Here is a 425,988-nt window from a genome sequence, read left to right as displayed (position 1 = left end):
TGGTTTTGATCTTCAAACAGGCTTCACCTCTGCTTGCCTTTTAAGGACCAGGTTTTGGCTTGGCTGTGCACAGTGATGGGGAATTTTCTTGCACTTTCTGTCTTCCTTTAAGCAGATCCCCTGTTGTCACATTATGACTGTTACGAGGCACCCTTACAAGATGCCGTGGCTACACCATGGTGTTTGAGGAGGAGTCAGGACTGTGTTTCTCTGTTCACATTTCTAGCAGAGAGCAGTGAACTGGTTACTGCCATTCCCCTGGTTGCTCCTTTATTTTGGGGGGAATGTCCTGGAAATGCTTCCACATCCAGCTAAACACTCAGCTAAACCTTCCACTGGCAATAAATACACGTTCCTTTCCTTGTCCCATAATGAGACAAGGAGTCACTGCTGCCTTTTCCTTTGCTAAATTCTCCTTCCCCAACCCTGTAGGTACCAGACACCTTTTTTCTCAGACTGTGAATCAACAGGATCACGGGATTTTTTTTAACAGTATTTTTTAAAACAACAACAACAAAAGGCTATGTTGAAATTTAATAATGTAAGGTATATTTTCTTTTAAGATAAATGCAGGATAATTCCTTTGTGTTGCAGTTAATGAAGCTTCTGGTCTGCTCCAAGGAGAGGATTTGCCATTCCCAGCAATAAATCATTACTTCGTGGACCTATTACTGTGTACTCCTTTGTATGTTGATGCATGTTGTTAATAAATATTCTGGTTGCAAGACCAGCAGAATTTTCCCCCGTTTCTCTTACATCCTCAAATCACAAAAGGCCTGGTGCTGCCCTTCACGCTGCCGTGATGTGTGTAGCTGTTTTTCAGTGCTTGGACCGAGGACGGGCAGCAAAGCTTGGCCCTGCACAGTAACTTCAATCACCCTTTTTCACTGCAACATCGAAATCATGTGGTTGCCTATTTCAAGCAAAGAGCAGCTGAAAATGGTGCCAGCAGAGGAAGAAAGCCACGGGGAGAGGAGGAGACTGTCTTCTCAGCCAGCTGGAAGCCCTTTTCTCCAGGGCTGGAAGGCAAGCTTTCCTGAGCAATCCAGCCTGTACACAGGTATTCAAAAGCACTTGCCGAAATGCCTGCCTGAAGGCCTGATTTCTTTCTTTAGTGTTAGCTACAAAGTCAAGCAACCAAAACTGTGTAGTAATTTAAAATAACCTAAGATTAAAATAAGCTACATGTTCCCAGCTAGTAGCCATACTTTCAGGAGGATTTAGGGACCAAAGCAGTATTCTCAGAAGTGAAGCTTAAATCGTAAATAGTACATTTCATTTATCTGAGCAAGATTCAAATTAGAATCTAGAAATAGACTAAAATAGTTATTCTGGATAAACTAGTTAAGAATGATTTTTTTTTTCTTCACAAAAACCCATTTCAACACACTTATTTTAGAGTAAATCATCTTTTTCTCATTTCAGTTAATTCACATTATTAGGATTAAGGATGTTACATACCAAGTTGTCCTGAAATGTGTATTTTGTTATAGTTGCAATTACAGACATAAATTTCAGTAGCCTGCCATATTATAAATTTCTTTCAAAGTCATGACATAATGTTTCAGATAGTTTTCACATTAAATCTTTAACAAATATTATTCTGTACTAGCAGGCTGAACTTATCGTTCTGCTTCAGATATCTTTTTATTGCTCCGAATATTTTGTAGACTGCTCCTGTAATGCCAAAGCATTATTTATACATTGGGATTTAGGTGCCAAAGCATGGTATTTTCACAAGCTGCACTGTAGACAACACGTACATTGCTATGTCATTTGGAAAATATTTTTTTAAATCTCATACTAAGACTTAAGTGTGGATTCAGGCTTTCAAGTTTAGCTTTGTAAGTTTTATATGTAAACTCTGTGCAAAATTCTTGACATTAATGTTCAAAGAATCCCATAAACACCTGTTAATTGTGCCCATTACATTAATAGTCTTTGAAACCTTTCTCCCCAGTCACCTGGAAGCTCCATTGTGAGAAATAAGCTTCATGGAGGCTATGAAGAGAAGGGTGAGGAAGCAGATAAAGCCTTGCTGCTTTCATGTAAATATCTGCAAGGTATTTATGTCACTAAAAATATTCCTATCCCCACCCTCCAATTGTGCTTGACAGCAGCTACTATTAAAGTGGATCATAGGATCAATGGAAGCAAGCTTTTTTCAGGAACTACTGATGAAGGGAAACTGTCTCTTCTTTTTCTCTTGCTCTTGTCTGGGACGTTCAGACTCTCATTTACTTTTTTTTTTTTACTTTTTTTTTTTTCAGAATGACTTTAAGGCCTTTCTGTTTATATATATATGTATATATATACACATATTTATATATTTTGAATAAAATAATAAAAATGCCACTTTGAAAGACCAATTGTCTTGTCTATGTGAATTTTGGTTTGAATTCAAATTCTGGTGAACTTAAAGCAATTACATTTCCTCTATTTCCTGGGGCAACTGTGCAATTCCCTCCATTAGTTTTTCATGGGTAAAGTGTTTGAGAACAAAATTGGATAAAAACTTTGCTGCTACAGATCAGCTCTTTACCTGAGATCTGAAAGCTTCTGCGTCATTTGGTGCACAAACCATTTACAGCAAACCAGATGCTAATTGCCATGATGGGAGGAAAAATTCTTTAGAGCCTTCGTCTTTATATTCTGCCTGCTAGTAGTTTGCATCTGGATGAACGTCTTGCCAGTATTGCTGCTACTGCTTCTGGCCAAATGTGTTAGGGAACAGGCAAGCCTTTGTATGTCTGGAAGTTTTAGATGAAAAATCCAGGCAAGAAACTGCGCCATTCATTCAACCAATGAAGCAGCAAAAATCACATCAGTGTGAAGATTTACCAGCTCAAAAAAAAAGCTTTTGAACTTCACTGGCTGCTTGGAGGATTATTGGTCTTTGCAGAACATACAGCAAGGTCACCACTTTGCTGCATTTACCCACTGCACTTATATGTCAAAAATAAATCGGCTTGCATCTTGTTGCAGTTCAGTGCTGATACTTGATGGGTCTTCCTGTTCCGTAATATGAAGGAATGTCAAGGAATGACAACTATGTGGATTTGGTCATAAACCATAATGGAAACACACCCACTGAACATAAGTCAGGAAGGACATGGAGTTTTACATAGAGGCATTAGTTTTCAAGTTTGAAAGGAAGACAGGTTTCACAGTAAAATAAGAACTCTCTGCATTTGGCCAAGATAAATCTTTTGTTCTTGGATTTAGAAGAACAGGGATTGTATTGAGAAATAGATGCATCCTTCTTGTAGGAGGAGTAAGAAATGCCATTTTTTTCTTCATTTGGAGGGATACGTAGAAAATGGCATATAAAGTTACATGAAAATAAGTAGAATCTTTCTGACAATGGCTAAAAAAGGAAAACTCTGAAGGAGAGAAAAATACTCTTGAAAAAAGCCTTTGAAAAAGAAAGCCTAGAAGTAATTTGACTTAATCACTGAATCCATTCAATATTCAAAGTGAAAACGAATCCGCTGCCCTTAAAAGTTTTACTCAGTTCATTCATTCAGTCTCCCTCTTTGGTTATTAAGCTGATTCTCCCTGTGACTCCAATCTGATTACTACATCACTCCACAAGATAATTAAGGGCTCCAAATTTTGGTTCCTTAAGATTAACCTGGCTACACTTGATCTTATTGAGTTATCCTTAGGTCTGAAAGTAAGAAAGAAAGTTTGAAAGTATTTGGGTAGGACTGCTTATATCATTAGGAAATAGTGGTATGCGAGGGAGACAGCTATGGGAATCAATTTATAATTGAGACTCTACAGGCTATGATTTACTTAAAAGAGTCACAGTTATATTCTGAATACTTTTACAGTAGTGTAAACTTGGAATTACTTCCTTAGCCTTGGCTAAGCTATGCATGGTATGAGTGACACTGACCCATTGGTGTTGTGAAGAGGATAAGGTAGAACAGTAAAAAAACTTTCTTTTCACCTTAATTGTGCTCATGCATATCCATTGTTTGGATGGGAAACAGAGCAGAGTGTAAACAGCGACACTTCCTATTCAAGAACATCTCTGACTTGAACACCAAGTGTCTTCTTTCAGTTGAATTGTTTCTGAACTCCTTACTGTGCAGCTGTTTCTTGAAATATTTTCTGAATATTGAAAATATACTGAATACTAATACTGAAGTAACTTGAGTCCTTCTACTTCAACAAATAAAAAGATAAACAATTCAATTTTGGCACCCTGAGGTTGCATTTACAATCTATCATACTCACATTATAGATACTAGATATGAGGTATTGAATCACTGGAGTAGCTGCCTTTAAATGCCTCACCAGTTTGGGAGTGAAAAACAATGAGAGACATGTGGGATTCATCTTTTTGTTTTAGTTGGATATGAAAATGGAGGCGCAAGCAGAGTTACAGCAGATTAGTTGTGCAGACACCAGCAAAGGAAACATATTTAGCTAAGCTTATTCTTAAATATTTACTGTATGGTAATGTGAACTGTCTATTATCTACAGATGGCTCAAAAATGACAACTGCCCTGAACTACGCCAAGCCTGCACTGGGAACAAGGAGCCTAAGACAATTTTATTAAGGTGGAATCTCAGTTCATGTAGATATGAATTGTGATAATATTTGTGGTAAGATTCAATTTGCTCACTTTAATTTACTTACTTATTTACATGAGTAAGGATGTTCTCTGCAGTATGCACTATGGAGAATCCCATGAGGAAATCCAATCGCATCTCCAGAGCAGGACTGGAATACTGTTCAATAAGTAACGCCTACAGCTACACATTGAGCAACGTAGAGAAAAACAACGACAACAGCATTGAGTAGCTGTCTCTCTTGTGTGCTTAATGTGAGAGTCCTGAGGGAAAAATGCATAGTAATACATAATTAAAGACTGTAACCTAAACAATATGCACCAAAACACCGCATTAAGGTTACAGAGACAATGTCACTTTGGGCAGCTTTTAGCATATGGGTGCTCACATCTGTTTTCTCAACATACTTTTTACATAGATTTGTGTGGGTAATTAATAATAAGCTCTGCTTTACTCTTTAGAAAAAAAAAAAAAAAAGGTAACAGTGCACTGATTTGAGGAAATAACACATATTTCATAATTGAAATGCAGGCACTAAAAAGAGTAGACAAAGTGTGTTTTACTCACTGGAGTTTGCAGGACAAGTTTTATTTATATCTCTGTTCATGGCTGCTGTTGTTTGTCCTTTGGCTAGGATACTGGGACTGGTCTTGAAATTGCCACTGAAATTGTTACTGCTTTAATAAGCAGTAACAGACATGAGTTTGTACAAGACAGTAGGCATAGAACTTCTGTAGTTAGATTTGGTGTGATTTAGCTAATTAGTATTATATTTTATAATGCTTATAACATTTTACAACATCAGCTTGGGGGTGTATACCTGCCAATTCTGTAAAGCACTGACTTCACTGAAATTACCAGTGTTGTATCTACACAAACATTTCCAATTAAATACTTGCTAAAATAATTTCTAGACTTTGGTCAAACTATTTTACTATGACCATGTGCACCACTCCTGTTTGTTCAGCATTTTTTTTGCAAATATCCAGTGCAGGCACTGGTAAGCCTAATATTTATTTTTTCTAAACCGTTCTGTGCATCCAGGTTCTTCTACTGTGTGTGTCAATACATTCAAGAAGGTATGACTTTCACAGCTCAAGGTGATAAAGTATAATGGAGGCAGGGAGGCAGAAAGCAGCTTCCTAAAATGTAGTCATTTTCTTACATTAAAAAATGATTAAAGCATCTGATTTGGTTTTCAGAACAAAATGTTGCAAATCTATTATATATAGAACAGTTCAAGATTCTTTGAAGAAAGGAAATACAGCATCTTTTCCAAACAAATCACAGTTTGTTCACTGAAGTTAATTTCTTATAAAAACAACCCGTGAAAAGTTTGTTGCTTTCATTTGAGAAACAGGAACAATGTTTTAAAATAACTGCTAACCTTCCAGAATCTTTTGTGTGACAGGTTCATCTGTGATCCTGACTTCACATTCACACTCCTCCTCCTTCATCCTCTGGCTAATGATTGCTGCCTTCTCTTCCTCCCACCCCTGGGCTGCAGCAGGTTACCTCTTGAAGTGTGCTAACATACCCTTGTATTTTTGTTTGACGGCCTGTTTCCATTCTAGATTAGTACATGTCAGGGTCATATGTGCATTGTATTAAAAGGCATCAGCTCTGTTTTGCTTCAAACAGAAGCAGTTTCTGATTTTAAAGCGTTTTCTGATTTTAAAATGTTAGAAAATGCTGGCTTAGTTTGCAGGAGAGATGATCTTTCATATGCTACTTCAATTTTTCATTTTGTTGCTGGATATGAATGCATGTGCAATCAAATGAAATTTAAAAGCAATTACAATCAACCACACCACTAGATGGAGCTTCTTTTCTGCCTTTCCTCCTAAAGATGCTTAAATTAGGACTGAATTCATAGTATGTATGACCTATTCTATTTATAGTCAATGAAATATAAAGCTTTTTTTTTTTTTTTTCACTTCTGGTGATGCAGGATTGAGCATGCCTCCATTCATATATGGCTATGTCAGTGACTTTTATTTGAATACTCTTAATGATAACTATTAATGCCAATCCTTCACTTTTTCAGCATTAGGCAGTAGCACTCAGTCCTAGATTTCTTGTTCATGAACATGAGTTTTGAGGTGCAGGCTTACTTGCTAGAACAGCACGTTAATAGTAAAACAGCACATATTTCTTCTGCTTCTTTCCTACTGTCAAAACTATTAATATTCTTTAGAAATGCAAATCTCTTTGTTCAGACCACTACATAAGCTATTTCATTCACTGAAACTCAACTTTTTTTTTTTGTTTTTGTCTTTTAGCAGTACTGTGTGTACTGTGTTACAGATATCCGGCTGCAGATACTATACAGTACAGATACTCAGCTACAGATACTCAGCTGCATATGTACATCAACTGAAACAATCCTTTCATAAGTCACGAGAATCAGTATAAACAACTGCAATAAAAATTCTCTCTTGCAGGACCTTCTGTCAGGTACCTACCTGTTTTGCTGTCTTCCAACATACCTTAGCAATTCAGAACAAACTCTAATTGTGGCAGTCCTGGGGAACCTAAAAGAGTCAGGGTTGAATTTACTCCTTTTCCTGCAGTTTGGAAAACTACGCATTCAAGCAAACTATTTTTAACACAGCATTTATACATCAAGGTTATGACTTAAAGCCTACTGACGTGTTTTAAGACAAGTGAGAGAAACAACTGACGTACTACTTACCCAGTTGTGACTGCCGTGCTGAAAAGGTTGCCCTGCATTTGCTAGGAGTTACTAGAACGTGCTATATTGCACAACTCTATTTTCCCAAATGACAGAGGTATCTGAGCTGATGAGGTCAGGTTAACATTCGCTTTTAAAAAAGCCAAGTCCAACACGACTGTGAAGCCCGTCAGAGGCTTCACCAGCTGACGTGGCAAAGGCCCCTCTGACCAGCTGACCAACTCTGTTGTCCAAGAAGTGTCCAAATGAGTTCATGCCACTATTGATTTTGAGCGAGCTACAGGCCTTCTTGCTTATGACAAACACAAAAACACAAAACAGAAAACATCTGGGTGTAAGTTCATTTCACTTTCCATTTTCATGTCCCATTTCCAATGAGCAAAAATCTAATGCCTTAGAGAGGAAAAAAAAATGTTAAAAAATCTAAAGTGTTGGACATTTAATGGTTCGTGGCTAGTGACTCAAAACAGTCACAAAAACAGTTTAGAGATGCATTGCTTCATCAGTTATGCATTATATGCTATCTAGAAACTCATTTTGGAGTGTATTTCAAGCATTTGGAATTTTGGGGTGTCCTTAGTCAGGAAGTAAACATGTCTTCTGTCTGAGTAAGTTTCCTTACAGAGTTTTAAGGAGATGTTCGTTTTCAGTTTTCCAGAGGCAGACTGCTAGGTGGCAGGGCAGGAGCAAAATCCAGTAACTTAAGACAGATGGCAAGTAAAAATACGATTATTTTAATAGCCCAGCAACAGTTTTGGGGGCTGAATGCCCTTTATACTTGGCATAAGATGGAGCTCCATTCTTACTAAAGTCCAGTGCAATATGATGGCACAATCATAGAATCACAGAATCATTCAGTTTGGAAAAGACCTCTAAGATCATCTACTCCAACCTTTAACCCAGTAATGCTCTGTTGGTTTAGGGTAACTTCTTTTAAGTTTCGGAAGAATGCCATGAACCTTTTGTTCCCCTTAGGTTATCCTTATTAACCCTGGGGCATCTAGAGGAGACAGCAGAGCTCTCTTGCAGTTCTAGCTGCTTGCTTTTACTGTTTCACAGGTTCTGGTGTTGCCTTGATGTCTAACTTTGAGCAACTGCTGCATAGGGTCTGGAGGCCAGAAACAAATTAAATTCTTCATATGTCCTTGTAAGTAGATAGCCTGTATGTCTTCTGTCAGACTTTTGCTCCAGCAGAAAGCTTCATCTGCACAATTTTCTTTGGCTCTGTTTCTAGCCAACACACTAATCATCATGATCAGCATGGGGCTGGTTTCCTACCCACCGCCTCTGCCTGAAACGACTTTGTGAACAGTTCGTTGATGTCACTATCACCAAGTTTTAAAAAATCTTCGATACCAAAAACAGATCAGCAAGGAGCCAGGGCAGCTTCTGCAGGAGCTGGGCCACCACGCGGCTCTGTGTCTGAACTCCGGATTTCTGTGTAAGCTCTGGACCAGCGCTGTGTATCAAGACATGCAATATAGGGTCAACATCGGGCACTGGGGCTGTTCCCCTCCTTTAACTGCAGCCAAGCAAGAGATGAGGGGGACACCCACCATGAGGCCATCCCACCACCCTCCAGCTGCAGCTGGCCCCTCACAGCTCACCCCCCAACACCCTCGATCCCCTTCACCTCACAGGGACAGGCCCGGGCCTGTAATTACATTAAAGTGATAATGTACAGCAATAATGTACAGTGGAATTTGATCCACATTATATTTTTTCCTAGATTGATATGCAAAAAATATACATAAACACATAAACACATTTTGGAAGCTGAAACCATTTTTCCTAGTGACTATCTGAACTTTGCCTTTTCAAATACTCTCTCTTTGGGTTAATTTGTTGAAATGCAGTAACTGTCTGTATTAGGATGGTAGCTTGTACACAGGAGGGTTTTTTTTTTTTTTTATCATCACATGATTTACTGCTTAAACATCTGACAACCATGACTTACGATTTTCAGGGTACCATGTGAATATATAAACGTTGACATAAACATCTTACAAATCACAGGTTGGTACCTTTACACCTCTTAGAACCACAAGAACCAAATCTGAAATCTTAGGGAATGTAAAGTTTTTGTTCAATATGTTGGTTTTTTTTTTTCACATTGTTTGTTAAAGCATTTTAAATCTTTTCCATGCAATTTCTGCAAAGTAGAAAGTCAAAAAATATTGATGAATCATTTTGTGCCATTGCTATATACTTGGTTATCACACAGAATGCGCTCAATGTTTATACCACATGCAGAGGAAGAAATCTTGGAGCGATTGAAATCGATTACAAAACTCCAACTTCAGAAAGGTTATTTCACCCAAATGAAGAGACCTTCCTTGGCCTATTGCTAAATAGTTATTAGTAATTAAAAAGGATATTCCACATCATTGTGGGAAACACAGCCCTTGCTATAGTTCAGGAAAACTGTATTTCTGTATATTTTAAGCAATCTCCACTTCCCATAAGGAATGTCAGCATCAAGTCTTTTTAGAGACAAGACAGAATACACAGAACAGAATAGTTCAGTTGGAAGGGACCTACAGAGAGCCCTGGGGAGGTAGCACTGCTGGTGACCAGCCAGGTGCAGCCCCATTCACCGCAACCCTTTGAGCTCTACTGCCAAGCCAGTTCATCACCCAGTGTGGTGTGAACCTGTTTGTCTCACAGCTGGACAACTTGTCCAAAAGGATGCTGTGAAGGACAGTATCAAAGGCCTTACCAAAATCCAGAAAGATATGGCAGACATCTCTAAAAGAGATTGCCTGAAAGGCTCAGAGCTCTGAAGGATTTTGTTTGCTGAGTATCCTGCAGAAAAATTAGGATCTTGGATTTAAATCTTTGGGTTTAAGATTTGGAAACTAAAGTGATCACTTCCAAATATTTGTTTCCATTTCAGTACTTCTTCCATTACAGACCTAATCCATGCATTTCTGGAGTACAGCTGCTTGGTTTTCCTGCATAAGGAAGAAAATTTGGTCTAATAATCTACTTCTGAATAACTTCCAGTCAGATTTTATAGACCCACTGAGTCTTTCAGTCAGTGATCATAGTCACAAACATAGTAAACTGAATCCTAACCTTATTAAAAATACAGAGAAACTCAAATTTCCCATGGGCTAGGGAGCATTTAAAAAAATAATAGTAATTGAGGAGACTATTAATATCCTCCCTGACATTTCTGTACAACCATATCAGCTGCTACAACTTGGATGAAGAATGTGGTTTTTGAAATGAATAAGATAGTTCAGAACCAATTTTGCTAGAATTTGAGAGAAAAAAAAAGTACTAATTTCATGTATGAACTGTGATAATCCCTGCATATTTGCAAATCCCTGTAAATATAGTTAAATATTTCTTAGTAGTTATTAGTCATTCAAGTTGTCTGATATGCTACAGGAGATTTTCTTAAGTAAGACTTGAGGGGGGACTTGAAGAGATACGGCATATTTGAACTGGCTACATTCTACGTGGTAGGGTACTTTCCATCTGGACTAACAGGAGAATCTTCTAGTTTTGGGTTTGAAGGTTGAAGCTAATATTAAAAGTGCATAAAAAGAAATGATGAAAAGCATTTGAATGGACTCCTGGATTAAACTGTGTGGCTGAGTTGCATGAACAGAATCCTCCCATTACTTGACTCTGGGTGTCTGCAAACAAATACTTTTATGTTCATTTTGTGTCCAAATGATGACTATTGATCCAAAGAGCTCGACCAATTTATTAAATTGCACATCAAATAGAGCTCCATCCCAAAGCAGCAAACAAAAATCTTTGATCTAACAAGTCCTGAGAAATATATAACCATGCAATCGCAGTCAGAATTGAGAAAGCAATACCATGAATCACTTACCACTGATTTGTGCATCCCTATTTTTCTCATGTCACTCTGTAGCCATCTTAGGATCAAAATGCTCCTGCAGGATATGTGTATTGAATGCAGGATGGGGATTAGAGGGACAGGGTAAGGAGATGGGAAACAAGAAGGGAGGAGAAGAAAGAAGGTACATGTACAATGTTAATCCTGTGTGTCATATGATACCGTAAACATAACTGGCAATACCCCAGGGAATGCAAAAAGCCTCCTGACTGTGACTCTGCTGTCTCTTACCAGGAAATCCCTCCACTTTTATCTCAACATTTTCTTTAGTAACAAATGCAGTAAATAGTACTTGGTAGTCTGAAGCTCTGGTTGCCCCATCCTTTTAAGAGAATCCATTTTGAAATATTTCAGAGGCAACACCAAATACCTCCTTAAATAAATGTCCACCATCACATCACTTCAATGTTGTGTAAAGAAATGCCTGTTGTAAAGATTTATCTGATTTCAAGTAATACTCATTTTCAGAATACTAGCAAATGATTACAATAAAAAAAATGAACTTCTCTTTGTATGCTGCTGCCTCATGTAGATTCTTTCCATGTAATATGGATTCCTGTTGTCTTAACTGCTTTTTCAAATTTTTTGCATACAGTAATCCTTTTTGCAGATCTGTCTCCCAGATTTATGGAGTATATAAAAAATGTGTATCACTTCCTACAACATTACTTATTTTTTTATCAATATTTAGATTAAGTTTCTCATTTTGCAGTCCGTTATTTTGCTTAAACCTTTCACATTCCTCTTCAATTTCTATTAGTCCAAATGGTTTTGCATTATCAGCAAATGGCACATTTTCCCCCTTTGCTGCTTAAAATACTTGTTAATTGGTTTGGCAAGCTGAGAAAGCATGCTTTAGTGGAATAAACACCACATGAGGAAGTGAGTGCTGGCTTCTTCATTTCTGTTTTCTTCATTCTAACATAGGTATTACTTTGAGAAAGTAAAGTAGTCGCACTGTATTTTATCTTAAGACATTTTAAGTACTAAGCACTGTTAACCATGTTATGTATTCATCTTTCTTCATTTCAGCTTGGTAATTTTAGTTGTCACAAACCTAGAACAGGTAGGCCATGAGCTCTCATTTCAGGGCACAGGTAAGCAAGGGCCTGCATTGCAACCTGTTTTGGTCAAAGTGAATGTTAACAGGACGGTGACACAGCACTGCCATTTATTCTTCTGCCTCATTGAAGCTTTCTTGTAACATGTTGCAGACCTCAGCTCTGTGGTTTACTTCCATTAAAATGAGGGTGGCTAGTTTAAAGAGCTTAAGTGGTGGCACACTGTTCACTTGGACCGGGCTAGGTGAGGGGCTGCTCCTATGAATAGTTCAGCTGACAGCCTGGTGAACATGGCAACTTAAAGCAGAGTGTTGGTGATGAGCAGTTGACGGCAAAATGGTATTAGTAATGTTTTCCATTAGCACAGCTGGTGCCAAAGAGAATGTTTGTCCTTCATTCCTGTTCCTACAATGCTCTAAAATGAACTGCTAACAAATGTGGAGTGCAGTGCCAGAAGCTACAGGAGTCAAACGATTTGGCACTCCTAAATAACTGTTGGCTGCTCAATTCTCACTCGAGGTGCAGGACGAATATCATCACAGCACTATCTCCTAAGGAAAATGCTCAGTAATGCTTCTGCTGCTCTGACATTCATTCCTCTGTGAGATCCAGACTGCACACTCAGTCAGGCAGCACTGAATTCACTCACGTTGGTAGGATGCATTTTGGCAACCAAATGTATACCAAAAATAAAACAAACTATGCAAAATAAACAAACAAATAAAAACCAAGCTAAAATATGAACAACAACAACAACAAAGATAAATGCATAGTGGGAGTGCATTGCTTCAGCTAGTACAGTGTTATTTGCATATGCTTTTTAGTGTCTTTTCCCTCAGAATGAAGGGAAGTTTGAGAGTGAAGTATTTTTGCAATCATCCATGCAAATCATCCACAGACAATAGCAATGGCATGCACAAACAATGGAATTAAATTTGGAAAAATTCTCAGATATGGGTCTCACGATCGTAATAAAAGCGTCTTGTTAGGAGGATACTGTTTACTATACATTACCCTCAGAAAATAAACCTGAGGCAGAATTCCACTTCTTTGTTTAAAAGGTAAAATTTGTGTTTTGTTTTTCCTCCTGGATAAGTTTTGTTGTTGTTGTTGTTGTCAGATTGGAAGTTCAAAGACATTCTGACATTCAAGTCAGGGTGCACGTGCACATGTGCCTCAAGAGGCTTTGGACTTTATTTTCCACAGGTGGAGAACTGCTGGCAACAAATGTGGGGGGAGAAAAAGCAGCCAGCAAGATTTGCTCAGAAAATAATAATGTTAAAAATGGATGCGTTTGGTGTTCCATTTACAGGGCTTCAGGTCTTAAAGGCATTTGGTGTTGCATTTACCTGCCTTTGGGGTTTTGTCCTAGAGTCCAACTCTCAAAGTTTCCCCCAGCAGTCAGGATGGGTGGAAACTGACCTAAACGTAAAAGCTGGTGGGTGGGTGGGTGGGTGGGTGTGTGTGTGTGTGTGTGTGTGTGTGCGCGTGTGCGTGTGCGCGTGCGTGTGTGTGTGTCACAAGCTCTCCACTGCAGGGGATGGACATTTTACCATTAGTACAGAGCACGGGGCCTGCTTTGTGCACTGCTTATGCCATCTCCCCGCAGCCTCCTGCCTCTGTGGGAGCTGGGCTCTGGCTCCGAGGTGATGCCATCGTGGTGCAAGGGTTTGTCCTGCTTAACCCGGGCCCTCTGGGTTTCTCCTTCGGGCCTCCTCTGGTGCTGCCGCGCGATGGATGGAAGCCTAAATGGTAACAGCAGCACAGCAGCAGTAACAGCCCCAGGAAGAGCTGTTCTCCCCCCCTACAGACCCCATAAAACTCCCGGCGGCGTTGCTGGCGGCTCTCTGCCCCTCGCTGTGGAAACCGCGGCCCCCGGCGCTGCGAGGCGGTGGGGGGACGCCGTGCCCGCCCCCCCGGCCGCCGCACACGCCTCGCATTTCCTCCCCGTTCGCTCCGGGAGAGGAGAAGGGAGGGGAGGGCAGGGGAAGGGAGGGCAGGGCAGGGAGGCCGGCAGGGCCCGCCCCCGCCCGCAGCTCCGCCGCAGCCCTGCGGGGTGGCTCCGGGCCCGCCGGGGGACGCGCCCCCCACCCGGGGCCGGCGGCGGGGGCGCCGGATAAAGCGGTGCCGGCCCCCGACGGGACGGGACGGGACGGGACGGGACGGGCAGGGCCCGGGGGGGCCATGGCGAGCCCCTTGCAGCCGCAGCAGGAGCTGACGGCCCCCGGCGAGCAGCGGCTGCTCTGGGGGAGCGGCGCGGCGGGGGCGAAGCGGCAGCCGTCGGGGGAGCGGGCGGAGGGGCTGCTGCTGCTGGAGCTGCGCCGCTGCCCACGGCCGCCGGCCCCCGGCGCGGAGCGGGAGGAAGAGGAGGATGAGGAAGACGAGGAGGAGGAGGACGAGGGGGAGGAGGAGGAGGAGGCGGCGGCCGGCCCGGGCTGCTGCCCCAAGTGCAAGAAGCGGGTGCAGTTCGCCGACTCGCTGGGGCTGAGCCTGGCCAGCGTCAAGCACTTCAGCGACACCGAGGAGCCGCGGGTGCCGCCCGCCGCCCTGTCCCGCCTGCAGAGCCCGCACGTCGAGCCAGCGGAGCCCGGAGCGGCCCCGGGGCTGCCCTGCGGCGGGGCCCTGCTGCTGGAGCCCGACTTCCCCGACGGGGGGGCGCCCTCGGCCGAGCGGCTGCGGCGGCAGCGGGTGTGCCTGGAGCGGCTCTGCCCGCCCGCCTCGGCCGCCGGCGTGCGGGGCACGGTGCAGGTGCTGCCGAGCGGCGGCCCCGCCGAGGTGACGGTGCGATACACCTTCAACGAGTGGCTCTCCTTCATGGACGCCCCGGCGGAGCCCCTGCCCCCCGCCGCCACCACCACCGGCACCACCGGCACCACCAACCCCGCCGTCGAGGCGCCGGCCGAGCGCTACGGCTTCACCCTGTGCGTGCCGCCGAGCCCGGGGGAGGGCTCGGCCCTGCACTTCGCTGTCCGCTACCGCAGCCAGCAGGGCGAGTACTGGGACAACAACCAGGGCCGCAACTACACGCTGCGGTGGTGCCGCCGCCACCCCGACGGCGGCCCCGGCACTGACGGGACGGGGCGGGGGGGGGGCACCTGAGGGGGAACCGGGGCCGCCGTGGCTCGCGGGGTCGTTTTTTTATCACGTTTTGGAGGGTGTGAGGGGACTGAGTGGCGTGTGGTTTGGTGCTGGTCTTGGAGAGGTATTATTTTATTTCTTTTTTTTTTCCTCGACGTTGTTTTTTGAGGCTTCGATTTGGGCTTCACCGCACCTGCCTGCTCGCCGGAGCACCCGAGTGACAGGAGCCTTAACGCAGCGCCCCGCTTCCCCTGCTCGCACGGCCGCGTTGGGCCTCACCTCGTTGGCATTATTTTTCCAGGCCAGCGGTCTCCACCACAATACGATGCTCCCCAGCGAGGGCCCCTGATAACTTCAGCGCCTGCCCCACCTTGGCCGTGCCCCCAGCCTCAGAGCTGGGTGCGGGTCGGGGCTGCCCTGGCTTTTGTCACTCAGCGGGCTCTGATAGCGCTCACAGCCTTCCCCAGGCTTGGGTGCGGATCCCTGCGTGCGCCTGGCTAATAGCAGCCAACGGGGACTGCTGCAAAAGTGTTCTTGCTTAAAATAGGCCGCTCGCTGCTTCTCACACAACTGACGGGCCTAAAAACGGGGCAAGGGAGGAGTTAAAAATGTTTGCAGATACTGAGTCTGTCAGGAGAACTTTGATAACAACACCGTTGAGTAATGTAAAGTAAAAGATGGTGCCTGTCTCGCACACATTTCTGTATTTTCATATTTGGGGAGCAGTGACTGAATTGGATGACCTTCTCACTGAGGAGTGACAATGTGATACGGAGAGGGTATCCTCACTAATGAATGAAAGCAAATGCTTTAGTTCAGCTCTCCTTATGTTACATTTTGCACTGCATTTCTCAAGTATTTTTAATTTATTCAGCTTATTTTGCTGTGCCTTTTCTAGTATTTGTATGTTGTTGGGAAGGGGGCTTGTGTGCACCGCAGCGCTGGACACTTACCTGATTTCCTCTTCACTCTTGCATTGCAAGCCCGGAGGTGGACTGCCACTGGTGTCCCAAGCCCTGAAACTAAGTAAAACGTGCCAATGCAGATGGGTTTGTATGAATAAAAACTTGTAAAAAAGCTTCTAAAAAGCCCACTGATATAGATCTTTTTTCTGTATCTTCGGCCAGCAGGATGTAACCAGATAGTTCGCAGCTCCCCAGCCTGGTCGTGCCCAGGCCCTAACGCGCTGCAAGTTGCAGCTCCTGCAGTGGGGACGGAGCTGTTGGGGCGCCTCGCATTGACCACGAAGTCTCACCATAACCATGAACGCTGGCAGCTGACAGGCAGTGTTTGGGACGGGGGTCCTGCCAGAGCCATGCGGCATGCTCTCCGAACAGGTGTCTTGTGAGAGCTGTCCTGGGAGGAAGCTTTGCTAGCACAGATGGACAATAAGAAGGTTTTGGTAGAGTTTTTTTATGGCTTCTCTGCAGCTTGACTTGCCTTACTTTGACAATAATTTTTTTATGGAAAAAAAAAAAGTAGATATTGTCAGGATGCAGAAAAAGCTTTGACCTTTGGATGTGTATTCTTTAGCAAGGCCTTCAGTGATTATCCTCATTTTTAAAACAACATGCTGTGAGTTTTCTCAGATCTTCATTTCCTCTGAAGATACAAAACATTTTAAAGCCCATTCTATGTGCCTTAGGAAAATTTGCACCTCTATAAAATTCCCCCTACTTATACAATAGGTGCTCAGATGACCTGCCCTCTCAGTGAGCTGGCACAGAATCAGAGGTGGTGGAAGCAGAAGAAATTATGTGAAAGAGAGGGAACTTCAGCCTGCAGTCCCTGCAGTTTTGCTAACACGTGCTGAATCTGGAAACGCAGCCTGCCCTTCCCCTCCTTGAAGAAAACATACATAAACCGTAGATTATGGCATGAGAGTACAGCCGAATATAAAGTGGTGTTTAATTCCTTCAGAAGCCGTCTTGGTATTAGAGCAGTACCTGTATCTGTGCTCAGTATCACTGCTTTAAAAATGCACAAAGTAGAAGCTCTGTGCATGCAAACAGAAGCTCTTACTGCTGCTTTCCAAGATCCATGTAAACTCTCTCCAAAAGTATGGAAGTTATTTAAGGAAGAATAGACAACTCTGTTACTGCCGCACAGAAGTTTGTTTTAGAATAGTGCATTATCAGATTACAGGGCTTTGCATGGAATAATATGCTGTGAGTTAGCCTTTCTTCAGATAGTTGTATCAATGAAATAATGTGCTTTTAAGCTGGCACGTGTTGGTAATGGTATTAAGATAGATTCTTCACTTAAGTACAATGTAATACTTTGAACTTCTGGGACCCATTCCTTTTTCTGTGTTTTGTTTATTAATTGCTTCAGAGAAGAAGGAAATTTCACCAAAAAAGGGCGGGCTGGAGGGCTCTCTCCTTAAACAGGATTTAAACGAGTAGCCATTTTCTGATTTCTGTATCTGGGCAGAGGTAGACGGAAGAATTATAGCTAGTTGCAGTTATTTATAGCGGGTAGAAACATTCTCTGTTGTACACAGTACACTTCTGTACTTTTAAGATTTTATATAAGCAGAGATCTCCAAAGCAGGTTTCAAAGACCGCTTGCACACAGTTCTCTGTATTTTCATTGGTGAAGTTACTGGGGGCTATGGAAATGCAAGGCTTTAGCAAAGATTACATTGGGCATTGTGTAAAAATCAGAAGTAGAACACGTATGTACTGAATGCTAGCAACCCCGAATAGCCAAATACAGGGCTGCTGCTCGATGTTGTAGGTCAAGATACATAGCATATAACTTTATTCTCAAAGAAATAGATTCAAATTGAATTAGTTCTAATTCTATAAAATGAAAAAGCCCAACAGAGTAAAATGCGAAGAGAAACACATTTTCTGTTTGGTTGCATTACTGTTCATGGAATATTTTATAGAGACTCAGTGCATAGCTTCTGGAGAATGTACTCACAAACACCCTCCCTACCCCAACTTAAGAAATAAAAAAGATAAAGATTTGTTAGCACTCTTGGAAGAACTCCAGCTCTACAGATTTTCAGTTTATGCGGATTTATATATATTTTTTTTTCTTTTTTTTTTTTTTTTTTTCCCCCCATGCCCTTAAGGGCATAACAGAGAGATAGACGTCAAAGGATTTTATAAGTATGAATAAACCCCAAAAGTTTAAAACAATTGAACCTCTATACTGGGTAACTGTGAAGGACATCAAAGTTAAAAGTCCTTTAAGCATTTCTTTGCAGCTTATAATAACGTTTAAATTAAGATTGAAATGATTTCAGAAAAGGACCATGAAGTTAAATTTACTTTGGCATCATGAAGAACTACAAACTTGCATGCAAACTACTTGTGTCTAATTTAAAGCTGGGGCTTTCAGTCAGAACTTGAAAAGTCTGGCTTCTGCTCCCATTGACTTCCTGGGATCTGGATTCAGCCCAAAGTATTGCACGAAGGTAGGGGAAATGATGGAGGTTTAATTGTCTGTTCTGTTCAGACACTTGTGTTTTAGGGTTAGCATAACATGGCACTGTGATGAATGTTCATCTGTCAGAGTTCAAAATCTGTTCTCTGGGCTTGGCAGTAATTAAATCACCTTAATTGTTTTTTATGACTCTATTAAAGAGAGGGAAAATTACTTGCCTTGGATTAGCATATTTCCAAAGACTGGTATAAATATTTATGTGGTGTACTCTTTCAGTAGAAAGCCTGAGCATTCTTCACAGGTCTCCATAGTTCTCTCCCTCCGAACATAGAAGAACAGTCATCTGAATGCACGTCTTGCCATCACTTCCCATTGCCCCTGCAAGGCTTCAGTAGTTAGTGGGCTTAAACCGCAAAAAAGGAAAGAAGTTTAGAAAGAAGCAGCTCTTACAACACACTGATGGTAGTTAATTCTCTGTGTAAACGGCAGAATTCTTTGAAGAAGCATACATCTGTGAAAGAGGTTTGGGAGTTCCTGTCTTTTTTTTATCACAAAATTGTAGAAAATGCACACTACTGGAGAAATTACTGGTTTCTCTCTCTTTTTTTTTTTTTCTTTTTCTGCTTCCACATTAAGGTTTTGTGCACATACTTTCTATTCTAAAATACTGAAAAAAGAAAAAGCAAGAATATAAACTTTTGTTAAAAGAACTACACACATTCACTTTTTTTTTTTTTTAAATAAATGTTATCAAGCAAAACATTCCTACAGTATGAAATAATGTTGCCCATGTTAAGAACCAGGGAACGAAGCAATCAGTGTAATCATGAGTTCAGTGATGCCAGGATTTCACTGTAAATTATTATGGAAAACTGCGGAAAACAGCCAACACATAACTCCTCATGGCTCTATTTACGTATATACACGTATGTGTATACAGTCTGTACTGGACACCTAGAGAGGCACACTTACAGTGCATTACAGGAAATAAGTTGAGGGGCTGATGTTTCTCTGTAAAATTATTTTTTCTTCAACCTGTTGATATTAGAAGGTAAAAGTAACACTTTTAATGCTTGGAAACTTGGTGAAGTTTCATACAGAAATCCCTTTCCTACATGTTAGTAGTAGGTTAAAATCCTTGGCCTATTTCATCATCAGATGTGAAGTGTTCACATGCTGCTCTCCTGGGTGGCTTTACTTCAGAAGAACTTTCTTGCTGATATATCTACGCATTTTGAAACTGAGCTTTCAAGTGCAGTAAAATCTAGTGAGAAATTGTAACACAACAGGCATGCCTCTCCTTTAAACAGCTATTAATGTTGAATGAAGTATTCTTTTTGCCTTTTGGAGAGCTGTTTACAGGTTTATATTGTAAAATACATCACAAACCAGTATATGTAGATAGTCAAATTTTGGCACACACTACTGAGGTAAATAGCTTGCTAAACTGTTGAGACCACAGACAGACTAACGTTTCAGTATAACACAAAAGCAAGTTTTTTTTGTTTTGTTTTTGTTTTTGTGTTATTTTTTTTAAAGCATTGCAGCTTTAATAGATATTTATTGAGCTGCCTGCCTTCTCTTATAAAGAAAAAGGATATTCCTTTTATAACAGTTAACACTCTACATAAATCACGGGACCATTCCTTTGTGTTCGATCTATTCCCGTTGTTTACACTGGTTTGACAACATCCAGTAAAACTACTGACAGAGTGCCAAGACAGAGATTTAATGAGTACTGCAACGTAAACTCTGCTGCTGGAGCAGGGAAGGTGCAGCAGTTAAGGGCACAGAAACCACGAGGTTGGGCCAAAGTGCCATCTCCCCAGCACGCTGCCACCACCAGTGACAGTGTGAGTAAGCCAAAAAAAGAGCAAGGATAGGGCAAGTGCATGTGAATGTGAAACAGGAGGTGTCCCAGCCTACAACTATTTCTGCTCTGTGCTTCCTAAGCCAGGTGAGGTTTCTGAGTATTTTCCTTCCGTAGCTTGTAGGATTTCAACAGTAAAGCATGGATAAGCTGTTTTTACACAGAGCTGGGTACATTATGACAAAAAAAAAAAAAAAAGACATTAGGAAAAGACAGAATAATATTTCTAGTTATCTTCCAATCCCATACAGCCGACAGGCCGGTAACTAACAGTAATGGGGAGTGCACTACATGCGTATTGGTGAGAAAAGGAAACAGATCTGGCCCAAACAGGGAATAGACATCTAAAATGCAGTGATTATGTGGGATTTGGGGAGTATACCATTTAGGTGTACTAATACCTTTGCATTTGTGTTTACAAGTCGGATAGTATTATAGAGGCTTTGGGTCCTTCGCAGCAGAAATTTCTCAAGTTACTTCTAGTAAGTGATATATAAATACTGTATGGTAAGCTGACGGTTAATTTGGAATAAGGACTAAATTTTCCTTGACTGAGTAAGCGAACTGTCTTAACCTCTGCACTACAGATTGGGGAAAGAGGAAAGTACAGAATCTGGATCTCATTTTAATTTTTCTTGATGGGTTTCTGTAGAATGTATCCTGAAGACTACCAGTGCTCCTTTACAGGTACTGATAGCTAAGGGAGAACCTGAGCGGTAACCTTGAGACAAAAAAGCAGGAACAGATGGCACAAATTAGGAGCACAGCAGTGTTTTATCTACCCTCAAAACTTAACAAAATAATTTTCAGGCTTTAACATAGAAATAATCTCCTTCATACTTTTAAGGCAATTAATAAGAAACTTCATATTCACATGACTGCATGCCTGTATGACAACATGTAACATCTACAGCTGTATTATTAGCAGAAACTGAACAATAAAGATCTTCGATAGGTACTAGTATTTTGAAAGAAATGACCATGCATGTAAAAGGACTCTATTTGCCCCCCCCCCCCCTTTTTTTAACATACCTCGAAAACTGAGGTTTAAAAAGTAAAAACGTTACAGATGCAATCATTCCACTTCATACATTAGGACTACACTGTTTGCAAGGATGTTTATTTTGTTTCCTAGCACACATTCTCCGATCCTGATTTGGTATGTAATGCTGCCAGTAATGAAGCTGTTTTAAAGAAAGATTTTGCATGTATTGTGGATGGCCAAGTTTCTTAGAGTGTAAAACTGGCATTGCTTCCAAGCCTGTGTTCTCTAAACATGTAAGATGTTATTACATTTATTCGAGTTCACTGGAAGCTTAAATAATAACCTTTCCTCTCCTACACTTTCATCCATTAACTTAAGCGCACTGAAATTTCCAGTTATGAAGTTCTCATTTTAGAATGAGAATCTTACATATTTTGCTTATCAAAATAATTAAATTCCATTTTAATAAAAAATGGATATACTGTACTTTTTTTTTTTTTAAGTGAGAATGGAGACTAAATTTGTAGTCTCAGGTCGTCTTAGTATCTTATTCTGTACGCTATATAGTTAATGGAATGCATTACTATACATTTCTACATAACTACAAAATTATAAAGGATACTTTAAATGGCTGTGAGGACTGGGAGTTTGCTCTAAGATACTTTGTCTATCCTCTGCATGAATAATATTGTCATAGCATGGGCAATGCAAAACAGTAGAAGGTCTAAACAAAGATGAATTTGGGGAAGCAAGAAAAGTAAAAGGTTTTTAGATGAATTTGGGGAAGCAAGAAAAGTAAAAGGTTTTTAAAGGCCACGGTGTCATGGAACTAGTTTTGACTTTCTGCTTCTGTTTAAAATGACAACGACCACAACAACAAAGAAACCCCCTGTAAGTGCTATTAAAAAGCTTTGTACTGATTATTTTTTCTTCAAGTTTCTAATAGAAAACAAATATAAGCCCAGAAGTGACATGAACAGAACCCATATAAAATATAGCTTTTTTTTTAAAAAAAAAAAAAACAAATGTATTTTCTTAAAAGTGGTGATTAATCTACAGATTTAAAAAGAAGCAATAAAAAGCTATCCTGAGTGTTCCACTTCTGCTGGGTAAAAGCTTACTTCCAATTCCTGATCTAGAGCACTCGAGTTATTTTCATAGGTATTTTTTTTTTTTTCTACTGAATCCAGGAATTTTGTTAAAAAGGGAAATCTTGCATGAAGTGATTTGGTACTTTATGCTAATAGCTTTACCTCAAAAAAAAAAAAGAAAAAGAAAAGGAGTCAGTGGTGAAAATATATTTTAGAGCTCTCAAGCTGCAAGTCTTACATTCTGTCATATACAATACTACCTATTCCTTGTTGCAGCTAAGGTGAGACACATTGTTAACTCTTGTTAACTCATTGTTAACTCTCAAACTGAAGAAACAAGTGCAACTTTTCTGTCAACTCCTGAAATATCAAGGAATGTTCTTGCTCTGTTCATACCATACGGTTTTAATATTTAAAATGAACTATGTATTTACTGATTTAATTCAGATGCTGTACATTTTTAAATGAAATAGGATAAGTAAGAATTTACTCTTAGTAACTGAATGAAGGGTTTTAAATCTAACATATCTTTCGTACAAAATGAGAGAAAAGGTCAGCAGCAGGAGAACGTATCCAGTTACAGGTAGTTTAATGAACTTTTATTGCCAAATTAGGACAGGAACTATTTTATCACATAGGACATACAAGCAAACAGATTTCAAGACTACCTTACATGCTATTGTAAATCACAGCAATACATTTTAGAATGTGTGAAACATAAGAAAATAGCACTTTGGTTGCCAAAAACTGAGTCTCTCAGACATTTCTTCTGCTGAACAGAAAAGCTCAGACATGCAGTGACGTTATGCATCTGTATGTGGCACTGTAAGATGCTGAAGATGGTCCAGTGTTGCTTCAGGATCAGTCTTCTCATAGCTATGTGTTTCCTGGACTCTCGATAACCAATTTCTGCGTGGAATACAGTTGGCCAATAGTAACCTGAAATCAAATCAAAATATTAGAAAAAAAGGAAAGTAAACATATATAATTTTAATTTAAACTTCACAAAGGAGATTAAAAACTAACCATGAAGTGAGTAGCCCATGTATTATGCTTTTTCATAATGACATTTTCCTATAAGCATTTTTTCTAAATAATATTTTTCATTGCCCTAGGCCTTAAGAAAAATAATGAATATGTAAAATAGCTGCATATATAAGATCTTGAAATAATGACGTTGAGGGATACTGCTCAAAGGCACACATTAACATTAGAAATCACTACAGAAGAAAAGCATACAGCCTGCATATTCAGAAAAATGAAAAGAAGGATAAAATAAAAAAACTAACAAAAAAAGATATTATCAGCAGGTATTTCTGATTACGCCTTTGGGTGGAGAGCCTAGATATAAATTGCATGGTAGGGTCCTGTTTTCCAGCTCATTTGGAACCCCGATTTCTTTGCCTCACAAATGGTGAAAAGTTACCTGTACAGTTAGTTCAGCAGGAACATTTTACACATGCTGGGACTGACCACAAGAGGTTATTCACACTTCATGTATTTGTGTTTTCCAGTGAGATGAGGAAATGAAAAATAACAAAAATGCAACACTGATGTTGTTTTGATTCCTCCTGTCCTTTTCTAGCCTGCATTGTAACATTGGTAAATTGTAGCTAGCAACAACAGCAGTCACACACAGCTCTTTGCTCAGCAGTTGAGATATGGAAGGAAGAAGTTTCACGCAAGTAGGCTAATGTAAGGAGAAGACAACATTTATTTTAAAAGTATAAAATTTGGAGTTGAATTTTTAATACTGATTATGCCATTTCTTGCCCCTAACTCTCTCCCCAAGGCCTGGGTACACAGCAGCTCTGTGTCCTTTCCACTGAAAATGTTATATTTAATTAAGGAAGTAGGACAAAAAAGGCAGGTGCTTAATTACATGAAGCAGAATACATGTAGCAGAACTTAATACTACACTAACTTTACTTTCTCTCAAAATAGAAAAAAATACTGAAATATTTTTTTCAGCATTTTTCATTTCCTATGTTTGAGGGGAAAAAATCCTAGCAGCTCTTGAATTTTCTCATATATGCCCACGCTCACATAAATGTAGATAATATTGCCTTTTAGGAAATGAGCTATTTAATCTTGATTAACAGCCTTGTCTGAAACATGTAACACATTGATTTTAATCTTGAAATATTCATTAGGAGGGAGCACGTATCAGCCATTCTTAAAGGAACAGCAGTTCTCCTTGCCAGCAAATAATCCACTCTTCAGGCACTCAGAGCTAAGTCAGTAACAGCATACGGGCAATTCTGATTATTTCTGAAATTCCTTATGCTGTATGCTGCGTAGTGAGCATTTAAAACAAAGGCCACACATAACCGTGTCATGTGTTACCAACAGAAATTTTAAGCTGTCACCAAGCGTCACCAAACGGAACTCGCTGCTTCGGGGCTACGCGGCAGGCTATATATACTTCACTTGCTGCCTTACCACAAACCACGCTGGAGTGCTTGATTTTTGTCCTCTGTGTGTTTTGGACCCCAAAGAATCTTTACACCTTTCCCACACAGCGCAGCAAGTTTAAAGGGAGGCTCAGGGAGATTACAGAAATGCTGAAACCTGAATTGCCATTTTTTCTCCACCCACCAGGGAGAGGGATGAGGCTGAGTACGTGACTTCTCAGTCAGTCACACTCAGCCAGGGCACGTGGCTTTGTAGGAGAAAGATGAAAGCTGCTGTTTTTTCTCTCCTCGTGCCAAGAGGCGGTATTATGTACCGCTGTACCCTTTGACTTGAACACAATAAAGTCACAGATGTGTGTGTTGAGCTGTTTCCTTAACAAACCACAGGTTTGCACACATTTCAGAGTGTACAGCCAGTAACGCTGTGACTTTGCTACTCTGCTGCAGCTGACATGCTCTATTGCCTCACTTCCAGAAGCTATTCCATAACATTTTAAGCTGAACTTTGAAACTTAATTTTTTTCTTTTTTTAAACCGCTGGCCTCAAATTTCTTAAATTATGATCAAGCTTTTTGCTGTTTCCCATGCACTTCAGACAAAACAAATATATGTTCCATTTATAGCTGTTGAAAAATTCGCGTCTATAAACATCAACTGCATCAGCAGAAAGACGGCAGCAGTACTGACACACGGACATTCATTAACTCTCTGAATCGAAATAACATTCCAAGCACGCCCTCACAGAAGTTAAGTCTAAAGGAAGCTTTCAAACAGCAAGCATCACCGGGATCATTCTCCCAAAGCTTTCAAAGAGTTAAGTAGCTATCAGTGTTCTTACCTCACCATGCATGCGCATTTAGTTTATACACAGCATGCCATTTACTCTTCTGGCAGATGGCTGGAAGCCAGCACAGAGGTCAGTGTCACAGCATTTTCATTAATCACAGGAAACTGTTGTGGAAAAAGGGTCTAGCATTTGCTCGGCAACCTTGTTGCCCATAATTTTATTTACCTCTGTAAGGTAATGGTGCAATTTGATTCCGCAGGAAAGAATGCACGATAAAGAACCACTCTGTCATCAGGAAGAGACAATCAATAGAAGTATAAAGCTGCTTTTCAGATCTTACTGAATGACTTCTATGTCAGGATGAGTCTGTACTTGATGATTCAATTCTGTCTGCAGAATTCTCTACTTTAAAAATAAGCACGACGCGTCCAGGTCTCAAAACCTGACCATTTATCCTTGTTTAAAGTTTTAGTATTATTCTATACAGTCCTTTTTTCTCTTGTGGATGTGAGAAAGTTAATCTTGCCTTCCACCTGAACTCAGGACAAGCCATGTTTTCAGAAGGAAATTTGTCAGCGGACATAAGCAAGGCAACAAATGGGGAAAAAGAAGTTACTGAACAGTCAGCACTGATTCATCCTGTAGCACAGCTGTTCTCTGCTTCTTGTTTGGTGTTTGCGCATTCACTTACAAACAAGTGCTTTCCCTTGCTCGTGGCTGGCAGCAGTGACCCCAGGAAGAAATTAAACTATTTCATGCCATCTTCCATGGCCAGCTCTGCCATACCGCTACATCGGGTCTGAGCCCCACAGGCTGCCCTCCTGTCTGACAAAGCCAGGGGCTTAGATATTGCAGACCCACTGCCACCGCTTGCTATGTACCGATGGGATCTTCTTCAGCTTTTAAAGGTATGTGGCACATCTGGTGGCACAAAGATTTTCGTTTGCTGCTCAGAGCTGAGCGAGAAGGGACTGCTTAATATTTTTGCAGCTCTGAAAACAAGGTGACCAGGTTTTAATTTTTTTTTTTTTCTGATTTGCCTCAGTCCTGTTAGAGGGCATGGTTCTGCTCTGAAAAGTACGGTGGCATCTTTCCTTGACAGCTCTGTCTATATTAAAAACGTCTGTCCACTTTAATAGCCAGCACCACATTTTGTCCTCCTTAGGGCAAAAGTGGCCAGGTGCATATTTTTTCCCCATGTAATTGACAGAAACATAATTGAGTGGTAAATAAACTGTGAGTACTAACAAATCCCGCTGAGCCAGCAGAACAAGATATTTCTTCTCATTGTCCCCAAACTACTCATCGTTATCTTCCTGCCAAACCTAACAGCCTCCCAGCCACTAGCTAGCTGCTTGCGTCAGCTGTCACTGACAAATTTCAATCAGAAAGCCCTAAAACCACTCAGGGAATTTGCTACGGAGCAGATCTGAGCATGGGTAACATCCAACAGGAAGAGGCAGCGTACAGCCATGGTGTACAGCCATGCGGGGGGCTCTGAAGAAGGATGGCCACAGCATCAGGAAACAAATTCAGAGTCAAAACAACAAGAAATCTGGTTTATAATCTCTTAGTAGGACTGACACCTAAGAACGGAAAATACCAATTTAGGTCTCAAACCTTGACAGCATCTTAGCACCTTGCACAGCTGGATGTTGACATACCTTGACTGAGTTTCCCAGCACACAGAAAACACCATCCTCCTAATTGCAATCACGTACGCTTTCATGTAAATTAATGCAATATGACTACAGACACTTACAATGGTATTTTTTACCGTCCCTTTCTAAGCAAAATCAACATAAGATTTGTATGGGAAGCAAACAGAGTGCTCAATGGAGCAAAAGATAAAGTATTTTCTTCTAATGATGTTTTGGATGTTTGTTAATCTCTCTGCTTGCAGCATAATTAAGTTCCAAATCTCCCCATAGAAACTTTATTTTCTATTGTGTGTTTGTTTAAACCAACTGTTAATCAAGTGATGAGACGGTGCCCAGAGAAACTACCCTTGCATGCTTCCCATATGGTTTGCCTTCTCTGTCCCTTCTATGCATCACCCCATTTGTAAAAACAAACAAAAAAATTAACAGGATTTATTTAATAACTCTCCCTCATTTAAAAAGTTTCCGAAGTAATCTCTCAGGAGCAATATTCTGCCCACAAAGGCAAACCGGCCCCAGGTTTTCACACCCTTTATTTTGTGTGATAGACAAAACCAGGAGCAGCCTAACAGGAGATGGCAACAACACTCTTGCTCTGCGTAGAATCGTGTTATCGGTAAAGACAAGGTCTGTACACGTGAAAGTGCCACCACAGCACAGGAATGTGAAAACATCATAAGCAAGCAATTCCTTTAGCTCTCAATTATTTAAAAATCAATTTCCCGAGAGAGTCATTATGGAAGCAGTAAAAAAACATTTATTATTTTTTTTAAAGAAACGTAGATGATAACTAAAGTTAATGTACCACAGATGGGTTTGCATATTAAACACATTTATATATATATGTATATATATATATATATATAGGCTATTTCATATATGTGTACATACACACGTACACACGCATATGTATAAAACAATCTCCACATAAACATAGCAATTTTCTCTCGTTTGTTTCACATTTGCTTGTAGGGAAGAAATAGTTCCTTTACTACAGCCAGGAATCACACCAGCGTTTTCATGGTTATTAGGGAAAGAAAGAAAGTCCTGTTTATTAATGTACCTATATCATGCACACACATGTTAAATCAGCTTGGTTCATCTTGTTGCACCTGAGAAGTTGACAGGTTTATCTTACAGGCACACTGATGAACCTCAGCAAGGAAGAAAAGCCACTGACGACTCCACTGTCATACTACATATACTGCTGGTGATCCTGGCCTCTAACACCATACGAAGAACTCGTCCTTTCCTGTTTTCTTGCAGCACAATTATAAAATGTGTATTAAGTGAATACTGACAAGAACAGAAATGTATGAGAATAATGATTATTTGTAAGAGCCAGACGGTGTTGTAAGTTGTTTACCTACTATCTTATCTGTTGGACAATGTCTACCTATTTGCAATCCTATTGCAAATGTCAGTAAGTGGATATTATTGTAATTACAAAGAATTATCTTTTTTTTTTCCATGCCTGAAATCAGATGTTATGCACAACACACTTTATCATAAATATTTTCCATATTAACTAAAGACATTTTAATGGCTTTTATATAAATATAGACAGTAATTTCTGATGACTTTGTAATGCAATAATAAATACACCAATGTGGCTCATAGTAATTAAACCCAAACAGCAAACCAAAACCTCATCAATAACTGTTCAGTGCTTTACCAAATCTTTGTGTTGATGTTAAATGCTGTAGCAGCCTACTTATTTATTTTTGCTTAGGAAAGAGTGATGAAAAAACTGCATTTGGCTCCTTAAAGACAGTTTAAACACAGGTTCTTTACAGCTCAGTTCTTCTGAGCTGGAATCAGTATAGAATAAATTATATGATGTTGGAGACATTTCTTTTCATTTTCAGTGATTCCACTTGTTCCAGGAATGGGAAAGAAAGCGAAAGGAAGCATGGTGCTAAGAAGTTAGAGATGTTGTATATTCTGCTTTTGCCTGTGTTTTACAAGTGCTGTTTTCTTTGTTCCTTTGAGCCAAAACATCTTCTACAGCCAGTGCTACATGAAGCTTTTGAAAAGGCAGGAAAATAACTACCATTTGTTCAATTTTCAATAAAGAAGGCATGAAGTAAACTATCTAACAGGCAAGAATTTCTCTGGAAGTTATTTCTCTTCATATTGATAAATTACGTAGTTTTGCTAGAACCATAAGCACAATTGGCAGGATTTTATTCAGCCCATCACACATAATATTTATTTAGTGCTTTTATTAATCTGTTCTGGGGGTCCCCCTAAAGAGATACTTTTCAGCAGAGAATCATATCTAATCCAGCAGTGATTAACACAAAATACTGTGGGCATACGTACATATGTACACAGAAGTGTATGATGAACTACAGTTGCAAGGTACTCTTCTTTTTAGATGCTATTTCTTACTAAAAAGAGGATTTATTATTATTTTTATATATATATATTTTTTTATAAATTACACAGACCTGCTACTATCCTTACGAGACAAAGTGGACATGACAGACATGGCCTTTGCTCCAAATAGCTACACACTTAATATAGCTTGAAATAACAAGTAAGGGTCCTAAAAAGAAAGGAAAACATTGGAATGACAAGTAGGCAAGATCATGTGCTCCTTCAGTAAAGTCACACTGTTTCACTTCTCTTATTTCCTCCAAGCCTCTTGGCCTGCAGGAAAAGTGAAGGTGACAGGCAAAATGCCATCTTAAAAGCACGTGGGGCAATACCACAGGTGGCAGGAGCAGCGGCCAGCTGCAAAGGGGTAAGAAAAGGGGGAAGAGGCATCCCTCTACTGCTGCAAAGGTGACCCTCTATGGATTGCAGAGTGGGTCACAGGAGTGCAAGCAGCAACTGAGCTGGGGCTGAAACAGCCAGGTGCAAGTTTGAGACAACATGCACCCAAGGAAGAAACAGATCTGCACACTGACCTGGAGATAGCTTGCTGACCCTGAAAGATCTCTGCTTGCTTTCCACGTACTGGCAATCGCTGGGCACACACCTCTCCTCTTCCTATTTGTTGCCTGCTATCATACTTCAGCATCTTGCCTTATCTCTCTTGTTTATATGTGAAACCTCCACCTCCACAGAGAAGATCAAACTCTCCAGAAAGCTAAGTGCAGAAGCAGCAGCTTTTCTAGAGTCAGTGCCATGTGGATAAGGGGAAGAAACTTAATATAGCCTGAGTTCTTCTGAACATAGCATGCAGAACAGAAAACTCACTTGGCTAAGATACTGAGTGTGGCAAGACAAGGTATACAAAACATTGGTACTTGAAAATACAGAGAGCTAGACAAAGACCTGGATAACACTGAGTGTGGGGTAACAGGTACTCTGGCAATGCTGACACATTTGGTATGGAAATGCCCGAGCCATACACAGAGAATCCTGTGTTTTATAGCAGCTGCATAAGCAAAATTAGCCAAAGTCAGTGGGAGTGCCTGCCGTACTTTTCTGATTAGTATCATACAACAGCCACTTTATCAAAATACATATTTTGCACTATATCCAGTAAAATACTGTATTTTTTTAATGGCCTTTGAGTCACAAGAATGTTTAAAAAATACATTTTTATCTCCTATTGGTGCTTTATTTTGGGAGGTGAAAGACACAGTAATGCTGCTGAATTTTTACATGAATGTGGATCAGCCACAGTTTAATTATTTGCTGCTTATTATTGTCATGCGTGTCTGCTTCAAGACTTCATACTGTCCTCACTTAACTTGTTGGTGCTGGTTACAGGATGGCACCAGGTACACTGCATTTTGTAAAGCTGACAGATGCTTTAGTACCTTTTCAAAGTCTTTCAACATTTTGAAAAAAAAAAAAAGAAAAAGTCAATCCTATACCCGACACACTTTCCCAAGACCTAAGGCACATAAAACCCCTTTTTCTGCCCTTCAAGAAAACTAAAGCTTTGATAAAACCAAGAATTAAACTCATTTTTACAAAACAAACAACTTACTTTAATATTCCCACATCTTTCTCTGCACTGATGCTACCTTACACATACCTCAGACATAGCTACTGAGCTTATCTGTGTGCACATTCAAACGATATAATTAAACTTGAAAGAGCTGAATTTATCTTTAGAAAATATAGTCCTATTTCCAAGATAAATTTTCTGTTGGATGCTTTGGATTTAATCTCTATCTTCACACAGAAAGTAGCACCTCATCTATTTAAATATTTACTTGTCAAGTCCCTATTGCTGAGGCTAATCCAGCACTTAGCTGATCTGTAAATGTATTAGGAAAGGAATAAGAGCTTTTATTTTTCTGCATTAACACGACTTCCTTTTTTGGCAAAATTCTAACATATTACTAAACTACAGTCATCTGTTCCTGACAGAATCACAAAGATAATTTCCTTGTTTATCTGACTCTCTCTGATGGAAGATATCCAAAGTTTTTTTTTTTTTTTTTTTTTTTTCTTGTTCAGCTGTTATTTGCATTTTAGTACCTCCAAATTCAAATCCCACACCTGAATGTGACCTGCACTTCAAAGAGGTTTTTTTTTTAAATGGAAGAGTTACAATGGAAGCTGTATAAAGCACACAACTTCCTGGCTTCCATATCCTCAGGGGACCAGAAGTGATTCCTCTAGCTCTTGGGAATCAACGACTTCAGCATTTGGAAATTCAGCTGGAAAAAGCATTGTCTGGACCATCTCAACTCTTCAACCCCCTGAGCAGGGAACAGATGATAAGTATGTTGATATTTTAGGGCTAAGGATGGATTTGCCAAATTTCAGCTGAGATTTGTGACTGTGTGTTACCACTGTATAAAGACTGTAGCATGGACAACCTGAGACAAATTCTCAGGTTTGGTTCAGTTTCCAAACACCTGAGACAAAAAAATGTCATTAGGCAGCCTCAGCAGAGGCTGTAGTTGCAAAGTTGCAAACTCCATCACTCCAGAAGATGCTGCAGGTGAAAGTGTGGAGACTGCAGTCTTCCTGCACCTTTCACCACCCAGCACCAGGCATACCTGGGGCAGGAGTCACCCTCCCTGCCTCCAGTGCGGAGGTGAACAGCTCTCAGCACCACACAGGGCTGGAGCCAATCTTGAGCAGGCTCAGATTTTGGCCAGTGTCCTCTCATCAAATCACTCTTCAGTGGGCAAGCTCGCATGCAACTTGCTTGTTGAATGTGTCCTGTACACAAATGAGTTAATTTCCCACTGCTCCTCAGCCCAGCCCTTTTCACAAACATTAAAAAGAATTAACGAGGGAGAAAATAATTATTTGCAAACCCTCCAGCTCTTGAGCAGAAGATATCTATGTTTGTGTGGATAAAGGGCGTATCTTACATTTACTTGTTTAATTGGAATAAACTACAGCAGCACTATTTTATTTATTTATTTTTTGGCCAAGATAAATTACTGCGTTTAGCACAGCTGGTAAAAGCTAATTCTGTACACACAGTTCTTTTCACTAGTGTGGGTGGCAAAACATTTTCAGCAACTGGCTTAATTAGTTCTTCCTTCTTTGCAATAGCACAGGACACTTAACAGGAAAAAAGATAAAAAGATTTAATAGAATACGTGGTATAAAATAATCATGTTTGCTCTTCTGGTTTTGCCAGATCTCCCTTACTCAGTGTCACGCCATGCAGAGGCTCGCCCTGGTATTTCTCAGCAGCGATAACAATTAGCAGCGAGAGGCTAGCGGTTATGCCAAATATAGCCCGGGAACAACCTCTCCTCTTCTGCACAGGACACATTCGAGCATTCCTCAAACAAAACACGCTGGCCAAAAGCAAGCAGCACAGCAACGGGAGCGCCACAGAGGGCTTTCCCCTCTGCAGGGCTGCCATACGGCCTGTGGGTGGATTATTGGGGAACGACTGGGAAGCCCGCGCTGCGAAGGAGACGAGCTGCCGAGCACAACCTTCCCGACAGGGATCATTTGTATGACAGAGCCCAAGGTGGGTGCCAAGCACAATCATTTCAGCTTCACTGCTCCCAGTGTACAGCACGCCAGCCGGCAGCCACAACCCAGAAGAAGCCTGAACACCCCCAGCACAGGCACGGACCCCTCCATCCATCCCATATCAGCTGGAGAAGCACCAGGGGGGCTCTTCCAACAGCACAGACACGGAGCGCCTACGTCCCACAGCTGCCAGCAAGATACAGCCCCCCCCAGATAATAACTGGGGCTGGCAAGATACATTTGACCTCCCGAATGCCAGAGGGAGAGAAGGGAAAAGGCCAGAAAGGGCAGAGGAATCTGTATTTACCTTCATTATATGCCATTTAGGAAGCAGCCAGGACTATTTTTTCTGGCTGTTTTGTCTAGAATGACTCTGGAGTTACACTACAGCGAGTAACAAGCCCATTTAAAAACCAGTCCAAAGAATTACAAGCCATTAGAAATATTTATCCTTGTCCTCACTAGATTGAAGAAAGGCAGGAGTATGAAACATTTCTCTTATGAAAAACTGAATGTGGAGGGGGAAAGACAAATTAAAATTGAAGGGCTGTTTTAGTAAGACAAAATAACCAATTAGTGAGGAAAACTTTGAAGATATCTTCAAGAAAAGCAAGTAATCGAACTACAGATAACATTGTTTTCCCATATTTACTGTTCCTTTTTTTTTTTTTTCAGGGGATTATTTTTACATATGCCTATTCGTTTCTTTTGGCAGCAAGCAGAAGATGATGGAGGGCTACTCCATAGATAGCATCAGGCAGACTGATTAGGAACAAGAACCCATCAAAACTTCTTGTAACTGCTGACAGCTCATTTATGAGCAGTCTGATACTGAGAAAATTTTCTAATACATACCTCTCTATAAAAGCTGTTAGAAAGACTATGAAGCTTTGGTCCTTGGAAGTTTGTTGCTAAACTTTGAAGAGATTGTTCAAAAACACTTCAGGAAAAAACAAAACAAAACAAAGCAACGAAACAATAACAGACGATTAAGGGGGAATACATTGAATCTAGAATTTTGTCAGTGGAAAATTCCATCCAAAATAATTTCTGACATGACACTTCTCATTTTTTCTATCTTGACAGGTTACATATTTCTTAGTATTCATGTCTGTATGAAAACATTGAACCAAAAGGGGAAACTAACTGACTACAGACAGAAAAAGCTACTATGCGGGATATAGACAGGAAGCTGAGATCCCTTCAGTGCCTTGAAGTACTAATCATCTCAGAGCTACTTTTAACAAAAGGAGAGTAAGATTAACTGGCAAGAGATTAGAAATGATTATTTAATATATGCAATGAATTTTGTTCTTTAACATACACACATTACAAAAAAAAAAAATCCTGTTCATTCTGTGCCAGATTATTTATTTTGCCATTTTAAAATACCATATAGAAAAGAACCCCCCTTTGGGGAAAAAACACAGGAAAGTGAGCCAGTAGATGGCATTGTGGCACTTCAAAAGACATTTCAGAAAATCCCACTTAAAAAAATGCAAGCCTAAATCCCACTTAAAAAAATGCAAGCCTAAGTACTGTGTTTAACCACTTACTGCTTAACCATTGTAGTATCTTGCTCCTGCTCAATGCTACACATGCTCAACTGAATAAACAAAACCACACCATGTAGCTGCACTGTCATATTAGCCCTGAAACAAATCTCCTCTGCTCTGGTTCCCAAATCCAATTAGCTCCGTATGCTAGAGTTACAATCCTAGATTTGAAAAGATGATCCTTATTTGATGGCTAATGCCCCATGAGCCATGGCCATCAAGGGGATACCAGAAAGGATGCTTTTAGTTGACAAGTATTTTCTAAAAGGCAGTCACATACAAGATCTTACACATCAATGCAGATGATATCACACAAAAATCCACTGCAGAAAAATTATTTTTAGGGCCTAATATCCTTCCGGAGTATCTTAAGAACACTCCCATTTTCTTTCAATTAAACTGGTGATACGCTCTCACAGCTATGGAGGAGAAGACTGTGGCATTAAGGACCTCACTTTCTTGTGTAACGCACCAATTTTCCGATCTGCTAAAACCACAACAAAATTGAAACCATCTTGAAGCATTAGATGTACAGAAAAAAAATCAGCAATTTACTTTAAGACTTATACGACACACAGAAAACCTTATTTCAACTTGTGGTTAGCAGTTTGTCTGCTCACTACTTTATGGACAAATCTGCTTTCTCTGGACCTGCTCTTAGCAGGGCTTGGGCCAGAGACCTCTGCAGGCCACTTCCAATCTTACATACGGATGCCTGAGGCTTACGTATAGATGTCCCTCCTGACAATTCATGTTTAAGACAAGGTCTGGTTTCACTGTGGTATTTGACTTGTATCCTTGTATAATAACAAGAATTCAAGACAGTGTAACCAAATCTGCCTAGCTTAGGGCCTCTAACTTAATTCAATAGTGTTCTGCAAGTGACGAATTTTCAGACTTCCTCCATGTCCCTTCCAGACTAAATTAAAGTAGTCTAGTTTTCCTGAAGGAGAATTTCCCCTTCAACTCTGCATTTTCTGATCGGCTAATATATGAATTATAAAACAATCAAGCAACGGAAACCTCATCAACAAATTAAAAGAACAACTCAAATCTTTTTGACAATTTAGTGTGTATGTACAGACACATCAGGTTCATTTGACCAAAGCAATTTTTGTATGTGGAAATCCCCCTCTTTGAAATTTAAGTAGCTTTTAAAAACACAGAAGAATATGAGAAAAATCCCTCTGTGAAGCTAGTATTATTGTGAATGTTTAAATAGTATACATTAATGAATCCCTCCCTTCCCAAACAGAGGGGTCAGGTTGGACTGGAGCACCCAGCCGGGAGGACAGTGTGACAGTTCTTTCCTCTCACCATCACAGACAGAAGTGGTCCCATCTGTAGAGGCAGACAGCAAACGTTGCAATTCCCAAAGCACTTTGAAGAGGAAAGAATGGTGGAGAAGGGAATGCAAGCACTGCTGTTCTAGGTGGGTTCAGAGCTTTTTCCAATATGTTGTCCCCAACACTGGTCATCAGCAGGTCCTCTGAGAGAGGCAGCACGAACATGGCAAGTATACATTTATCTTTCTTCTGGAATGCCTCCCCTGCTTCCAGCGACCACAACTTCTTGGCAACTTCCTGTCCACGTAGCTGCACTCATACCATCGTGATAAAAGGCTCGATTAATTTGTCTCACCCGTGTTTGAACCCATCCACATGCTGGCCTCCTCAGCATGCTGTGGCAATGAGTTCTAGGATATAAACTGTGCACTCCTGTTGAACTCTCAAACTTGAAGGCTACTCATTTTGCCGTAGAACTTGTAATAATGTCACTCTATTTTTACTTTCTTCATGCTGCTCAGCAAGATTATCCTCTTGGGAGAGCTTTCAAGCTTCCTCACGGAGATACCTTCCTTTATGCATAACTACCCAGGAAGGAGGACAGAAGCCTATGGAAGGGCTATTCAACCAGCTAACACATGTGTGGCCAGGAGCAGTGAAAGCAGGACTAATGAGTGGCATCAATCCCAGACAAGCTGCAAGAGCACCTTGACATCTGCAACCAATCTGACAGTAAAAACTGGTTCATCCAGGGAAAGGCTGCCTGAATGACTGCTCTTACTATTATCAATGCACATCTTGCAGGATTGTTGGGAAAGCAAAAGAAAGTCCTCATGACAATGGAGGGAAAAGTGCACTGAGGCTCGCCTCTTCTCAAAAGCAAACACAACAGCACTAGCTACTTCGCTGCCAGGGATAGGTCTGCAGAAGGGACTCCTTAAGAACAGAGCACAACAAAATTTAGGAGTGATGTTCAGAGTGTCCAGCTGCACCTACTTACCTCAGTCTGGTTCAGAAAGTCGCTTGTGCCAGGGTGGACCTTTGGAATAAATAAAGCATGACCTTACATGGTGACCTCCAGTGTTTGGTGGCTAACAGGAAAAGGAAAGCATTCTTCCCCTCTCTTATTTATGATATATATTTGGTCTTGTATCCTGTGAAGCTCAGGGCTGAGGACTGCCGTAAAACCAGTAGGAAGATGATACTGGGTCACCTGATGGTTTTGAGTTCCAGAAAGTTCATTTCTACCTTAAAATTAGTACACACCTGTCTGGCCTGGACCTAAATGTGACTTGAAGAGGACACTACTAGGTGTTAATGAGAAAAGAAACTTAGTTCTTTTCCTGTGTTCGTCAGTTATCCCTTGCTGTGAGAGATCTTGATGAGGAAGGCAGTCTGACTCTTTTAAGAAAGACAGCTTTTTTGCCAGCAAGTCCTGTCTGTTTTGCCCTTGCAACTGGATCTATGGAAACTGATTTCCTCCCAACCACATCGAGTGCTTGAACTTTTTGCCCTTTGGCATACTTTACTTGTAAGCATCAAGTCTTCTTGTATGGCCACCACTTCAACAGCATTAGAGTTGGAGCACGTGTGAAAGCACTCATACTCTGATCATGTCATGTGGTTTTCTCAACCCATTCAGCAGCTCGTGGTGTAATGGCCAGACCCTGCCAACCAATTCCAGCTGTGCCCAGTACTGGTTTTAGAGAATTTTAGCTAACCCCAAAAGATAAGACTATTTTTTTAGGATGTCTGTTGCTTCAAAATTCACATTGTGAACAATCTGTATAAATTACTGTTGAAAAATCTTAAATTAGCTTGGTGCTGATTCACCGAAGCTGAGGCCATTGTTTAATCTAGCACCAGAGGGGATTTTCTGAGACAATGTAAAAATGGTAACAACTGTGGTTGTGCCACAGGCTTTCACTGCTCTTCCAGGCCAAAATTATAGTCAGAACAAAAATATCTGCCCTTACTTGCACAGATGCTGGGAAAATTTGTGGTACAATTCACATCAAAGCTGTCTGTACAATTTTCCCCTACTGTTCCCACCACTTGCAGGGCTGGTAACTATTTGTGAAACAACAGCTTCCTAACCCATACCCAGCAACAACCACACAACATCTGCACCATGTGTAGAGCTCAGTCTTATGGTTCCCTGAGGTTGGAGGCTTCCCACTGACAGCATCTGTCCAGAAGGAAACGCAGATGGCCACCTTCTCTGGACTTTTCTGCCCACCTGACCTCGTGCTCTTTACACCAGTCACCTGGGCAGATTTAAGGCAGGTTGACAAAACCCCTTGGGTAAATTAAAGAGTTAATTATGTGACAATACTTCTTGGTCCTAAACATTGGGTTAATTGGTGGGGATCTGTTTATAGTTTCATTATAAGACCAAATCATCAGAGAATGTATTACCCTCAGGATACTACATTTGCTAATTCGCTGTATAATTCTAGGGTCAATTGACAACTTCTTGACATTCCTAAGATCAGTTCGACAGATTTTCCAGGCACTCCAACACTGCCTACAGCAATTCTAAGCCAGATACAATAATATCTACTGCCCACAAATAAAAAGAAAAAGCTCTCAGCTCAGCAAGAATTATGGTTCTTGAAAAAATAAAATAATAAAGAATCCTACAAGTTGGTGCATAGGATCTTCTGTACAAATCGGCATTTAAAGACTAATGTTTCTCACCTTGCTGCAAGCTCACAATCCAATCAATAGACACATTCACATATATCAACAAGGAAAAAAATACAAATAACAGCCAGAAGTAGAGGATGCTTAACCCTAGGATGCCTTCCAATTAGGAATTTCTTTAAACTGCAAGCATCCAAGTCAAATTTAACTAATAAGTTAAAATTTTATTATTTTGATTTTTGAGCATTTACATTCTCACCTCTGTAAACTCATTCTTTAACTGCATACTCAGTTATAGACAACTTCTTTCAAGTGGTATTTCACTTCATTCACTTCATTTCCTCAAGCCTGGTAGGGTTTTATGGTTACACCGTCTGCATTTCTGCTGGCAATAACTTCTGAAGCTGCCAACTCACTTTTACAACAGAGTAAAGATATTAAGTTCTCACAAGTTCCTAAAGATACTAGGAACTACCTACATGAGAAACCCAAATTAATAGCTTCTCTGGAGGAAAGGTAACAGCGTCAAGTGCAGTTCTTCCTGGTTAGGCATCAGAGAATCAAGTTTGGAAGACAGAGGTTGTAAAATGCTTCAGCTACAGTGTAAGCTAACACAAGACCTCTTAAGGTCTTGTAAGAGAATCATGATAACTGAGCCATGAGACCCAACAACATAGACAAGCAGATTTCATAAACTGAAATGTTCACAGTCTCTTTTTAAACTTCAGACCCTGGTGCAGTGACTGTGTACTTCCTCCCCACCCCCCATTACTGGCCCCCACTTTCAAGTGCCAGCTAATATCACCTTCTGCTCGACACAGGACAAGATCCACACATGGCAGCCTCAAACAGAGGTCACTCACCCCCTGCAAAGTCCTCTTGTAGCTTGTCCCATGTTCTGAAGCATGGTAAACACCCACCCTTCTCCCTAAGTTTAGATACAAGCTCTTCAGCATCTGTAAATAGGAAGCACCCAGCACAGGAGCTGAACTTGCAGTGTTGGTGTTACAGGACGTAAGATTGATTTCTTTCAGTCACAGAGGAAAATGTTAAGTTGTTAAAGGACATTGTAAGAGATGGAATAAAACTACAGCCTGCCTGAGTTAGAAAACATGCAAGTGTTAGAAAACTCCATGTGCCAACCGAGGAAGTTGCTCTTTCAAACAAGAATGATAAATACCATACTTGCATCAAAAGATATTTTTCCTTTCAACTTCCAACTAGACAATAACAACTTACAATACCATTTGAGGGAGAAGCTTTCTCAGGAAATACACTGGAAACTCATTTATTGTTTTCTGTTGCTCAAATGATCCTTGACACAGTTCCTCTCCAGATCTTTCTGCCTGCTGCCCACCCAACTCTGACACTTTGGTTCTACAAGGAAGCCAAGTCTCCTTTCGGCACCAAGGGCATGAGGAACTACATGGACATAGCAACTCTTTAAGCATTGGTCTAGCTATAAAAAAAAAAAAAAGCATAGAGAGAGACTCTGAGCAGATACACTATTTGCCTTGGTCCAAGTCAGATTACTGAGTGTTACACTTCAAACCTGAGAAGTGAATACATTTATTTTGAGTATTTCTCTTCTACTCTCCTTTACAGAAACATGCAGCCTCTTTACATGATGCAGGCTGAAGTAACCCTGCTGAAGAGGCATCACTTGTATGTAAGGGAGCTTGAGCAGTTTATTCATGCAAGAAACCTGTTTTCTCTGAGGATGGGGGGAACCAGTCCAGAAGGAAGCTCTGACAGGGAACACTAGGTCCTTGAGCAGGGGGTCCTAAAGCAAAAATCAGTCAAACGTGTAGAATAAAATGGTGCTCTACAATGTCTAGTGTCCCAGTTTCATGGTATGGGAACCGGGGGAACAAAGTCATCCTGAGATGACTGCACATCGTCACTTACAGGCCTGTTCAGCAACACCCACTGACAAGGCCAGAAGCCAGCAGCAGCAGCGTGCCACAGTGAATGCAAACAAATAAAACAAGGCATGGCTCAGTGTCAGACAAGAAGAAACCATCTTTTGAGGGGTAAAATTATACTGGCAAAGACTGATGTAAAATGAAGATGATCCATTATTTTCATAAGTGGCAGGAACTTTCTGTCTATTCCGAAACAAAGTAAGGCCCTTTGAAGTCAGATACCACTTATCGCTAAGTTAAATGCTAGGAAGGAAAATACTATAGATGAGCACCCAGAACATTAACACACTGCACTTCCTTTTACATCCGAATGGCCATCTTTCTACTGTTAAAAAGTTGATGTTCTCAGCATTTAGGGTGTTATGCTTCTGCTGTGAAAAATATAAGAGGGAAGGTCCGCGGCCTTTTGGACTCTGTGCCAATAATGCCAGTCAATATTAGCACGTAAGTTTTTAATGATTCACTATACCGTTTGATTATCCGCTCCTCAAAACCACCTTAATTAGCAGAAATATTGATTTTACACTGTTCAAGCCTAACAAGCTTAAGAAATACGAGCTGAAAAAACTAGTACTGAATAATAATAATAAAATAATAAACTGATATAGTAATAAAATTGTAACAAAAAGAAAGCGTCTTTCTGGATATAAACTGAGCAGCAGTGGATAACATTTTAAGTCATTTTAGTTTGCATCCTGCTGAGGCTATCATTTATACAGTGCTGCCTTGCCAAGCAAGTCACCAAGTGCTCCTTGAGACGACATGGTTGCACTGCTGTCACACTGTACTGTCTGGTTCAAAATATTCTCCCTGAAGTATAATAGAGTCACAGCACAAAGCAAATGGTGCCAAAGGTCTAGCTGACAATCTTTTTTTTTTTTTTTTTTTTTTTATCAAGGAGAAAAGCCACTTGGTCCAAACCCAGATTTTAAAAAGAATGACAGAAAGTTCGTGTTAATTCATTCAGCAATTTTCTTTTCCTCACATATTTTTATCTATTAAAACAAACATTCTCCTTCTCTCTGCAAGAAATTCTGAGCACCTTTTCAGTCTTCAAAACCATGGCATATTTGAAGTAAATGGACACGTTTTAAAATAGAAAAAAGAAATCTTCATAACTAACTCAACTAGATAGACTTTGAAGTCTGAAGGGACAAGTGAATAAGTCAGCCTCACCTTCAGTTTTAAGCATTGCCAGTGATTCCCGAAATAAACTTGTGACAATTTTTGCTATAGAACTTCCACTTTTTCAAATTCTCCATTTGCACAAATGTAGTTGAAATAAAACAGTAGCCTTCTTCCATAATAAAAGATTAAACGCTTTCATTAGATGCCCAGAAAGACAATTTAGTTGAAGAACCTTGTAATTTCCTATGTCTTAATAATAAAGAATAATAATTTCCTATGTCTTAATAATAAATAAATTCCCCCCTTTTCTTTAAAGGGCCAACCTACAGTAGGACGGTACTCACAGACAAGGAGGGTGCAAACAGTTTTTAAGTAAAAAGAACACATTTTAATCCATTCTTCCCTGACAGTAAATGTATCTTTCAGAAAAGATAAAAAGCATGTCTTAGCCTTATGCAAAGAGCCAAAGTAAATAACTAAATCCTGGCTAATATTTGACGGTTGCTGCCTTATGGAAACACAGAGGTTTGCAAGGATAGCAGCAGAATGATTAAACTGTAAAACAGTATGTCAGCTGTTGAAGAGATTAAAAACCAACAGTCTGTATAACAGCAACAAGAACAAAGACGAACAGGGGAACAGCAAGTGGTGGTGGTAGCATCTGCAACACCAGAAGTGTGTGTCTAAAACATGCCTGAGTTCTTACTTCAGCTTCTGAGTATCACTGCTAAGGTTGAGCCCATTTAACAAATTCTGCCTGAACGTAAGTTTGGCAGCTGACCAGTTGGAGTCATATGCAGAATGTAACACAAGCAGGACGGCACCTCAGGCCAGAGCGTACACCAACACATTTCCTTCCTGTTTGCAAGGACCAAGGCTCCAGATTTTGACTAGAAAAATGCATCATAGAAACAACTGGTGGAATAGGCCATGGAAGGTATTAAAACCCTCTCATGGATGTATATGTGAAAAACATGGTCTAAGGAAATTTTCTTATTGCTGCCAGAGCTCATTCAGTTCTACCTATGTTAGAAAAGCTGTTCTAGGTCCTAACACAAAAAGTATACCAGCAGTTCACCCCCAGCTTAAGTACCACCCACGCTAAATGACAATTCATGAAAAACTGTACAGAATGTCAGCATCAGTCAAGAGCCAATACTCTTTGAGCTAATACACCCTGTTATCAACAACAGGCAGCTGAGAGAATGGCAGCTCATTTTTGGATTCCAGGCTAGACTGGGTACAACTGCAGTCACCCTGTGGGCTTCACAGGAACAGTGGTTAGCGACTTGTTGCAAGCACATAATGATGTAACAGCTCATGCTTTCAACAAGCTATTTCAAAGTTTTTATTTTCTTCACTTTTTTTTTTTTTTTTGTCTTTAGCTATGCTCTCATTTTCCTTTCACTGACTTTACTGAGAAGATTAATGATGAAAATGAGATCTTTTGGAACTTGCTTCTGTATACGAATTGTACCTTCAGAGTTCATCTAGGCAATGGAGTCACTAAGGCTGCTTAAAAAGCTCCTAATTGCTGTATTTCAATGAATGCAATGTGTTGCTTGAACTGATCTTCACCTAATTTACCAGTAAAACGTTTACTTCTGTTCCTTAATTACTAGAATTTACCAACACATTCAGGTAAAGCCAGACAGGTAGATGCATGGGCTTAATGAGGTGGCAAATAATGCAAACAGAAATAAAGTATTACCTGTTTAAAAACTATCAGGTAAATAGATTTGTATAAAGCAGAGGTATAGGTCATACTCAATACAATTTTAACAACTGAAATGGATTGGTGCTTATTCCTACCTGTTACTACAGCCTCAAGTTCTCACTTCTTAGTGTTCTATACCTGCTTCAGCACTGCAAACTTGTAATTTGAAATGTATATTTATTTATGTGACTGCACATTTCATTGTAGGTACTTCAAACCATTTTGCCAAATGGATCTGTTAAATTTCACAAGTTTTCTGTGATGTAATGCAGTATACTAACTTTCCAGCAGTCAGGTCCACTTGACATTGAGAAGAATGTTGTCAGCATTCGCAAGCTACTTTCAGTTTCTGCTGATCAAATGCATGTTACTGTCTCTGAGTCAGGATACACAGGGCAAACTGATACAATTTGAGAAAAGTGAACCAGAGGACCCAAAGAGCACACAAACAAAGGTGAAATGTTACTAATTTGTCTAAAATATTAATTACCAATTGTAACTCCTGTCCATACACATTTTTCTGTTGAAATAAGTTCATGGTCAAAAGGGAGCAAGAGAACAAGGTAGAGGTTAATTTCTAACATGTATGGTGATTTACAATCAATCAAGGACAGTGATTTGGTCAGGTCGCTATTCCCTTGTCATTGTCCTGTTATTGAGAATTGTAAGGTGGCATATATTTAGGGGATCTTTTAAGAATGCCAGCAAGAAGCTTCCTAAACGGTATTGTCTTGCAACCACAGAACAACTTAGAAATGTCCTCTTGTAGTTAACTATGACTGCAATAACAAACACAAAGGTCTTGCAAAAACAAACACCAAGTAAAAATTGCTGTTGGAATCTGCAGGAAGGACAATGCTTAGATGTGGACGTTACAGGCACAATGTCCTGGCAGATCGCATTTACCCATGAAAGAGGTTAAAACACGCAAAACAAAACTAACATCTTCAGATGTCTCAAGACTTGAAGCATGGACCCTGAGTTATACACCTACACTAGCAGTTAGGACTTCCCAAATTCTGAAAATTTCAAGTTTCTGTAGAAGACAAGACGCTGTGGAAGAACAATGGCAGAGACTGTGCACATAAAGGGAAATGATCTAACTCACCAAGTTCTCCAAACTGCAACTATTAGAGGATAATATCTGGAGGACATCAAGTGGGGAAATTAATGCATTTGGTATGAGAAATCTCTGGCCTCTCAAAGCATACATTGTTCCAAATACCATCATCACAGGTGAGCAGGTAGGTGTCTAATGACTAGATTATCTTGCATGCTCAAGTTCTTAGGCATGAGACCAATGGTTCACAAACAATTCAGAGGCCAAGTAGAACTTTTGTTACTATTTACCATAAAAACCAAAATCTGCTTCTCTCAGTGATAACGTACTGATACAATCATTTGGCAGTCTCTCAGGTACCAGCTGACTGCCACAGAAGTGAGCACAAGTGCGTTACTTTCCCTACAGCCTCTGGTGTTCAGGTGTGGTCAGGCCAACAGGCAGTGGAAGAAACCCCTGCTGCCTCCCTCCACGGTTCTTGTAGTGCCAGCTCACTGCATGGAGCAAGAAACTTTGGGTATCAGGAAAAACACACTGGAGGACAAGGAAACATGGAGTGTTTCATACTTCTGGTTTACTGAATCCTTTTGTGGTTTGCTGTTACCCAGCACCAATCCAAATTGTAATGAAGTTGATATACAGCTATTCAGCCATAAAATCAAAACTGACGACATGAAAACATATACTAAAGACACAGATGTGGAAATGAAAGGAAAATTATAATTAACTGGTCTACACTGACTGGGAATACACCTCCTTGCTCCCAGCCTCCTTGTGGTGAATGATATTAAATCTCACTCTCTTCAGCAAACCATAACTTAATATATCACTTTTAACTGTTATGTTTTGTAAGTCAAATGCATGACAAATGTTGGTGGCCTGCAATCTAGAAGCACTTTATTATGTTAAACGAAACAAAATAAAGTCCACCCTGCAAAATACTAGTATTTTATACCAAACATATTACAGATAATTTCACATCAATAAATACAATAATCTTCTTAACCTTTAAAAATAACATTTTCTACTAGATGATCATAAAAACATTTGTTAGTGCCTGTCGTGGTTTACTTATAATTGCTACAACGTAGGCGTCCTTGTACCACAGACAGGAAAAAATACAAGTTTCACAAGCTAGAGCAGAAGAAAAGAAAATGTAAGGGTTCTCACTCCATTAGGTCCCCTCACCTTACTGACTTCTCTACGGCCATGAAATGGTTGCTGCGGAAAGGTATATATGTTGTTCTCATGCTGCTCACAACCTAAATCGTAGAACATTATCACCTATTTACTTTAAGTTCTTACATATTTTAATTAACTAACTGCAAGCAGGTTACTTCAACACACAACTCAAATTCTCTGTGCTATTTTCCTGGTGCATTTTCTAAATAAACATACAGTGTCCTGGGTGTCCTGGAAAGGATAAGTAAAGAATAAGCAAATAGCTCGCCTTCATTTTTTAAATTAATTAATAAAAATAAAATGAAATTCTCAAATTAGAACAGAACTTAGGCAGGTCTAAACTGACATTTTCTGCAGCAGAAATATTGCCTAAGCCCTTTCAGAACTTGCTTGCATGCCAGAGAAAATATTTTCATTTCATTGAACTTGCTAGGCAACTCACCAACGTAAAGTATATGGTAAAAATCCTCTCTAGCAATATCAAGCCTGGAATATTTATTAAAAACACTTGCAATCCATGAAAACAAATACTAATTCTGCACATATTCAAACTATGAACTCCACTTTGTGTATTAAATAGCACAACAGAACCTCATCTAAAACAGATTTTCATATTGGAGGGGAAGAGGTGGTGGTGAGTGGGTGTTCTTCTACACATTATTGCTTAGATTTGACCTTCTGAGCCACCCCTGACTAAAATTAGCAGGTTTCATTTTGAGCTTGTTTGGAGGCACACTGTGCTATGTTCCAGTGCTCTACAGCGGAATTAGCAGTAGGATTTAGAAGCGTTCTGTGGTGTTTTCTTAAGAGAATATAAAGGGACATAAGTTAGCGCAGCTGCTACTGTACCATCTATACCTTTCTCTGATATACCTAACATTGCGCAGGCTTACATGATTACACCTTTCCACCTCCACCACCAAAAATTATATTTGTATACCACTGCAGCCTCTAAATAATAGAAATATCAGTGTAGACGAGGGTCCATTATTATGTTTGTATGTGGGACAGCTTATATAAAAACAAATTACATTCAAGGTCCCACTTCTTTTGTATAACTAGTCAATTTAGAAAAAAAATTGTTCTTGCTTATGATTCTTTAAATCTCTCAAGGTCACATCTTGTTCTTCTCTGACTCTACGGTTGCCTCTGTTCTGATAAGTGAAGGGAACAGAGCTGCATGTTATATGACTAAACAAAGAACTGTTACCCAGTTTCACAACATGGTTGAATGTAACGTTCAATTGTATTTATTTAGGCAAGAAACCTTTCTGAAAAGGACTGAATTCATAATGACTGCTGTTGCATTAGTTTGTTGATAGGGAATTCTACCCATTCTTGAGAGAGACTTAAATGCGAAGACTTCTACAATACATAAAACCAGAAGCAAAATTTTTTAGTGTAACAATGAAAGGCAGCATGAAACATGCCTGCCCTTTGGAGTCTGATTTCTGTGATTTTGAGTGCTGAGCCTCTGTATTATATACAAAGTTGATATCAAAATAGCTGTTACTGCCTTCATGGTAAAAGCCTGGCTCTTGCAAAGACAGAACACTTCCTTACATGGGTTGCTATTTGCTGGGATCTGATCCACATTTCAGTGGAAATCCACCTCTGCAAAAGTGTTCTGAGTTTTATTCTTGTTCTTGAAAGGATTAAAGAGGAAATATACACAGACAGACTGGTTTTTGAACACTTGACATTTTTGACCAAGAGTTACAGCAAACAGGAAAGAAACAAAGGACAAACTCACAGTCACCATCTTAATACCACACAAGAAGAAAGGTTAGACAGAAAGATCAAGCACCTTGCATCTCTAAAAATGATCTACTGGAGTCCAGGATCATCTTATAGCTTCACAAGCTTTTCCAGAAAAGCAAAACCAAAAATAAAACAATATAACAATGACAAAAACAAAACAAAACAAACAAACAAACGAAAACAATAAAGAACACCGACCAAAACCCAAACCAGAACCAACCCAAACAGAAAGAATACCAACCAACCACTCTCCACTGACCCCATCTCCCTGCTTTGATTTTTATCTTCTTTTATAATGGCACCCAACCATCAGGCTGCAAACACTGTGCAAACAGAAAAATAACAATGCTTTTCATATTGCTTTTTACTGCCCTTTGAGCTGAAACTGTCCTGGACTAAAAAAAAAAAAAAGGGTGAAAAGGGAGAGGAAGAAATGTGTGAAGAAAAATGGCATTCAATAACGCACTTTTTCTTGCTAGACAATTTCTGCCAACTTCCGTAAATAAAGCACAGAAACAGCTTGTCCATTTTCGGGTTTCACAGGAGAAAGCAAAGACTGAGTAACAAGCGAGAATCTATCAGATGAGTATCAGAAAGCGAGGACTAGGCGATCCAGGTTGGATTAGAATTAGGACAGGCAGGACGGGCATTCACAAGAGGTTATTTTCACAACCAGGAGCTAGCAGAACATACTTAGAAAGACAGAACTAGAACATCGGGAGTAGAAAAACTTACTGGTGTAATATCAGGACTTAAAAAGCTTCCGATAGAAGGTGAAGAATTGACACACACAAGGTCACAAAGACAAGGGAGAAACATACTGCAGGAACTGTAATACTGGCAAATGGATGGCAATCATTGCTTCATTGTTAAGATGCAGTATTCTTGGGTGAAGGTTGTTTGTTTTTTTTTCTTTACCATTTCTTTTTTTGCAAGTATCCACTGGAGTATTTCCCCCTTAGTTATCTGAACAACAGTTTGTGAAGAGTTAAGAGTATCTACAGAAAAAGATCACGAGAAAAATGAAACATACCTAAATGTTATTGGAAGAAGTACAGAGAAATCTCAGATTCTCTGGAAGTATGACATTATCAACCATCACTGACTGCTCATAGTTTTGTTTACACATCTCTCCAGCTACGAAGACGACACACAGCTTGCTGGAGCCCAAGAAGCTTCAGAGAACGGGGCATATGTTACATGGGTGGCCCTACACTTGGTCCTACAAACCTCCACAACTAAAGAGCTGACAGACACACGCTGCATATACAGCACTGAACAGAGATCCAAACAGAGTTCAGCAGCATCCCCTAGCAAAATTCAGAAGTGCTGGGGGTTTACTGGCCTTGGTTGTGACTAGATGTAGTTGTTGGTGGCACGGCAAGAGTCACGTCTGAGCTGCTTGTGGCTGCTGTGGAGTTCAAAATGACGGGCTCTCCACTCCTTCTCCTCAGAAAGCATATGGCTCAGTCTATGGTGTTTATAGCATGAATTGGCTTTAAAAAGTGCTTTTTTCTTGTTTTGACTACCCAGGAAATGTGGACACTGCTAGTGAAATGAGATGAAATGACAGAAAACAAACTATTTACTTCCAGGTGGACAGCTGCATGAAACTTTCACTTGTGGATACAGAAGTGCAGATAGTGAAGAGAGGGAATAGAGACATACAGACTTGGCAAACCCACAACTGAATCCATATAAAAACTACAGGTATCATCCTAAGCTCTTCACTTACCACATAATTCTCTTATCTAGAACAAAATTAAAATAAATAAATAAAAAGTTGCTGGACAATAGTGCTCAGAATCTGTTAGAGTCTGACACTCCCAAAACAGCAGCGTTCCAGTTACTGATTGCCAGTGCATACCCATTTAACCTCAGCTTCACTCCTGCACAAAACTAAGCAACTTAAAACACTGAAGCCCCTCCCATGGATTTGCTGTTTAAGATTTAAAACCATTGATTTTCAACTGCAGCATAGTCGTTTAACTCAGGGGAAAAAAGTTGGTACTAGTTTGAAGCTTGTACTAGTTAACAAGAAGGAATCTAATTCCCCAGGATGATCTGATTTATTTATTTTTTTAATCTCTTGTAAGGGCAACAATTAAAAAAAAAAAAAACAACAGCTCTGCAAGGGCAACAATAATAGGAATTACTTCACACTGGAGGATGAATACACATTTCTGAAAGATGAGTGAGTATCTGTAAAAGTCTCGTTACAAGAAAGTGCAATCCAGCACAGCAGTACTGACACTGCAAAGTGTGCGTGTAAGGCAAACCGGCGATGACACTTCCCCAAACCCTCTAAAAATATCAGAAATTTGCCACTTGTTGAGATAAATGACAGCAACTGAAACAGATGACAGGGCTTTTCAGGTACAACCATTTTCAAATTCTGATGCTCCTCTCTCAACACACTCCTTATTTAAAATTCCTGAGGAAGAATCAACAAGCAAGGGTCCTTTGGAGCAATGAAAATATTCAGAAATTCTCTTTCAGATTTAGGCTGCTTTTAGTACCACAAAACCTCCTCTCAGACTCCTAAGATTACTCAAGAAAATTGTCTGCTCACAGTTTCGTTCATTAGGAAAAGACTGAAATTCAGTCCAAATACGAGTAAGCCTTTGACTCAATCTCAGTATGTATTTTGCACAAGGCCTATACAGAGGCACTAACATACAACATTTTTTCAGGAACTCTTATTTTTTTTTCTCCTAGTATGTATTTTATAAAACAAACACACAATGCATTCATCCAAACTGAAAAAAAAACCACCGCCCTTCTGTCCTATGAGGTATGAGGGGTAGTCTTGGCTTGGTTTATATCTAGTTACCAAGATCTCATCACACGTCCGCTGGTTCTGAAACCTGCCAGATATAATATATAAATGGAGCTGTGTGCTGACAAGAATCCAAAGCACTGATCATGGACAAAAATAACAGCAGTACAGCTTAGTAGAAAAAGCATGTAGGGAGACAGCATTTTAGAGGACAAATAAGAACAGTTAATGGTGGTGTTTAAGCCCTGTTAAACCTTTAATTCACAGCTTTGCTTGTTTGTTATTATAAAGAATGTACTTTTCAGGAAAGATATTCCATAAACTTAATGGGGGAAATGCTAGAAGTTAAATCCCATTCACACTGAATCCATTAGCAAAATTCCCATTTGCTTTAAGTGGGATCAAACTCTGTTTATGGTTTAGAGTTACTTTTTATTTGGTTGCATGATGTTTGGATTAAGTTTGAGATATACAAAGGAATAAAAAAGAAAGAATGCCAACTGTTTTGTCTATCTTATATTTTCTAGAAATAGAGACTGCTTCAGCTCATGACAAACGGTCTGCTTCACCAAGTTCAGAAGTAGCCACATAGCCAGAAAAAAAAAAATTGCAGTGACTCAATTTAATTGGACATTTTCAGATGCACAAACTTACCTATTCACATCTGTTTACCTCCCTGCTATTGAAGAACTAGAAAATACACTTATAAAACAAACAGAAACTACCAAACTGTACTAATAAAAAGGGAGTTTTAAGAGCAAGACAGAGCTTTGTAAATGGTAGATGAATCAATAAGACTGCATTTCTTCATGGAGACTAAAAATCAATAAATGACCCTGTATTATTCCAGTGATGCTTGTAAAGGGTTTTGTTAGCATTCCAGAGAAGGTGTGATTACAGCGCTGATCACTGCTGTGCAACTCTGTCACACAACGCAATAAAGCCATGCTTTCTAACTCTGCAGCCAAAGAGGCCGAGAGATTTTGCTTCTTGTTTCTTACAGTAATGTAAGAAGCATTCAGCATCCACAATGAAACAGCAGCAAATCATGCATTCTGTGCTCTAAAAACAGTCTGGAGGGCAGTGCTGTACAACATGGAGTCCTCCTAAGTTCTGCAAAAAGTTTCAAATGCTCACCCACTACAGAAGGTTGCTGTTAGCTGGTTGTGTACTACAGCTTGTCTTGGTAAATTGATCTGTTTTACCATATAACCATTCTCATCTTGATTTATTGTTACCATTATATCAACGTGCTACTTTTGTGATAATTCCTTAAGACTGATAAGACTGAATTTCGGAAGCAGTGGACAGAAAACAACAGCCCTGCTGCTGCTTGCTTACTGTGCTGAGATGGTAAAAGTAAAGAAGAAGCCACTGAAAGAATCTGCATCTTCTTTACTGTTGATAAATCCATTTCATGACTGCAGAGAAACACGTCTGCACTGGGCAATGGTTCCACTTAAAAACAAAAATAGAAGAAGAGAAATCATTGTTTTAGAGCACATTACAGAAACATAACTCCCCAAGTGAGTCTGATGCATTAAAAACACCTCTTTAACCACTGTCTAATGATTTCTGCAGACATGAAATGGAATATTTTACTACTATTTACAGCCATCTGTGCTGCTTTTTCTTTCAGTTCAGGTTTGCCAAAACCGTAATGAAATTCTCTGTGCTTTATACCATCACACACTTCTTAGTATCAATACACCAATTAAACATATCACTGGTGTCACAGATACTAACTGCTGAACTCTCGCATCGACAGAAGCACAATTTTTTCCATATATAGCTAGAACCTTCTAATTACTAAGCCATCCTCCTTATCTACTTTAACGTTTATCTCAATAGCGAAGGGAATGCAGAATGAAACTTGCCTCAAAGTCATGATGCAAGGATTCAGAAGATCTTCACTTATCTTCTTGTTCTACCACAGGCTTTTGTGACTGTGGACAAGCCATTTTGAGTGCATTTCTTCATTTTTTTGGGCTTTGCTCCACATTGTGAGCCAGTGTCTCAGCATGCATGGACTGGATTCAGCTCAGACTAAACCATCTGAGATATATTCTCCAGAACCACATCAAATGTGCTCCAGCAGTAAGTAAGCATTAAGCTGTTAGGACTAGACAGGAGCTAGTCGACAGTAAAATGAAACTAACAACAACAGCAAGAACAAAATCACAGAAATGAACAAACAACAACAAAAACCAAAGTCCCCAAATATACATAATGCTGACGCCAGGTTCTTGAGACAAAGTATTTTTTTTTTATTAATCTGTTCCTATACATCTTCTCTAGGGGGTTAATGTGGACATTGTCTCAATTTTCTCAGCCTCCTGGACAGATCCATCTTTGGAGATGGTGATGTTTAGGATACAGGGATGGAGACCACATCTATAAGGTGGCAATGTACCAACTTCAGTGGGTCCTTCCATTGCCACCCACTGTTCCTTATTGTTATGATCAATATTTTCATGGCCACAAGGTGAAGAAGATAACTTTCTAACAAAGATTATTATACTTCTCCACAACAACAAAACAAGCCACTTTTCAGCTGGATCAGCGTTGTTGATCTAGGTCACTATTTTGACTTCACAAATTGAGACACTATTACAAAAAGGGGGAAGAGTTACTTATTTTGACACTTAAAACATGTTAACCAAACTATGGCCTGAAGCACAGACATAAGAAGGCAACAAAACCATCTAAAACAGACAGGAAAGTGACACATTATATTTACAATATTTAAACTATTTACAATGTAGATTAATTACTAGCATAAAGAGAAGGGGTGTGATAGACAACCTGCAAAGTCAGAGTGAACAGTAACAGATCAAACAGCAGTAAATCAGAAAGATTCATAAAGCCTTGTAGGGGTTTCTCTTTGGAATGGGTCCATGTGATTGAAAGTTATTATTCTCTGTTCATCTGTAGCCTGCTGTCAACTCTTGTCCTACTTAGTGATAAGCTGGTAATTCTCCCTCCCTTCACTGCATTCCTTAGCAGTTGAGCAAAATGAATACCAAGCAAACTAAATAAGGGAAAAGTTGGAAAGCAAACATATTTATCCAGGTAACTAGTACTGGATGAGGTAGTACACCCAAATTTATTTGCATATATAACTAGAGAAAAGCTGCTGTGAACTGACAAGTCTAAAGAAGGCTAACTCAGAGGTAGCAGTAATGTGACTGTATTTAGCATTTACAAGTTTTTCATTGCAGTAAAAAGAAGATTACTTAAAATACTTGAAGATATGTATGGAGAATACATATCTTTTCCATGCTGTACCTTAAAAGAACAGTGAACTTCAAGCAAGCTCTTCAGTCCTCACTGCAGACCAGGTTTCACTAACCCCTGCTATTTTAAAGGCAAAGTAGCTTTTTAAAAATTTCTGGCTTTTACAACTGCAAAATATTTTCTTGTCACCTACACATCAAGATTTTTCATGTTTTATCCCAAACATGCAGTGTTTATGTGATCTAAATTAAAATTACAAAAAAATAAAAAAGGAACAACTTATAGTGAGTGAAATGTGGATAGTAGGGAAAGAAAACTAGGGAGGAAGTCAAGTATAAAAAATGGAAGAAGAAAACTGGGTTCAAAAATTGTCCATTATGGCAAGGAAATATACATCTCTATTAAGTGACATGGTCAAAAATTGCAACTTTATCTGTAATTACTCAATTAAATCAAGACAAATGTCTTAATATATCAGCCTTCTAGAAGTTCTTACTCAATGCAGAGAAATTAGACAAAAGCAATAACCATAGGTTCAGTAGACTATGATCAAAGGTAACGTTCAGCTACTGGCTTGCAGGGGCAGATTAAAAAGAAATTTCACAAAGTATTCCCATACCTATACTAATATCATCGATAAAAAGGACATTTTGGCAGCACCTACCAATAAATAAACTGAAGCTGGTGATACGTATTTGACATGCAATGTTCTTTCTTCTTATGCTGTGAGCTTGCTGAGAATGGTCAGCACGAGAGGAAAATCTGAGTGATGCAAGAAAGGGATCCAGTGATTTAATCTGTGGCATCACTTAATTCAAGTTTGTCCTGGCAGAATTATTACTCACAAACATCGGGGACCACTTGCCTGTTGTCTTTGAATCCTCAGAAGCAAGGGAAAGTTGTCCCTCCTTGTGCAGTTTCTGTAGTAGTGCAATCTAAACGTGTGCTCTCCCTCTCTTGGCGTGAGTCTCTGCCATGACGTGCCTGTACCCAGTTGATGCACTGGTCTAGGGGCTGCTTAGAAATCTGCACTGGGAAACCAACCTCCTGTTTTTTTGAAGTGGAGCTGCTTATACTAGCACTGCTGCAGAAAGAGCTTTTCACACCTTTCCAGTTGCATCTTCCAGAAGATAAGGGATGCTATTCCCAACCTGTTAAAAATCAGTGGCTGCCATTTGACACACGATTTATCCAGACAGCCAGGCTATCACCATCACTCAAAAGCAGCACTTGTGTCACTTTATGCATTTTCTTCTCCCTACCCTGCTCTTTTTGACACCAACATCTGTACAGCTGTTTGGTGAACTGACTGGGAGAGTGGCCAGGCTAACCACCACCACCCCTCTGGTTCCTGCCTACAGAGGTTGTTTCCCTAGCCAGCCTGATCCCACTTCCCACGTGCTACACAAAATACCAGTACCTGCACAAGGGACCAGGCAGGCTTTTCTCCAGCTACAGGCTGACAGCTGCAGTCTATCTCCAAGAAATTCTTTGGTTTAAAATACATATTCTGCATTTTCTTCCCTGAGCCGTTCAGAGACTTGGCTTAATCCTCCATCACAGGCACATCTCAGCAAGGTGTCTAATTGATGTCTCTGAAGTGTTCCAGTTTCTGCTTAAGTGCCAGCAAAATTCTTTGGAATACCTCGGTATCAAAGGTGCTACACAAGATCTCATTTTTAATTGGATACAAACGGCAAGAAGAAAATATTCACCCAAAGCAACAGTTTTAGGCTATCAAAAAGCAATTAAAGCAACAGCTACAGTAAAGAGTAAATTACTTCTAATACAGAAAAGTGCTTCCTAAGGAAAAAAAAAAAAAAAGCAGCAGTTCTATGCAACCTATAGCCAGCATGTTTTGCAAATACAGATAAAGAAAACAAAATTTGTGACCTTAGCGACCGCTGTTCGTTTGGCAGTTGCAGGAATATTTTTTTATTTTCCAATATACTGAGTACTAGTTTATATCACATACATTTATTGGAAGAGCAATGTTCTATGCCTGTCTTCAGTGAGGAAAGCACTATTGTATAACAACATTAGATCCTTGCTGTGCATTTTTGTAGGGGTTTCTTCAGATCGCTACAGGCCATTAACCTTTCACTTCAGGTAAGTAATGAACAATGACTTTTGCAACAAAAGGAAATCAGCTGTGTTACCAATGACAACTCCACTTCTAAATACATGCACCAACCCCCTGTGCATACCCGTATTATTTATTTATTTTTCAAAATCAATTCCGGTATGAAATAAGAAAGGTTCCCTTTGGCTTCACCTTGAGCTGATAATGAAAAAACCCTCTGTGAGGCCTGCTCCAAGGAAGTCTTCCTTAATAGCACTGATTAAAAATAAAATGAAGTTTGTACTTCGGAAACAAGATGTATTGCTTCCTGCTCTCTTTCACCAGGATATTTTGTAACTGGACCAGTGCTAATTGGACACTTTGGCCAAACAATTTAATTTTCAAGTGGGAAAAGAAAAAAAGGATTTAAATTTCCCTTGGTTTCCAACTGAGCGAATGTCACTGGACAACACCAAAATGCTGAACTGTGAAATCAACACAAGATCCTAATTACACCAGGGGAAAGTACAGGAAAACCCTGGTGGCATCTGTCTTCCCCATCTCATTTATGTACCAGATTAACACACATCTTCAAGCAGAACCACAGAAGTGTTTCTTAAACACTTCTGGTGTTTCTTCTGCTCTGATTTAATGGGTCTTACACAACTTTAGGATGTGCAGAATAGGCACATTGCTGACACCAGGGCATATCGTTTACAGAGGAGGTGGTAAAAGCTGACAGAGTCAGGACAGCAAGCTAGAAGAAGTAAGCACACAATTAAAAAGGAGGCTTCTTCTTAGGCAGACACTAATTGGGAAAGACTTGCATCTCTTTGTTTTTTGGTTATACATCATGGAGGTCAAAACCACAAAAATACCAGGGAGCTGAAAATCTTAAGCAGCTGTGGAAATGCAGTAACAACAAAACCACAATACTTATTTTTCCTTTCCCACCCTGCTTTATTCTGTCCATTAATTCACTCTTAACCCCTGCGCCCTTAAGGCTTCTCTTCCTTTCATCATTTCTCCTATTAGCAGGGCTTTCTCCTCTCCAAAAGCAGCAGATGTGAGCTACTTCCTTTTAATGCCTCTTTCCAAAACCAACTTCTTCCACAAAGTGGGCACGCAAGAGCTCATCTCAGCAGAACACAAGAGCCTGTGAGAGGTGCTGGAGAACAAAGGAGAGCCAAAGAAGAATCTACCTTGCATCTTTTAATGCTTGCTTTCTCTTTGTGTTTTGTCTATGGTAAAACCACTAAAAAGAGCGCACTGAAAAACTGCATCCTACTACTTCTTTCCTTTAATTCCATACATTGGTATTTGTAATCAAATTTTGTTTATGAAATCTAAGACAGATTTTATTCTGCCTATAAATTCTATTAATAAGATGACATATTTTTTTCTTTTTTTCAAAACACTTGTAATATTCTTGAGGCAACAATATGCAGTTGCATAATGCCTTGATGCATTTTATTAAGTTTTATTCATACTTCCTTAATATTCTGCATGCAGAAACTAGAATCAGGAGAACGGCTGATGGGCTATACTTCAAAATTCTGTATTGCCTCAAATACTAGCTCAGTAAAGACTTTAAATAAAATCATAATTAAAAGCCTCAAGAGAACAGAGAGACTGCTATTCGATTTGTTATGGAAAGACATACTCAGGAGAGATTTCTGATTCTAGCAGAATAAAATCCGTAAGTCTAGAAAGAGACTTTTTTTTTTTTCCTGGAAGAATATATGCAATGCCAACATCTAAAGCAATGTTACAATGCATAACCAAAGGCATGTAAGATGTCTTGACGTTTGTCTGCTGAATTAGACAGGGCCTACAGCACATTTCGTATTTTTAGAACTTCTGTCATGTGCATATAATTAATTAAACTTCAATCAATCACTTCTAAATACTGAAAGAAACAGTTCCACACTGTACCTCTGGATTACACATTAATCATTGGTTTGAAAGATCATTTAATTGCAATGAGAATTAAATATATCACAGTATTTCCCCAAATTTTTGTGCATTCTCCCCAGAATTTTCTGCCATGCTCTGCCTTTGTATGAGCCCTCTTTTGCCTCCTAATATTTAGGGAAGGTCTGCCTACAAAATAAAATATGAATAAAGCTTTCTGCAGTTCAGGCTGCCTGGTAACTATACACGTATGCATTGGCTACTTCCCCTCCCTACCTTCTCCAATGTGGTTTGCAGGAGAAGTTTGTAGAAGCATAATAACATCCAAATATTTGCATAGGCAAGATTTTGAAGATTCCTCCAATTTCTTTCTTCTGTATGCCCAGTTCATCATCTTTCCACCCAGTATGAAGTTGCTGATTGTGCTGCCTGCCCTTAGCTGTAATAGCAGCTTTCAAATATCATGACTTCCCCCAGAAGTGTAAACATTGAGATGCCACGCATGTCAGAGTAAATTTTCAAGAATGGAAGACCCAAAAGAGACCTAGCCACAAATGGCAGGCTTCAGCACCATACTTTCAGCGGATTAAAGCAAAATAAATCTAGTGCAATAGGTATATTAGTTATTCCTGCTGCTTACCTACGTATTTGGAAAAGAAAGCATCCTGCCTACTTTTTGCTTAATTAAAAAAAGCAGAAGTCACCTACAAAAATAACAGCATCAAGTAGGGTTTCACATACACACTGTCTGGTAACTATTAGACTGAGCCTTTCTCTTAGACTAATTCCTTGGTCCTTAGAGGGGTGTTTCCAGACTGAAACCATGAAGTACTTACAGAGCAATGACAAAGTGCTGTTAGACAAGGGATTTCATTTGCTCAAGGTGTTTTGGTTGGATTGTGCAGCTGTAATCTCCTGACATAACACTCTGTTTCTTAAAAGCTACAATTCACTGCTCCAGCAGTGGCTATGCCAACATGATGACTATTAGTCATCACATTTGGTACCCAGCGCCAGGACAAGAGGCCACGGGCACAGACTGACACACAGGAGGCTCTGTCTAGACCAGGCAACACTTCTGTGCTGTGCAGGTGACGGAGCACTGGCACAGGTTGCCCTGAGAGTTTGTGGCCTCCTCCTTGGAGATCTTCAAAAGCCACCTGGATGAGGTTATGTTGCTTATGGCTTCTTACCACGCCAAGCCAGATCTCCAAACTTGCTCCCATTCAGGTTTGAAACACATTTTATTTCAGCCTGCTCAAAACATTTTGCACCAGTTGGTAAGAGCTCCTCTACAGCTCTCCCTTTTGCCTCATCCATTAACAGGTATTTTCTCAATATCACTAAGTGTTAATACAACCTACAGCAGAAGGCAAAGCTGACTTCCAATCAGCATGTATGGATTAATTGAGCTACCAGGTTTTTGTTTGTAATAGTGAAGAGAATGGGGTAGACTACAAGTTCTTATTGAAAAATGCTGTTTGATTCCAGGCACACCCTTTAAAGTAAAAGGTCACCATTTAGCAAGTTACTACACAGAGTGGAGGTTCTCTATGGAGGAAGAACATAGGAAGTTCTCTATGTAAAACTGAGACCTTAAAGCAGTAGATGCAGGCCTAGCAATCTGCAAAAGGAAACACAAATGCTCTTGCTGTACTACAAAAAAAAAAAAAAAAAAAAAGTAATAATGCACATGCACAACAACCAACTGCAAAAGGTCCAAGTGTTTGTGTGGAAAAAGAGATCCGATTTCTATTAGGGTGCATGGGCATATACACGGTGAGGGCAGATACTGCAACATGCCTGTGGTTTAGTAACTGTAAATTGTATGCACACTTATTAAAAACTAGCTAATAGCTGGTGTTTCCAGTGCACAGCAATGAACAGGAGGCTGGTGAAGGAACACATAACTCGATGGTGTTCAGAACACCTTCCACCCAAAAGGTGATGTAACAGCCCCTGGGTCTCATTTAGGAATAGCTACATGGATGCAGCCTATGCGACAGTTATCCTACAGATAACAAATACAATAAATCTCTCTTACACAAGCATCATCACAAGATCAGCAAACATTTGTTAGGAATCACTGAGAGAACTGTAACCTGTGTTATTTTCTGACTCTTCCTTATTACTTTATGTAATAAGGAATACTTATATGTATATATATAATCAAACAGCTTTCTGAAGAGGTGTGCAGATCTAGCTAACTTTCTTGTGTACGGGAACAAACAGCTATTATTTCTGTGCACACAAGGAACATTACTGTTCTTCTTGGCAGAAGTGCAAAAATAGAGTCAAAGTCATCTTTCAGGGAATTGCCTAATGCAAAGGAGGCACCCTTCAAACCCAGTTTTTAGAAAACAAAGACATGGTTGTGATTACTTTCCTCATGTGGAAAGAATGACAGACTCTTCTTCACGTTCTCCTCTATGTATTTATTTTGGAAAATTACTTTTTTTTCCACTTCAGCTTTCAATGGCTTCCTGTGCAACAAATGGTGGGCTGTGGGGAAAGAAGCTTTACTACAGATGAAGAGCCTCAGCCAGCTTCCCCCCGCCCTGCCTCGCTGTATTTACAGCCACGCCTGACGTTACTGAGTCCTGACCAAGCACAAGGTACCTGCAGAAATGTTGCTGGTTCAGAATTCTTCACCCGCAGTGAGGCAGCCTGCTACGCCCTCTTACACCCACTTCACACACACACAATGCCTGCTGACTGACTGGTGACCATGCAAGATACAGCAGGGTAGTGGCAAACTCCTGTTATAGTTTTTATTCTGGGTTTGGGATTTTTTTTTTTTTTTTAATCTTTAAAAAGCAAGATATTAATAAACCAAAGGGTGTTCCCCTGAGAGAAAAAGCACTCATATGCAGTGTGATTACTCACTTGAATCAACCATAACTCTACAACATGTCCTTCCCTAACTGAGAAGTCACCTATACTACAAGGCACCTGAGCATCATGACTGAGAGGAGTTTCTGCGCAGCATTAAGAAGGTGTGACTGAGAATAAAAAGCAAAGCGATGAAATTCCAAAGCCCTTTTTGGTGCTGAGCACTGGCAAAATGCTGCAACTTCAAGGAACATCACTCTTCCACCCAAATACCAGATTGCAAAGGTATGAACGATGTTTCCTCACTAGGTGATCAGCTTAAAAGATTGTGGAGTAAGGACACAATCACAGATTTATGTGACTGAGCAACAAAAGTGACATAAAATGTTTGAAGTCCCCCTAGCAAGCACTGTGTGAAGGCAGGCATGGGAGTGTAACTAGTATTGTATATAAAGGAAGTTACTCTCTTCTTCCTTCCCATCAAAATCAGCCATCTTCTGCTCTACTGCAGGTACCTAGAGCAACAGGGATTCAGGAAATTAAATGTAACTGCAGAAATGCAGCACTGACCATTATTTCTGCTGAACAGATTATCCCCCCTACAGTGCTATAAGGCAGCACAGACCATAAACGCTTGCTGGAAACTCAGGACAGAGCAACACTGATGAATAAAGGGTTACCTTACCAGTTCTACTACCTAATGCCATTATCAGCATGTTACTTTACGTTTAACTATCAAACAAGATTAAAAGCTAAAAGACATTTGAGCAGAAAACTGAAGATATAAATAAGCAAAGAAGAAAGCAAAATCAAACAAAGAATTAGACGCACAACATGGCTGAGGACCTTAAGTCTGTAACAAATATATAAAGATTTTACTTTTTCACCTTCTGATGGTGAAGATAACAAATTATTTTTTAGAATGCAAAAGCCCTTGAGAAATACATTTATATGGCTGAAGTCTAAAAACAAACCAAAACCTATTCTCAGAACAAATCATATGTGCACAGTTATTAATTCCACTAATAATTCCAGTAAGATTGTAAAACAAGTCACCTCTCAAAACATCTGAAAGAATTATTCACTCATTATGCAAAATGCGTGACACTTGGCTTTTTGGATAAACTTAAAGAGATGCAAAATGATTCCAAGTTCCATCTACCTATAAATAATTTCCGTGTTTTTAAAAACATGCATCAGTAACAACATTTCATAGCACTAACATTTATTTTCTTAGTTGAGATGACTACCTGAAATAACCAGATTTTTTTTGTCCTTTGAAGAGAAGACCGGTTTCACAACATGACTGAAATGCCTCCTACAGGAACAGAGGAATGAGGGTGGGCTACAACCCTATCAAACACTGTTAAAACAATGTTTTTCTTTTCAAGAACTTGTCCTACATGTGTTTGCATAGTAGCCTGAGGAATTAGCTTATATAGAAGAGGGATCTTGAACAGCATCTGTAGAACAAGTTTGCTAAGTGTGGCACTGTCCACAGACAGCCTCCTGATGCTGTGGAGGTTTGATTCCTGTGGTCTCTAAACATGGAACCAACACGTCCTGTGGATGCTTCAGCTATTCCCAGCAAGCAGCCAGCTGATCTTGTCTCTTACAAGAAGCAGAAGAAAGACTCATGCTGGTACCTTAGCGTGCAGGGGAAGAAGTCATCAGGCCACAAGCTGTAACACCAGGGAGGGACTTCTGGAAGAGGATCATGTTTTGAGCTGTTGGCAGAGAAGTGACCTGTGAAATAAAAAACTGGAGCAAGACACTGCAGCTATAATAGGGTAGACTAAGAATTTATGCACTGTTGGTGCAACCCGTTGCACCAGTGCTAAGTCCAAGAGGACTGGCTGACAGAAGCTTGAAGTGCTGTATCTCCTACGGAGGCACTCAGCACCAGCTGGCAAGAACAGAGCAGGAGAACATTGCTAACAGATGAAAGGAAGGAATCAGACCTAGCAGTGTTTGTGGTCCTACCCATAAAAGCAGAAGTGACCTGGAATACAGCCAAGGCCTTGAGTTTCCTTCTTAGAACGGACTTGGCTTGGATAAGATCTCAACTTGCCTCTAGGCTTACAAGCCTCAGAAGGCCGTGAATTCTCAAAGTCCAGAAAAGAAAACATGTTCTTGGGATCAGTCTCACCACACCAAGAGTCACAATAGCACAGGAGAATACAAGGTCACTTAAGAAACACCAGCCCTACCATCTTTGTAACCAACATGAACACGTCCAAGAATGAGTCTGCAGGAGGTACCTCTGCAAGGTAGCAGTATTTGGAGCAGAGATATAATGTCAGATATGTAGTGGAAGCACGGAGTGCAGAATTACTTCTCGACTCCAAGAAATAGCTGAAAAGGAATAGAAAACGAATGAAAACAGGAGCCCTCCTGCCCCCCAAACTGCAGCTCAAGACCAGGGCACTTAAGAGGAACCGCAGAGACATAAAAATTTTGCTTTATATCAACCACATCTGTTTATTGTCACAGTTACCAACAGGATGTTGCTGTGGCCTATTTCCCATGGATGACTGTGCTTTTAATAGCACATACAACAGAATATCTAGAATGCCAGGTTTTGTAGTGACTGTAACAAACGTTTTATGTAAAAACCGAGGAGTAAAAAATAGTTGTCTAAAATGCCTATAATTCTACTAACGCTTGCAAATACCCATACATCAGAGAATATATCAGTGAGAAAGCTTCAAGCTTGGAGTGAAAGAACACTGACAAGAGGAAATAAATCCAAAAAGATGTCTGCTTGCTTTTCTTTCTTATGCTGCTCTGGATGTACACATTTTTAGACCTTAGAGCTTTGTTTAGTTATTTTGTGCAGTGGATTGGAATTGTTTTTGTGTGCATGTGAGAGTATGAACACACGGCAAAATTCAGTAGCTGCACAAATAAGTTAATAGGTCTTTTAAACTACTTTGCTTTTCCTCAGCTTCCATTGTTTCTACTCCTTGTTCCTTAAAACACAATACTAAACTATTAAGCAATTCTGTATCTGCTCCAAAAAACATCTGACTGATGAGAAGAATGACACATAATGGTATGCCCAAGAAGCCCCTTGCAGGGTAATATACTTCATCCTTCATACCAGGAAAAAATATTGTTATAGTGACAACAGCACTTTCAAGCAATGGTAGACCCTCAGAGTGGAAATTCTGGGATGCCATTACTGTATTCGTGACCTGTTTGAGGGCTGCACAGATCTGCTGTTTTTTACCTCCCCCAAGTGGTCAAGAGTTTTAAATCTGTCTCGGAGAAGCAGCTTCCTCTCTATACGATTTTCTACAGAGTCAGATGAAAAGGCTAGTGGTGGACTAGAAAAACTGTAAAGCTAAACAAACAAATGTCATTGAGAGGGTAGAAAGCCCAGGAAATGCTCAGCTTCAGAAGTAACACATTTAATTCACATGTCCCCATATAACCCCTAAATTTAATTCCTGACTTCCAATGTACAACTGACCAACAACGTGAAATAGCACCCATGTTTGACAGTTTACAAGTGGGTTTAATCACCTTGGTACAGATTTACTAATAATTTATAATCCAATTTGTCTTTGAAATAACTAATATTTCAAGTACCTGACATCAGAGGTAGCTGAACTAGTATAATCTCATTGCAATTAATAGCCTCAAACCATTCAGTTGCAATCTATCACCACTCAAACAGCACTGATTACAATTACATTCCACTTCTCTTTAACATCTCCTGTAAATTTTAGTAAGTTAGCAACTATTCTTCACCCTTTCAGTTACATGTATTTGTCTAAAAATGGTATGGAAAAGTGTATAGAGAAAGAAGAGGAAAACCTTACTGTTACTTCAGCTATACTCTAAATCTGTTACAAACATTAATGTGGCTGTAGGCCAGTTTAGACAGGATATAAATGACTGTCCTCCAGTTTGTTCTTTCCCTCAGTCATTAAAGTTTACTTAATATTCGTGAAAAATACCTCAGATTCCTGGAAGCTGAAATCTTCTCTTTATTCACAGTACAATTACACCTCTGGCTGTATCATAAATTACCTACATTCTCAGAACAACATACTTACTATAAGCTTAGTCTGGAGGTCCAATCCTAGATATGAAAGAAGAAATTTGTTTTTATACCTAATAATTATTTAAAATGCTTTTCTGTTTATTTAAGTTATAAAGAATATTCTTTGTACACGGTTATCAGAGCTTTCTAGGACCACTGAGAAATCTTTCAGTCACTGAAAAATTTGAAACAGGGAATTTCCACTGGTGTTTCTGCTTTGTACTCACACACAGCGAATTTCCCTAGAGAGATATATACAATTTCATGATTGATCTTCCCAAAGAAAGGTCTAGCTGGAGGCAGCTGGCTTTGGCTGGGAAAAAGCAGTCACCAAACAGGCATCTTTCTCATTATGACAGGCAAGGGTGGCTTTGGAAATGATATTAAAACTATTTTCTTGCCTTGTCAAAGCTGTCCCTGTGACTGGGATGAAACATACACAGCTTTCCACAAACTGAAGTTCAAAAGTATGTCTCAACTTATACTTCCATTGGAAAAAACAAACAAACAAACAAAAAAAAAAACAAGCACAATTTTGTGTAAACAAGTTATGAATTATAACTTTGGCTTTAGTTGTAATCTGATGGATCCACTACTGTTTCATGCCCACTTTACCTTTGACTTTTTATGGTTAAGTACTGGATTGTACGATAGCTAAACTGATGAGTTGTTTTAGTCAGACTCCTGTTCTCATCCTGTAGAACTTCTTAGAAGATTTCACCATTCCCATTCACTATTTACATGTTGATTGAAATTTTCCAGCATTTATCTATCCCAAAGCAGTATTTTCTCCCAGGAACTATGTGCAAGATCCTTCCTAGATCCAATAGGGAATACAGTAAAGCAAGACACAAAGAAAAATATCCTTCTGATTAAAAAATAAATATTTTAAGTATTTTGATCTCAAGAAATTAGACTAAAACACATATGCTTAAAACCTGAAATTTAAACTGGATAGAAATCTCTGCTAACTACTACTTAAATGTTACTTTCTACACCAAAAATAATCTGTAGCATGATACAGATTAGTATCAGATACAGATAGTAGTTGTAGTTAGGAATGAACAATGGAAATTACATGCATTACAAGTATATACCATAATCAAATTAAGCACTGCTTTTCCCCCGGCATACTTTACATACATGTACAAAGATTTTGCTCTCTAAACAGTATTGGCATTTAGAACCTGTTTCTGTAACTTGAAAAATATGCCAGGTTACTCCTGCTCAAGTTCCCTAGCTTTTTGTGCATCTATTCAAGAATGTTATCCTTAGTTCATTGCTGTAGTTGTTTTAAAGTCTCTTTATAACCTCCTCCTGTGCAAGAGGACAGAGTCCATCAGTAAAAGAACAAAACCAAAATCAAAGTACTAGCACACTACCATTAAGAGTAGGTTTTAGTCCTGTAAACTAGATGAAGTCACTGCTGATGCTCATTAATACAGTAGTAAAAATAGTATTGGCAATAACAACTCAGGATAGGCTTGAAATCTTTGCAATTCTGAGTCTCTCTGGCCTTCAGCCTTATGAAAAACTAGCAATACTGGAAAAAGAAAAACCAGCAATACAAAAGAGAACTATCACTGGATCTCACTTTGTTCACACTGATTAATAGCAGCCCTTTGTGTTTGTCTTTTTGTGTATAAGATATGTTTTATAAGAAAGACCTAATTCTTAGCTAGGTACATTCATGCCTCAGTATGCATTCTACAAGGGGACTTGATACCCACCATACAACAAATACTGTGCCATGGAATTGGCTGCACAAACGGTAAGAAGGGTAAGTGGCTTTTTAATATTATTATATTGCACATTTTTACCACATAAATTTTACAACATATCTGTGTACTGACTGTGTGTAACTGAAAAGCTGGGCAATATAATAAAGAAAAATGCCACTTACCTGACTTCCCATAACTTGGTCTACAAGAATTCAGGACTGTCTCTCACTAGTATGCTAAACATAGGGATGTCATAGTACAGCAAAGAGTCAGCCTTTTGACAACGAAGGATGTCATGTAGCCTAAGGAAAAAAAATTACAAAGGATTTTTGCTTCTCTAAAGAAAAAAACTAGACTGACAGGTTTGTGGAACATGCATCACACAGGATGGACTGAGACAGCTTCTGTGAAATTGTTCACAGTTCAACTATGCTATTTTCTTCTGTTAAACCAATTCTCTATTTAAGTTTTCCTTTTAATGAAAGAGAAAAAGGGATGTTTGTCTCTCCACATACCACTTCTATATTCTTTCAGAAGAGATCCACTATTTTTTCTGAAATTCTTATCCTAAACATGTTTTTTTCTGTTGCTAAAGATACTTCTAATACATGCACCACTTTCTAAATAGCTTTGCACCACTGTCTGGGGGATGGAATAAGGGTAAGAAAATTGGAGGAATTTCAAAGCCAGACATAGAAAATTTCTTCAAATAACTTTTTCTAAAGCCATAATTTACTGCAGTTTTATAGTACTGTTTAAGTGTTCAGTAAGATTCATACAGTAAGAATAAAATCAAAAACCAACAACAAACAAAATCCAACAACAAATTTATTTAGAAAATGCACCAAGCCTGAAGCTATCCATAAGTAAAGATTAATGAAAACATGACTTATAAAGTGCAGAACAAAAAAACAAATAAACAAAACTAAAAAGCCCTACCCAATTCCAGAAGACTGTTACAGTGTGCTATAAATAAAGTTTAGGCATTAAATTTAGTTTAAAAATATCATTCACCCTTTATATACAAACAGTATCAAGAGATACCTTGAAATACGGATAAACAAAATATCTATGAGCACTCTAGGATACTCTTAGTGCAATGAACACAATATTGCCAGGAAAAAGCAGGCTCCATTTCCTGCAGAGGTGTAACATAGTTTATCTGTGTTCAGTAGTAAAGCTAGACAGATGCCTAATGCCCAAATCTAGAACATCATTTGATAAGGTCTAAAGAAACCTCTTGTACAGAACATTTCATGGAGGCAAAGTCCAGCCACCTTTTGACTGAGGTCAGCTGAAAGCAAGCTTTACACCTGAAATCAATAATAAAATGATTAATATTTCTAGCTTCACACTATCTGTGCATTGGTTATTTTAAGATACTGTGGTTTCTTCCAAAGTAGTATGGGTTACAATGCTCTATTTTTCTGCTTCCCAATAACTCCATTCACATAAATACACTTCTACCATGTAAAAGTTACTTTTCCAGGGTAACTGACAGCAATACATTTTCCTGTGATGTTACATATTCTTCCAGTTAACACTTCTCCACTTTTGCATGAAGTGCAGTTTTGATTTTGCAAAGATATGTGTCAGTGCAATAACAAAGGCCAGACTTTTGCTTCATACACAATTATACACAAATTCACATCAGAATTGAGAATAAAAAATTTCTCAGTATTAAGCATTCAATCACAAAAACCCATCGTGCTTCTAATGTCTTGTCAAAATCTTTCTGCATTTGCTACTTTTAAAGGAGAACCAGGAAATTCATTACCTATACTCACAAGTTCATGTGGAATAATTTGCTATGTGTCTATAGTTTATTATGGTTTCCAGCCCCAAAAGCTAACTTGGAGCAGAGGAATGACAAAGTCAACTTGAATTTCTTCAGAGATTATACAGGATCTAAACCAACCCTCTTTAGGACCCTTGAAAAAAAAATAAAAGCCTGTATGAACTTTAAATCCAGCTACTGTAGACTCTCTAAAGCAAACCTGAAAAGCCTAAAAGACATTTTCTAAAAGAAAAATATACTCACAGTACCCAACACCAAAAAGAGTCTTCATATTATGCCAGCGTTAAAACACCTGTCATATACACAACTGGAGAATTACCTGTTTTAGAAATGGAGAAGCCAAGACAACAGGTAAAGACAAAATGGGTGAACAATGTTCTACATCATGGCAAAACCGTAAGTTAAAGGTGTTATTGTAAATCGCTGTTTCTTGAGAATACATACTTGTTTATCCTGCATCCTTTTCAAATATCTTGGGTATCCAAAAAAGAACATGTGTAAGTATACACCACACTCCCACTCAGCTACAAGGCAAAGGGATGATACTAATTTTACACTTGCAACATTCTATTAATACTACTGAAATGTTTTCTTTCATCTCAGGAGAGACCTTCTTTCTAGTGTAATTTTCTTCACGTTCCTTCTTTAGCCATGGAATTGCTCTCCATACATCCTGCTGTTGGTGAGTATCATTTAATAAAGGTTACTGTGGAAATATCTATAGATCAGTAGAAATTTCTGTTACAAGAGTATGGTCCTTACATGTGGGTTTTAATCTTTCAAATAAAAAGACTATGTCAGCAACTATTTTTACCACGGGGAAAAATCTGATATTGCTTATTAAGAGACATGTTACAACAGCACCTTTTTGTTGCCTTATTGTAAGTGCTCAAAGACAGCTTTGAAAAAAAATAGGTTCCCATGAGAAAGGACTACACAGCAGACACAACTCTCTTACAACACCTTTGAAAATTCCGCAGAGAAAAATACAAGAACAATAAAAAAAAAAAAAAAAAAGAAAAAACAGCAGTAATAATTTGCCAAGATTTTATAGGGAAAAAAAAAAAAAAACAACAAACAAAAAACAACAAACACAAACTACTGAAAAGAACAAGAAAATCATATCTACCATTTAGATAGAAAAGATCACCTGAACCCTCCATAATACTACTACCAAAAAGAAATCATCTCTAAATACAACAGCGCTATTCAGTATTTTAGCTGCACAGTTCTAGGTCACAATGAGGCTGCAAGGTGGGGGTGCCAGGAATGGGGATTTCCCTCTTCCCTCTGAAGTGCTCACTGTGGGAACCAGAAGATCATCTCACAGATAGTCAAGGAAGAGCAGTCCACCTGTAAAATGCAAGTTGGTACTAACAGCCTTTCCAAAAGTGTGTGGTACAGGACTTCTGTATCCCGTGCCTAAGTAGATGGATGTACAGATCCTTGCTGATTGCAAGTTCTGAGTAACTCCGTGGCTCCTTCTCCCCTCCAGCGGAGCGCTGGAGGTAGCAGGTGCAGGACAAGGGACACAGGCAGGGAAGCAGAAACTGAGGGTCCACTAACTTGGAACTAGTTTGCTGCCTATTTCAGTAGTCTTGCTTTCTGCTAACACACTGTAAGCCCCTTGGCTTTTACTTCAGCCAGTAGCAAATGGTAGAAACGAGCCAAAATATCTGTGTTATTACCTACAACGCGGAAAGGCTGCATGCTAACAATTAAATATTCATAGAACCCAAAATTTCTGTGCATTTATGCAATTACTACACTAGTAATGAAATGTTCAACCCTAAATATATAGTAACACAATCCAGACAATTTTTTTAGAAGTGATTTTTCCACCCTGCTATCCTCAAATCTCCCTATGCTCTCACAACCACAGATAAATACTGAGAGTGAATTTCCAAACAGACTCCCAAGCCTGAATCTCAGCTCAAAACCCAGTGGAAATGTTTTGCAATAAACGTGTTTCTAAAAATGGCCCAATACATCAGAATAGCACAGCACAGATTTAGAAGGAGTGTGAATTTTTCCTCAATGCGATAATGAAAACAGCATTTCAGCATGATTTTAAACACAGCCTCGTAAGTGTGATAATAGGGAAGAGAACTATTAATACAAAAACGTCATCAGCTCCTTCTCCTCCTCTCAGGTTTTCAGGCTCTTGCAGCACATTGTTGCCTTACTTGATCCAAAACCAATACAAACGTGACCTGGAGACACAAGCTGGCAGAGCAGACCATTGGATCACGGTAGATACGGCTTTTTTTTGCAGGACCCATGACCCTCCGCCTCTTAGAGGTCTTCTTTTGACTATAAGCTCTTCTTTTACTACTTTTCCCCTTTGAAGATTTGACTTGAAAGATAATAAGGCTTAATTATGGTTTAAAATCATTTGGAGGCGGATGATCACACAGAGCAGAGAGGACAGCACAGCACAGAGCAAAATAAGGATAGACTACACAGACAGGAACAGAATTGCAAGAGCAACTCCAATGGAGGCAAAGTCTCTGTATCCACAGTCATCTTCATACTGTGTGCCGAGTGCAGGAAATGCATGTGAAATGTTTAGTTTTGTTTGCATTTTACCTTTTGATGGATCCTGGGATGAACAAGCATGCCAGAAAAGCAGAGGTAAAAAGCCAGTTGATCATATGATAGATACCAGGTCTTGACAGTTTACCCACACCCACCCCCAAACCCTAGCATTTCCAAATCAGAAATATCTGCACTTGAGTCTTTTAATTATACGATTATTTCCAGAACCTCTCTCTTAAATGGCTCCTAATGATATAGAATTTAAAATGTCCCCCTCAGTGTGATTTCTACCAATTGCCCTGCTTGTCCAATATTAAACAACAACAGCAACAAAAAAAAAACAACAACAAAAACCCACAAACATAAAAATCTGAAATCCACCACTGTAACTATGAAGAAACAGTACTGAAAGAAATGTCATGTGTGCTAAAATTAGGAAATCAAGCTCTTAATTCTTCCAAAAGTTACAGGTGGTGCTGGTAAATATTTCATGCTTTTTACTGCAAAAAAGAAAACACACGCACACAAAACAAAACAAAAAACACATTCTGATCTCCAGGGTTCAGAACATGAATCTGTTCAACACCACTCTCATGGGACTGAGCATGGAAGGAGGAAAATTTGCAAATACATGTAACAATATCCCATGTTAAAATGCCAGGTTGAAACACCAAGTCTTTGTAGGAACATTCTGAAATCTATTCTTTATGCAGGAACAAGAGATGGAACTTTGCAATGAGGGACGTACTGACTAGAAATCAAAAACAAACTAAATTTCTATATACTTTAAAAAAAATAAACAACCCCCCCAGATGTTAACTTCAGTGTGCTTCCTTAACTATTACATCCATATCTCATATTACACACTTTGATGTGTGATTGTAAAATGTACTGTAAAATTGTTATATGGAATTGATATTTGTTGCAAGAATGGATGAGGTTTTAAAATGCTGTATCTAGGCTAATAAAGCAAGTGCTAAATATATGCTATTTGACAGATGTAAAAGCAGACTGTTTCACAAATGCTGTTACAATTTGTACAGCACTTTAGAAACTTCAGGCTAACAGCAAAACATACATGTAAATCGCCAAGAACTGGCAAGAACGCTAGGTTTTATTTTTGCTTGTTTACCCAAATCCTTCAAAGAGACTCACCAAACCACTGCTGAGATCCACAGGAGAAACAAGGAAAAGGTGATTCCATCCATGGGACCTTTTGTCTAAATATCTCAAGTCAGATTATCAGTTTAGTTGAAAAAAACCACAAACAAACCAAAAAACACAAGTCATGCTACACATAGGGCTGTCTGATTATTCATTCATGTTTCTACAGTAAATATACAACGTATGGATTCTAAAAGACTTTTCTTTATGACAAAGAAAAGTTCGATAAACAAGTTTCAGGTCCTACCATTGTGTGATCTAGATTCTGATCTTTTTAAAGCACACTCCAACTACTATAGTAGGCGCTCTTACACACAGATGCTTCATTATTTAATTTACAAAGCAGCACTTGTGATCATGTGTCACAATGATTCAGAACAATCTCAGAAACTGCAAGTTCAAGCCACAGCAGGATTCTGAATCAGGTTTCTTTAAGTGTTTCGGAACAGTAACATCATTTAATCTCAGGAACACACTGCTCTGGCGTAGCTGTGTTGTATCTCTGGTGCCAGGAAAGAGTTCCCTCAGACAGCAGCAGGAAATACAAATTAAAATGCGTATGTCATAAATAAAAAGCAAGGGGCTGCCATTGATGAGGAGTGACCTCCACATGCCTGCATGTTGGGTAGAAGCTCCACAAACTCCGCATATGGCAGAAATGACAGTTTTCAACACTGAAGTTCATGGAAAGCAAGCTGGTGCTATGGTATACATCCTAACAGCACAACATGATGCATGGCTAGGAGTAAGTAGACAGCATGAGCAATTAAAAAAAGAAATAAATTAGAAAAGATGAGCAATAAAAACATGGGTGAAGTGTTATGACTGTAGATCATCATCTGCTGTTTAACTACTAATGCAGACTTTTCAGAACTGGAATCACTTTTATAAAACATTTCTCATTACTTCTCATTTCCAATCAAATGGATGTGGACAACAGGACGTGTCCAACTGTACATATACAATCTCTTAGCCAAGTATGCAAATAAGCAGCTGATTCCAGTAATTTTCTTCTACAGCCAAACACTGGCTTATTTGACAGCAATGCATGCCATGAGCAGTGAACTGCGAATGCCTCATGTGGTTGGAAGTGCAAAAAAAATACTCGGTGCACGACACTTTAAGTTAGACATTCTGGGTCCCAGGGAAAGACCAAGAGCAAGAGGAAGATGGTGGGACAGAGGCCCTAAATGGCTACAGGAAAGCAGATGTGGATGCCAGGCATCAGCTCTGACCAGGCTGGTCCTTTGAAACTGCTAAGGTCTGAGCTAGTGGTTATACTGAGGTAGGAGAACAAATTATGTTGATGTATTATTACATCTGCTGCACTGATCAAGGCTCTCAGTTGTGCAGAATTATGCAGAGAACCACGATCACAGCACTCTGCATTTGCATTTATTTACAGTGCTGATCTACTCACAATACAGACAACAGTCGCAGATTTACCAGCAGCACACTAAGCATAAATTTGTGTTTTGTACAAGAAATAACACATTAACAATTCTGTTCTGAAAGTCATGTTGCGTAAGAAGATCTGGTATTAATTTACAAGGGTAGGACCCCAAATACACATGCCTTATTGTGATGAACTGCAATTTGTCAGTTATTTATGAAACACAGGCTAGTGGGTACTCTGTGTCTCTCCCCACATGCCTAAGAGAGGATCCTTTAGTTGTACACCTATTCCATAACCCTAAAAGCACTAAGCCAAAATGAATGGAGCCCTGCATGTTTAGGGATACCAACTTTAAGAACACCAAGGGTGAATTTAATGCACAAAAGGTTGGATCAGAATTAAGGGCTGGATATAAAAGCCTCCAATTATTCTGCAGTATGTCAGGCTATGCTTTTATTTCCTTTGCTGGAGAGACTGAGGAAAGCATTACTGTAAAAACATTTTAAAATGAGAAGCAAATGGCATTTAAAACAGCTTCATTTCCTACTTAGAGTAGACTCAAGAGCAAGGGGAGCAAGCATGTAGGAAGGAGAGTGCTTGAAGAAAGAAAGAAAGAAAAGCACAGTAACTGGCACTTCTCTGCAATAATATTATCAGCCTGCTGAGAGCAATTACAATAGCACAGACAGCCCTTGCTTTATTGTGACCTTATTGAATTAAATCTGAGGAAAAAAACTCTGAAATTCAGCAGGGAATTTCTTAGAAAATTTTAATGCCAACTTAAATTTGATCCAAAGGCCTCAATATTAAAGGTCATATCCATTACAGTACAGTGGGAAACCATGGATCTCTCTGTTTCTATGTTCCACCCTTTCTTAGTTTTGTTTTCTTTTCTAAGAGGAGGTCAGAGATTCTCCTTCTCTCAGTCGTACAGCACTCTGTATCAGAGGTACAAGACTATTTACATTTTAAAAAAGCATTAGCCAGCAAATCAAATAAAAAACCCTCTTATCTTACTTTAAATGAAAAGCTGAACACAAAACCACAAATCAAACAGCAATGATGAAACTAATGCACTCTACAGTCTGATTTTACCACCTTTTGTGGATGTATACAACATGCAATTTGATCTTAATTCAATTATCTGCCACAGTACTTCCAGATCAACTATCATCATGATGGGAGGCAGGTATCAAGTGACCACTGACTTTCACTGAATGGTAAAATCTGTGATTTTATTTTATTTATTTTTTTAATCAAATTCTTAATTCTTGATCACAGCAAACCTTTGAAATAGGGAGTGCATTCCCAAAAGCCTGATCAGCGGAGCCTTCAAGGTTCCTTGTTTGTACATCAGCAAGCACAACGGTGACAACAGTTATGGAGTGCCCCTGCAAGCCCCATCATTTCCCTACTCGCAGCTTTCAGTTTTACAGCAGGAGATGCACATGCTAAGCACCAGTGAGAAACACAGCACACTGTACGGCATACATGGCACTGCTCATGAATTCCTTTCTGCAGTAACTATTGCTCCCAGATTTGCAGGATATCTACATGAAGTTACTCTGCTTTTTAGCTAAAGAGTTAGGAAAGAACTCTGAAACATGTATGGCTTGTAGTTTTTCAAAAAGATTTAAAAAAAATCTACTTTTACACTATTTTTTTTTCCAAATATTAAAGTGTATGAGAGAAAAAAAACCCTCAAGCTCCTGAATGCTTATGTAATTGCTTTTGAGCTTTCATTGCTGTGACTTCCAGTGCAACCTGAGCTCCTAAATGTGAGAAGGCAAGTCTGAATCCTTGTTATCACTTTGCTCAGGTACTCTCTGGACAAAAGAGCCATTGGTTCTTTTCAGCCTAGGAATATTCATTACAGAATTATATTCCTTACAGTTCTTACTTTCTCAGTAGCCTCAGTATTCACTTAATGTAGGATGTCTGATGAAAGGAAAAAGGTTAAAAGACAAGTTTCCCATACCAGGGTCACCTAGGTTTCAGAATGTATCCCATCTGATGACCTGGCAGTGACAATTTCAGCATTCCCCATATGTACTGGGGAACCTGGCAGTTGAACTAGTGTAACCTACCATTCAGTCCTGGTTGGCATTTGTGGAGGACAGTGAATAAAAATAATCTTTTCTGAACTTAATTCATATGAGATTTTAGATTCTTCATGCCAAACTACATTTCATGTGTGTCCCAAGGACATTACCAGGTTTGAAACCAACAAGGCAAATGCAGTTTGAATGCTACCACTTCTTAAACTACAGACATGCTTTCACCTATCAGTATGTTGATCCAAACTTACCCTTCTACACTGAGATGCAAACTACCCCTAGCTCAGAACTTCTGCAGCAGTGTCTGCGCAAACGTGCCCTATCAGCTATACACCAGGATGACTGCTTTTGAAACTAAATATAAGTTACTCACTCTACTACAAAGCTCTCTACATACAATGCAAATGTATCAAAATGCCACGCTAAAGAAAGCATTGATGGTTTTGTCTTCTGAATTACTTTACCCTTCACAAAGAGATTGATTACACATCCTTGTTTTAATCTGATTTGATTTGCTAACCACTGTAATTTTGTTCCTCAGACAATTGTGTCTTAGTCCAAAAAAAAAGAGGGAGAGACTTAATTACTTTTAACATTCCCAAACGGTCAACAAAATGGCTGCTACACTAGAGAAAAAAAAAATATCATTTTGTCTTCTCATACAACAGCTAGCCTTGATGTTACAGTACAGACATCTTAGTTTTGTAATACCCTGTATTACATTTTGTATTACAAATTTATTTTATTTTATTAAAAAAAAAGGATTTTATCAGTAAGAAGAGGTTACAAACTATAAAAATAGAAATTTCAATTGTGACACTGGGTAGGATGGCATCAGGCTTCATAATGATGTTAACTCACCTGTTTGGCTGCCATTTTTGTCTCATAAAAGTTCAAAGAGGTGAAATAAAAACTATCAATCTACCAGTAATAGTTTTCAAATAACAGCACCTTACTCGAAATACAGAGAAATAATTATTTTAGGGTACTTAAGCTACTATGTGAGGGACCAAGGAATTGGAGTGGAGAACAATGAAGGCTGGAGGAAAGGAGTACAGTTAAATTGCTCACGTGAAAGGAACTTCACTATCTGCATCAAGATTTGAGAGTTTAAATTGGTCCTTAAATTTCCTAGGACTGAGATCCTGGTGAATTTTTTTATTCACCCTTTTCTCACCGCACTTGCTAAAAGAAGAGTTGGTATCATCAGGTATATAAATATTCTTTTCTTACTCTTTCCACAGATTAAAGATGCTAGTCATGCTCCTTTTCCTCTTTTTCAATTGACCTGTTGTTCCTTCCTAAAGCATGCATTTATCTTCCTAATCTCATTTTCAACTTAAGCAAATGGTGTATCTGACTCTATGGAAAATCCCACTTAATTCTACAGCATTTCAGACAACAATTCGTTTAGTCAACAGTTCCTTCTACGAGTAGCACTGTAGAATTCAGCCCTATACAAGAAGCTATTAAAATAACTAATTTTATATAATATTTGAGTATAACAACATTAATTAATTTTATCTTAATTGTTGTACATGTATGTGTGTTTACTTGAAAAACTGCATTTCACCTATAAGACCTAAATTAAAAAGGCAAGAAAATTACAAAACGCAAATAGCTGCTTCCTTGCTTCTCTGCTTCCCTACCATGTCACACTGTGTAGAGCGAGTCACACTGGCTCTTCTTAAACTGCCTCAGCTATTAAGTCTTTCTTCGCTGTTCATTAGACAAGGTTTTTAATTCTCAATTTGTCTTTGGTGTAGCCAATCAAACATGGTCAGACTGACACAAACAGTGTGGTCAGCATCCTGCCAGCTTTCTGTCTCAGCAGGCATTCTCTTCCAGATTACTGCTATTTGGATGTAATGGGAACAGAAAAAAAAAAAATAGAGTGAGGTGGATGGTAAAGGACTATCTACTGAGACGGACAATATTGTAAAATTTGGAATACCATGCTTTAACTCCTGCTGTAAGCATTCTTAGGGAACCCGGGCAAATAATTTGGGTCCCAATGCACCAAAGTCCTCAAGTTTATGCTTAAATTTAAATAGAAATTGCCTGCCTCATTTTTACCTCAATACCTTTAAGGGCAAGCATGTGGTGAAATGCATAGCTAAAAGCAGGTGTCTTGATCTCCAAGAGCTTGCTGCTCCTTCTGTAGAGCAGGGGTAGCACCAGTGATTCTCCCTGTCCTTTGCCTTGCTTGTGCAGCTGGGAATAGAGAAACAGTCCCAGCCCTGACAAGCCCCTTGCAAGACAAATGTGCAAGTATTGCCACACTCACAAAAATGTTAACAATAGTAAAAGCTGTTTGAAAAGACTCTTTTTTTTTCCCCAAACCCATAAAGCATAACATGTATGTGGTAAAGGTATTTTTCTGACATTTTAATGGGTTAGTTTTTCAGTATTACTTTACAGCATGTGACTTTGCATATCCATTTTTTCTCTTCTTCCCCCTTGAGAATACATACAAATCATTTAAAAGCAATTTACAACATGTCAAACTGCTTAAGGAGACTCTTAAAAAAAACTAATGTATGAAGTTAACCACTGGCATGATTTATTATTGAAGTTCCACTGTTATAACTTGACAATTAAGAAATATTGATAAATGTAAACACATTATTGATGTCAATTAAAAAGCACAAGATTGATTAACCTCCCAGAGGTATACTGGCTCAGGCTGTTAGAGAGTAATCACCCTCAGCAAGTATTCACTACTGACAAATGTGCACAGAAATTAGACTGCTGTGAGACAAAAAGTACTTTCAATTAAAATTAAGATCATTTGAACACATAACCAACGCATCGGGTCAACAACAAAATAACACCACCAGAAATACAAGCAAGATACGTATTAATATGAAAGGCTAAGTGATTAGGTCACATAATGCTCTCATTAATCATGCACTGATGAAAATATGGTTAAAAATTACTGAAGGAACTGCTCAGCAAGTGAATTATACTCATGAAAAAGAAAGAAAGGCTATGAACGTATAATTTAGCCACTACACTGCAATATTCATAACTGCCCTGCTGAGGGACAAGACCTTGCTTACAGGATAAACATCAGATCCCAGTTTAAAGTATATATTTATGTACATCGTAGAGGTGACCAAACTATAATGGTGAACTTGAAACTCTACTTAGCAATGCTTTGATTTCTGCAGAGCAAACAGATGTTCGGGTAGTACATACTTTAGAGGGGGGAAGCATATACCTGCCATACCCCAGAAAGGAAAAAAAATAACAGGAATCAGTCAGTTTGTAATTTAAACGTGCCTGGAAGAATTTGGCTTCTTTTTTTTTTTTTTTCTTTTTTTTTTTTCCTTTATTCTTTTTATTTGCTTACAGAATGAATGTACTGGCATAATGCCTGCCACCACAGTGAAGGGCACTGCAGCTATAGCTTTTAATGACAAGAGAAAAAATAAAACACCAAAAAAGACCTCCAACACCAAACATGCTCACCTCAGAAAGCAGAGCTAAAGACAGCAGCAATGCACCAGTACCAAGGAGACTGCGTAAACAGTAATTAAACTCCTCACTACACTCTTGTCTAGAAAATAGACTTCACTTAAACTTCCAAGGGCTTGACCAGACATACTGATACCAAAGTCTGGCCACTTCCCTCCCGAAAGTTCGACCTCCATCACAACTTCATGGATCAGACATGTTCCCTTCAAATATAAGCAGCTACAAAGGCATTAGACAGGATCTGAATTAATGCACAAAATGTAAAATTGAAACACATCCATGATAAAGCTTTTTTATTTGAAAGAGCTTTGTGTGAAGGCCACACGTGTTTATGTTTATTGCCAAAATAAAGTGAGATCACTCTGGACCTACGTGGCTGCAAAATTCAGTCAAATAGTACTTGTGACAGACCCCATGTTGGGTGCTGAACTAAAACACAGGGGTATTCAACAGACCCCATACAGGATCACTGGTATGTGAAGACACAGCAGACACAAAGGACAACTGCTGATTATTATTATTTTAAATATTAACTTTTTTTTTCCCCCAGATTTACATTCAATTACAAATAACATTGGTAGGATTTATAAACCGGTTTCATTTTGACAAGCAATTTTAAAATACAGAAACAACTGTCAGCTTAGCTACTAGGACAACAGAGCAGCTTCAGGGACAAAAGCAACAGAGGCATGACGATAACAAAATGGGTCGGCATAAAGGACGACTGAACGTGGGTTTGTGGAGCAAACAGGACAAACAGAGTTTTTTTTTAAAGCCTGGCATTATGCTGAGAACGAAGATAAGAAACTGTTTAGACTGAACAAATTATCTACGGAAGAAGCAAAATAAGGTATCCAATTTAAGGTGGCAGGGGAAGATTTTACATATTGTATTTTCAACTTGCTGTGGGGGGACTTGTGTCCATCTGAGAAGTCAGGAAAGAATGAAAGTAGCTTAAATAGAAACTAAAATGCTGCTTCTTCCCTTGAAAAGCTATAAAGAGAAAACCTGTAATTCTAATATGCTGAGAGACTGATGACTGAGCATGTTGGGAGAAAATGTCATTACGAAAACATAAAAACCCAACATTGTGCCCACATTTACAAGATCAAGTGACTTGTAGGTCAATACCATCCTAAATTGCAGACTGAAGCTCAAGGGCAGCAGAACACAGTCCTGGGGATCTGAGGCACCAAAGCTGACAAAACCTGTCCTGTACTTGCTTAGTTCTGATGCCATTGAGCCTGGCCCTGCCTCTTCAATAAGCAGTACAAAACTGGGATGAAAAGTTTTCTCAGCAAGGAATGAGAAATAAAAGAACAAATTAATAAGCAACAAAACCTGTGGGAGAATAAAATTAAGATCACTGCTGTAATAAAAGCAATGTTCTCTCTCTCTCTCTTTTTTTTTTTCTTTTTTTCCTTTCTTCCCTGGAAGTCCTCAAAACAGCAATCCCTTTAATTTCCTCGGGGTCTAGCTCTACTTAAAACTGGTTTACCCCCATTATACCACCACAGATCAGCAGAAAGATCTATCATCTGAAATGAATGTAAGTTACAGTACACATGCAAGGCATTTACAAGATAGTATGTTTCATAAATACCACACCAAATACAGCCACACATGTCTTACCTATTCAGTAAAAAAGAGATCTTCCACAGATATTCTCTGCAGCTGACTGGCACCTCCAGGAAACCACGCAGCAAGACAGTGAAAGTTAGTTGCTCTGAGCTGAGTGTATTTTTACAGAATCACAGAATTGAAGGGGTTGGAAGGGACCTCGAGAGATCATCGGGTGCAACCCCCCTGCCAAAGCAGGTTCCCTAGAGCAGGCTGCCCAGGTAGGCATCCAGACAGGCCTTCAGTATCTCCAGAGAAGGAGACTCCACAACCTCCCTGGGCAGCCTGTGCCAGTGCTCCATCACCCTCACTGTGAAGAAATTCCGCATGTTGGTGTGGAACTTCCTGTACTCCGTTTTGTGGCCACTGTTTTCAATGCTATAAAGTCATCTTCACAGCTCCCGGGGCTGGCACCAGTGCATTCAGAATGGCAGACCCAACAACACCACAGTCACATTACAAACATGGCAGAAGTCACCTGAGTTTGGGAGGCTCAAATGGGTGGCACTCATTTCTACCTTCCCTCTTGGCAACGTTTTGTATTTATATTAAGACACACGTGTATTTGCTATTATTTGCCTTGTTTGGAAGAGGCCTACGTGAAGTTTTGTAGCAACAGCCATCCTTGTGAGCTGTATTCATTTACGTACCAGACAGGAGCCTTAAGACTTGAACACGGGAAAACAGAAAGTGTGAAGGGACGAGTAGTAGATGAACGCATTTCCCTGAAAACAAGATTTTTTCTCCATGTGTCTGAGTCTTTCTTCCGCACATGCTGGCTCAGTTGGTGCTGCTGCCTCTTTCAAGGAGCTCCAACCAGCCAGGCCGGAGCAGCTTGCTCTTTTCCATGGGGAAGCTTACACCTAGCACTGATCTGATCAGATGCGACACACTGCCAAGCCAAATTGCTCACTATAGAAAGCCAGTCCTCCTCCTGTCCTTCAGACAGCCCTCCTCTATGTGTAACACCAGATGCTCAGAGCTCTGGATGCCTTATATAACTACTTATTATTTATGATAAGGCCCCAACCTCTCTGGATTAGCAACTAAATATAACGGAAATAATAGAAGCTCTTTAAAATACTTTATCTGTCATACAAGCAGCTGTTAACACTCAGGTCTTTTTTTTTTTTTTTTCTTCTTCCTTTACTTTTTTTTTTTCCTTTTTTTAAAAAAGGTTGTTGTGTATGTCAAATGCTGTGTTGTATGGCAAGCATTCCTGTTACATCTTTCAGAGCAGGGAGACTCTTAGAGCTTCAGGCTAACTCCCAACTGCCCCCGCCTGCAGCCTAAAGGTTACTTTCAATGCAGGACCTACTTCGATATTTAATATTGCAGGCAGAAGCTGACACTTGCAATTTAGTCAGTGGGACAAACAACAGCAAATCATTTGTGAAAATGCTGTCTTGTTCTCCATCAGGAGAGTTAAATGAAAGCCTGGAGAGTAACACTGCTCTGGAGACTCACACAGGTGTAACCTGGAGAGCAACTCCACCTGAAGATGGTGAGATGTCTGCTGTACTTCCTGCACGTTCAGTTGCTAGAAATTAAGCTGGTATGACAGCTCTGGGCTTGTGGCATCTGTTACAGTACTGCTCATCTCCATCACTATCCCCCACGCCAAGATGAAAAAGCTACTTGGAAAGGTCAGCTGAAGGAGATCTCACTACCACCACGTCCTGTGAAGGGACAAGTGCTGATTCACCCGTGCTTCAGTTCAAATTTACCAACCCTTTTTCAAGTGACTCCTGTTTCAGTTTTCTTCTTGTTCCTTCTCGCATTGCTCCCCCCCCAAAAAAAACCTGTATGTATAATTACTGGACATAAGATGTATTTACTCTCATACTGGAATACAAAAGTAGTGTAGCTCCGAATTTTATGCTTCAATTTTAATTTCACCCTCATTATACTCTTTCATCCATCTCTAAATCTCCCTCACTTGCATCTACATCTCTTTCCAAGTAAAGAGCACTGAAACTTAGCGTATGTTAACGATTTCTGTTTTTCTTCAAAGCATGTCCTTCTATGTAGGTTACAGTTATTAAAGAAATATATAAACTTATATTTCTTGAGTTATGTTCTTAGATCATCTAGAGAGTAAGTGAAACTTGGATAAATCAAATAGGATCTAAATGACTGGGAGGGAAGTGTTAAAAAATCACCACTTCAAGAACTTTGAAATCAAAACCAAACCCAGCCCAGAGAACAACCCCCCTAATGCCGCCTCTCCTCCAAATTAGCTAATTCAAATTCAGTATTTGGCTTCGCCAACAAAATTCCAGCATAATTTTAGAAAATGCACACAGGGAGCCAACCAAGTGAGAACTCCTCTGCCGAATCAATTAAAAACTGACTACTGGCATTACAACAGACTAGGAGATGCAAGAAAAGTGAAAAAAGTTTCATTCCAAACATTTTCATTGTAGCTAAATTCTAGGTGGCACTGCCAGTTTTTACAAGTGTATGGATGCTTGATCACCTCCAAAAACTAATTCTATACAGTTATTTGATCAAACTGTTTTGATAGGATCGTGGGCCATTGTTTTTTCATGCTGTTCACCTCCTGCTCTTCTTCTGCAAGTGAGGCATTTAAAAATTCTTCCCTGCTTCTACCCTTGCTTTAACAGAGTAAATTCTTGAGAGGTAGGAATAGCTCTCTCTGTGTAATTTTGGCTTTATCCTGGTTTGAAAGTATAGGTGTACAACTGTAACAGCTATAAATATGACACTTCCAAGGAAACAGTGCTTAGGTAGGAACTGAGAGTCAATAAACTTTAGTACAAAAATAGGTATTTGCCATTGAGAATCTGAAAATTAAGACGAAATATATATTTCAAGGAACTTTTAAAGAAAAACTGTAAATGAATCTGATTTTAAAACCCCTTCCAGTGACAAACTTGTTATAAGGAAACCATCTTAGAGCTCCAACATAACAGGAAGCCAGCAGGAGGAAAACGTAAGTGAGTTGCCAACATTGTACACATTGGTGAACAGCAATGTGGGTGCCACACACTGTACTCACGGGGTTCAAAGAGCTTTTCCAGCTATTCCTTCATCTTTACCTCTAAACTGCTGCTAACGTAAACAAATGTTATAAAGTATTTCAAAACTTTCTTACGTATACAGAAAATAAAGTTGGAAATGATTTGTAGCTTGCCATTAGAACTCCTACTAAGAATTTTCTGCTTCTAAGGAGAAGAACCCTCTAAGAATAAGAACCTTCTGATATGGTTATCCAGCCTACAGTGCTGTGCTGCATTGGACACAGGCATCTTCAGGTACACATAATTATTTCATAAAAGTTGGAATTGACTATCTCAAAGAACTTCCCAGTGTCCCAGCTGTGCAAATTAGTACCGGTCTCCTGCATGCCTAATGGTGTGCTTTCAATCCAGAAATACATACACTATGGTAATTAAGCACTTTACCTGCTATTCCTGAAAATCAATCACAGGATTACTAGAACTGAACTTTTAAAAACAATGGGAGTGTTTGCTGATAAAGCTAGAAGGCATGAGCAATAAAAATCAAAGCAGACGCAGTAAACAAAGTACTTCTATCTGTTCTTACCGTAACCATAATAGAAATTATTTGTCCTGATAAAACTATTTTGATCAACTGAAATATGATCGCTTATGCTGTGGCTGTATTATTACTAGTTTATATTAAGTGCTGTATTAGTACATTCTCAGTATAATTTCCACTTCCATTCAATAGTTACGTTAATCTATGATATTACTAAAATGAGATAATGCCAATAAATGGCTCAAGAAGATGCAGTACTTGGCTATGCACGCCTGCACTGGCAACATGGCTTGTTTAAAAGCATTTTTCAAAAGAACTGTTCAACTGTCCTTATTTCAAACAAATTTCAAAACAAATCCATACTAATCATATTTACTAGAGGTGGAAAATATAGAGAAGCACGAAAATATGAGACCAAAAATCTCATACTAATTGTGATACAGTCTTTTACCAAGGCATAGTCATGAAGCATTTCATTAAAACAATATTAAAAGTTCTGTTAATAAGAGGAGACTGCAAGCATAATAACATACTTACAACATGCTGCAAACATGAAAAATGCTGCAAGTGCTCAATATTTATTGTTATCAGTGCCTTTTTAATAGTTTTTATACTTCAAAACCACATTCCTTCACTCTTTTTCGTATCTGAAGGGAACCGCAAAGAGAAGGTAAGCCTGAAGGAGAACAACGCAAGTTTATGATGAATTTCGTCCATCTCTGCTTTTAGAACACGCCTATGACCAGCCAGATACAAAGGAAGCAGATCTTCATGTCTTGACCGTCTAATGCTTCGCAACATCTTGTCTCCCTGCTGAAGATTTGTGTAAAGCATGATTCACATTGGTCTGGATTAGTTAAAGGGACAAAGGCTGTGGAACGACAAATACGTTATACTGAAGAGTACTCTGCAGCTATGTGATCTCAAAAATGGTACAATTGATATGCAAGCCTTCAGAGCTGGCAGGGAGTCCAGCATAACCCTTCTTAGCTAGACAAGATGACCAGTGGCTTCCATCTGCAATCTGAACTGAGGAAAAAGTATTGTGGAGGAAGGCAGAAGAACGAAATGCCCTATATATTAAAAAAGACATTTAATCAGAGCACACAGGTCTAATACAGCTTTAGGATTTCCCTTTTATATTTTCAAACCAACTTGAGATACAGTACGCCACAGAGAAAACTAACAAATACTTTAAAACACACAGTATTACCATATCTTCATAGTGGCTTATATAGACCTTGAATCTCAACAACAGCAGTAACATTTCAGGGCTAATTCTCTTACCACTCATATAGCGATGGAAATTCACAAACAACATCATACTGCATGGCCAGAACTGGCTGTTGTGATCATCTTCTTTCTTAAGGACCTCAAAGAATTCTCCTGAAAACTTTTCAAAACTTTTTACTTCAAACTACCGTGTGACAATGCATTTCTCAGTGCCCTTCTTGAAAGGGAAGATGCTATAAATTGTGCTGTTTACCCAGTGAACACACACAGACAGACACAAAATCTTCAGAAACTGTGTCGAGAAAAGAATCAGAATCGTTCCTTTCTTTAGCCATCCTATTTTTAAATCAAAACCATTAACAAGCAGAGGAGGACTAAGTTGAAGATGAATGTTCCTCTATGCTTTTCAGCTTTATAAAGCTACTTTTATAACATTCAAACAAATTGTACAGTGACTGACATGAACAAAATGACAGTAATCTGTCACCATTTCACATTTCCCACTAGGCTGATTCAAATACTTATTTATGAACCTTACACTTCAATGGTCACTTTGATGACTAAACCATAAATTAGAATGTAAAGTGAATATAAATTTGATTTTAGAGTAACAATAAATTGTCAGTGAAGTGGGATGTTATTTAATTTCTATTGACACACCATGAAAAAGTCAGCAACACCAAGATGTGCTACATCATAATAAACCCCAAACTTAGCAAAAAATAGACACTAGAACTCATGTTTGTTTCCATGCTTCTGCCTTTAAAAATAAAAACACTTAATATTACGCTGGTTAGTTTTAAATATAAGCTCTTAATAATGTCAGATGACTTCATTACTTGTGTTTTCAATTAAACAAAGAGCAAGAATGATTTTTTTCCCTACAGAGCATGATAAAATTTGACTGCAAACACATTAATATAAATTTAGACTCTAAGGTTTATTATAGTTCTAAGGAAAAGCTTACTTTTAAGATAGAGGGCTGTTATTTTTCCAGTATTTACCTCTTTCTTTACAACTGAACTGGAGATGACACTGACACCGAATAGAAATTCTGCAAAGAACAGTTCTCCATTTACTAGAAAAACTTTTCTAGGAGGTAGTGGTGGGTGAGGGAATGACTCAGCAAAAATAAATCCATGTTACCAAAGCATCGGGAAGTCTTCCAGGAACTCATGTCTCAAAACAATATCTTGGCAAACTCATTTTCTTTTATCAGATCTTTTTTCGTTAAATGTTCCACTGCCTACTGTATCATTACTTTGAATCCCACAAATACATGCATAATCAAAGCATGCCTTTCCAAAACTGCATGCAGCATGATTATGCTTTGAATTTGGAAAACTTCTTTAAGTGTGACACATATGAAATAAATCCATGAAAATTGCACTTTTTTAGCAGTGTTACAACAGGGAAGTGGTGTCAGAATCTCTTTAATATTCCTTACTTTTCGAGTTTGATTTCCTAAAAACTTACACTGAATGATACTGAAATGTGATCCAATTTAAAACCTACTTCAGCAGATGTATTTTGCATGTGGGAGAAACCTCTTAATTGTTGAGAGTTAAAGCAACAACAATCAAAACCTTGTGGCTTTAGCAGTAACAGGTTATTCTGCATTATCCTGGTTATATCCTAGTGACAAAGACACCCTTCAAAGAACAAACACAGAGAAAGACAGGCACTTAATTCTGTTTGCTTTACAAAAGTTTGTAAGATATTTAACGTGTGTGCAATATGTTTGTACCAAACTCTAGAGTTTTGAATGTGTGTAAAAGGAGATTATCATATTCAGAAAAGTGGAACTTGAATAAAAGGAAACTAGAATCCTACAAGTCCTTTCTGTTTCTGAATATCTTCCTGGTTGAAAAATAAATGCCTACTTATAAAACATTTTAAAGCAAGAATTATGTATGACATTATTGAATGGAATGTGGCTTTCCATGACTTCTCCCAATCTTAAATCGAAAAGATTTATTTATAAAATTGACCATTACTATAAAGTAGCAAAATGAAAAAGAAAAAAATAGCAGCAGATTAAAATTGTTCAACTGATAATGAAACAAAAGATTCAAGACATGATGCACATCATAGAGGGGAAAGCGTCCTCCCATCAAGACTCTTGTTTTAGAGAATTGGTATCTTTTTTCAGTGTCTACAATAACAAGGTAATCTCTGTATTCACAGGACTCATTGAGAAGAGATAAGTTTCATTTTAAAATCTGTCCTGGACCTATTATGGGTTAGATGAATTAAAAGAATCATGTTTTCTCAAAAAAAAAAAAAAAATTAAAGCTTTTATTTTAGGAAGACTTATTCAGCAAACTGACCTTTTGAGAGTCAAATGCTACCTGTATGAAGCTGGGGTATCCCAAACACTAACGTAATATCAATCAGGGTCATCATTTCAGCATCCCAGTTAGGTATCAATATTTCCTACCTATTTCAAGTGCTTTGATACCTTGATACTGAATTCTTTTCAGAAAGAAGAAGCGCTTCTTATTAAAAAAGGTTGCACCAAGTAAGTCCTACTTAAATTTATTTATGGTTTAAAATACCTTAGTACCACTTCAGTCATCTATTTCACAGCAAAATAGTTATTATGATAGCCTCATTAATGCTTTTCTGAGTTATCAAAGATATGTTTACATTTTTACTCACATCCATCACAGGTCAATTTTCTGACATGATGACTGTTTCTATATTACAATACAGAACAGATTTTTTTGTAGTATTTTATTTTACCAAAAAATTGTTACTTTTTTTGATGCAGATTTCTGCAAGTGGCAGAATTGGACCCCATTCATTCTTGTCTTCCACCACCTTTCTTCTTCATTATTTTCTCCAGTCTCTAATACTTCTCTGCATAACAGACCTGCATAAATTGCCTCTCCAAGAAAGACTTCAATAACAAGAGCTGAAAAATGCTACTTATCACATACAGGTATGAGAAAAGAGAAACAAACAAACAGAAAAAAAAACCTTGGCATTTAAATACACTTGCACTGAGTTAATCCAATCATAATTGCTTCCCTGAGAAACATTTTTTAAATACAAGATTAGTAACTGTTTGCGTTTAAAAAAAAAAAGATAACAAAGCTATGGGAGCACAAAACAACACCTGGTCCTGAAAAAAAGAAATTCTAAAGAAATAATTTAATTTACACCATAATTTTAATACTTTCTTGTTGAATCAGAGGGCCCAGCTTCTTGTTGAAGTAAGAACCTAGCTAAGTGACCTGCTGGTTGTAAAAAGCACCATGTTAAAACAGCCATTGGAGGACCAGGTGCTTAAAGAATATTCATTTGGTATTTAACAGAAATACTACTGAGCTCTGACCAGTATCAGTAAGTGCAGACTTGGCATGGAGACACAGCTGAGACATTACAAGTGTCCATAGAGAGTTCAGGACTAGAAGCTTTCTTTGTTTAAATTTCCAATGGTCACTGCAGATAGAGTGTTTTTACAAGAAGTAAAAAAAACATCTAAAGTTTCATGAAGTGTAGTTTGTATTTAAATATAGTACCCACTAGAAGGAACAGAGATGCTACAAATGCTACTGAGCCCACATCAGAGAGATCACATCAGTGACTCAACTTTTTCTGAAGAAAAACTTATCACCCTGCTTGGACACACATTTAGCCAGCATTTCATTAATTTACTGTAGGATTTTCTTGTTCTGCTATCGTTCTAGAAATGTATCTGCAGCTGGAGAAATACAACCTCAGAAGACAAGACTATTTGCAGTGGTTGTCACTGCCGCTTTTCCAAAACTATGATGGAAGGAAGAAGGAACAGGGAAAGGAAATCTAATATACATGAGGTAGCGCAAACAACTTCAAGGGAAAATGAGGGCAGTGCAGAGAAACAGAGTGAAGAGACAGACAGAGGTAGTAAAATAAACAACAGAAATGGTAACAGAAGATCATATGAACTTTTGATAGCAAGGCCTTTTCAGGCTGCTAAAACGAGCATCCCTAAATCCCCTGTTAAAACCATGATGGATAAATGAATGTTTCCCATCTTCTCAAACTGAGACATATAAAAACTACTGTTCATCCAGAGATATTTTGAGCAAGGATTTAATTTTTCCATCTGTAATGGCATAAGCCAGTAGACTGATGAATATGCAACTCTTGGCTAAAATAAGAAAAACAAACATACCTGCCGATGAATAATCTCTAGGTTTGCTTTTGCTTTATTCACTAGTTCTTCTATTTTTTCAGAATCCGTTATATTCTTGTTTTCTCTGAAAGCATCTCTTATCCTTCTGATGGCATATGTTCTAAACATAAACAATAAAAAGACAGGTTCATAAATGTGCCACAGTTTATGACATTTCAATATTCTTTAAAACATATATATATATATTTTAAATACATCTACGCACACTTCACTTGCCTAGTTTTTTTTCTCTCTCTTTTTTTTTTTTTAATGTATATATTTATTTTTATTCAGGGTCTTGTCTTGCCTGAGTTGAAACACTGACCAGATTTTTTTAAATTAAAAAAGTCATTTTACTTAAAGTTGTAGGAAAACTTCATACTTCACGTATCAGTCAAGTCTTGTTATTACTGTAAACATTACTGCTCTGCTTGTTATTACTGTAAACATACTGTTGGATTCCCAGTCTGGATACTATAAAGCTCAAGAACATAAAAACAAAACAAAACAAAACAAAAAAAACACAACCAGCTCCCAAAGGACTGTATGTCAGCGTGACTATTTTTATTCCCAGTATCCTAGAGGTCACTGGTCTCAATGCTAACAATAAACACATTATACATACGAACGAGTTCCGACTTTCCACTGGAAGACTAATGGACCAGCCACACCAAAAATGGCTCTTCCTGTCACCCATTTCTTCTGACAAAGCATATTGCACCTTTCAGTCCAACACCTCATCCATTTCCCCACTCATAAGCAGTAATAAGTAGGATCTCTGTAGTCATCTCTGAAACTCTCCCCTTTCTTTCAAAGCCAATAAGAACCTTTATGCAGTCTGCAATGCATTGCTTAATAAAAAACAGGGCCCATTTCAATATTAAAATGCAATTTTCAGACTGAGCAGGACATGCTTTTATTACACACTTGTTAGGAGGATGGAAGGAGAAATGGCAGTACGCTGACCCTGCTCAGCTATCCTGATAACGTTCTACTTCCCTATCACATCGGTACCAGTTTTACTGCAGAAGGTAAAACCCCACATGTGGCTCTGGAAGGAAAGGCTGCTGCAACCACCACAAATGGTATATAGTGTTTCAACAGCTGTTCCCAATCTTTCATGAAAGTGAAACACAAGACACAAAATTGTCTGAAACGGGATCATGAACCCACCCAACTATGCTGAAAAGCGAAAATACTGGTACAGGGGACAGGGGAGGGGAGAGGAAGACTATGCAGGACCCCCAGCCAGCGTCACTCCACGCCATTAGATGGTGCTATCCAGCTCCTAATGCCGGATCCACCAGCCAAGAGGCCTTGTTTTCTCTTTGAGCTCATAAATAATACATTTCAATCACAGGAATCGGGATGGTTATGGAGTCCCACCCTGCTGCCACACACCAGCAGATGGTGCGCGCTTTTAATTAGGGCCTGTTCACCTATAATGTGACACTGGGGTGTGCGAGTGAGCGAGCGTGTGTTTGTATGTGTGAAGTTAATAGAATGTATTAAATATGGAAGCTCATTCTCGTCTGCAGCTGGTGTCCTAGCAAGATTTGAAGGGGAAGCTGCCTTCTCCTAGAAAAAAAATAATATATATATATAAAAAAAAATCAAAACCCCCACAAACCCAAATAATTAAGATAGACTGTAATTTTGTTGCTTGATAATTAATGAATTTCAAATCATCGCCTATATATATGTAGGACTAAACTGTGCAGAAACATGTTTTCTGCAACAAAGGAAGGGTTGCCAAAAGATACACAGTCCTAACATTTTTTTTTTTTTATCTTAATGAAAAACAACAACAACAAAACAACAATAAAATGGTAAGCATCCATTATTGGGTACAAGTCTTCCAAAATGCAATACAAATAAGTACACTACCTAAAAAAAAAAAAAGAAAAAAAAAGGGGGGGGGGGGCTAAAGCAAATTCTTGTTCAGTATAACACCTACAGACTGTTTTTTCTGTTCTGTACATATGGTGCATTAATTGTTTCATTTTCTCCTTCCTCCTCTTGTTACACCCAACAGTTACTCAGAAAGAAAAGATATGTGCTTAAAAACTGGTTAACTGGTTTGATGATTTCTGTCTATTGTCAGAAAGTATGTTGCAGTTTTTTCATCTTATAGTTTCTTTAAAACTTTATAAATATTAATACCCAAATGAAGCTATTTTACACAGGCTTAAAAGCATAACCTTAATTCTACAGCTAAATCATTGTATCTCCAGTATATTCTAAACACGCTTCAAAGAATAGCTCTGTATCGTGGCACTACACTAAGGTTACACTGAGATTCAGATTACTGCTTAAGGAAGAGCTGAACTCAGAGCTCAAACGTGATACTATACTTGGCTGTAAAGCATCCTTTCCTCTCCACTGAAGGGTGCCAGGAGAACAGCTCCAGCTTTCCAACACTCAAAAGTCTTTGAACATTATGTAACAAGTCAAGATATAAACAAATTTACTTTGTTCATTTAACAAAACAACAACAAAACTACAAAAACTAAACAAATAAACCACACAACTTTTTATAGGCTCAAATTGGGAGTAATCTCAGCTCCACATCTTAACACTCTCTACACTCCAAGAGCTGAGTGAGCACCAAAATCTAGCGCTAACATATGGCTGCAAGCCCATGAACGACAGAGCTCTTTTGAAATAGAGCAGCATGTGTAGCAACATGCTGTAAGGACACACATGGTATGAAAAGAACCTGTTCATTTAGACACACGATCTGTTTTTGATAGAAGAACCACTCCGAAGATCTTCTGGGTGATGAAGAGAGACCGATCAGCTGACCAACTGCCCTTATGTTGGGTATTTTCAGTTCAATAAGCATAAACACCAAAAATCAATTGTGTACCATTTGAAGGTGCAGCTCGAAATGTCAGTGGTAGAGAACACATGGCTATCCTCGCAAATCCTTACAGAATCAACCCTAAAGTTTAGGTCTCTGAAGACAGAGAAAGACAAAAAGTGCATTGGCAAGTGGAGTGGTTGCTGCTACTCCCAGATGGGCATTTACCCGAACTGACACAAAGGAACCAAGGGCGTACTGCAGTGCAACCAGTTTCACTTGATGTGAGAAAACAAGAGATGCTGCGGTTCTGCCACCCTCCCCGGCAGGCAGAAACTCTCCTTCTGCCACGTCCTCACTCCGGCCAGCCTGGTACCTGACCCCGTGGTGAGCCAGTCCAGCTTGGTGCACTGACAGAAATCCTATCTACAGAGGGAGAAACGCTTGTTTGTCTTTTTTTTCCCCCACACCAGTGAGTTCAGTTGGCTCTGTACAGGACTGGACAAGATCTGAGGAGGAGGAAACGAAGCAGTACTGATTTAGATGGGTGCAGCGTGTGACAGATGCCACTCCAAGAGAAGCTGAGCAAGGCGGGTAAGTTAAGTTTGTATCTCTGGGAAAGTTCTGAAAAAATGCAAGAGTTCTCATTAAGAAACATCATTACAAATGAAATTTGTAATGCATTTCACAATCTACTATTTTTCTCACCATTCTTTGGAATGTGATACGCTTTTTGTGATTCATGGGCATCCATTACACAATTAACTCCCAATTAAATCAGAAGTATGTAATCAATGGGCAACAGATTCAGTGCAATGGCTTCAGACCAAAGCTGCTGCAGGTGGATACAAGGTAACAGATGTTCTTAAGTACAAAATAAAAGGAGTGGTTGGGGCTTAATGCAAGAGCAAGGCCAAATCATTAAGACAAACTCAAAGGGAATGGGGACTAGCTGCTCGTGTTAAGAGACAACAATGGCCCCAAATAACAGTAAAAACCACAGAGTTATGGTTAAAAAAGTATTTTTCCTAATACTCAGTCATTTAGCTCTACCTTCCAAGAGTTCATCTTTCTCTTTCCCTGAAGGACAATCGAAAGCCTAACATGAGTCCTCATAAAAATGACGCCTGCAAGAAGAGAATGAAATCACAACATAGGTACTTCAGAAAATAATTGCTGCTTGGGGATATATTTTTATTTCAAAAATGTTTGCTTATCTGATGTCTGACTAGAAAATAAAATAAAAAATTAAATATGTCAGTCTCCTTTTCAAGTGTTCACTCTTGCATCTTTGCACTCTGCTAAAGTGGAGTGTAAGAAAAAAAAAAAAAAGCTGAAATACTGTGCAGGCATACTTGCTTCGTACTATGAAGCATTATATCTTCAAAATAAACCCGGCCATATACTGTTTGTCTCAGCAGCACTTCGCATTTACCAGTATCACAACATGCTAAAGGTTTAAGTTATCTTTCAAGGACAGCTTTACAAACACGTTGACACTTCTTCTTTGTGACTGTGAACAAATACAATCTATTAATGGCTCACATCGCAGTTACAGGCAACGTACAGTTAAACATAATGGCTTTACAAATTGTTCATCATTGAGCATTTATGCAAATACAGAAGGGGAAGATTGTGACACACAACCTGTGCACACAAGACAGACATTGCAGGGGAAGCATCTGTTGGGTTAGAACATTCAAGACTTTAAAAAAAGATATAAGCTAATAAGGAAAAATGCATTTTCATTTAAGTTGTATTTAATCAATTAAGGTGAGAGATCAATACTTAATCTCTGGGAAGCCCACTGTAGTTAATAATTCTAAAATAAAGTATATGATGCTTTTACTTGAGTATGCAATGTGCAGCAGTGAGATACTGATATACAATATAAAAATATACCAAGTGAGGGACCCTTCTTGTAAAAGGTAGTTATTTCCTTTTCTAACTATATTTTCTTACTACCTCTCCTTCCAATCGTGGAACATCTATTAATTTAAGGCAACAATAACATCTATTCTCAGAACTTCCCATTGTTACTAACAAAACATGCACCAAAATTGATTGGCCTAACTGAATTTTCAGAATTACATGTAATTTAAAAATTGAAAGATTTTAGAATTAAAAAAATGCAGAAAATTAGTACCTTAAACTTTTATTACTATTAGTGAGGATGTCTCCATTACAGCATTAGTTCCGAGGGAAGGATTATTTCCATACAGATATGGAAATATGTATGTATAATGTATCTATCTGCATTTTCTGTAAAGGTCTCATTAAAAGTCACCAATAACGGTCATGCAAAAGCCGCATGCAATTACCTCTTAATAACAAAAAAATAAACATTTGATGACAGAAGAGTGAGAGGCAAGACAACTCAACTTGGACCAATAAAGACAATAAATTCTTCCCTAAGCCTTTATATTCCATAAAGAAGTAGTTGTGACTTGTCTAATTAAATGCAGGAACAAGAGCACGGTGTGGATGCAATGCTTTTAATCAGCAAGGTGTTCCTCAAACTCCATTGCTGACTTTTTTTCAGCACTGCCACCTCAGGTGGCACAGTAAGAAAAACACCTGCCTGTTCTGTCAAATAAAAGCAAAGCTTGGAATCAGGTCTTGCTTGGGGGAAGCAAATGGGCAGTAGCTGGAGAGTAGGATTGGACGACAGGAAAATAAACAGAAAAAAAATCCTTTGGTTAAAGTGCTATAAAACTTAGTACCAAAAAAAAATAAAAATCTTTCTAGCATAGACTGTTGATTAATCTGATATTATTTAATTTAATCTTTGAATTGATCAGAAATTGTGATTTGTTTCCTAGACAAAGTTTTCCCCAAAAATGTAGAATGAAACCTGCAAGCTGTTACTTGGTTTCTCTGCTCATATACAAAATATGAGTTGCAATCAAATTGCCAAGAAATATGACAAGAAAAGAACAGCACTAGCTACACTTTATGAGAGAAGATTACCCAAAAAGAAGAGGAAGGGCATAAAAATAAGGAAACTATGCCCTTCTGCCATAGGGGGAATGGTATAGTGAATCATTATAGGGAATAATAATAGAAAAGCTACTATTTACTCTTTCTCCCTACTACAAAATTAAGTTCAGCATTTCAGCAACCTATTTTTCAAAGGTTGAGGTATTGAACAGACATAGATGACAAGGCATTTGCTGATGAACATTAGAAAATACATTTGAGACCTGGTGACTGTGACTGAGTATATATGACATCCTATATAATCAGATATAAAGATTTGCTAACAACTTCCTTCTAAAGCAGACCTTGTTAGTTTGTGTCCCATATCTCAGATCTCGTTCCAATAAAAACTCCAACCTTTTCAGTGCAAGCTGCCCTTGATGAGAAAGACAAAAAACTTGCAATATACATGTCTATTTCAAAAGTTTCATTTTCTTTAATTAATCTAAAAACTGAAAGTGCCTCCACATTTTTACATATAGACTTGCAGCTCTTTTTGGGAAAAAGCATTTATTTCTTCCAACTATCCTTGCAGAAGTTAGTGCTTGTAATCATTTCAGCAATGACAACACGGATTACTGCCCAGTTGGCAGGACCACAGAGTCATTCAGGTCAGACAGGACCTAGGGAGGACTCTAGTCCTGCATCAGGCTGAAAGCAGGGTCAGTAATGGGATCGGGCCAGGTCACTCAGTGCTTTGCCCAGTCAGGTCTTGAAAACCAGAAGGGCAACTGGACCACCTCTATGGGCAACCTGCATGCTTGCTTCAATGTCCTTGTGTAGAAAAGCTTTTCCTTCAGCCAGTTTGGAAACGTGGCTCCCTCAGCCTCTCCTCACTGGGGCCTCTGCTTCTGCTCCCAAATATCTTGGTGTCTTCTGCTGAATTTACTTTAGGTTATCGATATCTTTCCTGGGCGTGGCAAGACTGGATGCAGTATTCCAGATGTGGTCTTACAAGCACTGAGTAGAGGGGAATGACCACCTCCCTCCATTTGCTGGCTGTGCAACTGCTTGATACAGCCCCGGGTGGCCTTGGCCTTCCTTGCTTCATGGCTTCCACTGCTGACTCACGCCCAGTTTGCTGGGGTCCTCAGCCCCTTTTCAGCAGCCTGTCCCAGCATGTTCTGTTGCTTTGCTGCTCCTTCCCAGGTAAAGGACATCGCACTTGTCCTCACTGGGTTTCATGAAGTTGCTCTTGGCCTATTCCTTCAGCCTTCCTCGGTTACCCCGGATGGCAGTCCTACTTGACTGCATTAACTGGTTTCCCAATTTAGCATCATCTGCAAGCTGTACGAGAATGCACTGTTACTTCCTCTGGGTGTAAAGATGTGAAACAGGATGAATCCCAGGGCTGATCCCTGATTCAACATATTTACTACCAGCCTCCTGCAGAGCACGTACCATTAACTACCACCCTATAAGCCCCAGCACTCAACAAGTCTTAAAATAGTGTGGTTGTCCACCTATCCAGACCCTAATATCCTAGCTTATACACAAGAATATTGTGGGAGACAGCGTTGAAAAGCCTTCCTAAAGTAGAGATAAATGATATCCGCTGCTCTCCCCTTGTTCTCAAATTCAGGTATTTTATCATAGGAGACAATAGAGTTGGTCGGGTGTGGTTTACCCTTAGTGCTCAAACATCTTCATGTCCCCAGAATACTACCAGTGCTGTTCACAGAAAACTATGGCTATTCCTGCAGTTCTTTGAAACATACATTTTTGTTGCCATACTTCTAAAAATAAAAACAGTTTTTGGGTTAATTCTAAATGTAAAGAATTTCTGCAGAAGGGAGTGCTTTTCATAAGGTCAGGGTTAAAAGATAAAGGAAAGATGCCCAAATGAAAGAGTTCTTTTAATCTTAAATGGAGTTGTAAGTGCAGTGTTATATTACAGAAGAGGTTAAAAAAGGGGGGTTACCAGTGAAGGACCCCATCGAACAAGTTGTTCAGTTAACGAGGCACCAGGCAAGGATGTGCTGCAGGAACCAGGAACAGAATTTGCCACAGATGAAAAGTGTCCTGATGGCCTCAAATGACAAACAGCTCTCTGCTACGCTTTCACCGCCCAAGACCCTGGCAACTGCTCACCAGGACACCAGGGTAGCTTTGCAGTTCAATTACCAGGCGGGGAAAGCCTTGAAACCACAAGTTCAAATCCTGACAAGACGAATTTCTCTCTTCTTCCTGTTGAGGCAGATGTATACCATTCCATTTGTTGTGCTACTATTTCTGAACAGCTCTTAATAAAGGACTAGCCTGCTGTGAATCACCATTACAAATTCCATTATATTTTCCCAGAAATACTGGAGTTTTAGTTCAGTGCTGTCACCAAAATTTCTCTCTTCACCACCGGCCAGGGATTGCCTTTCATTCTATGAAGAGAAGTCGTTCAGTCTCTGACACAGGTACCCTGAAGACAGCCAGCCATACTGCAGGTCTTGGCAACACAAACTGTTCATTTAGAAACCAACTGGGTGCTGAGCAGCCTTGCTGGCTAGAAGCATTTCCCACTTGTCAGTACAAAGCAAATTGCCTTTGATGAAGTAGTAGTGCTTTTTTTTTTTTCTCTCTTTTTTTTTTTTCTTCCCCTATTAAGAAGCAAGGCATAAAGCCCTGGTATATTCCACCTTCTTGGACTGCAGCGGGTTTGGCCTGGATTGAGACTTTGGCCAGTCAGCGTCTCATCCAGCCTGGCCTAGAGCACTTCTAGGGATGGGGCATACACAGCTTCTCTAGGCAACCTGTGCTAGCGCCTCACTGCCCTCAGAGTGAAGAATTTCTTCCTTATACCTAATCTAAATCTATCCTCTTTAAGTTCATTGCCCCTTGTCCTATCATTATCTACCCAAGTGAAGAGTCCTTCTCCATCCTTTCCATAACCCCACTTTAAGTATTAAAAGGCTGCAATGAGGTCTCCCCAGAGACCTCTCTTCTTCAGGCTGAACAGCCCCAGCTCTCTCAGCCTTTCTTCACAAGAGAGGTGCTTCAGCTTTCCAATCATCTTCACGGACCTCCTCTGGGCTTGCTTTTAACAAACTGTGTAGTGGGTTTACGTGTCAAGGTTTTGGTAGCAGGGGGCCATAGGGGTGGCTTCTGTGAGAAGAATCCAGAAGCTGCCCCATGTTAGGTAAGGGCCCCGCTACTGACCAGAGCCAAGCCAATAAGTGATGTTGTTTGCACCTCTGTGAGAGCATATTTAAGACAGGCAAAAAAACCCACCACCGCACTACACAGCAGTTGGGAGAGTGCGTGGAGTCAGAAACAGCCTTGCAGGTGCCAAGATCAGTGAAGAGGGAGGGGGACAGGTGCTCCAGGCTCTGGAGCAGAAGTCCCCTGCAGCCTGTGGTGAGGACCATGGTGAAGCAGGATGTCCCCCTGCAGCCCATGGAGTACCACGGTGGAGCAGATCTCCACTCTGCAGCTATGGAGGAGACCACGGTGGAGCAGGTGGACCCGCACCAACGGAGGTTGCGGCCTGTGGAAGACCCCTGCCGGAGCAGATCCCAGGCCAGACTTGTAGCCTGTGGAGAGGAGATCATGCAGGAGCAGGTGACCTGGCAGGAGCTGCTGCTCGTGGGGGACCCAGGTTGGAGCAGTTTTCTCCTGAGGGATGGACCCCGTGGTACGGACCCATATCTGGAGCAGTTCTGGAAGAGCTGCTGGCGTGGGCTTCCCACAGGCAGATCAGTTCACCAAGGATTGCAGCCCGTGGGAGGGACCCCACAGCACAGGGGACAAGAGTGACTGAGAAGGAGCAGCAGAGAAGAAGTGCTGTAGACTGACCATAACCCCCATTCCCCCATTTTCCTGCACTGCTCAGGGGGAGGAGGTGGAGGAGGGTGGGTAGGGAGAAGGCATTTTTTGTTTCTTTCTTTTGTTTCTCACTTCTCTAGCTTGTTAGTAATAGGCAATAAATCTTGCTATCTCCCTACTCCGAATCTGTTTTGCCTGTTATGATAATTATTGAGAGATCTCCTCATCCTTATCTCAAACCTTGAGCCCCTTTGTCATAGCTTTCTCCCCCTTTCCCTCTGAGGAGGGGGAGTGAGAGAGCGGTTGTGGTGGAGCTTGGCTGCCCACCCAAGTAAAACCACCACACAACTCTATGCTCTTCTTGTGCTGGGGGCCCCAGATCTGGATGCTGCACTCCAAGTGAGACCTCATGAGGGCAAAGCAGAGGGGGACAATCCACTCCCTCCACCTGCTGACCACCCCTCTGGTAATGCAGCCAGCTTCCTGGGCTGCAAGCGTGCAGTGATGGCTCGCGTTGAGATTTTTGTCCACCAGAACCCCCAACTTCCTCTCTGCAGGGCTGCTCTCAATGTGTAATTCTCCTCATGTCTGGGATTGCCCTGACCCAGGTGCAGCACCTTGCACATGGATGTGCTGAACCTCACCTAGGCCCACTTTTCTAGCTTGCCCAGGTTCCTTTGGATGGCGTGCCTTCGTTCTCTTGTATTGACTGCAACACTCAGCTTGGTGTCACCTGCAAACTTGTTGAGGGTGCACTCAATCCCATCATCTATGTCATTGATGAAGATATTGAATCACATTGAAATTAGACACAATTCAGTGATCTTATAACAAAGGAAACAGTATACCACAAATACCCTTTATTAAACAATCCGCATGAAGTAACAGACACCCTTTTCTGTCTGCTTACAAATAACAGACTAAAAATTACAGGATTTAGAAGATTACCATTATTATCCAAACTTTATCCTCTCATCCACCTCTATCACCTCTACAGCTGATCCAAAAATCTTTGTTTCTTAAATCTCAGTCAACAGTGACAACCATCCCCCACTGGACCTCCCATCACCATATGGCTCAGTGACCTTCCCTCATTTATAGCAAAGCGTTGCATGTTTAGCTTAACAAATTTGCAACATCACTTTTGACAATAATGATGGATATTTGAAATTACAATGTAATACTAAGCAGCATAGAAAATTCTAATATATGCAAAGCTCATTAGTCATATCTAAGACCTAAAAAAATTAATCAATTTGGAATGCATAATAAAATCACTGTCCCACTTTTTGCCTACAGAGTACTGAATATTATTTTTAGACATTTGGAATGTGAATATAGTGCCTTTGAACAATACAAAAATGTTTTAGGTAGCTGAGACAAACTACTGTGATTATGTTATCAGAGGTTCAAAAAAAATCAAATGCAGACTGTTTTATACACCATGAATGCTACCTAAGGCACAGCAAGACAAGAACTGGATTTTATCTTTCTGTATTTTCTTCTGTTTAATTAGTTACAGGCTATGGAAGTCTCCACAAGTCTCACAGATGGTAACACTAGCAGAAAGGAAGGGAGGGCTGAAAACCCTAACCTCTGCCAGTAGCAGAATACTAACCCAGAAGTGGAATGGGTACCAACTCTGGGTGGTATTTCATGCCCACAAGAAATCATGTGTAGCTTCTTACACGATAATAGAGCAGAAGGAACCACAGTTGAACAGAAGCAAGATTTGAAGGGAAAAGAAAATTCTGGTTGCTAAAGCTGAGCAACTAGCTCACTCGCAGGCCATGTCAGATACACAGATTTGAGTTTCTGAGACAGGCACATAAATTAGCTAGCATCTCTGTGCTTTCTGCACTGTGTGGCTCTCCACTGCTTGTACCTCTAAGATGCTACTGCCAAAAACAGACGCTGAAAAAGCCAGACCCCCCTGCAGGCTGGTTATGCGACAGCTATGCTCAGAGGTACTGGCCTTCGCCGCAAAATGGCATAATGATGGTCAGCTAAAACATACCTGAAACCTTTCAGTGAACAAACATCCATCTTCTCAGGGCATATATATATATAAAAATAGAAGATCACATACATCTTTCTGGAGTCCAGAGGTAACATGAATCAAACTAATAGTAAATCTAAGTGAAACTATACTCTTATACTATAAACTATAGCTCTTGGAAAGCTACTGCACACCAAAGAATAAGAAGACTACACCCATTTTCCTGTTATTTTTTCTATGATTACTCTAAAACACAAGGTAAGATTGCAGATCTGCCAGTTACGAAGATGAGGATGGCCGTGGCTCCCAGCCAAAATGTTTCTTCTGGACTAAGTATGGCCTCCACCTCCAAAATTGTGGTGCACTGGCTCACACTCACAAAACTGTCGATGCCAGCATAGAGCAATACTTTGATCTGACCAGACAATAAAAATATAACCTAGTATCAGACAGAAAAATGAGATGAAATTTAAAACTTTAGATATGCCAGTTCAGTGAACAGAAGTCATTCAGTTAACTTGCTGGCATATCTTCTGTGCACTGAAGCAGTTTCATCTTACCACCATAACAGAAAGAGAGACTAGAGATGTCCAGAAAGAAGAGAAACATGTACACATTATTGTCTTTTAATATAGTCAAGCCCAACTACATGAAGTCCAGATGTTACAATTTAAAGGTGAAGATAAAGCCTAGGGAAAGGCCAGTATTTTTTTTTTTTTTTTTAAGAGTTTTCCACTCAACTTGTTAATATTCTCTTTTAGAGGCTTATACTATGAACTGGGAAAAAAAATCAGCTTGTTATATTGAATAAGTTCAGACTAATACATCCATATATCATTAAACACTCTGCATTTCAAGCCAATATTGTGTTACAAAAAAAAAAAAAAAAAAAAAGCCAGATAGCACTTACTAGCTAAGTAAAAGTCACAAGAAAATACAGATTCAGTCATATGAGCGATGGTAGCACTTTTTCGTCCTTTATTTACAAGTAAGAAGCAGCCACACAGCAAACAAAGACTCCTTTCAGTCCCATAGGCACACGGCTGTAAGGAGAAATTCCTCTCAGATAACAATTACTCTAAAAGTGGAATTAACCTCGGGCTTAAAACTCAGTAATTCATGAGTACTGGCTAAGGCTACCACAAGAGATATTAAGAGAGGAAAAGATACATGATGAGTGGTCTATTTATCATAATAATGTTTTCAGTATAACATCTTACGAGTAGGGCAGATTACCTTTCCTCTGACACACGACATGACCTTCCATTTCTTAGGGTAGCAGAAAGGTTTCCAATCTCAGAACAAATTATCCACAGAAGCTGCTGAAGCTCTGGGTCCCTAGTTAATGGCAGCAATAACTCGCACTGATAGAGAATTTCTCCTTCAAGGATTCCAACAAATTGTTGGAAAAAACAACAATCAAGCCTCAAAATCTATATAGGTTAGTATGTACAATTGCTAGTTCCCAGAATGACGAATTACAATATAGAATGCTTATATGCAAAAATGCAAAAATACTACCAGTAATACTACATTAAAAATTTAGTAAGAAATACACTCAGTAGCTCTGGAAATTGGGAAACCTATTTGGAGGTCTATTTCTGTGCTACACAAAATACATTTCTTCTTCCTGTTTTGTAAACAAAACACTTAAACATTTATTCCCATATTGTAAATTAAGTCAGAGAAAAAGCATTGCTAGTGAGACATCTAATTTTCTTCGGGTAGTGCTAAAATTATTTAAATCGATCAATGAACATTCATCCCTTCAAAACCAGTTTACACACCAAGATCATTCTTCTGAAAAACTATTCGCTGATTTATTGAACTAGAAAAATGTTGTGATATTTTAAATGAGTCTGAGATATTTCCTGGAACTTCATAACAGGTTAGTACCAAGGCACTTCCATCAGACATCCAAAACATAACACAAGCTGCCATACCTCCTAGAACCTTATAGCTTGAGTTCTCTTTTGAGAAAGAGCTCTCATTTGAGCTGTACTGACTTAAAAATGTTTTCCTAAAAAGGAAGCATTCTGATGTTGTTTAAATAAAAAAAGCATTGATTACAAATTGGATGGCACACGCTGATGTATGAAGAGATTGTTTCTCAGAGAATTCCATTGATGATTCAACCCAAAACTTATGAAGTGTGATGGTTTGTACCCAGCCCCTTCCACAGAGATCTGCTGTTCCTAACTGCAATTAACAGCGCAAATGAATGATAGCTTCTGAAACCTCTGCCACATTTCTCATGCTGCTCTTCCAACACGGTTTATAGAAGTGTTATAGCTGCACATTCACTGAACACGTAACTCTCGCCAGTGGCTATCCAGAAGCTGACTGATAAACTGATCACATCCTCCTCTCTTGCTCACTTAAGGGACAGAGCTCAAACCATCCTTTCTCTAACAATGTAATCTAAACCAATGTGAATGCATCAATTTTTTGAAGATGCTCTCCAGTATTTAACAACCAACACTATATACATGTATAATCCTTGTTAAGTATCTGCCAGTTATGTTGATAGTCTGCATAATTTATCCAATATAAAGGGTGATGGAACTATTAAGTAAAATTAAAATGGGTAAGCTTTAAATAGAAAATTAACCAGCCAAACAAATGTCTTTTTTTTTATTTATTTATTATTTTTTAGGTTGCATAAGATTTTTTTTTTTTTTTTTTTTTTTTTTTTTTAAAGGGAGATACACCAGTTACAATACCAAAAACCAGGCAGGGTCCTGAGGAGAAATCCCTACCTTGTGCATTACATCATGGGGTTATTCTCCCTGTAGTTTGTAGGCTCATCAGGATGTATTTTTCATTTCCCTTTTTCAGGTCTTTCCAGCAGAGTTTGTTTACCACTATTTGTATTTCCTAGTATTCACCCCTTCCACGTTTTCCAGTCCCTACAGAAGTTGTCTGTTAGTTTCAATCACCGTCTCTTTTGAGACTTTAGTCAGAAGACCTCAACCTACGATCTGGCTTCTTTCCCATAGACCAAAAGAAAAATGCAAGCTGCTACTCTCCCTCCCCTCCACCCCTCTTTACCCACATTGTCAACTTAAAACAGAAATGAATACTTTTTCTATTCCCACAGAAGAGACTAGCGTAACATGTAATTTATTTGTTTGACACATTGAAAACAGAGAAAATTGCTAAGTGAGGCACCTAGAGCTCTGATTTCTATACAGCGCTGAAAGCAAGCACATACTGACAGTGTATTAGTGTTCTTACTTAAAAAGTAATTTAACAGATTTAACTTAAATTAGTAGTCAGTTTAAATAGCCAGTTTGCCACCAGACTGCCACTAACAAATGGCTTGAGTACCACATCATTATATTTAAATAATCATGTATTATTTAAGTAATTAAAAAAAAAAGAACCCAACCAACAAGAACTTGAAAAATGGCAAAGATATTTCAACTCCTCCTTGCTAGAGCTCTTAAAGCTACAGAATTCATGTTATTGCATAGACAGCTGACCTTCACCATGCCCCCAGAGTTCATATCCAGTAAATTTATAACAGTGGGTGAGGTTATTGAACTAACAGGAGAGGTACTATTAGCCACTTGGCAAACCCATTCCCACGTAAGATATTCGCACAACGCTGGTTTGGAGGAAAAAGACAAGATCTGAGTGCAGAAAATAGACTAGACACCGCAGACCTAGACAATGGCGAGTATGTTATCAAAGCAGATTAATTGAAAGCAGTCACAACCTTTAGTATATAGACAAGTCACATCTAAAACAAGCAAACAAAAACAAAACAAAAAAGAAAAAGTAGACACATTCTAGAGACACAAATCTGCTGAAAACATTTTTGGCAAACTAACAGCTCAGCTCTGCATTGAAAAAAATAATTATAAAGATAGAGGCCTTGTAAAAGGAAAGTTCCCTGGGAAAGGCCTTCCATTTTCATAATCTGTATGAGTTTAAGATGGTTTATTAAAGCTCTCCCTCAACATGATCGAGGGCACCCAGCTCTGAAACTAAAAGCCTGTCAGTGTTCAAAAAGATATCTTACAATGTGATTACTAAGAGGAAGATTGGAAAAACAGCATTGCATCACTGTGTCGATAAGCAACAATATGTTTCCGTAGCATGTTTACAAATGAGCATCTATGATGTTTACTGTTTATTGAGTAAGACCAAATCTAGTGTACTGTTCATTATATATTTAAATGCACTGCTGAATTATGGCCTACAGTCAAGTAACACCCAGGCTCTTAAGAGACCTGTGTCCACATTTCTTCTTATGCAAATGATGAACAGATACTTACACCTGCCTATGACTGCAACTAAGCATTGTGATATTCTGGATGCTTGCTGGAGAAATAAATAGTATCAGTGAAGAAATACTACCAAGCAACAACACCATGTGTCCTGCAAGCAAATATTAATTAGAAGGAATCACATGCTGTGCATGAGAAAGATGGTGATAACTTTATGACAACCTCAGAAGACACAGTGAATTATTCTCACAGGAATTTAAGGCCCAAATAAACTCACAGATTGAAGCTGAATTGTATAGGCTTCAGTACCCCATTAGTGATTATTGGCAATATGTACTTTGGAAGTGATTACAGCTTCAGGGAAAGCTTTTTTTTTTTTTTTTTTTTTAAACGAAAGGTACTTTTCTCTGGCAGCTGAAATGAGATAATCTTACTTTTATATGAGCAAACAACCCAGAAACAGGTATTGAATGGATCTAAACCAGGACATGCCAGACAAGCAGACTCAGAAGGGGTGTCAAGACTTGGCAATGAAGTCTGTGGAGACTCTGACTGCTCTGACTGTTGTCACATTCAGAATCTGGCCAGACATTTTGAAACTCCAGATGATTTGATGTTCAGCTGCATTTATTTAAATACTGCTTTGGTGAAGTAGATACAAAAACATAGTTAGTTCTGCCAAATTATAAATCAACATTTTCTCAATTTAAGTTAAACATCTGTTCATCTAAATGCTACTGAGCTCAAGAAAGAAGAACACTGCAATTTGATGGAAATGAACTTGTTATAAGACTTAACACAACCATCTTGGTTCCTGGTTCCATCATTGTCTTCTGCAATGGCTTTATTTATTGCTGTAAATAGGATTTTTTGAAGAACAGTTACTGGTATGGAACAGAAGTGATTTCCTGACCTCTTGATACTAATACCCACATAAATGCACGTACACACACACAGAGAAGCTTTATTTACTCCGTGCGTAGGTTCTTTTTTGCTAGAAGAATTAAATGTGATTCAATCAATTACAACTAGTTAAAGAAAAGTTAGAAAAATATATCTAAGCAACAGCTTTTTCCAAGACTTTGTAACAAACATGATGTTAAAGAAAGTCAAGTCATAAGTACTAAAAGTCTCTGGCTGAATATCTGGTCTTGCTCGTCAGCACGTTCATAGCACAAGATCCACACATTTTCCAGAGGAATACTTAAGAGATTTTATTTAATACGCATTTTGTTATGGAATATGGAATCTGAACACAACTGAATGCTTTCACTGTTATCATATTGAATGCTCAGATTTAAGCTGCATCCTGAGAAAAACATTAGAATTCTATATAAAGAAGAGGTAAAGCGGAACAGAATAAAAAGGATAAAAATATATAAGGGAAAAAAAGCAGTTTTTCCCTAATGCCATAACTAGCCAGAAGAATATTGTCAGAATGATTTGTGACATCATCTTTCATCAGAAAGGACTATAACATCAAGAAGAGTCCCAAAAAATACTCTTCACTAAGGATGTCCTCATGGAGAGGTCTGCATAGAACAGTCACAAAGTGACTGGCCCAAATATTCAAACACGTTAAAAAAATAAGATTTTGATTTCTTTTCATGCCTGTCTTTCTGGGAAAAACAAACAACCGTGTACAATCTAGAGGTTGCACTTTTGTGGTTAGTAAAACCAGAAACCATGGGAAGAGCTTTATCAAAGATGTAGTTCAGACAGTTATGAGTTGCTATAGCAGTGGTTCTGATCACCTGCAGTGTCCTTTTTTTTTCTGCAAAATCACTCTGATTTTTTTTTATTCTATTTTTAATCCAGAACTCTGATCTAAAGAATACTTGAAATAATAGCTTGTGCCTTGTGTGTCTTGAATAAGTCTGAATGTTACAAGGCCAGCGACTTCTCATTGCGGGCAGCATAAGGAAGGATAGTCAGGAGCTCAATGTTAAAGCCTCATCCAAGAGCAAGAAAAGGAGGTGGTGAGCTAGGACAGTACTTCAGTACTTAAGAGCTATTACTACATTGCAAAGTGATTTCATTTACCAGAACTCATATGCACACATCTATTGGCATGAATCATTACCAGAGGCAGTAATTTTTCCATCACTCTCATTAGTTCCCAAATTCTACTGGTAATTAAATCTTACATAAAAAGAAAAATGTCTCTGTTCTACTGTGCTACATAAGGAATGTAAATAATGTCTTGGATAACAACTACATCAGATTTACTCAATTTGTGTGCCTTTACTAAAATAACAAAGTCCATTAATTTTTTGAGGAAGACTCCACTCATTTGTTTTCCAACTATAAAACTCCAAATTTTTAAGAGCTCTGGATGCCATTTATGTGGTCCAAACTCTTCCTTGCATGTTATTAGTATTTAAAACTCTCTTCTGGGGGAACAAAGTTACAATAAGATTACAATAAAATCACATCAGAATTGATCTGTAGCTCTCCTTTATTGTTTTGAAGAACATAATTTTACAGAGCCCAAGTGAACGTGTTTGGAAAGTGACAATTATCATACTCCTTTTAAATCCAGGAAAGCAACTCAAAATGAATGCAACCAACAATTCTGATGGAATGATTTACTACTGGGGAAGTTACTATCAACAATCAAAACATTTTGCAAAATTGTTTCCATTTGGTGTAAAATTCCACTTCAGAAAAGAATGGTACCTAATGGTTATGTTTTGACATTTTTGGAACAGAATGTTTTAGTTGTTTTTCCAAAATATTTTATATGTAGAATACTTAAGTTAAACGGAAATACTTAGTACTGTCAGACCCAAACTGACAATTTGAAATCATGTCTGCTTTTATGCCTCTAGAATTTCTTCCTAAGTGCTTGCATTTCCATGTTTTACTACGATTCAGAGTGTAATCTTCTTAGTCCTTTCCACAACTCCAATCCTTGCCACAACTCCAACCACCTTGCAATACTGACACCTCTAGTCAAAGATATATTGTTTCTGACAGAACAAGGCAGTATATGTAAGAGACCCTCAAATAACATTATTGCAAGAGATCTGCGCAGTAGCACTGAATTAATGTCCAAAATTTAACTACGCAGAGAAGAAGACAATATTAATAGGGCCAACCACAAATACATGTCAGGAACAAATTGTTTTTGTAGAACACTGTTTGTCCGTGATTTTGGGTCACAAAGCTGCCAAGCCAAAACAAGTATGGGGAACAGCATGTGCCAGAAACGCCCCTGCACCATGGGCTAAGAGATATCACAGCTGCTTGCAGCCCTGACTTTTTTTTCCCCAAAAATACTTTTTCAGGGATAGCCACATACTCATCACAAGGGAAACTAACTGAAAAAATCCTGAAGTTTATTATCACTTGGAACACAGCCAGCAATTACGCAGCCAAGGAAAAAAACAGATGCTGTAAGGCTGCATGTCAGTCATCTTACTCTTACAAAGAAGTCGGACAGCTCTTCTGGACAGAACTGACAGTTTTAATTTCTCTGGGTTTCTTATCGCAGTTACAGACTACCACTTAGGACAGTATACAGTATTTTCTACAGCATGGTATGTCTCTGTTTTGTTATGATTGTTTTGGATTTTTTTAATTTAAAAAACAAACATCAGCACCATTTAGTCTTTTTTCCCCTCCCCAATACACAGTGATGTGATACCCAGAGCTGACAATCTGCTGGCAGATCTCATCAATCACAAACATCATTAGGAGAAGCAGCAAGAAAAACGCGTATCCAGCTTGGGTAACTGTCACATGGAAAATCTTAACACAGTTGCTAAATTAGCTGAGAAAGAAAGGTGTGAAAGGACCAATGACCAGATTCCACATCTCAGAAGCAAAGCAAGACTCTCATTAAAGTGCCCGAATAAGGTATGTTGGGAGAGTAGGAAGAGAAAGAATACCATTTTGGAAAAGTGTCTATTTATTTATTATAATTCATACTAAATAAAATGTAAATATTGTCAAACAACTGCTGAGACAGAAGCCAAGCCAAAGCAGAGAGTTCTGGCAGGAAGAGCTTCCTCCGGTCCCATATACTCTTTCCAAAGGTCCCATATACTCAACTAAATTGCATCATGTAAGAAACTATCTAGATCCTATAAGGAAGAAGGAAATCAAGGAACAATTGTGATGTACTTATCGTATATTTATGCTCCAGCCAGCAAAAAGTCCATTTTATTCTAATTGACACAAGGTATTAAGGGGCTGGATGCAGTGCCTGTGCCCAGCTGGCAGCGGGAGTAGAAGAAAAGGTTGCATTAATTCTCTAGCAACTCAAACACCTCTTAACACTACAGGCACCAACACAACAAATTTGTAAGGAAACAAAAACCAAAAAACAGACAAACAAAAAAAAAAACACACCTGGAGGATAGATTAAAAACAAGGCAGAAAGATGTAATGGGATTTAATAAGACACAAAACAGCTTTTAATGACACTTCTTAAAAATTAAAGACCTGGAATTCCATCTGGGAGATGAGAAGATGAACATGATTAGAATTGTTCTGAATATCTTGTGTTAAATTTACGGTCAAGCAGTTCCCTATAGCAAAGTTTCACATCTTTCTCCACTGCCTAATATCTAAGAATCGTATCACACAGAGTATAGAAAAATTAAAACAGTAGTATATTGACATACTACTTTTATGTCCCAGTTCCTTACCTTAGCCCAACAAGTTGATCAGCACACTCAGTATCTGAGTAAGACTTTAACTTGGCTAGCAGTTAAAAAGAAGACTCAAAACAGAAAAGACAATAGTTAAACAGCAACAGAAACAACCAGAAATGGTGCGTCGGTAAACCAGACCCTTGTCCAATGACAGCCTTTTTTTTTTTTTTTTTTTTTTTTTTAAATCCGAAGTCCTGATCAATCTTTACGCAACAGCAGCTGGCACCCAAGATTGTACCTTCTTTCACTTTCCTGTTTGCAAAAAACAGATTAGTTAATGCATACACAGGAATGTTTGTCAGCTGAAATATTTTTCTAAATATAGATCAGTATACATACATATACATACATATGTATCTATAGATCTATCTATCTATAGATATCTATATGTATTTAGATATCTATCTATATATATAGATAGATATTTTTAACCTTAGGTCAGTAAGTTACCACCTCTACACATACAGTATATCTGGACATCCAGGCCAAATTTAGTGACAGTGAACATGAATAAGAGACTTTTTTCCTACCCACCTAGACTCACTGTCAATAATAAAAAGAGTAAGCACTTTGTTTATGGTAAATTGAGATATCAAACCTACTGCAAAAACACAGGAATCAAACATTTTTTGGAAGAACAGCTTTAATGCCAAATGACTAAAACCACCTTAAGAACAATGCTCTGCCCTACATAGTAGAAGCCCTGGATTTTCACTTCCAGAACTTTAATTCAAAATAAGAAGAAAAAAGCCATGGTTATTACAAGCAACTTCTGAGATTTTTAAAATTAAGATTTTTTTCCATTGATAAAATCCATTGTAAAAAATAACAAAAAAAATAATTTACTTTTAAAAACAAATCTATTCAATATTACTTCTGAAGTTATGGCCTTGTATTAAAAGCTCAGCTTACAATAGTCTATTTTTAAAGAAGGTAAAGTAGCACTTCGGTGTCAGATATGCTGTCAAAAATTTTAAAGTTAAACCACTGCAAACTTGAAGAGCAACCAGTCAAGTATCACTTGATGGAAAACAAAGTTTGTTGAAGTGCTAAGCACTTTCTAAAAAAGATTAAATCAAAATCCCATCACCAGCTATATCACTGAGAGCAGGAAAAACAACCGACACTGAGAAAAAAAAAAAGCATAACTTATTTTGCTTATTGATGTTCTTAGGGTGGCAGAGATTTGAAAAAAAATCAGATTTACTAGTTGCAAAACCTTGAAGGACACGGCTCAGATGGAATCGGGTGTATTTAATTCACTTGTTTCCAATGCAAATGCTGTTTTGACCTATTTCTTTCCTTGGTTCTTCTATATTCTGGGTAGTTTTATTAATCAGGTAATATTGCACATTCTAACAGAAAAATCAAATTCCATTAAAATGTGATTTATATGGACAAGAAAAAGACTGGAAAAAATACAATATCCACCAGTTAACAGAACAAAATGGACAACAAATATATGATAAACCATACAACACCTTAAACAAACAAATTATTTGCAAAAAGTTTCTGCAAACGGATTTGAAGCTTGTGACACAGCTCATGATTACAAGAAATTAAAAAGTGAGAAAGGAGACCAGCAGGAAGAGAGTAACATGATGTTTCTCAGAAGTTGGTACTCAGTATTGTTCATAGGCCAAGGAAGACTGAGGACCAGAAAATCGTAGTGTTCATTAGCTGGCATCTCTGGAGCTCGTCTAACCCAAACTCCTACTTGAAGTAGGTCTACCCCCAGCAAGGCCAGGTCAGCCATGGTGCACTTTTATTAAACCTGTTGCAAAAACTTTAAGAAATGGAAACATCAAAATCTCTCTGGGTGACCTGCTCCAGTCCTGCACTACCCTGCCACTCAATTCCAATGAGTTTTGACCACTGAGTGTCAGCCACATTATACAAACAAAAAAATTCAAAGTTCAGGTTATTCACATTGGCTATCAAATGTTTTATCAGTTTTTACAGGTTCATAAATCCTTTTGTTTTCCATACCAAAAAAAGATATAACTAAAGCTGCTATATAAATTGCAAATGCAATTCTATTTAGAAATTACAACCTTAATTGAATTTAATTAAGATTGTAATCTAACATGTTACAAACCATCAGGGGATGGTCAACCATGCAGAGAAAACAGTACACTCATTAAAAAACACCTTTTTTTGACTCAATTCTTAACATCTTCCACCTTCATGTATTGATTTTCCACCAGTACAAATCACACTTCCTTCTTCAGACCATCTGCATAGGTAATGGGGCAGAATGGCAGACAAGGAATTACTTACTGTCTACTAAATCCTCCCCTGCTGTTAAAACCTGGCCAGCACACCTGGGCTGTGGAACACTCCATAATGTTTAGTGCCGGACTCCAGAGACGATCCTGAGTGCTATTATTCTAAAGATGGTCAGTGGTGACCACAGCTACTTTTAAGATCTTAATGCTATTTTTCACATTTACAGCAGTAAAAGTTCTGTTGGGGTGCCAGTAGAAAATTTGGTATTAGAAGGTAACATCTAGAATAGAAAATTTACACAACAAAAATATTCAATTTTACATCACAATCTACGTGCACGCTTCAGAGAAAAAGCATAGGAAGCAAATAAGGAGCCAATAACCAGCAGATCATCCTCCAGATGTAGACTTATAAATACGCACTGTTTGCAACCATGCTCTGAAATTCTCCAGCTGAAGCCACGAATCAATAGGATTCATCTTCAGCATGTCCTACCTTGGTACAAGTCGGTTCTTTACAAAGTCACTAAGTTTACTCCAGGGTACGGCAATATCACGTTACAGCAGCCCCAAGGACACAGCAGAACTGCTTATCAGAAAAGAAGCTCACAGGCTGTCCGTTTGAGCTGTGGGCGCGGCATAAAAACCAAGGCAGAAGGGTTGTTGTGGTCCCAGCAGATCCCTAGGTGTAATAGCTGCCAATTGGTTCCCACTAGAAACTGCTGCTGAGTTTAGTGCTCACAAACACGTATGCACACCAAGACTTTATGCATTTGCCAATTTTATAGTATCTAAGGACAAGGCCACACAAAACTAAGCAAGATCTTTTCTTAAGAAAAGTGAAAGCTTACACTTGATGTAGCACCAAAAGATAGCAGATACCCAAGGTAAATGCATACCTTCTGATTTCAGTGCTGTAAAATCTGTTGTTAGTACAAAAACACTCACCGGTATGTTCGCTGTTGTGTGATAGGTGGCCTGGTCATTGAGCTGTAAGCTAAAATTGAGCCCCTCTCAAGTGCATATCTTATTTCTGGGGAACCTAGGTGGGGGTGTGGACTCTGGCTGTAGTTTACACAGAAGAGATGACAACAGCTTCTTACATCCCTTGCTTTCCATAAGAAAGGAGCAGGATAGAAGCAGCCCACATATGTTGTGAGGCTGGTGCCACCACTTGCTGCTGGCCTGCTTCCTCCCAGCACTGCAGGGCCAGCTTTCTCGCTGACGGCCCCCAGCACAAACACATTGCTGGAGGAAACACTGTGGCCCAGACAAGAAACTACAAACAACAGCTCACCAACCACACCTCTCGCAGCCTCAAGCCATCCCCAACACATATGATCCTTTTGCTACCATCCAGAGTAACAGCAAGCTGGGATCCTTGAGACAGCAGGGGGAAATTTTGATAGCTGGGGAACTAAAGGAGAGGGGAACGTGATGCACACATGCACAGCTGCAAGGAGTCAGCAATAAAGGCTTCTGCACTCCAGTTGGGGTCTGGCCCTGCAGCCTTTCCTCTCAGGGCACTTTCCTGCACTTAGAATTTGGGGAATAGTTATTCGTTGAACAGTACAGAGCCTGCCATTACGCGAGTTCAAAGGCTTCTGCTTCCAGCTCCATGGTTCTTGCCAGGCTGGAGGTGATTCACAACAAAGGTAGCTCACATGTCTCTGCGGTTCAGCGGAGCGGCAAAGTGAATCTGCTGCTGGTAGGTAATGTAATCATGCCCGTACTGATGGGGAGCAGCCCCTGTGAATGCTGTGGGTACCCAAATATGACCAGGCACCCAAATGCGACTAGGCCTGTACCTGTAGCACACAAGTCCATGTACCCTTGGCTAAATACTGCTGCCCATCGTTCACAGCTAACCACAGAAAGCAGACACCCACTCCACACAGCAACCTGCGTGGCTGGGCGAGCGCACCTCACAGCGTGCTCCACACCTTGAGCTCGACCTCGGGCACAGCGTGCAGCAGCGGGCTTAGGCAGCGAGCCCAGCCCGGGCAGGGCTGCAGCCGGCCCAGGGCAGGACCCTGCGGGGCAGCAGCTCCTGCAGCCTGCCACCTCCCCCGGGCACGGGGCAGCCCCTCCTCGCCTGCTCCAAGCCCCCCAAGCTCAGGACGTGCGCGCAGCGCCGGGCTGCCCCTTCCTCCTCCTCCTCTTCCTCCCCACCCCGCTGATTTCCCCCCCCAGGATCGCAGGGACGAGCACCTGTAGTTGTATCCGCCGAAGCGCTGGCTCTCCCGCAGCAGGGCCCGGTAGAGCCGCAGCACCTGGGCCCGGCTGGCCGCTGCCATGTTGCCGACAGCGGGCGGCTCCTCCCGCCCGGGCCGCCTGTCCCCGCCCGCAGCGCACGGGGCCGCGCCGCTTCTCGGAGACGCCTCCCAGGCGCCCGCGGCGGCCGGGCAGGGGCAGGGGCAGGGCGGCGGCGCAAGGCGCGGCGGGGCGGTGAGTGGCGGCGGGGCCTTGCCGCGGACACGGCCGCCAGACCTCGGCCCGAGGGGGCCCAAAGCCTGGGCGGCCCGGGCCGGGCGGCATTTGGCGGCGGGCGGGCGGAGCTGGGGGGGTGCTCGCGGGTCTGTGCTGTGGCCCTGTGGAGGGGGGGGGAAGGTGCAGCGTGGAGCTGGGATCGCTGTGAGGCCTGGAAATAAACAGCAGCTGGCGGGCACTCGGGAGGTTTCACGCAAACAGCAGGAAACGCTGCGTTACCGTGCTCTGGCACAGGCTGCCCTGAGGAGCTGTGGGGTCGCCCTCCCTGCAGACCTGCAAAAGCCACAGCCGTGCTGGGGGGCTGTGCGTGTGGAGCATGCCTCCTCCAGTATCCCATTTCAAGTTGAATGAAACCATACCTAATGCTTCATCTGTATCGCTACAGCTCAGATACTGGTTAAATTAACCTCCCTTAGAAGCTCTCACCGTTTTAACCAGGGTTTCCCCCCCCCCAGCACTTTCATTTTCAAGATGAAGCCTCCTCCACTTACAATTTCTCGTAATTTCTCCATAGCCATGAGAAATGACCACACCGGTTTTATTGGTGAGTTTAACACACAGGCCCACATGTCTTAGAACTGGCCTCGAAGGGGCAGTGCCCAGGCAGCAGCCCATACACACAGTGCCTCAGTATGGTACGGTCCACAGACCAACAGGTTACCCCAACAACTTAACGAGTAGGTTCTGTTTGTGGTGTTCTGTAGGAACACCTATCTGTTCTATATGTTCTAAACACTTATATAGGTTCTATAGAACATATAGGTTCTATATAGGTGTTTATTTGGTAAATCTTAGACTTTATTTTCTGCTGCTGTGAGGCTGGGGCGCTTGTTCTACTTAACCACCTCTTTTGTTGTGTCTGCTTGAGGCATCCCAATCCTGTTGTTGCTGGGAACCACATGCATAGCATCCTTTTCTGCTGAGAGTTTTGCCCCTGCAGAAGAAATTTGACTTTGTAACTTAGATGTCTTTTGCCCCAGCTGTATTGATAATATCAGTAATATGATTTCTGTGATTACATGTTCTTACTTTCTTCACAGTGTGTTTTGTACATACAGCGTTTATATATATATATATATATATGTATATATATTCTACATGTGTCTCTGGCAAAAGTGCTTAAATTGTTGTTGTGGATTGAACCCGTGTTTTGTTATATACATATTTGCGTATTATTGTTTGTGCCGGTTGTATATCAGATGCAGTTGCATGGAACTAAAGTAGTTCTTAAATAATAGAGATATCAGTGGAGCTTCGCAAACTCATCTTTGCATGCATGCTTATGTGGTTGCTATATTTTAAAAGCCCTTTTAGGCTGTTGGAAACTGAGATTTTCCATACTTACCAAATTTCTTGGATGTTCATTTTATCATAAACCAAATCTAGAAATTTTATAGGAAAACTTGCATTTTTATAGAAAAATGCAAGCCAGGGAGGCAGTGTGATAGGCGTAATGTTTTTGAGGCCTTCCTCAGAAGACTCCTCTTGTCTCCCGTTTCTGTCTTAAACTTTATTTAATGTCAGGAGATAAGAACAATTTTTAAGCCAGAACTTCTCTTTGACTGGAAAAAATTATTTTCATGTGTGTTTTCCTATTGCTTTTTCTTGTAAGCTATAGATTATGTCCTCAGAAGTCCCGTCATTCTGTAGCAAGTGGACGTTACCTCTGCTATGTCTGAAGTCTGTAATTTTAACATGATGGGTTGCATGTTCCTGCTTGCCTTATGTTTAGGTGCATTACTGCAAGCCTGCAGAGAATTTCAAGCACAGACTCAGCCCAAATGACCCCTGTTGTGTCCTGTGACATCATATTGGAGCCTATGTATGGTGAAGCTGAAGAGATGGCTTTCTTAAACTGTCTAATCCTGTCTAATGGGAATCCGTACCTTAATTTAGTTTAGACATCAAGTCAGGACCAGTCACCAGTCATGGCATGGGAAGATGTTTTTCTTTAATTCTCCTCCTCCCTTTTTTAAAAAAACACCTCTGGTTTAAAACTCAGTGCTGTTTTATTTTTACCATTTATGGGGATGGGAGAATAGATTTATTTTTTAATTGCAGGCGTGCATATCATTGAAGGGGGTTGGTCAGTGTTCATTTGTACAGAAATCTTTACTTCTGGCATTTGGTCTGAGGGAGGAAAATGGCCTGTGCTTTTCCTTTCTGCATCTCTTGTGATAAATAAGTGATTTGAGAATGATGAGTAGTATCGATATTTGGAATAGTTACTAACGTTTTGAATTTGTAGCTGCTTAAAAGAAAAAGAAGGGGAATTTGGATGACATACCTGAAGAGACCATGGACTGGTGTGAAAGGAAACAGCTGTTATATTCTTCAGTACATATTGGATGTTCTATTGTACGTTGCCAAATTGCTCCTTGCGGTACACTATCTCAGCTTTATGACATGGCACTCAACACTTTAAGAGAACATGTGCTTTCCTGTTATGCTGCTGTTCGTGTTGATTATTTTTCTTTTGGGGTCAGAATGATAATTGATTGTTGTGATATTATCATCTCTTAATTATTATTTTCCAGTTTGTGAAAACTTGTTAACTTTTCCCTGCTGTTGTGGTGCTTTCTCTCTCTCTCTCTCTCTCTCCTTTCCCGCAGTTAGTGTTGATGGACAGTGAGATCCTATCCATCCTAGAGCAGATCCTTTAAAACAAGGGTGGTAAATCAAGGGAAGTTTTGGATTTCACTCACAAACATAATGAATTACAATTTAACCATTCCCAATAGTGAACAAAATTTCCACAGTATCAAAAGGAAGCCTTGAATGTAACTATGTAACTATGCTTTTTTTTTTTTTTAATTAATTTATATTTATTTGATTGTCTTATAGGACAGGACATAAGAGGAAATTTTTAATCAGGAGAAACTTCTGTGTTTCAAATTCATCCCTGCTCCTGAGTTATTTGTGCATCTTGGAAAATTCTACTTAAGAGTTCAGAGGGAAGAAAAAGCAGGAGGAAACTCTACTCTGTCATTTTTTATGTACCCCATTTCTTTCTGAACTGAATTACTGAACTGCAGAATGTTTTGTAAAGTAAGACTTTAAGAATAGCAATAATAATTAAAAAAAAAAAAAAAAACAACAACAAAACAGCAAACATAACACACCAAAAAGAAAAAAGCACACCTGAATCCAGCAGTTGGTTTTCTGAAGTAATACTTCCTCAAGTCAAGAAATTCCTTTTTTATCATTGCTCTTAAATCTGTGCTAGTTCCTGATTGCTAGTGCTGCAGGTATTGGACTGGAGGGAACAGCAAATTCTGTTTTTGGTTTTTGACCTTAGTTTTAATTCTGTAATTTCCTGTGGCCATGTGCAACACCAGAGTGTTTCATGGCCATTGTATTGCCTGCTAATTGTGTATCATGTTAAGCAGCTGGACAGTGCAGTTCAGCAATCATCAGATAACATCTGGATCAATGATGTGCTGTGTTGATATACACTGTTTATTTTGAAAGATGTTGATAGCAAACATGTGTCTATGAAATACTTTGAAATTCTTGAATAAAAAACGCTATAGCAGTCCAGAGCTAAAAAGATAATTTTGTTACAGGAGTAGGCCAAAGAATAAGTAATAGGGGATTAATATTACTAATAATGTTCAAATAATTCTGTGTGTAATAGCTACATCAGATGCATGTGACACATCTGACCTTAATGCTGATGAAATCCAAGGTATTTTTCTGGACCAGGAGCCAAGGAGTGAAAGTATTTCCAGTGCGGTCATTTGCTATACTGAAATTTTACTGAGAAACTTAATCATGGGAAGAGGGAAGGACAGGCTTTATTTATTAAGCGTTGTCATCCATGGCCTCATCAATTCACAAGTGCTTTCTCTGCTGTGCTTTCCAGTTTCATCTTGTCGAGTCTTAAATAACTTCCTTTTCCATGGGAAAAATAATCTACTTCATATCATGTCTTGCTGTTAAGTAATGTTTTCTGCTGCTTAGCCTAAGCCACCCTCTCACCTAAGTTCATCCTGCTATTTCAGCTATGCCTCTTGGGGTCACTGTGTGTAATTCCTCTCCTTTCTTATTTACGCCATCATCGTATTCTCCGCAGCTGTCATCTAGACAGGCTAGCTTATGTAGTTATTTTGATTATTTTTCTTCTTTCTAAGTAGATACTGCATTTTTTAGCTCAGAAAGCAAGCTTAGCTAGAAAACAAGGACTGATACTTTAAGAGTAACTGATAATCTCTCTGTAGCCATCCCCCTTGTATATTTTTTGCTGATATGTGGTTTGCAGTTGATGGGCTGGTTATAGAGGGTGCTGCCAGCCTTTTTATTAAGGACTACGATTGCATCTGAGACATCTTGCTAGAGCAAAGTTTGTCCTTCTCTTGAGTTTATTTGTTATTGTATATGTGATTTGTATCATATATGATTTTTTTAATGCAAATACATGTATGTGTAAAAGCATGCACACAGTCATGTGGTGGTTGTAAAGGTGAAGGTCAAGCTATCCCTGATTTTCAGTGCTGCAACATTGCTTCATTCACATCAGGCACTGTTCTGCTGGATTCTCTTTTTTTTTTTTTTTTTTTTTCTAACTACCCAGACTCACATTACAGGTATGGGAAACCAAAGGCCACCTGTAGATTGTGTGCATCCTGGTTCTTCCCTTGTTCCTGCATTGTGGGCATGGCCCACGATACAGGGGCTAGCTCCACCCAAGTCATGGGCTATTGCTTAAGTCTTCCCTGAAGTTCCACTTCGCTAAGTGTTTCCTAATGAATACTCATTTAGTGGTGATTTCCTGGAAGCAATTCCTAAAGCAAAGTATCAAAAGGAGGTATCTCATTGCTATCAGCTAGAGTGGAGCTGCTGTAGGAAGAGTTATTACCCAAGGTAAAATAAAAGCGGAGAGACTTGTATAATGTGTGGAAAGCATGTAATTGGGGAAAGATGTGACCTCTGCAAAAGGTACATGTGGGACACTAATATTTTGAATTTTTACAGAAGGAAGGTTTAAACAAAACAGTGGTTTACGTTACATGTGTAAAGCAGTAAGGATGAGGTGGGCTGTAAGTAATTTGCCTGTTTTAATTTTCTGACTGTGGTGAGGAGAGGGGAGATGTGGCTTTCCATTTGTGAGGTGTTTCCCTTTTATATGATGCCGTGCATCTATGTGACATCTTGCTCTGTTAGCTTTGACTTTTGGTCCAGAAAAAAGTTTAAATATGAAAAAAAAGAGCAAATCTGAAGAGAGTATTTCTGATGTGGGAAGGAAACTATGGAGTAAGGTTTTCATTTAAATGAGGAAAATAATAGACCTGTGTTAGAGCACTGTAGTAATGGTGGTCTTTAAGGTAATACTTTAATTTTGCATGATCCTTCGCATTTTTGATCTTTTATTCTCTGTCAATATCAGGTTTTTGTCCCTGGAGCTCTGGCCAGCATTCATAATAGTGCATTAAGAACATGTTTATCAATATCTCATGCTTCAGATGCATTTATAAGATAAGATAAATTGTCAATATCTCCTACGTGCCTTCACACTTCTAGACAGAATTTTCTTCTAATTTTATTCCTGTTCCAGTTCTTCATATCTGGGCTGATTGTGTCAAAATTTACCTTCCAGCCTGTCCCTGAAGAGAAGGAATGAAGCACTAACAGGCAAAGGAAGCAGGGCTGCGGAAATATTATCTCCAGTTGTTGGTAAGTGCTTACAAATACATTTAGTATTCTGAATCTGTTTTTGACACCAGCATTGTCAGCCTTTTTAGTTAATAACAAGTTTTCAGTCTTTGTTTAAAATAGTAACAATAAAAATATATTCATCAGCAACTGTTAAAGATCTTGCTACATATCTAACATAGATTTCATTAAAACATATATCTAACGTTTAGATTTCATGGGTTTCCTTACTCCCAATACCAAGACAAAGAAAATGAGATTCAAGATACAAAGATAGGCAATAATAATATTCTAAGGGACAAGTTATATATTTACATTGGAGTCCATTTCTTTGAGTATGGTTCCTTTGAAAGCTGTCAAACTATATGCGCAGTAAGTTTCTGTTCAATGTGAGAACAGCCAATACACTGTCCTTTCTTTACAGACCATTTATAGTTGATCCAAGTTGGAATCCAGCACAGGATGAGGGGAGAGTGAGCTCAGTGAGCTTAGATGAGAAGTAATAGTTACAGCCTTACAAAATCTCACCATTAACTTTCCAATGTTATTTTCCTCTCCTGGACATAGAACAGGTTAAAGGGAGAGTGTGTCTGTCTATCTTCATAAAGTTTTGTGTTATAGCTCAAACTGGGGATGAGCATGGATTTAGGTGGGGTTGCAGACCGATGAAATGTAGCTACCAGCTTTCCCATAGGGATAGGTTTAATGTTTTACAGAAAAGCAGCAATGGGGAAGGAGTAGTTTGAAGTACATTTCTGGCAAGTTTTATGGAAGGCTCACGTGTCTGGAGGCCTGCATTTAAATATCTGCTTGTTCTAGAAGTTTTGGGATTAGCTTTTTCAAGCATGTCTCATAACCTAGGATCAGTTTTGTTGTTTTTTTCCTGGTGCTATACATACTTTCCATCAATTTTTATGCAGGTGAATTACGTGGTTAACTTTCACCTTTTTTGAAAAATAATTCCTGGTGAAGTGTGTGTTATTAAAGCTGAAAAAGCAGATAAACAGGGCAGATTGTCAGGGTTCTTGCAGAGTTTTACTTGTGCTTCTTTAAAAAAAAAAAAAAAGTGTATGATTTGAAAATTGGTTTGACATAATCTTTTTGTTTTCTCAGTTATTTTTTCTATAAACATAACTTTTCTTCTTTTGCAACACTGATTCCAACTTTGATTTTATTATACTAATTGCTTTCAGGGTGAAAAACTATATAGGGCATTATTCCAGCACTTCCCTTGGGAAGTTAATGTTCTAAAATGGACAGATACAGCATAGCACATCCAAAATTGTCAGCTATTGAAGAAGTAATTAAATGTCATCTCTCTATAAAGGCTTGTTGGACATTGAAAAGCTAGTTGTCTTTTATGTTGGCACACCAGCTTTGTCAAGCTTTATGGAAGAAAGTTGTTCCAAGTAGAGTGATGTTGAGTGATAAAGTAAATGATTGAGTGGGGATTTACATAGGTTATGGCTTCTTATGTTTTATGTAACATAATTGGTTAGCTGCTTTTTCTGTTTTTCATCCTCTTTCCCTCCTTGCACAGACTGTTTTGTATTCCCCCATCCCTCACCCTGCAATTTATTTTATTCTGATACTGCCATGCTTCATTGTTTTCTTGTGATAGATTTTAATTTAAAGTTCATTCTACAAACAAATTCTGCTGGATATATGAAGACTTGAACTCTCATTGGAAAAACCATGCTTGTTGTATTTTTTTTTTTTTAATTTAATTTTAATAAACACTATTCGAAAGACCTCGCAGGTTCTACTGACTCATACTTCTCACCTGTTATTAAGAGTTCATTTGACCACAGTGTCCCCTGACTGCTCTCATTTCAAACCTGGGGTGACAGAGCCTGCTAGATGTGTGGAACTTCGCATGTTACAAGTTGCAATTTTATAAATGGTTTTGAAGAAAAAAATTAGAGACTGTTATATTTTAACTTTTTGATTTTCTTAGTATGCAATGGATGTGACATTAACTTAAGATTGTTTTGTCATTTATCACCTTGACCTATAATAGCACCTTGTTCTTCATTACTAGTAGAAATTTGATTCTTTCATGTTGTTTTCTCTCTTTTCTGCAATTTGTATAGCTTCTTCCACCCAGCCAGTATGTATATCTTGGTTCAAAAATGCAAGATGAGAGGATATTGCCTTTGTTTTCTGAAGAGTAGACGTGGAAATACTTCCATGGACCATAGTTTGTGATATGTATCCTGAGCTCTGTGTTTTCTTTTCAGTAAGGCTTATTTTCAAATGCCTGGTGTCACAGAAGGGTTCTCTGATGTAATTACAATATAGAGCTTTCTCAAGGCCTTTCAAGCAAAGGTTTTCTTTCAATCTCTGCGCTGTGCTTTGTCTAGAGTAAGCATATCAACATTAGCCAGCAGTACAGGATATGTTACCTGGTAACGCTAAATTACCATTCATGCTCAAGCATGATGCTGCTTGGGAGCCCATTGTGTGTATTGGTGCTGTGTGCACATTCTATTTTCCAGCATTAGTGATAGACAAGCAAGTTAGCGATGCTGGTCTTGTTCTTTCTATTGCAATACTCTCACACTTTTTTTTTTTTTTTTTCCTTGTCTTGTGGTAGCAGGAATGGATGGAGACAAAATTTAAACCTATGTTCTTATGACACTTCCTTTGCTTTGCTTGCTACAGAATATTTTGGAACTAGTTCTCTAACAAGTTACAGGAGGTGTCCACACCTTTTGAACGTTGTAAAGTCAGTAGTGTTCAGACATGATCAAATGTAGTGTTACATAGTAGGTATGCCTGAATATGTATGAAATGTCATTGACTAAATTAATCCTAGCTGTAAACTTTAACTGAACCAGAGCACGGTTGTATCAGGAAATAAGAACAGATTTAAGCAGATTCATCCTAAAACTTGTCTGGTATTTATTTGAGTAGGCAGAATTTTTAATTGAGGGATTTTATTTTAAAATTTCTGAAAGTATTTCTTGGCAGCACTGTCTATAATTCAGTATCACTTGTTGCAGTTAAAGTATTTTTAAAGAAAAAGACTATTTTTTACCCTTAGACTTTCAACATATTTAATACATTTCTTTATATATATATATATAGAAATTATTTCATAATATAAGAAGAATATTTACAAATTGTGTATTCACTGGTTATGAATGCATAGGGGTTAACAAAAGACAGGAAACTCAAAGTAAAATTTTAAATCTTGTTAATGAAGGTTGACTAGGCAGTTAATTCATGCAAGTCTTCTTGAATATGCTTGTTTTTAGGAAAGCAAAGTAAGTCTTTCATCTTGCAGGCCAGCAATGTTTTGGAAGACTGATGAGGCAGCACAGAGTCTTGATAAAGACATGGGATTTTGAAGAAATAATTATCTGTCCACCTGTGGATTAAATTTTATTGCTAGGATCAAGGAAATAACAGCAGAGTAGTTAAAATAATATATAGAGAGTAAATAAGGTTACTAAAAAGACCAGAGTAAAGGAAGCAAGGCTGAAAATGCTCAGCACTGCAGCCTTATGTGGTTTTTATTTTATCCTCTGAAATTTGTATTGCTGTGAGACCAACTGTACTGAGACAAATACTGTGGCTGCATGAGACTTGCTGACTGAGCTGTTCAACTTATTTGGGAATCCTGCTGTTCATGTACATCCAGCATTTTGTTTAGTTGAAATGGTTTGGAATGAACTGCCATCTAGAAACCTATGTGGTAGGCTGCTTACCTCCCCGCCCCCCCCTCAACTCCTGCCAGGTTAGTTGCTTTTTTCTGTACATTTTTTTTTCTGTCTTACTAATATCTACAACCCATTTGATTTGTTATGGAATATTAATGATGGCACAGTGTTTCTAAACAGATTCCATAACACAGTATTTATTTGCAATTCCAACCTAAGACTTCGGATTAACGGTTCTTGTGAAATGAAGGAGACTTCTGCTTCTAAACCCTATTAGCAGCGAGGGAACACAACAGACTAAATCACTGACATGTAAGTGGAAGAACAAAAAAATCTTCTGATTGTTTTCTTATTCGCTCAGTCAACAGAAAAGAGCTTCAGAAATGAGGAATCATGCTAAAACAATAAAGGCTTTTGCATTATGTAAAGCAAAAATGTCAGTAAGTAGAATTTACTTCTCAGTACAACCTGCAGGACCCCTTTATGTGTATCAGAGATAATGGGCCCTTAAGGACAGTGAGCCCACAGCAATGTTTTAAAGTAGAAAAAAGTCTCTCAAATGTTTTCAAAAGCAACATTAGTGCCTGGGTGAATTTATAGGAAGCTTTTTTTACTCATACCTTGATCTATAATACAGCCCATGTTATTCTGCACATATGTCTATATTCACTCAAGAGTTGAGGTTAGAACCATTTAGTATTTTTTAGAGCAGGAAGGATGTAAAGTGGCTGATTGGGTGGCATTGCGTATGCAATTTTTATTGAAACTGTGTCTGAATACCATTTTCCATTTAAGCTTGTGTCCCTATATAAATGGAATCTGAAGTTTCAGATACAGACACCATTTCTCCCGTCAAAAGCTGACAGCTTCAGTTTTCATTTAACTTACTCTTGATTCTTGAACAGGGAAGAATAATTTTTATTATTTGATTTCCTATGCAATGCCCACTAGATTTAAGACATTGTTTATGTAATGTCTAGTAGCACTGATGCATATACTGAATTCCCAAATGGAGATTTTACTCCTGGCCAGCTCTGCCTTAAGTCAATGAGAACCTTCATGCTGATCTGAACAGAGATTTGCTGAAACCCTGAGTACCAAGGGACTGAATTAAACATCTGTGTAGCACTGGGAGATGAGTTTTGAGGTGATGAAATTCATTTTTAATTCGGTCACCTGGTGAAAAATAGCATGTGCAAAAGCATTGTTATCCAGAATTGAATCAAAGGTTATTCAGACAGGTTTCATATATGTGTTTAGTAATGCCCACTTGGCTGAAGTGGTCCAACAGTCATAACATTTGCATTTGAAATGTAATTAAAAATAGGCAATTATGTGATCTGAATGTACGTTCTTTTTCTTTGACTTTAAATGACTACAGAGTGTCGTTCTCTTACTCTTAGGAAGCCTTATAAATTTAGTGCTCAATTTCAAGTACATTGGACTGACATTTCCCATGCTCGGATTCTGCAATATATTGCTGCAGTGGCGAACAATGTGGTACATAAATAAATTTATAATGAGTGTAAACCTGTCTGTGAAAGATCTAGTTGAAATCTTTTAGAACTATTGATGTAACAATAATAGTCTGTTTTCCCTCAAAACCGGGAGTAGCCTCTAATACAGCTTTATGAAAAAGATTATTTAATTGTATGTAACATAGTCAACTATCAAATAATTCACTTAAAATTCAGCTCTGAGGGAAGATACAAAATCTGTAGACTCATGGAGTCCTCTTCACTTTCACACTGTCAGAGTGCTTTTGATGAAGAAGAAAGAGGATGGAGTAGCAGCTAGCTGCCTGGAACTGATCCACAGCTCATTGAATTAAATGGGATTTTTTTTCACTGGCTTTGATCATCCTTGGATTGAACCTGTATGCATGTGATCTAATTAGAAGCAAGCTTGGGGAAATGCTGGTATGTTGGCTTTTCCAGTGTCTTGCCTACTGAGATGGTATAAAACAATGTATTTGTATATCTATGATATGGCAAGTGTGGAAATACTGATGGTGGCTTTCCTCACGCTGGACCTCGATACGAAAGCTAGACATTTTACTGTTATAGTTTGAGTTTGCCTGAGAGGAAATAGTTTTTTAATGTCAAATGTTTAGCTGTGCAGTAACATCTTTACATCATGCCTCATGTTGAGGGTATCACTTATCATGCTGTCTTTTTGTTTGTTTAAATCATGTAAAGTGGTACAGCTTCTTGCTGGGAGGCACCTTTACATTTTACGCAAGTTTCAGGGTTAACCAGAGGAAACCTCTCTGTGTAAAGCCAAGTTTATGTCAGGTTTGTAGGCTCAGTCGTAGTTGAAAATGGCCAAATGTTCTTCCTTAGCCATCTACCAGATTTCTATCATGATATTTTGTGCTGTGTTGCACCTTGTCATGTCCGCTGTCCCTATGCCTTTGCTGCAGCCGTTCCTGAAGTTAAGATACCGTTTGTTGCAAGGCAAGGTGTTGGGAACTGGTTGTGTGTATTTACACTGAACGTGGAGATTCCGCATGGATCAGTCTTGTATTTGCTTTGCAAATATTGGCAGATACTACTGTGAGTCTGAATGATTTACAGTCTAAGGGTTTATGAAAGCTAGCAGGCTTTCTATGTATTAGTAGTGTAAGTAGGAAGAGCAGGTATAAATACCAGGGTAGAAAGTGGAGTGTTAGCTTGTATCCTTTCTCAATTTAGCAGTAGTGTAACTAGTCATGAATCTGTCACTTGGATTTACTTGCATTTCCCATAGTTTACACCCAGTTCACAGCCTGATAAATGGGGATTCTCTGATGTTATAGCTGTATACATGTCATGGAAATGAGCCTAAAAAATGAGGTCTACATCAGTCAGAAAATACTTAAAGGAGCCCCAGATTTTATCAAAGGGGCATTTAAGAATTACTGAAGCAACGTTAAGTAGTATACCAGCAAGATACTGGGATTTTATGTTGTTCTTGCTGCTTTACAAGAAAAAGAGCTTATGTACTGTCTGCAACAGGGCATATGCCACTTTTGAGGTAGACGTTGCCTTCATAAATAAGCATAACATGCTCAGACCACACTGATGAGTGAATGTGTACCCTAAAATCATTGGAGATCATATAAAAATATGTGTGCTTTAGGGAATGATCCAGACCTGGGAGAAGGAATGGAGTAGGTGATCTAATGTTACATTTTGTCTCTAGCTGATGATTGATGAGCTCGTATTGCTAATTCTGCATTTGTGTTTGAGAAGAGACCTAGGTAAGCCTTTATCTCAAAAAATTGATAACTTTTTTTAGAAGGAGAACTTCATTTCTACAGTACAAATCTAAGAAATAGTAGAGAAGTCACGTATTTTTGTTCTTCTGTTGTGGTGTCACGTGGGAACAAGAGCATGGAAAAATATTGTTTAATAAATTAGGAAGCAAGATATGTATATCTTGCTTGTTATATCTTTAAACATTACAGGTAAATGATCAGGATATTGTTGTACGTGTTGGGAAAACTTCAGTTTCAGGTTCTGTCAAAAACCTACTGTTTGACTGCTGAAAGATTTTTGAAGATGTAATTAGAGAGTAGTTTTCTACTTTTTAGGATTTGTTTTTTTGTGTTTGAATACGTCAGTTAGTTGACTTCTCTGGTTCTTTCAAAGTTTACTGTTCCTGTATAGTCTACTGTTTCAAAAAACTATCATCGTTGCTGTCATATCTCCCAACGCTTCAAAAAAGAGCATCTTTGGAAAGCAGTGACTTGCATACATCTGCCCAGGATCACCCACAGAGAAGCATGCAGTTTATGTGCTGCACAGCCACTGTGCGTATATGGATTGACTCTATGAAGCATCTCTAGTAAACCCTCGCTGGCTCAGGTATAATTCAATGGCAGCTTGTTTCAGATTTCTGGATGTTGATGTGTTCACACTTAAACGTGTTGCAGCCCAGTGAAAGCAGTGAGTATCCTGGATGAATGGTATCTGAAGAAGTGAAATAGATGGTACGTGACTGTGATCTGCCCCCAGAGTGGCAGGTTGGCTGTGCGTTCTTTAGCAATGAGAATAGACTGAAGCTGTGTCATTTCTGAGAACATGAGTGATACTTTCACTTACGCTGTGGCTGGGTGCTTTGTTTTGCAGTCATTTTTGAAGACACTATTGGGTTGAGTTTAATGTTATTCTTAATTACAGTTTTAAAATGCAGATTCCAAAGGAAGTGAAGGCTGCGAGACAGTACGTGTACATCTGCTGTCAGTCCTTTTTCCGCTTCTCAGTTAAATTTCACAAGGGGTATCCAAATTTCAAAAGACAAGTTACATGTGTAGGTTGAGGAAAAAAGGCTGAGTAAAGGACAGCATCTCTATTAACATTTCAGATAAAGCAGAGGTAATGGGGTGAATTTGTTCCTTATCACTGAAACTGCAAAAAAGCTTTACCTCCAGACCCAGAAGACATAAAGTTTTGCTGGTTCTGCTGCTTGCAAAAAAAGCTTACTCTAAGCTACTGATGGTGAATTATCTTCTGTTGGCTGACACATGGTACATAAATGGAAAAGAGAATAGTGCTGTCTGAAGTATTTTTAAGGAACTGAGAAGGCATGCTTTCTGAAAAACTCTGAAAAACAACATGTAAGCTTCTGTTTAGAAGAATAGTGTATGTCCATAGGGGAGGGCTTGAAACAGAAGACATAGTTTCTATGAAATCACAACATTTGCTAATGATCTCCAGGACTGGGAGAAGTAAATGTAAGCTGTTAGAGTGCTGCAGAGGGAGAAGGCTGCTTAAACAATAAACCTTACACTGACATGTCTACATCTTTTAAAGCTGTCAGTGTGTTGCCATCATCTGGAAAAGGACAATATAGCTTGTCATAAATGTAACAACTTTCCTCCTCAAATGAACATCTCTGTGGGTGATACATAAGACATTAAATTAATTATTTTTTTAATGAAAGCTGTTCTCATTTTGTGGTTTTAAATTCCTTGCTACAATTAAATTCTGAAGTAGAAATATTCTAGGTATTTGGAAAATAAACCCAAAACTAAGAAATGTAACTTTGCAAATAGAAGTCCATAAAATCCATTCATCTTTACTTTTTATTTTTCATTTTTATTTTATTTTTTTTATAATTCTGGTGGTTTGGTTTACTGTAGAAATCACAGTTTATTCTTCCAGCATATATAAATATATGTTTTTTCCTCAGTTCTGTGGATAAGTAGCTCTTCAGAGGGCAAATTCTACCATCTTCACCTTGTAGAGTTGTGAAGTCCATCAGTATGTTATGTTGATAGCTAGACAGAAAGAAAAGGTAGGGTTTGTAGTATATCGAGCACTTCAAGAAAGGCATAGACAAGGAAGTTAGTAAAATCAGGTTTGTAAGACCTGAGAAGTGAATGTATAAATGTGAGATTTCTCTTTGTGTGACTTGTCAAGATACTTGTGTAGCTTTCATTCTTTCCCAAGTTAGGCATGTATAGTCTTGGGAAATATGCATTAAGTATAGGTTTGGTTTTGTGTGTTAGCAAGCGAACTCATTGGGGAGAGCATTACATTCCCAATAGATGTAATTACGCTGCCCAGAGGAAATGTGGAAACTCATCCCTGAAGGCATTCAAACCCAACTAGATGAGTTTTAGCAGTCTCCATTAAATGGATGTGCTTTGGACAGTGTATTGCATTAGGCTACCGCTGGGGGTGTTTTCTGAACCTACATGTAAATTGTTCTATGATTCTCTAATTCTGTGACTTACAGAAGTGAAGCTTGTACATGTATCCAGTTCTGAAGGAGTCAGGTCCTCAGGACTGTTACCTTTAGGAGAAGTTAAGTCCTGTCTTTTCTAAGCCCAGCTCTGACTGTCTGTATCTTGCTGTCATTAGGCTTTGCTTTCCTGGTGGGCAGTTTTGCACTACAGAAGACTGTAACCATCATGGGAAGCTAAGATGTGGGAGATAGCCCCTTATCAGAACAGATGCATTAATTCTCTGGAGGACTTGAAACTGAGATTTTGAACAAGTTTTTGTATGCTGAGAGCAACAGGGACAACGAGGAGAATTTCAGGTGCCACACCATTGGGCTGTTTGTATCTGGATCATGCTTTTGAGAATTCAACATACCTGTTTTTCCCATTCCAGGGGAAAATACTGCAGTTCCAAAAGGTGATGGAGAAAGGTAGCTCACCGTATTTTCTGTATTCCTTTCCCATTGCTTCTACTGAAGGTTTTTGGAGCAGTAGCACTATCCCAATGTATGCTTGGACAGTTTGTACTACAGTGAGCCAGCCAATTTGATTGCTTGAGCACCATAGTACAAAAAAAATTTTAAACAATCTTCCATGTAATTTGTAATGGTTTGACGAAAAAGAATGCATTTTCCTTGTGTATACACACAGGAACACCCCACTGCAACTAAACAGCCTGCCTTTAGGAGAAAATGCCTTAGGTGGGCATGGTCAAGCAAGGATCTGAACCTAGGTGACCTTGCTCTGCTACTAGAAATATTCAAAGCAATATGATTTTTTTTTTAAAGGCTAGTAATTTAAAATTGAATTCCATTGCTTGAAATACGAGGTGTTTTATAAAAAATAAGATGACAAAGTAGTAGTATATTTACTGACTCTCCTTCAAGATGCTGTTCTGCCAAGCCTACTAGGTAATATATTTACATTCTGAAATGGTGTCGTATTTTATTTCACTCTTAAATGTAATACTGTGGAGTACATAAGATTTGCAGCTGTCAAACAGTATCTGCTCAGAGCATCACTGATGATGTTTAATAAAGATCTCATCACCAGCTGCAATACAAATTTTGTGGAAAACCATAGTGATATTTCCTACCAATGATTGATAATAGGCTTCCCTTCTGATGGCCTGCCCAGCCAGCACCTTTTTATATTTATAAGCTGTGATTTGAATTTGGAACTGGACTCTCTAGCTTTTACCCTCACAGGAAGCCACAGCATTAACAGGGATATGTGAACTATTCTTTCTGTAGAAAGCTGTTTATGGTAATTCTTGAGGGAAGAGGCCCGTGTTGTGTCCAGGATCAGAGATGATCCTGGACAGAAATAAACTACAACCTGGGGAACGTGCAGCAGCACTAATGACTGCTATAATCTTTGGGTTTCCTAGTCATCATCATTATCCCTTCTTATGAAAGGTAGTAAATAATTTTTAAAGGTTGATTGTAAATATACAGGTACAAAGGCTCTGTCTGTACTGACCATTGCAGCTCTGGATGCTTCCTGCCATTTCTTGGTAGCAACAGGGTGTCTTGCAAGTAGCATAAAAACCTGAAAACCTCTTTTTCTTGGTTTCTCTAGATGTTACAGAAACAGATACTAGGTTCAGAAGTGAATATTTATATTCATGCCTTTGTTTTCTTTTTGATTGGTGAAAGGAAAAAAAAAAAGGCATTTTCTCAATGAAAAGCTGAGTGTGCCAGGATGAATTTAGCTCAACAGAGGAATGAAGAACCTTTACTACAATGAGCAACTTTACCCAGATGACTTATTTGCTGAAAATAATTAAGGTTATCTGGATAGCTAAAAACTTTCATCTACTAGGCACCAGAAGGAGCATCTGGTTTGTTTTGCTCATTTGTTTGCTTTGCTCATAGAAGTTTCCTTATTTGCCAATCCAGCCAGGAAATCCAGCATAATTATTCAAACAAAACTCTCCCTAGCATGCTATGATAAGGCCAAATAATTATATAGATCCATACACTTAGAGTGGAAGCTCAAAACAGCTTAAAAACAATGATTCATCTGACATAAGTTGTTTTCTGGACAGAGAACAGAGTTTACCTGTCCAATACTAGGCTGGTTGGACTTTGCCATCATTAGGAGTGTTGTCATAGACTAATTTTTCTGAGGTAGAGTGGAAGCTGAAATTACCAGTGCCAGCATCAGCAAAGATATAATGCATTTAATTTGTTCTTCAGATGTGGCTAAAATAATTCCACTTCAGATGTCCATTCTCTTAGGAAGAAATCTTTTTAAGCAGGTAAATTTGTACTTCTAAAGCTATTATTACAGCGCCTATGTTTGTGAGTAGAAATAAGCCTACATAAGCTTATTGAAAGAATTCAATGGCACACAATAAAATTGAGTTTTTGTAGTTACCGTGCCATTGATTCTCAATTGTATAAGTTATCTTTACGAGAAAGCAATGCCTTTTTCAAACTACTGGTCCTTCAGGCTTTGTTTCAGATACTTAAGTTGTAATGGATTCATGTGGTTGCTGTACTTCTGTGAAATGACGCTTTCCAGAAGTATAACTGTTATGGTTGGCCTAGTTAATAAGTTCTTTATTTCCAGGGAGGCAGGTGCCAACAATTATGGAATCTGGTAACCTGGATGGAAAGGGATGAAAAACTGCTTTTGCCTCGTGATGAACAGCTACTGAATAATTCTGGGTACATTTGGGAAACAGATCTGTTGAACAAAGCAATAACAATTTATGGTTACTATGTAGAGTGAAATTTCGTCTTCCTAATGTGTTGAAGTCTGAACCTGCTTCCACTGAGAGAAATAGAACTGTTACTTCCATGAAAGGTTTTTCAAGCCCGAACTCTAAAACATTGGAATATTTTCAGGCCTGGGCAGGGAAATTCTTACTAGCTAGCTGTATTTAACAAATGTGAATGTAAAACAGATTAGAAAGCTAAAATACAGTTTAAAATTAAGACCTGGAGAATTACATTAAGTTTTGTTGCTGTCTTGTACACTGCTTTTTGAAGAAAATGCTGAATCTTTGAGATTTTTCTAGGGCAGGTTTTTAGCCAAGTGATATCTTTCTGAAGGTTGTAGTTTAGGAATATATCTGCTTAGGTGATTACAATTTCTGCCTAAGTAAATTAAGAGCATTATGCACACTAGAGGCAGGATGCCCTGCCCTGGGATGAGTCCTGTCCTCATAAGATCATTGTAATATAGTATTAAATTGTTTCAATGGGCTGTAACTATAGGTCACTGATACCAGTTACGGGTGTGCTTTTTTCCTTTTTACAGTATGAACAATTTAATGCTTGGTAAAATGAGAAAATACATCTTTAAATAATTTTGGGGTTGGACTGTTCTCAAAGTTATGAGAAGTCTTTAAACAGCACGTGCAAAGCCCTGTCCAAGGCCTTGTAGAAATAAGAAATTATTTGGCTCTGTGCACTAGCTACCTCTGTTCTTTCCTGTAGTGTGGGCAAGATCTGTCATCCACAGCAATGTACTGTACTCATATCATACTGAAACACAAATGATTAAAAATAAGATACAGTAAACCAAAGGAGTGGGGAGCTGTTTTGCTACTAATGTATTGGATGATTAACTTTATAATAACTTTAACTTTTCTCCTGATGCATTTTTACAGTCGGCATTAAACATTAAGGATGCTTGTTTTACATGAAAGTTCTTAATGATGCAGGCTTTGCTCCAAATGTTTCAAATATATTTATTTAAAACAATCAAGCAAGCAAAACCACATCTGTTTTTATTGGACTAGAAGGGGGATGCTGTGTAACCTGTAAAATCTGTAACCTGACCTCAGGAGTGTATTGGCTGTAGTGTAAGTCTCTTTCATTTGGATTTAAACAGAATTTTATGTTTGGCATTGTATTTGACAATTGTCACTCTTAAACCAGGTTATTTCAAAAGGTGGGCAATTCATGCATGAAAGAAATAACATTAGCCTTTTTTTGTTGTCGTTACGATTGTGGGTTGATGCTAAAGCAGGAAATACAAAACAGTGGAAATAATTAGTATGTTTAGCCACCCTTTAATGCTGGCTACAGTGTTGTCTTCTGTGCTTCAGCTGGAAGAGCCAAATTTTGCAATTTGATTAAGGTGCTTAAGGCTTAAAGAACTAAGTGTCACACTTCAGTCCCAGGGATAGTCAGACTCCTTGTTGCTCTTGCTGAGATACAAAATTTCGAATGCAACCATGTTTAAAAGAATTCATGCAATTAAAAAAAACTTTAATATGAAGAAATAGGTATCCTGAGTATTAAATTAATCATGATTATTAAATTAAACAGACAAATACACTTTCAGTGGTACATAACTTTTCTGTTGCACCCAGTGCAATATCTTTTTGCTTCATTTTAGTGTGGGTGGTTTTTAAACACGCTGTTGGGAAGTTCTTAAAAATCTGTTCTAATAACTACTTAGGCAACACTGGCCTTTGTACACATGGGCTTTTTACAGAACTCTGTCATGCATAGGCATATCTTTGCTCAGATTTTGTGTTTTGTATTTTGTCAAAAATGATTTTTGTTGTATCCTCCTTTCTCTTCATACATGTTTATGTAAGCATATTTTTGCTGTATGGAAGTCAAAAGTTACCACCAGACATTTATGCACAAGTATTAATGTAAAGGAAACTGAAGTGATATAACAGCTTTGGATTTCAAAGACAGTTGTGAATGTATAGAGGTCTGCCTTGTTCGGATAACTGTGTGGACCCAGATAGTTTTATGTGATAGAATTGCTTTTATTGAGGTGATATAATTGATGATGTCAAACAAAACAGTTGTTTTTTTCATCTGCATATGCCATATATAAAAAATAAATATAGCTCTGAATCAAAAGGTCATCTTGAAGATATCTCAGTCTTGGGAAGTTTGGATTTCTGTTCCAAATCCTAATGCCTTCATTCATTGTTCTAGTAAAAATGATACCTGGCAGCTGATAAAGGTTAGTGCTAATAAAGAGCCATTTTACTTTCAAACTCACAAAGTCAAACAAACCGGTATGCTTTGTTTTCTTTTTCATTCTGTTTCTTTGTGTAGTGGTACTTTGAGAGACTTGAGTGTTGCTCATTGCACCGTCTGCCGGCTCTAACCTCCTTTCTCATCCACATCTAGAGTTAACTTAATGCTGGTACCTGTAACCATTCACTGGGGCCAGCAGAGGAGGTAAACTGAGCTTATACTCTTGTTCTTATACTTCTTTGTGGAAGGAGAGGCTTTAAGATAGTGTCATCTCCCCAGGAACAGAAACTTTTTGAACTCTGAACTGCCCCTCCTGCTTAGGGCTTTGTCATCTGTCCATTGAGTTGCCCAGCAACATAAAGGCATTTTGAAGGCAGTGATGATTATAGTGCTTCTGCTTATTTGAGAGGAAGTCATTGGACCTTTCTGTTGCCATGAATTCTTAAAGCTACTGACTTGCCATGTGCTTCCAAGGGTCACCTTAAAGAATTATTTTGTTCAGGGCAAGTAGTTGTAAAGACATGGAAGGGACAAATATTTTAAACAAACAGGTCTGCTGAAAGCATGCAAGTAGTGCTGAGGGAATTGTGTTCTTTTATATATTTTTTTTCTAGTGAAGGATATTTATTAGGGTGAGCAGATGGGCACTGCTCATTTTTGGCATTCATCGATAAGCCTGCTACCTCTCCAGGTGGCTCAACAAAAAAATAATGCTATGGCACTGCTCCCATTTTATTTTTATTCCTCTCAGACTAGTTAGTCACCTGTCTCTGTTCCCCTCATTTAGAGCCATCTGCTGGATTTTTTTACTTCTGTTTTTGGTTGTTCTCCATTCTAAATTCACCAAGGAATCTCCAATAGGATCTGATGTGAAGTCTTTGCATGTTTGCCTAGCATTGGACAAATATCTTCTCTGTCCTCTCCTTAGCCAGCTTGTGAGTTTAATTTTCAGCAGCCTGTCCTTATGAATTAACGCATGTAACATCAAATTGTTCTTGTACTTAGTGGACTATTGTACCGCTTTGCATTATTAATATGGCAGTTTTCTTATGTTTAATGTTGAAATATTAAAATAATTAAGTACAAGTGAGAATCCACCATCTTGCAGAGGATCATCTAGATTGAAAAGATCTTCAAAGTCACCAAGTCCAATCAACTGGACCTCCTGAGTCACACCACTAAACCATGTCTTTTAGTACTTACATGTCTACGCGTCTTTTGCATACCTCCAGGGATGGGGACTCCACCATTATTCCCTGGGCAGCCTATTCCAATGCTTGACCACCCTCTCAGTGAAGAAATTCTCCCTCACATCTCACCTAAACCTCCCCTGGCATAACTTGAGACCATTTCTTTGCATCCTGTGTCACCTGAGAAAAGAGACTGACATCCTCCTCATTGCAGCCTCCTTTCAGGTAGCTGTAGAGAGCCTATTTTTTCCAAACTAAACCTCAGTTCTCTGTTTACTCAATATCCTTCTGGCAGTGAGGGACCCAAAACTGAACACTACTTGAAGTGCGGCCTCACCAGTGCTGCATATGAGAGGACAATCACCTGCCTGGTCCTTCTGGCCACACTACTTTCGATACAGGCCAGGATGCTGTTGGCCTTTTTGGCCACCTGGGCACACTGCTGGCTCATGTTCAGCTGGCTGTCAACCAGCATCCACAGGTCCTTTTCTGCCAGGCAACTTCCCAGCCACTCCTCCCCAAGCCTATATTGCCGCGTCAGGTTGTTGTGACTCAAGAGCAGGACCCAGCAGAGAAGAAGAGTAGAGATTTTTTGCACAGAAGTGTTTGAAACACAAACTTTATCTACATTATAATACATTTTATTTCTTTCTTGAAAAAAATGAGATTAGGAATGTGCTTGTGAAATGGAAAACCTCTTATTGCAATGTGTGAGACTCTGTAGACTCTGTTAGAGCTATCTGTGGAGGACTAACCAACACCTTTCTCAGTATTGTAAGCAAGTCTGTCTGTAGTAGACCAGTAGCTTCTGTTCCACACTTACTCATTGTTCGTGTTGGGGCCAGGTCAGCGTTTGAGAGCTCTGTTTCCCTATGCATTCCTCTTCCTTCCTCCTTTCAAACTCATCCTCGTTCTCACTCCTTGGTGGGTAAAGATGCTTCTGTGTATCCATGGGTAGGCAGCGCAGGTGGGAAGTCTCCAGCACTCTCCCATGCAGAGGCTGTTGGCAGATCCTGCTGAAATCAGTGGGTCTGCTCACGCGGCGAGGAGCTGTTGTCTGGTATGTGCAAACCTGCTTTGGTGAAAGAGTTGAATTCACTTGGTACCACTAAGCAGCTTCAGCAAGAGAGTGGCTTCCCTATCTGTTTGGAGCACTAGCAGTATCTGTGTTTTAGTATATATAAATTGGGCCATGTTCCTAGGTTTATATTTGTGATTGCATTTTTTTTTTTTTTGTCTAATATGTTACTAAAGTTGTTACAGGAAACACTAGAAGAAAAGTGTTAGATGAACACCTTAACTTGAACAGAATGTGAAATGTTTCTGCACATCTTGTGTGGCCACAGGTATAGGAAAAATGGAGACATTTGATCATACCGAACTCAGTTACTTGTTTGTTACTTCTTAGTTATTAAGATTTTTGTGTCATGTTGCACTTAAGGTTTGGGAGCACTGATATTCCTCATCTTGCTGCCTAGTGGTAGTACTATAAAGAATATGTGTAATATTTGTATAAATAAAGAATATGTGTAATATTCGAGTTTCAGTTCCAATTCCCCTGTCTTGATTATGTTTACTGGAGAACAGCAGAAATGTTTTTTATCTTTTTTTCTTGCAAATGTCTAGAATATCTTTTCCACCTTTCCTTTCTACACACCGTACTATCAGCACATCTTTTTGCAGCTCCTGCTCCCAGCTGCTTCTATTGAGCTTGCATCAGATTACTGGGATTCTGCATATTTCCAGATCTTTCTCATTTCTTGGTTTACCTCTGCCCCTCTTTTCCCCTCCTATTAATTGTATGATTTCCTCCTACCCTGTACTGTACGTTGATATATGTAGCTCTTCAAAGAGTTTCTCTTGCCACCACCTGTCTGTTCAAGGAAATGTATGAAAACTCTGTTATCCTCATCATGGTTACTGAATTATTGTCTTACTACCTATCCTTATGTCTAATCTTGCTTTGCTGTTTTAATAGATAGCCATTGTCAGTGATACAGAAAGACTCAAGATAAATGATAGATTTTAGGAGGTAAAGAATGAAATTCTACAAATCTTTTTGGTGGCGGTGGTGGTGTTTGGTTTTATATTTTACTTTATTTTTCTGAGTGGTAGTATAATATCTATCCTGGGATTTATACTCATAATAGATTATCGTAATCAGTTCAATCAGCAGTGGCTCAATGCAACTGAGATCTGATGTAAACCACAGTGTAATACCTACTGGGTAAACAAGAGTGAAATTTATGGATGTTTACTAATATTTTCATTTTTTATAGAGTTCTTCCTGTGCTCTTGCAACTTTTCTGCAGACCAGTTTGCCTCTGGTGAATGACGTGTTTTATCCATGGCTTTGAACTCCTAGTGACTGATTTTTTTTTTTCTCTATAAAATTATTCTGTTTGGTGACTTTGCATTTCTGTGATATTGAGCTTTAAACTACAGGAAACAGACTGAAGTGACGATGGCAGTCATTTGTCATTTGTGATGGAGAACGATGTCAACACAGTTGAATTTAGTTTGACCTCAATGATTTTTCCCCTCCAAATGTCAGTACAAAAAAGATCTTGATGTCTTCAGAAGGGATTTCTATACAAAAGGGAGTCAGTGAGTATCTGGATTTTAACACTGATGATCTGGATGAGTAAGCAGTGATATATATTCCATCTGTGTCAGGCAGAACTGCTTGAGGGAGACCTGTGTGTTTTCATCACTGGAATTCAAACTGTTTTTATTTCACAAGTTTAAGTCCCCCATCTCAAGTCCAACATGTACTGCTGATACAGGAAGGTGGCTTTGCACTGACCTCTGAAACGAGACACCAATATAGTCACAGTATGAATCAGTAAAGAACATTAAGCTTTTTTTTTTTTTTTTTCATTAAAACAGCTAAATGAGTTTTACAGCTGATGAACACTTGTGCTCCTCATCCTACTCCATTTCTCGCAGTTGATTTTCTATTCCAACTTAAACATGTGGAGAAACCTGGTTAGCAGATATAAAATACGCCTTATTTTGAAAGAAGATTGGCCTTGTAGACCCCAGGGTGGTTACAAATAACGTGTACATTTTAAACCACAGCATGCGTGGCCTAATGCATCTAATGCAAGGCATATCTAATGAATTATTGCATTAAATCAAGGCTGATAATAGTGAGGAATACCTACAGTCATTTATTTAAAAATTAAAAGTGTAATAAAACAATACAGTGAAAGTGTAAGTGTTCACCAAAATGCTGAGTGAGCATTTTTAAGAGGGTGGTTTTTTGGGTAAAGCTTACTCATTTGCCTCAATTGAGGCAAATTTGCAAGAGATTCTGTCAGTTCTCTTGCTGCTGTTACACATCTTTATTTATGTTTAAAGCATTCGTCTTCACTGCTGATGTTCTACTTGGTGCTTTTTTAAGTGGTTGGCTCAGTCCTACTGTCAGTTAAACCAGCAGAGCTACATGAAACATCTGACCCATAGGTCAGTGTTCTGTCTCTTACTCTTATAAAGGACTGAGATACTGAAATTATGATCTACAGAAGAAGTGCTGCATGGTAGAGAGGGGATGGCATGCTAATGTGGGAGATCTTTTAATAAAACTTGCATCTTTTTTCAGGAGAGATGAAAATAATAATTAAAAACAAAACAAAACAACCGCCAGATGACTACTTAAGGAAGGTCATCTGAAGGGGGGAGGGAAGTAGGGGGCAGTGCACATGAACCTTCAGTTCTATAGCTCCTTAAAATACGTGTTTTTGTTTTTAATATCAAATAACATTGCTCAGTTCAGCCATTACTGATATGAAAATAAGGAGTGTTGTATTGTTTAGATCGTCAATGTGAGTGGGACAGTCAAAGGGATTTCATCTATTCTGTTCAATAATATATGGCCAGGGCAGGGCACATCTTCAGAGAGATATTCAGCTTCAGTTTAAAGACCTAAAGTAATGGAAATTAAATCACGTATGTTCCCAGGTAATTTCAAAGAAAAAGAGAAATCAGATAATAGAGTTCCTCAGTCAGCTAGAGAAGAACATAAATGAGTATCGGCTCTTACAAACAAATCATATATATTTGTGTGTGTGCATGTGCACACATGTATACATACACATGCATACAAATGGCACTTACACGAGTGATTATCCCCTGCATCAAATTAGTTACAGAATCCTAGATTGTATCTATCCTAAATCAAGGCATGTGGATAAAATGTTAGGGAACTCTTCTGTCCCGTCCTTGCTCCCTCCCCCAGCTCTACCCAACTGGTGCTCTTCCTTTCCAGATATGTCCTTTGGCTCACAGTGTGTGTGTCTGGGGCTTTTCGCATCTTTTCTTCTTTCCTCACAGTTGTTGAAAGTAACCAGAGTGCTTCCATATATTCCAACCAAGATTACAAATTATACGTGCTTCATCTGCAAGAAAAGTAAACAATTTAATTGTGCTTCCTATTGTCAGGGCTTGCTCTTTAGTTCATGCATGGTAAAGGTACTTGCATTAACCACTGCTAGTTTCAAGCCATGATTTATTCTTTTATTATTTGGAACAGTCTTCATGTTGGTAGTTGCAGTTGCCAACCACCTTTGTTACTGTTTGTTTAACCTTCAAGACCCAGTTTCAAGAAAGTATTACAGCCTTACAAACTTACAAGTGTTTGGAAATTTAAAAATTAAAAATAATTTTAAAAATAATTAACTTCAAGACTTTGTATTTGCTTTCTGGGCTTGGGAAATTACTAATTTACATTTCTATGTTTCTTCTTGTATGCTTACAAAATTAAAATAAAAGGAAAATTCAGTTTCTGCTTCATCATCCCATTTCAAAAGCTGAAGGCTTTATGTAGAAAGCCAAGAGATATGAGATGCTCTATAAAAATTCGATAATGAGAGAGAAGGAATTCACAGAGATCTCTGCTTTAATTTTTGACTTCGTTTTCAGAACTGGGAGGAGGGCCAATTTTCCTATCCCTAACCTATAATCATTTGGCTTTTTAAAATATTATAAGAAAAAGTATCTTCAGTGGAAGAAAATGATTTTTCTTTTTTTTTTTTCCTCATATACCACAACGAAACAAGTTCCTCTTCCTCTCTAAGCATAAACAAAGAACCAAACGAAAAAAAAAAAAGCTGTTTTTTCCTTTTCTTTATCAGTTTTTTAAATCTGTTTTATTCCAGTGTGTTAGCACTTGTTGTCCCTTCTGAAACTTTACAAGCTCTTTGAAGTAGTTAGTGCAAGTTACACATGCGCACAGCTGCTTAAACCTGTGAATTAGGATAGAAGACACTTCTATTAAAGTTTATGGTGTGTAGATAAAGGCTGGTGAGATTTTCAATTAACTTGAGGGATTAAAGCATTACAGCTATTGTTCCTGCCGTGTGTGAGGTGAGGAAATTGTAACCTGCTCATTAGATATGGGTAGCATTTAAACAGGAAAACTCATTCTGTTTTCTTAATACTTCTGAAATGAGATTACTATCTGCTTGTGGATTTTTAATAGGTTCCTAAATAAAAGGAAGAACAATTATTAAGCAGAATCAGCATGCAGGCTACTGCAATAAATAGAGATAAGTATCATGACGCTGGAAAGTGGATGTAACAAAATAATACTTATTCTGGTTGGTCATGCATGTAGTATGCATTTCAGGTTAATCCAAGGCCCCCCAAAAAACAGAAGGATTAAATCTTTGGATACTGTGGGATCACAGGGCACTTGCCCTGTGAAAAAATGGAAAAAAATCTTGTATTTAGTTTACAGAAGGAAATCTTCTAAATACAGAAATCTTGTATTTAGTTTACTTCGGTTCTTGAGGACTCTTGCTATTCTGCTTTGATCTGCTGAAGAAGGTAGAGGTGTTTAGTTTCACGCATTATGGAACCATTGGAAAGTATAAATGCTTTGCTGGGTTACTGTCAGATCAAACAGCAATTTACAGATGGGGAACTAGAGACTAGGGAAAGACTAGAGGAGCAGGAAAAGACTTTGCCATAAATAAATATAAAAGACTTAAAGGCTGTGGTCAGAGAAGGTAGGATGTTTACGAAGAATAGAAGTGTTGTGGAGGAGAGTGAGCTCACATATGCCTATGGCTATATACAAGCTTGTTGTTTTGAGAGGGAAGAAAAGGGATTGTTGAGCATTTGGATTGAAAGGCTGAAAAGAATGAAACATCGGGAAGTTTTAGAACTAAATACAGCTTTGGAACATTGGCAAAATAGGGGAAAAGAATGTAAAAACACGGTTAAATAGGGCATTGGAGAAATGTGTAATAGATATATAGGGGAGATAGAGTAGGTTAAAAAGAAGGTAAAGTAGAAAGTGTTTCATATGCTGCAGGAATTTTGGGGGAAGTTAATGAAGACTTTTCCTCTCCTTTTCAAATGGTGTTGCCTCCATCATGCCACCCTGCACTGTCTGTGAACACCCTCTAGATGGTGTTGGGGGATACAGGCATGTTGAGTTTCTCCTAACTATGACTTAGGATAGATGCAAATTTTTTTTTTTTTTTTATATAATGTTATTTTTGACGAAGTGTTGGCATAATTGTAGGTGGTGTTCGAGCCAGTGTGTAGATTTAAACACTTAGATGAGGAAATCAAATACAGTCATGAAGAAAACGGTCTGTTATCCTTTATTTAAAACATAGACTGTAGCATGTTACTCCATAAGGAGTTGTGAGCATAAAACAGAGTATTTCTATGGAACCCATCTCTGATGGGGATTACGTAGGTTTTGACTTTGCTTTTCTTTGGGTTTCGTGCCTGTGTTTCCCAAAGGCAGGATGTGCTTTCAGAGCTCCACAGTTTCCTTTTCTTAGCACAACTAAAAGTTATTGCATGTTCTTTCTGGTAGAGTGGAGTGAACAGAGTCCTTCAGAGATTTTTTTAAATTTCTTTCTGTGATGGGCAAGTAGTTGCACCTGTTCTGTTGTTTGAAACAACAATACAATCTATTGCTCACAAATATCTGCTGGCAGAAATGAAGTGCCATTGCAAGAATATTTTTGGTTTGCCGTGTGTAAGAATGGAATTCATTGCAACTGTTTTGCTCTTCTCTATGTTTGTCTTTGAAAACAAATGTCCTAAAATATTTTTATAAATACTGGAAGGACAGACTTTGAGTAGCCATCCTTTCCCTTGAAAACTGCAAAATATTTTAAAATGCTCTGCAGCATTTTAAAAACATGCGGCATTGCCTCTTTAATTATTATTGTGTAGTGGGGGCACGCTGATTTGTGTTCTGTGGAGCGTATTAGACATGCTGTTGTTGCACAGGCTTAAAGTTAACCATGCAGTATTACAAATAATGGCAACAAAAAGAGATTGTACCCTGATTATCTCATCATTAGTGCCATATTTTCAAAGAAAGTGAACAGTTTATAAGATAGTACACAAGCTGCCATTTAAGCTGTTAGTGAATCTTGAGTGGAACGCAACATCTTGTGCTTATGAGGCCGCATGCTATGAGAGAAAGCACACGACACTGCCAACCTCTTACAAGTGTTCCCTTTAGAAAAATGAAATGAGAATTTAGTGTTTCCAGTCCCCATGAGTCCTAATGTCAGAGTAACAAAACCAAGCTTCAGCTGCCATTGCATCATCCCACTTTGTGCCACCACTAGCTGAGAAGTCCTGCAGGACTTACATTATGACTGACTGTAGTTTTCAGATGGTTTTCAATAATCTTTCCTATGTATGTCTGTTTTTTAGTGTACTATACTCCATCCTCAGTGAAGGAGTGCAATAAATGGCAATACAATACCTCTGCTCTCACAAATCTAACCTTGGTTTGATGGGTACAGGTATACATGCAGATTCATAGAGTTTGGATGGGACCTCTGGAGTTTGTCTAGATCTCAAAGCAGAGTTGACTACAGCAGGTTGCTCGGGTTGTTGTCCTAGTTAGATTTTGAATATCTCCAAGAATGGAGAATCTGCAGTCTGTGCCAGTGCTTGACCACCATATTTTTTTTCCCTTAGGCTTAAATGGAATTCCTTGTATTCTAGTTTGTACCCATCGTCTCTTCTCTGATTGCTGAATACCACTGAGGGCTCCATCTTATTTACATCTTCCCATCAGGTATTTATGCGCATCAGTAAGATCCCCTTGGAGGCTGAACATGCCCAACTCTCTCAGCCTCTCCTCATATGTGAGATACTGCAGTCTGTTAATCATCTTTGTGGCCCTTTGCTGGCCTTCAATGCCAAGGCCATAGATGGACACTACTCCTGGTGTGTGTGGTCTCACTAGTACTGAGTTGAGGGTGAGGATCTCTTCCTTTGACCTACTGTCAACCATCTTCCTAATGCCATTCAGGGTGCTATTGGCCTTCTTTGCTGCAAGAGCATATTACTGACTTACAGCCAAGTTGTTTGCCATCTCGATCTCCAGGTTCTTTTCTGCAAAATTGCTTTCCAGCTCTTCAGACCCCAGTACATAATGATGCATGGCATTATTTCTCCACAGGTGCAAGATTTTGCTCGTTTCTTCATTGAACTTTGAGGTTCTTGTCAGCCCATTTTTCCAGCCTGTTGTCATCCATCTGAATGACAGCACATTCATCTGGCATATCACTACACTTTCCAGTTTTGTACCTGTGCACTTTCTGAGGGTGCACTCTATCCCATCATCTAAGTCATGAATGAAGATGTTGGACAGTACTGGAGTGTGCATTGACCTCTGGGCCGCTCTACTGGTGACTGGCCTCCGTCTGGACTTCTGTGTAGGTGATTCAACACTTTTAGCCTGGCTGTTCAGCCAGTTTTCAAACCACCTCACTGTCCACATTTCTAGCCTGTACTTCATCTGTTTGTTTATGAGGATGTTACAGAAGACAGTGTCAAAAGCCTTACTGTAGTCAAGATGAAACAGATCTACTGCTTTCTTCTCACCCACCAAGCCAGTAGTATCTTTGAAGAATGCTATCAGATTTATCAAATCTGATTTCTCCTTCATAAATCCATGCTAATTGCTCCTAATTCACCTCCTTGTCCTTCACTTGTGTTGGAAATGTTTTCCAAGATCTGCCGCCTTCTGAAAGTTTGAGGTGAAGCTGAGTGGCTTGTAGTTCCCCAGGTCCTTGTTCTTGACCTTCTTTAAGATAGAAGTTTTCTGCCACATCTGCCTTCAGCTAAACTTATCTGAATAAGACCTTTAGATTACAGATGCCTTTTTTGATGTAATTTGCCTATTATTTTTGTAAAGACACATTTAATTTAGACTCTTCAAATACAATAATGCCATTCATTGGATTTAGCTTTACTATATGTTGATCAAATCTTCACCTTAAAGTGGGGTGCAGGTTAAATTAGTACTGAATATAAATAAGGCAGTATGCTAAAAGAAGTGTAATATATCGTGTCATTTTTTTTCTCCCTTCCACTTCATTAGCTGGAAGCAGCTCAGGTTAATTGAGAGTGGGAACTCAATTCGAGACTACCACCTTTAGAGAATAATCAGTTTTTCCTGAGAACATCATGAGGAGATTGTTAGGGAAGGCACTCATAAGTGCTTGCCTTTGATGCACATGAGAAATCATTTATGTGAGCTAGCAGCTCCCTGCCCATCAGTGTGAAACTTAGCAACATTCATTTTGCTCATGGAAGGGGAAGCTTGCAGATCAGTGGGAGCAAAACAGGACACCAGTCAACTGAACTGATTTAAGTCATAATTAAAAATAGATTCTTTTAAATGAATAGGCAATCTTGTGTACTTTTTGTTATTTTCTTGAAAATGTCTGGTTCTCAATGGTTGGCAAAAACTGAAATAAATTGTTTGGTAAATAGCTATAGTCTGTTATGCTAAGTTAGCATTAATTTTGCTCAACATAAGGCTATATTATATTAAGCTATATTAAGCAGTTACAGAACCTAACACAAATTTAATCAGTTTCTTAATATTTATACATTTTTATTTTATAAAATAATGCTTGTTACATTTCTTATTTATCAGCTAATGGTCAATTTTCATTTTGTGGCATGTACAATTGCATTTGGATGGAAATTTGAAATTGTTTAAAAATACAAAAACCTAATGTTATACACTTTTTCCTGCAAAGCATATTATACATTTGAAACTAATGGAGTAGACTAAACAAAGGCAGAATCTTTAGTGAATGGAGCAGATTGTTTTGTGTATTACAGCCTTCTAGCTTATTTAATTAATGTATATCATCTTGAAAAGGAAATGTACATGTGCTTTTGGTCTGACAAAGACTTTATGATTTTCTTCTGAAAATTTTGTGCATGCAATACAGTGGCATATGATTTTTGAAACGGCAAAAAAGGTGTTTGTATTATTTTCAAATTTTTTTTGAGTTATTGTGATCTGTTTTATTATAATTAAGTATTCCTAGTTGTTAGCGTGTGCTTGTTCTGCTGTGCCAGTAGTTGGTGTCCCCAGGCTTTGTTCTTAATATGGCTTTGCTTTGTTGACAGATTTAAGAATTTAGGGCACAAAATGTTTTTAGGATCATCTTTATTTTGCCAAAATAGAAGAAAAAGCATGAAAAAGCTTTCTATGAAATGTCTTTCTTATTTTCACGCATTTCTCTTTGGTTGTGTGCTGTTTGAGTTGAGGACTCTGTGTATGTACAGAGCTTAGAACAGTAAGCTTCAATCCAGGCTTTGATCCAGACTTATTCCATTCCAATAATATTAATTATTTGCTCTATGTGAACTAAGGAACATACATTTCTTAACATGCCTCAGACAAATATTTAATTAATTCTGTCTTGGACAAATACACCTCAAAGCTTTTTTTGCCTGAGAAAGTTTAAGATCTGAAAAAAATTACCCTTTCCCTGTATTCTCAAGCTACTGATGCAGATATTCAGCACCGGGTGAAGAGAGAGCCCTTGCACCTTCCCAAACACAGTCTGGCATCCCCACATTTCCCAGCCCGTGGTGTGGGGCTGCTCCAGTCCTGCAGCCAGTCCCACAGTGTGCAGCACCCACAAGAGGGAGTAGGTCCAAGGAGCCCCATGGCAGCATGCTTGGGGGCTAGATGCGGCCAGTACTCCAAGGCTGTTTCCAGAGGACGGATCTGGGTCTTTTTTGGTGTTTCTGTGAGATTGGGACTACCTGAGGTGAAGGCAGGCTTCATGGTCCCAGGCAGCCTGCTCTGAGTGGCCCTGCTTGAACAGGAGATTGGACCAGATAAGCTCCAGCTGTCCCTTCTCACCTCAACCCTTCTGTGATTCCCAGCAGCTCTCAAGTAAGGAAACACCTCTGTGGTTTGGGCTTGTGATGCCTGGGCCAGCAGGTATCTCCTCTTAGGTCTGAGGGTCTCATCCCCATCTGCTGTGGACATATGCCAGGAAAAAGGCTGCAGGTTTGTCTCTTCCCTTTGCGTTAGGAGAAAACAAAGGCAAATTTCGTATTTCACAACCTCAGATGCAGACCTTTGCAGTAGGTCTCCTTCCTAGGACGCGTTGCATGCAGTCAAACCCCAAGATGACTTCCTGACTGTCAGGAGGAACCCGTCTTGACTGAAGCAAATGGTTGCTGTGAGTGTTGCAGCCTGATTGTCTTCAGTGCTGTTTTACTGGCGTATTCTGATGGTGAATTAGGCCTAGCATACGTAGGGACAAATAAAGAATGGAATAAAGTATACATGTAAGTATATGACTGTATATGACTCTATGAATCTACCTCAGGATGTGCAGTGTCTAAAAGGTTAATATCATATGTAATAGTTAATGTAAGTGCTGGCAGCTTACATGCTGAAGTGGCTTCTAAGAAATAGCTGTAAATGTACTTACCTTGCTAACTGTCAAAATCTGATTTCCATATTTTGGTGAAATTACCAAGTGAGTAAAAATAAGGTATGGGAAGAGGCAAAATCCTTGGTATTTGGGTTTTGTTGTGGGAACTCTTTAATCTTTAGATCAGTTTAACAGCAGTACGTAATACCATTTGCTAAAACAGAGTATATATTTCATGCTTATGTTTAGGGAGTCTGGCCCATTAAACTATAGGGTTCCCCAGCCCTGTTTTGCTGTTGCAGTAGCCACAGCATCTTGCAGCCCTGTACATGTGTGCAGTCATAAGTTTTGTATTATGCTGGGGGTGCTAGTGGTCTGCTTTCAAGTGGCTTGCTGTGGTTTGAAAATCCATTTCTCAAATGGGTACTCTCAGCATTGCAACTCAGTGTTCAAAAAAATACATTATTACACCTTTGTTATCTAGAGCTTTTACTGAGAATGTAACGAAACAGCTGGACAATTGTTAGTTGCTGGAAAGGGGAAGAGGATTCTGCAGTTACTAAACTTTCCCCTTCTGTATGTAGGCACCCCCTTTACCCAAACCTGTGAAGTCTGTAATTTCTAAAGTTATTTTTTTGTCAGCAACTTTTTGTTGTTCCCCAAGTTGGAAAAATCATCTTCCTTGTGAGATAATTTCTGAATTACTCTGTGTGTGTGTTTATGTGTACGTATAGGAACCTTCTTGGCATTCATGAGGAATGTTCTGGGGAGGATGAGGACTCGTTTCGAGAATGAGGACTGACTTTGCAGAGTGATACTTAGAAATTTTTCTGCCATGTCGCTTACTACATTATGTAGGGCCTGTATTTGCTTTGTTTCCACAACAATCAGAAAGTCTTTGGCTTTGCTGAGTACTTTTATTAAGCCATTACTAGATATTTTTTAGAACTTCTTGTCTTGCACTGCACATTCAGTGATGATGATACTGGTATAGTGAAATCTGACGTGCAGGAAGAACGGAGCTAATTAAATAAACAGATGCCATTCAGATGGTAAAAGACTGTTCTAAACTAAAAGACTGTTCTAAAAGTACTTGAAAAGGGAAATTAACATTTTTATTGAACAAGTACTTATTCATCTTTTAATGTAAATTGTTATTATTCTGTAGTGCTACTGCTGCTTCATCATCTGTCAGTGGATCTTTCTAGGGCCAAATCTTTTCAGTCTCAGTAGTACTGCTGAAGTTAATATCAACTGTTCTGCACAGTTTCTGTACACAAATAATGGAGAAAATGAGTCTGATCACTTTCTCTTCATTTTCTCCATATATTTGTCCATATTGTACTGAAATTTACTTGGTAAAAGGATTGGCAGTAGAAGGCTTTTCATCAAACTTTGAACTATTGAATTGACTTAGGTTATTTTTATAGGAATTCACCAGGCAGATGTCCAGAATGAATCTGTATGTCACATAAGGCAAAAAAAATATACAGGGTGATTTCTTCTTTCAAGAAACCATTCCTTTGCATTAGATTCATTCCACAAGGTGGCAAATTTAATTTGGGAGTATCCATTGCTTACATTGCAAAGGAAACGAAGAACACTCAGGATTTTATGGAGCATACCTTTAAAAAGAGAAATGGTTTAGGAGATTGTCACCTTCTATTTTATTTTATTTTTCCTCTTTTATATACAAATCTGCTAAAAATAAACTTCATTTTACATTGAAGTAAAAGTACATGGAATTCAGAGAGGAAAACAACTTTTCCCATTTTCTGCAAACACTATTTTAGATACTTTGAGCATGGATGATGATTTTGCAAGCTGTTATCTTCATAATGTGCAGAGAAAATAAAGGGCTTCCCTTACGTTTTATCACAATTTTAAGTATACTTTACAATAAAATTAGTAGGTTGTGTCCCACTGCCTTAGCTATTGCTAGGAAACTCTTGCTTTGCAGCCAATCCACATTGTTTAAGTTGTCAAGCAACATGACATTTGAGCATGTGAATGACTTAATTTTCACTGGGCTATGCACATGCTTACTGCCCCATAAAAAAGGATTCAAAGAAGCGTGGAGGTTCAGATAGCACTTGGATGGCTTCAAGTTTGTGCTTATGCTCAAATTCCATGCATGGAATCATGCATGAGAGTCTAGTCAAAAGTCCCATAATTAAAAGGCTATTAGAAGACTGTGAGATAACTTTGGGCAGATCTTATGGTTTTGGGGGTTTCAGTAAGTTTGAAAAATGTACCACTGAAGCCTAATTTTTTCTCAGGTGCAAAATTAGCTTTATTCAACTTTATGTTGGTACCCTCTGCAAGCCCAGAGAAGGGCCTTCTGCAATGAAATGCTGAGCAGAGTTTAGTTTATGATTTTAACAGAGAGAGTGAAAAATCAAGCAGACTCTCAGCTGATGCCAAGAAAGACTTGGCAGGGAAGGAAGGAATTGGTTGATTAACAAATGGAAATTCAAGGAGAGTTAAGATCCCACGTGACCTGTGAGCAAATGCCCTAAGTGTTACATATATGGGGCAATGCAGTTTAACATCTTTAATGAAAATATCCCCACATGTCTATGCTCTTTTTAATTGTAGCATCAATCAAATTCAGATATTTGAAATTTAAGTCAGTGATGGCTTATGTTGTAAGGTATAAAAAAAAGTTTATTTTTTATTTTATTTTTTTTGTGCTAGTGTGTATGAATGTAACTGGTGTTGCTTGTGAGTCACAACTGGTAATCTTAAAATGATGTCAGTAAGATTTTTATGCTATACACTCACTATGATGATATACACTACACCAAAAATGTTTTACAGAAAAGAAGTTTGTTTACTAACTGTTTAGAGGGCTTTACATTTTTATTGTAGATAACTTTCATTTCCATTATCTGTAAATCTAGGCTTTAGTTGTTCCATTGCTGTGTGCAGTCCAGAAAGGGAGGTATTTTAGTACACTTTCAAGAAGCCTGTAAGAAGTACATGCAGTAAAATTCAGTACCTAAACAAAGTGCTCCTAAGATTTAGTACCTGAAAACTATAGGAAATAAAAACATGCTCAGTAGCAAATGAAAACAAATATTTCCCATATTAAAAATATGTAATGATTTGTAGAGTTATGCGATAGGTTTGTAAAACAGGTTCATGATTTATAAGGTAACATTGCCTGTCCTTCTTCAAAAGTCAGAATAGTTTCCAGAGAAAAGGCATAATTTCTGTGTAAAAGCATGAAAATTGGGAGTGGCTGGCTGGGCAGGCTATTTACGTAAGATGATTAATTTATACCTGTGAGGGATGCAGTTCATTTGAAGTAATTTAAACATTTAAAAGGATTTTGAAATATGATAGGTTTAATTGGTTTCCAAGAGTCATAGCCTAAATACTCTGTAATATAAAGATGTTCTAGAAAGATGGATGAATAGGACTTTCAGAAACTCATGTGATACAAAACATGGAATGCTAGTGGTCTCACGTGATGGAAAATTCACATATTCACTTCAGATCTGTATTTGGATAGAAAATGAATTAAAAAACATCTAGAGTGTTATCAGTTCTTGTATTTTCTCTGCCTTGCAGCTTTAAAGTGGGTTTCTTAAATTACCCAAAATATGTAATCCAAGCCAATTGATCATTAATAAGGTTTTAAGAATAAATTAATAAAACTAATATTGGAGTTACTCTGAGGGTTAAACATGGTATAAAACATATTCTTCCAACCTAAATATTGCCTAATTCTTGTTCATTATTTCTTTTTGTCAGACTAGAAGTTGCATACCTGTGAGTAACCACTTTGCTGTGAGGCAGACGCACAAGTGTGGCCTGATGAACTGCACCTCAGGACTACAGAACTGCCATTAGGTCAGAAAGGGTAGGAAGAAGTGCAGATGTGATTTTTCCCTTATTACGTTAGGTGGGCAGTTCCAGCTGTCAGATCCCTGGGGACAGTATGCTTCTGTTGTGCTAAGCCTGTGATTAGCATGCTGTGCAAGATGCCCCTTCTTTTCCTTCCCAGGGAATTGTACCCAGGTTTCCTACAGAGAGTGTCCGCAGACTCTTCTGGTGGGCTGTCTTGTGGGACTGGGTGACACAAGGTTGTAAATATGTAAAATTGGCTAGCAGTGTTTTGTAGTTTCCACTTTTTTTTTTCCATCCCAAGTGAAGGCTGTATACCCAAAAAGCATTAAATCCAGAGTTTGTATTCTGGACTACTGAAAAAACATCCGCCTAGGAGTCTTGTGCACACACCTTACGTTTACTAGAAGCAGAACAACACAGGATGAGTTTGTTCTGGCTTGAGGAGACTTGCCACTGGTAACAATGGTTTCAAATGGAAGATTTTTGGAGAAGAATGAGATTTTTCTTTATGTATATGCTTTTTTATTGTACTTTCTTGAGTATATTGGAAACCTGCCTGACGTAGATAGATACATTAGAATCTAAAAAGGATGACATGCTGTAAGAAACAAGAATATGGCCTGGGGAATTTTCTTTAGCAGCCAAGAAGCAGTCTGCTTGCCAAGTGACTCCTTTTGTATCCTGTTGTACGCAATTTTAAAATAAAATAGTCTACTTAACAGAACTGATAGAGGGAAGGAGAGAGAGTCTTCCATTCTAGAAGGGTTTGCGTTGGATCCCCTTTGTCTGATATTTATATTTCCAATGGAAAGATCAATGGGAAGTCTACGAAGAGAAGAGGAAAAACATATTGGAGGGCATAATGGAAAAGGTTTTGGTAGGGTTTTGCTTACGTTCTGGCTTCCACTGACCTGGCTTCATTCAGGGAAGGGGTTTGCGAACAGCTATGTATTTCTTCATCAGGTCTGTCTTGGAGCTTTCTTTCTCATGGAATGCTTTATGTAATCAGGAGATATTTTGCATGATGGGTGTTTTAAAATTTCTGCTGTATTTTGTTTGTTCTTTGAAAAAATATATGATTTTAAGCTGCTTTGTAAGAGGACCTGTCTGTTTATTTTCAAATCTAAGCTTAGTTATCCTACTGGTGTGTTCTTTCTATAATCACTGAAGAGTGCAATGCTCTAAAACACCCTCTGTTGACTGCTGTTTGCTGACTGACTACTTCAGGCTCTAAATGTTACTACCCTCCACCTTTTTTTTTGTGACATAATGAGTCTATTTGAAACAGCCTTTTTCAGAGAAACAAATATGTTATTCTATTTTTTTATGTTGCCTTGATCCTTCCCACTCTTGTTGCTGAGTAACTAAATTAATACTTTTACTCATAATAAGTAAGATTCTGTGACTTCAATTTTCAGTGCACCCTGAAAATTCCTCTTCACTGGGAGCACTCTGTAGTGCAGTAAGAAGAGTTCCAATTTCAGAATTGAATTTTTATTTTTTTCAGTTGTCCTGTTTAAAGTTTTCCTTCAGATGACTTTCTTTGTATATCTTGGAAACACATGAAAATGTTAAGAACATTGGCACATGCTGTGTATCTGATATCTTGCATGACTTTTCCTTGGTTATGAACATTTTGCAACAAAAGGCAGCTGTTACTCCAGTGACAGATCTTAGAATATGAAAAAAATAATATATATTTTTGCTAAGAAACACAGGACACAGAAAGGCAATTACTTTTTTTTTTTTTTGGCTCTGCTTTTGCCAGTGCTCACTTTTATTAGCCTTTTTTTTACCATGAAATAAAACAACAGTGACAGAAGAATGTGAATCACTGGGGTGTGCATATCAGAAGTCACTAGTTAGGAGCCACTGTTCATACTTTATAGCAATGGACAGAAGTGAAAGCCCAATGAATGTAACTTCGGATTCCTTCTTGCACATCTGTTTGAACGTGCTTAGGGTGTTAGAGTAACAAAACAGAATAAAACTTGTTGCTTTAAGAAAGGGGAAATATTTTATTTTCAATTTCTTCAAGCAATAAAGTTGCAGACATCTTACAGATTCACATTGTGCTTAGTGTTTAATCTTGCTGTAGTCAAGAGTCAAGCCAAGATAAAATGTCAGTAAAGAATGGAAAAACACTGGCACATAAGACAGAGACAACAGCGAGGTCATTGTTTGTTTCAGTGTTATCCATTAAAATGTTCAATCTTTAATATTGTATTGAATTTAAGTCCCCTTATTCTCCAAAAAGAGATTAAAGAGAAAGCAGTAGAAGTTCCTCAAGAACACGAGCAAAGGAAATGATGACTTCTGTATGAGAGATTAAAAAAAAAAAAAAGATATTTTCAGCGTGTCCAACTGCAGTTTGAGAAGTGGAGTAAAAATAGTATTTTGTTAGCCCTGTGTGTTTCTCACTGACATCTTGAGTGTCTCTCCATTTATTTCAGAGGAAATTTCTATGTAGACAGCCTAAAATTCTTAACACATGGGGTGAGGTTATGAATGGAAACGCCTAATACAAATGGATTTTTCTGCCTGTTGTGCACCATGGAACAAGGTCAGGGGACTGATGGAAATGCAACCGTAATGCATCTTTAGTAAATCAAATATCATTGTTGCGGCACCCAATTATCAAGCAGTGTTTATTTGAGTGACCACTACAGCTTGTCTACAGCTCTATTTCCTTTTGTATAAAAAAACTGCTAATAGATTTTGTTGTAATAGGAAGGGAACATTGTTGTGTTGTGTTTTGTTTACTGGTAGTACACAGCTAGCTGTGACAGTCAAACTTTTTAATTGGTGTGGTTATTTGTACTCTTGCCAGTTAATCTGCGAGCAGGAGTACCAGTGAGTGGAATAAAATGTGGAAAATAATGCTGTGTTTTATATAACACCTGCCATACTCTAGAATGTTAAAGCATTTAGTAAATAAATGCTGAGATAGATAAAATATGACAGTGACTACAAGCAGATACATCACCTGCTAAGCAATTTAACTGGCATAAAGCCATAAACACCATTAAAATTGCTACTGAAAGAAAGATTTGGCTAAACCTCTAAGGGATGACACGCTATTATGTCTTTCATTAAGAAAAAAAAAAAAAAACACAACGTAGAAATTACAAAATAACAAACCAAAACAAGACTGAAAATACCTAAGATACTGTCTATTCTATTCTTTGGCCCCCAGATTTTATACCTGTATCTTAGCACAGATGTCTAGAAATACGTATGAAATAATAAAACAAAAGTGGGGTCTGCACAAACCCTCTCTTAACACAGTTCACTCCATTTGTAGAAAGTCTTTTCCTAGTAACTTATACTGTTTTTTCTGACTTCGTTTTAGGTACATTGCTGCTTTTTCTAGCCAGCACACAGTGTACAACTTTCCTTCTGATTCAATTATGATGAAATTGCCTCAGTTTCTTCTTCAATCCAAATAGTCTCAGTACTTTCATTCTTTCTACATAGTTCATCCTTTTAGAGACTTGATAATTTCTGCTACTGTCTTCATGTGTTTTTTTTAGTTGCTTCACATGTATTTTTTCTTTAATAAATATTGAGCCAAAAATTCGTTTCTGTATTCCTTACCATTGCTCAACAGAAGGACAGGAATGCTTTCTGTGTTACAAAGTGTATGCTCCTGTTTTATATTCCTTTTTTTTTTTTTTTTTTTTCCCTCCCTCTTAATACATGCATTTAACTTTTTTTCAGCTTGTGGTCTATTATACCCCTTACCCTCTTCTGAAGTACCTGTCATCTAGCCACTTATTTGCTGTGCCTGAGGTATGCAGCTGATTATCTGCTGAAGTGCAGAAACTTGCACTTGGCCCTACTGAATTGTTCTGTTATTTTTCTGACAACTTCTCTAGTTTGTTGGGACGATTTTGAATTCCGGTCTGTTGTTCAGAATAGCTGCAGTGTCAGCTCTTGATGATTTGCAAAGTTAAGCATCTTCTCTGTTCGGTTATGTAGGTTGCTAATGAAAATACTGCCTGAAACTAGACCACGTTCAGGTTCTTGCAAAAAGCCACGCAGTACATCTTTTCACTTTTGATAGTGAGCTCTTAACGATTTTGGGTGGTCCTTAAATCAACAAGGTTTGCCTCCATTCTGTAGTTATCTGGCATGAAACAGGCATACCTGCTCATAACAAAGAATGTGTGAGGGAGTTGTGTGTCTTTCGTAATACAAGCTGGAAAGCATAAAAGGGGAATTGTGAGCCTCCTGAGTTCACTGGCCTGTGTATTCACCATATTCTCCATGGGGTAGAATAAAATTTGAAATTTTTAATGAGATCTGATGAAGTAGAAGAAATGGGACTAGTTACTCCTTTGTGCAAAGTGGGACTTTACTGTTTATAAATGATTTCATAGCACAAAAAGAAGAGATAATGTGCACCTTAGTAACTCCATGGTGGTCGGATGGCCGTATCTGGGTTTTCTGTGGCATTTTTAATAACTTTGATAGTCAAGGTGATACTTTCTCAGCTTGGATTTCTGCTATTAGCAGGTACTTGTAAGAGTGCAGGTTGCAGTTGCTGGAGAAGAGACAGATGTGAAAGCTGAGTTGTGGGAGAGTCTTTTCTGTGTAGACCTTACATTCCCCCTTTCCTGTGGTGTAATACTGTGTGCCTTTACAAAATACACCTTTAAAATGTATTCAGTATTTTTATCTATAGAAAGAAATAGTCGTGAGTTCAATCTTATGTTATGAAAGCATTGTGGCATACTGAAAACTACATATAATTCAGTGTTGTTTTTTTTTTTTTGGTGGAAAGGGTCAACTACAGCAGCATGACTATAATGAGATGTAAAGTCATCAATATTCTTATGGTCAGTATTTTACTGGTGTTGTCTTGTTTCTATTCCACAGGCAAACAAACAATGATAAGTATGAGTCCAAGTCTGCTAATAATTATGCTAATTGCCCACAGGTTGCTAATAACAGGCTTGGGACTTGTGAGAGAGATTACAGAAGTTAGGATAACAGATGCACTAACTGCACTGAATTTGATGCTGGTGGAACTTAAACTGAGTAAAATGCGGATATCTTTAGTATGAAGATTAACATGGTAATTACATGAACAGTTGAATGCAGGACAATCATACAGGCGTGTCATGTTACTTACACAAAATACTTCTGTGTGTACCTGGTATGTCAGAGGGCCACATTCTAAAGTTCTCAATAGATAGGTTTGAGTTCAGGCCTTAAACCGCAAATTCCTGCCATGTGAAGTATGTCTAGTGTAGGATTCAAGTGCTACACGTGATTTTATAGTAATCTGTAAAGCTTACATGGGGATGAGTTAGGTGCTACCCTTCTGCAAAGTGGTGAATTTCAGCCTTTAGTGAGAGTATTCATCATTTTCAGGTCTATCTGGAGATATTCTTTTATTGTTTATTTCTCAATTTACAGCAAACTTAGCAAAAGTGCAACAAAAAAGGTGAAAAGACAATTGAATTTTAGATTTTTTTTCTGACTGGTGAAACATTTTGTTTTATTCATTCTACTTAGTATCAAATATTAGAGCAGAGAAGTGGTTTGAAAGTATAAAAGAGAAGAAACAGTAAAGAGCTTTCCCTAGTTTGTTTATTGGTTGTGGGAAGAAGCTGGCTTTAAGACATAAAGGGAAAAAAATAACCTTTTTCCTTCTACCAAAAAAGTCTTATTGAGTGCTTTATATTATTATTATTATTATTTATTTATTCTAAATTCACGTAGTGCTAAAGAAAACTGAATGCCCACAACAGGTCTGCACTAGTAATAATGCAGGAAGCCACCTTTCCCCTGCTTCTGTAATTAAATAGCATCTGCCTGGAAGCAAGAGGTTGTTCTTTTTTTATTGTTTTGTATTATTTCTGTCTGACTGTATGATACGTGATCTTTTCATGTAATTATGAGCAGAAGAGCTGATTGTAATGTTGTATTTTATATGTGATTTTCAATGCTGTGATTGAAGGCCATATCATTGGATATAGCTCTTCTTTTACGGATGTTGAAATGTTAACATCATCCCTTGATTGCTTTCTTTTCCTTTGAGCTGTGTTTCTGGTAGCTCTGTAGTAAGAAGTAAATGAAAATTGAATAGACAGACTTCAGTTTCATTCTGCTTGAATTCTGTTCTTCACGTTTTGTTGGTAAACATTGCTATGCGGTAAACTCACCCAATATTTTATTCAAATAACTTGCCTCGAAAAGGGCCATTTTTTCATTTTCATACTGTTTCTCTTCAGCTTTGTTAAAGAAAATTTAAACGTTCCTATTCAGTCTATTGATCCTTATTTAGCAAAACTTCCCTCTGTGGTGTCAAGGAATGAACAAAACAATGAAAGCAATCAGCAACTGCAATCCAATTATTCTACTTTGCCTCCCAGCAGATGACAGAAAGAAGAATTGGAAAAGGAGAGTTTTCAGTCCAGGTGCCAATGTGTTTATTGGAATGGCAGAAAATAAGATGCCATTAAAGTCCAGGATAGTAACTTTAACTTTAAGAATTCAAAAAATTTAATTGTGAGTGTTTTCATCCTTGCCTTAGTTACATGATGGATTTTATGGGAATATTTCCGACTAAAGTTCAATTGTTTTACCATGCCTAAATAAATGTCAAAGGCAGCAAATGGGCATGCAGCTTTTTATGGCAAGGTGACAGAAAATGGTTGTTGTTATCAATAAATAGATAAAAACCAACCAACAAAACAAACAAAAAACCCAATGCCAAGTAATTTAGCTTGAATAATAAAGGATCTGGTCATTTAGGGAATGATTTCCAGCTCTCCATTTCTTAAACTATTCACTAAAGTAATGCTTTTAGCTTCAAGTAAGTAATTTTTTTAGAAAAGCAGTGTACAATGTCTACAATCTGGCTTAGCTGAGACCCCAAAACACAATCTTATAAATATTTGGACTCCACTATGGTATGAGGTAAGAACAGAGCAGAGTCCTGTTATCACTGTTAGGACTATTGTTATTTAAATTGTCATGCAGAGTAAGGCTCTACTCTCTGCGACCCACATTGTAGGATGTTTTCTTGAAGATACACCAAAAATATTTTAATGGAAATGATTTTCAATTACTGTATTTTTTTGATACTGAAAAAATGTGCTAGTACACATTATAAATCTGTGGCTGACCCAGTTTGATCCTCTGGAGATACTGATTATATTTTCTTTTGTTCAGTGAGACCTGATTGCCCTTATTCACGTTTCATAGCAGTTAATTATAGCAATAGTCCTTTTTTATTTTATATATATATATATATTTAAGGGAGAGGGATTCTTGCTAGTCTGTCTACCTCATGATTTACCTTTCTTTGGTCTTCTCATATCCCGTGTAGTTGACTAACCTCAGCAAATCACCTTTTCCTACCTTCTTGCACATTCAGAGACCTGCATATTGAGCCTTCCCATTCAATTACAGGTTAGTTTTATAGCATCCCGTAGTACTTTTAAATCCTGGTGTGGATTTGCTTTTACTCTGCCCTTTGGTAATAGGAAAAATTATAATTTAGAATTTATTTAGAACTAATACGCGATATCTCTCACTGGTGATCTCACTTTTCTTTCCAATTGTCTGGGCTGGCTGCACCATGCACCGAAATTCTCCTTTCTAGATGCTGTAATCTTAACCTTTCTTACATACCCTTCCTGGCTTCAGGAGGTGCTACCACCTTTTGAGTCAGAGCAAATGCATTGGTTAGGTTTGCTTTGTGGACTTTGTGTGAGCTCTGCTGAACACTTGAGCCTCAGTTCTGAAAAATACTTCAGCAAATACAAACTGCTGTGCCAGGTCAGGACCTGAATTCCTTGGCCCCAACAAAACCAAGTCCTAAGGCTGATGACCTGTTGCTTTTAGTTAGGTTTTCACTGGTAAAGATGACTTAAAGTTTCTTAACTTAATTTCCTGCCTTGAATCTTGGCATGTGTGGTGCTCATTGGAATCTCAGGTGATTCTGTCAGTTCTCACAGTTGGAAAAGTAAAGCTGAGTTAAACTATTTTTAAAAACTGTAGATTCATGTCATTAGCCGAGATTCAGTTGCTTTGAATATATCATACTGTCTTAGGAGGATGAAGGGAAGGGTGTGCACCCAAGGATCGGATATGGTAAGACTGCTGTGGTGAGCATGAAGAAGCATGGCTTGGGGGCTGGAGGAGAGGAAAACCTGCACATCATCAGCCCTTCAGTAGTTATAATTACATATATATACTATACATGTGTGTATATATATATAAATATATATATATATATATATACACACAATACATATATATACAATTATATATTTATTATTACGGTAACATTAGGACCAATGAAGTTTTCAAGACAAAATACAGAACAGTGACTGAATTTCCTTCTCAAGGAATTTACGTTTGAGCCCCCAAAACTTGCATGTTTGGAGAGGGGGTAGTTTCAACAGTATTTCTGAACTGTTCGGCATGATTTCTTACAGGCAATTTTGGCAAACTGCTTTAAAATCATTTTGATTTTATTCACAGCAGCCGCTGTACTTGTCAAATTGTTGATAGAATAATACTGCAAACAAAAAAATTCTGAACGTGGAGAAAAATAACAATATAATTAAAACCATTTGGAAAGGAAAAATAAGTGAAAAGCAACATGTTGAATTACAGTGCTTTTGAATTGAGAGCTGCAGCACTAATAGGCATAAATAATACAGTATTTTTCCCATGAGAATCTAGTAGGGCTTAATTGGCTAAAGGTTGAAAAGCATTTTGTGATCCTGTGTGGAGATACTCTGTGTAAGAGTAGAGTGCTTCGTAATGAAAGTCTAAATGCTGTTGAACAACACTGTTTCATATGTGTGTAAGTACATCCAACTGGTGACAATGGTGATAAAACCTATGGGTAACATTACTGAACATGTTTAAAATCTAGTAAACTGATCAATGTAAGCTGAATATGGCTATTTTGGTCAATCAAACATACATGAATAATTTATTTGCCAATAGGACCACCTTCTTCTTTAATAAAAGTTTTATATTATTTTTTGATATGATGCCTCTTTGCTCTTCAAATTTGCTTACACTAAAAATTAACAAATACTCTTTGAAATTAAACCTTCATATTTATAATATAAAAAGAACTGTATAAAATTGATATATACCTGGCCCTAAATATACACATGTAAAATTATGTCAACATTTGTGAGTAAGTACACAATGTGGGAACAAATAGTAGGATCATTGAGTCTGACTGAGTCTTTTCTTTATTTTATTTTTTTTTTGCAAGTTTCCCTCATGGAGAAATAGCATTTGGAAACTGCTGGAGACGATTTACTTCTTAGGTCTTTTCTGGGGGTATAGATTTTAACATCTGATTTGACATAGTGGGTACAATTTTTCTTCTGTATTACTTCATTATAATTTGTAAGAAAACCTCAGTGGTTTATATTTTTATTTTTATTTTATTTTTATTTCTCTTCACTTGTGGAATTATATGTTTTGCACTTGTTCATGTGCATTTTCTATATTTGAGCAGCTTAGGTCATGACAGCATCTTTTACCTCACATGCTACATGGTAAGTTACTTTATTTGCAGAAAACATCACTAGATTTTCTTGGGGAAATTGAGACTTGAAAACTTGGATTCTAGATCCTAGAGTGGGTCATGGTCCTTCTTAGAAATCAGTACTTGCTATTAATAGTTCTGAGCCTGATGAATTCTTATCTTTAAATTCTCACATTCATCCATTTACTGTTTTCTTCCAAAGCTTGTGAGTGAGGGTGAAAGTGTTTTTTTTTTTTTTTTTTTTTTTTTAAAAAAAAAAAAAAAAATTCCTTTTGACCATTTAGATTTTACTGCCCTAGCTTGAAATCTGAATGCTTGTCTGTCTGTGTTGTTGCCAATCTTTCTTGCATAATTTTCCTGACAAATGGCTTACTTATTAATATTTCAGCACTGTTCCTACCAACCTCAGATAAGTGGTACGCCCCAGGCAGGGAAATGCAGTTCCTTCCTTAGGAGCCTTCTAATCTTCTTCTGAAATGCTTTGTCAGAAACCGTGACAGATAAATGAAGATGGTACAGTTGTAGAGTTCAAACTAGTGGTGACTTCTTTGTACACGTGTGATCATACATTTACTAACTGGGAGGTATTGCACTGCTGTGGAATCTCTGCTGCAAACGTTTACATTTTCTCTTCTCTATCTATACTGAAATCTGTGAGACTTATTGATTCTGAAGTAAAATCCATTGAGAAATTTGTCTCTATCTTTCTCTTTTGATTGGCTGTTGAAATATACATAGTTCTGGTAAATGCTTTGTCGGTTCACAGAGCTTCATTATTTCTTAAATAGACCAAGGAGCAATACTGCTGCTGAGTTGGAGTTTGAGCTGAGATCAAGTTCACATCATAGCTAGGGCTGAGATATGGATCTCTGGTGATACTTTGATATTTTTGCTCAGGATGACAGCAAATATGTGAAATTGATCTATTTAGAGCTTGGTAAGACAGAAAGCTGATATGTCAGAAAAGAACTCCCCCTCGCTCTCTCCCACCATTTAGGGATGAAACATGGTGCAGGAAAGGCTAGTTTGATTTAGAAGCTGATTACATGCATACTGAAACCCAGAAATAACTCCATTTTAAAATATTCATTATATTTATTATTTAATATTTTAATTATTCATTCTGTTAAACTATAGCATGGATGTCAAGGATAATTACTGTGCTGGACATCTGGAGATCTATGGCGAGTCATGGATTTTTCCAATTTTTCTCAAAAACAAAAGGAGAAGGAGGGAATAAGAGTAATACTGAGAGATAGCAGATAAAGCTGAAGATTTAGTTTGTGGAACAACTGAGTGTTTCATGCTCAGCCTGCTTCTCTGACATGACACATCTAAGTCATTTGGTTTCTTAGTATTGGATAGGTTGGGTTCATTTCTTAGGTTTCCTTTTTTCACTGTGCCATATGAAGTGTCTGAAACATATTTATTTAGTTAAAAGTAGCCCATTGGGTAGCCTGTGTGTTGAATCTGATACATAAACATTGCCGTATTTCTTTCTGCCTTTTCCCTGAAGAAGGCTGGCATTCATTATTTGATCAGTGAACAATGCCTCTTGAGCTGAAGGATATCTACTTTGCCTACCACTGGTGTTTCTAGAGAGCTGAGCTTCTACTGCCAGGACAGTGCAGCACTTCTCTGGAGCAGGGACTGCTGCTTTCCAGCTGGCATCAGGAGGATCCAGCAATTCTGGTTGCTGTGGTTGAATAATTTTACCTTAAATTATAAAGATAAAGCACATATCTATAGCTTTATGCTTTTCTGCAGAATATGGCAATGTGCGTCTTCATCCCATAGATATTAGTGATGTACGGCAATGCTCATATAGGTGACTTACTGTAAGTGCAAAGCGGCAAAGAAGTTTAGGAGGTTCTGCTGCTTTAGGAGTGGCATGTGCATTACTTTTATCACCTCCCATGCTATGGAGTTGCTGTTTTCTAGTCCGATGCTTTGCATTACTGTGATGGAATCGTTAATGCTTAAAATGAATTACTTATTCCTCCTCTGCTGTCCTTTGTGCTGTTACCAAGCTGTGCATGTCCCATTCTTGGTATTTAATAACTGACTTAAAATATATATATATTATTCCCTCTTCCTGTTTTCCTGTTGAGGCAGGATGAGGTCTTTATGATCCTGAATGTCCAAATGGTGTAGATAATCAGTGAGAACCAAGAAAATGAACCATTGTATAGAAGTAATGCTAATATCTCATTTCTAACTAAATTACTTTTTACTCATATAATACTCTACAGGAGTAAAATTCTTCAGAACATATACATGTATAGAAAAATAAAGATAGTCAAGTCGCACTTGTTGAAGGAAAAAAAGGGCAGAAGAGATAGAGGTAATCTTGCCTGCAGTGAGGATCTTATGGGTACTTAATTGTCTGACAGTTATATAAAATATGTTGTCTAATGAAGAGAGCTAGCTGGCAACATTTTCAGGGTGCTGGAAAGAGAGTATTCCCAGACAAAGGTAGTGTTTTTTCAGATTGCTTCCTTCAGTGTGTGTATTTAAAAGCAGACTAATTTGAAAATAGTTAAGAATGATTGCTGTATCGCTTTTTGGCAATCTAACTTGTAATGCATTGAAAATACACATATCCTTTGTACATCCTTAATAATTATAGTGTAATGTAATTAATATATAGTGTAATTACAGTGTAATGTAATACTTATTATTGCATCCTTCTTACATGAGGACTTTCCCTTAAAGTATCAAATTGACTATTAACCTTTTTGCCTAACTGTGTAGGAAAGGAAGAGCACAAGTATAGGAGGTCAGATCAAGGCTGTTTAATTTTCAGTAGGTTTTTGTGCACCTTAGTCCTAGCACCTGACGGAAATTTTATACCAAAGGGCTTAACTGGCATTTCCTCAGTAACGAACAAACACTGTTTTAGTCTGTGAAAAACAATCAAAAAATAGTGAAGGTATAAATAAAAGAAGATTATATACTGTTTCTGAGGAGGGAGGACTGACTTTCCTTATTTTAATCTGTTTTCACATATATATATATGTATCAAACCATTATTTTGTGTCAATAGTTATTTTTTCTTCTGGCCTATCATAACAAAAATAACGTGGTTGGACTGTTCACTTTAAAGTTCTAAATTTCACATTTTAAAATTTGGTGTCTTTCCATCTATTAGAACCAGAAGTCTCAATTTATTTGCCTTGGATCTTTCAATGCTAATTGTGCTGAGTACTTTTCTCTTTTAAAAAAAATTATATGCTCTCTGAATAATTCAGCAATTCGATGTGACTGATTAGCTTGCTGATCACTAATTCCAGTGTATGGGTATTCTACTTCTGCCTGCTTAAATTTAATTCACTACAGGATGTCTGGAAACCTTGTATGTCAGTCCTTGAAAGTTTTGTTCCAGCTAGGCAGCACAGCTAGAGTTCACAAATGTTTTGAAACACGTGCTACCTGTTTAGAATAATCTCTCTGGAAGTATTATTCTTCTTATAGGTGGGAAGCTTATGGATAAGCCTGGCCAGTCAGGTTCAGCTGGGTGATACCATATGTTGGGGAAGCTGTAGGGTTTGCAGCAACCTTTGGTGGGCAGAAGAGGAAACTGAAATTTGTTGCAGTGTCATGTGTACTCAAGATGATGAAGAAACACTTCAAAACTGGTGCTTTCCTAGTGGTCCTTGCAGAAGTGTGTTTCCTTCTCCAAAGATATGCTACCTAAAGATATGCCACCTAACTGTGCCTATTTTAGACTGTCCTGCAGTCTTAAGGAATAGTGAAGGTGGTTGAAGGTATGCCTCAGGCCTTCTGTGCTTGTCTTCAGGTGCTCACGCATGTAAGACAGGCCACAAAATAGTGGCATTTGTTGAGAAAATAGGCATCTTCTGGATCAGCAAAAAAGGTAGGTGGTTGTTAATACCTTTTATTTCATATTTAAGAAGGTCTTACATGTAACATTGAGAAGAAAACATGGTCATGTCTTATCTCAGATTTTTTTTTTAACTTTCTCCCAATATTGCAAATGTCATAATGTTGCTGGAGGCATCATCATGATTAAGGCATAACTGTTAGCGAGCAGGCAGCAAGCCAGCCTATAACATGTTTTTGTTTTGGTTAAGAAAAATAACAAAAAATTAGATATTCTGTATCTTCCTTGGAACTTGTGAATGGATTATTAGCTATATGAACTCTAAATAAGTGAAAAAATTGAGAGCCAAATATCGTAAGGCTATGTTAGCTTGCCTCTTGCCTGGTACTTTGTAGTGTACGCAATACTTTGTTTCATTGTATGTTTAGTTATCATCAGTGACATCTGAAAATATTCTGCACTTGGAAGGTTAGGTTCTAAATGGATTCATTCAGAATTGTCTTCAAGGCTATTTCAGAGGTTTTTGTATATAATATATAAATTCAGCATACTTGATATGAGGGAAAGTTTGTTCTGGTGTGCAACAACGTATCTGTGTTTTTAAAAATGTGTTTGAAAAAAAATCCAAGCTTATTACTGGTATTGCATAGGAAATAATTTCTGTTATATCCCATGCAATGTAGATATGGCCATGGCAATACAATTATATTTGCTGCTGTATGCCTACATAGTTTTCAAAACTAAAATTCAATGCTTAGCTAAATTGCTAAGCAGACTGGTAAATGTCCAATTTTAGCAGCCTAGCATATGTTTATAATTTTTGTCTTAACATATGCTATGTTGGTTGAACTCCCCTCCCCACACATACGGTAGATAAAAGCTGTCACATCACAAAATGGTGGCAGCCCAACTTTTCTAACATTTTCCATGGCACTTCAGACTCTTGCATTAATTAGCTATTCCTGGATAGGAGACAGACTCTCATCTTTGTAGAATTTTGGTTTCAAACCCATCATGTGCTTCAGTTTATGTATGCAGTAGCCCATCTGTAATTTTGCAGCCATAAACAGTAAAAAAATAAAAATGCTCACACACACACACACAAAAAAACAACAAACAAACAAAAAAACACAACAGGGCATACCACAAAGTGGTCAATGAGTGTGAGGATGCTCTGTGTTCACAGATATAAATACCTAGCAAGTGGCACTGAAACCAGGCTGTTTGGTTTATTGTTGGGCTATGCTTTCCTCAAGCAAGAGCGTTCTCCGTCTTCCACTTTTCTTGGAGAAGAGATGATGGAATAAAACAATTCTGGTGCACAGGCCTTTTTCTTTTCCCTGTGAGCTGCTAGTCTACCCCTCTTTTTTCCTCCTTACAGAGGCAGGCACAAGGGGTATTTTGCTGAGTGTATGATTCTTTCCTAAAACTCAGTGGAGTGGAGGGGGCTTGTGACAAATACCAGAGCATCAGTGACAGTGCTGTCCTAATCCTTGCTGCATGTGACAAGGAAGCCTGGATTTAGATACGAAAGACATTCCTAACATTTCAGCAGTATGATCCCTTACCTCATCCAACTGCCTTTTGAACATGCTCCAAAATCATGATGTTTTCTGGTACTTTGTTCAGCCGTTGCCCTACCGCTAAGCTTGGAGCACAACATGCAGTGTAGGCCTCAGCAAAGATCCTAGCTGCAGCCGCTGTTTGAGACATCTTGGCATGGAGGTAGAGGGGCAGGGCCATGGCCTTCACCACACGGTCATGTCTGTGTGGTGCAATGGTTGGGCACTCAGGACTGTGGCAGTGGCAGAGGCAAGGTAAGGAGCTGTGTGACAGGAGATGGTGGGCCTGGCAGTTGCACGTCTGTCTGCTGCGCTTTGAGATGCCCCTCTGGGGGCTGCCTTCCAAAAACCCACCTCAACTCCCAGCCCTGAGTCAGAGCCACCGCCGGCCCAGAGCACACAGCCCACTGGGTTGCTGGTGGTACCTTGCTGTCTGTGGATTGCAGATGCCAGTGGTGCTCGTTTAATGTTTATTTCCTCTTTCTGTATTTGTTTTTGTCTACAGAACTGCTGTCATTTAGCAGGGTATGGTGATGAGCTGGCTAGCAGTTTTCACTGTGGAATTCAGGTTTTGTCAACCTGCACAGAAATTAGTTCTGTCTTACTGCCAAATAATAAGCACAGTGGAAACAAAGAAAGAAAAGGATAAACTTAAATTGTGCTTTTTTCACACCTTTCGCTAGAAGTCTATAAAATATAGTTGTCTATTTATTACAATAAGCATAAGTAATTAACATATTTAATATCGATTATTTATTGTTAGCAGAAAGGTAAAGAGACCATTTATTTTCCAATGTGGATCTCCATCCTAGTAATTTTTTTATCGTTATCCGAATTTTTCTTCTATGATGTAACGGGTGCAAGCACGCTCTTTTTCCTGCCTTCTCAGACATTGGCTAACTCAGTAACTCATTAACTAATGTTGGGTTAGCCTTTTTTTTTTTTTTTTTTTTTTTTTTTACTACTGCTCAGAGTGTATTTTCTTTAGATTAGAATAGTAATGCAGGTAGTAAGGCAATTAAACTATTTCAAGCACAAGTATAATGTTAGGATAAATAGTCTGACATCATTTCATCTGTTCTTGCCCCTGCCCCCATACAAGTTTATGAAGACTATATATATCACATGGTCTGAAAAATCAGCATTTCTAAAGTATCAGAGACTGAATAGCAGATGTCTATCTTAAAAATCATGAGTCTTAAAATGAAAAATAAACAATCATCCCTTTTATTTTTTTCCAGAACTTTTTTTTTTTTTCCCAATAAAGCTATAATCATCATCAGAACTGTTTATGTGAAAGTTAAATTTCTCATATGGTTGTCTGATTCTCAAAGGAATGGCATTTAGGAAAGCAGCAAACATCACGAGATTCACGATAAAATCACGAGAGTTTTTCATATATTACAGTTATGTATAAGTTTTGAATTGAATTTTTTAGAAAAATAAATGTATGGGCAGATGGTGATATTTACTTAGGGAAGCTGAATTAATTATCTGACTAGAACTGGATATTTCAAGCAGCTGTTTGAAAATGAGAACTCGGTTTCCATGAAGAAGAACGTATGTTTGGGGAAAATGGAGCATCTTTCTTCAAAATTTAATGCTGTCCCTCACTTAATCTATGTCAGAGGGCTTTGTGTTGTGTGTGTGTGTGTGTGTGTGTGTGTGTGTGTGTGTGTGTGTGTGAATTCATCTGTGGAAGAATCTTAACAAAATTGGCCAAGATCTAATTTGATGAAATAGTTCTTCAAGCTCTAAAAAAAAAAACAAACCAACAACTGAGCAGTCCTTCTTAAAAGTTCCAAAAATAGTTGAGTGTTTTAGCTGTTCTTTTATCTTAGACCCTTTCTCTCCTTTTTCTATAAATCTTTTTTTCCTTTAGACAGCATAGTCAGTAACCTTACAATGCCCTGCCAAATCTAATTTCTGACTACCCAACTTGTCTTTATTTTTATTTAGTGAGATACAATTGTTTGTATCTCACTAAAAATAAAAAATAAATCTATAGTGAACATTCAAACATAAGCCAGAGGAAAAGAGACCAGGTATGCACAGATCCATTATCTTTTAAAGATCTGATTTTTGGTGTCCATGTATTCTAAAATCTGTCTATTCTATTCTCCTGTGTGTATATATATATATATATATATATATATATATATATATATATATATATATTTGCACATTTCTGTTATGTTTCTTTGGAAGGTTAGCCAGATACTGTAGTGCTGTTGTAAAGATGGAAACCTATCCCTTGAAGGTGGTGGTTTATTCATTACTTATGTCCTTTATTCTGACATTTTTTTTTAAGAACACTTTCACAGGAAATTCTTTCACCCAAGAGCCTGTGGCCCTGAATTTCTTTACTGGTAGAGAAACATAGACCAATTCCTTGTTTGGAGCACATTCCTTTCCCCAGTCACTCTACTTCTGATGCCTGTTTTCCCATTCTGTAATAAGCAATTTGTAATGCTTAAGTATTTTACTGGAATCTATGCCAGTATTTACAAAGCCAAACTCTTGATTTTTCAAGTGCTTTTACATTCTCAGAATGGGCTTATGTGTTTAGAGTGCCTGAAGGTGTTGTGATCCTCAAAACTCCTTGTTTATGGAATTATCTTCAAGAACTACAAAGTAGTCCATGTACATGTATGAAGCACAGAGTTTGTTTCTAAACAGGGTGGATGTGTAAAGAGGGCCCTTTGACAGACACGTCCTGCAGAAACTTATAACTTCATTCACCTTCCTGATAATTGTCAAGCCTTCCTCTGGTGCAGTGGTATAAGCAGAAAAACTAAGTATTCTGGAAGCATTTGGAAAAGGGGTTTTCTGATCACCCTAAAACATTATTTCTGTCAACATGGAGTCTTTCTTGTGAGCCTTGTGCAGTGCTTGTCTGTGAACTTATTATGCTGTTTCCGTGTAAATATACGCCTTGGCCATGTAAATATACAATTTGGCCATTGTTTTTTCTCACTGTGGTTTGAATGGTTAGACTGTTTTTGTTTGACATTAAGTAGAAAATAGTGGTGGTATAGTGCGCGCCACATGCATTTGGTTTGTGTGGAATTCCTTCCACAGGGTCTGCTAATGCTGGAAGACAATACAACAATATGTTAATGCCTGGATTTTATTATAAACATGTCCCTGACTGACGAAGGGCATTGCTAAATTTATGAGCTTCTCATATGTCGTGTTCTGTTACTGCCTCATATTTTAACTGGATGAAAAAATGTTTTAAATATAATGCTTCCTCAGCTGCAAAGAGTTGCAATATTTGTAATGGGCCTGAGACCAGGTCTAGTGATGTTAATACTGATACAGTTATGCAGAAGACTGTTAAGTGAACAAGCAAGCTGAAATTTGATCACAAGGATATTCCCCCTCCAACGTCAAAACAGCGATCTGTGACAGGAACTTTGTCATGTTAATTAAACAGACATTTGGATTTCACTTATCTGTGGGATGCTAGCAATTTCTGCAGTGAGATTGCAGATGCAAACTTTCAATTTTTTTTCTTTTTTCTTTTTTTTCCTCCAGGTTATAAGGGAGTTTGCAATGGCAATGCTCTGGAAATTCATGAGAGTAGCTAGGTATTCTAAAACAGCTTTACCATCGAAAGTGAGAGGAATTCCGGTCCATTCGAGGCATTTTTCTTCTTCCAAGTCTGTACCTTCCGATTTTGCTGCCAGCACAACCTGCTTAAATACTGTGGAACTGCTTGGTAAATCTTATCCCCAGGATGACTACAGCAATGTCACAGAGAAGATTCTTTCTAAAGTGGGGAAGAACTTGCATAACAAAAAGCATCACCCTTTGTGGCTAATCAAGGAGCAGGTGAAGGACCACTTTTACAAGCAATATACAGGACGCCGTGGGACTCCACTCTTTTCTGTCTATGATGGTCTTTCTCCAGTGGTTACAGTACAGCAGAATTTTGATAGCTTACTTATACCACAAAACCATGCCAGCAGAAAGAAAGAGGATAACTATTACTTGAATCGTGATCACATGCTAAGAGCACACACATCAGCTCACCAGTGGGACCTGATACACTCCGGCCTAGATGCCTTTCTGGCTGTGGGAGATGTCTACCGCCGTGATACAATTGATAACACCCACTATCCGGTCTTTCATCAGATGGAAGGAGTTCGGCTTTTCTCCTGTCATGAGGTAGGAATTCCTTAGTTGAGGTGAAAGAGGTTTGGGGTAAGTTGATCTTATTTGCTATTAGCAAGTGCATGCACGTAAATGAGTTACCACACAGGTGTTATGCAGTACATTGATAAAGATCAAGTAATTGGTTATGGACAAATACAGGTGAAAAATGTGGAATTTGAAAACACCTGTAAAATTCCCTAGAAAAGTCTGGAAAAAATGAATGATGAATACCTTGAAAGCTAGCAAAATAAAGCGGTATCTGAAAGGAAATGGTTAGCTCATCTGTAGAGATCAATTCTCATTGTATCGCAAGTCCCTTCTAGTGAAGTCATTTTACCACAAACTTTGTCATCTTAGTACTTGAAAGACTCATGGGTATGAACTGTTTCAGAATCCAGAGTGCAGTTTTTACTTTGTCATCTTTTTCCTTTAATAGCTCTAAGCTTCTGTAAATGAGTATCTCTTAATGAATTGTTCTATCCTTTACTTCATCCTAAAAACCATATTGAAGGATTGATCTGTTGCAGCTGTCAGTTATGGCTGTGCGATACATACAGTGTAAACTCATGAGTCCAGAAGACATCAGGTAAACAGCGCTAGGTAGATGTCCAAGACTTCTGAGTGCATATATTTTGTTGGTACAACTTGCATGTTCTGCAAATGCTTGGGTGCCATTAAGTATTCTTGCTGTATCATGGATTAGTGTTATGTATAAGCCAGTTTGTTTTCCAAACAGTAATTGATTTGTATAATTTGTGTATGCTTGTAGCAATACTGCCAAATTCACATTTATATAACTAAAACTAGCTTATTCTAATAATACTGGGATGTAGACTGTTCTTAATGTAGTTGCCAATGGGTGACAGGAGCTTGGCAGGGAAGCCTGCTGGCTTTGGATGCCTGAGGGAAAACTATGGAAATTGCACTGCACTGCTTTTCTTACTGGTGGGAAAGGTTCATGCTGTCTGCACTGGTGCTTCCCACCCCACACTGCCGCTTCATTTTCCACTTTGAAAACATAATACCTGCTTCTGAAGATGTTCTGTGAGTGATATGGTATCAAATACAGCTTGTAACCACTTTTTTGGTAACCTGGAAAGGGAAGTTTGCAGATTTATCCAAAATTGATTTGTTTGCCATTCTTTCACACGGGCTTGTTTATGTGCATACAGAAGGGTATATGCAAGAGAAAAATGGATAACATTATAAAAATGCCATATTTAATACTTTAAGTGCATCCACATTTTTTGCTTGAGCACAAGTTCAGACATCCATGCATAAAGGCTTATCTGCCATAAAATAGTCACATCTACACTCTTACAGGATGGACTTTTGAATTTAGGTGGGACTGAAATTATTGTTAAAGAATATGTTTCTCAAGAAATTTTGGCCTTCATGACAGAATATTTCTTTCTTCTGTGCAAATTTAATAACAAGAATAATAGGATTTAGTAAGTGGGAAGAAATTTACAGAAATGTTTATTGACATCATCTGTCAAGAAATACAGGATGTATAACAATCTGATTCATTTCATTATAGGTTGTTTCTTTATCTCTTCCCCCTCTCCTCACCCCCTACAAGAATGATTGAGTTGTTATTGGATAATGTTAATAGCTGATGAATTTAAAGTTAGCTATGTGCTAACTAAAACTGGAAAACGTGTCTGTCTCTCTCGAGAGTGAAAGTCCTGTCAACTTTCTAAGCTGATGAACACAGAATAGTGGTATGGTGCACAGCATGTAAATTTTTGTTTGTTGGGCAACATGCACAAATTCTAAACCTGTGGATGATCTAAAACATCCCTTTCAGCTTCAGTTGCAGATGGAATACTGATAGACTTGCAATATGTAAAACTTCTTGCAGACATCATCACAAGAGCCTTGTAGAAAAAAATTGAATATAATTGTGAAATTTCACTGAAGATTTTGTGTTTTATATTCTAGTTGCCTGCTCAAAATAACTGACAAGTTTAAATAATTCTAGGAGTAACTGAGCAGAAAAATGACTAAATGAAGATAATACTACATGAAAGAAATATTTTTATATTCATTTATTTAAACCCATGTTTAAGTTATGACCCACTGAACAGAAGTGTGTGAACGTCAGGGCCTGTTACATTCATCTCAGACTTTTCTTTCATAACCACACCATGGTCTCTGGCGAGGAAATTTTCCTAGTACAATGGATAAGAAGGTATACAGCGAAAGGGAAAAAAAAAAACAAAAAACAAAAAACTGCTAGCCCTTGGCTACAAGCTGTAGATTAGTTTAATTTTATATGCTATAGTTAATTTACTGTTTTTTGTTTTTTTTTTTTAGTACTTGTCTCTTTCTCAACGAAAGTGATCGCAGAATAATTGGAGTTGGGGCGTGGTGGTCAACAAACCTCAAACCCCAGAATGATTTTCTAGGAACTTGAATTTTGAACTATGTTTTGTGTTTTATAGCAATTAGGTTTTATTAAATACATTCCTTTGGAGATGGCAGACTTGCCTGGAACTACCCCTAGGCACGCATTTACTGTTGAACACAGTAGTGTTGGTATGTTTTTGTTTCTTGTTTGTTTGCTTGAGCACACATAGGCTATTTTCTCAACTTCAGGAGGTTTGGAGAAGTTTCCTTGTGTTCAGCTGTTTCAATACTTCACACTAATCTTATACAGGCCCTCACTAGAGAAAGCAATTTGTACCAAATATTTAGCATGTAAAAATAGTTGCAAAAAAAACCCACAATGGAACAAAAAAGCAAATGCTGTTCTTTTTTATATATTCCTTTACTATTTTCTAATTGTATGAAGATGGGGATCAGTATTTCCTATTGATAATGGCAATTGGGTTAAAGCTTTCTGTGTCTGGATAAGGCTTTATTTGGAAACAGTCAAGATAAAGCAGGCCTCTGCAAACAGTTTAAAAGTTCAGACTGGTATATCCCACATAGCTCAGACTGTCATATGGAACATGTGGAACAAGGTAGATAAAGCTGCAATTTGCTAGGTCCTGCATTTTGGCCACCTAACCTTACCCATAAAAGTGATCTAGAAGAAAGCTGGAGAGGGACTCTATCAGGGAGTGTAGCCAGGGAACAAGGAATAATGGCTTTGAACAAATGTAGGGGAGATTTAGATTAGATGTGACGTGAGGGAAAAATTCTTCACTCAGAGCACAAAGCGCACATGGGAATTAGGGCTGAAGATGCACCTTGCTTGTGTTCGTTTCCATAAAGAATAGAATGAAATTACCTAAAAACAAGTGTTAAAAATAAACTCAGGGCACAGGATGGGAGGTGCAGGACAGTCCCTGTGGCCGAGGGGCAGCCTTTCTCTCTGGCAAGCCAAATGGCCCAGGGGAGCCAGCCCCAGAAAAGGGGCCCTCAGCCCCCCCAGCCCTCCTCCTTGTCCACATGAGGGCATCTTCCAGGCTGCTCCCAGCACAGCCACCTTTGGCCACGCATGGGCCACTCCATCAGAGGCTTGCTGAGGTCACCACAGTGGCCACCACTGCTCGTGGGCCCTATAAAACAGGCCCCCTGCAGCTGGCCCACCACTCGCTGAGCATCTCGGCCCTCTGACTGCCAGCTTGTGTGGCAGGAAGGAGAGCAGGAGAGCGAGGTGAGCGGCAGGCCTCTTGGTGTGCGAGGACAGCGATGCCGTCCAGTGAAGGAAGCATCAAGAGGGAACGCTCCTGACTGGAAGGAAGGGGGTCATGGGTGGATGGATAGCGCCAGTGGCACAAGAGACACTGGCCCGAGGGACCTCTGGCGCCCAGCCCACAGACACATACAGGCAGTATCACTGGCACCGCAGCAATGTGGGGAACAGGCCGGCCCCTCAAACACCCAGCAAAAGGGGGGCCTGGGCCTTGCCATAGGAGCAACGGTGATGTGGAGCGAGGGCAAGAGCATCAGACAGAGAGCCGCAGGGAGCAGAGGCGTGCCCATAGTCCAGGACACAGTGCGGGACCCAGTAATGGCCGTAAACCAGACGGCACTGTCAGACCCATGCATGAAAATCAAGCCAACAGTGGCATGGGACCGAGGCATGGGACTGGATGGTCCCCTGGTTCAGCACCCTGGCCTGAGAACATTCTGGATGGAAGGCATCCCGTGTGGGCAGTCCCAGGCACGGACTGGCTTAGCCTCCTGCCAAACACCGTGGAGCCCATGGAGCTGGGTCCACAAGAAGAGGTGGAGGAACCAATGGAAGTGGATCCACCTCGGCCAGAACAGAGCTGGGACTACTGAGCATGTCTTTGTGCTCTGCCATCCGAGAGCACCAGCAGCATGGCAGGAGTGCCCAGCGAGCCCCCTACTCGTTGCTCAGGCTCCATTGCAAGCATTAACCTGGAGCCAACAAACACCATGGACATCCTGCAGGCTTACCTGCAAGATGTCCGGGCAATAAACAATTCTTGCCAATTCTTAGTGGTTGTGTGGGTGCACCAGGGGAGGTTTAGGTTGGATATTAAGAAGAACTTCTTTACCAAAAGAGTTGTTAGGCATTGGAATGGGCTGCCCAGGGAAGTGGTTGAGTCACCATCCCTGGAGGTCTTTAAAAGATGTTTAGATGGAGAGCTTAGTGATGTGGTTTAGTGGAGGACTTGTTAGTGGTAGGTCAGTAGTTGGGCTAGTCTTGAGGTCTCTTCCAACCGAGGTGATTCTGTGAATTTGCCATTTTACCTCAGTTTGGGAGTGGAAAAAAAAAATCAGTCCTCTGCTGAAATTTTAGGTAGGATAAGGAAGATGTAGAAGTGTCTCTCCTTTACAAATACAAATTCTGTAGTCAAGGCTGGGTGAAAACTTTTGTCCTTTGAAACCTTTGCTATAATTTTTCATACTGTCAAAGTTAAAATTCCAGAAGTAAGAGCTGGAAAAACAAATCATGGGTAGAAGTTTTAGAATTTTAGTGTTCTCCTCTGTGATCTCCTTATCTAATTGCTTCTTTGGCTGTACAGTTTTCCTGATGGTTGTTTGGCTGTTTTTTTAAGACAGAAGTAATGTGTAATTGGAAGATGGGCAGGTAGCTGATGCTTTTTGCAGCTTTGCATGATTTCAAGTATTAGAGAAATTCCTATTTTCCAAGCAAACTCATTGCTAAAAATAGAAATTATTAAGGCTGATTTTTTCCATAAACTTTTTAAAAATGTCCTCTAGCTATTATTAAAGAACCTCTCAAAATTTATTCGGACTTTTTTTCTGTATATTTAAAAATATTTTCCATAATTATTACATGAATGTTAGTATATAGGATCTAATATAAACAGTTAAAACTAGTGCAAAATTTAGCTTCCCAAATAAGCTTCTAAATTCTGGATGTAAAATAAACTGTTATTTTTAAACATTACATCCAAATGGTATTTCTTTTGTATTATCTTCCTGCAGCATGCCGACATGCCTTTTATCCTTCTGAAGGACACATATTTTCCTCCTTCTATGGTATATGGCTTTTTTCTTTTTTCCTCCTTTTTTTTTAATAAATAATATTTTTTAAAATAAATAAATAAACACTTTGGATTTGCAATATCGATACTGTTGTAGTCAGATTTGAACTCTATCAAACTTTCTTGGGCAGACTAGAAATGAAATTACTTCTGTGCTATGCAGTAGTCTTTGGTGCAGTCCTTTACTTTATCAGTTTGTAGAAAGAAAAAAAAATCTCAAAATACACTCTCAAAGACACTTCATGCCTGTTGGCCACCAGAGGGAGCCAATATAAACCCAATGGCAATCGCAAAACATTTTTCAATTGTGAACAAATATTGTTTACACATTGGAAGGAGACTTCATAAAGTATTTTATAGTCTGTATTGAATTATACATAAATTTTAAGGGGAACAGATGTGAAAACATAGGAATTTCTCCTCTAATTTAGTAACCTCATTCCAATGGAGCCCAATATCTGATTGTTCAGATAGGGAAATGGTTCTCTCATCAGGCTTGTTTGTGCTAACATCTGAAAACTATAAATAGACTGGGAAGAAGAAGTAGAGCTACATATTTATTTCTCATTGAAATGTTTTTGGATGAAATGCCAACTTTTTTGCTGCAATGGAAAAAAATGTAAATCTTCTGCTAAGAAGCAAGGGCAGCCCATGCATTACTTCTAATTTTTGCCATTCTGTATCATTGCAAAAAAAACTCCAAATGTTCCTGTATTGTGAGTTTGTATCATGTATATCCTGAAGTGTTAAGACTCTTGTCCTAGGTGGTATAAATTTAGATGTTTCTCTGTTTCATATAATTTCTTTCTCCTTTACCAGTCTTTTTGTACTTGTGTACCTCAGCCATGTTCTTCATGTCCTAAAATGTTCCATGTTCCTTTTTTTTTTTTTTTTTTTTTTTTGCTTTGGGGTAGGTGTGAACACCTGAGTGACCGACCTCTTTATTTCCTCTATTATTTATTTACTTTAATCAGTGCATACCATGCTAGGTTTTCATTGTCACGACTGACATAACAGTGCCACTGAATTTGACTTCTCCAGAGTCCTGTATGTTACTGCACCTTTGGACGCTGTGCTTCTGTTCTGATGTTGTATCAAATGAAAGCTCCTTTTCTTCTGTCATTCTTTTCTCCTGATGTGCAAGGAAATTCGAATAAATATATTGTGTTCCAGGGATCAGCCCATTATACGAAGTGATTTGGAGCATTTACAGTCCATGCAAGAATGTTTGTGTGGAAACTATTTTATTCCTCCATGTATATGAGAGTCATAGCAACAGTGCTTAGCATGGCACCGAGGAACAAGTAATTTAAAAAGACTTTAACTGGCCCGGGAAAGACATGGATCCTACCCCTCTGCACCCTGTGGCAGGGAGAGGCTTTTCCAAGGGGTGATACAAGACCCAGCTGAAGTTGGTTGTGGACATCCTCCTTTCTGTGTATTTCTTCTGATTTGGGTGATGCTCCTCAGTGTGTGAGGAGTCGGTGACTGTCACCAGATGGCATGGAGGCGGGTTGGTGTATCAGTCACTTTGATGGAGGGCATTTGCCTCCTGTCGCATGAATCAGAGGGAATTTGGCATTTGTGGCTGCTTCAGAATAATAGTATTAAAGTGGAGATCCATTCACCTCTTTTCTGTAGGTGGTAATCGTAGAAACAGATTTTACTTTAGGATGGGCGTCTCCCAGCTGTCACCCTACAGGGTTCTGTGCTTGTGCCATCTCTAGCACTGTGTGCCAGTAGTTGCTGGGCATACGTCCTAAACACATCCAGACATGGGCAGTTGTGCAAGCTGCATGCATTGGGTTACGGAGCTGGGGTTCTCACCAACATGTGTCACATCAAGCTTCAAGTGCTGCCGCTGCCTCCAGGATGGTGTTTGAGATTGATGGTGAGCCCTGCATCACTCCCAAGGAGCCTGAGAGGTGATCCTCCTCCTCAGGACATAGAGGGATAGGGGCATCTGTTCTTTATCTTCCATGTTACTTAAAAATAGAGCAGCGTTACTTTGCTGGAGTACTGTGATGTGAATTTATTCCTGAAGCTGAAATCTGGCCGAGTAGCATGGATAAAGGGCCTGGCTGGAACTGGCTTTACTCTTGCAGATGTCTTTACAAGTTGTGAACAGTATTTTCCATGTATCATACGGTATTTTCCATTTTGTAGTCTGTAAATTGTTCCATAATAAGTAGAGTTTCAGATTACAAGGATACAGATAATATTTTTTGTTATTTTACTTGAAAATTTTATGGCAAATGGCATCAGAACTTCTGTGAGATGTTCACAGTGGTCGATGGCCTAGGAAGTTTGGAAGCCACCACTATATCTTTTATTATAAAAAAAATAAAAAATTATATAAAGTATTTCTTACTCGGACTTTGTTTCTCATGCAGCTAAAAAAATATTGCAGTGTGCTTCAGAATAAATAATTCAATGCAATTCTAAAATTCTGCAGGAATGGCTACAAGTGTGTTTAGGAAACCTAGTGTACTTAAAAATAGAGGAATTCTGATTCCCACAGGAACAGAAATATAAATCCTATTATATATATATGCCTCATTGTACTGATATCTGTAGAGCAGCATTGCTTTTTCTTTGTTGTTCTAAAATATCAGTATGGTTTTCCATTAAACACAGCAATGATTTGTTTTTTTCAGAAACACTTTGATTAGGTTAAAAATCAAAACAAGCAGAAAAAGGCCTTTCTTCACTGTAATTGGAGGACCGAAAACTGAAGAATCCAGAAATTAAGGTGACTGCTCTGCAGGCTTGTTGCTTGAAATGATCTTCACCATTTTGTAACAAAACAAATGCTTATTGGTATGTAGTAAAAACCATCCTGTTGTGCAGCCATGGCCCGTGTATCTTTTTGGCACATGAAACTGCCTGGACTGAGGTGCAGACTTATAAGTTTCATCATCTTGGAGGCTGATTGGGGCTGGCATTAAGTTTTCTTTTTGATGAGACATCATCAAATGGCGTCATCTTCATCATTCCTAATCCATCAGTTGAGTGTTACAGCACATTAAAGATGTAGTGGAAATGTTTTGCTCTTTGTAAGTGAATTTAGAGTGCAGCTGTTTGTTTATTTATAGAGATGTTCATTGGGGCAGTGAGTCAAAATGTATTAGATGTGGCAAGGACAAGTGCTGCCACATGCAGACTCCCCTTGTGTAGAGTGGATCTTCAGTGCTGGTTTGTTTGTGAGGGTAAGTACATGAGCATTACGTATTCATTATCTTAATAATTGTGTATGCATGACTGACAGGCATAATAGATGACAACTTTGTGGAAAAACAGGATATAGTATAGACTGTCCTGATCAGAAACCTAATATAAATGCCAGCCTCCTGTGAAGAGAAACTTAATCTTGCCCTCAACATTAAATGTATGTAGAATGAAGCAGTGTGAGATTTAAAGTCTGTCAAGTGATTGAAGAAATGCTGGGGTCTATGTTGAAACCATGTGTGTGACTTCTGTTCTCCATGCCATGCTGAGAAATACAATGAAGTGCTTTTAAAGGAGCATAGCTCCATTTTTCTTTGTCCAATTAGAAACTAGTATTTTCTGGGCACTACATGTTACCAAATTTGACTGTATTCTTAGTGTGAACTGTCCTGATGTGAGGACAGGGTAAAGTTCATGCCAGATGGTAAGGTCACTTCAACTCCTTTCTGCCTTTGTAATGCAGTTTCATTCAGATACGCTGGTAAATTGCGAGTAACTTAAATATTTTTGACTTCTGCATGATGACACAATACTCATTTTTTGGAGTGCATTTACTTAAAGAACAACTTGACTCTACAGTAGATAGAAGCATAGGTACTTACCACGTGGTTACATGAAATTTCTCTTCAATTAGTAATAATAATCAATCCTGTCAAATACAATAAAATACTTCATTTTCTCTTAGTCTGCACCAAAGGAATAAATGTACATGAAATTGTAACATCTTCGATGTGACAGTGTTTTTTTTTTCAAGATTTAGATATTTTTTTCCATCTGTTCATGTATATGCTGGTGAAGAACTGACATCAAAAAGGAGAGATAGTGGTTCTTTATTTTATTTAAATTTTGACATCCCTGGCTTTTATGTATGTAGAAATGAAGTAGTGTTTCTAATCCAAGACGTATTCAGCACAGTTTGGTGATCACTATAGTGAGACTGGTCTACCAATTTTAAATTGCGTATCTTGACATAACAATATTTGTGAATGGAAAAAAGGGGAGTAAATATTAATGCAACCACAAGGTATCTGTTTTTCCTCAGTATTGCCCCGTCCACAGTTGTGCTGGAATTGACAGGAGCTAACAGAACATCTATGGAAAATGCCGGAAGGAGTCGTAGCGCCTGACTGAAAGGGAGCCATTTTGTTACTGTCACCTGTGTTTCAGTAACTCCTTCAAGACCTGGCAGCCTTTGATGCTGCTGCCCACAGTGGCCCTGCCGTGACCCACATGCCAGCACACCTCTCAATGCAGCCAATATGCTGATAACCTTACATGATATGCTCACTTCTAACCCAGACCCGTTTCGCAGCCCAGCTCCCTGAGCCACCACATGGACGCTCGGCCTGTGTGGGGTGCCTATGGATGGTCTGGCTGGACAAGCCAGAGGCAAGGTTGGGGAGCTGCTGCATGACCCAACACATGTATTTAGTGGTCCTTGCATGCATTTTCTTGGCACGTCTGATCCAATCTGCTGAAAAAAAAATAATAATTGCTTCATTGCTTAGAAAGTAATTGCAATATGAGCATTCCAGGAGTAACACAATGGTATGGAAAAGCGTGTCCATGTAATACCTGTTTTAATGTGTACATCTGGTATGTTACAGTCCAAGGAGGGAAAATCCCTGTAGGCTGAGGAATGTTTCTGGTTTACTGAGGATAGTCTCTTCAGGCGATAGAAAAAAAGAAAAAGCCAAAAGCTACCTGTAGTGGGCAGCCCAGAGCAGGAATCCAACGTGGCCACACCAAATGGCCGTGTCAGGGAGCCTGATTCTGTCCATTGCCTACCGAGGGAGCCTAAACTGAATCTGCTCCATACAGCTGGCTTTTGGGAAAGCCTCTTGGCTTTCAGACCCCGGTGGTAGATAGCTAATGTGTCCTGCTGACAGTAAATTAGTTACTGGGTGGGTATCATCTGCTTCTTCCAGCCAGAGCAGAAGTAATGGCAGCGGTAGGAAGTGTGTGGGGATTAATCCTTTCAAGTGAGCACCTGATTAAAAAGTCTGCCATTTAGTAGTGTAATACCTAGTTTTGTCAAGCTGTGGCCTTTTGATTAGTAAAAATGTTTTTGTTAGACTGGTGAATTATCATTTTAGTATTTCTCTTCTTGCTCTTATTTTGCATTTTTCTGCAGTGCACTAAGGAGATCAACTTGAGAGGTGTATTCTCAGTCTGCCAGCCAAGTCTCCTCCTGACTAGCAATACAAATATAAATGCTACTGTTGTATATGGAGTGGTAATTCGTGTCGAGAAAATGATTGATATTAATAAAGAAGGGGGAGATTTGAGAGAGTGGCCATGGGGGTTGGAAAGCCCCGTGATTGAGATAACATTAGACTCTTAACGATGAGGCCATCAGGAATATAAAAGAGTTTAGAGGCAACAAAGAAGGGTGATTCAGGAGACTCCATGCAGTCTCCGGTTTCTTGATCTCCAGCCGTTAAAGCATGGAAGTTTCTGGGTGTTTGCTGTTGCTGTTATATGCAAAGTTGTTTGACCAATGAAAAGTTGTTTTGAAAAGAACTGCTGTGGGGAGAAGGGTATAAGAGGGGAAACTGCCCTCAAGATAAAAAAAAAAAGAAAAAAAAAAAAAAAAAGGCAACACGATGTGATGAAGTTATGTCATCAATAAAGAAGCAGAAAGAAGGAATGAAAAGGAACAGGCTGGCAGAACGGAGACCAGGACGGGAACAGGCACATTGATCGCCTCATGAAGATAGGTTCGGCCACACTCAGCAAACTGCTCAGAGAAGCTCGTACAGAAAGTCGCTGGAAATGGGCACACCAGAGCTGGGAAGAAGCTCAAGCTGAGAGAAGCGGACCTGTGCACACAACCGCCTCCCGCTGGTAAGCAGTTGTGTATTATGGGGAATCATACGACCTTAGGAACAAAGACTGTCCTGGTAACCTTACAGCTTATTCTCCTTATTAACAATCGGACAGTTTATGATCTTGAAACATGGAACCAAATCAAGGTGTGTGTGAGAAACACTCCGTAGCCAATAACTTAGGCTCAGGCGAGGATCTCAGTGAAGTAGTAATTTATTCGCGATTGCAATGGCGGGCGCCCCACAAGCAGGAGAGAGCGCCTCTACTAGTTCCAAAACACAGTTTATATACCTTTTGATGGCAGGACCCTCCCCTGTTTCCCCACTGAGTGGGTAATCCAGGTTCACAATCTATCTGATGTTTCACAAACAATGCATGGACTTCAGTTGCCGGCCTGCTAAATTTCAAATTTCTTTTGACATTTTTACTGCTTGAAGTGGTAATGTTTCTTCACTTATCTGACTTGACTTGACACCGTGATTTTCACCTAATTGTCCTAAGGAGTCTGGTTGTCTGCATTTTACTAGGTCGCCTGCTAAACTTTCTTATCACTGTAAGCATATCTCAGTACCACATTCCCTCCTTCTAAACAATGTAACTCTGCAAAAACAACATTTCTATTCCCACAGTGTGGGACTCTGCAACTAAAAACGACAAGGTTGCCGTGGGATTGCTCGGCACCTGGCGAGCAATCTCTGAGGCCTTAAAGAGCCCTGTGGGGCCACAGTCAGAAACCTGTGGTTTGCCAGATAGTAAAGGAGCCCGCAGCTCCCTCACTGATCCGACTGCTACGCCATGGGCCCCTCTGCTGCTACAGCCATCGAAGGCCTTTGCTGTTCCGCCCCCTGGTGACCTGGACATGCCTTTTGACCCTGGACTATTGGCCTTGAAAAGGAGATGGATATGCTTTTCTTCGATCCAGGAGGAACGGGATATATAAGGCCCGAAGATCACACAGAATCACACAGAATTGTCTAGGTTGGAAGAGACCTCAAGATCATTGAGTCCAACCTCTGACCTAACACTAACAAGTCCTCCACTAAACCATATCACTAAGTTCAACATCTAAACATCTTTTAAAGACATGCAGGGATGGTGACTCCACCATTTCCCTGAGCAGCCCATTCCAATGCCTCTCAACCCTCTCAGTAAAGAAGTTCTTCCTAATATCCAACCTAAAACTCCCCTGGTGCAACTTTAGCCCGTTCCCCCTTGTCCTGTCACCAGGCACATGGGAGAATAGACCAACCCCCACTTCGCTACAGCCTCCTTTAAGGTACCTACAGAGGGCGATAAGGTCGTCCCTGAGCCTCCTCTTCTCCAGGCTGAACAAGCCCAGCTCCCTCAGCTGCTCCTCGTAAGATCAAGTTGCTTGACAACTTAAAGCGAGACACATTGTTCAAAAGGAATGGAAAATGGAGACTTGTTAGTAATCAAGAAAAGGAATGGAAAATGGAGACTGTTAAGTTATGGAACTTAAAGGATTGTTTGTTACCTTTTCTGATTGTATAGGCGTACTCAGGTTCAGTATGTAAAGCAATGTTCTGTATATTTAGAATGTTTCATGTTTGTGTGTGCGTGTTGGTGGAACGTAAGACTCCCCGCACGCCCAGCGCTATTTATTTGCCTTTTATACCTTTTATATCTTTTATAAGTATAAATATTACTAGATTGTGATTGAATTGAGACTTCATTTATAACACTACTGATGTGTTGTTTTTTTTTTTAATACCCTGTATCAATTTAGCTGCTAGTTTGCATGCTGTGTTAACTCAGACTCCTTCTGCATGTGTAGTATGTGTGAAACATGCTACAAATTGGTCAGTTAATTGTGGCCAGCATTTGTAGGCTACGCGAGGTTTATCTGAACTTTTTAAAAGCATTTCATGTACTGTAGAAGTCAAACTGCAACTGAAACATTTGTGCACATCCATGGATTGTTCAGGTTACACGCTGTTGGTGGCATCTCTTGAATAAAAGCTAGCTATGTTGGGAGGCTTGATGTGCAGAAAATGTCAATGTGTGTTTTTTTCCTCTGTGTGTATGATGGGTGCAAGGTGGAGGAGGAACGGGTAGTAGGAAAGGGCACTAGAAACACTTTCACAATTTAGCTCCCTACACTCCAGAATTAACAGAGCTATATAGTTGTAAAGATTTAAAAAAAAAATCCTCTTTGCTGTCTAAAATAGTTTGTCTTCCTAAGACACAGAACCTCCAAGGTCCCTTTGAGAGGATTTAGAATCACCAGTATGTATCTGCCTGGGATTTCCTGGACAGAAATGTATGGGAATGTACAGGAAATCAGAAAACTGCAACTTGCAGCAAATGTGGTGGAGAGCAGCCTCTGAATGAAGAGCAGCAAGTCTGCCACATCCTAAATAAATGAGATACTTTCAAAGTAACAATATCAAAAAAAAAGAAAGGAGATCGCTTTCCTTTATAAATAATATTGAAGAATATACTGTATTTATAAATTATTATTGAAGATACAGTTCAGAAACAAAAGAAATCTTACATCATCACAAGAACAGAAATATTCAGTATTGTAGTGTTTATTGAATAGGATTTGTATAAAATCACAGCTTTTACATTTGTTTCTCATGGTGAAGGCATAGCAGGTAAACTTCTCACTTAAATCAATAAAACTTCCTTTTTTTTTTTTTTTAAATTTAGAAAGCCATTGATGCAAAGCACTTCTTTTGTTTGTATGTGTTTTTGTTCTAGTTGTTCTCCAACATCAAAGATGGTGAAAGCTTCCAGTTGTTTGAGCAAGGTCATCGCACTGCACACAAACAAGAATGTCACACCATGGAGGCAGTGAGGCTGGTGGAGTTCAATCTGAAGCAAGTGCTCACAAAACTCATGACTCACATCTTTGGTGATGGTAGGTTTTTGCACCTTTTTTCCTGGCCTGCTGGTAGCAGTGGGCATTCATACTTTTGAGAAAGATTTTGCTGCATAACAAAAATGGGAGACTTCAGGAGGGGTGACGTTGACAGCTGGTATTCTGAAATAGTCATACATGTTTGTAATTTTGGGAGTCCTCATCCATATTCTTTATTTACATTTTTGTCTTAAGTTTTGTATAAGAGTTCCATTCAAGTGTCTTTTAATTTTTGATTGGTCTTACACCTGTAGTCTGCATTTTATTTATTTATTTATTTATTTATTTAAATACTATTATATGTGCACCTTATAAAATTATCAAACACAGCCCAACACACCACACACTCGTCTCTTAATTTTCCTGAATACTGGTTCGCAGAATGCTGTGAGCTGAAGAGATTTTAGTTATGCCAGTGTGTTCAGGTAACGTAGCAGGCATGAATACAGATAGGGACACGTCTGATCCAAATACAGGCTCTCATCTGGCAGCACGGAGCTTGGCAGAAGGAGGTGTACATATGTGCATGTGTTGCTTTGGTATATGTGACCGCAGAGTGCCCTTACCACTTCCCTCACATGAATAAATAAAACTTCGCAGCTAAGGGGAGACAGTGTTTGCTAAGTTTGCACCAAGATGAAAAATAATTGTTGTTTGGTACTTAGAGTGGACTGAGAAAGGGTAATGAATGTCTGTGTATAAGAATGAAATATCCTCTCCTCAGAAATACCTGCTTTTGGTTTCAGTAGCTGCTGAATTTATAAATGGCCTGAGTTAAAATTGCTGCCCTAATGCTATTTCCTGGCAAAGAGGCTGCTCTTCTGAACTGATTCATTTTTCTGTTGAGGAAATACTGGATAGCATTAGGATGCATGGAGAATGCTGGCTACTTTCAAAGCTCTTTTAAGATGCCCACTGAATTTAGAGCAGTAGTTCCAAGAGTGGATTGATGATGGTAACAAGTCCTTTCTATGACTCTTTGAATATTATTCTGATATTCTAAAGAAGAATTTACAGCAAGAGAAACTTTTAACAGCTTTTGTTTTATCCTGCATGGACAGAAATTTTTTAGGTTCCTGAACTCAGTTTTTTCTGTGGTTGTATTTAGCAGCATGTGTATTTGACTTAACAGCAGCCTTTTGAAATGCATAAAATTAGGATCAAAGTGAGCAATTGGAAGAATGGTATTTTTAGATGAACCTCATATGCTAAGGATGTTGTTGAAATAAGCAATTCTTAGCCATTATTAGTTATATTTGAAACTGTAGTGACATCCTTCCCTAGCTGTTGACAGAAGCAGCACTTTAAGCTTTAGAATGTTGGCTATTATTAATTTTTCCAGAGCTCACATGATAGCTAGAAAGACATTAAAAAAATTATACAGACTGAAAGTAGATGCCTCTTACTGTAGGGATTTTCTATGTCTATATACACAATATTTTTCCTGAAACACAAAGACAAGATATATAATGATTTAAATATGATGGTCTCTCTTTTTTTACCCCACTCCCACTCCCCCATGTAAATGTGATGCTATTTCTCCTTCATTGTCTTGATCTTGTAAGCTGTCAATAAAAACAGGAAAGTAATACTCAGAGAAGCAAACTTCATGCCAGGCACTAGACGTACAAGATGAGCGCAATGTAAGTGACCTGAGGCACACATAATTAAATTTATATTTTGACACCTGTTGTCTTTAATTTTTTTTTTCACTTTACTTTTAATTAATTTTTGTGTCTCATTTCTCTGATACATCCCATCAAGTCCCATTAACCTGTATGTGTCCAATTCGTATGGTTTGTCCCTCACTCAGCCCTCCCCTGCTATTGGTGGTTTGCCATTTCTTTGTAGTTGCTTCTTGATATAGAGGTTTGGGGGCTGACTTCACCTGTGAAGACCAAAGTAAAAAAGGCCCTGAGTATCTCAGCCTTTTCTTCTTACACTTCTGCTTGTTATTGACTTACTTACAGAAGGTTCCTTGTTATTTGTGACAACCCAAACCAGTTTGAGCTCCAGCTGGGCTTCTGCCTTTCTAGCAGCATCTGTGCATGCCCAAGTAGTATTTGTTTGCATTTTCTGGGAGTCTGTCCCTTTTTCCATCTCTCATATACTTTTTATTTGCATTTGGGCTCACTACATAGCTTACTGTTTAACCGGGTTGTTTTCATGTTTCGACAGCTTTTTTTTATTTTTAATTTTATTTTGCTACTCATCCTCCTCATGCCCCTTAGGATCTTAAACTCTGCAATCTTATAAACACTGTAGTCAAGGGTGCTTTTGACAGTAATGTCTCTGACCAAGTCATCTTTATTTATAAGGAGTAGGTCCAGGTTACTTGCCTGTTATTAAATAAATGTGTTGTATTATCTTCCCCAGGTATACTGGTTTCCAAGGACCTGTTTCCAAACTAATTCTCATTCTGTTTTTTTGCTTACACTTTCAATCTTTATCACCTTTCAATATTTATCCCTTTTGTATTATTTTTAGTGTTTGCTGCAAATTCTAGTTGTCTTATAACAAACACATACAACTAGTGGGGGCCGTTGCTGTCATTTTTATCCCATTAGGGAAGTCCCTGTTTTTACAACAATTTTTTACATAATGAGGGGTGTGAAAATCCCCATAAAATTTAAACAAACAAACAAAAAAGCCCTCCCAAATCTCTGTCTAGAAATGTTCCTGCCTTTCTATTGCTACAGTTTTAGAAACAAGATTTCACCTGTTGGGATATATAGAGAAAGAGGGAAGCGTGGCCTTTAAAACATTGGACACATGTTCCTGTTAATGTATTTCTCATTTGGGTCTTCAGGAAGCACACACACTGATTTGCTCCTCTGCTGAGAAAACACCAATGTGGAGGTGGAAAGGGCTCACAAGTACTGCAGCCCACAGCAGTCTTGGGTATGCTGCTGTGCTTCGTGTGTCTCTCGTGACAACACAAAAGTCTTGCAGAGGGCAGTGGCTCACAACTGGCCGGGTGGAATAGGCTACACCCAGTTGTATTTGGGGTGTTTCCACGCGGTTGATAAATGCTTCCGACTTTCATCCCATTTCTTACAAGACGACAGCCTTAATGAATGTAGCTCTTATCCTGCTGGGGCAACTACAGGAACTGAGCAGTGGGGATTTTGGAAAGCAAAGAGATTTGTGGTGAGGGTCAGCTGCTTCGTCAAGTTAAGTTGCAAAGGGTTTTGAGCTCAAAGCTGAGCATACTGGTTTCTCATGTGTTGGTTGAAAGCCTGTCCCTAAATATATTCATTTCGTCTTGTAGTATTTTCATTAGATTCTCCTCAAAGTTTTCTGTAGTGGTTCACTATTGTCATATTTACCTAACAAATTCCTAGGCACCTGTAAGAGAAGGTGGGAAGATGTGTAATGCCGTATTTTAATTAATAGTTCTGCTATTGTTAGTTGTCATCAAACAGCCACTGAATGTCATTTAAATCAAACACATTGCTCTCATCTTTCTTTTTAACTCTTGTACTGATATCTGTAGAGTGCATTGACGCTGACAATTAACATCGACAATTTATATTAGCTGAATTGGAGGTGTGGGCTACTCAGCAGTTGACTTCTCTGGTGGCCCCAACTCAATGCCTTCTGTTCTCCTTGCACAACTTTCCTCTCTCTCCCACAGACTGTTTCTCTAAATATAATCCTCACAGCAACAAAGAGAACTTCTGGTCAGCAAAAACCATCTGGGTCTCTGGCTTTGTTGCTTCAACACCACGGCATAGCAATAGACTGCTTTGATGTGTTGGTTGCTTTCTTTTCTTTTTTAGTGCCTTTGGTCAAGCCTTTTTGATCATGAGACTCAATTAGACTAGCACTGACAGATACTTGTTTAGTTTAATATCTGATAAGACCATCACTTCGAGTGCAAGTTAGGACCAATTTCTTACCTAGATTCACTACTTAGAAATAACAATAAATATTAAATTTTTCCTTCCTCATTGGAGATGCAATACCTAGGTTGCTAACGTACACGTGCCCACTGGAAGGACTCCCATGGACATCATGAGGATGAGCTAATATAAATAATTCCTTGTAACTAATGAAATTACTGATTTTGTATCCAGTGATCAGACACTGTTTAGATTCTGCATTATGCTCTCTTAAGTGCACCCCTGGGTTTTTGGTCAGATACGCATCTCTCAGCCTCCTCAAATGTCTAGAAAAGATGATTTTTTACCAGCATAACTATAGGCTTTATATGCAGAAATATATCAGGCCTAATCAAGTAAATTATCTGGTACTACAGAATGCATGATCTTCGCAATCCTTTAAGTCTTTAGTGTTTTAATTTTCTGAGTGTGAGCAATGTCCTTTAATCCTGGGAATATGCTGAGTACAAAGACAATAATTTGTCTAAATAATAAACATAACCATTTATTCTGTGATTCTCTATGGAGAGGCTTAATCTTGCTGAAGGCTGAGTGCCTTCTGCTTTTCAGTAAAGTTTTCCAGAATCAGAAGTCTCAAAGAAGACTTTGCAGAGGTGTTCCTGGGTGTCCTGGCTACAGATAGATACAATTACATGTCATATGGGCTTAATTTAGAGAGCAGAGTGAAGGTGAGAGCTGTTTCTTATCATAGAATCATAGAATCATAGAATATCCTGAGTTGGAAGGGACCCTTAAGGATCATCAAGTCCAACTCTTGACACCGCACAGGTCTACCCAAAAGTTCAGACCATGTGACTAAGTGCACAGTCCAATCTCTTCTTAAATTCAGTCAGGCTCGGTGCAGTGACCACTTCCCTGGGGAGCCTGTTCCAGTGTTCCCACTCTCTCTGTGAAGAACCCCCTCCTGATGTCAAGCCTAAACTTCCCCTGCCTCAGCTTAACCCTGTTCCCGCGGGTCCTGTCGCTGGTGTTAATGGAGAAAAGGTCTCCTGCCTCTCGACACCCCCCTTATATTCTTCCTTGTGAATATATTCTATTCTTTTTTTTTTCATATTTACATTTAAAATGAGTGTCCCTTAAGAAAAGTACTTAGAAGTCTTAAAACTCAAAAAAACAAACAACAACAAAAAACACTTTATTTTTTTTCATCTTTTAAAATTTAATTAAGAATGAAAAGCAGATAGTTTCTTTTTTTTTTTCTTTTTTCTGAGCTTCTTTTTAAAGTAATTAGATGATTAAAAAGAAACCACAGTCAGAATGTTGTTTCTGAACATCAAACTACTTGAAATTCCATGTCATTCTTGCTGCAGTTGCAAATTTTGCAATCTAAATGAAAATATTTTGTGTGCATAGCTTCGCAGTGAATGCATAATTATACAGCCCTAGGATTAAAAACGCATTTGTACAAAGATTGGGAAATTAAGAAACTGTTTTCCACATACCATTCTGTTGTATGCACATGACTGTATCCCACCTATGTGATTTTTTTTATCATTATGTACACAAAAACACTGTACGGTGATTGATCGCTGTAAGTTGTAATATAGTTGTAAATGGTATAATTGCTAATGCTTCCAATTTTCTGAATTCTTTGTGTAAAATTATCAAAGCACGTCTAATGTATAAACTCGCTGAGGTTGAATTTTAAGAGAGAGAAGAAAATTTAGAAGTACCAATGTGTTTGTTTTGAAACCTGCCAGTCCATTTGAAAGTTCATTACATCCAAAAACGTACCTTGTAGCTGTCAGGTCTTTTAGGTTTGGCTGTACATGCATACTTCTGTTGTAACTTACTGTTTCTGTAGCCACATCTAATGTTTCAGAAGTGATCAAAGAAAACCTAATTCTGGAGGCTACAACAAATGTTTTGATTTGAAAAACTCTCAGTATAGATCATGGGTTTTCACATTAAGTTCCTCTTATGAAACAAAGCCCCCAAGCCAAACCAGGGGTGTTAACAGTTCCATCACCCAAACAACCTTCGCTCTGCCCTTTGTTTTCAGAACTGGGCCTGCCGGCTTGTTAATGAGCCTACTGATGGTTAGAATTTGGCTTAGCTGAAGGGGAGGATGGTATTGGGGTTAAGGCATTGAGCAGAGGATTAGCAGTTCAATTCTCTTCTGAATTTTTATGGTTCATGTTTCCGAAACCTTGTTTTTCCTGGCACCTAATGGCTAGAGAAAAATCTTTAGCAACAGACTGCTTGTGTAAATGATTACAAGAACTAAAACCCATCAAATATAATGAGGTCCTTGACTACAGCCCTGCATTTGACAGTGCTGTAGACCTTGCCCTCTTCTGGCTCTGCTGCTCTGCAATGTCAGGTAGTTCCCATCTCTCCTCAGTGGGACTGGAGATGTGGGGAGGAGAGGGAATTAGCAAGTGCCACTGCACTCTTGCACTTCACATCCATGCAAAATTTAAAGCTGGTCTCTTGGGAGCTCCACAGGTCCAGAGTTCTCTCTGTGTTTGCATGTGGCATACCTAAATAATGCTGTACATCTCTCTCTGCCTGTGTATATGTTCATATAATTTCGTGTATAGACATATATTTTTAACATCTATATTTAAACATACACAGAAAGAATCTCTCTATATTTTAAATAGGTTCTGATGAAAAAAATTGCTTGCCTAGCTGATCAGCAAAATGCAATGGAAAATTTAAGACTTAGTTTTTCTGTGAGGAGCAGTTAGTCATTTCCTGGTGCAGAGAATAACAAAATTACTGACTTTCCAATGATCTTGGCTCATTTTCATTCTATGCCAGGTGGTTGCTAGAGTTTGACAAATGATAGATTTGGTTTCAAAGGGTGCTTGAATTGCACAAAGTGTTTTTCATATTAGGGAAGACATGGTCATTTTTTTCCACAAGTTTTAAGATTTATCGCCTTGCACAAGTGTTGTAAATTAGTTTGTTTGCTATTTATTTTCTCTGGATTGCTGTAATTGGTGTCATTAGTTGAAGGGCAAGTTTTACAGATGGTTGGGAGGGATGGCCTTTTATGCATACACTCGTTATATTTATTTATTTTTTTAAACACTGCTACAGGACTGCAAGTCAGATGGGTAGACTGCTACTTCCCGTTTACTCACCCTTCCTTTGAGATGGAGATCAACTTCCAAGGAGAATGGCTGGAGGTCCTGGGCTGTGGGGTCATGGAGCAACAGCTAGTTAACTCAGGTACTGAAACTCCTTTACTTCATTGACATCTCTATTAGCAAACACTTCCAGTGCAATCAGTTTCATAGCCTGAAATGCCCCCCTTTCTCCTGGTGAGTGCAGGCATCTCTGTTAGCAGCAGCTGCCACAAATAGTCCTCAGGTGGAAGGCAGTCCTTCCATGCTGTGATTGGAGTGTAACAACTGAGTGAGCTGGAGCCTGCAAACAGAAAGCTTGTCTTTCATTTTCTGCGATAAGGAGACAGACGGATCCCAGCTTTAAAAGAGAAACTGATGAATTAGGTTGTGCATTTTTCTGACTTAGAAGAGAAGTCAAGTGCATGCACAGTTATGATTTTAAGGTATTGTGAGCAAATAGCATCCCCTAGTATTTGAAATATGAGAGTGTTCCGGTATCTGTAACATGTAGAAAGAAGAAAGTGACTTCAATCATCATATTGCTAGTTAGTTGCTGGGTAAATGATAGGTTGCTTTTTGGTTCTGATTTTCCTCTATTATCCTCAGCTTTGTTAGTGTGAGGTTGTAAATTTCATTAAGAGCCACATGATTTAAATTGGAATTATGACAGTAAAATGTCACATGACTATTTGCTTTCCAAAATTTATATATGAATACAAGGAAAGAGAGGGGAAATTATGTTGGTTTTTTTTTTTTTAATTATTATTATTTTCACAGTGAGAATTTAACATGCTTGTCTTTTCAGTGACAATAGGCAATTCTGCTTAAGCACAGGGCAGCGCTCAGACCTCCATCAGTCAGTGTCTTTCAGTATTAGTTATTAGGTGTGGGAGCCTTTTGGATTATGATCCGTTTAATTCTCACAAGCACGCTTTCATATAGCCATAGAATACTCAGTTGATTTCACTGCAGTTGGTTTGCAAAGCTATTGTGTTTTAATGTGCTCTAAATACGTTCTTTTGAAGTCCAAGTAGGATACCTATAAACGGCCCCAGTTATTTGGCACTGCTTTATTTTCTTCAAAGCTTGCATATGTCTTAATATGATCATTTTACTTTAATAAAGATGAATTCCTTTCCAGAGTTTCTCACCAATGGGTTAATGCTTTATGCCAATGTACTTTATCAGGCTGTTGTGTTCATGGTGTGGTAAATATAACACAGGTTCTGATCAGCCTCAGAAGTGAAAGAGTGCTGTGTAATATTGTTTTGATCAGATGTAATATGCTAATGGCCAGACTTCCTTCTTTAAAAGCTTTTATGCTGCTCAGTTCTTATGTTTAGGTTCTTTTAATGTGTGTGAGGAGAGCTAAACTGTGGCCCCGAAACAATTACTGTATGTGTTTATTTGTGTGTGTGAATGAATGTACATGAAATGCCAACAGGCAGTTTTCTATAGCAGTCAAAATTTTCAATTTAATCTGTCTCAGCTCTTTCTCACCTCTCTGAATTACGGTCTTCAACGTTATATCCCTTCTGCAACAAAACTCTACTATTTATTGTAATTCTAATCTTCCAAGACAACATGAATTTATTAATTCAAGTCTAGCTTTTGAACACCTTGTGAATTTGTATTATTAGTTGGAAAAACAAACAAACAGAAAAACAAAACAAAACAAAACACAAAGAAGGACAGGTTCTTTTCCTTTATTAGCAAGATACTTTTAGAGGGTTGGACCGTTGAAGAAGTGCCAATCATTTTTCACTTCATTTAGGAGTTTCACTTTATGCAGCCATACTTTTGTTTTTCAGCTCCCCCTGGTAATTGCAAAAATACGTGATTACAGCATCTGAGTCTAATGTAGTTTTTGAAGCATTGAGATCTGTTTACTTTTAGTGAGGAAGAAGTGTGGTAATAATTTGTGTTGGCTAACAATTAGCTTATTTGATTTTAAAGTAACATTGCAGACAAGTTAATTCACATTTTCAATCAAGTAAGGAGTCAAACACAAGCCTCCCCTGCTTACTACTGCTCAGAGCATTCTTTTCTTTAATCCTTTTTCACAAAAATTTATAAATCCAGTAGTTTCCTGGCATGCCAAACTGCATCTTTTTATGATGAAGCCAGGTTTGCTACTACTAACCCATAGTTGTTTTTTTGTGTATGTGTGTTTGTGTGATGTGGCAGCAATCTGCCTTTGCCCAAAACTGAAAATGCAGAAGTCCAGAAAAAGATACTCTGTGGAAAAGAATGAAGGTGAAAATTTTCTTTCCTTTCTCCTTCATCTTTTTTTTTTTTTCCTCTTCCTATTAGGACTTGAGTATCCTCTAAAACTATCTTGAAAATAAGTGTTTCCTTAATACTTACCTGCTACCTTTAGAATGTCTCTAATGTTTCTAGTATCCACAATCAATAGGTATTAGCTATTACTCTAGTCCCATCTTTGAAACACTGAAGGTTTAGTTTAAAAGCCTTCAGTTTTAAACAAGCTCCAACTCTACTCAACCCTACAGGCGTATTTCCTCGACCAGAGAGTAAATGCTGGTGCCTACACCTCCCTGCTCTGTATCTTTCCGTTGTCAGGTGTCTAGAATAGGCACTGCAAATTGCCTCTTCCCATCTCAATCTCTTCATGGGCTCTACGAGAAAACACCTCAGTAGGACTGAATGAAAGAGAAGCATTACTCATTTTTGTCTGTTTAAATTTGTGCTGAAGGAATATTTCACTCTTGGTGTGCCGGTTTACCAGGTAAATACAGAAAGATCTTTTTATGGTGTGCTGCACAGCTTGGAGATAAAAAAAAAAAAACAAAAAAAACAAAAAAACACTGGAGAATAAACTGATGAATTTACAGAATTTACAGATTATTTTTTTGTGTGTGTGATCTGTATCATTTCTAGTATCTTGCAGGTTTGGATTTTTGTTTTATGATTTTTTTTTGGTCTTCACTTGATATTGAATATTACAGTGCACACTTCCGAAACCTAATGTGTGTTGGCAAGCATTGTTTTTCCTTCCATAAGAAAATATTTTCCTAAGGGAAAGAAAGATAGCATTTTACCTTTAAAATCCTCAAATCCTTTTTTGTACGTGTTACTGCCCGCCGATGTAAGACTGGTTTGTAAGGCAATCAGAAACAATCACTCAAAGCAGAAGCTGCATGTGCCTGGTGACTGATGGTGGCTGTAACTTAAACAGCCCGCACAGATGATTTATTTATTTATTTTTCAGTTTTGTTGTGTTTCTGAGCTATCTATGATAGCAGAAGAACTGGTTATGCCTTACGGATGGATTAAAAGACAAGGTCCCTGCTACAGCAGGGCCAGGATATTGGGCCTTGAGTAGCTGTGTCTTTATGCTGGCTGAAGGCGATATCACAGTGGCAGATCCGTCAGTGACATCTTCCTGCATGAAATTGCTTCTCTGTAGTTCCTTAGCAGTCACCCTCCTCATGCAACAGATCTTGATGGTATTGACAGATCCTGTTAAGATTTTTAGTCTAGACTGAAGAATGTCGTTGTTTCTTTAATGCCCCATGGAATTGAGATTGGCGTTATATTTGTTAGATTGCTACTTGCTGAAAGTGATTATTTTGTTGAAGTTTCTGATGCCTTCTTATGTTTGGGCAGGAACCTTTCCTTGATTTCTTTGATTTCACTTTAAAATTGAAAGTGATTCAGACATTCAGTGCATGTAAATAGAAATGTATTTGTTATAGGGTAAAACTGGTCAATCGGTTCAAATGTATTGATAGCACTCTGCTGCATCCCCTGTCTTTCTGCTATGCTCTTTTTTTCTTCTGAGAACTGCAAAGAGACTCTGTAGGATTCTCCTTCTCCCCTGCTCCCTCCGCATGCTTCTTAATAAGCTAGATTTCCAGTTTCTGACCTAGATCTCCACAGTGTAGATGTAGTAAAGAACCCAAATATAGCAGGCAGCAAAACAAACTAGCACTTTTTTTTTTTTTTCCTGTGGCGACTCATTGCTTCATATTTTGTGGACTTTCACAGTGCTGTATCTCCCCTTTAAGTTTTGTATGTTAAATCAGTTTAGGATTTGCCCAGGAGGGGTAGCCAGCCTCATTCTTGGTCTTTCACTAGGCAGTGGGGATGATCCACTCTTCTGAACCATTCAGATTTTGTGTGTTAACAGTGAGTAAGGTTTCTGTTGTCTTGGTGTGTGGATGAGCAAATAAAAGCTGGTAGGCAGTGTAGCTACCATTTGCATTAAAGCCAATCCAGCTACTCAATATTTTTAATAGGAGTTGTGTGTATTTGGGAATGTCTCTTCTGACCAAATGGAGAATATGGTGATATTTACTATTTCTAACAGTAATATTTGCTATTTTTAAAATAAAACATGCACCCTATGACTTTATATAATTGTGGAAAAAATATGCAAGGATGCACAGAATTGTAACAAATATTGTTACATGTTCTCCCAAGGCTGACAGTGCTAAAACTAGAGCAGTTATTTACTGTAATGTAAACACAGAAGATCTCTATTATAATCTAATATTCAATAAGTATAAAATACAACTTACTGTACTGTTTAATTTTTCATTTTTATGTGCACTTTTTTCATCTTAAACTGCACCTGACTACGTAACTTTAATAGGAATGTTTTATATGCGTTTTAATGTAAAGAAAAATAATTTTTATTCTGGATAACACTGGAAAAATACAGAAACGTTACAGTATAGTAGCAAGTATTCTCAGTTTTAGGTCCACAAAGAGGGGATGAGAAAATTCTATGGTACAGTAGAACTGACATTGGTTAACATCACACAAGGTATTTATTTCTGTGCTTCAGGAGTTTGTTACCCAAGATTCATGAAGATTGTGTTCATTGGTGGCTGCTGAAGTTCCCAGGTCTGTATGGAATTATATGATTAAAACCTTTGAATACAGGATGCTGCTTACTCAGAGGCGGTGATCATAGTGTTGCTTAGTACCTGTGAAATTGGAAGCAGTTAGGGTGTGATCCTTTGCTGATTGAAATCAATGGCAATGTTCTCTGTGCTCACTGTTGCAGAATACGTTAGCTTGGGACAGAAGCATGAAAATTGGACTACTGAAGTTTGCCCCCAAACCAAGAAACAAAAAATCTCCCATTCATTAAAAAAAAAAAAAAAAGGGGGGGGGGGGAGAGGCAGACACAGTAGACAATTCCATTTTTTTTGGTAAGACTCTTCTTGATGTATTTGCGTTTCTGATGTACTGCAGGAAAATAACCTAAGGATGTCACATCAGACCTAAGGTGGGTACATCCCTGTATCCTGACTCTTAGAGTAGCACAGACAGGTGCCTTAAGAGCGGAACATGACGTAGATCTGCTGATACACACTTGCAGCTCTCGGTTTCCTGAGCTGAAAACAGGATTTTGTTTTTAGCTGTCATTGTGAAATTTTCTATCATTTGATTTTGAAGTGCTGGGTGGTCTGAAGCACTCTGTAAAACAGTTGCTCACCTCTGGGTGGGTGCTCAGGTTGTTTTTTCATTTCCTGAGGTAATAGATCACAATGGCAGCTGTATTTAGGCTACCTGCAGGAAGAGTTGGTGAGACTTTCTTGCTGCGGATAGGCTTTTTCTTCCTTACCCATCAGAAAATAACACTGATACGCTCTTAAGAAACTCCCCTCTCCCTTTTTCTTTCTTTTCCTTTTTTAAATTGTCAGCTTGAAGTTGAATGTAACAGGCAATAGTGTAGGGGTTTGGAAGTGTATTTCAGTTTTCCAGCATGAATAGAAGGAGATCATCATGGTCTTAGCGAGGAACTGAGCAGACACTGCGCCTTTGGAAAGGCTCTGAAGGAAACTTTATGTCAACAGTTTGCATACAGTTACAGCTTTAAAAGTTTATGGCCAGTCTTGGTCTTGAAACCGAGTGTCATATCCCGAATTTATAACAAAGGTGTTTTTTCTGATATTTCTTGTTTAATTTTGTACACACTTCTTATGAAGAAAAAATTGCCAACCTTGTTGAAACATCTTCAAGAATATTGTCGAACACAAAGAAAGGAGTTTGTTGTGATTTCTGCAAATCCTTGCTTTTGTTTTAAAAGGTGGAAGTTTATTTGTCATGAGTGTACTCTTCGGTGAAGCCTGATTCCTGATGTGTAATTTTTTTGCCATTTAGAAGCCTTTTTATTTCCAAAATTTAAATAGCACTTGATCCAGGGCTGCCACCTTTACTCAAATACAAGTCTTTACAAGGAGAACTTCCTTGGCTGTAATGCTGCAGTAAAAAAAAAAAAAATCTTTATTCATTTATTGAAGATCCTCAAAACTGCTGCCTGAAGCAAAATAACAGTTTTAAGTTTTTAGCCTGTCTACTCATTTTTGCCTTTTTTTTTTTTTTTCTTTTCAAAAGGATTATGAGATTTGGATGATTCTTTGTGGGCAGTAAATTAGTAGTTAACAAAAAATTATGTCAATGTTACCTTGCAGACATAGGGGGGAGTTTGTTTTTAAATTTATGAATATGTTCTTAAATCAAATTTTAGTTATGGGTGAGTTCGGTTCATATATCAATCAGCGGGGAGTGTTTTGAGGAAGGGGAAATTTAATATCTTTCATCTAGCAATTTTTTCCTGTTCAGCTCTTGCCTGGTAAATTACATTAAAATGTTGGAGCAGATGGTGCATGTGGCTTAAATAGTATGCAGACCCATGTTCTATCTATGCTAACAGCTCTCTGTGGGGACCTTGAAATAGTTAAAGCTGTATGTGTGTATATGGATATAGTGTATAAGGGTAAATATAATGCATTTAAAATACGTTCCTGCAATGCTTCAAGGTGAAATTAAAGTTACAGAGGTTTATTGGTGTCTCGAGCAGCTGGGGCCTCCCCAGAACACAGGATAAAAGCGAGGATAGGGTCTGAAGGGTGGGCTAGTCCTTCCCACACATTACATCCAAAGCAAACCCTGCACAGCAGACTTAAATCACAGTTCTCCATTGCAAGCCTTTCAAGCGTTTGAAATCTGTTCTTTTTAGGTCACTGCCTGTCTCCTATGCAACCACATGACTGCAGCAGCACCCTGACGTCTCCCAGTCTGTTCTGTACTTACTCTCCCAAGACCACAGGGAAGTGTCGTCATCCCTGTTTTGTGCACGAGAACTGAAATACACGGGAGGCTGACACACACATACATGCATGCTGCAGGCACAGGTGTGAGCAGCCTCTGCAAGAGAGTTAGCTTTCCTACACTCTGCTCATACACTGTAGAGAAAGGAGGTCTTCCACTCTGCTTTGAAGGCATGACTCAGCCTTCTGTTCTGGATCGCTCTGCCAAGCAGCCTCTTTCTGGGACTGGCTGCAGGGGGAGCCTCCTCTCCTAATTTGGGCAGGTACCCGAAGGTAATGTGAATACCCCACAAAGAGGCAGTGTTTCAGATTAAATGAAATTAATAGGAAATTAGGAAGCATCTGGGTTTGGGTGACTTCCCAAGGGTCTCAGAAGTTGTCTGTTGCAGAAACAGGAGTTGAATCCAAGCTGTAGGTTTATATCTAAACTTCTGAGTCACCTTTGTCTCAGCTTATCCTAGTGATTATGTCTGCACATACATAAATGCAGGTAAATGTGCGTGTATATATGCACACAAATAGAGACAAAAGACAAATGACCAAATAAATACAAAATGAGACAAATACGGCCTCTTACGATTTTTTGTGGTCCCCTCTACCCCCCAGGTGTAAACAGGAAAACAGATTGTCACAGCTGGCTAATTCTAGAGATGCTCCACTGAGCTGGCAGCCCCTGAGACCTTGCTTTAGCCAGTCAGATATGGAGCTGGTGTGGAATTGTGGGTTTTTAGAGAAAGATGTGTTTGAATTTTTGTCTGTATTCTGCAGTATTTTGTACAGATACCCAGAAATGTATGTGCATGGCACATCTCAAGAAGTGTGTGCCTAAGACAGTGCTGACCAGTTTTGAAGGGAATAAGTAATAGTGCAAAGGACCCGATTTTCCCTCCAAAATGTATGGTGATTCAGCCTTTATGTGTACAAGGAGAGGAGCTCTGACTATAGCCACCTGGGTGGCTTTTAGGAATCCCTTTCGTGGTAAAAGCAGGGCCTTGACAAGATTGTCTAACACCTTGTCTAGCAGAACTTAAAAAAAAATATCAAGTATTGGAGAATCCACCGCATACTTGGAGAGATTATTCCAATGATTGATTGTTCTCACAGTGAAAACTTTTCCTCTTAAGTGCAATCAGTCTGTCACTGGTGCAGCTTGTACCCACTGCCCCTCATTTCTTCCATGTGATCCAGACTCTCGGGACTTTGCAGGTTCTAAGGAGTTTGCATTTTTGAATTGGGATGATTTTTATACAGAAAATCTTTCTTCTCCCTTCTTTCTGCTAGAAGAAGAAATCAAGGAGAGTTTATTTCCTGCTTTGGTTGAAGACTGCCTTTTGGGTTTGATATTGTTTTGGTTTCTTTTGAGGTGCCTGGAAGGAAGACTTGGTCTTGCCTTGATAAGTAAACTGAAACAGAAATGAGTTGCAAAGAGGTGGTGCTGCAGTGAACCAAAGTATATATTATTATTTTTTTATTTATTTCTCTTTTTCTGCTACCCAGGGCTACACCACTAGGTCTGATGTGTGTGCTGTGTTATGAAGTTATACCTTTCCCCCACCTTTCCCTTTTTCTTGTCAAGATAACTTGCCTGTTGTCTCCTCCTTAATTTATAGCTCTATTTTTAAAGCTGTTTTTTCACCTAGATTTTCATCTAGAAGGAATCCATAAAATTTTTTGAAATGTTGCTTTCTCTGATTTTATTACCTTTGACAGACTCATTATGTATGTTAGAATTGGTGTTCTTCAGAAAGAATTAATATAAGCTTACTCCCAATCTGTATGTGTTTGTATAGAATGAACAAATATAGTATTCCATTTTATGACAATTCTATTACACCTATTTCTGAGAAGTGTGTTATTTATTTACAGGGGTATTTTGTGGGGAAGTAACTAGAGGATTGGATTTTGAAGTAAGTAGTTATTATAGAAGTTGGATGGCCATTTGAGTTTGTGGCTCCATATGATTTTGCCAGTTGAGTGTTAGAGTACTGCTGTCAATGGATTTAGAGGATAATTTCCCTTTCGTGGTGCAAGACCACACTTTTAGTTGGAATTTATGTTTCTTATCTTCACAATTTGGGAAACTACTTTGTCTTTATGCTTTATTTTTTCCTGCACAAAAATGTCTGTGGAAAAGTGTTAACTCAGTCTAACATTAGTCTTGAAACCAGCGAGAGTGGTTATTTGATTGTCTGGTACATGGTACTTTTTTCTATCTAGCAATGAAAGCTATTGCCTAGCATCTGAGGCTGATTTTAGTCCATTTGCAATCTAAGGAAAAAAAAGGTAGTCGAATGTGTAGCTGCATCTTCTCATGTTTTTATTGCATTTGAAGCAGTTTGCCTGTATGTATGTATTACCCCTCCTTCCCTTTATTTTTTTAATCAAAAGTAAATTAAAGGTTTAGTAATTCAGTATGATTTGTCTCCATGGGATCCAGCAGCAGGACTAGAGCACCACACACAAGAGAAGGCTAAATAATGATGGATGTAGCTTACTAAGCAGTTCCCAAGCAAAAGAAAGTGCTACTCTCAAAAACCTTGAAGAGCAACAATTTATAGCACAAAGAAGGTGTTTCCCTTGGCTTTATTTATGCAAATGAAAATACTGCCAAATAATAGTATTGAATTACCACATGGTTATGTGATGAATGCTGAATGTTTTTAATCAGCCAGGGGTTAGTCCAATGAGCCTAATATAATTCCTCATCAGTCTAGGAAACCCTCTGGGTTTTTTTGTTACGTTGTAATATTCATTTTTGCCATTCCCAGGACATTCGTCAGGGCTACCCAACAGAGGGTGGAGAAGAAATTTTACAGGCACGTCCCTAACTGTTCCTTACTCTGCTACATAAAGCTCAGCTGAGACAGTTTTAATTCAGCTGAGATTAGATGGAGCATTTCAGGAAGTATTTCTCTTTACTAAATCACAGACACAAACTTGCTTTCTCTTTTCTGGAGGGAGAGGTTTTTGTTAGGGTGTGGCTACTGTCCATCTTTTGTTGTCTTTCAGATTTCTAGCTGGTGAGCAGAACGGATGAACACAGCTCTCCTGTGTGCCTGCTGGAGGCTGAAATACGTGCCTCTCTCCATCACCACTTTTTTTTTTTTTTAAGTATTAAGAAAATAGAAAACCAGTGAAGGTGTACAGATGCTCGGCCTTCCCACCTCTGTACCATTTGTCAAGGTCTTCGTGTTGCCGGTGTTGCAAAGAATAGCTTAGCTTCAATTTGCTTGGGTTTCATCTTCAAATGCCCAGATTTGCTTTGCAGTTGATCATTCATAAACAGAAAATCTCTACGAGTAGTAGAGAAGATAAAACATATAGCACTTGACTAAGAAGGTGTTGAGAAGCAAGTGATTATGCTTTGAGGGTTGACTGAGTTTCCAGAAGGAAGGAAGGAGTCTGGAACAGGTTTGGCACCTCCGTGCTGCTGGAGCATATCCGCAGCACAGCTATGGATTAGAGACAGCCCGTTCCAGGCAGCGTACCAGCTAGTTATGAGTGGAGTTTGCTGCACCTGAAATGAATCAGGGAAAAATGCCAGCCTATATTAACACTTCTCTCCATGTAAATAACAGTGACAGATTACTAATAGATATTAGAGCAGTCTTCTTTTTTTTTTCTTCTCTGAACAGAACAGATGCCATAAATTGTGTAATCTGACTATGTAGTGAGCATCAGTAATAAGTTTGATCCTAAATCTTCTGACGTAGTCCCGCGAAACTTCTGTATGTAACAGCAAATGCAATGCAAGAGGTAACCATGGAGGTAACCCGGTACCCATCTTATTTTGGGCCAAGTGGGGACAGAGGAGGGGAGAGGTTCTGCGGGAGGGCCTGTTTCTTTGCTTGCTTTCGAGGGCCATTTAGATTATTTTAAAACTTCAGCTGATTGCTTGAAAATCTTGGCAAGCTTGGTTTTCTCTGGGTTTTATCAAGATAAATTAAAACACAACAAAGAACCAACAAACAGAAAATTTCCCAACAAAAAGCCTGTAAGCTGTTAGCAACAGCTTTAGCCCTCTTCAGCTCCTCACCCTACAAAAAGCAATATATTTTATGTCCTCTTTATATTAAAATAGTATGGGGACAGGAAAACAAACAAACAAACAAAAGAATAGTGATTCTTTTAGTCCTGAGAATTGCTGTCCCTTCTTATTCTGAAGCATGAGCTGCTCATTCTACAGTACTGGTTGTCTTTGTGCTGCTGCCAGATTGTCTCTGATATTGTCATTAGAGCTTTTCCTGTTTTTAAAAACAATAATTGAAGTAGATTTATTGAGTTTTCTTGTAGAACAGTGATGGATTCAAAACAGCAGTGCCGACTGTAATAGAAGAAAAGTTATTAGGATTCATTTAAATAAGGCAAAAGACTGCAGTTAGGAGTTCATCTCTGACTATATGGATTGGAAAGTATTTAACTAGTGAATTAATACCAAAAGAACAAGTTCAGTGAGGGGAATCCTGTTCTCATGTTGGTTCAGACTTAGCATGTTTCAGAAGTGACAGTCGAAGGTAAACTCTTGACTGGAATCCTTTTTTCATCTCTGGGACAATATAGTCTTAATACAATACTGCCACATCTCATGGGAGAAACTGTATTTGCCAAAATATTGCTGCTATTGTACTAGAAGCCATTGTATTACAACCAAGATGGGCAAGATTACACGTTTACAAGTGCTAAATTACTTTTTATTCTTACTGAGTAAAAGCTGGTGATCTTAAATAGGAAAATGGTATTCTACCTGTATTGGCACTTGCTGCTGCTATTTTTATTTAGTAGGAGCCAAAATACACCTTATAAAGCAAAGGTTACTTTCCTTAGGGTAGTCTGCTCACGAGGGGCAGATTGTCCCATGCCTGCCCTCTTGTGGATATTTATTTGTATGGTTCCTTGAAATCTGAGGTTCTAGCTATCTTCAGAGGAAGTTTAATACTTTAGCTGGATTGCAGCTCTCGTGTCTCATAGGCCCATGAGCATTAGGAACTAAGAAAGCATGAGTTTAGTATAGGCACTCCAAAACAGGAAGCTGGAGTTCATGTAACCCACCTAAAGGTGTACTTAATCATGTTTTAATCATTTAATTTTTTTTTTTTTTTTAATATGTATGTTTCCTGTGTTGCTATCGGCTTTCACACTTCAATAGATGTATGGTAGATTCTTTTCTATGAAGAAAGGCTGGGAGAGTTGAGGCTGTTCAGCCTGAAGAAGACAAAACTCTGGTGAAACCTCATTGCAGCTTTTCAATACTTAAAGGGGGCTTATAAAATAGATGGAGAGCAACTTTTTTTTTATTGGGCAGACAATGACAAGACAAGGGGAATGGTTTTAAACTAGAAGAGGGAAGATTTAGATTAGATGTTCAGAGAAAATTCTTCACTGTGAGGGTGGTGAGGCACTGGCACGGGTTGTCCAGAGAAGCTGTGGATGCCCCATCCCTGGAGGTGCTCAAGGCCAGGCTGGATGGGGCTTTGGGCAACTGGTGGGGCTTTTGGGCTCTGGTAAGGGGTGTCCCTGCTCATGGCAGGCGGGTTGGAAGAAGATGGTGTCTAAGGTCCTTTCCTACCCAAACCATTCCGTGATTCTATAAATAGTGAAAGACAGCAGTCTGTTCATAAGCATTTGTCATGTTCTGCATGTGGCCAACTGGAAGAGCTGTGAGCAAACATTAGACAAATATTGTAGCACCCTCTGCAGAGTCTGCTGAGTTGTTCTCTACCATGTACGTGGTTTTGGTTTTTAATAGTACCCAGGTGATGAGAGTGATGTGCTCGTTAATCTCTGTTTTCTTCAAATGTGATCCTAGGAGCTGCTGTCCTAATGGGACAAGGAACAAGAGCTTCTTTGTTTTGTTTTGGCAGCATGTGATGCTGAGCTTCTAGATCAAAAAAGGTATCATTTTGATGTTTCTGTTTTTCTACTGTTCATCATTAAGAAATAATTTCAGTAGAAGCAAACCTGTAATCCTAGGATGGAGAGAAGGAAGCACTCAATATGGTAAGACCGTAATTCAGTGGAAATCAAATAAAGTGATTTTGTTGTAGTGCTCCATCAGTGGTTCTCTGTCACCTTTGTGGCTGTCATAGAAGCACGATATATTCAATACATGGGAGAGGGAGTAGGGGAATATGAATGATTGTCAGTGGACATAATATTTACACAGATGTGGCAGTTAACTGCCTCTTCACCATGTTACAGACCATTCATAGTCACTGCCATTGCTCTAGAGTTTTCTACCAGATACTCTTATGAAAATATTGTTTAAAAAGAATTAGAAGATGAGGTGGATAGAAATTCAGGTCATACTGAACCAAGTTTACAAGCAGTTCCAGAAGTAGCAAAGCTGATCATTTTCTGTAGGTCTGCGTGGACTCGCTGATACCAGAGAGTGATCTCACATGGTTTGCTTCTTCTTCATGGGTCAATAATTAGGTCAAACTTTTAACAGCTGTTAGAGACCTCCCCCATTCTGTTCTTCATTAAGTTGTCCCAGCATGTGTAAAGTTTTCAGGAAAAGGAAAGAACCAGCAGTTACATGCAAGGCTTGCCTGGACTGTGGGATCAGGTTGGCATTGTTTTCTTAGACTAAATTAACATAATCACTCTTGGAGGTGAAATGCACAGTTGCAATCAGCCAAAAAGGCACAGATCCTTTACTCACTTCCAACAGACAGCCTCTTGTCTTCAGTGCTTTCCATCACACCTGCAGGTGTTATACTCTTCACTAGGAGAAAATCATTAATTCTTTCCTTGAAAAGCTCAAATTTGAAAAATCCAATGTTCCCCTGCAATGACCTTGCTGCCTTATGATACTCGGCAGGAAGAGAAAATCAGTAACTTTTTCCTTGAAAGGCTCAAATATGAAAAAGCTAGAGTTCCCCTACAGTGACCCTTTTGCTGCTTTACTCCCACCTCCCTTTCATCATCCCTCTTCTCATGGGGCTTGAAGAAAAATGCGTACACCTTAAGTTAGGGAAAAGCTCTGTGACTGTACAATTCACAGGTGGAGTTTAAGGAAGGTGAACTAAGGGGCACTGAGCCTGTAATTTCTTTCATGCTTTCTGTACGTTTGTGCGACACAGAGCTAGCAGGGCCTTTCCGGGCTCCCCGGAGACACCCAAAAGGCTTCATAGCAGAAGGGAGTAATTGCAGCAAGTGTGCAGGCAGCTGAAGGACAGCCCTGAGATGATTTTCAAACCACAGCAGAGGAAACTGTCGAGGAAGCGTGACAGTAGGGGAGATACCTGCACGAGCTCATAAGCTCTGTTCTCCTCCACTACCTGTGGAAGTCTTGTGCAAATCCGTGAATTCAGTGGGCTCGAGATTATCCCAGGCTTTGCTCTGCTCCTGGTTCCAGGCACATGCTTTGGCCAGCAGAGGTGTTTGAGAGGTGATGGAAGGCTTCTGTTGAGGGCCTGAGCCCCACTCTGTTGACTGATTTTCTTGCTCAACTCCTAGTCTCTTCTTGTAGAATGACAGCTTCAGTTTGGATAATCCTCTGCGTGAACTTATTGTGGACTTGCTTGCCATATTTACAGGTGTGTTAAATGGAAGCTGAGGTCTTTCTCTGGGGGAACACAAAAGCATGATGAGGAGTCATGAGGTTCAGTGTGGGACTGGTGTAAAAAGCTATATTAGAAATCAGTATGAGGAGTTGAGCGCTGGTAGAAAGGGAGTGAAAAAGTTGGAGTGTCAGTTTCTTGACCTCTGAAGTTTAAGATGTGGTAGCAGCTGTAACTGAAGCAGAAAAAAAGGTCTGAAGAGTCAGCACTGGGTTTTTGTGGTTTATTTGTTTCCTAAATGAAATTAGAAGGATTTTTGTTGTTTGTTTGTTTGTTTGTTTGTTTTTTCTTCTTAGGATATGCCAACTGAAAAACTGTATGTAAGCTGTACAGTCTGATGGCTTGAAAGGAGTATATGGAAGACCAATATCCTCCGAAGACCTTATGTTCTTTTTAGTTTCATTATTCCTTATCAGATTAAATTTCCTGGTGTGAAGTCCTGCCTTACTGGAAAATCTCACTCACCATTGGCAATTATATAAGTAGCCTTAAGACGTGATTCTGTTGCACCAATCCAGACTTGGATCATTTCTAATAGGTTCCATAGCTTTGAGAAAGTGTTAATGTGTGCTAACACAGTCGTCTTCAGCTGCTGAAGTGCATCCATCATCTGAATCCTCTTTGATGAACCAGAAAGGAGGGCCTAGGTATATTGGGATAGCATAATTCTATTAATTAATCTCTTAATTAAGCAGTGCTTCTGACTGTCCACAGTGAAAGAAATGTGACTAATCTCTGTTGTTCTGCTTAGATGCCCTCTGTTGGATGATGATAAAAATGGTGCTGCTATGTAGCGTTTATCATTGGAATGCCTTAACAGTGATTTTTTTCTTTTTAAAATAAAAGCCATATTGTTCACCATGTTTTACAGAAGGGGAAATTGGAGCATAACTCAATGAAGTGACTTGTTCAGTGCTACATTGCCATCTACTCTGCGAGAGACCAGCGCTTTGGTTGTTTGTCCTCAGTAAGGGCAATATTACTGCTGTCTTGTCACTTTCCATTTGGAGTATAACTCTGTGCTTGATGTATTTCTTGTTATGTGCTTTTTCATTACAACTTCATTTTCTGAAGAGCTCAATCTTCTGGCTTAGAAAGTTTGATAGTGCTGGGCTTGCCTTTTGTTCTTCTTTTCACCTGAGAAGGTCCAAGCTGGAGGAAGCAAAACAAACATTGAGTTAATTATGTTGCAGTGTTATATGTGGACTCCCTGAGATCCACAGGGTTTTTTCCAATAGCCACAAATTTTCTTTCTGCAAGGATTGTTTTACTTTGTCGCAACATGTGATTGGCTCGGTGCACTTGAATTGGTGCATTATTAAAGTTTTGGAAAACCCTCCAAGATTACTTGTTAACAATTCATCTGGAGTTCCATGGTATTTTGATTTTCATGTGCTACATAGTAGTTAATATGATTAATAATAGAGGCTGCCAAACTAGGTAAGATTGAAATGTACCTGGGATGTCTGTTCTCATATCAGAAGATATTCAGTGACTACCAGAGTTACGGCTGCTGAAACATCAACCATAGCCATGGTGTTGCATAACTGTAGTTTCTAGTTTCTGTAGCTGGTAAAATACCAAAGGAGATGGTGCCTGAGAGCCGATCCTATTATAGAAGATTCCTGTATATGATAAATGGCTAGCTCTGCAACCCAGTTTCCCAATGTGTGGATTTTTTTTCAAAATATATTTATAGTCTTGTTTCTATCTGCAGAATGATATGCGATTTCATATAGTAATATTTCATTTTGTCTCTGTCCTAGTGATTAGTAGAGTAATTACACACATACAGTATGTGTTCTTCTCCTGCATTAAGTAAGATCAGAGCATGGGCAAGCTTACTGCTAAAAATGGGGTTTATTTGATTTTATGTTTGCTTTCTGCACAAAAGTGGCATAACTGAATGAAAGTACCAGTGTCTACATTAAATCTATTTAATAGGATTTCCTTAAACTTAATATCTTTATCACGTTCATAGTCTTCAATTTATGTATGTACAAAATGGAGATAATAACATACCGACTTTTTGCTATGGTTTCAGACTTGATCAGTACTTGTAAAATGCTGTTATACTTGCAGATGGAATTCAGTCAGCAAGTGGAAAGTCACCTGGTAGCGAGCAAGTGTTGGTAGAACAAGGTTGCCCAACCTTGGATACTAGTGAAGAGTAAGCGTGGATGCCAGAGGCAGCGTGTAAGCAGATACTGGACGGTGTGCAGCAGGGCTGGTGTAGCAGTGGGGGTCCAGGCTTCTGAGAGAGGTGCAGCCTCTAACTCCCAGGAAGTGCAAAACTGAGCAGGCTGTGGAAAAAGCTGTCAGGTGTAGAAGCTGGACATTGGCAAGAGGTAGTGACTGGTGGCTTCTTGTTCCTTTATAAGGTAGCATCACCCAGCCTCTGCTGAATACCTTTCAGTTTGGTAAGGAAAAATGCAAACTGGTGCTCTGTTTTTCATAAATGGATAATCTCGCTTAGTCCAGGTATCAGTGAGAACTGATAGAGATCCTCCTTCAGCAAAGAGGGCTAGCAGATGCTGTACTTCTGGAGGTAGAGCACCTGTGCTCTGGGACTCAGGTTTTATAGTTAATGCTATTAGTTGCATCAGTGCCAAGCCCCCAAAAAGATTATTGTTCTTGAGCATGCATACAGCAAATGAAAAATGTAGAAGAATCCCCTCTGTGGAGCTCACAGCAACTAGCACTGATCTGGCATGTAATGAGCAAAGAAATTAGCAAGTGTAGGAAAAATGGATGAAATCTGTCACCTTAGGCTTTTTGACTAAGCTAGTAGCCTCCTGAGTGTTACTGGTCACAGTGCTGTCAGGCTGCCCAGAATAATGTCCCTGCTTCAGGGTTATCCAAGGTCTGCACCATAGCCACACAATTGAGACCTTTGCTGCGCATTATTTTATGAGTACATTTTCATATTCTTTTCACTGACTTGAAGATAAAGATATATGCTGACAAGGCTCATGCTGAAGAGTTCTGCTTTAGCTCTCTGATCAAAATTTAGGACCATCGTCTACCGTGCAAACTCATTTTGTGAGGTATCCAACTCGAACAGTTCCAGAACCCATTTGTCATTGTTGCTTAGAAGCATTCGAGGTTTTTGATGCATTTTCAATCACTGCTTACAGCACTCTATAATGTTTTCACAGCACTTGGCTTGGTGGCTGTGGTTCTTTGCTGCATAGGTGTTTTTTTTGTTGTTGTTGTTGTTGTTGTTGTTGTTTTTTTTTAATACTGCTTAAAACACTCCTTGCAGCAGCTGTGATTTGTGCCCATCAAGGTAAAAAGACAGCATTTTTATTGCTGCTGCAAATCTTTCTGCACTGGCTGCTTATAAGTACCCAGTGATACAGCAGCCACAAAACCAGCACCACCGCTTGCAAAGACTGTGGGGGCAAAGTGAGACTAATGCCTATTTCCAGCCCCTTTGGTGAGAACAGCTCCAAGCAGAGAAAACCCCCTCTGTCCTCCCCAGCACGTCAAAATCCAGCAGCTAGCTGCTAATTGCCTTTACAGTGATTCACATGCCATCTGCCATTGCCGGGAGCTTTTGTCATGTGTAGCAGGCTCTAGGCAGGTCCATAAACTTCGTGTGGTTCTTATGTTAATATCGGCTATTATCGAGCGACACCGACTCGATACAGCATGGTAATGACAGCGGTGTTGCTACGTGCAGAAATTAGTTAAGAAATAATTTACCTGTTGTCACCCTTTCATTTGGCTTTGAGAAGACTGCATTTTCTACGATAAGGAGCGGGAAATTAAAAAACAACAACAAAACACAAAAGATTATGTCAATCGTGTGCCATTAAGGGTTCCCCTACCCTCAGGGAAACCAACTCACGGATGGTGGGAGAGAGCTGTCAGAGCTAATAGAAGCGCGAAGGATTACCATGCTCCTGTGTGCTGCACCTCATCCGCAAGCCAAGAACGAGCAGAAGCGAGCGTGACTGCCCGTGACCGCCCGACACGGTGCCCCTGGGGCCACTGGGAGCCCCGCTTGCTCAGGGCCATGCTGGGGAGAGGTATCGGTGTTGGTCCCGTCATAACTCCCGTAAACGATTGCATAAGAGTCCTGGTGCCATGACTGTCAAAAGCAAGGGGGAGGGATGGGGTTTCTCCCTCCCTCTGCTTTTTCAATGGTGTGAATTGGAAGCTCAGCCCTAACACGCCGCTGTTTTCCCCTCTGAGCAGCCGGGGATTCTCTTTCACTCCAAGGGAGAGGGGGGCTCTCGCTTTTGTTTAATCCTGCCGTGGCTTTGTTTGTTTGTAGTTCTTTCTTTTTTCCTTTCTATTTCTTTTTCTTTTGCCGGCATTTACATTTTGATACTCATTACTGCTGCTGCTACTGCTGTCAATAATTAAATGTTTTATCAGCATTTTCTAAAGCACCTGGATGCCTGCTGAAATGCCACCTAGTTTTAAAGTGGTCTCTTCAAAGCAGACATGCTGTAGAATCTCATCTTCCTTTTTTTTTTTTTTTTTCCTTCCCCCATTCAAGCCTTCTTTTGAGGATGCTGATGCACATCATCTATAAGCAGGCACACGAAACAGCTTCATATGCTAAGGCGTTACAAACCGGGGCGGTGAGGGAGGATGAGATGAGAGCGTGACATGATGCAGTCAGTCATTCCCGTTCAGGGGTGCAAACAGCACGCTGTTTTTCCAGGCACACGGGCGTACACGGCCGGCGAGTGTTGCACACCTCAGTGCTGGCTGGCTGGCAGCACCAGTGGATGGATGAATCCAGCAGCAAGAAGTCACGGAGGTGACCGGGACCGCGGGCCTCCCCCTTCCCCAGGCGAGCTTTTTGCCAGCTGAGCTCAGGGGTCAGTTCATTTAGCGTGGACCACCAATAATCCTCCCAGCTGCCTCCCAGCTCCTGTGGTACTAATCCGGCCTGTTGGTACAGCAGTTTGTGGCTTTTATTTTAATTTTACCTGGCTTTGAAGCTCCGGAGAAGCTTTTGGCTCTCCCTTTTGTTCCGTGTGGCGGGTGCGTGAATGTTGGAGCCCAGAAGAGCGAACATCTTCACCCGGTCCCCGCGGATCCCCCAGGGCAGGCCCCGTCCCAGTGCCCAGGAGCATCGGGCAGAGTGTGGCCACGCCATGGCACCACAGATGAGCACCATGGCAGGGTTGCCATGGAGATCTGCGGCCCAGCCACAACGTGAAGAAGAGCGGGTGCTGGTTGAAGCATGTGAGCTCAATGGAGAATGAAGAGCCAACAGGGCTGCGTGTACACTGGGCCCACTGGTGCCTGTCCCAGACGGAGTTTGAGTTCCCTTCCTTCTCCCGCTGTCCCTATCGCAGCACTCCTTCCTGAAAGAAAATGGCAGTAGGCAGCCCTGGCCTGCCGCCCCTTCATCTTCTCGAGGCCAGGGACGGCATATTAATGGCTGTGCCCTGGGGAAATGGGGGGAAGGGTCCGGAGCACGCGGCTTTGATGAAGGAGTGTGTGCCACTCGCCGCTGGGGCTTTAGTGGGTGCCATGGGATTTGTTTGCAGCATATGTGATGCTGTTAATGATTGAAAAATTACCACAACAATTAGTCACGGATCGCTGAAGGCAAGGCCCCCAAACGCTGTGGACAATATGATTAAATCCATGTATGTGACAATTAACTCTCCTGCAGGTTTATCCACCAAGGAGATGGGAGGTAGATGGACAAAAAAATGACAGGCGAGAATAATGCAGCAGAATGGACCCGATACAGCTGGCACTATCAATTTTAATCTGACACTGAATTAATCACACTTGGATTAATCCTGTTCTTATTGCACCATTCTGGTTGCCTGTTTATTTATATTCTTCTTCCTTTGTGTGCTACACGGAGGCATGACGGATTTAATTCCTGTCCGTTCCATGTTTTTAAATTTAAAAGGCAAATCCTTCAGTCATGCCGTGTTTGAGGTACTCCGTGGCGCAATTATCTCATAAAAAATGAGCAGAGTCCAGATGCACCATGCCATGAATCCCCTTCTGTATCACAGCTGAGTAACTCTCAATAAATATTTGTTCACTCAATATTCTGACTGGGTAGGTCTAGTTCTGTCTGTCTGTCCATCCTGACAGACATGCAGGCACACGAGTAATGCTTTGACTGTGTGTTTATGTTGCTGTTAGGAAAAAATCGGTTTGTGTTTGTTCATGATTCTGGCTGTGTTCAAGACTTTATTTTCAGGAACTGCAAGCAACCCTTTTGTGTTACGTAGATGTTGTGTTGCCAAGAGGATTCAGACTGGAAATGTAAAAAGGTCTGGTGCTGGAACCAGAGGAGGAAAGTATAGATGATCTGGTGTAAGATTTTTAAAAGATTAAAATTAAAAAATTAAAATTTTTAAGGGAAAGGAAGCACTAGTGTTTGCCAGAGAATAGCAAAGTCTTGAAACTATCTGTACCAGTAGACAGTCTGCTCCAAATTAATCAATGGTGTGCCCTTTCTAGTCCAGTAAAAGTAGCTTGCTCACTGCACTGTTGATACGTTTGGTCCCTGACAAGTCTCTTGTTCACAAAGTCTTGTTCACAAAGTGGCAAGTGCAGGTTGATGGATTGGGCTATAGCCACGGCTTAATTTCATCTGTAGCTACTGCAGACCTCTCTCTTCTTTCTCCTCTTCTCATCCTTTGTGTTTTGTTTTCACCTTGTAGTCTCTAAAAAAGGTGTTTTAACTGGGAGTTCAAGTTGACTTTTAATACATGCGTCTAGGCTCACTGTGAAGACTCTTTACCCTGGCATATCACTGCTGTGGTCTGCAATGCAAATTATTGCATTATTGCAAATGCTCAGATTGCTCGTCTAAGTGTCGCAATTGTCCTGGTTTTAAAAATCCCAGTGAATATGTTGGAGATACTTAACTGTATTCTTCAACACAGGGTGACTTAAAGGCAGGTAAAATACCTGCTTGTATAAAATGTAAATATTTTTATCCAGATTCAATCATGAGTCCTCTACATATATATCAGTAACTTGAGAATGTGAAGCTTCCTGTAGTGCAGCTGAACCACCTTCTTTTAGTGCAGTGATTCTCTTGTTGGGAGAGAGCACAATTTATACTCATGCTATGACCTGCAGGCTTAAGCACAAAGAAATGAACAAGTTCTGTGAAGTAAGTTGGCAATAAAGATATCAGTGACCTTTAGGCATGTAATTCAGTGCCCAAAGTAGCCTTGCCTTGTTGTCAATGTAGCTTTCAAAATGTAGTTCAAGTAGAAAGAGTAGGTGCTTGGGGACAGAGGATGTTAATATTGCTTCTTGTATATGTTTGCATGCAAAGATAGCATGCTGCAACGTGGACAGAGTGGACATCTATCCCATTCACCAATAGTCGTACATCCTAAGAGAAGGTCAAGCTGAACTGGCTTAGGTAATTATAGCACACAGGAAAGTTTGCAAGAGACCCTCATATTTGTTAGTAGTTTTGTGGAAATCATAGCCCAAATAAAGCTAAATTTGTGTCAGAACTGCTGCATTTATTGCTTCTTACAGCCATTTCTCCAACTTAATATACTTCTGCATTTGGAGTCCACCTGGATTCAGTTGTAGTTATTCTTTTATTTCTTTTTCCACTGAAAATCTACAGAGAAATAACAACCAACAAAAGTATTTTGATCAGGGAGAGTTTAAATCTGCATCTCTGCAAATGCTGATGCTGTGTTCTGATAGATGTGTAATAAGTAATGGATATTAGTATTGATCTGGCCATTGTGTGAGTCTCAAAATACCCACTGAAATAGACGAAGATTTTTTGTTGATTTTTTTTTTCTTCTCTACTTAATTTGCCATTTGCTGAGATCAGTTGTAGGTACTGATCAACTTCTAGGAGCTCAGAAAAGGAGTTGAGCCTTTTATAAACTTGCAGCAGAGGACTGCTAGCTCGGGATAAAACTGACTTTTACTTCAATATCAAAACACTGTCTGCACAGGTGACACAAAATACTAATGATATGAATTTTATTTCTTCTCTTTTCACCTTTCTGCTCCCTCAGTCCCCTGATATAGTCTGGTGTTTTGCTGTTGTATTTGGTGCTGTTTTTTGATGGATAGCCAATGTCTGCTGGTTCCATAACTAATTGACAACCACAGAAGTTACTTCTTTATTAAGCAATTTATTAAACGATTGGGAGACCATTTGTGTAGACTCTGTTAACATAACACTAACAATTCAGCACATTAGTAGGAAGAAAGTAGTACAAGATGGTTTGAGATGCATTTTTAAACTGAACTTTGTTTTGTTTCTTCTGACATTTAAAATCACAGGGAGGTGTTGTATCAAAAATACATCCCCCCCCAACCCCTGTTGTTTTTGCCTTTTCAGGAGGGAAATGTTGGCATACTAAAGTCAAAAAGTTCAGTTACATATTTTAGTACCCTAATCCTATCCACACGCGTTTCTCTTTGGTCTTTGAAAATATTAATGGAACAAGATTAATTACTTAGTGGGAAAATTGGTTTATAAAAGAAAAATGTTTAATTTCTGTCATGTACTTGGTAGGTTTCTGCTTGGGGCTTCTTACATGTGGGCTAGTATGCATCACATTTTACACCACTTAAAGTTTATTTAAATGTAGTTAAGATTTGCTGTGCCTGCAATATAATTAGAGCAAGAGTGACGTGGCTTAAGTTTGGTTAAGAAGAATTAGGCTTAATTGTGCAGTTACATCAGTAAGTGCTGTTGGCATGCTTAAAATTACAAGTGGATGCCCCATATGTGACGGTGCTTGCTACCCATGTCACTGCCAGGACGGAGAGCGTAGTTAAGATTTTGTGTGTGGATGTTGGGGTCAAGGGGTGGGATGGAGTGTGTGCATAGTTTGATTGCTTGCAGGAGTGCATGAAATAAAAATGTATTTGCTCACTGACAGAAAAGACAAGCTTGACAGAGATGAGGTAAGAGGTCTGCCAATAGGAAAGTAAATGTTTTGAGCAGGCAGAAGTTGAGGGTGATATGCTGGACTCCTGGTATCTAAACCTAAGCCACTGAGGTGATTATCCTGCTCTTTCCAGTGAGGATGTTTCCTCTGTAGACAACATTCAAGCCATGGTCTGAAACAAGGAATATATTTTTTCTCTGTGTGTGGTTTTCATTTCCTTTTGCTTACGTGGAACTAGCTGGGAGCAGCACAACACCCCAAACACCAAGAATTTCTCCCTGTGGCTCCGAGAATAGAATTACTTAACGTACTTCAGTTTCAAGGAGTGTATTAATCTGAGCAACCTTCTGAAACAGTGCGAAGGGAAGAAGGAGAAGAAGAAAAAGGCCTCAAGAACTTTGGAATTGAATCTATTGATACAGCATTCACTTTCTGCTTTTTTTTCTCCTTCTCTTTCTAACTGAACTGAAATTTTCCTATTTTGTTTTGTTATCTTTGTGGTTCGCGGTAAAACACTACCTGGATCCTAACCTGCGGAGGAGTGTTTAATACTTTTCTGAGAGGATCAAATGACAGTAAAACGAGAAGGAGAGTAAGTGCTGGCCCATAGGTTGGCCCAAATACAGCTCCCCATATTTGACAGTGGCGTGTTAACTTTGGCTGTGCACTTGCTGGTAGCTGCAAGCCAACTCTGATCTGGAAGCTAATAAGACATTAGCATTTGGCTGTGCCTCTGCCAGGACGTTTTTTTTTCTGGATTTTGGTTTGCTGGAGTATTGCTTCAAATTGGAGGAGAGAGCTGGGAAAGGAGTAGGAAATGGAATAGAATTCTCTTTTTGGAGACTGCTCTTTTGCTTCTCTTTGGGCAATGGGTCTTGCAGCAATTAAAGCATTTTTTTTTGCCAAATAAAACGAAGACTGAAGGATGACATTGTTATTCCTCAGGACAGTGCAAAACAATTTCATATGGTCTTTAAGTTCTATTTGTAAGAACTTGGGCCATCACCTGGACAGATTTCGTGATTTGCAGATGCTAGGGTACTTACAAGCGAAAAATAGGAACTACAGGGGAGGAAATGGGATGGCTGAAAAGGCAGAGTGTTATATTTCACTCCATGGCTTCTTGGTGCACTCATTCTTTCAGGGTATAATAAGCCAACAAAGAAGTGGAAGGACCAGGCTCTCAGTGACTTTCATGAAGTTCTCTTTTATTTAGCCAACAGAAAAGCAGAGCAGATTCAAGACAAATCATCCAAAACATGGTCTTCCTTTCAACCTTGATGATACTACTCTGGAAAATTGAAGGCCAAGTTATTCAGAATATCCCTCTGGACCAGTTGTTTAAAAACAAACAAACAAAAAAAACACATTATTACAAAAAGTTAGCAAATAATATTAGTGTGCATCTGTATGTTTATATATTTGAATACACACACACAGATACTCTTAGAATTTTTTTGCTTATTGAAATCTATCTAGTTGTTTTTACTTGGTTACCTTGATGTGTATGACCTACTAGTGTTTGATTTAAATCCTTGCTTATTCAGATGTGGTGTTGTTACAAAGTGCAATTATTAATTTTTTTAGGTGCAAGCAGTATAGAAGTTAGTAAATACTTTAAAAGAACCCAAATCCTGCAGCCTTGGAAAAGGTACCAGGCAGGAATATTTAAGACATAACACGTTACAATTGCTAATCCAGTTGAGACGCTTTTATAGGCCCAATGCTTGTGTACTTGGTCCCTGAATGGCCTGATACCCCGAGTGCATGCACTTAAGATGTTTCTGCAGAGTGCATTGTACTGCACATAGAACTATTTAGCTCTCAGTAAACAGAAGTATATTAAAAATACTTCTAACATTTGCCCTTTACCACTCGTAGCTGGCTTGCAAACATCCACCCTCCCTAAGCAGAAGTAAATCCTTTGTCCAGTTGATTAGCTAGGAAAAAAAAAATCTCTTGGAGACCTTTGCGAGGTCATTAGTGAAGCTTTGCTGTCAGAACGTGAATATGCCACCTGCCTTCCAGAGCCCAGGGGAGCCTGCAGGCAATGTGTGTCTTGGAGCACGCCACAGAATAGCATCTGCATACTGCCAGACTGATCTGCTAATAGCCAAGGGAAAGAGAGAATTGATGCCAGGGGTGAAGGGAAATGCTGAAACCTTGCAAAGTGTTAAGCAGTGCTCACCTATTTATTAGACAGTTAATGCTGCCTGTAGCGTTACCAGTGGAGAATAAAAGAAGTGGGGCATGTTGCAGATTGTTAATTGGACTTAGAGCTTCATGTTGTAATTACTAGCTCACTTTCTTCTCTACAAAGGAAAAAATATCCCAGAAGGGACCAAAGCTGAGATGGTTTTCATCTGCTAAAAATCTCTTTACATTTTAAATGTTTCTATTCTTTTTTTCATATAAAAAAAGAGAAAAATCATTTTGCTCTCAGACTGATAACGTGCAAGAAGCCCCGTAACTGATTTTGACTCCTTTAATGGTTGTCCTTTGTAGATACTGGGGTAGAAACTGGTGGTTTTCTATACGCTTTGAAATTGGTTGTGGGGCATGCATTTGTCTGTGGGAGGGTGAGCGAGGTTATTTCAGTAGTCTCTGGTTCTGCTTTTCACAATGAATTGAGAGTTATGTCTCTGTAGGCTTGAAGAGTGTGTAGATGTGTCAGTAAGATCAATAGATAGAGCTGCACACAGAAGAAATGAATGGTAAAGCCATGGGTAAAGGTACATGGCATTTTAATGCTACATAACATAACAGACATACTGTGTTTTATAAATATATATACATATGCACACACATGTGCTGCATGTAAGTGTATAATGTGTGTTCTGCCCCTTAGTTCCATCTCTGCTGAAACCCATGAGCTAACTAGCAACCTTTTTTTTTTTTTAACGTCTGTGTAAAGCTGCCATATGAGAAGGATCTGTGAACACTTTCCAGACTGAGATGTCACAACCCGCCACACCTGACAAGAAGATGCAGGTGTCATTCATCTCCTCGGTTGCTGTATATTGCACAAGGCAAATGTCTAAAGGATGTATAAACATGTGGGGAGAGATCTTCAGTTGGTGCAGATTGTCATGAACCCATCTGAGATGTTGCACAAGCTGAACATCTACCTTTTTATCAGATTTCCTCTCAGCATTGTGCAATAGTATGAGCATACGTGCGTGCAGCCTGTCTAACACTATCACTAGTTAGCTGAGCAAGTGACTTAGGTTTCTCTGTTGCAGTAGAATATGGGGCTTGCAACAATACTTCCACGTCCCATGATATAAGTGCAGATAGCATTTTACAAATTTTTTTGTAGGAAAGACAAGGTCTGTCTGCATAATATAGTAACGTTTTAAAAATACTTCCAGAGGGAAGTTGCTTTAAGTGAACTTGCTAGAAATGCACAAGCTAATTTTAAAATCTTAATCTTCCTGTATAACCAAGTTCTTTCTTTTTCATCTGAGAGTGACCATTTCATCACTATGGTTCTTTGGTCCTCTCTGAGTGTCCAGCTTGTGCAAAATCTAATTTTATTTTTGTCCAGCCACGCTTTCTCAGTTGTGCTTCCATTTACCCAATGCTTTCCAGGCAAAGGACAAAAGCAATTGCAACATTACATAGGAGATTATATGGTTAACTGTTTTATTTGGCTTTTTATTTGCGGAAATGGCCTCTCAATTAAATTAATTTACCATAATAAGAAGCACAGTGATAAAGTGACCTCCAAGATGGTCAGCTATCAGACAGCTACCTTTGTATTTTGCCATTATTATTATTATTTAGGTAAGTATTTCACTCTATGTAGATGAGAATTAGTTTATTTCCCCCTTCAGGCCTGTCTGCTTGCTGCAGGTTGATGGTAACTGGCTAGCAAAGAGTTGCTCTAAACCTGGTTCGTTGATGCTGTCAGGACAGAATTACGGGAGGTGGGGATGACCATCTCATCCCCGTTAGTACCAATAAGTGTGGTGTATGCCCTCCTCACATGAAGGGGGTAGTAGGTGTGCAACTCTTACTCCTTATCATGATCGTTTCCTCCAGCCATGATTTGTGCTTATGATGCAGAAAAGAGAAATCCAGCTTACCATTTCTGCCTGCCTCTCATCCACCCCTCCCTTCACCTTCCCCAGCAGGCACGTGGACCTCCTCCACCAGCCCCAGCTGCAGCGGATTTACCTCCCACACCAGCAGCAATGTTGTCTTCCTCTCCTACTTTGTTATTATTTAGGGTAGAGGCAGGTAGAGCATATTGGGATAAACCTTTGGCTCAGTTTAATGGTAACTTCACGCTACAGCTCATCTATTAAATGGCCTTAAAGCGGCTTCAAGTGGAAAGGATTCATTCCATTATGCATTTTTTTTCTCCTTTTTGCATATCTAGAAATATCTGCAGCTGTGTTGTTAGAATGAGTTCTTCCTTCATACGAAAGCTTGTCTGCAGCTAAGGACTGAATGTATAAATACTTCTTTCATGGTTAAAATAAAGATAGCGCCGTGAAAATAATTTATTTGTAAATTCTTTCCCAGCTTATTTGACAATTTAGCATGGTAGTTGCTAGAATGCACGCTTAACTAAGAGACAGGACAAGCTTCCAACTGTGCACGCAGAAAGCATCTGAATTTGAATTTCAATTAATTCACGTACAGCAAGAAATAAAAATGTCATGTTTGGAGGAGGGTTATTGTTGTTTATGCAGTTTTGCTGGAAGACTTGCAGAATAAATGATTGGCTTGTACTACAGCACAGTATTAGAATAAGAAGTGATTACATTATTAGCTGACAAGTCATGAGTGGTCTGTACGCTTTAGTTTGCTCCCATGTAAAACTGCTTTGAAGATTACAGGTCTGTCGGTTATGTCTCTCATCCTTCTTAACATCATATTCAGGTAGTTGTTACAACATCACTTGCCCTGTAATAATTCATTGAGTTATCAGTTACAAATATTTGCTCAGCCTAAGGAGGCCAGGCAGGCATAAGTGAAAAAAGGTCAGATCATGAGGGAGGATATTCTGTGGCCTGAATTCTTGAGTAAATTAGTATCTTACTTTTGATCATAAGAGAATTACAGTTGGAGCCATATCGATTAGTCTGTGCCTGCATGCACGTGCTCTTGATTGCTAGGCAGCCAGGCCCCACTTTGATTTTTGGATTGTCAGAGGTAATGATGCTGGGAGGCCCAAGTACAGGAGAATAAGTGGCCCCCAAAGGACTCGGCTACTACTAAGCATGAGCAGAAACAGCTAGACATCCCTGTGTGCACGGCTTCCACTGGGTGAAAACGCTACTTGACAGGACAAGGTATAGGACTGGTAAGGATTTTTCTCATTAAACTGTTGCTGTTTTGTGTTTTGAGCTGAAAAAAAAAATAAATTACTTATGTTCAAAATTGATACCTGTAAAAAGGATCTGGTTAGTTTCTCAGATTTTTTTTTTGTGATAAGTTGCTCCAGAAATATCCTCTTTTTATCCATTTTGAGACTTTGTGACACTTGACACCTTTGTGACACTTTGTGAGGCTTTTGATTCCTTTTTTTATTGAGAGCTGTACTGAAGGATGAAGTATCACATTTCCTGAATGTTGTTTCTAAAACATCCTGGAAAAAAAAAATTATCTTTACTATAAATTGAAGAACAGATTTTATGCTACTGTTTGGAGGAGCAGCGCAAGTGAAACAAGTAATATGTGTGTGTATGTGGTTGGACTCCTGAGGCCCACTCCATCCTGAATGATTTTAACATCCTATATATGAGTAAATGAGGGCAAGGCTTTTTTTCCGCTTGGCTCTTACTGAGATAGAGTCAAGGAGTTTTTGTAAAATACTGTGATCTGACCTAGCATGCTATAACATTACACCACAGCATCCAACACTTTGATGCATAAGCAAACAAAAGAGCTGAGTAGCAAAAGGGAGAGTTCTGTCAAACTTTAATGAGAAAGGAAAGGATGTTTTGAGACTTTAGGAGTATTTTGTATTAATGACTTTGGGAAGATTCCCATCCATCTGCTTGGGGGCTGAGGTTGCTAGACAAAAGAGAAGAGGTAGAGGTATTAGAGAAGAGGTAGCTCTGCAGCTGAGCCCTTTGTAAGATGCGAATGAATTGAAAGAGCAGCTCTTGATTTCTTTAAAGATGGAAAAGAACAGTAGCTTCAAAAAGGGAGCGGAGTATAAGAATTGCTGTTTGCAGATCAGTTAATTGACATATAAGTAAGTATTTCAGTCTTTGCATCTAGTGCATACTTATTTGAATAGTTTGACACCACTGTCCGTATTTATAAAATACGCCAGTGCTGTCCTGTATTCTGACTGGCTTTCCCACTGACTGTGCCACAGAATAGTAGATATGGGTATCGCCCTAGGGTCTTCTCATGCTCACCACACCAGCACACAGAAAACAGTGTTTATTTTATTTTATTTTTTTTTTTATCTCAGTTCTGAAGTTCTGAAAATCCCATTTGATGGTTTTGGTTTCACTGATGACATGTGTAATTTAAAATCCCTCAGGTTCCAAGCTGATAGGAGTTTGAGACTGTTCAGTTCTCAAGGAATTGGAAAAACAGTACTTCTAGTATTGATATGATAGTATTAATGAAAAATACCAGAGACTGGTCACTCCCTGATGCATGCACTCTCACCGTTTTCACTGAAACCATTTGAAACTCTTCTTCCCTTTGAGTTAAATAATCTTTTTTTTTTTTTTTTTAACCACCTATTCAGTTGGCTGATGTGCCAAGGATACTGCCTTGTCAATCTGTTTGCTCCTACTTGGACCAAAAGTATTTGTAAAAGTTGGATTTAACTGGGAGAGGGAGTGGAGGAGAAAGAGAATGTTTTGTTTTGTTTTGTTTTTTGTTTCCCCTGAGAAGTAATGTGAGAAGTTTATCTCCGGTGTTTTCACGTGGAGGAAAGTTGCTGCATCCTTTCTAGGTTCATCCTTGAGATGTCCTTTTAAGGGGAGTGTACGTTCTAAAATCCATTGATACTGCTGGTAGCTGAACACTTAATAAAGATTTAGTGATTTTTAATTGAACTAAACACATTGTCCTACACACAAGATGTTATTTGAACTTGCAGAAGCAAGGGCAATAAATAATGACAGTGATGCATAATGACACATTAGTAAATTCATGGTGGCACCCACTCCTTGCTAGGCACTTACCACAGTCTCAGATGACAATCAGATTCTCTGAAGACCTTGCAGTATAAAAATAGATGTATGAGTGATCTACTAGTAGGATGCCATCCTCTAAAAATTCCTGGAAAACTAGCCTTTAGTGGCTTACAGATATATTTATACATGTTAAGAATGTGTATTTGAGAACCTTTGGAGCTAAGGCATGTAAGGCTTCTTTACAAAGAACGAGCAAGAATAATAAGAGCAGTAAATTGAGTTATACCTAACTGACCAAAATACAGCCTATCCAATGTAATCTTTCCATATGCCTGTACTTCTGTGCTTCTCAGGCTTTGCTTTTAGAGTTCAGCACCAGCTGGACAGACTCTGGTCACGTTATTTTTTCAAACCTTTTAGTAGGTTAGGGAAGTCGAACGGGAGGAAAAATTTCAAAAGATGGATAAAAACAGTACTGTAGGTGTTAAAGTTTTTAAGAGCAACAGCACTGACAATACTGGATGAGGATAAAATGATATCTTCCTGATCTTCTGTTAAGTTTCCTGAATATGTTCATATCCCTTTGAGGCAACGAACTGTGATTCCAATAAATACAGTGTAATTTTTGGCTAGTGTTTTAGTGATTTCTTCCTCGTAAGGTTCATCAATACTTGTGATGAAAAAAGAGAAGGGAGAGGGATCTTCTGATATTACAGAAAGACCCACAGGGTTGTTGGACCCCATGTGCCACCTTGGCACAGAACTGAGGCTGCCCCGACCCTGAGAGTTTCAGGGATGTTTCAGCCGAAGGCTGAGGGAGGTCAGACGTCCTCCTCTGAGGCTGAGCTGTGCAAGCCAAAACGGTTCCTGACCTCAGCAGTTTGCTGTCCTTGCCATGGCTTTCCTTCCCTTTGAGTCTGCTGGCAGAGCTGGTCCCTAGCCCATCTTGTACACAGGGGCCGTCCTGGTGGAGCTGGGTTAGGGGCCAGTCACACAGGGACAGCGAGACGTGCCCTGTGCTTGAGGGATGTGCACAGGGAGGCAGTGATGAGCAGCTGAGGGACAGTAACCTCCACTTTTGCCTGGACCACAGCCACAAAGCAGGAAGGACACCCAAGTCCAAGACGTCCTTGAAAAGGGTTTGGGCAGAGGATGGGGAGGATGGGATGGGAATGGCTCCTGTGTTCCCGGTAAAGGGCTACTGCTGAGCTGCTCTCCTTCCTGAGACTGAAGGTTTGCATGCATGAGCTTCCTGAAAAATGATCTCGGAACTAATTATAATTTAACGATATAGATTTTTTTTTTAATTGTTTTTGCAGGTTATTCTATGATTGTCCTGACCTTTTCTCTCTGTACCGACACACATACTAGTAAGAAATGACAGACCTGCCTGCAGCCAGCGTACTTTCTGGGATTACTTGCCACAGCTTCTGCTAATGCTTTATTCTCTGTGCACATCACTAAATGCCCTGCTTTTACATCCCAAAATGTCTTAGAATCTTTGCAATCTTGTGTTGATTTTAGGAGGGGGATTTAAAAGTAGGTGTTTTAATGTCAGCATTTGCAGTAATAATTGCCTTTCTTTTTTTTAAGGAGAAAAAAAAAACAACAAACAAGCAAACAAAAAAAAAAGCACAAAAAACTTCCAGAATTCACCATACCTAAACGAACAGCTTTTGTACGTCTCTGATACCACTCCTTGCTCTTTAGAACTGGCCTGTGACTTTGTTCCTTTGTCCTTGATGTTTCTTTTTTTTTTTTTTTTTTAATGGCAGTTGTTCCTGATTTTTCTGTGCCAGAAAGTTGAGAAGAATGATCTTCTGCGGCACTATAATGCTTGTCAGCTCTTTCCAATCCTGAGTTTTAATGAACAGTTTAGTTCCTTGCCTTTGTGCTTCTGCCTCTGCTGTTTTGCTGCTGTGCTAGAGCTTTCCCCGGGTGAACAAGGGAGTGCCTGACAGAAGGACAGGATTTCTGTCCTGCCTAAATAATTCCCTTTGCATTTATACAGTCTCTTCTTTCTCTTTCTTTCTTTGCCTTCCTGAGAAAGCAGAGGAGAAATGCCACGTCCCTAGGCCCCTTTATACTCGTTTGTGTATCTGTGTTACAACAGCAGTGCTAAGCACTTGCATAATCTCACTCCTCTGCATAATCACTGTAATCATTTCTACATCTGTTTTATAACAGGAGTGGGTCAAATTCTGCGACAGAGCAGAGCAACTCTCACTCTCCTCTGAGTTTGGTGGCTTGGCTAGCACTCATCATCACCCTGCAGTGCAGTCTTGACTGTAAGCAGTGTTTTATGTGTCAAAACACGCAGCCAAAGTCTTGCGGATTTGGGGACTACCTTGTGTTCCTTTGATTTCTGTGGAGTGGCTCAGCTTTGGGAAAGGGCAGCAGAGTGAAGGGCAGCACAGCTGGATCTGGCTCCTTGGCTCTCTGATCCTTTTAGAAAAGGTGAGCTGGTGCTGTTTGTATTTGGAGCGAGGAAAGCTGAGCCCTAGTGCCGAAATTACCTTCCTGAGCCACAGGTCATGGGGTGACTTGAGAGCCTGGGAGCTCCTGGCTGTCCTCTGCTCACCGCTTCCAGCCTCACGCTGCACTGCAGATAAGCCCACGGTGCTTAAAGGCCCTTTCCTAATCTGAGGGTTGACGAACTGCTGGTAGAGGGAGCATTTCCTCCCAGGTTTCTATGTTAAGTAGCCATTTGGATGCTGGCTGCAGCAAGCAGAGATCCTACGGAGCCAGCGTGAGCAATGTCTGCGTTAAAGGGGTCAAAGAGCCGCACCATCTGCAGTCAGCGCCGCGCTGTGCTGCGCTGTGCCCGGCCTGCAGCGCCGCAGCCAGCCCCCGGAGGGGACGGTCGGTGCCACGCTCTCGGGGTGGATGGAGCACTCGTCCTCCTGCATCGCTCTCTTCCTTCTCTCAGTCCTGACCTAGTTTATTAGTGTTAATTTTATTAGTGCATCTGCTTCGTTTTTGTGATTATTAAATGCTTTTGGGGCTTCATAATTTGATTATTTCAGTGCCTTTCTCGATATAATTGAAGCCCGAATGAATGTAGCCTGAAAACACACTTTATTCTAACTTGATAAATCTTGTACAGCTAAACCAATTTATGTTAATACTTTTTTCTTTTTTTGCAACCGTGTGCTTATGTAATTTGTTTAGTGGTGAAATCTATTTTTTTCCCCAGTGCCTGAAACTGTGGCATCTTTCTCTACTTGGTCTCTTTTTATTTTAAAGTTTTAAACTTTTAATGTTTAGGGCTTTATATAATAAAACCCATCTTTGTAACAGGAGTTTGACAATGCAATTAGACGTCTGCTGATTGTCCCCTTCCATTAATTTGCATCATCGCCTCCTGCTGTGCTAGCTTCTCTTACAGTACCTTTTTATGTCAGCCCTTTCCCATTACTGTTAGTTCAACTTGTGTCAGGTACTGTGGTACTTTCTTCATTCCCTCTCTGTGCCATAAGTTTCACAGTCTTTCATTTACTGCTGTGTTGTTCTTTTGTATATCATTCATGGCTGCTCTGGACAAGAATTGCTTTCCTGTGGGACAGAGGAAGGTTTCCTGTGCCAGAAAGGAGAAGCTTCAGACCTACTTCCCCTGCAAAAACAAACAAACAAAAAAAACCCACATACCAACAAACCAAACTGGTGATACTCTTCCTGTGCAGGCCATTTTGATACCTTGTTCAGCTTGTTTGCTCTTCGCCGAGTCTGAGCAGCACAGCGAGATCCTTCCCTTCTGCCTGGTGGGAGTCATACACGCTGGCTGAGTGGGTGGGGAAGCGAGAGGACTGAGCATCATTTACCTCCTCTGGGGTGCTGGCAGTGTGCAGGCAGTGCTCATCGCAAGAAGACAGCTTTGGTTCCCACTTGCTGTGGGCAGGAGGGAAACGAAGCCGAGGTGGGGCTGGTGAGCACCTCCGCAGGGAGGGCTGGGGCCCTGGCTAGAAGCCACCAGGGGATCAGGAGCTGCTGGGTTAAACAGACCAAAGTTGTTGCTGGGTCACCATGAGGCAGCTGAGAAGTTCTCTGTCTCCTGAGCAATGGCTTGCTAGAGATTAGTCCTAGAAATGTAATGGCACACTTTCTTTAGTCTGTCTGTATCTTTCCTACATCTCTAGTAATGGTTTTCTGGTAGCTGTAACTATCCTGTCGTAGGTACATGGCATTACATCTTCGTATCATTTGAGCAATTCTATTGCTGATAGGAAGGATTTAAATTGCAGCTTAGCTGGGGCCTATTTTGATATCCTTGATGGTAGCTTGCTGAGTTTTATAGAGCTCTAAGTTGGCAGAATAACGTAGATGACTGCAGAATGTGCTGTAGACTTTCTTCCACCTGGAAACTGGGAAAACCTGACATCTGGTTGGACAGGGACTGGTAGACAGTAAGTGAAGGCCTATCATGCATGCTCTAGGGCCCCAGAGAATTTCCATTACTGCTTCGGATCCAGTGCAATGTACAGGCACAAGGTACAAAGCTATAGCATCCAACCTTCTGTGCTGCGGGATTTGTCTTTTTTCATTTTCTGTGTTATCAAAAGACACAGACTGGATTGTGTTTGTTCTCTGTCCTCAGTGTAAACTCTAGCACTAGAGGAGTAACAAACAGTGTGTTGTGGCTTAAAAAAAGGCTTGAAACCTTGCCAGAACTTTTTTACAATTAAAAGTGGGGTTGGAAATGTTAACACCTTTCCTGTTTGTTGTACTGATGCTTCTCAATTTCCAGATAAATGTCAGAGTTATGACAAATAAGTAGCCAAGGAAGTCCGTGTAACTGGCTTCAGAGCCTTTCACCTTCAGGTCACCGGTTTGCATCTAGCCCAGGTTGGCAGTAACCAAAAGTCACTGTCTGATTGCTGCTCAGTGAAATGCACAGAATGGATCCGTGTTTCCAGGCTGGGCATACCACCAGACACCTAGGAGCAATAGGCAATGGCCTTGGTGTTTCCCTAGGGAGACCAAAACCAAGTCAAGCCCTTTCTTGTAGAAGTGCCACCACAAGAATAGAGTGAAGGCGATTCAGAGTGATGCTGGAGACTGGATGCATTGTGCCCGTCTGGGATACATGGGCTCTCTGGATATGCAGGTGATCTTGGTGAAGGGAGTTTGTCAGCTGAGATCCTTTTATTAATAACATTGCTAAAAAATGTCCAGAAACAGTCTCTGATTGAGGACAATTAGAAAAAGTTCCACACCAGGCTCCACCAAGTAGTTAACTCTTTCATTGTGTCCTTACTTTCTATGATAACGTGCTCTAAAACTGCTAGGCAAAAAAAACAAAAAACAAAAAACACAAACATAAATAATCTAATATGAGAAGATTATCTTGCACATCTAGGTAGGATATACAAATGTTTAATGCATGAGCATTTTGTTGTCTGGATTGATGTTTTTCATTTTAAGATATGATTACTGAAATTTAAGTTTGAATGGACCCATGTTAGTTCTCTCCTGAAGTACCTGCCGACATGCTTGTGAAACAGAGTAAATGCTTGTGCTTACAGGTTGAAAAAAATGTTTCTTGCCCAGTTTAAGGAAGTGTTTTGCACACAACATTTCAAGTATTCAATGCAGGGTATTTATGCTGAGTAGCACCTAAGAAACTAGAAGGGGAAAATGTTTTTGATCACATGTAGAAAGGAAGCAATTTATACAGTGGTTTCTTTATTGTGGCTTTAATTCATGGCAGAGGTGTTTTAGTTGGTGAAGATGCTAGGCTGCATACAGTAAAAGGGAGCTTTCTGCCTGTGTTGGCTAGTAGACAGCAGTGATATATTATGGAGATGACGCTTGTTGTTGTACATTTTGCAGTAAAATTTTTAAGATGATAGGAGCAAGTCACAGAGAACTGGAGACAGGATCCAGTGATATTACATAGATCAGGATTTTAAAGGTAAGATGGAGTTTTCACCTAGCAGGAATCGAACCCTCCACTTCCAATGGAGACTGCTAGACTTTTTATTTTATGTAACGTGAGCTTACCACACAGTCAGCAAGCCGCAGCAGTGTTATGTGGTACTTTTATCCAGAGTGAAAGACAGACAGGAAAGTATACCCTGGAATCAAGGTTTGTAAAAATCAGGGGCCTTATCTGTAGCGCTGCCCAAACAGATTTTAACACTTTGCAATTTGGAATTTTCTTCTGAAGGTGAAAGGAGGAGAGAGAATCTAGCAGGAATGATCTCCTCAAAATGTAGGATAAAAATAGGTGCATGATAAGGACAAGGAACTGTGGATTTTTCTTCATAATGTTAATAATAATGCCATATTGAATTATAATTTCATTTCTGCCAGTTAAAAGCTTATTAAGCTGCTATCATGGTAAATAGGTTATTAACATTGACAATGAATGTCACTAGTATCATTGAAAATTCTTTTAATTCCCTTAATCTCTCCTAAATGCTCAGCATAATGTGCTGAACTGTCTAAGTTTTGGACCAGATGAATTATATCATGTTCTTTCAGAAAGTAAGTAAAACTTTATTTTCTTCTTTTTATCATTACAGCTTGTATTTCCCAATATTAGAGATTTAATAAACACTTTACTGCAGTATATGGAGATCTGTCCACCAAATAATTTATTTCACTTTGCTTCATTTGGACTCAGATTAGTTTTTTTTGTTGTTGTTTTTTTGTGTTTTTTTTACCATTCCTTGCTGAAGTTGACTCCAGTTTAGAAGGAATATGCCTGATTACTACAACTAGTGTTTTTACAAAGCAAATTTGTTCTTTTTCTGATTTTGACAGTGTTATGATCAGTTAGGCTACTATCAAAATGGCATTCAGAAGTCCTTGTGTTCCTTATGAAGCTGGTGCTCATGTTTACTAACAAAGGGAACAAAGAAAATCTTGAATGTACCTATTAAATTTGCATGCATGCAAACCAGCAGTTATTCTACTGAAGTTTATGGAGTTGAGCCATCAGTGAAAGCAGCTTTGGAACAACAGACTGAAATGAAAAAATTAAATGTTTGACTTTTTAATTTGAGCTTGTTATTTTAGAATCATTTCTATCTTTCCATGCAGAGAAATTTCTGCAACGCTATGGAAATAAGTAAAGCTATGTTTATATAAGCCTTTCAGATCTTAAAATGCTCTCTAAGTACAAGGATTTTCTTCAGTTGCTCACTGTGGCTATGTTTTGGCAGAGTGTTGTAGCTGTTTAACAGGACATATCTATGGTGTTGGACAAATGCAGAATGACAAAAGAATAGAGCAGAAGGTAATGCTGCAAAAGTGAAATTTGATTTATACTATCCCGACCTTTTCTGAAATGCACTGTCTTTAAAGGACGTGAGTGATATCTTTAAAGGACATCTAAGTGATGGCTATTTTCAGCACCCTGTGTCCCCTTTCAGCTTGCTAGATCATTTTTAACATACGTATCAAGAATGAAAAGCCTTACCCACAACATTGAACAAAATCATGGTAGTGTTGTAGGTAAAGAATCAGGAAGTCATGGATTTGCTGTTGACTCGCCGGGGGACTGTGTCCAAGTCTTTTAGGTCAAGGTCTCCTGAGTGTTTTGATCTTGCATGCCTAATGGACTTGGTCCCCTGGAGCTGCGGGAGCCAGTTTGCTCACGTAAACAGAGGGCAGTTTGGTTCCCAGGTGCTTTGTAAAATCTGAGGACAATGAAGCACCAAGAGATAAACGACCCTTTGTGGACTGTCCAGTAAAACACGAGCACACAGAAAGAGCCTGACCATCTTTGTGAAGCATGTGTTGTATCTCTTTACGACTCAATTCATTGCCTGAAAATTGGGATTCAGAATGCTCCTTTCCTCTCATCTATTTAGGCTGTAACCTCCTTGAAGTGCTTAGCGTTGTTTATGGAGTGCTCAGGAAGATGGGGCTGCAGTCCCATATGGGACACCTCTTTGAACCAGGCCATCGCAGTCGTAAAGACACTAAGTACTGCCTCTAGTATCTGGATTTCCTTCAACAGTTTTTATCAAGGCATATACATTATTTACTTTATATGGTCTGAGAGTTGGAGCAGAAGGGAAGGTAATGTCTGGGCTCACTTGAGAATCATTTAGCATTTTCTTGAGAGCTGCCTCAAGCAACCGAGTTGCAGTGTTGCGTAAGTGTGCTTAAAATCCCTTTTCTTGGGAAAATACTCTAGTGACAGGCCTTTGGAAGAGGCAAGGGACTGTTACTTCAGCCTCTGAATTGAAGTGATGTCTGTGGCATGGTCTGATGTAGCTTCACCACTCTGTGTATTGCTCTTTTCTCCCTTGTCCTTTTGCCAAGCATATGATTTAGCTGGCTCTAATGTTTTCAGAAACTCAGTTCAGTGCAGAGAACTCTGTGGCACTGCTAACTTCTCGTTTCAGCTGAGTGTGTACTTAATACTAAATTTCATATAGCTTCCATCTTTTTAATCTGTGTCAAATGTTTCCGAATTTGCTCACTCCCGCAACTTGGTACCAAAAATGGAGAAGGCAAACAATTCTTGGTTTTCTTTTAAACTTCTAGTATTTGGAGGAAACCTGCCAATAGAAGCTTACTGCTCAGGTCATACATCTGTGTTCATCCCATTGCTGTGATTTCACTTGCACTAGAAGCAATGCTAGTTCTAGCTGAAGATAACAGGCAATGCCAAGCATTTTTTTAAAAATAGATGCTTAAAGGTGCAGAGCACGGGCTTGCTTCTCTTTGGTTCTCCTTTTAAGCCATATTTTTACACAGCCACAAGAGTTAAACATTACTTTTTAAACCTATGAAAGCTGTAGATTCTCATGTCAGAATATGGGGGAAAAATAAGTCTGCCAAATACGGAGAGACTTGGTGAAACTAAGTGAGCTGGCAGCATAGAAAGACATTTTCTTTTTTGTCGATTAAAGAGTTGAAACAGCTTAGTCCTTACTCTGCTGAGTTGATTCTAGATCTAGGATCTATTTATCCTAGATTCTTTGCTTCTTGGAAGCAAAGTTCAGATCCCCAGGAAAAAAGGAGCAAAGCCTAATCCATATACACGAAGCTGGATGTACATGCTGCAAGATGGGTTTTGAGATGATTCCTGCATCCAACATTGTCATTCTGGGCTGTGACTATAGCATAAAAGACAAGAACTGTGCTGTCAGGAGGACCGAAGAGGCCCTTTTTGGCTTCACGGTTAAAAGGAAAAGGTGTCCAGCTCTAGGTGTACAGTCTGAGCAGGTAAGTTGTGATGACTCTGTGGCACGCAGAGGGGCTCTGTCATTTGGAATGAGTGGTAGTTTTTCCTCAGAAGATTATTTTGCTTTTTTTTTTCTTCCCATTCTTTTTCACTCCCCAAGTAAACAAAGGAACTGAGTTTTCCTGGTTCGAATTTGTCTGTTTGGGGTTTTTCTTTTTTCTTTACTGAAGAGAGCCGAAACTACAAAATGCAGAAAGAGATCATCTTACCTCCCTAATCACTTAAGTTTATTTAGCTGTTGAGGAGAGGATGGTGAAATTGTGCTCTCTGTCTCTCAGAGACGGGATGCAGAAGAGCTGCTGTTTGTTTGAGTCTTGCTGTGGTGGATTAGATTATGTCCAGGTGATAAGTGACTGATACCGCACTCTTCACTCCAATTTTTGTAATTCTCCTGAACAGTTTCTGTCTCTCTGTGTTCGAGAACTCCTGAGTGCAATAACAATACAAAGTTGGAGGTGCAATTTTCAGTTTTCCAGATGGCATACTTAAAAAGCATTGCCTCAAGCAAAAGAAGTTACCTTTCTGCTGGCAAAGGAACACCCTGAGTGAAGAGAGTCCACATACAGTTTTTATGTTTTGTAACTAAGTTCACTGAATGGTCAAAGAGAAAACTGAGTTCTAATGGCCATGCTTAATTTTTAGGAAGTTTGCATTAGTAAAATAAACAGAATGTATGTGTTTACATATAGCAATATGCATTGTCTAAAAAGAAAAAAAGACTGAAAGCAAGCTGTTGTCCCATGACCTCTTCCTGAATGTGAATCACAGAATGATACAACTCGTTTTTTCCTAGCTACTCTTCTGTTAACTTCTTGAAGAATGATAAATGAGAAGAAAAGAGTGTTGGAAGAATTAGCACTTCAGGGTCTCCTTTCATTCATCAAAGAGATGTATTTTCAACCTTAATATAGTCTCACACATGCTGCCATCAGCGAAATCATTACATTAAGAAGTTCCTAAAGTTAGTAGAGAATTAATGGAGACATGCTCTGAAACTCCAAAGACAATCATAAAGATGTCAAAGATTTCCTTTGATCTTCTATTTGTTTTCCACAGTTCCTTCGATAAAGGCATAAATTCTTGACTATAACCAGAACAAGGCATGGCTTTCTGAAGCAGCATTTTGCCAGTAAGAACACTTGCCAGAATAAACCCTCAGTTTTAGGAGTACAGGATAAGTGTTGTTCTGATACCGAAAGATGAAGCAGAATTGTCAGATAGAATTGAACCTGTATTGTTGCAGAACCTTTTTGCAGTTCTTCTTCTTCCTATTCCAGTGTTTTTACGTTTACCTAGACAACATAGATTATTCTCTTTATCTATCCAATATCTTTCCTGATTTCTGTGTGACTTGATGAAGTCAAAATTCTTCAAGAAAAAAATGAATTTATTCGTCACAGTGTGCTAGCATGCTCAGGGGATGCCTCTTTGATCCAGTCCAAGTTGTGATGATTTTGGGAATTGGTAAGCATCCTTTCTGCCAAATAGCTGGATGCAATTTGGGATTTTAGTATGTGATGCCATCTTTGTGGAGAAAAGCCTCCACCAGTATGCAGTAATCAGAACCTCTTTCTCAAGCTTCATGCTGGAAGAAGACAGCTTCTATTTTTGAATATTTCATGCTTGTCACAGGCAGTGTCAAATTTTGTCTTTCTTCTTTGTATCCTGTCTTGCATTTTTTTGTGTTGATTATATAAATGTATTATGTAGAAATAAGTAATCTTGGCAAAGTGAGTCTTATGTTACATTTCAGACAGGTTTTGAGTTTGGAAAATATGTGAAACATTTGAGCATGAAGAACCATCACAAATCTGTCTAGAACCATGTTTTGGGTTTGCATCACTGTTGGCTCAGTCTCGTTATACAGTGAGCACTTTACCAAGAGAGGTCCCAGCTGATGAGATTAAATGTTACAGACTAAAGACTAGAGATATTACAGGTTAGGTTAATTTAGGAAGTAATAAAGAGGGCCACCCAGCTCCAAAGGAAACAAAATCTGCTTAGAGAAACTCAGCACTTCATTTTGTCTGAAATCACAGAATCACAGAATTGTCTATGTTGGAAGAGACCTCAAGACCATCGAGTCCAACCTCTGACCTAACACTAACAGTCCCCACTAAACCATATCACTAAGTTCAACATCTAAACGTCTTTTAAAGACCTCCAAGGACGGTGACTTCACCACTTCCCTGGGCAGCCCATTCCAATGCCTAGCAACCCTCTCAGTAAGTAAGTTCTTCCTAATATCCAACCTAAAATGCACACAAGATCTGTGAAAGAAAGGATGAGAACAGTTGCAGGAGGGACAGGAAAAGATACAGTATCTCAGGGTACTGGCCTAATGCTCAGAGTGGTGGACAATGTGCCAATTGTAAACCAGCAATGCATTCTCACAGCGAAGACGACCAACGTGGTCCCAGGCTGCACTGAGTGTTGCCAGCAAGTTGAGGGTGGTGATCCTTCTCTGCTCAGCACTGACGAGATGCATTTGGAGGGCTGCGTCCTGTCCTGGGCTCCTCCCCAGTATGAGAGCAGGGGTTAAGGGCTTGGAGCCTCTGCCGAATGGGGAGAGAACCTTGAGGAGAGAAGGCTCAGGGGAATCTCCTCAGCGTGTATCGATATGTACCGGGGAGGTGCCGGGAAGACAGGTCCGGACTCTTCTCAGTGGTGCCTACTAACAGGAGGACGTTCAGTGGACACAAAATGAAATAGAGCAAATTCCATTCAAACATAAGAAATAACTCTTCGCTTGTGAGGGTAGCTGAAGACTGGAAGAGCTTGCCTGGAGGGGCGGTGGAATCTCTCCATCCTTGCAGATGCTCAAAAGAGTTGTGATTTTTATCAGTCAAATTGCATTCAGTCTCAGTGTCAGGTTCAGAGGTTGTTTGACTGGAAGATTATTAGCCACCATACATGGTTTTTTAAAATGTATTTCTGGAGATAAAGGTGGTTGATACTATCAGGAAAGATGCTGATAAGAGCAGGGAGAGGGGGAGAAGGAGAAGAAAAGAATGAATGACCCATTTCTCTACCAGCCCTGAAAGAAACAGCTCAGAAGACTGCTGGCACACCGCATGGTAGTTAATTCATAACAATTTTTAATGGTCTTTTAGATTTTAGTAGAAGACCAGAGAAAGATAGTTGTTCATAGTAACCTGTCACTTCTGGCACGGTTTTATTTCATGTTTTCTACCTATATAAATAAAAGCGACAGCTATAATTTACAATAAATAGGGTAAATTCCAAGGACTAGTAATTCTCTTGCTTGTAAATAGTAGCTCCTGGCATTGGGAACATGCTTCACCATTATGTACTGAAGAAGTAATTTAGGGAAGCTCTTTGCCAAGTGCTCTGGTATTACGTGTTTGGCAAAGGGTACGCAACGAGATATGAACCACAGGTACTTTCCAACGTGATAGGTTTCATCGTTTCCATCCAGTTGGAAAGTCATTTAAACAGGGCTAAAAATTAAACATTTGGGCAATGTTAATTAAGAAAATATGAAAATGCCTTGGATACATTGTTGTCTACTTTCAGAGAAGGTAACACAGGGGAGAAGGGTATGTTATACATGTTATATCTTGATGCTAATCAGTTAACATTTTTTTCCCCTAACTGTCATACCTCAGTATTCAGTGTTGTTAGTTATATGTTTATGGTTATGCATAATTATAAAACCATTTTCCTATTGATTTTGAAAATGATGTTTTTCTTCAGGCATTTTGTTTCAGACATCATTGATGGATCAGCTGTGCAAATTCTCAGTCAATGCCCCAAATGTACAGACTTGTTTGTTTTGACATTTTGATTGTGTTTTTTTTTTTCCTTTTTTTTTTTTTTTTCCCTGCTGTAATGTAATTCTGGTTAAGTCTATTTTTAGTATTTATGTTCCAAAAATGAAACAGACTACATGAAGTGGGACTATATTTTGTGCTGTTTTAGTATCCTTTTAGAAGTTCAAAAGCAAAATGATGAGAAAAGTCAGTCTATAACAACAAATTATTGGCTGTGCTCTTGGTGCTGGAGAGCAGTTTTTGTAGAATAAGGCCAAGAGGCTAAATGTATATTTAAAGAATGTGTTCTCTTGTATTTTTTCTTACCGAAAAAAGGCTTTGAATTCTCAACAAAGGGTTTTATTTTGCAGGCTACACTCTTCCACAGTCTCTGTTCTCCACTGCTTGAAGCTTCAGGTTATCTGAAGAGCTGGTCATCTTTGAAATCTGACCTGACTAACCTTTTTCTGTAGAATGCAGTAGTACTATCCAGTCAGAACAGAGAGATGTTTAAAATTTTGACACAACCAATTGACAGAATTGGTATTGTATGACAGTTTTGTAGGATGCTGGACTAGTGAATTCAGTTCTTGAATCCCACCAAAATGGCATTTGTCAGTTTTTCAAGCAAATATCGGTTAAAATGCTTGTAATAGATTATGTTGTAGTCCCTGGGGGAAAATGAAGAATGCCTTGAGGGTTTCAGAAAGATTCCAGTCCTCGTCTTAGCAAATGCTTATATGCAAAGCTTGTGGTGTGTGTTCTTATTAAATATGTGCATGTTCGTGTCGTCTACTCAACATGCTCAAATTGACCGACTGGTATGAATGACCACTGGATCTGTATACTTTTCACCTGTTGCATAGGTTGTCATTGTTTGTATTTACTATGTGGTAAAATTTTCAAAAACTGTGTGATTGTAATTAACGAGTTAACAGACCAAATGTACTGAACTTTTTACTTGGCAGGTAGGGCACATTAGTTCTAACTCTGTATTATGTGCATAGCCACTGCCAAGGAAAGTACATAGACACTTTCTGTTATACTATTAAGAGCACATTTAATTAAGACAAAATGCATAATTACGCTTTTCAGTGTAGCATAGTTCCTTCCCAGATGAATCAGAATTTAATGTGATGGTCTCCTTAGGTGTTTGCTGAATACTTTATTCTCCTCCTGTGTTACTTATTCATGCTGTTTCAGAAGCATAATTGCATGCAGTGACACATTCACAGATGATGCAAGCACATTGTGCCATAATCAAGTTTTGCTCACAGATACTCCCTATTAAATAAAAAAAGGGCAAACTTGATGATTACTTACCTCCATTGCTTTTTTCTCCAAAAATGTATTCTTTTGCAGAACAAAACAGTACCTGAAATTTCATTGTGTTTCTTCTAAAGTACCTGGGGAAAAGGAGACCTTTGAACATGTGACCTTTGGGTTCAGCAAAAGACTGCATGAAAAAAATGGTATTTCTGGCATGATAAGTGCACCCTCCTCCATGGCCAGTGTCCTGAATGAATCTCAGAGACGACAGGGGGATTGTGTTGCTGAAGAAGAGAGCGAGTGAGGCAATGCTTATGAAAGCATAGTCTTTTCTTCTCCTTACCCATGGCATTTTGTCTGAAGGGTGGGATCAAGGCAGAATCCCATTACCATACTTTACACTCATCTCTGATTTACTGCTCAGTATCACTTCTGTGGTCTATCATGCCTGACCAAAATGCTTATATTTAGGCATGCATCAAACTTTTCCTAAAATCTGATTAAATCATGAGTGGGTTGTTGAGGCATTCATGGGGCAGGTTTGCTAAACAAGTTCTAAACTGCAGGTTTGTAAGGTAGAAGTTTATTAAAATAAAGATGTGCTAAAGAAAACCAAGAATGTAGAAAAGGTGAATATGTCAAATTAGTGTAGAATTGCCAGAGTTCTCTTGACACTTAAAAAAAAAAAAAGGAAAAAGGAAAAAAAAAAATAGTAATCAGAATTTCTTTCTTTGTAATGAAGCCTGTCATGATCTGGAACAGCAAAGATTCATAGCCTAGAGGAGGTCTGGGAATTTACCAGCATGTATCTTCCTATTCCTATGAGTTTAGCTCAGGTAGATTGTTGTTCAAGTGTGCATAATTTGTTTTTACAGCTGCTTTCCATGCAAGAGTCACAGAAGGAGAAATGAACAGTCATACATCGTACACATTTCTTTCATTTCCAACAGAATAAAATCATGGAATAACTTGCATATTGTGTATGTTGGGTGGTGATAATTTTGGTTAGTTTAAAAAAAAGTAGTAGTAGTAAATGAGTAATGAACAACAGTCTTAATGATAATGGCAGTGCAGCTACATTGGACATTAATGGACACACATCACTAGAACCTTGTTGTAGTTCTTACAGCTAGTAAATATGTAGTTCTTACATATTTGTTTTAATAAATACGTATACATACTTATATATATATATTACATATTTATGTAAAAAAAAAGAATAATCTTAAGTGGTTCTGACCTGCTCTTGATTTCATAGGTATTGCTCAGAGGGCCGTAATTTCACTCTTTAATGCCTAATGCTGGTCCCCATAATTAATGTATTCTTGTTTCAGAGGCACCAGATAGCAACACTTCCTTTGAAAGCAATGTGAACAAGAGGCGTTTATCCTTTTTGAAATCTGTTGTAATGCATTTTGAAAAGCATACTGCTAAGCTTGATGTGTGTTTCTGGGGGAAATGTATAATGGAGTGGTTAAGAGAGGTTTGTGTTTGAAAATCACAGAGGTCTTGATCGCTGTCATGTATCATCATCAAAAAGAAGTGAGTTAACTACCCATCTCCAGTTTTGGTACTGTACATGGTTTACAAAGAGCAAAAGGACTGCAAAACGATAAATGTTGATTTATAGCTGCCAGATGCTCATGTTTCTGATGTGTGCTGGTAACAGCCACCGCCCCTCTCCAGAGAGTGGGTTGGTTTCAGGTGAGGTGGGTCCTGAGGACAACAGTGCAGAAGCCAGCAGGTGGGCAGGTGGATGAGGTGTTGAGGTGGAAGGGTGTTGAGAGCATAGAAACAGCTTGTGCAGGAAGATTTTTTTTTTCTCTGCAAGGGGTAGTTGTAGTAATGAGGAATAACAGGAAGTTTTTTTAGCTGCATGTGGCTGAGATAGAAATTGTAATCTTGTTGAGGAGCTACTGGCTGAGAGGAGCCTTGGTGGGGTACACAACCATAGCAGAATTTGGGCGTCTTTGATGTTGGTCTTATGTGTTGTAGGAGCCTTTCTCTCCCTGGAGCACTGACAGAAATGCTGGCACCACTTTCTTGCTTTGTAGTAGGCGCAGTTTGTACCCTGAGGGACAAAGGCACCGTCTGGTATAGCATTCTGTTAGGCCACCAGGAAAAGAGAGGAGATGCTTGTTGTCTCTCCTGCCTTGGTGTTGTACTGCAGGCTGCTCTTCCAGTATTGTACTGTATTTGTCCTGAGCTATTGTTTTCTATGATACCTCTGCTAAGCTTTACCCTCGAGTGAAAGTCTTTTGTTCCATCAGCATGCTTTACTCTAACCAGCCTCTTGGGCTTAGAGCTTTTTCTTTATAACTCTGAAGGTATTAGTTCAGGAAGGTGGTGAGTCTTTGTGTGACATATACGTGTCTATCTATATGTAAATATATAAACATGCATTGGTGCGTGTATGTGATCACACTTGTGAGTAACACTCAGCTCCACTAAGCATAGCAGAGATATTTATATATATACATATATATATATATATATATATATTTTTTTTTTTACAATACAGTCAAAATTTGTAAGAACTGTATTTCTGTGGAGAAATTTGTTTGGTCCTTGTTGTCCTGATGAGCTGCCCTTCAATTTGCAGTACTGATTCCAGATTCAGCATTGTAAGGTTGATGATAAAGTGCCCCTACCCGTAAACATGCATTTGTTAATGTGACATGAATTAACAGTAATACCTTACAGATGTGGCAGAGGGCAGCTTGACTTTCTTGCAGGTGCCCTTAGGAATGAAGCAGCAACCGCCAAGCCCCATCTACTGAACTCTGACTGTTTACACCGTAAAAAGAAATTGACTCTTCTAATTGTATTCAGAACTGTAGAAAGCTGTTGCTGCTTTGGATTATTTGATCTCTCTGGGGAAACTTCCATCAAACATAACGGCCTACATTTCTACTTTGTTAATTATAAAACTGTGAACAAGAAAATGCAAGACAATCTCTACTATTCTTAGTGTAATAGTAACTTCCTAAAATATTACTGCCTTTATGAGTCCCTGTGGAAGATCTTTCTTTGTGGAAAAAAACCCTATTGAATAAATGAGGAAACACATTCCAGTTGTATTAAGCAAATAATCAACATACATTTAGCACGGTCCCTTATAAAATCTGTGTAGTTTGGTTTTCTGCGGGATGGCTCATGACTTTTTTTTTTAAGGTACCCCACCCCAAACAGATGTTGTTTATTCTTTTGAAACATTAGCTTATGTGTTTTCTGTCAGGAAGGACAGATTAAAACAAACAAAAAACAACAACAAAAACATTATCTTTTCTGTTCTTTTGTGCTGCTATGGATGAGCAGCTGGGAGTCATGTAGAGTTATACTTTGCTTTTGGCTGCTGCTATCAAGGCCTTTCATAAAATGAAAATGTTTCTTTTGCCATCTTACTGGAATGTTTTTTCAGAGTTCCTAAATAACAAAGTTGTTACAGGCCCTTTATTGCTTAAAGGATCTTTTCTGAAAGATGAAAATCTTAAGGTATCAGATGAGGTCCACGGAGAGGAGTGATCACTTGTGTTGTCCATCTGGAACCCCAAACAGCTGAAGATCCCTAGAAGGGATTTGAGGCTTTCTCCAACAGTGTGTGTACATTCACATGCTTGCTTTTTACATTGTCGTTCATTATTTTCAAATGTCTTTTCCATTGTGTTTCCATTGCAGTCCAGAACAGTAGCTTGCATGGATATATTTTCCCATCTCATTCTCAGTCCAAGCCAGAAGGCAGGGATTACTCTGTGAGATTTACCTTTTTCAACAGGCATGGAGAATGCTGTCATCTTCAAGGCTTTGTCTATTTTGGCTTCTTCACTGTTACTTTAAAAAAACAATAAAAAGGACACTGGTAAATTATTGACATGTGTCACTCTGAGGAGATACCACTCAATAGGACCAAGTCCTGAGCAGGGGGGTTGGACCAGATGACCTCCAGGGTCCCTCTGTGATTGTGTGTTGCAAAGAGGTTCTTCAGCGAATTTCCTCTGGGTGCTTTGGTGTTTCTGTGTTCTGCTGTGATCAGTTCTGTTGTTATTCCTGGTAATTGAATTGTGATGGTCAAATTCCCGCAAGGTTTCTGCAGCTCCCCTCCTTAGAACATCATCGATTTCAGTGATGGCCAGTTGTGCACTTCTAATTTCAGGACTGTGGCTTAGCTGATGCCCAGTACAGATCTGCTGAATCTGCCCAGTACAGATCTGCTGGATTTTGAAACTGTGAGGCATGTGAAAGCAGAGCTGCTGCCAGGTGCAGTTGTTTTTGTTGTGTCTGTGCTCCCCCAGTGCACGTCTGTTAGAAGACACCGTATTGAACAGTAAGATCAGATCTTGCAAAATGAGCAATAAGATGACTCTGGGTGCAGAGAGTTAACCTTTGGCTTTGGAAGTACCAGATGAGCACCATTTTATTCGGAATTCAGTAACAAACCATTGTTGTCTCTCAGCTGAACTTTAAGATGGAAGGCGAAAGAAAACCGCTTATGAAATAAACTGCTTATTATGAAATAAAAACTGATTAGTAATGATTCTGTGCATAGATCTTGAGGATGTGCTGTAGTAACTCAGTCCTCTGAAGTTGTAAATTGTAAATGCTTTTTTCTGAGATGGTCACTGAGCACCAGATGGATTTGGCTGCCATCGTTGAAGTAATCAGGCCTGGCTTTTTTTTTTTGACAGGCAGCATTTAACAACTTGAATGATAGCCTCGTGCCTTCATTTCACATGTGAAACCTACGTGCATGTGACCTTAAGAGACTACTGTAAGCCTCTAAGCTTTTGGGATACTTTTAAATCTTTATTGATCAGGTTCATCAACCATGGCAAATATATAGAAGAGCTCCACCACAGTGATGTTGATGACCCCACATTATGTTTCTTGTCTCAGTCAAACAGTATCAAACTTCCTGCAATGTAATGTCATTTTTCCCCCTTTAATCATCTCCTAACACTGTGTGCCATTTTGGCACATATGGTCGAGCAGAGTAGCTTTACAACTTCCATGAGACAGAATTTGTCCTTTGTCTTTTCAGTGGTAGCTGGGAGGAGTAGGGGATATTTGTATGTACTCTCTTGGAAGTTTTTTTGTCAGTAAGTTTTTACATGGGTAGCCTTTCTGTATATTTTTTTGGCTGTCTGCAAGGCCACTGGACACAGAGCAATTTAAGGGCAGAGAGCGATATATCTTCATAATTATCCATGTGTTACTTGAAGCGCAGTTGTGCAAATTCTTCTGCCTTCCTTTCTTGAACAACTATGTGGATTCAAAGACAAAAGATCGATACAGGCAGCCTTTGTAGTTTTCTTATCATAGCATGTCAATGTGACTGAATTTTGAGGTCAAAAATTTGTGATGGTCAGGACACAATTGAGATTCTGTGATAATAGGTAGCAGATCTGCTAAGTTAAGCTACTCTAATAAAATCGATGTAGCGATGAATTTATCTTGAGATTAGTGGTAGGAACAGAAAGTTGATGAATAACACACTGGCTTTTGAGTCACTGGAAGCAGTGGGAGGATTCTGCAAATGAGTAAATATTAAAGTGCCTTAAGATATGTCAGCCACAAGCGGTGGCTGAAATATTCACCTTGGCCAGAAAGAAGTAGGATAAATTATTCCTTGGGCAACCTGGCCTAGTGGGAGGTGCCCCTGCCCATGGCAAGGGGGTTGGAACTGGGTGACCTTTAAGGTCCCTTCCAACCCAAACCATTCTGTGATTCTTCCTGGAGCTCCCTATTGACCTGACTAGACCAGAACCGGCAGCTGGGATAGCTTGGTCAGGAGGTGGCCTGTAAGCCTTCGGCCTTTGTGTGCCACAGACATCCCTGAAGTTTCTCTGGCTGCAAAACACAGAGAGGAAAGGGCTGTTTTGTTTGCCCGAAAGGATTGTCTGAGTGTTTAGTAAATACTGGCTAAATCAAAAGCAAGGAATGAACAACCTGACTAGCAGTTTGACTGAGTTCAGCTTCCTTGCTGTGCTGCGATGAGGTGAGTATCAGCTGCACAGGACTGGGCAATGGCTGGACACCACTGCACATTGGGCAGACAGCAACAAAGCACAGGTGCTGGTCCAAACCTCCTTGCATCTCCCCATGTTGGGGAAGGGGGTCAGCACTGGCCTGGTTCTGCTTTCTGGGTTTGCTCTTTGTGTTAACAACACTTGAATTTTCATGACTTCTCTAAGGATGAAGTTTTCCAAAGCCAGTCATGTGACTGCTAATGAAGACTACAGCTTGGCAGGCATCCTCCTGCTTTTTCCTGGCCCAACTTTCTTTCCCCTTTTTTTTTTTTTTTTTTAATCTGAAATAAGGTGAATTTAATCTATTCTGAAATGTTACATAGCTCAAGCAGTTGTGCAGTCATTAAATGTTTGTGAGCAAACCCATGGAAATGCAATGCTCATGATTCATCTACTAATAATGCAAATGAAGAATAACAGTGGTGAAGCCAGTGATGCATTTTTGTGTGCATGTGCATGGAAATCGGAATAAATAATAACTGGGCCTAATGTGTTGTGTTTTTTTTTTTTTCTTTTGATACTTGGCTAACAACAGCTTAGATCTCATCTGGTCTCAGTTGGCATGACTTCACTGATGTTGGAGGAGCTTTTGTACTAATTCACACCAGCTGAGCATGTTAAGCAGTCCAGTCTGTGCAAGTGTTGCTACCCCCTACCCCTCCCTTTTTACCTCTCCTTCTGTTTTCCATCTTGTGCTTGGTGATCTGGCCAGCTGACTGCACAGAAAGTACAAGCCTGTTTCAGAGTACAGCTTTTTTGTATAAATCCAGAACTCTATTAATATCTGATTCCAGGTACTTTTGCACAGGTATTGAGAGAATTTATTATAAATCCAGAATGAATATTTAAACTTTCCTATAGCTTTTTTCCCCCTTTCATAAATTAATTTTAATTGCTGAACCCATTTCTAGGTATGCAAGCCCTATTTCTTTTTGCTGTGGTTTGTCCTGGCAGGTGATTCAGCACCATTCAGCCCCTTGCTCACTCTCCCCACATGGGATGGGGAGAGAACCGGAGAGGTAAAAGTTCAAGAGCTTGTGGGTTGAGATAAGGACAATTTACTAGGTAAAGCACAAGCTGCAAATGCAAGTAAAGCAATCCAAGAAACCCATTTGATACTTCCCATCAGCAGGCAGGCATTCAACCACTTCCAGGAAAGCAGGACTCACCATGCGTAAAGATTTCTTGGGAAGACAAACGCCATCACGCTGAACGTCCTTCCCTTCCTCCTTCGCCCCACCTTTATTGTTCAGCACAGCACCACATGATTATACAGGACATCCCTTTGGCCAGTTTGGTCCAGCTGGCCTGGTTCTGTTCCCTCCTAGCTTCTTTTGCAGCCCCAGCCTCCTTGCTGGTAGGGCAGCACGAGAAGCAGAAAAGTCCTTGGCTCAAAATGAGTATCTGCTGAAATCTGCACTTGATGGTTGTTCTTCCTTAGAGTTTGGTAGAGGAACTTCTATTTTAGTCATGACAGCAAGAAGTATGAAGGATTTACTTTCATTCAAGCATCACTATGTTGTAGAGCAGATCATATCTGGCTTAGAGGAATTCCATATTCTGTAGAAAGAAAGCTTATGTTAAATGCATCTCCAGACTTCTTGTGATAATTATCGGAGGACACCTTGATTAATCTGGTTGTATTTAAATGGCTAATGACATTTTAAATTGTTCAGGAAGGCAGGCAACCATGATGAAAACAGTGCTTAGAAGCTAAAAACATTGTGTAATTATATGCAACTGATGCATAATACATCCTAGGAACTGACAAGGAAAATGAAATTTTGATGAAATTGTTGAATTTCTAATATTCTAATAGCAAGTCATGTCTGTGCAATTATTATGATTTTATAGTATTTTGCATTTTTAGAGATACCCATATTTTTAAAGTATGCTAATAGAAAAGAAATGATAAAAGGAAAGTTAGCAAGTTCTGTGTTACAGCCGAGCAGTGGTCCATCTCACTGTTCTGCCTCATGACTGGTGATATTTGTAACAGAGAAACGTGCAGAAAAATCTACAGTAGAAAAGTGTGATTGCCAAGTATTCCGTATATTTGTTTCTAGCATTCTTACTAACTGCAAACACAAATCAGCCAGCTGACAAGGTGAAATATGATGATGCTTATTATCCCACACATACAATATACTGCACACTTGCAATGCCATGTTTTTATCAAGCGTAACTTATTCCTATATGGCTAATCTTGAATTATAGAGTAAGGAAGATTTATAGTCTGTGTCTTTTGATAAAACAGGCTATTTAAGAAACTTATTTAAGAAACACATATTCTGGATTCCTGCTTTTTTTTTGGTTTGTTGTAACAAATTCCTCACAAACAGGATGAGTAGGTAATTGATTAGGTGAAGTAATTTAAAGCTGTCTAATTAAAATTCTCTCAGTGCAGCATTGTGATGTAGAATTTAATACATTTGGAAGTTCAAAAGCTTTGCAAAGTTGGCATAGAGCACACAAACTTCTGTTGAAGTGTTTTCATGATTCACGTATCAGTTTTAGAAGTCAATTCTGAGCTGTATTATTCACTTAGCTAATGATTAGGTTTCTGTGAGGAAATAACTGGTACATTTCAAGTTTCATCATTTCTAAGATAAGGTTAATCATAGCCTTATTTCATAGTGCTTCCCTAAGGGTTAATGTTTGCAGGAAAATATAAAGAACCTTGCTATAAAAATGCTTCAAAATGCTGGTCTCTGTAGGCTCTGACTGGTTCTTGTCCTCCACTCTGCACTGCTGCATCGCTGTTGGGAAATTATTATCTTTTATTGTTTAATTCCCTTTGGGTTTGAGATAAGCCAGATGGTGAGATCTCCTTGTAGGGGAGTTTTCTGCTTGGCATTATCAATTTTCCAATCCCATATTAGTAATGGAGGAATTGCTGCATGTAATCCCCTTTGGTTTAACTGGTTTTATGTACCTATGCGTTCATCTGATGGCTGCTACTAATTCTCGTGTTTAACTTCAATCCAAACTCATTGCATAGTATAGAAATGACCAGCTTCCCATTAACAAACAAATATATACGAATGTGGCATTGCTAATGTGTATTCAGGTACCTTTACAGACTTTTATATATATATATTATTATTTTTTAAATTATTATTATTATTATTTTCTCCTTACAGATTATAATAACAAGATAATAATGTCAAGGGAATTTAGCCAGAAAAGGATGCATTGCTTTGCCTTTTTTGGTAATGCATCTTCCAAAGATCTCTAATTTGCTTTTTACTAGATGTTAGGACACATCTTTTCATGCTCATTTTTTTCATAGTGGGAATCTAGATACTGTCATTGATGTGGGAGTTTCCCAACTAGAACATTAATAAAATTATGGTATCAAAGTCAGGGCAGTGGTTGCTGAACAAATGAGCGGACCTTTTGTCTGAGGAGTTTTTGTTTGTTTTAATTGGAATTTGATTTGAATGGCTGTCCCCTGTAAGTATCCCATTGTGATGTACTTAAATGGATGAGTACATGTGATTGAGGTGTGGTTTTTTTTTTTTTTTTTTGTACTAAAAATACTACTACTACTACTACTGCTAGTAAAGAAACACCATGAACTGATCTTTTAGACTGAAGGGGGTATCCAGATGTCTGTCGTCCAGATCAACGCAAGTCCAGGCAGATGCAGGTTTTACAGGGCTTTTCTTTCAGTCAAGTCATAAATCTCTAAAAGAAGCCTGCATCCATCCATCACTCTAGCATCGCAGTCAAGTAAGTTCTACTATGGCTGTAATCCCTGTCAGGTCATGACTCTACAACTGTGCTTAGACTTCTCATTTTTCCTGCTTGTTTCCCATGCTGTGTGCGTTTGTGTACAGTCTTAGTTTGCTTTCAGGAGTGAGGTAGAATATTTCTAGAGTTGGCTGTGCCACCTTTTTTAAAAACGATCCTGGGTTTGCTCTTTCTCCACTGTTACCAAGAGCCCTAACCCACCAGAGGAAAGGATGCTCCAAGTACTGGAGTGCAGAGCAAGTAATAAGATTTGGGCAGATTCAATTTCTGTCCATAACTGTGCTGACATAACTTGTATTTACAAATAGTTATTCAGTACAGTTATTCAATGGGTATGTGGACGTAAATGGATTATGTGTATTGAGATGTCATTTCTTTACAAGATGAATCAGCTGCTGAAAGCCGGCCCCTTTGTCATTGCATTTTTGCCCTGTTTTCAGCTTGAGGAGGGGATAGAGCTCTTAATGTACTTAGTGCTGGAAACCTGATCTTATTTGCCTTAAGTACTGAACAGGTTAGTTGAGATAATAACTTAGAAAATGTCCATGAAAGTAGAATGAAAAATAGAAAATTAACAAAATCAAAACCGAAACACAAAAATGAAAACCCTTAAAAGAAAATAAAAATAAATGTATGCAGCTGAATAAAAAGATTAAGAAACTTAATATGGCTGTTTAAGAATAATAATAATAAAAAAGAGGGGTGGAGAAAGTCAAGAAGAAACAATTTCTATTGACTTGTTATTTCTTTTTGGAAAGGTCACTGAAAATTTACACAGTGAAAAAATAACAATCCAATTAGTATCTATCCACTAAAACTAATGTTAATATTTTTCAGATTCTCCAGACAAGCAGGACTGGTGTTCAACATGAACTTCTCTAACTGAGTGCAGGGCAGAAGTTAACACAGGAGTTTCTGTAGCAGTTGCTGCCAACTTTCAATACGTAAAAGAAACAAGATGTAATTAAGAACTACCTTTAGGTTCATGTTTTTAGGAAGAATCTTCTTTTAATTCTATTTCTGATAGCTATAAGTGATACAATTTGATCATGAGAGTAAAACTTAAAAGCACAGGAGGCCCTTTATTTGGCACTTAAAATTTTTCACAGTGCAAAATAGTGTTTAATTAATTGTCATTATGTAAAAATTATAGAATTAGTGAGTCTAACATTTCATTTATCATTCATTTCTTTAAGTGGCAGTTAAAGTGGCACCCCAGAATTAAGTTCAGTGCATAACAACAAATTAATTACCAACCATTTTAAAGGAGCATTAGTTAGAGAACTAGTGACTAGTGATTTTGAGAAAAGAATCTCTTTATAAGGGGTTTGAATTACAGCTTTTCAACAGAGCAAGATAAATGATTTTTATTAATATATTCATTCCTCCAGAAAGAAAGGCTGATGAGTAGTTTTCTCTGTTAATTTATTTAAACATTTTAGCAATGAATTAAAATACCCCATAAGCAAAGCAGTAACCTTTCACTTACATTGTACGTTTTCATTGTAGCAAAAGCTACATATGAGTTGGGAGTGCTGGGTGAAGGATGCTGCCCTTGCAAGCCTGTGCCTCACTGAGGCTATAGGTGGAAATCATCAAATGGGTGGTTTAAGGGACAGCAAAAAAGGACAGTGCCATACATGTGAATGCTGTTAAGACTTCTGTTCTTTCCTCAGCAAAAAAGGTTCCTAGCTGAGTGAAGGAACATCTCCTGTCTTAATCTTTTCATGTGTGGCCACAACCTGTGGGCTTTTTCTGTCTCAGTGCCTGATTTGAGGCTTTGGGTTCTGATCTGCAAAAGTATTGAGTGCTCTCACAGCTGCAGCTGTAGTAATAGGGAACTATACTTTGAATATACTAAAAACTATGTAATGCTCAGTGCTCAGAGCCATCGGGTCCCAGGTATCTCAGATTGGGAGCAAAATTAATAGGTGCTTTTGATCTTAAAGTTTTTTAATTCCTAATCTACAATACAAGAGATAGCAATACTTTCAGCTCACTGAGATGTGGAAAAAAATATTTAATATTTTTCAAAAATTCAAATATTATGAAACTGAGTGCTTCACTGGGAAGCTCATCAAAGAATAATGTCTTCAAGAGCTCATTTTGATTTCTGCTCAATATGTGAGTAATCTGGGGTATGTGTACACCTGGACTCAGGTTCACAAGTCCTAGTCCTCAAGGGGGACTTCAGCCACCCTGATGTCTGTTGGAGGGACAGCACAGCAGGGCATAAGAAATGCAGAAGTTCCTGGAATGTGTAGATGATAACTTCCTTCTCCAAGTGATAGAGGAGCCACCAAGGAGAGAGGTTCTCTACTGCACCCAAACCATTTATGATCCTGTGGTTCCATAATTCAGCGATGCAAGGAATGCAAGCAGTCATCACTAACTGCTGTCTCTTCTCTATGCTGAACTAAAGGTTCAGCATAGGGACCACAAGGTCTTGTGGAAAGATTAATACTTGAATGTCTCACTGAAGACAGCATAGTTAATGTATTTCTAACATGAGGGCAAATTAGTATTCCTCAGGCAACCTTAATTCTAACATTTCAGAATATCTGAATGCTTCATTGAAAAAACAAGTATTGTATTAAGGCTCACTTTTGTGTGCCATTTTCTCGTTTTAAAATGAAAACTGTAAAATGGAGATGCTCTGTTGTATATTATCATGTTCTTATGAGTCATCAGTGCAATATAATTACAAGCTTTGTAGAGTAATTCTGTGTTTATATACCTCTATAATTATTACACATACGAAATATTAGATATAAGTGGGGGGTTCTATGACCATAGTGGGAGAATCATGATTTTTTCAAGCAGTTGTTGAAGTTGGAGCTCTTTAAATTGCAGCCTTTGCCTTCTTTGAATGTGTTTTCTGAGGAAATTCCCTACTCCTTCAGAAGCAAATAAACTGTGCTGCTTTGTGCTGGTGTAAGAGTGAACTGTTCTCTACTCTGTTCTGTACATATACCTAGGGAGAGGGTTGTTATGGGGTTATCCTGCAGGACATCCCTTTGCAGTGAGCATTCCCTTCCTTCCTGGTAGTTAGCAGTACCACTCCGCTCACCAGCTGTGACTACAGTAATGCATCGAGAGCTTGTCTGCAGGATGCTGGTGTGTTTACATAGGTACATGTGTGTGGTACCAACTGGACATCATCAATATATCAGTAATTTAGTGCAGCACACAACCTGTGCGTGCATCGCTCCCCAGCCCAGCATCGGAGAGGTTGGCCAGTGTCGGTTTGCCATTGATGTGTTTGATTACAGCAGAACCAAGTTGCTGCTGCTGAGATTGTGCTGATGCAGATGTGCTTTCCTGATGAAAAGGAACATCATTAAGAAGAATCTCATCCAGTTTTATAAGAAAAACAAGTTTTACAAGTTCACTGTGTTATGGGCACATTGCTGTTGTCTAAAAAACATATTTTAGGGTTGCATTGTTATTGTCTAATAAATCAAGATTTTAGTTTTCATTTTAGCAAAAGCATGTACTTCCCTGGTTGCCTGTCATCCCTGGGAAAACTGCCTTGCATGTGAAATGGGATGTTTTGCTATTGATACGCTTTGCTAGGAAATGTTATTAGAGAGAGATAGCATAAAAGGGAGATTTAGAAGTGTATATTGAAAGACTACATATGAATTTCATTTTAAAGGTATAAGAACAGCAGTGGAATCTTGTCAAGATATTAGTCCCTGAGGGAAAAGCAAGTTCTTGTAGGATTCTTTTCCTTTCCTATTGATTTCATTTATTATAGTGTTCTTGTAGTCATGCCATTTTGCTAGAAAGAATTGCAGAGCATAATCTGCTTCACTTGTATATTTTTTTGGTTCTGCATCTGTTTCTGTTATCCTTTACATGTCTTGCCAGCTTCATGACAAGAGTGGACAAGAAGCCTGTACAAAATGTACAACTGAGGTGCTTTCACAAATTATTTCAAGGGCCTCAAGTAAAACCTCTCCTTGTGTGTTACGTTGTTTTTATTAAGCTTTTCTTGTGTAATTTTTACTTTATTAACATGAGATTTTGTAATGTTACATTTCCTCAACTACAAATAGTAGAGAAACTGCTAAGACTGTATTGTATGCAACCTCTTCAAACCCAAGTGTAATACAATTTGAGCTGCTTTTTAAGAAAACATTATTTTTCAGAAATAAATGTGCTGCTGCCATCGCTCAGGAATTTCATATGAATTAGAAATTAGAGGGGAAAAAAGCTTATTTGAACTTTGAAGAACAGCAATTACTCCCTCTCAGTTCACTGTTTTATTTTCACCTGCTTCATACGGAGATGGTGGGTTAATTTTAAAAGTAGTCTATAACTAAATATTATACTGGTAAGCAAGAAGAGCATGTTAATCTGGCTGTGATCCTGTAGTACTACTGGTGAACGAGATAAGCCGATGAAATAAATTATACTATCTTTTAAAAAGTGGCTATAGGCACTTTGTGGAGTGCAAGAAGAGGGAGAGAAGGACAAGAAAGTATTCAAAACGCAGTGTCTATTGTATTAGCGTCACATGAATTCCCAAATCATGAAAGGCTGCTAAAAATCATGACGCTAACTAAAAGAAATCTGAGAGAGAAATCCAAAAGAGAAGTTAATGTGTGGTGATTATTCTGACATGCAGGATTATTGTTCTCTGTCCTGTAATCATACAGGAATGCTTATTTCATGGTAAGAATTCAAGCTAAAATTGAAACATGGGGTCCAATTCATCTCATCTGGTTTACCTGTCTAAAAGTTAAGTGCTTTATCCGTACGTGTCTTATGATAATGACTTGCCATTTGTGTTTCTCACTCCCCATTTACAATAGAGTTCAAGAGACCAACTTAGATCAGATACCTAGCAACATGTAGTGGTGAAGAAGCTGAAGGCATCCCCTAGAATGATGCTTCTGCTTAGCATCTTCTTGCAGATATCCTATGCATTTTACAGATATCTCTACTTTCTCCTGAAAGTATCCAAAAATGTAAGAAAAACAGATTAGTAGCCATCAAGTTGTTAGTGAGCTGGTATAATTTCAAAGGATAAACTGAATAAGAGTTTTTGACTCTTATTCAAGTCAATTGTTTTGACTTGAATGTAACCCATCAGTTCCTGCCTCAGAAGAGTGCTGGGAATTAGAGCACGATCCCACCATGTCACTGGACAGGCATTGGATTAGGCAGAACTTGGCCCTATGGTCACGTTCTGGACCCTGTGCATATACATCTCCATCTTCAGGACCCTATGCATCTACATCATACTCTCGCAGTACGACCTCACATACTACTTACTCCCTGTAATTATATATCTAAAACTCATCTGTATCTTTGGATAACATGAAACCTATTGACAGAAATTATTTTAACCAATAATATCCTGTGGCTGACTATTTTTTTAGACAGGAGATCAATAAACAGGCATGGCTTGGAAAGCCAATCTCTCTATGAGACACCAGCGAGAAAAGCCTTTGGAATCATTGTAGCACAGGAGCGGTGGAGTAATTCTGTGGTAAGAAAGGAGAATTGGATTTACTGCTTCTGATCAAAGATTTTTCAGGCTGTGCTATGTGATGACACATTTAGCTGCATCTTGCCTGCTGCAGTTTTGGAAATAAATGAGTTGTGTGTACTTGGACCCTTCAGAATCCAATCCTAGCGACAAGGCAGGTGGTGCCTACATGAATCGTGGCTTTTTTGAGGTTTTTCTGAAGATTGAGTTTGTGGCAGAAGAGTGTAGATGTTAATTCATAAACCTTATCTGTATGTTAATTTTAGAAAATGTAGAGCCAGGGACCCCCAGTCAGTAGTCTGGGTACTGCGTTATTAGGAAAGGTACTGCAGAATCACAAAATGCAAGGTCAGTCCCTGAATGTAGAAGTTGAATTTACTGTGCAGTGTCAGAGTCACCATGACTCTGTGCTGCTAGGAGCTGAACGCAGTTTTTAACCTTTTGATATGTACAAGGGTTCTGACTGTTTTGATTTTTGAACAGCAGTATCAAACAGAAGCTAAACAGTGCTGTGGTATATACATGTATAAACTGCAGCCTCTGTATCTTTTGGGAATGTCATAGTCTCTTGAAGGTTGTATCACATTTATGTTGTTCCTTGCTTTGCTAGTTGTTTTTAAAGAAGAGACCATTTCTAAAGATGCTAAACAGTCAGTGTGGGTATTGGTGAACTTTTGGGGAGAAACCCTCATCCGGGGACAGTGAACATATATGGAGTGAATTTGTCCAGCTGTACTTATATGCCTGAAAAATGAGATTCATAATTGAATTTTTGAACTATACTGTAGACTTATTTTTTCCAACAAATAGCAGTCCATTGTGTATTTCTATATAACTTATATTTTTTTCAAACCTATACGGCCACAATGTCTAGGGAGATTTAAGAGTACTTAAAGATATTAAAAGACCCAACAACTCAAAAATCCAACTTTTCCCTGAATGAACAAAGCATTAAGAAAGGAAAATGGAATTTGCTTTTACATACTCAGAACAAAAAGAGCAGTACTGAAACCTGCAAGCAGTGTCAGGGGAAATAAACCCATGGAGTCAACTCTTTTTTTCTGGTCTGCGACATAAATTAAGAAAGCAAATTGTGCTGCCCTCCATGGAGGGTGTCCAGTTTTGAGGTATCTATATATAAAGAGGAAAAAAAGAAAAGAAAACCAAGAAAGTTTTTTTTTTTTTTTCCAGATCTGTGAGCTAAAGTACAGAGAAACAGAAAGACTGTATACCATAAGTGTTTGTAGTCAACGACTAATATCTTGCATTGCACTTGGAAATTAAGTGGATACTTTATCTTTCATCACTTGAAAGCTTGAACCTTACAGCAGCGTGTGGTTATGAATGTCGAAAAATACCTGATTTTTAAGTATAATTCTGTTTAATGGTGGTTTTTGTCATTGAATCTGTTGGGAGTACTTTATACAGTACTTTACTTACAATAAAGTATTTACAATACTTTATTCCAACAAATATTTGTTGGAATGGGAGATGTGGACTCAGGAATGGAGAGACAAATGGACAGGAGCAAGGGAGAAGGACTGAGGAATTGATATCTTTGGAAGCAGAAAGACAAAAGATCTGGAAAATAAAAATGACAGACTGAGGTGGAAAAAAAAAAAAAAAAGCTGCTGCTTTGGTTTGTTTGATCCTCCTCTTGCTAATCAAGTTCTCCTGCCCTTCTCCACTCTAGTCATCTATTTCTCTTGACCAGAAATGTTTTCCTCTAAGCTATTTGGCTTGATGGAATATTAGCAAAAATGGTAGAACGTGTGTTAATTACATATTAAAAGAAAGATGAGTCTAGTGGATGGCTTCCCTTGATAGAAATTTTTTAAATAGGCTGTTCCTTTAGTATGTACCAAACTATTTTGATTGTGGAACAAAAATAAACATAAATATTAAAAACTCAATCAAAGCCTTTAAAGTTCTTTTGCTTAGTTTTCAAGTGAAGCAAACAGAACAGATCAGTCTGACCCAGGAGACAAAGCTGTGGTCTCAAAGTGACTATTATTGTTGGAAAATTATTCCACATTTGAGATTTAGAAAGATAAGTTCTTTTTCCGCAAAATAGGCATAATTGAATGTTTACTTCTTTTCTTGAGTTCTTGAGGAGTGGCTTACTTAGCATGCACAGTCTGAAAGCCAAGTCCTTATTTTAGAAGGTAATTTAAACTGGATTGCACACAGGAGCCTGACTGCATCAATTTAACAGAGTTAGAGAATAATATGACAGTTCTGATTTTTGCTTCTGCTGAAGAGAGCAGTTCAGAAGGAAACTTTAGTAAGGTTTTTGGCCTCAGTTGCTTAATATCCAAGCCACCTGACCTTGTACTTCCATAAGCTCTCCTTTATTGGAGATTAACCTTGCTATTTACATTTTTTTTCTCCACATAAAACCTTGGACTCCCAAAATATGGGAGTTCTATATGAAGTAGGAAACAATTTTAAATGATTTTCTAATGCAGGTAAACATAGTTTACCTCATCGCTGTGTCCCTCATGTAGAATATGCATTCTTAGTGTATAATAATAAGCAAATCTTTATTTTGCAGGAGCTGTTTTTCAAACCCTTGTTCTTAAGATGTCCATTAACCACATAGAGCTCAAATGTGGACACAGGTCTTTGTTTCAGGAATTTCTGAAGCTTTGTGTAAGCTCACAGTAATATGTAATTCTCAGGTAGAGAGCTCTTTGGTGATCTGTTGAGGTACAACTGCTCAATGTACAAATAGAGAAGAAGACAAAGGAAGCTGAGGATGATGAATAAGAACAAATAGTTGAAGTACAGTTCAGAGACAGCTGAAGTGTTACTGTTTTGCATGGGAAAGTAAACAGAAAAGGTGTCAGAGAAGAGAGTAAGAGCATGTGGTTGCAACTGAGGCTTGTGAAGCACACTTCCCATTTGGAGGTGTTGTGCATTGCTTGATAGCAGCTGTGGCCAAGGTTTTGTTTCACCTGTTTTCTCTGATTCGTGCGTGGGAGGAAGTCTATATCCTTGAATTTTGGTATCCCTTGTCCTGTTTTCCATTGATGAATCAAAGCAGTGTACTCTAAGGCCATACTTTATGCTATGCTTCATTCAGTGCAGTTGTTGAGCCTGTGTTCGGGGCTGCTAGGGTTCATTATGTCTGTAAATTACTTTCAACTCAGTTTAAAGCACTGATTTGTCTTATAAAACATGATATGCAGTGTCTGTATCCTTGAGAATCTGTTCACCTCTCTACCCACCATGAATTTGTTTCAGTAACAGACATGGTTTGGACTGAAAGCAGGAGACTAAATTCAAGTATTTGTTTCTGGACCTTATCCCAGCTTTTAGCTACACCCACTTTGGATATGTTCCTTTCTGGGCATTTTGTGAAGAACACCTTGTATGCAGGCTGTTGGATGCTTCTGACTTTGTCTCAATCCAAGATCAAAATCTAATTTCTTTCACTTCTCAGTAACTGCTGAGTATAACAATTTGAAGGCACAATTTAGGCTCTATTGAAAGTAAGATTTCTTTATTGGCAGTTTTACAGGAGTTGCAAAAATTGTTAAATAAAAGCCAGCATAGATATAAAAATAAGCATGACTGAAGTGTATAACAAAAAAAAAAACACAACAAAACGTTTTTGTCAACCCGTTTCTAACACAATATTGCAAAATATGCCTTAAAAATCTTGTACTGTACAAAATGTCATACCTTACTCTCCTTGTGAAGTTCAACATTTCTGTCTGTGGGTATTTCTGAGGATTCAGTGGATATAATCCATGAGTTCTAGTGGGTGACTGTGGATGTCTCACTGAGAAATTACGAAGCTTCACATCCTGGCTGAAGTACTTTAAACTAGTAATAGTATTGTAAGACACAGACAGTTAGGAAGTGGTTGATATTAATATGTTGGAGTCTTCTTGTAGTTCTAGCTTTATCTTTGAAGATTGGTATCACATTAGCAAATAAATGGTGCTTTGACTTTTTTTTTTTTAATTTCAGTTGTGAATTAAGTATCTTTGATCAAACTAGCTTTCATTCAGCAAAGTTTTTTTGGAGAATGGCCTGATTGGTCTAGATTCAAGTAGGTTCATTGATTCTTGTGGTCTGGAAGCTTAGGAGCAGGACACTTAGACGTGACTTCTCAAAGAAGATGGGTTCCCAGGTAAGACATAGTTGTAACGATCCAACCTTCTATTTCAGTCAGTTGGGACAGTGTCAGCTGCTAGTGTGGGAAGCCAGTCAAATTGTTTTATCCTTTCCTTTTCCATCTTTGGCCACCTGACATGCAAAGCTTCCAGCAATTTTATTCTGGTGGGTAGTCAAGTTTTTCACGCCAGGCAGCAGGAGCCTGGCAGCATACAAACCTTTGAGGGCTAGATGGGGAAAGCTTGACTGTCAGGAATGCTTTCTCCACTGAACTGTGTTACTTCAAGTAGTGATGCTATATTTGTCTCACCAGGTCCCTGAAATCTGCCACTTTGGCTAGGTCTCTTTGACAGAAGTCAGGTTGAGGTTCTGACATGTTTGAAGTTACTTGTATTCATTCATTCTTTCATGTTGACTCACATTATCTCAACTTTTTCATGTTCTACTTGCCAAAATCCAAACTAGATAAAATATATATGCTATATATATTTTGTTTTGTAGTGGTCTCACTCACCAGAGTGAGTTTTGTAGTGGTCTCACTCACCAGAATAGTTGGCTGCTCGTTTAACTTTTAATTTTCAATCAGAATGTTCAGGGCTGTGCTTTAGTCCTGTTGAGTTCCCCAAGGCAATTCTAAAAATGCTTTAAGTTAATTATATTTTTAAATGCTACATTGACTTAGAGATTTACAAACAAGTAGTTGGAGAAGAGACCAGAGGCAAAATAAATGAAGATGCGGGGCGTAGTGGAGGTTTATTTGTTAGTGCTGATTTGAGGAGGAATTCCAGTTGTCTGCATTTTTCTTTCATTTGTCTGAAGAGAGGGGAATTCTTCACTGATATGGACTTCTGGCACTTGAGAAGTTTGTGTTCTGAAAGCTGATAATTGTATAAGGATCATCCAGCAGACAGGTGTTTATTCATAGCTCAGACGACAATGCTTTGAGCTCCTAGGCAGATAGCTGGATAAAATTTTGTATGTGTGATACATAATGCAAAGTAGTATAATGTGGCCTAGTCCTCAAAAAAAAAAAAAAAAAAAAAAAGAGATAAAATGAAAACATTCATTACATAATTAAAATGCATAGAAAATCAATTAGGTATGAATATTGTATGTTAACCTTAAAGTGTGAGCTAAAAGAGTTGCGATGCAAACCATTCCTGTATCAAAATAATTTAAAAGCACAAGTCTTAAATGTAAGGCTTTGCCTCACAGAATACACACCTGTTCTGCTGATCTTCTGTCATATCCATTTTGTTTCTTTCAGATCTATGAGTAATCATCAGTAATGTTGGGAAGGAGAATCAGCATCCCCTATCATGCATACTAACTTAAATGAGCATCGATGAAACAATTAACACAGATGCTCAACCTGGCACCTTTAGGTGGCTGATTGAATGCCCCTGTGGGGGTGAAGCAGTGTTTTTTCAGAACCCTCATAGCTATTGCTTCAGCTGATCTACTTAGCCGTGAGGGAGGGGGATGGATTGTGTTAATCAGACAGCAGAAACTTCCATACGTGTATGAACAGGAGTTTTGCTACTGATTCGTGAGTTGATGCCCTAAGAAAGACAAGCTGGAAGTTTGGGGAAGCAACATCATTGCAGTGAATTATTCCTCTTCTTCCTAGCCATAAGAATATAATTATTTCTATATGCAGGAGTATGGAGAGAAAAAGTATTTTCAGCTTGGAAAAAAAAAAAAAGCAGTTAATGGTTTACTCTTAATTGAAGCTTAAAATCTTCCCCAGGTATTAATTTTCAATACATTCTGTGTAGTGGCTCTCTCTTCTCCATAAATAATTCAGTTGACAATGGGGAGTATTGCAGTTCTTCATATAATGTTGCTTGGATGATAGGGTCAGGTTAGCTCAGGGACAGTTGATTGTTCTAAGTGTATCAGTTCAAGCAGCTCTGCCGTGAGGACATGAACTGGCACCTCTTGAGTTTGTGCCCACTCCTCTGTTTCTCAGGAATTCCACCGTTCAATATTTAAGCTGTCTGCTTTAAAACGTCAGAAAGTGCAAAGTCTTACCTATGAGTACACTAGGAAGGACAAGGCAGAACATCCAGACTGCTCTGGGGAGTACTGGTATAAGGTTGACTGAATTCACATGGCAGCACAATACTTCAGAGGTTTGAGATCAGGCACAGGTGGGTTCTGCTGGGAACCTGGGAAATAAGTAGGTTCAGGTTAATTAAAAGACTCAAAGTGATGACTGTGTCTCTTTTTCCAAACTTGTTATGCCTGCTGTTATTTAAGCAGGGCTCTGAACTGTTCCCTCTCATCACTGAACATGACAGCATACCCCAGAATACCATCAATCCCCGAATAATGGGAGCACTCTTGTCTCCTTTCTGATAAGAGATGGGAGTCAGAAAGTAGAGTTCTGCCTCCAGCCTCCTCCATGATGGTGGGGAAGTTGCAAAGTTCAAAGCTTCCAAAAAATTTGCTAAAAGTAATACTTGGAGGCAGGGGGCAGGTAGAGCATTGGTGTAATGACATAGCTGTGAGATGCACAGTGATATATGACTTGGGAGCTCACTGCCAGTGCTGGTGGGAAATCATAGAATCATTAGGGTTGGAAGAGACCTCCAAGATCATCTGGTCCGACCATCCCCCTACCACTCATGTCACCCACTAAACCATGTCCCTAAGCACCATGTTCAACCTTTCCTTGAACACCCCTGGGGATGTTGACACCACCATCTCCCTGGACAACCCATCCCAATGCCTGACTGCTCTTTCTGAGTACTGAACACAGTACTCAAGGTGTGGCCTCCCCAGAACGGAGTACAAGGGGAGAGTCACCTCCCTGGTTCTGCTGGCAAGCCTGTCACACGTGCACGTTCAGCCTAAGTGCATTTATTAAGGCATTTGTTTACATTTGAAAAAGCTGTGAGCCTTGGCAGAGCTGCTGGGCTCTTGGCTTTGTTGAAAATTGGTGGGATGATGCCTGAACATGGAGAAGGTTCCTGATGTTGGAAAAAAAAAAAAAAACACTGTTTAATAACTCAGTGTTCCTGCTCTGTAAATTAAGAAGGTATGAATATTTCCTGAGAGAAATGTTGCATCATTAATATCTGTAAAGCTCTTCTGTATGAAATATTCTTGTCTTTTTATATTTAGTGCTGCATAACAGGGACTTCTGTATGTGGGGGTGGTGGCTTTCCCTGGGGGCAGCAGTCCAGGAGCTCTCCGGTTGGAGGTGTGATGCCAGCATGACAGGGCCTTGAAGGCCATTGCCCTGCTTCTCCTAGGTGCCTCAGAAGAGGCAATTTTGATCCTCTCAACTGTTGACAATGATGTTAATGCTGCATAGGCTTGGCTGGTCTGTCAGCCCACGTGAAATATCCTGAATAGGAAATTTGTGGTTACATGTCTTGTAAAACACAGTCAAGTTGGATGTGGAGCGCTGAGCTCTAAGCACAGTAAAGTGTTGTGTAATGTTCTGCAGCATTTCTCAAACTCTATCTGAAACTTTGGATGCAGAGAGCAAAGGGTGCAGCTTTATTCCCACTTTTGAGTCCTGGACTCAGTGATATGCCCAGTCTTGCTGCTTGGGATGTGTCCATAAGCCTGTAGATCTTTAATTTGCCAGTTGCTTGCAGACATTTCTGTTTTGCCATTCTACCTTTCTTTTTTATTTATTTATTTTCTTGGGTGATAGGTGAACGTTTTATCAGCAATTTTTCATGTTGTGAGTTTAAGCTTTTGAATTTTTATTTTGTTTGTTTGTTTATTGCAGCTGGTGCTCAGGATAAAATTGGCTGGGCATTTGGCTTGGGTTTGGAGAGGCTGGCCATGATCCTGTATGATATTCCTGACATCCGACTGTTCTGGAGTGAAGATGAACGCTTCCTGAAGCAGTTTATTGTGCCTCACATTTGCCAAAAAATAAAATTTCAGGTAAAGTAATGTGTATATGAAAATAATTTTCCATAGGTAAGAAGTGTGGGTGCCCTAGAGAATATCATACAATTAAAATTCTGTGTCATTAACAAATTTGGTTTTAAAGCAACAACTTTCCAACTACCATGATTCTCTCATAAACTGCAAAAAAAAAAAAAAAAAGGCTTTTTATAACGTTTTTTCAGCCAGATAATGTTCTGAGTTGCTGCTGATACTCAGTGAATATCTCTGTTCTGAGTAATAAATAAGCCTGTATTTAAAATGTAAATCTGTCCAGAATGGAGATTGATTTAGGCCTGTGACTAACTGGGTGTATTCTTGAATTGGGGCTGTAATTCTGTATCATTATGAAAACCTGTTTGATGCCAACCTTTCGAATATTGTAATACATTCCCAATAACCCCCTTTTGTTTTCACTCTGTGTTCATTGAAGTCATTGTGAGTTGCGCTGTTCAACATCAGCAAAATGCTTTGTGAACACACATCAATGTCTTCAGTATGTTGGCTCTTTCCTTCAAGTGCTAGTGGGGGAAGAGTGCAGGTTCAACTTCTGTTTCTTTTGTAACTCCTCTCCTGAGGCTTCACTTGCTTTCAAAGCTGGCAACTTATCTTCCTTCTTGTAGTAGCAAAGTAATCAAGCAAAACTGGATTGAGTGGAAGTGTTACTTCCATAATGTTCTTCTGTGTCATTGCAGGAAGGCTAAAGTCAGCTGTTATCACCCATCTTTGGGAGAGTTGAGCTGACAGCTGTGTAGATGTCTGATAACATCTGAAGTACTAAAGCATCAGAATGCATATTGCTGCTGCCTTTTACCATTTTCCTTGCTTTGTGAACAGCTTGAATATGTTTTTTAACAATTGAAAATATAAAAGGGGAAATCAACAGTGATAATGCTGAGACGGTATTTGAGCAGTCTTTACATCAAATCAGTAGCAGCATCCATTTTTGAGTTCATAGCAGTGCTGGCACATCTTCTCTGATAGAGTCAGAATGTTGTTTGAGTAGATTTTCTTTGTGCTTTTTGCTTTTGTGATGCTGATGATAGGGCAGTCAGATTGTAGTTGTCACTTACAGAAAGAAGACAGATTTTGCCATGTTTCTTGAAGGTGGGTCTGTCTGTAGGTTTCACACATCTACAGAATGTTGTTCTTTTCAACAAGGGATACTCAAGTGTCCTTCATTTCGGCCTGTGTCTTTCTGGTTGTCATTGCTCCTGGGGAACATGGACTGTGGCTTGGTTTATAGGTTACAGTCTGATCTCTGATGGAACTAAAATGAGATCTCTTGCTTTCTTTAAAATTGAGGATCCAAGTCTCAACCTAATATTAATGGTAGATTGGGTATTTGGGAGAAGGCCCAGATTGTCAGGATGACATGATCTGATGTTGAAGGTAAGCCAGAGAGAGTACTGAGTGGCTGCTTCTTTAGGTTGTGTATCCTTTTCATGTTCAACTTCAGATAAAGTCAGGAGTAGTGAACTGATCTGAAGGTAACAGGGGCGTGGGTAAACTCAGAGGAAAGAGCAGCTTTTAGGAAGCTAAAGGTGATAGAAATGTTCTTCTTTTCTTTCTTTCCCTCCCTCCCTTCCTCCTTTTCTCCCTTCCTCCCTTCCTTCCTATTTTTTTCCACTTGCTGCTGTTTGGTAACATTAACTGAGCAGCATGTGGTTTTTCACTTTTTTGCTTGTTAACTGGATCATCAACAGGAGGGTGGTGACAAGGTCTTTAAGCATTTCTTTTTGCTGAGCAGGGCTGTTTTCAACTGGCATTGGTTCAACTTGGAATGAGGAGAGAAGTTCTACATCCTAGAAATCTGATTATTTGATGTTGTAAAGATAGCCATGAAATTGAACCTTGTTGGTTGAAATACACTTTGAAGTAATAACATGACTCAGGAGATGTGATGCAGTTCCTTCAAGTAAAAGGAGTTATCAGTTGCAACTGTGCTCTAACTTGGTCCATAGAGAAGGGCTGGAGTAATGTTACCTGCCAATTAGCTGTTGCTCTATCATATTAATGCGCTGGCAGTTGTCATATCCCAACAAATAGGCTAATGAAAAAGAACGATTAGGGGATTAAGAAGTGTGGGATAGGGATGGAAAGACATACTGAGTCTCTTCTTTATCCATTCTAAAGAAAGAATCTGGCCAATGTTTCAGAAAGTGTTTTTTTTTTTTTTTTTTTCCACTGGTATCAAACATTTCTTGGTATCCTTTTAACTTGTTTCCATTTTTTTCTTCTCTCGCTTTCTCTAACTTTAAACCCCATAAAAAACCCACACGTACTCCACTTGGAAGTCCTGTTTTCAGCTTTGGCAGAATAATTCTCCCTAATCCTTACTTTATATTTCTTTACTCTGTCTCTCAGTATAAAAGATGAGTAGTGTCAAGCTTGATTTTTTTGTTGTTGTTGTTTAAAAGAAACCCTGTATCCACTTTTCACATGGTGTCTTATATTGAAGCTTTCGAACTCAATGCAAAACATACTGCCAGTACATACTGGCATTGCATTTTTTAGGGTAAGTGACTCTTCAAATGAGATTATTGTGAAATAATATTCAGTGCTACCATTAGATCTTGGGTGATGGGAGTTAATAAGCCAGTTTTTCTTTCTTTCTGTTCTCTGTTATTTTTCAGTTATGCTGTAAAACCAAGTTAGCAGACCTTCTGCACCTGACTGCTTTCTAAGGAGACATAATTAATGAATCACATGGTTTATTCATATTTTATTTGAAAGAGAACTTTTAGGCTGTCTTGCAGTGTTGATGTTTAAGAAATCATGATGGATATTAGAAAAGTGTTTGATTTTCTACAGGCAAGGCCGTGTAGTATTTTTCAGCCTGACTGAACTGAACCAAGACAGACCAGATATTTTGAAAGCCTTTCATTACACAGATTGAATCCTACAGTTCCACAAGGCCCGGGCAAACGTCCATTCTTCATGTGCTTAAGTGAGATAGACTTCTCAACCTTCTGATATTCTTCCTATTCCTTCTTATAATCTGATTATCCACCAACACAAGTATTTTTCTTTCTGTTCATTAAAATGTTCTTCAAACAGATGAAGGCCACAGTGAACAGCAGTAACCTTTAATAACAGCTGGGCTAAATATACTCTTGTTCAAAAATGGAATTTAATTTGAATATTTTCTTGAGACTTAAAGTATGTTTTCGGCCTTTTAACAGCCTGAATATGTCAGGCTTCTTCATGTGTCATCAGTTGCTCAATTTATGCGTGTAGGCTTCAGTGGGTCAAAAAGCTGCCTAGAAAACTGACAGTGCTTGTACCATTGCGGTCACTCAGCAGAGCAGTGTTAGAGGGCTGCTCCCCACAGATCAGACTGTGGTGTCGATGGGGATTACCTAAACCACTCCAGCTATAATTTGACACAAGTCACAGCAGTGTGGGGGATCAGAGGCTAGTTACTTGCCTTCAGTCACTCATGTGTAGGGCTGCTGTTCAGGCTGTGAAATGAAAAGCTGAGAATGGACAGGGCAGGAAAAAGTGAGTCCCTGCAAGGTGTAACATAGTAAAACAATGGTTTGGATCTGATCTAGTATGCTGTGTTATATTTCTGTTCATCAGAGCTCTGAGGAGAGCTGCATGTATTTGCTTTTCGGTCCATGCTGAGCCTGCATTCTTACAAGAAAAAGATGTGTCTGTGGGCTGACAACTCTCAGGGAAAGGTACAAAAATGAAATGACGTTTAGGGAAGGAAGGTACTCACAGTTCAGATGAAGTGCAGTGTGCCCAGAGGTGTTGATTAAGACGAATGGACTTCAGGACAGTTCCTGGAACCTCCATCATTGCACTGCCACAGCGAGCAAGCGGCATGTCGTGTCAATTGACTGCTGATGCATTTTCTCCTCACAAAGTCACTTTCATCTGATACTGCCAGTGGTTTCTGCTGCTGGTGTGGTTTTAAATAATTATTTTGGTCACAGGTGAGCCCTGTGGCCCAGACTAAGGTCAGAAAGAAGTATGCTTATATTGTTCGAAGAAAAGGAGTAGTACAGAGGGTATCTGGACCAGATTCCTAGCTAAAATGCAGACCCCCGTGTGAGACTATAAGAGTTTCTTTCTTCTTGTTCTCCTTGTTTCTGTGTTATTTATAATATTCTGCAGTAGCCCTATTATATTCTGCAATAGCCCTAGCACCACCAGCTACTCAGAACCCCCTTCCATCACCTGAGTGGCTGTTCCTTTCTTGTATCTGCTCGCCCATGCAGTCTATCTAGAGTCGGTTGTGTTTATTTTTTTTCCCCTCCAAAAAACTTAGCTTCTGCTTAAAACAGTAGACTTTCCAACCAGGATCATTTTGATGGAGCCAGGATAGGCAGAAGTCCTAGAACAACTCTGCTCAAAGACCTGAGGGCCCAGTAACCTTTGGCAGTGGAGTGAAGAGAGCTGACAAGCAGCTTGAAGTGACACCCCATTCACCTCCTGCACAGCTGTAGTCAAAATGGTGTTTGTGGTCCTAACCTAGGAGACTGTCTCTGATTTGGAAAGTGAACAGTCAAGGACAGCAGAGATGAGAAAAAGGACATCTTTGCAAAGGTGTTGTGTAAAAAAATCATTCGTTATACAGGGAAGGAAAACAAGGTGGGCTTGCCTTTCTCCTGTGCTAGGTAGCAAATGCTGAACCTCACTCACTTCCATTTGCCTTTGCTCAGTGTGCCATAAGGAATTAGACCATTCTAATGACAAAGGATTTATCCAGTAGCCCGGTTTGCTCTGTTTGCTAAACACATGAGCACTCTTGTTCCCAGTTACACAGTGCAACTTTTTTACTTTGTTTCTGTGTGCTTTTTGGTTTACTGAGACAGTCGTCATCCCTGTGCATCTTTCTTGTGCACATACTTGATTGTTGCTGTGAGACAGGTAGCTTGTCCTGAAGCTGTAGAAGATGCTCAAAATAAAATGCACTTGCAGGTCTAGGGGGAAACTTTTGTAAGTTCAACCATCATAGTCTGTCCTTTATTCTGTGCTTGAAAGGGAGAGCATCTTGTGTAAGCCAGTTATTTCAAAAAATTTTATCTTACTACATTCACTGCAAAGAATGAGTCTGTCTGATCCATCATTAATATGCTATTCCCCATAAATTATATTTAGGTTCTTAGTCTGTGATTAGCTTTATTTTCCAATAAAAGAATAAATAGATTCACTGGGTGCTACATTTTCAGATATTTTTCATCAAGATTAGGTAACTCCATGCTTAAATGGTTATTCATTTATTATGTTTACATTCTAATAGTGCATCTATTAAAGGCAAATGTACAACCATTAGTATGTAAATTCAACTTGTATGTCTGAACAAATGGGGTACAGCCTCAATTGTGATTTATTGTCTAATTAGTTTTACTGTAATTGAAGATATATAAAGTGTGTTTGTGTGCATGTGGAGGTACAACAGAATAGATGACAGTGTAGCATAAATATTTTATTGGCCTGACTTTGGGAAGGTTGAATTTTTTTATGAATGACTTATGTAGATCATCTTAAGTGAATGTCAATAAAACCTTTACAGTGCTATGTATCATCTCAGGTTTGCCTGTATACTCTGCAGAACATTGCTAAGCTCTTTTTTCATTTTGGGTAGCAAGAGAAAGAAGACAAAAATACCATCTTCATTGTGGAGGCCCTGTACTGAGCTGTGCGATTGGATTAGAAATTGCTTGATCATCAAGTCTTCTCTCATCAGGGTGTTGTCTCTTGTATCAGTTGTAGCCGGTGCTGGTATTGAAGCTCCAGGAACGTGAGCCCTCTGGCCTCAGTCAGGCAAAGTACTGAAGCACATGCTGAGCCTTAAACTTGCGAGCAGTCCCATTTAAATCAATGGGTTAGCTCCTGTTCTGAAAGTCAAGCATATCCTAAATGATTAAATAGTTTCAGGTCAGAGATCTCTTACTTCCTAGGATGTAACCAAGAGTGATCAGTGCCTTGTAGGGCTGAAACAGAGAAAACTTTCAAAACGGCTGTTACAGGCAGTAAGAGTTTAATGTGCCAGTCAGTCTCCAACCCATTCTGTTGCTGTGGCTTGGGGGCTTTTCCTTTCCAGGTGCAGACCTTTACGCTTGTCCTTGCTGAATTTTGTAAGGTTCCTCTTGGCTTATTCCTCCAGCCTGCCTAGGTCCCTCTGGATGGCAGCCTGGTTACTGAATTTATCGGCCCCCAGTATTTGGTGTTATTCTGCAGATTTTTTGAGGATACACTCTATTTCCACCACCAGGTCACTCATAAAGATGTGAAACAGGACAAGCCCCAGTATAGACACCTGCAATGCTCTGCTTATGCTCCACTGGGAAGCCATTAATAACTCATTAACCAATGGTCTCTGAGTCTAACCATACAACTATATGTTTTTACGAATTTCTTTGTCCAGCCTTCCAGACAATAATGTCCTAACTTGGGCACAGTAATTCTTTCTGAGACAGTGTCAAAAACCTTTCTAAAATCAAGATAAATGAAATCTACTTTTCTCCCACTATTTATTGGACCAAGAATCTCATCATAGGAAGTATTCAAGCTGGACGGGCATGATTCAGCTTTGGTAGTCCATGCTGACTGGTCCCAATTACTTATTTTTCCCCTGTTTGTGCAGAAACTGGTTTCAAGAGGACTCTCTGGTTTTCCCAGGGACAAAGGTGAGGCTGACCAGCCTTTAGTTCTCTGGATTGTCTCTTCAGACTTTTCTGAAGTCTGGCACAACTCTTATATTTCTCTAGTAGTTGGGGGTCTCCCCTGATCTCCATGACCTTTCAAAGGTAATACAAAGGTGGTTTTGCTGCTAAATAGTGTGTGATAGTGCTGTGGCCTGAATGCGGAAGCAGCACAAGGGAAAGGCCATGGATCAGTGAGGGAGGTGAGCAGCTTGGGTGGAAAGAGGAGCTTCTGCTAACTGGGAGTCTTCCACTTTTTCCTCCTCCAAGAGATCCAAAACCGCAGTCCTGGAGGGGAAAGAAGGAAGGAGTCTGGAAGTAATTGAAAGAAAAGTCAAGGACTAGAGGAGAAATGACAAAGTAACTTGGATGAATACATGCAGCTGTTCTTGTTGAATTTTTTTTTGTAGCTTAGACTCCAGTGGTGGCATCCAAAGTGAAAGACAACTGTGCTCTACCAATGAGATCCAAAGGCCACTGAGTCTGTAAACGTGTCCCGTGGATTTCAAACTGGGCTCTTCATATCTTCCCAAACCAGGTGTTTGCTGTTGTCCTTTGTGCAAATCATGTAAGAATACTCTCACTTAAAAGATGGAGCATTGCCTTTTTAAAACAACAAATGAAAGAGTCAAGATCACAATTTTTCTGCTTCTCTGTACTCTGTTGAAACATAATGGCAGAAATCCAGCCTCTCAAGTCTTTATGGATAACATCCACAGTGTATCCAGTAAAAGGCTTTGGCACAAACAAAAGAAAAAAAATAGTGCCTCAAGAATGCCCATCTCAGGTATCACTGAATTTAGAACATGTTTTTTGTTTAGAGGATGCTCGGTGAACGCTTGGAAAATGTGGTATACCCAGCAGGAATGTTGTCAATACAACTGAAAGATTCCCAGCTACTGGGAACAGACCTCTGGGGACTTTCTTCTGAATTTTCTTTTTAAAGGAAAAGAAGTGACTGTAGCCTTGACTGTTTTGAGCTGAAGTCCTCCCTGAAATAAATCTTCCAGTATCATGTAAATCAAAAATGAATTTCCAGTTACCAGTGCTGCTGTGGTGTACTGTTACAGTGTGTAGATTCATTTTGCTGCTGGCAAAAGCCAGTGCAGCCCAGTCAAAGCACACCTGATACTTTTTAAATGATTACTTTGGAAAAAGTGTGATGAGCTTCCAAAAGCATGTGTTACTGTGGTTTGCTCTGATCTCTAAACCTCGTATATTTGCTGTTTGACTGGTTGAGGCTCTTTAAAACAAACAGCTCACAAATGAGTAATTCTGCTACTGAATATATCAACCAATCTTTATTGCATCCCAGATGATGAAGTGTAATGGTTATACAGAGTGCTTAAATAAGCCACGGAGCAATTTCCAGCAGCGATATATATGCTGAAACCCACATAAAATTAATATTATATTAATTTTATATTAGTATATTGACTAAATATAAATAAACCTGGAAATCTAAAATAATATTAGATTTCAGATTGGATATGTGTAACTATGAGAACCAGCTGCAGTTGGTTTCAGCAGGAATCCATGAATGTTCAGTGCTTTCAGTTTTACTGTCTACAAAAGTATACAGGTAATAAGGAGGATGACCCATACACTTTTGCCAACATTTTTCAAATATTGGTGTAATTACAGTGTGGTGAATAGAACTCTTGCTAGAAGTAGCCACCTTGACAACTACTTGTCTTTGGACCTGACCTGACAAGTCACTCAGTTTCCCTACTCAATAATTCTGTTTTCCCTGGTGTTTACAGTTGCAATGTAGTTATGGTGTACCTCCTGCCTCAGCATGTCCTCTCCAATACCATCCCAGGACAGAAAGCTCTTCAGGACAGGGGCTATGGTTTTGTGCTCTGTCTATCCAATGATACCCTGGCAGTCCTGTAATTATCGCAATGTGAGAACCTGCATTCCTACTGCAAGGTTAAATATATCTTTGTGAGTGTACATTATGTGTTTAATAAAAGAATAAACTCCTGTTTAACATGTGCCTAAGCTCTTGCAGTATATAAGTGTGTGGCTTTAGAGATTCACAGGTCTGTATTAGTGTGCATACACTAGCAAATAAGTGTTTAGAAGAGATAGTGAAATCAGTAGGAAAAGATGTGCTCTATTCATTATTTTTTCTGTAAAAGGTTGGGTTTTGTTAAAGATTATTTTACTTGATAGCTGTTTTTAACATTTGTGCAAATGTTTTGTGCACAAAAGATGCATCTTGTAAAGAGCTTTTGATAAAATGGTCTCTAAAATCATGCTTAAACCCCTACAGTCATCATCTGCAACATGATTAGCCATTGCAGCTTAGCTGTAAGTGTCACAGGGAAATGAGGGCTGGGGATAATACGTCTGGATGCATGTGTGTGTATTCATGAACAGCAGCACCTTTCTGAAGTACATGGTATTAATAAAAACCCTGATTTTCAGCTCCTACTTCTCTGATCAGAATGTGAATTAGGCTACAGAGAACAGCCAAACAAGAGAGGGCACGGTTGGGAAAACCTGTGTTATTCTTATCGTACCTGCCCTCAATTTCTTTCATCCTCATGGATCATAGTAGTGACTACCTAAAACAGAATGTGAAAAGTAACTCATGTTTCGGTGTGTGTATGCTGCAGAGGATTGGTCTTGCTTTCACAATTTTTCAAAAATTAAATAATGGGAGAAAATTACCTCTTCTGAGGATTGCTTGCATCCTCCTGCCTGTGGATTAAATTTGCTTTGTATAACTATCCCCACATATCCCTCTTCTCCTAAATCAGAAATAACGAACCAATTTTCATGTAAAGCAAGAAGAAAGAAATAGCATCCCTGGACAAGTATCCTGCTCATAGGGGTTTCATTGGGTGTGTACTTACCACTATAACTGTTCTTTACATTTTGTATTTTAATATTTAAACATTTAGTGTACTTCTTGTGCTTTTATGGCTTGGGCTTTTCTTGGCTTCTTGGACTGTTTTGGTATCTTTGTCGTTTTCTGTTTCTAAGTGTTACTCTATAACAAGAATGTAGCTTGGGGGATGCTCTAAGTCTGTTTGGAAGGAAAAATGAAAGACTTTTCTCCCTCTTCTGAGTATTGAGTAAGAAAGTAGAGCCTTTCATTTTAGTCTCTCTCTAGCTTACCTCTTTCGAGGTTGTCATTTGTATGAATTTAGTACTGAGTGTGGGAAAAAATGAAGTTGACTACTCTGAAGAATGAAATGCTGGATTTGGCCAGAAGACATTGGAACCTGAGCTGTGTGTGGCACTGCATTTTCTCCAAATGAAGAAGGAAACCCATATGTTTCAGAGGCTCTGGAAATCATGGAAAATATTTCAAAACTACAACTCATCTGCTCAGATAAATTTCTGTACATAGCAGTTAAGCTCTTTTAATTTCCTAGGGATCGTAGACTTTTTTTTTTTTTTTTTGGATGTTATCTACAGTAGTATTTTCCATACAATACAGATTAGCTCATAAGACTAAGGGTGCAAGGATGAGGACATTTTCTTCTCATTCTGTGACAACTGTAGCAATGTCTAGGGCCCCATGTGAAGTTGCCTCTGTCAAAGAAGTATGAAACATTATCAGTGTTGTCTGGAAATCTCTGTGCTTTTTAGAAGGGAAAGAAAAAAATACTGCTTGTTAGGCAGGACAGAAGGACTTTTTCAGGACTCACATGTGCCTGTGAGATTTGTGATTGTACTTATTATGGTACAAGCCACATTCAGGTGTTCTGGAGATTCACCATTCAAACAAGAGCTCTCCAGAATTGGGGAGTTAATGAGGAGAAAAGGAAATATAATCAGCAGCACATTAGATGAGATTTCTTGTCTAAGCTGAAATAAAATGTTGGGTGCAATTTGTTTCCATTTTTATGTTACGTATTTGGAAGAAATACATCTTCATATTGCTGCAGTCTCTTTCCAAATGCTTGCATTTTTTATTTCGATATAAATCTTTTATATGAATTGTTGATGTGTGCAGTATTTTACTACACTGAGCTATTTATCTCAGCGTTATTATTAAGCATAATGATAAAAAAAAACAACACACCACATGCAAACAAAACCAACAGAAAGGAGGAAACCCAACTTGTGAGCATGAGAAATGCTGAATGTCTGCAACAACCAATGCCTTCTGCAGGAACTGCAGGTGCTCAGCACTGCCAAAGAACAAATTCTTAGTGTCTGCTGAGAAGGTGGGGGTTTGCTGGTTTATACCAGTTTATTGTCTGTTCCTTACAGCCATGCAAGATAGTTCTTAGAAAAATGCAGGGTTGGGACACACAGTCCTCATTCCTTGTCAGTTTGTTTTCTGTGGTCTGTGTCTTCTCTCCCATTTTTATTCCTACGACAGAAAACCTAACAGAGTGATTCTACCTCAGGGATGAGGGAGGTAAAGGATTTGGGTAGAAAGGACAGACAGAATATGGACAGACTGTGCAAAAAGCAGTTTTAGGTGTTGATTATGAGGCTTGGTGTTGCTTCAAAATTGCTGACGCAGCAGCTATCACCAGGTGTCATGATTTTAAAAAAAAAAAAAAAGGTTTCTTTCAGGACTCTGGAAACTTATACATCTCCATCCCACTTTCTTGACACAGGCTGGGCCTGGGAAGAGATAATACAGCGTACCCATTTTGAAGATTCCAAATCTGCTGGATTCTTTCCCTATGACACAGTGTTGCCCATTTTCTGTAGAGGACACCACAACATGGGTCGTCCCATCTGTTCCTCTTTGTGTCAGAACAATTCTCTGATGGCAACTGCTTAAATGAAAAAGTGATACCATAAGAAGTTTTTATTTGCTTTCAATAGACTTGCGATGATGATTTATGTGTGTGAAATGGGAGAATATTAGCACCATGAAACCAGTTTGCTCAGCAGACTGTCAACCAACAGTCTGAGGAAAGAAGCATGAGTAGACTATGTATTTTTCCACGATAGACCTAGAGCTGCCAAAAGAACATGTCAAACTAATCTCTTCTTCACCCTGCTGTTTTCAAAAGGGGGTTGTAAGAAGCTGAGAAGATGTGAGAGTGAGTAGTAGAGCAAAATTCCCTTTTGGTGGTTCTTCCTGTGAGTCCTATCTCTTCTTGGGAAAAAGAAGTTATTTTTAGCTAGTCAAGCACAGAGCGGTGTGTTCTTCACCAGTATTGAGTCATTTGTATTCATCTTTTTGTCTTTTCCATAATCAGATTGCAAGTGGCAACACATATCCAGATACTCAAGTGCATGGGTACCTGGAAATATTGCTATACTATGTGCACAGCAACACTGTGACAACCCTGCTTTTCGTAAGAGTAGGTCAATCCTTTTATTTCTTTATGTCTTCCTGCACTTTTTCAATTCCTTACTGTAATATAAAAATAAGCTTTTCAGTGGCAATACAAGTGGCTCTTTTGTATGTGGAAAACATCAAAAAATCCATGCATTGTTTCTCTCTCTCTCTTTTTTTTTTTTTTTTTACCGTAAGGTCTATTTAAAATATTTATTTGCACTCAGAAAAGTGTATTGCAGCTTTAAACTTGGAGCATTGTCTGTGACAAATTTAAATGAGCTTGACTGTAAAATAAAATACTTGCAATTTAAAACAATGTTGTATTTAAGAACACAGTCTCCTTCCAGTGGCACCTCAGAGGTGTAATAACTAATAGTAATTCTGGGTGAACTTCTTCAACCTAAAAGCTTTCTACTCACTCACTTGGCCGCAGCATCAGTCTTCTTGTGAATTCTTCCTAGCACTTGGAAAAGGTGGAGCAGCTTACCTAACGAGTTTAATTTTTTCATTGGCTGTTACCCATCTTAATTTTTCAGTGTCATATGAGGTATTGACTTTGCTTTTTCAGGCAGACTTCTCTATAATAAGCTGTAACTTTTAGCAAGAAAGGTCATATTTATTCTTGTGCACGTGCACGTATGTGTGCACTTGTGATGAATCTCTTGTTTTGTGTTTGTTTTTTTCTTTGCTTCTTCATTAGTATTGGAAAAGGTGACTGACGGAGATGATATCACCTGGTGATCACTTACACAGGGCGTTTAAGCTCTTTTCTTGTTTTTGCATCTTCAGGGAACCTGTAACATGGCTGAAGAGAGAAACTGTCATCTTCAATGAGACCCCATGGGGCTTAGCTTAGGTGGGAAGGGGATGGAGCTTGGATGGCCACCTGCACTGCACAGCTGAGAGGGATCTGGTCCACAGACCTGGCTGTGCAGGAAGCCACAGCTCCTGCTGATGGGCTGCAGCTGCTCCCTCCCTCACTGATGGCTGAGACTTAGCTAGAAAGTCAGTCAATGCCCCATGGCACCTCCCTATTCTTCCTGCATCTGGAACAGCATTTGCTTGTTTTTTACATTTGACAGCAGTTCAATTTACTGTGTTTCTTGATAATGTTGTTTCCTTTCTTGTACTTTCCACAAGGTACTTCCTATATTTCTGTAATTCCGTTACTGATTTTCCCCAGGGATGAGGGAGGTAAAGGCAAAGAGAGTGTTTTGTCAAGGTGAGGAACAGCAGTGATTTGTCACCCAATGCTGTTTTAATTATGGAGGCTGCTGCCGACAAACAAGTGTGTCTTTCTGCCAGACGCATGACTTTCTTCAAGGTATTGATCTCTAGAGGGGAGTCTGACGTTCATCCTCCTTTTTGTCCCAATGAAGGGATGTGAACTGCAGTGGCTGGAGTGGAAACTGGGATAATGTTTGATTGATTTGGGCTGGCAAGTCTATCCAGCTGCAGTATTGGTAGGCAAATGCTTCTTGTGGCAGATTGTAGCTTTCACTTGGGTTCTCTTCTGAAAGTGAAGAACAAGGTCGTAACTGGGGTTCCTAAACACAGCTTGGAAATCAAACATTTCAGTCAATGACCACAGATCAGAACTTTTGGGAACAAGAAATAACTAGGTTGGTTAGAAAGTAACAAGAGGGGAAAATGGGGACATCTGTAGGAATGTTTTGGACAAAAAAATTCCCCTTTTCCCCATCACAGAGCCCCTAGAAGTCCTGATTGCGTGGTACTGCTGCCGTGCCTATGATGAATTGTGTGTAAGCTGGTGTACACCCAGTTCTGTTCAGTAGCTCAACTTTTTATGCTGTCCCTAATACTTGCTTTAAAATGAAAAAAAAAAAAATCACCAAAGTAGTAAAAGAAAGGATATTTGTTTTAGTAATACTATAGTTACCAGAATGCCATGAAAGAAGCAATTTCCTTTAAGACAAAACACCTGTTATGCTGTATCTAACTGTCCAGCTCAAGTACACTATCTACTGTGTTGGCAAACGGAAGAGCAAGTATGAAAGCATTGTGATCCTTCTCTAATTTTACTGATCCAGCTGATAGCAATGAGAGTTGCTGAACCAAAAATGTGGTTGGATCACTCTGCTTAATAGTTACTTAAAGACCTATCCACCCTGAATTTTAGTCCCTTGTTGGTCTTCCTTCCACTCTTCTGTAACAGATCTTCAGTCACATTATGCACAGGGTGGAAAAAGAAAAAAAAAAGTACACTTTAGTTCATTTGAAACGTTTAGTTTCATTTGAAACATTTGCTTCCTTTGTGCTTTTCTCTTTTCTCCTTGTTTCTATGAGAAATGGTGAATAGTGAATGAATCTTCAAACCAAGGACAGAGCATTCTCACCCATGCGTGAAGGAAACCTCTTCCTCTCAGAATATGGTCCCTATATATAAGCAGAGTGCCTGAAACAAGGAACAGCTGATGTTCCCATGGACATGTGGTGTTCCCTATACCTGTATGTGATCTTGTGAGCTTGCAGAGATGAGCACCTCTGTCAGGGGAGCAGACTGCTGTCCGAACGGGGCTGATCCTACTGTGCGTGCCTCTGTGCATGGAGAAGCTTGGAGCATCGCTGCAGCCTAATGCTCTTCTGCAGCTCCCCTCAGGAAGACAGAACAGTGCGTCACTCCCAAACTTGTCTTTTCACGTTGTTTTTAAAAGTTTAATCCCTGAACATATCTGCATATCTGCTTACTGGAATTTATAGAAGCTCTCTGTTGAAATTTCTCAATTTTCTCCTTTTGATATGTGTGCGTGCCCATGTTTGTACATAAATATATACATATGTGTGTGGGTGTATACACATATGAATATATAGAACTTACTATATATAACTAAGAAAAAAATAATTCTGTGAAGGAAAGCAGAGAAAACTTATCATAGTGGAACATTGTAACTGCGAATTTTAAGCCATGACAGCCAAGAAATTCAAAATTATGTTTCCTGCAGCAACTCTAATTTGTCTACGCTGGTCATAAATACAAAAGTGTAAATCCAGCAGTATACACACTAATACAGGATACTTCATTATATGCAGGGGGCTAAGTTAAAGTTGTAAATTTGCAGCTTCAAATTTCGTGCCTGTTGCGTGTTTAAATTTCCTGTGATGACACTGAATGTTGTTTCAGCCTGGAATATATTAAGAAAAGTTTAGCTGTTACAGGAATGTAGCTTTCATTTCAATGAGAATATTACATTACACTGAAACACTCTAGAGTTTATATACGTATTTTTCCAAAACATGGGCAATGCAGGGCTGTTAAAGCTTGGCAGCCACAATGCTGCTAAGTCTCGTATTTTTCTGACTAGACTGCTGATGGCAGTAAAGCATGGTTGGCTTTTTAATAGTTTGGCTGTTGTGTAGTTGCTAACCCAGTTTTTAGTACTTGTCATTGTTAACCTTGCATTTGTGTCACAGCTGTCAAAACGCAGCTACAGCTTTTTCCTCTGCCATGTTCGTAGTTCCCTTGTTTGTGTCACCCCAGCTGTAGCTGGCAGCACCTGAGTGAACAGCCACATCGCAAAACTTCTCCTGTCCCCTCAGCATATTGCACTCATAATTACTGTGTCTGGAAAAATGTCTTTTTTTACTAACACTAAATATTTGTGGAAAGCCCTGAGGGCCTTCCTGTTTTCAGAACTCTGGGCTGAAGATGTTCTGTGGCCTTGTGCTGGCTGGTTCACTACCACCACTCCCTGTGTGCCGTCTCCAGCCCTTTTCCTTAAGAGGAGGTGGCTTCCACCTTGCTATGCTCTCTCCTGCACAGCGGTGAGGTGTCTGGGCCCAGGCTAGCTGACTGTCCTGTGCAGATGAGCAGAGGTGACTCTGCTGGTAACCACATGATTGCTTTTGTCAGGGCATCAAGAGTAGAGCCCTAGGGTGGCAGCATGCAGAGGCCAAGTGTTTCCAGCTGTCTACCAATGCCTCAACATGCTGAAGTTCTTCATCCAGCATGTACTATACATAAACTGCTGGTCAATGCAATTTTCATCTAGCTGCACCAGGCTGTGAACTGCAGTGGTGGAGGAACAGGCCTGTGTTTTTGTAAACTGCTGCAGAGGCAGTGATCTATAGCACAAAAATTTTAGAAACACAGAATGGTTTGGGTTGGAAGGGACCTTAAAGCCCATCCAGCTCCAACCCCCTGCAATGGGCAGGGACACCTCCCACCAGATCAAGTTGCCCAACGCCCCATCCAACCTGGCCCTGAACACCTCCAGGGATGGGGCATCCACAGCTTCTCTGGGCAGCCTGTGCCAGTGCCTCAGCACCCTCTGAATGAAGAATTTATTTTTTCTATCTAGTCTAAATCTACCCTATTTTACTTTAAAGCCATTCCCTCTTGTCCTGTTCCTACCCTCCCTGACACAGAGTCCCTCCCCAGCAGGTCCCATGTAGGTGCAGGAAGGCCGCTGCAAGGTCTCTGCAGAGCCTTCTCCAGGCTGAACAAACCCAGCTCCCTCAGCCTGTCTTAACAGCAGAGGTGCTCCAGCCCCTGGATCATCCTTGTGGTCCTCTTCTGGACTCGCTCTGACAGGTCCATGTCCTTCTTGCAGAAATGGAAAGCAAATGCAACATTAAAGTAGTGTCATGGTGAAGAAACTGCAATGTGACCAGAGAAATGGTGCTGAGCTGCCTGTGTCAGCAGTGCTGTCTGCCCGGGCTGACCCGTGCCTGGCAGCAGCGTTCTGCTGGTGGGATCAGTTCTACCTTCTCCTGAACCTATTTTGGGTTATGTGCTAATCTTTTAAAAAACAAATACACACACAAACAAACAACAACAACAAAAAAAACAACATAAGGGGGCTGAACAGGTGTTGGAATGAGGGATGGAACTGGTATGCTGGGAGTTGGGACCAGTGTCCTGTTGGCTTCTCTGAGTGCTTTGCTGGAGAAGTGCTCACAACCAAAGTTGTGAGGAACAGGTAGTTGGAGGTGGTGGCTGGACATGACAGCTGAGACAAAAATGTAGAAAGAAGGCGTGATGCTTGAGAGGGGTCTCTAAAACGTCTGTAAATTCATAAGAAAACAGTCTTTGGAGCTGCTGTTTGCCTTGAACCTGAAGAGCGATTAAAATTGATAGGCTTTAGACTGTTCTTGTTCAAGGGCAGGGGAGTTCAGACAGGAGGACAGTATTGACAATTGGACTTGTTAGGCCACAGGACGTGTTTGCCGGGGTGTCTTTGTGCAACCTTAGTAACTTCATTCTGACCTGCCATCTGGAAATGGTTGTCCTATGCTCTTCACATTTTAAGTGTGGCTAATAAACAATTATGTAGCTCATTTAGCTCTACAACAAACAGATCAATACATTTGAGAGCTAGGAATGTTATCATTATACTGACGTTAGTGTTGATATAATACTTTCTGCAATGATATTGACTGCAGCCAGGTGGTGAAGGGAAAGTATAATATGGGATTATTGCCTTGCATTGCCTTCTCTTGTGTGTGTGTATATATATATATATATATAGTATTATAAGGCTCTGATAATGCGTAAGTATCTAATAATAAATAAGTTATGCTTACTGCTTTAAGCATTTGTCCTTCCACATAACCCTCCTCAACACACACACAAGCATATTCAAGTGTGTGCACACAAAATTATGATTCTGTATCAAAGTTAGTAACACCATGGTTTTACTCAATGAAACAGTTTTCCTATAGAGTTGGTAAAGCAGAAGGAAGACCAGATCCTGCAGATTACTACAACTCAGAATAAATTTTCTCATATTGAATTTGATGACACTTATAGTCTAAGTCAGTATTCAGGTAAGTTTGCAAGATCTAGCCATACTGGGTCCCTGTGTACACCTCTTTTAGAGTGGGAAAGAGAGTGCTCTTTTGATGTGCCTGCTGCTTTTGAAATTGATACTCACTAATACTAACTCGCTCTGAATTATGGGTACTCTGCTCCTGTTGAGTTTTAGGTATTACTGACTTACTTGAATATATAATCATTTTTCTTCAGGTTCTTTCTCTCTGTGGGAGTGAAAGAAACCACGTGCCCAAACTGAGTGGTCATGCTTAGGCTCATGAGCCACATATGTTTGAAAACTAAATGCTGTGAAGCTGGGAGTTCAGGGAGTTTTTGATTAGTCCCTACAAGCTTTGAAACGTGCTCAGTAGGTTACTGAAAGATATCACTGGTAAATGTAGTGGTAGTCTGGGGTGAGAATATAGGTGTCTACTGCAGGGTCATAACTTTATTTACATTAAGTTGTGTATTAGGTTGTTGGTGGAGGAGAATTTCCAACATTTACAGCTGTGACTTTGATGCAGCAGAGGCAATGTTTACATTTAATTCATTAACTTCTGGTATTTCATCAACAGCTGTTGTATGATGGCTTTATTGTATGATTTTTTTTTTTGAATTTGATGTACAGGATGTGAATTCATGTGGCAATTTAATTCCTTTAACACATTGGATAATTCTTTGCAATTCGAAACTTACTTACCGGGTTGGAGAGGGAAGGTATTAATTTTAAGATTACATTGTATTCCTAATCATATGTTTATTGATTGGTTTACACTGTACAGACCAGGATTTGTGTAAATCAGCATGCTATAAATTTGCCTTTTTAACAGGTTTATTGCTTGAGCAGGTATTCACTTAGGATTTCACTGTTGCATCATAAAACATTCCCAGGGAAGGAATACATTTTTGAGTGAGATGCTATGATCTATGGACCAAGGTGTACACCACATCTGTCAAAAACACACACACAAAATAAGAAACGCTGTTTTCTCTTTCAGACCCCCAAAACCTTGTGCTAAAGTACACAAAATCCAAATGAAATACATTAATGGAAGGCAGGAGTAAGATATTGCATGACCTAGATGGCATAAAAGAAGTGCATTGCCAGTTTCTTTTCTTTAAAGGGGGAAACACCTCAACAAAGTCTGAAACCCACTGACTCCAGGGAAGTTTAATCTAAACTGAAAAATTAATAATTGTCTTGTTTTCTTTCTCTTCCTTTTACTTTTTTTTTTTTTGCAAGTAACAAGATGCACTGTTTTGACCACAAAAACAGGCCATTCTGTCTGCAGCAAAGATGCTATGGTTTCCCCTTTATATTTAAGAGATTGTTGTGGTATTTGTGGAATTAATAGTTATGCTACTAGCAATACATTTTTTGTGTAAAACCTATAAAGATCTACTGGGAAGTGAAGTGATCCCTCTCTTTAAGCCAAAGTGTGTCCCTATTTGTAACCTTCCAATATGCAGGCACCTATTTATATGACTTTCTTAGCATGAAATTGGACATTACAAATGATAAAAAATGTTATTTAACAATACAAAATACATAAAAATTCTGTATGTTCATATGGTAAGGTTTTTTGAAGTTGTGAAAAATTGGGAAAAGGCTTTTAAAAAGTGAAATTTTACCCAATGAATAGTTGTATTAAAATGATCTCTTCCTTTCAAGCAGCTCTGAAACAAAACTGGGTGTCAGGTTCATAAATGTTAATTTTAGCAAATGCAAGTTTTTTCTTTTATTCTTTTATTCCTTTCTTTTAGAATCTCAGAAACAAGACATTTAGGGGAAATTTAAAAAAAAAAAAAGGTAGTTTAATTTAGTTCTTGCTCATAATTAGCAGAATTAATGCTTATACAAACTTCGGAGACAAGTTTTTACTGTAGTGCACCAGTAAGTTCAACCTCATTTAAAAAAAAAAAAAAGAGAGGTTGGGGGGAAGACCAAAGGTGTCGTCTTTGTTATTTACCTGCAAGATGTTGGCTGAGGATAGAACAGAAGATTGAGTGAGTTTGAGGAATTGGCAGCTAGAAGTCTTTTTCCTCTGAATGAATGAATTGAAGTGGTTATGAAAGGATCTTTAAAAGAAATTTTCTAGTACAAAGTCCTGTATCTCAGTTGTTTATGAGGTCAGCTTGCATTTCAAAAGTATTTCAGAAAGCTTTCAAAATGTGCACTGTGTGTATTATACCAACTCAAAACAGAGTTATAGGTATTCCTGACAAAGCCAGACGCTTGCAAAAGTATCTTTTTAATCTTTTTTTTTGGTCTTTTTTAGCCACTCAGTAGATACCCACCTTTGATTAATGACATCTCCTTTTGGCTGCCTTCTGAGACATATTCCAAGAATGATTTCTATGAGTTGGCCCGAACCATTGGTGGAGACCTGATAGAAAAGGTTGTCCTACTGGATGAATTTACCCATCCAAAGTAAGTAAAACTTCTAACATATTTTTCCTGTTGTCAGAATATAAATATTTTAGTGCTGTGTATCAAGAAATTCTTGATGTTTACAGTATCTGTGCATTTCCTTTTTTTAGCTCCTAAACATTTTTTACTACACTTTTGACAATGAACACTTTTACTTAAAAACATTATCTTGAATTTCAGTTTTGCATTAGTACTGAGCTTCTGGTATTGAAACTGCAATCCCAATGTGTTGTGCTCATTTAATCACAACAATAATGAACAACTTCATTCCTCACTACATCTGCCAATTCATGACACTCTTATCCATAATATGTCTGATATCCTAGTCATGCTTTTTGCTGAGCGGCTGGTGTTTGTCTTCTTGTTCTCTTCCTTTCTTTTCTAGTGCAGATTCACTAGTAGACCTTTACTATAAATGCCAGGGATAATGATTTGTTGTAGAAGACTATTGTTGGTGTTCAACAGGAAGGAAAAAAAAAGATTTTGTTCTTTTTTCTGATATTATATTCTTGAACAGTCTCTCAGGCTTCAAAATACCTTCTTATTTTTGTAGCAGTACTGACACAACCATTCTGAGTGTGCAGGTTGCATGTCTAACTGATACTATCTGTTGTATCAGAAATAGACTATCAGCTATGCACCGTTTTTCATTTTGCTCTTTCCAAATCAAGGTGCAAATATGCTGCTGGCTACCCAGTTGGGTTTTAAAATAATGTCTCCTCTGAGTTTGTTTTTTTTATTCCTTTGGAAAGGCAGTTAGTAAATCTATCTGTAGTGTAACTTGAAGATGATGGGAAATGGTTCATGTTATTCTCCAACAGCTACAGATTATTTCTTTCTACATCCAGGTATTTAACCCTATTGTTCTTTTGAATTTGATGTGCTGACAGTTCAAATACAGTAGAATTAACATTAATGTTATCTGTAGGAACTGAGGTGATGGACCCATTTTTGGAATTGGTCTTTTCTGTTTGTTCATGCTGAATGTTTATGGGATATGTAGCACCTCTTTTCCTTGCTGTGTTCTATCTACATTCTGCCTGGTGATACCAAATGTGATCATCTTTGTTGTTAATACTTTTGTTGGGGGAAAATCCTGCATGTAGCATGGACATCTCTGCCAAGGATAAAGGTTTAGAGAAATCTTAATCCCTGTTCCCTTTCACAGAGGCAGTGTTATTCTGTAATTACTCCTGTAGCCTGTTTCAGAAATCTGCTTGTACAGGGAGAAGCCACATCAGTATCACTTCATCGGTCATAACTCAGCACATGGTCTGTGATCCTTTTCTTTAATCAGAATGATATCTTCCACATTGGTAGAGTGGTGAAGTGGGGACAGGATTCACTACTCTGGATTTCTAGTGTATGTGTTTTGTCTTCTAATATGCTTTAACACATCCTGAACATATACCAGCGAGGACAGCTGTTCAGTGCAAGTTCTTTTATTTCTCTGCAAGGAATACACCTCTGGTTCCCTTTGTGACTTCTGCAAATGGGAGGGGAATGATGGTTCCTCGCTGAGAATTTTCACACCAATTTAGGACTTCGCTAGTATTGTCTCTAAAGTCATTAAACCCTCACTCAGCAGACATCAGATATGCTTTGATGCTACAGGGTGGAAACACTTCTCTCCTTTAGGTCTGAAAAATTTGGGTGGGTGTCACTAAGGGATTGTTAGTAAGTAATGCAGTTCCCTCAAATTATTCAACTGCAGCAACAATAAAAAGAAATCTTTTAATATGCCCTATTAAAAAAAAAAAAAACAGATAAAGAACATCTTAACCATAATAGCTACTTTGCCCATTCATCTTAGAACAGGGTGTGTGCAGATACAAAACTTCTATGGACTGATGACATAAGCATTGTAAGTCATTTTGTCTGTTCTCCAAAGCCTTTGGAAGACTAACTCTTTGAAAAGAAGGGTGTTCTGCTTAGTCTTAATTCCAAGATAATTGCCTTGTCACAGGAATGGTACAGTGGCTTCTTTAATTCAGTGTTGCAGAAAAGCCTCTGGGCAAAGAAATTAACATAAAAGAGATCCTTACTGTTGGATCCGAATGTTATGGATCTAGATGCTTGTAATCATTATCTTGAATTTGTAATGATTCTGGTGTGGAGGGTAGGAGAAAAGTGTATAGGGTATGGAAGCCAGTAGTGCTGCTGTGTTGAATGTTAGTTACTTATACACAGCTTGATAAGTTCATGCTTGTGGTTGATCACATTTGGAATTTAAAATTCAGACTTTTTTTATCCTTAAAAAATACCAGTTTCATGCAAGTATAAGGAAAGGGGAGATGAATTAGGACATCTGGCAGTATTATTTTCCTTCTTAAACTACCTTTCTTAGTTATAGGACTGTAAAGATGGGAAAACAAGAGAATGCTGTACAGATAAAACTAATTTACAACACAGAAAGATGTCTTTTAATTAAGATCCGTTATAGAGGCTGTCTCTGTGATATTGTGTAGTTATCTACAGACTTCTCTGTGGTTCAGAAACCTTTCAAGGTTCCATGTGGCTTCAGACTGATAACCATGCTGCAGTATGTAGCAATTATAGCATGCATTCACAGTGAAAATGTATTCCTATACAGGGAAAAGGAAAGGGGAAAAGATATGAGACATGTATTTGTTTAAACAAGGAATATATTGCTTCATAAAAAAAAAAAAGTTGTGTATCTTGACTATCTACTTCATAAGGTGATGACGTTGAGTGCTCTTCCAGGAAAGCACAGGTAATTAAAGATACAGCAGGAACTATTCTCACTGCTGAAAAGCTCAAATTTAGGAGAAAGCCAAGTTGCTGTGCTAGGTTAATTAAGAACCTTCAGCCTAAATGCATCTTAGATAAATTTACTAAACAAGACACAATAGTGAGGTAAACTGGCTAACGTGAGGTATGTGAAGAAGGCTTTCCAGAAAATAAACACTTTTAGTTCAGTTTAGTCTGCAGATGTGTGTCTTTTTTTCTGTGATAGCTGAAACTAGTTGTGATGGATACCAGCCTAGTGGGGCTAGATCAATTGTAAAAAAGTTGCAAGAAGAAAACTATTTCACACTGCAATTGCATGTTACTTTGAGGTGGAAAAATGTTTGTTCCTTATCAGGGAATAACGTATTAGCAATAGTTAGGACGTGTATACACTTTTTACCTCTCTTGAATTCTGTTATTTCCTCTTAAATTCTTGTTTACCAGTGCAACAGGTAGACAGAGCAAAGAAATCTTGGTGCTCTGTTCCAAGTAGAGAAGTGAATTTTAGCAACTAAATAAAGGTAGGTAACTTTTATATGAAGTGATTCTGAAATCCAGGCTGTGTAGGGATGTTCAAGAGCCCTATGATTCACATTTCATCCCTTCAGTTTCATCTCAACAATTCCAATCACACATGCTTCTTTCAAGTCAAAAGTTTTGAACTAAAAGGATAACATGGACTTTTCAGGTGTCTACAATCCCCACATGCCTCTCCACGTTACAGATATGTGCAGGAGGTGTCACATAAAAAGAGACTGCCTGTGGATCCCAGCTCCTAAACAGCACTGGAACCCCAGGGAACTGGTCAGGGGATTTCGATCTGTCACCAGTCTAGGAAATCTGTGAATATGAGATCCTTAATTAGGAGAGGAGCAGTACCTATGAGGTATAACTCTTGCATTCAGAATATGAATTTGAGAAAGGGAGTGAGTTGTACATGAAAATGAAAAGGTCAGAGGATAATCCTGTCTGCTGTTGATACCTTCCTATTGCCCTTCAGGTAAAAGACCATCAAAGAGTGGCATGACCAAATATGGATGGGAAAGTAAGGCCCACTGTCACCTGATTTTTAGGATATTCCTGTAACCTAAATGTTGTATAAGGCTTGTGCTGAGACCACAGTTGGTGTAACTTCACCCATTGTGGATAAAGCACAACATGGCTACAACACTCCTGTTATCTAGACATATAAAGAATAAATAGATGGATATGAAGAAAAAGTTATGGCTTTGCTGAAATGCCAAGTAAATTGACTTAAATCACGGCAATAACAGTGTTAGGGGACCTGTAAGGCAGACTGAATAGACAAGAAACATCCCTTAGCCCTGAGCAAAATGTTTTTCATTGTTCGTCTTGCAGATTTAAGCTCTCCTTTGCTTGATACATTAGCTGCAAACAGATTTTCGTATGTTTGATTAGTGGAACATATCTGGCGGTGCGTGGTTTATAAAATCTCTTCACTCTGACTTGCCTTGAGTTGTCAGCTCCAGTGTGTTGTGGGAGCTGTGTGTGACCAGCCACCAGAAGGTAATGGCACTGTTTCTGCCACCTGGCTGAATTATTTCTTTCAAATCCTCTGAGATCTTTAAGGACCTTTAAACATTGCTGTGCAAATACATGATGAATAAGGTTTTGTGACTGACATTCTTCACTTTGGAACATTCCAGTTCTTTGCAAAAACAAAGAAAATATTTTGGACTATATTGATACTGAAAGGGAAAATGTCAGACAGTTTTTCTCTTACTTTTTTTTTTTTGCAATGGCTGTTGTACCCTCCATAACTTTAAGTCCAGGTCTTCTATTACACAACTTGTCAAAAATGTCTAATCGGTATGAATATCCTTCAGAAGTTAAATCAGAAAATAATCCCTTTCTTAGTGGTTGAGACTTGCCCAGTTTCAGAAAGGAAACAGGCTTCACAGGGAAAAAGAAGGCTGGCTAAATGGCAATTAAAAGATAGAAAGGTCTTTGCTCATTATAAGTAAGCAAAATATAAGTAATCAAAACTGCTACCATCCAGAGAATTCCAGTCAAGCAGTATGTTGCATTTCTGAAACATTAAAGTAAGTATTGCAGTCACACACACACAAAATTCCAGGGGCAATAAAGAATAAAGACAGTAAATGGAGTTTCATCAGGCTGGCAGCCAGTCACTAGCGGGGGTTCCCCAGGGTTCCATTTTAGGGCCAGTTCTCTTTAATGTTTTTATAAATGACCTGGATGCAGGACTTGAATGCATACTAAGTAAGTTTGCGGACGATACTAAATTGGGAGGAGCTGTTGACTCCCTGAAGGGTAGAGAGGCCTTGCAGAGAGATCTTGACAAATTAGAGGGCTGGGCAATCACCAGCCACACAAGGCTCAACAAGAGCAAGTGCCAGATTCTACACCTGGGACAGCTGTGGCTATATGTATAGACAGGCAGACGAGAGGCTGGAGAGCAGCCCCATGTGAAGGGATCTGGGGGTTCTGGTTGATGACAAGTTGAACATGAGCCAGCAGTGTGCCCTGGCAGCCAAAAGGGCCAGCTGTGTCCTGGGGTGCATCAGGCACAGCACTGCTAGTTACTCGAGGGAGGGGATTCTCTTGCTCTGCTCTGCTCTGGTGTGGCCTCACTGAGTACTGTGTGCAGCTTTGGGCACCACAGTATATAAAGGACATAAAACTATTACAGAGCGTCCAAAGGAGGGTTACAAAGATGGTGAAGGGTCTAGAGGGGAAGATGTATGAGGAGAGGCTGAGGTCTCTTGGTTTGCTCAGCCCAGAGCAGAGCAGGCTGAGGGGAGGCCTCATGGCGGCCTGCAGCTCCCTCACGAGGGGAGCAGAGGGGCAGGCGCTGAGCTCTGCTCTCTGGGGACAGCAACAGGACCTGAGGGAACAGCATGGAGCTGGGACAGGGGAGGGTCAGGCTGGGGGTTAGGGAGAGGTTCTTTACTGTGAGGACAATTGGGCCATGAAACAGGCTCCCCAAGGAAGTGGTCACAGCACTGAGCCTGCCAGAGTTCGAGGAGCATTTGGACAACACTCTTAGACATGTAGTTTGGTTTTGGGGTGGTCCTTTGTGGAGCCAGGAGTTGGACTTGCTGATTCTTGTGGATCCCTTCTGGGTAGGGTTATTCTGTGATTCTATGAAAGCATACCTGTCCAAAGTAAGAGAGCAAATACTAACTAGTTGTATGTGGTAGAAGTGACAATACACTTTTATCCCAAGTTGTCCCCAGTGAAGGGGATGTGCTGCAGCCCCAGCAAGCAGAGTCAGAAGAGTCAGGTTACATGCTTGTCCCCCAGAAGACAACAACACAGTGAGAAGCCAGAACTACTATGCTTTGGGTGAGCCCTGCAAGTGTTTTCTTCAGCTCAGCTGTGTCTCTTCTCCTAGGTACCCTGCATAATTCTGTTGAGTGTGATGGGCTCACATCCCCAATCTGAAAAAGTGCTTTTTGAACTGTGCAGTGAGGTAGTTTTCCTACCAGTCTGGGACTTGATTTTTTTTTTTTTAATGTCATGCAAACATTTCTTTTCTGTAGAAAGAGAAGGGAAGGAAGGAAGGAAGGGTATGCCTCTACATCTTCCTTTGTAAGGAGGATCTGGAGGTTGGCTGAAAAAAAGTATACAATACTGTAATCAAGAAACACCGTGTGTCCTCAGTGGTACTGAAGAAGTAAATTTTTAATCAGAACAACTAAAAATACACTGAAAAGGCAGTGTGGGAGACAGTAAAGGGGGGGGGAGGAGGAAGAGGGGCTGATTTGCTGCGTTTTGACAACTGCATTGTTAAAAATATAAGTGGGGAACAGGTACGAAAAGATTTATTCTTGCCTTTGAGTGAATCTGAGCACATTTCTGGGGTGAGATCTGCATGTTTGTAACAGTGTTAAGTGAAGGGAAAGGAAATGTATTGGCTGCTGTGATTCTGTTAGGTAGGTGGCCCCATCTTTAGAGACTTCGGGAGTACTCAGATGACCTGTCTCTCTTCTTTTCCAAATAATATGAGGAACATATTTGACAGGGAAAAGTCAGATCTTATTGACGGCTATGTTCTGTCAAAGCACACCCCTAGCTCCTCATTAGTATGTAGAAAAAAACAATGCAATAACATTATTTTCCTTTTTATTGCCAGATTTGCTGCACCTTCCCTTATAAAGGTGCAGATCAAATCACATACTTTTAGGTCTGCCTTATTTCTTGAAGACCATTTTCTGTCTTGGTTCTGTCTTGCTTCTGGAGCAGGTGAATTAAGCAGAATAATTCTGAAGTACTGCTTGCTGCTCGTATTACGCAAATTAAAACAATCACTTCAGTCCCTGAACACCTTGTTGTTCTTCAGCCTGAGCACTTTACAATTTGCTGTGGGATTTTTTGAGATTACCTTTAACTGCTGAACTGGCTAAGTCCCAGCAGAAGAGAAAAAAAAAAAAAAAAAAAAAGAAAAAAAAGAAAAAACACACCAGAACCTGCTTTTGATAATCACTATTGGAGGATCGGTTTGCTGTTAATGAACTGTGTTCTCACTCTGGAATTTTTTCTCATTTGGTGAAATGAATAAAATGTAGTATTTTTAAAGTTTATTAATTGTTTATGGGAGCCTCTGTAACTGGATACTGGTTGACTTCTGAGCCTTTCTTCAGCTGTTGCACTAGAGCATGACTGTATAGTAGCTAGTTAAAGCATTACAGCAGTACCCCCCAGTCCTTCTTTTTTTCCCTTTCTTGTCACAACTAGAAACAGTGCCACCTGTTTCCCCTTGTGAGTAAGAACCTTGCCTGTCACTTCTTTAGGCTGATGGGCTTCAACTTAGAAAACATGCCTGTAATGGAAGTTGCTTGCTTTTGGGTGCATTTCACTCCTCCTATGCATGTGTTAGGCATTCCCCTGTGCATCAGGCTAACCTAATGGGTAGCCAGTGGTGTTTGCTTGATTCACATTCAGAGTGGCCTCAACCTCTCTTCAGTTTCTTCCTCTTCCCTTTCTTTTCCCCTTTGAAAAGCAACTGTGTAGAGCTCTGTTCTCACAGGAACTCCTGCTTAGAGATGGTCAGAGACTTTATGAACAAATTTGTTCAGCATGAAGACTGCCTTGAGATAGATGCTTTATGAAGACATGAGTTCTGGTCCTGTCCTACTAGAACCCAGACAATCTGCCACCCAAGTACTCAGATGGTACAGTTTTCATCCCACTTCTTTAGAGGTTTAAAGGAGTCCAGCATGACTGTAAATACAAGGTAGCCCTGCCAAGCTGCTTGCTACATGGCTCCAGGGTGTCTTGCACTTCCCACATTATAGAAGCCTTGATGCCCTGCTGTCCCGAACCAGGACTGAGGCTGCCAGAGTTCATCTTTCCCAGATATCCTGTGTAGTAGCAGGGGCATTCACTGAGCTCAGGGCAGCCATCTGCTAGTTTTTGTTTTTGTGGTAATTGAACTGAAAAGCTTTTAATTCCCTCTTTTCCTCCTCAGGAAAAATAAATAAATAAATAAATAAATAAATAAATAAATAAATAAATAAATAAATAAATAAAATCCAGATTGAAATATACAATTATCTGAATGAATATGGACACACATTTTTGAAAGATTTTTTTGCAAATGTTCTAGACATTCTGAATTTCAATCAGCTCTGTTCCTGCTTTCCCTTTGTATTACTTACTAGGAGAAGTCAGAGATAAAAAAAGTGAGCATGCGCTTTTGTGGTACAAGCCAGAATGCATTGTTTCATATGGAAGTAGACTTCTTCAGTGCTGTGTTTATTATAGATACATATATAATCTTGGAATCTGTCTCCATATTTTTTATTGAGCACCCTTTTCAAAGGTTTTTAAATGCTTGGCCTTGAGCTTTTGAATTCCAGTGTGGATTCAGATGCCTAATTCCCTGAGGTTGCTTTAGAAGTCCCTCAAATAATGTTTCCCTGCCCAAATCTAAAAGTGTCACGATGAACTATCAAAGGAATGAGGGGGGAACAGAGGAGTCTATCCTGTAGAAATATCCTGTAGCATGCCCTTCAACTGTTTGACATCTGCTTATTCTGGGCATCTCCTGTTTCATCCACCAGAAAGATGGACGTGAAAAATGCCAGCAAGTGCCTTATTTATTTTACAAGATGGTAAAAATAAATAAAATTTTGCTTTATACAATGAAGTGAGACTTCTGTGACTTATGGCTTCTTACACAGCTTGTGAATTGCCCATTCAGATCTCTGATTCCAGTGTTTACCTGAAGACCATCTTGTGGGGGAAAAAAGAATAATCAACCTATCAGGAAAGAAAGACTGTACCTTTTCTCCTATTCTCCGTGTTCAGACAGGCACCATACAAATAGCTGTTCTTAATGGCTCACTATTGAAGTCTGAGGTTTCCTTCAAACCACTGTATTCAAATCAATTGTGGGTCAGACAGTATTCTGCTGTACAGTCCATGGCTCTTCAGAGACTTCACCGAGAAAGTCGTCCTCACTAACTGAAAATAATTTACTATTAATGAGCTTCAGTAGGAGTCCCATTATTCTTCTTTGGTGGGAGACTGGTGGCTAACACACAGACTTGTGGGAGGATTGGTATTCAAGAAAGGAGAAAGATGAAGCAACCACAGGTTTCCATTAGAGAGAGGGGGAACACAGCCCTGAAGTGTGATGTATCACCAGTGATATTCCATAGGAAATGTAATCACCCTTCACGGGTAATGAGAAGAGAGGAAGACTTAAGCACATGAGCCACATGGAAGACAAATGTCAACTCCCTTATGTATTCAGGCAGATACGGAGGATAGCCTTGCTATAGAAAAGGGATAGCTGGAGTCACAATGAATCTTCCTAAGAGGCTGCTCGGCTGAAGAGCTTAACCTTTTTTTCATCATGTCAACCTGGAGTCAGCCATTCACCACCAGGTCTCTGATGCGGCCCAGAAATCTTTGCCACAATTCCCAAAGCACTTCACAGGAGGCATCACAGGAATTAGCACAGTGATTTATTGACAAGCTGTGGGCTGGTGAAAAATGGCTAAACAAGTCAGCTGCCACAGGATGCAAGGGGGATAGCAATAGGCATGTGAGTGCCTCTGTGCTCAGCGAAGTCCCGGTGAATCACCGTCCTTGTAGACAAGAGGGTAAGACTACTTCTGTGCAAAACTGTTTTTCGTAGTACATAATTGTGAGCATATAAGAATTTGAGAAGCATTACAATGGCTGTGAATACATCAGAGTTTGTTAGATGTTAAATCATGTTTGTTAGATGTTAAATGTGGCATTCTCTGAGGAGCTTGAAATCAGTTTAATCTCGTGGTGCCTTTAGAAAGCACTCTACTCAGCAGCTTGGGTGGGGGAAGAATATGCTATGTGTAAGAGATAAAGAGTTCTCCTCTCACCTAATTTTTTGACCCCCTCTACCTACCTCACATTGAAAGGGTTTTCTGTAGCATCTAAGCAATGTTAAGAAACAACACTTCTGTGGCTGATCCTGAGTTTTCCTCAAATACTCTTGAGTTCTGCATGGAGATCTGCATGGCAAGGTAAAACTGGTACCACTGGCTCATGTCTTATGAGAATCCTTATAGTCGCAGAAGGTGGTCACAATACTGAGACAGCCACCACAAATTTCTCAGGGTTATGAATAACACCACTGTCTTCTGCGAGCTGAGAATTACACACGTGGTGCCTGCAGGAAATACGGGGGTTTGTACTCATCTCTTGGCAAGACCTTCACAGAACTGTGTTGAGGCTGAATATACGGTGGCCAGGCCACTAATTCTTAGGGTAGATTCAGCCAAACATATATTCTGTAATGCTACCAAAATGGGAGATGAGAAGAAAAATCTTTATAAGCTTTTTCACTTCATTGTATTACTGTGCAGAAGAGAAATGGGTTTAGCACTAAATAATTAATCCTGCTCTTTATATTTTATGGATCCAGAACACATTTTTATAGGGAAAAAAGGCAAAAAATATTATAGCTAAAAAAGATTACTTAAAGTTGAATCAAAATGTTAAGCAGCTCATAGGTTAATTATCTTCTTGCTGGAAAATGTCAGCATTTAGGCTGAGGAAACAAGTTTTTCTTTAATTTCAGAACAAACAAATGTCAGCATTCCTGAAGCAGAACCCAGTATCTTCACGTTGTTTGTTTTGTGTTTGATGCGTATTGTATTTTAACCTACCAGTTAACTATAAATAGTTGAAGAGAATTGTTGCCAAGCTCCATCAAGTGACAAGCAACCTTGTCTCTAGGTAAAATTAATACAAATTCTTGGGATTGTGTACTCTGTAAAATCTATATATGATAGAGATGGACCTGAGCTGAAGAACGTACGTCTAGATTGTGATTGTGGGTGTTCCAAATGCCTCTGGAATTTGGGTTTCTGTCCTGCTTCTCTCAAACACTGTCTGGTAACATTAATATTAACGTTAACACCATGCAACTGATCTATTATTTATCAGGCATCACACAGAGATGCAAAGGAAAGGTGCCATTTAAAAATTATTCTGAAAATGAAGAAATAATCTGTTTAGTATTTTCGTACCCGCATGTGGGATGGATGGATACGAAGGAAATGAATGACTGTTCATACTTTATAACATTTGAATACTTCATACTTTGTGAATGAACACTAGAAAGGAAATAGATGAAAATTAATGGAATTCTTTGTCTTTTTAAATACGTATATACATGTATATTAAGGTCTCATTGTGGTCATCTGAGATGCTGCCATGCTCATCTTGCAGACTGGTGAGACAAGGGAGGCTGAAGAATTGTGTGGCATGTCTGAAGTCACAGTGGGTGGCACACGGGAAATTTAACATTTGAGGTCAGAGCATTACCATCAGTTGTGTTGAATAAATGGGATGTATATTGAGCAAGTGAAAATCGACTAGGATGTCACAGCATATTCAAGTTCTTCTTGAAGTAAATTAATGTCTAGACTCAATTAAGTAAAGCGAAGTGTTTACCTGTGGGCTGTGTCACTTAGGCAGACATTTTTCTTAGTGTTTCCTAATGCAGATATTCCTGCGTTTGGCTACATAAGATGAGTCCTTACTTTTCCAAATTTCTGAGTGTTAGGAACACCCACTGGGTACTGTGGGAACTCCAAAACTTTCAAAACTGCACTTTTGCTTCATTCATAGAGCAACAAAAAAAAAAAATGATTAATACCAAGCAAACAAAAAAACAAAACCACCAAAACCAAAATTGTCACGATTTAATGGGACACTTTGAAAAATCATCTTACACCTGTTTTGTGTTTTGTTGGCTGCTTTTGATCATAACACTAATTCTCCTCTTTAGAGTGTTTTAAGAGGTAGAGATACATGAGTATTTCATACACAGCTTTTAGAGGAAGATGATGGTCTTATGTGAGGAGAAAAAGGTTATTGAACATAATGTAATTTAATTTGAAAAAAAAAGGGAAGAGAGGTTTAAATGAGAGAGGTTTTCAAAAAAAATGAAGGTGATGAAAGAAACTAATGGGACCATCTTTTTCTATTGTATTAGTCCAAGAGGAAACATTAAAAAAGATAACTAAAATGTACAACATGGTGTGTAATAAGTCTGCAGTACTGGGTATCTTTCAGGCAAATAAACCTCTATGGCTACACGAAAATTGCAAAGTCTGTCAATTCTCATGGTTCAGAATATAAGTGACATCTGCTTGGGGTCATGATGAAGACCCAGTATGAATTATGAACCTGCAGTATTTATAAAATCACTGTTGTATTTCATACAGCTCTGAAACATCTGTTACTAGACAATTCTATCAGCAGGATACTGGATTAAATGGTGTCTTCATATACCTTGGTATGGCAGTATCTATTTCCTGTATGTTTAAATGTGAACAGTAACTAGACAATTTTAAACTTTGCTTTTAAAACAGCAATTTCCTCACTGGACTTCAATAGGTCCTTCTGGGCTTTTACAGTCCATTTTCTAAATATGAATTACGGTTACATACCAGTTGTGAAATTGAATATTAACCAGCAGATCATTGTAATAGCCATTATGAGCTACAAAGTTGAACATGCAATTGTTTATGCAATTCTAAAGTGATAGATATTTAACATTATAAATTTAAGGTCTTCTACTCTCCTGATTACTAACACAGTTCCTTGTGTTGGCTTTCAAGTAAATCCAGTTTCAGCTCAGTGGAGACTATTTTAGGGATAAGTTTCTAAGCTGGTTTGGTACAAGTAGATTAATGTGCTTCACTATTGTATAATTGTGCTAGTTTTATATATATAGTGGAGTTTTGAATCTAATGGATTTGAAATGTGCTTGGAGCCCAGGCTTATTTGCTGTTTAATCTTCCCTCTATCCCACAAGGTCAATTCAGTTATATACAATGTACTGTCTCTCTGGAGAAAAGAACATCTCTGTGTACTAGAGGCAGAACTATCAACCTAGGCAAATACTGAATGGAAAACCAATATGTAACATGGATACAATATCTTCTTTAAAGTTGTCTTCTGTGTAATTAGTATTTCTTCTCTCATTCACTCTTTTTTTTTTCCTACTGTTGGATTCAATGACTATTCTCTTTCTGTTTTCCTCATCTGCAGTCCTTCTAGCAGCACACAGAATGCAGGATGTATGATGACTGACTTCTGTCTGAAGCAATAAAGTCTGTATGTGGATGAAGTTAAAGCAAACAGGTTCTCCTATTACTAGTGGTATTCTGTTTTTAAAGGTCCAAAAATCCAAATGATCTTACCTACTGATACAAGCTAGCTGAAGGCCATGAATGATTCAGGCTATCGAAGTGCTTCTCTGTTGCCTTTCAACTTACAGCTTTGTTTCTGAGATTAATAGTGTGCTTACAGAGTGAAATTTCTTGATTTAAAAACAATAGTTCTGCCACTATCAAGATCTACCTGGAGCACTGGGCAAAACAGAAATGAAGATGGAAGCAAAGGTGGGAAAAGCACCGTAATTAAAAAAGGCCAGTATCTTGATACATGACTAACAGCTTTTCTGAACAAATGAATTAAGGTTGATGACTATCAGAATCTGTAGTCTGGCATTTCTGCAAGTGAGACCTGTTTCATATTTGAAACTTAGACCAAAAAAAGAATTCATGAACCTCAGAGATCTTTTGAAAATCTTGGCTGCGAATTTAAAATATGTGCTGATGAGAAATAGCTGCGACCACGACTCATGCACACTATTTTTGTTACGTAATTAGACTTCCAAATGTGTTCAGAGTGCCACATCTTTCCCTGCAGAGCAGCTGCCTACCCAGGTATTCCCTGTTCTGTACATCATTTCCCTCTCTCTGTAGGAACTTGCAGCTGGTGAGCAGCCTCACTCATCAAGTTGGATACCAAGAATGTGCTTGGTCTCAGAGAAGATAAATCTTGGTCCTTGAATCAGGAATTGTGCTTTGTATTACAGTGTGACAATGCTTTACTCCAGAAATCTGAAAGTTGCTGGATGTATCAGGTTGTATCAGTTTGAAATTAGTATGTGTTAGTTTCTGATTCTCTTAGTCTTTCTATTTATTTATTATTTTTTTTTGGCAGGGATCCTCTTTCTAAAATAGATCTGCTTTGACTTGCAAATTCCAAATAATTGTACTAGCTCTTTAGTCATGCGATGGAGAATTTCTACTGTTTGCTTCTCCTTCTTTTTGTAGTTATGAATAAAAAGAAGCATCCACAAAAAAAGGATATGTATTCTATGATAACCAAGTAGCCAAAGATGTTGCAAGTTTGATGGACAAGAGTTAAAATCCACGACTGGTCAGAATATCAGATGAAGCAAATGCTGTTAAATGATTTTGAGTAACACTTGGCCCCAGTTGTGTTTGCACAGTATACTGCCAACAGAGTGCAGCAGCACCTTAGAGAGATGCTACAGTCGTGACTAATAGCAGTTTTAACTGAAAAAATGTGTCCCTAACTCAAAGTTTACATGTAATTTGTTAAGTTCATTAAATAACTTGCTTGATGATGGAGTTAGGTATATGCTTAAGTAATGGCCAGCAAAGCACAACAGTAAAGAGAAAAATACCACATACAAAGGAGAAGAAAAAAAAAAAAAGTCTTTTTAACTGTATATTTTGTAAATTGTAAATGAAAAAGTCATATGTAAACCATCATCCATGGTAAGTTACTTACCTGGTATATTAGTTTGTCCTAACATCATCCACCAGTTGCAGGTGAACAGATCATTCTGGTGGTGGAACATATGATTACTAAAATCAGTAAACTTGAAAATAAAATACAGTATCAGCAAGTGACTTGTAAGTAATTAGCGGAAAAGATTGTGATTTATTAGGAGCACTTAACTGCACTTTCTTCACAGACGTGACTGGCACAAGATGAGACTAATGAGTGTCATGCCAAAAAGTTCTGTTTTGAAAATGCAATCTGAAATTGTCACTAATTGATTTTCTTTTCCTGTGTATAAGGAATGGGCAATTTCCATGTTGGAGAAGGTCAAAATATCAGTTGCTGAAGAAAACTGTTCTTCTGTGAGTGCCACTGAAACTCCCTGTTGGTTTCAGTGAAGCTGGGAGCATGACATATGCAAAATCAGGACCTCAGAGCTCCATCCAAAGCCCACTGAAGTCAGTAGAAACCATCCCATTGTCTTCAATGGGAATAGGATTGGGCCCTGTGTTTCCTTTGCTCATTAAAATCCAGTCTGTCTACAGATAACACAGAGCCATTTCTCTTTTGGGAACTTGGACTTCATTGCTGGTGAATTCAGTTCTCCATTGAGAAATATGATCACTGCTGTTAGAAATACACTTGTTATTCAGGAGGGACATGCTGATATTTGCTCAGTAGGGTAAAGTGGTAGTTAATAATGAGATTTGCATTACAGTTGCATTCAGAAGTCCTTCCAGTATTCTGGTATTTTGGAACTACAGAAGGCATGTAGATGTAGTAATACACTAGCATTCTCCTTAGTGATGCTTTTATGCAAAACTGGTCACCTCTGACTAAAAAAAATAATTATCACGAACTGTAGTAAGGGCAAATAAAACTACAGAGTCATTATGGAATTTCTCATTTTGAAGCACCAGAACAATGAGGAATGGAACGTGAATGAGCAAATAAGGCTATAGCTAAGAATGTTTTTTCCTAGATGTGTCTGCAGATATGACAATGTCAACTCTTGCAGGCATGCAGCTGGGAAGGAAAGGAGGAGGCAACTAGTCATTGCTTTGCATTTGGGTTTTCCAAGTTGAACTTCCACTTTTACTGCAATCATACCAGCTTTGTTTGGCAAAGATAGAGAGTTCTTTGTGTGCTTTTTGGTTTGTTGTATGCCACTGACAGGTATTTGAGGGTGCTGAACAGGGCCATCAGCACTTCCATTACTGAAGGATACTCTTTCTACAAGGAACCTGTTATCTTTAGAAGGGCCTGTTTTCAAAGTGAATATATTTGGTTATGTCACAAAGAAGTGATCAAGGTGTACTGTATTTGTCTGCGTTCTTGTTTATGGTCTGTTTCTGGGTCTCCAAAATAAATAAATAAATTCTACATGAATTTAACATGGTAATGATAGAATGGAAATACCAGAAGACCAAAGTGCGTGGACTAGTTTGCATTAGGACAGGCTGTCAGTGAAACTAAAAAAAAAGTTTGCCTCAACCACAGAAGCCTGACTTTTCAATTCAGGCTGCTTGATAACAGCCCAAACATCCCTTCAAGGGTATGCTGTACACCCTTTAAGGTATACATTCTGATCTACACATAGCATTTGTTGCCATTGGATAATTCTGGTAGGAGAACAGCCATAGAAACACAGGGAGTGGTGGAGTAACCCAATGAATGCCCCGTCTAGTTGGGTGTCATCTTGCCAACAGTAGCTAGTCTGGGATGCTGTTGGGATGTGCATGGAATCCTTTCCTAAACTGTTAAGAAATGATAACTCTATTATAATCTTGGTCTTCTTAATCTTCATCTGTTAGTGATCACGTATAGTTGAACTGCAGGGGTTATTCATGTACCTAGCCACTGGTGTTTTAATCCTCTTGGTTGTTGATATCAACAAGATGTTGTGGCAATGAGTTCCATAGATTATCCAAACCGCATTTTTAAAACAAAGTTTCAGTTTGGAATGTGATCTAATTCTGGTTGATCCAGAATTTACTTATCTTCCTTTAGTAGGAAGATAAGTAAAAAATGCTTCCTAATACTATATTCTGTAAATGTATTCAGTCCTCTTGTTGCCTTCCAGATAAACAACCCCCATCTTGTCAGACACTCCTAACTGAGTTGTCTGTCTTGGACTCTAGGACTTATAATTAGCTCCACGTATTTTGTAGATATGGAGATCAGTCAGACTGTAGCCAAGGTGAGCACATGACATTGACTTTTATGTTAGCATTATAGTATTTTAAGTGTTTAGTTTTTCTTGTTCCTTTGGGAAGATTCTAGCTTTTATTTGCTGTGTTTGTGCTGAGCAAATGTCTTGATCTACTGGGGAATGGTGTGATCGGTTTTCCTCCAGTGAACGGTCTATTATGTTGCTGGATTTTATTTCTCCGATTTTTTCAGCAATAAGTTTTGCAGTTTGGTTATTTACCCTACTTTTCTTACCAGTATTCTTTTGTACTCTTATTAGGCTGGATGTTGGGATGAGGAGATGGAAAGAAAATACGAAGCCACCATACATCTCAATTAGTGTTGCCTTGAGTCAGCAAAAAATTAGATGACTGTACTTTGACTGCTCTGTTGTTGGGGGTGAGGGTCAGGGATGGGTAGGCTATTTCATATTTTGTTTCCATGTGTGTAGAAGTAAGTGAATATTTTTTTTCTTCTGGACAGTTCAGGACATTTCTGGACATTTCAGGACATTTCTGGACATTTGTTGTGAGCAACAAGCTGAGAAATGCTATCATGATTCTGGTAGCAAAACCATAATAAAACATACTCAACTAACATTTTTTATGAGAAACTTCTGCCACCTCCTTAAGGAAACCTAACGCTTATTGTTTCAGCACTCTTTGAGCTCAGCCTCAGTTGCACTGTTGCTTTCTCAGGTGTCTTTTCCCTTAAATTTGTTTGCATGCCTGCTGAGGCACTGTGTTTTGACACCACAGAATGGTAACAGCTCAGTAGAAACTGCCTCTGATTTACCAAAATAAGTTACTCTACTGGTCTGGGAGCACTGAAAAGAGCTCAGTAGCTTGTGATCTCTCCCCAGATCAATCCTGGGTCCCAGTGTTGGCCTGAAGAATACATCTCTCCTTCAGCAATTACTGTATTTTCCAGCAGGGTTTCCAGCAGCTGATCCTCCAGTGCTGCTGCCTGGGCTGTGGCTACAAAACCCATCACAGAGCCGTCTCTAGTGAACACTTGCTTTGTGTTTCTACAAAGCAGAATCTATTTCTACTTTTCCCTAGTCAAAGCAAATAAAACAAGCAAATTACCTGTGAAGCTTCACCTGGTCAACTTGAGATTGCTACTTTATGGGCATGGATCCCACAAGTTCATAATTCTGAGGTCTCTCTGAAATTAGTTTCACAGTGAATGGCAAAGATACCTAAGAGGCCAGAATCAAAGTTGCGGAGGTGCCTTAATAGTTTATTTTAACTTTAAAGCAGTTAGCTTTGCGAGCTATGTGTTCTTTATTAAAAGAAGAATGAGAAAACTTGCTATTAATTTTGTTCTTGCTTTCGTGCAGGCTTCGCTTTCAGTCACGCTGATGGTTGAGCACCTGCCTTCTGAAAACGTGTGGCCAGTTTCTAAGCCTCTGAAATAGCTCATCTGAGCTGCACCTGGATCTTAAATCTTCCTGGCACTCCCAATTCCTAGCAGTGCTGGGACAAGCCCGTTTTGAGATGTTTCTTGACACTGCATTTAGTAGGGGGTATACTCCCTTCTTGCCGAGAATGCTTGTCTTTTTTAGGGTTTTCTTTCTCAACACTGGCATTTGTCTGTTTGTCTGTCTAGCCCCCTTTCCTCCCTTCCCCCCCCCCCCCCCCAGTTTTCATTTTCAATTATTTTTGTTTATGTTGAACTTCTGCCTGCTCAGCTGCAGCAGAGCTTGGTGTTGGCAGCCCGCCTTGTGTTGTACAATTCTACAACTTCTGCTGCTTAGCAGCATGTTGGAAATGCTTTGAAATAATTCCATGTTGGACCGAAAGCAGCATCTTTGTTGTTACCCCCTCAGAATAATTTGGTGCTATAATTGGAATTCTCATTTGAAATAAATAAACATGATTTCTGATCTGTAGACAGGTCTGGATGCACCGTGAGTGACAGAGAGATGCACGCCTACAGCCCTCTGAGCGGAGATGCGTTTGCAAAGCATGCGTGGCCCTTCTGGTGCATTGGGACAGGTTCACAGTGGAGAGGGAGGCTGAAGGGCAGCCCCAGATCCCTGCCAGGCCCTGCGGGATCTGTCAGTGGAATCATTTGCTCTGTGCTGCTCTTGATGCAGATGTGCTCTAGGGTTGGAGAGGATGGGTAGAGAAGGCTGTTTCATTGCCGCTTCTAGTACACAAGGCAGCATGCTTCAAATGAAAGTATGGGGAACCAGCTTCACAGCAAGCAGGATGAGATCCATGCAGCTGTGGAACTCCTCGCAGGAGGGTGATGGAAGAGCCAAAAGTTCACATGGGGAGACTAGATGAGGTAATGGAGAGAAATAGAGTGAGACATAAGAAATACGTAGAAGTGACATCCATCTCATGAGCGTTTGCGTTGAAAAACGAATTGGAGCCTAGGGGAATATTAGTGGCTTAAGTTACATAACAATGCATCGACTCATTTTTGTATCTGCTTTTCAAGACTGTTTAATTGTGTGTCTGTGTTTGTGGGGTGGGAGGATGTTTTTAATAGGATTATTTAGGTCTGTGGTAGGGCTTAAAACAATTGTTCATGCATTCTTATATGGTGTAACATTCAGTAACATTTTTTTCTTCATGGCTTTGAAATCTGGGCATTCTTGCTGCAGGCAGTTATTCAATCTACTGCCATTTTTCCCCATACCCTCATATTTGAAATCAGTTGTTTGACTTGTAAAAAACAGTTCTCCTGAAACCTGATTGCATTAAAATCTGGTGCTGTAAAGGGAATGTTTAAATCCACTTTGTGCTCCTTTAATTGGGAAATGCCTGGGACACAGAGGGTTGAAATTGTTCTTACAAGCCAAGAACGTGGTTGCTGTTTGTCTGGCACAGCGGTGATGGCTCCAAACATTTTTGTGAATTCAATCAAGAGACAGCCTAGCGAGGCCAGAAAAGCAAAGGGTGAGAAGGTAGCAATGAGATAAACGTGAGGCGGGGGAGACCTGCAGCACGACTAATTTGCAATTAGCATCTCCCCGCTTCGCTGTTGTCTGCCCGTCCTGCAATTCCAAAGGAGACAGAGGAAATTTGGTTTGAAAGGATGTTACGGATGGCTGTAGAAAGCTGTCAGGGCTACAAACAGACAGAGACGCGTCTGTGGTGCCGGCAGAGGAGGAGCAGGTCGTGCCCTGTAAGCTTCTGCGGAAAGAGTCATTTAGCACAGCTTGATGGGAATTGGGTAATGGCAGTATGTTTGGAGATTAGATTGAGGACTAAATGATGGATGAACTGCATAGCCCAAAAAATACTGTACACTGCTGTCATGCCTGTGTTCTCAAGATCAATAACTGTCGTAGCAGTGAGTAGTCATCCCTTTACTATCCCCTTTTCTTCCCTGCCACTTAACTCCCCATTGCATTCCTGTTGCTCACTGATGCAGTAGCACCTATGAAAAAAAGATGAAATGGCATAGATTGTATTTTAAACATGACTGGAAATCCGTATTATTTTTTTAAGGATTACTTTCCATTGCAGTTTTCTAAACAACCAAATGGACTTGTGCATTTCTTGAACATAATAAAATGAGTGAGCCAATGTTTTTTTCCTCTTGCTTTAATCTAACAAAATTCCTTCTTCTCCCATACATTATTAATTATTCATGTCCCAACGTTTCTGAGGAACTAGGTTTTTTGGTACTGCCACTGGAGAAAAATGGACTCCAGGAGAAAGCTTACTGGCTTCTTCAAGCATTGAGTAAACCTACTATTTTCAGAATTCACAAGATAATATTTTTAGAATTGGATCATTTCTTGTATTGCCTCTTTGGGGACTGAAAGATGATCTATGCTTGGGACCTTGCTGGGCTTTTTTGTCCTACAAAGATGCCTCAGGATCAATGCCAGACCCTTCTTCCCGCAGTGGTCTGTAGTAAGGACCAAGAGACAGAGGCAGTTTCTGGACCTGTCTTCCCAGTAGAAACTGTGTGCCCATTAGTGTTGCCCATGTGATTTCCCAGCTCTGTACTCACTATGTTCCTCAAAAGCTGATGGTTTTGTGATAGCTTTTCATATAGAGGATTCAAAGAGCTACAGTCACTCCATCACATGAGAATCAAAGCAAATGAAGGAAGCCCCTCAGTCTATGGCTTAACTTCTTTTTATGCTTTGCTTTGGGCAGTATCCTCATACTGTTTTAGCCACTACTTCACAGAGGAGCACCTCACTGCATATGCATTCAATCTGAAAAATATCTCTTTATGTCATCACCTTAATCATGGTCTATGTCTGATGGCACTCACCAGTAACTTCCAGTATAGCACTGCTGCACAGAAAACCAAAGAGCCCCTTTTGATGCCTGGAAAATTTGGAGGGTGTGTGTTTGAAAATGGGTAATGTTGTGTGAGTGCAAATTATCCATCCATGGACCTGGGAGAAAACATGGCTAAAGGAGACTTTTCTGTGCAATTCCTATAAAATCATCTAGAAGAAAGTAACCTTTCCAGGTGGAACTTACACAGCAAAAAGAACAGGCTTGTACATGATGACTTCAAATTTTATAATAAACTTTTGTATTACATTTTTTATTAAATTGTGGAATCTTTAAAGCGATTTATCTTCGAACACTGATGCATTTCTAAAACTTGATTATTTTTGTACCTAATAAAATTCTAAAGAATTCAAGATGATTTTTTAATGCTTAGTATTGTATTGCCTCGTATTGCCTTTACAGGAGGCTGTTTAAACTATACAAAATGGTTATGCAAGGTGCTTCTCTACTTACTCTTTCAAACTTAAATAAAATCCATCTTTTCAGAGGGTTTGTTGCTGCAAAAGACACAGGTTCACGCCCCTGCCTGACTTGCTTTCCAGCCTTTCTCTTGCCCTGAGGCTACAGACCCTTTCAGTTTTGGTTCTCAAGTGACCCACGCTTCACACGTGGTCAATGCTGGGGCTTTGCAGCGCATGTGGCATTCAGTGGGACCATCTGCATTGGAGTGCTGCCATATGTCTTAAAGAAAAAAGAAAAAGGCTTTGTGCTGATGCAGGGGCTGATGAATAAATCCATTTCCCTTGCTGTGAGAAACCAGTCATTGCCAGCCAAAGGCATGGCATGGCATGACTTCTTATATACACAATCACAGATTCATTCAGGTGGAAGGGGCCTTGTAGTCCAACCTTCTGCTAAAAGCAGGGCCGACACTGGTTTCAAACTGGGTTTCCTAGTTTGTTTTTTCTGGTCCAATCTTGGAAGTCTCCAAGAACGGAGACTGCACAGCCTGCCTGGGCAAACTGCTCCACTGCTTGACCATCCTCCTGGTGAAAAACTTTTTCCTTGTATCCAATCTGGGCTTCACTTAATCTTGACTTAATGTTGTCCGTCATCCTTCAGCCTCTTCACTCTGTCTTTTTGATAAGCTCTTTGCAGGTACTGGAAGGCAGCCATTTGGTCCCCCAAAGCCTGGTGCCCTTCCAGGGTAAGCAAGGACCCACAGCCTGTCCTCACCTGTGATCCAGCCTCCATCTCCATTCATGCACCACCGTTGCATTCTCCATGGCTATCCAGTTTATCTCGAGTTCTTTTTGTTTGTTTTTTGTTTTCGTTACTGATTTCTGTGCCCAGCTACCTGAGGGTTTTTCTCTGCTGCTAACATTTCAGATCAGCCCTGTCATTACAGAGAGCATAGTTGTCTTTTTTTTTTTTCCCCAAAAAAATTGTGGCTGACTAGACCCAGCAAACTGAACTGGACCGTGAGCTGCACCAGCACAGTGCAGAACCTTTGCAACCAGGAGAGCTGAATGGAAACCAGAGCTTCCAAAGTTTAATGAGATGTGAATACGATACATGCTCTGGGTTTTGGAAGAGTTAACTTCCTTTGGCCATAAGGTCACCGTATCCTGGCTTCACCATAAGTGTAGGGGGTGATAGAAACAAAACAGGAGCCTGACTGGCTTAAAAATGAGAGATTGAAGCTTTGTACAAGAGCTGAGAGTACGTGTTCAATGATTTCCTTTTAAGGGCGGTTTTATTCAGTGATTAGAAGAATGTGGGTGGGTCAGGAAATCCATAGCACAGATTCTCTACCAGCTGAAACAAGGTGACAACAGACAAGGTGACAACGCCAGTGTACCCCTGTGGAGAAAATTGCTTAGCATTTCAAATAATTTAATTTTCTTTAATTGTGAAATCAAGGTATATCAATCAAGGGTGAGAGAGGACTCAATAAATTTGATCATGAAATGCTAAATTATGGCTAGATGGTAGGATTAATTTTCTTTTCAATTTCAATTTTGATGACACAGATGAGTCTGGTGGCTGTGATGCATCAGCTAATTCCCTATCAAAGTGATAGTTTTAATGGCACATGATTTCTTGTGTTTTCTACTTGAAAAATGTTATATGCAAGCAAAAAAAATAATTTTTGCAATTTTGTAGATTTCCATTAGCAGACAAATGTATATTTGAATTCAATCAGGAGATGGTCTTGTGAAGCTTGAAGCTGACCTCTTTTATTGTAGAGTGTTATATTTCTTGATCATTTTAGGCACACTTGAGAGCATACCAGAAATACCATTGCCTCTACTGTCATTTTATTTCAGCTTTTCAAAGTATCTCTGCATAGAAGTGTTTTAATGGGAGAGCTTGCCTGTGATATTCTGTCTTCAGAATTTCTTTCCCTGGGGAAACCTGTTAGTCTTTTAAAATGGCATTATAACTTGTTCAATAACCAGCCTGGGAGTTGGAGGAAGTCTGTGAGGAAGGTTGAAAGTAGGAGAGACTTCTGGAGTAGTAATTTATGATCTGTATGGGGAATGCTGAGTTCATACAAAACAGGGTATTACTCTACCAGTGCTAACAATGCATAACATTTGCCTTGTCTTTCATTTTAAAAATAATGTATATGTACAATCAGTCCTCACAGCATCCTGTGAGAGAGAAGTATCAACATTACAGTAATCCTCATAATGTATTAAATGAGAATAATGAGTATTTCAAATGGAGAGCTCAACAAGAGGTAGACATAACATGTTTCTAACTCTAAATTCCAAAACAGGTTCTTGTTGATCATCCCAGCCATCTTTCTCAGCCCGTTTATTTATATGTTACCTTTGCAAAAGTGTTTCTTATCAATCTGAATTTTCAGTTTTCCTATTTTGCTGAAAATATACTTCAGAGTTACCCATATGTGGTTATACAATGGTTTGCTATGTAAAAGGAGAGTATGTGTGAGTCCATCTGTCTGTCTGCCCACATGAGGAAAGGAAACAGAAACGACAGAGCTCTCTGCAGCAGAAGTTCCCAGACTTTCTGGGTTACAGTTCAGATTTTGGTTGAGTTTTCTCCTTGCAGGCTTCTGCCCAAACGTACCCTTCGTCCTGAACCCCAGCCTCAAGCATAGCACAAGCTAGTGCAGTTTTGTCAAGTTCTCAACTTTATTTAGCAACCGACCACGTAACACCTGACCAAACTGCGGTTTGGTTGTGTAGGCAGTGTAGTTAGCTGAAGATGAAGATATGCTTGCTGTTCTACTAAAAAGAATAATTATTGCATTAGTACTGATATAGATATACTTTATTGGCAAAAGCCCTGATCTTGCAAGAAATTCAGCTGCACTGCTGTAGAAACACTGTGGGAAATCCTTTGGCGGCATGGGGAAGCAGGAGCTTTAAGCATGTTTAAAGAGACAGAGTTCCACTTGGTGGCTTATAGCACTGAGGTTTCTCTGAGGCATTTTTGTATCTTACATACTCTGCATCTACCTATGTGTATCTTCTTTTTTTTTTTTTCTGTGAACCATGTAGACTCTGTTAGTTCATGCTGCAAATGTTTGACTGAAAGTGCTCAAATAATTGATGGATATATTGCATATGCAACGACCTGTCAGACTATTGAAATATAATCTTTTCCATTATATATTGTCGTATTTCATCACTTTCTAACAAACAGACCCCAGCTTGTAAAGGATGAATAAAATCCTCTTCAAAATTCTTTATGCATTTTTCCCACTATTTTGCTGACACACTGTGTCTCTACTCCGCTACCAGCTCACACTTTTCCTTCTCATCTCAGCTTCTTTATCCTTGCTCCAATGGTGGGTTTGTTTACTCAGGTTCTTCAGCTATCAAAAATTCTCTCTTATGGCTTCCTTCTCTCACAACCTTGGAATAACACTTTATCTCCAGGCCTTACTTTAAAGCTCTTCTTGTGTCAGTGCTTTTAATTGTCAATGGTGATATTTAATAAAGACAACTGTTAAATGAAAAAATAATTTTATTTCATGAATTCAGGGACAAATTACACTCCCAGGTATGATTCTGTGATTATTGTTTTTACTTTGAATGAGACTTTGGTTCTTCTTAAATTTTTTATTTTTTTTTAAGAAAACTTCTTCTCTTGTCACTTAGGTACATTTATTGTTGAACAGTGATGTTATGAGTCATTTTAGTGTTAACCCACTGCAGTGTAGCAGCCAGCTCTATCCAAATCAGATTATAAATTTGGAAAATGTTTTACTTCAGGACTTGCACTGCTGTGAACAATCTGTAGTGCAGACTTCCAGGGTTGGAAGTTCTAGTACTGTGATTTACCTGCAACACCTCCCTTTCTTGGGGAGATAGGAGGGAGGCAGTAGAGGAGTCTCCTGGTTACAAGGAAAAACGAAAAAGGTCTGTACGCTTCACAGCATTCTGCAAGGGATTGTGTCCCTAGGACTTCTTTTGATACCATGGCTAGCATCCAGGTTTGTTTCCCGTATTATTTTTTTTTTGGACAGGTATTTCCCAGTTCATGGCCTTAGATGGATCATAGTCACTCAGCCAGATTCAGTACTGACAGCCTGCTTGAAAATCATATTGTACTGTGGATTTGAAACCATCTTGCTGTGTCACAGTCACAAATTTCATGTACGGTTAACTAAAAAAATTGGGAACTCAGAGGTTTTGTTGCTGCTTCATCTGTTACCTACATGGTTTTTCTTTCCACTTGCACGGATATGTGTTTAAAAATGCTTCTCCCTGCTGCACATCCATGAGGCACCAGAGAGGAACCGACCTCAAAATTTCTCTTTCTTTTGTTCTGCAGACAATTTAGACATTAGTTTCAATCAAATCATACTCAGAAAAAAACTTGCTTCTTTGCTCTGAAGGTTTAATCTCTGTTTTCATAGGAGATTTCCTACATGGTTTAAGTTGCCAGCCAGTTTTATCAACAGATTTTTTTTTTTTCCAGAGCTCTTTTACTATGACCATCCAAACTTAGCATGTGTTTTTGAGAGTCTTGCCAACTTGTGAACAAAATTCCAAGTGTGAAAGTACAGAATTGATTTTCTAAAAACTTGGCTCGATTTTTGTCTGACTTGTGTTCCATAAAAATAGCTGAATATGAAGTTTCTAACTTCAGCCTTTTATTTTTTTTTTACCTTTGAGATGTTAGACTGCAAAAAAAATTAATCAGCACTTGCAGAGAATCTTTGTTGATAAAGGTGTAATCAAAATTGGATTCTTCCTGTCATACTCTTGCCAATTCTGTAAAAACAAAGATCATTATTCTGCAGCTTCTTAATGGCATATATTCCTTCAGCAAGTGTTAAATGTATGCCTTTCTTCATCATTTTAAACCTCAACTCTTTTAATATGGCATATTTAAATCTCCATTTAGAAATGTTACCAATTAGTTTCAAGAGTTTCTTAACAAAAATTGCAGTAGACAATCTAGTAAGAATTATGTGCACCGTCATTTGACAAACAATATATAATAAGCTTTTCATTTTATATCTGCTTCTGGCTTGAAAATGCCTCATCAGGTAATTACAATCTGTTTCCTCTACCAAATCACCTATTAAAAATTGTAAATAATGTAGGCTTTGAAAAAAAGCAAGGCATGAAGCAATATCATTGTTCCAGTCACACCTAACCCAACTTTCCTATGCTAGCTGAGATTTATATATGCGGCAGTTCCTTTGTGGTTTCTATCTGAAGGGCTCCGAGGGGAGCTGTAGGGATGCCTGTGCCTGGGGCTGCTGATCCTCTGTCTCAGTTGCCAGCCGTGAGTCCCAAGGGGCTGAAGAACAATGCCAGAATGAAGTGGAGCTCTGCTAGCATAAAACTTGGTGTGTGCAGAGGACCGTAGGCTCATGCACTACAAGTAAATGCTGTGGCTCCAATCTGTAGACTTCTGTACTTGCTTTCCTCTAGTGGCATGAGTAGTCCCCTAGGGGTGCTTACAGACTTTGTGTTAAGTAGATCTAAATGTCTATACACAGTTGTCACCGTTATGTCCAGTTGTGCAAAAATTGTGCACATAGATAGCATTTCTTATGTGGTTTCACAGTCCAACGTCCTTAATTTGCCCTGTTTTCAGAAGTCTGTAAATAAAGGATCTCAAAGGTATGTAGCTAGTATTATCAAGATGCCTGCATAGGCCTGTGCAGCAAAATAACATTACAAGCCTTTTTACCATGCATTAGGTGACTTAGTGCATTGTTTTACAGGAAGCATTTTAGGACATACAAAAATATCCTAGCTTCTGGATATGAAAATACCATTTTGCTAAATTGTCTGTAGAATTTTTTAAAAGCACTTAATCTGATTTAGTCTGTACATTTAGTCTTCATTAACAAGGGGAGCTCTTATTAACCCAAAAATCCCATTAAAAATTACATAATCCAGCTGGCTGGATGATTGAATCCTTGGACACTAACATTAGGATATCTTGTATGCTAGAAATCTGTGTTTTCATCCAGTTGGCACTGAGAGGTTTGTGGGTGGCCAAATGTGGTCTAGCCATATTAATATGTTTAAAAAAATGTTAAGGTTTATCAGTCACCTTAGATAGCCATGTGCCTGTCATAAAACCCAAATCACATTATTTGTTTCCATGAAAAAGTTATCTGTTCTAAAGAGCTAAATTTTCTGTCTCGATAGTACAGTCCAGGCTGCTGATGTTAAAATCTGTAACATGAAAAATAAAGGAAACAGAGGATAGATATAGATGCAGGTGGACATGTATTCAGAACACAAAATTAAATTTTATCTAACTAATGTGTAAGAGGCACTGACTCTGACTATATGTTATTTATATCGAGGGTGACATCTCCCTTATCTAGAGAGCAGAAAGGGAAGGGAATGGTTCCTCTGGAGCATGGGGTAGAGATCAGGTCTGCTGTTAAATCCTTGCAGGTTCGTGGTCATGTTGCCAGCTGTTACTGTTGTGAAATGTGTTCCTGGTTGCTGTTCCCTTTTGGCCCAATCTGCGGCCAACCTATTCTGGGTGTTGTTGGATCAATGCTGGTTCTAGAGTGGAGCAAGGCAATGTGTGGAAACTGTCATTGTGTGTAATAGAGCTTGTATGGTTGTACCAGACCAGGCACGTGCCTAGGATGAAGGTAATATGCACCAGAAAGGCCACAGAGGCTAATGAAGAAGGAACATGATGTTATTTTCTAATTGTCTGTGTTACAGCAGCCCTCGGCAGAACATAAATAATCCATTGTTGGCACATGGAGTTGCCAGGTCGAGCTTATGGCAAAGCATCTTTGCTAGAGGAAATCTGGGAGAAAGCATCTGCTTTCCTACTGTCCTCATCCTTCCTAGGAGTAGAAGCCTAAGCCTGTAGAACACTAGTCACTACAGCTGTGATTCCACGGATGCTTCATTGAAAATGTAGTCCAGATTGCAATAGTCTTTGCCTCGTGGCTCCAGAAGGCATGTTAGAATGTAATAGTCACCCAAACTATTATGTGGAATAGTTTGCACGTTGACTCTGTATACAGTGCCCAGAGTAGTACTGCAGGATGGTTAACCTGCTATGCAGCTCTGTATACCTTTAAGTAATAAAACCTTAGTTGCGTATTGTCTAAGCGAGAAATTGCTTTTTTTCCAGAAGACAAACTAGGCTGCCTAATGTGATAGGAAGAACTGCAGCCTAAGATTAGATTTAAATATTCGAGGGGGCACTGAGGTATGTCTAAGCAGAGGCAGAATGTACACGACTATGTAATGGCAGGTCTATCCTAATCTGAGAAGCGATTTTTTATTGGAACATTTCAGATTAATGTCTCTGTGCTCAGGCCCCTCTTCCCAGACTGAACTGGCCTAGCCTAACTGTTGCTTCTTACCAGCCTACTGCCCCTGTATAACACCAAGCTTCCAAAAGGCCTCTCAGCCTGTCCTCAGAGTGCTCAGGTTGTTTTGAGGGGACTGAATAACAGTTTGGGGGGGTGTGGTGGGGAGGGAGTCTGTGTTTCTGGTATTTTTCAGAGTCACTAAGGGGGAGTCAGGAGAACATCTCTGCCACCTGGTCAGAGCTGCGGGGAAGCACACCAGTCTGTTGGCAGACTGGCACAAAACTGAAGGTAAGATGTCAGTGCCTTAATTTTCCTAAGTGAATGAACACACTGGACCACTAATGGATAAAGAGTCATTCCACCTGAGTAACAGCATAAGAACACACCTCTAAAAAGGCATGGTTGAGTAGGCTCAGGTAGTCCAGAAATATTAGTAAAAAGAATAACCTAGGAAGAGGTTGCAGTGATTCAAGGATCTGAAACATAAGTTTCCAAGGAGAAGAGAGTTCCAGATACACAAACTTGACCTGATCATATAGTAAAGAGAATTACAATTGTTGTCCAGCGAAACTGAGTCAGGAAAGAGTGACTGTAAAAATGGTTAGGTTCTAACTCGCTGTGCTGCACAGTCAACCTGTGATCTAAAATCAACATATGATTCTCTTTCTGAGCATCACTAGCAGATTATATTTTGTACTCAGAACTTAGCAAACTAATTTTTTAACTGATGCATAAAAGCAGGTGAAAATACAACTATAATGTTCTGTGGCTGGTTTAGCACTGCAGTTGTAGCAGAAGTAACAGCTTTCTTAACCTAGTAAATAGATAGCATCAGCAGTTTTATATTGAACAATAAGATACTGTTTAGTATTGTGCAACTATGCTTCTCTCTCTGTAAAGAATCACAGAACCATAGAAAGGCTCGGGTTGGAAGGGACTTCAAAGATCATCTAACCCCCCTGTCATAGGCAGGGATGCCACCCACTAGATCAGGTTGGCCGAGGCTCCATCCAGCCTGGCCTTGAACATCTCCAGAGATGAGGCATCCACAGCTTCTCTTGGCAAGCTGTTCCAGTGCCTCCCTTACAGTGAAGTATTTCCTCCTAATGGATGAGAGTCCATCTAACATTCATTAAGCCTCCTCAAGAAAATCTTAAAGCAGGCAATTTTCCATTAGACTAGTAAACGCATGCAAAGCTGCTATTCATAGCCTATATTTTAATAACTTAATTTGGGGGAGAGGTAGGAGAAGAAATATTCATCATTACTGCTTAGTAAAATGCATTGGAATTATGAACCCAGGGAAGACAAGAGAGTTTGGAAGCTTAAAGTGTTTAGTATTTTAAGTGTGCCACTAAAGCTATACAAGAATCAAATACCAAATGTGTTATGGCATTGTCAGCACTGAAGAGATTGCTATATGGTGTTACATGTGCACAGCCTCCCTGGTAGAGCAGAGCCTCTGTCATTGTGTCTGGGGCCTGTTTCTCTTCCTGTGGTCTGTTTCAATAGGATGAATAAGGAGCAAAAGCATGGCTTAGGTTTCTCCACTCCTGGAGATATCCGACTGCTGGTGCAAGTTGGAGCAGCATCCCCGGTACTGTAACATATGTCAGGAGACTGGATCCAGACAGAGTCAGGCCATGGCTGGATGGATGCCCAGGTGGCCAGCTGCCAGCGCTGGTCCCTCTTCCCTCACCGGAGCGACTCTGAGCCACTTTGCAGTAATTAGAGGAGAGGACCTATACTTGTGGTACTGGAGTCGAGGTGATCATGTAGATAGCTCTGTAAAACTCACTGCACGCAGACCTCAGTTGGTTGCTGATGGAATTAACGAGCATTATGGCTTCTCTCCAGATAACTAGGTTCCCAAACACTTTACTTCTTGTAATCGATGCATGAGAAAGTAGAGCTGAGGATTGTGAACATCTGGAAAAACAAAGAAAATTATCAGCTCCTGGTGGAGGCTGAGACCTCTGCACACTTGTATCTGTGTGTATTAATTGTCCATTCCTACATACATAACTCTAAGTGAAGTGATACGCTTTTAAACATCCTCATACCAGCCACATTTTTTGGAAAGTACTGCCTTTGTTGTGAGTGAAACGAATTTTTAGCCTAGCTATACAGTGTGGATCTGAAGCCCAGTGCATTAACTCAGAATAAAGGGAGAAGAGGACACAGTCTGTACAGATCAGACAGTTAATGCAATTCAAAATAAAGAGAAACTCACTGAATGTGCATCTTCGTTTTAGGTGCAGGTATGAAAAAATACTACTCAGGCGGAAAGCGGGTGATCAGAAATGAGCTAGATCAATTGAGCTGGAAAAAAAAATGAGATTGCCCTTTTCATTTCACTATAGGGAAAAATGATTAGCATTAGAGAGATGTAGTTCATTCTAGTCCTAGAAATAAACAGTTGCCTGTCTACTGGGTGTGTATGTGTGATTAAGAAAACAATTTTTGTTGGTTGGTGCAACTGATGTTTCTGTAAATAAGTTTGTTCAGTGCTGGCCTTGAAGAGTCACAAATATGTTTTAAAACACTGTTATTCTTCATTCTCTCTTCACTGGTCTTGAACCTTGGTTCCACTCTAGCAGAAGGCACAACACCTCCATAACAATATGCTATGGGACAGCTATAATGAAATAATAATAAAAATTACTTTGCATTTTCAGTTGCTATTATTTGAAAGACAAGTAGACACAAGCTGATGGCAGCACTTCAAATTTAATGCAGAAGTTCACTCTTCTCTAAAACAGTCAGATGAACAAATGTTAGGCATTATTTCCAGCCTAGAAGAGACAAAAACACCAGTGTGGCATTTGTAAACATTCTTGCAAGATGATCTAAAGATGTTATTGTCTTAGTATCAACCCCTTTTTGCACTAATTTTGTAATAGCCGGATGATTTATGGAGAAAATATCATTTGGCTTTTATGTTGTGAGCAACAGAAGAATGATTGCTTCTAAAGTGTTGCTGTTTAGTGGGATATTAATGGAGGGATAATCCATTTACATTTTTACAGCGGAAGTTTTGTAATGCTGTTGGGATTCATTTATTCTCTGCATTTGCAAAATAGCCTCTACTGAAATAAGCTGCAGTAATTTGCTGTGGAGCAATACAGTAGTTCGTCAAAAAAAAAAAAAAATCAAAGCTCCATACCAATGTCCTGCTGTTGAAATAAGCAGTTGCTTCTTAAATAGATGTTAAATAATTTTTCACAGGCACCTTATAAAGTGGATCAGAGTTGTAAATTCCATGTGCTGTATATTAGGTGAGCAACCTGTATACATTTTAGCTATGTGGCTTTTGTTGATCTGCAGTGGGTAGCGAGATGCATAAATACAAGTAACATTTCACTTCATATTTATCTTCTCAGCAACTGTTTGCTGGTTCTGCCCTATCCCATCTTAATTCTCTTCTAGGTGATCAGTGGTTTGGTCTAATCTGCCTCTGTCATACAGTCCTGCTAGGCAGAGCCCTGAGATTCCCATTACTTTGTGCAAAGAATGCAATTTTCATTTACAAATGAGTATTGTATTCCTCTACTGCCTGTCCTGGCACTGCAGGAACTAGAAAGTGATTATTTTGAACTGTAGACAGAGACCTGCTTATGTTTTCAGCTGCTCAGGTAACCTTTGCAGAAAAATTGGGGCAGGGAGTGAGGGAATAAAGATGGTCTGACAATGCGCATCTGGTCCGGCGGCGTATTGGTAGTTGGAGATGATGTATACTGAGAAAACACACGCGCAGACAGAAATGTAATGCAGCTGACCAAGTGCTTGGGTGCTTCAGCACCAAGAGGAAAGGAAGCTGGAACAGAAAAAAGCCCTCTATTGAACTTACCCCATTATTAAATCTTAGAGCAGTCTGTTTCTTTCAGATTCTTTTCAGTATGGAAACATTTGAATTGATCGTAATTTGACTCATGTAGACTGCCCTGCATATTGCCTTGCTATATGATACATGTATTTTATTGACTGTTGGCCTGCGTACTCTGTGTATATGTGTGTATGTGTGTAAATTGCAGACAAAAGCAAAAAATTATTTCTCAACTCCCTTTTTTTTATTCAGCTGCAAGGATTGGACAACTAACATGATGTTGGCTGGTGTCATGCATGGTGTGGCTATGTGTGAACTCTGGGCTCTGCAGCTCTGGGAGCTCTTGTGGCCTCTCTGAAACACACCACTTGCTATGGCATCAGTTAGTGAATAGAAGGCACATGCTAAAATTACACTTTGCGGACTTGTCTGTACAGCATGGGATTGTGAATGGTGCCTGGAGCTGCACAGGCTTCTGAAGCTGTAACAGAGGCAAAAACTCTGCATAAGTTTGCTTCTTTTTGATGCAGAGTCCATGAAGTACTGGGCATCACACCCCCCTCTATGAGAAGAGAATGCAAAGCTAGTACAAGGTACAGATTTTGTCTTTGATAGATCAGAAATAAACATCGTATACAGCCTGTTTTCTTAAAAGCTGTTACAGGCAGCAACAAATGGCTAACATTTGGATTCCCACATCCAATTTCAATCAGCTGGACAAGGGGAGAGTAAAAGGGAAATTATGTGTTTTAAAATAAGCTTAGCAGAGGAGAGATCCATTACCCAAATTTAGATGTTCTCTGAAAGATGATGTTTTGTTATAACCCACTAAGTCTGTGATTTCAAAGCAAGCTAACACTAGGTAAAATTCTGTTGTCTATGCCGTGCACGGAGATCAGAAAGGACCCCACAATTGTGTTCTTGACCTTAAGGCTTACAAAATGCACCCTTAGGAGCAGCTGTTTGTAGGATAGATCGTGCACTAAAACTTCCTCGCATAATCAGAAAACCTTTTCTAATGAGAAAGCATGGAGATGTAGGCACTGTGCAGGACGGGGCTGTCCTGTACTGAGCTTCTTTCTTGAATGGCCAAAGCACACATACAGCTCCAGCAGGTGAGAGTTGGCAAGAGGGTTGCGGAGGCCAATAAAGAGAGGATATTGCTGGTGCATCTTCTTATAATACACTGCTTGTAAACTGCAAGTACATCTGGAAGAGAAAACTTGTAACAGCCTATATTACTTGTGTAATTATGTTCTTTTTAACTGCAATATTTAGGTAAGAGAAATATGTTCTTGAAAAACACTCCTGCGTTTCCAGCAGCGATTGCAGGAAGCTCTGATGGCTTTCAACATACAAAGAAAAAAGACATGAAACAAAATTTAGATTAATCAGCTTTCAATTATCCTTTGAAGTGTCTTTAGATCATCATTTTAATATCATACTTACATTGAACCTGATTTACATTCACTTGCAAACTTCAAATATGAAGTCCCTGACTAATTTCAGGGTGAATTCTAGATGGGAGATGATATGTCCCTGAAATGTATCATTCATTTTCACATTTAATACTTAGAAATGGAGCCAAAACATTATCTTAATGCTCAAACAAATTTTGTCGATTACAAAAAGGGCTTTAGTCAACTTGATTGTAGAGAAACTGTACTGAGTTAGGGGTTATTCATGGGGAAATGTGACGTGTTAATTCTAGTTTTCACTGGGGAGACTTACTGGCGATTTACACTATTATGTGTGAGTTCTTAAATATACAGTTTCCTAATTTGAAGGTCAGAATTCAAGTCAAGCTCATTTTCCTGAAAGGTAATTTTCAGGTGGAAAAAAATAAAATATTTAAGAAAAATTTGAGAGTGATGACATAAAACAAACAGAAGGTTCAGCTAAGGTTGCACAATTAACTCTAGATTCCACAATACAAGACTGTCATTTGCAGGAAAACAAACAAACAAACAAACAAAAACAAAACAAAACAATTACACTAAGACAACTTATTCTGAATCCAAAACTTTCTGAAGTTTTGCTTTTTTCATTCTGATTTTCACTGTCCATCCTGGGCTCAAAGAAGTCCTTCAAATATAAGCGTATTGAAGCAAGTGTATCCAGCAAAGTAAGTTAACCTGAAATGGCTCTAGACGGAATGATAAAAGCAATTGTAACAATCTCTATAAAATAAACCAGAAGGAAGAAAAAGAAATAACTTTCTACAGGGAGATCAATAATGAGTAGGACTCATGTTTTCTAAAGACCCCAGGAACCAGCTCATAACTAAACTTGTTAAATACTGCTGGCACCAAAAAAGATTGATTTATTTTTTTTCCTTCAGAAGGCTGAACAGCGGCAGACCTCTGACAATTAAGACCTTTAAAAAAAGTCAGTTTTGACATCCGTATCAAAGACATGCAGGGAATCTGTTAATTAGTTTGACAATCTCATGATGAAATGCTTCATCTTGGGGTCTTGATGTTGGAGACATTTCAGCCTCTATCTTCAGTCAGCTGAAGAGGATAGGTTTCTTCTTTCCTGGGTCTAGTATCTTGAACTTGCAGGAAGTCCATGTGATTTATTTTTCTGTGTTCAGCTGGTGCCCTGTGCAATATTCTTCTTTGGAGGCTTGTGGGGAAGAAAAGACATTTGCTAGGTGGCCATGAAGAAGTGATGTCCTCTATTTGGGAATTGTGGTCAACTACGGATCTTTAGCAGACAGTTGCTATATAGCAACAAATACAAGACATTAGGTAGTTGTGTTTTCATTGAGGACAAGGCTTTAAGTTGGCTAGATTAATCTGTGATGGTGAACTGTGATGAAGCTGCTAATGTAAAAGAATACAACAGCACCTATCAGTGTCACATTTATCATCCATAGACATGGTACAAGTGAAAAAAAAATCTAATTTCACTGGTGCCACACATCAGATCTGGAGATGAACAAGCAGAGAAAAATCATACTTTTTATTGTATGCAGTCCTTTTCCCCCAAAAAGGTTCACTGGTAACTTGAGCACAACATTCTCTAAACCTGAGATGTTTGTTTTTTGTTTTAACCTCTCTGCATTTTTCCATTCTGCCTTGTGTTTGAAACTCTTCTGCCTGTGCCTCCCAGGCTGACATAGGAGAAATGAGAATCAGTGAGAAGTCACGGTGTTACGACTGGGATTTTCTTGTGTCTCCTCACTCTACAACCCCCTGGAAGGATATGAAACAACTTCCGCATATTTGAAGCTCTCTTTTCTCTTACTGTTTAACTGTGATGTCAGAAACTTTTCTGAGAGAACTGATGTAATAATTAACAGTTTAAGAAAACCAAGCCTTACTGATAATTACTAGAAATGTTCACTAGCCTTAACACTACACAAGCTTTTGGGGAATTGTGGTGCATTCTGATGAGTGTATTTTATTAACAAGATGCTTCATATTTTAATGGGCTATTTCTATCAGGCAGTTGAGGTGCTGTTATGCTAGTTACTCAATTTTATGAAGTTAAACAATAAACATTAAAGTAAAAACCTCAGGAAAATTGCCAGAGTGCAAAATAGATCTGTCCCTTGGCAGATTTAATTTACTCTCATTTTCAAAACGTTTTTCTTCTCATTTAGTAACACGCATTTTGCTATTTTGAGCAAAGGAAGACATACTTTGTTTTGAGCCTCTAGGTCCAAAGGCACAGAAAGGAGTGATCTGTTTTCTCCAGGGGGTGACAAGCTTTGTTTTCAATTAACCCAAGTTTTTGCAATATGAGGGCTGCTGCTGATTCTGCACTTGAAATCTTTGTGGCTGAGCCATAGTGAAGTTGAACTGGGAAGCAAACCAGTAAGAAACCTGCAATGGTTAAGTTAGAACAGTTGTTCGTCTTTTGTGTTTTCTGCATTTACCTACTTTTATAGACAGTACTGACTCCTTTTTGTGATTATGAAAAATGAAGTTACTCATTTAGCTGTAGTCTCACTCTTCCACATGCATGAATCTCAGCAAGTCAGTGTTTTGTTTGTGCAGAGCATGGGAAGTAAATACATAGCCCTGGGGGCAGATATAGCCCATTAATTCCTTTTATTTTCACCTAGCCTTCAGGCACATAATTATTTTTCACGTGTTACTGTCGGAAAACCCTAAGCTATGTGATTAATGTGAGCCTATCAAAGCTGTAGAAAGGCATAGTTAGTTCTCAGGAAAGAACAAGACCCCCATTCTCCAAGGTGGAATATAAATCATGTGGGCAAGGAGGGAAGTCAGGCTCCACATTATGGTAAGCATAAAATTTCTAGGCAAGAAACTCTCCTGCTCTGTGCAACTGTTACTACTCAAGCTATGAGCCCCAGGCACAAAAGGCTTAGTTTCATGGCACAGATGGCAGTTCATCTGCCCAGACAGCTGGGCTATTTCACCCTTGGACCTGTTCTACGAGAGGTCTTCAAAAAGGGTTAAAGAGCAATAGGGTTTGGGCTTAGCTGTTTAGTATGTGCGCTTCTCCTGGTTGCTTCTTTGCCAAAGACTCAGTACCAGTGTGCTTTATTTTGATGTCTTTGCTTCCAAAGCACAGAGAGAGAAGGAGTGCTAGTAGTCGTGTTTTGACCCTTTAAAAAGTAATATTGCCATATATACTTTTTATTTGAAAATGTTTTAAAAAGTATTTAAAGAACCTTGGAGAAAGGGATGGTAACCATCTCTGTGATCAGGAATATTCCCATTCCCTAGTCAAGCTGTTTCAGGGATGGACTAACACAATGAACTGAGTACCTAACCAGCTGCCTGTTGCTGGTGGCTCTAGGGACAGAAGCACCCAAAACAGCACACATTTTCAGATTGCCCTAAGGCTGAGGGGGATCAGTGCCCAGATGTGCTGGGATCGGGTGCCACCAGCACAGGTGGCTGTGCACAGAGCCAGCTGAGGCCTGCAAGGCCTAGCTCACGCCTGGGGCTGCCTGAAGTGGCCAGGCCTTTACTGCAAACAGCAAACCTGCATTCAGCAGTTTTGTTTCTGAGCAAATAAATGTGTCTGGGCCTGATGTGGGGCCAGCTCTGATGTCCTGCCGTGTGTGGCACAGTTAACTGCAGTTCCACTTTTTGCTGGGATCCCCGACTGTACCACCTGACCCCTTCAGCTCTTGGACTGAGCAAATTGCTCAATGCCATGTCTGCCTGCCCGCCCCAATGCAGGCATTTCTGCAGCCCTCATTAATTGATGTAGTCAGTCTCAATTTTGTTTCATGAACATAAGGCCTGTACTTGTCTCTGTCTTTTGGATCTGACTTACTTTAGCTATTTAGTGGTGGTGGTTTTTGCTCCCTGTGTGCGAGGAGAATCCTTCCAGCTCTGGGCCCTCAGTCTGGGACTTGTTGAGGGCTGTAAAGATGAGGAAGAGGATCCTGACTGAGTAGAAGGGGGAATTCCAGCATCAAAAACTGGTTTACTGTGTGGAAAGTGGTAAGGACAATTCCCCTGATCTACAGAAAGAGGATAATCAGCAAAAAATGCGAGACAGCATTTTAGAAGAGTTTGAAGCCGTGATGGGAGAGGCTACATTAGAGTTAAATCCTTCAATACAGGATTTTTCATCATCAGATAAAAGAAGGTGAAGTTTAATGAGTGCTGAGTAAAGCAATCTTAGCTGTATCCAGAGCCTTTTAAGAAACAAAATCAAATTAAAAACAAAACAAAACAACAACAACAACCAACTAGGCCTAAAATAGAAGAGCCAGTGTTGCTTGTGAACACTTCCCAATTCTTTGGGCTTGTTCTTGGGTTGCTTTTTTCTTCCTTCCCTTGTTTTCCTTCCTCCCCTGCATCAAGCAGTGCTTGATATCATCACCTTGTTGTCATATCTGCTTGGGGAAACAAATTTGTCACAGCAGTTTCCTGTCAATACCCTGTCTTCAGTTAGCAGCATGTGCCTAGCTTGAGCACTGTAGGATGGTGTCACTTTTGCTGATAAAAACCCACTCTTTTCATTATCTATTGAAGAATGAACCGCACGCTGGCATTACTCAGATTTGGAAATCAAGTGTGCTGTCGGAGATTGAATTTGTAGCAAACATTTCAAGTCACAGTTTCAGCATATGCATAGATTCTAGAAGCCTAGATTTCTTGTGATTTCTACAAAAGAGAAAATTATCCACACTCAGAAAGATTTCTCTGTTATTCTGTGATTTTCAAGCCCGGGTTTTTATTTATTATTTACATGTAAATATATATATATATATATAATCTATTTTAGTTTACTATCCTCAGGGTAATGTTGTACCTGCACATAGAAGTGGTGCTACAAAGAGTTGACAGACAGCCTCTTTACTTTTCTCTCACCTGTTGCTTCATTCTCATTAGAATTTTACATTGCTTGGTGTACTGATGGTGTCAGAGAGGGTAGTGGTGTGATGAGACTAGTTATATCAGAGTCGTTTGGTTGCTACCTGTAGCAGACAGTTTTCAAAGAGGTATTCCCTAAGTGGGAATTTAAGATAGAACTGAGTCATCAGTAGGTCAAATGGTAGTGCTGTTTAGGAGATGTATCCTAAGAGAAACAGGTACTTAGAGAAGTGTAAATTGTAAGAACTAAGCAAATGAGCATCTTAGTCGAATCAGTCAAGGAAAACCATTGCATAGCTATAGTATGAAAACAGGGAATGTAACCTTGGAAATAGTTTCACTAAACATTGTAGCAGAGGTTACATATGACGCTGTATGGAAAGCAGAGGTTCATTAAATCCCAGAGCAAATGCTACATGCAAGAGGATGGAGGCCAAAGAAGAAAATATGCACTTGTCTACATATGTAGATCCACATAAATCTTTCTGGCCTTGTTTGCCAAGTCTAAATTGGAATTAATGTGGTTGCTGCTTTTTTTTTTAATAATAATCACTCTCTGTGTTGAAACACTCAGCTTGTTTCTTTTTTTTTTTGTTTGTTTTTGTTTTTGTTTTGTTTTTGCCATGTGGGAAATTATCCCTGAAACTAAATTATGACATTCAATTTAGCTGCAAGTTCAGGTTTTGTAATGCAAAAGATCAATAATAATATTTTCATTTGTTTGTTTTAAATAGATGTCTTCTTAGACCAATACAAAGGCTGAACAGAGAATAGATAAACTGGGCCCATGATCTGAATCAACTGCCTCAAAGATCTGATGGACCATACTGAAATTGATTGTTGGTGATAGCTATGAAAGAGGCTGTGTGACACACAGTAGGTCCTGGTAATGTGAGAATGTGAAGGATCTTCAGCCTGTGCTGAAGTGCCCTGAGGAAGAGGAAAGTTGAGGCGAAGAGAGCACAGAGTGAAGAGCCAGGAGCCAAGTTCAGGGTAAGATGGTCCAACCACAGCTGCAGAAAAATTTCTGAATTCCCAAAGGGCCTGTTTTAGCATCTTCTGCAGCTGTTCCTACTGAATGGACTTCTTGGCTTTGTCCTCCCTTCCCTGCAGTCCATCTAAAGATACCACATCTTACTTATCTTCAGAATTTACTGCTTTAGAGGTGGGTGGCCAATTTTATGCTCAATTACAGAGTAGATTGTACTCCCTCAGCTACTTCTACATCTCTTCCCCTGTCCTGGCTTGGTATTTGTGAGCTATCTGATAACAACATTTGTCTTACCAGAGGACTGGCCCAGGCTTGATGATCCAGTGAATTTAGTATTTATGTGGAAGTGCTGCAGAGGTGGCACAACTGTAGGAAGATGGACTGGAGTCTGTTTCTTTCTGCACTGTCAGCAGTACCATCTTCTAGTAGCAGGATTGTTGGGAGAGATGTGCGAAAAGACAACACAAATGTTAGAGGCTCCAGGAGGAGTCTGGCATTTAGCAAAATGTCTTTCCTTGAAAACTGACAAATTAATAAATGATGGAATCAAAACTGGAATCCTGCAGTGTCACTTCAGAGTTGGTGGTAGGAGCAGGGCAGCACTTTAACACTTTGCCTGAAGGGAGTGAAAAAGACATTGTGAGTTAAAAGAAGAAAAACTCATCTAGTAATTGCCTGACGCAATATTCTTGTCTATAATAAAATGTCTGTTACAATTTTCAGACTTCAGAAATGAACCTGATAAGTTGATAAGTTCAGTTTCATGCTTGTGTGTGAAGTGGCCTGGCGTTCAAGACTGCTAAGTACCAGAAGTTGTATGGGTTCAAGACTGCAAAGAACCAGTTGTATGGGTCAAGTTGTGCTGAAAGTATAATCTGAAAACAAAGTAGCAAGGCAAATGTTAGGACTTACATACCTTTGATTAGCAGTACAGATGTACAAATAGAAGAAAGCAGTGTCCTCTGTTTCAAAGCCCACAGTGAGATTCCTGAGTTGCTTTTAAAACAAAACGCAAAATCAAATATTTTTTTTACTTTTAAAATGGAGAGGTTTGATTTTGAACCCTTTGAGAGGTGACCAGAAGGGCCCAGGATGCCATTTGAAGCACTGAGGTAGTTCCAGGATTTAGTATTAACCTGTCTATTAGTAGTATGATAGTACTTACCTGTCCTACATTGTGAGGATTAATTACTTAGATTGCACTGCACTTTGAATGTATCTCATGTCAGGTGATGTCTGTTGTCTGAATCAAAAGATTCAAAAAATCTCTAAGCACTGTTTTGTTTTCTTTTTAAGTCATCTGGCAGCACCTTTCCAAACTACCAGTGTGCTATAGGATAAGTTTGTTTTAGGACAAAGAGAAAAGCAAGCTGTTTTGAGATGTTTTCATTTCACTCAAGGCATTTTTTTCTTGCTTTAAGTAATAAATTGATTTTGAACATGTTAAAAATTCCTGCAGTTTGTGAATAAACATTTGAAATGCTGTTCTTCATGTCATAAGCTCCTCAAGAAATGTTTATTCTAACAGGAAAGCTTAAAACCTTTTTTTGCTTTGTCTTTCATCAAACCAAAACCATCCTTTTCCCAACATTTTGAGGAGCAGTTGTGTCTCTCAGCTGATCATATGGGAACTGCTTTTGGCTTTGGGGGACAGAGAAAAATAAAAGGAAGTAAATAAACAAGGCTGCTAACTGTTATGGGAGACTATAAAAGAACAAAAGAGATTCCCTAGAGATTAGCTTGAACTAAAATCTGTCATGCTCTGAAAAAAACAACTATGCAAATTCCAAAGTTTGCAGAAAGATAAAGGAATAAGTGGACTGTCCTGACACGTAAAGACCAGTTAGTTCCTTTAGGAAAGCCTGGTCCTCTGATTTGGACCAATCTCTGTCTGAAATGAAACCCAAACATAGCAAACAAGCAAAATGTCTTCTTAAACCCCGTTCTCAGTAACACATGACTGAATGCCAGCTCTAGACTCAGAGTCTGCCTTTGCTTCTTTATTAAGGTGTTTGACCTAAGGTCAGTGGATAAGTTCTTTTCAGCAATCCGTTGTGTGAGCAGTGGTCTGGTCTCCTAGGCCTGCATGGAGCAGTTTCTTTCCAGATCATAGTGCTTCTCGCAAATAAGATATTTTGAGGTAAGCTCTCTCCCATGGGACTAGTTGATCTAATCTGTTCTCTTTCCATCACTTTCCTAGTCCCAGACTTTTATACTTACTCACTTTGAGCTGTGATGAAGCTAGTTCTCTTTTGTAGTGAACTTTGCTGCAAGTGTGCCGTAAGTGGCCCAGCCTGTCCATATTCCACTATATCATTAATACAACTTCTCAGTTTTGACTTTTTCATATTGAGAATATTAAAAGGAAATTTCATAACATTATACATGTATACCATGCTTTCAGGCTACTGCTAAGCTGCTAGTACAGATTTTAAGATGTTCAAAAATTACATTGACTGTTGCCTGCCCTACGGTAATGTATAGTTGTTTGGATGTATGCATTAAGTGTCTCAGCAATTGTAGCATTCCACTGGCATTTCTCCAATAACATTCTACTTTTTTCTCCATTTAAGGCCATTCCAGTCAGTTTTCATGGCTGAAGACATGGTCTTTGTCAAATAGATGATACTGTTTTGTGCTAATGTCAGCAATCATATCTAAAGAGAGAAGAGATTGGGTGAAGTAAATTTCAGCTTTCTAGTGGTGTTTTATCTCTGTTGCATGTGCAAATACTCCTGTCCTCTGTCCGCACATTCTACCAACTACCCAGTAAATCACCTCTTCTCTCTGAAGTAGGGATCTTTCAAGTGAAGGAAGGCTTTGGAGCTACTTCTTTCCATTTTCTCCCTCTGGGGCACAGGTAAAGCCCCAGTCTCATGCAACTACCCTTAATATTTCACAAAAGCAGATCACCCGGGACATGAGTAGAGATAAATCGAGGCAAAACAAATGACTCAGTGTTCTTGTGTTCTTGGAAGCCACCTTTACTGCTCTGCTGTGCAGCACAAATTTTCCCTTCCTCCAGTGCAGCATCTGAAAGAGGTGTTGCTATAACCCAATGCAATAAATTTTAGGAGGGAGAAAGAGGACAGCAAAGCAATAGGACCACATTGTTATTTCCTGTTTGCTTTTCTGAATGATGATACTCCAGGTATTTGTGTTCTTACTTGACTGCCCACGCGCTATGGTTTGTGTTGTACAGCCAGCAGACAAGCCAGTTTTATGAGGTGCACCAAGGTTGCATTTGTCTATGCCATGCTTGTTCACAAACCCTATTCCTTGTTCTTTTCTTGTTTTCCTTTCTGAGTGGCACTTCTGTCACGTTTTTGAACTAATATGATAGTCACAGACATTTTTGTAACCTGAAGGCTTGTAGAGAATTTTAGTTCCTATAGAAAAACGTGCAAATCAGGACACGTAAATTTGGATGGGGAGTAGTCCCTCTAAGTTACTACTAATTTAGGTGTTTCAGTGCCTGCCAGAAAGACTCCCCTTTTTCTCTTTGGATGGATCTTCCCCTTGACAGTTGTTCTAGCCAAACAGAAAATGCCATTGCTAAGAGAAATCCCTTTCCCCTTTCCACTGAACTGATGTGACATGATATTCAGTCTAAATAAATGCCATTAGCAAAATAAATCTTTCGGGAAAAACTGAAAAACCTTCATGAAACCAGAAAGCAGTGACTCTGCAGAGGTTGGGTGGAAGATCAGCAAAGCAGTTGTCATTGTTTCAAACGCACTTTTCAGTGGGAAAGTCAAGTAGTGAGAGGGGAACACGTAAGAATGCCTGCGGTGAAGGAAGTCACAGCCCATTGCGATGTCTGATGGGAGGAAGGTCTGCAGAATATGGGTTGCTGCTGGTATTATTTCACTTCTCCTCTAAGAAGTATTCCTTTCTATGTTTTCTGGGGACTGCCAAAATTTAATTTTAGCTTTCCATGGGCTAGAGCAGGCCAGGAGACCTCTTCCTCTGTCCAGGTTAATTTGGCAGACTAAGCTGGAGTGTTTCAGATTCTGTTGTATGGGTTATTGCAGCAGAACCCAGGTTCTTCAGTCAGGCTGCATGTGTGTTTGTTTATTGATAATGATCTGAGGGAACATGGTAATGCTACCTGACAGATAGGCAGATCTCTCTAAATTTTACACTGCAGTATGAATGAGGAAGTCCTGCACAATGATTCGCCAGAAGGAATAGCAAGGTCCCCATGGCCCTGAATTACTACACTGATTGCTATTCTTACCCCTCAACTCTACTCCACTACTTTGGGTGACATAACTTCTGCCAAGCCTCAGTTAATTCATCTGTGAAACAGGGCTAACCGGATTTGCCTACCTTATGGAGATTAATTTATTAAGTTTATATTGCAAAGCAGTGTGAAGGCATAAAATGTTATGGAAATGTTGAGTAGTAGCCATGTTACATTAATTTTGTTTATTGAGTCCCATCACACATAATGTCAATGCACTTCTGCAAATTATGGAAGCACGATCTAATCAAAATATAGGCTTTTCTAATTCTGTTTTTATTTTGCAATATTTTTGCTAGTTTTCCAAATCAATATGAGCTGGGTAAATAAATAAATGGCATATCTTTTGTTTTGTAGTGCAGGCCATTTTAAAGTCTGCTCTTGAGAACTTCATTTTTTTCTGTTTCCTATCCTCTGATCATCTCACGGTTTTAATCCATCTGTCCCTTTTTCCATCTTGCTCTTGCTTTTTTTTTTTTTTTTGTTTGTGTGTGTGTGTGTTTTTTGGCATTTTTTTTTTCTTCCAATGATTCAACTGCACTTAAAACTCTTTGGCCCAAGATTTCTATTTTCTGGGTCTACTTTTGATGAGTTTGATTTGAATTTCACTGTGCCTTACCATCCTTATTGCTAGATATAACCTATGGACTGAGTATCCACATGTGTAGACCCTACAGGGAAAAAAAAGAAGCCCTTTTAGTTCATCTTCTGGGGTACAGTGACAATTACAGGACAGAAAGTTCTGCTCTGCTGTTCCTCATTGAGAACAAATGTGCTTTTGCAAAACCACAACTAGGGAAGAAGGCAATTCTTGGCAAAGAAGCTTCCATTAAGAGCACTTGCTGGAAATGTCTGCACATTGTTCCTGAAAAATACACTACAGGACACTGCAATCTTCAATTTGTATTATTTAAAATAGACAGAGAAAGAACTTTTCCAGGGGACCCAGGTGTCTTGTTGGGGAAGCTGTTGAAGGATACAGAAGCTCATCACAGCCAGAGCCACTCCAAAAGCGAAGCAATCCCCTAGATGATCCTTGAGTCCCAGAGGTGGGTTGTCCAAGAGAGGAAGGCATTAACAGCAACAACAGAAGGCATGAAGTCCAGAGCACAGAGAGTGCTATTCTTGGTCCCCAGTGTAGTGGCAGAATGTAATTAGGTGTTCCTGTAAGCAAGCCATTTTCAAGCAGACCTATTTTGAGGTAAAAGATAAAGTAGATGGAAAAATAAGTACGGCACCTGTATGTGAATGATACATTCTCCCGGAAAAACTGTGACTGCAGAGGAGCAGCATGTGTAGTGTAGGTGTTTTCATCCTATTTCTACAGAAATGCCATCTTTACAGGAATAGGCTGGGTTTTTGTGTATCTTCGCGGTTATCTGCATTTCAAGCGATATGCCAGGGACCAGGCAGTACACTATGTATTTGGCATCCTGAACTCTCAGCTCTGATATGTCCAGCATCTCCCAAGGCTGACACCCAGCAGTAATCCCAAGTGGATTGGCCTGGCCAGCAAGCACCCCTTCCAGAACAAGGGAATTTGATCTGGCTCCTGTTGCTTATTACAGTCATTATTATGGATTATTTCAGAGGGTGTTGGTCAAAGTTTGACCCTTTCCCCTAAGGGCAGACTGTATTCTTCTTTCAGTAGTGCTGTCTCAGGCTTCCTGGAATAGAAACTTCCCAATGGCTCGCAAAAATGTTCTCTTAATCCAGGAAGAGTCCTGCAATATTGGCACTTAGTGTATTTTCTGTATAAAGGAGCAATTTCAAATCCATTTTTAAAAGGCTGCAGTGACTTTCTCTTGGGACTTGCGTAGTTAAGTTCTTAATAACTCATTTGTTGAGCTATTCATTCTTAGGGAGTTGAATGTTCTCCCGCTGCTCCTGTGGGAACACACCAGGCTCAGGCTCTGCATACCAACTGTATGTGGACAAAGACTTCATATCACACCATAATCGAGGATGAGATCGAGTACACCCTTAGTAAGTTTGCCATCATCACCAAGCTGTGTGGTGTGGTCGACAGGCTGGAGGGAAGGGATGCCATCCAGAGGGATCTGGACAGGCCTGAGGGGTAGGCCTGTGTAGTGGGTTTATATGGCAAGGTTTTGGTAGCAGGGGGCTGTAGGGGTGGTTTCTGTGAGAAAGATCTAGAAGCCGCCCCATGTTTGGGAAGGGCCCCATTGTTTTCCAGATCTGAGCCAATAAGCGATGTTGTTTTGCGCCTCTGTGAGAGCATATTTAAGACAGGGAAAAAACGCAGCGCCACACAGCAGCCGGGAGAGTCAAGGGAGTGAGAAACAGCCTTGCAGGTGCCAAGATCAGTGAAGAGGGAGGGGGAGAGGTGCTCCAGGCGCTGGAGCAGAAGTCCCCTGCGGCCTGTGGTGAGGACCATGGTGAAGCAGGATGTCCCCCTGCAGCCCATGGAGTACCACGGTGGAGCAGGGTTCCACACTGCAGCCCGTGGAGGAGACCACGGTGGAGCAGGTGGCCCTGCATCAACAGAGGCTGCTGCCTGTGGAAGACCCCTGCTGGAGCAGATTCCGGGCCGGACCTATAGCCCATGGAGGGGAGACCACGCAGGAGCAGGTGACCTGGCAGGAGCTGCTGCCTGTGGGGGATCCAGGTTGGAGCAGTTTTCTCCTGAGGGATGGACCCCGTGGTACAGACCCATATCTGGAGCAGTTCTGGAAGAGCTGCTGCCTGTGGGAAGCCCACGCCGGATCAGTTCGTCAAGGACTGCATCCTGTGGGTGGGACCCCACAGCACAGGGGACGAGAGTGACCGAGAAGGAGCGGCAGAGAAGAAGTGCTGTAGACTGACCATAACCCCCATTCCCCCGTTCCCCTGCGCCACTCGGGGGGAGGAGGTGGAAGAGGGTGGATGGGGGGGGAGGTGCTTTTGGTTTCTTTCCTTTGTTTCTCACTTCTCTAGCTTGTTAGTAATGAGCAATAAATCTTACTATCTGTCTTCTTATGCTGAGTCTGGTTTGCCCATTACACTAATTATTGCGTGATTTTCTCGTCCTTATCTCAATCCTTGAGCCCTTTTCACATATTTTCTCCCCATTCCTCTTTGAGGAGGGGGAGAAAATAATGTAGTGGGTTAATATGTAGTGGGTTAATATGTAGTGGGAAAATAATGTAGAGGTGCAAAACAACATCGCTTATTGGCTCAGATCTGGAAAACAATGGGGCCCTTCCCAAACATGGGGCGGCTTCTAGATCTTTCTCACAGAAACCACCCCTATGGCCCTCTGCTACCAAAACCTTGCCATATAAACCCACTACATTATATCAGTGCTGTTCCAGCTATGAGTGCAGAGCACAGCACTGTGCGGGCTGCTGCAGGGAAAAGGTGACTCCAGCTCAGACAGATCCAACACAGCCTGTGCAAACCTCATGAGGTTCAACAACGCCTAGTGCAAGGTCCTGCACTTGGTTCATGGCAATCCCAAGCACAAATACAGGCTGGGTGGAGAATGGATTGAGAGAAGCCTTCCTGAGAAGGACCTGGGCGTGTTGGTGAATGAGAAGCTCAACATGAGCCAGCATGTGCACTTGCAGCCCAGAAAGCCAGCCGTGTCCTGGGCTGCACCAAGAGAACTGTGGCCAGCAGGGTGAGGGAGGGGATTCTCCACCTCTACTTGGCACTCATTTTACCCCACCTGGAGCCCTGCCTTCAGCTCTGGGTCCCCCAGCAGAGGGACATGGACCCATTAGATAGAGTGAGTCCAGAGGAGGGCCAAAAGGACGATCAAGGGGCTCAAGCACCTCTCCTATGAAGACAGGCTGAGGGAGTTGGGGTTGTTCAGCTTGGAGAAGAGAAGGCTCTGAGGAGACCTTATAGGAGGCCTACAGGAAAGCTGGGGAGGGACTCAACAGGTGACTGTTGGAGGAGGCATTAAAAAAGAGTTGGGTATTCCCCTGCCTACATCACATGGAAAGATAAAGGATGCATACAAATTTCTACCACATACAGACATCAGTTTTATCTTTTGGGCCAGCATTTATTTCTTTATTAACTTTGAGAGAGGAATGTGATTTTTTTAAATGTCCATGCTTAGGAGCAGAAGTTTGACACACAGCACCACATCAACAGCCCACCAAACATTGGAACAGCTCTGGAGGTTGGATTTTGCTGTGAGGGACAAAAGATCTTTGCAGTAATTGTGGTTTTCTTTCATTTGGATTGCAAACCCTCCTGACTGCCTCTGGCTGGTCTGTTGTACCTCAGGATGCCTTCTTTTGCAGAGGGCATCACTGTTGTCAGGCTGAGTAAAAAGGGTGTTTCCCACTGTAATGAAAAGTTGAGACAAACTTTCTAGGTAGCAGGTGAGACCAAACTGTAAGACTGAACAAATAGCACCATTAAAAACAGATAGATCTGCTGCACCCAGGTTTCAGTTATGTGGCAGAAATTCTTCTTTTGAAGGGACAGAATGGAGCTGTGGCTGAAAGAAATCTCAGCCCACTTCATTGGCACCAAGCAGAGGCCAACTCCCAGGGAGCAAGAATCTGCCATGGTAGCATCCAGAAGCAGAAATCTGTGCAGCTGTAAGCAACTAGTTCAGATAGAAAATATTCCAGAATATTGTTCTGTCAATTTTCAACATGGTCTTTCAGAATGGCCTTTTAATAGGTACTGGGCAAATTGTAATTCCTCAGGTCATACAGAGGAAAAGCCACTGTCGGCTGAGTTTCTTGAAAGTTTTTAACATTTCACTGAATGCTTTCGTACAAGTGTATGGCAAAATACCTCCAACTGATACCTGGTTACACATACCTGTAAAGTTAAAATGAAGTGTGTCGGTGTAGTAGCTAGTGCAAATTAAATTCACAGATTGAACTGGCAACAAAGGGGAGGAAAGGGTCATTGACTGTGTGGGAGGCTCAGGAAATCCAAAGTAATACATTTTTGAGACAGAATGTTCAGCATCATCGGTTAGGCGAAAGTGGTAAGATTTCATAAAATCCTTGCAGTATTGTAAATGTATCTACAAGGCAGAACATTAATATTGCCAGAATTTATTACAGTTGAATAAAACATGGTGTTTTCAGATCATGGGGAGTCATGTAAAGCTTGTTCCCATTCACATGGGTCCACATCTCCTGGGTTTTGTGCAATGAAGGAAACCCAAAAAAGCTTAGAGCAAATTTCTACTGAAACCTAAGTATCAGGGTTTATATATTGATGATCCCTAAATATTTTTGTTGATTTAAATTTAATTTATTTATAAGCCAAAGGTTTATTTAAATATTTGTTTTATTTTTATGATTCCCACATGAACATAAAAATGATATTTTCTCAGAAAGTTATTTGAATTTCTGAAAAAGTTGCCAAGACTTTTTTTTCCACTGCAGAATTCCTCAAGATTTTGAGTTAGTAATACATGTAGCATCTAAGCTCGGTGATTTTTCTGTTTGATGTACTGATTTTGAACAGCTTCAGTGTAGGTAACAGGACTGGGTATTTCACTTGCTTAGAAGCAAACGATGTTGTCATAGAGTTATTACATTTTAAACACTGAGTGAAATTTTCCAAAGTTACTTATCCTCGGCTTGGATCAGTGAAGGTATTTGTGCTTCTCATATCAGCCAGAGGCAGGCACTCACACATTTCTGTACATCTGGGCCTTGAAAGCAGGCCTGGTGCTCCTGAGCTTGCAGAGGTCCTCCTGAAAGCTGTACCGGTTTTCAGCACCTCCAGAACCTGGCCCTGTTATATATTTTTTTCCAACAAAACCTGTCATGTTGCTTGTTGTATGTAATAAAGCCTACATACCTTGTGGGACAGGCAAGATAATGCTGGAAGGATCACAAAGGTTTTTGAGCATTGCAGGTGGTTGTGTCCCTTCCCTGCAGTGTAAAAGTTTTGACAGGAGGATAATTTATTAAGCTAAAATGTATGACAGTGGAAGAAAAAGTGACTTGCTCAAAACAATTGTTGCTGTTAGCAAAAGAATCTGAAGCTATTTGATACAGCAAAGACAGGGTATGAATGACCCTTTCGTTGTGACATGAAGTAGGTCAGTGTGTTGAGCAGGCTGTAACAACTACTGGCTTCTGCTTGAATTATGGAGAAAGCTCCAGCACAGATGTAGTGTATCTTCATAGAAGGCACATCTTCTAAAGAGAGGGAAGCCAAAGTTTAGTGCTTAGATAAAGACTCAACATCAGATGTGACAAATCACAGTTCCATCTATTTTTATTTCAATAGCATTAAAGAGCAATGGAGGGGAAAGAAATCTACTTCTGTGCTGTGAGAGTAGCTTTGACTGATGACTAAGTGCCAGCCTGGGGAATTACAGCAGCTGTGTGTGGCACACTTCAGTTTTCCTGAATTTCGAAGAAACTGCAGAGTTTGGCCTGCAGGTGCCAGCTTGGTTCATTTATGAAATTTACCTGAAGAGGTGTCATGTATTGTCTTCAAAAGCACAGTCCCTCTTACTTTTATACAAGAGGCGGAGCCACACTGACTACTACAAATAGCAACAAAAATTTCCTTGGGGCCAATGGAAATCATAGCCACTGCATTAATGAATGTTGCCTCTCCCTGTGGCTCTCTGTTGCTGGTCACGGGCTTGGAGGATGCTCAGTGAGCATCCAAGGAGCTGTTTTTTTCCTTCAAGGCAACCCAGCTGCAGCAGGCCATGCTGCCGAGGGCACTGGGCTGCAGGAGAGTCACCGTTTCTGAACTCACCTCTGATATCTGTCCATTGCAAGGGTCTGGATTTCTTGGATGCCCATGTCTTCATACACCCCATTTGTCTCAGGGGAGAGAGCTCTGAGAGCCAGAACCATCACAAGTCCGAACAATTTCCTGACCCCAGATTGATGTTTCACATACGACGTCTGCTGACAGCAGGGAGAGAATGACAAGGGTCTTGAAGAATGAGTGAATATGTACAAGCAGTGCTAGTAAGACTGAGGAAAGTATGAAAACCCATGGAAATTTTGTAAGCCATCAAAGCAGAGAGACATTAATGATGCCTTGGATATTGGAAGAGCTAACTGCATTGTTCTTGGGAGATCCAGTTCAATTGGCTTCTGAGTCCTGCGGGCACCTTAGCCAATTTTAAATGAGTCCCCTTGTTCTGAAAATAGCCTAGTCACCAGAAATCGTGGTATGTGTAGGTTGATCTACCTATAAATAATTAGGGTAAATTGTCCTGCATCAGACACTGCTGTTGCAGCTGGCTTGCTTCTGTTCCAAGCCAAGCTCTGCATTATTCCACTGTCTGTAGTGTGGATGTGCCATCTCTCAGACCTGCAAACAGTAGCTCAGGGAGGGGTAATAAAGCTTAAACGTGTTTGAGAAGGAAAGAGTTTGGAGCAATATGAGCCTTTGAATTACAGCAAGTTGCCAGGATTTCTGAAGGAGTCTCAGGCTGAATAAAGTGACTGTGCTGATAATGAGACTATATAATCCCCTGTGAAATTCAGCTCCCCTGCAACCTACAGGTCCTTAAACCTTATTCTAGAATGAAGGAAACTTGTTGCAGGGAAGAAAAACAATGGTGGCAATAAAATATATTGGGGAACGTGGCTAAAGCGTAAGAATGCATGTCAGAAGGGAATATTTTGTAATTCTTGCAGATGCTAATGAATTCTAAATATACAGGGTTAACTTTAGGAACAAATCATTGTTGATGACTTAGGAAGTAGGATTAGTATAATTTTATGACTTTTGACATAAAAATGGGTGCTGCATAATGCAAATTATGCACTGCAAATGCTTGTATGTGTAGGTAGTTCTGTTGCAGGAGATAGTCTTCTCAATGTCCTTGCAGTCTTTAAGGAGGACTATTGCTCAGCTGAAGTCATATATCCCACACTTTGGTTTAATTTCCTATCTGTTTGATTGTTCCTTTTTCTCTTTGAATGAAATGAACTATTGAGTTGGCATGAAACATGGTTGTAAATATTGTGATGCTATTATATAAATTATGGGCCTGTCCCCTCCATGAGAAGGTGTGTTCAGACCTGTTTTTTGCATCTTGACAAACATCAGGAAAAAATACCTAGGCAGCACAAGTTGTCTGAGATGTGAAAATGTACGAGACGTGAGGATGAATGAGATGTATTAGAACTGCTTAGGTTAGGGAGGAAACAGATGACGAGTGACATGATAGAGGAATGTAAAAATAATGAATAGTGCAGAGAAGGCTGGCTGCATGCTTGTACTTACTGATTTGCAGATATAGCAAGAACATCCAATGCACTTAGAAGGCACCACATTCAAAAGAGCTAAAAAGAAATCTTTTCTGACAAAAGTGCATAAATAATCACTGACACAATCTTCTCTTGAGCAAAAAGTCTCCAGTGGGTTTGTGAGAAGACTAAACTATCGTATGAGTGGTGTGAATGAAATCTTCCTACTGCAGCACATCCACTCAGCCTTTAGTGGATGAGAAGAGTCTTCCTCCATTGACTTGTTATTGGAGAATTGTTGTTTGCTGGGCATGGGTCTGCTTTCTCAAAGAACTGTCATCAGATGCTCAAAAAGATCAGAGAGCTGTTGATCTGCATTACAGCAGTAATCCTTCTGTTACTGTAAGTTGTTCAGTCTTCAGTCCCCGTATTTCACCTCTTGTTATTTGTTTTGTTTTGTTTTTTCTCTCGTGTGGGATAATGAAAAACTGTTTTTTAAACTCATTTGCAGATTACTGCCTCCAGATCAAAGAAGCACACAATTCTTGTTTGAAATTTAGCTCATTTATCTTTGGGTACCCCCATGGCAGTCAATCAAATTACCCAGGACACTAGCTACACAGAGGTTGTTCCTGAAGAAGCTGTTTTTATGCTGAAATAACAGCTGTTAGATGAGTAACAGTTGCAGAAATAGCAAGCTACAATGGTGGAATTTTGCTGCATAGCTAAGGTGATATGGAACTAAAGATTAATGCAATGTGAAAATCAGTGTGAGGATACAAATTGAATGAAACACAGCCACAGCTGCCATGCTATTCTAAATTTGGAGTAAGAGCCTAAAGAAACCCCACTGCAGCAGAAGAGAATTGAATCCCATATAAAGGCCAAACAGTGCTTTTGAGTACAGAAGTATCTTCTGCGGAAATGAAAAGCAGTTTGCTTGTGTTTTGTGTTTGTTTTTCTTTTTCAACCTGAAGTATCTTTTCACAGGATGGCAGGTTGTTTAGAATAAAAATACTTTGATTTCTGACATTACAAGAAAGACGTTGACAAGGCAAGCCCTGTATAATGCTACCAAGATGGTCAGGGGACTTGAGCACAGGGCACGTGAGCAGCTTGAGTTGTTCAGACCTTGGGCAGGAGTTAATGTAAATTAGAGATACATCAACAGTGTTTTAAATTGGGAGTTCCCAAACCTCACTGCTGCACCTGCCTCATCTCCAGTGGTACCTCCGCTCCTCTGACGGTGCCCTGAGGCCGACAGGGAGGGCTGCGCGAAGTGATGCTGTCGCTTCTTCCATCACTGGGCTCTGTGAAGGCCGTTAATACAGCAGAGATTATCTGTGCCATTTAACCCCTGTCATGTTCTGTCCTGCAGTCATAAAAGGCGTCATATTGCCTTCACTGCAGGGCACTTCCCAGTGAAAGGATTCTCCCACAGTTAAGTTATTTTTTGAAAGCGTGTGTGCCGGTATTATCTGGAAGGGAGAAAATCTGGGTCTGTATTTTTAGACTGGAATCCTGTGCTGTCCCTTCCTTCTGAGAGCAGCATGCCATCAAGGACATGATAAGATGAGCTTTCCTTTTTTCCCCAAAGGGGCTGCCAGTGAAGTTGGAGCGCATGATCCCTAGTGCAACAGCAAAAAGAGAAGTTTTGAAACATCTTCAAAAACTTTTTTAATCCTCTCTCCAGGAGGACAGAGGTATTAATAGATCACAGAACAGTTTTCCTCATTTGATTACAAAGATAAAGTTTCTAGGTGCCTTTCCCCCCCCTTTTTTTTTTCGTCTTTAAAGATGAAAGTTGAGTCTCCTGTTGGGGCTTCCCCTTGGTCTAGCTGGAACAAGGATTTGCCACTGTTTCTGTGTCAGGCATCAAAAAGAGAGTTACGGAAAAAGCTCTGGTATTTTGAAGTGTGGTTTGTTTTTTTTTTTTCTTTTCCCTCTTTATGAGGTGTATTAATATGGTGTTTTTTCAGTGTCATGAAAATGTTCAAGAGAAAAGACTTCTCACCCTAAAGCTTAAATGATTCTGATGCAGTTTAGTGTTGACTAACATATAAATGTGACTACAGAGTTTTCATAAACAATGACCTCATCAAAAGGACATTCTTAATATCAATGGCTATAACAGCTGAGCATTTAAAATACAACCTGCAGCCTTATATATTTTCCTTCCTTATCCCTTTGCTCCTTGCTGGGTTCATAGGATGATGAACGGGTTCATCAGAAATATCATCTGTATTTGAATTCAATAAACCTGTTTGAATTGGCACAATTGCATCTTTGCAAATAATATTTTCCTCTAGGTGACTGACATTTTTGATCTACAAATGAATATATTAGGGATTTTTACTACATTAAGTCCTAATGAAGTGAGACTGCATAACAGTTTACCAGGTCCAGCTCTGGGTCTGATCCTGTGAGCTGCTACATACATTCAGCTCTTTGTGAACCTAGAGGGAGATAAAGATAATCACAAGCCACAGACCAAACTCTTTTGTGGGATGTCCACAATGAAAATAAATTCCCTCACTCACTCAAAGTAAATCCAAGGTAAATATGAATATAATTTTATTTCTTCAGCTATGTGTTTCACAAAGACATGCAGCATGGAAAATGTTAGGTGAGCTTTAAAATACTTGTAAGTGCTGATGAATGAATACTTCTGTTGTGGAGAAGGTAAGTCCAAAATAGACATAGTAAATGTCCTGAAAAATAGAGATTGCAATAATAGATTCTTTTTATTTTATTAGTTACTCAACAAAAAGCATTTCAAAACCAGCGAGTAATGAATGATTTAACAACTTCATTCGTAACGTACTTAATATACTACTTTTTCTGCTTTTCCATTGAATTAGTGCATCGGGTGATTTAGTGATTTCTGTTTAGATCTAGCCAATGTTTGATAGGATTTACATCAAAGCAGTCATAAAATTAGAACAATAAATAAGTCGTCTGACAGATTCTTTCAATATTAGCTTAATTCGTGCTCCAACTTATCAAGGGTAATATTTATTATAGACCTAAAGGGCATGGAATTAAAAACCATATGAATTAGCAGGAGAATCCTGACAGTTAAAGTCGATTTCATAGCCTGTGTGTTTCCTTGCATGGCTAAGTAGGGAGGTTATGCCATTAGAGCCAATAAAACAGCATTGGAATAGATGGCAGGCAGGATGAAAAGTGAGCAAGTGCTGCACGTCTTTGTAGATATGTCTTTATGCATACTAGCTTAAATGAATGAGGCGAAGTGCAGGAATCAACCACCACAAGTTTGTGCCCAAACTTTATATCCTTTTGTGCACTAAAAGCCTGCTGGTGCTTAGTGTACATTGACAGTCCATTTTCCCTCTCTCTCCATAACTAAGTGGGGAGGTCTTCCTGCTGATCTTTTAAAATAAAAAGATACAGTCTTCACTAAGTGAGCATTGTAAAACAGCCTGTTAGGGAGCTAGTTGCAGGAGAGAGATAGAAAATGTGAATTGGTGTTTTTTGCAAGCATTTAAACTCTGCCTCTGATGAATGTGAGGGCGTTGACTTGTTTGCTTGAAGGAATCTCCTGTGAAGAGGGCATGAATGCAAGTTGCTTTTACTCCTGTTATGGGACCTGTAGGCATCCCCACAACACTGTATGGGTGCAGGGACTCTGGGCTTGATGTTCCCAGAAAGCCAGAGCTTAAATCCTGGAATGGGATTTTGACAGTTTCACAGGTGGAAGGAAGATGGTTAAGTCTCTCGTTAGAGTCTGAGTACTGGCTGAGTTGCTATGCATACACTTTTCTTCTCCCCATCTTTTCACAACAAGTCAGCTTGCTTTGATCTGGGTGTTTTTGTGCCTGGTTCAGTTAGGCACTGACAGAAGAGCTGCAGTTCTTTTAACAGGAGAAATCAGTGAGGATGGCTCTTCCATTTTTCATTTTGCTTTGTGCCTTTATAAAGAGGGTATGGATTTCTGAAATGTCTGTCTCTGTGCCGTCCTTGCTACCATGGTCTAAACTGTGTCTTGAGTAACATTAAAATGTACATTCATTGCTTGTCTTTTTCCAGTAGAGGTAGCAGCCTTTGCAAAAAGGAAAAATTTGCAGTGCTTTGCACAGCCTCCTCTTCAGAAAAACCAATATAGAAAATCTCCAGGGCAGCTCATCAAAACAGATGTATGAAACCTTCAGGGGACACCCTTTTCCCAAAAATAGGCCCTTCCTCTATTACAGGCACAGACATGTTCCTGTAAGCAAATTTTCCAGAGACATATCTGACAAACAATTCCTTCCTCTGTGCTCCATGTAATGAAAATCTTCTGCTTCATCCAATTGGGATTAACAGTTCCTGCTTTAAATATGAGTTTGGGCTTGTATTGCAGTAAAAGAATATTTTCCTTCTGGGCTGCAGGAAACACCTTATGCAAGCAGGAATTCTTAACAAGTCCCACAATACCCACATTTGGCACATGTGCATATAATAGGTGTACTTGGAGTCATTCAAGTGTTCAGTAGTACAGTTTGCTTGTTTTACATCTAGATATAGTGTCGCAGTTGCAGAAGTCTCTCATTAACAAAACATAAGTTACTTTTGATGATAGAAAGGAGAATTATTAGTTGTCTTTAAGCTGTTGACCCTGTAGTAGTTTTGCACCTTTCAAACATTTAATTCCTCATCACAAAGGGTACTGCCTGCAGCGCTATCCCACTAAAAAGGAAGAGGAGGAATGCTGTAAGGCTGCCTGCTCTCTCAGTACACCAAAAAGAAAAAGAGGTTCACAGAAGGAGCGAGGCCTGATGGGCTTCCAGCTTTTGAAGTCTGTCAGTCTTCCCTCCACTGACAGCAAAGAGAGGCTTCCCGTAGTTCCTAACGTTGCTCTGGGGAGTTCTGTTGGATAGGGGAGGACCCTGGTCCAAGACTACAAGCAGGTCCCTCTTGGATCTGCTTCCAAAAAAAGACTTGAGGCAGCTGGTTGTTTACCAGCTTCAGGGAATGCTTCAAGCAACATCTTTTGTGCCATCCCACATCTCCGTTTACCTGCCTCCACCTCTAAATGCTGTGGAGCAGCTCCTTTTCCTCTCAGATGGAATCAGTGAACATGCCCTCCTACCTACACCTTGTCTGAATTTTCTCTGTGATCTTATAGTGATTTATGTAAAGGGATAGACAGATATGTGTGGTGGTTTTACCCTGCTACACAGTTGAACTCCACCACAACCACTCTCTCACTCCCCCTCCTCAAAGAAAAAAGGGGAGAAAACACAATGGAAAGGGCTCAAGGGTTGAGATCAAGACAGGGGAGATAACTCACCACTTATTGTCACAGGCATAACAGACTCAGTATAGGGAGATTAATGTCATTTATTGCCTATCGCTAGTGGACTAGAATGGTGAGAAACTAAAAGTAAACTGAAAACACCTTCCCCAAACTGAGCCTGCGGGGGCTGCCCACAGGCAGCAGCTCTTCAGGAACTGCTCCCACACGACTCCATACCCGGGGTCCATCCCCCAGGAGCAAACTGCTCCAGCACAGATCCCCCACGGGTGGGGGCAGCTCCCCCACACCCCCTGCTCCTGCGGGGGCTCCTCTCCACGGGCTGCAGCTCCGGCCCGGGGCCTGCTCCTGCCCTGCGGGGGCTCTCCATGGGCCGCAGCCTCCTCCAGGCCACATCCACCTGCTCCACCGGGGGCTCCTCCACCCACGGGGGGGCTGCAGCGTGGAGATCTGCTCCATGTGGGACCCATGGGCTGCAGGGGGACAGCCTGCTCCACCAGGGGCCTCCACAGGCTGCAGGGGAACTGCTGCTGCCTGCCTGGAGCACCTCCTGCCCTCCTGCTGCACTCACCTGGGGGGCTGCAGGGCTGGTGCTCACTCCTCTCTCCCAGCTGCTGTAGCACAGCGGTTTTCTCCCTTTCCTAAGTCTGCTCTCCCAGAGGCCCAACCAGTGTCACTCATGGCTCAGCTCTGACCTGCTGCAGGACCCTTTGGAGCCAGCTGGAGCTGGCTCTGAGCTGACATGGGGCAGCTTTTGGGATCTGCTCACAGAGGCCACTCATGCAGCCAATCCACCAAGTCCTTGACAAGTAAACCCAATACAGTGTGGCACTTCTGTAGTCTCCTGCTCCATCCATGTTCGGGATGTTAAGCATCAGATTTTGGTTCTGCTTTTCATGGTAGTGCTGAGCATCTCCTAGACTTCAGTAAAGCCATGCCAATAGTAAGGTGATACGTGTTTTGTGTGAGGTGTCGGAATTCAGCACCTAGCAGCTTTCCCTCTAAGGAATACATTTTGTTTTGTTTTGTTTTTTGCTTCCCACCTACCCTTCCCTCCTCAGGGAATTTCACAAATAAATTACTGATCTAGACATAGATGAGCACACTGAAGAGAAGGGTATAAAAATAGTTCGATGCTTGTAAAATGGATCATTTTCACAGCCAAAGTATTTTTGCTCTTGTCTCAGAGGAACATTCAAAGTGCATGGAAAATGTTTTTGCAACAAAAATTATTGGCAATTTTCAGCTAACACAAAAATATTGGAAGTACTTTTCTTTCTGAACTCTATTTGAGTACTACTCAGTTGAATATAACAATATATAGTTGTATTATAGAGCTTATATACTAAATAACATAGGAGAGTACATCAGTTAGAACTGTATTTCCATCTTTCCAATTACACGTACTTTGCTTTACAGTATAGATAGAGATCTACCAGTATGAACGTTAAACCAAGATACGTAGTTGTTTTCCCCAAATTCGATTCCAGTGTTTATGGGTTCTTTGTCCTCTTTATAAATATGGCAGGACTGGCTTTGGAAAATCTCTGTTGTCTCTGTAAAAGTCTTCTAAATGTAAATGGAAGGTATAAATCAAAGGCTTGCATTGCTTTTAGAAAGCCTGTACATGAGCTAGTTTTAGGACAGGGAGCAGTCTAACACAGCAGTACAGAACTTGGAGTGGGCTGCAAACTTTCCCAAGAAGCAGGGCAGATTTACTGTGTGTGGGCATCTCCACGCTTGCCTGCAAACAGTTGTTTAATCATGGCTCTATTTTGTGATTGTTTGGTGGCTATTGCATTTCTGAAAGGAAACACAAATTAGCCAAAGTCTCTTATGCCTTCAGCCAGACAAACTTGCAAAATCCCACAAGCCTCTACTTGTTCTTCCATGAATCTCTGCTACTATGAGGAATATGAAAATGAATGTATTGCACAGTGAACCCATTTCACTGATCTGTTGATTCTCATATAGGTTACAAACACGCAGTATCATTTACATTTCAGTGACACTCGGAAGTTAGCCATAGAGATACAAGGGATGCTTTCGGTTAAACCTAAGAAAGCCCAGGTTAAGACTTTTAAGTGCTGGTACTGGGCTGAAGATACCACATTTTGCATTGACAGCTGCTTTTGAGAGCCCAGAGCAGTAGGAGTTAAGCTAACAGGTTCTCTGGTTTTGGTCCTGGAATTGTGACTTTAGGCTGTGGCAAAAACTTCTTTTGATATTTAAACATTCCCAGTCTTCACTCCTGCACTCATGCAGTCCCCTGTGTTACTGCATCCCAATCAGTGAACTAAACTGGGGAGCCAATCTAGCTGAAAACCAAAAATAAGAGATGTGGTCCTTCAGCCAGGTTGGTGTCACTTGTGTGCACAACCAGCTGTGTGGCCACAAAGCAGGAGCAGCACTGCTGCAGGAGTGAGTTGGGCAAGGGCTGCTTCAGCTGCTACCACTGCTGGAGACAGGGCTGTTGAGACACAGCCTTGCTGCTCTTCTAAGAGGGAGAAGGTGTAGGAAGAGAATAATCCATGGCTTTGGGGGATGTCTAGCAGAGAAGTCACATGGATGCCCTTTACCTTCTATTGGAGACTGTCCTTTTCATACAAAAATACTTGATTACTGCCTTTCCACTTTGCAGGCAAGCTTTGCAGCTATTACCACATCAAAGATTACAGTTTAGATTAATCATATCTGTGTTTGAACTTAGTGCTCTCTCGCCATCATAGCTGTGATGGAGGAAGAGAAACAGGCTGATTTTTCCTGTTAAATTTGAGGGTGACAGATCAACTGCTAGTCCTTCCTTACTTGTCTGATAAACGGCCCATTTAGCCTGCTCAGATGTTTCATGATAGACTGCTTTACTCCTTATTGAGGTATCTAATGAAGAGGAGACTTAAGCAGATATGATATTACTTCGATAAATATGTGTCAAGCATTAACAGACAAGGTTTTACCCTCCTTATTTTCCAGGGTTTGTAGTAGGATTTTTACTCAGGCATATGTTGCCACTCCACAGTGCCAGATTATCTCTGGAAATACCATGTTGTCTCCCATACAAGTTCAGCAGTCCTGGAGCAGGACCACTGATATGCACAGAGATGGTCCTGTACATAACATCCAGGTATGTCAAATGTGTGTATTGCATTCTCCAAGGATTTCAAACACTTTTCTTTGGATGGGAGCTTCTACTGAACTGAGCTTCTTAGGAAGGCTAAGTAAAGTGCCTGTTTTTCTCTTCATGTGTTAAATGATTCATTTAATGACATTCAGCAAGTCCTTGTCACTCACTGTCCTCCCCAGTCCTGCTTCCCCTTCTGATACCTGCCATAGTCAGAGATGTCTGATGTTTGACAGAGATGAACACATTAGTTTAGACAGGCCAAGCAACTCTAAATAAGGTAACTTTAATTGATCCCATTTTTGTAGCTGAATGAATTGCCACCTCTGCTCATCTCCACAGGCTGAAAGCTTGCACATTCTTAAATATTTTTTATGGGAGCGGTTTAAGCTAGTGGGGTTTACTATATTGCTGGTATGGCTAGAAGCATGGACATGGTTGGTTTCCACAGTTCAACTGATGGATGGAAGCTCTGTAATTCACTGTAATTCAAGCATCACAGTATGTGAGTACACTTAAATTTCATTTTTGGCATTGTCTGTAATTCTTGAGATACTCTTCTTGCTTGCAAGCAAAAGACCAGATAGTTCTTTCTGTCTGTGCATTGCTTCCTTGAGCCTGTTCTTACTGTTGCTTTCTACCACTTAAAAACAAGTTTGCCCAGCTTGTGCTCTCTAGAGAAAGCAGAAAGCATGCAGGTGCACTTGTCCTGAATAGCAAGGGCACAGCTAGTGAACATCATAGATACTGTGTGTCTACAGGTGTGTTTATAACACAAGACAGGGTACATTTTCACTGAGACACAGGTTTGGTTCATTTCTTGATTAAAAGGAAAAAAAGAGAAAGCCAGTGATTTCAACTTGGTCCATTTATTCTTTTAGTTGATGACATTTACAAGCCATGCAACACTTGGAGCTGGGACGTCTGTTCCTCAGTGATGCAGGGATTTTTTATGCTATAAGCCAAATTTAACTGTTGTGATAATTTTCCATAAGACTTTCAGTACTGAAGGGATCAAGTTCATCTAGATCAAGTCAATCTTTTGTGGTATTCAGTTTGAGATTTACAATGGTGGCCCTTGTAAGGACTGGGGAGTAAAATGGATGACACGTCAAAGATGGTATGAAGCTGAAAGAGAAGTGTCAAGTGGAAACTTGGCAGAGTGGTGGAATTGTGAATCCTCTCCAAGTCTGTCCTGTGTTTCTATGATTTGTGCAGCATGTCTAGGGGGTTAACGAGTAAGGCTGACCATGCATGAAGTTGGTACCTTTGTGCTGAAAATAGCTTTCAGGCAGATTTTACATCTCCTTTGTGTTTACCAAGTAACTTCAGATGGCTCCATGTACAGGATTTGCAGCTCAATGCCAGCAAATGCCAAATCAAAAAGAAAGTAGACAGAAAAAAAAGAGTGAAAGAACAGAAAAAAAGACCAAAAATAAGAGTAGTTGCCATTAAAAACAAAACAAAACAAAATGCACAAAACCCATGATCCATAACAGTAATAGGGTTGCCAGGTGTAATGGTCATGTTTGTTGCACAACTCAAGGCAGCACTGCAATTGGGAGAAGGGGGAGTAACGCTCTGATTCGTGTTGTGGTGAGTGTTCAAGGACATCTTCAGAAGATACACTGATATTATATGCGATGCTGCCAAGGTCATCTTTGAGGAAAATCTCCAGAGAAACGTATTTATTGCTAATTGTTCCTCCCCAGTCGAGTTTGACTGCCTGTGTCCCCTTTCCACCTGTTATAATGCAGCTGCAGAGGCTGCAGCTCCCCCTTTGCAGCAAAGAGAGTGGAGAAGATGCAGTTCCTCCTTGTTCCTTGTCCTGCTGCTCTGTGCTGTGCTGCAGGCTGATGCTGTGCTGGGCAGCAGGAGCTGCACAGACTCTGTGCTGGAAGCCTGCACCTCCAGGAGACCCGGTGCTGCATCCTCAAGGATCAGCGGAGAGCAATACAGCGCTGCTGCCTGGGGTGTGCCAAGTGCTGAGATCCTGAATATTCAGGCTAAACACCGTGGCTTAATGCAAGGGTGAGAAATCATAAAAAGGAGTGCTCTTTGCTGTCTCTGCCTTTCTCTCTCACAATATTTTTAAGATGGCTGAGTTGTGCCAAAAGATACAAGTCGTCTTTGAAACAATTTTTAAGTGTAAATGTGACATTTCCTCCACTAATCACACTTTCTTCAGGTGAAAGATAATAGAGTTGTCTGACTAGCTCAGCCCTTGGTCTTTGCTGGAGTAGTTACTCCAGAATGAATTATATCCATAGTGGTGGTTTTGTAATTTCTGCTCTTTTTTTTTGCATTAAGCGCTCAGCTCATTTAGCATCTCAGTTTGAATGTGAAAATGTTCTAAGAGGTGAAAGATCAGTGATTTATATGTAGTACCCAGCATCCTTCTCTGTAGTCCTCATTTTACTTTGAGCTGATGTCACAGCAGATACATCAGTGCAGTGAACCTACTGTATTTTTTCCCAAAACAATAAAAATCCATGCTAATTTCATGCCTGCTAATTCTCAATCACAGGATATCTTCAATTAGAAGTTAAATGATAAAGTAGTGTTAGCATGGATGGTATATAACCATAGCTGATCACTTTTTTTATTATTCATTTTTTATGTTTGAAAATCCACGTATGTGTGTGCTCATTTCCATCATCTTCTCTAACCAGAAGCAAGCCATTCAATGTCTCTAGCCATATGGATTTCACATACCACTCCGAGCAACCCAGTCTTATATGGTAATGACTCAACAACGTACTGAATCCAGTTAGCAGCTTTATAGATCGTTACTCAAAGTATCTCGTAGTTAAGTTTCATAACAGTCCCAGTTGGATTATCTCACATTCTCCATGTAACTATTCATTAAAGGCAACCATGCCTTCGATCAGCAAAGGAGTGATTCACAGTTATTACTTCTTTCTCTCGATCCCCACACCCTACTTCTAGCCAGCCTTGCTTCTCAATATGTGAACGCCAAACAGTCAGCTTGGGCTGCTGTCCCACAATATAGGGGAGTAGTTAAAGGCAGTGATCATGAACAGATTAATCTTTAATGGGAGTAATCTCTTAAGCATCTCTGCCGTGTTTGATGAAATACCAAAAGAGTGAGCTAACAGGCAGAGCTCCCTCTTTGCAGGGCCTGTATTACATTTGCCAGAAAGGAGAACTTTGCTTGCATGGAATGAAACTTACGCTAGAGCAGAGGCCCTATGAAGGACCCTACACTTGTAAGGTCTGCTTAAACCATTCATCTCAGACTTAAGTGGTGGCAAAAGAGCTTGAACTGTTGCAAAGCTCAATTGGCATAGCTTACCTCTTCTCATGCTATCTTGAACACGTTCTTTCATTTCCTAACCGAAGTAGTGGATCATCATTTTTAAGAAGAGGATCCGACTGGCTGCTTCTGCTGATCAGTTTTAAAAACACTGCTACCCAGGGAGCCATCCCTCTTGTTTTGTAAAACATCAGCTAAATCCTCAGTTGGCATAAAGAGATGTCATTCCATTGCCTTCAGTGGGAATAGGTCAGGAGATAGGACTCAGCAGCATTTGGGAACAGCCAGACATATCTTTTTTCCTTTCCCTTACATCCGAGTCTCATTTTGAACATAATATTTTTACATGATCTTTTTACATGAATGTGCTTTAGTGCTTATGTGAATTCAGTGAATTGCCAACTTGTGATTTTAGCCTCTGTTTCCACATGCATTTCTCTTGCCAGCATAAGGTTTATGCTGTTCTCACCCCCCGCACTGAGCTGGCACAGTGACTGGTGTGGCTGTTCAGTGAACCTGATTGGGAATCGAAGTCTTTATTTTTTTTCCCTAACTGGTCATTTTTCAACCACATCAGCTCCCTGGTGTGCTTCATCACACATGCAGCCAGTCAGACAGATGTGCTGGTTGCGTACAGTAGGGCAAATCTGAGAAGGAGGGAGAAGGACTTGGAGATGGGTTAGAAGAATCTGTGCAAACAGAATGCTGTTGAATATGAAACCTCAGTTTTATTGACTCATCCATGTGCTACTGAAATGCTCACCTGGTATTTGGGGAAAAATAGATACAGACTCCAGCTTGAAAAGAAGGGAAAGGGAAAGAGAAAGGGAAAGGGAAAGGGAAAGGGAAAGGGAAAGGGAAAGGGAAAGGGAAAGGGAAAGGGAAAGGGAAAGGGAAAGGGAAAGGGAAAGGGAAAGGGAAAGGGAAAGGGAAAAGAAGACCTGAAGACTGATCCAATACAGTGTGGTTCTAAGCATGAGCTTTGTAGGTGAATGCAGAAACTGATTCAGATTTTTACATTGCTTTCACTCCATTAATTCCCGTGGAGTTTCTGTGATGTGTTGTGGGATATATAAAATCAGAACCAAGCTCTCTTGGGATCCAAGAGACCAAGCTTGTTCCCAGCTATGCAGATGTTCTAGCAATATAGGAAAGCTCTAATCCAGTTTAGAAATACTTATAAGTATTTTGACTGTCGTGCAACTGTTCAAATCCCACACAACTCATCCTTTGGACTGATGCTTCAGCTTCTGTGGTAGGTTTATATGAGTGCAGGGTGAGATAACATTTCCTCATATGGATGCAAAAGTAAAATCACAATAGTATCAGGCATCATTATACTTACTAAATCCTGTGGATGAAAAGTGTGTGGGTTTGAGGAATGGGATCTGCACGTGTCTATCTACTTTGTGCTATTCAGGATACAATCTTGCTGGGTTGTCCAAACTGTCTCTCTGGGTCTTCACCTTTTCACAGAGACCACTGTGCTAAAATGTCACAGGGATATCGTGGTCTCCATCTTCTTCCTGTTAACAGCTGCAGAGTTCCTCTGTCATCTCTCCCTTTTTAAGGATCTATATTCCCTCACTGAATCCACACATCCAGCACCAGTGTTTGTTCAGCCATTTCTGCAGAGAGATGTCACTGGCTGGGGAGAAGAGCTCGTGTGTGTGAGTGCAGCGGAGAGACACGGTGCTTGCAGATGATCCAGAGGGGACCATGAGTAACATTGCTACCCTCAGCAGTATTCACGCCTAATGATTTTCCTGTTCTTTGGTACTGTGTTTCAAAACACAGTGCTGCTGCTGCTGCTGTGTTACCCCATCCTGGCTGAGTATCACAAGAATTAGGCAAAGTAGAGAACATGCTGGTGATCTTAAGGGAGTGGCCTCCAGGTGACTCTACCTGTAATCTCAGAAGGAGAATCTCCTCCTCTGTTTGTTAGCATGATTCAAATGAAGAAGATTTACTAGCAGAGATGATGGTGTTTGAGGTCAGGCCACCAAATTGCTGCATTTTATGTATAATAAATACCAGTCTTTTCCTGTATAACTCTAGAGTCAGTGATGTAGGAATAACTGAGCTGATTTCAGTAGTAGTTGCTGGCTGGGTGCAGCAGTATGCAAATTACAGTGGTATACCTACAAGTAAGGCACACAGGTGGGACTGTGGTGCAGGAGAGCCTGTGGCATGTGTGTCTTTCTGCTACAACTTAGGCAATCATGTCAGAAGTTGGATCTTTATTTTCTTTGAGGAGAATTTTTGAGAAAATACTTCCTAAGCCCTGTTTAAGAGAGTCTCCAGTTCAGGGAACAACAGCCTGCAGTACTTTCAAAGTGGTGCATGCCCCCATTAAGCCATTCTTTGTTACTGTACAGGCATAAGTCATAAATAATTTATTTGTTCCTTGGCAACTTCATATTTCATGTAGTAACAGAAGAACACATATGCAATGGAACTTTTATGAGATCAACATTTTATCCCTGAGAAAGATTTAGTAAACATCAAGATTACTGTGAAGCCAGTGATCTTATCAGTCCAAGCAAACTTTCAAAGGTTACTAGAAGACTAGCCTCTGCAGCAATGGCTATGAATGTATGTATATGTTTACATGCATGTATTCTTATACAGGTACACGGGGTTGTTTTTCTTTGTGGCAGAGTCATGGCCTCTTATTCCCTACTGCAAAAGGCAGTGTTGGCAGAGAAATTTAAAGGCAGCTCTTTCCTTGCTGCTATTGTCTATAGAGAGAAGAGGTACAATAAGTGAATACAGAGCAGCAAGAGTGAATGAAGATGGGGAAGCAGGATAACACGTATAAAGACAAGGAAGGCGTGGTGATTATTCAGAGCAATATTTGAGGCTCCAGAAGACGAGATTTCTATTACATTTCTATGTATTCCTATTTTGAGATCAGCTGATCAGTAGTATGTCCTTGGACATGTCATTTCCTCTCTATTTTTCAGTTTCTCTATCTCCAACAAGACATGAAGTTAATCAGCTTCTATGTAGAAAGGCCATCATTGCCAGAGTAGCTGTCCTCACCAGGGCCAAACAGCCTTCATTCATGGACTGGTGTCTCTGATGTATCCCAGTCCCTAGACTTCCCCAAATTACCTTTGGTTTTAGATTTCCAGCAGGCTTATTTGCAGCTTTGTTTTGTTAGAAGAAAATCCTTGTCCTTCTCATTTTAAGATTGTCTGGATTTGAATGTGAATTCAGGTGGCTGAAAGCAAAGGGTTAAGTTCTTGATATAAAACCAGTAAAATACAAAAGGGAAAGCTTCAGTTCAGTGTATCAAGGATATACAGCATATTCTCTGGCTGTTCCTTAGAGCTTTCCTAAGGCATCTCTCAGCCCTGAAACAAAGGAGACAAACAGCTGAGTGACATTCTCCCTTTGGGTTACTGTCTTACAGAGTGGACTTTTCTGTTGTTTTTTTTTTTGTTTTGTTTTGTTTTGTTTTGTTTTTTTTCCATTGGCTCTAGGCACTGAAAAGTAACTTGGCAGCACTTTGCTTTCCTGTCTGTTGTATTTCAGCAGTGGTCTATAACACTAATGAAAGGGTTGCTGGCCTAGAGAGGTTGCATCGTTTTCAGAGAATTCGTTTCCCTTCTCAGTCTGTCAGTCTCTGCTGTCCCCTTCAAAAGCTTTCCCTGCTTGCTTTATTTCCTGGGAATGTGGTGTCTGTAACAGATTGCTTTTGCAACATATGGTAGCAATGGTTTCCATTTCCTACCTGCTTGGCTTCCTGAACCATTTTTTTCCCCATCTCTTTTTAATGCAATGGGATAAACAAACACATGATGCATATTTGTTTGGAGCTATCTTTGCTACTCAAGTAACTTCCTGCATTTTAAAGGCTGTTACATTTTATGCTAAAGAATTGAAGAGTACTGCCATGTAGTTCATCCTCCCACTCCAAAGGAGGATCAGCTCTACTTATAGCATTCCTGACAGACACTTGTATAACCAGTCCTTAAAGATTTCCAGCAATAAGGGACTACACTGCCTTTCCAAGCAAATTTTCAAGCAAAACATTACTGCAATTTGAGCCCATCACTTTCTTCTCCTGCCCTTGTAAATGTTGATGAACAGGTAATAACCTAACTGTGCATTTTATGTATTCGAAGGGTGTTTCCATGCTCTCTCTTCTTTAGGCTGAGCAACCAGTGTTCTCTCAGTTTTTCCTTATAATTCCTGTTATCCAGACATCTGCTTATTCTCATTGCTCCCCAAAGATCTGCCTCCATTTGGCCTCACATCTTTCTTGAGGTGTGGAAAGGGTACCTCAGCAGAGCCAATAGCAGTGTTGAGTAGAGTGGAGTGGAAGAATGCCACTCTGACTGCATTCCTGCAATTCATCCAGAGTGCTGTTTGCTTAGCTGAAAGCAGCACAAAAACATCATGGATTCACCCTCAGATGGTGATTCTGTGCAGTCTTTACCTCCTTTGTGCGGGATTGCTCCTTACCCAGTTGTTTCCCATCCTCCATGAGTGCACAATACAGAAGCTTGCACTTGCACTGATTGAGTCGTGTCTTTCAGCTTTTCCAGTTCGTCAAGATTATTCTGAATTCTAATTTTGTCAACAAAAATATTTTCTGTTTTACCCAGCTTAATGTAATTTGCTGATTAACAAACACTTCTGCTGCATCATCTATTCCATTAATTAAACTATTCCATCGTACGGAAGCTAGGATGAAGAACCCTAATCCTTCACATTTGGCTATGAACTAGGGATGACTGCTTCCAGAAGCAACAAATTATTGGCAACTCCTCCAGCTGTTTGGGATACCACATTTTAGTAGCAGTCATGTTGATTACCAGTTTGTTCATCTACCTTCATGCAGCTCCCTCCAAGGTGAAACATTTATGAAGACAAATTTTGTACTACCTAATTTTGTCAACTTTATTTAGTATTTTTCTTCTTTTTTACATTTTTTTTGTTAAAACCTTAAAATACCTTTTTGGGTTTTTTGTTTGTTTGTTTGTTTTTTGATGTCTGCAGCTTCTTATTTTTTTCCATATTTTATGGATTATTAATTCTAAACCTTTTTCTCTTATCTGGTTTAGCAGACTGGGAAGATACGTGCTGTACTCACATACACAACCCTACATATACATTTGCACCACCATGGTTTTGCTTCTTCCTGCAGTTTATTGATATATTTATTGATTATTGCTCTATTAGACTGCTACGCCTATATAGAGGGAAATCAGATTGTTTTGGCTGGATTTGCTTGATATTTCCATGTCTTCTGTTACTGTTGTTGTTATTGTTTGTTTGTTTTTTGGTTTGTTTGTTTTTTTGGTTTTTTTTGTCTTACATCATTGGTGTGCTTACAGGTGGTTTGGTAATCTGCACCAGAGTCTTTCTGGGAATGTGAAGTAAAAACAGCTGGTCTAGAGCTCCCCTGGATTTCTAGTGGTTGTTTTCTTTCTTTTTTTTTATTTTTTATTTATTTTTTTTTTTTCAGAAATAAACACTCTGTTTGACCTTTTCCAAACATTTGGTACCTTACTTGCCTTCTATGAACTCACAAAGACAACTGATAACAGCTCTGAGACTTTTTCCACTCATTCCTAAAGTATCTTAGGGCAAAGTTCATCAGGCTTGGACAATTTAAGAACATTTGATTTACTCTAGTGCTCCCTGTGTATTCCCTATTCTGGGCTGAAATCTTATCCCTTCTTTGCTGGTAATAATTCCCGCTAGTCAGAGGATCAGATGCCCTTTTTTTGCAAAGTCTTAGGAAAAACGTTACTTTGATCTTTCTAATGCAATGTATGAATGGTTTTCTTTCCTTTCTGGAGTAGTAAACCAATAATTTCATTGTGCTTACTAATGAAGCATCTCATTTTGTGCCCTGACCTTTTAGTCTACATGCCTACATGGTGTTTTGTTATGTGATGCTCATACAATCTTATCTTAAGAGGTATTCACATTGCAAGCATCATATCATTGCTCACAGTTTGTTTTTTGTTTTTGTTTTTCACAAAGAGTAGGCGTTAACATTAACGATATAGATGCCAAACATGGCAGTTAGAGTTTTCCAAAGTAGTGCTCATTTTGACAACTGTAAAAGTTCTGGCCAGTGCACTTAATTGCTACACGTTGTCCTCATTTAGCTATTTTCAGTACAGCTCTGACATTCCCTGCTCCCCCCTTATACTCAAAATAACCAAGCAAGCCTCACCTACAACACACAGGCTGTTTGTTGTACATGGTGGTGTGAGTGTATTGTCCATGCAGATAGGACCCAGCAAGGGGTTTTTGGTTGGCTGGTTGGTTGTTTTTGTTTGTTTGTTTAACCTGTTTAGCAGCCAGACAGTTTTCTTGTGTGTTAACAGCAGTTTAATCTGCTGGCCTATAGTCATCCTTGCTTTGAGGACTTTTTCTGAGTTGTCTTCCCAGGGCAGCAACTGTCAGAAAAGCAATAAGAACAGGTTTCTTGTGACTGTCTGTGTGAAACCAAACTACCCTCAGGGAGGGAAAGTGGGGAATTTCTGTATCTCCAAAACAAATCCAGTTAGACGGATTAGGACTCATAAAACCTGACAATTCTGAGAGAAAAATAACGTATGGAGTGGAAGGAGGTAGTAAACAACACTTAATTGTGGAGCAGCTGCGAAATTTCCACTAGGTTTAGCAGATACTGTGTAAGCAGGCCTATTGAGTACCCCCTGTACTTGCACACACACAGGTGTGAATGTTTTAAAGTTGTCTTTGAATGCTGCAGGCTGCCTGGGGGGCACAGGTGCTTTTAATTTGTTGCTTTTATCCAAAAAGGGCAAGCGATTTCTCTCCACTTCTACTCTTGATTTTAAAGACCCTTCTGTCCTCCTGTTAGCTTCTCTCTTCCTGTTGCTTCCATCTTAACCACCTAACTCCTGAGTGTGGTGAGGACAAAACCAGTAATCTCGATGATGAAGTCTACATAAATACCTGAAACAACATTCGGTCCTTGCGATGCACTTGTCTGCCACCTAACTTTGTAGACCATGATTTCTCTGAGTGCTCAACAGAGATGCTTCTGAACCTGCTGTCACTCCAATCCATCTTTATTACTTAGGAGAATGAATTGTTAAAAATTTTCATACAAATTCCCTTTTCCTCGATTATGAAATATATTTTAATTTGACAGCAATGTTATTTTTAGTAATACTTTTTGTAGCCTTTAGTATTAACATGTAGTTGGGGGAAAAAACTGCTAAATATTTATACTTCTCTTCTTTGATCTTTCACTCAGAAGAACTGAAAAGGTATCACACTTAACATTTTTATTATAAATATTTCAGATAACGTTTGAAAGAGGCCAAATTCACCTCTCGCATCAGATTTGTTAAACTTATTGAGATAGGTTGTCACTCTTTAGTGCTTCCAGATGGCAATTCAGTTGCCAATAGTTGGAAACTTTTGGGTGACACTGTTATGACTAATCACCAGTGACAGAATCATTAAATATTGCTTTTTGACAGAAGTAAGACCAAACCCTCTTCCTTCCTTCTACTTGCATGCTGTGTCTGAGGGGGAGGTAAATATAGTATCTTCACACAAGAAGCACAATAACTCTGCAAAAGCAGTGCACCTTCCAACAGTACCTTTTGCAAGCAGGTTGTGTCCCTCACCTTTTCCAGTGGTAGCCAGTTGTGCTGGAAGGCAGTGCTCTGTCCTGTCTAAGTCATGGAGTTCTGCCAGATCCACAGAGCCTATTGCTGCCAGAGCTGCCTCATTCTCCATTTAAATTGTTTGTGATTTAGGAGGTCAAGAGAAACGCGGAGAAAGTGGGAGAGCCAGCAGTGACAGAAAGTATGTTGATTAGTTGTTCTTTTACTCACTGAAAATGTACATTCTTCTGTGAGAATTCGATATTATTTGCTGGCTAGCAGTCAAAACACTTCAGCTGTCAGTACTGCAAGGACTTTCAGGTGTTGCATGCTTCTGTTCTCAGTATGCTCTGATTCCTCATCAGCTGTGTCAACTGAGCTTCTTTTCTAGAGAGCGGCGTGATTCATCATAGGAGTTTTTGGCCTTGGCCTCTCATGGGAGATACAGTCTTGCCATGGCTTCTGAACCACACAGGGAAAGAGAAAGTCAGGGAGCTTAGATAGCAATTCCTATGAGGCACAGTATCCAAACTGAGTTACTTTGTTCTTTTGGTTGCTGGATTGGCAAATGATTTAGCTTATTGTAGTCAAATTTCAATCAAAAAAATAACATGAAGTATTTTATTTTGTATTTTATTTTGGTGAAAATATGATTAGACATTGAAAAGCATTTGACACTGAACCTTCACAGTTAAATGTAGGGAAAGTGAAGCTATACAAATCTCTGTGCTGTATACAGAACAGGTGTTCTGTCTTGCGTGATGCTGAGACTAGCATTTTTTCTGTTATTTTCAGCATCCAATTATTTTTCTATGCTTAGTACATGGTTAAATGTCCCAAATATTTTACCAAACAACCTTCTCATTTGCCACCGCAATGGGTAGCAGTTATTTCGCTGGATTTTGTATGTGTGTTTTTGTATCAGAATGTGTGCTTTTTCCTATCTGTATTCCACCTGTGCAGTCCTTGGATCTGTCATAGTGATAACCCTGAAGAAGAAGTAGGTTTATTTTATCATATTCCGAGCCACAATGGCTTGCACGTATTCTGATCTTTGTGTGCATGCCCACTGCAGGGCTTCCTTTTATTCCTGAAAGCCTCAGCCTTGGTAAGTTGAGAGACTCATTCCATTAAAAGTACATAAAGTTGCATCTCTCTGGCATGATGAGTGCTCCAGGGTTACTATGCTGACAGCAAAGCAAGTCTTGAAGATATTCAGCCTCTAGCCTATTCTTAAATCTTCCTGGATTTAAGCAGGATTTTGAACTGACTCACTAGATGGAGTGGTGGGCCCTTAGAAACTGAAGAGGCCTGGTGTGATTGGAGAGAGCAAAATTTCCCTGACTAAAGAAAATTCCAAATCTAAATCTCTGTGGAATTAATTCCTTAGTGTTGGTATGGATCAGATATGATGGGAATTTTGTCTTGTCTTTTGTCTTTTTGTCTGTGCTTGATAAATATTTTTCCCAAAGAGAGGGAGATTGGAGAAGGACAAGCATTGATACTGGAATCCATACCCTTGAGAACTGGTTTCACACCTACTTTACAACCATTGATAATTACTTTCTTCAAGAAATCAATGAGTTGTATTAAAAAAGAAGAAAAAAAAAAAAGCATGAAACAAAAACACCAATCCCAAACCCGACAGCTTTTCAATTTTTTTCTGGTTTTCCATGGCAGCTAAAGTCTGTGTCATGGTTAGCTTGTGATCCTGTGGGGATTTCAGATACTCTTTTGGTGTAATGGAGAATGATATTGTTCTTCCCATACTTCACACTAGTGGTATTTTGTCATTGCTTGAATGTAATGGATTCCATTACTTTTGGTGCTGTGAGGCTTAAGAGCTCTTTAATGGGAAGTGCTTGGATCTGAGATGGGTTGACTGTATTGTTGGCTGGTTACTGAGACAGCTATAACGGTGCACAAGGGAAATATTCTTTCAGGTTTTTTGTGTAACTTGCTCCATTTACAAGAGTTCCTTCTGCTTGGGAACTGATGGAAAAAAGCCCTGCACCACCCTCACATCAGTTCTTCTTTTGCTGGCATTCAACAGGCCAAGGTGGCCTCTTGAAATGAGAAAAGGTAGCTAGAGGCCAAAGTGCTGAGCCAATGCACAAATAATTGGTTGAATTGTTTCAATTAACTTTTAGTGAATGCATCTAACAGCCAAGAGACTTCCTACTCTGGGTTATGCTTGTGGAACATTTTTTCAGTATATAGCAGTGTCTCTTCTGGCATGTAAGAAATTAGGTGACAGCTTTAGGTAGAAAAGGAAAACCATGATATACAATGGGTTCATACTTGACATGAGCCATAATGACAATGGTTTAGTTCCTATTTAAGGCTACATGACAGTGTCTTAGTGACTGAGAAGCTGAAAATGTTTGAGTGCTTGCATTTTTCATCTATCTTTCATTAACTTAAATAGCAGGTGTTATTTATGTGCTTTGCCACTGCATCCCATACCATGCTCTTTATTTCTCTCAATAACCTGGCTATTAACAGAATTTTGACACTTTTTTTTTAATTAAGAGAGAAGCTTAAAAATTATTTAATATTATAGAAAGAATGAATGCGAAGGCCAGAGGTTCAGAGTATTCTGACACAGATTTCACCAAGTCCGAATAGAAAACAGCAAAAAGTCCATTACAGTCTCAAGTTTGTGAAATTTAATAGCAATCTTTTTGGTCCAATTCTATGTCAGTGAACATGCATCTCTTTTAAAACTAAAAAACAAGAAAAGACCCACAGTGGTCAAGTAATGTTGATGGTCTCAACACAGTTATGTTGACCTGAACTATTTTTGAAACTGAATCATTCTGCCAGGTGTTAGCTGGAAAAGCTCTGCAACAGAAATGACCATTCCCTGCTTTGAGTTGGTTTAAGCCAATTCTTTCTTCTGGAGGTTATCTAGTGCCTTTCACTGGCATCAAAGTCACCTTAAACAAAAACATATCCATTTTTTAAAGTGCACTTTTTGTGTGTGTGTATGTGTGTGTGTACAATACACTCTTCTAGAGAAATGGAGTATTAGCATTTGAAAGGACCGATGAGAACGCATCTTTGGGAATGGCCTTTGTTCAGAAAATTACGGGTATATTCTACATGCATATCACCATGGTAATTGAATTATTTGCCATTGACAGTAAGGGATATAGCACAAGCCTTTTGCCATTTTCCATGATGTGGTTCCTAGCAAAGAGTGCTATTTGTCAATTTAAAATTTATAGTATGACATTTAGCAGTTGTGCCTACTGTCATAGTGGACGTGGTCTGAAAGCATGGAACAAAAAGGAAAAGGTAATTACCTCTTCTCTGTGCTGTTGGATGCTGAAGTCTTTTCTGCCTTTTTAAGACAGGCATGTGGAGAAGCAAAAGTAAATGGGGAAAGAAGAAGCTTTGGCTGGATAGATTCTTCAGAGCGAGTTTTTAGCTGTGTCGAATGAGTTTCATGCAGGCACTGGGGCCAAAATCTACCAAGCATCATGGAGGTCTTCCTTCCCATAGATTTCAGAGAAAAAAATGTAGTTGGCTCTTTCTGACTTGGATATCTAAACTATGCTCTCTCCTTATTAGTTTTATTGGAAACTACCACATGGAAACACAGACAGATACGGCTGTGCATTCAGCTTCTATTGGCTTTCCTGAAAGTGTTTTGGTGAGGTGATGGAAGAGATTTCTGTGGAGTCACTAGGGGCTAAACATCAAATCTGTGGCCTAGATTGCTCAGTGCAGGAGAGTTTTAACCTGCCTTAAACTCAAGGTGTATTTTCTGTTCTAAATGAAGTCAGACTCCGTGTCTGAAGAAAACAAGGATGAGTTGAGAATATCTATCTACGTGTTTGGTATTCTTGCAGTTTAGTATTTCTCCCCATTTCAGCTTACAACAAGAACCATTCTGGAACTGTTTGATCCACAATGCAAGGCCAAAGCTGTGCTCTCTGCATGACTCCAGCAGCTATGGTTCCAGTAACGTGAGCGTATTTTCATTTCCTGCACATTATCATCACTCACAGGACAGTGTTACAAAGAAAGCAAGCCTTTCTCATCCGTTCTCTGCATACTCAGAGCGTGACCTGATCACTCTGAAATATGTAGGTGGTCACTGAGTACCGTGTAAATGTTTATGTAAGGTACTTACATGGTGACTCTTTCTTTGGGATATAGGATGAAAACTGATGTGGCAGGAATTGGGAGAGCCTCGAAGAACCTCATTCACACGACTCAGTTAACATAGAGAAAAGAATCTTAAACGCTTGTGTTACAGTATAGGTCTTTCATTTCAAAAAATACTGTGTAGGAAAAGGTACAATATGGATATGGCACTGAATAGTACTGCTTAGTGCCTCGCTCAGAGAACAAAAGAGAGAGTACTCATTTTTGCTCCTTGATGCTGTGGGAGATTCTCATCTCTACTTTTCTATTCCTCAAAGTAAGCTTTCTAGAAAAATGTCTGGTTCTCTGTTGTCCTTACCCATTTAAGAGCAGGGCTAACCTCCATACAGAAGTCTCTGTGCTTCTGTGATTTAAGACAGATATAAAGTAGAACACAGTTTAAAAGTGCAGTGCTTTTTCTTTCCCCTCCAACTCCCTGATGCCCTTTATCTCCCTCTTCAAGTGCAGGATGGGGAATTCTTGCTACAGGACTGCACATAGGTGAGCCTATACCAGACATTTATTCTTTAGGTAACATTTTGGCTACCAAATGACCCCATGTCTTACTTTTATCTAGCCACTGAGGCAGGTTGCCCATTGGCAGTGTGCAGATATGTTGCTGTTGGTACCTTCTGGGGTCAGCTTTATAGACAAATTGTATTTAAAACATCATTCAGTGGACTTCCGTGCAGGTGAAGATAATGCACAGTTCTTATTTTTTATTGCCTAACATAGCCTTTCATTCTAGCCCTGAATCCAGTGTCAGGTTGCTTTCGTGGTCGTTTTATAGGATAACGGGAAGACCGATGCCCCTTTTTTTCTTGCTGTGCTCAGTTATCAGGCTGAAATATCAAAACATATACGCTGACCTTCAGGGTGGCCTCATGCAGTGAATCTGACCAGGCAGTGAGTAGTTCTCTAGCACATGGAGGAAGCTGTGTGCCAGTTCCTTAATATCACGAGGCAAAGCTGTTTTCTCCAAAAAAACACATGAAAGGGTGTTAGACATTGTTTCACCTCAGTGTTTATTCACTGACTGTAATCCTCTTTCCTCCTGTGGCCTCAGAATACATCCCTATCTTCTTTTTCCCTTTGAGCAGTGCTTCACTGTATTCACTGCATTTCATTACCTGAAAGCCGCAGGCTGGTGCAGAGGAGACTTGTGACACTGAGATCAGCTAAAGCCTAATGGGAGAGAAGGAGTCCGCGTGACTGCAAGCTGCGTGGAATTGTCTGGAGGTGCAGCTTAGGTAAATAAAGCCTAATACACTCACCGTTAAGCTGCTGCTTCTTTTATTTTTTTATTTTTTATTTTTTTTAACCTGATGAAGCTGCTGTTTTCGGTTTTGGCCTCACATTTTCTATTGCTTGGGATAGAGAGCTAGAGAGCTGCTTCTTCTGTATCATCAGGCTGCAGCATGACAAGCAGGAGAGAGTCCACTATGCAGTAGCTGAGCTATCTTTAAGGTAGGCAAACACTCTGTGACTCTGAGCATCCTTGCAGAACACAAGCATATCAAGAAAGGAAATCAGCAAACGTATTATTTGCTGACAAAAATTGTTTCCAATCACAGTTGATGGCAGTGATAAATCTCATTGTCCTAGTATTTTCATTTGAGGCACAGGGTAGGTATTGAGGTGTAAAAGACCAAGAAGTACTTGTCCCCATCTGCCTTGGAAAGTTAGTTAATACTACTCTGAAAGCAATGCTGAAGTTTTCTGAGACTTACAGCTTGTCTTTATGGAAATAACATTAATCCCTTTTACTCTTTTTAATTAGTAATAAAGATGCAATTAATTCTAGCTAAAAGGACGAGAGAAGAATATAACATCAACCATGTGAGTGATGTGTAGCCAGCCATATGTGGTAGCATTTATATCATTGTTTGGCTATAATTACAATTAGATTAATTACATGTAATGCAATCCAATGCTTAACTGCAGTTATATCTAACTAAACGCCAGTCCAGTGTTGCTCTGTAAGACCTCTGTCCTTTCGGAGTTTAAATGCATCCTAAAGATGTTGTTTTCCACAACACCCACAAGAAACTATTGCATCATGTTGTGACCTATTTAATTTGCCCATGAATGAACTGCTCGCTAGGATGGATGGAGAGGGTTATGTAAACACATGGGACAGGAGAAATCATTACCTTCAGTTAACTGTGACCAGTCAAGAAACAGTGGTATTTGTTACCCCTACCACAGCTTAGAAATGGTAAGCAAACTTGTGTTGACATCACATTAAATGATAGTACTGAGTTTTCCATCGTGAGATATATTCTCTGTATATACAAGAGTTCAGGATTGGGCTTGTGACTGTACAGCTTCTAAAGAGATTTTCAGCCGGAGCAATTTGGAAATGTTTTTGTTCAGGTAGGTTGCTGTAACACCTTTAAAAGCTGAAGTACAACGATCTGTTGTCTGCCAGCCTGGTTTTGATTTATATTTTTTTTTTCTGTTGAGCCCAAATCTTACTCCAATTTCTCTCTTTCAGTATAGCATCTGGCCAAACCCCTCTTGTCCAATTTCCATGCTTCTCCCAGATCTCTCTTCTCAACTGCTTTGCAGTGGTGGAGCAGAGCAGAGCAACACTTTCTCTGCAGTTACACCTCCCCCTCTTTTTTTGAAGATCACTTTTCTACAGCGTTTATCCTGCACCTTGGGAAAGCTCTTGGCTGGTTTTTAGCAGTTAACTGCAGTCAGCTAACATCTCATGAAATGTAGTTTGCCCTTTCTTGTACTAGCCAGATTTAACTTGCTTCATCTTCAGAGAACACACCCACAAAAAGGAGAAATGCTTTATTTTGAAATAATCTTTTTGTTGTAAACTGCCAGTGAGAGCAGGGCAAGCTTCCCACCAAAGTTGAATGAGACAAAGTTGGTATCAAATAGCTGTTCTGAGATAAAAACTACCTGTGCCTATTTCTTGTAGGATCTATGTTGAAATGAGTATCTTGAGAGATTTATCTTTGTACATGAGCACATATAACTTTAGTTTTAATCAAGTAGTCATAATAAACATGATATCTGACCTGAAACATTTTCAGGAAAGAGATGATCTGAAGCTTGACGAATGCCTCTGTGCACCATTAAATGCAAACTTCTGCTAGTCTGGGAGATCCTTCCATCTAGAACTTGATCTCCAGTTTCCCTTTATTTTTCCCTCTTAGATTTTCCTTCTTTCACTGCAGTGGTTACCTTTGAAAGTAGAAGCTGTGTGGGCTCCATTTGAAACCAAAAAAAAAAAAAAGGATGCCTCATCTGCCGTGTAAATGCAGTAATACAAGCACTGCAATTATAGAGATATCCCTTTTGTGCAGGATCTACGTACTCTGGCCTATTTTTGATGGAGAGCAAGACAGCAAGCCTGTCACATGCCTTTCTTTCTCTTCACACAGACTTTTTCTTTCTTATTCAGCTTATTGGTTTGTCCTAGTTTTGCATTACCTTGTCTTTGCCCAACTCAGCAACTGTTAAATATATATATATATTTTAATTTTTAATTTCCATCATTCCCTCTTTTCTTTTTGCTGGTCTCTTTTGCCTTTTCCGTTCCACAGCAAGGGGTAAGAAATGTTGACATTTGTGCCTGCTAGCATGTCATGCCCTGTTTCTTCCTGAGTTTGCTGGGCTGCCCCTGCTTTGCTAGGCCAGCCTCGTGGTGTGTGGTGTTGGCAGTCCCTTTTGTGGCCACTTTTACAGGAAAGCCATCCTGAGCAGCTCTGTGAGGGCTGCTGCCCTACCTCACAGCAACTGCTGGGGAGGCCGGCTTCTTCCCTTCACGCCAGGGTGCACCCACCATTTTGTCCATGGAGCAGGAGGGCAACATCCCACATCACCTCAGCTGCAAAATTAATGTTTTACTCTGTGTTTGCGGCTGTGTCTGGAGCCCCCTCCTCCGTGCTGGAGGCTGGATATTAAGGCTTGAGATGCCCTGCTTTAGCTAACAGCTTGCCAGCACGTGGAGATTGAGCAGTGTTTTCCTTAGTCTGTCATGGCCAGCCCCACCGGCCTGAGGGGAATATGTGTGCACAGTGCTCCCTAGAGACTGCCGTGTTAGCACCAAAATGAGCGAGTTACAGTGTCAGCAGAGTTCAGTCATGTTAGCATAGCCCTGCTCCTGGACTTATTTACCCTGGTAAGAAGCTGACACACCTCAGTACTCAGCTGAAGTTAACTCATACAGGGCTGGCTGGCGGCTCCTGCTCTGCCTTGCTCTTTGTCAGTCTTGGCTGTGACACAGGCAGCCCTTTTGCTTTTATTTTTAACTATCTAAACTTCCTAGTGGAGAGCTGGCTCAGTGACCCAGAAGAGGTCTGTGTCCTGTTGTGAAGCACATTTGAATGTAGAAAGCCAAGCAGTTTATCTCAAAGTTGGTTGGTTGTTTTTGTTTGTTTGTTTGTTTTGTTTGTTGTGTGTTTTTCAGTATGAGTATCTGGCAGAGGGTGGGAGAAGAGAAGGACCCAGAGCAAAACCAAGTGGAAATGTAAGGTGGACTTCAGTAAAATCCACTGCCAAAATTAAAATTCAGCTCAATCCCACCTCTCCAGACTGTGTACTTTAGCATTAAGATGATTTTCAAGCAACAGGAATAAAATTAGACTGCAAATAAAAAAATGCTCCAGGGGGTAAGTGTTCGGCCTCGAGTATTTGCATTTGTAGGCACATGTATTTATGGTTCCTCTTTTTGTTTATATTTTGTAGGACAAAGAAGGTCAGCCATTGCTACCGTATTGTTTACCGTCACCCGGAGAGGACTTTAACGCAGAACGAGGTGCATCGTATCCATCAAGCTATTGAAGAATCAGCAGTTCGAGAACTTGGGGTTGAGGGCAGGTTCTAGCATTGTTGGTCTGAAGCCCTAATGACAGTTGCTTTCTCTCTTCCCACCCCCCCACCCCCCATTTCTTTTTATCTTTTTGGGGTGGGGAGTACAAGTAAAGAGGGATTCTGTGACTGAATGTAGCACATGGAAAACAATTGATAAATAAGCAATGGTAAAACTACCAAATAATAAACATTACTACTGAGAAATCACTGACAAAGCACTGGTGCTTTATTTTAAGAAAGGGGGGAACAACAGTAATGTAAGATTTCCCTCCTGCTACAATAAGGAATACACTGTCTGGTGGTTTTCTGTGTTGTTAATTGGTCCCTGGGTTCCATTAAACTGTAAATACTTGGCATTATTTCTGGGTTGACAGGATCTTCTGTCCGTGTAACGAGTGAAGCAAAACAGAGACTCAGCTTAGCTCAGGGAAGAAAAACTATTTTATCCTTCCACCCCTCCCTCTTTCTTAATAAGGAATGGCAGGTTTTGCTTCAAGAAACCTTCAAAGAGGTGCACCTTGCAAAGTTTGGCTCTCGTACCTTCAGAGACCCTGGGTATTGCTTTCATCTGCTACAGAGAAGGAGGAGAGAGTGTGGCTCTGGGTTTGGATTTGAGTCTCTACAAATGCTAGGCCTTTGGTGAGTCTTTCCTGTTGCATGTCCCTGTTCCCACAGAGCTGAGTGGAGGCACTTACCGAGGCACTCAGAGCTGTGCGCCTTCCCCAGGTGAGGAGCTCCCTTATCTTATTTTTAGGGTCAGTGTCTGCTCAGAAACTTGATGATTAAGGAATGAAACCAAACTGAAATGGGATCTCCTCCAGACAGTAGTCACTTTATGGGTTGCTTGACTTTTTCATTGCAGGTTATAATTAAGTAAATTTTGGTAGTGGTATGATGCTAGGTTCTGCAGAAGTGTTCAAATGGTCTGATAAATACTTGATGAGCTATTGCAGATGCTGATATGGAATATGGGACCTGTTTTTACTTGCAATGGTATTTCATACAGTCTTGCAGGTCACATCTGGTTGCTGTGCAGGGAACATTCCCTCCTTCAGGGAAGAAGGCAGTAAAAGCACTGCAATAAACAGCATCTAACGCTGATTTATACCTTATCAAGAAACATCTGTGCAGTGAGCTTGTACTCCACCGTAAGAAGCGAGTTACTATTGCAGATGTGACAGAAGCAGAAAGCTCATTTCAATTTCATTACTCAACATATTTAGCTGTGTAAACAAATCCTAATCTAAATTGCTGTTGTGTCATCCAAATAACTTGATTATGAAAACAATATGCTAGGCTGTCTACAAGGCAACAGAATGGGTGCCATTTAGGCAACAGAAAAACCTACTTGTTTATTTTTAAAGCATGATCAACTAAGATCCCTTACACACAGCTTAGCCTGTTTAGTCTTTCTCTGTCTCCTTCATCCTTTTACGTTTCAGGATTCTCAGTGAGAACAACTGAGGAGGAGTACTGCACTGAGTAGTAACTTCTGCAAGACAGGGCCTGATCCATGCTACCACATTGGGCAGCAAATTATGTGGATGTTAACTGGTGGTACTAAATATGGAAAGAGCTAGAACCTGTCTGCTGTATCAAGACATAATGGGGCATAGAAATTTGGGGAACACAAGGAGGAGAAAAATAGACAACAAGGCTTTGTCACTGTAGCCACAGATGTCACTGCAACAGAGCTGTCCCTGAGGTTGACCTAAACCCATGAGATCATCTTCTGGAGTGGTTGTTTACATAGCAGCAACTTTCATGTAAACCAAAACGTGAACCATTCAAATTATAAAACACCAGGAGCAAGTTTGATTCAATTATATGAAGCATTTTAAGGCCTGTAAAATCAGATGGGCTGGCTGTGAACTTAATAGGAATACTTGGGTATGTTTAGATTAAGTAAGCCTTTGTCATATATATTCTAGGATTAATCTAATCTAAAAGCCTATTGTTTTGACAGAGATTCACCACTACTAGCAAAGTAGACCTCAGATCAGAAGGCACGGGAGTTGCAATTTTATGCCACTGTCCTTTGGGAAATATGACTTTTCCTTCTTTACCTGTCCTTGATTTTACCAGGGAAATTTGCTACAGGCAGTAGCAGACTCTAAATTGAGTAATCTGAAATCACATGCTCCCTTGTGGATACCAACAGAGAGCCCATGGGAATCTAAGTGTGTGATAACCATAATTTATTTTACTGTTGATCGGAGACAGATGATGCTACCAGTATCTCAGTGGCTGGTCTGATCCCTGCTGAGAATGTAAAAGACCTGACTGAGGATGGTCCTTCGTACAGTCCCTGACCAGTTCTGTCACAGAAAGGGCTACCCTCACCTGTTCCTTGTTTTTTCCAGCACAAAAGTATGTAAACTAGCTTGAAGACCAGGAACAACACACTAGTTCACCCTCTAGTCTGCTACCCTACAGTCTGTCTCACGAACATCCCTTGATATGTCACTGGCCCACATCGTAAGCAATGGCTGTAATTGGGTGGGCTACGGGTCTAGTAAAGGCGGGTGAGTTCCTAAATATTAAAGTGATACCATGCTATGTGGAAATATTAAGGGGAAAAGCATTTGATTAATTAGTGTGCATACCGACTGAGTGGTGTAGTGGCAGGCACAAGGCCCTGCTCCTTGTCTTTATCAACTGTCTGTGTTTATTTTTGTGTGCCGCTGGGTTTTATATCAGCGTCCTTTAATAAAAGAGAAAAAAATCAATTGTAGCAAAAGATGCAACATGTCCCCAGGAGAACAGGCTGGGGATTTCTTTGACTGAATGTTGTGTACTGTTTTAATGTTCTGGGTGCTGGTTTTGTTCATAGTTGCCATTGGTTTTCAAGTTATCTGTGATTCCTGGAAGACTAAAGATTTTGCTTTAACACTCAGTTTGGGATATTCCCAGTAAACTGGCATCAGATTTACAGTGCACTGAGACTTATCTGGTTTTGATGTTCTTGTTAAAGGCACTGCAATGGAAAAGTGTTGTGAGCAGTAAATTGCTCAGTGTTTTTACCCTTGAGATTTCAGTGACCTCTGCCATCCATAAACTAGTATTGCCAGGCACAATCAAACAGTTGCACTAATCTGAAAACAGCTTTTTACTGAGAATCCAGACTTCATAAACCACTGGTGGTTTTGTGGTGATTTACCCTCCATTTAGAGTGTTACTCCTGTCCCTTCTGCAGATTGGTGGCCATACTTTAGCACTGAATTTATCAGCTTCTTACTCTGTGCAGCTGTGCTGATTATCACAAGTATTGGGAAATTGGTCCCAGCCCCTGGATAAATTCATGTGGGGCTTAGCTTCTGGATTTGAGGTAAAAACTCATGGCCAAGCCAGGACTCTTTGATGGTCCAGTGAAGTAAACTCAGGGAGTCTCACCCCCCACCCCAAGAAAACAGAAATAAGTCAAATGCATTGAGTTCATGTTTGGGTAAAGCTGGAGAACCTTGTCTTCACTGTGAGGTGGCTGGAGTTAGTTATTAGTTAGGCCAAGGTTGGAAAGCACTCTCTGTCTTTTTCGCCCCAACACACACACACACAAATAGACACAGAAGTAGTTTTATGCACAAAGAAGTTCTGTTGAGTTCAGTGCAAGCCTATAAAATGGCTGTATTGGCTATTTCAGTGACGGATGGACCTGCTAGCTGATAGCACTGGACTATCCCCGTCAGAGTTGTTACCATCTGGGAGAAAAAGGGATTTTGTACTTCAGCTTTGAAATAAGTAGCTGTATTTTTAAATCTCAGAGAGTTTTATTCAGATATTATCTCCTGTCTTTGCTAAAGATGATTCTTTATGTAAAAAGGATTTGCTTTCTGTGTAAACCAGGCATACTGACGAATCACAAACATCCTGATCAAATTTTAAGGTTGTGAGTGTTGCCTCTGAAAGGTCACCAGAACTGAAATGTTCTTATAAGGACCTTGAACAAATCTGTAGGACGCACAAGAAACCAGTCATTGACACATTACCAGCTTTTAAACATGACTGCAATTATGGCTGAATTTTGAGCTTAGTATCTCAGAAGAGAAGACTGCACTCCAAAACCGAGCGCGGGCATATGCTGGGGGAAGGCATTGACTTCTCCAGAATCTGCTGTGCAAGGTTTGATCATCGTTAACATCTGATGCGGTTACGTGGTTGGCACTTCTCATGCTTTTATGCTTTGTCAGATGGCCTCTGCTATTCTATTTATGCCCTCTGTTAACTAAGTAGGGTCTGTTTTAGTGGGCCTTTTATACTTGGAAAACTATGTCAAAATCACTTCAGCCATGACCTGGCTTTCTCATTTTGGTTTTGCCTGCTCTGGTTTTCCTTCTCTTACAGTTCTCACTATTAAAGTTGGGTATAACTTTGGTGAAGAAGCAGTGTCAGACTGTAGGCAGGGAGATTTATCATACCACAGACTAAAGCCTGTGCTCCCACGCCGCATTACTGCGGGGTCTCTCTGTGCTCACCCTCTGGATGCAGGTGATTAACACGCAGTCCAGGGAATTGCGCCTCTGCCTGCTCAGTAATTTGCTGGGCAGCACCGCAGTCATCCAGAGCAGCTGCCACTTAAATGGGCAGTAGATTGTTCTCTTTTTATTTTAGTGTCTGCAGCTTCACATGTATCACAGTGTGATACAGCCAGAAGCACTGTATTGGTATTTGCTGCAGCTAAACATCAATTAGATGCCTCTCATGACTTGGTGCCTATGCAGTCATTTTTCAGTAGAATCACTGCTTGCTCATGAGGAGTTATTCATCTGCAGATGTCAAAACCTGAGGCACGTTGAGACGAAGGGCCAGGATTAAAAGATTTTTGAGACCCCAACAGATACAGATAACTGCTTGTGGAATTTTGTTGATGTCTGTGCAGGTTTGAAAGTCCCACTGGGCATCTTTCCAAATGTTTAGTCACTTGAAACGCTTTCCAACCTGGCACTCAGCGACCATAGTGACACTGGTGTTGTTCTGGGAGAGGGGAAAAGGTGTAGTGAGAGATCACACCGTAGCTGAGCAGCAAGGCGGGAGGAGCTGTCTCCTGATGTCCTGGGCTAAAAGCACTGAATTATCCTCTCTCCCTCCCTCTCTCTCTCCCACTATGCTTCCGGGAGGCATGGACGTGCGTTTGGCTGCCTGCCTTCGCATCGGCACATAGTAAATAATTAGCATGCACAGCCAAGCTTTTTGGTCATCCGTTATTGTTGTAACTGATGATTAATTTAAGGGGTTATTGATTCCCATTCCAAATCTGTACTCATTGGTGGTAGAGAAACTAATAGTCATTCACAAGATCTTTATTGACAGATCTCAGTGTAGGAATTGAATAAGTCAGCGTGGGAATGGAAATGTGTTTCCATGCAATCTGTAGGTTGGTTCGTGTCTTTCAGGTCACAAGGGGATGTGTAAATTGACTGAAGTTTAACTCAGTCGAAGGTCTAACTTGCTGTACCCTCTCTGAGATCCTTTTTGCCAGGCATCCAGCAGCTTGGTGGGTGCTTTCAGGAGGGATGGGGCCATTTGAAATCACCAAGCAGCTCTCCAGAACCAGCTCCCCAGTGTCCGCCCTGCCAAGCACAAGGCCTGCCTTGCACAGGAGCACTGGTGAGCCTGATTGCCTACACTTTCATGCCATGTGCCCACAGTACTCTAAGGCCTACTTCATCATGCCCTCCCTTGCAACGCCTCCTTGCCTCTACAACCTCCTAAATGCTATTTAAGCTCCTTCCCATGGCCCAGAAGCTCATTTTTTCCCCCTGTCTACCACAGTGCCCTGTTCAGTGCCAGGTGCTTCGCTGGAGATTTCCTCAGACTTCATCCCCTCTGCTGGCATGGAGCAGATCAGATTGATGGCCCTCGTGCACATGGGTTAATGTTTCTGTAGGAACTTCACTTTTGGGTCTCTGTACTTTAAGACGGAAACGTTACTGGAACATCGTGCCTTGGAGACCCTCACCTTGAAGTCCAGTGTGGGTGAGATTATTCCCCTGGGTTCAGAAGTCAGTGGTGGTCACTAACCATGCAAGGATGGACGCCCATCACCATTGCACATACCCTTGCTTCTGTAGGAAGGTGAGACAGAGAAATGGGGTTGTAATGAAGGTTGTTAGCATAAGTGTATTATTAATGAAAGTTCAGACAGGGGAGACAACAAATTAGTAAGAATCTGATGCCCAGCATGACGTCCTCCACGTCCTTCCAGAATATGATTACAAATGTGTTTTTGTTAAATAATTCCAGCAGCCTTCTGTGTGTTTACAAGCTGCTGTGTTATTGCGCGTTATAGTCTGCATCGCTTTTCATTCATTTCCGCTTGCCTAGAAAACAAAAAAATGTGAATTTGGTTAAGAATGAAACTATTTCCTGTTGTTTGTTGTCTAGAAGCACTACCTCTTATTTTTGAAGAAAGAGGGCAGCCCAGCATTTCTGAGGAGATCTCCAGCACCTAGCACAATCATGTTACTTGTGTGCTGCACACATATACACATATGAAATAGGTTGGAGTGGGTGATGTGAGCCTTATTTCTGTGCTGCAGATATAAAAGCAGAGTTGTTGTTCACCATACTCAGTGTGATTAGAGACTTTTGTCTCCTGCTGCTCTGCTCCAATACACAGAAAATCACCTTTTTCCAAGAAAAATTCAATACTTTCTGATGCTTCCTGCTGTCAGAGAGCCAACAGTCTTCTGAGCACTCTCCGTTCAAAGAGCAATCGAATTTTTAGTCAGAGAGAACTCCCTTTCCCACTTGAGATGCTTTCCTTTCAGGCAGAAAGACTTTCTGGCATCTGTTTTAGGCTGCTTTGCAACACCTGCTGCTGGTGACAATGCAGGTCTTTCCCGCCTTGTGGGAAGAAAGGTGGCATAATAGAAAGGTTGGATTTATAAAATAAATTTGAACTACTTAAGTGCCCTGCTTTAATTAAAAAATAAAGTAAAATAAAGTAAAATCCTAGCCTCTTATTAATAAAAATCAGTTTTGATCTTTACTAGAGGGCAGGCTTGTGCAATGGTAACATTTCCACATCAGTGCAGCTTATGAGGCTCCAACAGAGGGCAACTTTGTCACTGAAGGCTCTTTCATTCATGTTGGAAAATTGCTTCGTAGTTTTCTGGCTTCCTTTCCAGTTGCTCACACATCTTAGAGTCTTTGGCAGTGCATTCTCTGCTTATTCTCTAACACCTTCTGTGATACAGACTGAATTCCTTGACTGTTCACAGCGTTGGAGTTATTAAGCATCCTTAGGGCTATTGTGAAGTATATCATCAAGGGAATCAGGACTTCAAAGGTGCTCAGCAGGTGCTTGTTCTGCAGGAGCAACATGGCCTTCTGGAGGGTTTGTGTGCATGGACATGGGTTTGCCAACCTGGGCAGGAACCAGCACATCTGTGACTGGGCTTCTGCCCAGATAGTGGATGGGCTGCCCATGAGACCTGGAATGTGGTCCACTTCAAGGCCAAGGATGGCAACACGTGGTCAGGACAGGACGGAGAAATTCCTACCTTGAATTCAGCTTGTTGCAGGAGAGTCACCATAAGATATGCAGTCATGTCCTTGAGAGGAACCTTGTTACCTGCCAAGAGGAAAAAACTCTGCAGGGGACAGGGCAACAGATGTGACAGTGGGTTTTAACTTGCAGGGCCTGTTGATTGCCACTACTTTCTCCGGGCTATGAAGTAGATCAGCTGGATCTACTTCAACAGTCTCTTTCTGTAGGTGATGGGTGCCCTCAGCAATAAAGGAAGAGGAGACCTTACTGCTTTACCTGATCCTTGCAGCACTGTGCAAGATGAGACCTCTTTTTACTACTCTGCTTCTCTGCATTGCAGTGGCATCTAATAAATTACACTGGATGCTTTCTCCACTTGATTTTGCAAAATCAAACGAGAAGTACAGCAGGTAACTGAGAGACTAAGTATGAAGGAAGGAAGCTGGGAGGCAAGGAGGGCCACCAGGCCTTTAATATTCCTCACTACTTCCCAACCCTTTCTCCTTTCCAGAGCACATGCTGGGTGAGGCCAGCAGGACAACCGGCAGCATGTTCACACACCTTTGGTACCTTGTGAATGCTTTTTCTGCAAGGACGTTAGTCTGGTGTGTGTACCAAAACCACATCAGGAGCTACATGGTTGCTGCCTGGGGCTTTGGCATGCATGGTCTGCCAGAAGATTTAATTTTCCCATTCAGGAGCTCTTGGCACCTTGGATGTGCTGTGCAGGGGGAGATAAAATGCTTAATGATAAGGCTTACCCCTGCATGTGCATTGCTCCAGGTATGATGGTGCAGAGGATGGCAGTGGTTCTTCTCACTCTGGTCCTGCCCTGCACCCAGGCCAGTGCTCACCACTAGCACTTGTATTGCAGTGACTTAACTCACATTTTCGTAGGGTGCCATGAGAACTAAGTCTCACGTGGTGATGACTGAAACATATTTCCTCTTTTGAAAGGCTGGCAAACATGCTTGGAGGCATTTCATTGGGTTATCTAACTGCATTTTGTTTTTGTTGTCTCAATATGATTATGTATTTAGGAGTTCTCAATGGATTATTTTTGTCCATCAACTTATTCGGTTTCCCTTTGCACCCATGTAAACTTTTGTCATTCACATCCCGTGGCAAAGAGTTCAGCTAAGTTGGGTTAAAAGAAAGCATGCTTGGGTTTGGTTTGAACCTGCCAGCTAGATTCACCTGGTGTCCCAAATCCCAGAATAACCCACACAGTCAACACTGGCCCATCAGTAACCAGAGGGGTTCTGACAAATCTGGGAGATTTTTAGAGAAGAGTGACAAAACTGATCAGGAGAGGTGGAAGTACAGGTAGATGAGTTCAAATTAAAAATGATGCACAGCCTAGCTAAGGAATGACTAACAAATGTGTGGTTTGTGAGACATGCAGCTCTTTGATGAGTACGAACACCCTCCCACTCTCCCAAGCGCAAGAGAGGAATTTTTAGCCTGACATGCAGGGATGTAACAAGGGCTAATGGTGTGACAGTCAGGCTGAATGTAAGGTAAAATATCCTGACAGTGAGATGTATTTTGCTGTAGAGCAGTCTCCCGAGGGAAAGGACAGGAGCCCAACTGCTTGGTCCTTTTTAAAGCTAGACCAGACAAAGTATTAAAAAAAGGTACTCCAGAGAACAGTCTTTAATTGGCAGAAAGATGTACTGGTGATCTAATAGGTGCCTTCCATTTCTAATTCCTATATATGATGTTCTCTATAACGAGTTTTGACTGTTCTAAGCTCAGAGGGTAAAATGGAGATAAAACTGAAAAGAAAAAAAAAAAAAAAGAAAAGATTAACAAGAATTAAGAAAAAAAATGGAGGTTTATTTAATAGTATGAAAAGTGACAGATTGAGTGTTCCCTAGGCCAGTGATGCTATTCAAAAATAGCATTGCAAATGGAGAAGGGAAAGTTGTTGCATGAGTAATGATTACAGTAGTGACTTATTTTGATAGAACTCCTGTAGTCCAGAAAATCCCAAAACACATTTCAGATTGGGTGTGTGCACATGTGCATTCACGTAATGTGAGAATTGTTTCAGCTGAATCTAAAGTGTACTGACCACTGGACTGAAACAGACCATTTTAGTGGCAAACAGAACCCAATGCAGCAGTTTAGTGTGGAATATGATGAGAAACTTCTATAACCGAAACTATACAAGAATTGGTTTAGTTTGGAAGAATTTCATTGATAAATTATCGAGGCATGGGTTTCTTTTGCAACAGCCTTTCCCAATGTCTCTGCTTTCAAGGTAGAAGATCCTGGCAATATTAACTTGGCTTCACGGGTTGCTTTGGGGTAAGAAGGGAGAAGTTTGATGAACTAGCATGACCCAGAACTGAACCACTTTGGACTGGCTTCAAGGACAGGCACGAAGTCACTCTTGCTGGTCGTGTCATTGCTGGTTCTGTTGGCCCACATCACCCGCACGCTCTCACCTCTTGGTGACTTTTCAAAGAGTGTTTCCTACAGAAGCTTTATTTTTCAGGCTGTTGGCCCTAGATATATGGTTCATGACATAACATCTTTCTGTGGGCCTGTTGCCTGGATGAGACTGCCGTAGGCAAAGGCTGCCTCTTTGTGTAGTTCTTATCTCAAGACTTGTGCGTCCTGACTTCCATTCTCTGAATTGCTGGAGGACAGGGGGACTCTCATTTAGTGTAGCAAAGAGAGCAAGCAAGCCCCAGTGGAAAAGAGAAGTCTGCAAATGTGAAATAGAGGCATCTGTATATGGAACTAGGAAAGGCAATTTGGAAAAAGTGAAATGTATTGTTAGATTTTTTTAATATTGTTGTTTTAAAGTGAAATGTGTTTGTTGTCATTCATATGGAGGACATCAACTATTTTCTTATTTTTTTGTTTTCTTAATTAAGCATTCACAAATCAGAGTTAAAAGAAAGAGAAAATGGTCGGAATACAGATGTTAGCATAATTCTGTTTTGTTATTCTGCATGAAATTAGACTTTCTTAGATGACAGCATTGAGGAGTCATTTGACTTGAAAGAGGAAGGAGATGAGCTAGGTGAGAACTTGCATATTGAACACGTCATCCTTCTGAAGCCACATGCTCACCATGGAACTGACTCACATGACATTAAAAATTATTTGATCTCATTTACATTATCTGTTTAATTTGTTTAATTTAATATTTGTTAGCTTCACAATTATTCAAACACAATTAATGCAGATGGCAAATATTACTGTATAAAGTGATTGATTACTGAACAGCCGAGGTACTGTATAGTTTGACTACCTCTGATTTTTACATATCACTAGACAGATTTATCTAATATTTGAGGTTTTTATGCAATAGTCACTACAGATTTAGCTACTTGGGGTATTATCTAGTCATACATAAATCAGTCACAATTTTCCTCTGACTATTTTTTATTCTTATTCACAGAGGTTGGTTGGAGGTAGAGTTTTCACTTTTATCCACCAGAAATTTTAGCATTTCATCAGGACAAGATACCCATTCAAGCTTGAGACAAAATTCTGCCACTCTCACACTTCCCAAATACCAGAGCCTAGAAGAATTTATTTTAAAAATTGTGAGTCTTTTATTTTTTTTCTTTTATTTTTTTTTCACAGGTGGGTGAGGCATTCAGAGATGTTAGAGGACTTGCTGTTTCCTTATGTGCTGGTGAGAAGTCAACAGTTTGAAAACCACCAGTAGGCTGAAAGCCACTAAAAGACCACTTCATGGTCTGGAGTTCTCAGGATTTGCAGGTTCTTAGTGTTACAGCAGCTGACAAAATGGCTGCGCCAACATCTTCCACCACATGACCTGCTGAAAGTGCAAGGTTCCCCTGAAATGGCTCAAAAAGTCTCCGTCCAAAAACTTTCAAGTAGTCCTAGGACTTAGACTATATATTAGTATTTGACTTTCGGTCAGACCCGCGTTCCTACGCTTTTGTGTGTGTGTGTGTGTGTGTGTAAATAGAACTTACATTCCTTCTTCACTTATGCATCTTTACAATCTTACCTTCCTTAATAACATGATCAAGAAACTCAGACTGGAGGTTGTTCATCAGCTGCTGTTAGATGATATAGCATTTAGGCTGGTTATACTGTCTTGTTTGGGGAGAAGAATGTCCACTGGCAAGAGGCTGTGTAGGTCCCTTACCTCTGTTTGCTTGGTGGCTGCTGGTCTGAGGAGGCTGGAAAGGGGGGGGAAGGGGCCTCATCTGGAATCTGGCAGCAAAATCACAGCACAGGTAAGTCAGAGATCATTGCTTCCTATTTAGACGTTGAATTCTTATTAGGTAAAAGGAGGGATGTGGTTACAAAAACCAAGCAGAGGACAGATCCAGCTTGGCCAAGGGGGTCTAAGTACCACAATAAATGATGTGATCTACTGAAGTGGGAGCTGGGGGCTGTTCTTTTTATTTCCTGTGATGGCATTGGCCAGTGAGACCATGAAGAGGTCACTTCTCCTCAGTTTGCTTTTCTGTAAAATGGGAATGATGACGCCAGTTTTCCTCTGCCACGTTTTGAGACCTCCAAAGGTAACAAGCACCACCTGCTTTGCACTGCCTGCACAAGCCTGCTGTGTTAGCATGGACATTTCAAGAGCCAATGTCTGCATTTGCATCACAGTACATCTCGATCACACAGGGACTATGGTGTCTGGTGTAGCACAGTGAGAAGGGCTACTCAGGAAGCGGGTCCCTGAACTTCAGCTGGTCGCCATGGTGACAGAATAGCTTAGCACTGCAAGAAGAGCGAAAAGCGATATATTGTGCTGGGGATAACTTATGGCATCGAGGCTGCACATTGAAGTACCTCTGCTTGTCTGGCTCTGGGCTTCCTGGACACTTTGCTGAGCTCTGGGGTTTCCTCTCCCTGAATCTTCTTCTCCAGCTCACCTATGATGAACAGCTCCGAAAAATGAAAACACAACGGTGAGAGAACCACAGGGTGGCTTTCCCTTGGCTTTTTTGTTGATATGGTGGGCGGGAGCGGATTCTGCATCTCTGAAGCCCTTTTGCAAGGACTTGGTGTTGAGAGCTGGTGAATACCATCTGCTGTGTTCAGTCGGTGTTTCTTCACCTTTAGCCAGGCCCTTGCAGACGCGTTGGGCTGTGCAGAGCTGAAGTTGGGTGTCTCTGTGCTGAGGGAGGGCTGAGAAGAGCAGTGCTTCAGCTGCCGAGGGCCTGTTCAAACATGCAGCATTAACCAAGGAGACCATGCTGGAACCAGCTCAGCTTCTCCATGGGGCCCTGGTGGGTGTGTGGGCTGAGGCACCGCAGCACGAACGTTATGTTCATGATGAAATGTGGGCGACTTCTGCTGGTTTGGGGACTGTCTGCAATCTGTCACCAGGGGCGGGCTGTCTGGGCAGTGGCAGTGGTTGGTCATTCAGCTCCGTGTCCAGACGGGCATGTGAGGCCTTCTCTTTGGTGGCCCAGGTGTGTGATGGGGATCTCCAAGGGCTTGCACTGAATGGTCTGCTGGCATCAATGGAGCTGGTGAGAGGCAAGTGCTAAAAGCTGTTTTGAGAGAAGTTGGAAGGCATAAAGAAAGGCCACTTTGGAGATGGGGAGCAGCACAAGTGGTTGAAGATTGGAGGAAGGCACCAACTTAAGTAACATGAACGTCCTTGCTCTCTGTTGTTTCTGTTTTATAGTTCGGAATGAAAATGAGTGAGGACTTTCTGCTCTGCTGATGAAGAATCCCATGCTAATGGATGTGGTTGCGGAATGGGGTCCACAGATTTTATGAAGGAGGTGGATACACTTGGTGGTGACAGTAAGACTGAGCTTCTGAAGATGGGAGGAAGAAAACAAGGGTCTAAGAAATCTCTTTAAAAACCAGGGAAAGCATAGGGAAACTTAACAACAAGATAAAATGGCAATTGCATATAAGCCCACACATGCACTCACTCTCTTGCTCTCTCTCTAACACCCACGCACTCGAGTACATCTTTCAGTCCAAAATAGTAGGGAAAATACATTATAGCCTTTATTGTCAGGAGTAATTTCTCTTCACGTGTCACTACCAGCAAATTCTCAGAGCAGGTGGATACACTGCACAAAACTCATCCATATGATTTTTTTTTTCCTAAACCTGAACAAAGCAAAGCAAAAAAGCCCCTGTGAACTGTTAAGTTGAAGAGCTAGATGCTGACAGTTCTTGGATGGATGAAGGCTGCACACAACTATTTGTATGCTAGTAATGCAACATGAGGCAGCAGGATGATTGTGTGGGGAACCAGAGCTCACTTTACTCACAAGAATGGCTTCTAGTCCATGTCCCTTTTCCTCTGGATATGTCAGGGAACCTGGCTCCAGCCCCAGTATGCGTTTCCCTCATGAAATGCTTTCTTTGCAAGCTGGGGAATTTCCAACCCCTTGTGTTTAGCCTACAAGGAGCATGGCTGAAAATAACCTGCTGGCTGCTCTTTCTTGGAGGTAAGATGCCATACAAGATTGACATGTTCAGGTTGTACGGGCTGCACAGCAATTTTACACAGCACGGTGAAGAGTGGTGGCTTCTGGCTGATTTAAACTTGTAGCGTCCTGCTGCACGGCTGGAAACAGCATTAATACTCAGCTCAGAAAGGCTGAACTTGGGGTATCTGTGGGTGGGGAGACTGGGACATCACATGCTCTCCAAAGGTTGGCGTGGTCCACTTGGATTACACGAGCAAAAGCTTGGTCCCACACTAAGCATGCTTGGCCACCACCTCTCCTGGAATAATCTTTTAATATAGGTGTGCAGATTCACAATGCAGCTGGCAGGCAATCCGGGTGTTTTGTCCTGCCTTTAAACAGTACTGCAGACATCTCCACTGAGCACTGACACTGGGCATTCTGGCTTTGACTAGGGGTTGCTTGGCACCATGAGGCTTGCCATCCCAACACACTTGGATCAAGAATCCCACCAGCTCATTTAAAACTGAAGATGGTTCATCACAGTCATGTCCCATGTGGAGAGGAAAAGCATCCCTGGACTCTCCTGTGAATTGATCTGTTCTGTGTATTCAGTCCCGGCTAAAAGTCAGGAGCTTATTTTATGCAAGATAAGATTATCATAATTCCTGGTAAGGAACAGAATATGAATTAGCAGATTTTTTTTTTGTTATTTTTTTTTCAAGAAGCAAAATAATACTTGTGATTCCCTCCTTCCACTTCCAGTTTTATCTTCTTGCTGCCTGAATCTACTGAGTCTGAATTGAAAATATGTGGGAAAAAAAGTATATATATTTTTAATGGTGCTTGGAAGAAAATGGATTCTCAGAGTTTCTCTTTAAATGTGTCAACATAAATGACATCCTAGCAAGTCTTGCAGATTGCATGGCATAGGCAAATAACTACTATTTATTGCATTGGCTATGCAATTTTTTACCGAGGTATTTCTGCTACATGCAGAATAGATGGAACAAATTTTCCTTGTACGTGTGTACAGTGCCTGTCAAGCGATGCATGCAGTTGTCTCCATTAGTGCTCATTTGTGCCAAGGTTTCTCATCCCAGAATTTAGCCCCTCCCAGAGGAAAACTGTTTGAAACATTACAGAACAGTCCAGATTATATGCAATTTTCTGTCTACACGTGGCATTTTCTGTCTCTTTGGCCGCCTTGGTCTCCTCTCTTATAAAGGAAGTCTAAGACAAGTCTGTCATGGAGTTTCAGGAGAAAGACTTTGCAGATGACATTAAAGAGGCCAGCACTAACTCTTTAAGGTCTTTCAGTCTTTGGCTAGCAGCTGGTTTCAAAGGGATAGCAAAATAAAAAGAAAAAACAGTAAAAAAAATGTCAAGTGAGGCTCAAAAAGGAAACACAAACACTCTGTGTGTGGGTATCAGTAGAAGTTATGTATGTAATCACCTTGGAATTAATTTGATTAAGAATTTTGATACTAAGGAAAATAATGAAAATTATTTCCTCTCTCTTTGATGTTTGTTCTACTACAACTGTTCGTGCCACTGACTTTGGGTATTCTCTTTTTATGTGTTACTTACAAAATATATTATGCATCAACCCATTCCCTGGGTAAGAGCACCACTTCTGTTGCTTATAGCTGTCATCAGAGGGACAACAGAGTGTTAGAGCTACCCCTAGATCTTGCTGAATCAGATTCTGGGTTTCCCTCTACAGTAACATACTGTAATTCTTCTCTGCAGTGCTGATCTAAATACCTCTGGTGATGCACACAAATGATGTCTGTGATACAAACATTGTCCGTGTGTGTCTGTATGTTATTTACTTGGGCAGAGCTCACGTTTTACTACTCATGTTTATTTTTCAGAGTAAGAAAATAAAGGTCTCTGTGCTTAGCCTGCAATGACAGTTTTGCAGCCAGCTAACACTGAGCAAGAAAAATGAAGACTGCAGAAGTAGAAGAAGGAAATGAAAGTTGCTCTACCGACAGGGCTACATGAATTCAGCAATGGGTGGATTAGGCTGAGTGTTATCAGTGATGATGAAACACAGCAGACTGTGGTAATGAAATATTTATGAATGGGGAAATGATACTGCATTCTGCAGTGCAGCACAGGGGAAAGTGAAATTTCAAGAATACTGTAATAGCAAAGCCCTCCATTAATTATCGAAAGCAAGCTGTAATGCTAGTTACTATGACAACAGGGTCCCCTATGTATTTTGTACATGGTGGGGGGACAGAGAGGGAGGGAGGACTGCTTTTATTTACTGGAGGGCATTGTATTTCTTTTCTGTTGTTGTTAATTATGACTGTCCCAGCCTGTGACTATGTGGTTAATTTCAGTGATAAAATTATTATTGGCTAAATTATAGGGAAAGCCTTTAATAAGTAGTATCATTGTTTTTATTCTGGAAAGAACTAAAGATATCCTTTTCCATATAAAGAGAGATGCAATTGCTATTACTAATAATCTTATATAATATTAATGCATGATAATGTAATAATAAAAAGTGAAATGTTATTTCACATAGAAGAAGAGAAGTATTATTAATAATAATTTGACTGTGTTAGGCTTTCATCCACAAAGCATTTTAGAAACAGTGATTAATTAAAATGTCAGTATTGGCATACTAAATCCACCACTACATTTCCAGATGGGGCAAGGGAATGTACAGCTTCTGCCCGCCCACTTATTTTTAATTACTACTTGTTTGGTTTCCTAAACCCAGGACTCTCTTTGAGTTCTCTGTGTAAAACCCTTGGGCTGTGCTGAGCATTTCTGCCCACACCTGCACATGGGGAAGAGCGTGCGAGGAAAGCAAGGTACAGAGCACGGTGAGGAAGAACGCCGGATGAAGCATGTCTCATGTGGCAGCATGTCCCACTGAGGAAGCTCTCCCAGCTTTCCATGTGGCACAAATTTGTGGTGTATAAATAAACAGGTGTATAAATAGTTACTAAAAAGAATAGGCAGGGATGTACCCTCCAACCCCTGTAGTCCAATGACTGTAGATGCTGGGGATAGATGTGGGTAATGGGCCACAGGCAGTGGCTAGGCTGGCTTGCTGTCACTAGGTAGCATCTTCTACTTCCACTATAAGAGACAGAGAACTGGTCTGTACAGCTGTTCATTGCGGGACAGTCAGACATTTCTTATATTTTTTTATCTTCTTATTTTTAGGCTGAGTGGTACGTTTCAACGATCATTATCAAAAGGCTATACAGATGTTCTTACTGTAAATGCTTCCCAGGTGGGAAAAGCATGCTACAGGTCCATTAAATGACTTGCCTAAGGTGACACAGAAAATTAGTAACAGAGCATATGTCAAAATCCCATTTCCAGCTTCAGGACCTTCTCCCATGACATGCAATGAATTTCTGGTACTCAACTCCTTCAGGAGGGAAAGCGTTGCAAAGGTAAGAAGGAAAAAAAATGTTGGGTACCTGCTGTGTGAGTGATTTCTTGCAAGTAGCTAGATGCAATCACATCTGTTAAACATTTCCGTGCAAGGCGAAACAAGCCAGCAGTAGGCATTGCAGCCCAGCACATCTGACCGGATGCATAACCTGACTGCAGGAAGAGCATGTCAAAGGTGTTGGTAACAACAGGATTTCTCTATCACCACTTCATAGATGCAGAGAAGGGCATAATACGTGCATACACACACGCATATAAACTTACGTTTTATATGCACAAAATACAATGAGCTGCACAATACGATGGGCATTGGCTTAGGGAAAAAGGGTTTTGCCTGTTCTTGTTCATGATGAGCTTACTGAATGGATTTGGAGGAAAAATGCATTTATTAATTTTTTATTACTGCAGCCTTCCCAGTCCTCCCCTGCCCTCAGTTCAGAGCCCTCAGATCCTCTTTGCCCAGCTGCCCCATTGCTGTTCTAGGGCAGAAACCACCCACACTGACATGGGTCAAGACCAAAGCCAGGACTCCTCCTTGCCCTTTAGTAGCCTGTGCTTTCTTTTTTTAAAAAAATAATTAATTAATTAACCAAACACAGCTTAGTGAGCATGTTGTGAACTCTGTGAGCAATAAACAATGCAGTAACGCAATCCGGCCTTCCACTGCCTGATGAATGGCTGAGCTAAGCCAACAGGGAAAGCAAGGGCTCTGTTTTTTGCTGTGATGAGAGCTGCCCCAAAGGACCGATACAGACGTGAGCTTTCCTCTCCTTGACTTCAAGGCTGGAGGCATCCAATAAATAGCTCAGGCTACAACTCACTCACTTACAAGCACAGGGAGGAGGAACAGGCCTGGCAGGTGTGGGGAAGAGGAGCAGGTCAGATTGGTTTAACAGTTTCAGAAACTTGGTGGAGAAGGAAGGTGGCATCGTGGGGAAACACGATGTCCACGGTGTACAAAGGTTTGCCAGGGACAGATCAGGTACATTAATCCTGCTTCAGCACACAGGGACGGCTGGGCATCCCCTACATCTCCGCCCCGTGTCCGTAGCTCTCTGATCACTGCCTCTTGCTGCAGCAGGATTTCTGTCAGCGAGGGGCATGGTTTGGCTCCAGGGAAACCCACCCTGAGGCATTCAGAGCTGTGTCATCTGGGACAGAGGGCAGGGGTGGCCTGCTGTGTTGTAGAAGAACCATTAGTCCCCAGATAATTTTAATATAAAGGAAATAATGCCACTAATCATTCCCTTCATTACCCAAAGGGCACAGCCTATGCCTCAGTGTGTTCTGAGGTGTGTGTGGGCCTCTGCTGGAAGCAGGCAGAGCTGTGGATGTCTCCTTCCTCTTCATGCTTTTGGTTGGCAGTCTCTAGGTCGTAAATCTTGAGAGTATGTAAGTGCGTGTGTGTATGTCAGTTTTATTTTGTTGTCACATGTTTAACATCATTGGGGTGATTGCAATAGTCTGGGGCCATGTAAACTCTGTCTTCTCTGAGGTGGAAGATGCTGTTAATAGACTTGTACACCCTTGTGTGGAAATGACAAATTGTGTCCCTGGGACGCATCCAGCGGCTGAGGTAAGCCTTGCTGGACCTTTGGGTTTGCTTTATGCTGCCGCTGCTGGATACAGTATAAATTATCTCATCTACTCAGGGATTAACCCGTGAGTCAACCCGTGTCAGAAGTCATGTTCTTCGTCTCCGGGAGGACAGAGCTGAACACTGCCATGCTACAAAGGCTTGCACCAAACCATGGGTTCGGTCTAAAATAAATGTCAGATATCTATATAACAAACATTTAGAAAGAGTGCAGACCGGTGTTTACAGACATTTTAACCTGCTGGAGTGTTGCCACGCTGGTGACCTCGAAATGGTGCTAGGAGGAGCAGCGTGTGAGCCCTGGGAAGGGGAGGGCTACGTCTGCGCCAGCCCCTGTGTGGAGGAGGGGGATCAGAAGGGGAGATCGCTTCTGTCTGCTTCTGCTTCTGACAGCCCCTAAGGTGCTGGGGAAAAAAATAAATCCATGCGTCAGACGTGTTTGCATCCCTCCATAAATAATGAATGCCAACATCAGACTGAGCAGGGGCTCCCTTCCCTCACGAGGGAGGAAATAGGCCTCTCCTCTCTAGAGCAGGAGGCCATAAGCCGCATGAGCGGCTCCCCCTCAGCTCCGTCTCTTTGTTGCAATTCAGAGCATGCAGACGGCCAGCCCTGCCCGAGCCTGCAGCAGGAGCTCTGTCTGCATGCTGTCAGCGAGCGGAGAAGCCCCCTTCGTTAGCCGAGGGATTCTGTGTTCGTGCTTCGGCTGTGTATCCTTCCCAGCGCCATCCTGCTCGGCCGCTGTAGGGAGCACTAAGAGGCACGGGGGAACTGTGGGCATTTACCCAAGGGCAAAAATATTTGGATTCAGTCAGCGATAACAGGAATCCCTGAAAATTACAGACATTTTCCAGAGCAGCTATTTTCTCTGCCTGCAATGTTTCATATGCTACGTGCCGAATTTCTCTGAAGTGCAATTAAAATACTTCAGCATCTGAGATCTGGAAACCCTTGGTCCCACATTCTTCATGTTGCTCCTGGCTGGCTGCGAAAGGCAGGGAGGGAAGGACTGATGCTTACCAGCCCATGGAGGGATTTACACCAGCAGTTTTCACCAGGTTTACTGCAAGTCCGACCAATGTGCAGGAGGAGGTGTTTGCACAGCCAGCACCTCCCCTGCCCCCCAGGGAGCAGAGCAGCGGCAGCACCCTTCCCCCTGGGCCTGATGCAAACCTGCTGCTGCAGGCTCTGTGCCTGTGTGCTGCGTTCAGCAAACCTGGAATGATTTTGTACTGGGAGAAAACATAAAGCTAAGGCTGCAGCTCGGCTGCCCAAAGGTTGCTTTATTTATTTATTTGTTTGTTTGTTTGTTTTTCTGCTTCCAGTAGCAGGTAAGCCTGAAACTTTGAATGCGGAGCAAAGCGACATGGTTGGGTTTGGCTCTATAAGTGACAGCCAGAGATGAGCTATTGGAGGAAGCTGTATGCTCATGCCAATAAAATATCAGAAAGCTGCTATACGTAAGGTTGCTCTGGCCATCAAGGAAAGCCAGCTTATTCTTCCCTTGGCTCACCCTCAGCCCCCTTGCACCTTTGCTGCTCCCCACACCTTTTAACAGCTGCCAGGCAGAGCATGTGTCTGGATGTGCTATCCAGAGAGATGCACTCGATAAGCTGGGAGCATTCTGGATTGGTAAGCAAACATTCAGATGAGGGATATCATACTTTTCTTAAAGAGTGTGAGCTTAATTTAAGCATTGGCAGCCAGGCTTAGGCAACTGCCTGAGCTGGCAGAAGGCTGCTGGGTGAGTGATGGGAGCCCCCATGCCTGAAGCGTGGCTGGCTAAGCAGGAGAGGCTGCCAGTCATGATGCGGGTGCTTAGAAGCCGTGTCCTTTATGATCCTCTGATTCACAGGCAGGGAGCATCACATCACTCAGGGGCACCTACCGAGCCCTCTGGTGCCATCCTTCAAAGTTTCACTGCAGTGACATCAAGATTGACTCCAGGCAATGCTCTAACTCTAGGCCCTGCTGAACAGGGGCTTGACTCAGCTCGTCACACTTGTAATTAGTTAACATACCGAATGCTGTGAGGCAAAAAGAAGCAATGGAGTTTTCCCACCTAGGAAAACTCATGGTTACAGAAGTGTGATCAATATTGAGCAACAAAAAGAGAGGGAAGAAAGAGCAGATTCCTACTTCTTGGTGGCATTGCCCCTAGAGCTGCTCCAGCTTGCTGCTGCTCATTTTTCCTCTGGTGAGGGGTCTGACAAGAAAGCAAAAGCCTTACCAACCTGGCACTCTTGACACTTGGATGCTGAAAGGAAAATGAGGCACAAAAATGGGAGGGAAAATGGTCTCATGTTCCACCAACAGCTGAGCTGTGGGGACAGCGAGCTGCAGCGTGAGGAAGGTTGAAAAATGGCTGGGATTCTGGTGCTTTGAGGTACCATTAGCGCTGTACGTGTGTGGTTGTTGGCATCTCATCCATTGATGAGGTTTTGGAATTTCAATCCTTTCTCCCCTTTCTATGCCCTGGTAAAGTCCTTCCTGCTTAATGGTGTATCTACTAGGGAAAGATTAGGCAGATGAATTATATTTGCGGGCAGCCGTTTTTGGTGCTGCTAGTACATTATCACCTCATTCCACTGCTAAATGTGCTGAGATGTTAAGTACTTTCTGTAAAGAGGTATTTATTAAGAAAAGAGAGCCTTGAGATAGAAGTAAGAGTCTAGATTTTCTGGGAGGAAAAATAAAAATCTTTGTAGGTTAAAATTAGCTGTCAGATTGCAGGGGTGAAACCACCTGAGGTTAGAGCTTTGCTGCTTTTTAATAGGCAAATGAGCTATTTCATGAGGAATTGCCTTTCCGTGACTATTGAAATGAGTTTCGTCTTCCAGCAGCACCTTCTGCGGCGCGAGATGTCTCGGTGGCAGGAACAAAGCGGGGAGCCAGGTGAGACTGCCGGGGAGACAAAGGATTCCCGCTGCACAACGGGACGCCTCGCAGTGAAGTGGGTATTGCCATTTATTGTGAGTGCCTGGTCATTAACAATTCATTGTAATATATTACACGCAGGGATCTCATAGGGCTCTCATGCACTTCCTCAGAAGTGTGCCCTGGCTTCCCTGAAGCATTGTTTGAGCGGAGCGTGACAGCACTTGTCAATGGAGCTGTTGTGGTGACATGTTTAAGAGCCCTAATGCACTTTTTAATTCTCCATCAGTCTCATGCACTGTCTTTCAAATTCAGATGGGTATTTTTCTGCCATGTCCATCCCAGATGATGAAGGCTGTGTTTGCTGTGGTCTTTGTTCTGCTCTTTGCTTTTGACAGGATCTGGTCCCTGACTATCTCTGCACCAGCCAGAGTGTTTCCCAGCTCATTTCCCTCTCCATTTTCCTTCCTGGAGTACATGTGCTGTCTCCAGACACTGACAACTGGCCACCAAAGCAGGGACAAGTGAGAAGGATGATTGGAGGTATGGAACAGCTTCTCCATCAGGAGCAAATAAATAGATCAGGGCCTTGCAGTCTCAGAGACTGAAAGGAGGTAGGGTGGAGGCTTGCTGGAGTCTAAATATTGCAGAGGGGGGAACTGTGGCTGCCTCAGATGATTCCTCATGCCTTCTTCCTTGCTACGGGTACACACACACAGGCTAGCATGTGGCGAGCTCAAAGTAGGGAGATAGCTCTTCAAACCACACAGAGTCAGGCTGCGAGTACTCCTTGCCACAGGCGGGTGCAGGTGCTAGAAGTTCAGGTGGGCTCAAGGGATCACGAAGGAAATTCACAGAAGAGAAATCCATTGAGAGTTATTACATACAAAGGCTCTGCGTTGGTTCAAGAAATCCCTGAGCTGCAAGTGGTCGCAGGCTTAGAAATCATTTGGGAAAATATTACCCTAAGCTTGATTCACTTTCACGCTTCTTCCCAGGCACTCCATTGCTGGAGACTTGTATAGATGAATGTCTGATCTAATACAGGGTGTCTCCTTTTGTGTTCACCCTGCTGTTGCCACAGTGCAGTCCTCTGAGTGTGAAAAGACAAGGCCAAACTGCCTCACAACCTTCAGTAGGAACCAGGCTAGCAAATGTGTCTTTGCAGCAGAGTAAAACGGCTGCCACTGTCTACAAAACTGCTCCTCTTTCCAAGGTCTATCCTGTTTCATTTGGACTTACAGTCTGCACTTTGCTGACAGAAATTACTGCCAGCACCCACTAAATACTGGGTTCTTTATGTGCCCAAGGTATGATTAGCTCTGCAGTATGTGAGGCCTTCACTTTTCACTGGCTCTTGTGCTTGGCACGCACCACTCACTGCAGAGAGGACTGCTTAGCGATCTCTACTCTATTATACCATTATTATGTTATATATTTATATATTAGCTATAATTATAATAATGCTCATATTTTGTACATAATTTCTTGTTTTACCTATTTTTCAGTGATGCTGGGCAACTCCCCTGTGCTGAGGTTGCCTTACATCTCTTGCAAATAGTCTCTTACAGCTCTGTTCAATATCTCAAAACCTTGTAGGATATGACACCTTCCCCGGCTGGAGATGAAAAAGTGAGTATTGGGGTGCTTGAAGGGTGGGTTACCAGGGCCTGCCCAGCCCCCTGGGAGCCCTGGTCCTTCTGGGGTGACTGAGATCCCAGCCTTCAAATGAAGCTAGTGCAAGGGATACTGTGCTAATGAGGGAACCTCTCCATTGCATCAGCTTCATTGTCACAAATATCATCTCCAAAAGGGATGGTTTATTTCCTGTGCAGCCTACGGTGCATGAAGCAGGGGGCTGAAAATCCATTTTAATGCTAGCGAATGGTGTCAGGTGAATATGAGCTGACATAAGAATCTGGATAATTAAAGCAGCTTCCCTTGACCTGATATTAGCAGTGTTGATGCTCTGATATTCTGCAACTTGTGATAGATGTAGATCCTCAACCATTGATTTTTTTGGTATCTGTCCATAAATATTATGATAAACTGTTGGTTTTGTGAGGATATTTTTTTTATTTTGTAGGGAGTTGAGTTACTGCTGCTTGGTGAAATATCAATGATGTACTTATCTATGAGCTATCTGAGCACTGTGACATGGAAAGCATTAGAATTCATCATACTTATTATTGTTCTTTTACAAATGACTGTATGCCAACCACTTAAAGCTTGGCACTAGAAGTGCAGCCACACAGAGGTGGCTGCACACCATCTTCTGTGCAAAGGGTCTGATTTCATCATAGAAGAGGTACTTCCAGAGACCATGGAAATAAAATCTTTCATGAAGCAGAGGGGGGATAGGAAGTCAGGAGAGGACTGCAAATACAAATGTGACAAGAGGTTAGGAGAAAATATTTGTCAGCAAAAGGTAATAAATGTGTGTCCAGAAACATAAGGAACTAAGGAAACCAGAGAGATGCATTTGGGTTTGAGAAGGCTCCCTGATGGTTTCATGCCACCTTTTCTAAACTTGACTGAGCGTTAGGACTCATGTGTTCTTTGCAAATAGTTTCACCTGCACCCGAAGTCTTCTGTTTTCCTCTGACAGCACCATCTTTTCAAAAGACTCTATTGGCTGACTTGCAAAATAATTTTTCTATGACTTCAGTCCTGATTGTCAATTCTGTTCCCCAGGAGAAATAGCCCTGGATGTTCCTTTTTCTCATCTCATCCATCTGTTGTGGCTGCCCAGGAATTATTTTGAGTTTCGTCTTCGTTTTCCCCTCTCACTCCTGGATGACTTAATCACTGACACATCCATCCATAACTACATGGCTTCCCTAGAATTGCCAGGGAACCCTAACACAGCCAACAAAGGTCTCAGAGACAGCGAAGAGACAAAGAAAGCCCCTTAAGGTACCTCAGGAACTGAAAATAATGTGCTTGTGGCAGCCACGACTAAATTAGCTCTTCTGAGAGGCAAGTCTTGCTAACTGAAGTTTGGGGCTCAGGCTGGTTCCAAAGGAAGGTATCCGCAAGAAACCTCTGGACTACACCATGCAGCATGACTGGGGAGTGAAATGTGTTCAAATTTTTGACACTGAAGTATATACAGTAAGAGGCTTTGAATCTGATTCAGGTCTTAAACAACTGTAAACAGATATTAGATCATTCTTGTTTAAGGAGTGAATCTAGTATAAAACCAGCCAAGTGCAGACAAAGTGTGGCTACTTTTGTTGTTGTTGCTGTTGGGAAGTTTATCTTTCTTTGGCTGTGGGGAAGATGAAACAAGGGGAAGACTATATCGTTGAAGTGGAGAGGATATTATAGCTACTGGGTGATTCCCAGGCAGTTTTGAGTTACAATCTCAGTTCTTCTAGCTTGAGGAAGAAAAAAAAATAATGGAGGAAAAAAATCTGAGCCTCACAGAAGTGAGGCTGGTTGTCATCTAAACTGATTTATTGAATTACTTCATTTATTTATATATATATATATATATATATATATATGTATATATATATATATATATATATATATATATATATATATATTTTAACTGCAGATAATCCAGAGCACGTTTCAATGCACAGACTTAGAAAAACTGAAGGACTGACACTGAAGCACTGCAGGTGCTGAAAGCCCCATTTTATCCACCCATGGTCATCCAGCAGTGGTGAAGCATCTATGTGTACCAGCTGTCAGCTGAACAGGGACTTGCAGGCTGGAGGAGAAAATGCACAGAGCTAGCAGACCTAAGCATTGGTGGAGAGCTGGAGAGATTGCCTGTGTCATGAGCTGTATCAGAGCCAAAGCATCAGAGTGTCTGGCACGTGTCATGCCCCAGATAAACTGCTGAAACACAGACCAGGTCATATACAAGGTGAGACCAAGGCCACACACCCTGTCTCAACAGAATTCTGTTTAGCACAGGTTATGCTAGGCTTTCAACACAATTGGGAGAGTTTATCATTAATTTTCTTACCCCAGTTGTCCTACTCAGCCCTGGTTAAATTAACTTTTTCAATCACTCCTGCTCTGTCAGATTCCTTCCTTATTAGATGTCCTTCAGTGTTTCACTGAAGGCATTATTATGCTTTACAGGACAAAATCATTTTATGCTTCTTTAAAGCAGTGAGAACCCTTCCCTTCTCCCTCCTTGTTCTCTGATCTAGCCTTATTGATACTTTCTCATTTCATCATGCAATCAGTGGGGAATATTAATCAGGACCTGGTGGGGTCTTTTTAATTTGGATTGCAGGCAATGAAAGGCACTATCTTCAACTCATAAGAAGTACGTCCATAAGCAGTAAAAGCAATGAGATATAGTTTCCTAAGGGCCTGTCTAGAGATTGAACTCTGCTGTCTAATAAAGGCTCTGTTGGCACTGCTGTTTTTCCCTTAGTGAGGTGATTAATAATGCGTGTTTTCACTATTCAGCATCTTCTATTTCTTAATTATATTGGGACTTCCTTTTTTAAAAATAAATAAATAAATAAAAATCTTTCCCACTGTGTCAATTGTGGTTGAAACCAGACAACAGCTTCCAAAGTGATTGTGTTAGGGACTGGATGTGGCAGGAACACAGACATACGAGCTTGGTTGTGGAACCTCATTTCCTTAGGAAATAAATCTAAAAATTTGCAATAAAAACATGCTTTTTGGCTTGCTCAGACAGTATAAGTGGTAGGATACACAATGTCTTAATTATTAGTTTGCCAGTTAAAAGTATATACTTGTCCCATCGTGACTAGAAAAATAAAACCTCAGCTTCCCATGGCAGTAAAGCTAGTGAAGATGCCTGAAGTGGAATATATATTAGTTTCCTCCGTCCCTTGTCCCACCACCACCAACAACATGCAGCAACACATTTTGCAGAACCCTTGTAAACTATATAAAACATCATTATCGGAATATATTTGATGGCTGAAATCGCTGTGCCCAAGCAGCTCTCTGGCATGTTGCTAGGGGTGTTTCAATCCTTAGGGGATTTCTGAGAAAAGACTGGGCCAATTGCATTGCAGATGTTTCTAGGTAAGGGTTTGTGTTTCCACAGGTATTGTTTTCTCAGTGCAGAATTGTAAAGCAAGCTCTTAGAGCCGAGGAAATCATCCCCTGGTGATGGACATAATGACAGTGCTGGCACCGTGATGCCAGGAGGTAGGCAAATGGCATCAAAGCCAGCCTTAGCTACTGTACTTCGTTTCTTGGTGGTTATAGTTTGTAAGAAGAAATGCACATTGCATCCTGTCATTATTGCAAGCACCACAGATTTAGGTGGCCTAGGAGTCATGCCCATTTTTATTTATTTTTTTAATGTGCACTGGATTTTTTCACATTAAGAGCAAAAAGTATTGCCATGCAGGGTTAAACAAAACAGGTGCATCCCACTACCCCATTTCTGACAGTAGCCAACAGACAATGTTGTAGAAAGAGTAGACAAAGGACGGAAAACATACAAGGATGCAACCCTAGAACATTTTCCAACACATTTCAGGTCAGACATTTCCTAAGTCAGATGCATTGTCTTTGTGTTTAACAATCCTCAACAGATTTTTTTTCCAAATATCCATCCAGTCCTTTTTGAACCATGTAAATAAATCTTTAGCATCCACAACATCCCACGTCAAGGAATTCCACAGCTTTGTTAGACACTGGGTGAAAGCTACTCTCTTCTGTTTGTTTTGAACTACCTCCCCTTTCCCAGCTTTGCCTGATGTCCCTTGCTACTTATCCTGGAAGTGACAATGATTCAATGATCCCTGCAGGCATCCTTTCCTTCTACTGCAGATTTTCAACTCAGCATCGTACTCAGCATTGTTGATTTTGGAGCAAAAAGCATCAACTCACCACAAAATAGCTTGCCTTTTGTCATGGGTTTCCAACCAGGAAAGCAGCATCTTCCAAATCCAGAAGTGTGCCCAGCAACGTGTCAACAGCATTTCTCATGTATCTTCTCAGCAAAAAGGGTTTTGGCAAATGGGAACTGCTAAGTGTCTGGAGGAAGACAACCCTCATTAAAACAGTTTTGGCACTTGGAAGAGGTGGTTCTAAATGCATCACTGTCTGCCTTGTGCAATGTTTGTGTGATTTGCAGGGATATAAGGGAAAGTCATTTGTACCGAGACTCTTCAGTCAACAATAAAAAGCTATTATACAGCTGGAGTACTTGGCCAGGGTTCTCGGTGCAGATGACAAGTTATGAACAGCTGTGTTGCAGTGTAAGAAATATAATCAGACTGTCTGGTGAAGATGGTTGAGGGGCAGTCATCTGCAGAAAGTAGGGCAGCCTCGTGTTTGTGCAGGAGGCTGCTTGCTGCTTTGCATATGTCGTGATGCCAGGGAAAAGCCTCTGCTTCTCAGGGGCGCTCAACCTGGAAGTAGCATCACCAGACCTTCTGTGAGGGGCACCAGGTTCATGGTAGTGTGACTTTGATTTAGTGAATTCCTAATTGTGCAGAAGAGCAGATTTGTTTTTACACAGAAGCTTTTAAGCTGTGATGCTGTTTTCAATTTCTTGTCTGCTGCACGGAAGAAAAAATAGGGAAGACCAGCAAGTGGGTGTAACAGCTGGGTACCTGCACTCTGGAAGTACTGGAAAAAGCTGCCTGCTGCTTCGTTTTCAGCCTGTTGCCACACAGACTGAATCTGAAGTTAGGATTTAAACAGCGAAATCCCTAGCTGGTGTCAAGTCTGACAGTCTGCTGCATACTGCTTTGCTCTGGTACGTTTGAACTCCCCTCTCCTCGCTACCAGCTTCAGAGGCAGGAGAACAGCCCTTGGGATGGCTCTTCTTCACAATATGGGGTGAAGTCTGCTTGGGGTAAGGCCACTTACCCTCTGCCTTCACCAGGGTGCACACCATGGAGCTGCATCAGCGGGCGGCGGAGCAGAGCCCTGGCTCGGCAGCTTGCCCTGTGACTGCAGCACGGGCTGTCAGGAGTTGGAGAACAGCTAGAAGCTATTTCTGCTGTATCTCCTCCCAAGAAGGTATATTTTTAACAGCCTTTCAGCAGCCAGAGCTCACGTCTGGAGCTGTAAAAGGGGTGTTGGATGGACAGCAGCCTTCCCGCTACTGTGGTTTGGTCTCGGAGCCCCTAGAGAGGCCTGTTTTGCCATCCCTGCGTTCAACCTGCTTGTGCCTGCTGGCCATTCCTGCCATGGCAGGACCCGGTAGGCAGATTGCGTGAGCAAATACTGGGTGTGTACTTCCCAGAGAACAGGCATCTGAGGCTGAATATTTGCATTCGCTCGCTGCTCTTGGGTATGAACATGTAAAAGGTGCACACGTTGCCTATCCTGTAAACCTCTGGCTCCTCCTCAGTCCTGGACAGACTGTCATTTTTCCCCCTTGTTTTGGGCAAGCTACCATTTAAATGAAGCTATATCTTGTTGGTCATGCAAGTTAAAAGAAGAGATTGGAAATTCCTTGGGGCAAAGGCTGTCTTTATCGGTGACTATCATAGCTCTCACACATCCCTGGGAGGCAATGCCTCGTAATTAATTACTAAATAATTAATAATAATATGAAGCAGATACCACTCAGGAAGTAATTAACCTCCTTATGCTTACAGGGAAGTCCTATGGAATGGAAGAGTAATTAAAGGCTCTTTAAACGACAGAGCAAAACTCCCAAAGATTTCAGTCAGTGCAGATTTAGGATTTTAGTCCGGTAGGATTTCCTCAGACATAAAATAAAAATTACTTTTTTTTGTAGGTAAATTTTCCAAATCTGATATTTTTAGTTAGTCTATACAAGTTTGCAGCCTGGATGAATAATTTTAATCACATTTAATTTAATTTAATTTAGGATGGTACGAGGCAATTAGTGATAAGGTATACTGGAATTTTCCATGAAAGCGAGCAGGTGGATAATTCATGTTGGAATAGGGTGGTCTCAATTTCATTCAGGCAGTGTCATACAATGGACAAAAGCAAGGCCTGGATAGTAAAATTAATTTGCAAGAAGTATCTTTAGGTAACCTGATCCACATCCCTTCTGCGAAGGCACAGAGGGAGAGTTTTGCATCGTTTTTGTTCATGCCTGAATGGGACTTCTGGAGTCTGAATCAGTGTTCCTCCACATGAATTCGCACACCCAAGCAGAGGAGATGTGAATTTTCTTGGACTTTGGAGCTTCTTTGCAAGAGAACTGATGAAAACATCAGCTAAGAATATCAGGTCACACAACCACTCAGTATTACTTAATGAAGGTAAGCCTTGCAACCCTTGATTCATAACTTCATTGATCTCCTTTTGCAAATAAAAATGAAAATAAAGGTGCAATCTCCTCAAACTCTTGCAAAGTGTTTTTGAGTCAGTGGGGAGTTGGAGCTCTGAATTTGATAGTTTCCAACAGCATTTATAATGTACCCCTTCTGAGGATGCATGTCTCAAGAGTGTCTTGGTTCACTGATAACGAACACTGTCCTGTTTTTCAGGATTCACCCATGTCCTTTGAAAGACTTTCAATATTTATTTATCTTCTTATTATACAGGCTATTTCTTCTCTCCTGATACCAGGTAAAGTTGATTGTATTGTGCTGTTTTTGACAAACGCATGACAGAGAGTATGGGAAAATGTCAGTCATTTTGGTTCAGTCTTTGGAGCTCTGAGAACTTCTGGATCTCAAGAAACTCAAGAAGCTTCCTATTCTGTCACCTCAGATGTACATGGCAGACTTAGAGGTTAATAGCTTGGCAGTGCAATGGAAAATGAATTTGGCTTGCATTCTCCTGAAGCCACTTTGGAAGAACACTAATGGGATTTTCTGCACAGCATGACATTACCTTCTCTCTCTGCCCAGTGCAGTATAAATTCACCATTTCCAAGAAACTCCCCAGCTGCAGGGCATATAGTTCAGGCTGAGAAAAGGTTCTCCACAGAGATGCATTGCCATGTGTTAACCCAGGTGCAGGTAACTGAGAAGGGTTGGAGGAAGCCAGGCAGGCACCAAACGGCAGGCAGAGCACTGCAAGGAGGGGAATGGCTGGGGGTCCTCCTTGATTAGCAATCTTCAGTGGTAGTGTAGTGGAAGTATTTAATAAGTGTTCTAATAAATGTATTTCCATTTGAAAAATGAAGATCCACACTCAATAGAAGTTAATTAAAATGATGTAAAATGCAACCTCAAAAAGATTAATTGATGTTAGTGACAGCTTGGCTTTCCCTCATGTTTCTGGAAGCTCAGCCTCCTAGTCCAGATCCATAAAAACTGGCTGTGGGTTTTCAAGGCAACTTTTTACTTCAGCATTTTCAGTCAGCATTTGACTGTCACGAATAGGAGTTTGACCTGAAAAAAAAACGAGTGATCAGTTAGAATATAAATTTAAGAAAAGAAGAGTGGTTAGGATTTTCAGAAACCTTTAGGTGAATGATGGTCCCATTTGCTGGCACACTTAATGTGACCATGTTGCTTACTGCTATGGAAAGGACAGCCATGTCCTCCTCCTTCCCCATCTTGGACCACTTCTGCTCTTCTGCCAACTCCCTGGCATGAACTGAACCATCACACAACCACTGACAAGACAAAGTTACTGAAAACTCACTCCCATGGCCCTGACAAGACTTGTTTTCCAGTGATGTTCTCCCAGTGCAACTGCACTGCTGAGCCAGGACCTGTGTGCACTCTGCAAGACATGGCAAGCACGGAAAACTATGGGAACTCCCACAGGGAGAAAATATGTGTCTTGTATGTCAGTGTGAGTGGGCAGTGCCCAGTCCTAGCCCCATGTGCATGTTGATCAGAGGGTATTGTGCCTTAGGCATCACTCTTTTTTTCATCCCAAGGGCATAGGCTAGTTAATGAGGTATATCTACCTGACAGTATATTGCAGCTTTCAGTTAGCGTGACAACAGCTGAGCTAATCTGTACTAGTTATTAATACTACATGTGGACTTGCCCTTGTCCTAGCGGCTTTACTCACACTTGGGAATTATTAGGGTTAAATGCCAGAGTAAGTCACTACAATGTCCCTGGTCATTGGATAGCACCCAGACAAGTTGAACAAGAAGAAGAAGAGGGCAAGCTAAGGAAAAAATCCCATAGTGGAAGAGAGGAGGGCTCAGGTTGTGGTGACATGATAGCTTTCCCTGGAAGGAAAATGCAGTTCAGGGTATTCCTCCCAGTTGGCACCTGGGCTGCGGTTCCCAGCCTCTGTTTTGCTGCCCCAGTACTCTCCAGCCAGACTGGAAACCAGGTTGCTGAAATAATGAGTTACCAGAAACACACAGATCTTCAACCTCCCCAGCCACAGCCACTGCTTCTCAGATGAGAGAGCCTCTTTAGCACTACCAAACAGCTGACATGGAGTGTCAGCACAGCCCTCCTGCAGTGCTCAGCTGGACCAAGACCCCCAAGCACGTTCCTGCAGGGTCTGGTGGGCCTGCTTGCCTGCACAAAGCTGCTCTTGTGCTCAGGTGCTCACAGCATCGAGCACCCAATTTGAATTCAGGTGCTCATCTGAGCAATCCACGCTGTTAAATGTTGGCCAATAATTTTATGAAACCTCTTTAAATTGTCTGTCACCTCCGGGGCACTGATGCTTCAGTCCCTTGTTGCTGAGGCCTCTCTGCTTTACCGTGGCAGAGAGCTGCCTTCCCCCAGGCACCCATCTGGTGACAGCAGCAGCCGTTGTGTGCACCAGGAGAAAAATATGGTTTGAGTTTCCTGCTCCCACCCCTAATATTTATTTTAATATTTTGTTCTGGCTTAAGACATTATTACATAAATGCTTTACCACTGCCTTTAGGGAATGTTTTAAAGTGTTTTGATTCCTAGTTGTTGTTTTCTTTTTATTCCGTATGTCAACCAGTGCAGCAGGGAGCCTACTGCAGAGGCTAGGAAGATGGGAAAGTCCCAGTGTTACCAGTACTCAACCCACCCTGCAACAATAGGTGGCTGGAGAGGCTGAGTTTTGCCTGGAGAGTAGAAAGAGGAATATTCTAGATTTTCAGCAAGAAATTTCAAGAAAGATTGCATTGACAAAGGCCTCACACGCAGAGTAAAAATGTCAGTAGTAACTCATGAAATAAATTCGATGAGACTAGACATCTCTAGCACTAGCCCCCCATTTCACTTGGAGAATAGTTTTCCAGCCTCACTCAGAGTAAAGCTTTTCCTTTTCTCTTACCCTAATGCTAATCCCATTCTGCATCTCAGAGTAGGCACCCCATCCTCTCAACAACTAAAAGCTCCTCAAGGATGACAATTTTTTCTGCACTTGGGTTCCTTTGGCAGCCTCTGCCCAACCTCACACTAAGGATTTGAGCATTCTCTCTTCTTCCTCCTCCTCTCTCTCTCTCTCTCTCTCTACCATAATCATTGACTGATCTACGAGACACAATCTCCACTGTCCTTATATTCAGTATTCCTCAGAGATGGATTTTGGTTTGACACCTCAGTTTTCTTTGGCAGCTTCTTTCAGCCCCAATGATAAGCGTCCAGCTTTCACTTCTCCTCTACTTTAGCTCTCACCCTAGGTTGAAAAGGGCAGCCCAGCCCTCCCAAAGACTAAGTACGCCTTAGCAGAGGATGCTTTCTTCAGCTTTCATTCTTCTTGTGTCTTCCTGCCAACCCCCATGTCACCATAGCTCCAAGCTTTCACTTTTTCTTGTCTCTGATCCTAAGCCTGTCCCTAGGCTGACCCACAGGCTCACAGGATCCCCAGGGCATGAGTAAATCGTAATGTCCAGGATCAGCCTCACCTGGGGCCTCTGCCCACACCTGTGAGCCCATGAGCTCTATTTAGGCTTAGCCTAGAGCATTTGCACTCTTCTTGAGCTGTGTTGGAGGAGTATGGTCTCCAGCTCAGCTGTGCTTGGTTACAGCCTTTCTCCCTGATCTGAACCCAGCCTGTGGAGAGTTCTCCAGGCTTGTTCCTCAATACCATGGCTCTGACTGGCAGTCACTGGACCTGATCCTAACCCATGGATTGACTTCCTGGATTGACTCTGGATATGCTTCATCATGATGATACTGCATTGTCATCTGGACACTTACTCAAGCCAGGCTGCCATCTCTGTGTCTGCTGTGCTTGCCTCATTCAGGTACTGTGGGGCTGGGCTCTGGGGGGTTAGGCCCTTGCATGGTTCCATGTTAGCACCCTGCTCCCTAGGGAGTAGTGTTGCTTAGGCTGGCATAGGCTGCAAACTCTGTTCTACTCAGAACTTCGATTTTTCTTAGCAGAGAGAGAGTTCATAACCTCATACTATGGTTGAGGTGGGAATTGACCTCTTGAGGTCATTTGGTCCAGCTCAAGAGCTGGTAGAGCATGTTGCCCAGGACTGTGTCCAGGCAGCTTTTGAATATCATCAAGGATAGAGACTCTATTGCCTCTCTGGGCAGTCTGTGCCAGCACTTGGTCACAGTAAAGAAATGCTTCCTGATGTTCAGACTGCACCTCCTGTGTTCCAGTTTGTGCCCATAGCCTTGTGTCCTGTCATTGATTACCACTGAAAAGAGCCTGGTTGTGTCCTCTTAGCACCCTCACTCCAGTTATTTATAGACATTGATGAGATTCCCCTGAGCCTTCTCCTCTCCAGTCTGAACACTCTCAGCTCTTTCAGCCTCTCCTTGTGTAAGAGATGTTCTAGTCCCTCAGTCATCTTAGTGGCCCTTTGTTGGACTCTCTCCAGTATGTCTGTCTCTCTTGTACTGGGGAGCCCAGAAATGGACACACAACTCCAGGTATGGCCTCACCAGCGCTGAGTAAAGGGGAAGGATCACCTCAAGTGGCAACACTTCTAATGCAGCCCAGGTTACTGTTAGTTCAAGCTCCTGCACTGTTTTCTTTGGCAGACCTTTCCCAGCCATATTCTAGCTGTGAGCTTTCACCTTCTCTCAGTCTTAACCCTAATCCTGCAAGCATCCAACTCCACCCTGAGACTCACAGCTTCTTAGAAGAGGATGCTGTTTCGTTTCCACCTCCACTGCAGCTGTGTCTCTGGGCTTTGTCTCATTACAATCCAAAACATTAAGGGAAAGGCCACCCATGGCTCAGGGACCTTATTCCATCAAGAGCCTAAATCTTCCTCCCAGAAGAAGGCCAGTCCACCTCTAGCTCTTGGCTTTCTCCTTCTTTCTACCCTAAGGGGGCCCATAGACCCAAAAAGTCTACTTGAGCAGAGACTCTGTCTTTCTCTAAGCCCTAACCCTTGCCTGACCAATCTTTCTCAGAGGAGAGTTTTAGTATCTGCTCAAAGTTCTCTTCAGCATTACTTTTCCAAAGATATCTCTGTGCTTTTTCTTCATCTCATCCCTAATCCTAGGCTGATCTGTAGGGAGAGGTCCTCACTGTCAGGTGCCTCAATGTTCTTCTGAGGAGACTTTTAGCATCAATTTTAAGTTACCTTTGGAAGATGCTTTTTGAGCCCCCTTTAGCTGTCTCTGTTTGCAACCATTTAAGCAAATATGCCATACGCAAGGTGTGGATGAGATGCATCTGAGAGTTCTCTGTGAACTGGCCCATGCCACTGCAAGGCTACTATCTAACATAATGTCACTCACAAGTCCTACAAGGAATTGGCTACTAGTAGTATCCTCATGGGCTCAGTGCAGGGACCAATATTGTCCAGTGTCTTTATTGGTAACCTGGGTGTTAGGAACAAAGTACTCAGCAAGTATTTAATGAGTTAGAGAAAATGGTTGATATGCTGGAGGTCAGGACAAGAGGAGGGACCTGGACAGGCTGGAAAAGAGACCTCTGACAGACCTCATGAAGTTTGATGAAGTCCTGCACCTGGGGAGCAATAATGCCATGCTGCAGTACATGTCAAAGGTAGGAAAGTGGCTTTGCAGGAATAGAGCTGGAGGCCCCGATGGGCAACAAACTGCATGTGAATCAGCCATGTGCTGTAGTAGTGAAGGGGGCCCATCTGCATCCTGTATTGGCAGGGGTGCATTTGATGGAAGTGAGTCTTCGTGTCTGTTGGACACTTGGAAGGCCGTGCCTGCAGTGTGGAGTCCTCTTTCAGGCTTTTAGAACAAGAAAGATATTGGCATACCGGATCAAATTCAGTCAAGGGCTACTGAGATGGTCAAGGACTGGAATATTTGGTGTCTAACAAGAGGCTGAGGGATTTATTCAGTGTTAAGAAGAAAAGGCACAGAGTGCATGTCACTGCTGCTTAGAGCCAGCCTGTTTGTTCCCAGAGGTGCACAGTGACAGGATAAGAGGCCACAAGATGGAACTTAAGAAATTCCAATGAGATCTTTAGGGAAAAAACTTCACAACAAAGTCAGTCAAACACTGGAACAGATGCACAGAGACCCTGCAGGATCGTCACCCTCAGAGGTATTCAGAGCTCAGCTTGCTGAAGCCCTGAGTAGTGTGCATGACCTAACTTTTAAACTGGTTGTGTTTGTGCAAGGGGGTATGGCCAGATGACAACCGGAGATCCCTTTCTATCTAAGTCATTGTATGATTATGCTGTTGTATACATAAGTCTTTGTAAGTTCATAACCTAATCAGATTACTCTGAGAACGAGGTGTGTTGTCTGCAGCAGCAGATTCTGCCTGTGCAGAGCCTGCTCTGTTTTAAGCCACAGCGTCACAGGACCAATATTTAAACACTTGTTGACACACTAACACGATGTTCCAGCACTTAATGGTGGTAGGAAATGATCGTATCTGACCCAAAATTCAAAATTATCCTCACAGTTTTTCAGAACTGGTACAGGTGTTCAAATTTATGCATTCACTGTCCTGTGCAGCTTCAAGGAAGAGGGGAAGATGTTTCAAACCCTTTGGGAAATCCCTGGCATGGTAACGGCCAGGGGAAGGAATTTCTGTGCCCAGAGATTAAAGCTGAGAAAGTTGCCCACTGCTCCCCACTTTCCTGAGTGATGGAATAGCCCTTCTCATCTTCATCCCCTCCTCTCTCACCCGTAAGCAAACCAAGAACATTGCCCACTTCCACTGGAGGCATTTGGATACGTGCTTCCTCATGCTGCCCACTGCCTGTAAGCGACATGACATTTTTTCCCTTCACACCAGCTACTCCAGAGTCCCCTAGCATTGCTTTTTCTCCTATTCTCCCCATTTTCCTCCTCTTCCCTGCCCACCCATCTGTTTAAAAAAAAAAAAAGCCATTAAAAATGTACATACTTGCTGGGAGAGCAGTGAGAGGCAGCAGCCCAACTCAGTTCAGTGTTTGCTTAGGGCAGACTGTCTTTGGCTTCAGTGCATGGTGGTGTGCTCCAACAGCTCACTTGAATATTTCCCCAGAGGGTAAAGCCTTTGCTCTCACTGTGAATTCATACATCACCATTGTACTTATAAAAAACATGGACTCTTGCTTCACTGAAGGTTTGTTACAAGGGATTAAAAGAGAACATTTCAGCACCTTATGTATCTGGTCAGACAGCACCTGGCAGGCCAGCCAAGGGATATGAATGCTCTTCTCATCTGAAGAGCTGGCTCAAGGAGCATCATCTACAGGTACAGGTAGGCTCAAACCAATCCCCCACACTGGGATACCCAGAAACTCAGAGCCAACGTGATGTTTGAAGCATATACCTGACTCCCCATATTCTGTGTATGTGTCTTATGGCAGGGAGGTGAGCAATCACAAAATACTGCATACACAACTTTTCATCCAGGAGTGTGCAAGGCTGACCACTGACCAGCAGCAGATGACGGTCTTGTTCCCTGCTCCTTGTGCTTGGAGCCACTCACACATCCATGTTTATGTGAGCTTGTTTAGTTCCCATCTGAACCACACTTACCCTGGCAATGAGATCCATAGGTGAATCTTATCCCATGTGAGAAGTTATTTTTTCCTCTTTGTTTTCTAAAACTCACTGCTCTCTTCAATGGATGGGCTTAAATCCTCTGGTGGCATAAAACATCATTCCTCCTATTTTGGGTCATGACCTAATCATATCAAATTATTGTTGGCTTCTGCATCTCTGAGAGAGCTGGTGGGGAAACTGCAGGTTTTTAAAAGCTTTGCCCTTTGCTGGGTATTAGATGTGCTATTATTGCCATTCTCTTCCCTACCAGAGCACAAAGCGTGCTTAGCAGCACTCACGGAGCTCCTCAAACAGTACACAGGCTGAAACTACAGTCTGTCCTGCAGTTTCTCTTCATGTGCTCTGTGCTGACAATGGAGACCCAGATAAGGAGGGAGGCAGATGCTCTAGGAAACTAGTTTTCTTCTTTCTATTCCTCCTCAGGGAATGCGGGCAGACATGACTAGCATGGATTTTATAGACTGCATAAAGGAAACAGTGATAAATGTAACTTCTCCTTTATGATTCATAAATATTAAAAATGTGTCCAGATCTGAAATCAAGATGATTAGTTAAGGCAAGGGAAATTCTTGAGTACTCCCACTTTGTCTTTGCAAAATCAAAAAGTAGGATACTGAAATATAACTGATACAAAATCAGAAATGTCTCCTTTTTGGTGATAAAGGCCCAGCCAGTTAGTTTCATTAAGTAAACTGGAAATTAAACCAAACCCCTCATTACTTCTGATGTTTCTATGAATACTCCAAGCATAATTCAGCAGTGTATGTTTTTGACATAGCCTGTACTTTGTTCCACTGTCAGGGCTTTGTTAAAGCACCAGACAGAAGCTACAAAATCAGATTGCGGGCTGTTTTGGTCAAGTGGTTGTTGAAGCTAATTTATCAAAGGAAAAAAGAATGGTTATGAGGTATTAGTGGCTGCTGAGGCTTCACTCACCTTCTTTTTATTGCCTTCAAAATGAAGACCAAGTGACCATAGCAATTGCTATTTGTCATTAGGCCAAAACAAAATGATTTCTGTGGCATTAAGTGAACACTATCCCAGCAAATAAATGCCTTGAAGGCAAGGGAAGGCGGAAAAGAAGAAAAGCAACCAATGGGAAAGGTGTTATAGGGTAAGACAAAACTATGTTCTGAAGGATGAGAGACTGCTCCTGAGGCAGTGTCCCAGCCCCAGGTTCAATTTCAGTGCTGTTGCTGTCATTTGCATGAACCTAAACATCTGTCCACACTGTTTGCACCACAGCTACCTTTAGCTGCTTCACTCTCCTTTGCCTTGAGAACAAAAGAGGGTCATAGTATTGTTCTATTTACCATGAGTTTCACTTCCAATATCATCAGGAAAATTCATGTGCAGGAGTGTGGAGCCAAAGTATTTGCCTGAACTGATTGTTTTCTCTCTTAGGCTCTCGGTTTAGAGGTGGGAAGCAGATTATAAAGGAACATCTCTTCTTCCTTTTTTTTTTGTTTTTACTCTCGTGCTTTGATTTTTTTTTTTTTTTCTTTTAAGAGGGAAGAGTTGTAGTTCTGTCCAGATTTTCTTATAGGGTACATGGTAGACAAGAGGAGAGGAGGAGATAAGAATTCTGGAGGATACAAGAGAAGAATATGCAAAGACTTCAGGAGTTCACTGTCCAAACAGGTTTAGAGCTGCTACTCCATCACTTCATAAATTAGAGGTATTAGGCATGATACCTCTTCTGGTAGCAGTTATCATTAGGGTAGCCCAGAGTTCAGATAACAAGCATGTTAGGACTGCAGTACTTTATACATTTATCTACAAGTGCCTAAGATCGCATGATGCCACAGAAACAAGTGATGCTTTGTAGTTGCAAAACGTTGAGAACTGTTAGATGTATAATTACTATTTTTTTCAGTGTGACCGCTGAACTGGTGTAAACATGGCAGAGTTGATATCTTCATGACGGGAAATGAGTGAAATATCTTTATTTCACTGATGCACTCCAAATCCTACTAGTGTTTGAAATTCTGATGCTCCCAGTGGAAGCATTAGCTTGGAAACTTTCTTCTGCTTCATTTTTCTCTTAATCATCTGAGGACAATGAATTGCTACCTATTAGCATCTCAGCCCTTTTTAAAATATTTTTATTTTTTACCTGAATTATATATGTGTATGTGTATATATACATATATATATATATGTTCTAGCTTAGTGCAGTGGACTTGTCATAAACATTTAAGATGTACTATAGTGTCATACTTTCTAAGCAGTATAATAGCATTCCATTTATTGTTTCCCAAGGACTTAACTTGGAAATGAATGGCTTTATGAAGAGGCTAGTCTTATATTAGAGTTGATTGATTCCATTCATCCTCCAACAGGCTCCTCAGCAAAACAATTTCCCCTTAATTAAGCAATATGATGTAAATTACATGGTAATTGATTTAATAAAAATATATGATGCAAAATAACAAGGGGAAAAACATCTTAAGGAACAGCAGAATGATTCTCTGAACAGAGCAGGTAATGGGAACACTACTGGAAATGAGGTCAGGAAAACAATAAAAAAAAAATGAAGCTTTTATAGATTATTTTCATCATTTCTGTTTCCCTAACAGTTAGATGGATGAATCCCTGGGTATTTCCCTCATTTTCTAGCCTTAAAGAGGTTTGAGAAGCTGTCCCCCTTTTTTTCCCCTTATGCCAAAAAATATACATCTATTTTAAAAAATAGCACTGTCAGTTCTCTGTGGGGTAAAAAAAATAACTAGATCAAAAAAAAAGACAAATATGTATTTACTCTTTTAGGTTTCAAGTGAGAGAGGTGCTTTCCACTTCTTGTCCAAAACTCTTTGCTAATACTCTCACACACTGTTGCGTAAGTGTTATTGTTTATATCTATTTTTGCATAAAACCCATGGGACTATGTTAAGGTAAAATATCCTCACTTCAACCGCTGTTTGTTTAATCTGTGGAGATAGAAAGGATTGCCCAATCATGAAGGTTCGGAGCACATTGCATGATAGCTTTGAGGAATATCCTGAAAACCTAGCTCTTTGTAGTGTATCTTTGTGGCCGTTTTCTCTGGAGCTGCATAAAGGAAGGCTCCTAGCTGTTACTTACCATAGCACAACCCTTTATGGTGTGGATGAATCCTAGAAGGTGCAGAAAGCACAACTTTTCCATGTTGATCTGTGCTTTGGGTTATTCATAGGAGGAAAGCTGCATTTAAGTGCATATGTTCAAGCTGGGCAGGGGGAATGGAGTCACAGGAAATATGTAACCCTGGAAAGGGACGGAGGTCTACGGAAGGGCTGCAAGAAATGACAGAAGAGCATGAGCAAAGCCTGCAAGGATGGGGGAAAGTACCATAAGGATGCTGTGAAAGGGGTGATTGGAAAGAACTTTGAACACAGTCCCAGAAACATGCAATTTTCACATAAGTGCCTGATTATTCTTGTAAACGTTGCTGGTTGAAGTGCCTACCTTTATGGTTTTAAGGCCTCAACATGTGTCTGAGAGTAGTAATGGATTCACATCAGGCAGTCTGATTTTAGTGTGATTAGTTGCAGCTCTTATGTCTGCAAAATTAGCCTAACAGTCTCATAAGCACAACTGTTTAGGAGAGGTTTTCCAACTTTCCTTTAAGGCAAAAATATCCCACGGTCACTTTGTGTCTGTCATTTGTTCTTAGAATCGGGGGGGGGGGGGGAATAAACACAAATACAGCATGTTCTACACTGATTTTTATTTATTTTTATTTTGGGGATTAAATTAAGTTTCTTCGGGAGTCCTTCAGAAACACAAATACACTCAGCACAGGCTGTGGTCAGAGGTTTAGAATCAGATCTTATGTTAGTTTAATTTCCTTTACTGAAGCAAAACATCAGTCTTTCCTGGCAGGCTGTCCACCCAAGCAGGAATATTTTCCATAGTCAGCTCCAGATAGGCAAAATCCTAGAGAATGCCTTTAAAGAAAAATACCTTGAGTCACCATACCTTCAGTCAAAACAGTAAGCAGTGATTTCCAATCCGCCTTTTCCTCAACAGAGTAAGTCAAGGGATAAGCAATCACTGCTTTCTGAAATCAACAATGTCAAACCTTGACAGAGGGGAGGTTGGTGAAGAAAGGTTAGCTTTGGTGTCATTGTGGCATTAGGTCTGAACAGCTCTGGGAGATCACTAGTACAACCTGCCATTCACAGACCCCCAAGGATTTCTTTTTTAAATGAAAGGTTGCAAAATCTCATTCCCTATTCCAGCACTGCACACACGTTTTCCCCTTCCCCCATCAATCGGATGAAGCTAATGGGAATCAGGTCCTTAATGGAGGGCAATGGCAATTCTGTGCAGGTGGGAAGGCATAAAACATTTGCCAGCCAACCTGTTTTGACTGGTAGTCAATAAAATATTAATATGTGACCTTAACCATTTTCACTTTCCATTAAAAACCTCAGGACACTGGGACCTGGATATTTAAAAACTCTTACATTTCCTGGTAATCAGTGTTTAGAAGTGAAATAGAAAAATGTACCTATACTCAATGGTGTTTGTAGCCAGAAAGCTGCTGTCACCAACTGTCTCTGGTCTTAGATGCCAAGGTCCTTTTTAAAGGACTTTGAATGCAACCAGATTGGAGAGGGACATATTTGCTTTGCTTATCCAAGCAACTTTTGTCTGTTGAACTAAGAAACAAAAGGTTCTTGCTTCAGTGGCACCCATTGCTGGATTATGGCTGTGATCTCTTGCCCAGCACTAATCAAGACAGCTATGTGAGGTCTAAAAGACTAGGTGAATGTAAAGCTTAATGCATGTGCTGTCTCTTCCTGATTATGATGATTTATGCTGTAGGGTGGCAAGATAGCTCATTAAAACAGGCATAAACTTCCAAGGCTGTACTCTTCTCTTGCCCTCCCCAATACTTATAACCAAGAATATTTGTATGCACTAAGCTATTTTAGTGTTCAAAGACATTTCCTTCAGTACTGTCACTAACGCTACAGGAGACTGAACTGGTTACAACCAGGATAAACCCTAATTCTTCCATTCTTTGGCACGTGGCTGAAAGCAGCTGTCTAGGACCACTAGAAAGGATGGCTTGGGAGCTGGAAGCACAAAATGGAAGCTTCAGAGATGCATCTTTGCTATGAGCTTTGGTAATTAACCTCATTTCTCGGTCTTTATAGGTCCCAAACTTCTTTATGTCTGCTGGCAGGATTGTTTACTGTATTATAGCTTTGTCTGTGGTATGAGGTGAAATACTGAAGCCACTACAATTATTAGGCTCTGACCAGCAGCTGGAATTTCACCCCCTAGGCACCTTTATGATCTTGCTTCTGTGTGTATGTTCCTTATGAGTTGAATAGCACTGCTCATCTGAGAAGAATTATACAAATGCCTGGTATCAGTAGTTCTGGGTCATGTAGTGCTACAGATGAAGTGGTGTGAAGAGTTGGTGTGTTTCATGTGTTTTAAGTATGCAGAAGACTTGGAGCAGAAATTACAGTAGAAACAAAGATATTTTTCTTCAGTGAAAAGAAATGATTTGTTTTAACTTGAAAATGATTGCAAGTATAAGACCATAATTTTATCCACTTTCTCATTTTTTTTTCTGGGTGATGTTTTTCCCTCTTTTCTATTGAGTCAAGTTACACAGGCTGCCCTATAGCTTTGTGTCACTGTGCAGCAAAACAACCTATGGACCAATAAATGAATGGGGAAATATGTTAAGGAATGAAGTGTTGTGCAAAGAAGTGCATCAGTACATCTATAACACCTAACAGTGGTCAATGCAAGAAGGAAGTCCTCTGGAGGTACTTCTTTGTATTGGTTTGAATTTCATTCTCACTACCATCCCTGCATGGTGTGGCCTGGCTTATGCTTGTGGTGCTCAGGGCTGTGTCTCTGCTGTTGAGTGACCGGGATGCTCCTTTGACCAAGGTCTTCCCCAATCCACTGCATGGCCCCTGTGACACTGAGGCACAGGGATGGCTATTATGTATGTGGGTAGGTTTTTAATCCAGAGTGCTGTAAGTGCCAGGGATGGATGTGTCACAGACTCCTCAGTTGATGCCTGCATCAAAGGCACATGGTCTGTCCCCTGGGACAAGGTGGAAGGCTGCAAGGCTTGCTAGGACACTGCTGGGACTTGTCCTGAGAGGAAAGAACTAGATACGATGGCATTTGTGGCCACAGTGTCTGTCTGCACTGTTCCCCCATCACTTGTGCTCAGATTTCCTCTGGGAAGGGAATGATTGATTTACTCCAGAAGGAATGAACTGCTACACAGGCACTGCAGAAGGCAGCGGAATCAAGCTGGGGAGAGAGAAAAGATCATCCCAGGTCCAATCTTTACCTTAATTGCACCCTGGGCAGCAATCCCCACAGTAAAAGAGAGCATTGGTCTCTACTTTTACCGTGACTGCAGGACACATGACACACAAAGGGCTATTAAAAATGTAAATTCTCACATGATTGCTGCCACAAGTGATCGGTCCCTGAGACCATAACCCGAAGAGAACATAACCTGAAGGCCCGTGCTATTGTCCACTCTTCTTCAGCTCATTCCCACGTGCGGTAACCAGTGCGTCCATTGATGCTTCAGACTTTACACTTCTTCCTGTGCTAAAAGAGCACAGATCACATCTGGAACCAGCTGCTTTCTGTCTCTTGGCATTGGACACCTTGGGGCACTAGTGGCTAACATTTGCAAACCCTCTCCCCACTCCAAACTCTGAGGTCAGGGCACTAATTCCTGCAGTAAAAGAGCATGGAGCAAGGGCTCTTGCCAACCTTTGTCATCTTTGTAGCTGTATAAATGCTGTAGCATTCAGCAGTGTGCTGGGCTCATGAAGGTTTACAAACTCTTCCAACCCTGATCACAGTTATAAGTTGGGGGACCAATCTATGTTGTAAAAGAGCTTGCAAAGAATTTGCTCTTCTCAGCACAAATCCTCTTACAATGTCTCTAGGCCCTGCATATTGCAAAAAGTAGTTATGCTTCTGACGTTTTTTATTCTCCAAGCTGTAACTATAATCCCAACACAAACCCTAATGTTATTCACAGCCAGGAGGTGAACCCACTCCCTAAAGGAGCACATAATTTTATCTCTAGTAACACCAGCTGTTCTTCCATTGTTGAAGAGCCTCTGTGATGTATTCCTCATTAAACTGAGCTACAGAAGTCAAGTCTACCCCATCCCCTGCACCTGCTATAACCAAGGGATCACTCCCCTATGGGACAAGAGAACCTATTGCCTTGGTCACAGCACCACTCCTTTTCCTAGTGCCTCACACCTTCTAGAATAGATTAGCCTCTGCAAAGTGTCCTTGTCTTCACCCTAATTCCAGTTCCAACTGCATTCTTACCGGTAGCAAGAGGACCACAATGAAAATGAAAATGAGTTTGTCCCTGACAACAGCTTTCTGCCTAATTCCAAGGGTTCTGTAGAGTCCAGAAGAAAACTGAGCATTAGAATATTATATCTTTGCCATAAACCCAAATATTACCTACAGCCTTCATGCTCCAGGAGCTAATGACCACTGGATAAGACCCAGTAACTACTGAAAATGACATCCTGCTTCCTAAAGCTGTGGGTCCTGACATACTTTGCAGTGAACTAGCCTCTTACAGCTATTGCCAGCTATATTGTCCCTGTGGATGGCACAAGGCAGAGATAATGGGGCAGGTGGGTAGGGAGGGGTTGACTAGGTCCCATGTATTAATGACATTGCTGTGGTTCCAGCCTTTAAAGAAGAGACTTTTTTTTTTTGTTTTTTGTTTAACAGGAACAATATATCGTTGCCTATCCCTAAGAAGAAAGGTTTAGAGAGCAAATTCTGCTGGGATAGAGTTGAAGGAGTGTCTCCTCTGGAGGAAGACAAATTTCTTTCTTTCCAAGCGCCCTTTCTGCAGACCCTGGGAGAAGCTGACCTCTCAAGGTGCCTAAATTTCCTCTTGGATGCTCACCCCAAAAGGCAATAACATGCATACAGCACGTGTAATCAGTGGAGCTGGACCAAACAAGGAGTGACCCAATTTGCCAATGCCAACACAATAGGCAGCTACCACCTTAACTACCTGCTGGGTGTCTCAGCTCAGGTGATGTGACAATTTCCCAGTGACAGCAATTATCTTTCTGGTCTGCAATTCACTTTTTGGTGGGTTTATCATGGCATCCCAGATAAAATATGCATGAGCACATTCTGTCCATCCTCCACAGCCAGACTTCTCTTACTGGCAGGTTAGTAGGCACACTGGTGTAGTTGGCAGTGTTGGAAATGTTTTTCATCCTTGCTACAGAAATATGATGGTGGAGCACTTACTTGCAAGGGCCCTCTAGATTTGTTCTTGGTACCATTGTCTTGCTCTGATTTCATCCACATTTTACTGGAAAACAGTACAGAACCGACATAAGACTAATGCATAGCCTTTAAAAAATTCAGAGATGCAGACAGACAATATTATAAACACTGTGGGCTTTATTTATTTATTTATTTTTAGTTTGTCTCATTCCTGAAGCTGCCTTCAGCAGTTTCTGCCAGAAAATACTGTTATTAGATTGTTGTATTACAGTAGTATTCAGCTAATGATTTTTAGGAAATGGCTACAGAGATACCTATTTGTCTGTGTGTGTGAAAGAGAAATATGCCATTTATATGAAACATCCCGTCCATAGCCATACCCAGTTAGTATTGGAAGACTGTTTATAGACTCAGTTGTACTCTGTTGGTGCTAAAATTGATTTCTTGGCTGAATTATTCTGCAATAGAATAAGCCCACTAATTGTGCACCTAAATAAAATTGAATTTTAACAAATTGACTTTTATTTTACCTAGGATGATAATTTATTGACACAAATAGAACTTCTTAATTAAATTTGGCATATCCAGGTCTGTTGAGGACATGTTAAACCCTTTTGCCATGTGGTTTTAGAGTACAAAAAAAAATAGACTATCTTGATATTCCTAGATTAAATTCTGTTTATTGCAGGTTGTACAGCCAGTCAATTATTTTGACTATGTAGTTCTTAAGGATCCCACACGGATTTAGCATAGATCTTCTGTGAAGAAGGACTATTAATTTATAATTTCTCATTAAACACATCAGAGATTGAAACCCATTGTTGCTATTCTAGAAATAGGTGTCTTAATTCAAGAGTGCCTCACATGCAATCTGTAAAAATGGAAGGAAAGCGAGGAGTACAGAATTACATTTATCACCATCTCTCACAGTCTGGATCTTGCTAATGCTGGAGAAGGTCACTAGAAAGGAAAATAGCTGCAGCATCACCAGTGCTTTAGGGGAAACTGAAGGCTCAGGGTCTCACCTACACATTTGCTGAGATAATCCCCCTGGAGGAGTTGTCAATGAAGTTGCCCTGTTCTATGCAGCAGGTAGGGCACCTCAGTCTCAGTGGTAACCCTGGTAATATGGGGCCTTGGATTCTTCCTGGAGACCAGAGTTGATCCCTGTGGTCTTCTGCTTTGTGGAGTGTGATGGAAGCTTGAACCAGAGGGTGAATGTCTGTAAATGTCCATAACTTTCCAGTAAAGCTTGAACCAGAAGTAAATGTCCATATGTCTGATACCACATCAAAGAACAAGGCTGACGCTACTGACTGCCTGTTATGCAGGACAGGCAGATCTATGAGGTGCTGGTAGGCACTTCTTGGTTCCCAGCAGTAAGTGCTGCCAACCTGCCTCCTCCTTGAAGTGCTATCACTGGTACCAACAAAGCAGGAGATGAGCAAAGTAGTCTTTAATGAAAGATCAGCAGATCTTTATTCTTGCTCATTCCTTAGGGCTGCAAACCACGAAGGAGAAAACAAAAACTTTCTTGACTTCATACTTAGGACAAGAGGATGGATTAAATTCTAATTGTGTTATCATGCTTCACCCAAAGTTATGATATTTTTTCTTGATTTCTATAGCCGCTTTGCATTTAGGTCTTATTTTTGTGTTATACAAGTATGCATTGGTAGAACACCCAGATATTTACATTCAGGATAAATATACAAAGAAAAAATGCAGTGAAAACCAGCTGTGAAACAAAGATATATGTGATGTCAGAGTACATATAGCAGTCTTCAGTTAAGGTTTCTCCCTTTCCTAGTTATGTAAACATGTTGCTATATGGTTTCTGAACAAGGAGGTACCTGTTTTTGTCTCTTTGAAAAGAAGAGCAGCTGCTTTGTTGCTGCTTTGCTCAGGGAATGGACTCTGCTTTCAAGGGACGGTGCCTGAGCAGGTTTACTGCTATGTGTCCTTTCACCTGGGTCCCTACAAATTACTGCTGCTCAGTTAATTTAAAGGTGACTGCATTAAACTATCAGATTGGTAAACACTGCCTAACATGCTGGTCAATGTACTGCTTGTATTTCAGAGCATGTATTTCACAGGGGGAGATCTCTGCCTTTTTGGTATCCTGTTTTGATCAGGCTACAAGTGCAGCAGTCCCCTGGGCTCTGCTCAGAGGAGCATGCCCAAGGACTGGACTGGGCTTGGCTTGCAGGGGCACTCTACCTTTCTACTTCTTTTCCATCATTTGCAACGATGAAGCAAGGTTTTGGCTTGAAAAGTCTCAGTGTTAAGCAGGATGGCAGCATTTTGGACTACACTGAAGTGGTAGAAGTCTGTTCACGGGTAAATTCCTTGAGGTGCTTGGGAGTCACTCTTTACTGCTATTTGCTGCCAGTAGCATCTTCTTTTGCTTTCTCCCAATTTACGACTCCATTTTGAAGTCTGTAGGCCTAATATGTTTCGCGCTGTTCCTTTTCTTTAGTAACACAGCAGGCAGACACCATCAAGCAGCTCAAAACACCCTCCTTAGGTTTCCAGAATGAAGCTATTAGCCAAGGAAAAACACCACTTCTTCCCTCCTTTACCCATCTGGTGCCTACTCTGCAGGGATGAAAACTGTCAGTCTGCAATAGGCTGACACAGTACTGAGAGGGTGGCCTTCTTTATGAGGGAGGAATACATATTTGTATGACTTTAAGATTTTTTTCTTCCTCTAGTTTCTACTGTATTCTGAAATGGGCTATGTACCTGCATTTGGCAAGAGAAACAAGGAGGAAGGAGGCAGGGGTGGGGAGTGAAACCATAAACAAGCCAGCCCAAGACAGCCCCTTGTTGTGAGGCTACCTATTTTGACACATGCTCGTATATTTTAGAGTACAGCACATTGAAGGTGACTGTTTTGGCTGCTCTCACTCCTGGTTCTTGGCTCCCAGCCTGGCTTCTGGAGTACAGGGAAGAGTCAGCCCCCTGCCAAGCTGACAGGCGCAGACCAGGAGAACTCACCAGCATCCTCTGCCCTCCAAAAACTAGTCCTCTGCTGGGCACATGGGGGAACAGTGCCTCAGGTGAGGTGACAGGGCTGCCAGCTCCCAGCATGGGTTTCAAGACACAGGATAGCATAACATGGGTACAGAAGGCTGATGCTAAATGCCTTTTTAAAAAAGAAACAAGCAAACAATTAAATATCTTTATATAAAGGAGGGGGAAGTACAAACCCAAACACATTATTTCTCAAATGACTGTAATAGAAGTTTTCTCAACAATTTCTGAAGATATATCAGCTATTATACTTGGATCAGGAAAAAAAAAATAATTGTATGCTGGCACACAGTGGGTAAATATCAGATGTTGTCTGCTTGTTGGCTTTTTCTTCCATCTCCTTCAGATATGCTCATCTGATTCTCTCTGTAGCCTGATAACTGAAACTTACTGTTATCATTCTGGTCTTGCTAGAGTGCTGTGTCTGAAGTGAGCCACTGCACTTCAAAAAGAGCAAGGACTGACTGAAAAAAGACCAGGAGTCAGCAGTGAGATACATTTTATGAGAAAGATGGAACTAACTGAAACCGGGGTGTGTGTGGTAACTATTTTCAGGAGTTGACATGTAATCCTTAATAAGATTTTCAAAAACATCAGCTGTATGTATTTATCCCTCAGAATGAACTAAAATAGGACTTGATTAGCTGAAGGCTACCTGTGGCATCTCAGGAAAGGGGTGAGGGCCAAAAAATTTGGAAGACGGTTCCAGTTTAGAGCGGATGTGCACTGCGGTGGAAACCACCACAGCACACCCTGACATCACGCAGGTGTCTGGAGCTCAGGTTGACACCCCTTGCTCTACAGGATAAATTATTTGTTTTATTTAGGCATGAAATATTCCTATATGCCATAAGGACCTCGATTAACACATTTCAGCATAATTGTTTATTTGTATATATCACATGAGTTTAAAAAAAAATAGAAAAGTAGAAATAACCATTGTGGCTTATCCTCTTGGTGAGAGATAGAGGCTGTGGCTTGGGAACAAAATAAATTTCTTTTTCCCTAGCATGGAAACAGGACTGCCTTTGTCTCTGGCCCAGATGGAGAACCAGTTTTCAGAGGCAGGAGAAGCTGGAGGATGCGGATTGCCCTGCAGTCCTGGAGGTGAGGGATATACTGCTGGTGTCTATAAATAGAAAACCTCTCTCTCTAGGAGTCCCACTGCTGCTGATAAGGTGGTTGTAAACAAACCCAGAGCACAGAGGCGCAGCTGAGTGTGATGAAGGCAAACATGTCTATACTCATGTGGAAGTCCAGCTGGCTTCAGCCTACACCTTCATTTACCTCCTTCCCATGTTTGCAAGACAGGGGTCCATTCTTCAAACTTAATGGGCTTCTGACTGTGAATATGGCATGGTTTCTGCACCAGCCTACTGGAAGATGACTCCAAACAGCTGGTACCTCTGTGTATGCTGCAATAGCTTTTCTTGATCTGATAGGTGAAATGATGCGTGTTCCACACAACAGTGTGCTGGTCCTCTTATTTCTTTAAACTTTTGTCCAAGTTTAGGCATGGGATAAGCAAACAAAGAGCAGAACTGCCTCCTCCCTCTGATTCCTGTCAGAGGTAAATGGCCATGTGGGCAACCTCTGTTCAGCCAATAGGTTGTGCAAAGAGGCAGGAAGAGACACCACCCAGTCAAATAATATAGACAAACCTTGTTCAGTTCATTATGCAATTTCCTCTTAGAAGGGCGGATAGTCAGGAGGCACATTGGTGGGTGGTGGTGCAGGAACAAGCAGCACAGGCTGTCCCTAGCTCTGACCCAGAGTTTTAGTGCAAGATGGGATTTGAACGTTCAATGTTTTGGTTCTGTGGATGAAAGGAAAGGATGGCGCCACTTCCCTCCATCATGGGAGGTTGAATCAGAAGTGATTCATAGCTAGCGAGGTACTCAGATATTTCTTAAGATAGTCGTAAAATGATTTGAAAATAAACAAAAGTGAAATATGGGACTGGATGAAATGGAAAGGCAATATAGTGATCCACCCACTTTAAAGGCCAGAAGAGACCATTGTGGCTATCCAGACTTCTCCCATGGCACAAATCTCAGGACTTCACTGAACTTCTTCCTACTTCAAAGCAAGAGCTATGATCCAGCTAGAGCACATATTTTAAGAGAAACTGCCCAACTTGGTCTTAGAGGGACAATATAGTGGGAGAATCCACCACAGCCCTCAGGTTCCTTCCCTATTAAATATGTTTCTCATTTCTTGTCCTTATTTGTCGTGGTTTGGCTCCTGACAGTCAGGCTCACTTCATGTTGGTACGCTAGCTGGAAGGGCACACTGTTATCTTGACTCTGTTGCCTGATCATAGGACTCTGAGCATCATTAAAGGCACTCCATGAATTTTTATTTTGTGAGCTTGCTAACTCCATTGATCCCTAAAGGCATGGGTTAACTGGGAGTCCCAGGAGCGCTCTCTAACTCATGATTTTGGGCGAGTGTCCAGTTGTGACCTGATTCCATACTCAAGCAAGCACAGCTTCCCGCTGCCACCACCCTAGGCTCTGCTTCTGCACCAGAAAATCTCAGGTTCCAGGTATGCAGAGCCCCTTCAGCTGTTCCCCTGTGGAGGGTGGGGAGGGCATGAGGACCCTATGATGTATCACTGGATGCATGCCTCTGGTTGGCTAGGTACATGCAGAGAATAACCCATCCTAGTGTACTCAGCAACCTGCTAGCTTTTTTTTTTTTTTTTTTTTTTTCCATGCTCATTGCTGAATCTTCTCTGGGATTTTAGCTTTGAACTGTGGACCTCGCCTGCAGATGCTCTATTCCAAGGCTGGTCATGCTGTTGCTGAGTACCAGGGCAATGTAACTTCCTGAGGTAAAATGACAAGCAAATGTTCTGCAGTTTTCTCTCCAGATTTGATTTTGATTTCATTTGAATGGTTCTGTGCCTAATTGCTTGCCTATAGTGAAAACTTAATGTGTTGATTTTCCAAGGGCTACAGAGAAGCACTTGGAGAACAATCAGTCAGATGTTTTGTCATATCCCAGGCAGCCCTAGCAGCGTTTGCCTGAAATGAAATGTAACATCTCTACACTGCAGGCAATATTTTTGCTGATAGTGTTTCTGCATATCTTGCTATATAAAAATAGATGTTTATTTTATTTTTATTTTTTTAATGGTTTAGTTATTGGTTAAAGCAAAACCAAAACCCGACTTGCATTAAGATGACAGTACCGAACTGGAAGCTGAAGTGGTCCTTTCCATTTGATTGCGGTCACATCAGGTCCTTAGACTTGATCCTGAGCCATCTGCTAATTGCTGCAGTTTTGCAGTCATATATCCCAAAGCTAATTTAGTTTGGAAGAAGCTGTTGGAACATGGATACATCCTTGGAAATCACCAAGTGCCTCTGTTAATGGGCACTGCAAATTGATGAGCTGCTCCAGCCTGCCCTACCACAGGGCAAACTCAGATAGTGTCCTGTCCTTCACAGACGACTTAGACCCCGTGCTGTTGAGTAGCTTCGGAGGATGCTGCAAGCTAAAGGAAGTCCTGAGGCTATCTGTCCATAATAACAGACTGAAGAGCTGTCTAAACACTGAAACTACAGGCAAGACACCAGAGCACCTGGGAACCCCATGACAGAGCATGCCAACACATTTATTTGCCTGCTGGCATGTGAGATCTGCCCTGTCAGGTGGTTATGGGGCACATGGTGCATGGGATGCAGTTGGGTCATGCTTCAGGATGCTCTGGAGGCTTCTCTTCTTGAGCAATACAATTGCTGCTGCCAACGCTCAAACTGCAGCACCACTCTGCACCCCAAAACACTGTCAGGCATGCTAAAGAAAAGCAGAGACTAAATGCAGAGTGCATTTGGACCAAGGCGGGATCTTCAGGTTACTGCTGTTTCTTGTAAGCCCGTATGTGTCCCTTTGAATACAGCAGTGACAACATAGCAAAACGTTGCTGATGATGCTGCACCAAACTCTGGGGACCTTTTATCGACATGGGTCTGTCAAGGTTATTAGAAACATCAAACTAAACAAAACGTGATGGAAGGATAGACACTGATTTGTCATCATCTTTTCCTGTTATAACCAGTCCTCTTATGCTCTCCATCACTCTGATGCCCCGTTTGACTCAGTCTGTTAAGGTACTTGTCCTCATGACACCCCAGTGAGGTGAGGGAAGAGCTGTAGATGGGCACAGACAGTGTGTCTGTGTTAATAACAAGTGAAAAAACATTTCCAGAACTGGCTTGTGCCCCTGAGGTCACAAGCACCACGTGGGCTGTGACAGCTACCAGGGTCACCCTGGAATAGGACTGCAAGTTGTTATGTGCAGGCTGCAGCACAAGGCACAGTTCAACCATGCTTCCAAGGGCCAGAGGTATTGGATCTTGTTAGCAGAGTCCATAGCTGATGGCATGCATCAGTTCTGATTGTGCAAATTATTTTGTGGGGAAAATAAAAACAGAAGAGAAGAGACTGTTTTGTGTGATGCAGTTGCTGTGGAAGACTGCCAGTTGAGGAAATGCTGGGCTGTCTCTAGTGTCCTCTGTGTCCACATCTGGGGCCACAGGTGTCCAGCTCCCCACAAGGACTACAATGAAAGGTGCCTGAACTTAGATGTGTAGGACCTGTGGTCCTGAACCAAGTATGCTAAGGGGCTTGGTAGCAGTCCCTCTCTCACAGAGCTGGTACAGTTTGGTGTCAGATGCACTTCCATTGAACAGGTCGTTCTGGCTGGACGCTTTCACATTGGCCGTATTTAGGTGGATTATTTTGTCACTACTCTGGGCAGTGGGCCTGTGGAAGCCTCACCTCCATTCATCTCAATATAAAAGCAGGTGAGGAGAGACCCCACAACTCTTGTTTGGCTTAGTTCCTCTTAGATTGCAATAGGAATAGCTGTGTTATCAATTCCACAATCCTGCTATTGACCAAGCACCGTTGTCTAGTAAAAATGGTGAAGTGTGCAAAGGAGCTTGCACTACTGAGTGTTTTAATGCAGTGATGCTGAGTTCAGAGGGGTTTGAAGACTGATGTGAGTGCAAGAGAGCTGCATGAAGAGAAATTCTGCTGGAATATTTCTGGAGGATGGTGCAGGAGGACATACCAAAGTGGTATGCTGTATTGCTTCATACATTATCTGGTTCATGCCAGACAGCACTTAGGAACTGCTTGGTAAAGTGCAATCTGGCACAAGCCAAAAACATGGTGGACATAATTTAACAATACAAGCAAATATGCCCTTATCATATTTAGTTTTTTTGGGGGCAGACATATAGCCAGGGAAGCTATGTCTCATTTTCCTGCAGATACTGCCTTCCCTCCCACTGATCTCAGACTCGGCCAGACACTCTAGGTAAGCACACAAATATTTTTGTAGACTTGACCCAACCAGGTGACCCATCATTGTGTGGGAAGTCTCTGACAGAGGAAGACACTTAGCCTGTGTCAGTCTGCCCACAGTAGTCAGGCTGCTCATGTGGGTAAAAGGAGGTATCAGAGAAAGGTGAGATGGGACCTGGGCACCTCCTGCAGCCTCCTCAGGGCAGGGGTCTGTATTCTTTTCATTTGCCTGTAAAGCACATAGCTGTGGCCTTGTGTAAATAATGCATAACATGCACAGTCATATTTTCTACACTTCCTTGCCTGCACAGATGGCTCCTATGGGAAAATGTCATTGCTGATCATTAAAAGTCAACAAACTCATCAATTACCAAAATAAATAAATGGTATACTGTTGGCATTGTTGGCTTTTCAAGTGAGTAGGATCCTGTGTATGTGTGTGTGTGTTGTTTTTTTTCCTTTCCTTTTTTTTTTTTTTTCCCATGGATGCACCTTCAGCAAATTGATTTGATAAAACCCGGTTCCAGACATCACCTTATTTCAAGTTTGGTTACCTAGGAAACCGCAGTATACTGCTGGGACAAGCTGCCCGCTTCTGCTTCTGTTGAAGCTATTAAACACATCAGCTCTTCCTTCAGGAAGAGCAGAACACTCGTGATTTCGACTCCTAGCCATTTTATGCAGATATAGGCTGTGCATCCTACCAAGAGAGACGTGCACCTACAACTGCCTGTGGGAGGGGGACATAAACACTATCCATACCTATGTCTGTGTATTAAAAAAATGGTCATTTAACTATCAGGCTTCCTGTAGATATTGCATGTATCTATAGCATACAAATGTGTGGATGTATGCACTTGCTGTGTGTACATATGTGTGTGTACACATATGCCTATGCAGAGTGTCTGGTGAGTATGTGTTGCTTATACACGTAGGTGCTGCTTCTCCTGAGATGACCGAAGTTATCAGGATTTCCATGAAGTTATAATTTTATTTGAGGATGTGAGGGGTTTTTTTTGCAGAGGACTTATTTGGGTAATATAAGTTCATCTACTTTGGGACAACAAGCCCTTTGCACTCTCTGCGTTGCCTTTTTTGAAAAATTAGGCCCTCAGAGAGTTGCTCTAGCACATCACAGTGGTACTTGCAAGATGGTTGGATGAAAAAAAAAACCCCAAGCACCATACTTATTTTGTAAGATGCTTGATTTCACCAGATTTCCATAATGTGTTCACAACAGCAGCATGTCTCTCAGGTGGAAGGTATTCAGCTGCATGATGTGGCCTAGGGACATGGGGTGCTCAGGTGTTGGGCTGAAGGTGGAAGCCATCAGTGAACAGCTGGATAGGGGAATCCCATTTCCTTCCTTGCACCAGGGCCCAGGAGCTACACAACACCATGGGGATGCAAACACATACATAGTCAATTTGTCTGCTCTTGTTTAGCACTGGTAACATTGACTGGAGCTAGCTCTTATTTAGTAGACAGCCCTGTCAACAAGAAACCCCCTTTTCCCCATGCTGTCATTCAGCAATTTTCCAGGGATGCTGGATGGCTTTAATGTTTTCTTTTACAGGAATGTGGAGCCCAATGTGCAGCTCACAGATGGGAAAATAAAATCTGCTATGCATATCTCTGATTAGCTTGCTGTGTGCTGTAACTCATAGCCATCTGCAGGTACCCTGTCTTTCACCAGCAGTGGATATTGTGACTGCTCTGGTAGAGAGGAAAAATACCTTGAGGGGATGGGAGTGGTCAGAGAGGCTGCCCTGAGATGCCATGGTAGATCTGTCATCCGAGGCACAAAGTCTGTCCTGATGGATTTTGATGAACGATGTACTCCTTGTATTATTTGCAGGAAAAGACCATCAGTGCCTGCTCCTTTCGCTGTCCTGTATGGGAACCCAGTGTGTAGCAGGGATAACAAACTCTGAAGAACAGGAGGTGAAAGTCTTCTGCCCCTCTCCCCCACAGCCTGTGTCTCTGGGTCAAGGAGCAGCAGAGTAACTCCAGTGTATGGGCTAGAGCAGGGGCCTAGAAACACCTACAGCAGGGAGCAGGGCTGTGTAGCTCTGTTGTATCCAACAAAATTCAGAAAGGATGTCTGCAGACTGTGCTGCCTGTACATGATAGCTTGCATTTGGGAAAAGTCAGAGGCATCACTTCCTGTTCATGCAGCTTCCGAGGCCTGTCCCAGGGTGCATGAGATGGATGCACTGTTTCACTCAAGGTTAGGGCAACTTGGATAGGGATAGGAGCTCTGAGATGTTGGAAGGAGTGTGTCTGTAGTTGCATCTTGGGCTTAGAGGACACACACACAATGAGGGATCTAATGAAGAGAAGAGAAGGGAGAGGTACGTGTCAGAGCTCATCTTTCAGCAGATCCATTTCCTAGGCAGCTGCAGGTTTTAAATAGTTTTTGTTTTGACTTGTTTTCTGTTTTATTAGTATTATTTATTTATTTATTTATTTTTCTGTTTGTGAGAGCACTTAAGTGTATGCCTAAATGTTCTAAACAGAAGCTTAAGGAATGGCAATAAGTTGTACCTTTTCCCTGAAGGGCCTGCTGCACAAAATCCTTGGATCTTTTAACGTCTGCTGATACAGCCAGGAACAGGCAGCATTCATACCAGGGCTATGAGAAGTTGTGTGTGACGGTTACCAGACAGCAAGTTGCTCCTAGGACAGCTGCATTTGTTTGAAATGTGCACCAGTGTGGTAGCACTGTGATTTTTATAAGTGACTAAATCTGCTCTATTTCTCCAACTCCCACATGTGGGGCACTTCACTACACAACTGCCTACCAAAATTAAGCAGAATCACAGATTGGAAAGAAAGATATGCAGTCCTGTGGGGAAGATGCATACGATTCTTGTTCCACCACCAGTCCTCAGTTGTGCTTGCAGTGAGTGCTGTGAGTGTCTTGTCTCCCCAGGCAGTGTGCTGTTCCACATCTACCCCCTCTGCTTGTGGGGAGCGAGTGCCACAAAGTTCCCGAACATTTTCAAGGGTGCTGGTGCTGCCTGTGACTCTGACATTGGGCTGACATCAGCAGGAAAATAAAAGAGAAATGTATTCAGGGTTGTGTCTGGCTGACCTACCTCTCCCTCCAGCCTTGCTGGCTTGAGATTCAGCTCACCATCAGAAGTGCTAGTTAAATCTGTCTTACACAGACAGCATAGCAAGCTTCAAAACTGCTGAACCACAGTGTATAGCTACTCAAAAAGTTATTGATGAGGCCTAACCGTCCAGCACCCAAACACCATGAGTCTTGCCTTGCAAAATACATACATTTGGTACACATATAGGGTATGCAGTACACTTTCTAATCCATTGCATTGTGATCTTGCTAATTGACTCCAAAACATATGGTTTCCTTAAACAACAACTACCCTGATTAGGCATTTGTCAGGTGCGTGCTTGCCATGTTAGACTTGTTAGGTTTTACAGGTAACTTGACCTAATTAGACTGTGCATATCTGGATGGATGGATGGATAGATAGATACTTAAAAGTCCAATTAAGTGACTGAGAAGACAATTTTCATTAACCTGTCAGCACGGATGTTACCTACATTTTTTGGGCTTTACTCAGTCTGATATAGAGTCCTGTAGTCCCTTGTTAGTAGCTACGTATAACTTTTATAAAAAAACCCTTCTCATATCTATAATTAACACTGAATATTGCTCTCTCTGTGTATATACATGCATACAAGTACCTATATATTTATAACTTTATAACTTGAACACACAATGCTCCACTATATATGGTTCAGCACCAAAACCAGCAAATGTAGAAATGATGGGCACATGATTTCTTTGATCCACTATCTCCAGTATGAAGTAGGGCCTTTTTAACAGCTCTGTATGATGCTGAGGGAGTGAGCAATAGCCTATCCAGATCAAAACCTCTGCAATGCATCTTTCCCTTCCTGGGGCAACGATTCATGCAGCTGGGGACCTACTTTTATGAATAGATGTTCCCAGAAGGGATTTGGCTATAGCAATTGTGTCAGTGCCTGGGACTTTTTCCTGGATTTTTTTTTTTATGTGTATCAGGCATTTCAGCTGAGTCTATGTGTTCTGATCAGCAGCATCTCTGGAAAGGTTTGCTTTCTTGGCTGCCTATACATCACTGATCTTTGATTGTTGTATACCTATATCCTGGAGGATATTATGTTTGCTTGGATGCACTTCTCATTCGAAATACTGAAAACGATGAAAAGAGAAGCTTTGGCAACAGCCAAACTTGTGATAATTGTCTCAGCTGTAAAAGCTGCTGGGGCCTCACAGAGATAGTGGCAGCAGATGCATCTGTGCCTGTGATACCCTGCTTTCCCAACATCCCCCAAGCTTGACTGCTTTTTTGACAACATTACAAAAGTAGTGTAGAAAGGGAAAGAAACACATCTGAGGAGAGTAAAGCATTTACTTACTTGGAGAACTGACACTAAGTAGATGGAAGACTGGCCAGAGGGCTGTAACACCTAGGAATGCTTTTTTTTTCTCTCCAGCTGATGTTTTTCATCTCCTGTGCCTTACAGAATTTCATCCTGAACATTTTCTGTGTCAGGAAAATCATGCAGACAACAGAAGTAGCCACCAAACTGCAGCAGCTCCCTCACCCCACATCCACAGACCAATTGACTTAGAAGTACCAAGTGCATGAGGGGGTAGTGTCAATTTCATCCTTTCCCCTCAGTTGGGTTCTGAGTTTGGCTCCTTGAGCTATTGGATGTCTCTGTGAATCTTTGATCAGTGGCCCAGTCCCACCACAAGCAGAGACTTGGGCTCCATCCTTGGTCTTCAAGTGATGGTATTACAAATGAAAATGGCCCTGCCACCTCCAGGCCACCTGACAATTTCCACTCTAAACTCCTGTTTTTAGATCTTTATCACTCAGCATCAACCTAATATATATCTATTTTAGGAAGATGAGAATGTGATGGGTTCACAAGTCCAGACCTGGTTTCTCACATTTTAGAAGAACTAAATAGAACAAATAGAACAGGAGCAGGGCAGAGACAGCAGTGGAAACAGAGGGAGTGGACAGCTTGTCTTATGAGAGAAGACTGAATTTATTTTGTTTAGCCTAGCAAAAAAAAAAAAAAAAAGCTAGAGCTGCTATCTGCAAATATACCAGACAAGGAAAAGAGTTTCCTTTAAAAGTCTTGCAGTTTTGCATAATAGAAAATGAATTTAAAATGTCTGTGAGTCAACCTAGACTGGAAATGAAAAGTATTTTCTACTATTAAAGCAATGAGGTCCTCACACAGGCTAACATGAGGTACCATGAAGCCAGAATAACATAACTGGATCTAAGGGGAAGCTCAAGCAAATAATGAAAGGCAGCCTAAAGAGTCATTGTCTGCAAGTGTAGGACCCTGAATTTTCATGATCTAAGAGGTCCCTTCCAGGACTGTATTTCTGTAATTTGAACACAATATGTGAATTCTGAGGTTGTAAATATCTTATCTTCAATATTCAAAATGACTTAATTCACAAGCAAGGATTTACTGCCTCTATCACTTTCCTCTAGCAATGCTGTGGAAATAAATGTATCATTGTTTTAGCTCTGCTCAGGTATTAAGGTGAGAATACCTTAGCAGCATCCAGGAGAAAATTAAATTAGTTTGGTGGGGTTTTTGCCATATTTTAAAGCATACTTTAATTTTCTTCAAATAAATATTGAATAATGGTTTATTTAGACAACATATTTTTTGAAAACGTAGTATGTCACCACCTAATCAAAGTCTGTATGTTAACATGTGAAGTTTCTAACCTTTCTGCAACTTTTCTAACTTTCGAGTACTTGTGTTTTCAGTCTTATTGTTCTTTTAACATAGAGAGGTGTTCAACTGTAGTAATGCTGAGGTGGCTGCAAGAATGCTAAATCAAAAGAGGTTTTTGTCAGTGGTGCAGCTAACGTAAGGTAAGGTAAGAATGTTTGGATGGTGGTAGGTAATAAAAGCTAACAATAACAAAAGAGTTGATTTCTTAGTCAAACTGCAACTTGACTGTTCTGAGATGTATATTACTAAATCTACTTGCAAGAGTTGGATACCACTAAAAGAAGACAAGGAATTTCAGCACTGATAATGTTCGTATTCGTAAATCCAATTATTTTCAAACATGTCATCTACACTAGCTCTCAGTGAGGATTAACTACATGACAGGCTTGAACTTTTAAAAGCAAGTGAGTTTTAAATTTTGAAAGAGCATTAGGAAAAGGTGAGTCTAATTTTTATCATACAGAAACATGAAAAGTTTTTCAGTCCATCATCTCTCAAGTTTTCTTGCCATAACTGTAAAGATAATTACTCCTCTTGTCCTCTTTTCTTGACTCCCCTAAAGGAAACACTTTGTGGTTGGATGGTGCAGACTAATTTTTAACACATTATTTATCTTACAAATGGTTTATTGGAAATGAATCTCCCCCATCTAGCCCAGGAGTATTTTTCTGTTAACTGTTTTGCAAGCATTTAAGTACATTTATACCTCAAATTGCATGGACTAACACTAGTTGAATGCTACATTTTTGTTACCTGATCGGATGAGATCTGCACCAAGGACTAGGTGTCTTGTTTGACACTTTGTGATGATCAATTCAAAATTCAATTTCAGCAAATGTTTGTGAATATTATGTGAAAATATGTTTCAGCATACTTTCCCAGAAGTATATTTCTGAGCATTGTAGTGAATGAATCCCATCCTTCTCATGCTCCCTGAATCCTTCTAGGTTAAGAGGCATAGTACTGTTGTGCTACATCTCTACAGAAGGGGGGCTTTCATCCTCAGACCTGGCACAAAATGAATGCTGCCATTGGATATTTGTGGGAATTCTCCTTGTACTTTTCAAACTGTATACAGGTTTTCACCAAGTGTTTAAAATTGCAGCCCTAAAGCAAATAGTTATGGATGTAGGAAGCTGGTTGTTAACCAGGATTCAACTTGCTACAGTGTGCTGCAAACCGAGTGAAATCTCCACTGATAGGATCTGTGTTACCAGGGCATCAGTTCCCCACAGAAAACACCAAAATGATAGACTTCCAAAGTCAGGAGAATCAAAGGGGCCAATGAATATATTCACCCAGGATAGACAAGACACCAGAATTTCTGTCTGACATAGGTTGAGAGAATTTCCATTTATACCTGTTGATATACAGTTTTTAAAAACTTTGGGCTAAGATCCAACTTGAGACAGCAGTAAACTTCTGGGAAGCCTGTGGAAAGCCAGCAGTGCCCAAACAGTGGTTTTTCTGGTGGCTGAGGACAGATGGTCTGCATTTCTCAGGAGTGTCACATAAATATTCTCCTTTGGTTGGAAATATTAATGAGGCAAATCAAAAAGGAGTGGATATTTCAAGAATGGAAAAGGATGTCTGGACTGAGAAAATTCAACACTAAAAAACAGAAGAGAAAGTCCAAAAAGAAGACAATCACAAGTTTCATGATTAAAATTTCAATAGAATAGTATTGTATCTGCAGGTGAAGCAGTCTGTCATACCTAAGATTTTGGGGTGTTTTTTTTTTTTTTCTTCCCTTTTTTCCATGGGTTTGCCCAGGTGGGCCACTCTTGGCAAGATAACTACGGACAAGATGGGCAATAAACATGCCTGAGGGCTTGTTGAGGGGTTTTTGAAACAGCAAAGATCCCATGACTTGCTGCAGCTGAGCAAACCAAGCTACCAGGACGACTATGAGAAGTTCCCATGACAGTGTTCCCATATCGCCCATTTGAGGAATTTAGAAAAATATTGTTGCCAGCAGCTGGCTTCAAGGATGGGGTCTATGTGACTGCTAATCACAAGGGGGTTGTTTTCTTGCAGTTGTTTGTCTGACTGCTTTTGACCAATAATCCTGTGAGACACTATCCGCCCCTGTTAAGTTTGCTATAAGTCAGGCTATTCGGGTAATAAATGAGAGCATGATCTGACTGTACTGGTGTCTGTCATGTTTTTGGCCTTTCTTCCTGCAACAAGGGCTGAGGCATAGAACCTTAGGGCAGCAACTTAAAGCCTATTTCCAAACATAAGGTGAGCAACAGGAGTTGATCCCATGCATTAGTCCACAGCAAATGTGAGAAAAGTCACATTAGTTTAAATGTCCCTGAAGGAAGTTAGGCTGATGTATGCAAACTCATTAAACTAATCCTAGCACTCTAGGAAAAGGTAGTGATTTTAGAGCACCATTCATGGCTCATTGGGCCAAGAGATAGTAGGGGATCTCCTGTCTTTTAAATGGAAAAATTAACTATGTAGTCTTCCCCCTTCATAGCACCTCTGCTTACCCAAAGCAATAAACAGCCTGAGGGTCAAGGGACTAGGCTGGCACAGGGACATGCACCTCATTCTCTGGTTTCATTCCTCACAGAAAAAGACATTTTCAAATAGATCTGACTGAAATAACATCAGTCAAATAAGAAGCAGCTGAGAGATGTGTTTTTCCATGAAGAATAATCGTAAAACTATGTTATCTGTCATTTTCAAAGAAAATTAGAAACCTCCCACAACCAGATTTTTCTTTTGCTAAGAGACTATTCAGCTTTTTGTTTGTTTTGTTTTATTTTGTTTTGCTTTGCTTTGTTTTGTTTTAAATATGGTAGGGTACTTTGCATTGAGAGTAATTTTTTTTGCCATGAGAAAATTTAGGGGGTAAAAAAAAAAAACAACAACATTTCTATTGTTTGCAAAACCTATTTTTAAATAGGTTAAACCAGTTAGATATGTTAACATGTAGCCTTGGATTAGATACTAAAAATAGTCAGAGGAATTTTGATACTTCCAAGTGTGAAGCATGCTGCTGACAAAGGCATTTTAGCTTTAGACTAAAATTTAAGCACACTGATCTCCTAAACTGGTAGGGATGGCCTGACTGCTGCAAGTTAAGTGCTTGCTCACCACCCACTTGGTGGTTTTCAAGGTTGCAGAACCAGACTGACAGTTTGGAAAATACAGTCCTTCTTCCTTGATTTTTTTTGTTTTTAGCTGACAAGTGTACTGATGACCAGTTTGATTTGATTTGACACAGATGGTCATTTCAGCTGGTGATAATTCACCAAAATACATGTCACCCTTGGCTAATGACCTAACCTCAATGATAACCTTGTGACATTTTCTCCACATTGTATAAGACATGTCTGTGAACTTCCTGCAATAACCTTTTTATGTTTTTAAATCCTGGACTCCCAAATGCCTGGTTCCAAAACATCATTTCCTCCTCACAAGCATGTACCAGCTGCTGAGTGAGCTTCCTGTGATACATCTTACCCCTAGGGACTGGTGGGAAGGGATGTGTGAAATGCCACGGGAGGAGACCTCTGCCCTTTTTTTCCATCCATTACACCTTGCTGAGCCAGAGCCTGAAGGAACCAGAGCCAGTAGCCTTGCCTAGACCTGAGCAGGAGTGATGCTGCATTTCAGGGCTCTGCTGGGGAAGGAGATCTCTTTACATCAATCATTTTTAAAGTAATTTTATATCCTTATTTTTCTACATCTACAATGCCTGCAGATCTATAGTTTTGTTCTCTGAGCTTTCCAAGCACTTCTGAAGATGACATCTCACCTTTTGTATGCACTAAAGATTTAAGACCCAGTCCAGAGTACCCCCATGGCTGCCTGATCAGACAGAGTTATATGACATACAGGATGCCATCAATTTGTATAGGAGTAAGCAGAGAACAAGATGTTTGCAAGACAGAGTCCTGTGCCTTGATACAAGAGTTTCCCATTACTATTTGAGACATTTCCCAGCTTGATCTTTCACTGGCATCCTTCTCCCCAGTTTACATTTTTTTTCATTCACAGAGCTATTTGTCTGAGAAATAATAATTCCAGTATCGTATCTTATGCTATAGCCCATTACGGTGTCATGGGGTGAGAGAAAATAAAAATCAGGCACGTGTAAATTTTCTCTCAAAAGAACATTTTAATATCAAACATTGAGAAGCCTGGGACTTCCTAACCTGGATGTTGCATACCTTTCCCTCAGCTGAGGTTGTTTTGCTATTGAGAAATGCCCTCTGGGAGCAGCCACTGTGTGACTGCTAACACTTGGCAGTCATTCCTCTGCTTGAGCTATGGGGAATCTCCATCACTGTGCAGCCATCTGAACCTCATTTCTAAGAGATCCCAAAGGTCTTTGCAAGGTTTGTTTATTATTAGCCTCATTTATCTCTCTCATGACTGATTTTGAATATAAGGAAAGTGGATCCTTTTAAAAAATTAATGTATTACTATCTGGGACACAGGGTTGAGTGTGGAATAACCCATATTTTATCATCATACTATTAAATAACAAGAATTAATTTTACTTTACGTCAACTAGCTAGCACAGATGAACTAAATTTTAACATACGTCAGAGAGCTGACATCTGCTAAAGATGTCATGTGGATCCAGGATATTTAACTAAAAAGATCAATGAGTTGTTTCTGACATCACAAATTACCTCATTGTTCCTGATAGGGAAACATTTCCAGTTTGCAGTGCTCTCTATTTACTGTTGATCCTAACAGTGCAGCCCAAAGCAAGTGGCAGTAGATGATCTAGAAATCTACCCTGTGTTACTGTGGTGCATATGGAAAAGGTATGAGATTGCATGCCCTATGGAAGAGTACACAAAGAATGGAGATGGAGATTCATCTGTGAAAAACGTTCACGTGGCTAAAGCTGCAATTTTGTGCTGTGTCGTCCCAATTAATAGCACCAAACCAAACGCATTTCCACCCTTTGCACTCATGTCCAGCTCCTCAGCTGTGCTGAAATACTGTTTGTTAGACAGTGCTGTGGCATAAATCAAAGTAGTGACAATGCATCTGCAAAGTTGACATGTCATCAACCCAAAGATCCTGTGCAGTCACTGAGCACAAATGAGGTGGATACGAGTGGGTGGCAGGATCTGGCACAGTGCAGCTCTGGTGTTGTCATCTCTACCTTCACCACGCAAACCCACAGCCCACTATGCCCTGTTTCACAGTGGCAACTTCTATTGACTTTTGGACAAAAAAGAGTGAAGAGTGACAGAGCTTTAAGGCCCATTGTGCCCTCAGCTCTTTTTTTTTTTTTTTTCCCCAAGAGGGCCATTATAAAAA

At 40.0% G+C, this 425,988-nt stretch overlaps 3 protein-coding genes and 2 long non-coding RNA genes across 12 annotated transcripts; 4 read left to right on the top strand and 1 right to left on the bottom strand.

Moving 5' to 3' along the window:
• Window positions 1-14,220: 14,220 nt before the first annotated feature.
• On the top strand, window positions 14,221-18,904 carry PPP1R3G (protein phosphatase 1 regulatory subunit 3G). Its single transcript, XM_068670809.1, has one exon. The coding sequence runs from the start codon at window positions 14,402-14,404 to the stop codon at window positions 15,314-15,316; it is 915 nt and encodes a 304-aa protein (XP_068526910.1). The 5' UTR covers window positions 14,221-14,401; the 3' UTR covers window positions 15,317-18,904.
• Window positions 18,905-23,209: 4,305 nt separating this feature from the next.
• On the bottom strand, window positions 23,210-114,255 carry LYRM4 (LYR motif containing 4). Its single transcript, XM_068670810.1, has 3 exons — window positions 114,121-114,255; window positions 89,249-89,369; window positions 23,210-23,576 (listed from the first exon to the last, which is right to left on the bottom strand). The coding sequence occupies exons 1-3, from the start codon at window positions 114,204-114,206 to the stop codon at window positions 23,514-23,516; spliced, it is 270 nt and encodes an 89-aa protein (XP_068526911.1). The 5' UTR covers window positions 114,207-114,255; the 3' UTR covers window positions 23,210-23,513.
• On the top strand, window positions 114,226-360,954 carry FARS2 (phenylalanyl-tRNA synthetase 2, mitochondrial). Of its 7 annotated transcripts, none has more exons than XM_068670806.1 (10): window positions 114,226-114,357; window positions 119,996-120,072; window positions 151,029-151,122; window positions 169,601-170,233; window positions 184,438-184,597; window positions 191,551-191,682; window positions 259,626-259,786; window positions 279,767-279,918; window positions 340,725-340,875; window positions 360,622-360,954. In XM_068670806.1, the coding sequence occupies exons 4-10, from the start codon at window positions 169,619-169,621 to the stop codon at window positions 360,715-360,717; spliced, it is 1,467 nt and encodes a 488-aa protein (XP_068526907.1). In that variant the 5' UTR covers window positions 114,226-114,357; window positions 119,996-120,072; window positions 151,029-151,122; window positions 169,601-169,618; the 3' UTR covers window positions 360,718-360,954. The 7 variants fall into 7 exon arrangements, 6 of the variants coding, with proteins under 6 accessions (XP_068526907.1, XP_068526904.1, XP_068526902.1 ...); XM_068670803.1 differs by having other exon boundaries at window positions 151,024-151,122; XM_068670805.1 differs by lacking the exon at window positions 114,226-114,357 and adding an exon at window positions 116,656-116,757 and having other exon boundaries at window positions 151,024-151,122.
• A 10,492-nt stretch (window positions 360,955-371,446) lies between these two features.
• On the top strand, window positions 371,447-386,009 carry LOC137850588 (uncharacterized). The gene is made up of 5 exons (XR_011092655.1): window positions 371,447-374,664; window positions 376,503-376,696; window positions 377,818-378,053; window positions 382,492-383,071; window positions 384,037-386,009. It is a non-coding gene; the product is annotated as an uncharacterized lncRNA (long non-coding RNA).
• An 8,104-nt stretch (window positions 386,010-394,113) lies between these two features.
• LOC137850587 (uncharacterized) lies at window positions 394,114-415,363 on the top strand. Of its 2 annotated transcripts, XR_011092653.1 has the most exons (4): window positions 394,275-394,574; window positions 406,030-410,688; window positions 412,331-412,417; window positions 412,728-415,363. It is a non-coding gene; the product is annotated as an uncharacterized lncRNA (long non-coding RNA). The 2 variants fall into 2 exon arrangements; XR_011092654.1 differs by lacking the exons at window positions 412,331-412,417; window positions 412,728-415,363 and having other exon boundaries at window positions 394,114-394,574; window positions 406,030-407,063.
• The last annotated feature ends 10,625 nt before the right edge of the window (window positions 415,364-425,988 follow it).

This window comes from Anas acuta, chromosome 2, assembly GCF_963932015.1.
Source record: "Anas acuta chromosome 2, bAnaAcu1.1, whole genome shotgun sequence".
NCBI classification, from domain to species: Eukaryota; Metazoa; Chordata; class Aves; order Anseriformes; family Anatidae; genus Anas; species Anas acuta.
This window is presented reverse-complemented; position numbering and strand designations above follow the sequence as displayed.

Bases quoted from the DNA above. Each gene is read 5' to 3' on its own strand.
- PPP1R3G (XM_068670809.1), top strand. From the start codon at position 14,402: ATGGCGAGCCCCTTGCAGCCGCAGCAGGAGCTGACGGCCCCCGGCGAG.
- FARS2 (XM_068670801.1), top strand. From the start codon at position 169,619: ATGGCAATGCTCTGGAAATTCATGAGAGTAGCTAGGTATTCTAAAACA. The intron at 191,683-259,625 runs GTACTGAAACTC...TGTTTATTGCAG, and splicing joins GCAACAGCTAGTTAACTCAG to CTGGTGCTCAGGATAAAATT. The intron at 279,919-340,724 runs GTAAGTAAAACT...CTTATTTTCCAG, and splicing joins GATGAATTTACCCATCCAAA to GGTTTGTAGTAGGATTTTTA.
- LYRM4 (XM_068670810.1), bottom strand. From the start codon at position 114,206: ATGGCAGCGGCCAGCCGGGCCCAGGTGCTGCGGCTCTACCGGGCCCTG. The intron at 89,370-114,120 runs GTGCTCGTCCCT...GTTTATGTTTAG, and splicing joins TTCGGCGGATACAACTACAG to AACATATGCCATCAGAAGGA. The intron at 23,577-89,248 runs GTATGTTTGTTT...ATTTGATTTCAG, and splicing joins TAGAGATTATTCATCGGCAG to GTTACTATTGGCCAACTGTA.